This window comes from Daphnia pulex, chromosome 3 (assembly GCF_021134715.1).
Source record: "Daphnia pulex isolate KAP4 chromosome 3, ASM2113471v1".
NCBI classification, from domain to species: domain Eukaryota; kingdom Metazoa; phylum Arthropoda; class Branchiopoda; order Diplostraca; family Daphniidae; genus Daphnia; species Daphnia pulex.
In genome coordinates, this window is record NC_060019.1 from 784,043 (window position 1) to 1,312,754 (window position 528,712).

Sequence of the window (528,712 nt, forward strand, 5' to 3'; positions counted from 1 at the left end):
TTTAAGTTAATGTGATTACCAATTAATTTAGAATTTTTTATTTAACAATTCTTCACCCTTCTTGATCAAGGTGCTAGATTAAGAATCGTTTATAGGCTACACAATATTGATGAATAATCAATTTAATCTTTTTGATAACTGGACATTCTAAGGGAAGATTGTAAACAAGTTAAAAATGGATGACAAAGTGACAATTGTCTAAAAGTTAAGTCAACTTTATTTAAACATCTCTCAGCTCATCTCTCGTTTGGTCGCTGTTTTTATCTGAATGTTGTTGAAGGAGATTTCATTGTGATTTTTTCTATCGTATTTTTTTCTGGATGTAGGCGCGCGTTTGTTTAATTACGTTGTATATCTGCGTTGAATCCACTTCAAATTAAAACATTTTACGTCAATTAAATTTTCGTATTCATAATATCCACACAATTCAGTGAGAGCTTTATCTCCGTTGATGTTTTTGCAATTGACGTCGATTCCGTATTGAATCAATAGTTGATTTACATCCATTGAATTTTCGTTTTTGTAATTTGGATAAGGGAATATTTTTTTTAAGGAATTAGGGCTATCAAAGAGCTAGAGCTAGCAGCCTGTGATAATAATAATCTTTTGATTTCTGCCTTTTCTTCAATATTCACTGTATAGAATCATGCGTTCCATATTCTTATAAGCTATGAACCACCGCGAACAACTAAAAGTAAAAACAACTATTTTTTAGGCTATAAAACGTCTTAGTTGTAATAAATTAACAATAAAAATGAAGCTGAAGAGGTATAAAAAAGTCTAGCGTGTGGAAGGAGTTGAACCACTGACATGTATGAACATCACAGATTTGTCCCTTTTTTAAAATGAGACGAGTTGTACAAAATATATATGTTTGGAAAATATGTTTGTTTTATAATTAATTTTGAATCTGAAATAAATGATAGACGCAAAAAGTCTATCCAGCTTCAGTTCATGTACCAGTATGGTCTTTTGACTATACGTCCGCTGCATGCTTACTACAATACACGACCTGCGGATTGTTGTATAGGCTCACATAACTTCCATTCACTTAACTTTCATGACGCACTTAACAACCACAGTATGCCCTATACTGAATATATTGTTTATTAAATACCATTTAACTTGGATAATTCCACTATGCAAGTTCCATTCCGATTCCTAAACATGCATAGGTCCGCACACAGTTTCACACGATCGATGTAGCCTAACGCATGGCTTTTGTGCATGAGTATAGACTGTGATCTGCTATAGTTTCCTCACTTCATGTTTCAGACTCGCTAACCGAAAGGCTATGCGATCGTCTATGAAGATGTAATGTTTAAGCTTACAATGTATGTAGCCAATGTAGGTAACTACTGGATACATTTCATTTCAGATTCACATTTAATGGTTTATTATTATAGCTGGCACGATGTTTTAGCCCGAAAAAAATTTGGTTTAATTTGACAATAATTAATCATCATCTCATTTAATCGTAATTAAGTTTGACGTCAATTTTTTTAAAGAATTTTGCTGATTTTGCAGCATAAATGGGAAGCCTTTGAGACGTACGCGATTCGACTGTTATGGTTGGCAAAAGACACTCCTGTACAACAATGAGCTTCATTGGTCTGATTCATTTGAGGAATGCCACAAAATCTGCCTCAAAAGTGTAAGATTTGGTTCATTTTCTGTGCACTTGAATCGGTTGCATTTGATCTGTTTTTTTAAGACTCGGCTCGGCTTTGCTCGATTGAAGATTCTAACAGCCAAGGAAATCTAAATGTGGGAATTTTCCTTTATTCATTTCTAATTTCGAGGTAAATAAGTAACAACATTTGAAACTTTTAATTAAGTTGTCTTTTGAATTCTACACGACTCTTTTATTCATTTTTAGGAATTTTCTGCGCAAATTCTTAGATTCATTTTCACTTAATTAGTTAATTCATTCATTTCTTAAATTCAGAATTTTCTGCCGCACTCGTTTGCCTGGCAAGTGAAGGGCGAGCCGAGTAAGAACGTCAACTGGCACCGACTGGCACCAACAGTTAAGCATACGGCAAAGTCACGACCGGATCCTACCCGATCCTACCGCGTTGCCTTGCCCGATGGGCGCAACCAAATTGTCACCTACCAGGGCATAATAAAATGGATACGTCGTTCAAGTCAACTATATGAAGGAGAGGCCCAATATCCCGCACCTTCCTCGAACAACAAAAAACCATTAGCTAGCGATGGGCTTACGTTTACCCTGAAACCGGGATAGGGAAGCCAACACAGCCGTGAAGCGACCAGGAGTCTATAGCTCTGCTTAAAACGGTAAAAATACAAAATTCGTGTAATGAATCTGAGCGCTAGATGGCCATGGATCGCAAAACAAGAAAAACTGAGAGCACAGCGGACATCGAGCAGAGTCAGCAGACACAATTCTTTTTTTATTGGGGTAAAAGTAAAACGGATCGTCATATTGCTAATTGATTAAAAAAAAACATGATTTTATTGATTTTATTATCAGACGGAATATCTCTAATTTATGACGTCATAATAAAGCTATGAAAAAAGAAGAAGACATCTGGTGAGTGATGATCAAAATGAAGTTGTGTGCCAGCAGTGTTGCTGTCACTCTGTATAGCCCCCACACACCAACACACAGTCACACCGCTATGAGTCACACACTCAAGTCAACCCACGTTTGTCTCAATTTCATGTTTTTGCTGGATTTTAGCCAGCAAGTTTTCCAAGTAGAGTTTTGTTGTTTTTCAGTGACCCAGGTCTTATTTTTTTCCATTTCTGGTGTGTAAGTTAAAGAAGGAACACCCAGTTACAGTTTCTTTCTGTTGTCAATAAGGTTTGCCAATAATCTTGCCAGCTGAGCACTTGCACTCGGTCGTGCTTTGTCCAGGATTCTGGTTACGTGGGGTTTGTGCTTGTGCCTGCTAGTTTTTTTTTTTTTTTTTACTTACTTTTGTCTAATATGTTATATTATTCATTGTGGTTTAGACTAAAGATGGATGATTCCTGGGCCTTACCCTTTAATCCCGATGAAATTTTCATTTTGGAACATGACATAGAGATACTTACAGACCCTATTCTGGGTTTGTTACTCCTTGGACAGGAGAATGCTGATGAGGTAATTTTAGTTTAGACAATCTTCCGAGTCTAAGTATATTTAGGCTGGTATTGCACTATGGCAGTACTGGGTTCCTTGTGCAGCTGCTGACAGTGTAACCTATAGTCAAATGCTCCAAACAGCAATGTAGCGTATGTGTTTTAAAGTTGTTCTAGTAGATGCAAAAGTGTTTCAGAATTATGTCCTCAGTATTGTATTGATAACCAATTGTTGCTGTATTGAATATTTCTTAAGGTGGATGTTGAAACTTTCTTGGATTTGGAGAGATTCCTGTTTGGTGATAATCCAGCAGACAATACACACGGAGATGTGTTTCAGGATTTTGTTTTTGAAGTGAATCCCCAAAATGGGCAGACGGTCACTGCAGGGGGACTCGAAGAGGTAACTTTATTTATGTGTTATGAAATGCATTTTTTTTTTTACTTTGCTAAAAGCAGTTTGAGAATTGTGAGTGCAAAAAGCAGTGGTGTAATCATGTACACAATGTGTACCACTTGTATGTTAATGCATGATTCTTTTTACTCTATCTAGGATGGCTTTGACCAAGAGCAACGTGCGAGAAGTGGAATGTATGAGGAAACTGGGAGGTCTGTCTCTCAAACGGAGACCAAACACCACACACCTTCCCCAATTCCTACCTCGTCAGCAGCCGAATGTCTTCCCGCTGCAATCAAATCAGTTGTGCCCGCGGCCGAAACACCACGTGGGCGTCCGAAAAAGGCCGCAAAGTCAGCTTTGGACCTGAAGATCGACAAATTGTTGAATCTACACAAATCCATCCGTCAGGGTCGCCGCCGTAAATTATCGCTCCCAGGCGACGGGCGTCGTAATGGAATGATGTTAAGTGCCATACAACGACTGTTGTCATTGAAAACCGATCAAGGGAAAATCCCCCGCGAGGCCAGTGAATTGGTGGCAGCTGGAGTTGCCGAGAAAGACGTTGGTGCCGTTGAGGTAATGCTCTGTCTTCCGGAGTCCAATCTTAATTCGAAGATCAGTTTTCCGGCCAATTTGGCCTCTCTTACTGGGTTAAGAGGACTTCTGCTAAGTCTAGAGGGCGAGGAGTCTGTCGAAGTGAAAAAAGAAAACGGAATCTCTGAGACGGAAGTGAACTGCTTGGGAGATCCAGTTGAGGATCAAAAGCTGCTGTTTGTACTTAACAAGTGCTTTCGATCATGGGCCAGACCGTATTTTGATATCGAGGCTCCTGTTGATGAGAAGAAGAGAATGGACTAAGGTTGGTTCTGCTTTGTATAACAAGTGTTTCAAATTTTTCTAAATTTTATCTTCTTTTTCTCTATTTCATTTCTAGTCTGGTCAAATCCCGCTAAGGACGCGAGACACGCGACTCGTATTTTGATTAAATTTTCGTATGTATTTACGTCTGTATATATTGTTTTCAAAATTCTTGAAACTGATAACCGTTATCATAATTTTAGAAACCCTTGTCTAGTACATGGTCAAAATTTATTTCTTAAACATCAAAATTTATTTGTTTACATTCAAGTTAAAAATTACCTTATTAGCTACTTTAATACTTCACTTATTAGCTACTTCAACGCCAACGTGATCAACATTGTCCGCTCGTCCTTACGGAACTTCCGCACCAGAACCTACGACAGCGATTCCATTTGGAGTCAGACGCGTTTTATAATAGGAGACTGTTCCAACAAAGCTAAACGATTCAGCAAAGGTGATGACTAAGTTTGTTCCGTTACCAACTTGGCAATTTCCTTTTTTTGTTTTTCTAAGTTTAGCGAATTTCTAAGTTTTAACATTCCCCGTTTTGTCTTCTATCTTTTGCTTTTTTTAGATGTGATTTCCTAATAATTGGGATAAGTCAGTGCGATTTCAAAATCGCGCCGCTTTGATTGAGAATTTCGCCGCTGCAATCGCATTGCCATGACAAAGGAATTGGACGTAAACAACTAAACATTACAATGGCCCTTAAACTTGAATGATTCAGTTCCAGCTCAGCAGTGGTTGAGGTTGTCATTCGGTGTTCTCAGAATGGATAGTTTAAAAAACTGTAAGTCTTGAAGTCACATTTTGTTTTTCTGTTTTCCATTTTGTTTTTCACGTTATTCAAGTGTTTTCTGTTTTAAGCCATTTCTCCATCCAGTTAACTCTGTGTTTGGGCGGTTTGGGGTTACTTTCAGTTAAATTAAGACTAGTTAAGTGATAGCTACTTTTTGGGGGCTGGGACCTACGTGGAGTTCCAATCTTTCTTCCTGTTAAGTATAGAAAAGGTGGGGGGGGAGGAGAGAGACTAGTCTGCCTGATCGATGCAACCAATCAATAGTCAACAAAACAGTTGTTAAAGGTTTCCCTGTGACTGATGAGATTGTTTCATGATCTTTCTGTTGCTACCTCACTAAAATTCTTTCTCACAAAGTGTTACTACTCTGCAGTGATAGAGAACTAGACGAAATAATAACTTGTCATATTTCTAAGGACTCTGCTAATTTTTGTTTGGTGAAATTTTTCAAAACAAAATTTGACCATGAAGTGCCTAGACATTCCAGCACATTCCTTTTTTAGAAGTTGAACGATTGATCGAATGATTGCCAGGCCAGCCTATGTCAATCGTGTTCTTTTCTTGTAATATTGATGTACAGGACGTTATAATACCGTCATTGTTTGAGTTGCTTTAGACTTTGATTCGTTTTCAATTTTCGTTGAAAGCAGACTATTCATTCGTTTCACTTACATGAATGTTTTCAAACATCTTCACAAACCATTTTCTTTGTGCTATAATTGTCTCATATCTCATGTTTTTTTGTTCTTTTTTTGTTTTTTTGTTTAAATAGGTGACCGGAGCAAAGATCTTTCTAATTGGAATCAATCTTCTTCCACTTCTACCTTAGTGTTTCATGCTGTCATCAACATGAGCTGCACCATTTCATGGTAGGATTGAAATCGAATCAGTTTTTTAATCTGCTAAAAGTAAACTTCAGCAAATGATGACTAATGAAGTACTCATTGTCATTTGCTTTAGTTGTAGACGGCTAAGAGTTAAATAGCCTTTTTTGTGTGTGTTTCAATATTCCCGGTTTGCGTCGTTTATTGAAACAACTGACAAGTCAATAGAAGCAAGCCTTCGCGATAAGGTTCATTTCACGTTCACTTGTCGGTTCAAGCTGCAAGGAAAGAGAAAAAACGGTCGGTCTCTTTTTTTTTGCATTCAACAGGCAGTTTGCGATGCGGTATAGGCTCAAAGCTTTTGAATTGTTTTGTTTCTATTTTTCTTCCACATTGGTATCTTGTACTCGAAGACAAGGATACAGATACTGCAGTTGGGTATATTGCCAAGAAAGTTCTGTAGCATTTCCGAATTTTTTTGCGATCTTGTTACGTAATACGTCCGTGACGAGACCTTTGTAACTTCCCTCGATCGAATACGAGGATGAAAACGCACAGGAAATGAAAAAAGTAAATGACTAAAACCTTTCACATTTTTTATTAACTAATTTTATTGCGTTTTTTGAAAAGCTTATTTTTTTATTAGCTCCAGTTGTCTACATAATAAATTCTTAACAAAGGTATATACCGTACTATAGAACCCAGTGTTTATTAAAACTTTATTCTTTTGCTTGTTTGCTCAGCGATTCATATGTTGTTGATCAAGTAATTGCAAGATTTCATCGCGATTTTCTTTGTGGTAATTTTCCTGGAAGAAGGTGCACGTTTCTGAAGTTACGTTGAATCCTCTTTCAATCAAAAGACCTACAATTTTTATTAGATTTTTCTTATCCCACAATAAAGTGAGTGCATTCGATCCGTCGTTTGTCTTGCGATTGACGTCGATGTTCGTTGTGTTCACACATTTTAGTGAGAGCATTTTCTCCATATTTATTTTTGCAATTGACTACGATTCCTTTTTCAATCCAGAGATTAACCATAGCAACAAAACTTTCATCTTGATGATTCTGAAAATTTTCACACAAATAAACAAGAGAATTTTTGCCCTTCCAGTCCGCTCTGTTGACGTTAGCCTCGTTTTTTATCAAAAGAACTATTTCTTGTGCTGCCAATCCTTTTCTGTCTTTGGCATTGATATCCACACCTTGTGTCAGTTTTCCGATATCTTCCACGCTTGGATTCCGTTTAGCAATTAAAGTTAACTTTAATTGCATCTGGGGTTTTAAAAGGATCAACACAGGATGAACGTTAAATAATAGTTAAGACACGTTTTTTTAATACCTTTTGTAACCTTGTTTTCGAAATCTTTTTCTGGGTCGATTAACAACAACACACGAAGTAATTCGGGTTTTTGGCTCTTTTTCTAACATTCTGGTGATTGTATTACAAAAATACGAATCTTTCCCGTTTCTATTATACCGAAATTTTTTTGTAATCGGCTTCCACTCGACTTACTGGAAACATTGGCTGGTTTATTTATTCGTATGTTGATTTGAATTTGATGACTTGTGGTGCCAAAGGGATGAACCCCTCCCCCTCTATAGTATGCTTTATTTATAAGACTGAGAAAATGTGCGATCAACCGGTTTTTTCTATGATAAGCGTTATGATTAGGAAAGTAAACAGGAAAGTGAGATTGCGTTGCAGTAACGTCTGTTATTGTAATCTGCTTGAAATCGACCAAACCGGACCAATCCTGCTGGCTCCCTTTTAAAATATTTTTAATGTCTTTCTTAAAATATGGGTATGTATGATGTTGAGGACGTTATAACGTTCACTTTTGGGTTGCCGTGGAATTCTTTTCCGTTTCCAATTAAAACTTGATTATGTCACACAGATTATCATGGTTGTAACTGCGACATAACACGGGTAGCGTATGCTTAATCGTGACTGCAAGTGATCACTCACAAGTAATAACAAACTATCGGCCCGGCCACGCCTTTGAATATGTTATCAAAATAAATCTAAAAAAGAGACTAAGAGGAGCGTCGACGATGATGGGTTGCCCTGACGACGAAAGATTTGAAAACAAACGGTAATAGCGGTAATACATGCGTTAAGTTCCATCGCCTGACAACGCTTTGCAATCTTCGTTGTCGAGAATATTAAGAGTCTTATTTGGTCCATACCTGATTGTTGCTGGACAAGAAGTTGCTGATCGTTAGATTTTTTCATTCGGCGGTTTTGAATCGATAAAATAAGACAACATTTTGCATCAAATCAAACATGACCATAGATAAGTTTAATGAACTGACTAATTCAGTACAAGGATACAAGAACCCGAATTTTATTCGAACTTCATTCGTTTGGTCACTGGTTCATCTGGATGTAGTTGATCCAGCAATAACAAGATTTCATCTCGATTTTCTTTGTGGTATTTTTCCTTGAAAAGGGTGACCGTTTCTGGAGTCACATTTAATCCACTTAGCATTAGAAGACCCATAATTTCTTTAAGATTTTTTTGATGATTTTGGTGATTGTCGCACAATAAAAGGAGAGCATTTTTACCCTTGCTGTCTAGTGAATTGACGTTGGCTCCGTTTTGGATCAGGAGACTAAATATTTCTAACGCATTACCACTTCCACTTTTGTTTTCTGCCATTTGTAATAGTGGTGTCAATCCTTTTTTGTCTTTTGCATTGATATCCACACCTTATTGTATCAGTATTTTTATTTCTTTCACGCTTGGATCTTTTTTTGCAACTAAAGTGAACATCTGGGACGGAATTTAAAAGGAATAAGTCTGGTCAATATTAAGTAATATAGTAAAACAACTTGTTATTACCTTTTTCGTCCTGATTTCCCGGGTGTTAATGAGTAGATTAACGACATCAGATGATGCTATTCGTTTCTCTGGTTGTTTTTGTAACATTTTTTCCATTATTTTACGAATGTCTTTCGTTTCTATGTATTTAAAAACGAAATTTACGTAAAAAAAATTATTGTAGTATTCTTGTACGCACTAATTTGTTTTTCATATATCTTTTTCATATAACTTACCGGGGAGAATAGTCGGTTCCTTTGTTCGTACGTTCAATGGAATTTGATCTCTTTGAGCACCAAAAGGATGAATCCCTCCCGAAAGGAAGTAGCCAAAGACAAGACCCTCTGCAAATACGTCGCTCTTGACGGTTCCTCTTTTCTGAATGTCGGTTTCAGGGGGACTCTCGTCGTCCAGTAATGCCAATATTTCCGGCGCGAAATAATCGTAAGTTCCCCTCACTCCACTCATGGTGAAAGTTCCCCTTTCGTTGACACGTTTACTGTAACCAAAATCTGCCCACTTCATTAAAACCTGATTAGTTTGTGGATTCACCCAAATGAGGACGTTCTCTGGCTTGATGTCGCGATGGACTAATCCCATTTGATGAATGTATTCGAGTCCTTTAGCCAACTGGAGAAGCACTTCTGTTTCTGGTGGCATTGGGCCATTGTATTTTTTCGGGTCATTTTCTTTGAGAAATATTCTATCTAACGAGGCATCACACAATTCAAGGACAAAACATCTAAAAATAAATTTTCATAAATATTTTTCAAATGATAATTCCAAAACTAGGTAATACTTAAAGTTTTTGTCCTCCTCGACATGAAGCAATTTGACGACGTTTTCATGATCAAATTGTTTAAGGGCATTTTCTTCTCCTTCACAGCTCGCGGCTTTCTCTATAAGAAATCGTTTGACGGCTACTTTAGTTTCACCCCAAGCTCCTTCATAAACAGTGGCAAAACCTCCTATTCCTAAAATCTTTCTACGATCAATAGTCAACATGCCACCAAATGGACTAAATGCTGAATACGCTGAGACTGACATCAGGTCCGAATTCTAGAAGTAACAATGATGGTGATTAGGCCTATTTAATAATAGCTCGCCACACAAAGTTATCTTACCTTTTTTACCGTGGTTTGCGTGAAATTTATTAACAGATTAAAGACATCTGACGATGTAATTCGATTATTTGGTTTCTTGTCTAACATTTTTAGGATAATATCACGAAATTCTTTTTTTTCTGTTAAAAAAAAATATGTATTATCTTATTACTGTTTTTCGTATTGACTTACTGCTACTGGGGAGGTTGGTCGGTCCTTTTGTCCGTACGTTTACTGAAATTTGAAAACTTGTGGAACCAAAAGGCTTTGACCAAAGGCTTTGACTCAACTTACTGGGAAGATTGGCTGGTTCATTTGTTCGTAAGTTGATTTGAATCTGATGACTTGTGGTGCCAAACGGATGAACTCCTCCCGAAAGGAAGTAGCCAAAGACGAGGCCTTCTGCAAATACATCGCTCTTGACGGTTCCTCTTTTCTGAGCTTCGTTTTCAGAAGAACTGGCCTCGTCCAGTAATTTCAATATTTCCGGTGCGAAATAATCGATTGCTCCTCTAACACCGCCCATCGAAAAAGAACCTCTTTCGTTTACTTCGAAACGTTTACTGAAACCAAAATCAGTCCATTTCATTAGAACTTGTTTAGTTTGCGAATTCACCCATATGAGAACGTTCTGTGGCTTGATGTTGCGATGTACTAATCCCTTTTGATGAATGTACTCGAGTCCTTTAGCCAACTGAAGTAGTACTTCTGTTTGTGGTGGCATTGGGCCACGGTATTTTTTCGGGTCATTTTCATTGAGAAATAGGTGGTCCAAAGAGGCATCACACAGTTCAAGGACGAACATTCTATAAACCAAACATATTTTCGGAAAGTTTAAAAATGCCAATTTGAAAACTGAATGATTTTTTAAATACTTGAAGTCTCTGTCCTTCTCCACGTGAAATAATTTGATGACGTTGGTATGATGTAACATTTTTATGACCTTCTCTTCTTTTTCCGTGGTTGCGGCAGCCCATATAAGAATTCGTTTGACTGCCACTTTCACTCCACCCCAAGCACCTTCATAAACAGTACCAAAACCTCCAACTCCTAAAATCTTTGTATGATGAATGATTAACTTGCTATCAAATGAACTAGGTGAGGTGGACATCTGGGATAAATTAAAAATGGAAAGTTCTTGTGAAAATTAAACTGATAGTTTTGAGGCAGCATTTTAACCGGTTTTAACACCTTTTTTTACCGTGATTTGCATGAGTAGATTAACGACATCAGAAGATGTAATTCGTTCCATCGATTCTTTCACCAACATTTTTATAATTATATTATGAAATTTTTTATTTTCTGTTAAAAAAATCGAAATTTTAGGTCGAAAATTTTTTTTGAAATGATATTCGTTTCGTTTAAAATATTAATTTTTTGTTTGTTTTCATATTAACTTACTGGGGAGGTTGGTCGGTTCCTTTGTTCGTACGTTCAATGGAATTTGATAATTTGGGGTACCAAAGGGATGAACCCCTTTCGAAATGATGTAGCCAAAGACGAGACCCTCTGCAAATACATCGCTCTTGACGGTTCCTCTTTTCTTAGCTTCATTCTCAGTAGAGCCAAGTTCGTTCAGAAATATCAATATTTCCGGTGCCAACCAATTGAATGTTCCCTTCACTTTACTCATGGTGAAAGTTCCATTTTCGTCGACAGATTTACTCAAACCAAAATCGGTCCATTTCATCACAACCTTGTTAGTTTGTGGATTCACCCAAATGAGAATGTTCTCTGGCTTGATATCGCGATGGACTAATTCCTTTTGATGAATGTACTCGAGTCCTTTAGCCAACTGTAGAAGAACTTCCGTGTCTGGTGGCATTGGGCCGCTATATTTTTTCGGGTCATTTTCTTTGAGAAATAGTTTTTCCAAAGAAGCATCACACAATTCAAGGACGAAAATTCTAAAAAAAAAAAATTAAATTTCTGTATTTTTTACATTTTAAAAGCCATGCTAGGTTAGTATTTAAAATACTTAAAGTCTATGTTTTCCTCCACGTCAAATAATTTTATGACGTTTTCGTGATCAAGTTTATTTAACGCATTTCCTTCTCGTTCAATCTTCGTGGTTTTGTCTCTCGCAACGTTTTCTACAAGAATTCGTTTGACGGCTACTTTAATTCCACCCCAAATACCTTCGAAAACGCTGCCATAATTTCCCATTCCTAAAACCTTTTGACGATCAATGGTCAACTTGTCGACAGATGAACTATCTGCCATTTTGCAAAACACGCACTGGATAAAGTTGATTTCACTTTTCACTACAGGGCGTGGTCTTCAGAGCTAGAATATAACAGAACCGATGGAAAAGAAGCATTATAACCGACTATCAATTCGTATTATGATAAGAAATTTGATAAGAATAGTCATGACATGAGATAAAAGAGAAATAACGTTGCCGTGTTGCAACTTATATTATCTTCGTCCATTAGAAATAAAAACCAACTTGATCTCTTTGTTGCAATCATAGTGTTGCAATCGACATAGTTAATAACAGGGATAGTTTTTTTTTGTATTACGGTTATTACCTCGTCAGAAACTACATTTTACTGCGATGTTTGCTTTGCCCTTCCCACAGCCAACAGCCATATTATTCATGTCTATACTATCGTGAGGATTTTCTTTTCAATTAGCATTAAAAATTCGTCGACGATGAAATTATATTCTTAATTTTGTGTCGTTGGCTGAATTCAGCTGAATTTACGCCCTAAGCTCTATTAAGAAAACTTTGGCAAAGAATTCTGCTAGCCCCAATATTTGTTTGGTGTTTATTTGTCTATATGATATTGCAGAGAGCTTCCCGTATAACATTTTTCGTATCGACGAATCACTTATTATTGACTTCCTATAAGGTGGACCTAATAGAAGGAAACAAAAATGACTCACCCGAATACATGCAAGTTGATTCCACGTTCTCTGATTCGGGAGAACCTCCGGGACTTGAATTGAGAGCGTATTTTTTCAAAAATCTTTTATTTTGTACATCAAGTAAATTACTATAGATTTAATTATTAGAAGTAATTAATAACATTTATTTTGTATTTCTTTTATGTAGTCTAGTATGACTAGTATGATTTCAGATTTTTTCTTAACACGCGCTTAAACAATTTTCGTTAAAAAATTTCTTTCTCTCACGATCTTTGTTTTTCTCCCTCTCGTATCTTTGTGGCGGCGATCTCAGTCGTCACGAACGTCTCTTCGGTCGTCGTTGACCATTTTCGATTATTTGATTTCTGTAAACAATCAACAGCTGTTTAAACAGGCGAGATGAAAGAGACAAAAATTATACAGCATGTAATTATCAGTGAATTGATTTTCCCTGTCTAGTTAGAGTTATTTACTACAGCATGATCAAAGAATTCAGTGACAAGAATTTAAAAAAATGCAATCAAGTTATTTTTTCTAAACAAAATTGTTCACAAAATTGAAGACTGTAATGTTCTAAAAGGTGGGAATTCAATCAAATTTGAGGTATTTGAATTCGACCCCAATAGTAAAAAGCATTGTACGTATATTTAGTGTTGCTAGCAAGATTTTATCGGTAGTTAGTTACCTTTTGTTTTTTTTTTAAGAGCAAAATTTTTGAATTTTTGAACAACAAACATGCAAAATTTACTGTGGAAAAAAAAAGAAATGCATAGCGAAAATCTTCTCGCAAGAGTTCTAGGTTTGTGTTGCGCGTTCGTATGGTGGGCAAAGTTAAGGGAGGTCATGTTTACACGGGACTAAACAGAAGCTCAACTAAATGTGTTCTTAATTCTCCTATGGCCAAAGCTATCTGCCCCTATGGCCATAACCCATAAGCCATCTTCGATGTACACGTCTGTAAACGCTTCTTCACGTGATGCCTCCGTATTAGTCTGAGTCTTCATGAAAGCATTGTAAGCGTTGTTTACTATTTGCACAATAGTTGTACGGGATTTTTCGGTTTTTCTAATTAAATGGATGTCTTATTTCTGTCCATATAGTCAATTTTGAAATCCGTCACGTGAGATGTGCTAATCAACAATTGGCCAAGACAAATAGAAGAATGGTGGCTAAATAAAACTTGGTGAGATGATCAGCGCCCAGCGGGTTGTCGGACGCTTGTGATCACTGATCAAACTGCTTTTAACGTTTTGGATTTGGAGCGGTTTGAATTTAAGGGGGAATCGATTTTTAAAATGATTTCAATCGATATATATATAAGTATTGCTAATTATAGTGTCGTCTGCTGTCATGATTTACTTTCGAAAAAGAGAGTAGACCACGAAGGTTATTACGGGTTATTATACACCTTATACACGTTACAAAGAATTAGGAACGATCACTATTATTTGAAACTGTGCATGTGGTTGCACGAAAAATTGCACAACAAATAAAATTACAAAATGTGGTCGTCGTGTTAACTCATAACATGTCACTTGTCTATTTTTAGAATCGCTTAATGGCCAAGCTCCATGCTGTTTAGCAGGCAAATAAAACATTGTCTGAGCTTAAAATAAAAGAGATCAAAGAGATTGAAGAGATACAAGAGAAAATAGAACCTGATCCAAGTGTTTGAAATGTTAGTTCAGACTGCTTTTCATTGATCACGTAAGCAACTTGTTGATGCATATGAGCACAGTTTGTTCACACTATCAATATGTAACCATTTTCTTTGTGCAGATTTGAGGCCTCCATCAACCATCATAACCAGAACAAGAAATTCAAGTTGTGCTTGTGCTGGTATTGACCTGTCACTGGCAACAAGCCCTCATTGCTTGGGTAATTATGATTTTCATTACTCTTATTCACTTGTGACCTTCTAGATATTTTAAATGATGCATTACTTGCATGAATGCAATCTCTCACATGGAAACCTTTTATTCTTCTATTTATTAGAAATTGGGGTTTACACGCTGTCTCATTTTCAACTTGTTCTTAATACTTATTGTTTCTGTCAATATTTTTTCTAAATAATTTTGTATTTTTTGTTTAGATAAACAGCACCCGTTTTGGATAAGAGAATCTTCTGATGTCGTTCGAGTTCTTCCCCTTTCCTGAACTCTGCTGTCCTCGTGTACTCCCATGTGAGGTGTGGGTGTATTCACGAGGACACCCTTTTTCCCTCCTGGTGGATTCAACTTTCCAGCGAATGGATCGAGCACTTGTGGATGGATGCCTGGCTGTATTTCCCAGGCTAAAAGGTAGGAGAAAATGTCTCTATTATTCCTTTGTGACTTTTGGGTGGCTTGATTGTAAATCGTAACATAGTACGGAGTACGATTATTCCTGAGCTATGAGACTGGAACTGTTTTTCTCTTGGCGTTTTCTGTTGCCTCAGTCAGGGTTAGGGTTTATTAAACAATTCATTTATAGAACGACTGCAGTTCAGGCTCGGTTTTGTACCCACAACTTTGTCTGTGGGGTCAACAATTAAATTCAAAAATTTAGTTAACTTTCCACACTTTCCACACACGAAGCTAAGTGCAACTAGTGCATTTTCTATCCAAGACTAACTTACCGCCACACCAGCACTTGCTTGTTAATTCGATAGATGGTAGCCGTTGTCGGTTTTCTAAATAACCTGAATTACGAATCAGAGTTATCGTGAGAAATCAATTTACCTATAACTGGGATTCATTTAAATTGACTTCTCTCTTAGGCATAGTTAGAACAAAACCTTGATTTTATTTTCTTTGTTTAGAATCATAAAAATTCAATTTTTAACGCAATGTGAAAAGAAAGAGACTCGGACGTTTGATGCCAACACATTTCCATTTAGGATGCGCTCACATTTTTTCTCCATTTTCCGTATTGTCTTTGGCGACCTTAATCATTTCCTTAATGTCATTAGACGCAGATCTTCACGCAGATTTTTTGTCGCTAACTTGAACGTACACGAACGTACATTTTAGCGTAGGATTCTAACGTCAGTTGAAGTGACTTTTCCAATTTTTTTTTTTTTTCAATTGGAATGGCATTTCTCTCTACATTTTTTACTTTGGCTGAAAGTCGGTCATCCTTGGAGAATTCACCACGTCAAAATAAATTCTTGTTGTATCAAAAATATGCACAACCACGTGATATGTAACTGCACGATGTATTTCAAATCACCTTCAAGGATTTCGAGCGTTTCATTTCTGTCTAAAGTTTTCTTCACATCAACTCGTACATCTTTCCAAGTGATTTGAATCTTTTTATTTGAGATTTTGTCTCTATTACGGGCTGAGGCCTTTTCTTTGGTTCTCTTCAATTCGTCTTACGCTTCGTTCAACATTTGTCGGGCAGGTTCAAGCGATTCTTCTTGGAACTCGTGGACGAGAAATGCCAGCCAAGCACCCAACTTGCATTTCCAAGTGTCTTCCCAGTATCTCTTTTTTTCGCTCACATTTCTTTCCGCTTGTTCAATTTCCTGCTGGAACTCGTCGTCCTTTTTCATTTTGGCTTCTTCTTCGCTTTTGATCGCTTCCTCAATCATCCCCTTAATCTTGTCCGTAATATTCTTCGTAATGACATGCTCGCTTTTCATTAGGGCTTCGATTATCTGTTGAATTAGATTCCCAAATGAATGAAAAGCATCACAAACTTCTTTTAAAAGTGCTGCCATATCGTCAGCCGCTTGTTTGATTTTATCCAGTCGTCTGCGCAATAAATCCGTATCTTCATTGTCTTCTGTTTTAAAGTATTACATGCAATCCGCTACGTAATCAGGCACCTTTTCCATCTCAACTTACCGAAACTTGCGGTTATTCGTTATAGGTTGCTTGTTAATCTGGATGTTGTTTGCAAGACATTATTGCGATTTTTTCCAAAATAATTTCTCTGGATGTAGTCGCGCGTTTCCTCAGTCACTTTGATTCCACTTTGAATTAAAAATGTTATAACGTCGATTAAATTTTAGTTTTCATAAAATGCGCACAATAAAGTGAGATCATTATATCCGAATTCGTTTATGCAATTGATATCGATCCCCTTTTTAGGGTTGGTTGCGGCAGCGCATATACGAATAAACAAAAAATATAAAGACAGAATTATCATTTGATGAAGACAAAATGAATTAGTCAGCGAAGGGGCCAGGAATGAAGAGAGCGTTATGTATCCAAAACCTACGACAAAAGACTTTAAAATAAAAGTTGTTCGACGTTGTTTAAAATCAAAATCGACTATAAACAACGTATTTTCTAGTATTTTTTCTTCTTCCAATTAATTCGTCTCATTTCTGTCAACATTTCTCGTCCCTAATCTACATTTTTTTGAAGCATCAACAAAGGACTAACAAGAAAATAATTATTTTCTTCTCTTCGCCTATCCCGGGACTTTCCCTCCCTCCCCAAAACGCTGGCAAAATCCATTGCACTACACGTCTTTTTCTATTTCCAATTAGTGTGAAACAAAAAATCCCAACAAGGTCCAAGTCAAAGAATGTGGCAGCAAAAAGGAGAAATTTGAAACAAAGGTTACATAAAGGTCAGACAACATGTTAACCGTGTGGCGTAAATGTGTATGTGAAAGGGGGGAAGAAGAATCTTGCAACAAGTTCAACCCCCGTTGGCGAGATGAGCAACCAATTGAACGATTCAATTCCCTGTTCCCCATGAGAAGAAAAGAGCTCTCCCTACACGCGTGAAGATATGGTTGTTGTTGTTGTTGACGGTGGTGGTTGCGGCGTAGAAGGGATAAATCGAGCGATTGAAACGGTTCTTTTTTCCTAAATGATGATTAATCAGTGTGATAATACATCTTGACTCCTAATGCAAAGAATGACGATCAAAATGAAGAAAATAAATTTGTCAAGTCCTAAATGGATCTATCGGATAAATTCGTCCACGAGTGTTCTGATTTTCTACGATGGTGAAAGAAGCACCTCGACACACATTGGGTTCAAGGTTCAACCAAACTCTTTTTGTTTACCTCCTCCTTTCTTTCATCTCTTTTTTTTTGCACCCACAACACACCAGACATATACAGAGAGAGAGAGAGAACGGTAGAGATGGGGGTGCGGTTGGTGGCAAAATACAAGTTGTTGTGTGTAATAGGCAGTCAGGCAGATGCGTTTTCGAAATTGTAACAAAAAGTCCGACCCAGTTATTCCCTTCACACTCTTTACTTCGCCGTCGCCTTGGCCGTCGCATGTTAATTAACCTTTTCAAGGAGACTTGGAGCGGTCACGGGAACCACCAACCTCAATGCCCATATTATTGACGTGGTGAGCCTGCTTATCTTTACACCTATCGTTGCGATATTGATGTTGGTGTTGTTGCTGCTGCTGGACAGTTGCTGGTCCCTGGCTAGAAGAGTTTGTGGACGGGGCTGCAGCGCCGGGTGTTCGACCTGGCAAACCCGGCCGCGAGCCCGTTTTACCCTGATTAGCTGCCAACTTCGTTTGGGCAACCCTCCTCCTTTCACGTTCCTGCTCCAGCTCACGCTCCTTGACTTCGCGAGCCATTTGTTCCAATCGATCCTTGTTTTGTTGGGCCATCTTGGCGTAAGAAATACCAGATGGAGGAACAGGGGCGACAGCTGCTTTAGCTGGTGCCGTTTCAGATGTACCGGAAGGCACTCCAGTTGTTGGATGTTGCAGTTGTTGCTGATGGTGGTGGTGTTTGAGCTGTTGTTGAGTTTGCGCTTTGGTCGGCTTCGAAGTATTGGCTTGTTGGACAGTTGAGCCCGGAAATGGCTTTTCCTTTTTCCCCTGTGACGTAGGCGGCGTGAAGGCAAGAGTGGACTTTGCGAGATCACCGTTAGGCAATGGAGTTGGCTGGCTCTCGACTGAAATTGCCTTGGTAGTGCCCGCCGTTGGTGCCCCCGATTGCGTCACCACGGAAGCTGCAGAATTACTGGCTAGAAAACAAGGAATTAGAGGTCGTTTAACCAATCTAAATTTGATTCTTTCTTATTGCAATTAATAATTGAAACAGTAGCCTAGTTATTGGTTCTATTCAACCAGTAAGAATTCACCAACTAAGTTAACCACTACAATCGTACAATCTATAAACTCGCGCGCCCTTTAAATTTACTATTCTCTTTTAAGTTGTTGAAGTTGTTATACTTACCGCTGGTTAGATCAGCAGACGCCATATCTTCTCCTCAGGTTAAAAAGCAAAAAACCTTTCGATTATAGGTTGTTGAATACTTGACTGCTTGAATACTACTTTACTTGTCTTCACCACTATTCCTGCCAACTATTTTCACCGACGTTTGTTGACAACTTGCGTCCTGCATCTTCCACGAATCGCTTAAAGCAACTCGGGGGCTGTCCATATATTACGTAACGCGATGAGGGGGGGGAGGGGGTTGCAAAAAGTGTTACGAAATGTTACAGGGGGGAGGGGGGGAGTTTTGAAAACGTTACGTAGCAAGGCCGAAAATTTTTTTCAAATAAAAAAAGTTAAAACAGTGGCAAAAATATCGATTTCCCACGCTAAAATGTAACTAAAATGGTTCGTCTGTTTAGTTTTTTGTTTCCCACGAATAAACACAGGAAATACAATTCCCCTGAGTGCTGAGCTCGAGAAGCTAATGATCGAGCAAAGCCCTCAGGGGAATGTCGAAATAGGTTTTCAATGATTGTCGTCATTGCAGTTCAGACTTTGCGTTATGCCAGTCATCATTTTAAATCAAGAAAATTTTGTATTTTGTATTTTTAAATTCACTGGGGGGGTTTTGTTTTTTGTTACGTAATTAGAAGGGGGGGTGTCTGTTTTTTTGTTACGATCCGTGACAAGGGGGGGAGGGGGGGTCCAAAAAGGTGAAAAATTGCGTTACGTAATATATGGACAGCCCCTCGCTGCATTTTGCAGAACAGGCCAAGCCCCCTCCCTCCCCCCGCTAATAAAAAAACGCAAAATCGATGTACAGATCATATATTAATTCATTTGAATTCATGCTGGAGCAAAAATGATTTTATTTTATTTTCAATGAAGTATAGAATTTTTAAAATTGGATTGAACGCAAAAAGAGACATAACCACAACTAAATCTAAGCCATAATCTTCAACAGTTCCAGGTTAGTGTTGAGCGTCTGGGTGGTTATGAATAGGCGACACGGGACTAGGACGTTTTGATGCCAACCATTGTCATTTAATAAGATGCGCTCACATTTTCCCTCCATTTACCGTATCGCCTTCGCTGGCCTTAAACAGTTCCTTAATGTCAGGAGATACTTCATCTTCACGCAGATTTTTCTTGCATATTAACGGAGTGATGCGTCTTGGCGCAGGATTCCAACGTCAGTCGAAGGGATTTTTCTAGTTAATCGATTGGAATTGCTGCATGCCTCTCTACATTTTCGACTTTAATTTGCTTCAACCTTTCGATCGAAATCCAAACACACCCAAGTTGCATTCACTTAGATTTCTTTCCGCTTTTTCAATTTCCCGCTGAAACTGTTTTTCCTCTCTATTTTTGGCTCTACTTTGCTCCTTATATCGTTTCTTCAATTCTTTTCTTAATCCTTCCCGTAATATTTTTCTTCTTTACACGATTCTTACATTCCTTTCAGGCTTCAATCACTTGTCGAATCATCTGATCCATTTTGTCAAAAGCATCGCAAACTTCTTTTGAAATTGTTGCTCCGTCGTCACCCGCTTTTGTTTAAATTCCATCTAGTTGTTTATTACGCAATAAATCCGTATCTTCTTTGTCTTCTGTTTTCAAGTACCAATCTGCTACGTAATCGTTATCTTCTTCTACTCAAATCAACTGGCGGCCATTCGTGCATTCGTTATACAGGGTGCTTGTTAATCTGGATGTTGTTAAACAAGTAATTGCAAGACTTGAGTGCGATTTTTTTTTTAAATAATATGTCTGGAAGTAGTCACGCGTTTCTTTAGTCATTTTGAATCCACTTTTGATTAAAAATGTTATAGGCCTAACGTCGATTAAATTTTATTTTTCATAAAATGCGCACAATAAAGTGAGATCATTATATCCGTATTTGTCTTTGCCGTCTTTGCAATTGACATCGATCCCATTTTCAATGAAAAGTCGAGTGATGGCAAAAAACTTTTGTTTTTATTTTGTTTACGATTTTCGCACCAGAACACGAGAGCATTTTTACCGTTGCTGTCGAGTGAATTGACATTGGCTCCGTGTTGGATAAAGAGACTATAACTATGTCAATCAAATTATCACTTATCTTTTTACTATCTGCTAAGCGTAATAATAATTAAAAAAAAAAAAAACCGTTTTTAAGGTGTCAATCCTTTTTCATCTTTGGCATTGATACCCGCACCTTCTCGGTATCAGTTTTCCGATTTCTTCCACGATTGGGTTCCCTTTCGCTAGTAACGTAAACATTTGCTGTAAGTTCTAAAAGAAAAAAAAAACTTGTTCATGCTTAATAAATTAATAATAATTAAGAAAATATTTTCTCAAAGTTTTTTTTTTTTTTCTTACCTTCAGGATAATTTGGGTGAGTCGATTAACAACGTCAGACGAAGTAAATCGATTTTTTGGGTCTTTTTCTAACATTTAGCTGTGTGATTTCTGGAATACTTCGCAAATTTTGCAAAATTTCGGCCAGCTCATGGTCGGCTTTTCCCTGATCATTGGAATGATTCGAAGCGAAATCGTCCACCGAGATACGTATATATACATCGTCACTGTGCCGGCCACCATCAACGCTGCTGTTGCTACTGCTGCTGCTGCTGCTCCCATTGCCAATCCCAATGCGATTTATTCCGACTGAGCAAGCCTTGTCGCTGTGGTCGCGGTGGCTGGATTGCAGGTTTGAGAAATGAATGTTCGGTTTTCGAAGAAGATTTAATGCGCTCTCCTTCACTCCTACGGCGATGAGATGAAGAGGCACTGGCCGGCGACTGATGTTTTGCCTTGTATTCTTTCAATATAATCTCCTCCTCAATCTTTTTCTGTTCCTCCTCCTTCCGTGACTTCGCGTGAATTATAAAAGAAACAAAACTGGTTAAAATTAGTACTAGTTAAAACTGGAATAAAACATTTTTGTAAAGTTTTTTTTTTTTTTTGCCTTACCTTCGGGATAATTTGGGTGAGTCGATTAACAACGTCAGACGAAGTAATTCGATTTTTTGGGTCTTTTTCTAACATTTCTTTGATTATGTTACAAATTTCCCCCGTTTCTATACGAAAACAGAAATTTACGTTTGACAAAAATTAAATTGATATTCACAATTATTCGTTTTCCATGCAACTTACCGAGAAGATTGACTGGTTCATTTGATCGTAAGTTGATTTGAATTTGATGACTTGTAGTGCCAAATGGATGAACCCCTACCGAAATGAAATAGCCAAAGACGAGTCCTTCTGCGAATACATCGCTCTTGACTGTTCCTCTTTTCTGAACTTCGTTATCATTAGAACTGACCTCGTCCAGGTATTTCAATATTTCCGGTGCGAAATAATCGTATGTTCCTCTAACACCGCTCATCGAGAAAGAACCCCTTTCGTTGACACGTTTACTGAAACCAAAATCTGCCCACTTCATCACCACTTGTTGGGTTGTAGAATTCAAGCTGATGAGCACGTTCTGTGGCTTGATGTCTCGATGGACTAATCTCTTTTGATGGATGTACTCGAGTCCTTCAGCTAACTGGAGAAGAACGTATAGTTCTGGTGGCATTGGGCCGCGATATTTTTTCGGGTCATTTTCTTTGAGAAACAATTTTTCCAAAGAGGCATCACACAATTCAAGGATGATAATTCTATAAAATATTTATTTTCGAAAAGTTTTAAGAATGCTAATTCGACTGTTTAATTTTTAAAATACCTGAAGTCTTGGTCCTCCTCCATGTGAAATAATTTGATGACGTTGGGATGATCCAACATTTGTAGGGCCTTGACTTCTCGTTCATTACTCGCGGCTTTTTCTAGAGGAATTCGTTTGACTGCCACTTTAGTTTCACACCAAGTACCTTCGAAAACAATGGCAAAACCTCCCTCTCCTAAAATCTTTTTACGATCTAAGGTCAGCATGCTAACAAATGAATTTATAACTTGCCATAACACTTAAATATGGGTTTACTTTCGCTCAACTCAAGGGTGTGGTACTTGATGCGAGAAGTATATAACAGTATCTACAACGCTTTTACATTAAATCTAGTGATAAAATTTCTTTTATCTTTTTTTTTATGATAAGTTGATAAGCACGTAGCAATGGGATACATAGGTTGTTTTGTTGCCCCCTTTATTATCTTTGACTATTTTGAAATCCATTAACTGGGACCTTCATTCAGCCATTCCGTCATTCTTGATAATAAGACATAAAATTTGGTTTTATCTCAGCAAGTCCTCAACAGCTGATGCCATTTTTTTGCGGTCTTTGAAGGAATTCGTTTGAAATGAATTCCACCGCAACATTATAACAATAATGAATAGCTTTTCCCTAAAAAGAAACTCAAGTTAATTTGCTTCACATTTAACTGAAGAGTGTTGTCTTTAGAGCGAGAAATGTAACCCCCCAAAAAAGTAGGCTGCAATGAACTTTTTAAAAATTAACTTTGATAAGCATGATTAAAAATAAAAAATGTTTTCCTTTGTGGGTACAATTTTTATCTTAATCCATTTGAAAATAATTAACCCGGTATCTTTTCAGCCGTTACTTGATACTTAATAACACGCGTCATTTTTGTAATTTTTTAAAATTAGCAACTCATCAACAGTTTCTGTATTTTTTTTTCTATGGCGACTATAGTCTATAGTTAATTTGCTCCCTCTTCAATGTTCAAAAGAAATAAAAAATTTTGTTGTTGTGTTTAGGAGCCCAATGATTTTAACCTTGTTAGCCAAATACTTTCAGAATTTCAGCGTTAGATCTCTTATATATTGGCCTATACCATTTGAATTCTGACATTTCAACCATCAGCTAGGATTCACTTTTCAACTGTTATATCTGTTATCGCTGCTGAAACAGTTGACATAAAAATCTAGCGGCAATGAATTAGACAACAAGTGTGGTGATTTTATTCTCCAAAAATGCCTTGAGGTCCTGAACTCCCTCGACAGTCACCTTCGGTTTCTTGAGCATTTTGGGCGTTGACGTCCCGTCTTCTAAGTCACGTTATCTGGCGCAAAAGTCACGCGTGCGGTGTAGATAAAGTTCAGATTGGACCCCGTCATGGAATCGGATGGATGTGACTCAACTTTGCGGAGTCTTTGGACAGTTTCTTCCAGAAGGGACCTTTGCGTGAAATAACTATGTCATGATCAATTTACTTTTAGATGAAACTTTGATCATTTGATGAAACTTTGTCGTCACTAATTTAGGCTAAGGAACTGAAATACTTGAAAGGCTGGTAGGATTTCTTATCCAAGAATTCTTAGAAAACATGAGGACAGATTTGTTTTGCAATATTTTGTTTTTTCTAGTCGTTTTCTGTGACCTCAGTCAGGGTTAGGCTTTATTTAATAATTTATTTATAGAACGACTGCAGATCAGGCTTGGTTTTGTACTGACAACTTTGTCTGTTGGGGAAACAAATCAAATTTAATCAAAAGTAGTTTAACTTCCACACTTGAAACAAAGCGCAACTAGAACATTTTCTTACCAAGACGAACTTGCCGCCACACTAGCACTTGCTTGTCAATTCGATAGATGGCAGCCGTTGTCGGTTTCCTCAATCTCCTGAATTACAAATCAGTGTTATCGTGAGAAATCAATTTACGGTACCTATAATCGAGATTAATTCAAATTGTTGACTTTGTCTCCTAGGCAAAGGGGGTTAGAGCAAAACTTTTATTTTATTTTATTTATTTTCTTTTCTTTGTTTAGAATCATACAAATGGGAAACGTAATGCGAGATCGAAAAAAAAAGGGAAATTAAGCAAAATTATTTATCGTCTGCGTTGGACAAGAGTTCCAGGTTTTTGTTGAGCTGGTCTGAATAGTTGGCTGATTCCGGGGTACAGGTCGACACGGGACTCGACGTCAGCTCATTATCGACATTTGCCAGTTGTAGAATTTTGTACTGGCGAAACCAGCGGGCGCTGGTTCGATCAGCAGAGGCCATAACTTCTCCACAGGATAAACAGCAGAACACCTTTCGATTACAGGTTTTATTAGCTTGACTGCTTGAATGAATACTGCTCTACTTATCTACACCACTATTCCTGCCAGAAAAATCGATGCAGATCGTATTAAAATTCATTTGAAATCATGTTGGAGCAAAAATGATTTTATTTGATTTTCAATGAAATATAGAATTATGAAAATTGGATTGAACGCACGAAGAGACATAACCGTAACTAAATTTAAGCGAAAATATTCAGCAGTTCCAGGTTTGTGTTGAGCGTCTGGATGGTTGGCCAAATAGGCGACGCCGGCATCGAACGTTTGATGCTAAACGTTTCTTCTTTAATTTTCTTCAATCTTTTTTCGGCCTTTTCGAACATTTGCCGGGGCATATGCCTATTCAAGCGATTCTTCTTTAGGCTCATGGCGAAAAAACGAAATCCAAATACACCCAACTTTGATTTGCTGGTGTTGTCCCAATCGTTTCCGCTTAGATTTCTTTCCGCTTTTTCAATTTCCCCGCTGAAACTGTTTTTCCTCTTTGGCTCCACTTTGCTCCTTATCGTTTCTTTAAATCTCTCCTTAATCCTGTCATTGTCCTGAAATTGTTGCTCCGTCACCAGCCGCTTTTTTAAATTCTATCCAGCGCGTCTGCGCAATTTATCCGTATATCTTCTTCAAGTATTCTATCGAATCCGCTACCTTAATCGGTACCTTCTTCTACTCTAATCAACTGGCGGCCATTCGTTATAGTATGTCGGTTAATCTGGATGTTGTTTAAACATGAAGTAATTGCAAGATTTCATCGCGATTTTTTTCTTCATAATTTCTCTGGAAATAGTCACGCGTTTCTTTAGTCACTTTGAATCCACTTTTAATTAACAATTTTATAACGTCAATTAAATTTTTGTTTTTGTAATATTGGCACAGTATAGTGAGAGCATTATTTCTGTATATGTTTTTGCCATTGACATCGATCCCATTTTTAATCAAAAGTCGAATAATGTCGATTAGATTTCCGATTCTATAAGATCTGCACAATAAAATGAGAACATTATTTTCGTATTTGTCTTTGCAATTGATATCGATCCCATTTTTAACAAATAGATTGAGTATTGTCAAAAAGCTTTTGTTTTGATATTGTTCGCGATTTTTGCACCACAAAAGGAGAGCATTTTCGCCGTTGCTGTCCAGTGAATTGACGTTTGCTCCGTGTTGGATCAAGAGAATAAATATTTTTACCAAATTTTCACTTATCTTTTCGCTTTTTACTAAGTGTAAAAGCGGTGTCAATCCTTTTTCATCTTTGGCATTGACATCCAAACCTTCTTGAATCAGTTTTTCGATTTCTTCCACGATTGGGTTCCCCTTTGCAATTAAAGTGAACAACTGCTGTGAATTCTGAAAGGAAAAAAACTGTTTATTGCATGGTAAAAGTCAAGAAAACGTTTGCCTTATACCTTCAGGATAATTTCGGTGAGTCGATTAACGACATCAGACGAAGTAATTCGATTGTTTGGGTCTTTTTCTAACATTCTTGTGATTGTATTCTGAATGTTGGTCGTTTCTATACCGGAAAGTTTTTGTAATAAGCTTTCACTCGACTTACTGGGAAGATTGGCTGGTTCATTTGTTCGTAAATTGTTTTGAATTTGATGACTTGTGGTGCCAAAGGGATGAACTCCTCTCGAAAGGAAATAGCCAAAGACGAGTCCTTCTGCGAATACATCGCTCTGGACTGTTCCTCTCTTCTTATCTTCATTATCAGTAGCGATCTGATCGTCGTCCAGTAATTTCAATATTTCCGGTGCGAAATAATCGTGTGTTCCCCTCACTCCGCTCATTGTGAATGTTCCCCTTTCGTTGACTTTTTTACTCAAACCGAAGTCAGCCCACTTCATCACCACTCGTTGGGTTGTAGAATCCAAACGTATAAGTACATTATGTGGCTTGATGTCACGATGGACTAATCCCATTTGATGAATGTACTCGAGTCCTTTAGCCAACTGAAGAAGAACTTCTATTTGTGGTGGCATCGGGCCACTGTATTTTTTGGGGTCTTTTTCTTTCAGAAATAGTTGGTCCAATGAGGCATCACACAATTCAAGTGCGAACATTCTATGAAAAATTGAATCTGGAAAAGTTTCAAGTATGCTAATTAGAAAACTGTTTGATTTTTTTTTTTAATACTTGAAGTCTAGGTCCTCCTCCACGTGAAATAATTTGATGACGTTGGGATGATTTAACATTTTTAGAGCCTTCTCTTCTTGTTCGTTGGTTGCGGCATCCCCTACAACAATTCGTTTGACGGCTACTTTCACTCCATCCCGTAAAGTACCTTCGAATACAGTGGCAAAACCTCCCACCCCTAAAACCTTTTTACGATCAAAGGTTAGCATGCCAACAAATGAATTAATTTGCCAGAAACACTTAATTAAAGGTCAACTTTCGCTCAACTCAAGGGTGTGGTATTTGATGCGAGAAATATATGACAGTATCTACAGCACTTTCACATTAAATTTAGTGATAAAATTTCTTTTATCTGGCTTTTTTATGATAACTTGATAAGCACGTAGCAATGGCATACATAGGTTGTTTTGTAGCCCCCTTTATTACCTTTGTATATTTCGAAATCGATTAACTGGGTACCTTCATTCAGCCATTCCGTCATTCTTGATAATAAGACATAATTTAAATTTGGTTTTGTCTCAGCAAGTCATCAGCAGCTGATTCCATTTTTTGCGGTTTTTGAAGGAATTCGTTTGAAAAGAATTTCACCTCAACATTCTAACAAACGAAAAGCTTTTTTCCTTAAAATATACTCCAAATTAATTTGCTTCACATTTAACTGAAGAGTGTTGTCTTTAGAGCGAGAAATGTAACCCTCTCAAAAAGTAAAGTGCACTTTTTTAAATAATAACTTTGATAAGAATGATTAAAAATAAAAAAAATTTTCCTTTGTGGGGGCAGTTTTTATCTTTATCCATTTGAAAATGATTAACCAGGTATCTTTGCAGCCGTTACTTGACACTTACTTATAACGCGCATCATTTTTGTAATTTTTTTTTTAAATTAGCAACTCAACAAGTATCTGTAAATTTTTTCTATGGCGACTTTAGCCCTATAGTTTATTTGCTCCCTCTTCAATGTTAAAGTAAGATACAACATTTTTGTGTTTAAGAGCCCAATGATTCTAACCATGTTGGCCAAATTCTTTTTAATTTCAGCGTTAGATATCTTGTTGTACCATTTGATTCCGACATTGGATACCGTTTTCAACTGTCAGATTTGTTATCGCTGCTGAAACAGTTGACATAAAAATATAACGCTAATATATTAGACAACAAGTGTGGTGATTTTATTCTCCAAAAATGACCTGAGGTGCTGAACTCCCTCGACAATCACCTTCGGTTTCTTGAGCATTTTGGTAGTACCACAAAACTTGAAATCATTTTCACAACTGTTTCATTTTCAATTAAAATCTTATGTCAAAATTTAAAAAATGCTGAGAGAAAATTGTTTGTCTAATTTACGTGGTAATATTTATTAAATGTTTCGAAACGTCTGATTTAGGAGAGAATGTCGAGCGATCAAACGGGTTTTTCAAAAATGATCGTCTCTTTTGCGATCGTGACTCTGCTTAGCTTTTGCAGCCCGGCGTCCAGTTTCGCCTACCTTCCTCGCGTCTCCCGTACACATGACGCCATCATCATCGATGGTATTCAAAATGATTTTCCTTTTTTTTTTCTAATTTTTAACATTGGCTGAATGTGATTTAAATTATTTGAATCCAGTTGACGGTAGATACTCTTATCAAGATAAGACGCTGTACGGCCAAATTACCAATCCAGGATTTATTCCGGTGCCATCCTTCAATCCCTACCCTGTAAAGGCATCACCAGCAGGAGCAGTGTCAGTCCAGTGGGTGTGGTTCTATTCATACGAATATCCTAATATTCTGACTGTTGGAGATCTCTTTGTCCGTCAAGCAAACAACAGCGCCTGTGTGTGGTGCTGGACCAGCCACCATGACTGCTACACGGGCATTGGCAAGCAAAAGGATCATTGGCGGAACCTCAGCCAAAAAGAATGCTTGGCCTTTTATGGTATGTTTATTTCACTATATAATTTAAATATGGTTTGTTATTGAGCTTCGCGAATGACAATATCTTTTAATTACTTACGAATTATTATAGGTAGCCTTGAAGAAAAGTGATGGTTCATTATTTTGCAGCGGAACTTTGATTTGTGACACCAGAGTTACTATTGGCGGCTCAGTGTGTGGAGAAGTATTAGGATTGTCATACTTATTATTTTAAAATTCGTTTAAGTAAAGCCTTTCTTCTCTTTTTTCACGTTCACTTGCAGATTGTATTTGTATGAGTTTTCTGGTGTGACCGTATTGGTTGGGATGTTTTTGACGGACAAAACCGACGTCCAAATGACGACGAGGAGGATCAGCATCATGTTTCAAATTCAACTCTGCCTCCTATCAGTTGCTACAACAGGACGGAAATTTTTGAAATTCACCTCCATTCATTGATGTCGACTAGGCCAATGATATCGCCATCATTTTGTAATGGACGCGCCCGTGGTTCTTTTCAGGATTGTTGCACCTGCTTGTTTGCCGCCGGCCAGTACAGACCCCGACCAGTACGTCGTAACGTCGACCAAGATGCCATTCTTTTGGGATGGGGAGAGCCGGAGAGCCTAGTAACAAAAGATCGGAAACTAATTGTCGGTTATTTTTTAATGATTTAACATGAATCTTCTTTTTTCAACTCGTTTCCCCAATAGGCAAAAATAGCATCCCCTTAACCTGGAACAAGCCAAGTTTTCGATTTCGTCCAACATTGAATTAAAAGGGAATCCACTTTTTTGGTAAATGTTTTACGGACACAAATATCTGTATTACGAGTGGTGTCAAATTCCCATGCAAAGTAAGTAATTCTCTCTCAGCAATCAAACAATGTTGTTCGTGCCAAAGCAAAAAATGGGGTTCGATTTTGTAGAAGGACTTTGGCGATCCAGCAGTCATCCTCCCAATCACCAGAGGCCTGGACCATATAGTCGGAATCAACAGCTACACCAAGGGTAAATATCTGATTTTATTTGGTGAAAATGAAATAACCATTTTTTTATATACTGTTTTGTGACAGGTTGCATATCCAATAGCACCAATAGCATATTAAAAACCTGTGTGTCGGCATTCAGCCATTCAGGACATGGAACCAATACCTGACCATGCCTTAAAATTTTTACTCCAAGACGACCAACGTTAAACGACATCAGTATGAAATTCAAACTCGTTTTTTTTTCAGTTTCTCTATTCTTTCAGAAACTTATACCCCTTATACTTTAATTCGATTTTGGCTAATCTTAATTTCTCGTATGGCCAAAGCCCTGTCCTCGATGTACATGTCTGTAAATAATAATAATGAAAGCATTGTAAGCGGAAACTGTTTGGTTTTTTACTTTAATTATGGATGTCTTTTCTGTCGATGTTGTCGATTTTGAAATCCGTCACGTGAGATGTGCAAAATCAACAATTGGCTCAAGACAAATAGAAGAATGGTGGCTAAATAAAACTTGGTGAGATGATCAGCGGGCTGTCGGAGCGCATGTGAAATTGAATTTGGAGCGGTTTGAATTTAAGGGGGAATCGATTTTTAATGATTTCAATCGATATGTTAAGTCAAGTATCACTAATCGTAGTGTCGTCTGCTGTACTGTCGTCTTACGAATTTTGAAAAGACGAGACGAACAACGAAGGTCTACACTTTACAAAGGAAGAAAGGAACAATCATTATTATTTGAAAATGTGCATGTGGCTGCACGAAAAATTGCACAACAAAGAAAATTTAAAAAATGTTGTCGCGTTAACTCATCACGTGTCTATTATTAGAATCGCTTAATGGCCAAAGCGTGCTGTTGTATAGCAGGTAAATAAAACCATATTCTGAGTTTAAAATAGAAGAGATCAAAACAATGAAGAGATAGAAGAGAAAATAGAACCTGATCCAAGTTTTTGAAATGTTAAAGACTGCTTTTCATTAGTCAATAGTCACGTAAGCCACTTGTTGATGCATATGAGCACAGTTTGTTCACCATCACTTCATAACCTTTTCTTTTTTGCAGATTTGAAGCCAGAGCCAGCCATCATATCCACAGGAATTTCAAGTTGTGCTTGTGCTGTTATTGACCTGTCACCAGCAACAAGCCCTCATCGCTTGGGTATGATTTTCGTAACTTTTATTACCTGTGACCTGCTAAACATTTCTATTGATGCACTACTTCACGAATGCAATGTGTCAAATGGAAACCTTTAATTCTTCTCTTTATTAGAAATTATGGTTTACACGCTGTCTCACTTTTCAATTTGTTCGTAATACTTGTTGTTTCTGTAAAATATGTATAACTCATTTATTATTTTTTTTGCAGATAAACATCATCCCGTTTTGGATTGGATAGACTTCTGTTGTTCGAGCTCTTTCTCAAAATCTTCTCTGTCCTCGTGTACTCCCATGTGAGGTGTGGGTGTATTCACGAGGACACCCTTTTTCCCTCCTGGTGGATTCAACTTTCGAGCGAATGGATCGAGCACTTGTGGATGGATGCCTGGCCGTATCTCCCAGGCATAAAGGTAGGAACAAATGTCTCTATTCTTCCTTTGTGACTTTTAGATGGCGTTGATCGTAAATCGTAACATAGTACGGAGTATGATTATTCCTGAGCTTTGATACTGGAACTGTGTTTTCTCTCGCCGTTTTCTGTTGTCTCAGTCAGAGTTAGGGTTAATTCATTAACTCATTTATCGAACAATTTCAGATCAGGTTCGGTTTTTTACTCACAACCTTGTCTGTGGAGTAAACAATTAAATCTAAAAATAGTTAAACTTTCCACACTTGAAGCAAAGTGCAACTTGAACGTTTTTTATTTCTATTCTAACCAAGCAGGATTTGCCGCCACACTTGCACTTGCTCGTCAATGCGATAGATGGCGGTCGTTGTCGGTTTTCTCAATCACCTGAATTACGAATAGTCTTATCGTGAGAAATCAATTTGCCTATAATCGGGATTTATTCAAATTGATTTTTGACTTTGTCCCATAGGCACGGTTAGAGTAAAACTTTATTGTATTTTCTTTGTTTACAATCGTAGTAATGGGAAACGTCATGTGAGTTAGAAAAATGCGAAAAAAAGAATGGAATGTTCTCGTCTGCGTTGGACAAAATGGACAACAGTTCCAGGTTTTTGTTGAGCGTCTCGATGGTTCGTCGATTCTGGAGGACAGGTCGATATTAAACTGGAAAGAAGCTCACTATTTCCTAGTGCTAGAATTTTGTTTTTCTATTCCTCGTGTTGCCCCCGCTTTCTCCTCGTCGTACATGTCCTGAATGCCCTTTAGTAGCTTCTTCACATGATGCCATCAACTTGATTTGAGCTCCCTCACCCTCGCTGAGAGGAATCGAAAGCATCGAGTGCATGAGATTGATGCTCTTCATGATGTGCTTGTCTGAGACTCGGACGTAGAGTTTGGCGGCCGAGTGATGCGTCTCGTAGCAGGATTCCAACGATTTTTCTAGGGACTTTTCCAATTCATCTATTAAAACGGAATTATCATACGGCATCTCCTCAGCTTCTTGGGCATCAGTTGAAAAATCCTTCAGTCTTGAAAATGTTACCTCCATATAGTGATTTCTGATCGTATTGAAAAAGCGATGGATGCTCGACCATTTGTCAAGCAACTGACCGAGGTTATTTAAACTTTCTTTCAGCGTTCGGAGCGTTTCATTTTGCTCTAAAGTTTTATCCATGTCGACTCGCATGGCGTCCAAATGTTGAATGCTATCGTCCGATATTTGGTCGATTTCTTGCTGCATTTGCTCTTCTTTTTTTATGCTCCGGTCATGTTCGAATGAATTTTCATGAAATCCATAACTTGCTGTCCAATAGCGAATGTCTTTCGATGTTTTGAGTTCCTGCTGTAATTCGTCTACTCTTTTTCTTTGGCTTCCATCTTCGTCACTTCTCCTTTGACAATCTCCTTCTCCATTTGACTAATGCTTAGCGATTAGGCTTCAAGTTCTCCATATTGTTGTGAGCTTTGGCGAAGGCTTCGTACGATTCTTTGGCGATTTGCCACAAAGTTGTGCGGAAACTGTCCGGGTCTTTGATTAAATTGAAGCGCTCTTTGTCATCGGTGTGCTGGACGAATGCGAAATCACTCGTCAATCGAGATGCGCACATCAAGAGTTGACTCCCGATGGCCACTCCCACGGGGGCCGGAGCAAGAAGCTCAGTCCAGTCGGGTAATTTAGCTATACTTGTCAACAACTCGGGCGTTGGCTTCAACTGTCAATAAAAAAACAAACAAAAAAACTGGGAATTAGAAGACATTTAATTTAATTAAATTTGAACTTATACCAATTAATTGATTTAATTATTTATAACATTTCTTATTAGTAAATAATTCACTCAATAATTCAAGCTTGCAATTTATTTTAAATATTTGCATTTAGAGTTTAGACTCTCTTCATTTAGCGAGGCTGTGTCTACGTCTGGTTAGAATACGGTACCGTACAATTCTCGGTGGTGGCGAAAGTGCCCAACGTTATTTTAGTAGGAAAATGCTAACGTTGGTGGATCAAGGAAAAGTACCGCACAAACAATTCACAGAACGAATCAAGATTAAGATTAGCACATTTGTCGTTCGAACAATGAAATTTTAAATAGTTCACTTTACTTGTTTTTTTCAATTAAGATCAAATATAGCGTTTTACTGCTGCTACAGTGCTATTCTCCTTACAATGCGGATGGAATTTATTATAAAGTATGTTGTTGTTCCATGGAAGAATCAAAATGATAGTGCCCCTTATTAGTCCACCCCTTTTATTTCACTGTTATTTAAGGACTCCAAATGAGAATTTCTGCATCAAAAGTCCAAACTGTTTCAAGAAAAATAAATAAATCACAGCCTTAACAAAATTCAAAGTGCAAGTTGCTGTATCTTTTGATTTGAGTGATTTGCCTCTAGACAATTGTTTAATACGTTTTTGAAGTAACTTACCGCTGGTTCGATCAGCAGAGTTCATATCTCTCGTCAGGATAAACAGCAGAAAACCTTTGATTACAGGCTGTTGAATACTTGACTGCTTGAATACTACTGTACTTGTCTTCACCACTATTCCTGCCAACAAAATTGATGCAGATCATATTAAAATTTATTTGAAATCATGTTGGAGCAAGAATAATTTTATTTCATTTTCAATGAAGTATAGAATTATAAAAATTGGATTGAACGCACGAAGAGACATAACCGCAACTAAAATACTAAATCTAAGCCAAAATCTTCAATAGTTCCAGGTTTGTGTTGCGTCGGGAAAGGGTTGGCCAAAAAGGCGACGCCGGACTTGAATGTTTGATGCCAAACGTTTCCAAAAACGAAATCCAAATACACCCAATTTGATTTGCTGGTGTTGTCCCAGTCTTTTTTTTTTCGCTTAGATTTCCTTCCGCTTTTTCAATTTCCCGCTGAAACTGTTTTTCCTCTCTATTTTTGGCTCTACTTTACTCCTTATAGTTTCTTCAATTCTCTCCTTAATCCTGTCGCACGATTCTTACTTTCCTTGCAAGCTTCAATTACTTGTCGAATCAACTGACCCAATTGTCAAAAGCATCGCAAACTTCTTTTGAAATTGTTGCTCCGTCGTCACCCAATTGTTTAAATTCTGTCCAGTCGTCTACGCAATAAATCCGTACTATCTTCTTTGTCTTATCTGTTTTCCAACTCCATCCAAGTTCCATCCAATCTGCTACGTACTCGGTACCTTCTTCTACTCTAATCAACTGGCGGCCATTCGTTATAGTTTGCTGGTTAATCTGGATGTTGTTTAAACATGAAGTAATTGCAAGACTTGAGTGCGATGTTTTCCTTTATAATTTCTCTGGAAGCAGGTGCGGGTTTCTTCAGTCACTTTGAATCCACTTTCAATAAAAATGTTTATAACGTCAATTAAATTTTCGTTTTTGTAAGAGTAGCACAATAAAGTGAGAGCATTACGTCCGTATTCTTGTTTGCAATTGATATCGATCCCATTTTCAATCAAGAGTCGAGTAATGTCAATTAAATTTTCGTTTTTATAATTTTCGCACAATATGGTGAGAGCAGTACGTCCGTATTTGGTTTTGCAATTGATGTCGATCCCATTTTGAATGAAAAGTCGAATAATGTCGATTAAATTTGCGTTTTGATACGATGTGCACAATAAGGTGAGAGCATTAATACTGCAATCGGTTTTGCAATTGATGTCGATCCCAATTTCAATCAAAAGTCGAATAATGTCAATTAAATTTTCTTTTCCATAATTTTCGCACACTAAAATGAGAGCATTACGTCCATATTTGTCTTTGCAGTTGACATCGATCCCCTTTTGAATGAATAGTCGAATAATGTCGATTAAATTTTCGTTTTCATAATGTTCGCACAATAAGGTGAGAGCATTATCTCCGTCTTTGTCTTTGCAATTGATATCAATCCCCTTTTCAACAAAGAGATTGATGATTGGCAAAAAACTTTTGTTTTCATGTTGTTTGCGATTTTTGCACCAGAACAGGAGAGCATTTTTACCGTTGCTGTCAAGTGAATTGACGTTGGCTCCGTGTTGGATCAAGAGACTAACTATTTCAACCAAATTTTCACTTATCTTTCCGTTTTTTACTAAGCGCAATAGCGGTGTCAATCCATTTGGGTCTTTGACGTTGAGGTCCACACCTTCTTGAATCAGTTTTCCGATTTCTTCCACGCTTGAGTTCCCCTTTGCAATTAAAGTGAACAACTGCTGTGAATTCTGAAAGGAAAAAAACTTGTTAATGCATAATAATAGTTAAGAATAAAAACGTTTTCGTGAAGTTTTTGGCCTTACCTTCAGGATAATTTCGGTGAGTTGATTAACGACAACGGACGAAGTAATTCGAATGCTTGGTTCTTTTTCTAACATTGCAGTGATTATATTATTACAAATTTTTCCCGTTTCTACTTCGGTTCCCGTTTCCGGAAGATTGGCTGGCTCATTTGTTCTTAAGTTGGTTTGAATTTGATGACTTGTAGTGCCAAAAGGATGAACCTCTCCCGAAATAAAGTAGCCAAATAAAAGACCTTCTTCAAATACATCGCTCTCGGCTGTTCCTTTTTTCTTATCTTCGTTTCCAGTAGAACTGGCCTCGTCCAGTAATTTTAATATTTCCGGTGCGAAATAATCGTATGTTCCCTTCACTCCGCTCATTGTGAAAGAACCTTTTTCGTTGACAAGTTTACTAAAACCAAAATCGGTCCATTTCATTACCACTCGTCGGGTTGTAGAATTCAAGCTGATGAGCACGTTCTGTGGCTTGATGTCGCGATGGACTAATCCCCTTTGATGAATATACTCGAGTCCTTTAGCCAACTGAAGTAGGACTTCTGTTTCTGGTGACATTGGGCCACTGTATTTTTTCGGGTCATTTTCTTTGAGAACTAGTCTATCTAATGAGGCATCACACAATTCCAGGACAAACATTCTATGATAAAATTTGTTTTCGAAAAATTTTAAGATTGCTAATTAGAAAACTGTTTAATTTTTAAAATACTTAAAGTCTTGGTCCTCCTGCTCGTGAAATAATTTGATGACGTTGGTATGATGCAACATTTTCAGGGCCATCTCTTCTTGTTCCGTTGTTGCAGCATCCCCTACAAGAATTCGTTTGACGGCCACTTTAGTTTCACCCCAAACACCTTCATAAACAGTTGCGAAACCTCCCTTTCCTAAAACCTTTTTACGATCAATGGTCAACATGGTAACAAATAATTTGACTGGCCAAAAACACTTAAATGTGTCTACTTTCGCTCAATTCAAGGGTGTGGTATTTGAAGCGAGAAATATATAACAGTACTATACAGCACTTGTAAATTCTATTTACTGATAAAAGTAAATACTTTCATCTTGTTTTTCGTTGATAACTTGATAAGCACATAGTCGAGGGATCCATAAATATTAGGCTGTTTTATAGCCACCTTTATTATCTTTGACTATTTTGAAATCCATTTACTGGGTTCTTTCAGTCAGTAATTCCGTCATTGATAAGACATAACTTAAATTTTGTTTTGTCTCAGCAAGTCATCAGCAGCTGATTCTCTATGAATTTGTTTGACGGCTACTTGAATTCCACCCTAAACGCCTTCATAAACAATACCGTATGCTAACCTAAAATCTGCACGATCAATGGTCAACATTCTAATAACAAATGAATTAACTGTCTTTTTTCTAAAAAGAAAGTTAATTTGCTTACATTTAACTGACAGAGCGAGAAATGTAACCACCACCACCCCCCCCCCCAAAAAAAAAAAGTGAAATGCACTATTTTTAAATAATAACTTTAATAAACATAATCATCATGACATAGACTGGAAATTATAAAAAAATGTTTTGCTTTGTATAGTGATCGTTTTTATCTTTGCAGCCGTTATACTGGACACTAACGTGCATAATTTTGTAATTTTTTTGTTATATAGCAACTCATCAACAGTTTCTGTAATATTTGTCCATATAGCGACTATAGTCTATAGTTACTTTTCTCCCTCGGTCGATGTGAAAAGTACAACATGTTTGTGTTGGACAAATTTTTGTAAATATTTAAAGTCATGTGTAATTCTTATCATTTTTTGACAAATTTTTAGATGCCCTCACTTTTCATAGCATTTTGGAATACCATCAATACCAACAATCCTGATCGGAGAAGACTGAAACAGCACATCAACAGTTGTTACAGTCACGTAGCTTGTTTCTTTGGTCACGTATAGCCACCGGCCCACCATGCAGTTCAGCCACGAGACTGAGCATCCCATCAAGTTAATGAATACTTAACATGTTAAAATTCGAATGTTTAATTCATGTTTCTTTTTCTTTAAAATAGAAGTAAAATAGAAGAAAGGACATTGAGCTGGCCACCTAAGACATGCAACTTTGTACATCAACGAGACACATTCAACGGAACACACCGACGTCAACGCAGATCTTTAAATGTGAGTGCCTGAATTCTCTGTTTGTTTCTGTGAAATGCATTCTTTTCGTTATTTTCGTACTGCACATGATAACAAGTAGCTAATATTTAATTTTGATTGGGCGGTTAGTAGTTTGACATATCAAAAGGAGAACTTTTATTTTTACTGTATTCTTTTAAGGGAAGAATTTTTCGTTTAATTTCTGGTCAATTTCAATTCTGTGTCCGGATGCACTTAGTTGCATTTTTATTTTAAAATCTCTTTAGTCTTTACCCTGATAATATTCAATTCTTTCAACGACGTCCGATGACGACATTCTGTCCTCCGGGTGGTGGGCCAATATTGTCAATTGAAGTTTATACTAGTTATACGCTTTTTATTTGTTCAATTGGACATGACAGCAACAGTTAGGCGAAGAGGTCACACAAAATTTATCAAAGAACCGCTTTCTGTACGTAAGAATGCGAATAATCCCATTATAGTCTCCAATTTCTAGTTTGCGAGAAGATGATGTGGAAATCATCAGCTGTCCAAAGACAGTGATTCATGATGTGGGGGCCGTAGTCAGGCTTTTCCAAATGGTGTCGTCCGTGATGCAAAGTGTATTGAGACGACCGTCGATTGCACCTGTCATTTCACGAATAATAGTTACCTAAAGTTGCCATCTTATTTCCTAATTATGCGTGAACACAGACGGTCGAGAGCTCTCGAGACTTGACTCACCAACTGACGGCGACTTATTGGTGAAACTTTGTTTTCCATTGGAAACTAGCCATGCCCTCTCGTCTAAACAGGGCTCGGCGCCGCTCCCGAATGAACCAAGCGGAAAGTATCGTTGATTTTCCCATCAGCCCTTCCTATAAAGAGTTGACTGAGAGGTGAGGGCGATCGGCTCCGTGTTCTGCAGGCCTATGCCGTATCTCTGTCGAATTATTTTAGAAATGAAGACGGCCAACAGCAAATGGGCTGCTTGTTTTTATTTGATTTTTTAAAACAGCAATAAGTTATGAATTTCTTACATTGTAGGAAATTGTGTGCTTTTGAAAATTGTTATACTTGACTCGTTAGCTGTGAGTTCATTTTATATTCTGAGCTTTCCTTTACACGCCTTTACATCGGCGAGACTTTCGGCCTGCGTTTGTAACCCTTCCCTTCCCTGCAGAGTTGACCGTGCCGTTCCGCTGAACGCTCCCCTAGAAAAACAAAAGAAATCTGTTTTATTCCAACCAAAGGGCGACGACCAACGTTAAACGACATGAGTATGAAATTCAAACTCGTTTTTTCAGTTTCTCTATTCTTTCAGAAATTTATACTTTAATTCGATTTCGGCTAGTCTTAATTTTTCGTATGGCCAAAGATGTACGCTCGATGTACACGTCTGTAAATAATAATAATGAAAGCATTGTAATCGTTGTTTACTATTTGCACAATAATTGTACGGAAACTGTTTGGTTTTTTAATTATGGATGTCTTACTATACTGTCGACGTTGTCGATTTTGAAATCCGTCACGTGAGATGTGCAAATCAACAATTGGCTCAAGACAAATAGAAGATGATGGTGGCTAAATAAAACTTGGTGAGATGATCAGCGGGCTGTCAGAGCGCGTGTGAAAAGTTTTGGTTTTGGAGCAATTTGAAACTTTGAATTTAAGGGGGGGATCGATTTTTTATGTTTCAATCGATAAGTATTGTTAATTGTAGTGTCGTCTGCTGTCGTCTTAATTTACGAATTTTGAAAAAGAGAGAAGACGAAGGTTACACCATACACAAAGAAATAGGAACAATCACTTTTATTTGAAAATGCACATGTGGCTGCATGACATTTGCACAACAAATAAAATTTCAAAATGTGGTCGTCTTGTTAACTCATCACATGTCACGTGTCTATTTTTAGAATCGCTTAATGGCCAAGCTCCATGCTGTTTAGCAGGCAAATAAAACCATAGTCATCTACAAGTAACCATAACCATCTAATTGTCTATTACGCAATAAATCCGTACAATCTTCTTTGTCTTCTGTTTTCAAGTAAGTTCCATCCAATCCGCTACGTAATCGTTATCTTTTTCTACTCTGCGGTCATTCCTTATAGTTTGCTGGTTAATCTGGATGTTGTTTAAACATGAAGTAATTGCAAGACTTCGGTGCGATTTGTTTCTTTATAATTTTTCTGGAAGTAGTCGTGCGTTTTTTCAGTCACTTTGAATCCACTTTTGATTAATAATGCTATAACGTCAATTACATTTTTGTTTTCATAATTTTCGCACAATAAAGTGAGAGCATTATTTCCGTTGTTGGTTGTGCAATTGACATCGATCCTTTTTTCAATGAAAAGTCGAGTGATGTCAATTAAATTTTCTTGTTGATAATTCCTGCACAAGTAAATGAGAGCATTATATCCGGGTTTGTTTTTGCAATTGATATCGATCCCATTTTCGATTAAAAATGTTATAACGTCAATTAAATTTTCGTTTTTGTAAAATTGGCACAATGTAGTGAGAGCATTATCTCCGTTGTTGGTTTTGAAATTGATATCGATCCCATTTTCAATGAAAAGTTGAATTATTTCGATCGCATTATCGTTTTGATAATAGTGGCACAAGTGAGTGATAGCATTTTCTCCGAATTTGTTTTTGCAATTGATGTCGATCCCATTTTCGATTAAAAATGTTATAACGTCAATTAAATTTTCGTTTTTGTAAAATTGGCACAATGTAGTGACAGCATTATCTCCGTATCTGTTTTTGCAATTGATATCGATCCCATTTTCGATGAAAAGTCGAATAATGTCAATTAAATTTTCGTTTTTATAATATTTGCACAATAAGGTGAGAGCATTTTCTCCGTTATTGGTTTTGAAATTGATATCGATGCCATTTGCAATGAAAAGTCGAGCGATGTCAATCAAATTTTCTTTTTTATAAAATGCGCATAATAAGTCGAGAGCATTATATCCGTATATGTCTTTGCAATTGACATCGATCCCATTTTTAACGAAGAGATTGAGGATTGCCAAAAAGCTTTTGTTTTGATATTGTCTACGATTTTTGCACCACAACAGGAGAGCATTTTCGCCGTTGCTGTCAAGTGAATTGACGTTGGCTCCGTGTTGGATCAAAAGACTAAATATTTTTACCAAATTATCACTTATCTTTTCGCTTTTTGCTAAGTGTAAAAGCGGTGTCAATCCTTTTTCATCTTTGGCATTGATATCACCTTGTATCAGTTTTCTGATTTCTTCCATGATTGGGTTCCCTTTCGCTAGTAACGTAAAAATTTACTGTGAATTCTAAAAGGAACAAAAAAAATGGTTAGACAATAGATAGGTGGTAGGGTTAGAAAGTGGCAAAACCTCTCACCCCTAAAACCTTATTACGATCTAACAATAATGATAATCTAACTTATAACGAGCTAACAAATTAACTTACAAAAACACTTAAATGTGTCTACTTTCGCTCAATTCAAGGGTGTGGTATTTGAAGCGAGAAATATATAACAGTACTATACAGCACTTGTAAATTCTATTTACTGATAAAAGTAAATACTTTCATCTCGTTTTTCGATGATAACTTGATAAGCACATAGTCGTGGGATCCATAAATATTAGGCTGTTTTGTAGCCACCTTTATTATCTTTGACTATTTTGAAATCCATTTACTGGGTACCTTCATTTAGCCATTCCGTCATTCTTGATAAGACACAATTTAAATTTGGTTTGGTCTCAGCAAGTTATCAGCAGCTGACGCCATTTTTTGCGGTCTTTGAAGGAATTCGTTTGAAATGAATTCCACCTCAACATTCTAACAAACGAATAGCTTTTCCCTAAAAAGAAACTAGTTAGTTTGCTTCACATTTTAACTGAAGATGGTTGGCTTTAGAGCGAGAAATGTAACCCCCCAAAAAAGTACAATGCACATTTTTAAAAATTAACTTTAATAAGCATGATTAAAAATAAAAAATGTTTTCCTTTGTGGGGACAGTTTTTATCTTTATCCATTTGAAAATGATTAACCCGGTATCTTTGCAGCCGTTACTTGACACTTACGTATAACGCGCATCATTTTTGTAATTTTTTTTTTTAAATTAGCAACTCACTATCAGTATCTGTAAATTTTTTCTATGGCGACTTTAGCCCTATAGTTTATTTGCTCCCTCTTCAATGTTAAAGTAAGATACAACATTTTTGTGTTTAAGAGCCCAATGATTCTAACCATGTTGGCCAAATTCTTTTTAATTTCAGCGTTAGATCTCTTGTTGTACCATTTGATTCCGACATTGGAACAATTAGCTAGGATTCCGTTTTCAACTGTTTTATCTGTTATCGCTGCTGAAACAGTTGACATAAAAATATAGCGGCAATGAATTAGACAACAAGTGTGGTGATTTTATTCTCCAAAAATGACCTGAGGTCCTGAACTCCCTCGACAGTCACCTTCGGTTTTTTTAGCATTGAGCATTGAGTTGACGTCCTGTCTTCTGCAGTCAAGTTATTCGGCGCATAATTGGTCACGCGTGCGGTGTATAGAAAAAGTCACTTTCAGATTGGACCCCTTCAAGGAATCGAATGGAGGTGACTCAATATGGCGGGGTATTCTAACAGTTTCTTTACTCTTCGAATCCAGAATAAGGGACCTTAGCGTGCTGCAAATCTTCTCTACTCATCAAATCGACTGGTCCGACCTCCTCTCAAAGCCGATGTAGGCGATGTAGGCCTACTACCGCCTACTAATGCTCTTGCTCTCTTGCTATTTATACGCGTTCTGAAGCTCTTGGAGGTATCAGGAAATATTTCAGGGAACATGAGACGCAAATAGTGAAAGATAAAGGAGAATGAGAGAAGTACCGAGAATAGTTATCCGATGATCCGCACGCTCCATTTAGACGCAAAAGAACGCGGTGGCGTTGTGCCCGCACTTTTCTCTCTCTTGGAAAGTTGATGCCACCAGTCGGAGAGTAGAGGTGGAAAGTCTTTCCGTGTCTGTTAATCAACTAATGGGTCCATCCGTTGACAGAACACGGCCGCCAGGATTTTCATTCTTTTATTAACTACAAAATGTAAAAATTTCATTGGGAATTGCGGGAATTGTTTTGGCTTTTGAAAATCGGCAGCCTATGTCGGAAATATAGTGGCCAAATGATTTACTTTTACGATGTATTATTTTAGTTTTTCTTCCGTTTGTCTTGTTGCAGCCTCTTAACAAAAATAAGTAATGAAACGCCTGCACTACCGTATTGCGTTTTGCTAATCACCGGCATCTCTCCTCTTAGCCTCGATTATTTACTTTGGCAATAATTATCATAGACAAACCGGACACACTATGCGAATTATTCAGACTTAAATTTGATTGATCGTGCCGTTATCTGAAATTTAGTTATTTAACGTTGATTTCAGAAACCAACACGAATTTTCGTGCAGATGTCGTCCACAGCATGTCCCACAATGATTGTGAGATCCCCTTTGTTCAAAAATAATTTTCTCGCCCCTACAATTTTTAAACCTCCAGTGAGAACATTTCGTTCCAATTTTCCCGGTATTTTCCTTAAGATTTGTACGGTAGCCTACGAGTTGGTATGAGTAACAGTATTCAACATTACCCGATCGCTTTTAATTTTAAAGATTTACTGTTCAATGAGATCAACATTTCCCGAAATGAGAACCTCTTTACCTTTTAATTCTGTATCAGACCAATTTTGGGATCTTGGTTTCTTTAACCCTTTCTTCTTTTCGAAAGCTCAGATACGACTTCCGTTTAGAATTCTTTCAAAAAACATTGGAACTTTGGCCCAGTTTGAATTCGTTTGTTAAACTCTTATCTGTTATCGTTGTTGAAACAGAATAGACATATAAATTACATAACGGCAATGAATAAGACAACAAGCAAATTGATTTTATTTTATGAATTTTATTGATCTGTACAGTCATGCAATATGACGCATCGAAAAAAAAAGAAAAAAAAAATGAAAAAAAGAGAAAAAGAAAAAAAAAATAAAAAAAAAATGCAAATTTTCCAAAACTGAAATTCAGCTAATCCTCTTCAAATCCAACCCCAAATTACTCCCCCTCCAAAGCAAGACTCAACCCCGACGAAGAGATGTTATTCCTCGCCGTGAGTTCAAAAGTGACCTGAGGTCCTGCTGAACTCCCTCGACTTTTTCTTTTCGCTTTAAATCCAGAAGGGACCTGAGATCTCCACCCTCCCCAGCAGTCACGTTCGGTTTGGACCCAATTCCCGTCAATTCCACGATCCGGCCGCGGTCGGACAAGTTCACGACCAATAAGTTCTTCAAACGGTTTCCGCGATCGGGTTGACGGGTCTTGTGTCCTTTTCCGTTGCTGCCAGTTGGTAAGGTCTTGAATCGGTTGGTGTTCCGGACGGACAGGTGCTGATTCGGTTCGGGATTAGTAGCGATGCGACGTTGGCGATTGTTCGATTTGTCTCGTGGCAAGTTACGCCCAATCTCCTCGACGTCTTCATCAACTTCCATTCCGTTACCTTTCAAGAGGGGACTGACACCTTCGTCCATTTTCGGGAGTTTGTTGGATCTTTTGAGACGAATCTTCTCTCCAACATTACGCAGCCCAACAACATTTAACTCGGCGGATGTTTTGACCAAACGAATTCGTTGTGGTCTGCGGTGTCGAATATCTTCATCGTCGTACTCACAGGTGCGCTTTCGCTTCTCAGACAAAGAAAGACGTTGAAAGAGAAAACAGAGATTTGCCATTTTCAAATTTTAGTTTTGCAAACTGAAATTACTTTGTTTGAAACGGGCTTTCCTTTTATATGCCATGGCACTGCAGCCGTTCGTTCGCAAAATGAATTTCCTCTCATTTTTCAAGTTTTATTAATTACATTTAAATTCCGAGCATTTATTATCATGGTATAATCAAAGGAAATATTATTTCAAACATATTTCAATTATTTTCAAGTAATTACATTGTTAAGATAATAATATTAAATGAAATTGTTTATTCAGCTACGTTAAACTTTTTAAAAAAGTGCTAATGCAAGCCTCAACTGTAGTTTTCTTCTTGCCCAGTTGGAGTCTCTGTAGTCTGCAGGCATATTCGGCCAGCAGTGAGCAGACGAATCTAGGGCGTGTCCTTTTGTTTTAAAAATGGCGACTATGTTTTGTTTATTAGCAGGTTTTACCGCCTCTCAGAGACTCAGATTCTTGCCACACGATTTCTGATCTGAAAAAGATTCTTTAGGATGGTAATGAAGTTCTTGTGTTTGTACCAGTCGATATATTTTGATGGTTAGATATACGTAATGGACTAAAAGTAAACATAGTAACAAACGGAAAAGATTCCAATAGCCTGTAGTGTTGCAATTGTTGCGTTACAGTTTTCTCGAGTTTTCTTTCAACGACTGAGGCAAAATGGATTGGACTTTTGGAGACATGATTCGTATTTAATGAATTAGAATTTTCTCAACTATTAAAAACAAATGTTGTACTCCATGTCTTGTCACTCATGTCCATGTCTCCAAGCTCCATTTCTTCTCCTCTCTGGTTTTCGTTGTATTAGTACATGATGTAATGGTCATTTTTTTTAACACGAAGATAACACTTTGGATCTCTAAGCTAAAGAACTGAAATACTAGCTTGATAGGAATGTCTAGCTTTCTGGATTGCTATAGAAAACGACAAAATTTTTGTTTCGTAATACTTTATAGTTAAGTCATTCCATTTTGAAAACAAATAATATGATTATTCAAAATCTTTGATGGGAAGTTTTCTCTTCTTAAACAATTTATTCAGTTTGGATCATAATGTCTGATATTTGAAATTTGAGATGTTTGAAATTTCTAAAGTAATGTGAAATGGAAGTAATTTTTGTCTCGAATCTATAGATCCCTCACTTTCAATGTAGTGACTAGTATTCTGGAAAACCATCAGTACACAACAATGGTGTGGGTAAGAATGACGAAGCACATATTGAAGAAGAAGAAGCACAGAGCTGATACATTCTCGTAGCCGCCAGTCCCGCCACTATATTGTTCATCGTCCCGTCAAAGTAAAAATATTTAACTTGTTGTTTAATCATTGTTTTTTTTGTTTTTTTCATAATAGGAGAGAGAGGAATCTGTCTGTTTGCACAGGACATGCAACTTTTGTACAAACCAGTCTACACACATCGATGTCAACCCATATCATCTAAATGTGAGTGCCTGCATTTACGTTTGCTTTTTGTTTTTGTGGGAAATTTGTTCACCTCGTTCTTTTCCGACTCTGTACATGATTATAAATTGTAAGTGCTAGATACTTTTGGTTAGACTGTTAGTAATTCCAGTAATTTAAATTTAGTCATTTTTTAATAAGAAAATTTTTGGTTGTATTTTGATGGTCGAGAGAGAACAGTTTTATTTTGGTTAGATCGTTAATCTTATTTTTTTAAATCTGATTCTGATTACTTGTAGCAAACGCTGTTACGAAAGTCATAATCTTATAATCCATACAAAAAATATTGGGAATAAGCTCGAATAAGCTGTTGCCGTACCCAAGCTGTTTTAAATGGCATTTCTTTCTCTTCTCTTGATCTCTAAAGTCTGGATTCTGGGAGTGGGGGTAAAAAGCCATTCACATGTCTGTCAATCAAGTAATAGCCAACGCCAAACGTCGGCATGGTCAGACTTCTGATAATTTTACCAAATTCAGTAAGAAATTAATGAACCTAGCTATAAGAAGCAGGGATGATGATGGGTTGCCCCCTAGCGATACATAGTTGCTTTTTATTTAATTTTTATAATAATAATTAATAATACAGGGAGGCATAACAATCCAATGTTTTATTCAAACTTCGTTCGTTTGGCCACAAGTAACTTGCAAAATTTCACCGCGAATTAATTTCATGTTGATATAATGGTCACACAATGGAGTGAGAGCATTATTTGCTGAAAGTTTTGATTTTTGGTCGGTTTTGTTATATGGTCAACAAAATTTCAACACAACAATGTAACAATCTCTTGCTAAGGGAGTAAATAACTAACTAATTGCCTTTTACAGAACCGGTTTTTGTAGGCATATTCGGCCAGCAGACGAAAAAACGAAGCAGACGGATCCCTCAATCACAATAAACGAAAGAGGTTGTAGAGTTGGAAAAAAACCCCGATCAAATGCTGGCATTAGCTCCAAGTTTTCGCGATAGACTTCCGAAAGAAAGAAAGGGAACTGGAACGTTTGAAAAAAAGCTCGCAAATTGAAGCTCATGAAGGATTTGACAGCTGAACTCAAAGAAGTGCAAGAGTAATTCAAGAAGACTAAACGGAGGTGTCCGGTATGGAGGGCAACATCAAAACTATAGCAAAAGAAGAGAATGAAGTGTATGTGGGCCGTATTGAAGGAGATGAGGAAAGTTCTGATTGCCGCCGAACATCACAGCTCGTTAACAGCTCGATGCCGATCAGCTTGCTTCGTTACGGCTAAAAGTGGGCAAAAAGGAGCAAGCTGTTGCGGAAGCTGAAACGCAGATTGCCATTCTAAAGCAAGAGACTCAATCATCGCCTTGGTCCTCCTGAATCGAGTCAGCAAACAGTCTTTGCCTGTTCCTGTTCCTGCTGTCGTCTCCATTACGAGGTGGCTGGGTGTGTCAAAGAAGTCCGAAGATCATTTGCAGCAGCACTGTGAGAATCAAAACTTGAAACATCGCGTTTTCCCATTTGGAGAATCAACTGCGTGCCTTCCAGGTAGACAAACTGGAAAAGCTATGCCTACAACAGCAACTGCAACAATTTCAAAAGGTAACACCCACACAAAATACCTTCTAGCTCTTCATTGCTAAAATTTGATGAAATAATTAGGAATTGGCTGAAGCCAAAGAAGCTCGGGTTGACAGCCGATTAAGTTTGATGGAGGATCCACAAAATTGTATACCGAAATACCGTCCGAAATCTGCATAAGTCAAGTTAAAATAATTTACTTATTCAAAAATCGTGTAGAATTTCGCATCTACTGGTGCAAATCGCCATTCTTTACGTTTTGATTGTTTATTTTTTGGTTTGTATCGATGCAGAGAACTCCGGTTTCATAATGATATGGTTACCTTTTGTTTCAGCCGGTTTCAGCATTTCCCGTGGGAATTTCAAACTAGCCTAACAATTGTTTAAAACTGTTCTTATCGTCGTTGTTTTTTATATGTTTTACATTTATTTCGCCGACATGACTTCTTCTGAAGTTTTTTTATTTGTTTTCTTTTCCAATTAGTTCTGCAATTATTGGAGCAATAATTCAATAACTAATTTTGTTTCATTTTCTTTTTAGGTGTCCTTGTTTGGTCGAAGTATAGTGGCAACAAGGTCCGAATGTCTCGTCTTCCGGACTGATCAAAGAGGAGTCAGGAGTCAGCTGATGGCGAAACAGACGTATGTTATTTCCCACATTCATAAGTTTTTGTTATTAAGTACATATAGGTACAAGCTGTATAAGGACTTGTGACCAATCTCTCTGGTAGTGGATTAGAGGAATTTCCCTTTTACAGTAGTCATGTCTTTTTTGACCAAGGACGCGCGTTAAATTTAGACAAAAAAAGTTTGATGTCATTTTTCGATAACGGCGATTGCAATGGATTTATTTTGTGATGAAAGAAACGCATGCTTGGCTTGATAATAGCTGCCGTTTTTATGGACATGTTGTTTGCGAGCCGATAGTTTTTAAAGTTGACTAGGCACGAATTTGAATTCCGGAGGGAAATTTTTTGTTCCCAGTGACGTTGTTTACCGTCTGTTGAGATAAGAAACCAATTTCCACCAAAACTTAGAACTAGCTATTAAACGAGATTGAATTGTCGTTCATGTTCGATCGAAACTGAAATTTTTCGTAAACATGCAGTCCCATTGTCCGTTGTATAAAACACAAAATTAAGTTTACGGTTCAAAAAGGTTAATAATGAAAAACACGTTGGTTATATTTTTAAATCGACATTTTATTGATATGATAATGATGTGATTTCGGCAAGAAAAAACAATTACTCGGCTCTAGCTGTCACGTCGCATGTCAGTCAACTTCCATCCGTTCTGTAATTGTTCCCTTATTCCTTCTTGCATATCTTCTTCTAAAGTCCTTAACAGTGGCGTCGTAGAATGATTTGACAATCAGTTGACATGCGGGAATATCAGGGAATGTCCAGTCAACTTCCATTGCTTCTGCGTTTGACGAATTGCTTTTGGTTTCAATTACGGGACTTGTGGGCCAATAAATTGTTCTGCAGATTTTTCGCATTCTCGCATTCGGTTTCTTCCATGTAGCGCCAACTGCGACTTGGCGTGATTTGACTCGAGATGATGAGCGAATCTTTTTGCTGGGTCTTTTTGCGGTTGTTTTTGCGGTAATTATCCAAGTTGCATCCCGTTTTCTTTTCAACGAACGTCTACCATTTTGACCATCGTCGTTGTCCACTTCCATTTTCTCATCGTCGTCCGAATCATGGTCGACTTCCATGTCATCTGCACTAGGAGTTGTTCTTTGAGTTGCAACGGCGAGTTGTTTCATAATGTTTTGGTAAAAGAACACCATTGTCTATCGTTTAAGGTGGTCAGAAGTACTTGATAAATCTAGGTGAATCTCCACTGCATACTTTGATGTTGGAGATGCAGATGCTTTATAGAATCGTGCTCTGGGATGCGCGTTCGTACAGAAAAATCCCTGCCATTTTCTCATTTTTTCAGTATTTCTTTTTCTTTTAAACAATTTGAACTAGGAAATAATTGAAGCTTTAATTTTTCCACATGTATTTCAATCACATTTTAGTAGAAATTTGCTAGGCAAATTTTATTACAGGGTTAAAGCGATTCGAGCGTAATTAGTCAGTCAGTATTTTTTTAAAACGTCCACAGGTGACGATTTCGGCCATCAGGAGGCACAGTTTTGGTCTGGTTTTGTGGTTGAGCGCAGCTTGACAAAATTAAATAAATTATGATTTTTTACTTTAATTACTGTAGCTGACTATTTAATTTTTTTTCTTTTTTAAAAGGTCATCGCTTCCAGGTTTTTTCAATGGTGTTTAAGTTAGGTGTTGCCGCAGAAGTAGAAGCAGAACAGTTTCCAGTCTATTTGCTGGTGGAAAATGTTCTTGGATTAAATCAAATTTGTTCTGTCTGTCTTGTCTTATTATGGAAACCGCTGCCGCTATCAACACAGTCATCTTATCAACACAGCTGTCACAAAAAATACAACGCTAAAATACTAGAGTGCTCGCACCACGGATCGCTAAAATGAGTCTGATTTGAATGTGACATCCTGCATCCATCATCCATGATCCATGGCATTCTTTGTCAGCCTTTTGTCTTTCACGTTTCGTTGCAATGTTATGTGATTTTTAAGCTTTTTGTAGTATTTCGATTTCAGAATAAATATCGGAAATCTTCTCTTAATTGTTATCGTAGATATTTTGTTAGCAATATGATGTAAAGGTGTAACTCATGTAATAAAAAGGTACCCAAATCTCCCACCAGATGCTGTCGATTAATTCATCAACATCAACAATGCAATGGCCGCTTCCATTCACGTTGAATGTTATTGGTGTGTCTTGAAAAGGTTATTTATTTATCTTCATTTATCTCCATTTATTTCCATTGTGAAAAACTACGTGTAAAGTGTTTAGTTCATTTAAAACGTAAACATTTATAGTCTTAAATGGTATACATCCATTAATATTATGCTTTTATGTAAAGGAGGATTCAGACAATCAGTTCATCATCGTCTGGTGTACAATTCATATCTTATAGTAAATTGTCCAAACGCCGTTTGATGTTGAACACGTAGGTTTAATTTATACCCTAGGTTTTAAGTAGTATTCTTATCTCCTTTCTGTTTAATCATCATCATTATTTGTTATGATTTAGATTTCCGTGAACAGATCACATTTTTTAGGAATGGATATTGTGCAAGTGAAACTGGGAAGAAACATAAATTGTACTGGCAACTCCTCCCTAGTATGAAATGGATCAACGGGCCACAGTTAACAACAACAACAAAGGAATCATTACTTCCCGGATATCGCGAGTCAGCCACAGGTGTCACTCAATCTCCAACGCAGTTTCTTTATTGAAATTGTGTGGCCCTGGCACAGAGATCCTTGACCCAATGCTAGCCTTTGTCTATGACAGAAGAGTGACTTCCACCAACGTTCTGCCGCATCCTCATCTTCGCGACGTACGCTCATTTAGCTTCGCTGCTACTCGTGATTTTACTCTTACTACTCGTGCTACACAACTTTTTTCTACTTCAATGACGAGTTAAACCACTTCAATGGTCGCTTCCGTCCACCGTGACCCACCTGAAGTCACTCACCACGGGATTATGCCCAGGTACCCAACAATTGACTTATTTTCGTAGGTTAGGTCTAGTTACGTTAAACTCTGTCTGTGTAATTGTTTCCAAAATCAGGCCCTTCTTAGTTCTTACGCGCAACCGAAGTTTTACTTGGACGTTTCTTTTTTCTAACGCTAGATGGCTTTTTGATAATTTGCAGCTGTCAAAACAGTCAGTTTCAGTTACTTTGCACATCTCTTTAAACATTTATTGGCAGTTATTTTGTTGAAATATTTAGTGATAACTGACGATTACTATTCCAGCAACAAAGCTCACTTGTTAAATGTTCGATAATTGCTTTTTTTTTCTACTTCCGGTTTTCTCATTTATGTCAGTAGTTCAGTAAATATTCATCTGACGCACAAAAGAACCACATATTCGTGATCTTCGTCAAATTTGTGGTAAAGTTCATGTTTTCTTTTGTACGTACGCGTACTTCCGGTTTTGAGAATTTTCCTGAACTATAGTTCAGGAAAATTCTCGATTTTGGCCAAATTTTGGATTTCGTTTAAATCCCACCTATTCGACCCCAAATTTCACGTAGATCACGAATATTTAGTTTATTTTGATGACAGCTCAATGGTTAAGGCGCTATCGCTTACTTCCGGTATACTTCCGGAAAATTTGCATAAAACTAGCAAGTGAGCTTTGTTCTTTGTACTAATCTCAAGATTGAATGCTAGGTTGTAGCAAACAAAAATGCGATTTTCAAATTTTGTGAGCAACTTACGTCCAGTCCTTATTAATGAGTTTTTAGGCGTGTCTAATAGATGGCGTGTTAATTGTTTGTGTCAGTTTTGGGCTTATGGCGGTTTGCTGTCAAGAGTTAAGCTATCTTTTCTTCGAAAATTACCAATGTATTTACAGGTAAATTCGAGTGATTTCATCTGCAAATTGTCGGTGATGTGTTCTATTTTGTGTATATGTTGATAAACTTAATGTATCTCATCAACTTACAGGAGAAAACGTATTGAAAGAGTCGTGCAGCTCACTGCTGTCGTTCAAAATCATTGTATTCTACTGAATGTTCCATCAAAATGAAACAGGTAGCAACCATTACTAGCTTTATTAATACTGTATTGCTGAAACATATATTCTTCTCATCTTTTATTAGGATTCATCATAATTGTCTGCTGTTTGTATTGGACTTGCTAGATCGCCAATCCCAGCCATGCCCCGATTTTGAGTGTACACTACTAACTGTTTAATTATTTCTAGATCATAGACGTCAAGCACATTGATAACACATACTATAAACAAGGTGACTTATTGTTATTTTATTTACAGGTTCTTCATTACAGGTTTCTAACACATTGGCATGACAGATTTGATGAGAAGTCATATTTTGAAGAAAAAGAACAAGGACAATACAGTCAACAAGGTTCCTTGTTTGCTAACCCGTTGGATGCTACCCTTCAATCTCCCTGTTTACTTCCTTACACAGGTCCTATTGATTTGAGGTATTATTTTTTGTCACTTCAACCTTATTTGAATTTTATTGTCATCCAAATAAATGTTCATTCTGCTTTTACAGGGTAACTCTTTCGCTACTGATCACATCAACTGTTGTAAACTGATGAGAGAATGCTGCAATTCAAGACTGATACATTGTGTAGTTGTTATAGATAAATGACAAGTGCATATCTGGGCTCCCTCCTTTTCTGTGGCCCCGTTTCCCTAACTAACCACTAACCAACGCCCGCCGGTGGTCATTCACCCGCTGTGAAACCAGGAGGAGGGGAGGGCTCTGGTCGAACGGGGACTTGGAAGGCGCATGATCCGATGACAACTTTTGGAGGGTCATGAGTCTAGCCCGGAAGCCTAGTATGACTACATCTCCCCGGAAAAACTTGCCTCGTACTTCTCTCTTCTTCTCGGTCCAGATACATATCTCTGGGGGCCGTAGACATTTCCTATAACAGCATGTGCGAGTTAAAACAATGCATCCACTACCCAATGAAACAAATAGCCATGGTTTATTTTTTGTGGAAATCTCCGTCAGTCAAGTTACAAAGACGATGCAGATTTCCGCTAAACGAAACCATCGCTTTTTGTCTCATTGCCGCAGCGGTGGTGGCGGGTTGCGTTTAAACTCGTGCAGTAGTAAACCGCCTTGAACCGGACGCTCTGTTTATTGAAATTTTTGTACATTAAAAAAAAAAAATAATAAATAAAAAACAGTTTTTTGTATAAAAAGTTTTATTTATTACAGACAGCACATTGTTAGGGTTTAACATTGGTTTATTTGGATATGGTATAAATCTAGGGTTGGTAGGTGTGTGTTTGTGTGTGAAGAATTGGAAGGTATAAGTTTGTGGGGTTTGGAGATTAATTGGTAGGGATATGTTTGTAGGGTTAAAACTTAAAATTAACTGTTTTTATCCAAACTTGAAATATACCCCTCTCCAACATCTTCCACTTTCCTTTCCCAATCCCGAAAACATGTTTATTACTTTCTAGGCATAACTATCCCCATATTTTTTTCCCCCTTCTTAACATTTAACGGTAACACGACAACAGCACGGCCAATTGAATTTGATGCAGAAAGATCTATCACCAGCATAGGCTGCAACAAAGTACCACAGCGGACAGCAACTACGTGAAGATACACGATAAACCTGTAAACGAAATTAAATGAATTAATCTTCACCATCAATTGAAATGCATTCTGAAAGAATATGACTTGTCATAAAGTTTGCCATGCCAATTTAGAAATCTGTAATTTGGCTATAGGCCTACTTGTAAATAAAATTAAGTCACCTGTTTATCATTGGTGTCATCAATGTGCTTGATGTCTATAATTTAAAAGAACAATTATAAAACAGTTTTCAGTATAAACTTGAAATCGTCTCTTAAATATTAGATGGACGTATGTGCAGATCAATACTTTAAATACATAAAAGACTACAACAAAGAAAGTCCAGTGACATGACAAGTGAACTTACACATGAAACCACCGATCAGCTATCCAAGGTTCTCTAAAGAAGTGAATCATTGATTGGTTCATGCTGTTGTTGCTGATCTAGCAAGTCCAATACAAAGCACAGATAACGATGAATCCTAATAAAAGAGTTATCAATGATAAATCCTGTAAATAAAAAAAGAAAAATAAGTCACCTTGTTTATAATTTGTGTCATCAAAGTGCTTGACATCTATGATCTAAAAGAATAAACAATTATCAGTATACACTAAAAAGCATCTCTTGAACATTAGATAGACATAAGTGGAGATCAATACTTTAAATACATATTAGACTGCAATGGAAAAAGTTCAGTGACATAATAAGTGAACTTACAAATGAAACCACCAATCACTAATCCAATCTTCTCTCAAGAAGATGAAATGAGAGATTGGTCTATGCTGGGATTGGTGATCTAGCAAGTCCAAAACAAACATCAGATAATTATGACTCCTAATAAAAGACGAGAAGAATGTATGTTTCAGCAATACATGAAATGGATAAAGCTAGTGTTGGTTATTACCTGTATCATTTCTATTGCACATTCAGTAAAATACAATGATTTTGAACAAAATAGTTGACGGTAGGCTGCTTGACGGCCATAACCTAACTTGAAGTTGGGGATCTTCATCATCTCTGCATTGGCAAATTTACTGGGTGGTGTTGCCCCCGGAACAACATAGTTCTGATGCAAGGGCAGGGGGAAACTAGCTGGATGGAAAGATCTGGCAACTGGCGAAACTGAGGGCCAATCTTCTTTTGTTGGAATGTGGAGGATGAACTGCTGCTCTCTTGTATACTTTGCGTCCGTATGTCTCATATTCAACGACTTGTTGGGACTCAGATCCAGCGAACGGAATTCGTCATCTAATAAATTTCAACAGAAAGCCGGTTATAGCCTTGCAGCACATGCCATTCACGTGTAAATAATCTAATGATACTAAGCGCCAGTTTGAAAATATGAAAGTTACCATCCACTTTCTGAATTTCTTTTTTTTTGCGAAATGATGTGGGATAATTAGAAATGGGTCTAATTGACACAAACTGCTGAAAATTACGGAAAACACGTAGGTTGACAATTGCAGACATTTTATTTGACTCTTTTATAGCAGACTAAAAGACAAGTTTCATCGCCATCTATGATTCACATTTACAACTACTGATGTGGAACAATAAGTCTTCGTTTTTTTTGTAGCACTGATTGTGATGTTGTTGATTGAAAGGTATCGTTATCGTACGGCGTATTTTCCTTCCTTACAGTTTTCTTCATAAAAATGTTATTTCCTTTTTGGGTTGTTAGATCTGACTGAATCTTAATTATTTGTGTGTGAATTTAGTTATTTGTGTGGTAACCTAGCCTATTAATTTCTACTTGAAAATTTCAGCTGATCATGTGGCCTACATTTTGCCAAGATGTCGTCTCTTTTTCCTGTACGTACCGGCTGTACGCTTTGTAAGAAACACTTCAGAACAAATCAGGTAAATATGTTCAACTTTCTAACTGTGAGACTTTGACCATGTCTTAACTTGCCTGTTGTAGAACTTTAGTTGTCTACCTTGGAAAAGCTTGCTAGCTGTAGGATCCTATGCAACATATATTCCAAACGATTGTGTAGTTAACTTTAACTTCTGTAATTTTTTTGTTTTTTTTTTTTCATTTGAGACGCTGTGTCCTTGATAGTAATTGAGTTTTTTTTTGTGATATACAGTCTGGTGAAGTCTGAGCTTCGTCGTTGCTGCCCAATGTACTTATGGATTTGATGCAGCCAGCTGGTAAAGGGTGTTCCTCTTGCTACCTGTACTCTTGTGAGTTTCGTCAAATGAAGAAACATGAACAACTGAAGTAATTATTTCAATCAACTTTCTAATTGTCTGGGTGATTCAAAATCTTGCTTACTGTCACTGAGAGGTTTCATAGTTCAGCTATACTTGTGTCATTTTTGTTGTTAATGCATGGGAATTTACTGCTAGATAGTAATTGATTTTTTTAAAGCAGGATCAGCAGGATCATCATCCTTCTTTGTTGTAGCTTAAATCACACATTTAGTTTTTTTGTTTCAACAAAAGCTATCAGATATTGTTTTAAGAATATTTGGTTTAACTAAAACCACATAGAGCATCATTAATTGTCTTTTTTCAGAATGCATTTCAACTGATGGTGAAGATTAATTCATTTAATTTCGTTTACAGGTTTATCGTGTATCTTCACGTAGTTGCTGTCCGCTGTGGTACTTTGTTGCAGCCTATGCTGGTGATAGATCTTTCTGCATCAAATTCAATTGGCCGTGCTGTTGTCGTGTTACCGTTAAATGTTAAGAAGGGGGAAAAAAATATGGGGATAGTTATGTCTAGAAAGTAATAAACATGTTTTCGGGATTGGGAAAGGAAAGTGGAAGATGTTGGAGAGGGGTATATTTCAAGTTTGGATAAAAACAGTTAATTTTAAGTTTTAACCCTACAAACATATCCCTACCAATTAATCTCCAAACCCCACAAACTTATACCTTCCAATTCTTCACACACAAACACACACCTACCAACCCTAGATTTATACCATATCCAAATAAACCAATGTTAAACCCTAACAATGTGCTGTCTGTAATAAATAAAACTTTTTATACAAAAAACTGTTTTTTATTTATTATTTTTTTTTTTAATGTACAAAAATTTCAATAAACAGAGCGTCCGGTTCAAGGCGGTTTACTACTGCACGAGTTTAAACGCAACCCGCCACCACCGCTGCGGCAATGAGACAAAAAGCGATGGTTTCGTTTAGCGGAAATCTGCATCGTCTTTGTAACTTGACTGACGGAGATTTCCACAAAAAATAAACCATGGCTATTTGTTTCATTGGGTAGTGGATGCATTGTTTTAACTCGCACATGCTGTTATAGGAAATGTCTACGGCCCCCAGAGATATGTATCTGGACCGAGAAGAAGAGAGAAGTACGAGGCAAGTTTTTCCGGGGAGATGTAGTCATACTAGGCTTCCGGGCTAGACTCATGACCCTCCAAAAGTTGTCATCGGATCATGCGCCTTCCAAGTCCCCGTTCGACCAGAGCCCTCCCCTCCTCCTGGTTTCACAGCGGGTGAATGACCACCGGCGGGCGTTGGTTAGTGGTTAGTTAGGGAAACGGGGCCACAGAAAAGGAGGGAGCCCAGATATGCACTTGTCATTTATCTATAACAACTACACAATGTATCAGTCTTGAATTGCAGCATTCTCTCATCAGTTTACAACAGTTGATGTGATCAGTAGCGAAAGAGTTACCCTGTAAAAGCAGAATGAACATTTATTTGGATGACAATAAAATTCAAATAAGGTTGAAGTGACAAAAAATAATACCTCAAATCAATAGGACCTGTGTAAGGAAGTAAACAGGGAGATTGAAGGGTAGCATCCAACGGGTTAGCAAACAAGGAACCTTGTTGACTGTATTGTCCTTGTTCTTTTTCTTCAAAATATGACTTCTCATCAAATCTGTCATGCCAATGTGTTAGAAACCTGTAATGAAGAACCTGTAAATAAAATAACAATAAGTCACCTTGTTTATAGTATGTGTTATCAATGTGCTTGACGTCTATGATCTAGAAATAATTAAACAGTTAGTAGTGTACACTCAAAATCGGGGCATGGCTGGGATTGGCGATCTAGCAAGTCCAATACAAACAGCAGACAATTATGATGAATCCTAATAAAAGATGAGAAGAATATATGTTTCAGCAATACAGTATTAATAAAGCTAGTAATGGTTGCTACCTGTTTCATTTTGATGGAACATTCAGTAGAATACAATGATTTTGAACGACAGCAGTGAGCTGCACGACTCTTTCAATACGTTTTCTCCTGTAAGTTGATGAGATACATTAAGTTTATCAACATATACACAAAATAGAACACATCACCGACAATTTGCAGATGAAATCACTCGAATTTACCTGTAAATACATTGGTAATTTTCGAAGAAAAGATAGCTTAACTCTTGACAGCAAACCGCCATAAGCCCAAAACTGACACAAACAATTAACACGCCATCTATTAGACACGCCTAAAAACTCATTAATAAGGACTGGACGTAAGTTGCTCACAAAATTTGAAAATCGCATTTTTGTTTGCTACAACCTAGCATTCAATCTTGAGATTAGTACAAAGAACAAAGCTCACTTGCTAGTTTTATGCAAATTTTCCGGAAGTATACCGGAAGTAAGCGATAGCGCCTTAACCATTGAGCTGTCATCAAAATAAACTAAATATTCGTGATCTACGTGAAATTTGGGGTCGAATAGGTGGGATTTAAACGAAATCCAAAATTTGGCCAAAATCGAGAATTTTCCTGATGCATAGAATTTATTTTCATGTGATCATGACAACGATCTATCGATAAAATGTGAACGATATGATAATACATTTAAGAGAATTAAAACATGGAGAGTGAAAAAATGGAGAGATGGAGTAACTACAATACGCAATTACAGCACATGTCACATATCCACTTCGATTACACTTACACGACACGATTTCATTAAGTTCATACAGTTTGAGTACTGGAGCTATCCTTTTGCGGGCCCCAGTAGGCCTTCATCCCCGTCAGCTGCGTGAAGGTGGTTCGATACCACTCTCATTGACCCTTGAATGGCTGCAAGTCGACTCTTCCGCCTGAAACGGCGCCACGCATTAGGCTGTATGTTGAGGGAGTTGGCCACCGCGTTGTTGGACGGCATCCAGGAGCCCAACGCGCCGATCACCACCGGAAGCGTCGGTCCAAGGTGACCATATTTGGCCACTTTCCGGTCGAATCCAGCTTGTAGGGATTCCGGAGCATCAAAAGGTATCGTCACGTCGATGATGAGCTGCGGTGTTGCGGAGGTGATGACGATATCTGGGCGGAGGGTAGTGTCCGGGAACACCTGGTTGACACGAATCGTGTGACCGGCCCTGCAGATGATTTTGGCCAGTTCCAGCAGAATTGCGTCATGTCGCCGTCCGATTTCCGGAAGGTTGACCCGGCAATGGCTGGTCACATGTGACGTGGTCTCGGCGTCCGTCCTGCACCTTCGGCACTTCTTGTCAGGAGCCGAAATTCCAGGTGTGCCGAAAAGAGGTAGGATGGATAGTCGGCTGCGATGGATCAGCTTCCATTCTTCGAAGTTGAGTTTGGTGCGTGATGATGTGAGCCTGGCGATGTCGCTCGACGAGTCCAAAAGGAGACCCCTTGCCACTCTTCCCTGGTTTGAGGCGTTGGAGAGCTCGGTTGTCCATCGGCCCCTGATCACCGTCCTCAATCCGCGGACAGCCTTGCTCGACAGGCAGGAGACGTCATCAGCGATCACTTTTGAAAGGGAACTATCGCTGGATACGTCGATCCTTGCGTGAAGACGCCTGGCTGCTTTTCGCGTTCGAGTCCATGTGTTCGGACCGCACCCGTAGAACCGAGTGTCGTACAGGCCACCCTGTGTTGAGCCAGACAGGAAATCGGAGAGGGGGAGCGGCACATCCGTGGCTTGGTCAATACCCCTGGAGACGGTTTTCTCAAGTTGGGCTCTGGCAACGAGACGGACAACTTGATCTTTGCTGTCCAACAGCTGAACGGCCCTGGCAATCGTCCACACATCAGCGTCTTTTTTAAGCTGAGAGGCGCCAAGCCCCCCAGCCCTCCGGTCAGCAAACAAGAAAGCAGTGTGGGCTGTGTGTGGCACGTATGCCACTTGGCGGAGGAATTCCGCACATCGAGTGTCCAGCTCGTCAAGGAAGCCCCTCTGTACGCGGCCGGTCGCTAGGTGATGCGAGAGAGACGGCAGGAGGTGCGCACGAAATACCTCCAGCTTCTGCCAAGGAGCCAGCAAGGAATCCGCAATCTTGACTAGCTTCTCACGGAGGTCTGTGGCTGGTCTGAAGGTGAGCTTAGTTCCCATAGGGACGCCAAGATAATTTTCATACTCCCCTACATCCAGCGCCCGAATCTGGACACCGTTGATGGAGAGCTTCGTGGACGTGCTGGCTCTACCGTTGGTGATGGTGAGAGAAGAGCACTTCTTGGCATTGAAGCGGAGACCAAGAATTGAGGCTGTCGAATTCATTCCATCGATAGTCGATTGGAGGCTGGTAGTGTCGGAGTCGGCCGCAGAGATGTCGTCAGCATAGGAAGTGGATTTCAGGCGAGTATTGAAGAGCTGAAACCCATGGGAGTTCGCCTTGGCCCGGCGGACTAGAGGCTCCGCTGCAAGATTAAAAATTATGGAGCTAAGCCCATCGCCTTGGCGGACTCCGGATGTCGGTCTCACCATCACCAGCTCCTTGCCGACAACGAAATGGAACTCGTTATGTTGGTAGATGTCGGTCAGGATGCTCCTTAGGGCCGGAGGGACTGGAAGACTGCAGAAGAGTTGGTTGAGGTAGTCATGAGGAAGTGATCCAAAAGCATTGGCCAAGTCCAGCCAGCAGATTGTTAAGTTTCTTTTCTGGGACTTGGCCTCCTCGATGGCACTCTCGAGCAGCATTGTGTGCTCCTGTATTCCGTGCACCCCCGGGAGGAAACCTTTCTGCTCCGGTGAAAGCCACTCGTTGCCGCTGGCCACTGTGGTGATCCGGGAGGCAATGCATCCGGAGAAGAGCTTGTACAGCGTTGAGAGGAGTGAGATGGGTCGGAAGTTGCTGTAGTCTTCAGTCGACCCTTTCTTGTAGATCGGGATGGTTCGGGCCGATTTCCAGCACTTCGGTACACCAAGGCGCCATACTGCGGCATAAAGGACCTCCAGCAGGCGACATTCCGGATCCAGACGGGAGATGTCCTTGTACTCGACTCCGTCCGCTCCTGGGGCCGTGTTTGAGGCTCTTTTGAGTTTCCTGGCAATCTCGGATCTTGCTGGTGGGCTGGCAAGATGTTCGAGCTCTTCCTCAGATGGATTAGACCAGCTGCATCCATCGTACACCCGCCTCGCTTCAAGTACTGCTGCCTCGGACGGGCGGGGCTGTTCATATGCACCCTTCAAGAAGTCAGTGGCAGCCTCAACAGTGCCGGTGTAGGCCTGGGAGGTCTCGCCCAGCACCTTCCGCACAGCTCGTTTCGGGAATCGCTTGAAAAGGGCTTGGATTCGGCCGGCCTCTTCCTTCTTCTTGGTGTTGTCTTTTTTTTTAATCCGCTGTTGTTGTCTTGACTGCTGTCTTCTGTGAGCTACAGGGCTGTTCCGTGATCGCTCCTGAACCACTTGCTTTCTGCTGGCAGTAAGATCGTCCGACTTTTTAGTGAGTCGATGCCAGTCGGCAGCGCAGCTTTCTGTCGCCAGATCCACATCCTCACGGTTGGAGCAGCGTAAGAAAACCGGAGCCCAAAGGTTAAAGAAAGCCTCAGCTGGAGATAAGGTGGAATCGACGGCCTCCTCCGCATCGTCATCGCTCCCGTCCGATTCCGTTTCGCTATCAAGTGGCATAGTGATCACGGTTCCAGCACTCCGAGGTGGTTGATTGCAGCGGAGTGAAGCGTCCACCGATAGGTTGGTGTCAGAAACTTGTGTTGAGGTCGGAGGCTCCACTGGATAGGCAGCCCAACCGGTTGCGTCGAGAGCCCGTTGTGTTGTTAAAAGAGGAGATGGGTCATCAGAGTGTTCACTCTCAACGCTGGTGAGGTTGTGGTTGGCTGGAAGAGCGAGAGTGGCGGCTTGTGAGACCGGGAGCAAAGAAGGAGCAACGGCTGATGATGTTGGAGGCGAGTTGTTGGTGACGCCATGGTTGTTGATGTTTCCCCTCCTATGCTGACGGCCCTCGGCCAGCGTGGTCGGCGAGCGACGTTCCGGTGGTGGGAACCAGGAGTCATCACTGGCTCCTGAAGCAAGATTTCCATCCGGGGTCTCAACAGCCACCAACTGAGCAGGAGCAGGTGAGAGCGGAGTGGTGCTAGGAGCCGAAGCGTCTGTCCAAGTTGGTGAGATGGCCGGCGCAGCTGCCGATTGCCTGGTAGAACTAGATGGCCGGCATGGAAGCGAACAGTACTGGCGGCTACGCGAGGTTCGAGAAAAGTAGTTACAGCAGGCTGTGTTGCGACAGCGGATGAAAGTCACGGCATTCGTCGATGAGCGGCCAGGAGTGGTAGCAGGACGGCCGGACGGAGAAGGAGCCCAAGATGTGTCGAGGCTTCTGGCAGCTGGAGAGCTGGAAGGAGACTCAGTGTAGATAGGTGGGGCAGCTGGTAGGCTAACGGCTGGAGCTGGAACGACTGATTTCTGGCCACGGCCCAGACGCTTGGCAGCTGCAGTAGCGATGACTGACGGGTAGCAGGCGGCCGAGCAGAATTTCTTTCTGTTGTTGGAGCTGAAGAAAGTGTTGGTGCATGCCTCGTTCCCGCAAGCCTTTTCCATCTTTGAAGAGTTGGTGTAGTAGAGTCGGTGTAGTAGAGTCGGTGAGGTAGAGTCGGTGTAGTAGAATCGGTGTAGTTGAGTCGGTGTAGTAGAATCGGTGTGGTCGAAGAGAGCTGTAAACGGAGAGACGGCTGGCGCCCAGATGATCAGTAGATAGTAAAATTCTTAAAATTTAGCTTGCCGGAGGAATAAAATATGATGATAATAATGATGATGATGATGTAGGGAGCGTCGAGAGACTCCGTTAGTTAAAGTGGCTTTATTCCTCGATGCCAAGTGTCATTCTTGCATGCCCCAGTGGCAGCTGCCATCTGGTGGCGTTGTTGGAGTGCTGGATGGAGGCCACCTGGTGGAGAAAGTTGAAAACTCGGGCCGTAGCGTGGAGCAGAGATCAGAATAAAAAAAATGCAGATGAATGAATGAGAGGATGGCTGGGTCAGCTCGGACAAAAATCAGCAGTGGCGTAGATTGATCATGCGGAGATGAAGACGAGCAAGCAATATTTTAGAACCTGCCCATTAGTTGAGTCCAGTGGAGCAGAATCAGCCGGGGCAGCGGTGAGGTGCCGAACAGAGTGGAGATAGAGAAGTTGTCGTAGCCGAAAAGTGGTTGCAGCCAAGATGTGCGGTGTGGTGGTGGGAAGCGATGCGGTGATGGCCAGCTGCGGTGGAAACCAAGCTAGACCAAATGCGGCAGCTAGGCTAAAAATCAAAGTCGGAGCACCAGAGGATTAGCTCGGGCACTGGAGTAGAAGAAAGAGCCTCGGTGTAGTAATGGGAGCGGCCAAGAATAGTCGGAGCACCGTAGATAGTTCGCTGGGCAGCGGAGTAGAGTTTTGCACGGCAAACAGGTGTAAGGCGCAAAACAGTAGGAAGGACCTCTAGCGGCAGAAAGTTGGAGCTTGGGCCAGGGCGTTGGGCTGTCAGATGGATTGACACAGTAAAATAAAACTTGCCCGAGTGCACTAAAATCACGACCGAAATGTGGGGAACACTTAACTGCACGAGTGGGCGCACTTTGGGGCACGAAAAGTCAGGATTTCTCACGAAAACAAGCAAGATCTTGGGAGCTGTTTACACACACGACCGAACGCTGCCGTAGCAGACGACGTCATATCGAGAATTTTCCTGAACTATAGTTCAGGAAAATTCTCAAAACCGGAAGTACGCGTACGTACAAAAGAAAACATGAACTTTACCACAAATTTGACGAAGATCACGAATATGTGGTTCTTTTGTGCGTCAGATGAATATTTACTGAACTACTGACATAAATGAGAAAACCGGAAGTAGAAAAAAAAAGCAATTATCGAACATTTAACAAGTGAGCTTTGTTGCTGGAATAGTAATCGTCAGTTATCACTAAATATTTCAACAAAATAACTGCCAATAAATGTTTAAAGAGATGTGCAAAGTAACTGAAACTGACTGTTTTGACAGCTGCAAATTATCAAAAAGCCATCTAGCGTTAGAAAAAAGAAACGTCCAAGTAAAACTTCGGTTGCGCGTAAGAACTAAGAAGGGCCTGATTTTGGAAACAATTACACAGACAGAGTTTAACGTAACTAGACCTAACCTACGAAAATAAGTCAATTGTTGGGTACCTGGGCATAATCCCGTGGTGAGTGACTTCAGGTGGGTCACGGTGGACGGAAGCGACCATTGAAGTGGTTTAACTCGTCATTGAAGTAGAAAAAAGTTGTGTAGCACGAGTAGTAAGAGTAAAATCACGAGTAGCAGCGAAGCTAAATGAGCGTACGTCGCGAAGATGAGGATGCGGCAGAACGTTGGTGGAAGTCACTCTTCTGTCATAGACAAAGGCTAGCATTGGGTCAAGGATCTCTGTGCCAGGGCCACACAATTTCAATAAAGAAACTGCGTTGGAGATTGAGTGACACCTGTGGCTGACTCGCGATATCCGGGAAGTAATGATTCCTTTGTTGTTGTTGTTAACTGTGGCCCGTTGATCCATTTCATACTAGGGAGGAGTTGCCAGTACAATTTATGTTTCTTCCCAGTTTCACTTGCACAATATCCATTCCTAAAAAATGTGATCTGTTCACGGAAATCTAAATCATAACAAATAATGATGATGATTAAACAGAAAGGAGATAAGAATACTACTTAAAACCTAGGGTATAAATTAAACCTACGTGTTCAACATCAAACGGCGTTTGGACAATTTACTATAAGATATGAATTGTACACCAGACGATGATGAACTGATTGTCTGAATCCTCCTTTACATAAAAGCATAATATTAATGGATGTATACCATTTAAGACTATAAATGTTTACGTTTTAAATGAACTAAACACTTTACACGTAGTTTTTCACAATGGAAATAAATGGAGATAAATGAAGATAAATAAATAACCTTTTCAAGACACACCAATAACATTCAACGTGAATGGAAGCGGCCATTGCATTGTTGATGTTGATGAATTAATCGACAGCATCTGGTGGGAGATTTGGGTACCTTTTTATTACATGAGTTACACCTTTACATCATATTGCTAACAAAATATCTACGATAACAATTAAGAGAAGATTTCCAATATTTATTCTGAAATCAATATATTACAAAAAGCTTAAAAATCACGTAAAAACTGCTAGTAAATAAAGTAAAACTTAGTTGCAACGAAAAAGATCAAGTCCACAAACATGCACAACAGACCGACTGGCTCACGGTGGAAGATGAAAAAGTCCAAAACTGGATGAAAAATGACGAGTCCATGCTCCATGGCCAAGCGGCCAGTGTCCCTAGATGACTGGCGGTTTTCGAGTAGTGTGCACTGGTGAACGAGTCTAGCGGTCTAGCCGCCTGGATCCCCGGCCTTGGACAGGCATTAAGTACACTAGTAATGCCATCCAATTAAGGAAAACAAGCAACTTTTATCTGTATTTCTCCTGTTGCACAATGAATCCCTAAAGGAAATTCCTTTTTAAACTCTGAGGCAGACTTATTAAATGTCAACAATCCTCTTACAGAAAAACTATCTTCTTACAGAGAAAAATATCCCTCATAAGATAGGCAATTTGCAAGCCACAGGCTGACCAGTGACCACTAAGCACTGACTGTGTCACTATTACTATTATATTGGGAAAAGTAAACAAACATAAATGGTTTGAGAAGAAATGGAAACTGAAGTCAGTTGCAACATCTCCGAAATTTTCAATCGATTAAAGACAAATGTCTAATAAAGCTAAAATACTTACTTGAAGTCTTGAACAATGCATTTTAATTGATTTGATTAGTTTTAGTATTTATATTCAATTGAAAAACAAATTATTTGATTTAAAAAAATTATTTGGCTGCCATTTTACAGCGCTGCCTCTACGACTAGCCGGCCTTTTTCTTGTTTACATTTCTGATAAAGAGACCTTGGAAGTCTCATTGACAGACAGCTGAGAGAACTTGCTAGTTAACAAAATACCTTTGGTCGTACTGATATCTTTCTTTCAATTAGAAATGTCCGAAACGATGGGAAAAGTAAGTTTGAGTTATTCAGTAATTGAACTTTTGTACAATTAGCTATAAAAATGTTTAATTTACAGTATTTGTTAAAGTTTAGTAACACAGCACTTGAAAGTAAAAAAATTCACTGTAGAATATGAATCAGAGGTGTTCAGTTACTGAAACTAATCAATGAATAATCCTCAGACTATCACCTGCCGTGCAGCTGTTGCTTGGGCCGCAAAGGAACCACTCAGCCTTGAAACCATTGAAGTTGCACCTCCTCAAGCTGGAGAAGTCCGTATCAAGATTGTTGCCACTGGTGTATGTCACACTGATGCATACACTTTAGATGGACATGATCCTGAAGGCATCTTTCCATGCATCCTTGGTCACGAAGGAGGTGGCATTGTTGAAAGTGTTGGAGAAGGAGTGACTTCTGTGTCCCCTGGTATAAACTGCAATTTTAACATTAGTAACAACTGCCAACTAATAAATCTATTTACCTCTCTTTAATTCAAAACCTTTCAAGGTGACCATGTGATTCCACTTTACACTCCACAGTGCTATGACTGCAAGTTTTGTAAGTCTCCCAAGACAAATTTGTGTGTAAAGATTCGAGCCACCCAAGTAAGGATCTCTTTATCAATAGAAATACAAAATATTACATTGAAATCCTCTTTGTAGGGCAAAGGATTGATGCCAGATGGGACGACTCGATTCAAATGTAAAGGAAAGGACATTTTCCATTTCATGGGATGCTCTACCTTTTCTGAATATACCGTCTGCGCAGAGATTTCGGTTGCCAAGGTATATTTTTCAGTTGTTTATGACACCTTCTCGTGCATATTTAATTTCATTGCGTGTGTAGGTAAACGCTGTTGCTCCCCTTGGAAAAGTGTGCCTTTTGGGATGTGGTATTTCAACTGGATACGGAGCAGCTTTGAACACTGCTGGAGTAGAGCCGGGCTCCACAGTGGCTATCTGGGGATTAGGTAATTTTTCCATTATTAAAGTTTGCCTTTTCTGAAACTAATAATTGAACTACAGGATAACCTAATCTTATTCTACTGTTTACAGGTGCTGTTGGTTTGGCCGTTGCCATGGGATGTCAGCAAGCTGGTGCCAGCCGTATTATTGGTGTTGATATTAACCCTGCAAAGTTTGAATTCGGTAATTGAATGAGAATGAGTTTAAAAAAATGTATTTGATTTTAAACTTAGTTTTGCGACACTTACAGCCAAGAAGTTTGGAGTTACTGAGTTCGTCAATCCCAAGGATCACGAAAAGCCTATTCAAACCGTCTTGGTTGACATGACCGATGGTGGAGTTGACTATTCGTTTGAATGCATCGGAAATGTGGCTTGCATGGTAATATTCAGCATTATAATTTTTTTTTTCTTACTAAAATATCAACTTTGACCAACTGTTATTTAGAGAGCTGCATTGGAGTCTTGCCATCGAGGTTGGGGAGTTTCTGTCATTATCGGCGTAGCCGCTTCCGGCCAGGAAATTTCGACGCGACCTTTCCAATTGGTGACTGGTCGTGTCTGGAAGGGAACAGCTTTCGGAGGTATTTATTCTAACAGATTTTCTTTTAATAAACAATTAATCGTAAAAAAATTAATTTAAAGGCTGGAAATCTCGCGATAGTGTCCCACGTCTTGTTGAGGATTACCTTAATAAGAAAGTTAAAGTTGATGAATTTGTTTCTCACGATGTGCCTTATGAGGAAATCAACAATGCGTTTCACTTGATGCATTCTGGCCAAAGGTGATTCGAATCCTGTACATAAAATGTTGAAAATTAGTGGATAATCGAATTTTTCAAATTATTTTTGTCTAGCATCCGCTCTGTCGTTCATTTCTAACCCAGAAGAGCTGCTGGTTTTTTCCAAACCGAAAAGTCTTATAGTAACAGGTTAAGTTTTTGGTTTTTTGGTAAATACACACATTTTTCTGTTGAAAGATTTTACGTTTTTAATCAAATCGCGATGCCTAGAAATAGCAAATTTCACGGCTTGACATTCATAAAAATTTCATATAGCTGAAATTTCATTCCGATCTTTGTGTAGTCATATGAGAAACGTGACTTTCAAATGTTTAATCGTTGCGTAAATGCCTGGCTTCATACTACATTCCATTCGAAGCTTTTTTATGTTCGTGCTGACGCATCCCAAAATACCCAAAGAAATCGACAGATATCCAGTTCTCTATAGGACGTAAACAGAGCTTGAACGAGGTAATTCAAAAATCAATAATGAACACGGAAATCAGAGAAAATCGCGATAAATCCTTCATCGCATGTCAAGCATTATTGCATCGCAAAAAAAGGCGATTGAAAATTGCCACGTTTCACGCGCCATAGATCCAAGGACAAAATTTCCTTGGCTGGTCAAATTACTGCAGACAGAAAGCCGCATTTTCAACTGCAATAAGCAAATTGGACGTCAATTACAAAACAGCTTCCCACTACAATAAAGAAAAAGTAGCCGATGCTGAGGACCAGCAAAATCGTATTTCGTATCGAGTCTTTTTGTCAACCGATCATCTTCGTTCTCCCGTTAACATGCGACACAATCCTTAACCATATGCGCTTCTGACTCAGCTGTTCAAGAATTTACAAGACGACCTTGGCGCTGACAAATGAGGATTCTTTATTCCCCGGCTGAGAAACAACAACGGTGCTGTGGTTAGCTCCCGATATGGTTTCTGAACGAAATGACATGATAAGGAAGTTCTATGGGAAAGGATACTTGGTAAAAGGCAAAAATTGTTTCCCCTTCCTAGATAGATAAAATTACACAGGTACATGAATGCAGCACCAAAAACGGTGTTACAGCATCCACAAAACTGCAAATGTTTTCATGTGGCAACCGCAACACAATAGAATGTACGTAACTTAATTGGTTAAACTTTGATGGTACAGCTAGATTAACACTTTAAAGACAATGGATGAGAATCGTCAGCATTCTAGGAATTCTTCTAGTGACAACACACATGAGGTCTGACAGCTAATTTGCAATGTAAATTAATCCTAAATTATACAAAGCTCCACTGTGGGATCTTGCTTGCCTTGAAAGCGGTGTAGGTTTCACACATTAGTTACACCTTTTTGGATAAGGTCCACAAATCATAACAAAACATGAGTTGAGATTGTCACACGGTCCTTGAATAAAAAATTACCAGGAGTGCCACAAGACAAGGATACCCAGAATTGAAAATCAGCCATGGAATTGATGAATGAATTACCTCTGAAATTGAATTACCATTATTACGCCCAGCATTTTCGACGTGTCCAGACGACAGAGGTGGAAATATCACTTTTGTTTATAAATAAGTTGAGAGCAGCGTACGTGTCCCCACGCGTCGTCTGCTGGCATCTCCAAGAGAAAACAAAAAGAAATGTCACACACACAAAATGCGACGAAACTCTCGAAAATAATTCCAAGGCCAATGACATTGGTGAGCGTGACACTTGCGAGCGTAAAAATAACGGATCTAAAACTGTTCAGTGGTCCATCAACAGCACGCCAGTCAGTCGCATTATTTCTTTTTTCAAATTCTATGTATTTTCGAGTGTTATGGAAAATCACGAACGAGAGCAATTTAAGAGGCATTCACTATAGCAGTATAATCAAACGAAACATTACAATTTTTATACGAGTGTTGCTGTTTTTGTTTATCATCTACACACACAACCGAGTAAAAAATGGCTTCGAGCGGGGCTCATATAAACGGCGCTCGAACAATTATATAAAACGTGGGAAATTTTGTTTTCCGCATGAACTGAGAAAAACAAAATGGGGGAAATTTGATTGCATAAAACAGAATTATAAGCGACACTGCTGGCATCGCCCGTTACAAAACTTACATAAAAGAGATAAGCGAATCGCGCACATTTTGAAACAAATTCGCGTACAAAATGAAAAAAAAAGTGGGGAGGCGCATATTATATAAATTGTGTGTGTGTGTGTAATTTAGGGAGATGGGAAGAAGAAAAAATATATTTACGAAAAGAAACACAGCCCTCCAAAAATGTCGGTCACGCGTGACTAGTCCAGTGATATTCCATCAGCCGCAAACGTTGTTATTTTTCACGTCAACTTTTTACAACAAGATCAAAGAGTCTGAATTTCCTTCCATGATTTTCTCTGTTTCCATCTTCTCCTTTTGACACAATTCCAGCACGCCATGATAATAAGTTTTACGCAGCAGCAGCAGCACAATGTGAGATTGCTTATCCCATTTCTCTGTGTAATTCAGCCATTTTCCTTGTTTGTTTCATTTCACGGCTGGACACACACTGCAGACGAAGAAAATTGTTTTTTTTGTTGTTGTTGTTGTATCACGTATTCAATTGCAAAATACCGCCGCAAGTAATTGTAAAAGAAAAATAAAGGCACCAACGATAATATTTAAAACGCGAACGAACGGGCGAGAGAGAGAGAGAGAGAAAATAATAAACACAAAGACACGCACAATATTTTATAGTTTTATATGTAGCAAATAAAAAAAAAATAAGGGGAAGTAAAAAATATCTCGGGCCAGGAAGAAGTAAGACAAGGAAAAGTAATGTAGATAGAAAAGCCGGAAGCGCGTCAAATATTTTCCTCGGGATTATTATTTTTTAAATGTTTCGGGAAACGAATGAAAATCTGTGTTTCTCTTTTTCACTGTTTTGTGTGTGTTCAAAACATTAGTCATATTTGTGATACTGAAATCGACAAATCATGCGGAAACAAATTTTTTAAAAAAAAGAAAGGTAGAATTAAAACAAGGAAAACATTTTGGGGGATAAAATCATTTCCTTATATCATTTGCTAAAAATGGGGGATTGCAAAATTAAAATTAGAAAAAAAATGCTTCTTTTTTGGTTTGCATTGGTTTAATAATCCGATTGGGGGGGGGGGGGGTGAAAATTCGATTTTGCCTCATTTTCATACAACTGTGACGAGAGAAATTAAGGAAGTCATCCCCTTTAAGAAGAATAAAAAAAGGGAATTTTAGTCTTTTTTAAATGTATAATATAATCAAAATAATGTTTTGTGTGGATCGTTTGATTCATTCAAAAGAGGCGAAGGGCAATAATAACGAAGTGGAAAAAGAAATTCAAGAGACTCCATCGCACACGGTGGTAGTAGTAGTTTGGGGATTATTACGAACGATATAGTCATATGGGGGGGGGGGGAGGAAATCGAATGGACATTTTTTTGGGAGGTTTTCCGTTTCGTCTTTTGTTTTTATCCTGTCACAAAAAAAAAAATTATCCCGCGTGAAAAAAATCTCTTCTTCTTTCCTCTCTTTCTCTCTTCTCTGTCTCTGTTTTTTTCGTTTTGATATCACAGCAGTGACTTGGTACCGCGCGCAAACACTCGCACACACACACAAAACACAAAAAGGGGGGGAAAAAACACACTCACAAAATATTCAAAAAACGGAAAGGACGAAGAAAAAAAAGGAAAACCCAAATAAGATTTTAAAGTATGTTTTTTAAAAAATAGATTGGAATTTCAAACGGAAAAAGAGAGAAGCGAAATAGAACAGAAGAATCAAATCATCGGTAATCAACACCCAGTGCTGTACGTGAATCGATAAACACAAACGGAGAGAGAAAAATAAGCAAAAAGGGGGGAGACTACTACGGACAAGCCATTTTCAATTTAATGTGAAAAAGAAATGAATAATTAATTATCTTTAAATCCCTTCTTTCAATTTAAAAAAAAAAAAGAAATTATTGTCGGGTAGGCGAAATTTCTGACTCCATCTCTATTTCTCTCTCTCTCTCCATTGTCTACCGTGAAAAATGTATGTATGTCTGTCTGTATTTAGGGTGAAGAAGATCTACTGTCTTTAGAGTTGAGTCTTAGCGGTGGGGAACGCATGGGGCTGCCGGCCGGAGTGTTATTAAAATTGAATCCGGCCATTGTCGTAGAAGAGGACGAGACGGCTGCTGATGCGCTGGCAGCCAGGAGCACTGGCACCGGCGGTGGGGAACCGACGACGAGGGAGTTTGGTTGAATGTTGATCGGGTGGCTGGAAGCTCTGCCCATGTGGTTGAATCCGCTTTGCTGTTGAGCAGCCATGGTGCAACTAGCCGCCGCCGCCGCCGGCGGAGAAACAAACGACGGATGAATGGGAGAGAAGATGGACTGTTGGCCGTAGAGAGTCGACACAGAGCTCGTGGGCGGAACAGGAGACATGACACCACCAAAAGGCCGGCCGAAGCTCAGTCCTATCAAGCACAATCGAAGCTAGACTGCCTTTCCTTAACAACTCTTCGCACACCTCCTCACTTAAACACAAATCAACTTAAATTTAAATCAATAGAACTAGAGACAGAAACCGCATACAATCAAAATAAAGCCAAATGGGACAAGATAAGAGGGTTGTTGGCGGTTTAAGCGTGCGGTATTTTGCATTGGTGTTATACTACTATATGACAACTAACCGAAATTAATGCCCAAGCAGGAAAAAGAAAGTTTTTAAACCAAATGAAAATGACTCAATTCAAAATGTAAAAAAAGTAATCAAATATTAATTTCACCCATCTTTTTTTTGTTTTGGAAAAATGAAATTGTTTTCCCCCGTCAAAGAAGCAAAAAACCGGATCGGGTTCTAAAACGATCCATCAACACGGTTTTTTTTGGTCTCATCTATACCGCGATTAAGGGAATTTTTTTTAAGGATCAGGTTGGTGGTGTAGTAAAGATACCAGCAGTTTGAGTCAGTGAATGGTGTTGTTGCTGCTGCTGCTGCTGTTGTTGTAGATTGGCGACAGCGCCGCCATTGGCGCCGGCTCTCAGCTGATTCAACGTCGGCGCTTTCTCGACACCTTCTCCTCCGGCTTTCTTGCTCTTCTCGGCTCCAGGTTTGCTGCCCAAATCCTGGACTAGACGCAACAGATCGTCCGTAAACGTCTTTGTTTGGCGGGTTGGCGTTCCGGGTGACGATCCGGGCGTCGCGTTGGTGACCGGGCCAGCAACCCCGCCAGCTGTGGCTGGAATGGGAACACCACGCCCTTCCGTGTGATCTGGACTGGAACGGGCGATTGGAGAAGGAGTCCTAGGACTCTCGGTGGCTTCCTGCCGCTGCAACGATGGTTGCGGATGTGGCTGTTGCGGAGCAGTTGGTTGTTGCTGTTTTCTCCGGGCGTGAAAAGAGGCCAACTCTTCCTCGTGCTTCCGGATCAGAGCTTTCTTTTCTTGCTCGTGTCGCAGCAATAATTCCCTCAATTCGGGGTCTTTATTGGCATCGTCCGGCAGCAGCATTCCGGCGCTTGCCGCTGGGGCAGCAGCTGCTCGCTGTTGCTCGTCAACCAAACTGACACAGAAACGAGAGATTCGGCGTCCTCCGGGTGGGGCCGGCGGCGGAAGCGACAACTTGCGTTGCAGCGGTTGCTGGGCAACGATCATCTGAGGCTCCGTTTGACTACTCTTCTGTTCCTTGGTGGTCGTTGCGGTGGCAATCGCTGGAGCAGCGGCCACAGGAGCGGTGGGTGCGGTGACAGGAGCTACTGGAATCTGCGCTACTGGAACCGTGACTGGAATCGCTTTGAAGGAAGGCTGCGGTTGTTGTTCCGTCGGCGTTTGCGGATGGTCATCCACAACGTCAGGGCCATGACTGGCCGTTGTTGTTGTTGACTGAGCAACGGGATTCGTTGCGGCCGGTGCCGCTGCGGATGCTTCCGTAGTGGTAGGATTCACTTTATTTTCGGGTTCCTTGGCTTTCAACAAGGCCGGCGGATGACCAGTGCCCTGCGAATGCAATTTCGACAACTCGGAATGCAAGTCGTGGATGTCGATGGTGGAGGGCAAGACTTTGCGCTGTTGTTGTTGGGCTGGCCGGTTGCTCTCGGCCGCCTGATCCACTTGATCGACAACCACCGTAGGGTAAATCAAATGGTCCAGGGAAGGAGTTCCTTCCTTGGTGGATGACGTGGGCGATGGAAGTTGTTGCGTAGCATCCGGCGAATAGCTCTGCTGTTGTTGCTGCTGTTGCATGTGCGAAGCGGCAGCACTGGCGTTATTATTGGCCATGGAAAGGGAAGCCAATTTGTGTTGGAGGTCCATCAAATAAGTGTCCATCGTCGGGCAAGCTTGCGGAGTAGGCGGCTGCGACGTGGGCAAACTGTTACCACCGGCTGTTCTCGATCCGGTCGTGTTGGTTTCACCCAGACAAAGTTTTAGAGGGACAGCGGTCGTACTGACAGATGGATCACCCTGGACATTGGCGCTGTTTGGAGCCCGAGCTGGACTGCTGCATCGGCTAGTGGCGTAGATCCCGTTCGATGTTATGTTGATACTCAGAGCGACAGTCACGAAAGCCGCGCCCAAATCATTTCCGGCAGCGTTGCTGGTAGTCGGGATTTGTGTGGGACCTGACTGAGCGACAGGAACGTTCGCCACAGGCTCCTGACAGACGACAGGAGGCAATTGGCATCTCTGAATGGGTCCAGCCGGAGGAAAAAATTCGGGAGGTGACATCATAGACGGGATGGATGTCACCGCTGGCGGAGTTGGAAGAGGGGGCTCCAAAACGGTCGAGTGAGTGGATGGTGCCACTTCCAGAACCGGTAAAGGAGCGGAGATTGTCTTGACCAAAAACCTCGACACTTTGCGCACCTGTGAGGACAAATAAAAATAGTAAATTATTAAAAAATCCGCAAAGGAAGGCGACAAACTGGTCAAAAGTTGTTTTAAAGATTAGACAACGACATACTACAAAGTATTAAGAGTAAAGCTTTTTGTGATCTATAAAGGCGAGGCTAATGAATTAAATACCTTGGGCGTTACTGGCTCATTGGACTCAACAAGTCCACCGACAGGGGTGGGAGCAGAAGGAGGAGCTGCGTCAGCGGGGGGTGGATAAGAAGAAGCGACTGGGGGAAATTGAGGAGCGGAAATGGCTACAACTGGCGGAGTAGCACCGTCTACAGTGACAGCTACGCCAGGATTAGAAATACTAAGCGGGGCAAGGTTGTTGGTAGGAGGAACTGTGGAGATTGTTGTTGTTTGGGATTGAATAGTAGTAAGCGCTGCCGAGACAGCTGAGACGGCCGAGTCGCTCGGTCCCGTGTGACATACATCGCTTCCGTCTAGACTGGTAGATCTCGAGTGTAAATGGGATCCAACTGGAAACGGGATAGCAGAAGCCACGACCGGAACGGCAACTGGAACGGCAACTGGAATAGCAGCCAAGACTGCGGCGGGAACCGATTGAGGAATATCGGCTGTCGATCCTTTCGTCGTGGATTCGACACTGTCGACAGATCCTACGCTGGAAGTAGATGCAGCAGCAGTAGCCGTCGTGTCTGATCGGTTGGGTGACAATGAATCAGCAGCCGGCTTAGCTGGAGGTAAAGATACCACCGGAAGGACATCCGGATTCTCTCTCAATTGTCGGAGAATATCCTCCACCTGGAACCATAAAGAAATTCAATTACAAATTTCATTCAAATCAAACATAAAACCAATATTTACCTGCTCGATGAAAATTTCCGCATGTTGTTCACTTAGCAATCGATGTTTAATGAGGTTGTTGGCCACGTCAGCCGGAACCGTGTCAGCTTGATCGAATTTGAACGTCACCGTTTCTTGCTTCATCGTTTCCACTTGGCATTCGACCACGGAGCCCTGGACACTCAGCACGGAAAGTCGGGGGCCGCGTTCGGCCGTCCGGCGCCGTTTGTTAGTCAACCGACGACCCAGACGTTTTTCACCGGCCGTTGTCGTCGTGGCCGCATTGCTGCTGACGGCGTTGGCTGTTGCGTTAACGGGTGGCGCAACCGGGTCGACCGATTCGGCGGCCGATGACTCACCGCACGAGTCGGTCGTGTAAACATCGCTGCAACAGCATTGAGCTCCGGGCTCGGGAGTTCCGGAACGGTTCACCAACGAATTTGAGTCACTGGCTACAGCCTGCAAGACTGGGTTCTGCAACTGCATATCCACTACGGCGGCACCTACTACGTGGGGGTCTAACTGGGTCACTGGCCCAGACTGATGGGAGTCCAAGTAGGCCGACGCAGCCGCTTCCAGTTGTTGCTGACAGAGTCCAGACTGTTTGCGGACTAATTCGGCTGGGGCCGGTTGAACGTAGGCCGCTTGTTGTTGTTGTTCCACATTCTGTGGCAGCTGGTACGCTGCTGGAACGTATTGATCGATGACCTGAGCAGATTGGATGTAAGTTTGCTGTTCAATGTGTTGAAGTTGATGGATCGGTTGCTGCTGCTGCTGCTGAATGTAGGCTGTTTGGTCGACAATTTGCTGGGCAACAGGTTGAACGATGCCCGACTGGACGACAAGAGGTTGAGGCAAAGACTGGACAACCGGCTGCTGGATGACGGGTTGTTGAGGAAGATAGGTCGGTTGCTCAGTGACCGACACCGATTGTTGCATCGGTTGCTGGATGTATAAGCCAGACTGATCCACCATTTGCTGGGGAACTTGTTGATGAACCATCGATTGCTGGATGTACGCCATTTGATCCTGAGTTTGCTGGATCGGCTGCTGGATCGGCTGTTGGATCGGTTGTTGTACAACTTGGGGCAATGCCTGCTGGATGTACGCCATTTGATCTTGCGCCTGCTGCATTGGTTGCTGCGTAACTTGCTGAACAACTTGAGGTACCGCCTGCTGCATGTACGCCATTTGATCCTGTGTTTGCTGGATCGGTTGCTGAGGGTAACTAGTAGTAGGATCCACAACCTGCTGTACAGCCGTCTGCTGGATGTACGACATCTGGTCCTGTGCCGGCTGGATTGAAGGCTGGACAGGAGGAAGATGAATGTAAGCAGCCTGTTCGATGGGCTGCTGAACCATCTGCTGGATCGGTTGTTGAAGATAGACCACTTGCTGGGCGTACTGAGGAGCTGTTACCTGCTGCTGCTGAACAGGATACGACTCGGGTGCAACACATTGGACCTGCGTCTGATCCACCGACTGTTGCTGAACATAATTCAATAACTGACGGACGGGCTGCTGTTGTTGCTGTTGCTGCTGGGGAACGGATTGCGCATAAGGCTGGGCAACAGCTTCTGCTGGTTGGTACTGGCTATAAGTTTGTTGCTGCGGCTGTTGTTGCTGCTGGAAGACAGGCAATTCGGCCGGAACGAAATACTGGGCAGACACTTCAGCCGGTTGCTGCTGATAGAGCTGTTGTTGTTGTTGTTGCGGCTGTGATTGACTAAATCCCTGGTGATCAATTTGCTGAGAAGTTGTCATCGGTTGATTCATCAAGTTCTGTTGGTGTTGCAAGAGTTGTTGTTGGATCTGAACCGACTGTTGCTGCTGGATTTGTTGGTTCACTTGCTGCAACTGTTGTTGTTGTTGCTGGATCTGCTGATTGACTTGGTGCAGCGTTTGTTGCTGTTGGTGGATCTGGTTCTGTATCGCCTGAACCGTCAGCTGTTGCTGGTTGGCAGCCACTTGCTGCGGGATCAAATGCTGTTGCTGCATTACATGTTGTTGTTGTTGCTGTTGTTGCTGCTGCTGCTGGATGCAGTGCTGTTGCGGCGGAGTAACCAATCCCGTCGTTATGGTTAAAGGTAATTGCTGACTGGGCAACATGGGTTGCTGCTGCATCAACGGCTGTGGCGCCGGAGAAGGTTGTTGTTGTTGTTGCTGGATCGCCATCGATTGATCCTACAAAAAAGTAAATCAATATTAATTTTTAGAAATTGGAATTCTCAAAATTTTGAATTAGCCTACCAGGATCGGAGCAGTTTGGGGCTGCTGGATGGGCTGCTGAATAGGCTGCTGGATAGGCTGTTGAATCGGCTGTTGGATAACCTGCTGGATAGGTTGCTGGACAACCTGCTGGATAGGCTGCTGGATAGGCTGCTGGACAACTTGCTGTATGACTGGTTGTACCACTTGAGGAGGAGGCTGTTGTACAACAACAGTTGCAGGCTGCTGCTGCTGCTGTTGGGGAACAGGAGGCGGCTGATTCTGACGTCTGATCTCCTCGCGTTCGTCACGTTCTTTGACCAAAAGCTGGACTTGACTTCTGAGTAACTTTGCCAGCACCTTGACATCCTCCTCCATGAGGATGCCGTCCGAATGCTTTTGGGTGTTGCGGAAACAAGGACAAGATTAACGACTCATTAATTCATTGGCGCAAAACAACAACAAACGATAAAAGGAATGGATAGCCCACCCACCGAAAAACTTGGGTAAAAGAATGTGCGAATTACAGTAAACAGAGCAAACTGAATGAAAAATTGTCAACCAACCATATCCTGGGCAAGTTTGTCGGCATCGTCCGTCACTACGTTGAACTCGAACTGGATGGCCTCGTTCTCCTTGTGCTTGTCGCGCCTTTTCTTTGGATCGAGGACGCGTAACCGGAATTGGACACTTTCGCTGGTGCTGGCCACCGCCTCGTCGCGCGACACTACTTCCACCTTCAGACCCGTTTCTTCGGCAAAGAACTCGGTGTCGTTCAATAAATCCTTGACGCTCGGCCTGTTTGTTTTCCATTTGGAATGCGAAAACACAAAAAAAAGGGAAAATGATTGAATTTCTTCCAGATGGATAATCTAATCCTACACACCTCTCTTCCTTGCGCAGACGCGTGCAACGGTCGATAATGTCGCGAATCTCGCTGCTCTCCACCTTATCGAAACTCTGCGGTCGGACGCCCTGTCGTCGTAAAACAAGAAGAAGCCGCCGGGTTAATTCGACGAACCCCAAAAAGAAAGAAAGAGGAATAGTAGAACGCAATCCCCTTCGGGATTGAGTTTGGCAGCAGCTGGGCCGCCGCCATCACAGCCTATATAGCAACGTATGAAAACAGATGGGGATGGGGGCGAGCCCAAAACTTACGCTGATGACTTTCTTGTAGATCTGAGCCGGGCCCATGCATTCGCTGTACGGGTACTCGCTGGTGGCCATTTCCAGCATGCACATGCCAAAAGCGTAGACGTCGACGCCTTCGTCATAGTGCTCCTCGTACATTTCGGGGGCCATGAATTCGGGAGTGCCAATCACAGATTTGGCAAACGACCGATTCTTCAGCGTGGCCAAGCCCAAGTCGCCAATTTTCACGCAGCCAGTCGTCCCCGTGATGAAGATGTTGTCGCACTGTCACAAAATAAGACGTCATTAGATGACAAGTTTTTAATTCATAAATTCTCGATTATCACCTTCAAATCACGATGGATGATGTTTGGTGTCCTAGAATGGAGGAAGTAGAGACCCTTCAGGATCTGACGGCACCACGACTTGAGCACCTTTAGATTGATCTTTTTGAAACGCCTTAAATACCTGTTTTACAATCGAAAAATGATTGAATGAAATTTTGGTTTTTAATTTGTCTTAATTTGTGATTTACGTTTTAAGAGTTCCGGATGTCATGAGTTCGGTGACGAGGACTATGTATTTACGTTTGGTCAGCGCCACTTCCCAATAGTCGTAGAATCTGACAATGTTGGGATGCTGGAGTCCTTTGAGCATCTCGGCCTCCTCCCGAAATCTTTGCCTTTCAGATTTGTTGAGTTTCTTCTCCTAAAAAAATGAAACAAAACAAGAAAAACGAGTTTAGTCGCTTGTTAAGTGTGTGGATTGGTTGCCAACAAGTAGACTCGTCTTTTGTTGGCAAAAAGCCGATCTGTCAAGTGCACATCTTCCGAGTTCAAGTTGTTTATTCGTGATGACGCAACAGGCAACGAGATACTACCAACAAACCACCGCTCAAATTCAACGGCCGTGTGTTCAGCCATTCGTGCACCATTGTCGCAATAGATGACGAACGCAATTTTCCCAGAAATTAAAAAAAGGACAAACCGAATGAAAATATAAAAAAAAACCTGCGCAAACTTTCTAGTACCCAAACAACTGGAAACCGACTGGCGCCAATCCAATCAAGCAACGCACTTTCTCTAAAGTCTGAGAGCACGCAGCTAACCGGGGCCATATTTCCAGATTATTAAATTTGATACATTGATTGAGGAGGGGGAGGACGTGGTTAGGTTTTAGAATAAAAATAAAATCGATCCTACTACGTTCAAATTTTTTTCCTCGTCGAATAATCGATCCTATGACGCTGGTAAAGTGCGCAAACTTGACACAAGGCCGCAAGATTGTGAATGCCCTTCGTGAAAAAGAAAAAAAAAAAGGACGTCCGTGTGTTGTGTGCTCAAGAAGCACGCGACAGGAAACGACCGATTGGGCTGGAAATTTTTAAAAAAAGGGCCACTGCAGGATAAAAAAGACCAAAAAGGAATTGGACCTGAAATTTGATCTGACGCAGTCAACAGCAGCCTGCATACAGCGGATGCACCAAAGCAAAAAAGCACCTGACTCATTCTCTCTTTCATTCTTGAATCTAAAAAGAGAGAAACACCTTGACACGCATTCCTTAATATAAACAATTAATTTACATACAAGACACTAGAGCTATATACTATGACTGCCAATGCTGGACCACTACTTCGTACTGTTTGCCTATTTAAGGGGGTTGCATGAACCTTGGCGCCGGGAACCCAAGGAAATGAAAATCAGCACCAAATCAAGTGACATCATTCAAACGGAAACGTGAGAGACTCTGTGCGTAATCAATCCCCCTCACAAAAGCAAATAATTCTGGATCCAATTTTTTTATTTTTTGGGTATAGACTCGACCCCGCGCCTGTCGGCCCCGCCGAATGTCTGTGAATGGGAAACTGACCCCCAAAACGGATAAGAATCGGTCTGGCTAGTCAGCAATAAAATAATAATAAAAGAAAAACTGTACATTTGATACCGTTGTGATTACAACTACGCACACACACACGCAGGCAGAGTGAGGAGAAAAACAAACTTATCGCGAATTAAAAACGAAATAAACAAGGCAATTGTCGACGACGGTCAAGGTCGGACCAAGTTCATCATAACAAGCAATTCACACGCCAAATAGTAAAATTGCACAGTTCACTGTTTTATGGAATGCGGATTATCATTAGCTAGGTGGAATTCATTCAACCGACGCAATCGAAACAAAACACGACGTGATAGGACTTAATAAAATTCCTACAATTTGTCACTTGACGTAACCTGCCGTTGACGTCATCTCCGCCGACGATGGACTATACCACGTCGATAAGAATGTTCAAACTATTTCTTTGTGTTTCGTTAGTTAATGACAAAAGAGGAAAACTGGATAAAAGCGGAAAAACACGCAATCCCCCCCAGCCTGTTTAATTCACGTCGCTGCGGGCATTCTATCCGATAACAACAAACAGAAAAAAAAACACGAATAATTCATTGATTGAAGTAAACCCTAACGTTTTATCACTTAGCGGATGTCTCTAACGAGTGCACTGCACACAAAGAAACACAAGCACGATAAAACACACACACGTCAAGGACGACGGTAAGTCAAACATGTCTAGCGCGTGTGTGAGAAATAAATAAAAAAAAAGTCTCTTGTCGTGAAACTCCCGAGAACTACACGAATTTGAATAATAAAAAGGAGAAAGATCAAAACATTTGTTTTAGTTTTCAGCTAGCGTTCAATTTGGCGCAGATACCAATTTCATCACTTCTATCAACCGACTTTTTCTTCTATTTTGGACAAATCTAAGCCAATCCCTGCTGGCCAAATCGACAACCATGTCCATCAAATGGCAAGTTTACCTTGAAGATGAAACAAAACAACGAGAAATCGACATTGACGGGCGAGGAATGCGCGGAACCGCCCCGTGAAAAAACCCCACCACCACCACCACCTTCATCAATGCAGAGACTCGTTCGGATCGTTTGATGGCCGTGAATGCACACGCGATACATAACACACACAAAAAGAAAGCCCCGAACAAAACAGAAAAAGAATAACCAGCAGTAGTGTGTAATGAATTACACGAGCGACCAATCGAGCGAATCAAGCCAATCCGTCCAAACATCCTCTCGTTACCCAACCAATCAAGCGATTTGACGGCGATGGATCTACTTGGATGATAATTTTTTGCCCAAAAAATTCGCAATCTACCACATGGGAAGATTCGGCGTAAAAACCCCGAAAAGAAAAAGGAGCGCAGATATACTTATATTCTTGGGGGGAAAAACGCGGTCAATGTCACGACCGCAGGCGGGTTTTCTCCTTATACTGCGCTGCAGTGGCACGACGTGGTACCACCACCACGAAAGAAAACCGTCCCAGCTTTTAGATCTAATATTTACAATATTGAAATCAATTTCGTCGAGAGAGAAAATGTATACCCGGGCAACAAACGAGACGTTTCCTTCAATTAAAACCTACAATTTGATTCGGCGAAAAGTCATCCGAGAAGGACATAACTCGAGAACAGACCAATCCCACACACACACACACAACGAATTGATCCTTTTCCTGGTTATTGACCAATCGATTTCGGCTCCGCTTTCCAGCATCAAATAGGCTAGCTGCTGCTGTTTATTACCGAGTATATACCTAAGCTCAAAAACAAACCAAGTAGCGTGGGAGGAACGAATGTGGGTGTGTGTGTGACGACGACAAAAAAAAAGGAACGAGGACCCCCAGCACGAGATTAAGTCACTCGTGTCGGTCTCTCGTCTGGTTTTGCCGGATCGATTCACGACGAATGCAGACAGAGGGCGACACATTCGAAAAAATAAAACCTTTTTTCCTCTTTTCACTACTTATTTTGGTCAAAATTTCGCTGTCGGGCTTTTCAAAGGGGAGAGAGAGCCATGCAACCAAAAGAAAAAACTGATGACATGGCGCAAGTAAAAACGAGTTTGTCCCGGTTCTATCCCGGGATACGGCGAGTTTAAAAGAGAATTAAATTCGGAAAACGGTACTCTTTTACACAGTGGGACCGGGCTGGAAGTGAGTGAATATAGTTGGAACGGACTAGAGAGCCAAGGCCGACCTTGGGGATAGAACGAGGAAAAGAGAGAGAGAAACGAAACGAAGGAAGAAGAACTCTAACAGGGCCTTCAGGAGTTGTTTTAACGCCACAGCAATTATATTAGAGAGCCCTAGCAGAAGACGCCAACAACCTACAAAAAAATGTCTGGGTTTTTTCTCCTATCGACGTCTATCGAGTTCAAAAATATTTCCAAGAGACCATCATGTCTTTGCTGACGTCTAGTAAAAAGCTTGAAGCGCTCCCGACAGTCTGCCTAACCCACAAAAATAACTCATTTTCAAATGAAAATAGACAACGAGAGATGGTTTTGTTTCGTTGCGATCGGGGAAAAGAAATCCGAAGGGCATCGCAGTGCACAACCAAGGCCGCTAGACGCTGGTAGTAGACACTTAAAAAAAACGTGAACCAACCCTTTGGTCCACGTCATAACGAGACGACGAACCAAACGTCGGATTTTTGGAGGAGGAGTAGCCGGAAGTGAGACAACGATTCCAACAAAAAAAAAACCGTGATGGATCGTCTATTCTGATCCCGTGACAAAGGTCGACAACTTTTTCAAAACGACGTTGCAATGGCCAAAAAAAAGTTTCACGTTACTCGGTTTCGTGTTTCTACATCTCCCTTTTTTCCTTACTACTGGCCAATAAACCTACAATCGATAAACAAAAGCCGGCCAAGTCTCGTTCGTTCCTTTTTTTTAGTTTTAGTTTAGTTTTAGTTTCTTTTTTACCTGAAGTTCGCACCAGGCGACTGAAACTCCCGTTTGCGTGTCAAGTCCTCGATAGACGGTCTTGAAACTACCGCGGCCAATTTCCTCCTCGAATTTGAGGAAACGCTCGTCCGGCGATGTGGCCACCGCCTGTTCTTCGTTGTCTTCGGTGGCGTGTGTCTCGTCACTCTCCTCCTCTTTCTCGTGACCGTTTTCACGATGACCACCGCCTACTACGACAGGCAGCGAGTCCGTTTTGGCAATCGTTTCCAGGCTGTTTTTCTTGCCTTCTTCTTCTACTTCTTCCTTGACGTCCGGCTGGGGCTGCTGCACAGAGTCCAGCTCAGTTGACTTGGGCTGACTGGGGACTGTTTCAGAGTCCTGATCAATTGACTGTTGTTGGCAGAGCGTCTTGGAAATGGACAGGTTGATCAAGTCTGTGGCCAATTTGCTGCTGCTGGTTGTAGCAACAGCAGCAGTTTCCTCTGCTTTGATTGACGGTGGGGAACCAGACTCTGACACACTGTTTTGCCTCTTGATCTTGTTCGTAATGCCTGGTCTGGGTCTGGCTGCCACGTTGTGTGAGGGGATTTTAGAGACTTTGCTGTTGACAGCTTTGACTTGACGATTGAGGGCTTCCACACTTTTGGAAGGACCAGGTTTTCCAGGAGTCGTAGAAGGTGGGGGCCACGACTGCTCCATCCTACCTAGAGGAGTATTGTTAGGTTGGGTGTTGTTGGTAGACCTGGGTGAAACGGAAGCCAGGTGCTCTCTACTGCTGGTCTTACTGGGCGGCCTGGAAGCAGGATTTCTGTTTGGGATGAAGCTGCCACTGCTGCGTGAAGGACTCTGACTGGGACTCCTGCCACCCAACACCAGTTTAGGGCTGGGCTCGTCAAACTGGCAGTGAGTCTGGAAGACTGTTCTGATGGTGTTGTTCATCTGACGACTTTGGTTGCCCAATATCTCCCCGAGCCCCTTCTCAGACTCCTCTCTTGCCTTGGTGGCTATCCTATTGGGCATGATAGCTTTAGTTCTCGGCATGGTGATGGCACTCTTCACAGGCTGCTACCTCCTCACTGTGCACTAAATCAAGAAAAAGGACACACAATGATTGTTAAAGCTTGGTTGTAAATTCGAGGTCGTTCTGCATAGTTTCTTATTACGTTGCTAGTGACGGGGGAAGGAAGTGGGCAGAATTCCACGGAAACGTCAAAACACAAACAAAATGTTTCACTAACGAACGGAAGCACACTCATACCACCGCCTCCGTGGATTACGGCATCCAAACTGTAACTTGAAATGTCTTCAACTGGTCCATTTATATCAGATTGTGTTTTGTGTGTGACGACGGAAAAAATTTATAACACAACTCCGCCTCTTTTTTGATTCTCTCTCAAACTTTCTGTCTTGTCTCTCTCACACACTGCGATTCACGGTGGTGTGATTCTCACAGAGGCAAACAGTCAAGTGCTGCTGTACTCAGAAATGCATGGTACCTTGTCTGCTTTCGCACCAGACGGTCACAGACGAATGGGGGAAGGGGGCTTTAATTTTTCTCAGACATGACTACGCCATCTAGCGGTCGAGAAAAACAACCTTGGATGTCCTTGGGAAGTCTATCGCCCCTGGAAAAGAACAAAAATTCCCAAGAAGAACAAAAATGGCTGCAACACTAATCAGAGATAGTTAAAAAAAAAAAAAACTGGTACAATCTAGACGATAAATAAATCCCGGATCAAGGATCACAGAATAAGCCATTACGAGGGCAAAAAGTTACAACGTATATTTTGTCTGATATTTTTCCCGTCAGTCTCAGGGGTTGTTCACACACACCCACAGCAAACACTTCCGCGAAAAAAGCTTTTGCTTCCCGATTCAGCGCGATATGCGGATTGTACAGAATATCACCTTGAGCCTTTCCTACTCCCAAGGTCTCCCTGTATTTTATTTTTCCCTATGCGCCAAAAAATGTTGACGCTGTTGACTCAAGTGGGGGGGTGTTATTGGCGTACGACCGTTACGTCACGCGTGCAAATAGATGAAAGGCATTGATTGGCGCTACCACCCCCAAGGTCAAAGCGCAAAAAAAAAACAACACCACAACTTCAATTTTCCTACTCTTGTGTTACGTGAGTGCCACTGATAAAAAAGAAAAAACCGTTTGGCCATAAAACAAGGGAATTCGCCGCCATCACGCAAGGTCTTGCGAAAAATTCCACGTAGTCGTTTCTTCCGGTGAATCACCAACGTGTCTGAAAAGGAATTGCAACGTTGAAACTCTATTTCATTTAAGGGAATAATAAACCAGTCCCGGTCCACTTATTTAGGATACTACTACAACACACACTTTGTTTTAAATAGCAACGCCAGCTGATCCGGCGACACACAGTGCCATTCCCGAACGAACTCTACGCCCGTCAGGCGGGCGCCAGAAGTAGACGACGAGCGAGCTTATACCATGTCGTGTCAATAATAACGACCTCTTTTTTTTTCTTCTTCTCTTTTCCAAATCCCGAGGATCAGATGACGAACTATGGCTGTATAGATATAGAACCTTGAGAAACGGGCCAAACCAACAACAGCTGTGTGTGCTTTTCTTTTTCAACTCGCTTTCTTGTTTGAAATTGTTTTAATTCTTTTTAATTGGCGCTGCCGGGATTTTTGCGAATGTTTGCACGCCATGGTTGTTTTTTTTTGTGTTTAGGCAAAAATAATTCTTGGGTCGGGGGATATACACACTCGATTACATCAGTTCCCACTTTGAAGTAGCTCTTAGCCTTGATGGGACACACACACACAAATACCGGAACTCTTGGGACGCTTGTGGCTGGCAAACTTCCTTTTCCAGCTAAATCATCTTCAAGGTTCAGATTAACACAAAACATGCACACAATGAAGGAAGAAGAGGCTAGACGAAAAACGATAGCCATTTGAAACCAAAACAATCAAGAAAAAGAGAAAGCATCATCAAACCATCAGTCTCTTGGTTAACATTGTTGTATCTCCATCGGTTCAAGGTAGTCGAGGAGCCTCGAACATTCAAATCAAATGTAATTTTGTAGCATAGAACTTGGTTAATTGAATCTGTCTCGCTTGTGCCGACGTTTGCTTCCGCTGGATTCATGGGGCCGGTCGTTGTGCAGCTGGCGCCGTATCTCTTCCGGATCCATATCCCAATAGCGGACAGCAGCTCCGCCGGATAAACGAGACGACTGGTCCGGGCTGGTATCGTTGATATTGTTCTCTTCCGTTTCTCGGCTGAAACGAGCTCTGTGTTGTTTTGGAGTGGGGGTTATAAGGGGACATCATGAATCTTGTTGGCGATTGACGTTGAGCATCCGCAAGGAATACCTGGTATTTAGATTTGGCGTTTCAACGGGCGAAGTCGGAGATCGATCGCGCTTCCTTTTCTTCTTTTTGGCGGACTTTGTTCGTTGTTGCGGCTCCTTGCGTGCATTAACTCTGTTGCCAGGGGAACTTTTTTGTTTGAGAGCTTTGCCGCGAGAGGATGAAGAGCTGGCTTCGTTTCGCTCCGACTCTTCTTCCCGTTCCTCATCCGATTCCGATAGCGTTATCACCAGGGGGGAAGACGGACGGATTACTTCCACAATCTCAACGTCCAGGTCGTCGTCCTCATCCTCCTCTGATGGTCTAGTTCCTGAACTGGAAGGACCCGGCATGGCGGAGTAACTCTGACCATCGTCGATAACCACCGCGGAAGAACTTCGGCCAATCCCACTAGGACCTGGCTGGGGAGAAGGAGGCAACGGAATATCACGGGGTGCCTAATAAGAAACAACAATTCATTAAAAGGATTGAGATAAATCACTTTAGGGCATTTTGAATCTTTTATTACCACGCGAGATTGCGAATTGTTATTGATCGGTCGAGTTCCAGGAACGTCTTCATCGCTGGATTCACTGACGGCCACTTCTTCTTGCTGCAGATTATTCCTGGGCTGGTAGTCGGCGTTCTCATCGAATCCATACATGTCGTAGGGCGAACGGGCATATTGGAAAAACTCGTGTACGAAGTGCTCCGTATAGCCGCCGATGTAAGATTGAATTGCATCACGGAACGCTCGACTGCGGATATGGAATTGAGTAATCAGCCGAAGAATCAGCTCCAACACGTACGACAAACGATTCTCGTGGCTGACGAGTAAAACGTTCAATTCTCGGTTGAGCCAGGGCACGAGACGATGAGTCATCGCGGGATTGAGTTGGAAAAACTCTGGCGTAGTTTCCCGATAGCGTCCCGTAATATCGGAGAGTGGGCGAACCCACAAATCTCTTTGATAAGTACGGCGACGAAAGCTACTTGTCCCAGTCAAGCGACTTCTTGCTGGGCGACGTTCAACTGGTCGGGGAAGGACTCCATCTTCTTGAAACTGCCTGAAAGTGTAAAGTCTCTCCAGTGCCAAAGCCCTTCTCCTCTCTGAGGTGACTGTCGTTCTGTTTTATCAATCACAGGTTGTGAAAAACATTGATAAAAACAAGTCACTTTATCTTTACCTGTATCGGAATCTGTGGTGCAACAATTGACCAAAGAGATCAAGATCATCAGGCTCAGGTTCTGGAACCGGTATTTTGTGCTCATCATACTCCTGATTGGACCTTACATTGTGAATGATGGAGGTAAATGGCTGCTTACATAACGGACACTCTGGTTTCACCTAAAAGTTTAGAGGGTAATTAATATCTCGTCAAAAACATTGAATTTCTTTTTTAAGTAAATGCTAATTTATATACTTTCGACCATTCCAGTAGGCAAGTAAAACAAAATTCATGAAGGCAGTTGTTCGTAAAAGATTTGTTTTCATGTCGTCCCAGACAGATGGAACAGGAAGAGTCTGGCGAAGATCTTCCAGATTCAGGGGAAGGTGGGCAAGAAGCTGCAGGCTTCTTTGGTTTGCTAGCTTTTTCAGTTAACTTGGTTTTCTTTTTTGTAGCACCACGTCTAGAATTATTGTTGGAAGACATGACGAAATAATATCAAATACGTGTAACTTGAGATGTACGCCTCGCGTCAGACAACCAGAAAAAGCCTTGTCAATTACAGTAAACTTCCAAATGAATTGAATATAGACAACAACATTGTTGTTAAATCAAGACTGTTCTCAAATAATTAATACTGCAACACAAATGTCGATTAAATTTCTGGTAATAAAGCGTAAATAAATTGCTGGCAAAAAAAGACAAATGGAGGAATACGTTGCCAGTTGGTCGTAATTAAAACGTAAAGATTTCGTAATTTCAACAAATTTTTAAAAATATCGAGTTCTTTATCTATTATTTAATTTTAAAAATATTTTGACATTTAAATTGATAGCTTAGAAATGAATTTTTAATAAGTTACAGCCAATGACGAATTTGATTGCATATCTGGCGCTGTTTTAGCTTGAAGGCAACATTGTACAAATGGGCTCCGAATTTTCACCATTCAAAAATGCACAAACTGGAAAGTTAGACAGACGTTAACTATTCTTCAGTTACACCTAAAACTTCTAATCAACGTCAGTCAAATTTTTTTGCAACGCTTTCCCTCCTCAATTGAAAAGTTTCCACCCAAAAGTCCAATGTATAAAATAGGAAGAATTCAATGTTTTTGTGAAAAACGTCACATAGTCAAGTTTTTACGTTTCGCATTTTATTTAAACAAATATCAAGAATTTAGCTCACGGGAGAAATATCACGCATCCAATTTGACACGTCCACCATTACCCCCAGTCCTTCAAAACGAAGCAGTTCATGTCACTCAGACAGCAAATCAGATTTTTCCTTATTATTTAAACCAAAACAGAGTTCCCTGGCGTAGAAAGAAACTTGATTGACGGGATTCCTGTCGTCTAAACGACGAAATGATTTAACCTTCACGCTCCTCCATCAGTGCAACGCCCTGCATACGCGTTATCATTGCATTTTAATAAAACCAACAAGACAAATTCACTTTTTTAAAAATCCACAGTTATGGAAAAATATATTAATAGAACACTTGACATCAATGAGAAATAAATTTTTAAAATAAACAAAGGGTAAATACTGTTACAATTTTCGTTGCTGTCATACCGGAAACGTTTAAAATGTGGGGGGACGAGTCTTGAACGGTAAAAGTTTGAAACAATTTTGCTTCATCACGTTTCCACTTTCCGGCAGCGCAAGCAAAATGGTATTTTAGGCAGGAAAAGGCCGTGCCAGAGGCGTTATAGACACATCAAGGACTTGCCAATGTCAAATTTGACTGACTTGATGTAAAATTGCGTTTAACGTCCGTTGTTGAATGTCTAATTTAGCAGGCGCCATTAAATCCCAATTCAAACAGTTGGCCACAGAGTTGTTGTTGGATTTTGGGTTCGGCAAACCGGCAGGAGGTCGGCCGAAAAATTCTGATCCAGCGCCAGACACATTTCCGGCATTGGTGTAACCGAGATATGTCGATCGGATGGGTCGTGGCGATTCTAAACGCTTTTCATTGGCCAAGAGTGGTGATTTATTTGAAATGGATTTCAATCTTTCAGGAAAATAGTAGAGGGCGTCACGGCTGCCAGTGTGAGTGGAAGAGTTCCAACGTGGACGGCCATCCAAAGAGTTGCGTTGAAAGAAATTCCTGTGCGCTGGTAAACTGGTCGACGTGTTATTGAACCTGATGGGCTGATACTCGTAAGAAATGTCAAAATAAGATTTTCGATTTGCTACGAAATTGATACCGACACACGTCCTTCCAAAAGCGATGGATCGATTTGACGACGACATCATTTCTCGGTTCCTGCTGTGATTTCTGTATCCATAATTGATGCCTGATTCAACAGACATCGAGTAACGGTTCACTTGCTTCATTTTCTCACTGGTATTTTGGTTGGTTCCTGGGTTTTGCTCACTAAAAAAAAAGTTTGATTTCAAATAGTTTTCGGCGATTTATAATTCACACATTGTTATGTCGGTTAATTCGGCTGGCAAAATGCCCAGCATGAAAGCCAATGGCAGGCACACAAGTTATTCGTCTAATACAATTATTGGAAAAAGCTAGGTAAATCTAAATATTAATCCGCCAATTTAAATGTACGAGAATGTCCAAACAGTTTTTCAAAAGACAAAGCAGATAATCGGACGAAAATGTGTTAAAGCTAAAGACAACTTTGGTCCAAGACGGTCCTAGACCTACTAAATATGAAATTATCGCGTCCAATCTCGATAAACTTGTAACCTTACAAGCCTTTTGCCAGATGAGTAACAGCTGAGCAACAGCTGAGCAACAGCTGATCAAGCGCATCTGTCACTTTGCCAACGCGTTTCTGTCGTCACTGAGTGTCACTGGGTGTCAGCCTATGGGCCTTTATTTTCATAATCTATTTCAGATTACAATAGCCATTTAAATGAAAATAAAAATAAGTAAAGAAGACATTTTTGTGGACGCCGAGAGCACTCGTTAACTAATTCCGCATTTGACTCGTTGGCAAAAAAAGGCCATTGGCCGATACAATATAGACAGATAACCCTAATACAGTAATACTTGATTGAGTGCGTTCAGATTAAAAAGTGCAAACACCAATCGCTAGTGGTTATGTTGTTTCAGATGAGCAGCAGCAATAAAGTAGAACGTCATAGTGGTAGCCACTGAGCGCAAATGCCATTGGAATTTGAACTCAATTTGAATAGAGGAAAACCTTACTTTTATTTGGCTCTAATTTAGTAATCTTCTTTTTTCTTTTTAAAGTTCTCCCAGATTCTCTAGACAAATGTAGGAGATCGCGCAACTGAGCATTCGCACGCGCTACATCGGCGCAACTAGCTGCCATTGGTCGCGAGCGACAATAGTACGGAGAAACGCAACGGTAGGTCTGGCACGCAAGGCAAGCAGACGATCTTTCGTGAAATCAAAACACTGCATGTGATTGTCTTTTACAAGTTTTTCATGGGGGCTAAAGGCCTACCCTGTGCCCAGCATCCGAAGACAAATCTGGCCACCAGATGTCCTCCTCGGAGCCCCATCAAACATAAAGTTTTTCATTCGTTTGGCAGATTAGTAAATTAGTTTCATCATGAATAATCAAACGGGAATTAATGTTTTGAGTGCTGCACTCTTCGACATTTCGCACAAGTATGTCACTCATCAAGATCCATCGGTGGCCATCGACGTCAAAGATCTCCACAAACTACTGATGAAAGGATGCTACAAGCTGGACACTAATTATGAATACATTATTCCTGAAAGTGGTAATGACATTGTGTGAACGTAAACATAGCTTAAATGAGTAAATAATTCTAAACCTATTGTATTTTTTTAAAGCTGTTTATAGAGGTATAGTAACACTACCTGGCACCATTATAATCTATGTGGAAATTTCACCCAAAAAAATCAAAGAATATCCTATCAACCAATCGGCAACCATCAAGGACTTGAAAGATATTATATGCAATGGAGAAGGCATCTCACCACGTCTACAAAGATTGTTGTTTGTCAACCAGGAATTGAAAGACAAGAAATCTTTGAAATATTACAACATCAAAGAACGCGATACTGTTCAACTTAAATTGAAAATAATCGACGGATTAAACTTACACAAGGAACTGTTTGACGAGCCATACCATTACGATTTCACCAACATTTCTGATGAGAGAAACCAATTCTACAGCAGAGGGAGAATGGAATACCTCCGTCCATGCGGATGGCAACGCTACGCTTTAAATGTCAAAGGCAAGTACCCGGACGATATTTGGCTAGAAGGGAAATATCGCCGGTCTGACAAAAACTCGTCGGCCGAAGGAGAATGGCCAGTGTCCTACCACGGAACATCTTACCACAACGGACTCTCAATCGCAGAAGAAGGATTTAGATTGAGTAGATGCACGCGTTTCAAATATGGCTATGGTATCTACACGACACCTGATATCAAAGTCGCATACCGATTTGCTGATATTATACAGATCGATGGGATAACCTATAGATTTGTCGTTCAAAGTCGTGTCAACCCCAAAAATGTGAAGATAGTCAGTAAAGCTGAAACTGGTGTGGGCGAGTATTGGATCTCATCCAATGAGGACGACGTTCGCCCTTATGGCTTTTGTATTCTAGAAATTTTTAGAAGAAACCTCAAATTATCTCTTCCCCCTGAAACTCCTCTCTCTGAAACTCCTCTTCCTGAAACATCCTTCTTCTTTTGGATGTTGTTATTTGCTGTAATAATGATATACTACTGCACATTGGAATGAAAAATTAAATAAAGGACCAAGATGAAATCAACAAAGATTTGTTTTTACAGCACGAGAGTATCTAATTTGGCGTTATGCACTACGGAATAAGACCGAATAATTAAATGTACGTTAAAAACTCGAAATCCAAAGTTGGGAGTATGAAACCAGGAAGCAAAATATTTTTTTTTTAAACAATACATGCTCAGATCATAGTTTGAAACCGTCTATACATTTAATACATTAATAGTAAAAGGGGGCTTCAAAATAGAAAAGGAATAATTAAGGGAAAATCATAACAGTCAAAATTTTAATGAGTAAAGAAAATATTATTACGTAGACACCAATATAAATGGGGGAATTAAAGAAAAAATTAAAAATGAGTCGGTAAGGTCAGTTAAAAATGATTCTTCATCTTTTCCTTCGTCGTTTTAAAGGATTGCATGCAAACTAAAATTTACGCCTAATTAGAATAATAAACTGGAAATGAAGGTATTTTTTAAAAAGGAAACTTAAATTGCTTGAAACGAAGACCTCATCCGCGGAAATCTGCGACAACAGTTTGTCCTATTCATGTGAAGTTTGCAATGTTTAGCCTGACCATGGCCTGACGTTTGTTCTAAGAATTGGCGCATTTGTCTGAGGTCGTCAGATTGACGTTGCAATGCGATTGTTTTTCTATATTTTTTTACCCAAGCAAAATTCACCATTAATTTCAAATCTGGCAACCGAAAGTGACAAATTTAAAAGCGTTGGCCATTTATTAATTGTCATCAACTGTTTGGTATTAAAAAATATTTACTGTTAAACTTTACATAAAAAATATACTGGTATGAAATTGATTAAACTTAAAAAATGCAATTAGCCTAGCATTCTTTAAGTGATTAATAACGCAGACAAGCTAAGAGTAAGAGTTAACTAAACCTAAAAGTGTTCACTTCAAATTTAATATCAATTTCATTGAAAGCTAATCAAAAGCGATACAGAAGCTACATCGTGTTATAAGAAACTCAAGAAGAATTATATTTTTTAACCTTCATTAAACAAAGTTTTCTTTACAAGAAATTCTTGATAAATAAAATCTATTTACATATTTTCTTTTTAAAACAGGAGAACATCAATCAACGGAGGAAGAAAATACTTTAAAATGGTGATTATAAATCTCGACAAAATTATCAAGAACAATTCATGGTTTGAAAGTCTAATCAAAGCAATCAACAAAGTGATCGATTTGGAAAAGGAAAATAATCCTACACGTGGAACAAAAAACTATTTGGCAGAACAAGTTTTTGAACTTGTGTTTTACATTGGAAAAAAAGGAATTGAATTCACGGAAGAAGAGCGTAAAGTTATTGGGCCTTTGATAAAAGAAATAATTCGGTTTCTTGGCATTTATATGTTGCGTATTGGGTGGATATTCGTTCCTGATTTCGATGGCTACAAATCTACAATCTACTTCAACGTTCAGGAATCCAATTCCTTCTGGATAATTTTAAAGAATTTCCCGTAACTAATGAAGAACTATTCGGGGATTCTCTAAAAGAACTGCAAGACTCTGAAAGATTGGAGATATTCGACGAGAAACTGACCTACTACAAGGACAATCAAGGATTCATGGATTTTGAATCTCTTCCTTTGCCACTGGGTGATCCAGTGAGGCCGGAAGCTGGTGGTCATAATCTCGAAAGACCCTATCATAATAACTTCACAAGATAAATGGCTGGAAATAGCGTAAACTACGAAGAAGAAAAGTCAACTACAAATTTTGCGAATACTTGAGTCATGTAAGCCAAAAATTCCCTTCCAGTTTTACCTAAGAAATAAACATCGATACATCAGTTACTTCACTATATTCTTGAATAATGAGAGTAGTGTTTTATGAAACGCACTAAGAATAAAAGATGCCGAGTCTACTGCTGATTGGCTGATTCTCCGAGCATTTTTTCGTCGTTACATGGGCTTTTAGACTAGACTAGACTTTTACAACTGGATGAGAAGCAAAACGAATGGGAAAGAAATGCTATCACCAGTACATCAATTTTAAAATTGCCTTTAGAAATTATGCATGAGTTCTCTAGTCTAGGAAACATAGCAGAAATGGATGCAAGAATAGCACAACGAAGGAAACGGCACACGCATACGAGTTCGAGTATATGTCCAAACGTTGTACGCGAACTATTCGTTATAGTTCTAAGGCTTGCTCGTTTTTGTGTAATCTTTTCAACGAAGCAATTTTACAGTAATTGGGTGTAACACCTAAATTCCTTAATGGACCTTACTAGTAATGTTTTAAAGGTACTAATAATAACTGAAAATGAATAATAATCTTACTTGGTTTTGTTTAAGTTCCAGATAAATTAGCTGGGCTTCCACAGTCCGGCTTCTTTAACTCCAATGAATTCTGAAGTTCAACAGCTTGTCTCTTTAGATCACTGTCAACAGTCATCTATTTTCAAATAGAATAATGAGAATTAAGATTTCTTTTCACCAGATATAATAATGAAGACTGTACCTCCAAAAGCCTGTCTGAAACAGTCTTGTTTTGTCTCGAATGGCTCTTCTGTGTGTGTCCCTCTAGGTATTTTTTTATAGAAATCCTTTCACAAAAGCAATAAAAGTTTTAATCAATAAGAATCTCACACGCATTTTATAACAAAATTACCATTTTTTGTAGTAAAAAACAACCATTAACAATTGTATTGTTATTATCAAACACGTGACTACTGAAAAGCCAGGTAAATTCGTCTGCAAACTGTCGGTTGCCAAATTTGAAATTTGAATACAAGTGGAACTGTGGAAGGCCTCAGACATACATAATACTCTTAAACAGAGACTGTACGCAGCCGTGTGTCTTCATGTGTCACAACTGGATAAAATAAAAAAATAAAAATAAAAATAAAAATAATAGAAATTTCCATATAAAAACATTACCACTAACCACTGTCAGTAGAGTCGATGACACAACATCGATCTAAATAATTCATAATCGTGTGTATCAGAATCGATAGCTAACTTTATTTAAGGTGTTTATGATAAGCATGAAAACAGTGAGCTCAAAGCTTTTTTTCTAACTACAAAACAGCTATGTAATGTAAGCTTTCTATTAGCAACGTAAAACCAATCAGAAAAATTTTGCATAATTCGAACTGGCTACTAGCTGAATATAAACGCCCCGTTTAGGTGAATTTTTCTAGGTTGAATATGGACAAAAGAACCTACCTTTCAGCCCAGTTATTTTTAGCTAGTAGGTCCAACTTAACTATCTAGCTTCTAGCTATTGACTACCCACCCTTTTCGTAAAAAACAAATTAAATATAGAACTGCATCGGTAGTACCCCAAGACACACAGTAACGATTCCACGTTCGTGAGACTCACTCCATATATAAACTTTCCTCTCTTCAACTCTTTTCTTGTCAAGTACGTTTTATTTCATCTCACTATTCCATCCGTACTTAATTACTATTCAAAATTGATCGTGTAATATATATTTATGTACAGCATAGTAAAACAATCTTGAAATGGATCTTAAATCTGGATTAGCCTTTTTAAATTGTGTGCTCAGCAAGAGCAGTTCGTTGGACAAACCATACCATTATAATTACACCGACATTTCTGATAACGGGATCAAGTTCTCTAGGGGAGGAAAGGAATACATCCGCCCGTGCGGATGGAATCGTTTTGCGTTGAAAGTCAAAGGCAAGTACCCGGACGATATTTGGCTAGAAGGGAAAACACCTCGGGCTGACCAATTCTCTTCCGCCGAAGGAGAATGGCCAGTGTCCTACTCCTACCATAAGGATCTACCCATTACAGAAGAAGGAAAGCGTTTCAACTATGGCAACGGAATTTACTCGACACCTGACATCGAAGTCGCATGCAAATATGCCGTGGCGATCCCGATGAACGGAAAAACATGCAAGGTCATCATGCAAAATCGTGTCAACCCTAAAAATGTGAAGATAATAAGCAAAGCTGAAACTGGTGTGGGCGAGTATTGGATCTCACCCAGTGACGACGATGTTCGCGCTTATGGCATCTGCATTAAAGAATGTTGATTTTACTATATGCACATCTAAAAATACTGAAAGCCAATAATTTAAATATGAGGCGTTCACTGAGTGCCTAAATATTGTGATCCAACAGAAAATAAAATAGTAGCGAGGGAAGGCGGTGTTTATTATTTTAGTATTGCTTCTTCGTGCTTCTTAAACTCTCTGAACGTCTTTGAACTATAACTACCAAATTTAGGCTACTTCATTTGAATGAGTGACGTTGTCGTGCCACCCAAATCGTAATTTGCATTAACGTCTCATCATTCAAAACGGGAGCGAACCCAAACAATTGAAGATATAGAAAACTGGAACTATAGTGGGTGCCATTATTGGACCTCGTCCAGTGAAAAATGTTTTGGCGCCTATATGACATCGGCATTAAAGGATGTTTGCATGTTCAAATATCGAAGCCAATAATAAATAATAATGGAAGGTGTTGGGGGCCTGAGAGTTGCAGCTCCGACACAACAATCAAAACGAGTAGACGTGTCTGGTAAGGAGCGTCGTCCAGACGGGATTAATTTAGACCAAGCTTCAAGTCTGCGTTCCATCGGGTCCTGAGTATAAGGAGACGTCACCCCTTAATACCAGCATAGCGCAGACAACAACCGTGCGATCTGACTCTGAACAAGTTTTGATTTAGTTTTAATTTCCTATCCTTATAGACTTACGTTGTTACGAATTTAACATACAAAATTCATCTTTTTTAAGGGCACTGCAAATAGTTCCAGAATGGATAATCAAACCGGATTGACAATTTTGAGTTCGGTACTCGACAAAATGTCGTACCCGAACCAAATATTGTCACCTGGTCAAGACGATTCGAAAGGCATAGACGTCGGAGTTCTACACAGATTGCTGATGAAAGGATGCTACATAAAAGGCCGGGATAATACAAAAGATGGTAAGCTTAGCCAGTACAAACAACGTGAAATTAATTACAGTCCATAAATTTCTTATTGGAACCTTCGATCTAGAAGATGGAGGGACATCGCAAACGATACATGTCTTTATCAAAAACTTGACAGGGAAAACTATTCAGTTCTCCATTAGTCCCTTAGCCAAAGTTGAGGATTTAAAGGACATGATCCGTTCAAAGGAAGGCATTCCAATAGATCAGCAACGCTTGATTTTTGATGGTAATCAGCTGGAAGATGGAAAAACTTTGGAACATCACAACATTAAACATGAAAGCACGCTACACCTTGTACTGAGATTGAGGGGAGGAGGAGAACTTATTGTTTTACGACCTTCATTGTTGGACACACCGTACCATTACGATTTCACCAACATTTCTGATAACGGAGTCAAGTTCTGTAGAGGAGGATCGATCTACATCCGCCCGTGCGGATGGCAACGATACGCATTAAAAGTCAAAGGCAAGTTCCCGGACGATATTTGGCTGCAAGGTAAAACATCTCGGGCTGACCAATACTCTTCCGCTGAAGACGAATGGCCAGTGTCCTACCACGGAACTTCTTACCACAACGGTCTCTCAATCGCAGAGGAAGGATATAAATTGAGTAAAGGAGAGCGTTTCTTGTACGGCAAAGGTATTTACTCGACCCCCGATATCGGGGTGGCATCCCTATATGCTGTTGAAGCCAACGTAGACGGAAAAATTTATAAATTCGTCGTGCAAAATCGTGTCAACCCTCGAAATTTAAAAAAAGTTGGTAAAGATGTAACGAAAATAGGCGAATATTGGATCTCGCCTAATGACGAAGATATTCGCCAATATGGCTTCTGCATCAAAGAATGTTGACATTTTTTGTTTCTTTGTTTGCATTTTAAAAAATTGCAGCCAATAAAAGTACTTTTGTCAATAATCACGATAAAATGAAATTTTTTCGTGCATAGTTAACAGAACATTTTTAACCCCGTTTCAAAAAACAAATAAATTTTGAAGTTGCCATGTAAGTTCTCATGAACTCTATGAAAGACAGTAGACGACATGTGCCAAACGGAAATGCAATCATCGTTCTACTGACAAGAAAACCAAAGCTGTACTCGGACTACGCGTTAATTTACAAGCGAGCTTGTATGTTTAGATCACCTTTTCAACCAAAAAATATTTGCAACAATTGTGTATAGCGCCTAAATTCCCTAAAAGATCTTACTAGTACTGCAGTGTTTAAAAGACTAAATAAAATACTGAAAACCTAAAACGAAATTATTCTTTTCACCAGCATAGATACAGTATGATTATAAAAACTGTACCTTCAAGGGATTTGCTTCTTACGAGATTGTCGACAATACTATTCACAAAAGCAATGAAAGTAATTAGAAAATTGCAATTTTCACATACATTTTTTTCAATAGAACTACTCATTCCCAAAGTTAAAAAAAAAATTACACAAAAGAAACTATTTGGTTTGATCACGAGTCTGGACAGCTCAAGACGGTGATTGTGCGTCGCAACGTTTTTCCTATACATGCCTATATTTGAAATTTTGGACACTCAATTTAATAATTCCCAACTGAGCCGAAGTGAGCCTAAGTAACCAATAAGCTTTAGTTAGCAAACCCTGGATAAAATAAAGAAATTGAAAAAAAAAAATCATTACAATTACCGAGACCATAGTGCTGAGACCTACTAATTGGAAAGAAAATGTAAAAATTTGCTTGAATAATTTTGATTTCTAATTGATTTTATATGGTTTGCTTATGCCTCTCCCATGTGAACCTCGCAACTCAAGGGAATGACGGATGCCAGCATGTATTATTTTTGGAGGGCACTGTGTATTATGACCGAATGACTTAGCCTGAAGTTATTTTATTATTACTTATATAAATAGGGTAGTGAATCGCGCTACGCAAAGCTAGCTCCAGAGATGGCGTTGTGGAATTATTAGAAGGGACGGACCCGGACAAATCACGATCCTTGAATCTAGAGTATTCTTTGAGGCGTTGAGCGAGTCAGGTTCTCTTGGCGTGACTTCTCCTGGTGTAACTTCACGCTCTAACACCCATTTCTGTTTGTTTTTTTCTCTGTGATTTCGGTGCAGTCACCAGTTTCGTTTGCAGACAGTTAGTCTCTAGCGCGGATTTTATTTGCCAAACTTAAAGGATAAGGTTGCTGTCAATTTAGTTGTGAGGTCTAGTCTAATAATCCAATTGGAATTCAGGGTCCTCACTTCTACTTATTTAAGTAATGCTTATAATTACACAATCTGATTGCTACGTATACGCGCAAGTATTTTTAAATAAATACTTTCATTTAAATATTTCAGGTACACAAATGGATAGTGAAACAGGACTGGCCATTTTAAGTGCCGTATTAAAAGGCATGTCGTGCCCAAACCGAATACTCACAAGTGAAGAGGATAAATCGACTGGAATTGACGTCAAGGATCTGCACAAGATTTTGTTGAAAGGATGCTATTACCATCTGGAACGGGAAAACAAACCGGACACTCCTAGTGCAGGTAACAGAAATAATTTAGTATCCTGTAAAAAGTGAAATAATAAATGAATGAATGAATTAATTATTAGCTACTGACAATCGAAATGAACTCGGCAAGGAAAACTCCAACGTTGATGATACGAAAAAGTCTGTATAAACATTAACGTTTTCGTAGAAACTAAAGACGGGAAATCATTTCCCTCAACTATTAAATCCACAACGGCGATTGCTGAATTAAAAGACATCATATTATCAATAGAAGATATTCCACCAGCAGACACTCGACGCTTGATTTTGGCTATCCATTTAGGCGATGATAAAAATTTAGAAAACCAAAGCGCTTGAATATTCTACAATAATGTAAAAAAAGCGCAGTACATTAAAAGTTAATTAACCTTTTCCTCGCCCAGCAGGAAAAATAATGAACGTTTACGGGAAATTTTCATTTTTCTAGTATCTTGTATCTTTTCAACTAAGCAATTTTGCGGTAATTGGGTGTAATACCTACGTAAATTCCTTAATGGACCTCACTAATAATGTTTTAAAGATACTAAATAAATAACTGAAAATGAAATCTTACTTGGTGTTATTAGAGTTCCAGATAAATTCGCTGGGCTTCCAGTCCAGCATCCTCCAACTCCAAAGACTTCTGAAGTTCAACGGCCTGTCTCTTTAGATCACTGTCACCTACCTTCAAATAGAATAATGAGAATTAAGATTTCTTTTCACCAGATATGATAATGAAGACTGTACCTCCAAAAGCCTTAAACAGTCTTTTGTTTTGTCTCAAATGGCTTTTCTGTGGTCTCTTTAAGGATTTTTTTTATAGAAATCCTTTCACAAAAGCAATAAAAGTATTAATCAATTGGAATCTCACACAAATTTTATAACAACTCAATTACCATTTTTTGAAGTAAAAAACATAACCATTTTCAATTGTGCTGTTAGTATCAAACACGTGACTACTAATAAAAAGCCAGGTAAATTCGTCTGCAACTATCGGTTGCCAAATTTGAATTTGATTACAGGTGGAAGGCCTCAGACATAGCACCATGGCTCTGATGGCACATAGATATATAATACTCTTAAACAGAGACTGTACGCAATGAGTGTCTTCATGTGTCCCAACTGGATAAAATTTAAAAAATAAATAAATAAATAAATTATAGAAATTTCCTTAAAAACATTACCACTGTCAGTATGAGTCGATGACACAACAACATCGATCTAATAAATAATTCATAATCGTGTGTAGTATCAGATTCGATAACTAAAACAAATTTAATATAGAACTGGATCTGAATTGGTCCCCAATTGACACATTGTCGAAATTGATCTAATCTGCCAGCTTGTTTTATTTTATTTGTTTGGTGTGTCGTGTTAAAAAAAAAATCTAAAACTTGTTTTACACGGAGGATGTTCTGTTTATAAAAACTTGGCGGGAATATCAAATGACCTTTTTGTTTGATCTCCAACTTTCGAGGCTGGACTTTATTCGGGCAAACTGAAATACCCTTGGAAAAACCCAATTCGTATATTCTCATACAATCGCTATTCAGTTTTAAACTTATACGTCACCAGTCGTGTCAAATAACTCTAGCAAATATATCGTCACAATCTGCTTCTGTGTCTACACAAGTTTTTATCATCTACAGACAAGGTATCTAGTTATTTCATTTAATTTTATGTGAAACTGATTTCCAAAATTCTGAAGAAAAGAGAAAAATTGGAGAAAAGAATTTCCCAAAGTGTCAAAACTCCCAAATGTTTTTTTTTTACTGAAATGGCCAAGACCCAATAAAAGGCTTCCTCACCATTCTTTTGGTTGTTTGCTGTCAGTGCCGAATTTCAGAAAACCCCGCTGATTCTTCTTCTTGGGCGAAACTAAAAATATCACCGGGCGCGTTCAGTTCAAGGACTCCTTGAACCGAACCCGGTGACTTACTCCTTGACAAGGAGTAAGGTTAGAGTTAGGTTAGAGGAGTATTCTAGGAGTATGAAACTTTCTCATTGAAATTTTTGAACACGCCAATAATCATAAATTATCTGACAGCCAAAAAAAAAATATTTCTACGCTCCTAAATTGTGCTACCGGATCCCACAAGTGCCGTTGTTACTTACAACAGATTTACAAACCAGCCAGAGATGAGATATGGCATTGAAATATGGAAAGACAAAGTCCAAAAAGAAGTTGCGAAATATTTAAACAAAATAGTCGGTCAAGAAACACAACCCGATAATATAAGAGTCCTCCCCTTCGATAAGGTCATTCTCACGAACGCCATACCCATGGAGAATTATTTTCTATTTCGGTATTTCCCGTGTGGATATAATTTATGACTGTAAGAGAAAAATCCTTTGGTTTTCCCTGTCGTGTTATGACCAAAAAATCTGCGACTATTCATCATTAGATAACCACAGTACTAACAGTAAAAAGATAAATAATGTACCATCTTCAATAACGCTTTAACGTCCTTAGATAAAACTGACGCAGAGCAAAATGAATGGCATTCGAGATTTTTAATAAGATCTTTTAGTTTTATTTCATTTGCCCGGGATTTGGTTGAACTGACTGAGGATTCTTTGTGCACCCGAAATTTTACTCACGTATATTATACTCGTATTCGCCAGGAATATTGAATTACATTTCTGTTTAGTCTTCCACTCGATCCTGGACTTTAACCGCGCACACGAATAATAAATAAATAAGTTTTTATCGAAAACCCAACGCAGTCTGTTTTATTCTGTGTGAATACGCAGTATAATTCGTGAGTTCCTATTCAGTTTGAAACATAAGTTAATACTGGTTCCCGGCATCACCTAAAAATTAATCCTTTATCACAAGTTTTGAACGGAAATGGCTACATCAACATCGATAAGGTGCATCCTTGTCCTATTTTTGACTACCGTTTGCTGTCAGCGTCAATCAGACAACCCCGGCGGTTCCGGCGCTTCTTCTTCTTGGGCCAAGCTGCAAATCTCACCCGACACGTTAAGTTCCATGGAGTGCGGCAACTTTCTCGTTGAAATTTACGAACACGCCAACAATCACAAGCTAACCACAACAGCCGGCGAGAAAAAGTATTTCTATTCACCCATTGGGATGTTGGACCACAAAAGTGCCGTGAGTAGATTGAACCGAGTGACGAAACAATCAGAGATGAGATTCCGCATTGAAATGTGGAACGACAAAGTCCAGAATGAAGTGGTCAAACATTTGAATGAAATCGTCGGCCACGAAATCAAATCCAATAAAGTGAGAGTCATTCCCTTGGAGAAGGTCCTTCTGGCCAGCGAAATACCCACGGACACTTATTCGCTATCTCCAGTGTGGAAGAATTACGACAAGGGCAAAACAATTTGGTTTTCTCTTTCGTGTGACGAGCAGAAAGTCTGCGACGAACTGGCCAATGAAATGCGATCGGATCCCACTCAATTCGAGCATTTCAAACTCCTCTACAGTTTGTCATCGCAGACGTCGCAAACCAAACAGGCGGCCATCAATATCGACAGTGTCACTTCCGGTCGAATGGTCTCGACTCTTTTACAGAAATTTGGAGACAAAAAAGAAATTTTTCTGACGGCCAACGACGAGAAGAAAATGTTGGCGGAAACGGCCACCAACATCCGAATGGACACATTTGACGACTCCGAGGTTGAGTCTCCCGAAACGGAACCGCAAATTGTAACTATTTTAAAGGATTTGCTCGTCAGCACATCCAGCATGACTATCAAAGGGCAAAGTGACAAAATGTGGGACTCTGTTTTTTGGAATGAAGACCATTACCGGCCGGACATGACGACGAAAACTTTAAATGAAATCCTCAACCAACTGGACACGGAAACTCAAAAGAAATTGGCGGGAATGTTTCAAAAAGCCGAGATGAGGCAATCAGAAACCACAGAAAAATTAATTTCGAGTAATCAAGACGCGCAGAAAAGACGAGAGGAACAAACTCGTCGCGAAAATCAATCGAAAGATGCGAATGGAAATGAAATGAAAAGATCGCAAGCAACTGATCAAGAACAATCAATAAGTCGCAATCAAACTCGCGATGGCAAATCGACCACCAGCAGAGATGACATCACCGTAGATGATGACGTTCAAATTGCGACCCAAAATAGTCACACGCATAAGATGGACAAAGAAAACGTGAAGTGGGAAATCGCCAAGAAGAGTTCGAATGAACTGAATAGAAATTTAGAGAATAAAGAAAAAATCCAACACAATTACGACTCAAACAGTTGGGCTGACGTGGACAGAATCAGTTCAACAATTTCAGGGAAAATGGCAAACGATTTCGATAGCTCCCGGAGAGTCGAAATTGTAAAGGAAGACGTTGGAAAATTATTACAAGAAAGTAGAAATCACGTTCAATGGGACGGAGAGAAATTCGTGCCCAAACCCATGCAACTGAGCAGAATCAATTTGGGTAAATTTCGTGACTCTCGGTCGTTTCAGGATCGCCACGTCCGTGTCCGTTACACGACCGCTGAACTGTCGGCGCCGATAAAAATTGCGGAACACGCAGAATTGACCGTCACCGACGAATGGAACAATTTAAAGGAGGAACTCAAAGGTTTTTAAAATTCATTTTTAAAATTTATAAAATTTAAATTGAATTATTGCAATTAAATTTCAGCCACTACTGGCCTCTTCAGCACAACTGAGAACAACTTGGTGAAAACGAATGCAGAAATGAGAAATCTGAAGAGCGACTTAACCAACACGCGAATTGATTTAACTAATGAATTAAAAGGTTTTTAAAATTATTGAATGAATTAACGAAAACTGATTTTTTAAAAATGTGATTGCACAGGGACAAAAGAGGAGTTGGAGAAAACGAAAATCAACTTGGAGGAAACCAAGGCCAATGTCCATAATCTATCTATAAAGTTAAATGGTATTTAATTAAATTTAATGGAAATTAAATTTAAATAATAAAAAAAAAATCTTACAAAATTGTGCATGCTTTTTATTAGGCCTACACATAGAGGCCAAGTAGGAGTTGGTGAAAATAAGAACAGATTTCATCAAAACCGTCGATGATTTATCTACCAAATTAAATGGTATTAAGCCTACAAATCTACTATAATAAAAATAAAATACTAGATAAAATCCGAATGCAAAAACCTTTTCAATAAATTTAGCGACTAGTAAAGAATCGGCAGAAACGAAAATCACGACCGAAAATTTGTCAGCTGAACTCAAAAGTAAACCTCACGTCGAATCAAATTTTTTAGAAAATAATTTGTTTTAACTTAATTCTATTTTCTTAAGATTGTGTAGCGAATTCAGATCGATTAGGTCGAGAATTAAAATTTGCTCAAGAAAATTTGAAAAAAGATTTAAAAGGTAAAAATAATTTTGATTTATTATTTGAAATAGATTTGATTTTAATTGAATGGAGGTTGTTGTTTGTTGTTCAGCAACTTCAACTGACTTGGAAACCACGAAAACAAATTTGGTCTCAGCAAGAACAGAATTGAACAGGACAAAGTCCGCCGTTGCGGATTTGGCAATCAAATTAAATGGTAAAATAAATAAAAATACCTTCTCAATTCTCTTAATAACTGAAAAACAAACGAAATAAGATTAATTTGATTTTCTGATTATTGTGCAGTATATTTGCAACGATTCGGTTACGAACTAAAAACTGCCGAAGACAATCTGAGAAAAGAATTTGGAGGTATACAATTAATTTTCTTTTAATTTACTAACTTATTTTTAATACGATCACACGAATTGATTCAGCAACCTCAAACGATTTGGAAACTGCGACAACAAATTTGGCCTCAACGAGAACGGAATTGAGCAACATCGTTGCGGATTTGACGACCAAATTAAATGGTAAAATTACGAATGAATAATGTGGCACGATTAAAAGAATCTAAATTTCTTTTTTTTGAAAGCCCGAACCAGTGAAATAGTTGACATTGGTAAAATGCCAACCTCTTGTTGGGATCTGCAGCAAATGGGACATAAGCTGAGCGGATTCTTTTTGGTCAAAGGATCAAAAAAGATGGAAACGCTTTACTGTGACTTTTATCCTAATCAAAATGGTACGACATGTTTCTCTTTGATTTGTTAGTGATTAGTGACTGTCAAATTCTTTTTTCTTTTTACAGACAAACAGAAATGGATCGGATACGCCGACGTCAAATCAGCCTCCGTCCATTTCTACGTCCAGCGAAATTCTGAATTAAAAACAAATTCTGAATTAAAAACAATTCCGATTCCGTTCGAGTTGGTGCGGGTAAACGAGGGAAATGCCATGAATTTGGCATCGGGGAAATTCACGGCACCGCGACCGGGAATTTATTTCTTCTCATTCACGGGACTGGCGCGTCTCGAATCTTCCCAATTACCTGTTGGGTTTGCTTCTTATCTCTATTTGAACGGGAGTCTAATCGGGTCGAGTTACGTTCGCGAGGCGAGGAGCCCCGTTGATCAATTTAGTCCGTTGACCGTCCAGTCGACGGTGACTTTGAAACAAGGCGATCAAGTCTGGGTGGGGATTGGTTTTAGCAGTAGTTCATCCTCGTATTTGTACGACAACAGTGATTACCACAACACCCATTTCACGGGTTTCATGTTGGAGGAGGAAATTGTGGCGTCCCTTTGAGGTTTTGGGTCCAAAATGAACGTCGACACAAACATTTGGGGAAGGGAAGATAATTTCATTCTTATTCATTAAGCGATGGGTATTTCTTTCCGAAAATTGAACTGAGGATGAAAATAGACCCATTGAATATACTAACCAATTTTCAAGTTTCTAACTGTAAAAATAAAGACGCGGCCAGTAAAAAATCGATTTCGATTACCAGCAAATTTACAAAATGCAGGGTGGACTAGAAACGAGAGAAAATTCATTCGCTTCTAATTCGTTAACGGATTGGAATTTCTCAAAAATCTTTTCACAGGTAATATGTCCATTATGTTGCGCTGCACACAAATTCACGCGTCTATCTGCAAAATTAAGGATAGGAGACTGAAAATCCGGTTTAATTTACCCCCACCCCCCTCTAAAATAAAATTCAAATTTGTTTGTCTTTTTTTAAATTACATAAAATCAAAACTGAGACCCCTCACATCTGATTTATTTTTAGTAAATGTCATTTCGGTTTTTATTCGCAGAAAATGGACAGTTTCGCCATCTTTTCGTTCGGTGTAAAAATGATGACAAAGAATAGCAACTGTTTAACCATGTCGTTTTGGTTAGTTAAAAGATCATTTTTAAAAACCTTAAACTTAATCATTTTGTTGTTTTTTTTTGTAAATTTAACTATTAAACGATTGCTAATGCATTCACGACACGGGCAAGTGCACACGTCGATCGACAATTCGCGACAGATGATACAGAAAAGTTCTTACCTGTTGTCAACGCTGTCTCCACTTGTTGACGTTCGTTTGGTCTTCAATCTGGTGTTGGCTCAGGTGACAGGATCAGGCATTCACGGTCTTTTGAGGGCTTTTAATGGTGATGATGACTTCCTTTCATAATCGTCGATTGAAGCACTTTTGAGTATCTCTATTGTCAACTTGGACTGACAGTCTGGGACACTGACTGACCAACAGATTATTGGGGAAGCGGTGATGCCAATTCATGAAGCTCGACTCTGCACAATCAATGTTTGAAAAATCTTAAAATAGTCTTTGGTAAATATGAATAACTGATGTAAAAAATTCATTCCTATTATCTAATACTGCCCAGAAAAAAAATTAAGAATTAAAATTGAATAGAAAGAATCAATTTCTATAACACTCGATTTTTTGCATTGATCCCCCCAAAAAATTTAGAAGAATTCCAACGTTCCTTTCTTACTTAAACTCGTCGCAAAAAATCGTCTCTACCTGGAAAATGTAACGAGTTGATTCAGTTGGGACGAAGTTAGGTGAATACTTTATCTTACCCGTTTGTTTAATTTTCCATAATTGCATGAGCCATGAATTCGTTTGCAGTTTCTAGTTGCCGAATTTGAATTTGATTACGAGGCCAGCAGCCAGTCTGCAGACAGCGATTGTGCGCCGCAACGTGTGTCCTATATTTGGAATTTTTGACACTCAATTTAATAAGTCACAAATGGGCCTAAGTAAACAATAAGCTATAGTTAATGAATCCTGGTTAAAATAAAGAAAAAAGTACATAAATAAAATAATAAATAAATAAAAGAAAGTGAATTATATTGAGATAAGAGTATACCGAGACCTACTAACTGAAGAAAATGAGGATAAATCGTGCTACACATAGCCAACTCCAGAGATGGCGTTGGGGATGGTTGGTTCAGAAAATCAAAAGGGTCCGATCCTGGCACGATCCTTGCATATCTAGAGTTTGCTTTGAGTGAGTTAGGTTCTCTTGACGTGACTTCTCCTGGTGTAACTTCATACTCTACAACCCGTATTGGGTGCAGTCACCAGTTTCGATTGCCGTAGTGCGGATTTGATTTGCCAAACTAAAAGGATAAGATTGCTGTAAATTTAGTAGTAGGGTTTAATTGAATAAATCAATAGGAATTCATGGTCTTCACTTCTACTTATTAAAGTAATGCTTATAATTACACAATCTTATTGTTACCATGCTACGTAAAGGCACCCATCAGTATTTAATTAAATTTAAATTTGAAATGTTTCAGAGACAAAAATGGATAATAAAACAGGACTGGCCATTTTAAGCGCCGTATTAAATGACATGCCATACCCAAATAAAATACTCACAACTGAAGAGGATAAATCGACTGGAATTGACGTCAAGGATCTGCACAAGATTTTGTTGAAAGGATGTTATTACCATCCGGAACGGGAAAACAAACCGGATACTCCTGCAAATGGTAATAAAACAGATATCGAAAATTGTACAGGTAAATCTATTGTCTTGTAAAAAAAAATTGCAATAAGAAACCAACTCATTTTTTTTTTCATTTGAAAGAAACTGCCAAAGAACTCGGTAACGAAAACGTCGAACTTGAAGATACAAGAAAGTCTATTAACATGAAAACCACTTCCATTAACTCTAAAACCCACGACGACGATCGCTGAATTAAAAGAAATTATATTATCGACCAAAGAAATTCCGCTAAACAGTCAACGCTTGATTTTCGCCATAAATTTACACAAAGATAGAAATGTCAATGACCAGAGCGCTTGAATACTCTACAATTGTAGAACAAATTTAGCACATTAGTTAAAAGTCAAACAACTTAATCTTCGTACAGCAATGGCAAAAGAATTGCAGTTTACGGATAACTTTTCGGAGTTTTTGTTTGCTAGCTAGAGCCTTTTTAAAATCCATTTTAACCCCCTGCGTACAGAGATTTGAACACGTTGATAAATATTAATGCAGTCGTCGTACATAAGGACGCTGAATTTTCTTTTGTATCGTGCAGCATCGAAAAATAGTTAAACAATTAAAAAAAGACTGATGTTTTTGTTTTTCAACTATCAATGATGGAGGACATCGGGTTTATCACGTTTCCTGTTGTTTATCCCGTTTCCTGGCCATTTCATAACCTGACCAACTAGATGATGTTTTTTTGCCTTTCAACTGTAAATGATAAGATATCGGGTTTACCACGTTTCCTACTGTTTATCAGCTGTTTATCACGTTTCCTGACCATTCCCTGCCAGCTGCTTATTTGCATCCTGGTAAAGATTGTCGTCCTTTGAAGATTTATTTAGACCAAGCTCTCAGGCCCGCGTTTCAGTCTGACCGTGGTTGGATATAAGACGACGTCACCCCTTACCATCAGAACGCAAGCGAGCGATCAAGAATCAACAAGCAAGTTTTTACTTTCCAATCCTTATAGACTCACGTAGTTAAAATTTACCAAATTCATTTTTTGAACAACACTGCAAATAGTTTTAGAATGAATAATCAAATCGGATTGACCATTTTGAGTTCGGTACTCGACAATATGTCGTACCAAACCAAAATATTGTCACCCGGTCAAGACGACTCGAATGGCATAGACGTCAGAGAACTCCACAAATTGTTGATGAAAGGATGCTACTTAACAGGCCAGGATGATGACATAACCAACTTTCTGGGTAATGCAATTAAGCTAATACATATCATTTACTTAACGAAAAAAAAAAGTAAAATAATTTGTTATTCGGATAGATAATAATCTTGGTACAGGAGCAATACCAAGTGGAGGAGAAATTTTAATACCACCTTCATTGTTGGACGAACCATATAATTACGATTTCACGAACATTTCTGATAAAGGAGTAGAGTTTTTTAGAGGAGGGTCGATTTATACACGCCCCTGCGGATGGCAACGCTACGCATTAAAAGTCAAAGGCAAGTATCCGGACGACATTTGGCTAGAAGGGAAAACACCTCGGGTTGACCAATACTCGTCTGCTGAAGACGAATGGGCAGTGTCCTACCACGGAACATCTTACCACAACGGTCTCTCAATCGCAGAGGAAGGATATAAATTGAGTAAAGGAGAGCGTTTCTTGTACGGCAAAGGTATTTACTCGACCCCCGATATCGGGGTGGCATCCCTATATGCTGCTGAAGCCAACGTAGATGGAAAAACCTATAAAGTTGTCATGCAAAATCGAGTCAACCCAAAAACTGTCAAAAAAATTGCCATAACTGTAACTGGTGTGGGGGAATATTGGATCTCGCCCGCCGACGAAGATATTCTCCCATATGGCTTCTGCGTTAAAGAAATTTGATTTCTGTTTGCATCTTCAAACATTGGAGCCAATAAAAATTCTTTAAAAAGAACCAATGAACGTGCAATAATTTTATTTGGGCTGCAGCGACAACGAATCGCCGTTTAATAGCACACCTTTCGGCGCCTATGTCATCAAAATTAATAGCGGGTTAAAGGGCAACGTTACAAAAAAATCAAATATACTGCTGTAAGATTAATAACAATAAGCAGCTCTGAGTTGCTACGCATGCGAACAAAGAACTTCCATTGAATAACACAAATCTTATTTTTATAATCAGATTAAATGTATGAATAAGTACATTAGTTCGGGTATAAATAAATATCTATGACGTTTCTTCGAGCAGCAAACAGGCATATAAGTGCACCGATTGATTATTTGTACAAGCCATTCATCTGTCACGACATAAGACGCACTAAAAGCTCAATCTAATCATTTTCACGATGGCCTTATTAACTTTTTAAATAGCTTAAAAAAAAAACTAAAAACGTTTACGTAAACGTATATCCGTACCAACCCCATAACGCGGAGAGGCCGACATGTTCGTGTTCACGTAAATAAATGAAACGCTACACGAAGGTCAGAATTTAGAAATAAATGTGAGACTTACTTTTTTAAAAGACAACCAAATGTCAAAGAACTGGATGATGGATCCATACAGCGATTTTGGTCATGCCTTGGTAATAGTCTAGCGGATAGGATCCACTTTGGCAAACACTTGGAAGCCGGCATTGCTGAAAAGAAGCTGATCCTGCGAAACGCTCCGTTCTTTCTTCCTTTCACAACAGTTTGTGAACCTGGAAAAGAAAACACATTTTGATATCATAAACGCGGTCACTTTTTGAATGAGCACATCTCAGATTGACAAAATAAGAAACGAAGAGACTATAGACCTACGTTTAGCCTCTATCAAAAATGTGCAAAAATGTTTCTTTCATATTTTCGATTTCGTCGGACAAAATCGTGTCAACTAAAAAATGTGACGAAGATACTCAAGATAGGTGAATATTTAATCTCACTCAGTGATTATGACGATATTAGTTCACACGGCATTTGAGGATGTTGATTATTTTAAGATTTTAACACTATGAGAAGTTGAAACCAATTTCAAATCGAGATTGATTTCCACACAACGTCGCTTCTACTTTGGTATCCAGTATCACTGCTAGAGGGCTCAGTATGACCGAAGTTGAAAATCTGTGGCCTGAACATCTCTGCTGTGCCTGGATGAATTTCTTTTGCTGTTTCGTCGCAAGTTCTTGTCGAGATGACCCGTTTCCGTAGTACGTAGTCATTCGCCAAACGAAAAGGTCGGTGCAATTCATTCTTACTAAGTACTGTTAAGTCGGATCGCTCCATTTATAAGGTAAAAGTTTTTAATGAAGATTTTTTCAATAGGGATAAACCTACGGATCAGGTACAAAAATGGATAATGAAACAGGACTGGCCATTTTAAGTGCCGTATTAAATGGCATGTCGTGCCCAAACCGAATACTCACCAGTGAAGAAGATAATTCAACTGGAATTGGCGTCAAGGATCTGCACAAGATTTTGTTGAAAGGATGCCGTTACCCTCCGGAACTGGAAAACAAACCGGATACTCCTATGGCAGGTAACACAAATAATTTAGTATCCTGTAAAAAGTCAAATAATAAATATGATAACTACAACTGCTAGCGACAGAGAGCAAATCAAATACAAAACATAGCCTAATTTATTTATTTTTTTCTGCAGAAAATTCTGTAAGCATTGACGTTTTCGTGGAAACGATGGCCGGAGAACCGTTTCCCTTGACTATTAAACCCACTACGACAATCAATGAATTAAAAAGGATTATATTACCGTCAAAAGAAATTTCGCCACAAACCCAACGCTTGATTTTGGCTATCCATTTAGACGATGATTAAAATTTAAAAGAGGGGAGCACTTGAATAGTCTTGATCTATACAAGTGTATAGCACACACAAAAACCAAAGATACTCTACGTCGCCTTACAGAACTTTTGTTACAATTTTTAAGTTATCGTTTACACCACATGCATTTTACGTTGACGACAGAACGTTTTTCGTTTTTTTCCTGTTTTTCTCTGTTGTTTTTTTTTCTTTGTTTGTTTTTGTTTTGCTCCACAATGAAAACTTTCATGCTGCATCTGTCTGCGCATATAAAACAACCTTTTTAAAATATCTTTTAAAATCGTTTGGCGATTTTTCAGGATAACACTGCAGCGCGATATTTTCAACTCGAGTGTTTGTTTTTACTAAATCATGTTCGTGACGCTTCACCTTTGACCAATGGGAACTTCTTTAAAAAAAACGAAGTATTTTCTTTGTACCCCACTCTTCCTTTGCAAAATAAACTCGTTTGATTATTTCATATAACGATGATTATCTCTTCCGCTCTAAAGAAAGATTTTCATCCGCAGTTGTGAACGACATCATTCGTGTTTACATGAACTATACTGAAGCAACCGAAAGTCGAGAGCTGAAAAGGAAATTAATGCGAGACTTACTGTTAAGAGACCAACCAGATGTTAATGAAGTGGGCGGTATATCCATGCTGTGACTTTAGTCATCCCTTGGTAACGAACAGGAATCACATTGGAAAACACTTGGAAGCCGCTGGAAGCCGACCTTGTTGATAAGAGGCTGCTGCGAAACAAATTCTGTGTCTTTCTTCTTTCACAACATTTAAGGAACCTAATAGGAAAGAAAATAATTTGTGACTATAAATAACTATATTGCGACCAGTGTGTCAGTTAGACGATACGAAAGAAGGGCAAGATTTAGAAATCAATGCGAAACTTACATTTGCGATGATCAGATCCAAGAGGAATTCACCTCGGTCCAACATTCCGACCATCAGCGATGCTCGTCACGGACAGGATCCACTGGATCCACTTTGAAACTTGAAAGCTGGACTTGGCGATGAAAGGTGGATAAGTGAGCTAGTTGATGAATCTAGTAGTAAACACAAGTTTATTTATTATCGCGAAACGCTAAACCAGAAGTCCGGAGCAATCACGCTACGCATGGCAAGCTCCAAAGATGGCGTTGAGGATTGTTGGTTCAGACATAATTAAAAATTTCATAGACAGCAACAGATTAAAAAAGCAAGGACGGTAGGGGAAGATGGACACGTGCCACACACAGGGCCGGGCGCGGCCTCCATGCATCGGGAAAGTCACAATCTTCGCATTCAGAGTTTGCCATCAGCGAGTCAGGTTCTCTTGGAGTGACTTCTCCTCGGTTACTTTACGCCTTTAGCCAGAATTCCGGTGCAACCAGTTACCCTTTACCGTAATGCGAAATTTGATTTGGCAAACTAAGAGGATGTGCAGTTGCTGTAAATTTAGTATTGCACATAATAACAGTATAAAACCAATAGAAAGTAATAGTCTTCATAGAATAAGTACAGACTGTGTAACAGCCTCATTGCTACAAACGGTACACGTTTTTAATAAATATCTAAATTTTAATGTTATATATATTTCAGGTACAAAAATGGATAATGAGACAGGACTGGCTATTTTAAATACCGCGTTAAATGGTATGTCGTACCCAAACCGAATACTTACAACTAAAGGAGATAAATCGACTGGAATTGACGTCAAGGATCTGCACAAGATTTTGTTGACAGGATGCTATTACCCTCCGGAACTGCAAAATAATAGCAAACAGATTCAGATTCGGATACAGACAGAAAACAATACAACTAATTCTACTAGAAATGGTAAAGAAATAGATAATCCTACAGCAGGTAACGACTATAGGCCTAATCTATTGTCCCGTAAAAATTGAAATAAGAAACCAACACTTTGTTTTCGTTTAGCAATTGCCAATGGCAATCAACTCAACCATTAAAACTACAAACTTGAAAATGTAGAAAAGTACGTAAAATTCTTAGAAACTTAGTACAGAAAACCATTTTCCTCATCTGTAAACTACAACGTCGACGATCATCACCTAATTAAAGACGCTAAATTATCCGCATAGAAGAAATTCCGCCGAACAGTCAACGCGCTGGAATTTTGCCAGAATAAATCTACGAAGAACAGAGCGCTTGAATAAATACTATTTTATCGCCCCACCCTAGAAAGCCCGGCATTTTATATTTGTAACGCCTATGCGGGAAGCAGTTCCAAGGTAACTGGTGATTTCAAAAAATAGACGTTCGGCAGTTGCAAAGCAGAGTCACATTTGCTATAGCTAATACCTATAAAATCTCAGGATACTTTTAAATTTAATGATTTCAGGCTTAAAAGCAATTGTATACTCGTGTCGACCATGCATCTGATTTGTTTAATAGAAAGTAAGGAGTCATGGAAAACAAGTTTACGGGACCATTAGCATATACATTTAGTGCATAGGCGTCAGAAACTCATAACACTGCAATGCTAGAACAAAATAGACTAACGAGTTGTAAAAAGCATATCTACAAAGACCATACCGTCAACCATTAAAGACTTAATCCTCTTAAACAGATATCTTCATAAAACTTGTGGATTTTGAAATTGGAATTCCAATAAGATAAAAAGAAAAGGTCACAAACATCATTTAAAAAAGATAAGGTAAACTTGGACTATAAACAACGCCGAGATAAAAAAATGGCGATGTACAAAAGACTTGGCTTTCTGTTCAAAAGTCAAAACGAAAATCGAAATTGGTATACAGGCGATTACTGGATCTCAGCACCCAGGTGAAAAAGATAAATTGGTGCCTGTACAACGCCTTCAAATCAAACTAGATAAAATGAAATACGTGTATATGACGCATGAAGCACAGCTATCAGCTGCTTGTCTGTGTTCAGGTAAAGAGTGTCGCCCTGCTCTGGGAATTTATTTCGACGAAGGTTTTAAACCTGCTTTTCAGAGTGACCGCGGCCGAGTACAAGACGACACTTCTTACCGTCAGGATGCAGAGAAACGAGCGTGCGATTTACAATCAACCAGTACGTTTTAACTTAGCCTTACTTTCCAATTCAACGATACTTGAATACTTCTTTAAATAGTTTCTTCAGTCCAACATGATGGACGACCCAACCGGGTTGGACTTTTTGAGTTCGGTACTCGACCAAATGTCGTACCCAAACCAAATAGTGTCAAGCGGCGGTCGAAACATATCAGACGCCACTGATGTCCGCGATCTCCACAAATATTTAATGGGAGGATGCTACAAAACAGACCAGGATGCTTTGACAACATTTCCAGCGGGCCTACTCAGCAATGGAACGGGATCATCATCTTTTAGCCTCGTTTTACCACCTTCATTGCTGGATGAGGATTTTCACTACGATTTCACGAATACTTCTGATAGCGGCGTAGACTTTTCTAGAGGTGGATCCAACTACATCCGCCCGTGTGGATGGAAACGCTACGCATTAAAAGTCAAAGGCAAGTACCCGGACGACATTTGGCTAAAAGGGAAATATCGCCGGGCTGACGAATACTCGTCAGCCGAAGGAGAATGGGCAGTGTCCTACCACGGAACATCTTACCACAACGGACTTTCAATCGCTAGCGAAGGATTTAAATTGAATAAAGGAGAGCGTTTCTTGCACGGCAAAGGTATTTACTCGACCCCCGATATCGAGGTCGCATCCCTTTATGCTATGACAGTAAACGTAAATGGAAAAACCTATAAATTCGTCTTGCAAAATCGTGTCAACCCAGACCCAGTAAAATTGGAAAAAGTTCCCAAAACTGAAACTGGTGTGGGTGAATATTGGATTTCGTCCACTGATGACGATATTCGCCCTTACGGATTTTGTGTTCGAGAAATTATCAGCAACTCCTCTGCTCCGGCTCCGGCTCCCCCCTCTTCAGATTGTGTTTTACTGTAATAAACGAATGATGCCATTCTTTACTAAAAGATAAAATAAACGACACCCATATCTGCACCATAAATGTGAAGTTGCCGCGCTACGGCTGGTCCCCCATGGTTTGAGTTTTAAGCAGTGAGATAGTATCACCTTAAAAGATAGTTGTAGATACTTGGTAGATTGTTGTTACAGTTACTATCTCTCTGGTTGTTAGACATGTAAGTGAAGGAAATCTGTAAGTTTTACGGGAAAATTGAAAAACAATGACCGACAGCGAGGCCTATTACACACAGGACGTTTTTCAAAAATAAAAAGAGTTAACCGCTTTGTTGGTGTAACTTGGGTCGCTACTGTCGTTGTGCAAAAACTCGGTGAAACTCAGAAGAAGAATACAATTATACAACCATATGTATAATTGTAATAAATCTAGAAATGCCATGTTGGACAGCATGCAAGTATCAATATCGAAAAATCTAAAAATGTTGTCTTGCTGCTGTACGACGGTCAGGATATAATAAATAAATGCGAGGCTTACTTTGAAGACAACCAAATGTCAAAGATGTGGGCGGTCATGTAGCGAAATTACCCGTTAACCCTTGTTAACGGTCTAGTGGACAGGATCCACTTTGGCAAACACTTGGAAGCCGGCATTGCTGAAAAGCAGCTGATCCTGCAAAACGCTCCGTTCTTTCTACCTTTCACAACAGTTGAGGAATCTAGAAGAGAAAAATATTTTGACATACCATAATTTACATCTCTTGACTGTCTCTTTGACTCGCAAATTTTAAGTACAACAATGTTGTAATTGAATTTTTAAATTTTACTTTTTGTCAATGTTGAGTTGCGTCGTTGTGGAGAGATGGTCTTCATTTGATTTGCGAAAATAACCACTTGACCAGAATTAAGATGTAGAGACAGCTCAGCCAAGGGAAGGCAATGTCACCTTCTCACTCCTCATATTTTAGAATCCCAATTTGTCAGTCAACATACATGAATAACTAAGAACAGAATATGCGAATGGAAGCGAACAATAAATATTAAAGGTAAAGTACGAAGCTATACCGAGCGCTGCTTATAACCGTGGTACCCTGTCCAGCTATTGGAAATAATTTAAGAAAGGTTATGTAATTTAGACAGTAGAAAACTAATTAGGAATGGATTTTTTGTTCATCGATATCACCAGGAAGATGTTCGAAAATTGATCCATTAAAAAAGAGATTTTGTTAGTTTGACATATGACGAGAAACTATAGAGTATTATCTATGATGATTACAGTAATAAAAGGCAACGAGTAAATCTGTTACATCAAACTGCAACATGAAGGGGTTACAGATTCGTCCTCACCATTTGAATCACCACGGCTACTTTGATATCCCGTATCACTACCAGAGGGCTCAGCAGTATGACCGAAGGTGAAAACCTGCAGCCTGGAGTCCCTGGACATCTCTGAGTCTGGATAAATTTCTCTGGCTGCTTCGTAGCAAGTTCTTTTCGAGATGATCCGTTTTTCCGTAGTACACGGATTCAATTTATTCGCCAAACGAAAAGGTTGGTGTCCAACTAGTTTGCCAGTAACTAATAGATAATAGGATCACTAGTACTTCTCTAATCCATATGGTATTACAATCCATACTTACTGAGTACTATCAGCTTCAAAGTCTGATCGCTCCATTATTAGCTACTCCATTATCGTCCATTTTTAAGTTTTGAATGAACACCTACGAATAAACCTACGGATCAGGTACAAAAATGGATAATAATAATAAGGGGCTGGCTATTTTAAGTGCCGTATATTAAATGGCATGTCATGCCCAAACCGAATACTCACCACTGAAAAGATAATTTGACTGGGATTGACGTCAAAGATCTGCATAACATTTTGTTGAAAGGATGTTATTACCATCCGGAACGGGAAAACAAATTGGATACTCCTATGGCAGGTAACAAAAATAATTTAGTATCCTGTAAAAAGTAAAAAAAAAAAAAAAAAATAAATATGAATTTGATTAAATTACTAGAAACTGCTAGCGATAGAGAGCAAATCAAAACAAAAACATAACCCAATTTAATTGTTTTTTCTGCAGAAAATTCTGTAAACATTGACGTTTTCGTGGAAACGATGGCCGGAGAACCGTTTCCCTTCAGTATTAAACCAACTACGACAATCAATGAATTAAAAGGAATTATAAATATAATAATTATTAATAATCTTTAAAGTATCTTTCAAAATCGTTATGCGATTTTTTAGGATAAAAGCTACAGCGCGATGACTTATATATTTTCAACTCAAGTGTTTGTTTTTACTAAATCATCTTCGTGACGCTTTGACTTTAATCAATAAAAAATTCTAAAAAAGAATACGAAGAATTTTCTTTGTACGCTACTCTTCCATTGCAGAATAAACTCGTTTGATTATTCATACAAGAATTATTTCTCCCATTGTAATCTTCATCCGAAGTTGTGAACGTCATCAGGTTTGTGTTTACATGAACTATACTGAAGCAAACGAAAGTCGAGAGCTGAAAAGGAAATTAATGCGAGACTTACTGTTAAAGACAACCAGATGTCAAAGAACTGGGCGTAAGATCCATGCTGGGATTTTATCCATTCCTTGATAACGAACAGGATTCCCTTGTGCGCCATTGGAACTCGACCTTGTTGATAAGAAGCTCATGCGAACGTTTCTTTCTGCCTTTCTCAACATTTAATGAACCTGGTAGGAAAGAAAATAATTATATTGCGACCAGTGTGTCAGTTAGACGATACGAAAGAAGGGCAAGATTTAGAAATCAATGCGAAACTTACATTTGCGATGATCAGATCCAAGATGCATTCGCGTTCGATCCAACATTCCGACCAGTGATGCTCGCGACGGACAGGATCCACTTTGAAATGTAATGGGAAGCTGGGCTTGGTGATGACAGACTGGCAATCCTACGAAACGCTCCGTTTCTTTAAGTCTTTCACACCAGTTGGCAGCTAGTTGATGAATCTAGTAATTAAAACAAGTTTATGATCACGAAACCATTTAAAATAATAACCGAAGTGGCTTAATTTAGCTAAAGGGCCGGAGCAATCACGCTACGTATGGCAAGTTCCAGAGATGGCGTTGAGGATTATTGTGGTTCAGACATAAGAATTTAGAAAGCAACGGATTAAAATCAACGGTACAGGGGAAGATGGTCACGTGCCGCTCACAGGGCCGGGCGCGGCCTCCACCGGGAAAGTCACAATCTTTGCATTCCAATTTCTTCATGAGCGGTTCTTTTTGCGTGACTTCTCCTCCTCGTTTACTTCACGCCTTTAGCCAGAATTTGTGTTTCTTCGTGATTCCGGTGCAACCAGTTACCCTTTACCGTAGTGCGAAATTGTATTGGCCAAACTAAGAGGATAAAGTTGCTGTAAATTAAGAAGTGCATAAATTAACAGTTTAATAACCCAACAGGAATAAATAGTCTTCATTGATTTAAAAAAGTACAGTTTAATTACACAGTTTCACAAATATTTAAATGTGATAAATATTTCAGGTATACAAATGGATAATGACACAGGACTAGCCATTTTAAGTGCCGTATTAGATGCCGGCATTTTATATTTGTAACTAAGCGGGAAGCAGTCCCGAGGTAATTGGTTATTTAAAAAAAATTTACGTTCGGCAGCTGCAAAGCTGAGTCACATGACGTTTGCTACATAGCGAGTACCTATAAAATCTCAGGGTACTTTTTAAATTTGATGATTTCAGGCTTAATTAAAAGCAATTGTATACTTGTGCCAATCATGCATCTGATTTGCTTGTTTGCTAAAAAGTTTACGGGACCATTAGCATATGCATTTAGTGCGTAGACGCCATAATACGGCAGTGCTAAAATAAAATAGCCCATAAAAGAGTTGTAAACTTTGCACAGGAAAAAATAAGATAATATAAGACGATAGCATTTTCAGGCAAGGTTGACATTGTACAGTGAAATAACTAAGTGAGTTATAAATAATGCCTGTTTAAGTTAACAAATTCTACAAAACGAATGACTAATGACTAGGAAACGAGAAGAGAAAAAATAAAACACTCCGCACAATTATTTAAGCGAAAAAAGCATCGACGAATTGCGATCAACGTCAAACATTAAAGCCATCTCAAAAAAATTTTCATAAAACCTGTGGCTGTTGGAAATTGGAAATCCCAATAAGAAAAACGGCCCAAAGATCCTTAAAATAAAGATAAGGTAAACTTGGACTATAAAAAACGGTAAGATAAAAATGAGGATAAGAAATGCAATTAAGAAAATCGTCATTCGAAAATGCGCACGTCGTATAATTCAAGAAACAATTCTAGCCTTTCCCCCAGCAAAGCAAAACCTTTCGCAAGAACGACTAATGGAGAAGTAAAATGTTCTATTACAAAATGGCGAGTTGATTAGAAAATCCATACTGCCAATAACAAGTACTCAACCTATTACTTCAACAGTAACCAGCATCAGAAGATTTATAATTAAGAATTGCTCAACACCTCAACAGGTTATAAATAAAGGCCAATAAAGGCACAGTGGTCTTTAAACTCGCATTGTTGGGAAATACAAACATTTTCTGGCTAGAACCTTTAAGATCGCTTCATACTCGAATCGAGGTTAAAATATACGATGGATTTGATTAAGTTTTACATTTAATATTATTAATCCGTAACCGTTTCAACTAAGGCAACCTGGGTATCTACTAGACTCTTTGATATCCAAGCGCAATCAAATATGCTGTGGCATCATGGGTAACTGGGAGGGGAGAAAACGAAAGTCAAAATAAAAATCGAATAAAGTGTAGGTGATTAAAAGATCCTACACCCAGTAAAAAAAAAAATTATTAATGCCTGTAATGCCTTATATAATCAAACCGGATAATAAACTGCGAAGTATAGGACGCGTCAAGCACACTTACCAGCTGCTTGTCTGCGTTCAGGTAAAGAGTGTCACCCTGTTGTTGGAATTTAATTCGACAAAGGTTTTAAACCTGCTTTTCAGAGTGACCGCGGCCGAGTACAAGGCGACACCTCTTACCGTCAGGACGCAGAGAAGCGAACGCGCAATCTACAATCAACAAGTACGTTTTGATTCAGCCTCACTTTCCTATCCTTGTACTGATATAGTTCTTTGAATAGGTTCTTCCACAGTTCCACCTTTAGAAGAAACAATACAAACAGTCCAAAATGGATAATCAAATCGGGTTGTCCATTTTAAGTGCGGTACTCGATAGTATGTCGTACCCAAACCAAATAGTGTCAGGCGGCGGTCAAAATATATCAGACGCCACCGATGTCTGCGATCTCCACAGATATTTAATGGGAGGAGGCTATCAAACAAACCAGGATGCTTTGAGACGCGGTGCAGCTTCGTTACAATACGGAGGATTATTATCAGCAAGATCACCACCATTGAGCATAGCTTTACCATCTTCATTGCTGGATGAGCAATTTCACAAAGATTTCACGGACACTTCTGATAACGGCGTAGAGTTTTACAGAGGTGGATCCAACTACATCCGCCCCTGCGGATGGCAACGCTACGCATTGAAAGTCAAAGGCAAGTACCCGGACGACATTTGGCTAAAAGGGAAATATCGCCGGGCTGACGAATACTCGTCAGCCGAAGGAGAATGGCCAGTGTCCTACCACGGAACATCTTTGAACAACGGTCTCTCAATCGCAGAGGAGGGATTTAAATTGAGTCAAGGAACGCGTTTCTTGTACGGCAAAGGTATTTACTCGACCCCCGATATCGGGGTGGCATCCCTATATGCTATGACAGTAAACGTAGATGGTAAAAGCTATAAATTCGTCTTGCAAAATCGTGTAAACCCAACAAATTTGAAAAAAGTTTGCAAAGCTGTAACTGGTGTGGGGGAATATTGGATTTCACCCAATGATGACGATATTCGCCCTTACGGCTTTTGTGTTCGAGAAGTTGAAAGTCACTCCCCATTTTGTGTTTTACAGTAAACATGTAATTCTTTACTAAAAGATAAAATAAACGACACCATATTCGCACCATATGAAGTAGCCGCGCTACGGCTGGTCCCCACTGGATTAAGTTTAAGTTTTAGCAGTGAGAAAGTAACACTGTTGGTAGCCTAGATGGTTGTAAATAGTTAGTAGTAATATTTAGTGTAACTGTATCTCTCTGGTTATTAAAAAGGGCCATGTACTGTAAGTAAGCGAAATCTGTAATCTGTACGTTTTACGGGAAAATTGTTAGCAAAGCTGAAAACTGGTGTGAGCGAATATTGGATCTCGCCCAGTGACGAAGATTATTCGCCCATATGGTTTTTGTATTCGAAAAATGAACTAGAGAGATCAAATAAACGACTAAGATGACATCGTATTTGATTGTAAATAAATGTCATGTTAGACGGCAAGTATCTTTATGGAAAAAGCCTATCAATTCGTCGTGCAAAATCGAGCCTACCCCCAAAAGACCCACATGGCACCTGCATTCAAGTCCTTTAGAATAGTTTGGACGTTTCTTCAAGAAGCAGAAAGCAAAATTTGGATTCGTCTGCAACGACTGATATAATTTAAACAATAATTTTAATGACGGCCCTTGTAATAACCGTTGATAAACTAAAGACTTTTTCGTGCATTTTTCCACGCTAACTCACTAACGCCATGTTTAAATGTAAATGACGGAAACTCTGCACGAAGGTCAGAATTTAAAAAATAATACGAGACTTACTTTAAAGACTGCTAGATGTCAAAGACGTGGGCGTTAGATCCATGCTGTGATTTTATCCACCCCTTGGTAACGGTCTAACGGACAGGATCCACTTTGGAAAACACTTGGAAGCCGGCCTTGCTGAAAAGAGGCTGTCAGATCCTGCAAAACGCTCCGTTCTTTCTGCCTTTCACAACAGTTGATGAATCTAAAAGAGAAAAAAATGTTGATATCATAAAAGCAGTCGCTGTCTGATCGAGCACATCTCAGATTGACATGACATAATAAGAAATGAAGAGACTGGCTCAACGTTTGGTATCTATCAAAATTGTTTCTTTTCTTAATATCCCAGTCCAAGGACTTCTTACTTCCACGCGGAATTTGGTCGATATTTCTCGGGAATCTAGTCAGCCGCAGGTATCGAGGTGGCGGCCTAATATACTGCAAGACAGCAAAAGTAAATGGGAAAACCACGGTAAACAGCTAAACACAGCGAGTTCAATGATGTTATCCCAGTGAAATACAGTCATCGTTACCCTGAAGAGTAAAACCAAGGTTGCACGCAGGCTACTCGTTAGTTATAAACGCTTGCGCGTTTAGATAACCTTTCCAACCAAGCAAATTTGCAATAATTGGGTGTAAATTAAATTTCTTAATGGACCTTAAAGTCACCTTACTGGCAGTGTTTTAAGAACATACTATAGAAACCAAAAACGAAACAATACACTTACTTGGTGTTAGTGAATTACAGATAAATTCACTAGTCTGGCTGATCTTTCCAGTCCATGCATCCTCCGACTCCAGTGACTTGATGTTCATAGTAGCCTGTCTTTTTTTAGATCACTGTCATCTACCTTATGATAAATTAATAACAATTGAGATTTAGTTTCACCAAGTATGATAATAAAGACTGTACCTTGAAAACCTGTCTTAATAGTACGGGTCCTGTTTTATCTTGAATGACTTTTCTTACGTCCTCTGGGGATTTTCGATATCTCGGCAACTTTTCGATATCTCTGGAGACTCGATAATGCGGCTTGCCTGCAATGCTAATCACAGAAGCAATTAAAGTAATTAAACACACATATTATAACAACAAAATTACTCATTCTTAAGTCGAAATTTAAAACTATTACACAAAAGAAACTGTTTTGTTGTTGTTATCAAACATGTGACTGAAAAAGCTCTAAATTCGTCTGCAACTTCTGATGCCAAATTTGATCGGAAAGGATCGATATCTATGTTCAGCACTTTAGAGCACCAGATTTTTTTGCATCGATCCAAAAAATGTAGAAGGATTCCAACATTCCGTTCATGAGACTAACTCCATACTCATCGCAAAAAAATCGTGTCAATCCCAAAAATATGTAACGAAAGTTGGCAAAGTTGTGGCGAAGTTAGGCGAATATTTCATCTCACCAGTGATGTATGATGACGATATTCCACACGGCATTGAGAGTGTTGATTATTTTATGTTTTTAACACTTTGAGAAGTTGAAACCAATTTCAAATCGAGATTGATTTCCACACAACGTCGCTTCTACTTTGGTATCCAGTATCACTGCTAGAGGGCTCAGTATGACCGAAGTTGAAAACCTGTGGCCTGGACATCTCTGCTGAGCCTGGATGAATTTCTTTTGCTGTTTCGTCGCTGAATAATTCGAGATGACGACTCTTGTCAAGATGACCCGTTTCCGCAGTACGTAGTCATTCGCCAAACGAAAAGGTTGGTGTCCAACTAGTTTGCCAGTAAATAAGAGATAACAGGATTACTAGTATTTTTCTAATCCATATGGTATTACAATCCATACTTACTAAGTACTGTTAAGTCTGATCGCTCCATTATAAGGTACAAGTTTTTAATGAAGATTTTTTTTTTAAATAGAAATAAACCTACGGATCTGATACAAAAATGGATAATGAAACAGGACTGGCCATTTTAAGTGCCGTATTAAAAGGCATGTCGTGCCCAAACCGAATACTCACAAGTGAAGAAGATAATTCGACTGGAATTGGCGTCAAGGATCTGCACAAGATTTTGTTGAAAGGATGCTATTACGATCCGGAACGGGAAAACAAAACGGATACTCCTAGTGCAGGTAACAGAAATAATTTAGTATCCTGTAAAAAGTCAAATAATAAATAAATATGATTACTACAACTGCTAGCGACAGAGAGCAAATCAAATACTAAACATAACCTAATTTATTGTATTTTTCTGCAGTTGTATTCAGTTGAATTGTATTATTCTTCCCTTGACTATTAAACCCACTACGACAATCATTGAATTCAAAAGGATTATATTACCATCAAAAGAAATTCCGCCACAAACCCAACGCTTGATTTTGGCTATTCATTTAGACGATGATTAAAATTTAAAAGAGGGGAGCACTTGAATAGTCTTGATCTATACAAGTGTATAGCACACACAAAAACCAAAGATACTCTACGTCGCCTTACAGAACTTTTGTTAAAATTTTTCAGCTATTGTTTACACCGAATGCATTTTATGTTGACAACCGAACGTTTTCCGTTTTTTCCTGTTTTTCTCTGTTGTTTTTTTTTTCTTTGTTTGTTTTTGTTTTGCTCCACAATGAAAACTTTCATGCTGCATCTGTCTGCGCATATAAAATAACTTTTAGAATATCTTTTAAAATCGTTGGCGATTTTTCAGGATAACAATGCAGCGCGATGACTTATATTTTCAACTCGAGTGTTTAATTTTTACTAAATCATCTTCGTGACGCTTCGCCTTTAACCAATGGAAAAATTTCTTTGTAAACCACTCTTCCATTTCAAAATAAACTCGATTTGTTTATTCATATAAGAGATTATCTCTCTCGCTCTATATAAAGATCTTCATCCGCGGTTGTGAACGACATCAGAGTTCGTGTTTACATGGACTACTAAAGCAACCGAAAGTCGAGAGCGGAAATAAATAAATGCGAGACTTACTGTTAAAGACAACCAGATGTCAATCAAGTGGGCATTATTGCTGTGCTGTGACTTTATCCATGCCTTGGGGTAACGAACAGGATTCACTTTGCAAAACACTTGGAAGCCGTTGGAAGCCGACCTTGTTGATAAGAGGCTGCTGCTGCGAAACGCTACGTTTCTTTCTGCCTTTCACAACATTTAATGAACCTAGTAGGAAAGAAAATAATTTGTTACTATAAATAACTATTGCGACCAGTGTGTCAATTATAGACGATACGAAAGAAGGGCAAGATTTAGAAATGAATGCGAGACTTACATTTGATGATCAGATGCAAGAGGAATTCGCACTCCATCCAACATTTCGACCAGTGATGCTGCTGTGACGGACAGGATCCACTTTGAAATACACTTGAAAGCTGGGCTTGGCGATGACAGGCTGATAAACCTACGCAACGCTCCTTTTCTTTTATTTTATCACATCGCCAACGACTAGTTGATGAATCTAAAAGTAAACACAATTTTATGATCACGAAACAATTTAATTAATATCATGTGGTAAAACTTTAGTCCATGGACCTACTTAATCTTTCATTCTTAAAGACGGGATGCAAATGTCAGGATTTCATTAATCTTCACTAAATTTCTTTTTATACCTTGAACAATAAAAATAAATGATAAAATTAGCAATGAATGATACAAGAACTGTTTTACCTTTCAACACGAAAACGATGTAAAATATCGCGTAGAATTGTGGATGCGTAGTTCACGTTCATTTGTCATGCCCTAATAGACATCTCCTGGACTCCTGGGCACTTAAATGTTCTCTTTACTACGATTTGTGTTGATCGTTAATACAAAATCCTTTTCAAAAAATAAAATTAAACTTGACTGGGATTTTTTTTCTCTAAATTCTTTCTGCAGAACATGTCATGCCAAAACGATGAATTCCGACAGTAAAAGACGATAACTCGGTTCGAGACTACAATTTATGATAGACAGCTGATTGCTGAATTTCATGTTTGCTAGAGTCTTGAGTCTGTAAAAATGCAAGCCTGTTTACTTAAGCAAGGGTATCTACTATATACTCTTAATGTCGATGTCCCAAAAAAAGCAGTGGTAGCACCGAAACTGGAAAAGCATAAAAGTCAAAATCGAGTGAACTTGGAAAGTGTGAAGACAATAAACAAAGCTCAAGCTGGCGTGGCCCATTATAAGATCTCATCCGCGCTATGAAAAATACGTCTATCATAAGGCCTGGTAATGAGACTGAATAAGGAAATACAACGCGTCAAGCACAGTTACCAGCTGTCTTTTTTGCGATCTAGTAGGGAGTGTCGTCCTGAAGGGTTTCATTTCGGGAAGAAAAAAATCGCACTCAAGACCGCGTTCCAGCGGGAGCGGAAAAGTGGCTGGGTATAAGACGACGACACTCCTTACCATCAGGACGCAGACAAGCAATCGTGTGACTTGGAATCAACAAGTATGTTTTAATTTCCTACTTCTACTACTTTCCTATCTTACTACTACTACTTTTCTTTACTACTACTACTACTACTACTACTTTCCTATCCTTCTACTTACGTATTTAACATACAAATTCATCTTTTTTTAAAAAGGGACCATGCAAATAGATATAAAATGGATAATGAAATCGGATTGGCCATTTTGAGTTCCGTACTCCACAAATTGTCGTACTCAAACAAAATTTTACCACTTAGTCAAGACGACTCGAATGGGATTGACGTCGGAGTTCTACACAAACTGTTGATGAAAGGATGCTACACAAAAGACCAGGATGATACAGAAACCAACGTCAACGGTAAGGCAATTCAACTAATACAAAACAACGATTTAAGAAAAAATCCATTATTTCTTATTCAAACAGTCCGTCCTGGTCAAGAGCAAAGCCCGGAAAACCTTGGCCTAGAAGAAGAAGGAATGACGGAAACAATTGAAGTGTATGTGAAAACACTGAATGGGACAAAAATTTCGTGCCACATCAAACCCTCTGCTAAAATTGAGGAATTAAAGTACATGATCCGTTCAAAGGAAGACATCCCAGTAGACCAACAACATTTGATTTTTGCCGGTAGACAGCTGGAAGATATAAAAACTTTAGAAGACTACAACATTCAAAATGAGCGCACTGTGAACCTTGTACTGCGATTGAGAGGAGGAGCAATTATAAATTTATCACCGTCACTGTTGGACGAGCAATTTCATTATAATTACACCGACATTTCTGATAACGGAGTAGAGTTTTTTAGAGGAGGATCGATCTACATACGCCCGTGCGGATGGCAACGATACGCTTTAAAAGTCAAAGGAAAGTACCCGGACGATATTTGGCTAGAAGGGAAAACACCTCGGGCTGACCAATACTCTTCCGCTGAAAACGAATGGCCAGTGTCCTACCACGGAACTTCTTACCACAACGGACTTTCAATCGCTAGCGAAGGATTTAAATTGAGTAAAGGAACGCGTTTCTTGTACGGCAAAGGAATTTACTCGACTCCTGAAATAGAGGTGGCGGCCCAATATGCTGAGGAAGCAACGGTAAATGGAAAAATTTATAAAGTTGTCATGCAAAATCGTGTCAACCCCAAAAATTTAGAAAAAGTTCCCAAAGCTGAAACTGGTGTGGGCGAATATTGGATCTCGCCCAGTGACGAAGACATTCGCCCATATGGTTTTTGTATTCGAGAAATTAACTGAGAGATCAAATAAACGGCTAAGATGACATCGTATTTCATTGTAAATAAATGTAGAAATGTCATGTCAAACAGGATGAAATAATCTTTATCGAAAAATCAATGCGTCGTGTCTATCCCCGAAATTCCCAAAAGATGAAGTTGGCACCTGCATTACAGAACGTTGACTTTTGTTTCCATTTTCAAATATTTAAGCCAATAAAATTAGACCAACTGTAAGCTAAACCAATGAATACGCAGTAATCTTTTCTTCGTGCTGCGCTTGGCTCTATTTTCAATTTATGGCTTAAAAAGAACTCGAGGAAATCGATAGAAATAGCGGGTCACGACTCAAGAGGCAACACTATGTAAACAACAAAATGTTCTTCAAGATTATCAAGCAGCTCCGGGTCCCTATGTAATAATGTATACAAGAACTTTTCACTGAACGAATCTGTTAACAGGTTCAAGTCTTTTAGAATCGTTTTGACGTTTCTTCAAGTTGCGAAAATCAATATTTGGATTATTTATTCAAGTGATTCGTCTGCAACGACTAATAATTTTTAACGACGGCCTTAACCATTGACATAACCTTTGGAAAACTAAAGACTTTTTCGTTCATTTTTCCGCGCTAAAATTCACTACCGCGATGTTTATGAAAATGACTGGAACGCTGGACGACGGTCAGGATATAAAAATGAATACGAGGCTTACTTTTAGGACAACCAGATGTCAAAGTTGTGGGCGTTTTTGATCCATGCAGTGATTTCACCCATCCCTTGGTAATAGTCTAGCGGATAGGATCCACTTTGGCAAAAACTTGGAAGCCGGCATTGCTGAAAAGAAGCTGATCCTGCAAAACGCTCCGTTCTTTCCGACCACTGATCTCGGCGCCTGACAACTGAATTTAAAAAATAAGTGAAGTATTAAATATCAATGTTTCAATTCAAATTTTAAAAAATATTACTTTTTTTCAATGATTCGTCGTTGTAGATTGATGGTTTTCACTTGATATGCGTAAAAAACCACTAGACCAGAAGAAGATGTAGATACGGCACAGCCAAAGGGAAGGTAATATTAGCTATAATATTTTAATGCTCCTACATACAAGTATAGCTTGCAAAATGTCAATTTCTCAGTACTTACTCATGTTTTAGAATCCCAATATTTCAGCCAACACATGAATAAGTAGGAACAGAATATGTGAATGGAAGTGAACAATAAATATTAAGGGAAAAGTACGACGCTATACAAATTATTTAAGAAAGGTTATGTAATTTAGACAATAGAAAACTAAATAGGAATGGAATTTTGTTCATCTCTATTACCAGGAGACCATGTTCGAAAATTGATCCATTAAAAGGAGATTTTGTTAGTTTGACAGATGACGAGAAGTAGGCTATTGGCTAAGACGCTTAAAGTAATGAAGGGCAACGAATAAATCTGTTACAGCATTTAAATCGCAGCTGCTGGTGCTTGAATCGCTGGAGCTTGAATCGCTGGAGCTTGAATCGCTGGAGCTTGAATCGCTGGAGCTTGAATCGCTGGAGCTTGAATCACTGGAGCTTGAATCACTGGAGCTTGAATCGCTGGAGCTTGAATCACTGGAGCTGGAACTGAAGGGATTAACGATGGAATTCAAATATCTGTCTTCATCTATTGACTCAATTATGTGCTCATCATACTCTTGATCAGATTTTACATTGTGGATGATTGCAGTAAAAGGTCCTTTACATAATGGACATTCTGCTCTTTCCTAAGATAAACAATTCGTGAAAATTAGATCTAGATGCAGCTTTAGTAAAAATGAATTATAATTACTTCAGACCACTTGAGCAAACACTCAAAACAGAACGTGTGCAAGCAATTGTTGGCAAAAGATTTGTTCGTAATTATCTGAAGGCAAATCACACATGTTGATGGTTCATTGTCTTGTTCTTCAAAGCTCAGCCGGTGTCTTTTTCTACAACTAGACTCTTCAGGAGACTGTCCTTTCCTTTTGAAATTGTCAACTTTCGAAGTTGAAGCCATATCTTCATAGACTTCTTATAAATGCTTAAGAATGGAATGGCTGTTGTCCTCAGACCTGGAACTGAAAAGTATAAGACTGTCAGAAATAATCGTAATCGTTTGAAAGCTCTCTTGAAGAACTCAAATCAAACATTTACATCCCATTTTCAACTAACGTAACATCGTGTTACCTTGGTTTAAGAGGATGATGACACGTTAAAACATAAACTTAAACGGTAAACTATTACTGGCTGTTTGTTTAGGTATATTTGTTCAATTTTTCAAATGATAACGAAACTTATTAGCACGAGTTCTGGTCCAAATTAAATGCAAGCAGAGTGTAAAACCGAGTACTAGCTGTAGACCGACCTCTTACCTAATTTGGATAAAGTTAGTCTGCTCTTCGCCACGTGATGCATATTGCATTTCGCAAAGGTTGTTGACTTGTTGTTTATCGCGGATAAAAATTCAAAATTTTTTTAGATGACATTAGCATAATTTTTTTGAGCGAAAACACTTTTCTAAAATTTAAATTTCAAACTTTCTTTCAAAAAATAATCGGTACTACCTATCGATTTTTTAAAGTTTTGACTTATGACTAGGCTATGTCTTGCAATTTTCGCAATGTCGTGGTACTTTTAATTTTCTCAATTGTCATGTCTTTCATAACGAGACTTAATTAACTTGCTTATGTAGGATGAAACAGGTGTGGGTGAATATTGGATTTCGCCCATTGATGAAGACATTCGCCCTTACGAATTTTGTGTTCGAGAAATTGACAGACAGACAGCTCCGGCTCACCCCCCCTCTAAAGTGAGATTGAGATAGTAACACCTTGTTAGAAGATAGTTGTAGATACTTGGTAGAATTTTTTTTACAGTTACCATCTCTCTGAGACAAGGCCATGTAAGTGAAGGAAATCTGTACGATTTACGGGAATATTTAAAAACAATGGCCGACAGCGCTGCAACACACAGGACGTTTTTTCGAAATTTCGAAATCGTGTTTTTCGAAATTTAAAATAAAAATAGTTGGCCTCTTTGTTGGTGTAACTTGGGGCGCTACTGTCGTTGTGCAAAAACCCGGTGATGTGGAGTGGCGCTTTTTTTTCTCCAGAAAACGCATTCGTGCACCGTTTTCCCGTAAATTAAAAACCGTCCAAACCGCATCAAGTTCTGTAATTCAGTTAAGAAGTTTTAAGCGTAGAATGCTGCGGTTGAAACTCAGAAGAAGTATACAATTAGTAGACAAAGCTGAAACTTATGGTGCAGAAACCCCAACGGCATCTGCATGAAAGAATAAAGAATGTTAATCGATGTTTGCATTTTCAAACATTGGAACCAATATAAATACTGTACTGTAAACTAAACTAATAAATATGCAATGCATTTTATGTGTGCTGCAGTGAAAACAGAATCGCCTTTTAGTGGCTAACCTTTCAGGTTTTTCCAACATTACATGTATTTCGTAGCAAACAAAACAAGTTTTCGTTGTGCATATACTGTCATTTTTCGACTATTTATATTCTATTTTCAATCAACGGCATAAAAAGAGTTCGTTTATAGGTCCAGGTGTAATACGCGGGTCAAAGGGTAACACTCAGCATAAAACACAACACAAATGCCCTGTTGTTAGATTATTATTAATATAAGTAGCTCTGAGTTGGTATTCACCGGACGCAAATCTTACTTGGTTTCAAATTTTTAAGTAAATGTATGAATTTGAAGCATCCGTCTTAGTATAATAGTATCTCGAATAGTATATATCAATTGACTATGTGAGTCCTTTAGAATCGCGATGGTGTTTCAAGAAGCAAACAGCCAAAAGTGCACCCGAGTGCACCGATTGATTATTTGTTCCCAGCCTGCAACGACTTAAGAAACACTGAAAAGTCAAAACAACCTAATCATTTTCACGACGGCCTTCACCTTTAACAAAACGACGGCGGATTGGGCGACGGCATTCGTGTTTACGTAAGTGACTGAAACGCTGGACGACGGTCAGGATAAATGCGAGGCTTACTTTGAAGACAACCAAATGTCAAAGATGAGGGCGGTAGATCCATGCAGCGATTTTAGTCATCCCTTGGTAACGGTCTAGCGGACAGGATCCACTTTGGAAAACACTTGGAAACCGGCCTTGCTGAAAAGAGGCTGATCCTGCAAAACGCTCCGTTCTTTCTACCTTTCACAATAGTTTGTGAACCTGGAAAAGAAAACTTAACAATTTTGATATCATAAACGCGGTCACTGTTTGAATAAACACATCTCAGATTGAAAAAATAAAAAACGAAGAGACTAGACCAACGTTTATAGCCTCATCTATCAAAAAAAATTTCTTTTCTCAATCCCATGCAGTCCAAGGACTTCTTACTGACACACGGAATTTTGTCGATTTTCTCTCGGGAATCTAATCAGCCGCAGGTTTAAATTGACAACGCATGCGATTGCGACTGAACGTTAAACTGACCAATTAATCTTGTTGACAATTGAATTTAAAAACGCGCATTGTAAGCTCAAAAGATGGCGTTGCGAATGGTTGAAGTCTGAAATGAAAAGAAACGGATCAAAAGCAACGTTACAGGGGAAGATGGGCACGTGCCACACATTGAGGGCGTGGCCTCCCAGGCAAATCACAATCTTTAGCACATGAAGTTTGCTATGAGTGAGTCAGGTTCTCTTGACGTGACTTCTTCTCGTTTACTTCACGCCTATAGCCAGAATTTCTGTTTCTTCGTGAATCCGGTGCAACCAGTTACCCTTTACCGTAGTGCGGATTTTATTTGCTAAACTGAAAAGATAAGGTTGCTATAAATTTAGTTGTAGGGTCTAGTCTAATAGTCCAATAGGAATTAAGGGTCTTCACTTCTACTTATCAAGTAATTACACAATCTCATTGCTATGTAAAGGCACCCAGTATTTAATAAATATCAAAATTTTGAAATGTTTCAGAGACAGCCGCAATGGATAATGAAACAGGACTGGCCATTTTGAGTGCCGTATTAAATGGCATGTCGTACCCACACCGAATACTCACAACTGAAGACGATAACTCGACTGGAATTGATGTCAAAGATCTGCACAAGATTTTGCTGACAGGATGCTATTACCCTCCGAAACTACAAAATATAACAGACATTGCAACAAGTGATAAAGAAGTAGATAAAACGACCAATACAACTGCAGTAGGTAACGAAAATAATCTAGTGCCCAGTAACAAGTGAAATAAGAAAGCAAAGCACTTTGTTTTCATTTATCAAATGCTCATTAATCAATGAACCCAAAGAGTAAAACTTCAAATTTGAAGATGCAGAAAAGTTAATAAATCTCTTCGAAATTAAAGAACGGGCTAACCATTTTCTTTAACTGTGGACGTGGACGGTTGTTTTTTACAGACTTGCACGACCAAAAATATACTGCCCCCCCCCCCATACAGCAAGAGGCCTATATAATCTTCTAAACGGGAAGCGTTCCCAAGATAACTTGCAATTAAATCAAAAGAACGTTCGACAGCAGCAAAGTAGTGCCAAATGAGATTTTCTAGCTAAAACCATCAAAATCGCATTCCAGACTTAATTCCAGACTAAAATGCATGATGGCCAGCAGCAAAGCAGAATTTTATTTCGTTTGTTATTAAATGTAACATTCACGCGTTTCAACATCGGTAAGGGTATCACTGTATAAGCTTTAGATCCTTGATATCGCAATCAAAAAAGCTGTAGCAATATCGATAACTGAAAACGAAAATAGAAAGTCATCATAAAAGATCTGGGGGTAAAGGTAAAGATAAGAAGATTTGTTTTTTAGAGGTTGGAACGGGTGTATAGAGTAGACGATTATTGGATCCAGTGTGGAAATATTGCCGACTACAACAATACCACACGCAATGGAAATGGAAAATGAAATATAACGCGTCAAGTACAGCTAAAAGAGCTGCTGGTCTGCGTCCTGATAAAGGAGTGTCGTCATCCTGATGTGGGGATTTATTTAGACCAAGCCGGACAAAGCTTGGCTGGCTGGTTAAATCGTGATTAAGTAAAATTCGACGACACTTCTCATCATCAGGACGCAGAAAAACGAGCGCGCGATCTACAATCAACAAGTACGTTTTAATTTAGTCTTACATTCCAATCTTTCTACTGAAATAGTTAATGTAAAAGTTCCTATTTTTTAAGAGTAATAAGAACAGTCCAAAATGGATAATCAAACCGGGTTGGCCTCTTTCTGAGTTCGGTACTCGACAAAATGTCGTACCCGAACCAAATATTGTCACCTGGTCAAGACAACTCGAAAGGCATAGAAGTCGGAGTTCTACACAAATTGCTAATGAAAGGGTGTTACATAACAGGCCAGGATGACAACCAAACCAACATTCAGGGTAATTAAGCTAATACACAAAATTTACATAACGACGAAAAAAAGGTTTGTTATTCAATAATTTGTTATTCTGACAGGCAAGGATAATACAAAAGGAACTACTTCCAATGGTAAGTTTAGCCAGCACTAGCCTACAAATAACGTGACACTAATTTCAATCCATTAATTTCTTATTGGAACCTTCGATCTAGATAATGTAGGGAAATCGCAAACGATAAATATCTTTATCAAAACCTTGACAGGGAAAATTATTCAATATTTCATTAGTACCTCAGCCAAAGTTGAGGATTTAAAGGACATGATCCGTTCAAAGGAAGGCATTCCAGTAGACCAACAACGCTTGATTTATGCCAGTAGACTGCTGGAAGATATAAAAACTTTGGAATATTACAGGATTGGTAACGAAAGCACTATACACATTGTACTGAGAATGAGAGGAGGCACAAGTTTTTTCGATTTACCACCTTCATTGTTGGATGAGCCATTTCACTACAATTTCACCAAGATTTCTGATAGAGGAGTCAAGTTCTGTAGAGGAGGATTAATCTACATCCGCCCGTGCGGATGGCAACGCTACGCAATCAAAGTCAAAGGCAAGTTCCCGGACGATATTTGGCTGCAAGGTAAAACATCTCGGGCTGACCAATACTCTTCCGCTGAAGACGAATGGCCAGTGTCCTACCACGGAACATCTTTGAACAACGGTCTCTCAATCGCAGAGGAAGGATTTAAATTGAGTAAAGGAACGCGTTTCTTGCACGGCAAAGGAATTTACTCGACCCCCGATATTGAGGTGGCGGCCCATTACGCTGTAAAAGTAAAGGTGAATGGAAAGACCTATAAAGTTGTCATGCAAAATCGTGTCAACCCCAAAAATTTGAAAAAAGTTGGCAAAGATGTGACGAAAGTAGGCGAATATTGGATCTCGCCCACCAACGAAGACATTCGCCCTTACGGCTTCTGCGTAAAAGAAATTTGATTTTTGTTTGCATCTTCAAACATTGAAGCCAATAAAAATTCTTTAAACAGAACCAATGAACGTGCAATAATTTTATTTGGGCTGCAGTGATAACGAATGGCCGTTTAATGGCTCACCTTTCGGGTTTTTCCAACTTGACATTTGGAATTCTGTCGATAAACAAAAACAAAATGATTTTTTTTTCGTCTATAGCAAACAAGACGAGTTTTCGTTGTGCATATCGCCATTTCTTCGTGGTTCTATTTTCAATCAAAGGCGTAAAAAGAGCTCGTTAAAATATATAAAAGTAGCTGGACCAGAGGTAACGCTATACCTAAAACTTAAATGTCCTCTTGAAAGACATTTACTCCACCCCCGATATCGAGGAGGCATCCAAATATGCTACAACAAAAAGGTGAATGGAATGACCTATATAGTTGCCATGCAAAATCGTGTCAACACCCAAAATTAAGTTAAGAGATGGCAAAGCTAAGACTGAAGAATCGACGAATAGCTATTGTCTTCGGTGGGTCGAACAAGATGACATCACATTTAATAGAAACGTCATGTTGCGCAACAAGAAAGGATTTCTATCACAAGATCTAAAGTCGACTTGCAAGACTTATGTCTATTCGAAAAATTACAAAAATTTAGTTTTAGACAATAAAATCAGCTGCCTGTTTTCAATGGCTTTGTTATATTGCGTCACGATTAAGCAGGAAACATGTTCGTGTCACCACCTCAACCAAACAAATCTCAACCACGTTTTACCGGAAATCGCAATGTGAGTTATCAGCCTTAAAGTCAAACTGGATATGGATAACGAAATACGAAGTATATAATGCGTCAAGCACAGTTACCCGCTGCTTGTCTGCGTTCAGCTAAGGAGTATCGCCCTGCTATGGGAATTTATTTCGACGAAGCTTTTAAACCTGCTTTTCAGAGTGACCGCGGCCGAGTACAAGACGACACTTCTTACCGTCAGGACGCAGAGAAGCGAACGCGCAATCTACAATAAACAAGTACGTTTTGATTCAGACTCACTTTCCTATCCTTGTACTAAAATGGTTCTTTTAAAAATAGGTTCTTCCACCTTTAGAAGAAACAATACAAACAGTCCAAAATGGATAATCAAACCGGTTTGTCAATTTTGAGTGCGGTACTCGACAAAATGTCGTACTCAAACCAAATATCTGGACAAAACAAATCAAACGCAACTGACGTCCGGGATCTCCATAAATATTTAATGGGGGGATGTAACAAAAGAGACAAGAGTGCTTTAGACTTCTTACACAGCCTATCTCTCACACTTGGTCTACCACATTTAAGTGTAACAGCTGGAGTTGCAGCGTCACCTGCTGGAGGATCATCATCGTCTAGCATAGATTTGACACCTTCATTGCTGGATGAGCAATTTCATTACGATTTCACAAACACTTCTGATAACGGGGTAGAGTTTTTTAGAGGAGGGTCGATCTACATACGCCCATGCGGATGGCAACGATACGCTTTAAAAGTCAAAGGAAAGTACCCGGACGATATTTGGCTAGAAGGGAAAACACCTCGGGCTGACCAATACTCTTCCGCTGAAGACGAATGGCCAGTGTCCTACCACGGAACTTCTTACCACAACGGACTTTCAATCGCTAGCGAAGGATTTAAATTGAGTAAAGGAACGCGTTTCAAGCACGGCAAAGGAATTTACTCGACTCCTGAAATAGAGGTGGCGGCCCAATATGCTGAGGAAGCAACGGTAAATGGAAAAATTTATAAAGTTGTCATGCAAAATCGTGTCAACCCCAAAAATGTAGAAAAAGTTCCCAAAGCTGAAACTGGTGTGGGTGAATATTGGATTTCACCCACTGATGACGACATTCGCCCTTACGGATTTTGTGTTCGAGAAGTTGACAGTGACTCCTCTAAATTCGTTTTCCTCCCTAATGTTTGTATTTTACAGTAATGATTTAATTTTATACTAAGAGATAAAATAAACGACAAAAAAAACAACACCACATATATGATCGTAATATATCTAGGAATGTCAACCTACAGCACGCAAGTATCTGAAAAATTTCCTCATGTTAGTTGATATGTCAAAACTGAAACTGGTGCGGAAACCATTATGGCATCTACACTAAAGAATGTTGGTCTTTGAAACGGTCAATCGGAACCAATTGAGTAAAGGAAAGACTTAGATATACGTAATGTACACTGGAAGCTAAACCAATGAATATGCAATAATATTTTCTTCGTGCTGCAGTGACAGAAGAATCACCATTTAATGGCTAAACTTTCAAGTTTAGCCATTAAATCAAACCCGAATTCGGGTTTTTCAAGCTTTACATTTGGAAATTTGTCAATAACCACGATCAAATGAAATTCTTTCCTACATGGCAAACAAAACGAGCTTTCCTTGTGCATACGGTCATTTCTTCGTGGCTCTATCGAACTTTATTTTCAATCAACGCCGTAAAAAGAGTTCGTTAACATAAATAAAAGTAGCTGGGCAAGGGGTAACACTACATTAAACCCAATGCAAATGTCCTGTTGCTAGATTATTAATAATCAGCAGCTCTGAGTTTCTATGCAAACAAGAACTTTCACCGAACGCAAATCTTACTTGACTTTAAATTAATGTAAATCTATGAAATTGGAGCATCCGTCATGGTATATAAATGAAATGAATATCTATGGTGGTTCTACAGAAGCAAATAGAAAAACACTTCACCTGTTCACCTTAAAGAAATTAACTACCGCGGATTGGGCGACGACATGTTCGTGTTTACGTGAATGACTATAACGCTGGACGACGGTCGGGATATAATAAATAAATGTGAGGCTTACTTTGAAAACAACCAGATGTCAAAGATGTGGGCGGTAGATCCATGCAGCGATTTTAGTCATCCCTTGGTAACGGACAGGATTCACTTTGGAAAACACCTGGAAGCCGACCTTGATGGAACGCGATGCGAAACGCATCATTCTTTCTGCCTTTCACAACAGTTGATGAACCTAGTAGGAAAAAAATACTTTGATATCATAAACTGTCTCTTTGAGTCACAAATTTGAAGTATGCAAATTAAATTTTGAAATTTTACTTTTTGTCAATGTTGAGTTGCGTCGTTGTGGGGTGATAGCCTTCACTTGATGTGCGTAAATAACCACTCGACCAGAATTGGATGTAGATTCGGCACAGCCAAAGGAAGGTTATATTAGCTAAAATGTTAATGCTCCTACATACAAGTATTTCTTGAACAATGTCAGTTTCTCAGTCCTCATATTTTAGAATCCAAATTTGTCAGTCAACATACGAAAAAGTAAGAACAGAATATGTGAATGGAAGCGAAAAATAAATATTAAAGGCAAAGTACGAAGCCATACCGAGCACTGCTTATATATAACCGCGGTACCCTGTCCAGCTATTGGAAATTTTTAAAGAAAGGTTATGTAATTTAGACATGAGAAAACTAATAAAGAATGGATTGTTCATCGATATCACAAGGTGACGAGGTTCAAAAATTGATCCATTAAATTAACGGAGATTTTGTGAGTTTTACAAATGACGAGAAACTATATAGAATCTATAATGATTACAGAAATAAAGGGCAACGAGTAAATCTGTTACATCAAACTGCAACATGACTTGCATAAGGGAGTTACAGAGTCGTCCTCACCATTTGAATCGCTGGTGCTTGAGCCGCTGGTGCTTGAATCGCTGGTGCTTGAGTCGCTGGTGCTTGAATCGCTGGTGCTGGAATTGCTGGTGCTGGAATTGCTGGTGCTTATTATGTTGGAATCAAAGAAGTCAACGATAGAATTCAGATAACTGATTTCATCTTCAGATGGTATTGACTCAATTATGTGTTCATCGTACTCTTGATCAGATTTTACTTTGTGTATGATTGCAGTAAAAGGTCCATTGCATAATGGACATTCTGCTTTTTGCTAAGAGAAAAAATTCGTGAAAATTAGATCTAGATACAGCTTTAGTAAATATGAATTATAATTACTTCAGACCACTTGAGCAAACACTCAAAGCAGAACTTGTGCAAGCATTTGTTTGCAAAAGATTTGTTCGTGATTATCTCAAGGCAAATCACACATGTTGATGATTCATTGTCTTGTTTGTCAAAGCACAGCAGGGGAATTTTTCTACAACTAGACTCTTCAGGAGATTTTTCTTTCCTTTTGGAATTGTCAACTGTCGTAGTTGAAGCCATATCATAAAATGGGTACCTTCTTAGATGCTTAAGAATAGACAAATGGCTGTTGGTGGTTGGTTGGTTGGTGAGAATTTAGGTGCGTCTGCCTTGGCATCTAGGATCCAGGGGAGCCAGATTTAAGGCTGACATCTGGTCTTCCGAATAAATTATTGGAGGACCCTCATGCACCGGCGAGGATGAATACTGTGTTTCGGAGCTTTTGGATTTGATTTTAGATGGAGATGAAGAGGGGGGGGGGAGGAGATGAGGTAGGTTTGAGAATTATGCGATAAGTCGGAGGCCCGTTTTGCTTAGGTATGATGACAGGAGATTGTTGAGTTTAAATTGAGTTTTTGGGCTGATTGAGGGGTCGAGGCCCAGGAGCGTTTGAGGGTTCAAGGGGAGACGATTTGAGTTGAGGAAACGGATGAGATTAAGGCGATGAGCGTGATGGGTAGGACAATCAATTAAGACATGTTTTGTAGATTCGATGGCTGGGCAACCAAATCGGCAGCTCGGGTCAGCATCTTGGTCGATGCGGTGAGCGAAAGCGTTTAGGTGGTTGTGGTCGTTTCTCAAGCGGTGAAGGCAAGTTGATGTTGCTCTGTCTTTGGAGTGGTGCCATGGGATGAAGCCAGGCTTGGTTCTCATTTGAACGCAGGGCTTTTTGCATTTGTGAAGGTGAGTTAGAAGCGATTGTTCCCAAGAATGTTTCAATGACGAGATGAGTTCCCCTGTTGATAGGGAATTTTCGATTAGGCTTCTGGAGGAGGGGTCGCTGTCGTCGGAGGCGAGTTTATCCGCTATTTCGTTACCGGTAATACCGGAGTGACTGGGAATCCAGTAAATAATTGTTTTGGTGCCACTAGAGAGGAGACAATTGAGGAGATTTTTGATCTCCGAGATGCAACTATGAATTGGGGATATGGGGGCCGAGAGGGCCTTGATGGCGGAGCTGGAATCTGAGAAAATGTGGATGCAAGGGGGAAGTTGGTCTAGAGCGTAGATTGATTCGAGTGCTTTTAGAATTCCGTAGAGTTCGGCGGTAAATATACCGGAACCTTGGGAGAGGAGCCAGGATTTAGAGCAGTTAAGAGCGGGAATGAAGATGGCGCATGTAGAGCGAGGAGGGCTTGGTTTGACAGAGCCGTCGGTGAAGATGATGATGTCAGGCGGGGGTATATTTTCCACGAGGGAGTTGAATATGATAGAGGTGAGCTGTGGATTAATTGAGGCGGCTGATTTTTTGAGAGGGAACCATTTAGATTCAAAGAGAGGGGGAGACCATGGGGGAGGGGGAATGGAAGACGGGTAGGTGATGTCAGAGGAGAGGCTAAACAGGTTGTGATTCTTTAATTTAAGATTGGAGCAGATTGAGAGCAGACATGGGGGGCATCTCGTTGGCCATTGGTCGGAGGATGAGAACAAAGCTTTTATTGAGTTGAACGTTAAATTTCTGGGGTTTGAGCTGAGGTTAATCACATATTTGGAGGCGAGCCAATCTCTTCTGTAGGCGACGGGCTCAGTATTTGATTCGGCGTAAATGACTTCCGTAGGAGAAGAGGGTTTTGAACCGAGGATGATGCGGAGAATAGATCTAGCGGCGACGTCGATTTTGTTGAGATGGGACTTGCTGGCTGAGCCGTATACAATTAAGCCGTAGTCAATGCGGCTACGCACTAGGCTTTTGAATAACGATGACAAGGAACGGAGAGAGGGGGCATAGGAGGCTTTACAGATGATCGAAAAGGCGTTTTTAATTTTAATGCATTTGTTTACTACTTGGGCTATGTGGTCTTTCCATAGGAGCTTTGAGTCGAGAGTAAGGCCAAGAAATTTCACTTTTGATACATTTGGGATGCGGCGGCCGTTGATGAATAAAAGCGGGTCGTCCCCGGGTTTATATGAACGGGTGAAGGATACGGCGGACGATTTGGCTGCTGAGAATTTAAGTTTCCATTTTTTCCCCCATTTTGCGACTTTATCTAAGTAGGGTTGGAGAGTAACTTCGGCATCAATGGGGCGTTTAACTTTTGAGTAGATGGTGACATCATCGGCGAAGAGTAGGAGCTGGGAGTTAATAGAGGGGAGAGGGAAATCAAAAAGCATGATATTGAACAGTAGAGGACTGATAACGGCGCCTTGGGGAACGCCATTTTTTAAGAGTTTGAATGCTGAAGAGTGACTACCAAGGCGGATACAAATGGAGCGATTTTGGAGAAAATTGGATAGCCAAGCGAGACAAGAGCCGTGAATGCCGATTTTCGACAGTTTATAGAGGAGGCCGGTAATCCATACCGAATCATATGCTTTTTCAATGTCGAGAAAAACAGCCACCGTAGACTGTTTTTCTTTGAAGCTCCTTTTAATGTCGAGGTCTAGCTGGACAAGGTGGTCAGTAGTACAACGCCGTTTTCTAAAGCCGGCCTGGTTTGGACAGATCAAATTTTTGCTTTCAACATACCAGGAGATGCGGTTTGTGATAATACGTTCGAAAAGTTTGCATAAGCAGGAGGTGAGGCTAATTGGGCGATAGGAGCTGACTACATCTGATGGTTTGTTTGGTTTGGGAAGGGGAATTACAATTGCCTTCTTCCAGTCTTCTGGGACGAAAGAGAGCTGATAAAGGGAGTTGAACAAGAGGAGTAAGCTGCGTTTATTGTTGTTTGATAAGTTGGCTAGCATTTCATTATGTATGTTGTCTGGGCCGGTGGATCTACTTTTGATTTTAACTAGAGCGGATTCTAATTCATAGGGTGTGAAGAGAAGATTAAGTTGATTAGGAGAGTTATCAGCTATACGAGAATTGATGATAGGAGAGAGGGTGGCTTCATCGATTGAGTGGTCGGATAGGGAGTCAGGAGGGTTGCTGAAAAAATCGAGGAAGGATTCTGCAATATCTATTGGAGAAGTAAGAGAGACGCCGTTTGGTTTCTTAATTACAGGAGCTATGGGTATACAGTTATTTCCTTGGCCACTCATGGCTCTCATAAAGGGCCATACATGGTTGTTGTTGGATTGGGGGTTGAGGTTATTGATGAAGGTTGACCAGGCTGCTTTTTTGGCTGAGATTATAAGTCGTTTCTTGATTGCTTCAGCTTTCTTCCAAGCTAATCTCTTCTCGGATGAGAGTGGGGATTTACGCCAGGCCTTTTCGGCTCTTTTAGCTGATGCAACGGCGGCTTGACATTCGTTTGACCACCATGGGCGACGGGGTTCCCTAAGAGACTCTGGGGAGGATTTTGTCATAGAGAAATTCAAGTGGCTGGCTGATAGAATGGAGTTTTTGAAAGAGTCGTACATTTGTTTGGGGTCAGATAGAACGTGAAAGGAAGATGAAGTAAGACAGTTCTCGAGATCGGCGTTCCACTTGGGCCATTTATCTTTTAAGAAAATCCATGATGGGGGTTTGGAGGATAGGCGGATGGGGTCCGCGTTCAGTGTAGTAAAGATCGGTAGATGATCGCTCCCGCAGAAGGGGCCAAGGCTGATGTTAGAATTCAAGACGAATTGAGATGACGTGATGAAGAGGTCGATAGTGGAGGGTTTACCAGAGCTAGGGTCGATTCGGGTGCCTAAGTCGAGGGGGGTAATGAGAGAAGCGTTGGGGTGATCGATGATGGCTTTACTGATTGAGTGACCAGCTGTGTTGACAGTGGGAGAGGATTCCCAAAGTTGATGGTGGGCGTTAAGGTCGCCGGCCAGGATAAAGTGGTTTGGTCTTGAAATGAGAAGGTTAATTTCTTCTTGGGAGCAGTTACCTTTGGGGCAATAAACTGAAAAACATTCGATTTCTCCTGATTGAGTGAAAACGCTCGCGCTGATGATTTCAAGGGAGCTTTGAATAGGGGGGTTGGCAACTGAATATTGAAGAGATTTCTTTATAAGGAGGGCTACGCCACCTCCTCGTCGCATATGGCGATCCTTCTTAATGGTATGATAATTTTTAAATTTAACGCAAAAATGGTGGGACCAGTGAGTTTCACTCAAAAAGACGAGGTCGGGATTAAATTGATTAAGGAGGATACGGAACTCCTCGAGCTTGGATTTAGTTAAACCACGGGCGTTCCATTGAAGGCAAGAAAGGTTCTTAATCATTAGACATGTTATTGGAGAGAGCGAGGTGGTTTTCTGAAGAATAGTCATTGACACTGCTTAGGGAGGGATTGGTCATAGGCACAATTGGTCTATGGTTAGAAGAGGGGGTGGGGAGAGCAGGGTTGGGGTTGACGACTTTGCCCGTAATGAAGGAAGGAGAATGGCTAGATGTCAGTGGAGAGATGGCAGCGGTGAGTTGTTGCAATAAGAATTCGATAGAGTCGAATCGAGAGTCTTGTTTTATGGCGAAATTGTCGAAGCGCTGGTCAAAATTATCTACTTTCTTTTTGGTGTTGTCGAGGTCCTTAGTTAAGGCGGCAATGGATGCGTTTAGGCCGGGGAGAGTGATCTCTCTCATCTGTTTGATTTCGTCTTGAAGAGAGGAAATTTGGGAGCTCAAAGGATCGGGGGTGTTGAAGTTCGAATTACTTGGGTCTGAGTGAGGCAAGCTACGTTTGGCTCTGAGGGTGGCTTGGCTGTATAGGCTCCTGTGTTTAGAACGCGCTTCCTGAACAGAGATCCCGTTTAATGTGGCAAATTTTAGGATGGCTTTGAGCTCAAGGAATTCGGGACAGTCTGCACTGTCGGACTCATGGGAAGGACTACTGCAATTGACGCATTTGGTGGTACAGAGAAAATCTGGTGCATGATGGGACCCACATTTTTTGCATTTATCAAGACTCGAGCTGCATCTAGAGGAGGAGTGGCCGAGACGCCAGCATTTGTTACAACGGAATGGGTTAGGGATGGAAAGGCGGACCTTGTACATGAGTGCGGCCATGTTGACTCTATCTGGGAGGGTGGACGAGAAAGAGAGGAGAACAGTAGTGGAGGGGATTTCAGGGTGGCCTTTCATGGGTAGCCTTTTAACAGCGATGACATTTTGGTTGGAGAGCGCAGCGAGGATGTCTTCTTCCTTGTCATCAACAGGGACATCAAAAATGACACCCTTACTCTTGGAGGCGGAAGAAGAGGGGAGGGAGCAAGTAAAGTTTCTGTCTGTCAGCTGGTAGGTGGAGAGGAGGGTTTTTTGTTGATCAATTGAGTTTGGGAAGACGCAAAGGTCGCCTCCAAACATAACATAAGAATGGGCTACTTCGCCAACGAGTTCTTTGAGGGCGAGATGGAAAGCGTCACGCTCCGCGGTTTTCATATTTTTGAAATTGGGGGAGTTATCGGAGATCGAAATAATGACTGGGGGGATAGGCGGAGTACTGGGAGGGGGCGAGCGGGAACCTAGAACTGGGAAATCAGATGCGGGCTTTACAAAAGGTCTTTTGTTTGGCGGGCTGGACCCGAAGGAGAAAACTTGATTCATTTCTGGGGGAGTGAGCTGGGGGGAAAGGGTTACGATGAACTTAGCTTTTGAGATAATAGAGGAGCGGAGATGAATTTGCGCGCCGGACTGCTGGAGATAGCACAAAGAAAACTCGGAGTGAGAATAAGGCACGTCTTGCTTCCACCGTGGTCGCGACAGGACTCCGACAAATGGCTGTTGTTCTCAGACCAGCTGGAACTAAAAGGTTGAGGGTGTCAGAAATAATCATATATGTTTGAAAACTCTCTTGAGTCTTGAAGAACTCAAATCAGACATTTACATCCCACTTTAAACTTACGTAATATCGTGTTACCATGGTTTAAGAGTGATGACACATTTCAACATAATCTTCAAAGGTAAACGATTACTTGTATTCGTTAGATTTTTCAAATAATAACGAAACTTATTAGCACGAGTTTTGGTTCAGACTTCAGATCAAATGCAAGCAGAGTTTAAAACCGAGTACTAGCTGTAGACCGACCTCTTACCTAATTTGGATAAAGTTAGTCTGCTCTTCGCCACGTGATGCATTTCGCAAAGGTTGTTATTTATCGTGGATAAAAATTCAAATTTTTTTTAGATGACTAGATCGCATAAGCACACGTTGGCATAAGCATAATATTTTTGAACGAATACACTTTTCTAAAAATTAAATTTAAACTTTCTTTTTTTGAAAAATAATCGGTAACAATCATTTTGAGTTATGACTATGTCTTGCAATTTTTGCAATGTCGTGGTACTTCTCATTTTCTCAATCTCAATTGTCATGTCTTTTATAACGAGACTTAATTAACTAGCTTGTATATGTCTTACTCAGGTTCGGTTTGCCTTTTTGAATTTGCCGCGCGCCATCGAAAAAATCGCACTCTGCTGTTTTGTATCAAATTCAAATCTGGCAACATCTGTTGCAGACGAATTTGGTTTACCGCATTGGCTTCTAGCTCACGTGACACGTGTTTGACAGCCACCAAAAATTGTTTCTTTTCTGCAATTGTTGATTTTGACTTAAAAAAATGGTAATTCAGTTGCCATAAAAAGTGTGTGAGATTCCAATTGATCAATAATTTTATCAATTTTGTGATTAGCTTCGCAGACAAGCTCGTTTACGCCGAGAGTATTTGTATCGAAAATCCTTAGAGGGACGACAGAAAGCCATTCAAGACAAAAAAGACCGTTTAAGACAGGCTCTTGAAGGTACATCCTTTACAGTTACATTTAATGAATATAAATGCTAATGATTATGTTTATTAGAGGGAAGGCCTATTGACACTGATCTAAAGAGACAGGCTATTGAACTTCAAAAGTCTTTGGAATGGGAAGATGCTGGACCAGAAAGAGCAGCCCTTCTGGGTGGAACAGATACAGGTAAAATTCCTGAAATTTTTGTCTTGCATTTCAAATGCTCTTACAGAATATGAATATATGTTCTTTCCAGGTGGTGGGGGTACATCTCACATGGATGATGAATACAGGTGGGCGGGAGTGGAGGATCCAAAAATCATGATAACAACATCTCATGATCCTTCTTCTCGTTTGAAGATGTTTGTTAAAGTAACTAAAACATTTTAATGATATTAAATGAATTATAATTCACAATTATTCCATCATAGGAGCTGAAACTGGTTTTCCCCAATTCACAGAGGCTTAATCGGGGCAATTATGAAATGAAACAGCTTTTGGATGCATGCAGAGCCAACAGTGTGACTGACTTCATTGTCGTTCACGAACATCGAGGTCAACCAAACGCTATCATCATTAGCCATTTGCCTTATGGTCCGACAGCCTACTTCAACGTATCAGATGTCGTGATGCGTCACGATATCCCTGACATTGGCCCCATGTCTGAACAGTATCCACATCTTGTATTTCACAACATGAAAACTCCGTTGGGTCAGCGAGTCATGAACATTCTCAAGTATGAAACAACTTTGATCTTTTATTGACTGTTTTAGTTAAAAATTATACATGCGAAATTCATAGGTATCTTTTCCCGGTTCCGAAAGAAGACAGCAAACGAGTAATAACTTTTGCCAATCACGACGACTTCATTTCCTATCGCCATCATACCTACAAAAAAGGCGAGGCAGGAAAAGGCATTGAACTGAAGGAAGTTGGTCCACGTTTCCAGTTGCGACGTAAGCTATTTCTAGTTTCCTGCATTCATAATTCAAGACTGAACAGTTTTGTTTTGTTTTTAGTATATGATTTGAAGTTGGGAACCATCGACCAGGCAGATGCAGCAGACACAGAATGGGCATACAGGCCTTACATGAACACGACCAAGAAGCGACGATTTCTTTCAGACGACGATGGTTGGAAAGCTTAATCAATTTTGATTTGTAAACTTACTCATGAAATAAGTACAAGTGGTGAAAATCATCGACGTGTTCATAAATGGTCATTTTAATAACTCCGTGTGACTAGCACAAGAAAATAAACAAGAACTTATGAATAGTATGTGAACTGGATAGATGCGTTAAGAAAGGAGTAATTTTTTGGGACAGACCTGTCCACTGAACAGTAGGAAATAGTGAAAGAAAGAGGAGCTAAATTTGAAGTTCTGTTATCTTTGCAACGAAAAAAAATATGTTGGGCGTTTCCAGAGGAGATTGTTTCCATCACGAGAAAATCACAAGAAAGTGCACTGCAAACAAAATGAAATCAAGTTGGTAATTCAGAGATAAATCATACATAGCAATTTTCTTTATAAAAACTTACGTCTTTCTTCTTCGAGGGCTGAGGCGGTGGCGGTGAGCGCTGACCTGTAGCTGGTGGTGACTGCGAGCTAGCTGCTGCAGTTTCCCTCTCGACAGTTTCAGCCTCAGCGGCTTGTCTCTCTTCTTCTTGCTGCAACTGACGAGCCAACTCCAAACTGGAAAATAAATGTTACAAAATCCTATTATTCAGTTTCATTTATCAAGTACGTTATCTTTGAATGACTTACTCCATCAATTCTTGAGTAGTTTTTTCATCTTCGGCCAACGTTTTAGCGACATCCTCCCCTACATCTCGAACGACTTCTTCTTGAACAGCTGCGGGCTGCTCTTGTTGCTGCTCCTCTTGGAGAGACAAGGCCACTAAGAAACTAAACCAAAAGGATTTCAAGAACACATTAAACCCGGTTCCAATTGACCAGAGACACAATTTGAGACTACTCATGATCAATCTGTTGCTCGGCGGTCAATTGAGCGGATGTATTGGGGGAAGCAGAGTCGCCGCTGGGTGCGAGTTCTGGCTTGGGTGGAACTGTGCGGAAATGACTATCGACAAACTGGCCGTCACCATCGATGCTGCCCAGAGTTTCCCAGACCACGCTAGATTCACCAAGAAATCCTTGGTCAGTCACCAACTGCAACAGCTCCTTTTGACGCTGTAAAAAAAACATTTAAAGATTAACGCACAGAAATAAAATTAAGAAAAAAAAACTGAATTACTTTGTAAATAGTACTGAAATGATTGTTGCGGAATAGCACCCCGATTTCATCGTCTTCCATAGAAGTTGTAAGCTCGCTAAGTCCATGATAGGTTAGTTGTGATGCGCTACGTTCCAAAAAGTTTTCAATCACCAAAGCCTCGAGCACTGCGTTTTCGTCATTGGAACACTTTTGACTGATCACTTTCTCCACCAGCTGATTGTAGCCAGCTTGACCTGATTTCAATAAATGTAAAATTTCAGATGTTACGTAAAAGTCAGAAATATCCCATAAAATTAACTTACCAACGGCTGCTACTACTTCTGGAGTTTGCGGATCGACTAACCAGCCGTGAAAGAGGGGAATTCGTAGCAAATCAAAAATGATGCATTCAGGCGTATACTCAAAATCACGAACGCCGGTAAACTTGACATTGACGTCCAATCCAGTCTGCAACTTTGGAAGAACGGCCATTGCGTCATGCATGTTCTGCTCATAGTTAAGGCGAACCTCCCCACTGAGATTCTTAGGAACACTTTCAAGCATTGCATCGCCAATGTACTCCATCAGCTTTGCAGCCGAAACGATCTCTAAATGAGTTGGCAGCGTGATCTGACGTCGGAGTAGCAGGACGTTAATAATAGCTACCAAGGGGCAGGGACCATTTTCATTTTGCGTCACAATTCCGACATTCTTGTCCTTAAATTGAATGTTCTTGATATGATGAAGCATATCACCAGGTGGAGTAGTTTCCACTTTTGAAGAAGGCGACGACGACGAAATTGGGAGTGCTGTTGGGGGAGTCGGACTCCTTGCTTGAACGTCAGAGTTCATTACTGGACTTGCAGATTCCACCGTGGCGATAGTTGCTAAAGACACAGCCTCTTGTATAGGGTCGCACATGGGAACATCAACGATCTCTTCACTTTTAGATTCTTCGACTTTGATCTCGGACGATTCGTTGATTTCGGCGGACTGACTGACGTGATCAACTTCACTAGCAACTGCCACAGGTTGTGGAATGACATCTTTTGGCTCCATGTCAATTATTTCTTTGCGCGTGTTCATCTCTGGCTCAGGCATGGGAGTTGCTTGAACTATTTCAGTTTGCACCTTAGGAATTTGTTCTTCCATAGCTACGGGAATATTTTCTTCATTTACAACTGGAGTGGTTTCTTGTTCCATTGCTGCCGGAATATTTTCTTGTTCCATTGCTGCCGGAATATTTTCTTGATCCATTGCTACCGGAATATTTTCTTTTTCCACAGCTACAGGAGTACTTTCTTGTTCCATTGCTACGGGAACCTTTTCTTCTGCAACAGCTTCCGGAACCTTTTCTTCCGCAACAGCTTCCGAAACCTTTTCTGCTTCAACTGCTTTCGGAATCATTTCTTCTTCAACAGTTACCTCTGCCTTTTCTTCTTTAACTGCTACTGGAACTTTTTCTTCTTCAACTGCAGTGGAAACTTTCTCTTCCTCCATTATTATTTCATTTCCTTGAATGAGCGGGTCATCTTTTTGCAAATCAATTGGTTGAGCTGTTTGACGTTCTCCATCAGGACCTGTTTCTTGGAATAAGGTGTCGTTCTTCTGCTCAGTAACTTCATCTTTGCCTTCTTTAAGCTCAGCTTCAGCATGGAATGTTTGATCTTTACTCGGCTCAGTTTCTTGGATTGACAGTCCTGACATTATCTGGTCAAGGCTTTCTTCCACTGCTTGGTTACTTAATTTTTCATCAGTCGCTGGTGGATTTTCAACTGAATGAGTTTCTTGTCTGGGTTCTTCTTCCTGCTTAGCCATGTGTACTTCTTGATGTCCAGAGGATTTTTTGCCATCATGTCCATCTTCTGTTACCAACAAGTTTTCATCAACCTTTTCTTCAATGGGTGTATTGGTTACCTGTTTAACTGTTGATGGCTGTTCAACCAAGGGGGTATCTTGTTGATTCTTTTCATCATGTACCAACTTCAGTTCTTCTGACTGGCCAGTTTTGCCATCATTTGCATCTCCTTCATCTTTCGTAAGCAAGTTCTCTTCAATGCTTTCTTCCTTCTTCTCTTCTACTGGTTTCTCTTGTTTTTCAGGTGAAGGTACATTAACAGTCAATGGAATTTTTTGCTCTTGCTTTTCTTGCTCCTCAACCTTGTCAACACCCTCTTGCTTAGTGGTAGTCACACCATCATTGTCACAATTTCCTTCTCCATCATCTGTCATAAATAGGTTCTTTTCAACACTTACGTCAGATTCATTGTGCTTTTCAGGTGATTTTGCTCTTTCTGACAAGTTTGTTTGAGATTGAATGGATTCGTCTTGCTGTGACTTGTCCACTTCTTCCTGTGTACTGGAGTGACTATCAAACAAAATGTGCTGTTCTGGGCGGGGCTGGTCCTCAATCTTCCACTCAGAATTAGGTTTTTCCACTTCTTGTGCATTTGCAGAATTTGGACTGCCAGACTCTACCACCCAGTTAGGGGACGTCGACGTGACATGATCCATTTCGTGAAAATAATGGTTTGACTGCTAACCTAACCTATTGAAAAATTCAAAACAAGGTTAATCATTTGAATTTGTCATCTAATTTCAACTAGGTTTACGGAATCATTACTTGGTTGAGAGATCAAATATTGAATACAACTATCGCTTTAACGATGCTGGAACGAGTTTGAGGGAGTTTAAGACACTGAAATTTATCTCTACCTAATGGGCGATTCTGACTCAGAAACGTCCATGAAATTTTTTCTACTTTATTAATTTTCTTCACCACAAGCAGCTGAGTTTACAGCGTTGTCATCCAACATTGTTGTGTCGCCAATGGATATTAAAAAGACTTGATTATTAAACTATTAATTATTGTTTTATTTCATAAATTTAGAGAAAAAAATTTAAATGTTTGATTTACTGATATAATTTTTCTTATTAATAAATTGCGCCGTGATGCAAATAAGGCAAGGAATTTGCATTAAAGGTGGCGCTACTTGTAAAAAAAACGTTGTTTTCGTTTTCAACTTTTTATCGAGTTTTGACATTGAATTATTTTGCAAATCCACATGTCCTTAATGATTCATTCCTTTCTCTTTCTAGTACAATTGTGGCTGTGATAGAATAGAGCAATGTTGCGTTGATTTGTGGTCAACCCTTTTACAAGTTTTTCTTAAGCAATATAAATGGCTTTTTCGAGACGATCCGTAGCAGTTGAAAGTAATAAACATTCGTATCAGAATTTATCGTTAGAACAATCCCAGCAACTTCTGCTTAGTGACAGCCATAGTAGCACAGAATCTCCAAACAACCAAGATGCAGAGCAGTGTTCACGCAATATAACTGAAGAAGAAGCAAAAGAGCCAGAAGATGGAGATAGAGTGAAGACAAAGCTTATTACTATGTGGAACAATGTACGCTACAGCTGGAACTTCAAGACCAAAACTCACTTTTCTAAGGATTCCCCAATCTGGCTGCTTGGGAGGATCTATCATCAGTCGCACAAAACTGATGACAGCTCAAGTTTACCTACAAACAATTTTGAGGCTTTAAAGGGTGATTTTTTCTCAAGAATATGGTAATATTTCAACATATTGATTTTTTCTTTCTCCCTAAGAAACTCCATGTTCTTTTTTACATTTTATTTCCAGGTTGACTTATCGAAAAGAATTTCCTGTTTTAAATGGTTCCTATTATACTAGTGATTGTGGCTGGGGCTGCATGTTAAGGAGTGGGCAAATGCTGTTGGCCCAAGCACTTGTCTGTCATTTTCTGGGTCGTGACTGGAGATGGAATGAAAGTGGAGCTCAAGAACAACAGACTTTACAGGAATCCCTTCACAGAATGATTGTTCAGTGGTTTGGAGACAAACCATCTCCAGCATGCCCCCTATCTATTCACCAAATGGTCTCACAAGGTCACATATCAGCAGGGAAGAGACCAGGAGACTGGTATGGACCATCATCTGTATCATATATAATCAAGTAAGCTAAACAATCTTTTGTGTGGGAAACATTAAATTCATTTTTTCAATGTTTATTCAGGCAAATTTTACAAAGAGCCACTGACACATATCCTGAACTTGATACATTAAGAGTTTATATAGCACAGGATTGCACAGGTATAATTGTTTTTAAGTTTCTTATAGTATAGTCAGCAGCTTTAAAAGATGGTATTTTCTTTTGCAGTATATTTAGATGACGTCAAGCAATCCTGTTCGAAAATTTGCAATTATGAATGCGAGGAAACCGACTACGAATTGATCGACGATCAATGGAAGTCGCTCATACTTCTCATCCCTTTACGTCTGGGCGGTGAACGGATGAATCCTACTTACGATTCTTGTCTTAAGGTTGTATACCTCGTGTTATCAGACTTATCTTGTAAATTTTTATTAAATATTGCGTTCTTTAGGGTCTATTGTCGTTGGAGCAATGCATTGGCATCATCGGCGGTAAACCCAAACACTCTCAGTACTTTATTGGTTGGCAAGGTACAATCATTCCACGTTATTTGTCGTGGATTAAAAATTACCAACTTTCAATTCCTTTCAACAGATGATTATCTCATTCATCTGGATCCGCACAATTGCCAAGAAATGGTAGACGTGCTGATCCCCAACTTTAATCTCAAATCGTTTCATTGTCACGAACTTCGCAAGACGGCTCTCAAACAAGTGGATCCTTCCTGCTGCGTTGGATTTTATCTGCGCTCGCAAAGAGAGTTTGACGAATTCCGTCGCAATGTCCAGCACTATTTGGTGCCACCGCAGAGCAAAGGTGACTATCCGATCTTTGCCTTCAGCAGCGGAAGCAGTCCGCACGTCGACGACGCCTGGTTCCAGCAGAATGACGACAGTCTATCATCTTCCGCTGCGAGACCGTCGTCAACTTGCGGTCCATCGACCGCAGGCGATAATTATCTTGACGATTTCGAAATCCTCTGAATCCTACACAGACACAAGAAAATATCCCTTTTTTCTGAAAAAAACTAAGTACTACCGTTGACAGTATCACCAGAATTTCTTGTAACTGCCTACTTATTATCTATACTAAGATCGGACCTTTATTCCTTCACCCAATTGTACAGAATATCGAATACAACGTCTATGTTGATAACATTAACCACAAGTGCCAAAAAGGAAACAAAACATGGTTGACATGTCGGTAGCGTCATAACTGAATTTAATTTATTCAATTTAATTTATTTTTAGTCTAGGGCGATAAAGCTTCGGGGACTCGAATGGGGTGTTCTTAAAGGGCTGCCAATACTGAAGACTTCTTCTATGGAAACGGAACCGAAAGGGATGAACAGGTCGGATGAAATTTGCTCCTCGTAGACTTCGGATTGGGACCCAGTGGTGGCGGTGACTTCGTAGGATTGTTGCTCCTGGCACGTTTCCTCGGTGGAAGGCGCGATAACGTCCGAATAAAAATTCTCTTCGTAAGTGTCTTCGTTGGACGTGAATCCTGGACCGAGAACATCACAGGACGGCTGCTCGTCGTCCACCGATTGACTGGAAACGGTCGCCGCCAATTCCGTCGCACTCAGCGCCTTTGCCCGTTTTAGCGAACTGCGTCTCCTCGATGGATAGTGTTGGTTATCCTGGCTCCTTTCTGTGAATTCAATCGAGAGTTTAACAGACAACAATTTCAATTAATTAACAAACAACCAACCTATTCCGCATTCTTGACTGCTGTTTATGAATTGCCTGTGGTGACTTTTGGGCCAGACGGTGAACAATTCCGGGTCGGCAAAAGGAGCCGATTTCTCACACACTTGACACTGTTCTCCTCCTTGAACAGATCTCAAGACAAATGCTCCAATCGGACCACCAACTCGGGTCGGCACGTGGATGTTCCGGGCGTTTTCGCAGCAGCCGCTGAGTCGGGCGTGTCGGACTCCATCGATGAAGAAAGTCAGACTAAAAGTAAATCCCGGTTGACGTCGGGAAACGATGGCAAAGTCTTCGCCGATACGCAATTCGGCCACGAAGACGAGAGCGTTGGCACCGCCTAACGGTTGCTGTTCAATGCGGATGCTGTGCATCCGGGCGGATGAAACCGGCGTCTTGTGGTAACTGCTCGGGCGCGGCTTCGAAGGATTGCCAGTAAACTGGAACCACAAGACGCATCGAGGAGCTTTAGGCTGTTTGGGTTGCGAATGGTTGACACTCAAACTCTTGGTGACGACCGGAAATGTGCTGGAACTGGGTCGATTAAAGGCCACCACAGTCGGATTGGCGCAGACACTGTTGGACGGGACGAATTTACGCCACCAGGCGTAATGAGCACTCCGTTGTTGTAGCCACTCTTCAACGTGATCAATCTAATTATTCCACCAATAAATAAAAATAATTTCAAAATTGAATTCCACCAAATGAAAAGTAAAAAATTGAACTCACTTCGGTGACGGGTTTGTTGTTTCGAATTGTAATTTTGACTGTGGGGGTGTTGCTGAACCGAGATTTCTTCTTGGTCTTCTTGTAGTTCTTACCTCTTTTGCTGGTGCTGGATGAACAAGTCGCTTTGGAAGGTGAGCCGTTGATCTGATCGACGAGTAACGAAGCGAAACTGACCGTCAAACTCTCGACGGGCTGTTGCCGATAGGGACTGCTCTTGGTTGGACGTGAAGACGATTTGACTATGGGCCGGATGCGATGGACGGGCGACGATTCGGACGTCGACGTGTGTTGATTCATCTCCCGCTGAAGATGGACCCAACGTTCGACGATATCGGACGGCGTTGTCGACCTGGGCGAAGACGACGAGATTGGTCGGTTGCAATCGTCTTCCATTCCGGAATCAACTAACACAAAGGCTGCAGGCCAATCTGAAGAAATCTAAAGAAGCAAGAAGAAGTTACCGTTAGGTTTGTCAGTAAAGCCTTTGAATTGCACACAGGCGACTACGTGACTGTTTAATCGATGGCCTCCATTTTCTACAGCTGAGGCTGGTTTTTTGTAATACTTGGCACTTGAGAAAAACGTTAGTGAAGAGAGTGTCAAAATGTGATTACACGGCTGTCAAAAAATTCGCGACAGATTGCGACGTATTAGCCTTCACGATGATGAATGAAACAACACGAAAAAAGGTGTACAATATGATTAGATAAGGCGATACATACAAATCGTGCTGCTCGGCTGCGTTTTCCTTTGAAGCTAGTTATCCATCATTGTAGTTATGGAATGGTTTGATCAATATCACTGTAGCACAGTAGCACACCGCCCTGCTTAATCTATACTAGGATACTATCTATACGCCGATCGACATAATATACACGCGTACGTTCTTTCCACAATTGCATTTAGAGAGTCTAGGCCATTGGTAATAATCACACCATTTACATAAAAGAGCTTTAATGTGGTTTTGAAATACCACGGGTTGTTAAACGGGTCTTGATATTGATAATAAAATCGTGAAAACGTGTAAAACTTTTTATGGTCGATAAAAACAACGCTCTAAGAAACGGGATGAAAAATACATCGGTGGATAGTGAGCCGTGAGCAAACAGATGGGAAATAATAATAAATAAATGGGGTTGTAGTGGGAGTGAGGGTTGCGATATTAATTTGGTTCCGAACGAAATCGGGCGTAACGATCGTTCCTCATTAAATACGTGATGAAAATTCGCTAGGCCAATTGAAGTTGTACCCAATGCTACATAGTGTAGGAGAATAGCTGAAACTAAACTTTTTTGTTCGTTAAGCGGGGAATCTTTAAATAGCATTTTATTACAAGTGTAATAAGAAAAAATAGATCACTGCGCCAATTTTACGAGAATGATGTCAAAATTGCCACAATTGATTGAGAATGATGTGATTTCATATTTAACTGTATAAAACGCGGCTTGGCGTTGTTATAAAGCAAAAAGCACGTACAAACGATTAATGAGTTATAGTACGCGATTAAAATGTTATTGCATTTCCGTGCCTGTCATCAATTGCCCTGCCGTGTGCACAATCTGCAGCTGCTATTCCTTGGAAGCAAGATTTCGATTTCATCGTTATGATCCCGGGAAGTAGAAAGCAGATGGAAACGCAGAAGCGACGTTTGTTAAAGAAACGGAATAAAGACGTTGATATAGGGAGAAAGTGAAAAGAAAATGCCATTGCAGATTTACAAGAGCAGAGAGAAGGGTCGAACGAATCGTCGCGGAAGGTTGTCGCGGAGGCTGGCGGCCAACATCTATACGTCAGTGTTCCTCGACTGGATAGGATTTGATTGTGATAGGTACGTAATATTTTCTCTCATTGACGACCCATAGCAATAATTTTTCCAGACTTAGTTGAATTACCATTCTATATCTATTTAGATTAGAAAACGTCTGGTGAGAGGCGGTAAAGTTTGAAACAACTAAGAGGAAAGTCCAAGGGTTAACAAACGTCGTCGCCTTTTTGAAAAGGCGACATCCTCTTGGTTAGTCTGCTGGCCGAGTGCAAGAAGTAAACATCAAACCATTTGGCAAAAATAAACAACGAAAAATGGAAGTGCTTGAGGCATGCAATAATGTTGGCCAACAAATTGATGCAGCACTTAGTAATTTCGCTACTACCTATGAAGAAGGGAAAAGAAAGATTGAAGAAGCGACTGAGATTTTACTATCAATCAAACGTGATTTTGAGCAAAGTAAAGTACTCGTTTATGTTATCATTCGTGCTAGCCAACCTTTCCTTTATTCGTGCACTTATTTATTGTTTTATTCTATTTTTAGGGAAAGAGGTTAATGCCAAAGAATCTCAACTTGGAATATCAAGAGTCAAAGAGTGCCTTTCCCAGCTGAGTAAACAACATAGAAAGATACAGAAATCTCTTTCAAACATTGAAAAAAAGATTGAAGCAGTACATTATCTTTATAAAAGTACTGTTCATTATTTGTGAACAATTCTTTTTCCTCACAGAACTTTCAGCGAGGGTGTGGAGTATCAATTTTCCCTCCAATATTGCCAGACTCTGAAAAATTACTGAACCAAGCCATTTGCCTCCACTTACTCAGAAATGGATTTGTAGAATCAGGAGTTGAATTCTCAAGGGTACGTACATAATTTTGTTTTAAATGGTGAATGGCCTTAATTAACTTGTATTAAAACTTGCTTAGGAATCTGGACTGGAAATAGATGACCGTATTCAAGAGGCCTGTAAGCTCACAGAAATCCAGGCAAAGCTCAAGGAGAATCATTTAGATGCAGCTATAGCATGGGCTCAGGGCCACCATCAAGAACTCTTGGAAAAGAACAGCGATCTGGAGTTTAAGTTGCACCAAATGAGATTCATTCAAATCCTGTCCCAAGGGCCTCAGTGGCAAAATGAAGCTATTGCTTACGCAAAGAACCATTTCCCATTGTTCTCCGATCGTCATAAAACAGGTCCTACAAAAGTCTAAATTTTATACTGAAAGCGATGACATTTAGATTTTCCCTTTACAGAAATAGCCAAAGTGATGGGCATTCTCCCCTTCATCAAACGTGGAGTTCACAATTCACCCTACGGACATTTTTTCGATCCTGTTCTTTGGACCGAAATTAATGAACTCTTCAACCGGACAGCAGCTGAAGTTCTTGGCTTTAGTGTCGAAAGTCCCTTGTCAACTTCTATTAATGTGGGGGTGATGGCTTTGCCGGTATTCGAGAAATTTCAGAAAACCATGGCTGAAATGAAGATCCAGTGGGATATTACATCTGATACTGAAATGCCAGTAAGTGGTTACAAACCAAATGTAAAATTAGGAATCAAGATTTTTTAAATTCTATTATTCTTAGATTGAAATTGACACTGACGGACGGAATTATCATTCGGTATTTTCTTGTCCTATCCTCAAGCAACAATCTTCTCCTTCCAATCCCCCAATGAGACTCCCTTGTGGCCATGCCATGTCACTTGATGCAATTAAAGAAACACTGGCTAGGGGCAGGTAAGTCTTCTGAAATAATTGTTTAAGCCGTCTAAAACTATATTCCGTTTCATTTTGTTGTTGTCAAGCTTTAGGGGATCGGCGAAATGTCCATATTGCAAAATGGTGTTCGAAAAATCTCAAGTTACTGAATTGCACTTTTAAAACCAGCTCGTTTCCGATTTCATTGGTCTCTTTCTGGTCGTTTTTGTCGGGCTTTTTATCAATCAAACATTTAATTTCAATCAACGGCCGTTTTGAAGTTGATTTAACATGCAATGAAGTAACTGGAAATGTTTTCCCAATCTCATTTGATGTTTCCTAATAATTCAATCAGAGCGTACTATGGATGCCCCCGATCATTACGCTATTTGCCTATTTTGTATGCAGAGTCAGAAGTTTTCAATAAAATAATCATGTTTTTTAAATTGTTTACTCGATCTAATATACTACGAAAATTGCACACCTGACTAGTTATAGCAATAACCAGTGCTCCTGAAATTGAAGATAACTTATTAATACTTAACTTGAATGTGAATGTAAAATTCCTAAAATGTCAGAGATGGTAGAAAATCCGGATAGGGGTTTTCATCCTCGCAAAAGAAAAGAAACAAAAATGGGAAAGAGTTGAATACAGTGCGGTAATTGGCCGTTTCCTCTTCATAACGGCAAGAAAAATTATAAAAGAATGCAAAGCAAACCAATCACGGCAAAAACGGGCAGTTATGAATTGACTAGGCGAAAGCGAACTACTTGGAAAAATAATGACCATCAAAAAGGTTATTTTTTAAAAGACGGATTCTTAAAGTTAGTTCTAAACTCTGTTAGAGATCTTCAATAAACAGCTAGCAGAATTTTCATTTGAGACAAGATTTAATAATTTTGCATTTTGGGTTGAATCAAGTGGAAGAGAAATCAAAATTGGTCGCTAAGGGTCGTCAGTCACAGAAAAGCAAAATAGTGGAATACGCACACGGAACCGGAAGTTCCTCAATATTTTGTGTGGCGACAACTGGAAGGATTAAAACGGTTCTCATTTGGCCTGACAGGAAAATGCTCGAAAACAAATTCCTTCCTCAATAAAGATAAAAGGATCAATATCCAGCAATATGTGTGAAGATAACGTCTTCTATATTGATGTCGAACTATTAACGAGTTAATCAAAATGATTAAGGTTTGTTGTGATGAAGAGAGCCTGATACGAACGAAATGAACACATTTCCCACAAAAGCATATAGTAAATGCAGGTACTCACGTTATAGTCAGAAGATATGTGTTGTCTTTGTTGGTGTATGTGGTGTGTGTGTGTTTCGTTGGTGTGTGTTCCGTTCGACTGGTCTGGTTGATACAAAAAGTTGCATGTCTTGTGCGACCAGATAGATGACCTCTTTACTGGTATGCTATACAAAAACATTGATTAAAATATTTGAATTTCAACAAGTTACATATTTTTACCTTGATGTTGCTTCAGTCTTTTCTATAGCACAGTTGGTATTGGTTTCCCAAAATGCAAGTCACCACCTTGAAATTGAGGACATCTAAAAGTTTGACACAAAATGTAACATTACTTACAATATTTAAAATAGAATCGTCCAATCCAAATGAACCAAAAGAGGCCATGAACAAAAATATATAATCATGTTTTCTAACAAACAAAAAGAATTCCTACCACACTATTTAAAACTAGTATTTCAGTGCTTTAGATTAGTGTCGCCAAAGTTTCACAAGTTCTAAAAATGAAAATGACCACAACATATTAATGTTAGAAAAACCAGCAAGTGGCCTATACAAATGTCTTTAATAGCTAACGAATTTGGAATTTCCGACTTGAATACCGTTGATTTAGTCCAATCCATTTAGCCACATTCTTTCTAACTAAAGAAAACAGACTGCTACAAAGGCATAGGATACAGGATACAAGGCTACAGGATACAGCAGCATGCTATTGAAAACCTTTCATTTGTTACTTGACTTCACTTTGGTTCATCAATCTGATTAAGTGATTATTACTAACAATAGCTAACAAGTATAAAAGTGACGAGTGACGACGTGACATGGAAAAAACCGGATCGAACTATTCCGAACTAAACAAAGAACAATAAAAAAACAAATGTCGCCATTTTGAAAAGGCCACGTCTTTTTGTGTCACAACGGTGTCGTTTTTATTCTAATTTCAATCCTATCTTAAAATTAATTCATTGTTTTTTGCTACATTAAATTCAAAATATTAAAAATTTGATTAAATTGTGATTTAAAAAATTATTAGAATTTAAATTTAAATTAATAAACCTCGGATTGGCGCCGTTGTCGTGGATAAGAGTTGTACTGTATTTTTTTGAACTTTGAAAGAGGATTGGCTGAATGTATTAGAATTTCAGCAGTTGCATTTTCTTTCTTTTTTAAGAATGGTAATTCTATAATTTAACTGAGCTTTTAAATTCATCCGCAAAGTAATGAAATGCCACCGGGCACCGGCCACTTACTTAACACTGTTTCGTCACTCGTCAGAGCGCGTCAGAGCAATTAGCATTTTCCTGATCAAATAAATCAAACTAATACTTTAAAAAAATATATATTTACGTAAAAATTGTTGAAATAGCTTCGTAAAAATCTAAACTTTAATTACATTATCATTACAAATTTTTCAAATTGAAATTATATTAATAAAACTAAAAAAATGAGAGAAATTTGCGTGTTGCAAACAACGAATGCCTTAGCAAAGTCTATAAAGGGGAAGCCCATTTCCCAAATCATTATTCTGTTTACCAAAACTACCCAAATTTGAAAATGGAAGGTCTACTATGTTTTCTCTTTGAATGCTTGTCTTTGTCTGAGAAGCGGAAGCGTACTTTAGAGTACAAGGATGAAGAAATTTTTCATCGCAGACCCAAAAAACTTCGTTTGACCGAAACATCCTCCGAGCTAGATGTTGTTGGGCTGCGTAATGTTGGAGAGAAGATTCGTCTCAAAAGATCCAACAAACTCCCGAAAATGGACGAAGGTGTCAGTCCCCTCTTGAAAGGTAACGGAATGGAAGTTGATGAAGACGTCGAGGAGATTGGGCGTAACTTGCCACGAGACAAATCGAACAACCACCACCATCGCATCGCTACTAATCCCGAACCGAATCAGCATCTGTCCTTCATCCGGTCAATCCGGTCAATCCGGAAAACCAAGAAATTCAAGACCAAAATTTTTCAACTTTTTCATTTTCGAAAACCTCTTCCCCACATAGGAAATGAGTGGGTGTTCCGGGAGGTAACTGCTCTAGTACCTGTACGAGAAAGCTCATTTCCGAACGAGTCGTTGCCAACCGACAGCCACGGAAAAGGACACCAAACCCGTCAACCCGATCGCGGACACTTTTTGAAGAAGAACTTGGTCGTCAACTCGTCCGACCGCGGCCTGTTCGCCGACTTCATTCCGGGGTCCAAACCGAACGTGACTTTAGAGGATATTCAGGACCTCATTACATTTTCGCCCACATTTTTGGAACGTCGGATTTAATTCGTTTACTTGGCGAGGAAATATTTTTGGTTGGATTTGACGTTGGATGAGTTATTGGCGTGGTACAATTGGAGACTTCCGAGGATTTGGCTTTCAGTTTTGAAAAATTTTCGTCATAAGGCATGTTTCTTCATAAAATAAAATCAATAAAACCAAAACACTATATACTTGTTGTCACGAATTCATTTCCGTTATGTTTTTAGTGTGCTCCAGTGATAGCCACTTTAGTTATTTGTCACTGTTGCTTTAGTTTATTTTATAAATACTACTAGTAGGCCTATACAGAATCAAGCTGATAGCAACAGCACCATTTTCGATTCATGTATGGAACATCATATAATTTTAATTAAAAACAAGGTCGCTCTATTAGTCATTTTGTTCGCAGATAAATTTAAAACCTGGTGCAGCACATCGGTCGTCGTACCAATATCCGGCGGAGAAATTTTTTTGGTTGAAATCTGCATAGACGCAGTATTCATCAGTTGCCCCATTGGGTTCTCCCACTCCCCAATGAGTGTAACTAAATGAATCAAAAGGTTCGTTGGAGGCCCACTCCCATCCATCGATGTCTTGAGAATATTTTCCAGCAGTCCAATATAGGGTATTCTGTAGTTCTATGTTTTTTTTTAATATCCAAAATACGAGCTTTTTAATAAGTTTAACTTTATAGTTTAATAGACTGTTATATACCTGAAATAGATTTGACGTGATCATAGATGGATTGGTCTTCCTCTAAAGTTTCGATGGTTAATAAGGTCATGCTTCCATCCCTACAAAACTGATTCGCTGATGTCCAGGTTAGCTGCTCCTAAAAATATTTGTTTAGCAAAATGAATTCGACTAATATGGTTGAATAATAAAATGAAATAAATAGATTATTACACTGCCTTTGTAAAAGCAATAGCATTGGGTGCCAATGGTATAACAAGGGACCGATGTGTCATCTTGAAGGAATTCGGGACACTTTTCTGTTTACAAGAAAATATTTTTAAGGGATTATTTTAACGAATAATTAGACGATATAACAACGTAATGGTCTACAAATACGTAAGTGGACTGATTTTTACGCTTTTAATTGGTAATACCTTCGGCTAAAGTTGTCGTTAAAGTCGAATCTGTTGTTCCCGGTGAGGATTCTTCTGTACTAATCGGATCGGTTACCGGGAAAGTTGAATAGGTGGTCGTGATTATTTCGTCTGGGGTTGTCGTGATTATTTCGCTTTTGGTGGTCTCGACCGTTGTAGGCGAGGCTGTCATTTCTGATGTTTGTGATGACATTTCTGCGTCGGTTGATGTCGACGATATTGCGCTGGTTGGGGTTGTTGTCGAACTGGTCGAATCCGTTCCGGAAGATGGAGACGTTTCTGTAGTCAGAATTGCGTCAGCGAAAAAGTAGAGGTCATCGATGGCGACAGCATCTTCCACGGCATTTCCACAATAAGCGTAAAATACCAACTGCACTTGAGGAAATAATTAATTTTTTGAATTGATTAACTTAACAAGAGGAAAATAAACGTACCGTCAAATCAGAATTCGTATTATCCGTAATATTCACAGTCTCGGATTGACGCCATTCTCGATTGTTGACATCGGAATACTCGTAGAGACTTAAAAGCAAACTATCCTTCCTATTTTTGGCCAAGTATAACTGCAAATCAATTAATCGAAAAATCTTTTATTTTAGAAGTGTCACTAGTTATATCGCGCCATGTAACCTCGAGATTTGTGAATTGTGGCCATTTGGAACGGATCCAGAACGAGAATGAAAAGGTGGCGTTGGTGCCGGTCAAAAGACTAAAGACGGGACTGCGCAGAATAGCCACACCGAACGACAGTGAAGTCCCGCGATCAACTCGGAGATAATTCGAGCCACTTAGCGGAAGATTCTCCGGCTCCCAAGGTGAATTTCTGTTCTCGATTTTCCATTTAACAGCGGTTTTTGATTCGTCAATCCACGGTTTTACCACTCCGTTTTCAAAATTGTTATCCACTGAAACGTCAGCTGCTGCAATGACAGATATTTGGTCGATAATGAAGAATGTCACCACCACAATTCTTACTAAAAATGTAAAGAAATGATTTCCCATCGTTAACCGATTTGTTGAAACGACCAAATTGTCTTAAAACTCCTTAAATCACTGGCGGATTCGAGACAAAATCAAGGAACTAAGCGCAATGGTTTCCACGATCGACGAGCACAGTAGCCTAGCTGCAATGAAAGATTAAAGTCAAGTTCTGTTTCAATAAATTCGGTTGTGGTTTTTCCTCGTCTGTTGTAGGTTAAGTTTTGACAGGCCGTGAGATTATGATTTTATTTTATGGTCAAATGTTGGCAGCATTATCGTCTATGTATATTAAATCCTATTATTTGAACTTTGAAGGCTCCTTTAAAAATAAAAATAAAGCGAGGACAAATAACCAGTGTGTGTTCTGAGTGTCACTTCTTATCTCTGATCAAGCTTGCTTCATGCAATCACCGTTTAAATGTTGATAACAACTTTGTCCTGAGCTGCACTTTTTCGTGCGTGTTGTTTGATACGATCGGGTCTTTATCTTTAATAAACTGGGATAAGAGGTAATTGAGGTAATTAATATTGGCTTCTGGCATCGAATACAACATTTGAAATAGCCGCCAGCAGCTGATCTATCACCAGCACAGACCTATAGGTCGTCGTTTAGTTCCACATGAAATCGGTACGTCAATAATTGAAATGTTATCGTCATAATACTGTAATAGTCGCATGAAATATGAAGTTGTTGCATGGTTCTTCGATTTTTATTTCTCCGGTTGTTGTTTCTTAATAGTAATCCAACTATTTTTAATTTGTGTAAAAGAAAAATAATTTTCAGCATTCAAAAATTGAAGTTGATTTATTCAACTCTTGGCGGTTTGAGTCTTAGATAACCATTGTTTTCCTATAGAGCTAAAATCCCTGTCAAAAAGATGAAGCTACCTTTTGGTTCTTGTTAATCTAAAACCAAAATGAATCACATACTTTGAAATAAATTTTCAGTGCAATAGACAACGTAATTCATTTTTGTTTAGTTTGCATAACCTGGCGGGTAATCAAAAATCCGTTTCCCGAATATTCCCTGGTCCTATACAATTAAAAAATGATTCACGATGGAGAGTCTAAAAAGAACCTAGTTTTATAGCGGGAAATTACCTCGTTCACGTTTTCCCTATACAGTCGGAGAACGAAAAGAAAAACGATAAGTCACGAACTGCGACATCTTGGGTTGGGAGACGTAAATACTTTTGAGCGACACTAATCTTATGAGTCCAGTCCATGTCCTTCGTAAATAATCAGGGCCAAACTTCGAGTGTGACAATAGATAATTGATTGATATAATAACTCCATATAGAGAGATTCATTCGACTGCGGCACATAAGTTCTGAGCTAAGTGGAATATTCTTTATTACCGCTCGTCAAAACCGGAAATTAGCATTTTTCGTGGGAAAACATGTTCAGATCCTTCCTGTTTCCGCTCTGCTTTTCATTGGTGTTGGTGATCAAGTCGGCAGCTAATAACCAAATTTTCGATTTCAAAGAGTGCTGCAAACAAGCCGATTAAAATTACGATTATTTATATTACGAGAACACAAATTCGCCCTGGGAGCCTGGGAATGTCGCTCCTACACCGGTCAACGGATCGAGTTATCTCCGAGTTGATCGCGGGTCAACTTTATCGTTTGGCGTGGCCGTTTTACGCAGTCAGATCTTTACGCTAAGGACGGATGAAGTTGCCACTTTCTCCTTTGACTTTTGTTACGTTTTACGCAGTCAGAAATTTACTCTTAGACCGGATGAAGTTAATTCGACTTTCTAGCTCCTTTGACTTTTGGATTCGTTCCAAATGGCCGCAATTCACGAATCTCGAGGTATAAAGAATGTTGACTGTCATTCATTTTTCGACTAACTTTAATTCTCTTACAATTTCGGCGTTCATATTTTATTAACCTTACTGCACTGTCAAATTGTATTGCAGTTATCTGTTATTTCGTCGAAAACCGCCAACGTTAACAGAAATTTCCAAATTGATGTTCAACACTTTGAGTGTTATTCATATACCCAGCAAATAAAACTCAATAGCAAAATAAAACCTGTATAGTTATTAAGCATAGGGGTCGAACAAGTTTATCCTATACGATCAGCGACGATCAGCTCTTAATGTATAGTGTAACAATATTCCCTAAACGGAATTGTGCAAAATTAACAGCTACCATTGCACCCCTTGGAATCAAGATTTCGATTTGTTATAATCCCGGCAAGTACAGAGAGCAGATGGAAACGACCAAAGCGACGAAAAGAAACATTACTCCCCCAAATAAAATTATCAAAAACCCAGCAAGTGAATTAAACTACTTCCTCTTACGTCCGATCTATTCGCTGTCCAGCCAAAATTACCTAACACTTTGTCAAAATGGACAGAGCCGGACATGAAATTTTATACACTTTCTGTTCCCACAAAAAAATAAACAGCGAATGCAGGCACTCACATTAGGAAGTTCTGCGTTCGGAGTGTTTGCAGGTTCAATGGTTCAGGTTGATGCAAAAAGTTGTTTCTTATGCAACAGGCAGACCTCCTTCCATCATGAAAAAGAAACGTTGATTAAATATTAAGAGAAATAAATGTTTAAAAAAGTTAAATTTTGTCACCTCGATAGGCAGGTCTCGTAGCGGGACTGACAATTACGTAACAACGAATCACGACACCGTGTTTTCCGTGCACTATATGCCGCTTCAATATTCATCGTAGAACTGTTGTATTTTGGATGTACTGATTGATGACATGCGAAATGCTAGTAGAAACACGAGACCATCTAAAAATTCAAACTGAGGTTAATTGAAAATCACTTTTCAGATTGCAGATTGCGCTTCATTATCAAAAAAATTAATCTTTAAGTTTCTCGAAAATTTATATCGGTTTGACCGTGGCAAAATTCTAACAACAAAGAAATCATCGGGGAAAATAAATAATCATCACCGAAAAAATTTCGGTGAAATTGATGTGAGTTTGAGAATGACACAAGCAGTTCACTTACAACGTATAAACATGCACAATAAAATCGTATTAGTTAATAAGATTAACGTTGGCACCTCCGTAGTTGCATTTAAGATTAGCTAGCGTAATTGGTTAGCTCCTCGAGCACTAAGAAATTTGCACACACCCGAGTAGTTTAACGGCATAGCAATAATTGCGCAATAACAATTAAGTGCTTCTTATAACTTGGCAAATAATACTCAACATAAATGTGAAAATCAAAGTCCTCAAATGTCTTAGAAAATCCGGACGGGTAATTAAAGGGATTTTCGTCCTCGCAAAAGTAAAGAAACAAAAATAGGAAAAGAGTTGCCATCACTGCAGTGCGGCATGTGATACAAGTGGTGGGTAAATCAACGACAAAGGAAATGGGCCAGAATTAGGCCGTTTTTCTTTCTCTTGAAAACGGATATAAGAATGACAAAGAATGCAGAGCAAACGGGTAGTTATGAATTGACTAGGCACAAGCGAACAACTCGGACAAAAAAGTTCAAATTTCTAAATAGTTTTTTTTTTTAATAAGGGTTCTTAAAGTTAGTTCTAAACTTTATAGACATTCAGAAAACAGCTATCAGAATTGAAGCAAGATTACATTGCAAATTTTGTTGAATCGAAGTAGGAAAAAGAAAAACCAAAGTGGTCGCTAAAGGTCGTCAGACGAAGAAAAGCAAAACAGATGAATGAACACGGAGTCTAAGTGCCTCGTCTCCTATTGATGTCGAACTCCTAACAGACTAACCAAAATCATAGAGCACTTGTCATGAAGTAAAGAGCCGGAAAAGAACAAATTTCACACAAAAGTAAACAACGAATGCAAATGCGAAACTCACATTAGGAAGGTCTGCATTGACAATGGTGTGCTCAGTTCAAAGTGTCTGATGTGCGACCAGATAGATGTCCTCTTTAGAATTATGCTACAGAAAAATTGATAAAATATTGGAATTTGAATTGAACTAGTTAAATGTTTTTACCTTGATGGGAAATACACAGGATCTCAGCGGGACTGGCTACTACTTGACAAAGAATCAAGCATTGTGAGTGTAACTGTAACAAAACTGTTTTCAAAATAGAATGGCATGAATATCAATTGTGAAATAATATATATTCATGTTTTCTAGCAAACTAGAACAAAATTCCTACCACACTATTTTAAGCTAGTATTTAAGTGCTTTAGCTTAGTGACAGCAAAGTTTCATCAGTTTCTCATTTGACTACCACATCACAGAAATGTTAAGAAAACGAGGAAGTATACTAAGTTTTTGAACAAGACTAAAAGAGTAGTTGGACTTGAATACTGTTCATTTTTCCAAAAGTACAATCCCTTTATAGCCTCATTTGTTTTAACTAAAATAACACTAAACTACAGACTCCAATCCAGCACGTCACATAAAAATGAAAACCCTTTGAATGTTTACTATACTTATCTTTGGTTCATTTCGTCAACTAACACATGCAAAATACCGGTTACTACTAACAAATCTATTTGATAAAATGATTAAGTAAAGTATTACCATTCTTTATCTATTTAGATTAGAAAACCTGTGTTGTGGGTGACTGATTTAGTCGGCAAAACTCGCACAACAACAAAAACATGGGTAGAAGGCTGGTTAAAGAACGAACGCTGCCATTTTGCTTCACAGCGAACTGAGCGAAGTCGTTTTCATAAAAATCTTTAAGAATTTATTAACTGAAAAATTGATAAAATAAATTCGTAAATATAAAACTTTGATTTAATTATGATAACAAATTATATTAGAATTTAGTAAATTTCCCGATAGGGATTCTATCGCCAAAGACCTGTTTCCTGACCCAACCCAACCCACACCAACAGATGGCGTTGTTCCTCTCAGTGAGATAGGAAAGTTGTTTATTTCATTAATGTTTTATACGTTTTTTTTCTTAGAGTTAAACAATTAGGAAATTATGATCATCTTGTGCAAGACAAGGTTTTACATGGAGCCGTCGCATTTAGATTTTTATATTGCGACGAAATCATAATTATATACTCGAATTTGTGTTTTCGTGTTTTTCTAAACTGCCGTTAGATGGTTCTGACGCATTGCTATAAGGCCGTGCTATATAAACACAGCCTATTATCTAGTCAACTCGGTCTACTGTTTTCCATTTGCAGTCTTCATTCGAAAGTGAAGTAATGGTATTCTCTTCCACATCAACCAGCGGCCATCAATGGCTCAGGTAAAATTAATTAACTAATCAATTCCATTCAATACCACAAAATTGTTAAAGAAAAGGGGAACTGTTCTTGAAGACTGCCTAAGTATTCTCTTTGATCGCATTTGTTTTTAACCACTACAAGTCTGTTGTTGAATGCTGTTTGATTATCGATAGTGTTTTGTGTTGCAGAATAAAATTACAGGAATGACCAACAACAGTGAAGAACAACAGACCTCATCTTCCACCAAGGAGACCATCATAGAGGTGATAATTCAGCCACCAACTACAGAGGCCAAGGTTGAATCTGATGCTCCCCCCCGCTGTGATCACCACTCAGCCAGCACAGCCAATGCCTGAACACGATGACAGCATTGCTGTGGTCATGTGGGAAGCCACCGTTTCAATACCACATTGGTTAAAGAAAAGGGGAACTGTTCTTGAAGACTGCCTAAGTATTCTCTTTGCTCGCATTTTGTTTTTAACCACTACACTGTTGTTGAATGCTGTTTGATTATCGATAGTGTTTTGTGTTGCAGAATCAAATTACAGAAATGACCAACAACAGTGAAGAACAACAGACCTCATCTTCCACCGAGGAGATCATCATAGAGGTGTTAATTCAGCCACCAACTACAGAGGCCAAGGTTAAATCTGATGCTCCCCCCCGCTGTGATCACCACTCAGCCAGCACAGCCAATGCCTGAACAAGATGACAGCATTGCTGTGGTCATGTGGGAAGCCACCGTTACTGGTCGACGCCTCATCGACGAGATGGTCAACCTGGGATCATTCCACGTGGCACAGGAAGAGAAAGCAGAAGGGCACGATTTCAACGAGTACGTCATGCCATATGGCAAGCTACCGCTGAATGTAATTCGCAACTACAATCTTCGCATCGTTGACACGGGTCGTTACCGCATGCTCAAGGAGATCCGCAACAAAAGAATGCTCAAGTCCAAGAGCGAGGTGGCCGCCTGCAACGATTTCGCCTCGTGGCTCATCAAGCTCCAAAAATATAATTTCACCGACAAGAAAATTGTCTTAGTCTTCTTTGAACCACGCCACTCCCAAGATCCTTCAGCTCTTCCAGGTATATCGCCATTTAGTTTCTATTTTTAGACTCGTTTCTAACTTTCAGTTTGTTTTAGCTTTGGAACGTTACCGTCTTCTAGATGATGTCAACAAGATTTTGCTTGGATGTGTTAATGGCTGGGATCTGCTCCGTCAACAAGTAACAACTGAAATAGTAACACGTGAATTGGTTAGATTTTCTAACGTTTCAATCGAAAACAGGTGCATGATTTGAAGGATGAACATCGCATGGTCCTTAAAGCTTTGGCTGATCACCACCTTGGAGTCGACACACCTTTGGAGAGCGCTGTTCAACGTGCTCAATCAAGCACTTCACAAGATCCTTCGCAAGGTGCATGGCGGCCGCATCAACACTTAAGGAGAACCTCATCAGTTGCGATCATTTGCTCGAACAAGTCAAGAAGATCAAAGAAGAATTGACTAAGGAGGCTCAATGGAGACCTGTATTCGCTGACATGTTTCGTCAAGGTATCAAGCCTCGCCGGCGAGCTGGATTCCTCCGCGATATGCTCGTCGAGTCGGGCATCACCTATGCAGGCCTTACGGAAACATTCAAGGTGAGTTTGTTTTCTTATTTTCAATTCTTAACCGGATAATTGAAATTTCTTTTGCAGGACAAGAAAGATGACGGTGTGGTCGAGGTCATCAAAGAGAACATCAAAGAGAACATCAACGGCAAGAATGAAGCCGACGTGGAGGAAGTCATCAAGCTGCTGAATCAACACCTTGCGCAGCCAGACAAGCCCGTCCGACGCGGTAGCGGCCGTCGAGCACCCCGCACTCGTTCCCTTTGCACCGCCATGGACTTGGAGAAGCAGCAGCCTGCGTCCAAGATCGAGCCCGAGGAAAACAACAACGACCCTGTCAAAGTGATTATGGATGTTATTCCCAGCACTCCTGCGGTCCTGTCCGAAGTTTAAAAAGTCCCTCTCTCCTCGACTCGCCTGAAATTACTTACTGCCTCCCGCCCCACTTCCCTTTTGTTTTTCACTTAACTTGTCTCGTTTTTGAGAAATTTTGATCTTTTTTTAAGTTTACAAGTCTTTCACGAAACAAACTTGCTTGTCGCTTTTGGTTATGCTTTTCTTCTTACTAGAGATAACACTTGCAAAATTTATAAATATACCAGGGAGCTTTTTGGTAATTGTTCTAGTCTTCTACTAAAATCAATCCAGGGTGTAGATGTGCGATGAAATGGTCTCTGCAGTGCCTTTGCACTTTTGCAGTGCCTTTCATACTTGTGAGTTGATCTCATGAAATGGAATACAAAATACTCTGAGGAAATTTATTGTCTTTTATTTTTTTTCTTCTCAAAAAATTTCTTATTCTTCATTCTTATGCAACTATCGAACATTTCTTTTAAGTTGGGATTCTCTAAGGCGGCGGCGACTCTTTCCTTATCGTTGATTTGTTTATTGACTGGATGGGAATATTTAAAAGTAAAAGAATATTTTATGAAAGCTTTTTTGAACATTTAAATATAGTATTAGGACTTACTCTCTTCTTCTGTGCTGTGTTTACCCTCTGCAATAACTATGTCCAATTTGATCCTTTCCACCACATTTTTCTGAATCTTGCCTCTCAGGCAGAGGCCAATAAGGCTGGCAAGTGAACAATGAGGAACTGTAGGATTGAAATCTATTCTAACCAAGTAACCATATTCCTCAAATGGTTGTACTTGAACAGAATTCATCTGTATTGACCAACAGCCTCTTTTGACACTAGAGTGCTCCGGAGTATGGGGTGCGGATTGAACACTTTTTCCAAAAAAAATGTTCAAAAATCGATTACCATATTTGATCTGAAAACAAATTGATAATCGATTTGAATATTGAAATCAAGTTGAAAATAAATTCAAAAATTGAAAATCTTTTGAAATTGATTTCATAAATTGAAAATGATTTTGAAAAATGAAAATGATTTCGAAAAACTAAAATGAATTTTAAAAACTAAAATGATTTCGAAAAATGAAAACGAATTTGAAAAATGAAAATGAACTTGAAAATTGAAAATGAACTTGAATATCCATACAATTTCGGGAGTGCGATATATGACACCACCCTACTCTATCCCCAGCTCTCTCCGGATGCTATAGCCACCCCGAGACAACCGACTAGCCATTGATGGCTATGTCGCTGATTCCAGCCAGCTAGGCCGTCAGCGATACTGTCAGCCCTTGCCGGGCGGTGCTGGCCACCGCTGCCGCCACAACGGCCGCCGCTAAAGTCTCTCTCGACCGCAGGCCGAGTATTACCCTACACAAAAATAGATTACACGATCCAACGTGGAAAGTTTCATGTTCCTATACGACTACTTTTATTTGAGGCCGGTTATGAAAAAAAAAAGCTTTTCTGTTGAAACGGACATGGGCAACATGACCATTTGGATCCTCTTCTTTGGCCTCCACCGCCATGTCCGCTGCCTCCATGATGGTAGAAAAGATAGACGTTGCGCCAATTTTTGGTGTTCAATCCGTCGCTGCAGCTGAGACAGAGCCATCCTTCCAATGAACTCTTCCTTGGAATGGCCCATTTTTATATAAATGCCGTAGAGTATCGGGTAGGTAACACTTCCGGCGCACGTGGACCACATGGCAAATTGACGTAGAGACAATAGAGAAGTCCAGCTCCCCAATCCGCTTAGATAGCGGATAATTTCCAGCAGGGCCAGCACCAACATGAGGATCCACGTCAGCAAGAAGGCGTGTCCGCCTTCTTCTTCTCGTCGGATTGAACGGCAGAGTATCGCAGCAGTACAGGACGCATAGGCCTATCCAGCGAAACGTACCAGAACACTTCTTTCCGGGCAGTTGGCAGTTAGTGGAATGACGAGAACTTCGCGAGAACGTCATACCGAGGCGTGACTGGAACTTTTCTCAGGTGAAAGCCACCCATTCGGCCGTTCCGTCTTCATCGTTGCTGGGTAGGCTGTGTGTCATTTACTGCAGGAACATGAAACTTTCCACGTTGGATCGTGTAATCTATTTTTGTGTAGGGTAATACTCGGCCTGCGGTCGAGAGAGACTTTAGCGGCGGCCGTTGTGGCGGCAGCGGTGGCCAGCACCGCCCGGCAAGGGCTGACAGTATCGCTGACGGCCTAGCTGGCTGGAATCAGCGACATAGCCATCAATGGCTAGTCGGTTGTCTCGGGGTGGCTATAGCATCCGGAGAGAGCTGGGGATAGAGTAGGGTGGTGTCATATCGCACTCCCGAAATTGTATGGATATTCAAGTTCATTTTCATTTTTCAAGTTCATTTTCATTTTTCAAATTCGTTTTCATTTTTCGAAATCATTTTAGTTTTTCAAATTCATTTTAGTTTTTCGAAATCATTTTCATTTTTCAAAATCATTTTCAATTTATGAAATCGTTTTCAAAAGATTTTCAATTTTTGAATTTATTTTCAACTTGATTTCAATATTCAAATCGATTATCAATTTGTTTTCAGATCAAATATGGTAATCGATTTTTGAACATTTTTTTTGGAAAAAGTGTTCATTCCGCACCCCATAGTATGGGGTGCAACAAATTTTACCATAAAGGATAAAGGGAAAATCGGAAAATCAAAATATAGACTTGAGGAAACTATTTTCTAATTGTTGGACCACTCCTATCGGGAAACTCGCGCGCGCAGCAAGGGATCGGCATTTATTTAACTTTGATTGGCGTCGCGGTCGTGGACAACAAATTCGAGAATTGGATTTGAAGGAGTGATTAGCTGAATGAATTTTATTCGCAAAAGTTTTGAATGTTATACAGCGAAATAAAATTCAGAAAATCAAAACACCGTATAATTGCTGCCTAATTCATTGTCGTTTTTTAATTTCGGGTCCATTGATAACCACTCAGTTATTCGCCGCTGTTGCTATTTAGGTGCTATTTAGTTTATTATAAATATCGGGTACAGAATCAACCTGATGGCAGTTACAAGTTACAGCACAGCACCACTCTCGATTCATGTAATTAAGAAATATAATTTTATTTAGAAACAAGGTCGCACTATTAGTTAGTCATTTTGTTCGCAGATGAATTTAAATCCTGGTGTAGCACACAAGTTGTCGTACCAATAACCAGCGGAGAAATTTTGTGGTGGGCTGAAATTTGCATAGGCGCAGTATTCATCAGTTGTATAGTCCCCATTGGGTTCTCCCACTCCCCAATTATCGTAACTAAATGGCTCAAAAGGTTCGTTGGAGGCCCACTCCCATCCATCGTTGCCTTGAGAATATTTTCCAGCAGTCCAATACAAGCCATTCGGTACTAGTTCTATGTTTTTAATATCCAAAATAAGAGCTGTTTAATAGGTTTAATTTGATAGTGGTATAAACTATTATACCGGAACTGGAAATGACGTGATCAAAGATGGATTGGTCTTCCTCTAAAGTTTCGATGGTTAATAAGGTCATGCTTCCATCCCTACAAAACTGATCCGCTGATGTCCAGGTTAGCTGCGACTAAAAATATTTGTTCAGCAAAATGAATTCGACTATGAATAAATAATAAAATGAAATAAATAGATTATTACAATGCCTTTGTAAAAGCAATAGCATTGGGTGCCAATAGTAGAACAAGGGACCGATGTGTCATCTTGAAGGAATTCGGGACACTTTTCTGTTTACAAGAAAATATTTTTTATGGGATTATTTTAACGAATAATTAGACGATATAACAACGTAATGGTCTGCAAATAGGTGGACTGATTTTGACGCTCTTATTGGTGATACCTTCTGCTAGAGTTGTCGTTAAAGTCGAATCTGTTGTTCCCGGTGAGGATTCTTCTGTACTAATCGGATCGGTTACCGGGAAAGTTGAATAGGTGGTCGTGATTGTTTTGCTTGTGGAGATGTTTTCGGTCGTTGCTGTGCTGCTGGGCGTGATCGTTCGTCTAGTTGTATCGGGCTGTGTGCTGGGCGTGAGCGTTCGTCTTGTCGTTTCAGGCGTTATGTTCGTTTCTGGCGTTTCACTTGTTTCTGACGTCATTTCTCCATCGGTTGTTGTCGACAATATTGCGTTGGTCGTGGTTGTTGTCGAAGAAGTTGCGATGGGGACCGTCGAACTAGTCGAATTTGTGCTAGAAGATGAAGACGTCAACGTATTGGGTTTTGTCGATGAAGTTGTCGACGCTGCCGACGGTGCTGTTGTCAGAATTGCGTCAGTGGAAAAGTAGAGGTCGTCTATGGCAACAGCATCTTCCACGGCATTTCCGCAATAAGCGTAAAATACCAACTGCACTTGAGGAAATTATTAATTTTTGGAATTGATTAAATTATATCAAGAGGAAAATAAACGTACCGTCAAATTAGAATTTGTATTATCCGTAATCTCCACCTCGGATTGACGCCAATCTCGATTGTTGACATCGGAATACTCGTAGAGACTTAGAAGCAAACCTTCGTTACCGTTTTTGTTGAGACAAAAATATCAGAGAAGAGTTTTGTCAGTTTGAATACTCAATTAGAGTGTATATTTATTATCCTGATTAGCATAGGAGAATAGTTGTTTGAGACTTACCAAAAACAAGAATCGTATTTCACACAGTATTTCAACACACTTGTTCTTTGTCAGGGAAACCACACAGAGAAGAAAGAAATATCTTTCAACTTCTTTCTATCAACGTCGAGAGTCACAGCATCATCCCACCGACGTTGTCTTCAATGTTTTTCTCAGTAAAATCGCCACACTGCCATCTAGTGCTGAATGAGTTCAACACAAACCTCAACACTCTCCCTCATTCAGAACTCAGATAAATTCACCACCAATAGAAACGCACAAAAAATGAGTTCAGATTAATTTTAAGATAGAACAATAAATCCAAATGTTTCATAGCCCAAACAAGAACAGAAACTTTGATTAGAAAGACAGAATACAGTTTACACTGAATTCTCAATCGGCACAGCAACAAGACCAATCCCATTTAGAAACTTTTCGTGAGTATCACCATCAACAGCTTTAGTTAGCGCATCTGCTAACTGAAGTTTAGTCCCCACGTACACCACACAAATAGTTTTGTTCTGTACTAATTCTCTAATATAGTGGTAACGTACTTCAATGTGCTTCGCACCTTTGTGAGCGAGAGGATTAGAACAAAGACCAATAGCACATTGGTTATCCACTTTGATCAGAGTTGGTTCCAGTTGATCAGTGCCTAGATTTTCCATCAATCTCCGGATAGACACCACTTCTCTTGAGCAATCACTAGCAGCAATATATTCTGATTGCATGGTAGACGTGGCGACAATGGGTTGACGTCGAGAACACCAGCTGATTGCCCCTCCGTTCAGAATGAAAATGTATCCAGTGGTGGACCGTCTTGAATCCGGATCCCCAGCGTAGTCTGCGTCCGAATACGCAACAACGATGTTGTTGTCATGGCCCTTACCGCCGAACGAGAGACCATGGTAGCGTGTTGAGCCGAGGTATTGAAGAACACGTTTAGCAGCTTTCCAGTGGATCATAGTTGGGTTATGAAAGTGCCGGGCAAGTTGATTTGCCATGAAGGCGACGTCTGGTCGAACTGTGAGAGCCGCGTACATTATACTCCCCACGAGTTGGCGGTAAGGAATATCGTGCATAGCAGCGACGTCAGCAGGAGACGTCTGTGTGGAGGAGGAAGAAAGACGCGGGGTCCCCTTGAGAACAGGCAAGTTCACTGCGCGAGACGATGACATGTTGAAAGTAACCATCAATTTGTCAATAAATTGAGAAATGGATAAATGAATCCGTTTGTTCGGACGGTCACGCGTGATGATCATGCCTACAAATAAGCCAGGGGCAGCAGTCTTGATCTCAAATTGTGTGTTGAGGAAAGAAATAAGTTGATCAACAACAGCCAAGTTATGACCAGCGACAAGCCCATCATCGACCCAGATGGCAATTACGAGATAGGAGTCCGAAGTGATGCGATGATAGACGCAGGGATCTGCAGTGCTCTGTGAAAGGCCAAAACGAATAAGGGCGGTGTGTAGCAACTGGTTCCAAATACGGGATGCTTGACAAATGCCGTAGATGCCTTTGTTGAGTCGACACACGTCAGATTCACGGCCAACGACCACATACCCCTCAGGCTGGGCAATGTAAATTTCATCTTCAACGACGCCATTGAGAAAAGCCGTGGTTGCATCAAGGAGAACGATCTCGAGGTCACGAACAGCAGCAATAGCCAAGATGAGACGGAGAGAGTCATAGCGGACGACAGGTGCAAATGACTCGAGGTAATCAACCCCTTTTTCTTGACGATAGCCTTTGGCAAAAAAACGAGCCTTCCGACGTAGGAGATGACCAAATTGATCCGTTTTTACCTTGAAATCCCAGCCACTGGGAATGCATACGTGATGAGATGGTAAAGGAGTGAGAGTCCAAGTGTTGTTCTTGGCATGAGAGAAGATTTCATCATCCGCAACCTTCTTCCAGTGAATTGAATCAGGGCCGTCCATAGCGTCTTTGAAGGAGCGTGGTTCGTAAAACAGCGACACAGATTTCAGCGCCAGATCCACACAGTAGCTCATGAGTCCATGGACCGGAAAAGGATCATCCATCTCAAACGGGAAAAGTTTCTTGGGAATAAGACCCCGTTTGGAAGTGCGAGTGGGAAGAGTAGTCTGCAGAATTGTCCGTTTGGCCGTCCCTTTTGGAAAAAGTACAATCGGTGTGGTGACGGATGAAGTAGTAGGTGAAACGATAGCCGGAGGAAGAAATGATGGAGACGGAGGAATTTCAGCAACCGGTGGTGTCCAATAAGGTTCACGTTCAAAAACCTGCACGTGTCTCGAAATGTGCGTGCGACCTGTGGATTCAACGTACACACGACTGGCTTTGTATTCTTCACATTCACCGACATAAGCTCCTTTTGTGGCTTTAGCATCTAGTTTTTGACGTGATGCATCTGGGATAAAAAAATAAGTCACAGACCCAAAAACCCTCAGTCTCGACACATCTGGTTTGACGCCGAACCAACGTTGATAAGGGGTGATGACGTCTGGTGTGTAAACTGACCGATTCAAAGCGTAAACAACATTGTTGATGCATTCGGCCCATAATTTGAGAGGAATTCCTTGAGAGTGTAGAAGGCTGCGAGCAGATTCCACCGTAGAGCGATGATCACGCTCAGCAATGCCGTTTTGTTCGGGCGTATAGGGTGCACTGATCTGTAGGTTGATTTGTAGATCGGCTAAGGCCGTTTTGAGGTAGTCGTTGAGATACACCGTGTCTCCATCGCAGCGAAGAGTTTGCACACGACTCCCCGTTTGAGTTTTGATTTTCTTTGCATAGTCTAAAAAACAATCAGCAGTTTCAGACTTGCGTTCCATGAAATAAACCACTTTGTACTTACTGTGTACATCTTTGAATAGCACATAGTAACGTGCTCCACCGACAGAATTAACTTGAAGTGGCCCGACCAGATCAGAAACAACAAGTTGACCAACAGAAGTAGCAGTGTAGTTGCTGTGAGTGAACGGCTGCTTGTGCATTTTCCCAAGTAGGCACCCATGACAACTATCATGCAGCTTTCGCCCACCAGGAGCGACGATCATCCCATTTACTCCAATTCCGGACGCCATTCGATGTACTGCTCTACTGTTGATGTGGGCGAATCGCTCGTGCCAAGTAGAGAGTGTAGCTACGGTAGTGCTTGCTGCAAGGCACACTTCAGTGGGAGGAGCACGAGTAGCGTCCGCACGATAAAGAGTCTCCCCAGACCGGGATGCTGTAAGAATGATCGTCTTGTTTTGTTTGATAATAGCTTGCAGTCCAGAGAAAGAAACTTTAAATCCACTCTTGGTTAAGCATCCAATAGAGATCAGATTCACCCCCAGTCCAGGAACAAACAAAACTTCTTTGACTTCACCATATGTAGACGAATCTCCAACGTTTCGGACAAGTCGCATGGTTCCAATTCCACGGGCATAAAGGACAGTGCCACCAATTCCATTCACAGGCCAGCTATTGTCAGGAATGATGCGTAGATCAGCTAGCATAGATTCATCACCACTCATGTGCCTAGTAGCACCTGAATCAAGATAAATGTCCGTCGAATTCGTAGCAGTCAAGCAACATGAAGAGATGAGGGAAAAATCAACTTTCTTCCCGGATGAATTGGCTGGGTCCCGATCATCTTTAGGCCGTTTGTAGTGAAACGAGTTGGACTTGGTTTTCTCATTTTCATTGGAGATACGAGTTCGACATTCGAATTCAAGATGGCGGTCTTTCCCGCAGTATGAGCAAGAGACAAGATCACGATTGATCCCGCTACTGATGTGCCCTCTTGACTGTCCTCTTCCACCACGAAAGTGTCCTCTTCCACGTGATTCGTTGCCAATCAGAGCAGAATTCCCATTGGCATTGGCAAGGGGTCGAGTGTCTGCATTCGTTCTCAATGAACGAGAACTTGAATGTCCTTGGCTGGTGTTGAACCTTCTTTCTTCTCCAACAATGCGAGCACGCAGTGCTTCCATAGTTCTATCAGTATCTGGTAGATTGTCCCAAATGGACGTCAAATTTGCAAATCGCTCAGGAAGACTACACAAGATGGTAGTGATGAGGTGATGTTCTGTCACCTAGATTTATCACAAATGGGGATGAACAAAGACTGTATCAGACACAACTCAGAAAACAAAGTAATAAAGATATGTCACTGTTACCATCACTCCAAGATCATTTAGCTCAGCGGCTTTGGATTCCAGATCAGTAATGTGAATCATAATATCTTGATTGTCGACTGGTCTCAGATTCATGAAGTCTCTATGTAAGAGATGCTTGTTGTCTGCAGCCCGTTGTAGATATTGGGTCTCCAACCTAGTCCACATATCGTAGCTAGTTCTACAGTTGAGAAGAGCCAGTTTTCTAGTCTCATCACAGCAATTGAATATGAGAAATCTCCCGTAGCAATCTGTGGTCTTCCATTGATTGATCAATGCCAGGTTGGTGACAACACGCTGGTCACCTTCACCAGCAAAGAGTTCTTGAGGTTCGTTGTCTTCTCCTTGTATGAACTGTCTCATTTGTTTGAGAGTGAACAACATTTCCATGTTGTGTTTCCACGTAGTGAATTGAGTTCCATCAAACTTTCTCAAGTGCTTTATAGCATCCAAAGAATAGTTTTGAGCCATTCTGATAAGTTTGTTAACGGTATGGCGAAACTGGGCCCATAACCTGTAGAGACAAAAATATCAGAGAAGAGTTTTGTCAGTTTGAATACTCAATTAGAGTGTATATTTATTATCCTGATTAGCATAGGAGAATAGTTGTTTGAGACTTACCAAAAACAAGAATCGTATTTCACACAGTATTTCAACACACTTGTTCTTTGTCAGGGAAACCACACAGAGAAGAAAGAAATATCTTTCAACTTCTTTCTATCAACGTCGAGAGTCACAGCATCATCCCACCGACGTTGTCTTCAATGTTTTTCTCAGTAAAATCGCCACACTGCCATCTAGTGCTGAATGAGTTCAACACAAACCTCAACAGTTTTTGGCCAAGTATAACTGCAAATCAATTAATCGAAAAATCTTTTATTTTAGAAATGTCACTAGTTATATCGCCATGTAATAACCTCGAGATTTGTGAATTGTGGCCATTTGGAACGGATCCAGAACGAGAATGAAAAGGTGGCCTTGGTGCCGGTCAAAAGACTAAAGACGGGACTGCGCAGAATAGCCACACCGAACGACAGTGAAGTCCCGCGATCAACTCTGATATAATTCGAGCCACTTAACGGAAGAGGGGCTTCATTCTCCGGCTCCCAAGGTGAATTTCTGTTCTCGATTTTCCACTTGACAGCGGGATCCGACTGGTCAATCCACGGTTTTACCACTCCGTTTTCGAAATTATTGTTATCCATCACTGAAACGTCAGCTGCTGCAATAACTGATGTCTCGTTCATAATGATGAAAATCACCACCACAACTAAAAATGGAAGGAAATGATTTTCCATCGTCTGAATCGATTTGTAGAAACGACCAAATTGTCTTCAACTCCTTAAATCACTGACGGATTCGAATAAGGTTTCCACGGTAGCTGAGTATAGTAGCTGCAGTGAAAGATTAAAATCAAGTTTACATAACTTAGCTATTTTCTTCATCGTTGTTGTTCATTGTTGCAGATGAAATGTTGCTGATAACACACATCAATGACAGGCCGTTAGATTATGCTTTGTTTTATGATCAAGGGTCCAGTGGGTTATTTGAGTGTCATTTATTATCACGATCAAGTTTGCTATACAGCACGCGATCACCATTTGGGTAATGATAAACAAAATTTATTATAGTCCTTGGTTGCAATTCAGCTCTATGTTTTGTTTGATACGATCGGGTCGTTATCTTTATAATAAACTGGGATAAGCTCACTAACGTGGGTTTTTTAAAATACAATCGTGAAGAAATTAATTGGGGTAATTAATTTTGGCTTCTGTCATCCAAGACAAAATTTGAATGAGCCGCCAGCACCTGATAAGAGATCGTGTTTTAGTTACGTATATTAAATCGGTACGTCAACGGTTGAAATAATGAATTATATTGTTATTTGTCTCATTTAGGATAATGGACAACAGAAAACCCCCATGACGACAGGGTAAAATAAGTCTCCATATCATTGTTTATCCGCCCTTATAGGATTTACCAAAAACAGGAGAACTATAATAATTCCCAAAATTTGATGAGGAATGAATCTATTTTGAGACACGAAACTTTGAACTTGTTTTTAGCTTAAATCGTTGGACCTTTATATAGAAACTCAGCCCTTATTTTACATGGCCCCATCAACCAGATTATGTGTATATTAGCACTGCGGTAGATAACAGCAGAGAGGTAAGATAATTGTTAACGTATATTATGGTATATCTCTGCTTGACGAATTGACAGCAAATGAAAAAAGGGAGTAGCCTAGACATTATTAATTACCAAATAGGGAATCGTTGGCTCTATATACCGATATTTCTGATTCATCTTAAAAAAGGAACAATAATTGCGCTATCAACATGGGAAGGAACTAGCATGTACATTTCATTGTACAAGGATAAGACTTGTTATTTAATTATCTGCTGTTTTTTTATATCGTGACTTTCTAGGATTTTTAAAGCTCGATAAAAAGTCAATTCAGAGCTATATAAAATTGACTGCTAAAAGGATGAAACACCATTTAGGTTCTTTCTCACCTATGTACAAAATTGTAAATCATTTACTTTTGGAATAATTTTATTCAGTATAATATAGAAAGACAAATTATTTCATGTTATAGTTGCATAACCTGCTTGAGGATAATCAATTCCATTTCCTGAATAGGTCCCCGGTATACAGTTATACGCAGTTATAATATTTACCACGATGGAAAGTATGAAAAAGAATCGCGAGTCTTATATTGCGGTTTGCGGGAAATACCCCGTTGACATTTTCCCTCATCAGAGCACATCAAGTAGCTTTAAAGATAAGTCACGAGCTGCGACATCTCTTGTCAGTCTATAACACGCCCTGCACTTTGTGAGACGTTTCCTTTGTTATTGATTGACACTTATCTTATGACTACGAGTCCAAATAATATCAGGTTTCAACTTCAAGTATGACAGTATTGATATCTACATATATGTATATAGATAGAGATAACTGGGTTAATAATTATACCGTGTAAGGATTCATTCGACTGTGGCGTTTAAGTGAGTTCAGTTGTAAAATTTGTGGTAGCAATTCATCGCTCGTCTGTAACGGAAATTTGCATTATTTCTCGTGGGAAAAGATGTTCAGATCCTTCCTGTTTCCGCTCTGCTTTTCATTGCTGGTGTTGGTGATCAAGTCGTCAGCTAATAAACACATTGGCGATTTAAAAGAGTGCTGCAAACAAGCCTATCCAAAAGACGACATACACTACGATTACGATAACAATTTTGAAAACGGTATAATATTTCCCTGGATTGAGCAGTCGGAGTCTGGTGTCAAGTGGAGAGTCGAGAACACAACTTCGCTCTGGGAGCCTGGGAATGTCGCTCCTACACCGGTCAACGGATCGACTTATCTCCGAGTTGATCGTGGATCGACTTTGTCGTTCGGTGTGGCTGTTCTGCGCAGTCAGACCTTCACGCTAAGGACGGATGAAGTTGCCACTTTCTCCTTTGACTTTTGGATTCGTTCCAAATGGCCGCAATTCACGAATCTCGAGGTGATTAAAACTATTATTTTATACTATCAGAAGGAAGGATTTTTTAAAAATGGTATCTTAATTGATGTGCAGTTGTATCTGGCCAAAAATGGAAATGAAGGTTTGTGTTTAAATTTGTACGAGTATTCCCATATCAACAATCGAGTTTGGGAGAGCAAGGAGATATCCTTAGACGGCAGAGACAGCACGTACAATTCGAATTTGTCGGTAAATAATAAAGACGCTTGATTATCTCATGTTAGTGCACGATAATAAAGAACTTGGTTTTTTCTCGGTTTACCTGTCGCTGTGTCATTATTTGATTGCACGACGTGATCGCACAGCTGGTGTTTTATGCTTACTGCGGCACTGACATCGAAGATGCTGTCGCTGTCGACAATCTCAAGTTTCAATCCTTTGAACCGTCAACCGACCCGCCAACCGAGGCACCGACCGAGGCACCGACCGAGACTACACCAACAACCACAACCGAGGCAACAACCACAACCACTACTACACCAACAACCACCGATCCTGAAACAACCGACGCACCAACCGACGCTCCAACCGAGGCACCAATCAACGAACTGGCAAACGAAATATTATGGAAAGCGAAGTTGGACGAAGTTGGAACATTCGAGGTAAATTCTGACGCCAGCAATAAATTTAATTCTGTTGCATCTAAATTAAATCCTGTCGCATAACAAATAATTAGTGAAGCATTTGTTTTTACTTACAAATATTTTTTAACCTCTGTAATTTCTCTTATGGATTTAGTTAATTTGGGAGGAAACAATTATTATACGTCGCTATACATGATTATGATGAGCTTAAAATTACAACATAAATTTCTTTAAAATTTAATCCCACTTATCATTGCACAAAATAAGAAATAACTTTACTTGATGAATTGAATTCTTGATTCGAAAACCCGTCAAATTGCGTTCGTTGCTCCTCTGACACCAACTTGTCGCGATAGATCCTGGCACCCCTCTTAGCCCAGTATAATGCCTGCGATGTACAATGATTGAATACAGAAAATTTGATTGGATGTGGTGGTCGAAAGGACTTACCATTACAACGGCATTTGAATCTTCCCAGCGGATTTCGTAACGAGCTAAACCTTCGGTCCACCTGGTTAAATGTCTTATTGTCGTTAACAGAATTTGAATTTTTTTTAACGGAACTACATTCCTTCTCATTTAAAGAAATGTTTAAAATAATTTTTTTTCAGGAAGGTTATATTGCTAAATAAGATTTCCTTCTCGCCATCGATAAAGAGTTACAACGAAGATTGATTGACCCAATAACATGGTATTTTCAAATGGCTGACAAAATAGCTGATAAAATAATTTTTGTTTTCAAATTGACCCGGCGTTTCGGAGTGGCCGGAATGAAAGCAGCTCTAGATTTGTTTAGATATTATGGCAGACCCAATCGATCACCCATGCTCAGTGTCAGTGCAGAGGCTCGTCAAGTGATTAAAATAGTATTTAGTGATAATGAATTTGTCCCGCAATTACGGTTAGTTTTGTAAAAACATATCCCCCCAAAATTAATCCAACTTTATAATGTAGAAAATACGAATGCTATTTTCTGATCACAAAGAAAGTTCGTTATTTTTTAGATATAATATAAAAATGTTCTTAAACCAAAAATTAAAAGTTGATTTCTTACTTATATACATGAACTGATGACTATCAGTTAAATATGATTGGTCGTGTGCAAAATTGTTTCAACTTCCCCATTATTCATAATTTACGCAAAATTAGAGCTTTTTAGTATATATTCGAATAAAAGCATGTTATGGTTGAAGCTAGGAGAAATGTAAATACTAAAAGATACTAAAAACTAGGCCCCCACTTTGCAGGGTTTCCTCAGCTAATCGTGATTGGGGATAAAGACTCTTATTTTCATTATGAGAATCTATTCGATTAGTGCTTTTTTGTCTTCTAAATAACTGGAATTCAAAAGTAATTTGACTCTGCTGTATAAGGATGAAACTATTTGGCAACAAATTCTAAAGAAATATAGAATGAATAAAATATCTAATACTGGCTATGTGCTTCAGCAATGTGCGATAATAGAATCCAATCAATATGGATAATAATGAAGCAACTTTTCTGAGTTCTGCGACACAAAAAGTTTAATTTAACGGAATTCAAGTTATACGGAACTTTCAAGCCGACGACGTTCAACTTTCACAACAAAAAGAAGCTTCCAAGTTTTAAGAGAAAAAAAAATCAAGAAATAAAAGTGAACAGTCCGTAAAACCCATTAAAAAAGAAAGAAATATTGACCAGTTTGAGTTATCCAATCAATGATAAGGTGACTGCTTCATCCTCGGGAAACTGGGCTCTTTTCTCCGCATTCGGCAAGTACCTACGGCCGTCGAATCTCTCAAAATGAAACCAAATTTTATCATGCTCGATGGGAACAGCCGCAGGAAGGAGCTCCAAGGTTTCTTTAAGAAAACAAAACAAAAAAAGATATTATTTAAGATGGTTATTTGATATTAATTCTTAGTGGTCCAGAAACGCTAAAGTTTTACCTTCAGGAACGTTTAATTGAAATTGGGGGTTATCTTCATCACTATCAACCATCAAGATATGATAGTGCGGCTGATCTTGGCTGGGAATGACTTTCTTTGTTCGGGAACAATTTTCGTCTTCATCAACTTCCTCATCGTCCAAATCTTCTTCGTCTTCATCAAATTCCTCTTCGTCAGAATCATCATCGCTTGTCACCTTGGATTTCCATTCATTCGATTCTTGGAACTTCACATTCCAAGACACAATAACGCAAGGCTTCCTGAAGTTTCTTCCCCATTTTTTGTAATTGCAAATCACAACGAGACCAACTGAAAATTTTAACGAGGACGGCCGATGATGAACAGTTTTCTGAAGAAGACAAAACAATAATGAAAGGGAAATATTTGCACACTCAAGATATAACCTCACCGCAGCAGCGATTTCAGCTTTTTGTTCGTTTAGCTTACTGATACATTCCTCTAACATTTTCGATGGATTCCGAGAAAATAAATCACCAATAAAAGGTTTATATTCTGGAGACTGAAAGTAATTCTACAAGTACAATAATAAGAATTAATCGTATGAATTTGTTTATACAGTAGGTGGATATCATACTTGAAGTAGTTGGATTGCATCGTCTAATTGGATGCCCAAACCGATACAGTGTTCTGCGTACCACGTGATTACGTTTGGGTTTTGGGGCGACATGGAGCACTTCAATCGTAGATAGAATAACAAGTCGTCTCTCACCTTTTCCAGCCCATATTCATCGTATTGGTTCCACATAAAATGCGTTAAAACTTCTAGCATATTAAACAAAACCGAGTCGACTGACGCTGCTGGTTGTTCTCTGAGGGATGGATACAAACTTGACTGGTTTAAAGACCCTCCACGACAGACGTCAATATAAATACTATCGTCCTCTGACCTAACGAAGGGAAACCAAAGAATCTTACAATGTTAAACTGTATAGTATTAGTTTATGCTGTTACCCGGCTGAATCCTTCCATCTAAGAAGAAGCTTATTTGGACGGTTCATCATGAAATCCGAGAAACTACTTTCGATTTCCTTATCATCCTGGTTACAATAAACCGCCTCACAAACAATGCCCATTTTCCTAGCCACTTCCTGATAGATGGCACACAAAACTGCTGGGCAACCTTCCTTTCTTTCAAACGCCTTCAAATTATGGAGAAAGAAAAATATAAATAAATAACATTAGACCTTCGTCAGCATTGCATTTAAGCCAAATTGATAAAGTTGCAAGGCATACCTGTTGAAAATTACTATAGAGATTGTAATCAGAAGCATGAAAATATGGAAGTTTTTTAAAACCCAATTCATTGAACATAACTTGGTTTATGGAATCCAAAATTTTAAGATTTTTCTTCTTTGGCTCATCAGTGCTAGCACATGATACTTTTCCCACTTCCAATTCCAGCAGTTGTTTCACTCTATCGGTTATTTTTTCGATTGAGCTTTCCAGGTCTTTCAAACAAGTTTGTCCTTTTCCATGTTCCAATGTTGACCACTGTGATATAAGTGCAAATCCCTCAAACAGAGACTTTCGAAATTCTGGTTGGGCCATAAAATCTCTCCACTTTTTGTCCATTATAGACATCCTTACTTTGACTAAAACATCTCTGGCATAGTGAAGTGTGGTTTTATTTTCTCTTCTAAAGAAAATCAAATTTTGGTTATGTTTAAATTTCTAAAAAATTACATGAATTAATTGATAGTCACATTTTCTTGTCATAGACGATTTCTTCAAGTTCATTCTGCACATATTCAGGAATGGGATATGACCCCGCAATCAACTCATTGATCACAATGAGGGGAGATTGACCCAATGGATAAGCTACAGAGGACATGTTTTGAACAGCTTTTTGGACTTCTTTTGCTTTCTTTTATCTCACAGTTGTCCACTCAAACCAAACATTTTCATAGCTATTGGGAGTCCGTGAAAGAAAATTGCCCCACCTGTGCAACAGTTTTTAATTGTGAAAAGAAAGCAAAAACATTAATAGTTTATAACCTTTGAATGAACTTGAGCCTCCATAGTTCATCTGATCCTCGAATAATATTGTATAAAGGCCGACAGGAAACCATAAGACTTTGCAAGTCAGATATGGAAATAGTATCCAGTGAAAAGATGTAACATATTAAAACTTCGTTAGACCACCCTCTTAGTCTGTGGTTAGACAAAGAAAGAAGACCCATTTTTTTATCTGAATCCATTTTTCGACCTGAAATACACAATGCCTGTTCAATTTTTACGTTTAAATTTCAAAGTACGAAAGGGACGAACGCTCGATTTAGAAATTAAGTAAGAGTATTGGAGTAAGAGTAAGAGCCTAAGGGATGAGAGGAACCTTCTGAATCATGCTCGTGGCTCCCGCTGCGGCGCTGCGAACGATCTTGAGAGTTGAGACTTTAAAAATTTACTATTTGTACTACATTTTTACTTTTCCCTGTGTAATTTTGTTCGTGATTTTTTTATTATGTGATGAAAATTTTATATAGATTGGTTTGTTTATTTGTGCTTTAAAAAATTGGTTTTATAGACACCCTTTCTCGCTTATTTTTTGACGATTTATAATGAATCGTGAAACGCTGTATTCTTGTGTTGTTGGGAAAGAAGGAGACAATTTAGGCGCCAAATGAAATAGTCTTATGTAGTGGTATCCAGCGTTTTTGCCCAGTTGGACTCTCTGAGGTCTGAGCCTCTGAGGCATATTCGGCCAGCAGACGAATCTCGGGCGTGTCTTTTTGTTTTAAAAATGGCGACCATGTTTTGTTTATTAGCAAGTTTTACCGCCTCTCAGACTCAGAGACTCAGATTCTTGTCACACGATTTCTGATCTGAAAAAGATTCATTAGGATGGTAATGAAGTTCTTGTGTTTGTACCAGTCGATATATTTTGATGGTTAGATAAACGTAATGGACTAAAAGTAAACATAGTAACAGAAAAGATTCCAGTAGCATACTGTAGTGTTGCTACTGCTTGTGTTTCAGTTTATTTAGAACGAGTGAGGTAAAATGGATTGGACTTTTGGAGACATGATCTGTATTTAATGAGTTAGAATGTTCTCAACAATTAAAAAAAAAAATTGTACTCCATGTCTTGTCACTCATGTCCATGTTTCCAAGCTCCATTTCTTCTCCTCTCTGGTTTTCTTTATATTAGTACATGATGTAATGGTAATTTTTTTTTAACCTTTGGCCCAACTGGTTAAATGTCTTATATGGTTGTTAACAGAATTTGAAATTTTTTTACCGGAACTACATTCCTTCTCATCTAAAGAAATGTTTAAAATAATTTTTTTTTTTCAGGAAGGCTATATTTCTAAATAGGATTTACTTCGCCATCAATAAAGAGCTACAACGAAGATTCAAGATTGATTGACCCAATAACATGGTATTTTCAAATAGCAGACAAAAAAGCTGAAAAAATATTTGTTGTTTAAAAATATTTATCATTTCTAGGTGACCCGGCGTTCGGAGTGGCTGGAATGAAAGCAGCTCTAGATTTGTTTGATATTACGGCAGACTCAATCGATCACCCATGCTCAGTGTCAGTGCAGAGGCTCGTCAAGTGATTAAAATAGTATTTATTTATAATGAATTTGTTCCGCAATTACGGTAGTTTTGTCAATACATATCCCCCCAAAATTAATCCAACTTTATAATGTAGAAAATACGAATGCTATTTTCTGATCACAAAGAAAGTTCTTTATTTTTCAGATATAATATAAAAATGTTCTTAAACCAAAATTCAAAATTGATTTCTGCTAAATTGTTTCATCTTCGATTAGCCATTATTCATAATTTACGCAAAACTAAAGCTTTTTAGTATATATTCGAATAAAAGCAGGTTATGGTTGAAGCTAGGAGAAATGTAAATTTACTAAAAAGATACTAAAAACTAGGCCGCCACTATAAGGGGTTTCCTTAGCTAATCGTGTTTGGGGATAAAGACTCTTATTTTCATTATGGGAATCTACTATTCGATTAGTGTTTATTTTTTGTCTTCTAAATAACTGGAATTCAAAAGTAATTTAACTCTGCTGTATAAGGATGAAACTATTTGGCAACAAATTCTAAAGAAATATAGAATGAATAAAATATCTAATACTGGCTATGTGCTTCAGCAATGTGCGATAATAGAATCCAATCAATATGGATAATAATGAAGCAACTTTTCTGAGTTCTGCGACACAAAAAGTTTAATTTAACGGAATTCAAGTTATACGGAACTTTCAAGCCGACGACGTTCAACTTTCACAACAAAAAGAAGCTTCCAAGTTTTAAGAGAAAAAAAAATCAAGAAATAAAAGTGAACAGTCCGTAAAACCCATTAAAAAAGAAAGAAATATTGACCAGTTTGAGTTATCCAATCAATGATAAGGTGACTGCTTCATCCTCGGGAAACTGGGCTCTTTTCTCCGCATTCGGCAAGTACCTACGGCCGTCGAATCTCTCAAAATGAAACCAAATTTTATCATGCTCGATGGGAACAGCCGCAGGAAGGAGCTCCAAGGTTTCTTTAAGAAAACAAAACAAAAAAAGATATTATTTAAGATGGTTATTTGATATTAATTCTTAGTGGTCCAGAAACGCTAAAGTTTTACCTTCAGGAACGTTTAATTGAAATTGGGGGTTATCTTCATCACTATCAACCAATAAGATATGATAGTGCGGCTGATCTTGGCTGGGAATGACTTTCTTTGTTCGGGAACAAACTTTGACTTCATCAACTTCCTCATTGTCCGAATCTTCATCGCCTTCATCAACTTCCTCATCGTCCGAATCTTCTTCGTTATAATAACGGTTTGTCACCTTGGATTTCCATTCATTCGATTCTTGGAACTTCACATTCCAAGACACAATAACGCAAGGCTTCCTGAAGTTTCTTCTCCATTTTTTGTAATTGCAAATCACAACGAGACCAACTGAAAATTTTAACGAGGACGGCCGATGATGAACAGTTTTCTGAAGAAGACAAAACAATAATGAAAGGGAAAAGTTTGCACACTCAAGATATAACCTCACCGCTGCAGCAATTTCAGCTTTTTGTTCGTTTAGCTTACTGATACATTCCTCTAACATTTTTGATGGACTCCGAGAAAATAAATTACCAACAAAAGGTTTATATTCCGGAGACTGAAAATAATTCTACAAATACAATAATAAGAATTAATCGTATGAATTTGTTTATACAGTAGGTGGATATCATACTTGAAGTAGTTGGATTGCATCGTCTAATTGGATGCCCAAACCAATACAGTGTTCTGCGTACCACGTGATTATGTTTGGGTTTTGGGGCGACATGGAGCACTTCAATCGTAAATAGAATGACAAATCGTCTCTAATTCTTTCCAGCCCATGTTCATCATATTGGTTCCACATAAAATGCGTTAAAACTCCTAGCATATTAAACAACACCGAGTCGACTGACGCTGCTGGTTGTTCTCTGAGGGATGATGGATACAAACTTGACTGGTTTAAATAATACCCTCCATGAAAGACGTCAATATAAATACTATCGTCCTCTGACCTAACGAAGGGAAACCAAAGAATCTTACAATGTTAAACTGTATAGTAATAGTTTATGCTGTTACCCGGCTGAATCCTTCCATCTAAGAAGAAGCTTTGGACGGTTCATCATCCGTATCCAGAAATTACTTTCATGTTGGTCACAATAAACCGCCTCACAAACAATGCCCATTTTCCTAGCCACTTCTTGATAGATGGCACACAAAACTGCTGGGCACCCTTCCTTTCTTTCAAACGCCTTCAAATTATGGAGAAAGAAAAATATAAATAAAACACATTAGACCTTCATCAGCATTGCATTTTAGCCAAATTGATAAAGTTGCAAGGCATACCTGTTGAATATTACTGTAGAAATTGCAATCAGAAACATAAAAATATGAAAGTTGTTTAAAACCCAATTCATTGAACATAACTTGGTTTATGGAATCCAAAATTTTAAGATTTTTCTTCTTTGGCTCATCAGTGCTAGCACATGATACTTTTCCCACTTCCAATTCCAGCAGTTGTTTCACTCTATCAGTTATTTTTTCAATTGAGCTTTCCAGGTCTTTCAAACAAGTTTGTCCTGTTCCATGTTCTAATGTTGACCACTGTGATATAAGTGCAACTCCCTCAAACAGAGACTTCCGAGATTCTGGTTGGGCCATAAAATCTCTCCACTTTTTGTCCAGTATAGAGATTCTCACTTTGACTAATACATCTCTGGCATAGTGAAGTGTGGTTTTATTTTCTCTTCTAAAGAAAATCAAATTTTGGTTATGTTTAAATTTCTAATAAATTACATGAATTAATTGATAAGTCACATTTTCTTGTCATAGACGATTTCTTCAAGTTCATTCTGCACATATTCAGGAATGGGATATGACCCCACAATCAACTCGTTGATCACAATGAGGGGAGATTGACCCAATGGATAAGCTACAGAGGACATGTTTTGAACAGCTTTTTGGACTTCTTTTGCTTTCTTTAATCTCATAGTTGTCCACTCAAACCAATCATTTTCATAGCTATTGGGAGTCTGCAAAAGAAAATTGCCCCACCTGTGCAACAGTTTTTAATTGTAAAAAGAAAGCAAAAACATTAATAGTTTATAACCTTTGAATGAACTTGAGCCTCCATAGCTCATCTGATCCTCGAATAATATTGTATAAAGGCCGACAGGAAACCATAAGACTTTGCAAGTCAGATATGGAAATAGTATCCAGTGAAAAGATGTAACATATTAAAACTTCGTTAGACAAAGAAAGAAGACTCATTTTCTTTGTCTGAATCTATTTTTCGACCTGAAATACACAATGCCTGCTGTTTAATGTTTACGTTAAAATTTCAAAGTACGAAACGGACGAACGGTTTGGAAATTTAACTACCGATTTGGATTTAGAAAAATCATCGCCAGGGTGCCAAATCTTCAAAAAAAAAAATACTAGATAAAAAAATGAATAAACAAATAAAAAACCGCAAAAAAAGGCAAAAACTAAAAAAATGTTCGCGAAATGGGGTGGAATAAAAAAAAAAAAATCAAAATAATAGCTTTTTTCATGATTGGGATCTTAGGATCTATGGCTATTTCATGGTATTGGAATTTGAATTTCGAAGTTTGGACTTTGGAACTTGTTTGGAACTAGGATGGAAATGGAAGTTTGGAACAATTTGGTGGAAAGTTGGAGAAAGGGCTAGAATTAATTCGAATCTATTTAAATTCAATTCAACTTGAATTGAGGTGACGACGTCGTCACCCTATCTGTACAGATATAGGATAGGACTCCATAAATTACACATTTCAACATTGGTTTACTAGGGTTCTTATGAAGTTTTCAATTGAGCATCAAAACAATGCTACACGGCAGAATTTTATCGCGTAGTAATTTGCCTTTCTGATTGAGAAAGGGTGATGGATATATTTTTGTCGTTGCAGTTATTGTTCTATTGAATCGGCATATTGTTAGTAATAAAAAGACAAGACACATTGGTTTTATGGATTTTATGAATTTTATTGATCTGTACAGTCATGCAATATGACGCATCGAAAAAAAAAAATGAAAAAAAGAAAGAAAAAAAAAATTAAAAAAAATGCTAATTTTCCAAAACTGAAATTAAGCCAATCCTCTTCAAATCCAACCCCATATTACTCCCCCAAAGTGAGACTTAAAGTCGACGAAGAGGTGTTATTTTTCGCCGTGAGTTCAAAAGTGACCTGAGGTCCTGCTGAACTCCCTCGACTTTTTCTTTTCGCTTTAAATCCAGAAGGGACCTGAGATCTTTACCCTCCCCAGCAGTCACGTGCGGTTTGGACCCAATTCCCGTCAATTCCACGATCCGGCCGCGGTCGGACGAGTTCACGACCAATAAGTTCTTCAAACGGTTTCCGCGATCGGGTTGACGGGTCTGGTGTCCTTTTCCGTTGCTGCCAGTTGGTAAGGTCTTGAATCGGTTGGTGTTCCGGACGGACAGGTGCTGATTCGGTTCGGGATTAGTAGCGATGCGACGTTGGCGATTGTTCGATTTGTCTCGTGGCAAGTTACGCCCAATCTCCTCGACGTCTTCATCAACTTCCATTCCGTTACCTTTCCAGAGGGGACTGACACCTTCGTCCATTTTCGGGAGTTTGTTGGATCTTTTGAGACGAATCTTCTCTCCAACATTACGCAGCCCAACAACATTTAACTCGGAGGGTTTGACCAAACGAATTCGTTGTGGTCTGCGGTGTCGAATATCTTCATCCTCGTACTCACAGGTGCGCTTTCGCTTCTCAGACTCAGACAAAGAAAGACATTGAAAGAGAAAACAGAGATTTGCCATTTTCAAATTTTAGTTTTGCAAACTGAAATTACTTTGTTTGAAACGGGCTTTCCTTTTATATGCCATGGCACTGCAGCCGTCGTTCGCAAAATGAATTTCCTCTCATTTTTCAAGTTTTATTAATTACATTTAAATTCCGAGCATTTATTATCATGGTATAATCAAAGGAAATATTATTTCAAACATATTTCAATTATTTTCAAGTAATTACATTGTTAAGATAATAATATTAAATGAAATTGTTTATTCAGCTACGTTAAAACTTTTAAAAAAAACGCGCTAATGCAAGCCTTAACTGTAGTTTTCTTCTTGCCCAGTTGGAGTCTCTGTAGTCTGCAAACATATTCGGCCAGCAGACGAATCTAGGGCGTGTCTTTTTGTTTTAAAAATGGCGACCATGTTTTGTTTATTAGCAAGTTTTACCGCCTCTTAGAGACTCAGATTCTTGTCACACGATTTCTGATCTGAAAAAGATTCATTAGGATGGTAATGAAGTTCTTGTGTTTGTACCAGTCGATATATTTTGATGGTTAGATAAACGTAATGGACTAAAAGTAAACATAGTAACAAACGGAAAAGATTCCAGTAGCATGCTGTAGTGTTGCAACTGTTGTGTTACAGTGTTCTTTCAACGAGTGAGGCAAACTGGATTGGACTTTTGGAGACATGATCCGTATTTAATGAATTAGAATTTTCTCAACTATTAATTAAAAAATGTTGTACACTATGTCTTGTCACTCATGTCCATGTCTCCAAGCTCCATTTCTTCTCCTCTCTGGTTTTCGTTGTATTAGTACAAGATGTAATGGTCATTTTTTTTTAACGAGAAGATAACACTTTTAGATCTCTAAGCTAAAGAACTGAAATACTAGCTTTGGTAGGAATGTCTTTCTGGATTGCTAGAAAACGACAAAATTGTTGTTTCATAATTCTTGATAGTTAAGTCATTCCATTTTGAAAACAAATAACATGATCATTCAAAATCTTTGATGGGAGGTTTTCTCTTCTTAAACAATTTATTCAGTTTGGATCAAAATGTCTGATATTTGAAATTTGAGATGTTTGAAATTTCTAAAATAATTGTGAAATGGAATGGAAGTAATTTTTGTTTCGAATGTATAGATGCTGCCCTCACTTTCAATGTAGTGATTAGTATTCTGGAAAACCATTAGTACACAACAATGGTGTGGGGAAGAATGACGAAGCACATATTGAAGAAGAAGAAGCACAGAGCTGATACATTCTCGTAGCCGCCAGTCCCGCCACTATGTTGTTCATCGTCCCGTCAAAGTAAAAATATTTAACTTGTTGAAATTCTTTTAATCATTGTTTTTTTTTCATAATAGGAGAGAGAGGAAATCTATCTGTTTGCACAGGACATGCAACTTTTGTACAAACCAGTCCACACACATCGATGTCAACCCATATCATCAAAATGTGAGTGCCTGCATTTACGTTTGTTGTTTGTTTTTGTGGGAAATATCAAATATGTTCACCTCGTTCTTTTCCGGCTCTGTACATGATTGTAAATTGTAAGTGCTAAATACTTTTGGTTAGACTGTTAGTAATTCCAGTAATTTAAATTTAGTAATTTTTTTAATAAGAAAAATTTTGTTGTATTTTGATTGTTGATGGTCGAAAGAGAACAGTTTTATTTTGGTTAGATCGTTAATCGTAATTTTTTAAATCTGATTCTGATTACTTGTAGCAAACGCTGTTACGAAAGCCATAATCTTATAATCGATACAAAAAATATTGGGAATAATCTGTTGCCGTAACCAAGCTGTTTTAAATGGCATTTCTTTCTCTTCTCTTGATGTCTAAAGTCTGGATTCTGGGAGTGGGGGTAAAAAACCATTCATATGTCTGTCAATCAAGTAATAGCCAACGCCAACCGTCGGTATGGTCAGACTTCTGATAATTTTACCAAATTCAGTAAGAAATTAATAAACCTAGCTATGTGGAGCAGGGATGAGTTGCCCCCTAGCGATACATAGTTGCTTTTTATTTAATTTTGATAATAATACAGGGAGGCATTAGAATCCAATTCAAACTTCGTTCGTTTGGCCACAAGTAACTTGCATGATTTCACCGCGATTAATTTCATGTTGATAATTGTCACACAATGGAGTGAGAGCATTATTTGCTGAAAGTTTTAATTTTTGGTCGGTTTTGTTTATGGTCAACAAGAGTTCAACACAACAATGTAACAATCTCTTGCTTAGGGAGTAAATAACTAATTGCCTTCTACGAACCGGTTTTTGTTTTATTTTTTAAACTCGTTTTTAACTAACTAATTAAGTTTTTTTTTTCTTTTATAAAGATGGCAGATCGAATCATTGATCTTCCTAATTCAATCCATACAATACCGGGGTGTGTTTGATGCTGACATCTACATGAGCCTCACCATATTAAGGTAGGATTGCATCAGTTTAATCTTTCCTTTTTTTAGTTCGTTTGTTTACTCTGATTCACACAAAAGAAGCCTTTGCTTACATTTGTTTGATTGGCGTCCCAAATTTTTCTGAGCAGCTTCAAAAGTAGCACAATTTGTTGCTTTAAGTTTAAATGATTTATTATGCGTTAACAAACTACTGCTTAAATTGCTTCGTCTTCATGTTCTCTGTTGTATTATCTTGTTCATTTCACATTTGATTTGACTGAAATGAAGCCGACGTTTTTAAATCCAAATTTCCCAAACGCAGTCAACTTCTTACCGATTTCACTCTGTTGGATGCATTATTATGAAATCAATTAACAACTACACTTTGTTGACGCCAAATTTTAGCTAGAGCGAGCCACGATTTAGCTAGATCATTAAAAAAAATAGTTATTAAACCGTTTTCTGGCTTCAAACAATACGTGCAATAGTGAAGCCATCCTGCTCTGGTCTCCCCTGTCTTCGCAACACTCCTTTGAATTGAATCCAATTCCATTTTTATTTAAAAGTCCAATTATGTCAATTAAGTTTTCGTTTTTATAGTTTTCACGCAATAAAGCGACGTTATTTTCGTACTGACCTTCCGTACAACTGACTTCGATTCCAGTTTCAATTAGAAGTTGAATTATTTCTATTAAATTTTCTTTTTGGTAAAAGCAGCACAAAAAATTGAGAGCATTCCATCCGACATTGGTCTTGCGATTGACGTCGATTCCATTTTCAACTAACAGTCGAATGATGTCAATTAAATTTTCGTTTTGATAACAGTGACACAATATAGTGAGAGCATTTGCTTCATAATCGGTCTTGCAATTGACGTCGATTCCGTGTTGAATTAAAAGTTGAATTATTTCGATCGCATTACCATTTTGATAATAGTGACACAAGATAGTGAGAGCATTTGATCCATAGTCGGTCTTGCAATTAACGTCGATTCCGTGTTGAATTAAAAGTCGAATGATTTCAATCAAGTTTTCGTTTTTATAATGGCGACACAATAAAGTGAGAGCATTCCAACTCCCGTTCGTCTTGCAATTTACGTCAATTCCGGTTTGAATTAAAAGTTGAATTATTTTAATCAAATTTGTGTTTTGGTAATGGCGACACAATAAAGTAAGAGCATTCCATCTGACGTTGATCTTGTTATTTACGTCGATGCCGTTTTGAATTAAAAGTTGAATTATTTCAATCAAATTTTCGTTTTGATAAAATTCACTTAATTTGGTGAGAGCATTACTTCCGTTTTTGTCTTGGCAATTGATATCAATCCTGTTTTCAATCAAAAGATTAATCATCGCAACAAAACTGTTGCTTTTATGATTTTTGTGATTATCACACATTATCAGGAGAGCATTTTCCCCTTCGCAGTTCAGTGAATTGACGTTGGCTCCGTTTTGGATCAAGAGACCAACTATCTCCACCACCTTGTCACTTCCAATTTTGTTTTCCGCTACGTGTAGTAGTGGTGTCGATCCATTTGGGTCTTTGACGTTGATGTCCACACCTTCTTGAATCAGTTTTCCTATTTCTTCTACACTTGGGTTCCCTTCCGCTAGTAACGTTAACATCTGCTGTGAATTCTTAATTGAAACAAACTGGTTTATGCATAATAATAGTTAAGAAAGCGTTTTCGTGAAGTATTTTGTCTTACCTTCAGGATAATATTTGTGAGTCGATTAACGACATCAGAAGATGAAATTCGATTGTTTTGTTCTTTTTCTAACATTTCTATAATTGTATTACGAATTTTGTCCGTTTCTACAAGAAAAAAAAAAGAGAAATTAACGTTTGACAAAATTTATATTGATATTTCATAAACATTTTTAATTGGTTTTTCATACAACTTACTGGGAAGGTTGACTAGTTCATTTGTCCGTACGTTTACTGAAATTTGATGACTTGTTTTGCCAAAAGGATGAACCCCTCCCGAAATGAAGTAGCCAAAGACGAGTCCTTCTGCAAATACATCGCTCTTGACGGTTCCTCTGTTCTGAGCTTCATTTTCATCAGAACTGGGCTCGTCCAGTAATTTCAATATTTCCGGCGCGAAATAATCGTATGTTCCTCTAACACCACTCATCGAGAAAGAGCCCCTTTCGTTGACACGTTTACTGAAACCAAAATCTGCCCACTTCATCACCACTTGTCGGGTTGCAAAATTCAAGCTGATGAGTACATTCTGTGGCTTGATATCGCGATGGACTAATCCCATTTGATGAATGTACTCGAGTCCTTTAGCCAACTGAAGAAGAACTTCCGTGTCTGGCGGCATTGGGCCGCGGTATTTTTTCAGGTCACTTTCTTTGAGAAACAATTTTTCCAAAGAGGCATCACACAATTCAAGTGCGAAACTTCTATAAACGATTTATTTTCGGAAATTTTAAAATGTCAATTTGATTACTGCCTGATTTTTTTTAAATACTTAAAATCTTGGTCCTCCTCCACGTGAAATAGTTTGATGACGTTGGTATGATCTAACATTTTCAGGGCCTTCTCTTCTTGTTCATTGCTTGCGGCATCCCCTATAAGAAATCTTTTGACGGTTACTTTAGTTTCACCCCAAATACCTTCATAAACAGTGGCGAAACCTCCTTTTCCTAAAACCTTCTGACGATCAAAGGTCAACATGTTAACAAATTAATCAATTTGCCAAAAGCACTTAAACTAGGTCCACTTTCGTTCAACTGAAGGGTGGGGTACTTGATGCGAGAAATATAACTTTTTCTATAGCATTTGTAAATTTATTTTACTGATAAAAGTACTTTTATCTTGTTTGTTTTCTTAATGATAACTTGATGCATCCTTTATCTTTGTCCCGCTTTTGTCCGGCTCGAGTATACCTAAAAACCACATTGTACGTACTTTAAATCTTTTGATTCTACATCACGTAAAGAAGACAGGGTTAAGTTCTAAATTTACTGTCCGCAATTTTGTGAACATTTATCAATCTAGGAAGTTAATTGGCGATGCGATAGGCTATGGCCTATATTTTTGCGTTTTAGCTTTTAGTGATGTTGTCATTCGTCATCCATTCTTGGATAAGAATCTGCGGAAATCACTTTTGATAATGAAACACATGAATGAAAATTATAATAGAATCGGATTTCAATTTTTTTATTTAAAGAGTTTTAAATGTTGAAGGAGTTTTGATTAATCGATTCCGTCCGATTCACATAGTGAACGGCGAATGCAGCGTGTACGAAAAGCATCTTTTTCAATCCAAGAGACGTTTTCATTAAGAAGCAAGCTGGACCACAAAATCTGTTTTATTGACATTTGCTTTTTCTTTTTTTCTACAGTATAGTGACTCGTGAATACGGATGTTTGTTTTGAATTATTTCAATCAATTTAGTTGTGTTTCCTTTTCATTGCCTTAGACGAAGATCCGGCTTGAAATCTTCCTCTTTGTCTGATTTCTTCTTTACTCAAGAGTTCGACGATGTTAGCCCTGTTTTCTTCCCTGTAATGATTGATTATGATGTTGAGGGCGTTACCTTCGTTGTTGGGGTTGCAGTGGACTTCTATTCCATTTTCAATCAAAAGCTTGATGATGTCGTACAGATTTTCGTAGCCATAATTGCGACACAATACGGGTAAGGCGTTGTGTCCGTAATCGTGAATGCAATTGATTTCGACTTTCTGTTCAATTAAAAGTTGAATGATGTCCATTAAATTTTCGTGGGTATAGTACTCGCACACGTAATGCAAGATATTAGTGCCGTATTTATTCTTGCAGTTTATGTTAATTTCGTTGTCGACGAAGAGTTTAATTAAGTCGATTAAATCGTCCTTTTTATAATTGACAATCAATTTCAGAAGGGCGTTTTCTCCGTAATCGTTTTTGGCATTCAAGTCGATTTTCTTTTCAACGAAAAAGTGAATAATTTCGACAAAATCGTTATGGCGGTACGCTTCACCGTTAGCTAGTAATTGCAACAAGGGAGTCATTTCATCTTCATTGAGGCAATTGACGCTGATGCCTTGGTTTACTAAATTTTTGATTTTAATTAAACTTGGGTTTGGCTCTGTACACAGATTGAACAGCGTCTTTTCCATTTCTTTTTGTTGAGAATTCTGTCACACAAAATACCAATCAACAATTATTAAATGCTTTTCGCATTCTTTATATTTACGTAATAGTCTTACCCAGATGTCTCTGAATTCTTTAACAACGTCCGATGATGTCAATCTGCTCTCTGGCTTGTAAGTCAGCATTTTCAAAGTTAACTCACGAATAGAAGAAGGCTGGATTTCTGGAGAAAGAAAATATGTTTAAATTGACAAAATTTGTGGACAAAATCAATCCCATTTTTCGCATACAAACTTACTTGACATGTTGACCGGTTCATCTTGGATGATATTTGTTTGAATATTTCGTGAAATCGAACCGTAAGGGTGTTTACCATCTAAAAGAAGGTAGCCGAAAACGAGTCCTTCGGTAAAGACATCGCTCTTGAAGGTGCAACATTCCCACTGGAATGTTGCAGGATTTTCCGACTGACTCTCTTCGTTTTCGAGCGCCTTTAAAATTTCGGGTGCCAGCCAGTCTAATCCTCCTTTGATTTCGTTGATGGGGCAAGTTCCTTTTGCGTCGATTTCTTTACTTAACCCAAAATTAGTCCATTTCATAACAGTAGACGAATTTCCCGTCCAGAGAAGAACATTTTTGGGCTTCAGATCGCAGTGGATGAGTTTCTTTTCGTGAATATATTCCAATCCCATAGCCAATTGGTAAAGAGCTTCTTCTGTTTGAGGCTTTGGCCCGCGGTATTTTTTGGGATTCTCATCATTCAAAAAGATCTGATCCAGCGATGCTTGGCACAGTTCCAGTGCATAATATCTATTATTTCAATTAATAGTAACTTGATTCCAACTTTACTTTTTTTCTAGTTTTACCTGAATTTCGAGTCGTTTTCTGCGTGAAATAGTTTGACAACGTTGTCGTGACTAAGGTTAAGCCACGATTCTTCTTGTTTCTTACCTAATACGTGAACTAATTGCATCCGCTTGACTGCCACTGGAATACGAGTCGTCCCCCAGACACCTTCAAATATGATACCATTACCTCCCATTTCCAAAATTTTTTCTTGGTAAATTTCTAACATGCTGCCGGGTAGCACATTCCTTTTTGCCTAATCAATCATACGGTTTCAAGGTTAATTTTATTTGAATATATTTTCTGTCTTATTTATTTTTACCGGAGCTCTGTACTCTGTAAGATATTCAACAACCTCCGAAGAAGTGATCCTTTTATCTGGTGCGCTGGACAACATTTTCAAGATAAGATTGTGAACGTGCGTTGGTTGAATTTCTATCAAAGAAAGGAAAAGCAATTTTGAAATTATGACTGGACAGTTTTTGATTTTAATTCTAGTAACTTACTGCTGATATTCACGGGATTGTTCTTCAATATGTTATTAGCTATGTCCAATTGGTTATGACTATTCACAGGAATTTTCCCGAAAATATGTTCACCGTCTAAATAGAAATAACCGAAGACGAGGCCTTCGGCAAAAACGTCGCTCTGGATAGTTCCCCGTCGACGTGAAGATGATGTAATTCCTTCTAAACCATCCGTTAATTCTTCTTCCTTAAGTAATTTCAGTAGTTCTGGTGCTAACCAATTATCGGTCCCTCGTACTCCACTTATAGAAAAAGATCCGTTTTCGTTGACTTTTTTGCTTAGTCCAAAATCAGCCCATTTCATTAGGACTTCTTCTTCTTTTTTGGGATTCACCCAGATGAGGACGTTCTCAGGCTTGATGTCACGATGGACCATTCCCATTTTGTGAATGTATTTTAATCCCGTGGCTAATTGGTATAGAACTTCTTCTCTCGGTGGCATTCGCCTGCAGCATTTTTTGGGGTCACCTTCTTTGAGGAATAACTTGTCCAACGAAGCTTCACACAATTCAAGAGCATAATACCTATAGTAGAATTAAATCTTATCTAATATATATTCTAATATCGAAGAGGGACATTACCTGAAATCAGAGTCGCTCTTGACGTGGTATAATTTGACAACGTTGAGATGTTTCAAGTTTCTCAGAGCCTCTTCTTCCTTTTCGCTGACTTCAATATCCACGAGCTGAAGTCGTTTAACGGCTACTGGGATGTGATTTGGACCCATGGAACCTTTAAAGACGATTCCAAATGCTCCTCTTCCTAATTGGTTTTTGCTGCATTCAAATTCCATCTCGAATCAACAGGCTGACAAAAGACTGCACAAGTAACGCTCGGACTGCAAAGTTATTCCCATGGAGATAAAAAACCAAATTGAAAGCAAACATCATAGAGAGAAAATAATAGTTTGTTAACTAAGAACGTGATGTAAACTATAATGATTTGGTCGTTAATTATTGAAGAAAGCTTTTTTTTTACCTTATTTTTGGGGGAATCAGAAGAAATCAAAGAAATCGCCGAAGCTTCGTACGTGTAAGTGGTTGGTTGGTCGTCGGAGAGCTCATATAAAAGCATTACTGTATCTTGCCTAGTTTCGTTATCGTTATTTCTTATCAGGTTCTCGTTTTGGTAGCACTTTTCGATCGTTGAACAGTTTGACTTTTAATTAACATAACAATTTGACCACTTTTTAAAATTATTAAATATAAGCTGCGCTAGTGTAACGCAGAGGGTGGTAGGGAGATAGTTTAAGGGTGGGTTCTGGTCGGGTGAATAAATGGGGTGTCGTCGTCTGCTGGCTCTCCCATTGAGTTGGTCATCTCCTTATCTCTGCGTTTATACCATTTTACCTATTTTGAAATATAGCCTGTTGTAAACTGTAAAGTCCTACTCGTGAGCTTTAAAAGGACGGTTAAAGTCGTTAAACAGTATAAGCCCAAAAAGTAATTCTATGCATGTAAAAATAAAATACTCTGTGCTTTTTCCGACAAACGGCTTTTTTAAAGGCCGAAAAAATGTTCAATTCAATTTGTATGCATATAAAAAAAAATTTTAATAGGCCTTTTTTATGTTAGATAACCAATTTGAATTTATCAGACTTTAGCTTATTGACCATTATCTGCCAACAATTCATTAAGAAACGAATTTTCGTGCAGATATCGGCCATACACTCCATATAGTAAGTCCCACAGTTTTTGTGAGATCCCCTTCGTTCCAAAATAGTTAATCCGCTCTTACAGTTTTAATTTTGAAACGTCCAATGAGAGAATTTTGCCCAAGTTCCTATATTCATTGAGCATTGTACGGTACGAGTCGACTTCCGTTTAGAATTCTTACAGAAAACGCACGCAGACTAGGGGCCAGTTAGGATTTTTTTGTTAAATTGTTATCTGTTATACTGATCAACAGTTGTCATAAAAACATAACGGAAATGAATTAGACAAACAAGTAGAGTGTTTTGATTTTATAAATTTTATTTTATCCACAGTCATGACTTATGACGCATCGAAAAAAGAAAGAACGAAATGCAAATTTTCCAAAACTGAAATTCAGCCAATCCTCTTCAAATCCAATCCAAAATACTTCCCCGCCAAAGTAAGACTTAATGGCGACGAACAGGTGTTATTTTTCGCCGTGAGTCCATAAGTGACTTGAGGTCCTGAACTTCCTCTAAATAAGTCGGCTTCGGTTTATTAGTCACGTTCGGTTTGGATCCCGTCAAATCCACGATCCGGCCGCGGTCGGACGAGTTCACGACCAAGTTCTTCTTCGAACGGTTTCCGCGATTGCGTTGACGGGTCTTGTGTCCTTTTCCGTTGCTGCCGGTTGGCAAGGTCTTGAATCGGTTGGTGTTCCGGACGGACAGGTGCTGATTCGGTTCGGGATTAGTAGCGATGCGACGGTGGCGATTGTTCGATTTGTCTCGTGGCAAGTTACGCCCAATCTCCTCGACGTCTTCATCAACTTCCATTTCGTTACCTCTCAGGAGGGGACTGACACCTTCGTCCATTTTCGGGCGTTTGTTGGATCTTTTGAGACGAATCTTCTCTCCAACATTCTGCAGCCCAACAACATTTAACTCGTAGGGTTTGGGCAAACGAAGTCGTTTGGGTCTGCGGTGAAGAATTATTTCATCCTTGTACTCTAAAGTACGCTTCTGCTTCTCAGATAAAGATAGACATTCAAATAGAAAACAGAGATCTGCCATTTTCGAATTTTGGTAGTTTTGGTAAACTGAATACCGTAATGATGAAGTCCAAAATGAGTCTCCTTTTATAGACTTCTGCAATGCAACCGTTGTTTGCGGCACACAATTTTCTCTCATTTTCCAAGTTTTATTAATTTGATTTCGATTTGAATAATTTGTAATTGTAATTAAATTGAAGTTTATATTTTTTCCAATCTATTTCAACAACTTTCACGTAAATAAATTTATTTTTAAGTATTTATTTTATTAGGAAAATCAAAATAATGAATTTGTATACGAAACAATGGAGTGGCCGGTGGCGTCACTAATACTCTGCGGGTGAATTTAAAAACTAAGTCAAATTATATTTGATTTTCTTGTTATCATATTCTAATGAACTATAAGGTTAGTGATTCTAAGATAAATCATTCTTATTAGGCTGAAGTGGTGTCCTACAATATGGCGTATTTGATTAGTTTGTATCCTTGAAATTGATAAGAAAACAGAAGCAGGTGTAATTAGTCAGTATGGTATAATTTTACCTCTGCGGTCATCTCTCATTGTTCATAATAAGGTTGCTATAAATAGAAACATAATTTAATGAAAGATACCAAGCAATTCAAAATTGCTCTTAGTCGGCAGTTGTTACAGGTGAAAAGATCGTTGACACCTTCTGGGTGTGTTATCGTAGTAACGTTTTCAGCCATTCTTATCGGAGTTTTCATCGGCGGCTGCATCAGTAATGAGTACCACAGACTCCCACAATACTGTAAGTAATGCGTTTGACGCACAATGTAGATAATATTAATGTCATCTTGTAGAAATATCTGTGCGCAAATAATGCAACTGAAATGTCAAATGGATAACCTAATTCATCTATCCCCGCCAGATCGAAGTTTGTCGAAATATTCAGGTACATATAAAATGTTTCATATGACGCCAACAATCTTACGAAACTTGTGTTATCTATCAGCTGCTCATGACGAAAAACAAACTAACGCAGACTATAATAATCAGCTTCAGTCTAGATTGATTCGTTTTGTATGGCCGTTGATTGTGTAGCGACGTAGTTTCGTTATTTGTGCTTGAATTTCAAATTTGTGCTGAAAATGCAAAGTTGTCTCTCGTTTTTAGTGGGCTTATTTTTATTACTTCTCATTGACAAGCCATCAACTTTAATCGCTAGTTGTCAACATCAAATGTGCGATCTCACGGTCGGACCCACGAAATTGGTTGAACTTGTCAATCTTGATAGTGACTTCGAGAACGGTCAAATTGACCCATGGATTGAGCAGTCGGAGTCTGGTGTCAAGTGGAGAGTCGAGAACAAAATTTTGCCTTGGGAGCCAGGAAATGTGGCTCCTACACCGACCAACGGATCGACTTATCTCCGAGTTGATCGTGGATCGACTTTGTCGTTCGGTGTGGCTGTTCTGCGCAGTCAGACCTTCACCCTTGGGTCTGACACCGAAGTTTCCTTTTCATTCTCCTTTTGGATTCGTTCTAAATGGCCACAATTCACAAACTTGGAGGTGATTAAATTATTATTTTATATTATCAGAAGGACGGACTTTGTTTAAATGTTAATTATCTAATTGATGTGCAGTTGTATCTGGCCAGAAACGGAAATGAAGGTTTGCTTTCAAATTTGTTCGAGCATTCCCATATCAACAATCGAGTTTGGCAGTCTCAGACCGTTTCAATAACGGACGATTCATCCTCTAATTTGACGGTATTAAATTTGTATTCGTTTTCTTGTTTGAGATGTGTCTTTTTTAATCTGGAACTTTGTGCCTTACGAAAGTAGTTGGTGTTTTACGCTTATTGCGGGACGAATGCTGAAGATGCTGTCGCCATCGACGACCTCCGTTTCATTTCTTCTCAAGAGTCTTCGTCAACCACATCGACTACACTGACCAAAACTTCTTCATTGACGACTGCTACTCCAGTGACTTCATCTACCACATCGACTGGAACAACTCTGTCCACCACGTCCACCACGTCCACCACGTCCACCACGTCCACCACGTCCACCACGTCCACCACGTCTACCACGTCTACCACGTCTACCACGCCAACAACCTCGACATCTTCAAATGATTTTGAATTGACGGAGAACTCAACGGGTCCTATTACTTCTACAATAAGCACGGAAATCCCTGAAACATCAACGTCGGGTACGGAAACCGTTGAAACATCACCACCAGCCATTACAACCACATCTGCTACTCCTTTACCAACCACCAGTGATCAAACTACAACCGTTACAACTGAAGAAACGACAACAGAGGAGCAATCGACAGGGATTACGTCAGCAGGATCGACTGAATTTACCGACATAACAGACGCTATAACAACGACCACCGAACTCGCAACAACTATTCCAGAAGGAGGTACGGCATGTGAAAACGTATTTCAATTATTTGAGCTACATCCCTTTGCAATCCTGCTGTTATATCCCTACTACAATCACTTTACATTGGAATTGATGATTTTTCTTTTGAATTTTATTTGCAGAAGATTGTCCATCGTATTTGAAAGGAAATACTAAACTGCCTTGCTGGACCTTGGGTGGGAAATGTTATTGCTTTTTCACCGACGCCGTAAGAAACCAATCACGATTTCAGATTTTTTTTGTTATGAGGTTCAAATTTCAACAAATTTTCAGGTCGGCAAGAATTGGATATCCGCGGATACCTTTTGTAAAGATGAAGGTATGGGTTTGCTCAGTCTTGAAACTGTAGAGGAGGACAAGTTAATTTACGACCATATCAAAATTACACCAGGTAAATTGTCAAGTGAAAATCGTGCAATGAATAAATTATATTTTTTTTCCTGCGTGAATCTAGAGTTGAACAGCGTCAGCTATTGGACTTCAGGGATGTATTCCCTGGATGGAGAAAAAATATGGGAATGGGCATCTACAGAACCCTTTCAGCCGTTCACTTACGTGAATTGGAGTCCAGGCCAACCTGATAACAACGGACCGGGTTATTGCCTTCACCTTGATTTAATCAAAACTTTTAGTGCTGGTTATTGGGCTGATATATTTTGCACTAATTCTTTCAGATTCATTTGCGAATCAATTGATTAACTTGGTAAAATCCAGATGTAATAAATAGATCTGCAATTATTTATTTATATATATTTTTCGTGTAAAATTTTTTTTATATCAGTGTGTTATCAATTCGAAATTTATACGAAAATAAAAATACACCAGCAATCAGCATACCGCTTGAGTTTTGACTTCTTAAGTTAATTGTATCTCATAACCACTAGTTTAGATCCATCATGGATCCATCTGTGAGACACAATTAAAGAGCTTATGCATTTTTCAATGTAAGATAATAAGATATCGTGATTTGTTGAGTTTTGTTTCGTGATTTCCCCTCCCAGCCTCCTTCATCAGTTCCTCTTTTCCTGTTCACGTTGCCCTTGAAATACGTATGTTGAAAGTGTGGCAACGTTGCGTTTGGTAGCAGACGAATTTTTCTTGAAATTCTGATGTAAAATTCAGCAATTCAGCGATCAAGAGCCGGAAATCTCGTGGAAGATAGATAAGCTACTGTTTCTTGGATTGATTCATTTATTTTTAGGTAATTATAAAGTTATCATTGCATGCATTTAGTTTATTTCATAGAAGTATTTGGTTTGATGAGAAAATCAAATTTATCGCTCCTTATGTCAGCAATGTGAACTCAATACCAGTTTTTCTTGTTATTGTGTCAAAAACAGTTTATGTGGCACTTTGTAAGTTTACAGAATCGTTTATTTTGCTTGGTTAAAACTCTTTACAAGTAGGAAATTGATACCATGTTAACAGTCCATCATATGTTTTTTACGAAATGTAAAGACATTTTTCTGCACACTTTTTTTTACAGTTAGAAATGGTGGAACCAGTTCCCGAATCAATTGATTTTGCTCAGGAAGAAGGAAAAATCTTGGAATACTGGAAGAAAATTGATGCATTTAAAACCAGTTTGAAATTGTCCAAAGGGAAACCTAGGTAATGCAAATCAATCCATTTAATTTGCATCTTAAAAATTACAAATTTAACATTTTGATTTTATTTTTACTTATCATAGGTACACATTCTATGATGGACCTCCATTCGCTACTGGCCTTCCTCATTATGGGCACATCTTAGCTGGAACTATCAAGGATATTGTCACCCGATATGCTCATCAAAATGGTTTTCATGTTGAGAGGCGTTTTGGATGGGACACACATGGCCTTCCAGTTGAATATGAAATTGACAAAACTCTTGGGATCAAAGGCCCAGAAGATGTCATGAAAATGGGAATTGCCAATTACAACGCCGAGTGCAGAAAGATTGTCATGCGTTACGCAGAGGACTGGGAGACCATTGTCAACAGAATGGGACGTTGGATTGGTAAGTAAAAATTTCCTTCTATCAACTTCTTTTGTTTCAATTACTATTTTTTAAATCATCTTTTCAATGTTTTGTGTTTCAGATTTCGAGAATGACTACAAAACCCTTTACCCGTGGTTCATGGAATCAATCTGGTGGGTTTTCAAGCAACTCTTCGAGAAGGGGCTAGTCTACCGTGGATTCAAAGTGATGCCTTTCTCGACGGCTTGTAGTACTCCATTGTCCAACTTCGAGTCGGGACAGAACTACAAAGAAGTGGTTGATCCGGCAGGTAAATCATATATTTCTATTTACATTCAAGCCATTCTTAATTACTTGTCTTTTAAATACAGTAATTGTTAGCTTCCCGCTTGACGATGAGCCGTCAGTGTCTATTCTCGCATGGACCACTACTCCATGGACACTGCCGAGTAATCTTGCACTTTGCGTCAACGCCACGCTGGACTATGTTCGAGTTAAAGGTTTGTTTAAGACAACTGTAACTATTAAATAAAGTAAAACCTAAAACAATTTTATTCTCCATATTTCTTGATAGAAAAAGCAACAGAAAAGGTTTACATCATGATGGAAGCTCGTCTCAGTGCACTTTTCAAATCTGGAGAAGAATACGAAATTGTGGAACGATTCAAAGGAGAAGTTCTCAAGGGAAAAACATATCTGCCACTGTTCCCTTACTTTGCCAGCGTAATTATGAAATTAAAAGATAATTAAATTCTGTCGTAATTTAAATCATGATTTTTTTTTACAGTTGAAGACTTCCGGCTCTGGAGCATTTAAAGTTTTAACGGATTCCTACGTCACCGACGAATCCGGCACTGGTATCGTTCACCAAGCCCCATACTTTGGTGAGGACGATTACCGAGTTTGCCTGGCAGCTGGCATTATCTCAAGAGATCAGGAGATGATTTGTCCTGTGGATGATGGAGGAAGATTCATTGATCCAGTTACTGATTTCGCCGGCCAGCACGTCAAAGATGCAGACAAGAACATTATCAAAATGTTGAAAGACTGTGGCCGATTGGTGAATTCCGGCACCGTAAAGCACAGCTATCCTTTCTGCTGGCGCTCTGAAACACCCCTTATCTACCGTGCTGTTCCTTCTTGGTTCATCCGTGTGGAGCAAATGTCCAAACAGCTGTTGGAAAACAACCAGAAAACTTATTGGTAACAAACGTTATACATTTCGTGTTACTGCGTGTTGACCCATATGAATTGTATTTAGGGTGCCCGACTTTGTCAAAGAAAAACGGTTCGGCAACTGGCTGCGTGACGCCAGAGATTGGGCCGTCAGTCGCAACCGTTACTGGGGCACTCCAATTCCCATTTGGATGTCGGAAGATGGCGAAGAGGTGGTGTGTGTCGGATCCATCGCCGAGTTGAAAGAACTCACGGGCATTGAATTGACTGATTTGCATCGCGAGAACGTTGATGGCATCACTATTCCCTCCAAAATTCCCGGTCGGCCACCCTTGAAACGTGTCTCAGAGGTTTTCGACTGTTGGTTCGAATCTGGATCCATGCCTTACGCTCAAGTCCACTACCCGTTTGAAAACAGGAAAGAATTTGAGGACTGTTTCCCTGCCGATTTCATTGCCGAAGGCATTGATCAAACACGCGGATGGTATGTTTGTTAATAGTAAATTGAGGTAGGCATTTAACGAATAATATCTTGGCTGTTTTAGGTTCTATACGCTGTTGGTTTTGTCGACTGCCCTCTTCAATAAACCACCGTTCAAAAATTTGATTGTCAACGGCTTGGTGTTGGCCAGTGACGGCCAGAAAATGTCAAAGAAGAAGAAGAACTACCCCGATCCAATGCTGGCAAGTTTATTTTTTCTTTTTCTATCTAAACAAAATGGTTTAACTTACTTTTTTCGACTTTTATAGGTTGTCAATAAATTTGGAGCTGATGCTCTTCGTCTCTACTTGATCAACTCCCCAGTTGTTCGTGCGGAGAATCTGCGCTTCAAAGAGGAAGGTGTTCGAGATATTATCAAAGACGTTTTCCTACCCTGGTACAACGCTTACCGATTCTTTGTCCAAAATCTTGAACGTCTCGAGCGCGTAAGTGTTTTCTTTAGATATTGTTAGACATTTTGATATTGATGCATTTTTCTTGGCTACAGGAAGATGGAATTAAATTCGTTTATGAAGAAGAGGCCTCTAATTTGTCAACGAATGTGATGGATCGCTGGATCATTTCCTACACTCAGTCCTTGCTGCTATTCGTCCACCAAGAAATGGCTGCCTATCGGCTGTACACTGTTGTTCCTCGTCTTGTCCGGTTTGTAGACTACCTGACCAACTGGTACGTGCGGATGAACCGTAAGCGACTAAAGGTAAAAATCTTTTCGTTTATTTTCACAACACCTTAGATTAATTGTCATTTGGTCGTTTAGGGAGATGGTGGCAAGGACGATTGTCATCACGCCTTGCAGACACTTTTCAGTGTCTTGTTTTCCATGATCCGTGTTATGGCCCCATTCACGCCCTTCCTGACCGAATTGATGTACCGCAACTTGCGTCATTTAGTGGCCAACCAGAAAGCCGGAACGACGGAATCCGTTCATTTCCTTTCTACGCCTGAACCAAAGTATTAAAAATTCTACAAGCAGTAATCAACATTTACTAATGCTTCATTTTTATTAGGAAACATTTGATTGATGTCAAAATTGAAAATGCCGTGAGTCGGATGCAAGTGGTGATTGAACTCGGACGTGTTCTTCGTGATCGCCGCACTCTGCCCATCAAGGTTCGATCGTTTTTTTCATATTCTGTCGCTGCCGGTTATTGATTATCATTTTCAAATAATTTGCAGTACCCTTTGCCGGAAGTGATTGTTATCCTCCGTGAGCAAGAGTCCTTGGATGAATTGAGGACTATGGAACGATACATTCTGGAAGAGTTGAATGTCCGTGCTCTCAAACTGACCACCGACAAGGACAGTTTTGGAGTCAGTCTACGTGCAGAACCGGATCACCGCATTGGAGCGCGACTCAAAGGCCAATTCAAGGCTGTCATGGCTGCAATCAAGGTTATTTACTGCGTAATGTGATTACATGCATGAACTAAAATTTATTCATTGAACTGAATTAGACCCTGACGGATGAGCAGCTACAAGGATTCTTAACCGAAGGTCAGATCGATGTTTTGGGTAACATGATGGGTCCAGAGGATTTGCGGATCTTTTACCAGTTCACTGGTGACCGAGCTGCTGAATTGGCCCAGCAATACGAGACACAAGCGGAAAAAGACGTAAGTTGTCTGTTTAAGAACCATTTTCCTGGCTTTTTTTATTGAATTTTTCTATGTGAGACAGGTGTTGGTGTTGTTGAATGTAGTCCAAGACCAAAGCATGAAGGACGAAGGTTTGGCCCGAGAAGCCATTAACTTGGTCCAAAAACTGCGCAAGGAAGCTCACGTAACTCCTTCTGATGCCGTCAGCGTCTACTTTGAGGTATTACTGTTTTATTAATAAACTCCTTCAAGCTTTCCATTAACGTGTGGTTATTTTAACAGGTTGTTCCTCCTACCGGATACGTAGCCGATGTTGTCAAGAGTTTTTCAAATTACATTGAGACTGCCATTAAAGTTCCATGGAGAGCAGCACCATCCAAGAAGTCGGGTGCAAAAGTCCTCATCAACAAATCACAAAAGGTAACAATGAATTTTTTCACGACTGTTCATAAACTTCATAGAGTTAAATTATTTTATTTTTTAACTACAGTTGCAAGGTGTAGATTTAGTGCTGACCATTCAAGAAGGATTCACTGCCGACTGGGCAGCGAAAGCCGGAGTCCCTCCAGGCAAGAAGTCTCTGGTTGCCACCCAGGCTCCTACAGGCCGAGGGAAACCATCTACGCCGTAATTGATAATTCATTTTTGAAAACATAATTGAAATCTAAATGTTTCTTTTTTTGTATTGCAGCTTTGTTAATCTTTGCTTAGAAGGCCTGAAATCAGGTTATGGCATTGAAGGATCCTACGGAACCATATTACTAAGCAATCCTGTCGGAGCATCCCTCGTCTCTTTCGAAGGACTTGTGAAAGAGGTAATTTTGAAATATCCATACTGCATTTCATGTATGAATAACCATTAATCAATTATTAGGCTGCTACGGTTTTCGGTCTGCATGGTCGACCGTACACGGTCAAGAGTTCCGGTGTGACTCTCGATGCGGCTACGGATATTTCCAAACTTGCTGGCACGACGCTAACGGTTGTTCCAGCTACAGCTGAAGATGCAGCTGCCCAAACACCATCCATCGATGGATCGGCTTGCAGGTAATGTCTCTTCATCTCAAATCTTTCAGTGAAAACCATTTTCTTAATCCGCCTCGTATTTTTTCTTTGTTGCAGATTTGTCAATGTCAAATTAGACGGCAAAATGGGAACGGTACTGTTGGAGAATCCTGTGGGATGTCCACTGTTCAGCTCTGCAGAGGAAATGCAGCGGAAAATCGGAGCCATTTACTCGACATCAAAGAAGTTGTCCTCCGATGAAAAGAAAATGCAGCCAGCGAAATTTGAAAACCTGGACGGGTTACACGGGAAGACCGTCTATTTACTTTGATTCACCTGAAACAATTGTTTTTGGCTTTAACAATAGCGTGACATTATATTGTCACAGTTGTTGTGTACTTGGGCAAATCTGAGGCAATCAGTAAACAATAAAGTGTTTGATGGTCTCTCAATTTGCATGCAATAGTTGCCGAAGTTATTTTTAACTAATTGAATTGATTGTAGGGTTTGCGCCCTTCATTTTTTTTTTTAGTTTGCTTTTCGTTTCGAGACGGGGTTTGCTTGAAATCGCTAACGAGCGATCTGACACGCCCCCGCCTCAGTTCTACTTGATACCCTACACAGAGTGTACCTTAAAACAAATATTACCCTCGAGCCAGTGTGTAGGCCGTCACGGAACTCTCGAAGATTAAATATAATCTATGAAAGTCTTTCAGAATGGAATTCACTTGCTTGACGAAATAAGGTTTGTGTTCAATATTTCTTTTTCGTCTTATAAAAAATTTTCTTTACCCAAATATCTAATCCCAAAAGCTAAAATAGTTGTGTTTAATCGATAATCCGATGTTGTAAAAGTTATGAGTGATTATACATTGAGGAGAATTGAGACTTCACTCTTTCGAAAAATATCTTTCGTAAAATCTGTTCACGATTCTGCCGTGAGGTAAATTCGAGTATTAGTAGTAAAAGTGGAATAATAGTTCTTGACGTTGAGATTCCAGACGTTGATAAATTCAAACGTCATGGGTAAAAAAATAGCTAACAAAATATTGAAAACATGCAGCAATTTTATGTTATGCAATTCAGAATCAACTGAGAATTAACTTCTCATTGATGCATTACCTTTAATTCTCGATAGTTACTACATTTTTATATATTTATAGGTACTTCCTTCGTTCTGTCAATATAAAAAATTAGAAGTGTGTACTATGATTATGAACCACACTAATAATTGAAATAAACTAAGCAGAAGGGACAACTTTTTCTAATTTTGCAAATTTGTCTACTTATTTAAAAAGAAAGTTATTTTCTCTGTAAAGTTTCTAGGTGAATTTGAAATACAGAAAAAAACGCACAGTAAATTAAATTTCAATATCCAGTTCGAATCCAAAATGCCTTCATAAAATCAGCGAACCTCGACTCTTAACCTAGAGCATAACAATATAAATTATAAGTTTATTTAATAAGGAAACATTCAATAATACTTCTCTTACTCATCTCCAGAGAAAGAGCTTTTTCAATAACAGTATTGCATGGATCGCTGGTCAGAGAAACGTTGTAACATTTCGAAGTAGATTTCCTCACTTCAAACTTAAGAAAAAAAAAGACTTTTCCAAAAATACAGCCCACAGTTGGAGAAGCGTAATTGAAGCTGCAGTCTGCATTTTACAAGGAATTACAATGGGTGATTTATAAAAAAGCGTTAGTTCTGGAACAGGCGCAAACAACCGATCTCGAGATACACGCTCACTTTTGCTGAAATCAATTAATTAAACAGCGACATTGTGCCGCATTGTACCTCATGTAAGGTGGGGATTCCTTACAGAGAAGAAAACGATGTTGAGTACTAAAGAGCTACTTGTATTGACGTGTGGGTCAAGAGGGAGTAGGTACAACAGAGAGAGAGTGCCGGGCAAGAGAGCTTACAGCAGAGAGCGAGAGAGAGGGAAAAGCGACGGTTTATACATGACGGGATCGCCGGGTCAGCATCTCTGCAGGTTGGTGTGGGCCGTCATAGTGCCCGGTCAAGGCTGTAGCGGCGGCTGGTCTGGGGTGGCGTGAGAGCCGGTCCGGCTGGGACAAGGTGTGGACTCGGGGGTTGCTGAGTCCGCATGCTGTCCGGTTGTGACGTCCTCAGCGGCGGCCATCATAGAGTGGGCAGGGCTGCCGCGGGGCATTACACTCATCTCGTTCTTTATGTAAACACGATAAAGGTAGCCTACTTATCATAACGGAGAATGCCATAATGTCCGACATGATTTTTCAAGTCCGCATACAATAAAGGTGGCTGGGAATTGGAGCTATAGCTCATCGTCATCTCTGAAAAGAGATCTTACAGGAATTGAACCCGAAATTTTTCAAATTGGCCAAAAAAGCATCCAGATTCTTTAACCCTTTATCGACGTGAGCCAATAAAAGTTTTTAACTTCTAGACGCCACGTAAACAAGGATTAAGATAGAATTCCCTATAGGACTTTGTCCCGAAAGGCAATAGAAATCTCCAGAGGATCTCGCAACGGAAGTCCCTACGGCTGAAAAAGGGTTAAGTTCAACAACAAAGAGAGTCTCCTCGTTGTGCACAAGTGATTCAGCAATCTGTCATGAACACAAAATGAATCTTTTAAAACACAAATATCTATCATTAGGCCTGCATTGCACACTTACACGAGAAACGCATGAAGGAAAATCAGGCAATTCTGTAAGGCGCCGCTTACAGTAAATGAATAGCCAGATTGAAGCGACAGATGTATTCGACGTGTGTCCAGTCAGGGGAGTACAGCGAGAGATAGTTACATGTAGAAGGGTAAATTTTATATATTGGGGTTGATTCAGGGTATAAATGATTCCGCCGGATCGTGTTATCGGTAAAGCTGGACCGGCGGGGGGGGGGGGGGGGGGTTGAGCTGGACCGGTGGGCTGGTTGAGCTGGACCGGAGGGCTGGTTGAGCTGGACCGGCGGGCTGGTTGAACTGGACCAGCGGGCTGGTTGACTCTCTGCATAAAGAATCCAAGTCTGTAAGTGGGAGTCAAGTCGGCAAGAGTGAATTTGCTTGCTGCAGGAGGCAAATCTCTTATTAGCTCTGCTTATGTCCACAAAGGTGCAGAATACGTAGAGATCCCCAAAATATTGTGTGAACTTCTCCGGAATCAATGCAAAAGACTTCAATTGTTAATTCTGGGTTTCTTCTGAAATCTAACAGTCTGGCCCGTTGCTACTTGTGGTTGTGAAAACAGCAGCAAACTTTGTGTAAAACATTGAAATTTGAATTGGAGGGTCAGAGAGTTACATGTAGAAGGGTACAGTTTATATAGTAGGGTTGATTAAGGGTATAAATTATCTCGCCGGATCGTGTTATCGGTTTAGCTGGACCAGGGGGCTGGTTGAGCAGGACCAGGGGGGGGGGCTGGTTGAGCTGGACCAGGGGGGGGGGTTGAGCTGGACCAGGGGGGGGGGGCTGGTTGAGCAACTGGACCAGGGGGGGGGGGGCTGGTTGAGCAGCTGGACCGGTGAAATGGTCGGATCTAGAAACAATCATTAGATAATCAAAGGATTTAGTTGCAACGTATGGACACTGATTACTGCGAATTTGGTGCCTAACTTTCACTTTCGAATAGAGCATATGCTGCAAGACCGTTTAACACCACTTTGAGATTCAACAAAGTTGTTTCATAAGGCACAGTTGCAGTGTAATGAGTCCACCTGGGTTGAAAGGCAGGCTCAAGTTTTGTGGATGGAGTGATAATGTGATTGGTTATTAGACCGAATATTTCTTCTGGGCCATAAAGGTCTTCATTCAGGACTGGGCCAATCTCATTTACAGAAGAATGTGAATGCCGAAACGAGAGATAATTAACAGCAGTGCTTATGGTTTTATGCAGAAGCAATTGAAGAGAATGTGGAGTGGATTTTGAACGCAATCGTTTCACGCTGTCGGCTGGTTGAGCTGTGCCGGGATCTTGATCCCGATGGTGTCGGATACTTTCAAGATTCTCCTCTATCTGAAGCATGAGATTTTGATCCTTTCTACCCCAAAAGTTTAGCTGTGTGCGTTTACGTCCAAAAATACTATCGTCAATGCAGGTCACAAAGACAGTTAGGTTTGGGCTTGCTTCCGCCATCTTAGCTTTACCTAACACAGAGATACGTCGGTTAAAATTGACCGGAATTGAATTCCAAACTAAAAACAGGTTAGGTAAGGTTTTTAATTTATAGAATACCTTACTGGTATTCGACTTACAGCTTTTTCAGGTTCTTTTTCCAGGATTTGGGGTTGGTCCGGCATCTCGGACTCGTAAAAAACATCGGCTGGTTGAGCTGGACCAGGGGGGGGGGGGGGGGTTGAGCTGGACCAGGGGGGGGGGGGGTTGAGCTGGACCATGGGGGAGGGGGGTTGAGCTGGACCAGGGAGGGGGGCTGGTTGAGCAGCTGGACCGGGGCTGGTTGAGCAGCTGGACCGGGGCTGGTTGAGCAGCTGGACCGGGGCTGGTTGAGCTGTGCCGGGATCTTGATCCCGATGGTGTCGGATACTTTCAAGATTCTCCTCTATCTGAAGCATGAGATTTTGCTCCTTTCTACCCCAAAAGTTTAGCTGTGTGAAGATGTAGACCGATGTATTCGACGTGTGCCCAGTCAGGGGAGTACAGCGAGAGATAGTTACATGTAGAAGGGTACAGTTTATATATTGGGGTTGATTCAGGGTATAAATGATTCCCTCGGATCATATTATCGGTTTAGCTGGACCGGCGGGGGGGGGGGGTTGAGCTGGACCGGCGGGGTGGTGTAGCTGGACCGGCGGGCAGGTTGAGCTGGACCGGCGGGCTGGTTGAGCTGGACCAGCGGGCTGGTTGACTCTCTGCATAAAGAATCCAAGTCTGTAAGTGGGAGTCAAGTCGGCAAGAGTGAATTTGCTTGCTGCAGGAGGCAAATCTCTTATTAGCTCTGCTTATGTCCACAAAGGTGCAGAATACGTAGAGATCCCCAAAATATTGTGTGAACTTCTCCGGAATCAATGCAAAAGACTTCAATTGTTAATTCTGGGTTTCTTCTGAAATCTAACAGTCTGGCCCGTTGCTACTTGTGGTTGTGAAAACAGCAGCAAACTTTGTGTAAAACATTGAAATTTGAATTGGAGGGTCAGAGAGTTACATGTAGAAGGGTACAGTTTATATAGTAGGGTTGATTAAGGGTATAAATTATCTCGCCGGATCGTGTTATCGGTTTAGCTGGACCAGGGGGCTGGTTGAGCAGGACCAGGGGGGGGGGCTGGTTGAGCTGGACCAGGGGGGGGGGTTGAGCTGGACCAGGGGGGGGGGGCTGGTTGAGCAACTGGACCAGGGGGGGGGGGGGGCTGGTTGAGCAGCTGGACCGGTGAAATGGTCGGATCTAGAAACAATCATTAGATAATCAAAGGATTTAGTTGCAACGTATGGACACTGATTACTGCGAATTTGGTGCCTAACTTTCACTTTCGAATAGAGCATATGCTGCAAGACCGTTTAACACCACTTTGAGATTCAACAAAGTTGTTTCATAAGGCACAGTTGCAGTGTAATGAGTCCACCTGGGTTGAAAGGCAGGCTCAAGTTTTGTGGATGGAGTGATAATGTGATTGGTTATTAGACCGAATATTTCTTCTGGGCCATAAAGGTCTTCATTCAGGACTGGGCCAATCTCATTTACAGAAGAATGTGAATGCCGAAACGAGAGATAATTAACAGCAGTGCTTATGGTTTTATGCAGAAGCAATTGAAGAGAATGTGGAGTGGATTTTGAACGCAATCGTTTCACGCTGTCGGCTGGTTGAGCTGTGCCGGGATCTTGATCCCGATGGTGTCGGATACTTTCAAGATTCTCCTCTATCTGAAGCATGAGATTTTGATCCTTTCTACCCCAAAAGTTTAGCTGTGTGCGTTTACGTCCAAAAATACTATCGTCAATGCAGGTCACAAAGACAGTTGGGTTTGGGCTTGCTTCCGCCATCTTAGCTTTACCTAACACAGAGATACGTCGGTTAAAATTGACCGGAATTGAATTCCAAACTAAAAACAGGTTAGGTAAGGTTTTTAATTTATAGAATACCTTACTGGTATTCGACTTACAGCTTTTTCAGGTTCTTTTTCCAGGATTTGGGGTTGGTCCGGCATCTCGGACTCGTAAAAAACATCGGCTGGTTGAGCTGGACCAGGGGGGGGGGGGGGGTTGAGCTGGACCAGGGGGGGGGGGGGGGGTTGAGCTGGACCATGGGGGAGGGGGGTTGAGCTGGACCAGGGAGGGGGGCTGGTTGAGCAGCTGGACCGGGGCTGGTTGAGCTGTGCCGGGATCTTGATCCCGATGGTGTCGGATACTTTCAAGATTCTCCTCTATCTGAAGCATGAGATTTTGATCCTTTCTACCCCAAAAGTTTAGCTGTGTGCGTTTACGTCCAAGAATACTATCGTCAATGCAGGTCACAAAGACAGTTGGGTTTGGGCTTGCTTCCGCCATCTTAGCTTTACCTAACACAGAGATACGTCGGTTAAAATTGACCGGAATTGAATTCCAAACTAAAAACAATATGTTATTCCTACCCTGGCAAATAAAATTTAGACGGCAGCAATTGGCAAATTAGTACCACACTTACAAAAAGAACGTGACGTACGAAAATACAGCAATAGAGTTGGCTTTTGGCTAACGTCTGAAGTTGCCAGTTCGCTGAAATTGTGAAAAAAAAATTGGACGTGATTACGTGAACTAGTAACATTTTTTTCATGGCGGCTTATGGAGTTTTGACTAGTCTCTATCACTCTGCCAGAGCTATAGCTCTGGCAGCAATGCCTCTGCTGCAATGTTGAAAATCATTATTTTGTGGCAATATTGTGTTTTGTAGCAGACGAATTTTTCTTAAGTCTGATGTTAATTTTAAGTGGTGAACTGGTGATTGAACTTGGACGTGTTCTTCGTGATCGATGTACTCTGCCCATCAAGGTTCGATCGTTTTTTATTTTCAATCGCTGACACTCTGACAGTCATTGATTATCACTCTCAAACAATTCGCAGTACCCTTTGCCGGAAGTGATTATTATCCTTCGTGAGCAGAGTCGTTGGATGAATTGAGGACTTGCAACGATACATTCTGAAAGAGTTAAATGTCCGTCCTCTCAAGCTGACCACCGAGAAGAACACGTTTGGAGTTAGTGTTTACGTGCATAGCTGGATCATCACACTGGGGCGTGATTTGAAGGCCAATTCAAGGCTGTCATGGCTGCAAATCCTGCAATCAAGGTTATTTACTGAGTAATATGATTGCATGCATTAACTTAAGTATATTATTCGATTGAATTAGTCCCTGACAATGAACAGCTCCAAGGATTCTTAACCGAAGGTCAGATCAATGTTTTGGGAAATGTTATGGTTTCCAGAGGATTTGCAGATGTTTTACCAGTTCAATTGTGACGGAGCTGCTGAATAGGCCCACCAATATGAGACTCAAGCAGAAAAGACGTAAGCTTTTGGTTTTGAAATATTTTCTGGGCTGTTTTATTGATTATTTAAATCTGATGCAATCACAGGTGTTGGTGTTGTTAAATGTAGTCCAAGGTCAAAGCATTAAGGACGAAGGTTTGGCCCGAGATTAATTTGGTCAAAAACAGCGCAGGGAAGCTCATGTAATTTCTTCTGATGCCGTCAGCGTCTTCTTTGAGGTATCACTGTTTTTATTAATCAATGCTTGTAAAGCCTTACATTAACGCGTGGTTTTGTAACAGGTGGTTCCTCCTACCGGAAACGTAGCAGATGTTGTCGACAGATTTTCAAATTACATGGAGACTGCCATTAAAGTTCCATGGAGATCGGCATCAACCAAGAAGTCGGGGACAAAAGTCCTCATCAACAAATCACAAAAGGTATAAATTTATTTTTCACAGCTATTAATAAATTATGCGATATTTAAAATTTCATTTCTAAATTGCAGATGCAAGGTGTAGATTTAGTGCTGACCATTCAAGAAGGATTCACTGCCGACTGGGCAGCAAAAGCCGGAGTCCCTCCAGGCAAGAAGTCTCTTTTTGCCACCCAGGCTCCTACAGGTCGAGAGAAACCAAACCCAACCAAAATCTCGGGTTAAAACCATTTTCTTTAACCGCTCTCTGTTTTATCTTTGTTGCAGATTTGTTTAATGTCAAATTAGACGGCAAATGGGAACGGTCCTGTTGGAGAATCCTGCGGGATTTCCACTGTTCAGCTCTGCAGAGGAAATGCAGCGGAAAACCGGAGCCATATACTCGACATCGAAGAAGTTGTCCTCCGATGAAAAGAAAATGCAGCCAGTGAAATTTGAAAGCCTGGACAAGGGAAACACTAACAAGGGAAAGTCTATTTACTTTGATTCACCTGAAACAATTGTTGGTGGCTTAAAGAATAGCGTGACATTATATTGTCACAATTGCTGTGTACTTGGGCATATCTGAGGCTGAGGCAATCAGTAAACACTAAACAATAAAGTGTTTGATGGTCTCCCAATTTGCATGCAATGTTTGCAGGAGTTATTTTGAACTAATTGAATTGATTGTAGGGCTTAGAAAGTGCGCCCTTCATTTTTTTTTTTTTTTTTTTGTGCTTTTCATTTAGAGACGGCGCTTGCTTTCAAATCCCCTAAAGAGCGATCTGACACGCCGCGGCGTCAGTTCTACTCGATACACTACACAGAGCGCATCTTGAAACAAATATTATCCTCGTGCCAGTGTGTTGGCTGTTACGGAACTTTACCGATTTCCAAGCAAGTTGACTAGGTAACCTATTTTGAGTAAGGTTTATTTTTGGTACTTAAATCTTTAATTTGGTTTTTAAGATTTTCACGAGTAATCAATCCAAATTTAAAAATTTGGATGCTTGTTTACTGAATTAGTGTAAATATTTTGATAGATAGTTATTGATATTGTAGGCATTAAGAGATTCCAGTTATTTGTAAACATTGCTCATAATTCTTTCTTTTTGGGTGTGCAAAAAGATTGAATTCCCGTTATGACGTTATTCATATTTTTATTTTCCTGACAAGTCAAGTGGTTTGCTCCAAATACTTGTTTGTTTTGTTTTTAGTAGACTACCTTATTTTCTCCGTCTGACTGGATTATAGCCGGCAGTAACTAACATTCCAGCGAAGTCTACATTCTTGTTGTTGTTCATATGCTACACGGATGGGTGCGTGATGGTGAATAAATTGTAAGATCTTTTGAAATTGGAGCTCCGCCGCCGTGCTTCCTAACACATTATTCCTAATTAACGATATCTATCACCGGCTACAGCGTGGAGTTTGATCCCATAGCAATCCAGTACACGGTAAGATTGCGCTAGTGTATTTCTACTTTCTAGGTGGTTAACGTGTATTTCTGAGTCGTTCAGATTTTTAAAAACAAAAATAAAGTCGAGTGGTAGATAGGAACCTAGTCTACATAATCTTGCGGCCCCACTTGAAGATAGTTCGTAAGAGCGGCTATACCCGCTGTTTCAATGTAATCTCACATTTGATCTTATCTCTTAAAAAAAAGGTTTTGGAGATTCTCAACGTTTTCTAGAATTGGAATATGAAGAGATGTTATTCGCTGTTTCTTGGACTGACGGTCTCCAGTTTATTCACAATTATTCTTGTGGCGAGAAGAGAGGCTCAGCAGTTCAACGGGAAGTTCATTCGTGACGAGGTGCAGTGAAATTTTATCGCCATTAAAATGAGATATGAATCAGATTAAGTATGTAAATGAAACCAGGACGATGTGAAGTTCTGTGAATGGAAGATGATGCACAACCCTGCCATGCAGTCGTCAAATCACGATCGATGGAATGTCTCATTGCTGCTAAGCCTGGGCTTATTGGCTCCAAAGACCTCATATGGCCTTAATGGCTCTTTGTTCACCGTCTACCGTCAAAGTATAAATTAACCGATTTTGTATATTATTATTGTTATTATCTCGCTGACATTTATCAACTGGATTGCGTGTAGAGAAGCAAAGCTGTCGGGAATACGAGGACCAAACTATTTCCCAAGTGATAGACTCTAAAATATGTAAATTTTTTTTTTGTTTAACGAAATCCAATCAACATTTCTCAATTCTGATAGCTTGTTTTGAGGAGAATTCTGAAAGAGCTTTCGTCCTATGCAAATTCTTTCTGTTTGGCGTTGCGCAACGTGACTGGTCGGATGGAATCCTGCTACGATCTTGATAACCATTTGGACGAATTTCTCACAAATGATTTTAGCTTGAACAAATCGTGGCGATGTTTTCATCCACCGGAAACCACCAGTCGGACAATGACGACACTGCAAATTTACCAAGCACTTCGGATAAAACGGTTGTTGACCTTCTTTTTTACTACCCAATTGATTTATTGTAATTATCATTTTATTGCGTAGGTTTTCGGGGAAACAAACTATGATTGTACCCATGTCAGACGACAATGCAATCCGGTTTAAAAATGCAACTTTCATCATTCGTTTCTTTTTTTTAATTGAATCGATTAATCCCGTGAAAGTTTACGTCTTCCAGAATGGAATGCTCTTGCTTGACGAGGTTTGCGATTAAACATTTTTTTTTTTATTTATTTTTTATTTGAATAAATACCAACAGTTGGAATATTTGTGTTTTGTCGATAATCCGATAAATTCTAAAAGTTATGCGTGATTAAACGTTTAGGAGAACTGGCTTCACTCTTTCGAAGAATTTGGGCGCTCTTTCTTCGATAAGTCAGTTTACGATTCTGCCGTTAGGTGGATTCGACTATTAGTGGCGCACGTGGAAAAATTGTTCCCGGTCGTCGATGAATTCAAACGTGTTATCAGGTGAAAAATGCAACAATTTTTTTGTTTAATGTTTCTGTAAAGTCACCGTGAATTTCATTTTCTAGTCGTGACAAAGTATCACAGATTTTGGCAGCAGACTTCATGCCCAAATCGTCTGGCTTGGAACTGTTTCGAATGCACGACAGCGTGCAACGATTACGTTCAAAATCCACTCCACATTCTCTTCAACTACTTCTGCATAAAACCATAAGCACTGCTGTTAATTATCTCTCGTTTCGGCATTCACATTCTACTGTAAATGAGATTGGCCCAGTCCTGAATGAAGACCTTTATGGCCCAGAAGAAATATTCGGTCTAATAACCAATCTCATCATCACTCCATCCACAAAACTTGAGCCTGCCTTTCAACCCAGATGGACTCATTACACTGCAACTGTGCCTTATGAAACAACTTTGTTGAATCTCAAAGTGGTGCTAAACGGTCTTGCAGCATATGCTTTATTCGAAAGTGAAAGGTATGCATCAAATTCTATGTTGCAACTAAATGCTTTGATTATCTAACTATTGTTACTAGATCCAACCATTTTGAGATCAGCATTGGACTGGACTGGAATGACTTTAAAATCGAAATAGGAAACAAGGATCCACAAATCAGACCCATTATCTACATTCTCAGGATAAGACGCCTAACCAGAGAAGATAATCCACTTCCATTTCATGCCAATCATCAAACTGTTTGCATCCTGGAACAAGTATACTGATACATTTTCTAGGAATTCTGTATCAACTATTTTAGCTATTCACTTCCTCAACCATTTTTCATATCTATTTCTTTCTTTTTTTTTATTTATATTTCCCAAAATGTAGGAATGCAGTCTCAGGTTTAAGGAGAAGCCGGAATGCGGATTACAAGCATCACCCTTCGGCAATTGGAGCTCGGCTTTGACCGATTGGAACCGGCTGCCGACTTGCCCTTTTGGCAACTCTGAAGGTAAATTTTTAGTGCCCAGTCGGCACAACAAGAAGCCAAATTGCGCAGTCATCAATCCTAGTAGGGAAAACAGGACTTAATCGTTTGTTGCTGTGTTTTCTTTCTTTTTCTTCCTTTTAACAAATTATCGGACATAAATCAAGTAAAGTTTTATTTTTCTTGTCTGTTTTTTTTATGGAACTCGGTTGTTCGTCGTATCTTTCATTCTGGAACGGATTTCATCGCCAGTCGTAAAGAGAAATATAAGAAAGAACCAACAACACAGAACAGAAGCGAGGGGGGGGGGCCCGCAAAGTTATTTCAAACCCGTCACTTTTTGGCTTTTTACAGAGTGTTAAATGTCGTCATGGAACGCGTGAATTCCAACAACCAATTAGACTCTTCGTGTGAGAAAAGGCCAAAAAAAGAAGAAGAAGAGACTCTGAACAATTTGACAAATTTATGACGTCATTTCCGTTCATTCTCCGCCCCATCCCTAAATAGGAGAAGAGGTCCCCCCCTGCAATTTGCCATGGAACTGTCATGGAATTCTTTTTTTTTACTTTTTTTGGAACGTTATTTTTTTTCGCCTCTTTTCTGTGGGCGGACCGAGTTGAGGAGATATATCGATAGTTAACTCCTCCTCCTCCTTTCGCCTCTCGTGTGAAAATGCGAAAATTGAGAAGGGGGGGGGGAGAGCGAGAACGACAAAGGCGGCCATTTTTTTGACCGGACAGCCCGCCGCGACGTATATACATATTCAAGTACACACACAACACGTATACACATACACAGAGACCCCCCAATTAGACTCGGCCCCTAAAAATAGGGGGGTAGTCTTGTAGAAAATGGTATAAATTACTCTCAATGACGTCACCGCTCCTCCTTCACGTTTTGAGCTTACAAGTCTTATTAAAGTTAATTCAATTTCTACCCTTTTCTGTTTTTTTACAATCCACTAATTTTTCTATTTTGTGTTTGGCGGGGATATAAAGAAGGCGCCTGGATGATTCCGTGCTCTTCCTGCCTCCTGGAACGATCCTGTTACTGGAGCCGAGCTCGTTGGCAGCCGTTTGTATGCCGCCATCCTCATTACAGCCCGTCCGAGCTCCAGCAGTGTCTACTACACCGCAAGGTCTGCTGCCGCCTAAAATCTTGGAAAATAATCAGATTTGAATGTAATTCCATCGAAATCTATTACCTAGTTGATATTTGTCGGAGATTCAACTAACCGTGGCATGATGGAATCGCTGCTGGAACGGCTAGACGGTTGGCTAACGACGTCTGACAGGTATTGTGTCGTCTCTATACGCTATTTAGTACTGGTGTAGTAGTAGTAGGAGCCATATCTGCTCTCCTATTGTGCTCCCCATTCCCTTCTCCATGGTTAATTGGTCGTTTTTATTATTTTGTTTTTGTTCCGTGCTGTGTTCCAGGACAAAGTGGCACGGTTATCGCCACCGTCTTGCCAACATTGGCGGTCAGACACAATTCGACTTTGACTATTATCCCAAATTCTGGATGTCGTCGAGAACTTCGCTCCAGCAGACGCTCACCCACATGCTCCGCAGGTATATGAATAGCAGTGAACATTACCGAATCTCAAAGCTCGGAATTGTATCCATCACGCCCCGTCGGCCGTGATCAATGATGACAGCACAGCCACACAGTTTCTCTTATAATCCCCTTTATAACTAAAACAGAAAAGAAGATTTTTCTTTCTCTTGTCGATTGTTTTGTGTTGTAAACACACACAGTCAAAAGGGCCCGGCATGGTCATAATGGCCTTTTTTTATTTGGGAAAGAAAAGAAGGGTTTGTGTGCACATTACCAACAATAGAGAGAGAATAGATCCTTTCCCAACTACCACCATAATAGCTCAGTAATAATAAAATTGAATGATGGCCGAATTGGATGGAGGCGGATGTTGACAGGAGAGCGCCATTGAGAATCAGGCGAGCATCATCTTCTTCCTTCTGATGGAACGAGACAAGCGCACTTTTCTTTCTTCAGACTATACAGGAGGATGGCCAACCTTTTTCTTCGATGGCCGTCATGCGGAATCCGTAAGACCCCCCAGCCAGGAGGAATCATGCGCGTCGCTTTTTTTTCAAAATATTTTATTCGACCGAATAAAGGGTCTCCTCCAGCTTCGATTGCTCATCCAGCGTGATGAGGCAGCAAACTGCTGGGCAGAAATATGTCGAATAATTTTGACCAGTTTTTTTTTCAAATCATTTAACTTGACGTCAATTTGATTTATTTTTTTGTGGACAGAGCGGAAGCCAATGAAAGTGACACGACGCTGGTGGTTGGCGGATTGGATTGGATGTCTGTCGAGCACCTGGACACGATCCGCCAGGTTCTAGACACGTAAATAACTAAAGAAAATTCTGGTTTAGTTTTGCGCGCGAAATTTAAACATTTGAATTTTTTTTTGGTTTCTTCCATCTAGGGAAGGATTGTCGGGCATGGCGGTGGTGATCAAAATGGCGGGCGCCGGATTGTTTCATTCAGACGTGACATGGGCGCTGAGCCGTCGCGAAAAAGAGCTCGTCTCGACCGCCCGCCGACTGGCCCGCTTATCGCAGACGGCCCGTCTCCACTACGGCTTCCGCACTGTCGACACGTGGAACATGACGGCCGCCCGTTTCCGCGATTTCCTACCGGGACGTTGTCGCTGCCATTTCCATCAGGTACAAGTCCCCCCAAAAAAACCAAAAGTTTTTATTTCAATTTCTTTTATTGCCTTTTTTAAAAAATAAAAAGGAAATAAAATAAAATGAAATAAACAATTTTGTTCAAAAAGTTTAAGAAATAATGAAGAAAAGATTTAAAATAAAAGGGGAGAATGCTCGGCATGACTTTGGAATGTTTTCCCGCGGTTGAGACAAGAATGCGGATTAGTTAGTTATGCGCCACATCCGTCCATCCATCATGATCTCCTTTCTCTTTCCATTTGTTACTTTTTCTCCCCTACGCTATTTGTATAAGGGATTGATGTCAATTCGTGTAAGAATCTCCCGTATTTTTTGTTTAATTCATTTTTCGCTAACTCGTCCTGTCCGTTTTTTCTATTTCTTTATGCGCATATTTAGATCACGGAAGCGGACGGCGGCCCTTGGGCTGACGATGCGGATGCGGTCGACCTCGCCCAGCAGCCAAGGAGCCATCAGCCGCCTCGATTCAGGATCGAGGGCCCCATCAATCAAGTCTACACGGAGATCCTGGCCGATCAAATCTGTCGCGGTAATATACATTGAATTAATTTAATAGTTCCGGAATGAATCGGAAGTTGACCTTTTTGATCCCCGAACCGAACCGTCTGGAAAAAAGCGGCTCGAATTATCCAGATGGATCTGGTAGAGAGTTAATCTGTTGCCAGCCACCTGGTGGTGGTTGGTCCATTAGTCGGCTCCTTGTGAGGGGTTATCAAGCGCGTGCGGAGGAAAATATTTTTTTAAAGGGGAGGATTTATCACGCTGGATGCGCTTCATCCTTATATAAGAGGGTGGAAGCTGAATCAAAGAAGAAGATGCCGATGATGACCTCATCCGATGAACTCTGGCCGGCTCAAAAGCTTTTTTTTCCCATTTTTTGTGAACGTGATGGATGGCGCTGGTAATTCTCCGGTGTAGTAGTAGGAGGAGGAGGGGGGAGAGAATAGGTCACGACGCGCATCTTCCGAAAAGTCAAGAGCGATTATTCAAAATGGAAGAAAGAAAAAAAAAAACGAGCGTCCGTCTCATTAAGCGACGCATTCAGTCGGCGTGTCGTGATGGATGGGGACCTGCCCCGGCAACGACACACACACACAACTTGGTCGTGTTTGACTAAACATTCCGGTCATTCCCTCAATTTCTCTTGTAGCTAGAGAAATAACTTGAGTCGATCAATCGAGAATTTTCTAATTTTTCACGGGGTGGAATAAAATCCCCCCCAAAAAAAACAGAAAACGAATAAATTCCGGAATTTTTATTTTTTGGCGTTCGAGTGATGAATTCGCCACGTCCGGTGCGAAATATTTTTCGACCAAAAAAATAAAAAAAGGGGGTACACCTGGTATATATAGTATATAACACCATCTATCGGCTTAGTGTTTTTTCTCTCAAGTTTTGGCCCAGCGCGCGGTCCGTCCTTGTAATTAACTTCCCTACAAATTCTTTGTAATTGAAAAAAAAAATCTCTTCTTATTTTTTTTTGAGGTCCAGGGGAAAAAATAGGAGGGGGTGAAAGGCGGTCGTTAAGAGACACAACCGATACCTTTTTTTTCCCCTCTCTGTGTTGGCCATTTTTATTATTTTGACCCTCTTCTTTCTTTTCTTTTTTGGTTAGTGCGTCGTCTAAAATTAGAAGGTGGCTGTGTGTTTTTTCTCTCACACGATCTCTCGACTATTTTACGACTTTTTCGCCCGTCCTTGTTCTTCTCTCTGCTGGGCCCCCCTTTTTTTATTTTGGTTGAATTCTATTCAACGAGAACAAATCTAAATAAGGTTTTACCATTTTATTTATGTGAAGAGAGTAGCGCCAATGTTTTTTACACTCGGCCAGCAGTGTGTACTTGGGGGCCTTTGTGGTGTTGCCTACAGGGCGCTGGGGATATCGCCCAAGGAGCCACAGTGTCACAACATCCAATTATAGCCTGAAAATAAATAGAAAACAAGTGAATAACAGTCGACCCCAAACATTTGTAGGTTTTCCATTTGTCGTCATTTGATGTTATTTTGGGCAAGTTGAGGTTTTTCTGGAACGGAACGAATTGATATCGAAAAAAATGGGAAATTCGTCCGTCGCCGCCGCCGCCACCGCCCCTCATCTGTAGGTGTGTTTTACCTGTTGTCTCTTTCTATCATGTCCGTGTATACTACTACCGACACTATCCTCTACAGGATCCTCTACAGCACCCAGGGGAGGTCAAACAGGGTCAAGGGCTCACTTGTGTGTTTCCCCCCTTTTTGAGCCAATCAATAAGGTCGGTAGACAACACACAAATGCAAAAATGTGTTGAACTATTGACCGACCACTTGAGAAACAACCCCCACCGCCTATATGAAATCCTATTCCTCTTTTGAATGGCTAAAAGAAAATAACTAGTCTATATTGATCCTCGTTAACGTTTTCTTTTTAAATCGGACTTTCTTTTCTTTCTCTTTCAACTGGACAAAAGTCAAACGAAAAGACAAGATCGATCATTTTTCTGACTAAGCCTCTCCATTTGTACAGTTGGTAGAGAGAAAGAGAAAAACCAAATAGACTATAGAGCCGCCGATAATAGGGAAAAAAAAAGATTTGTTCAAAAAATACAAAACGGATTCGGTGTGTTCTTTGACACATTTCGCTGGATAGGAACGTCGGCCCGATCCTTTCATTAAAAAGGAGGAGGAACAATTTTCTATTATTCTTTTTTTTTAGGTGAGCAATGATGATGTTGATGGTCGGCGTGAGATATATCTCACACCCCTACCACGGAAATCATTGTTAACCCTTTGATTATTCATTTTGATTTCAAAAATTTGTAATTGAAATTTTGGCGGGAAATTTGAATTTCATTTGGGAATTTTTCAAACAAGTTTGTTTCTTTGTTTTGTCCACACTCGTCGGTGATTGTCAAAAGAAGTTTGGGGAGGGGGGGGGAGTAAGAAGCACCGCGCGGGTTTGTCGAGTGGAGGTAACAAACACAATTGACATTTATTGTATTTGGTGTGGAGAGGAAAAGAAGAAGAGAATCACTTTCTGGGGTTCCTCTAGGAGGTGGTCATCGCGCCACCAGGGGGCATTGACCACCACCACCACTGGACTCTGCCGTTGTCCCAGCAACACTCTGGACGGGCAGACACACACACAGGTAGCCGCTCTTTTTTCTAACTGAAAAACCAGGAAAGAAGAAAGAAGAAAAAAGGTGTAGACAAGGTAGAATATACAACAAGCACCAGCAGAGTTGTATATATACCTTTCGGGGTTCCTTTTTTATTTGATTTTTTGGCTGGACATGGCGAAAGAGGAGGAGTCTGGAAAAAAGTGTTGGGAGGAGGTAGGGTAATGGGAGGAGCTTGTTGCCTACAAGAGACCCCGGCAGACCTTGCCGCTGCTGCTGCTGCTGCTGCTGCTGTGGAAATCCGATCCGTAAATCGCCCTCCCTCGTGAGTCTCTGTGTCGGCACCGTCGGAGAAAGACGCGCTTCTTACAACTCCCAACAACAACCGAAACAAAACAACAAAAACATTTTTCGTTTTCTTTTAAAATTTTCAAAGAAAAAGAGTGAAGCGACCAAACAAAACAGGAAGAACATTTCTTCTTTTAATCCGATTATTATTAGCGATATACCAGTGTGTCTGTGCGTGTGTGTCTGTGTCTGTGTGTGTATGAGTTTGTTTGTTTTTGAAGGCCCCCGGAATCTCTACAAGGAAATCACCGGTAATTTGCATTAGGATTTATTATTATTATTATTATTTCAAAATAGTTTGGGGGGCTGATGGTCATCCGGTTGTCTTGTGTGTGTTTGCGTGATATCCCTCCGGAATAGAACCAACAAACAAAAACATCGATGGAAATTTTTCGGTTTTTTTTTTTTAAAGATTCGAAAAGAAGAAGAAGAATATAAAAGTGTTTCTTTTTTGTTTTGTTTTTTTGTCTTAACGTGCTAGCTGCTGAGTTGACGTGCTGACACCCGAATATGGGAACGAATGAATAATTCATTTCCCAGCGTGTCCATTTTGTTCAAATGAAAACAAAAGAAAAATTTCATTTTTAAATCAAGAAAGAAAGAAAGAAAAGAGACAAGAGTCGAAAGCGATTTGATCTATTAGATGTGTGCGGCGGCTTCCACGCTACCAGTAGTGAGAGATAATCCGAGATTGAATTACAAATATAACATTGTGCTCGGATGATCCGTGTAATCTGCTGCGGTCATCCATCAAACTGGACTTTGAACAAACAAAAGAGGAAAAGAAAAACATTTCTCTGGTCAATTGATGTTTTTAACACAAGAGGCATAATTATGCTAATGAATTCATTAAAAGGGTGTTGAACTTGACGCTGTAATTTATTTTATTTTCTTTTATCTTCTTTCAGGCCGATGAAACTGTAGGAGGGAGATTATCACAGTCGAAATTGGATATCGTCTAATTGGAATTGAATTGCCAATCGCTTTTGATTGCTGCTGCTATCATGCTACCCGTCGGATATTTACATCGAGTGCCATGATCCTTCCAGACTTCTTTTATTTCCCAGTGTCCAGCAAAACAAAATTGTCTCCCGCCTAAAACCCCAAAAACTTTGATTTTTCCCCCACGTCTAAAACTTTTTAAAAAACATCAAAAGAAGAAGAAGAAAGTGCCTTGTGTGTTGAGTTTCTGTGCACCGAGTTGGATCGCTTCCAAGAAAAAGAAAAAAAGTGTTTCGTTACATCATGTCGTTTGTTTCATCCGATCGGATGGCCGCCAGTCCTAGGAGGACTCCGCTCCTGGCCGCCTCCCTTCTCCTATTTCTCCTACTGCGGCCCGTCACCTCCAACTGGATGTAAGTTTCATTTTTTTTTTCATATTTTATTCATTTAAAATTTGCGGATGAAATTTTTTGGCGGATGGAAAATTTTAACTAAAAAAAAGAGACGGGCAGGAGACAGGGGCTGTGACCGTGAATCAAAGGTGAGGTCACATTAGACGGCAATTTATCATCGGGTCTCTCCGGCGGTCATTCATCACGGATGTGCAAGGCTTTTTATTTTCTTTTCTTTTCTATCCCCACCTCGTCCCGTCCCTAAATGGCACAAGAGTCTCTTTTTTCTTTTGTAATTTACAGATTTTTTTGTTGTCTTTTCTTTTTCCGTCGGGAGAAGCCAATCGAATTGAATTTTATTTGATCGTTTTCTCGTGTCCACTCCGTGTAGACTCTCTGCCAAAACAAAACAAAAAAAAAAACACCGTTGACATTGGAAGACCCTGAACAAGAGCCCCGATGCTCAAAGTGTTTCTTGTTGTTTCTTTTCTGTTTTTCCTTGAGAGTAAAAAAGAGAAACAAAAGTGAAAAAAAATCCAATCAAAAGAAAAAGAAGAAGAAAAAGTAAAAAGAAAAAATAAATTTTTTATTATTTTGTGTGTGCCAGTCGAGAGATTTCACTGAAATTATATGAAATGGCCTCCGCCTCCCGTTAAGATGAAGAAATTTTGTTTTTTTCGGGAGCTATTAAAAATAACACGGTTGAAAAGTAAATGACGGCCACTATTCACCAAAAAAAATATGAGATGAAGTGTATATATACCTCATTTTACTCGTTGCTTAATTTCAACCAAAATTTGGGTCACATACGACGAAAGAAAAGGGATTGGTTTATAAATTTATTTCATTTTTTCACCCAAGGGGGGATTATTATTATTGCCTTGATAAGGATTTCATTTTTCTTTTTTACTCTCATAATGAAACAAACAAAGTGAGTCGCCCAGTAGAAGCCGACATAATAAGATATTGGATATCAACTCAAAACCCTTTTTTTTACTTTTATTTTTCTTTCCGACTTTGATCGTATAAAGAATAAGAGACCCCATGGTGACTTGGCCTTCTCCGGTTACGCAACGATTTTTTATTTCTTCTTATAGCATTTCCTTTGAACTGTGCGGATATCCGCACACGACACACGAAACATAATCAAAAGAAATGGACCCATTATTATTTTATTTTGTACATTGTGTAGATCGTTCAAAAAGGAAATGGGACATTTTATTTCTTTTCAACTTTTTAATACCGACGACATTTTTTGATTTTTCTTTCATTTTCGGGAGAGATACTCTGCAACTTTTTTTGGGGGGCTACTTGGCAAATGTCTGTCAATGACACGACACTTTTCTTAGTGGGGGAAAAACGTTAAGGAGGCGCAGAGTCTTTTCTTAAAAAAAGATGAACCGAAAATAACAAAATTCAAGGAGCCTGGGAAATCCGTAAGCAACTTGTTTTTCTGACGGGAGGGAGGAGGGGGGAGGGGGTCATCCGTCGTGATTGTTATCGCAAGCCGGACAGAGACAAAGAGCGAAACTCGTACGACTTTTGTTTTCAAAAAAAAATTTCAAAAAATTAATTTCTTTTAATTTTAATTTTGATTTTTTGATTTTGATTTTAAAGGCACTTGGGATTGTCGGGGACTTCGCCGTCGTTGACGCTTCCGCCGCAGCCGCCAAAGGCGCCACAGCCGCCGTCTCTGACTCTGTCGGACCAGGCGACGGCCGGACTAGCGGCTGGAGGTCCCGACCTGCATCAAATGGACCAGCACAACCAGCAGTCGAACCAAATGGTGACCCAGGGGTCGGCTCGGGCCATCTGCGCCGCCCTGCCGGGACTCGTCTCTCGCCAGATCCAAGTCTGCCAGGCCCACCCCAACACGATCCAGTCCGTCTCCGACGGAGCCCGAAAGGTATAACAACAACCAGCACTGACAAACAACTTAACTTTTTCCCATAATCAGCTTATAGCTCAAGTCCATTAAAATTATAATCGCATTGGCAGTGAGGTACAACCATGTGCAGCCATTTAAAAATTCAATTTAAAATTCTATTTTTTGGGTTGTTGTTTGATTTTCCGCAGGGTATCGAGCAGTGCCAGCACCAGTTCCGCAACGAGCGCTGGAATTGCACGACCAAGGACGACCAGAATGTCTTTGGAGCCACTCTGGAACGAGGTGAGAGTCGAAATTATTTTATTTTTCATTGCGTCTGTTTATATAAAGACAAACGGGCAGTCGTAATCCACACACTGGTGACAATGTCCGTCCATTTGCCAAAGAAGAAAAGGGAAAATATCTTCTTCTTCTTTTTTGAGTGTCTGATTAGAAATGGGAGAATTGAATTGTCTACTCTGAGACTGTGCAGGCCCCATTATCTTGTATGTATCATCGACTGGGCGAGAGAGAGAGGGGAGGAAATCAGACGGGCCGATATATAAAAACAACAACAACTTGGAGAGAGATAGAAAGAAGAGATTCGTTGGTATAGGAGAGGAGAGACTATACTATTGTTCTCTATGGTGAATTAAGATCATAAAAATAAAGAAGAAAAAAGTCGTAAACAATCGTTTGGGGCGTTATTATATGCAGACGAATCGTAAAAAATAAAAATTTCAAAAAAAAAAACAAACATCCCTATAGAAATTAAAAAAAAATAAATAGAAATTTTATCTATAATTGTGTAAAAGGGAAAAAAATATTTCATTCGCTTTTTTGTCTGTATAGTATTTCAATCACGACAAGAGGGCTCGATTTTGTCGATTCCAGCCGTGCCTATCTCTCTGCTACTACTTGTGCAAGACACACGAAAAAGTCCACCTGTCTTTTTTGGCCCGTCACAGATAAATCAAACGGTTTTTCTTTCTATTTTATTTTATTTTAAAACGAAAAAAAAGAACCGTTGCCAAAAAAGAGAAAAAAAATCTAAACGACAAGACAACAAAACGGTCCTTAAATGTATTTAACACGCCCGGGACTTGACGGACAACACAGACACCCCCCGTTTTCTCTCTCCCGTCATCACACGAACACAAATTCCCGGACCCCAAATGAGAAATGGCTCCCAGACAACAACAGCAGACGCTTTTTTTCGCTGTTGTTTCAGTAGTTTTTTTTAAATTTTATTTTATTACGAAAAAAAGGTTTTTTTTTCTTTTGCCCAGCATCCGCCAGTGTACACACGTTTCAATCTAAACATTTCACAACGGTACGCAGATATACATGGGGGCCGTCTGTTGTCTGCCAGGTGGTCTCCGCCGGAATACATAGCGGGAAACATCTTTTACAAAATTCCGGGTTGTTTCATGGAACGACATCGATTCTTTTTTTGTGTTAGGCCTCTGGGGATTTACATGTCGATTGTTGTAGTCAACAACAACATCAACAACAACCTTGCGCGTAAATCATCTCGGGAAATATCAAACCTCTCCGGGGGGTGGGGTCTCTTCCAGATGGCGTCCGTCCGTCCGTCCGCGGATGGACACAAACATTTTGACTTTATTGGCCGTGATGATTGCGTTGTATATCTGATTTTCTTTGGTTTGGCCGTTTTGGTGTGTCCGTCATCTCGGCCGCAATCTCATCTGTGTCGGGACGGACGTTTCTGATTGAATTGACCTACTAGCGGGTTGTTGTTGTATACAACCATTGAACATTCTCCACCTCATTTTGTAGTTTATCAAATGAAAACAGAAAAACCGGAATATTTTTTTGACGTTTCCTTTTTGTTATTCGTCGAATTTTATTTTTAAAAATGGCGGCGTGTGTGTGTGTGTGGAGTAAATCAAAAAGTTCCCAACACATTTAAAAAAGAGAAAAGCGCCAGAAGGTTGTTGTTGTTGTTGCATCTCTAGTGTGGCCAAATCCAATCATGACACACACACACGGGGTAGTGTGTAGAGCCCGAGAGGCAATTTTGGTAGCCAACACGAAAGAAATAACATCAAATTACATTATTACATTACAAAAACAACATTTCTCTTTTTTTTCTCTTTCGACTTAAACTGGGCGCCAAAGAAGAGAAAAAAAAGTTTTGTCCGGCACTGGATGATACAACAACAACACCACCATCATTACAGCCGCTGGCATTCTCTTCTTTTTTCTTTTATTTTACACCGGCGAGAGAGTTAATTAGTCGGGATTGAGTTGTTGTTGTACACCAACACACAGCATCTCCATGGGAGGTCCCCCCCCCCTCATCTCAATTCTTTTTCTTTTAAAATTTTTTGGAAATTTATTTTATTTTATTTTATTTTATTTTTTTCCAAATGGCTTTCGGGGGAAGAGTTATTATTATGATGTCTGTATTATATATAGATATATTTATATATTTTATTACACATGTCGAGTCTGTGTGTGAGAGAAGGAGGATGGGGGGGGAATTGAAGGAATTTTTTCTTACGGACACCTATAGCGTCCGGAATCGAGTTGGGTGGGCGAACAACAACAACAAAAAATAAGAAACAAAACGTGAAATGAAAGAAAAAAATAATAAATTTATACATTGACCAGATTTATTCGACCCCAGTAGGAGACATAGGGGAGGGAGAATTCACACATAGTTGTCGGATGATGATTCAATTATTATCCCAATGTCTTTCTTATATTCTTTTATTCAACCCCAAAAAAATTATTTTTCTTATTTCTAAAAGAATTTTTTTTTCCTTTCTTCACTGATGGGATTTTCTGGTCTTTGTGTTGGTCGTGACACGAAAGAAGAAAATGTTTTTTGTATTAGGCCCGCCGGAGGCCGGTCTTCATCTAATATATTTTTTAATATAATAAATAGATATAAGAGTTGACAGCTTTGTCTAAGGTCTCCTTCTTCTATCCACACACAATATGCATCAGAAAGGGGGAGCCCATGCTTTATTACGCAGGTATGTCTATGTGTGTGTGTGTCCTCGGCAGGAAGAAAATGAAAGAGCGGCCCCCTCCTGTCTTCTTCCCTTCCATTAGACACGCTCACCTTTTTCTTCTTCTTCTTTCAACAAGAAGAAAAAGAAAGGAATCCTCTTCACGTGTGTACAGGCGAGTAGAAAGCATTCATCGTTGCCGCTTTCTTTTTCAAAAAAACTGGCCCAAAGAGAAGAAGAATCTTTACAAACAATTCGGAGCTCTTCGATTGTCCCTCACCGTGTGCCCAGGGGAAACAACACACACACAGAGAAAAATGGAGTCCAGGAGAGTTGTCGAATTTTTAAACTTTTTTTAATTTTTTCGGTTGGTGTCGTTGTTGTACGGTACCTGTGGTAATGAGATTGCAACGTCCATGATGATGATGATGATGATGGTAGAGGAGGAGTTGCTGCTGGCCAGGCCGCCCACTTTTTTTTTTTTCCATCTCTCTTCCTTCGACATTCATTTTTTAAAAATTTCTAGACGAAAATTTGTTGTGCGTGTTTCCCACCTTTTATTTTTTTTTTTCCAAGGGGGGGCTGCTGCTGCTGCTGCTGCTGCTGCTGTGTGTGGTCTTGACATTTTCAAACGTCATTAACACGGAAAGTTTTTTTAAAAAAAGGTTAAAGGCCCCCCCTACTAGTGTGCCCATCATCATCTTTTTTTATTCGAATGTAATTATCTCATTTGAATTTTTTTCTTACTAATCTCGGATGTTTATTTCAACTGACCGACATATTTTTAAAAAACACAAATTTATTTTGAAAAATTTATGCGTCATTAACTTTGATAAATCATCAGACGACATCTCAACACGGACCCAAAAGGATCGTCTGTCCTTTTTCAATTTCTTGACAGGCCAGTCGGGTCCTTTTTTTCTATTTTCACTTGAATCTTTAAGACTTTTTTTTTTTTATTTTTTGGGGCTGTTCCCATTGTCCACACCTGGACGTCATGTTCTAATCAACACCTCCGTGTGGCACTTCCAGTTTTTCTTTTCTTTTGGCCGGTCAAAGAAGAAGAAGTTGAAGCCCCCCAGTGGTTTCAAAAAGATCCATCAATGTTGAGGTTGTTCTTTCAGGTTGTTGTGTGTCCATTCGCTTGTAATTTATATTTTTTATTTCCATTTAGAAATGAATAATCATTTCTCCCGTCTTTCTAGTCGACCACACCTGATGATGATGATGGAATTGGGAGAATAAGAAAATAGGGAAAGAGTTAATTAGTCCTAGTCAATTTAGCCACGCCCATTTTCTCTCTCTCCCCCTCAAAAATGTAAATATTATAACATTTAAGGGGGTAGTCTAGTAAGTAGAGGGGGAGAAAAATATAAAAATACCTGGTCGTACATATCTTTTAACGCTTTGACCCTTTTTAAAAAAATTCATTTCCACAAAAGATGATGGAAATGAGAGGGAGAAAAGATGGTGGGGGGAGTTATATTCCCATTCATCGGCGGAAAAAAAAAAGGCGGCCGTGACCAATTTTGATGAAACGGCCGCAGCAATCAGCAGGGGTGGTCCGTCCGTCCGTCTCTCTTCCCCCCCGACTCTTGAACAAAATTTTTCCTCTCCGCCCAGTCAAATATCTTTTTTTCCGAAAGGGGAGAAATACTCAAAAGAACTTTTGTGAGACTCTTTTGTGTCTATTCAGTTCAATTCAGTAACACAAAAAAAGAAGAAATGAAAATTCAAATGGAACCGGCGATGGAAGAATTCCGTGAAGGAGAAAATACAATCCGGAATTGTTTGAATTTGTTGATGGCCCAGATTTTGTCTTGTCATTTTCCCAAACGTGTTAATCAATGGACATTTTATTTTTATTTTTTATTTGATTTGATTGTGTAGGGAGTCGAGAGACGGCCTTCATTTACGCCGTGACGTCGGCCGGCGTCGTTCACGCCGTCACGCAGGCCTGCTCGCTGGGCAACCTCACCGAGTGCAGCTGCGACATGGACCGACAGGGTCTGCCCGCCCCCGACGGATGGAAATGGGGTGGATGCTCGTAAGTTTTGTCCAACATTTTCATTTTAAATTTAATTTGATCAATCCCCAAAAAAGTTGTAAATCCATAAAATAAAAATCAAATAAATTGTGGAGGGGTTGAAAAATTTTAAAAAAATTAAAAAAAAAATAATAAAAATAGATTTTATTTTAAAGCCAATAACGGACTAAGGGGAAAATTGACACCTTTCCTTTTATTATATTTCTTTCGGCAGCTTCCCCATTTTTATCTGTTGTCGGGTGGTTGTTGTTGTTCTTTCCACCTTTTTCTTTTTTTCGGTGGCTGTTTGAACGGCCCGCCAAAAGTGTGAAACTGTTTTTGGTGTCGACGGCCTTCCACCTGTTTTTTCTATTTTATGTGTTTATTATTCTTTAAAGTTTGAAACTTACCTTTTGAAAAAGAAAAAATCTAAAATTGTATTTTTTTTTTGTAAATTTTTAAAATGGTTTAGTGACAATATTCGGTACGGGATCCAATTCGCCCGGCAGTTTGTCGACGCTCCCGAGAAGGCCATGCAGAAGAAGCCGAAAAACGTGCGCAATTTAATGAACCTGCACAACAACGAGGCCGGTCGCAAGGTAAAAACAATTATCCCGCAATTTTAGTTTTAAACTGTCGAAACAAAACTAAAAAAAAGTAGGCCAATTCTTTTTTCAATTTAAATTAAATTTTTAAATAGGGGATTTAAATTAAAATAAAAATAAAATTTCCGGGATGGAAGAAAAAAATAAAATCATAATCTTTGTGGGAAGGACTTTTTGAAAGAAAAAATAAAATTCCGGAATCTTTTGTTTTTTTATCGGGTTCGTGTGTTGTTGTTGGTCGGATAAATCTCAAAATGGAGTCGTTACATACCCACCACACACCGGACATTCCCCGAATTCCCGGAGACTTCGGAAACAAATCCTCCCCTCTGTGACTGTTTTTCTTTGTGTAATTCTTCCTCTGCTGTTATCGTGTGACAGCTATTAATTGCCTCTTATCAAAAAGAAAAGAAACAAAAAATTCCAAAGATTGAATGCAAAAATTTCTTTCGTTTAACTTGGGAAATGTTCATCCGGGAAATTATTTTTTAGCGTATCCAATCAAAGAAATGATGAAAATTCCTCCAACAAAATCATAAAATGATTATCAAATTTTTTTTTTAAAAGGGGGGTAACCCAAAAAAGTCATCACGATTTTGTCGGGGGTCCCATCATCAATTATCTTCTATATAGCTGGTGGCTCTTTTTTATTTTATTTTATTTTTTTGTCGTATATTTTTATTTTATCTTATCCCAGTTTTCGAAAGGGAAGAAAAAAGAGGATCTTTGTGTGTTGCTGGACATGTTGGAGGTGGGCGAAATGTTGATTGACTGGAACGTTTCCCTTTTATTTTCCCACAAACAAAAAAAGTTTTTTTTTTTTTGACAACTCGAAATTGAAATTAAATCAAAATAAAAAAATCTACTTGGCCGTTCCCCCCCCCCTCCTCGCGATATAACCCCCCGGACGAAAAAAAAAGTATCAAACCGGATCGAATTTTCAGGTCGGATATTTTCTTTTTTAACCCTCCATCCCTTTTGATATATACCCCACCCCCCTCTTTTCATGTGGATGCGTCCGCCCCCCTCGACCAAAAAAAAAAGAAAAAAATCCTGTCGTGTATATACGTTTTCCTGTATACCTTGTTAGATCCTTGTACACACCTTGTTTTGTGTTGAAAAGTGAGTGTGGCGGACCGAGTGAGACCGTGAATAATTTTTACGATCGAGTTTATTGAATTTGGAAGAAGAAAAAAGTAGAGTAAAAAAATCTTAGATCCCCCCTACCTCTTGCTCCCTATTTTTCTCTCTTTGAAATGATTGGGGCCCTGGCCGTCCAGGATGAAATTGTTGTGTTGGGTCTGTGTGGCTGGAATGTTTTAATTTGATATGAAATGTACATGATGGTTGTTGGCCCGTCTTTTACTTGAAAAGAAGCTAAGGATAACAAACGGAAATGGATGTGGGTCCCTTATGATTACGTCAAGTCATCAAAGAAAAAGAAGAAAAATTGTTGAATGCAATTGGCCAGGGGAAAATGGGAAACGGAAATGTTGGATAATTTTTGTTCAAATAATTGATCGTCCGTTTTCTTTTTTTTTCTCGTTTTGTGTTTGGCAGGCCATAGCGACTTTGATGCGGATGCAGTGCCGCTGCCACGGCGTCTCAGGTGAGAATCGCCCCGTTATACAATTTTAAAAAATAAAATAAAATCTAAAATTGACTCAATTTCGACATTATTTTTTTCCTTTTCCTTTTTTTTCCTAAATTTCATCACCTCGTGGAATGGCGTGGCGAAAACCGTGACCGACAGGCTCTTGCGAGTTGAAGACGTGCTGGAGGACGATGCCCACTTTTGCCCAGGTGGGCGACTACCTAAAGCAGAAATACGAGAACGCCGTCCAGGTAAAAAAATAAATATATAAGAAGAGAAAAAGTATTTGAGTAGTTGGAAACCGCTGAGCTATTTTTCCGGTGACTGGACACACACACACACTTGACAGGATGACACTTGAACACACAACAACAACAACAACAAACCGCAAATAGTTGTTGCTTCCCCCTTTTTTTCTGATTCCAATGAAATTTTTGAAAGATAAAAAGAGCGGCAATTTCAAAAATAACTTTTTATTTTTAAGTGGGCGAGAGGAAATGAGGAGTAAAAAGCCAAACTGGTTATGCAAATCGATGCCATTACCAACGTTCAACTTGATTTTCCCGACTACAAATAGTTTTTTTGGGAAATATTTTATTTTTATTTTCCATGTGGGTTGATTGATCTGTGTCAAATGGCGAGATAATTGAGAGAGACGGGAGAAAGAGAGAAAGATGGAAAAAAGTGGGCGGAGACTTTGAGAGTAGTTCATAGTTATGTATTATCCATTCCCGGTGCGCTGTTGGCGTGTTTGACTGGGCCCTGTCACACATTCTCACCGTTCGTCAAACCAACTGACCACACGAATTCTTTTATTTTATTTTTTAAAATTTGTCTGCTGACTGGGCGATTTCCATCCAAAGATAAGTCGCAATATTTGCCTTTTTTTCTGAAAAAAAAAATGTTTTAAACTCGAAGCGGACCCAGTTCGACTGGCTGGTGGCTGGCCAAGGAGAGCAATGAGAATGCCTTTTTTGACAGTGGAAAATAATATATTTACGTGAGTCTATTTCTCTATTTCTCTCTCCGGTTGAGAGAACACCACACATTTTCTCATTTTTTGATTCCGGCCGTAAATCAACTCAAAAATATAAAGAAAAAAAACAATACCAGCAGTCGAATAGACTCTCTCTCTCTCGAATAAAATATAATATACGTACAGGCATGTTGGGAATATAACGTGGGGCTGTCAACCTGTCGGCCCACCTGGTCCCGAGCTTCTTTTTTCTTTTCCCTGGCCTTTTTTTTTTCTTTTAATGATCAACTGGTTTTTTTTCTTTTTTATCTTTTCCCCCCTTGTGAGGATTTGGCTGCTTTTGTTTTCTCATCCAGCTGTTGGCTCTGCTCCCGCTGCTTTTTGTTTAACTTTTTCTTCCAGCATTCCGAGACAACTGTGTGTGTGTGTACTTGGGTTAGAGACTCTGTCGTTTTTTCTCTCTCTCTCGTCTTCTTTGATATTGTCAAAATATTTGACGTTATTAATGAGACGAGGATTTGAGGAGAGACAAGCCGAATGTGAACGTTGTGAAAGTAGCGGTCGCACGTCAATCTCTGCCCGGCTCCCATTATTCATCATCGATTGTGTTTTAACCTGTTTTTCTTTTACCTTTTTATTTTTATTTTTTTGTTAGATGAAACCGACCAAATTCGTGAGAACGGTGAGACATGAAATTTCTGATTTGTCTAAGTGCCATCTAGTGTAGAATAATTGAACAATCATTTATTGGCGCCAATTACGAAATGTATAAAATTTAATTAAATTGAGAAATTGATTTCTATTTCTTTCTATTGGTAAAGATGATGCAAGAGAAGATGTCGTCCAAGGAATTGAAAATTCAGTCGTCGTCGTCGTCGTCGTCGTCCAAGACGAAGCGTCAAGCTCCGCTGGGCAAGACGGACCTGATTCACATCCACAAGTCGCCCAACTACTGCGTCGAAGACCCCAAGAAGGGCATCCTGGGCACGTCCGGCCGCGTTTGCAACAAGAATTCGACAGGATCCGACAGCTGCGATCTCCTCTGCTGCGGAAGGGGCTACAACACGCAGGTAAATAATTCAATTCAATTAAAAAGAATAAAAAAGAAAATTTTTTTCGCTGGCTGGGCTATTAAGCACCGCATCATTTTTGGGCCGTCCTTAAATTTTTGACGAGCCCGTTTAACTGGACATTTTATATTTTTTAAAACTCTCAAAGGGCTGGCCAATTACCATAAATTAAATTGTGTTATTTTAGAAACACATTTTTAATCATTCATTACATTTTTTTTATAGCGCGCTATTTATTTAACAATAAATTATTTGTCTTAATTGACTCGTCTGTCGATTGAATCGCATAACCGTTTCTCACATTTTTTTTTAAATTCCAATTTTTCGGTTTATTTTCCCGCCGCAGGTGGTCAGACATGTCGAACGCTGTTTCTGCCGCTTCGTCTGGTGCTGCCAAGTCAAGTGCAAGACCTGCGTGACCATGCTGGACGTCCATACGTGCAAGTAAAACTCTTCCAACTGTACTGCTATACCGGACGACTAGAAATTCGAGTTTGTTATTATTATCATCATCCAAGTAAAAAATAATTAAATTTCATTTTTTTTCTGCGAAACAAAATTAAAAGGGAAAATAATTTTGACCTGATTAATTATTATTTACCTTCTATCCACTTAAAAATGAGATTGAATCATCATCAGTATTAAATATTCATTTTTTTCCGAACATTTTTTTTTTCTGATTAAATTAGTATTAAAAAATATATTTTTTTCCTTTTTACTGTACGAGATAATAATAATAATTCGGCCCGAAAATATTGGCCTATAATTTTTGTCTTAAAGAAAAGAAATTGTACCCGTTTCTTTTTTAATTTTATCCATCCGTAAACCCCCCGGCTATATTATTATTATTATAAATAATTTCTTTTTTTTTTTGTTGCGCAACAAAATCGTAAAAGACCCTGATGATGTACATAAATTGAAATATCCACCTCCATCCTCCCTTTTTTCTCCTGTAAATGAAATTCAATCCGTCACTCAAAATGGTAGACGGACCGATCCATCGCCTGCAAAAAAAATTTAAAAAAATCTGTCCAGTCAATTAAGACTCCGAATTCAAACCACAAAAATCGATCCAATATTTTTTAAATCTTTTTCTTTTCGTTGATGTACTTAACTTTTTTCGACAAGCCAGTGAAAATCGACACACACATTTTTTTTTTTAAATTGATAGCCATTACATTTTTATGGTACACAACTTGTGGGAGGAGTCAATAAAAGAGGATTCCTTTGTGTGTTGAGCCCCTCCCCTTTTTTGATATGATGTCATTTCGATTGGGGGTATTTCAAAAATTTTCCCGCCTTTTTTTTTCAAAAACTGATCCATTTCCACATATCATTCATCCATCCATTTGAAAAAAATTCTTCATTTTCTGACCGGAAATGAATTAAGAAAATAGAAATTTGGTGATTCAAATTTAAGAGTCTCTCGAGCTGTCCGTGTTTTGTGTCCGTCTCTTTTTTGAGTGTTTCTATATTTGCGCGTCCCGTTTTGTTTTTCGTGCCTAGCTGTGTGTACTTTATGTGTGTGTATCATTTCGTTCAGTGTGTGTCTTCTTCCAGAATGAAAGAGAGAGAGAAAGTAAACAACAAATCGATACGACGACGGAGTGCAGTTTGTCTATTTCAAATCATCAACCCGCACACTTTCATCATCTTCTTAGATTTTTAAAATAATTTTTTGATAGGAACGACAGTAGTAGCGGGTTAGCCTATATTTTCAAGAGGGTCAAGGATGTGCTCTTGACATGTGTGTAACGCCAAAACAGAAACAGGAAGGGAAGGAAATTTGAATTTACGCGGGTCTGTGTGTGTCTAGTCGAATAATGGTGCCGGGGGGAGTCGTTTTAAATTTAAAAGTTTGGAAACTAGATCAACATTCCTCGACGATTCTTTTTCGGTAATAAACGTGCTTAGATTTCCAATCCGGTTCCAAAAAAAGGGGGGTGTGTACCGTAGAGAGTGGCCGAGGGGTGAGCCAACCCAAATGTGTCGGTGGACATTTGATAAATCGAACGAACGTGTAAATGAAAAATAAAACGCTCAAAAAATGAAAAAAAAAATTGTTTTCTGGGCTGATTGAAATTCAAGTAGATCCGTGTGTACACACCGGTATACTCTAAAAAAAAAAGATCCTGGTGGTTGGTTGGTGGTGGTTTCCCCCCCTCCCACCATGTTACCATGGTAACGGCATGGACTTGTGTATATATACAACAGAGAAGAAAACGGGCGCCCACCAGCCAGAGAAAGGAAAAAAGAAGCCGAGGCGCCTGTCCGACCAGTCAGTGTCCGGCAGTGCTCCAGTGTTCCAGCACATGAAATCCAGTTTCCATCACACCAAATTTATTTTTTGGAAAAGAAATTTCGCCATGAAATTATTTGACGTTTTGATCGTCGTCGCCATCTTCATCGCCGCAGGTTCACATTTTGATTTATTTTGATTTTTTGAAATATTTTTAACGGTTGAAACAAATTGGATATATTTTGGTTTGATTGCATTTTTGCCGGGGAGATTGATCGACTGCTAAATTTAGAGATCACTTTTTTTGGGGGTTGTGAATTCAATTATTCTAATTTGGACGTTGCAATTTCACGCGTCAAATGCCAAACGTCAAAATATTCTTTTTTATAAAAATAACTTTATTTTTGTGTGCGCTGTCTGTTGCGTGTGTGTTTCTGATTAACGCTAGGAGGGCTTTTCTTTTCTTGTTGGGTTTGACCACTTGAAAGTGTTTTAAATTTGTGTGCAAAGCCACAGGACGTCCAGAGCTCTTGAGAATCAAATAGAAATGTTTTTCCAATTCTGAAAAAAAATGACAAGCTTTTTAAAAATGGACTACATGATTTGAATAATTTCAATGATATAATCCAGGTGTGTTTTAATTGAAAGGAATTTTTCCAAGTCAAAGTGTAAAATAACACACATTTGAAAAAAAGGTGTATATTTTATATATTTTTGATGTAGTCCAGTTTTTGGTGGCGATTGTAGAGGGTTGACGTGCTCGACGCCCACTTGAGCCTCTCGTGTTACTTGTACAATCAACCCCGATCCTGTTTTTCTCTTAGGTTTTTTAGATTTGATGCCTGTGTTATTCGAGAGAGATATCCAATTTCCCGTTTTGCTTTGAAACATTTCTTTTATTTTATTTATTCTCTGGTTCGTTTTTCATCGCTGGCCACATTTCAGTTTTTAAATGGCCGCCGGGTATGGAATCTTAAAATATTAATTCGCCATTTTGGCGAATTGCGCTGATATAAACCCCCATTGAGTCAAATCACGTAAAGTTGTTGTAACAATTTTTGGTTATGTGATACTACTGTGCTCAGGTTGTTTGGCTGCTGCTGCTCAGGATGTAACGGGAAGCGAGTCGCCGCCTTCCGAAGCGACTCCGGTGACGGAGGAGAATAACAGCAGTGCTGGAACAGAAACGGCATCAATCCAAACGCCGGGCGAACCGGATGATATCCAGGACGCCTCAACTGTTGCCAATCCACCGGCCGATGGCCAAGGAACCAATTCGACGACACCATCGAGTCCTCCTGGCCCAGTTACCGAAGGATCGACCACTAACCAACAACCTGAGCCAACGGAGGTGGTCAGCCATCCACCCGTAAGTGAAACAACAACGATCCTGCCGGAGACAACAACAACAACAACAACTACCAGCAGCACTGCGATTCCAACCACAAGTTCAAGCACGACCATTAGCTCAACGACGACGCCATTGATGTCGACGTCGAGCGTCGCCGGACCGATCCAAGTTGTTGATCAATCGACGGCGGGAAATTCAAACGATTCGACCAGCTCATCGACCGTTTCCACGACGGAAACGGTCACGACGAAGAGGCCGACGAGGACTACCAGAACGACGACTCAGAGGCGGTCGACCACGACGACGTCGCCTTACCACGAGTGCGTGACGTCGTCCACTTGCCTCGATCCCAACGCCCACTGCGTCAATTTGGGCGGCACCAACACCTGCGAGTGCCGGACGGGATTCCGCAAGAGCTCGCCCAACGGTAGTTGTCTGCTCATTGAATTACCATCGACAACAAAAACAACCACAACAACACCTCCGCTGGAAAATGTCACCGAGGCCAGCTCGACCACTCAACACATCAACGTGACGACCTCGCCCGTTCAGAGCAGTTCAACCGAACCGCCAACAGCACCTGTACACCAAAAGGTACTGATTTTGGCCACTAGATGTCTCTCATGGATGTCAACAACATTTTACCTTTCAAACGTCGAATTTGTTCTCGTGTAACTTGAGAGGGCTTAAAAATCGTTGAAGCAATTGAGTTGTGGGTTTTCTAAGCACACACGGAAAACTCTTTTGTGTTGTTGTTGGCTAAATAACCGGATTGAACTAAGCCGGGTTGACGTGTTTCTGCAAGACTTGATTCTTGTCGCTTTTCATTCTAAACCTTTCGGAATATTTCAGAGAGATGTTGTGCGACAAGCTTCGGATTTGAGCCAAGTAGAGAAAATGGACGTGGTTACTATTGGGCTTCAGCCAGCCACCAGTGTGGTTGAATGGGTATTGGAGCAAGATCTCACATTTCGCACAGCCATTGCCAGGATCTTGACGTCAACCAACTATTCAGTAAATCAACTCTTTAATTCATTCGCAGTTGGACCCACAGATAAATGACATTTCATTTCAGATACTTGAAGAATCGGAGACAACGAAAACTATCAATGTCACAGCAGATCAGGTTCTGTATGTGGCGCCTTCACCACAAATGACAGCAGAAGGCCTGCTTGTATCCTTCCTCGTTCTAGACAAAGAGAAAGTTACACCCAGGCACCATTCGTTCATCAGTAGCATTATTGCAAGGCACAAGAGAGAAATCAATTCTACTGGTGATTCTTCAACTGGTTATCTACCTGCTGTATGGATCACCACGGCCATCCACAGCAGCCAACTATATTTGGAAACATCGGTATGTTAACTCGAATTTCATAAATTCTGTTTAACTCAAATTCCTAATAATGTGAGCTTTTAAACATTTCAATACAGCTCAACCAGACAGTTTCTTCCCTCTACGGCGGAGTCATTCCCTATCAGCTTTTGTCGCTCGAGCAGCTCGCCGCCGCATCGCTGTTTGAGCGTCGCCTGGACATCTTCATTCCGCTTATCTTGGTGGCCGCCCTCGGTTTCATGGCCCTGGCTGTCAGCTTAGTTTGCATCCGAGCCAAGACACGATCCACGGCCACCTGGGATCCTCCAGCCGGAGTGGTTTTCGGAAAGGTTTTTTTTCTTTGACATAAATTCACTTTTCGGCGGATTTAATTTTGAACCAAACATCTTTTTGTTTTTTTAAACCTGCAGACTAGTATCAAGCGAGAAAACAGAGAAGATCCATTGGGTAGCACCAGCAATGCTGATTCAACCGGCCAACATTTGGCCACGGATGAGCAATGCCGCGATGGAGAGGAGGAGCTTGTGAAGAATTCGTCACGTATCAATGCGGATGACGACGTTTGGGTCGTGCCTTACGAGGATGGCCCCCCTCAGGGTCAACCCGGTCACCTGAAAACCCAATACGAAGACACGAAGCTTTGAGCGACGTGACGTGACGATCGTTTTGTACCCAATGCTAACCGGTGTATTCCTTTTTATCAGACCAATCCCGGCAATATTTTTGTCAGTCGAGTCATCAACAAAATGCCATACCAGTTTGTGTTTTTCCCCTTTTGAAAAGTTTTGAGAGTAGAGTCATTTTACAATTAGCTGTATAGAAACTTATTTAGTCTTAAAGATTTGCAAAAAAACATTTTTTTTGTTTCATTTTTCATTGCCCGTAGATCCATTTTTCTCTTTTTTTAATTTAATGTACAAATTACAAAAATTCCAGTTTCTGACCAATTTGAATCATTCAGCTCTACATTCCCACTTTCGTGTATATGGAACATTGGAGAATGCGTATGAATACACTGTGAAAAACGAATTCAAATTGTTAAAAAAGATGGAATACTTTGAACAAAGCGCCATTCGCGCGAATTTGGTCACCAGTGACATCTAGTGTAGCGAAATCGAACAAGCGAAGTTGAAAAAACGCGCCGTTTTCAAAACCTAATACTGGGAATTTCAGATTAAAATGCAGTTGTATGATATAATATAATTAATCATTCTGTTTTTGAATTTTTTTATTTTTGAATAGATTGTTAACTTACTATGAAGAAAAATATGTACATCAGAAAATTTAAAATTTTTTTATTTGCGTGAAAAGTTTTAGTCTTCACGTAAAAATATGAGAAAAAAATACGTGTCAGTGAAGAACAGAGAATTTTAGTTTGATAAGTTAGTTAATAAATTAAGTTACAAATCTGTTGCCGTTGTGATGACAATTAGCAAATGGCAACCTGTCAGACTCAGAGTTAAGCGATGTCGTTAAGTTCCACCACAATTCTACACACTCTGTTTTAAGTCTTGGTGCTGAGCTGATACGTCTTGTCGACGTTTTTTAAAATACGTTAACATTTGCAGATTCATTCCTATCCCATTTTACCTTCGATAATTACGTCAGATTTCCAGATGGCTACTAGAGGTAAGCGACTAATCATTCTATTATTAAAGCTTTTGACTCTGAGAATTTAATTTCATGAACATTTGTACTTTGTAGGCATCTCTGAAAATTCTTTCTCCTTGGACTCTTCTGTGTGCTTACCAGGGCAGGATTCCTGTGCCATATGTCTAGGAGTACCTAAAAATAAGTCATTTGCAAATAATTGCCTTCATGAATTTTGCTTCTTGTGCTTGCAGAAATGGTCCATGGTATGGAAACCAAATATTTAGTACTTCTATTTTTTGTTTAAATTATTTTTATTCTGTTCTAGGTGAGAGCTGAGTGTCCATTATGCATGCAGCCTTTTAGTTCAATAATCCACACTGTGAAATCAGATTGTGAGTACTATGAGCATGTAATTCAAAGACCAGGCCAGTCTGTTTCAAGAGTAGGCCCACAAGAAATGATCGCCATACGTCTTGTTGCTCCTCAACAGCAGACAGCCATTCAAGATCGTCCAACAGCGTCAGTTTCTCGTGATAATGCTCTTACATCTCAGGACATTCATTCAAGGGTTAATGTGGCAGTAGAGAAGCAATCTGTTGCCCAAAATCAAATGACAGCTCCTAGTGTTGCTCTGCCAACTCAGCAAGTTATTGCAACTCTACAACAAGTTACTGCAACTCAACAACATTCTGCAATTCAACAACAAGTTACTGCAGCTCAAATTTATCTAGAAGCTCAGGAGACTCTACTACCACGCAAAGCAGAAACTGTCCATCAGTACTCACTTAGATCAAAGACTCGCAGAGAAAGCATCCCAAATGTGGCTTCTAATGTAAACCAGTTTTTTCATTCTTTTGTATTTAACAGAAAGTTTAATTTGACAAAATTTTTCATTTAGGTTAATGAATTCTGCCCTTTGAATTCCTCGATTCCTCAGCGTCCTTGTAGTCTCCAACTAAGTCAAGTTACTGCCACCCCAGTCGACCAATCGCAGTGGTGGCATCGTTTGGTTTGTGAGGGCATGCGGAATCTAATGGTCCAGGAAATGGTGCAGGCAATAATTCCCGATCCAAGTTTCATGAATCAGAATGAAATGGAAACCGTTTGCGGATACGCACGCAAATTTGAAACTGATTTGTACAAGACGGCAAATTCTAAACAGCAGTACACTTTACTTCATTCTACCAAGATCAACGAGTTCCGCACAGATATGGACCAGAAACAAAAAAGGGCATTTATTCAGCGTATTCTGTCATCATCCAAGTTTTTGGCGTTGGACTTGGAGCGTCCACTAGATCTCAGTAATCCCCGTAGCACTAAAGTAAGCTGAGAATTTGGTTTTTGCTTTTTAACATGCCAAGACTAATTTTTTTTTTCTTCTTCTTTATTCTATTTTTTTTTCAGGCTGTTCTTATAAATCTAAATGCCACAGGTGCCAAAGAACATCTTCAAATAGTCGATGAAAAGGAAGAAGAAGATGAGGAATGCAACAACCCGAGTTTGTTCACTGGAAGCGATGTAAGTTGCTCTTGACTTGATTTAAAGTTGTGATTCAATCGTGAAAATTCTTTACTGACAGGGAAGCGGACGCAACGGAAGTTCAATGGTAGAAAATACAGATGGTATCCAACACACCGGTCAGGTATCATTTGTTGATGATAGTGAAGAAGTCGTTATTTTGGAAATGGATCCTAAACCCCTACCTGAACTTATAATTTTATCCGATTCGGACGATGAGTAGAAAATCATAATTTATTTTAGCGTGTTTAAATGTCAGCTTACTTATTTTAAAATCTAATGTGATTTGTTTGTTTTTCTTTTAATTTCTTCATTCGAAAATTCATGTTTTGCGAAAATTTTTATTTATCTGAACTGAAATGCAAAAACTACAAAAGAATAAATCATATTGAAATAGTGCCGGAGTGCCTTTCTCCTGTTGTAGATGAACTGCAATAAGGGTGTTCGAAATTCATGCAGTAGTAGATCAAGTGTGATGCTGTACATAGCTGTTTAAGAAAACACGGGCAAGGTAATTTAATCAACTAAACTTTTAAGTCCTTAACGAAAAGGATACTTGTCGTTTGTTGAATTAATATATTGTAATTTTTTTTAATTTTCCAAACTTTTGTAGGTCATATGCTATTTTGATTTTATAAATGGAAAAAAGAATCACAGAGCCCTTCGCAGTTCTCTTATAGCCAACATTCTGAAAATGGTCGAAATAGGCAGTTTGCATGACCCTAATGTCACAATGGAATCGGTGATCGGCAGACTTCACGTGACTTCGACGGTGCACGTGAACGGAGCAAACATGTGAGCATCTCCCAATTTAAACTCAATTTTGCCTTCTGCTGCGCAGTGCATTTGACAAAACGTTCTGCGCAATTTGTCGCTGTAAACTTAAGTGGCCTGACATTTAATTGTATTTATACGCGTGATTGTGTTCTGCCAAGCCGCCAACAGGCAAGTCAAAAGTGCAGCATGCGATTCAATTGCTTCTTATGGGTTTTCGAGTTTTCCATTCACAAGTCAACGTCAACACATAGTTGTACAATCATGTGCTATTTTGTATTTTTTTAAAAGTCGTTTTGAAGAAAGTTCAACAGGATTTTTACTTTTTACTTTTTCTTTTCAGTATTTCGCATAACACGTAAAATTTAATTGTATCTTACTATCCATACATTAATTTTGAAGAGGAAATTTTGGAAGAGGTCATTTTGAATCAATCCCGCCAAAAGTGTCTCTCCCGCGGAGAGAAACTTGATTAGGAATAGAAAAAAGATTAGTCAAACTTTTTACAGTCAGGGAACGATATTAAACAAACTGCTTGGATTAATGGGACGTCCTGGTGACTTTGTGTGTTGTTCCTTATCGTCTCGATTTGTTCGGAAAGTGAAAAAGTGGGGCCGGAGCGGTGTCAATCTTCGCTCACCTTTGTCATCGATAGTTAACAATTTGATAACCACACTTTCTTGTGTCAGTCTTTCGATGTTATTTTTGGTTGATTTGATTTTTAAATTAGTGAATGTTACAGAATACTTTGACTTATTTTACTCTTTCAGTCAATTGTAGGATTGGTATAAACATTTCTATCTACTTGAGATATTCATTCCTTTTTATTTGAGTATTTTAAATTTATCCATTCCTGTATATTAGATCTACCATCTACCTATATTAGATTTACACCTGCACAGAGGTCTCTACTGTTTAATTTTAAACCGTTAAATATTTGGCAAAAATGTTAAATCAAGAAGAAATCGAAATTTGAGCAACACCAAGTTATGGGCCGACAGTGCCAGTCAAAGTGCGAACTTGTCAGACTCGATTTCGAGTGAAACATTCAACAGTTTGGCCTTCCTGGAATCACCTGAGAGGTGATGGAGTTATTCCTTGTCGTTGTTCAGTTTCTCGGCCGAGGAAATCCCCAATTTCAAATGGAAATTGGGTCTCTTGGACGATGGCCACACCTTGAAAATCAATTTGTGTACGAACGTCGTAGGCGGCACCAGCCGACCCGGTTCGAGCGGAAGAGGCCATTTTGAATCAATCCCGCCAAAAGTGTCTCTCCCGCGTTCACATTGTGCCCGTCAACTCATCGGCCTACGTAGTTTTCCGAGTTTTCCCGTTAACAAACAACAAATTCTGGATTCCGGCTCCCTCCAAGAAATGGATAAGAGTCTCTATGCTTTATTTACACCGGACGGTTGTCCTTGGCAACGCTGGATCAGATGATAGCGATCGGTCTTTTTGCGCCTTTTTGTGGCGGCCGATAGATTATTTGCTGGGGCAGTTAAAAACCGTGTGAAAATTTTATTGTTTGTTGAATGTCTGCTGCAAATTGTGTCGAATTGTTTGTACTCCCCGATATATAACCATCCGGCGGAGCATTTGAAAACGTTGGCCGTCCATCATTTCCGGCGCTTTTCGACCGAAGTCTTGGCAACTGACGACTGGATGGCAGCGAAAAGAATTAATTATAGTTTGTTTAAAATATTGACGTTGTTATTCGCTCTGACCGCCTATAACAATTTGCCTTTCTGATTAAGAAAGGGTTGTGTGATGGATATAATTTTGTCGTTGCCGTTATTGTTCTGTTGTATCGGCATATTGTTAGTAATAAAAAAACAAGACACATTGGTTTTATGGATTTTATGAATTTTATTGATCTGTACAGTCATGCAATATGACGCTTTGAAAAAAAAAAGAAAAAAAATGAAAAAAAAAATGAAAAAAAAAAAAAAAAAATGCAAATTTTCCAAAACTGAAATTAAGCCAATCCTCTTCAAATCCAACCCCATATTACTCCCCCAAAGCAAGAATTAAAGCCGACGAAGAGGTGTTATTTTTCGCCGTGAGTTCAAAACTGACCTGAGGTCCTGCTGAACTCCCTCGACTTTTTCTTTTCGCTTTAAATCCAGAAGGGACCTGAGATCTCCACCCTCCCCAGCAGTCACGTTCGGTTTGGACCCAATTCCCGTCAATTCCACGATCCGGCCGCGGTCGGACAAGTTCACGACCAATAAATTCTTCAAACGGTTTCCGCGATCGGGTTGACGGGTCTGGTGTCCTTTTCGGTTGCTGCCAGTTGGTAAGGTCTTGAATCGGTTGGTGTTCCGGACGGACAGGTGCTGATTCGGTTCGGGATTAGTAGCGATGCGACGTTGGCGATTGTTCGATTTGTCTCGTGGCAAGTTACGCCCAATCTCCTCGACGTCTTCATCAACTTCCATTCCGTTACCTTTCAAGAGGGGACTGACACCTTCGTCCATTTTCGGGAGTTTGTTGGATCTTTTGAGACGAATCTTCTCTCCAACATTACGCAGCCCAACAACATTTAACTCGGAGGATGTTTTGACCAAACGAATTCGTTGTGGTTTGCGGTGTCGAATATCATCATCCTCGTACTCACAGGTGCGCTTTCGCTTCTCAGACTCAGACAAAGAAAGACATTTAAAGAGAAAACAGAGATCTGCCATTTTCAAATTTTAGTTTTGCAAACTGAAATTACTTTGTTTCAAACGGGCTTTCCTTTTATTTGCCTTGGCACTGCAGCCGTCGTTCGCAAAATGAATTTCCTCTCATTTTTCAAGTTTTATTAATTTAATTTCGATTTGAATAATTTTAAATCATAATATAATTAAAGTTTATATTTTTACCAATCTATTTCAACAATATTCAAGTCAATAAGTTTTTTAAAGATGTTATATTTTAAATAAAAAGTTAAAAACGACTCCGATGTGACGTTAAGGGGCGTGGCCTATTTTAAATGGCGACAGTGTTTGTTGTGTCTTCAGCTTTTTACGTCTTACGTGTCGTCTTTGTGTGTCTTCCTCAACTTTTTTCAATCGTTAATAGATTCAAAATGGTAAGAAAGCTTTTTTTTTTAGTAAGTCAGTGTTTTGTATATGCAAGTAGACGAAATGAACCAAGATGAGTTTAGTAGCAAACAAAAGGTTTTCATTAGCATTTTGTGTAGCCTGTTAAGCCTATGTGAGACTAAAATGGATTTTACTTAATTGGAGAAGCGAACAATATTCAAATCATTGTCATCAAAACATTTTGTAGGCTATTGTTTAATAATTGGTAGTTGTCTAGTTGATTAGATTCACTGATTTCCTAAAATAACTTCTTTGTCGTGGTCTCATTTTTGAAACTGATGAAACCTCGTCATTCATCTTTCACTAGGCTAAAGCATTGAAATACTAGCTTAAAATATTCTACTAGGAATTATTTTCTGGTTTGCCAAACATGAACATACATTTATTTTACAATATTCAAAAGTCTGCTATTCTAATTTGTAAACACATATGACTTATTTAGGAGGAGCGAATGGAAGAAGCTGAAAGAGAACTTGACGAACTTGAACACCTTCATGAGGAACCAGGAAAAAGCAGCAAGAGTGATGAGAAAGATTCGTGGTCGTCGTACGTATCGCACATTTGTTGCGCGAGTTAACCATTTTCCACCAAGTGTTGCAGTTATATGGCGTAGACCCAACGCTTATCGCTCAAGTTTTCCGCCAGGTATTGCCTTCGTGCATATTTGTAGGTTACATACATTTCTTCATTCAATACTTAACTTTTCTCCTTATTTGCCAGGTGTTCTATTACATTTGTGCGTGCGCATTAAACAACCTCCTACTGCGTAAAGAAATGTGTCACTGGTCGAAAGGCATTCAGATTCGGTACACATCTCCCATCTTGAAAAATGGCTGCGTGACCAGGATATTCATGGACAGGACACTATGAGTGCTTGTATTGTAGATACCCTGCAGCCTATTATCCAAGCCGCATGGTTGTTACATTTGTTACAAGCTAGAGAATCCGACGATGACGTCAGGCATATTTGCACCATGTGTTCCCGATTAACCAGCGCTCAGATCATCATGATTCTTATTATGTTCTTATCGAAGCATTCCGTTGGTGTGTGTTAAGTATTGAGGAACGAAATGTGTTTGGCTGCAAACGTCTCGAAGCTAACTGCGGCCATTTGTTCTATGTAAAATAAGAAGAAATGAGTTATCATTGATACTAAGTACAGTTTAATAAGAAAAGAACAATGAATTGATCTGCCAAATATTTCTGTTAGTGACCTGCTTTGGACTCACGATATTTGCGAAAACAGAGAACTATATATTTTTACTTACAAACGTTATGTTTGATGCTTTAAGGATATGCCTGCAGCTATGGAACAAGGTCGATCTTAATGTTTTTTTCATTCCCATGTTCATTCATAATACTCGAGTGCTCGCACAACGGATCGCTATTAAAACTCCTCTGCTTGTGTGATCACTGTGATGAATCTGATTTGAATGTGACACATGGCATTCTTTTTCAGCTTTTTGTCTTTCACGTTTCTTTGCAGTTTTAGGTGATTTTTAAGATTTTTGTAATATTTTGATTTCAGAATAAATATCGTAAATCTTCTCTTCGTTGTTCGTAGCTCTTATAATGCCTCTTAGCAATATTACGTGAAGGTGAAACTCATTTTAAAATTTTAAAAGAAAAGGGTACCCAAATCTCCCACCAGATGCTGTCGATTAATTCATCAACATAAACAATGGCCGCTTCCATTCACGTTGAATGTTATTGGTGTGTCTTGAAAAGGTTATTTATTTATCTCCATTTATCTCCATTGTGAAAAACTACGTGTAAAGCGCTTTAGTTCATCAAAAAGGTAAACATTTATAGTCTTAAATGGTATACATCCATTAATACCATGCTTTTATGTAAAGGTGGATTCAGACCATCAGTTCATCATCGTCTAGTGTACAATTCATATCTTATAGTAATTTGTTCAAACGCCGTTTGATGCTGAACACGTAGGTTTAATTTATACCTTATGGTTTGAAGTAGTATTCTTAACCCTTTCCATTTAATCATCATCATTATTTGTTATGATTTAGATTTCCGTGGACAGGTCATATTCTTTAGGAATGGTTTTTGTGCGAGCGAAACTGGGAAGAAATTTAAATTATACTGCAACTCCTTCCTATGAAATGGATCAACGGACCACAGTTACCAACAACAACAAAGGGATCAGTTTGCAAATGTTGTCTAGCTAAGCAGTTTTTCAAGATCCATTGATGGTAAAAAAATGTATACTTGATGTACTTATTTTTTTTTTAGCTTCCTTTTAATTTCCAACTAATTTTTTTTCAGCACTATTTGTTACTTTCCGGAGATCACGAGTCGGCCGCAGGTGTCAATCTACAACGCAGTTTCTTCATTGAAATTGTGTGGCCCTTGCACGGAGATCCTTGAGCCAATGCTAGCCTTTGTCCATGACAGAAGAGTGACTTTCACCAACGTTCTGCCACATCCTCATCTTCGTGACGTACGCTCATCCAGCTTCGCTGCTACTCGTGCTGCTACTCTTGCCACTACTCGTGCCACTACTCGTGCTACTATTCGTGCTACTACTCGTGCTACACAACCCATCTCGTCTTCAATGACGAGTTAAACCACTTCAATGGTCGCTTCCGTCCACCGTGACCCACCTGAAGTCACTCACCACGGGATTATGCCCAGGTACCCAACAATTGACTTATTTTCGTAGGTTAGGTCTAGTTGCGTTAAACTCTGTCTGTGTAATAGTTTCCAAAATCAGGCCCTTCTTAGTTCTTACGCGCAAACGAAGTTTTACTTGGACGTTTCTTTTTTCTAACGCTAGATGGCTTTTGATAATTTGCAGCTGTCAAAACAGTCAGTTTCAGTTACTTTGCATATCTCTTTAAACATTTTTTGGCAGTTATTTTGTTGAAATATTTAGTGATAACTGACGATTACTATTCCAGCAACAAAGCTCACTTGTTAAATTTTCGATAGTTGCTTCTTTTTTTCTACTTCCGGTTTTCTCATTTCTGTCAGTAGTTCAGTAAATATTCATCTGACGCACAAAAGAACCACATATTCGTGATCTTCGTCAAATTTGTGGTAAAGCTCATGTTTTCTTTTGTACGTACGCGTACTTCCGGTTTCGCGAATTTTCCTGAACTATTGTTCAGGAAAATTCTCAATTTTGACCAAATTTTGGATTTCGTCTAAATCACACCTAATCGACCCCAAATTTAATGTAGATCACGAATATTTAGTTTATTTTGATGACAGCTCAATGGTTAAGGCGCTATCGCTTACTTCCGGTATACTTCCGGGAAATTTGCATAAAACTAGCAAGTGAGCTTTGTTCTCTGTGCTAATCTCAAGATTGAATGCTAGGTTTTAGCAAACAAAAATGCGATTTTCAAGTTTTGTGAGTATCTCACTATCTCAAGTCCCATCCTTTAAATAATGAGTCTTTATGTGTGTCTAATAGATGGCGTTTTAATTGTTTGTGTCAGTTTATTTGGGCTCATGGCGGTTTGCTGTCAAAAGTTAAGCTAATATCTTTTCTTCGAAAATTACCAATGTATTTACTGGTAAATTCGAGTGATTTCATCTGTAAATTGTCGGTGATGTGTTCTATTCCGTTTATATGTTGTATAAACTTAATGTATCTCATCAACTTACAGGAGAAAACGTGTTGAAAGAGTCGTGCAGCTCACTGCTGTCGTTCAACCATTTATTTGTTCAAAATCATTGTATTCTACTGAATGTGCCATCAAAATGAAACAGGTAACAACCATTACTAGCTTTATTAATACAGCTGAAACATATATTCTTCTCATCTTTTGTTAGGATTCATCATAATGGTCTGCTGTTTGTATTGGACTTGCTAGATCGCCAATCCCAGCCATGCCCCGATTTTGAGTGTACACTACTAACTGTTTAATTATTTCTAGATCATAGACGTCAAGCACATTGATAACACAAACTATAAACAAGGTGACTTATTGTTATTTTATTTACAGGTTCTTCATATCAGGTTTCTAACACATTGGTATGACAGATTTGATGAGAAGTCATATTTTTAAGAAAATGGACAAGGGCCATACAGTCAACAAGGTTCCTTGTTTGCTAACCCGTTGGCTGCTACCCTTCAATCTCCCTGTTTACTTCCTTACACAGGTCCTATTGATTTGAGGTATTACTTTCTGTCACTTCAACCTTATTTGAATTTCATTGTCATCCAAATAAATGTTCATTCATTACTGCTTTTACAGGGTAACTCTTTCACTACTGATGACATCAACTGTTGTAAACTGACGAGAGAATGCTGCAATTCAAGACTGATACGTTGTGTAGTTGTTAGATAAATGACAAGTGCATATCTGGGCTTCCTTCTTTTCTGTGGCCCCGTTTCCCTAACTAACCACTAACCAACGCCCGCCGGTGGTCATTCACCCGCTGTGAAACCAGGAGGAGGGGAGGGCTCTGGTCGAACGGGGACTTGGAAGGCGCATGATCCGATGAAAACTTTTGGAGGGTCATGAGTCTAACCCGGAAGCCTAGTAAGACTACATCTCCCCGGAAAAACTTGCCTCGTACTTCTCTCTTCTTCTCGGTCCAGATACATATCTCTGGGGGCCGTAGACATTTCCTATAACAGCATGTGCGGGTTAAAACAATGCATCCACTACCCAATGAAACAAATAGCCATGGTTTATTTTTTGTGGAAATCTCCGTCAGTCAAGTTACAAAGACGATGTAGATTTCCGCAAAACTTAACCACCGCTGTTTGTCTCATTGCCGCAGCGGTGGTGGCGGGTTGCGTTTAAACTCGTGCAGTAGTAAACCGCCTTGAACCGGACGCTCTGTTTATTGAAAATTTTGTACATAAAAAAAAAATAGTAATAAAAATCAGTTTTATGTATACAAAGTTTTATTTATTACAGACATCACATTGTTAGGGTTTAACATTGGTTAATTTGGATATGATATAAATTTAGGGTTGGTAGGTGTGTTTGTGTGTGAAGAGTTGGAAGGTATAAGTTTGTGGGGTTTGGAGATTAGTTGGTAGGGATATGTTTGTAGGGTTAAAACTTAAAATTAACTGTTTTTATCCAAACTTGAAACATCCCCCTCTCCAACATCTTCCACTTTCCTTTCCCAATCCCGAAAACATGTTTATTACTTGCTAGACATAACTATCCCCATATTTTTTTTTCCTTCTTAACATTTAACGGTTACACGACAACAGCACGGCCAATTGAATTTGATGCAGAAAGATCTATCACCAGCATAGGCTGCAACAAAGTACCACAGCGGACAGCAACTACGCGAACATACACGATAAACCTGTAACCGAAATTAAATGAATTAATTTTCACCATCAATTGAAATGCATTCTGAAAGAATATGACTTGTCATATGGTTTGCCATGCCAATTTAGAAATCTGTAATTTGGCTATACTTGTAAAAAAAAAATAAGTCACCTGTTTATCATTGGTGTCATCAATGTGCTTGATGTCTATTATTTAAAAGAACAATTATAAAACAGTTTTCAGTATAAACTTGAAATCGTCTCTTAAATATTAGATGGACGTATGTGCAGATCAATACTTTAAATACATAAAAGACTACAACAAAGAAAGTCCAGTGACATGACAAGTGAACTTACAAATAAAACCACCGAACAGCTATCCAAGGTTCTCTAAAGAAGTGAATGATTGATTGGTTCATGCTGTGGTTGGTGATCTAGCAAGTCCAGCAATACAAAGCACATATAATGATGAATCCTAATAAAAAAGTTATCAATGATAAATCCAGTAAAGAAAAAAGAAAAATAAGTCACCTTGTTTATAATTTGTGTCATCAAAGTGCTTGACATCTATGATCTAAAAGAATAAACAATTATCAGTATACACTAAAAAGCATCTCTTGAACATTAAATAGACATAAGTGGAGATCAATACTTTAAATACATATTAGACTGCAATGGAAAAAGTTCAGTGACATAATAAGTGAACTTACAAATGAAACCACCAATCACTAATCCATTCTTCTCTCAAGAAGATGAAATGAGAGATTGGTCTATGCTGGGATTGGTGATCTAGCAAGTCCAATACAAACAGCAGATAATTATGACTCCTAATAAAAGACGAGAAGAATGTATGTTTCAGCAATACATGAAATGGATAAAGCTAGTGTTGGTTATTACCTGTATCATTTCGATTGCACATTCAGTAGAATACAATGATTTTGAACAAAATAGTTGACGGTAGGCTGCTTGACGGCCATAACCTAACTTGAAGTTGGGGATCTTCATCATCTCTGCATTGGCAAATTTACCTGGTGGTGTTGCCCCCGGAGCAACATAGTCCTGATGCAAGGGCAGGGGAAAACTAGCTGGATGGAAAGATCTGGCAATTGGCGAAACTGAGGGCCAGTCTTCATCAGTTGGCATTTTGTTGGAATGTGGAGGATGAACTGCTACTCTCTTGTACACTTTGCGTCCGTATGATCTCATATTCAACGACTTGTTGGGACTCAGATCCAGCGAACGGAATTCGTCATCTCCTAATAAATTTCAACAGAAAGCCGGTTACAGCCTTGCAGCACATGCCATTCACGTGTAAATAATCTAATGATACTAAGCGCCAGTTTGAAAATATAAAAGTTACCATCCACCTTCTGAATTTCTTTTTTTTTGCGAAATGATGTGGGATAATTAGAAATGGGTCTAATTGACACAAACTGCTGAAAATTACGGAAAACACATAGGTTGACAATTGCAGACATTTTATTTGACTCTTTTTTAGCAGACTAAAAGACAAGTTTCATCGCCATCTATGATTCACATTTACAACTACTGATGTGGAACAATAAGTCTTCGTTACGTTACTTATGACCGCCGCCATTTTTTTGTAGCACTGATTCTGATTGTGATGTTGTTTATTGAAAGGTATCGTTATCGTACGGCGTATTTTCCTTCCTTACAGTTTTCTTCATAAAAATTTTATTTCCTTTTTGGATTGTTAGATGTGACTGAATCTTAATTGTTTGTGTGTGAATTTAGTTATTTGTGTGGTAATAAGTCTAATAACCTAGCCTACTAATTTCTACTTGGGAATTTCAGCTGATCATGTGGCCTACATTTTGCCAAGATGTCGTCTCTTTTTCCTGTACGTACCGGCTGTACGTTTTGTAAGAAACACTTCAGAACAAATCAGGTAAATATGTTCAACTTTCTAACTGTGAGAATTTGACTATGTCTTAACTTGCCTGTTGTAGAACTTCAGTTGTCTACCTTGGGAAAGCTTGCTAGCTGTAGGATCCTTTGCAACATATATTCCAAAGGATTGTGTAGTTAACTTTTACTTCTGTCATTTTTTTGTTTTTTTGTCATTTGAGACGCTGTGTCCTTGATAGTAATTGAGTTTTTTTTTTTTTTGTGATAGACAGTCTGGTAAAGTCTGAGCTTCGTCGTTGCTGCCCAATTATGGATTTGGTGCAGCCAGCTGGTAAAGGGTGTTCCTCTTGCTACCTGTACTCTTGTGTGTTTCGTCAAATGAAGAAACATGAACAACTGAAGTAATTATTTCAATCAACTTTCTAATTGTCTGGCTGATTCAAAATCTTGCTTACTGTCACTGAGAGGTTTCATAGTTTAGCTATACTTGTGTCATTTTTGTTATTAATGCATGGGAATTTACTGCTAGATAGTAATTGATTTTTTTAAAGCAGGATCAAGCAGGATCAGCAGGATCATCATCCTTCTTTGCTGTAGCTTAAATCACATTGAGTTTTTTTGTTTCAACAAAAGCTATCAGATATTGTTTTCAGAATATTTGTTTTAACTAAAACCACATAGAGCATCATTAATTTGTCTGTTCAGAATGCATTTCAATTAATGGTGAAAATTAATTCATTTAATTTCGGTTACAGGTTTATCGTGTATGTTCGCGTAGTTGCTGTCCGCTGTGGTACTTTGTTGCAGCCTATGCTGGTGATAGATCTTTCTGCATCAAATTCAATTGGCCGTGCTGTTGTCGTGTAACCGTTAAATGTTAAGAAGGAAAAAAAAAATATGGGGATAGTTATGTCTAGCAAGTAATAAACATGTTTTCGGGATTGGGAAAGGAAAGTGGAAGATGTTGGAGAGGGGGATGTTTCAAGTTTGGATAAAAACAGTTAATTTTAAGTTTTAACCCTACAAACATATCCCTACCAACTAATCTCCAAACCCCACAAACTTATACCTTCCAACTCTTCACACACAAACACACCTACCAACCCTAAATTTATATCATATCCAAATTAACCAATGTTAAACCCTAACAATGTGATGTCTGTAATAAATAAAACTTTGTATACATAAAACTGATTTTTATTACTATTTTTTTTTTATGTACAAAATTTTCAATAAACAGAGCGTCCGGTTCAAGGCGGTTTATTACTGCACGAGTTTAAACGCAACCCGCCACCACCGCTGCGGCAATGAGACAAACAGCGGTGGTTAAGTTTTGCGGAAATCTACATCGTCTTTGTAACTTGACTGACGGAGATTTCCACAAAAAATAAACCATGGCTATTTGTTTCATTGGGTAGTGGATGCATTGTTTTAACCCGCACATGCTGTTATAGGAAATGTCTACGGCCCCCAGAGATATGTATCTGGACCGAGAAGAAGAGAGAAGTACGAGGCAAGTTTTTCCGGGGAGATGTAGTCTTACTAGGCTTCCGGGTTAGACTCATGACCCTCCAAAAGTTTTCATCGGATCATGCGCCTTCCAAGTCCCCGTTCGACCAGAGCCCTCCCCTCCTCCTGGTTTCACAGCGGGTGAATGACCACCGGCGGGCGTTGGTTAGTGGTTAGTTAGGGAAACGGGGCCACAGAAAAGAAGGAAGCCCAGATATGCACTTGTCATTTATCTAACAACTACACAACGTATCAGTCTTGAATTGCAGCATTCTCTCGTCAGTTTACAACAGTTGATGTCATCAGTAGTGAAAGAGTTACCCTGTAAAAGCAGTAATGAATGAACATTTATTTGGATGACAATGAAATTCAAATAAGGTTGAAGTGACAGAAAGTAATACCTCAAATCAATAGGACCTGTGTAAGGAAGTAAACAGGGAGATTGAAGGGTAGCAGCCAACGGGTTAGCAAACAAGGAACCTTGTTGACTGTATGGCCCTTGTCCATTTTCTTAAAAATATGACTTCTCATCAAATCTGTCATACCAATGTGTTAGAAACCTGATATGAAGAACCTGTAAATAAAATAACAATAAGTCACCTTGTTTATAGTTTGTGTTATCAATGTGCTTGACGTCTATGATCTAGAAATAATTAAACAGTTAGTAGTGTACACTCAAAATCGGGGCATGGCTGGGATTGGCGATCTAGCAAGTCCAATACAAACAGCAGACCATTATGATGAATCCTAACAAAAGATGAGAAGAATATATGTTTCAGCTGTATTAATAAAGCTAGTAATGGTTGTTACCTGTTTCATTTTGATGGCACATTCAGTAGAATACAATGATTTTGAACAAATAAATGGTTGAACGACAGCAGTGAGCTGCACGACTCTTTCAACACGTTTTCTCCTGTAAGTTGATGAGATACATTAAGTTTATACAACATATAAACGGAATAGAACACATCACCGACAATTTACAGATGAAATCACTCGAATTTACCAGTAAATACATTGGTAATTTTCGAAGAAAAGATATTAGCTTAACTTTTGACAGCAAACCGCCATGAGCCCAAATAAACTGACACAAACAATTAAAACGCCATCTATTAGACACACATAAAGACTCATTATTTAAAGGATGGGACTTGAGATAGTGAGATACTCACAAAACTTGAAAATCGCATTTTTGTTTGCTAAAACCTAGCATTCAATCTTGAGATTAGCACAGAGAACAAAGCTCACTTGCTAGTTTTATGCAAATTTCCCGGAAGTATACCGGAAGTAAGCGATAGCGCCTTAACCATTGAGCTGTCATCAAAATAAACTAAATATTCGTGATCTACATTAAATTTGGGGTCGATTAGGTGTGATTTAGACGAAATCCAAAATTTGGTCAAAATTGAGAATTTTCCTGAACAATAGTTCAGGAAAATTCGCGAAACCGGAAGTACGCGTACGTACAAAAGAAAACATGAGCTTTACCACAAATTTGACGAAGATCACGAATATGTGGTTCTTTTGTGCGTCAGATGAATATTTACTGAACTACTGACAGAAATGAGAAAACCGGAAGTAGAAAAAAAGAAGCAACTATCGAACATTTAACAAGTGAGCTTTGTTGCTGGAATAGTAATCGTCAGTTATCACTAAATATTTCAACAAAATAACTGCCAAAAAATGTTTAAAGAGATATGCAAAGTAACTGAAACTGACTGTTTTGACAGCTGCAAATTATCAAAAGCCATCTAGCGTTAGAAAAAAGAAACGTCCAAGTAAAACTTCGTTTGCGCGTAAGAACTAAGAAGGGCCTGATTTTGGAAACTATTACACAGACAGAGTTTAACGCAACTAGACCTAACCTACGAAAATAAGTCAATTGTTGGGTACCTGGGCATAATCCCGTGGTGAGTGACTTCAGGTGGGTCACGGTGGACGGAAGCGACCATTGAAGTGGTTTAACTCGTCATTGAAGACGAGATGGGTTGTGTAGCACGAGTAGTAGCACGAATAGTAGCACGAGTAGTGGCACGAGTAGTGGCAAGAGTAGCAGCACGAGTAGCAGCGAAGCTGGATGAGCGTACGTCACGAAGATGAGGATGTGGCAGAACGTTGGTGAAAGTCACTCTTCTGTCATGGACAAAGGCTAGCATTGGCTCAAGGATCTCCGTGCAAGGGCCACACAATTTCAATGAAGAAACTGCGTTGTAGATTGACACCTGCGGCCGACTCGTGATCTCCGGAAAGTAACAAATAGTGCTGAAAAAAAATTAGTTGGAAATTAAAAGGAAGCTAAAAAAAAAATAAGTACATCAAGTATACATTTTTTTACCATCAATGGATCTTGAAAAACTGCTTAGCTAGACAACATTTGCAAACTGATCCCTTTGTTGTTGTTGGTAACTGTGGTCCGTTGATCCATTTCATAGGAAGGAGTTGCAGTATAATTTAAATTTCTTCCCAGTTTCGCTCGCACAAAAACCATTCCTAAAGAATATGACCTGTCCACGGAAATCTAAATCATAACAAATAATGATGATGATTAAATGGAAAGGGTTAAGAATACTACTTCAAACCATAAGGTATAAATTAAACCTACGTGTTCAGCATCAAACGGCGTTTGAACAAATTACTATAAGATATGAATTGTACACTAGACGATGATGAACTGATGGTCTGAATCCACCTTTACATAAAAGCATGGTATTAATGGATGTATACCATTTAAGACTATAAATGTTTACCTTTTTGATGAACTAAAGCGCTTTACACGTAGTTTTTCACAATGGAGATAAATGGAGATAAATAAATAACCTTTTCAAGACACACCAATAACATTCAACGTGAATGGAAGCGGCCATTGTTTATGTTGATGAATTAATCGACAGCATCTGGTGGGAGATTTGGGTACCCTTTTCTTTTAAAATTTTAAAATGAGTTTCACCTTCACGTAATATTGCTAAGAGGCATTATAAGAGCTACGAACAACGAAGAGAAGATTTACGATATTTATTCTGAAATCAAAATATTACAAAAATCTTAAAAATCACCTAAAACTGCAAAGAAACGTGAAAGACAAAAAGCTGAAAAAGAATGCCATGTGTCACATTCAAATCAGATTCATCACAGTGATCACACAAGCAGAGGAGTTTTAATAGCGATCCGTTGTGCGAGCACTCGAGTATTATGAATGAACATGGGAATGAAAAAAACATTAAGATCGACCTTGTTCCATAGCTGCAGGCATATCCTTAAAGCATCAAACATAACGTTTGTAAGTAAAAATATATAGTTCTCTGTTTTCGCAAATATCGTGAGTCCAAAGCAGGTCACTAACAGAAATATTTGGCAGATCAATTCATTGTTCTTTTCTTATTAAACTGTACTTAGTATCAATGATAACTCATTTCTTCTTATTTTACATAGAACAAATGGCCGCAGTTAGCTTCGAGACGTTTGCAGCCAAACACATTTCGTTCCTCAATACTTAACACACACCAACGGAATGCTTCGATAAGAACATAATAAGAATCATGATGATCTGAGCGCTGGTTAATCGGGAACACATGGTGCAAATATGCCTGACGTCATCGTCGGATTCTCTAGCTTGTAACAAATGTAACAACCATGCGGCTTGGATAATAGGCTGCAGGGTATCTACAATACAAGCACTCATAGTGTCCTGTCCATGAATATCCTGGTCACGCAGCCATTTTTCAAGATGGGAGATGTGTACCGAATCTGAATGCCTTTCGACCAGTGACACATTTCTTTACGCAGTAGGAGGTTGTTTAATGCGCACGCACAAATGTAATAGAACACCTGGCAAATAAGGAGAAAAGTTAAGTATTGAATGAAGAAATGTATGTAACCTACAAATATGCACGAAGGCAATACCTGGCGGAAAACTTGAGCGATAAGCGTTGGGTCTACGCCATATAACTGCAACACTTGGTGGAAAATGGTTAACTCGCGCAACAAATGTGCGATACGTACGACGACCACGAATCTTTCTCATCACTCTTGCTGCTTTTTCCTGGTTCCTCATGAAGGTGTTCAAGTTCGTCAAGTTCTCTTTCAGCTTCTTCCATTCGCTCCTCCTAAATAAGTCATATGTGTTTACAAATTAGAATAGCAGACTTTTGAATATTGTAAAATAAATGTATGTTCATGTTTGGCAAACCAGAAAATAATTCCTAGTAGAATATTTTAAGCTAGTATTTCAATGCTTTAGCCTAGTGAAAGATGAATGACGAGGTTTCATCAGTTTCAAAAATGAGACCACGACAAAGAAGTTATTTTAGGAAATCAGTGAATCTAATCAACTAGACAACTACCAATTATTAAACAATAGCCTACAAAATGTTTTGATGACAATGATTTGAATATTGTTCGCTTCTCCAATTAAGTAAAATCCATTTTAGTCTCACATAGGCTTAACAGGCTACACAAAATGCTAATGAAAACCTTTTGTTTGCTACTAAACTCATCTTGGTTCATTTCGTCTACTTGCATATACAAAACACTGACTTACTAAAAAAAAAAGCTTTCTTACCATTTTGAATCTATTAACGATTGAAAAAAGTTGAGGAAGACACACAAAGACGACACGTAAGACGTAAAAAGCTGAAGACACAACAAACACTGTCGCCATTTAAAATAGGCCACGCCCCTTAACGTCACATCGGAGTCGTTTTTAACTTTTTATTTAAAATATAACATCTTTAAAAAACTTATTGACTTGAATATTGTTGAAATAGATTGGTAAAAATATAAACTTTAATTATATTATGATTTAAAATTATTCAAATCGAAATTAAATTAATAAAACTTGAAAAATGAGAGGAAATTCATTTTGCGAACGACGGCTGCAGTGCCAAGGCAAATAAAAGGAAAGCCCGTTTGAAACAAAGTAATTTCAGTTTGCAAAACTAAAATTTGAAAATGGCAGATCTCTGTTTTCTCTTTAAATGTCTTTCTTTGTCTGAGTCTGAGAAGCGAAAGCGCACCTGTGAGTACGAGGATGATGATATTCGACACCGCAAACCACAACGAATTCGTTTGGTCAAAACATCCTCCGAGTTAAATGTTGTTGGGCTGCGTAATGTTGGAGAGAAGATTCGTCTCAAAAGATCCAACAAACTCCCGAAAATGGACGAAGGTGTCAGTCCCCTCTTGAAAGGTAACGGAATGGAAGTTGATGAAGACGTCGAGGAGATTGGGCGTAACTTGCCACGAGACAAATCGAACAATCGCCAACGTCGCATCGCTACTAATCCCGAACCGAATCAGCACCTGTCCGTCCGGAACACCAACCGATTCAAGACCTTACCAACTGGCAGCAACCGAAAAGGACACCAGACCCGTCAACCCGATCGCGGAAACCGTTTGAAGAATTTATTGGTCGTGAACTTGTCCGACCGCGGCCGGATCGTGGAATTGACGGGAATTGGGTCCAAACCGAACGTGACTGCTGGGGAGGGTGGAGATCTCAGGTCCCTTCTGGATTTAAAGCGAAAAGAAAAAGTCGAGGGAGTTCAGCAGGACCTCAGGTCAGTTTTGAACTCACGGCGAAAAATAACACCTCTTCGTCGGCTTTAATTCTTGCTTTGGGGGAGTAATATGGGGTTGGATTTGAAGAGGATTGGCTTAATTTCAGTTTTGGAAAATTTGCATTTTTTTTTTTTTTTTTCATTTTTTTTTTCATTTTTTTTCTTTTTTTTTTCAAAGCGTCATATTGCATGACTGTACAGATCAATAAAATTCATAAAATCCATAAAACCAATGTGTCTTGTTTTTTTATTACTAACAATATGCCGATACAACAGAACAATAACGGCAACGACAAAATTATATCCATCACACAACCCTTTCTTAATCAGAAAGGCAAATTGTTATAGGCGGTCAGAGCGAATAACAACGTCAATATTTTAAACAAACTATAATTAATTCTTTTCGCTGCCATCCAGTCGTCAGTTGCCAAGACTTCGGTCGAAAAGCGCCGGAAATGATGGACGGCCAACGTTTTCAAATGCTCCGCCGGATGGTTATATATCGGGGAGTACAAACAATTCGACACAATTTGCAGCAGACATTCAACAAACAATAACATTTTCACACGGTTTTTAACTGCCCCAGCAAATAATCTATCGGCCGCCACAAAAAGGCGCAAAAAGACCGATCGCTATCATCTGATCCAGCGTTGCCAAGGACAACCGTCCGGTGTAAATAAAGCATAGAGACTCTTATCCATTTCTTGGAGGGAGCCGGAATCCAGAATTTGTTGTTTGTTAAAGGGAAAACTACGTAGGCCGATGAGTTGACGGGCACAATGTGAACGCGGGAGAGACACTTTTGGCGGGATTGATTCAAAATGACTTCTTCCGCTCGAACCGGGTAACCGGGTTGGCTGGTGCCGCCTACGACGTTCGTACACAAATTGATTTTCAAGGTGTGGCCATCGTCCAAGAGACCCAATTTCCATTTGAAATTGGGGATTTCCTCGGCCGAAAAACTGAACAACGACAAGGAATAACTCCATCACTTCTCAGGTGATTCCAGGAAGGCCAAACTGTTGAATGTTTCACTCGAAATCGAGTCTGACAAGTTCGCACTTTGACTGGCACTGTCGGGCCATAACTTGGTGTTGCTCAGACTTCAATTTCTTCTTGATTTAACATGTTCGCCAAATAGTTAACGGTTTAAAATTAAGCAGTAGCCTAGAGACCTCTGTGCAGGTGTAAATCTAATATAGGTAGATGGTAGATCTAATAAACAGGAATGGATAAATTTAAAATACTCAAATAAAAAGGAATGAATATCTCAAGTAGATAGAAATGTTTTTACCAATCCTACAATTGACTGAAAGAGTAAAATAAGTAAAAGTATTCTGTAACATTCACTAATTTAAACATCAAACCAACAAAGAAAAAATTCGAAAGACTGACACACGCAAGTGTGGTTATCAAATTGTTAACTATCGATGACAAAGGTGAGCGAAGATTGACACCGCTCCGGCCCCACTTTTTCACTTTCCGAACAAATCGAGACGATAAGGAACAACACACAAAGTCACCAGGACGTCCCATTAATCCAAGCAGTTTGTTTAATATCGTTCCCTGACTGTAATAAGTTTGACTAATTTTTTTTCTATTTCTAATCGAGTTTCTCTCCATCTTTGCTCGAGTCGTTGTGTACAAGATTTCAAATGCGGAAGAGAAAATAAACCATAACAAAGCTTTAGGGTTAAATGGCATCGTCAACTTCGGTCAACTTCCTGAATAGATAATTGTCAATACAAATTTTAAAAAAAGGAATGAATCATCGATCCTTCTTTTTGTTTCGATGATATCGTTCACTTGTTGCGTCAACTTTGGAGATACCGGTATTGGCCGTTTAAATAGACGACTAGATAACTGCACAGTGCAAAGTAGTCCAGCACAAGGAAGTGTAAACATATCGCAAGGTATAAAATAATCAACGGGACACCAGCAGAATCGAACCAGTTGAACAAACTCGTACGAACGATCAACGAATTCAAAAAAAGGTAAAAATGAAACAAATCGTTATTCCATTTTTCAAAAACTTGACTACAATCAAATTAATCAGATGGCCAGCATTAAACTGTTGCTGATCGTGGCGACTATTATAGCCAGTTGCGCCGCTTTCCCATCAAGAATTCATCAAACAAACAACAGGAAAAGCGGCAGAGAATTAGAAAATGTGGTCCTAAACAACACGGCGGAATTGGACCCGGAAGGCACATTCCGGCTCGACTGGGATATCGTTTACGACCAAGATCCCGCCAATCCTCTAGTCGTGATGGAAATGCGCGTAGCAACCGCCGGATGGTTCAGCCTCCGCTTTACATCCGCCGATCTCACCCTGGGCGACTATTTCTACGGAGCTTACGACGTCAACAAACCGGCAAACAGTTTCTTCCTCGACAAACATTGCGACCTGGTTGACGGACTGGGTTGCGAGACGGCAGATGGGCCCTCAGACGACCTCCGAAACGATTTCCAACTGATTTCGCTCGTCAACGGACTGGACTATACCGTGATGCGCATTGCTCGCCTAGTCGATACTGGACATTTGCAAGATGTCGTCATTACTGTAAGAATTTGTTTGAACACTTGAAAAGATAAACAATCACTAAACAAATCTGTTTTTGGGCTTTAGCCCGGCCCAATGATGCTCGGCTGGGCGTGGTCGACTGGCATCCAACAGAGTGGACTTGGGAACCAGCTGACTCCTATCGAGAAATTTGGATTCCAAAATGTTGCTCTCATTCCGGCAAAGTAAAACGCCAACGTCAAGACAACAAAATAGAGGAAACGAATGAAAACCCAGCAATTTAAGCCGCTATCTGGTTGATAATATCATGTAAAGAATACCGCACAATAAACCGATTAAGATGTAGACTGCTAGTTTTGAGGCTGCCCAAAATTATAGGAAAATTAAGGACGCCAATTAAACAAAAAGTGTGTAAAAGCTATTCAATCAGCAATTCTATCAACTCAACATCCACTGTCACACTTTTGCCACCTGGCATTTTTCTTTAATCGACAATTTCAAATTAGAAATCCAGAATGTGGCAAAGTCATGGCTAAGGTGGTAAAAGTAATTGACGACATTGACTTACCCTTTTTTTGAAGTGATCCCACACATTTCACAAGTTATTTTTTATTGATGTGTCAATGGAGTAGCACGGAATCCATCCCTCCAGGAAATAAATAGCGATAAATAGGTGATGACATCTAAGAATTGAAAAGAAACATACAGAATCAGCAACTGGTCATAATTATCAACTTATAAATATTGCATGTGGTATTAAGACAATTATTTTTATACTGGACAATCATTAATAAAACCTTCACAAAAAGTAAAAATCAAAAAAAGCTTACAGCATGGTAGTTGGTAGTATGTTGTTTTAAAAACTGCCTTCTCTTAATAGGGCTATTCAGAAATCTCAATTTGCTATATAATTTTCCCTGCAGCAGCACTAACAATAAATCAAATGTACCTGAGGAGGATACTTACGTAACCAAAAAAAGTTTTCGTTCAATTGACGGCTCAAGTACGACAGAGGACAGACTACAGAGTACAGAGTAAACTCATTACTCAGTACAGACGACGATAATTTTGACAGCTGACAGCAAATTGCTAGAAATTAAGAGCAGCCAGCAGCCCTGTCTAGTGGCAAATTGTAACATTAGAAATCGCACATTTTTTTGCGCGCGTTTGAAAAAAAAAGTAGGAAGTCAAAAACTAGACTACGTACCTAAAATAAGTAAAAATAAACTCCTCACGATATAGTGTGGGCATTAATAATATGTTGATTGTTGGGGTGGGGCAAAGCAAACATCGCAATACAAAATTAAAGTTTCCGTTTAATACACATGTACGGAAAAAAACTATGCCTTTTATCAACTAATGGTTGCAAAGAGATTAGGTTAGTCGATTTCAGTTGGACAAAGACAATGAAGGTTGCAGCACAGCAACACAATTTTCTTTTTATCTCATGTCATGTATTATGGCACAATGAAAGGGTCGCAATAAAGTTTCTGCGCTACAGGGATTAAACAGGATGATGACGAAAATTATGACAGTGTTTCATACTTTGGCAACCAAATTTCTATTCGTTGATTTCCCCAAAAGTAAGATAAAATGGTTCAGATACAAACGGTTTTTTAGTCTGAGGCAAGCGACGAATAAACGGTCGAAATTTCCGCGTTTTTGAGCAAGAAAAGGGAATATTTGCATGCAGTTCTAAATCTGACCTCCAGATGGCGTCGTCATACTCATAACCATTCTTATTTCTTATCAAATTATCAAAGAAACAAATTTCTTATCAAAGAAATAAATACTTCTTTTCCATCAGACAAACTTTGTCCAGTGCGTTTGTTGCAAAATGGCAGCTAGTTCATCCGTCGACAAAGTGACCATTGATCGTGCAAAGATTTTAGGAAAGGGAAATTTTGGCATCGTTTTCGAAGGTGCTTGGTGTTATCTTAAAGTGGCCGTCAAACGAATTCCTCTAGAAAACGCCGCGAGCAGTAAACGAGAAGAAAGTGCTTTACAAAAATTCAATCACGAAAACGTCATCAAACTATTTCATGTGGAGGAAAATGATGACTTTAAGTATATTTAAAAAACTGACCTGGCATTTAAAATTTAAACATACAAATTCTAAACTTGTTTTTTTTTTTTTAGAATTTTCGTCCTTGAATTTTGTGATGCCTCTCTGGAAAAATTGTTTCTCAAAGAAAATGACCCGAAAAAATACCGCGGTCCAATGCCGCCAGAAACGGAAGTTCTCCTCCAGTTGGCTAAAGGACTAGAGTACATTCATCAAAAGGAATTAGTCCATCGCGACATCAAGCCACAGAACGTTCTCATTTGGGTGAATCCAAACTCAAACCAGGTTTTGATGAAATGGGCTGATTTCGGTTTCAGTAAACGTGTCAACGAAAGGGGAACTTACACAATGAGTGCAGTGAAGGGAACATACGATTATTTCGCACCGGAAATATTGAAACACCTGGACGAGGCCAGTTCTACTGGAAACGAAGTTCAGAAAAGAGGGACCGTCAAGAGCGATGTATTTGCAGAAGGCCTCGTCTTTGGCTACTTCATTGTGGAAGTGATAATCTGGTGGAAATGGTTAGTCTCCTGATCCAGCACGGAGCCAACGTCAATGCACTGGACAGTATAGGTAAAAATGCTCTTCTTTTGTGGTGCGGATATCGTGAACATCATGAAAACAAAAGTTTTTTGGCAATCATCAATCTCTTCGTTAAAAATGGGATCAATATCAATTGCAAAACTGAATACGGATATAATGCTCTAATTAAATTGTGCAAATATTATAAAAAGGAAAATTTAATTGACATTATTCAATTTTTAATTGAAAATGGGATCGATGTCAATTGCAAAGACAAAGACGGAAGGAATGCTCTCATTTTTTTGTGCGTAAATTATAAAAACCAAATTCTAATTGACATTATTCGACTTTTAATTGAAAATGGGATCGATGTCAATTGCAAAAACGAATACGGAAATAATGCTCTCACTTTATTGTGCGCATATTATCAAAACGAAAATTTAATTGACATTATTCAATTTTTAATTGAAAATGGGATCGATGTCAATTGCAAAGACAAAGACGGAAATAATGCTCTCACTTTATTGTGCGCATATTATCAAAACGAAAATTTAATTGACATTATTCGACTTTTGATTGAAAATGGGATCGATATCAATTGCACAACCAATAACGGACATAATACTCTCACTGAATTGTGCGAATATTACGGAAACAAAAATTTCATTGACGTAATCAAATTTTTAATTAAAAGTGGATTGAATGTGACGGAAGAAACGTGGGCCTTTTTCAAGAAGAATTATTACAAAAAAAATCGCGATGAAGTCTTGCAAATATTTCATGAAATCTTACAACAACATCCAGTTGAACCAGCGACTAAACGAATGAAGTTCGAATAACGTTGACTTAACTTTTAGACACTTTGCAATATAATAAGTCAGTTTGTCATTCATTTTGTCTTAACTTGTGTATGTTCCCCCCTTAGAAGTTGGAACGTAGTTATCAAAAAGATTTAATAAATTACTAATCAATATTGTGTATGAAAGACTCTTAAATCTGGCACCTTGATCAAGAACGGTGGAGAAATATTGAAATAAAAAAATCCCATGTAATTACTAGTCACTGACTACTATAACAAGTAACAATTCGTGGCGAACAGCACATAACTATGCTGCCGTATTTTTCCCTCGTATTCGATCGAGGGAAGTTACAAAGGTTTTATCAAGAATTGATTGCGTAACAATATCGCAACAAATTTAGTAAATACTACAGCACATCCTAAGCAATATGCAGCACACCCAGCAATACAGCACAACCCAACTGAACTGCCGGCTCGACTACCGGTATCCTTGCCTTTGAGTTCAAGATGTCAAATGCGGAAGAAAAATAAAAATATAACGATGAAATTTTCTTTAGCCTATATCGCATCGTCAACTGCCTGAATTAAAAAAAAACGGTTTTTTCTCTTGCATGGCAGCTTGTACCGACAAGTAAATGTAAATTAAAACTTATCGAAGGTTTGCTTCTACCGACTTATCAGTTGGCAGTTGCCTCAACAAACGACGTACAAAACGGAATATTGGAAAACAAAAGAAAAGTTATTTAACTCTTAGTCGTTTACAACTAAAGCAACTGAGTCCTAACAAGTCATCATTTGCTGAAGTTTACTAGCAGATTAAAAAAAGTTCTGATTCAACCTTTCCGTAATATGGTACAGCTCATGTTGATGCCGCCAGTATCAGACAAACACCAGGTAGGAATGATTGATTCCATAAAGAAGATCATTGTGTATAGGTGCTGCATCATATTGCTTCGATGCAGCACCTATAAATTTAAAAAAAACATGAGGTAAAAATAGGACAGAAAGAAAAATGTTGAGAACATGTTGCAAACATGTTTCCGAATTTCTCCACAAACAAACTAGTTATAGACATCACCTAGCATATTTCTTAGATCTACAATTTCAAATTAGATACCCAGAAGGTGTCATCTTTGACATGACTAAGGGAGAAAAAGACTTTGACGTACCATGTTTTTAAGATGCCACAGATTGTGTAGAGTAATTTCTTTCTTGATGTTGAGCAACACACTGAGTTGATCCCACCAGTGATGTGTTGTGCATGAACAAAAGTTCTCTTTATTTGGCACCCTGATCAAGTAAGGTGATGAAATCTAAGAATTCAAAAGAAATTAACAAATTTGTTCCATGTTATTGACTTACATACATGTTATTACCTACAGAAACACGTGATCACAAAAATGTATAAAATCTTGCAGGATGATAGTTAATCTTACTGAATCTTATTATTTAAAAAATGTTTTCATTTGCACATGCAGCTTAAGCTTATAATAGCTCAATAACAACAACATGAAGGAGAAATGATAGTAATAACTTACCGGCCATATCGACGACCAAAGTGTATACCTCAGACTCAGACGCACAGAGTACAGACGATAACTTTGACAGCTGACTGCAAATTGTAAAAATTGCGAGCAGCATTATCTAGTGGCGAATTGTACATTTTTTTAAAATCTGCTAAAAAATCCGAAATCATATAAGACTATCTATAGACGGTCTATAGAAATCAGAAATTTACTTAATTTCTTATGAATTCCAAGTACAAAAAGGCTGTCTTTATCAGAGTGTGTACACAGATTCAACAACTCTATTGGGATTTTCTGTATTAAAAAATCGCAGTAAATTTGTTAACTAGCACTCAAAAGTCAAATTTCTTTTAAAATATTTTCGAGAATTAATCGACGTTTCTCCAGGACGTCTACCCAATGGATCTCGTAGCGCAGTATTTCGGAAGATGTCATCAAATGACTAATTGCGTCCTTGATCAATTCCTAGATACCTAGAACGAAAAAAAATAGTAATTTCAACACCACATATCCCAGAAGGCCTAATCCACAATGTAAATACCTTGAATTCAGCAGAGCCACGTTTAAAAGCACGGTTAGCTTTGTGTTCCGTGACAGACTGTAGTTCAAACAGTAAATGACCTCTCAACTGACTCAAACCAGGTTCAATAACATCCGCAAGTTTCAATAGCTGTCGGCAGTAATCCAGCTTCCTCTCAATCAGTTCTTCACTCAAATCTAAACATGAAAAAAAATTGATTACAACGTCTCGACAACAAAGTCGAGCGACATGAATTACAGCCCAAAAAATGATTTAATGAAGCATTAGAAAAGCTTTGAAAAATTGCGTTAAATCATACTATTTCAAGTAGCAAAGATCAACATGCAAAAGCGAATCTTCATCCAGACATCTTTAGTTGCTCGCAGCCGCTTGCCCAGGTTAAGTATAACTCCTTGAGAATAGAGTCAAACATTCTTATAGAAACCATGGTAAAGAAGTTGCGGAGTATTTCCGTAAAGCTGAACGAGGGCGTATTTGGCCTCTATCACGTGACAGCTATCCGGATGGATAGCTCCGGAATATTTCCGGATAAAATCTTCTAGTAATTCCGGACGATTCCGTGCCAATTGAGCAACTTGTTTCAATTCCATCCGTGCGGAATCATGGACCCTTTTAACTTGTTCGATTTTTTGCACTGATCCGCAATCGCTGCACCCCCAATTTGACATTTGATCGAGCGGATCTTGACTTAGGACAGCACCTCCGCAACCTGCACACTTGACGGTGCTCAATAATGTCCCCAGTTCTCTTGGGTCCGCACAGCGGCTGCATTGGCACCAAAAATGTTTGGTGGATTTCAAATGTAAGCGACGATCCAGGGTGTTCCAGAGGCTTTGCGTATAGGTGGCGCTGATTTTGTCTCCAGCCGGAATATCTTTAGTTGCCAAAATTCTTATCCGAAAATCAGCCGGATCGAAAACATGCCGAGTATTTGCTACGCAATCGTGGTTCATTAGCGACGCCGTAGGATACAATCCTCGGACACTAACGCGTCCCTGAACGCGGATCTCGAAGCAGTTGGTCTCCAAAATTCCGCAAACTCGCTGGATACTTTCGGAATCGTATTGGGTCAGCAACAGCCGATAGCGCAGGAAACTGGAAATGTTTTGTTCAACTAGTCGGTAGATGTCCGTACCCCGACGTTGTTCCAGATGTGAAACGAGCTCGTCTAAACGCTCCCTATCCGAATCCGGCAAAGTCAAGTAGCGTAAAGGAGTTATGCATTGATACACTTGACTGTTGATGGCGCCCTGATTGAGATGGTTGGTCATCAAAGTCGGATCAATCATTCGGCATTCTCCATTTTTGTGCAAGGCAGATTCTTCGCAAGCTGCCGAACACATTGGCCAATTACAACGCGAACATCTATTAGAATAAAATTGGTTATTACTGGTTAAATTGTATCAGGTTTTGATATAAAATTACCGATAAGTGTCAGTGATGGGCTTATAACAGCCAAGACATAGCGGCAATGTTTTCAATTTGGGTCCGACCACTAGTGGTAACTCCTGCAGGATCACTTCGCCAGCTTTAATGAGACGACTGGCCACCAGATAACGGCCTTCAGCTTCTGATTCTTCGATCTAAACCAACCCAAAAAGGATAAATTCGAATGTTAAAACTTGTCAGTGTGTCAGACAAACCTTAAAAGGAGGTGCGCACAATGTCTTGTGATTTGTCCAGTCGGCTTTCTGGTGTTCGCGGGAGCAGTAGTACACTCTGCGGCACTTTGAACAACAGTTGGTGGAAGGCAATTGACACTTGGCGCACGGGAAATGTTGAACCATTTTTGAATTAGTTTGTCTCGCTCGTTTTCTTTTGTTTTTCTTTTGAAAATGTTCGGTGAGGGAAGTAGAAATGAAGACCTTCACATTTGTTGCGAGACGAAAGGGTGATGACGCCGACTCGTGTCCACGCAGTTCCTATATTGTGTGAGGCGTCGACCCCGTTCCGACACTCTTTCTCTCCACCGGCACGAAAATAGATTTTCGTGATGTTGCCGTACACAGCGCTTCTCGGGTCTAGACACTAAAAACTTTCGCTTCCCATTTTCGTATAAGTCACGGTTGTTTTAAAAAAATTGACTGCACCTTTAAATACATTCCCCCCATGAGAAACCCTTTTTTAAAACTCTCTTCTTATGCAGCCGCTTTAGTCTATTCAACAGACCCAAAAAATAAAGAGGAAATTATTTTCACAATCGATCAATACAAGGACTAGCATTAGAATTCATTTCCTGTTTACTATTTACGAAGAAAAGAATACGCTTCTTTAAATAAACAACCGAATAAGCATCGCCAACAGCTTGAGAACGCATTCGAGGCCAAAAATTTAAATGCTCCCCAAAAGTCCGGAAAAGAGTTCAATTTTAAAAGACTAGCTTCAAGATAAAAGGAAGTGATTAGAGGCGAGGGTTGCCAAGTATTTTTAGCTTTCGAGTTATGGTCAAATTTCTTGACGTGGGGAATTTCGGGGTGTTATGAATAGTTGAATAGTTTGGCCTATTAATTCAAAACGATAAGTTGGGACTTTTTCTTTTCTCTCTCGTTCGAGCTGTAAAGATGCACCTGGTTGCTATACGCGACGTTATCTATCCCAAACCTAATATCTCGGATGACGTTCGCTATCAATACCGACTCAACCGACGTCGTTTATCAGTCTAGGCATGGGTCCCCATTTCTACACCAAGGTATATCACAAGAGCATCCTTCCCACCCGTATTTTTTGAGCTGTCTGCCGTTGATTCATGGCATTTCAAATCGATGAATCAACATGAAAGTAGGTGTTTTCATTCAACTGTGCTTCCTCATATCCATTGGCTACGCTCAACAAACGCAAGGTAAATGGAAACAATTAAATAGGATATTACTGTTATTGACCCAGAAATAAAAACAGTTCTTCCGGAAATTGTTACAGAACTTCCGGAACATGTCGATAAGACGACCTGCATTCCGCTTAAAAACTTACGAGACTCGTTGGTGCAACGGGGACTGGGAGAAGCCCGCAAAATACGAAAGGCATGTTTAAAAAACCATTTGAAATAAAAAAATATTTTATAGGAATAATGACGACGAATCTTTTTCCCTAATTAAGGTTCAACTACATTTGATCGGAAGCGGTAAGAGATAACCCGATTAGTCCTCGATTATAGTTGGATGCTATTTTAAACGTTCTGATTTCTATTCTAGGAGATATCGATGTGTCTGTCGCTATTGCAACTCGTTTTCTCGATGAAGCTGCCACCAGACCTATCGTTCACCAGTGTGGAGATTATCAAGGAACCGCCAATGACGTAATAGTAACAGTTAGTTGTTTAGAGGAAAGAGAAGGTGCGGATATTGAGGGCTACACTGGGTATGCAATCTACGCTCAATTTCACGGCGACGTCGCCAATCAAGATGCAGCTATCTGCCAAATGGACATAGTCCTCTACGACAGTACGTACATAATTCTTATCAAAATTACAACTTGAAGCGGTGTTTATACTTACCAAATTCTTTGGCTGCAGAATATGCCAACCAGAAAAGCGAAAATCTGAAAAATTTGGTCATCATCACCGGCATAGTCTTCGGGTTGATTCTTGGAGTCGCTGTTGGAGTAATCATCTGGTACCTCTGCGTCAAAAAGTAGGTATTTGAGTAAAGTTGCAATTTTCTAACACAAATGGTAATTATAACAAATTTACTGTACAGGCAAAGGACGGTGAAAGATGAACTTCCTTCCGGCGTGCAATACTGGGAAGAAGAGGTTGCCAAAGAAGATGTCAAAAGCAAAAAGAAGCCAGTAGAAGATGATTATGATGACGAAGTGTTTTTAAGTTGATGCGATCATGCTGCCCATGCATTCTTTCGTTTAAAATTTTGTATCCAACCATTTTGTAATCACGAATACGTTATAAATTATCTTTACGAGTTTCAAAATTACTTACACTTTCGCCTACAATGATGACAGTTGGTTTCTCACCTGTTACGCCTGTAGATCACCTGTAAAACATCACGAACAATTCTGCTAAGATTAAACAAGGAAACGCCTTTTAAATAGCATTTCGTGAAAGAAAGTGTATTGTTTTTTTAGAGATGTCACTTTTTCACTTCTCAAAAAATCTTGCGTTCATTTGAGAATTGAACCAAAGAGAAAAATGCGCGTTCGAAATTTTTTTGCGATTTTTGTTGCTGTCATTGACGTGTAAAAGTGTAGGGATTACAAAGTAAAATCGAATGGTTGAAACATTTGCCGAAAACGGGCTGTTTCTTTAACCTCTTGGTCCTTTGAAGACGGACAGTTTTTCCAGTCGACTCTATCCATGCAGTTGAGTAAATCTTGATTGGCCAGCACCTCCCGACCAAACTGCAAAGGGAAGCGCCCTTGTATGTGAGATACGAAGCGCTCCTTCTTCGGTAGTTCCAGGAAAAAGTATGGTTTGCCAGAGGGGACAACTTGGCGAAGTTCGGCGTGTGGCGGAAGCTCATCCAAGTTGATGGATTGCATAGCGGCCATTTCAACGAAAACTTCCTTGACGAGATCTTCTTTTTCACTCGGAATGGCGACGCACTGGATCTGCAGGTGAGGCGATTTGAAGCTCCGCTCGAAAAAGACGACGCTCTTACCTTTTGTCTTTAGCGCTTTCGTGATTGCTACTTTAAATGTATAAAAGCGGTTAAGGAAATTCAGTTTTACGAGTAGACATTTTTCTTATCTAGTAATAAGTATAATGTGAAAAAGGATATTTGTCAACTTCTTCCAGGACTTCTTCCGGCAATTCAATTATGCTTTGATAGTGCCCTATTAATTATTTAAAAAATTATAATTTCGAAAGATAACACAATTTTAACAATTAGTTACCAATCGGTAAAATCAAGACGTGTTCAGGTACCAACGGACCCTTGGGCATCGCCACGTAACACTATTGAAGACAATTACACAAAACCAAATTAGAAAAACTGCAAATGAATCAAGAAAGATTTGATTTACTTACATGTTCGCCCACACTAATGACCAAATGTTTTTCAACTTCAGGACTGGAGAGGCAAAACCAACAAGGGCCTATTAATAACATAATTAAATGAGAATAGGAAATACAAATATAACGATGAAAAAAAAAATATTACCCATAGGCTTGGGAGGTGGTCGCGGTGGTCTTCCCTGATTGTTCTGTCTGCGCTTGTTACCCCGCGTGTTTCCAGACATGACATCGGCACTGACATCGTAGAAATATTGATTCCCTAATGCTTCCTGTACTTGGATAGAATTTTATGTGTTTTTCAGTAGAAAAACGTGATGAGTATAAGAAACTTTGACTTGCCTTTCTAGCTTCCGTTTCATCTTCTTCCTGCGTGACAGCGTATGGGCAAGGAGTTGTATTGGCTGGTTGTTCATTAAGTTTTAGCGCTGGCATTTTCGCCATTGGGGCAATGTTGAATGCATAGATCCATTTGAGTTTATTTGCATTGCCAACTTTGCCCAATGCAATAAAACGAGAAACGTGAAGTGTCTTTTCTTGCAATACTTCGTGGTTTCTAATTAAATGAAAAATAAATGATGATCTAAGCATGGGAAATTCAAGACGCTTCCTTATTACCTATACGGCAACCGCTCGTAGTGTATCCCTTCTGATCCAGCAAAATGGTATCTAGGTTTGATCCTTTGAGCTAGTCGAGAAAGCAAAGCAGATCCAAACTTTTCACTATTTGCACCTTCCTATAAGAGAATTTCTTAAATTAAAACTAACTTAAATAATTAACAAAAACTATTGCATACCAATGGGAGAGACAAATTTTCAACACCTTTTGGCCACTGTGATGTCAACAATATGTCTACTCCTGTCGAACTGTTTCCAACTTGAACTTCAATTGACTTGATAGCGTCCATCGTGAAGCCAACATCATTTGGCTTGGTCATCATCTTTTGCTTGCCACTGACATATACCATTTTCAAACCACTACTTCCAGTAAATACTCCGTAATCACCTAATAATAGAAATGTTACAGCCTCCTTGGTATTAACGAAAAGCTCGAGACCTTACCAAGGTAAGTCAAATTGTTGCAAACTTCACATCCCTTCAAATCTGGGAGATAGCGAGAATGTTCTGGCTTGGATGATCCCAAAATAAATGTTGGAATAGGAACTGGAAGAAAAAGATTGTTTTAAATTGGTTACATATTTTAAAGAAGTAAAATTTCAACATACCTTGTTTCTCAGCTATTTTATAGGATTCTAGCTGAGCTTCAGCAGTAGGGTCAGTACTGAAGAAGTCCCCAACACAAAGCTAGAATTTAATAACATTTATTACACAGGATAAAAACATTACAATCCATTTAAATTGCTATTAAATGTGTCGGTATCCCAGCTTACCAACATGTCGAACGGCCCAGATTTTTTGTTGATCGTTCGCACACGATTAAATAGGGCATCATATTGACCTTCAACGTCACCTGCTACAAGACTAATGGAAACAAAACATTAGTTACATTTGATTAAAAGCGCACAAATTGGTTAAAAAGAAAAAACCTTCTTACATTTTCAAATTTTCAGCCATTTTTGCTATCAAGAGCAGACGACTGTTTTAGAAACAACATTGCCGGATCTCAAATTTAACTCATTTTGACTTAAAGAATATTTGCTCATAAAAAAATCAAGCACGAAAATCCCTAGAATCATTAGCATATCAATTCGCCTTGAGACTTTGAATTATGGAGTCTTTCCTCGTCCGCCGTGTAAAGTGAAATGGATACATGCTGAAATAAAAACATTTAATTGCTGGGATGTGTCGGCTCGGATTCGTGCTTCACAACAGGTTGTTTTTGTTTACCATTTACAGCCAAGGTCATGTTACCATCTAGCTCATGAGACGAGACGAGTTTGTTGTTTTCTTCCTGTGTTGGCTGTGTATGGTATCAGTTGGTCAGTTACTATCCAAAGGCCGATGAAGGTTCTGTATCAAAATGTCTAAAGACGCGAGTGGTTTTTGGCGGACTCAGCTGACGACTTTTGCAGTTTTATTTGCTGGATATGCATCGTATACTTATAATCGGAAAAGCGGTAGGATAACAATTATGTGAATATTTTAAATCATTATCTAATGCTTGTTTGTTTTATAGTCTCTTTTGCATTGCCAAATTTGATGAAAAATGGCCTTTTGGACAAAAGTGCTGCTGGTACATTTACTTTCTCGTGAAGTGTTTTTGAGTTTTGACAGGTTTGTTTTCATTTCACACTTTTCTTATAGGAACAATATCAAGCAGCCAAAATACAGCATATGCGATAAGCAAATTTTTAGGAGGAGTCTTGTCTGATAGAATCAGTGCCAAATGGTTATTCTTTTCAGGTAAACATATCTTTAGATTATCTTTTCTCCATAAATTACTTTAATGCTTATACTGTGTATACTTGTTTTTCAGGTTTGGTTCTCAGTGGAGGAGCAACAATTTTATTCTCAACAACTTCATCATTAACTTTGTTTGCTGCTCTGTGGTTTTTAAATGGATTTGCTCAAGGAGCAGGTTGGCCAGCTTGTGCAAAGCTGCTCAAAAAAGTACAAGATAGCCTTCCATGACCCATGCATCTAATGACAAAATTGTTTTCTTCTTTTATGTACATAGTGGTTTAGTCCTGAACAATTTGGAACATTTTGGAGTGCACTTTCTGCTTCTTCCAATGTTTCAGGATCTCTTTGCCCTTTCTTGGCAACTTGGGTAATCGAACATTTTGACTGGCGAGCTAGTCTAGTTGTTTCCGGTATTGTTACATATCTTTTGAATAAGTTGATAGTTTAACATCAGCCACATTCAGCAGCTCTTTTCACTTGTATTCACAGGTGGAGTTACCATAACCAGCGCAGTTTGTGTTGCTATGCTGTTGACTGATAGTCCAATCGATGCGGGTTTCAACAAAAACTTTACGCCAGAAGCATCGAAGAAAAAAACAGATGGAAAAAGCACTGCTGCCCAGTCAACGTGGAGAGATCTCATTAAATCCCCTTTCTTGTGGGTCGTCTCGGTTGTTTATTTGGTCGTTTTTGCTGCCAAAACGAGTGTGACTGAATGGGGGCAAATGTACTTGATTGAAGACTTGGGCCATTCAGCTTTCACTGGTAGGAAACTTTGAAAGATTTTATCTAAAATCCTAGTAAATGTTCTTGTTATTGATTATAGGTAGCGGTTTCATCAGTGCAGTGGAGACGGGAGGATTTTTCGGTGGAATCGCCGCTGGATATGTTACTGATTGGCTCATGAAAAAAGTACGCCTTACACCTGATACTTGTTTAAAAGATTACTAATTACATAAAAATTCTTGATTTTAGTCAGGAAAAAAGACAGCCGGTAATCCACGCATGTTTGCAGCCATATGGTTCATGGCTGGCGTTGCAGGATTTTTATTTCTTCTTACTACTTTTGTAACGACGTCTACTTCTCAAGTAAATTCAATTCACGCGTTTAATTACTTTCTCTAATGTTAAACAATTTGTCTCTGTCCGTTAGTTTTTCCTTACTGTGATTGGATTTGGTCTAGGAGCGTGTCTGTACGCTTGCATCGCCATTTTTGGCATAGTCGCTTCCGAGTCTTATCCTTCTCATTTGAGCGGAACAGCACATGCCGTTGTCGCTCTGGCTGCCAACGGTAAACAAACAAGTTATTTAAAAAATTAAGGAAGTGCGTGTGTTTTGACTTTTGTTTTTCTCTTCAGTGGGAGCAATATTGTCTGGATTACCTTGCAGTTACGTGGCTCAATTGTACAACTGGCGCGCAATATTTATAATTCTAGAAATTTTGGCAGCGGCCGCTGCCCTATTTTTAGCCGTTTTTGGCAAAGTGTCCCCAGGATTGCCTGGAGATAAACCCAAATCCCAGTGAAACTAACCAAAATAAAATACAGTAGTTATTGTTTATATGGGTCTTAGTTCAGGTACATCCGAAATTATTCACCTACAACCATTTCATTGGTTGACATTTTTAACCAAATTAGGAAAAACAAAAATACAAGAATATTGATTCTAAATATGGTCCGAAAATATTTCCATACTTAAGCTTTGTTTGAAGGCTGGGGAAGTCTAAACGATTCCATAACTTTTTCAATGTCGTAAAACGACATGACGTTGTAAGTGAAATATTCAGGATTTTTATACGGTCCTTGTTTTGACGCCCCAGGACCCACCACTATTGAGGAAAAGTAAATTTATCGTTAACTCAAATAGTTCATACAGATATACGAATGTTGACTATCATTACCTGGATCTTCAATTACGGGTTTGTCCAAATTTCCTTCGGCTGTCTCTGTCTTAGACTCTAATATTCAGCAAAGTTATGATTTCAATTAAAAATTAATCTAGACAATACACGATCAAACTGTACCTTTGGATAATTTCGAGTCCACGTCAGAGTCCGAGTCAGAGTCAGAATCCGAATCAGAATCCGAGTCTGTGTCGCTTCCAGCTGAATTCACAACATTTGAATAAATAATAAGACTGGAAATTGCAAGTTAATTAATACCGGTAGACTCCGTGTTAGGTTTGGCGTCGGTAGCTGAAGATGTAACCACAGGATCTTTTGCAGAAAATTACAATTAGCATAATACAATCAACAAAAAGAAATGCTTTTACCTTCGATTTTCTCCGCTAGTTTCACTGATTCGACAACAACAGGCGAAGAAGCAGTAACGTCTGTTTCCAAGCAAAGTTTAAGATCAGTATCATGAATTTTTTAATCGGAATCTAGTAAAGATTACTTACTAGCAGGTTTCACCATTTCAGCCTCGCAAGGGGCAACTACAACTGGTTCTAAATAATGAAATTAAATGTAATAACAATTTCGCTGGCTTCATAGGAAAAATCACTAACCAGTAACTTCCTCGTCTGCGGGTTTCAATGATTCGAGGACGGGAGCAGCAGCTAAAACTGGTTCTAAATAATAAATTTAGATGAAAAAATAACACATTCGAAAAGCGATTCTAATAAACATTTATTTACCCACAACTTCTTCAACAGGTTTCCCTGCTTCAACGGTGGGAGCAGCAGCTACGAGTGGTTCTAAAATAAGAAATAAAATCCAAATATGATATTCATAATCGAACAGGTTAGTAGAACGATCCTTGTAAAATAAATTACCAGCAATTTCTTCAGTAGATGTCACCGCTTCAACGACGGAAGGAGCTGCTAAGATTTGTCATAAGAAGTTAAGACCATAAATTGAATAAGGATTCGAAAAATAATTATTGGGAATAAATTACCGGCAACTTCCTCGGCAGGTTTCGCTAGTTCAACGATAGAAGGAACAGCTAAGACTGGTTCTAAATAATAAATATAAATGAAAAAATAATAAAAACACTGTAAAGCAAACTAATAAAAAATCACTTACCAATAACTTCTGCTGTAGGTTCAAGTGCTACAGCGACGGGAGGAGTAGCTAAAACTGGTTCTAAAAATACACTGAAATGTAAATGAAATTTCGCTAAAAGTCAAATTAAAATTCAACTACCAGCTACTTCTGGAGCATGTATAACTGCTTCAACGATGGGAGGAACAGCCAAGACTGGTTCTAAATCATGAATTTATGCGTAAATAAAATTTTCGCCAATTCAACGATCCTAATAAAAATCAATTACCAGCAATTTCTTTAGCAGATGCAACTGCTTCAACGACGGAAGAAGCGGCTAAAACTGGTTCTAGAGAAGAAAATAAAATGTAAAAAAACATTTGAGTTAAAGGATCCTATTAAAAATCGATTACCAGTTACTTCCGCAGCAACTTTAACGGCTTCGACGGGAGTGGCAACTAGCACTGGTTCTAAACAATGTAGTAGAATGTTTATTACATTTTGCACAGCGATCCACGATCCTAATAAAATCGATTACCAGCAACTTCCTCAGTAGGTTTCAGTGCTTCAACGATGGGAGGACTAGCTAAGACGGGTTCTAAATTAATAATAATAAATGTTAATGATAAAATAAAACAAACAAATAACTTTTAAGTGAACCTAACAAAAATCACTAATCACTTATACCAGTATCTTTTTCTGTAGGTGTCAGTGCTTCAACGGCGGGAGTGGCAACTAACACTGGTTCTACATAATGAAATAAAATGTATAGTAAAATTTTTCAAAGTGATCTTAATTGAATTAATTACCGGTAACTTCTTCAGCAGATTTAGCTGTTTCAACAATGGGAGGGGCAGCCAAGACTGGTTCTAAAAGGTTGAACATTATGCATAAAAATTTTGCAAAACAATCCTAGTAAAATAAATTACCGACAACTTCTTCAGCAGGTTTCAGTGTCTCAACGATAGAAGGAGCAGCTATGAGTGGTTTTTTAAAAATAATTCTGAAAAATAAATATTCTGAAAAGCGATTCTAATACAAATCAATTACCCGCAACACTCTCGGCAGGTTTCACTGCTTCAGTGATGGAAGAAGCAGCCGAAATTGGTTATAAAGAATGAATTCAAATGTAAACCGATGTAAACAAACATTTTCGCCAAACGACATGTTGAATCAATTACCAGGTACTTCGGCAGCAAGTTTAACTGCTTCAATGACGGGAGGAGGAGCCGAGACAGGTTCTATTTAATGAAAAAAAAAATCCAATTACTGTAAAAGTTTTGCAAAGCGATCCTACTAAAATCAATAACCAGCAATTTCTTCAGGAGATTTCATCGCTTCACCGACGGGAGTAGTAACTAGGAGTGGTTCTAAAAAATAAAATCGAAATCATTGTTTTACGGCGATCCTAGTGAATTGATTTTTTTAAATTACTAGCTTCCTCCTCTACAGGTTTGATTGTTTCGATGACGGAAGGAGCAGCCAAGATTGGTTCTAAATAATTGAAAAGTAAAATTCATTCAGTTAAGCGATTCTTTTTAAAAAATCAATTACCAGTGACTTCCTCGGCAGGTTTCATTTCTTCAACGACGGAAGAAGCAACTAAGATGTGTGTTCGGAAAATGAAAAGTAAATAACATTCTGTAAAGCGATCCTAGTAAAATTACCTACCAGTAACTTCTTCGGCAGGTTTAACTGCTTCAACTGCGGGTGGAGCAGTTAATACCGGTTCTAAATAATGTAATTAAATGTACATGTAAAAATCAGCAAAACGATCCTAGCAAAAATTGTTACCAACAACTTCCTCAGCAGGTGTCACTGCATCGACGGCGGTATCGGCGGAAGACGACTTTACCAATGGTCGTACTTCTACGTAGTATTTTGATTAGAAACAATACTTGCAAACTGTCATAGTTATAATCAAATTACCAACAACTTCTTCAGGTTTCACTGCTTCAATAATGGTAGTAGTTGCTGCAATGGGTTCTAATCCATGAAATGAAAATATTTCAAGGTTAAGACTTTTACCCTTATGTAAAGCAATTTAAATGTTACCTTTTGCTATTGACTTATTAGAAGACTCTGCACATCAATGATAAAGTACATGAATAATTTCAGATAAAACCAGATCGTATCTTTTGAAAATTATACCTGCATCTGTTGCTGTGACTGCTGACATATTTACTATCTTTATTTCTGTTGGCTTTGAAACTATTGCAGAATGCACAGCGCTGGTACCCCTGGAAGTAGGCTGGAGAACAGACTCCAAAGGATTGTTCGTTTTAGGAGGTTTAGAGCAGAAAAGACGTGTTCCAATTGGCATCACCTTAAACAGTTCATTTCATTCAAAGTTATAAATTTCGTCCGTCTATCCATTTTTAAATTTTAACCTAGTCCAACGTTTGTTTGTAAAAGTACCTTTCTGACGAGATTTAGGCGAACGAACGACATGATTATTGATTTCTTCGTGATATTTTTGCACTGTTAACAAAATGATAAGCTTGGCTAGGCGAGTTCTTTCTGACTGCTTCAAATCTGCTAGGACCCCCTCCTACCACAGCTTTGGCCTTGGTTAAAAATGTAGCACGCTGGATCGTATAAGCGCGTTCAAACGGGAATCTAGGTAAACATGAAGGTTTGTTGTCAAGCAGAGGCCAACCCAGCTGCTAGTTATTCACCAATCAAAACTGTTCGCGTTGTTGTCAGGCGTAGAACACACTTGAAAGAACAGCGACTAGTTCTACGAGCTACGAGTTTGGCAGCTTTGACTTTGTAAAATCTTTTTACAAAGTGTAAGGACAAACGCCTGTACGAGTACGACAGTGTTTCAGAACTTTGTTTCCCCTGATTTGAGATCGACAAGGCGGCACAAGCGGTAACCTTGACATTGTTCAAAGAAAAATTTTTGCAAGATAATTTTTCCTGTTGCGTAATTTGCAAAACAATAGTTTCTTTTTTTAAAATTCCAATGTAGTAACCCTTCGATAAAGACTAAAAATAAACCCAACCTTGAAACTGACCACAGACGGAATATGCACTAGTATGCGCGGAATTTTCTTTGCGCGCGGAAAATTAAAATGCGCTCAAGGTGGAAATGTTAGGTTAGGTTAGGTTAGATAGATTACAATGTGATAACCGTGCGCGCAAGTCGCGAGGGGAAGAGTTTACATGCTATATAGTGTTAGAGGCTACATGCTTCACCATAATCTATTACTCTGGTCTCTTTGTAGTTTGGATTACCTTGGAAATGCAAAAATTTGTTGACATAGATTCTCAGTATTTAGAAAAAAAAGACGAAAATGGAATGAATCTTTTCTTAAAAATAATTTGATATGGTTAAATCAAACTTATTATGAATTGTAATTATGTGAAAACAAATTTGTATGATGTTTTCATCTTTCACTTGTTAATAAAGTTTTTTTGGTGAGTCATTACTTTCGTCGTGAATGAGCGAACTAAAGACATTTTCTCTTGATTATTTTTTATTATTATTTTAAGATTATTCTGTCTATTTATCTATATATATACATATTTATACTAATATTCTTTCTCAAAACCCAACATTAAACTTATTGACTCAGTTTTATTGCAATATTTGGGGGGTTGTTTTGTGTTTTTCTTCATTTGACCACTTTTGATTGATGGAACAGCAGTTACACAGTTACACTATAAGGACAAAAAGGAAAATCTAATTCAAAGGAAATGCTAATGTTTACCAAAACGATTCCAAATATTCTTGAGCATGACGAAAAATTTATTAGGTTTGACGTCCTCGGTCGCAGAAGATGTTACCACGGGATCTTTTGCAAAAAATTACAATTAACGTGATGCAAACAATAAAAAGAAAAGTTTTTACCTTCAATTTTCTCCGCTGGTTTCACTGATTCGACAACGGGAGAAGCAGAAACATCTATTTTGAAGCAAAAGTTTAAAATCAGTATCATGAATTTCAGAATCAGATTCTAGTCAAAATAACTTACGGTCAGCAGGTTTCGCTATTTCAGCCTCGCAAGGGGCAACTGAAACTGGTTCTGTATAATGAAATTAGATGTAATAAAAATTTCGCAAAGCTTTCTTTAAAAATCACTAACCAGGAACGTCTGCGGGTTTCAATGATTCGAGGTCGGGAGCAGCAGCTAAAACTGGTTCTAAATAATGAATTTAGATGAAAAAATAACATTCGCGAAGCGATCCGAACAAAAATTTACAGTGGGTACCTAAAGTATCCGTACGGCTGAGAGGAGCAGTACGGAAAACGCGTTTTTCAAAACGCTCCCATAAATTGAATTCTCGTTGGAATGCAATAAAATTTTTTTGTAAGGTTAAGATTAGGGTGGGGTTTCATCTGATTTTTTTTGGGAATTTTTCAACAACGCGATATGTGGTTTTTATCGCGTTGCGAAAGTATCCGTACGGCCGAGAGGCCTAGTAGGGAAATGGGCTTACTTTGGAGGCCTCTTATTCGGTAAATAAGTAACATTAAAGGGTGGGAAAGTTCTTAAAAAAAAGAGCTGCATTAGCTCTATGTGTGGTCATAAGATCACATTTTTTAAGTTTCATTTATAGTAATGAAATCAAAAATGAAAACACGACTTATAAGTTTTCCGTTTTCTTCCCCTCGATTCCCCATCACCAGTGTTGCCATATCCCAAAATCTCTTTCTTCCCTTGGACGGAAGAGGGAGAAAGAGAAAGGGTAAATATTTTTTGATATGGCAACACTGGTGATGGGGAATCGAGGGGAAGAAAACGGAAAACTTATAATTCGTGTTTTCATTTTTGATTTCATTACTATAAATGAAACTTAAAAAATGTGATCTTATGACCACACATAGAGCTAATGCAGCTCTTTTTTTTAAGAACTTTCCCACCCTTTAATGTTACTTATTTACCGAATAAGAGGCCTCCAAAGTAAGCCCATTTCCCTACTAGGCCTCTCGGCCGTACGGATACTTTCGCAACGCGATAAAAACCACATATCGCGTTGTTGAAAAATTCCCAAAAAAAATCAGATGAAACCCCACCCTAATCTTAACCTTACAAAAAAATTTTATTGCATTCCAACGAGAATTCAATTTATGGGAGCGTTTTGAAAAACGCGTTTTCCGTACTGCTCCTCTCAGCCGTACGGATACTTTAGGTACCCACTGTATTTACCCAAAACTTCTTCAACGGGTTTCCCTGCTTCGACGATGGGAGGAACATCTACGAGTGGTTCTAAATTAAGAAATAAAATCAAAATATGATATTCATTATCAAGCATGTTAGTAGAACGATCATAGTAAAATAAATTACCAGCAATTTCTTCACTAGATATCACCGCTTCAACGACGGAAGGAGCTGCTAAGATTTGTTATGGAAACACAAATGAAATAAAAATTCGAAAAAAAAAAATCCTAGGAAATTGATTACCGGTAACCTCCTCCGCAGGCTTCACTGGTTCAGTGGTAGAAGGAGCAGCTAAGGCTGGATCTAAGTAATAAATGAAAATGAAAAAAAAAAAATTGTAAAACTGTAAAGAACATTTATCACAAATCACTTACCAATAATAACTTCTCCTGTGGGTTCCATTGCCTCAGCGACGGGAGGGGTAGCTAAAACTGGTTCTAAATAGCACATTTAAAAAATGGAATTTCGCTAATAGTCCGAGTGAAATTAAATTACCAGGTACTTCGGCAGCAAGTTCAACTGCTTCAACGATGGGAGGAGCAGCCAAGACTGGTTCTAAATCATGAAATAAAATGTATACCGTATCACATTTTGCAAAAGCGATCCTAGTAAAATTAATTACCAACAATTTCTTCAGTAGATTTCATCACTTCGCCAATGGGAGGAGCATCTACGATTGGTTCTAACAAATTAAAATCTAAATAATTGTTTCAAAGTGATCCTCGAAAAAATAATTTACCAACAACTTCTTCCACAATTTTTACTGGTTCGATGACGGCAGCTGCTGCTAAGAATGGTTTTTAATAATGAAATAAAATCAAATAAATTGTTGCAAAGCGATCCTAATTTTTAAAAAAATGATTACTAGCTTCTTCTTCTGCAGGTTTCACTGTTTCGGTGACGGAAGGAGCAGCTACGGCTTCAATGATGGAAGGATCAACTACAAGTGATTCGGAAGGAGCAGCTATTATTTATTATACAAATGAAAAGTAAATGAGGTTACGAACATCTTTCCTAGAAAAATCAATTACCAGCAACTTCCTCGGCAGGTTTAACTGCTTCAACGATGAAAGGAGCAGCTAAAACTGGTTCTAGAGAATGAATTAAAATGTAAAAGAAACATTTGAGTTAAAGGATCCTATTAAAAATCGATTACCAGCTACTTCTGCAGCAACTTCAGCTGCTTCAACGACGGGAGGAACAGCTATGAGCGGTTCTAAAATTTAAATTATTAATTGTAAAATGATTCTATTAAAAAAAAAAGAATAATGTTACCAGGAACTTCTTCAGCAGGTTTCATTTGTTCGATGACCACACCGTCCGATAAGACTGGTTCTAAATATAGAATTAAAATAAATAATTAAAAAAAAAACTTAGCAAAAAGATCCTATTTGAAATCGATTACCAGCTTCTTCCGCAACAACTGATTCGACGACGGGAATGGCAACTAACACTGGTTCTAAAGAATATAGCAGGCAGAATGTATATTACATTTTACACAGCAATCCGCGATTCTAATTAAATTAATTACCAGCAACTTCCTCGGCAGGTTTCGCTGCTTCAACGATAGAAGGAACAGCTAAGACGGGTTCTAAATAATAAATTAAAAAATAAAAAATAAATAAAAACTTTTAAATGAACTTAACAAAAATCACTTACCAATTACTTCTTCTGTAGGTTTCAGTTCTTCAACGACGGGAGGAGCAGCTAAAACTGGTTCTAAATAATGTAATAAAATAAAAATAAATGTTGCAAAGCGATCCTAGTAAAATTACCTACCAGTAACTTCCTCGGCAGATTTCACTGCTTCAACGACGGGAGGACTAGCCAAGACTGGTTCTAAATCATGAAATAAAATGTAGAAATATTTTGCAAAACAATCCTAGTAAAATGAATTACGAGTGATTTCTTCTGTAGATTTTATCGTTTCACCAACGGGAGGAGCAGCTATGAGAGGTTCTAAAAAAAATAATTCTTTACAATAGTTGCAAAGTGAAAAATAGTGACAAATAAATTACCAGCAACGATTTCTTCAACAGTTTTCGTTGGTTCGATGACACTATCAGCTAAGACTGGTTCTGCAATGGCAAATAAATATTTAGAAATCGTTTTTTCACTATTTCAAACACAGAAGGAGCAACTATGATTTGTTCTTAGAAGTAAAAATAAATATTTTGAAAAGCGATTCTAATAATAAGAATCATTTACCAGTAATTCCTTCAGCAGGTACAGCAATTTCAGCTGCTTCAACGGCGGGAGCAACAGCTATGAGCGGTTCTAAAAATTAAATTCCTAATTGTAAATTAATTATTCTAATTTAAAGAAAAAGGATAATGTTACCAGAAACTCCTTCAGAAGGTTTCACTTGTTCGATGATCTTACCATCAGATAAGACTGGTTCTAAATAAATAATTAAAATTTAAAAAACATTGTAAAACGATACGATTAGAAATCGATTACCAGCTACTTCCGCGGCAACTTTAGCTGATTCAACGGCGGGAGTGGCAACTAACACTGGTTCTAAATTATGAAATAAAATGTATACCGTATCACATTTTGCGAAAGAGATCCTAATAAAATTTATTACCAGTATTTTCTTCAGTAGATTTTATCGCTTCACCAATGGGAGGAGCATCTACGATTGGTTCTAAGAAATTAAAATCTAAATAATTGTTTCAAAGTGATCATCGAAAAAATAATTTACCAACAACTTCTTCCACAATTTTTACTGGTTCGATGACGTCAGCTTCAGCTAAGACTGGTTCTAAATAATGAAAAAAAAAATTAATTGCCGCAAAGCGATCCTAATAACAGAAACAAAACATTACTAGCTTCTTCTTCGGCAGGTTTCACTGTTTCAATGACGGAAGGAGCAGCTGCAAGTGGTTCTAAGTTAAGAAATAAAATCAGAATAAAATATCACCTATCAAGCGATCCTTGCACACATCACTTACTGGCAACTTCCTCAGCAGGATTCACTGCGTCAACGATGGGAGGAGCATCCAAAACTGGTTCTAAATAATGAATTTATGTGTAAATACCATTTTCGCAAATTCAACGATCCTAGTAAAAATCAATTACCAGCTATTTCTTTAGAAGATGTGACTGCTTCAACGATAGAAGGAGCAACTAAGATTTGGTTTGAAAATGAAAAATAAATAACGTTAAGAAAAACGTACTAGAAAATACAATTACCAGTGACTTCTCCAGCAGATTTAGCTGTTTCAACAACGGGAGGAGCAGCTAAGGCTGGTTCTAAATCTAAAGAATGAAATAAAATATATGGTATATTTTGCAAAGCGATCCTAGTAAAATAAATTACCGACAACTTCCTCAGCAGGTTTCAGTGTCTCAACGATAGAAGGAGCAGCTAAGACTGGTTCTAAATAATGAATTTTGTAGAACTTATAGTTTTTTTGTTCCAAAAAGGAAACGCTTAGGCAAAAATCGCTTACCAATAACTTCTTCTATTGGTTTCAGTGACTCAACGACGGGAGTGGTAGCTAAGACTGGTTCTAAACAATTAATTAAAAAATGTAAAAAACATTTTCGCCAGACGATCCTAGTGAACATTAATTACCAGGTACTTCCGCAGCAACTTGAACTGATTCAACGACGGGAGGAGCAGCTAATATGAGCGGTTCTAAATAACAATTCTTAACAATAGTTGCAAAGTAAAAATGAATTTGTGATCAATAAATTACCAGCAACGATTTCTTCAACAGTTTTCGTTGGTTCCTCGGCAGGTTTCACTGCTTCAATGATGGAAGGAGAAGCTAAGACTGGTTCTAAACAATGAATTCAATGTAGAAAAAAAAAACATTTTTGTCAAACGATCCTATTAAAAATTATTACCAGCTACTTCCGCAGTCACGACCGCTTCAACGAAGGAAGGAGCGGCTAAAATTGGTTCTAAAGATTAAATTGATTGAATTCAAATGCAACCAAACATTTTCGCAAAACGATTCAAAAATCAATTACCAGGTACTTCGGCAAGAAGTTCAGCTGCTTCAGTGACGGGAGGAGGAGCCGAGACCGGTTCTATATAATGAAAAAAAAAAAATCCATTTACTGTAAAAATTTTGCAAAGCGATCCTGGTAAAATCAATAACCAGCAATATCTATAGCAGATTTTGTCGCTTCACTGACGGGAGTAGTAACTAGGAGTGGTTATAAAAAATAAAATAAAAATAATTGTTGTAAAGTGAACCTAGTTGCTTTTTAATTACTAGCTTCCTCCTCTACAGGTTTAATTGTTTCCATGATGGAAGGAGCAGCTTAGGTTTGTTCGGAAAATGAAAAGGAAATAACATTCTGTAAAGCGATCCTAGTAAAATTACCTACCAGTAACTTCTTCAGCAGGTTGAACTGCTTCAACTACGGGAGGAGCAGCTAATACCGGTTCTAAATAATATAACAATTAAATGTACATGTAACATTTTGCAAAGCGATCCTAGAAACAATTATTACCAACAACTTCCTCAGCAGGTGTCAATGTATCGACGGCGGGATCGGCGGAAGAATTTACCAATGGTCGTACTTCTACGTAGTATTTTTGATTAGAACACAGTACTTACAAACTGATCATAGTTAATCAAATTACCAGCAACTTCTTCGGAATGTTTCACTGCTTCAATAATGGTAGTAGTTGCTGCGACGGGTTCTAATCCATGTAATGAAAATAGTTTAAGTTATCAAAGACTTTTACCCTTTGCCGTAGTATACAAAATACACGAATAATTTCAAATAACACCATATCATATCTTTTGGAAATTATACCTGCATCTGTTGCTGTGACTATCATATTTTCTGTCTTAATTTCTGTTAGCTTTGAACCTGTTGCGGAATGCACAGCGCTAGTACCCCTGGAAGTAGGCTGAAGAACAGACTCCAAAGGAGGTTTAGAGCAGAAAAGACGTGCTCCAATCGGCATCACCTTAAACATTTCATTTAAATCAAAGTTTCAAATTTCGTTCGTCTCTTTTTTGAATACAAATACTTTTACTTTTTTTTTTTATTTTAAAATTTTAATCTAGTCCTACGTTAGTTTGTTTGCAATAGTACCTTTCTGACGAGATTTAGGCGAACGAACGACATAATTTCTTTGTGATATTTTTGCACTTTTAACAAAACGATAAGCTGGGCTCGAAAGGCGAGTTCTTTCTGACTGCTTCAAATCTGCTAAGACCCGCTCCTACCACAGCTTTGGCCTTGGTTAAAAATGTAGCACGCCGGGTCTTATAAGCGCGTTCAAACGGGAATCTAGGTAAACATGAAGGTTTGTTGTCAGGCAGAGTTCAACCCAGCTGCTAGTTATTCACCAATCGAAACTATTCGCGTTGTTGTCAGGCGTAGTACACGCTTGAAAGAACAGCGACTAGTTCTACTACCGAGTTTGGTAGCTTGACTTTGTAAAATCTTTTTACAAAGTATACTAGCGTTCGACTGCGTGTGTTAGGCTTCCATTTCTTTAAAATGATTTTAGTTCAAGTTCATAACTTTCATACCTTGGTTTGAGATCGACATGGCGGTGACCTTGAAATCGTTGCTTGAAAAGATAATCTTCCTTGATGCGTTATGTGCAGAACAGTATTTTTTAAAAGTAATGTATCTTTCTCCGCATCTTAACATTCCAATGCAGTAACCCTACAATAATGACTAAAAATAATCCCAACCTTGAAACTGACCACAGACAATAAGAAACTTTTCATGGAGAAAATTTTTAGTTTGAAATGATTTTATCTAATAAAACCAAATGGCTTATTCAATTCTAAACATACAGTCATACTGTCATAGATTAACACTTTTTTTTTACTTCTTGAGGCTAGATGGTTGGGGGATTCTGAAGGGTTCCATGTCCTTTTCTATATCGTAGTGAGACATGACATTGTAAGTGTAGTACTCTGGATTTTTGTAGGGTCCTTGTTTGGATGCTCCAGGGCCTACGACTATATTCAATTTTCATTTTATTGTTAGTTTTCATTTGTTTTGCTTTGCTGTATTTTATAATAATACCTGGATCTTTTGCTGTGGGAATTGGTGCAGAAGCTGGTTTAGGAGGAGTGGGGTTCACTTTCGGTGGCTCAGTAGCAAAAAGACGAACACCGATAGGCACCACCTAGGAAATTAAATCAATTTGTTATGAAAAATTCACAGTATTTTTGAAATTATAAAATTGAATTAAAGTTCTCTTAAAAATGATTTGCTATGGTTAAATTAAACTTGATGTGAATTGTAATAATTATGCAAACCAAATGTTTTTATCCTAGATGCAAAACCTAGATGTTTTTATCTAATAACTGTAACTTAATTTTGGAACTTGAAAACTGAAAATATATTTTTGTTCATTAATATGGTGATTCATTACTTTTCTCGTGAATGGGCGAACCAAAGACATGTCTAGTTGATTTTTTATAGAATAAACTCGAAAGTCGAAAAGTAAGAATATTTCTTAAATTGATCAGCTGCCCAGCTGTGATCGGCAAGTGCAGACGACGTAGATGTGGTTCAGCAAACAGCATAGTCAAGTCTACAGGTTGCACGACCGTAGTTGTTTTTCGTAATCGAATCAAGTTCCAAATCCAAATCCTAGATGTCAGGTCAATCGTCTGTCATTAAACATGGTGGTACGTGTTTTTGTTCTGATTGACAATTAACTCTTTAAATAGTCTTGTTTTTCGGATGTCCTTTGATTTTTCCATTGTTTGTGTGTAGGCCGCAATGATGGATATAGAGGAAACAACGTTTGATCTCTTTCTAAGATATGGACTCTTTTTTGGAGCAATCTTCCAACTGGTGTGCATAGGCGCCGCTATTTTTGGACCAGAGATTTCAGAAGCTCATTCCAAGGTAAGAAAAAATAAAAACCTATGCGAGAAAATGTTTCAAACTTTGAAATTTCGGGCCATCAGGAGGAGATCAGTGAAGATTCTGGTTCTGAACACGGTAGCCCAACCAACACTGGCCACAAGCATTCTGGGCAGCACAATCGTAGAAAAATGGATAAGAAAAAGAGAAGATGAAGACTCATCTGATGAACACTATTCTTGCATTTTTGAACACCAACATAGTTTCTTTCTCAAAAACCCAACATTTAACTTATTGACTCAGTTTTATTGCAATATTTGGGGGTTGTTTTGTGTTTTTCTTCATTTGACCATTTTTAATACATAAATGATTGATGGAACAGTAGTAAATGTCTCTAAAGCATTCTTTTAGTACATGCCTGAGAAATGGGGTGAATAGTGTTGGACGCATAATCTTACACAATACAGTAGTACATTCACTTATAAGGACACAAAGGAAAATCTAATTCAAGGGAAATGCTAATGTTTACCAAAAAGTGTCAAAATAATCTTGAGCATGATGAAAAATTTCTTTAAACTACCATCTCCATACTTTTTATCATCGTAAAATTTAAAGTGCCTCTTGACGATGTTGTGCGCTGGCGATGTTAATAATACAGAGTCCTCTTTAATATCCGATATCCGCTGTCCTGCAACCGCGGCGTCCACTGCACAATCACTCAAGAAAACAATTAGCAAGACGGTCATCGCCAACAACAGAATTCTCTTTCTTGATCGAAAAAACCTCTGCATATCGCCACCTTCAGTTTAAACTATAAACGAGAAAATTTCAAATAAATCCGTGCATTAAATTCATTCCACCAAATTGCCAGTTTAGTACCACAATGTATATAGAATAATCCGTTCAAAAAATTGCAAGTCCTTGGAACTAAGACTAATCAATCTTGCGATCCAGCCCTGGTAGCGCGCACGTAGAGAATGAAGACTTAAAGAAAGAAATGAGTGGGACCTTTGCATTGTGAGGGAAACACGCCTAAGTCGCCTGAAGCATATACTCTAAACGAAACTGAAAAGCCGGTTGAATATAAAGGCCCAGCTTTCACCTAGTGCCATTATTACGTGCATGACAAAGTAAGGAATTCCGAACGACTATCTGCGATTGTTGTTGCTATTATTGAGAACGCTGTGCAAGATAACGGCGGCAGCAGCGGAAACATTCATCGAATCCACGTTCTTATTGAGGTTGCTTCGAGATTCAACGTAGATTTGGTGGGTGCAGAGGTCCACAAGTTCGTCCGGAAGCCCACGCCCTTCGTTTCCTTTCAAGAAATGCAATTTTATTAGTTTTGTAGTTTCACATAGTGTTATAACAGGGGATTTTACCTAATATGATGAGAGTTGGATTACTCAATTGAAATGAACCAACTGGAGTAGGCTTACATGCCGTCCCGTTGGATTCGTCAGTCTTAGATCCTGTTCCCACAACATCCCATTTGGACTCTTTTAAAACTTGGCAAAATTCAGTTGTGTTCATGATGGAATGGATAGGCATCAGCTCCATGACCCCAGAACTGGCTTTGCTTACAACTGGAGTCAATGAACAGCTATATGTACACAACATGAAAGAGTGTAAATATTTATTCGGTAAATAATGTTTGAATATGATTACCTTTTGTGAGAAGTGACGAAAATCTTATCACATCCCATAAAGTAAGCTGACCTTAATATGGAGCCGAAATTCATGGGATCCTGTATTTCATTGAGCAGAAGCCACACAGGTTTGGAAGCCTCTTTCTCAGAGGATAATTGAGCAATAGACTGAGTGCAGGGCGTAGGTATGTAATACAAACGAGTAGTCTTTGCAAGTAGCCCTTGATGTGGCTTTCCTTTAGGTACAATTGTGTCAATTTTGCTCGCCGGTATCGGTAGAGTTTTGATATTTTCCTCCCAACATCGTTCCAGTATTTCCTTGACTCGTCCACTGTGGTTCAGCAAATCTCTTCGGTAGTAGACGGTCTCTATGGTCCGACGTTTTGCTTCGAGGGCGCAACTGATTGGATGAATACCGTACAGAATATCGAAATAAAACTCTTCACGTCCTGGACTTTGCTTTTTTTCTAATGACATCAAATCTATTCCTGCTCTGGAAATGGAACTTTTACAAAACCATCGCCGTGCAACTACTTGAGAAGCTTTGAAAGACCACATGTTTGTATTTTTTAAATGTCTGTCTGCTATCAGCAGACCGTATCGATTTATGAATCGATTTACTGTTAAATTAATTTGCACCAATTTTACAATTTTCAAATCTTATATTTGAATTCATCGCTTGTTAGTTTCACACGAATCAGACCGACGCCAAGTGTGAGAACATTTATTAAATATTTCGCAGAATTATCGACGATTTGCCAACACTTTCGCGAATAACCCAATTTTTGTTACTTTGCAATTGCTAATAGAAACGCCCTTTTTTTCATAAACGTCCCAATTAAAACTCCTGTTATAGTTCGAATAGCGAATCTGCAAACATACAATTGTGAACTCGGTCAATTAGCCAGTAAAAGCCAGAATATTTCTAATATACCGCTCCGTTCGCCAAACTACTAAAATTAATTAGACCAATAAAAGTGCCATTCGCGTATAAAATGTGCGCAGTGTTATTTTTTCCTGTGTCTGCCATTTCTATGTACTACGTGTAAATGGGCCTTGAGGCACAACGACCTGCCTGAAGTTTAACAACTTGGGAAACTAAGTTACGTAACAAGAAATAGCGTTATTCAGCAAACTTTTCTGAGGTTTTGTTTCAAGATAGAACGTGTCAACCAATCGCTGATTAAAAGATAAATTTTTTCCCAAATTTCCTTAAAGAATTCCTTTCTCAGAAGTTGGAAAGGAAGTTCGTGCGAGGTGACACTAGCATATTGGCGTGCAATAAACGAGAAAGGTGTTAATTTATTCCGTAAAGGAATATCAGCAGAAATCTACAAATGACAGCTTGACAACAGTTTCCTGTAAAAGGAGGTCATCAGGTCATTTCTCTTTGGTAATACAAATTGTTTTTCGACAGTGGACACGGTCACGTAAAAAACAACACCCGGCGTAAATTTATTGACCCAAACATTTTTCACCAATGTGACTTTCCTTCCAAGTTATGCATGTCAACGTCAATTAGAGTCGGGTTCAAGAATGGCCATGCGTGTGATTAAAATCTGAGTTGGGATGGCTGAATTTTGTTTTTAAACTTGTGAATAACACAAGGGCGTATTCTTGGCTTTCTAAATCTCTGCGCATTTCATTCTATGACGAAGAATGCAATCTGCAGGGAAAGCTTGTCTCCTTTTGATTTAAACACATTTCCGCCAAGACTCTAAAACTTTTTTCGAGTATCCGTATGAATCGAAAGTTGGTTCTTTTATTTTGCCATACATTTTTGATAAATACTATAGCGACCGAAAATGTTTTGTTCCGGCAAAATTATCTGCGGTTGGCCAGACACTGCCACCTTGTAATTTTCGAGAAATCAAAAGTGCTGTTTCAGTTTTGTTAACATCTTTATAAAAAGATCTGTGTGATGTAACAGTTACGATGTAAGGCGAAATTCTGACATTTAGTTAAGATATACTGCTAATTGGTTTCGGTTTCACTAGCGGAAAAATACGGTGCAAAGAAGAGACGCGCGAGGTTTCCCTTCGTTAGTCGTTACAAACCCGTTTAATTCCATTTGACGCAGGGGGTCAGCAGGAATGCCGCAAAAGGGGACTTTCACTGACTGTCACGGTCGGTGTGAAAATGGACAATACTAAGAATCAAAGCAAAATGATTACAACATGCAAAACAATGAAATTTCAGTGTTATTGTTATCGTAGATGTAGTAACACGCAATTTCTACTTGATTCCTTTTTAACGAGAATACAAGAAGACCTTTTGGGCGTGACGGATGACTTTTCGTTCAACGCAACGATGCATCGTTGTTCTCATGAACAAAGCTGCCGAGAAAGTACAGAAAAAACCCATTGCAGTGAATCAACAGATACGTATAGCCTATTACTCGATCAACCTCAATATTGCCAAGTCTCCATTGACAATAAATACACCGTAAAACGCTCGAGAGGAACACACAACTTTCACTACTACGCGAGAGGAACAACAAAAGGATGGAGTTCAAGAGCACGAGGTTATACATGATATTTCGAAACGGCAATGAAAAGAAAGTGAAAACTTGAAACTACGACCGCGTTAAACCGTAGAAGGGAACTATTCATTACATTACATTCTAGCAAGATCGTTGTAGCCTATCCCAGCATTTACCACGTTAGTACACGCTGACGAAACATCTGAAAGTGAAAGCTACCAAAACATTTAAAAACTAAATGTCTCCTCGTTTTGAATAGCTAGGCTAGCATCTATTATTACAATTTTTAAATAATAGGATGCTGCTTTCAGTTACGCCTTACAATAATTTTACAGAAACGTATATTCATCAAAAGAATTTTCCTAATTCAGGGTAGAACATTTTACAAGTACGCAAGTTAATCGAAAAATAATAGAACAAGTGAGGTATCCGACACTGGATTGGAGAAATAATAATAAGTAAAACTCTTATACTACTTCCATCGTGCTGTGACTGGATTCGCTGTGGATGTACGACTTGAGTGGAGGCTCCATAAGACTGCTTTCAGCGTTATCTTGCATTTCAGCTTGGGTTTCCATCTCCACTTCATTGGCTGCTTCAAGAACTTCTCCACCCCAATCAATCTTAAATCGGGTCACGCGTGGTTCTTCAAGAATGTTTCGTGTCATCTAATGAAAAATGGTCATAAACAGGTGGAAAACACACAGTAATGAAACCAAAAAGAATTACCTTATCAAATTGAGGAACAGGAGGTGGATTATCTTTCAGTTCTGGATCAATATAATCGTTGTTGACAAAATAGCCCACTCTGACAAATTCATGTTCTTTGTATGAGCAAGTCAACAAGACAGCAGTTACTCCAATTGCATCTGCTACGGGGATCTTTTCAGGGTCTGGTTGGTCAGCTTGAAACACAAACTTGTGCTTTCCAACAGGTACTGGACCGACAACTACTGTATCAAGAATCTGGTCATGTGCTGCACTCTCGGCTGAGCCAACATACGTCAACTTCCACTCCAAATCTGCCAGAGTAGTTCAAAAGAAATTGTTAAAATGTGTTCGATCGATGATAAAATGAATGGCTTGCCTTCTGGAATTTCATCGATGCATTCAAAAACAATCTCAAATTGAAATGGACTGAAAAATGGGCATGGGTTGTTCAACACTTTGACATCAACAATGTGAACTTTCGCCATTTCTTTTTAATCTAAAAAAGAAAGACAATTGAACATTTAGGTTAGAAATACATATAACACAAGAGCTGAATTACCTAAAACAAGAGTATATTCTTAAAGTTAAAAAAACGAAATGGCTCTGATGAGTTTCTGTGAATCGCAATCACACAACGAGAGACACTGCCTGCCCGCCAAATTCTACCAGGCTACAACGATGCAAGATGGAGAAATTATGACAAATGATTTATTTTTATTTTAGAAAATTAATGTTTTTCAAATTTGGAAATATCCTATTCCCACTATTCCTAATGCTATTTTGAATTTTCTGTTTTAAGTTTATTTTAGTTTATGTTTTACTTAATTACTCGCATATGTCGATACGCGTTAAGAACAAAACCGCTGACACCTAGTGACCGAGGATAAATTAAATTGAATTCCACTAAAAATTCGAACAGATAATTTGATTCAGCCAACACCATTTATTTTTTAAAGTAACAATGAATTTCATAGCATGTTCATAGTGTAATGCTAACAGCTGGACTTTCTCCTTGACATTAAACAGATTCACAAATGTATTCCAAGTAGAAGCTGTTGCACAAGTAATCAACCCAATAAAATCCACTCTCAAAGTCGAAGTCCATAAAAAAATAAACGCAGTATCCAAAATCACTGTGACCGGGTTTACCCGATTGCCAGTTGGTGTAAGTAAAGCGTTGGAAAGGCTCTATGGTGGCCCATTCATAGGTACGATTATAACCTTTTTGAGGAAATTTCCCGGAAGTCCAATACTTCTCGCTTTTTAGTTCTAAACTTGAACGTTTGAGACTACAAAGAAATGTATGGGTGTTACTATTTATTTCTCACCTGGATGGACTTGCCAGTGATTGTAAATCAGTTTTTCCTCTTCTTCAGTTTCAACACTTAGCAAAGTCATGTTTCCTGTTCTGCAGAATGCATCCGCTTGCTCCCAATTATCGCTCTAATAATTATCAGAAATATATAACATTTGGTATCATTTTTCTACTAATGAGGATGGTCGACTTACGTTACTATTTGTGAAACAATAACATTTGTTTCCTAATGCCCAACAAGGCACTTTCGTGTTTCCTTGGAAATAAGGGGCACAATCTTCTGTGAATAAAATGTTAGCGAGTTATCAAAACTAGAACATTTTCAAATAAAACCAAACAGTCCCTTAAACGCGCATAAAATATACTTGGTTTAACCGTCGTCGTCGATGTAACGGTTGTTAATCCAGTGGTTGTAATTTCGTCACTGGGTTCTAGAACAATGTCATCAATGGCGATTGCATCTTCTGCATTCCCCCCACAACTTGCGTAAAATGCCAACTATTCAGTGGTTTCATAACACTAGGTTACTTTTCTTTTCAAGTATTTATTAATTTTTTTAACCTTATCTAAAGACCCACCGTTAAAACAGTTGGCTCCGGGACTGGGATGAGGGTAGACGCCTGCCGCCATTCCAAATTTACGGAAGTGGAATAGCTCGACAATGTCAGCAAAGTTGTTTCAGTGTCGCCAATGGCCAGAATGAGCTATAAAAGAATGAATTGCGTTTGTGATAAATTTGGACTCTGATCAAAATTGACACCCAATTTAAAAAAATCCTGCTACTAAAGGAATTAATACCTCTAAGGTATTGCCAAAGGTATATTTTGATCGAATCCAGAATTTGAAAGTAATTCGGTCGCCTGGTAAGGCCATGAATTCGACTGTACGCAAAATAACAAAACCAGGAGAAAGTTGAGCGTCACGGGTTGCCCGTAGGTATTTAGTGCCAGATGACGGGATAGGAGGTGGGTAGTTGACTTCTGACGGCATTGTAAAATCTTCGACAACCCAATGAACAGTCGATGGTGAACTGTCGTACCATGGATCAGCTGAACCACTCTCGAAGTCGTTGCTGTTCAACAGGATTCGTGCAGATTGAGGATCGATTTCCAAGGACGGGATGAACATTTTCTCTTGTTCATCTTGTTTTGATAACGAGACAGCAACGGTAACGAGCACGAATAAAAACCTAAAATTCATTTTTTTTTAAATGAACATAAATGCTTCAATCACGAGCGAAAGATCCTTAAACAATAAACCTGTGAGTTGATAAAAGACACGGTAATTATCTTATCAAGTCAATCAATTTCGTCATTCAAATAAACTGCATTTTGATATGCTTATCATTGAATAGGATATGGCCAAGTTAAATTAGCGCAAAAAATACATGGATTCCAGTCGTTTTTTTCCTTGCTTACAATAAATAACCTATAATAATTTCACACAGATTGCAATTAGAATGCTGTACAACTTGCGATACAATGAACTAACGGAAAAGTATGATTTTGCTGCCGTTTCTTTCTTTAGTTGCTGGTGTTTGTTTTTTAAATATATACGTGTAATCGCATTTGCTACTAATTTCAGTATTTATTTTGATCGTCTTTAAGTATTTGGCCAATAATAAAAATTCAATCGCAGAAAATCATGATGGCTCAATTTTTTAAGTTATAACCTGAAGAAGGGATTCGAGGGAACGAACAAACAGATGCTCAGGTGTTTTTTTTGTTTAAAAAATGAATTCCGAGCACCAACATATGAAAAATTTGATCCGAAGTTTTGTGATTTTTAAAGTTAATCGTTGTCCATGATTGAAGGTTACAAAGTAGAATGAAAACTCTGAGCGTCACGAAGTGTTGCAATTCTTCATGAGCAACGATAATTTTAATTTCGCAATAGAAACTTGAAATAGCTGGCTGATTTTCCCCATTTCGCAAGTAAAACGGCACCAGTCGAGTCCTTTTAAAAAAAAATAACCAACAGTCTTATTTCGTTTGACAATTACGATAATAGCATAATTGATAAAATCATTATCTGATTTGATCTAATCCTATTTCCGACAGATTTCCGCTATTGCAAACTGTTTGACCCCAAGCGCCACTAAGCGGCAGCTTCGTGATTTACTTGCTTATCACCAATTGATTTGTCAACAGACTTCAGTCAAGTTCGCTTCCATTGAATAGCAGGCAGGATCAATAAAATGTCTCTACTTAACAAATTTTTCGGAATAAAAAAAGAAGTACCTGTAGTTGCACCTCACACCCCAGTCAGTGTTACCAATGATACACCAGAATCTGGTTTTGTTATGGTGCCTAATGCAGTAGAGTCCTATCAACTTCATTCTGGTAACTATAAAAATGCAATTAAGGATAATTTGTTATGCAATAACAGGATTTTCCTTTTAGTCAAATGAGAAATTAAGACTTACACTAGTTTGGGTTTCTATTTCAGGTCCTTTGCCATATGCTATCAATTCAAATGCCTCCAGCAATCAACAGGACATTTCATCTAACAAGCTATATGATGAAATCCCTTTCCAGTTCTCCCCAGCTTACAATTCGATGTGGTTAAATGGTTCCACTGTCAAGCATAAACCTAAAATGCTTAAAGAAATTGACTGGGACTCTCTGTGTTATGATTTTACACTAGAGAAATCTATTTTACAGTCATGAAATATACTTGAATAAACTAAAGTGTGAAATGATGACTCAACACAGTTGTAAGATTAAATCAACACTTGTAATGTCTACTGATAGTCCATCATCATCATTTTAAAATGTTATCTATTGCCTTGTCGTTTCAGAGCTGTTTCCTGTGAGCTGCATAACAGACAGAAATTAATTTGCGTGTAAATTTGTAAAATAACTTGATTGACTAGAATTACACTGCTTGGGTATCCGCAGAGGGTCTGTGTCTTGGATTGTTACTTCATGTGGAACTCCATGGAAGGAATACTGTACATATAAGGACTTGTCTTCTCCCATGCATGGATCATAGAAACCTGGAAGCTGGCACTGTGATGAGACAAAAACATTGTTTAAAAACTTTCTTTTCTGGAATCTATTTTGAAGTACTCTTACCTTAGATGCCTCTTGAAGTATAAGCTTAGAATCCCTGACTAGGCATTGGAGCGGGATGGTAACGTCGGTGATGGCATCGCCGAGATCACGGTGGCTTAGATCTAACCACCGACCGTAAATCGATTTTGTGATAATTAAACCTTTCTTGTTTTCTTCGTCCTCGACATTCCGTCTAAATGTTTCTTTCATTAAATCGATGGATATCTCGGCTTCTCTCCGACGAGCTAGCATTCTATAAGGCAAGAAATTGGTTACTATTGTAAGAAAAGAAGAAAAATCATAAAAGTTCAACTAACTGGGCGTGATGCATAGCTCGATGTCTCTCTATATCTTTGACTTTCTGTTGTTGCATGTAAGGTTCCACGACCAAGCGGCGGACGATGATCCATGCAATCATTGGTGTAACAGTTCCATAAAATATTGGGCTTGGTAGCACTTCATGACACAAATGAATAGGAAAAGCGTAAATTTGGTTCCCTCGAAGTAATCTAGTGAAAATTGAACACACATCAAGTATACAAGCTATCGCTACACATTCGAAAAGGGTGAAATCAATACTTTATCTTTAGTCTTACGCCAGTCGGAACTCCGACTGTCATTGAAACTGCTAGTGAACTATGCTGTGATACTTTACGCTGAAGACCATATTCTAACATAGCTCCAAAGGTTCCGGCTCTGTACATAAAAAAATAAATTTTAAATCATTGATAGAAAAAATGATGCACAAAAATAAATACTGACTTGACAGTTGCTCGTAATCTCCCTTCATGCTTTTCAAGTTTGTGGCAGTAGGACATTGAAATAAACGAGTGCGGGATTCCAAGAACAAAATTTACTTGTGTCCTATATGTTGTAGTCTCTTTTACTATGCTTGTGCTCATCGAGCTAGACTGTGAGTTTTTGTAAGTTAGATAACCGACCGTATTTTTATCTAGCTGATGTGCCAATGCTTAAATTCCAATAACAATCATTACAAAAAGAGCATAAGAATTTTTTAAAGTTATGACAACTTACTTGACACAAAGCCAAAACTCAAGCCTTCGTCAGTGGTAGTTAGGATTCCAGAAATATTTGTAAACATCCGTTTAGTCAGATTGCGGAATCCCTTGGCAGAAAAAGAAAGACCGTTACCGAATCCTAAGTCAACTTCTGCCCATCCATCAGGAGAAGTGATTCTTCTCAATGACACATTTACTGAACCAGAACCTGAACCCTTGTGTGTTGAAAGCTCACCTATGGCCAATAAACACTAATTAAAACCCCATTATCCATGTCAAAAATTATGATAGATTACCAGACAAGTAAGCTGTGTCAGTTAAGGTGAGAGGTGCTTGAATAGACTGAGAAAAGTTCATGCCTTTGACCACAATAGATGGAAAAAAATCACCAGGAGGTCTGTAAATGTAACATATGGTTCAGTGAAGGAGCACATAATAAATAAGTTCTTCTTAGCTTACCCAAATTCATCATCATATGCATCTTCATAAGAACTGAAGAGTTCAGTGGCATCAATGTTGACGGTAATGGAGCTTTGAGGATTGGTCCTCTGGAGGAGCCGGCGCTCTTCTTTTTGCTGAGCAAGGAGCTCATACTCCTCTCTAATTTCTTGTGGAGTTTTTGTCCTTTGTACAATTTCCCATCCTTCAGTTTCAAGCCCTTTGGTTCCCAAGCTGTCATAAATGGCTCGCTTGTGGGGGTCACTCAGAACCTCGTATGCTCTTTTAGTTTTGTTGAATAACACTTCAGCTTCCTTCTTTCTGAGGGGATCTGTATGTTTATCTGGATGATAGATGCGACTCAGCCTTCTGTAAGCATTTGTTATCTCTTCTTGTGGAGCCTAATGATTTAAAAAAATATGTTAAATCTTGTGATAAACAAAATAAGTCATGTGCAAAACACACTGATAACACATGTTTTGATTTTTCGCCTCACAAGCGTCCTTAAATACATCAACGTACATGCTTAAAAAAATGAAAGGCTTACATCTCTTGGTAAATTGAGGAACTGATAAAAGTCTTCTTCCAATCTTTCATTTTCATCATCCATATTGGACGAAAAAAATCGCGAAACTAGTTGTTCAGTTACGAACGTTTACACGAAAACGTGAAGACTGAAGAGCCGGTCCGATTGCGTCGAACATGTCTACCACCTAGCGGTGTTATTTGACACTTTTTAAGTAAACCATACTTTTTGAGGTTTTGTTCGGCAGGTGGCTATATGTTTGTTATTATGACTCACGAACTCCTAAACAAAACAATACGGCCCAAAAGTCTGCAAGTCTTTTTCAGTGGAAAAACCATTTTCGCATTCAGCCATTCAGCCATATGTTATTATTAGTGCTGATTCAAACCGTCATCTGAGGGGCGTGGGCGACACCATACATTAATAAGAGAAGTGACGTGCTTAGTTTGGAAGTTAGTGACATTTCACAGAAAGAACCGTACAGCTACAGTCTGCAGTTGCTGCTTCTAGTATAAGTAAGTAAGTTCTGAGTTCACGTATTACGTAGATGTTAACCTGATATACTCAGTTTAGTACCAACATAATTTCCGAATGTTTTTTTTTAATATTTGACTACACCAAATGAATTGTAAAGAAATTGTTACTTGTTTTCCAGAGTTCTACCATTTTGAAGCTTCAAAATGATATGTTGTGGTTTGATAATTGAACGTGCCGAACGTGAGTCAATTCCGGTTCCTTTGATCGGGGTTTCGGTTCAGGCTCGTATCGTCGATTTGGTTGCCGAGGTCACCATTGAGCAACGATATGTCAACAAGGAAAATCAACCCATTGAAGCAGTTTATCTCTTTCCTCTTGATGAAGGTATTGCAGTTTAAAGTAATATTAACATTTAGTTATAGAAATTAACTGCTGCTTCATGAATCACAGGGGCTGGAGTTTCTATGTTCACTGCCGAAGTAGATGGGCGTGTAATCGAAGGTGTCGTAAAGGAAACGGAACAAGCTAAAGCCGATTATGACGAGGCAATTAAGAGCGGACACTCGGCATTTTTAGTTGAAGAAAAATTGCCGGATGTATTCAAGGTAAACTTAACAGTTGTCATGCAATGGTATTTGTTTTGTTTTTTTCTGATCTTTCAATGACAATTTTCAAAGGCTAAAGTTGGTAATTTGGCACCTGGATCTGGAGCCAAAATCCGCTTGACTTACGTCACAGAATTAAAAGTAGAGGGTAAAGAAATTCGGTTTTACTTACCCACTACTATCGCTCCTCGTTACATTCCTCCAACCGATAAATCCAGCACTGCAGCCGATCTAGCTTCAATCAAATATTCAACGTTAGTAACTATTTCGTCTCTGTGAACATTATAGATAAAATCAACTCAATTTTGTTTTTCCTTTTCAATTAAGGGAATCGAATTATCAAGTGGATTTTAACGCAACTGTGCAAATGGCTTCAGCCATCACAGAAATTCGCTCTCCGACCCACAAAATCGCTGTTACTCGAGACGCTGTCAATAAGGTAAGATCGAGTTGTTGAATTGGACAAATATTTGAATTACATAGATTGTTAATTGTTTCTTTTGAAATCCATTAGCCTAAATATGGAACATTACGATTCGACAATGTTGTGACCTCCATGGATCGAGACCTCGTCGTTTACATTCAAGTTGCCGAGCCAAACCAGCCACGACTTATTTGCGAGGTAAACTTCGATGGTTCCCAATTGGAAAATATTGTAGGGCTCTTTATTCAAATTCAATTTCTTAGAAATCACCGAAGGGTACTGCTGCATTGATGCTAAGCTTAGTTCCCAGCTTCAAGTTGACCGAACAGAAGACAGAGTTGATATTTCTTGTGGACCGTTCGGGTTCTATGGGTGGATCAGGGATTAATCAGGCTAAACAGGCACTACAGGTATTATTTTATAATTTTTCCCGAATGTTAGGTAAAATTACTAATTACCAATTTAAAATGTTTACAGCTTTTTCTCCATTCACTACCTTTGGACTGCTACGTAAGCATAATTAATTCAAAATCGTGTATATTTCGTATTTTCATTTACTAACACCACAATTTTCGCATCTCAAAGGTTAACATTGCGGGTTTCGGATCTTCGTACAAAGAACTTTTCCCCGCAAGCAAGAAATATGATGAATCCGTACTGAACCTGGCCAAGCAGCATGTTGACAGTATGCTTACACAAGTTAAACGAAAAAATTCACTCCCATCAATATCTTTTTTGTTTTCCGATTCTTTTTAGGCATCGATGCCAATTTAGGCGGTACTGAAATATTTCATCCGTTGGAAACGATTTTCAAAAAACCATCCATCGAAGGCTACTTACGGCAAATATTTGTTCTAACGGATGGAGAGGTAAAATTACTGCTTATTAAATTGCTTTTATTAAATGATCAATTGTGAAACTATTTTTATGAAATGAAAAGGTCTCCAATGCAGATGAAATCTTAGGTCTAATCCGCCGTCAAAATGGGCAAGCGCGAGTTTTCGCCTTAGGTATATCTCTAAAAATAAGTTGGAGGCAAACATTTTAGTTCATTTGTTATTACAAACAGGTTTGGGGAGTAGCGCCAGCCATTATTTGGTTGAAGGCATGGCACGAGCTGGTAATGGAACTGCCCTATTTGCGTCACTGGAAGAACGTCTGGAAAAGAAAGTCATGCAACAGCTCCAGGACTCTTTGCAGCCAGCCCTTTCAGGTACCACCTAGACAGGAACATCAATTAGTTTAGTTCATTTATTCATATTTAATTGACAAACAGATATCAAGATCAAATGGGATGGTCACGAGGAAACTGGGCAAAAGTTCACTACTGCCAAACCTGTACCCGTTCAAACAGAAAAGACTTTGATGGGATACGGTAAACCGTTGGAATCGGCCAAGCCTGTTCCTACCGAGAAACCGCAACTGAAATTTCGTCAAGCCCCGACCGCCGATATGGTACCCATCCACTAAATTTAGATTTGTTTCAGCTGTTTCACAAGAAAATATTTCGCTGACAGGTTCCAGCAGTTTTTGACGGGAAGCATCTGATTGTGTACGCTCTTCTGACAGAAGATGCTCACGTGCCAAAATGGGCTGAAGTTATTGCAAAATCTCCTGTGGGTCCGCTAACGTTGAAAGTCCATTTGGACGAATCCAATTCAGAGGAAGGACAACTTATTCATTGGTAAATTATAAAAGAACTTGCGGGAAAAGAAATTCTTTTGAATTTTATTTCTACAATTATTCGTTTTGTTTAGTTTAGCGGCAAAAAAATTGATCCAGGCCCTACAAGACAGTGAAGGGGATCCCGATTCGATTGAAGATTCCAAGTCGACTGAGACTAAACAAGAAATTATTCAACTAGGCTGTCAATACGGTAATCCGCATTGTCAAACACGTACGTATGCAATGAATTCATTTAATGCCTGGTATTTTATGTAGGTTTGGCGTCTCGATACACTTCTTATGTGGCCGTTGATCCCAAAGAGCAGAAGGAACTGAAGGAATCCTGGATGATGATGAAGTCACGTGACGTCCCTGTTCAGTTAGCTCACGGTTGGGGTGGTGTTCAAGCCCTTGGAGCTTTTGCAGGTGGTTGTGGTCCTATGATGGGGCGCTCTAACTGTCCTCCTATGGCAATGGCTTGTCATTACAGCCTTCCTCCAGGTATAGATTTAGTCCTAGTCGGTGTAACAAAGTATCGCTTAGATATAGAAGATGTTATCTTACTTTCAGGAATATATACGGATGGAGTTGAGCAAGTCGGCGGTGGCGGCGGCGAAGCGTATGAATCCTGCTCAGATAACAGTACGTACTGCGTTCATTTCCAAGAACACTTGAGAACCTTTCTACAGATTACAACTGGCGATGTTTCAATTTTGTTTGAAATAATTTAGTTGAGGAGTTGGACTGTGAAGTCGACGACGACTACTGTGACAATGAAATCCAGTTTACACTCAGTTCGTCTGAGGGGACTGCAAATGAAACCAGCAACACAGACGACGACAAGTTGCTGAAACTCATTACATGCCAAAATTTCGATGGATCGTTTAAATTGGAATCGGCGTTGGCTGAGCTTCTCCACACAACATTGGAGGACATCAAACAAGGTTTTTTCCTTCATCAAATTTAGCGCAGAAATTAGCAATTACAATTTCATTACTCCATAGCCGCAGAAAAGAATTCGTACTCTGAACAAGTTTGGGCAACCGCTGTCGCTCTGGCGTTCATGGGGATCGTCTTAGCTGATCTGCAGACCACATGGATGTTGGTAGCCAAGAAAGCTGAAAATTGGATCCGCTCGTCTGGCAAACTGACCGGAGACGAAACCGCATGCACAGGCGCAGCCCAGGAATACGTCAAAGCCAAATTAAGTTTGTCAATCCTTCGTCTTTGACAGCAACATTGAAATCCAGCCATGCAAGTACAGCACAATTAGCAATATGCTAATATCATTACTAAACAGTATTATTCAGTATTTTGTGTGATTTGTTTATTCTATCTACAGTGTGATAATTTCATTTCTGCTTTTCTATAATCTATTCACGTCAATTGATTTTCACTGTTTTGGGTTACAACGAAATACAAACCAAGTTATAAATATGACCGTAAAGTGTTAAAGTGTATCATTATTCCGAGCTTGGACTTAAATAGCTTTGATCCTGGATCGATGATTAAAGAGAAATTCGATTACAAGTCTTTCATCTGATTTTATTTACAGGAATTCATGACCATCCGGTGGATCAACAATTTCTTTGATGGAGGGCAAATAGTGAAGGACAGAAGAACGAAAGTGCAAAAATAACGTCGAATATGAAAATGTCTCGTTAACATACACGAGTAATAGCCTGTTATTATGTATAGGGGACACATAATTATGAAAAGCCTCTGGAGTGGATTGATATGAAATGTTACAGGAAGTCCAAGGTCTATGTAAAAATAAACACGGCTGGAATGTTCACAATGCAATTCCAAACAATTGATAATTAAAGAAGAAACAAAAGTAACAAAACAAAAATTCAAACAGATTTGACTAGATACCAATGTCAACATCATTTGCCACGATACTCATCAACCAGAGTAACATAGAATGTTGTCGATTTTTGCTATAATTAGTTTTTTTTTCAAGCAAATATTTAGAAAAAATAATTATTTGACAATGATTGGAACCGGAATATAACAATTTAGACAACCAACCGACTCAACATCTCGGCGTCCTGTTCAGAGAGAAGCGGCAACGGTTCATTTTCATTCGTCGTTTTGGGTAGTGAACGACCGAAACGGATGATTGTCATTTTAGAAGATGAAGAATCTTCATCTAAATTAACCGATGAGGGTTCGTTTGGCTCCGACTGCTGGCTGCTGTCAGCGGATGGAGTAGCCGGTGGAGCGACGAATGTCGGAGGCGGCCGGACGCGGACTTCGTACGGCGACGAGTAGACGTCGTTGCCGAGAGCAGCGGACGATTTCGGCGGAGTCTTGACGGGTTTCCCATTGGTCAATTTCGTCGGCAATTTGAATTCGCCGCGCATAATCTTCTCCCACACTGAAATAATAATATCCAAAAATGAAAAAGGTTAGAGAAATGAATTGGCGCCAGCCACAAAGGACAAATAATAATTGTGGAATCGTACCGATGGTTTTGGCGTCGCGTTGGTAAGGATCCATCAAGTCGAGCGAGTGTTCGCTTTCGCTGACCAGATTCGACATGCCGTACAGCGTCAAAACCTTGGGGCAATCTGCGGGAAAATAAAAGAAACGAAAAAGTTAGTACCGGTACAATGACTACAATCAGTTGATTGTGCGATGCTATCGATTCTATTCGTGTGCTGTGTAATCATTATCAGATCCATCCCGAAAAAAAGTGCAACTTAAAAACCATTTCTCTCTCTCTCTCTCTACTACACCAGCATCTAATCGCTCCGCAGCGCTGGGAAACTTTTACGTTGGGATATGCAAATCACTCACGAGAGCCGACCTCATGCCAGAGTTTGTTTGACGTCATCAGTTTTTCGTTGCAGGAATTTCCTGCACACAAGTCAATGCGCACACACGCACCGTGACTTTATAGCCTCACTCCGTGCATAGAGATTCGTGACTCGCTGACCCGCTGATTAACGACTCGACCGCCCTCGGAGGAATGTACACTTGTGTTGCGTGCAAATAACTGGACATCAGTAATGCCCTCCTTTCTTTATTCTCCTCTCCTCATTTGAAAGATTTTCAGTTTCACGACCGTGTCAGCGCCTCGATTCGTGACGTCAGCAGAATTCCACACGCCGGCCAGAAGAGTCTTCCTGAATTCCCAGCTATAGAGAGAGAGGCTTTCTATCTTTTATTTTTCTTTTACATCCTGGTCCAAGTCGAACAGAAAGAAAAATAAAAATGTTTCAAACGACCTTCCCTGCGGCAGATTTAGACGAGTGTGAACTGATTTTATTCCTATGGCCTCCATACCTCCAATCCCGAAAAAAGAAAAAGAAAACCACCGGGATACTGTTGTTTTGAGAAAATAACCGAAACAACAATTTCGGTAGGTTGAAATAGGGGGAGAAATAATATAGGATATCCATCACGAAATAAATAAATACAGCGCCGTGTGTGCCAGGGCCACATCAGTGATTATACGTACAGCACACAATGCACACAGCAGACACTTGTGGAAAAGATTTGTGAAACTCACGAGAATCACGATTCTTTTATTTTCTCTTTCTCTATCTGTTGATGGGTCTCGTGTGTTGCGGTCTTTTGTCGTGATTACGCGTGAAGCGGTACATTCTTTTTCCCCTCCGAGCCGGATTCAGCTCTTCAATTCTTTCGTTTGCGGGTGAAAACGCACAAAAGGAGGAAATCTCTTTTAAGTGAAGGGAGAAGAGGGGGACAGACATAGTTAACCGTTGCACAGCTGCTAGTTGACTTTTTGAAGGATACATTCACTGTACGTATTATAATGACGTGTCTAGCGAAACTATAGGGACTAGGACGAGACTATTTGTTGCGTGTGAAATTGTAGATCCGGAACACGAAGCCCGGACGTGATAATTGATTTCGTGAATTTTTAAAAACTGCCTTTTACATTGGTGTGGGGGTAAAGTTCAAGAGTGAGAAATGAAGTCAAATAATTACCGGGGATGTCAGAAGTCTTGCAGTATTGTTCCACTAGATGAACGAAAACGTAGAATAACCGGCCCATCTGTTAAGATAAAATTTGAATTTAGATTTGAAATAATTTCGCGCTTCCTTGTGTGGATTTTGTGACAAGAGACTTGAATGCACGAAATAGAATTGGCATCGATTTTTACCTTTTCTTCGTGTTTGAGCAGCTCCCAAATTGGAATGGCGGCCGCGTCGGTTGGTTGCGGCTGATTCACTAAAATGAACGAGGCGACAATCAACAAGATGAAAGGGCAGCGGCAACTCCAGCGGGACATTTTTGTCTTGTCGACGTTTGAAAAAGCGAACGAAATAGTCACACGTGAAAAATCGAACGGGAGAAAATCAAGGGACTGACGGTGAAGTGTTGTTTGAGTGAACGCTGGTCGAGCAACTGATTGTGGCCGCACGTTACGCGGTCCCTCTTATGGGGCAGGAGGAGGAGGTTGGGATGTTCTCTGGCGGGCGGGACTGGAGGAGGAGGTCCCGAAGAGGAGAAGAAAGAAAAAGAAGAAGAAGAGGAGGAATGCACCAAACTCCGCCGGCAAGGACGTTCTCCATCCACCGTCGAATTTCTTCTTCTTCTTCTTCTTCCTTGAATTTTCTTTCTCTTTTCTTTCTTCTCTCTCCCTACACCTTTTCCTTCGTTCGTTCCTTCGTTTGTTCGTCTCTTTCTTTCTTTTTTTCGTGATTGGAATGTCTTGGTCGGCCTCTTTCCGACATTCTTTCGGAGGTCACCAAGGTCGTTCGTCCTTCTCTTCCCCGTTTTCCCAATTCCTTCACGACGACCGAACGGCGATGGAAATTCCGCACAGAAACTGATCGAACGTGAATTTCGTTTTGAAAAGATTCGGGCACCAAATTTAATTCACGGCGGAGTATAAAGGCGTCGCTTTGATTCTGCAACCAACGACATTGGCCTGGTTAAAACATCTTCCTGCCAAGGTTCATTCGCGCACATTTATTACGTTGTTGTTAATGTTGTTGTTGTTGTTTGGTATTGGAATTGCGGGAAATGAGCGGTGCGATGCGGTTGTTGCCGGGCGCATTGCAACAGAATTCACGGACGTCCAATGAAATTCGGGTCATCGAGTACGAAAGTTGAACGAGTCGACGACTAATTTATTAGTCGACCAATTCAGTCGATGCTCTGGACAACATTGGAACAATCGGGCGCTTTATTGGTTTTTCTTTTGGTTCTTTTTTCTCCCGATTGGAATGCAAACGTCCAACAATCAAACGAACGAACGAGGCGAATCCACGTCAATAGAAAAACCCACAAGGAAAAGCCGAACATTCAAATAAGAAAAAGAAAAGGAAAAGAAAAAGGGACGTTGGCTTCTGCTGCTGCTGCCACAGTCGAAGAAAACGATTGAGTAACATTCCCATATATGGTCATGTCTCTCTTGATGTTTTCCCATTGCGCTGGCCGTTTCTTCGTGCCAGCCACTCAGCGCAGGCCTCGGCAACATCCTTCACCTTTTCCCTCATCATCACGCAATCACACGTGAATTTATTTTTATTCTCTTTCTGCTGCTGGTAGTCGGAAAATATTTTCCCATTTCTTCATGAAAATTTGAATTTTGTGCCAATTGAATTTCCCGGTCGATTTTTGGAATTTGGAGGGAAATTCAAAATTGTAAAAATAAAATCGGAACGGGTTGCAATGAAATTGTGGGGTTACTCGAGGTTAATCGTCGAATTGAGGTGGCCGTTTCTTCTTTTCCACATTATTCGAATGATAAGAAATAGAGAAGAAGAAAAAGAAGAAAAAGAAATGGGAGGGAAGAAGAAGAAGAAGAGGCCGAGGGGGGAAAAAAGAAACGAATGCGTCGGCCGTCGCCGCTGCTGTCCGCCACCGACTCTCTCCGCTCATTGCACGCGGGACTTGCGAGTCCCGACGGGACGGCGCCGACTGGATGGCGCCAGATCAAAAGAAAAAATAAGAAGAAAAAGGTAAAAACTGGCATCAGGCGGTTGTTGGGAGAGAGAAAAGAAAAAAAGGCCAGGAGGAACTGCTGGGCAGAGAGGCAGCAGCAGCCGACGGACCGACGGTTGTTGGGGCGTTCGATCGTTCGGGTCGACTCCATCAAACATCATTTATGCGCCCATCATCTTCCCACACACACACACACGAGAGGGTCTACACATACGTAGGGGCCGCCACACTATGACGGCGTTGCTCTTTTCTTCTCTTCTCTCGTCCCAGTGCGCGCGTACAGAAATAAATAAACGGCCCAAAAAGACTCGCGGGGTTTAAAAAAAAAACGAAAAAGCATTTGGGTTGCGGGACTGCTCCCGGCGGACCAGGCTCAACGTCGCCACAACTACAAACAACAACAACAACAACAACAACGGAAAAGAAAAGAACAAAACAAAACAATTGCCGACTAAAAAAGAGGAAAACACTTAGCCGTTGCAACACAATAGGAAATTCCCAAATACTGCTACTGACGCAATATACATGTTTCGGAGACAATCGAAGAATTTATAGTCAGTTTGTCATACAGACAGACTATGATTATTATTATTCAAATAATAGCAGTAAAGTGAGTTGGGGGCTTTTTTTTGTTGTTTTTTCGACGGTCACTTGGGTATTCTGTTATTCTCTTCAAAATTCGATCATTCCTCGATGATAAGCGGAAAAAACGGGAACAGGACAGTGGCCTTTATTTTCGTTCGTTTTTTCTTTCCTTATTCCTATCACGATAACGTAAACGAGTTCCAGAAAATGACGACAAAAACAACCGGTGCTGTTACTGCTACTATATACACACACGCTGCTGGGACTGATGTTACAGTTATTTTGTAACTGGTCCGGTCTGGTTCGGTCTCTGATCGGTGGAACCAAAATAGCGCGATTAGAATATGGCCTATACGCCTAACTTGGGAGTTTATCAATGTCCAGCACATCTGTTTAATCATATGTAACAATCAATTGAGCAAATTGGGTGGAATGAGATGCAATAACGACAGCAGAGCGGGATAAAAAAAAAACCAAATGCGCGTTCGATCGACCCGGCACGGCAAAGTCGATGAAAACGGGGCCGTCCACTTTCAATTACTATCGTCAAACGGAATTATTATTATGTTTTTTTAATTCTCCGAGTGAACCAGGGTGGAATATGTAACGGTCTCGTTACGCTCGTTTCGTGATATTACACGGTCAACAGAATAACTTGCGTTGATGTTTGAAAATTCTCCCGCGACCGAGTAAACGATTGGCACAGAATTCACAGTATTATAGCCTACATTAACGCAAACATTGTTAGCAGCATTAACACAATTAACTGGCCATCTTTAAGACAAAAGCATGCGAAAATTTTTGTTATAGTCTCAAGATTAGAGATAACGGTTCTATTTCAATTGCGAATGGGATTTCCATTGACCCAAACAGTGTTGCGTGAATGTCGTCATATCTGGGACAAGAGCAACAAACGGCCGTGGGTTAGACAATCCATAAATCGCTGAATATTCTGATGCGCTTCTTTTATCATTTCTAGTCGGGATATGATTGTGCGCAGCAAACGATCAAACAGATGCGGATAATAGAGGACAGATTTGCATTATTTAGGCATAGGATGGGCGCGGTCAAGGAATTCCAGTCCCGCCAACACCACCACCAGCCACCAACAATTTGAACGGCATTTAAAAACAAACAGACGAAAATTGTACGGAGCAGAAGAAGAAAATCCCACGCATCACATCGTCGTTCCTCTTTTGAGCGATTGGATCGGCTCGAAAACTTTCCCATCGTTTCCATTTTGCCTTACACAAGTTTGTCTCGACCGCCGGTTGTTGATGGCCGCCGTGCTCCATGTTGCTGTTGTTGTTGTTGCTGGTGAGAGATGCGCGTGGCTCGTGCCGTATCTGCCCGTTCTATCTCCCCCGCTGGCCTTGGTATGCGGAATTTCGGCCCTTTTTTCTCTTTTCTTTTTCTTTTTTTCGTTCGTTTCTTGTTTTTCGGGAATTTTGGTTTTTCGAAAGGTACAACCACACAGACACATCAGTACGATCTTCGACGCCATAATAACAATAATGCACTGCACTACGCACTGTAGGTAATATCTCCAAGAGACGTCACTAAGCAAAAATTCCGCACCATCCACACTCGACGTGTTTCTCTTTGCGCCAAAACAAAAAAACAAAAAATTCACGACCCCGCGGCTAAATTCGTCGACTCGAACGCAAGTTGAAAAAAAATACAAAAAAAAAATTTGCATACGGCGACATTTTCGGATCGTTAACCTCCTCCTCCACGATCAATCTGTCCTTTCCTAGCGACGTGAAATTATCCACAAATAAGGGAATATTTTTCTGTTTTCCTTTTTATATTTTCTTCCTTCAAAAAAATTTCCTTCCATTTCCAGGAATCGTAAAAAAAAAGAGCCAAAAAGAAAAATCGCCGTGTTAAAACGTTGCCGCATATGGCCGCCAACATCAATTCGCCTTTTTCGTCTACGCAATTCAGAGGTCAATATGTAGAAACGGGAAGTACTGGTCAAACATTTTCTGGCTGACCGCCGACCCAAGTTATAATAAGAGAAAAACCCGCTACATTTGAAATATAGTAGCTGTGGGAAATATAATCGCCGTATAACCTTTCAATAGGGGACAAACTCGAAAATACAAAAATGAACAAGGGACGAATAGAAAAATCTGTCGAATGAAATGGAATCCAACCGAATAAAATACGCGGGGGGTCCTTTTTTTATTGGAAAATATTTCTCTACCAATGTGATGCAGTTTGTCTCGGACCTTGCAATCAAACCTGGCGGTTATTATTATTATAGCCGCTCGGTGTTCATTAACATATACATATCATTCCACCTGGAAGTTTTAAAAAGATGCTTATAATTGACGCTATTTATTGATAACCCAAAAGAATGGAAGGATGGACACGGAGGATCGTTCATCACGCACCTTGCGCTCGGTACATCTACTGCACAGATATAGCTGCCAGGCATATAAATAAATGACAGATGATAATTCATCCCGAAAAAAAAAGGAAAAATACAGAGACGAACGACGACTAGACAAGAAAGAAATGTCGTCCTTGAATCGATATGTTGTTTCTTACCTGTTAAACATCTCTCAGCGTCTTGTCTAACTACTCGGATCACATGTCGGGCCAGATTTGCATCAAATTGTTGTTCGCCGGCGCGGCCAACAATTTTCATGTCCAACAGCTGATGTTATTTATGGCGATCTCAAAATAGCCCAGCTCGCGTGAATAATGTCTAGCCCCGAATATTTTTACTTGCAAGTGTAGGTACTTTTTAGACGTGCTGGATAATAATCGATTCAATGCTGTGCAAAAATTATCCGCCCAAAAGTGAACTGATGTAACTGATAGACACTTTTCGGGGATGATAGACCCACAGCACATCTTCTTTGGGTGTATCGATCCTTGTATGGCTATCACTTGTCTTCCCAACACTTTACGGCCTTATTGGCTTACACATTATAGCGCGGATAGTGCTATAGTGCCTCCTGATATCAATCCGGAATCTCATTTGATTTGCGCAGTTTGAAAATCACCTCGGCCCCAACTTTTTTCTGTAATGCGTAGGTACGTGACGGCTTACGGTGATCCCATCGCATGGTTTTGTCAGACCCAAATTTGGGTGCCACACCTTTTTCTTTGTGTGTACCGGAGTGAAATATCACGACAACTTTTTTTGTCAAAACCGGGACAGACTCACATAAGACGCTGGGCGAACGAAAAAAAAGATTCGTTCAATTGTTTTCAGTCGCCAGCGTTTTGTCAGTCGGTCCGCCGATTGTTCCGGTAAAAGGGTAAACGACATTATCCCGACGGTATAGAATAGATAAGATGGGACATCAAAATAACATTCGATTCTCTCCTTTGAAGGTTGATGCGAAAATCAACAAGGAAATAGTTGTTGGGAGACCCAAAATGGAATATCTACAATAAGCAGAAAATGAATTTGCACATTTTTAGCGCAATGATGGAGATGTTGAATCGGTAATGAACCTTCTTTATTCAGCACCACTTCATTTAATGCACGAAGCGGAGAAATTAAAAAGAAAAGGTGCATTTCATTATTTCGGCTATACGTTTTTTAATAAGACATTTGCGCGGGCTATTCAAATCTTCATCCACCGAATATTTTTCGCGCCGTTTCATCTCCGATTATTTTCCGTGCGCGTTTTTCTTTCTCTATCTTATTCCGTTACGTCATTGCGGAGACAATTGAAATACGAATCAATAAAAGTTTTTTTTTTTTCGAATACATAAAAGGAATGTGTCCTCACCGCGTGAGATAACAATAACCTGCGCGATCAAAAAGCCAAATAAAACGTCATCATCATCAAACAACACAGCGGCTTATCTCGGGCGGCATTTTTGTTCTCTATTGCGTTTTATTGTTGCGCGAATGCAACAACGGCGGAGAATAATAGGAAAAGCGAACAAAATAGAATAATGGCCAACGTTACAATGGGTCGAAAATAGAAAACCCATACAGACTTCTTTTACCACCTCGTTGCCATTTTGGCCGAGAAGAACAACAAGACGGAAAGAGCAAAAAAAGAAATGCGTCTCGGTTGGAAATGTGTAAACGCATCGCAATCCAAAGAAAAGAAAAAGAAGTTGCCGACCAGTCGTCGATTTTCCCACATTTTCTAGACGAAAAAAGAAAAAATGCTTAAATTGGTGGAATGCTGGAAAAAGATTTCTGAACTGGACGTCTAGAAATCAAAGAGCAACAACAACAACTGACAGCTCTACGGAGAAATTTTATTTACAATCAACGAGCGCTTGGAAGGTTTGAAATTTTTATGAGTTCCAGCTCCCATCGGCAGACGGTCCTTTTAAGAGTCGAATCAAAAACCCACACAAGGGAAATATTTATTCAAATTCAAATCTATAACCAGTTCAACCGCGCTCGACGAGCGGCCAGCAGAAAAACCAGCCCCCGCTTCATCATCCGGAATTCCCAAGGTCGATTCCACTGGGCCTTTTGCATGCGATTCGTTCCAGATGCCAAATGGGAAAAAACAAAACGACGCGGGAAAGGGAAATAATAACATTGCGAATAAGAAGTCTATCGGGGGAGTGACGTCACCGGTTTCCCGGAACGCCCTTGAAATTAATGAAAACAGGAAGGAAAAATATAAATGGATGGATTCAACTGGAGGTGGAGCGGCGGAGCTAATCAGCCGACCGCGCCATATCGGGATCTAATTCGCCATCTATTTTGCATATTAGATTGTGTGACCAGCACCACCACCACCACCAAGTGCCGGCCACGTACGAAATCTTTTCACCACCACCCGGTGAATCGTTAATTATCCCGAGGTACGTGAGTGATGAATCCCCTTCGTACGTACAAGTGTACAACTTGCGTTTTTCCTCTTTTGTTTTTCCACTTTCCTTTCGCTCATTTGCGGTACAGCAACTCATTGCCATAATACACAAAAACAATGTCCGGAACGACAAGAGGAAATAAGTATACTCTTCGGTCACGCACTGCCAAAGAACCAGAAACAAGAGACCTGATAATGTGAAAGGAGACGAGGCAATTGCGGAAAACGACTAGACCCGAGTACTTTATGGACATTTGCCAATTCCACCTTTTTTTATTTTGTCCAAATTTGTGTCTGTCATGCTCACGCAGCACAAATTTAAATTTAGCAAAAAAGGAAGAAAGAGAATATCCTTTCACCCATCTTTACCCAGTAATTAGACCTTGTCCGGTTGTCAGTGATTACGTCAGACATCACTTAACATTTGAGTTTACGTTTGTGAACGAAAAGCTTATAGACATACACAAGTCCGGGTTGAAAAACCTTTGGATATATTATTGGACTATATACTCACCGTAGCTATTATGCAGCTCTGTCGATGGCTCTTTCCAGGAACTCAACGGCCACGAAAAGCAGAAGCAGCAGCAGTCCGGCTCATAAATAAGTATTAGGAGCTGACGAAAGAATTTGCTACAAATTGACCGCGTGCGAGTCACAGCTGAACGTTCCACCAGGATGTTGTTGGCGAGTCATCATTTATTTATATGTGCTTCTTTTCTCTTCTTTTTTTGGAAGAAAATGCCGAAACTGATTGCAAATCAGAGAATCCCGGGAATAAGAGAGTCAACATCCGCCTCCATCATCCACTCGTCCACGCGAGGCTGCAGACAAGTTGGCGGTGGTCTCGTCTTGAATCACGAAAACCTTTTGACGTCAGACACGCAAAATCCAATTCCAAAGAGGCTCGAAACGAATCGCAAAAGGGAAATTCTTATCGGGAAATCGCGGGAAAATATTAAAGAAACGAGTCGAAAAATAGCGGCGAATGAAACGAACGAAAAGGAACGACAATAAAAAAAAGTCAAAACCGCAACGACGTCGACGGACCCACTGGATGACCGAGTGACTTTTTTTAAATGGCGACATTGTTCCTCCTCGACGAGATGACACAATTCTCTGTGAGTATACCCTCCCTCCCCCTTCCTCCCGGCCGTGGATGGACGCCAACGTCGTGATGACCGACTTCACGGCTCATCATCGTCGTCGTTCGTTCGTTTGCTGGGCATCGATCGGCCGCCGATTTGAAAAGGAAAATCCGCAACGGCCGGAGCAAAACGACAACGCCTTTTGAAATGTTTGGAAACGAGACACTTCGTGATTTCGAATCGCTTCGTCGGCCGACGCTGACAGCGTCCGTCACGGTTCGATAATCGACGGCGTTGCGTGCCCGGCAATCGTCTCAGCGTCTCGGCTGCAGTCAGACTCATCCAGTCCCGCGATGGCGTCACTTCCATCGAGGTCGAAATGCATCACAATCGCATCCGCACGCAGAAAAATACGAAAATTCACGAACGAAACAAAAATAAAAGTTGAAAAATGAACAGCCGGGAACTCCAACGGCCGTGCGGGAACTCGTTGATCAACGCCAGTCGGAGCAGCGGGACGATGGGGCCGATTGCGTCGTAAAAGATTATTCATTCCGCCCTCTGTTACAGTCAAATGAAATCAATCCGGCGGTCCTCTCAGCACGAAGTGAACGCATTTTGTGGCTTTTTCATCTTTCACGGCCGCCCAAAAAGTTACGGGCTCTGCTTTTGCCCAACGACTTTGTAACCGACCGACCGACCGACTCACGAACGAACGAACGAAATAAAATGAAAGAAGAACAAGGCCACCACTAGCGAATCCAATTCGAAATCGATCATCGCTGCTGCTGCACAGGCCCTTCCTCTTCGTATTCAAACAAGAATCCATCCAGCATCCATCCGCTTCTTTCATCTCTTCGTTTGCAAGTGAATCAGCCAAAGCAAATGAGAAGCGTGACACTCGCATCCGTTTTGTTCCGGTTTCATTTCAACAGATCACGACTGTTTGCGTTTCAAACTTTGACTCCCCATCAGTACACCTGCACTGGTGATTGCGAAAAAATCAAAAAAACAAATCATAAAAGGGAAATTCACGAACGCAACATTTCGGCGTGAGCGAATCATTCACGTGGAAATGCGCAGGCGTTTTCCATTTCTAAATGTCGTGAATTTGTTTGTTGTTTTCCGATGAGTCATCGATTCCATCAGAGAAAGAAAAAAGTATTTCTCTGAGATTGTGTTTCACGTCATTGTGCATCACAGCTCGAACAAATTGTTAGAAAAGCGGATGCATCCGGCGCAACCGGAAAATTATTTTTCAAAAAACAATCAAATGAAAATAGAGAGCCCGTTCCTTTTCAGTGGCGTGTTCGTCCAGCCAATTCGAATAGCGAACGACCGACCACCCAGCTCTCTTCAAAATTCAACAATGGAACGAGGAAGAGATTTAATTGGGGTTACCCTAGGAGTCCTCATCGGAGAAACCTCCATTTGCCAACGAGCTTCCATCACAATTCATGATCAATTCCGACAGATTGGTTTTATCGCACAATAAAACAGCGCCTGTGTTATAGCTCAAAGCTTGTCTCAACAGCCTGTGCAGTGTCTACAGTCTCTAAATCATATTGAACCCCTAAACAACTATCAGAACATCGGACTGGGCATCTGCTCAAAATCTCGAAAAGGAGGACGATTTTGAATTTAGAGAGATGGAATCGCTGAAAATTTATTTACTCCTTAACTCCATATTTTACTCTGACCCACTTCACCTTCATCATTTAAGAACAATCAATTAAACTCCCTTGTGCCAAAATCATGCTAAATGTATAAGGCAGCGCTAACTTTTGAAAAACTGTTTTCAAGTTAAGAAAACTGAAGAAGAATTGCGATTCCGTTCCTCATCTAAGCAAGCGTCTAGACAATGTTACAAAAGAGACCCCAATTCTACAATTAGGAGAAAGCCTCAAACAATTTAAAGATTCAACATTAGCGAGTAAAGATTTTCTGAATTTCGATCCCTTCCCCTGACAATAAAGGCGCGAAAAGAATAATTGCGTTGAACAGCAAACAGCAAATGCACTTTTGCCAGATTTTTTTTTTAACTCGCGTGAGTCGACATAAAATTAAGAAACGAACTAAATCGACTAGATTTAGCTACAATATTTACTTATTTGCTAAAAAAAAATTGCAAATAATATTCGCACTAGCAAATAATAATTTTCGTGCAGCCATTCATCACGCTGTTGTCAAATGTAACTTTTGTTCCCTTTTGGCCTTCCCGCCAAATCAAATAATTTAAAATAAAAGAAATAATAAAACCGAATAAAACGAAGTTGTACTTGAACATAGCTCTGCGTCAATAATGGAAGTTGAGATAACATTCTAATTTGTTTAGCTTTATTTGTTGCAATGGAAATTTATTCGTTTTTCTATATGCATTTGCACATTTAACCTCGATCACAGTTCATACGATCACTTCTGACAGATTGTGGTTTTATCGCAGAATAAAACAGCTTGTCTTAACAACCTGTGCAACCTTGACGGTCTCTAAATCAAAGTGACTGTAATGTATTTCTACCTAAACATCCAGGATTTCTCGTCACCAAAAACTTTTGACCGCTTTGTTACTCTGTGAAATGAATCCAGCCGAGTTCACGAGGTACTTGGTTATTTAGTTCATCAGTCCCTTTGGTTGATTTTTGTAACAAACTTTATTTTTTGGTTATCTCGACACAACGAACAATAAATGCTTTACAAATATTTGAAAGAACACGGAAAACAAAGAACAGGATGGAATCCACAAATGAATTTATACAAATGAAATTTAGGTTTCTAGGTCGAAAATCTCAGCATCACCAGACATTCAAAGGCCCTTCAGCAATTAAACAAAGGACACTGAACGGTGGATTGTCTATACATTATTATTTCATCAGGTACTGGAAAACATTTCGAAAGACGCCAATGCAACATTAAAAACAGACCCATTTGCCAGGGGGAAACGATTGAACCAGTTGAGAATAAGAAGAGGCCGTTTTTACTATCATTCCAGATCGACGGTATTGTCCAGCAAACTGTCGGTACTATAGCCGTCGAAAAGTTGACCGCATTCAACTTTGAAGCTACAACACTTTCTGCAAAGATAAGAGCAAGCTGATATGAGTAAAACTGATTGGACTGTTAAATGAAATTTAAGGTCTAACATACCCGAGTTAATGATTAAAGTTGAATTTGTAAGTCTGCAGGATTGAAGTTGATGACGTTGGCGTTTTCTTGCTGGTACAGGGAAGGAGAAGGACACTAGAAAGGCACACCAATAATTTCCAAACACTTGCGGCTTTACAACCGATTCCGGCTCGTTGGTTCAAAGTCGCAATTATGGGTGAGATGTCTTGATGGGTTTGTTAGATTCGATTTTCAGTGTTTCGGTTGTGCGATGAAATAATAACAAAAGACGAAGGTTCGTTTGGCTCCGACTGCTGGCTGCTGTCAGCGGATGGAGTAGCCGGCGGAGCGACGAACGTCGGAGGCGGGCGGACGCGGACTTCGTACGGTGACGAGTAGACGTCGTTGCCGAGAGCAGCGGACGATTTCGGCGGAGTCTTGACGGGTTTCCCATTGGTCAATTTCGTTGGCAATTTGAATTCGCCGCGCATAATCTTCTCCCACACTGAAATAATAATATCCAAAAATGAAAAAGGTTAGAGAAATGAATTGGCGCCAGCCACAAAAGGAAAATAATAATTGTTGAACCGGCCGTACCGATGGTTTTGGCGTCGCGTTGGTAAGGATCCATCAAGTCGAGCGAGTGTTCGCTTTCGCTGACCAGATTCGACATGCCGTACAGCGTCAAAACCTTGGGGCAATCTGCGGGAAAATAAAAGAAACGAAAAAGTTAGTACCGGTACAATGACTACAATCAGTTGATTGTGCGATGTTATCGATTCTATTCTAATCGCTATCAGATCCAGTACCGAGAAAAAGTGCGACTTGAAAACTTTTAAAATGATCATGCGCAATCTGCAAGCAAGCGCTTAGTATGTCGTAGTAAGTAGACGAGATATGCAAATTTCGTTACGAGACGCCGGCTTATAACCTTCACTATCGTGTGAGTGTTTGACGTCATCAGTTTTTGGCCAAAAGGAATTTCCTCGGCTGTGCCATAAACACTTCAGCGCGCTATATGACCGTGACTTTATAAACGCGCAACGTCAGTTTCGTGACGTAACCTGCGGATTAACGGCGGGCAATAACAGCAGAGACTCGAGAATATAATGCTTTTCGCGTGCGTGCAAATATTTGAAAATCAATAATGCCTTTTTTGGGGTATAAGCTATTTTAAGATCCTCACATATCCTGGTCGAAATCTTACAAAAATATTTATGGCCGTTTTCTGCCAAATGCAATTTCGGGCGTTCGTGTCAAATACAGATTTTACTCGGAAAAACTTGTTCTTCTTCTTTCGGGAAGGTTAACAAAATAAAGAATAATAAAGTCGAATACACTGTTAATAATACCTCACGTTTTTCGAGACATACAGTCCTCGGAAACCGGGCAACTAGAAACGTATATTATAATCTACGATAACCGAGACGTGTTTTCCGTCTCGGAAATCGAGAGTAATAATCGTCCATTCTCATATAAAAGATTAGACTTCGGTAGGAATTGAACTCGGATCTCCGACATCACAGTCGGATGCTGATCCGCTGTGCCATTTCAATATGTTATAGGGAACAGTACCTTTTTGATACATTTTAGGCTGTTTTTTTAACTAGACAAAAGGAAGGGAAAAAGTAGGAAACAAAAATTGAGAATGTACATTTTTGGTCGAGACGTGCTATTGAAAATCGAAGGTTATAACTACCGAAACGGAGAACCTACCGATTTTCGATACATAGTAACAATTTTCGGTAATATGTATTTACCCATAAACGAGACCTTTTTTAACAGTGTAATTACCGGGGATGTCAGAAGTCTTGCAGTACTGTTCCACTAGGTGAACGAAAACGTAAAATAACCGGCCCATCTGTTAAGGTAAAATTTGAATTTAGATTTTGAATAATTTTGCGCTTCATTGTGTGGATTTCGTGACAAGAGACTTGAATGCACGAAATGGAATTGGCATCAATTGCTACCTTTTCTTCGTGTTTGAGCAGCTCCCAAATTGGAATGGCGGCCGCGTCGGTCGGTTGCGGCTGATTCACTAAAATGAACGAGGCGACAATCAGCAAGAGGAAAGGGCAGCGGCAACTCCAGCGGGACATTTTTGTTTTTTCGACGTTTGAAAAAGCGAACGAAATGGTCAACACGTGAAAAATCGGAACGGGAGAAAATCAAGGGACTGACGGTGAAGTGTTGTTTGAGTGAACGCTGGTCGAGCAACTGATTGTGGCCGCACGTTACGCGTTGCCTCTTATGGGGCAGGGAAAAGGCGAAGAGGAGGAGGAGGTTGGGATGTTCTCTGGCGGGCGGGACTGGAGGAGGAGGTCCCGAAGAGGAGAAAGAAGAAGAAGAAGAAGAGGAGGAATGCACCAAACTCCGCCGGCAAGGACGTTCTCCATCCACCGTCGAATTTCTTCTTCTTCACTTCTTCTTCCTTGAATTTTCTTTCTCTTTTCTTTCTTCTCTCTCCCTACACCTTTTCCTTCGTTCGTTCGTTCGTTCGTTTCTTTTTTTCGTGATTGGAATGTCTTGGTCGGCCTCTTTCCGACATTCTTTCGGAGGTCACCAAGGTCGTTCGTCCTTCTCTTTTTCATTTTTCCCAATTCCTTCACGACGACCGAACGACGATGGAAATTCCGCACAGAAACCGATCGAACGTGAATTTCGTTTTGAAAATATTCCGGCGCCAAATTTAATTCACGGTGGAGTATAAAGGCGTCGCTTTGATTCGGCAACCATTAACGACATTGGCCTGGTTAAAACATCTTCCTGCCAAGGTCCGCTCGTGCACATTTATTACGTTGTTGTTGTTGTTGTTGTTTGGTATTGGAATTGCGGGAAATGAGCGGTGCGATGTGGCTGTTGCCGGGCGCATCGCAACCGAATTCACGGACGTCCAATGAAATTCGGGTCATCGAGTACGAAAGTTGAACGAGTCGACGACTAATTTATTAGTCGACCAATTTATTAGTCGACCAATTCAGTCGATGCTCTGGACAACATTGGAACAATCGGGCGCTTTATTGGTTTTTCTTTTGGTTCTTGTTTCTCCCGATTGGAATGCAAACGTCCAACAATCAAACGAACGAACGAGGCGAATCCACGTCAATAGAAAAACCCACGAGGAAAAGCTGAAAATTCAAATAAGAAAAAGAAAAAGAAAAAGGGACGTTGGCTTCTGCTGTTGCTGCCACAGTCGAAGAAAACGATTGAGTAACATTCCCATATATGGTCATGTCTCTCTTCATGTTCGTGCCAGCCAGTCAGCGCAGGCCTCGGCAACATCCTTCACCTTTTCCCTCATCATCATCACGCAATCACACGTGAATTTATTTTATTCTTTTTAAAAATATTTCCTTGTTTCTTCATAAAATTTGAATTTTGTGCCAATTGAATTTCCCGGTCGATTTTTGGAATTTGGAGGGAAATTCAAAATTGTAAAAATAAAATCGGAACGGGTTGAAATGAAGTTGTGGGGTTACTCGAGGTTAATCGTCGAATTGAGGTGGCCGTTTCTTCTTTTCCACATTATTCGAATGATAAGAAATTGAGAAGAAGAAAAAGAAATGGGAGGAAAGAAGAAGAAGAAGAGGCCGAGGGGGGAAAAAAGAAACGAATGCGTCGGCCGTCGCCGCTGCTGTCCGCCACCGACTCTCTCCGCTCATTGCACGCGGGACTTGCGAGTCCCGACGGGACGGCGCCGACTGGATGGCGCCAGATCAAAAGAAAAAATAAGAAGAAAAAGGTAAAAACTGGCATCAGGCGGTTGTTGGGAGAGAAAAGAAAAAAAGGCCAGGAGGAACTGCTGGGCAGAGAGGCAGCAGCAGCCGACGGACCGGCGGTTGTTGTTGGGGCGTTCGATCGTTCGGGTCGACTCCATCAAACATCATTTATGCGCCCATCATCTTCCCACACGTACACACACGAGAGGGTCTACACATACGGAGGGGCCGCCACACTATCACGGCTTTGCTCTTTTCTTCTCTTCTCTCGTCCCAGTGCGCGCGTACAGAAATAAATAAACGGCCCAAAAAGACTCGCGGGGAAACGAAAAAACATTTGGGTTGCGGGACTGCTCCCGGCGGACCAGGCTCAACGTCGCCACCACTACAAAACAACGGAAAAGAAAAACAATCACCGTATATACAAAGAAGAAAACTTGCCAAACAATTTGATGTTGTAAAACAATGAGAAATGCTTAGGAGAATGGAAATATATAGACTCCACCTAGAATTGTTTGGTATTCAAATGTTTGTCGACCAGCTGTTTTTGTTCCCAAATACTTCCATCACTTTTTATTCAATCGAATAAAAACGGGAACAGAACAGTGGCCTTTTGTTTTCTTTCTTTTCCTATTTGCTTTCTCTTTGATCTACTAGAAAGAAACGCAAATGAGGACAGAAAAATGCAAAGTGAATCAAATGGATCAGAATATTCTATCTATATAGTAATAACTCAGATAAATCAGAATGAATTGCAAAATTAATCTTGTGGAACTTTCTCAATTCACAAATTTCCCAAACTATGTCTTGTCTTTTGTGGAGGGAGGTTTAACGTTCTCAAACACGCAGACTTTTATATTTGACTTTTGTATATCCGTTTTAGGACAAGGAAAATCATAGCGCCATTCACACAAGTATAATTTAGCGAAACTAAATGTCTGAAATATTTATACACTTGCCAACATTTTACTGGTACGATGTCTCCAGTGAAAAGATAACGATTTTATTTCAATTGCGAATGGAATTTCCATTGACCCAAACTGTGTTGCGTGAATGTCGCCATATCTAGGACATGAGCAGCAAACGGCCGGGTTAGACAATCCAAATCGCTGAATATTCTGATGCGCTTCTTTTATCATTTCTAGTCGGGATATGATTGTGCGCACCAAACGATCAAACAGATCAAACAGATGCGGATAATAGAGGATTGATTTGCATTATTTAGGCATAGGATGGGCGCGGTCAAGGAATTCCAGTCGCGCCACCACAACCACCAGCCACCAACAATTTGAACGGCATTTCAAAACAAACAGACGAAAATTGTACGGAGAAAAAGAAAATCCCACGCATCACATCGTCGTTCCTCTTTTTGAGCGATTGGATCGGCTCGAAAACTTTCCCATCGTTTCCATTTTGCCTTACACAAGTTTGTCTCGGCCGCCGGTTGTTGATGGCCGCCGTGTTCCATGTTGTTGTTGTTGTTGCTGGTGAGAGATGCGCGTGGCTCGTGCCGTATCTGCCCGTTCTATCTCCCCCGCTGGCCTTGGTATGCGGAATTTCGGCCCTTTTTTTTCTTTTTCTTTTTTTCGTTCGTTTCTTGTTTTTTCGGGAATAGAAGGTACAAACACATCAATGCTGCGATCTTCGACGCCATTATAATAATAATCATACACATTTGCGCAACACGACAATGTGTCCTGGCGTCTGCTGGGACGACGCCCGACCGTCGCCAGCCACATTTGAATATTCACGAGACGTTATTTTCAAATCGTTTATCTCTCTCCACAAACTCTACGTGATGTCCTTTCCAAAAACTAAAAGAGCATTTTATTACCATACTGCCCCCTTCATTTATTCTATTTCCAGGAATCACATTTAAATCAAGTGCATTGACATTTTTGTTGTGTGCTGGAATGACAAATTCACAACATATCAACCACCAACCGGTGCACATCGCGTATAGTTCAAAAGTTATTTAAATATTCACGTCTCGAGTATCAAAACCGTTATGGTCTTGTGTAATATCCTCAAACTCAGCAAGAGCCAAAAGCATAATAAGAAAAAACCCCAAAATAACCAAAGAGGGACAGCAGCAGCCGTTCGCCAAAAGTTATTTCAAACGTTTCTCTTATTTCCCGCAGTTATTTTTAACAAAAGTGAACAAGAGAATAAACGTATCGATATGTTCTGAAAGTTATCGATCGATTATCAAGTCTCGCCATTGGCAAAAACTGCGCAACAAAAGATCTGTATGTACCATTGTCCGATTGTCTAGAATTTGAATGAGAAATTTCCAAGATGACACGGAATAGCGATAGTCCTCGGAATAGCATATCCCTTTGTTGTTTTATATTCAAACAAGTCGATTGTGTATATACATCTTTCCATTTCTATAAATACGATTGCGCATCACACAAAAGAATGAGTAATAACACATTCCCAGAAGAAGAAAGAACGCGCCAGATCATTAAATGCGCATAATTGACAGACGGACACACGTGGCTATTATTTATTGATGGGCATCAGCAGCAGCAGACGCTACTAAAAAAAGAAAAATGATCAACGCCGAGTCGCCGCGTCCATCACGCAGCACAACAGTTGCGCACACATTTTCGGTAAGCTGCTGCTGCTGGCAGTTCTGTGATGATAATTCATCTCAGCTGTTTGGCACACGTTTTCTTTTATTTTTCTACTGAAGAAGAAGAAAAGGTAGGCGACGATCGACGAGCGAAATGTCGACGTCCTTGGTCCCGCCAGTCGTTCATTTTTTGTTTCCCCCCGTGCTGGCCATTTGCATCAGAATTTACGCGGGAATGAAAAGGTGAAACTGGAAAATGAGTCAACCGAAAGAATTTCTACGCATCATCGTTGTGTTTCGCCATCGCAAATCTGGCGTCAACGCCGAGATGTTCAGCTATTCATTATATGATTATACTATTATTACATACAGTCGCGGCTGAAAGTTTCTATACGTGTAGCTCAAAAATACGCCTTTTTACTGTGTATTGGCGGATGGTGTTAGCCTATGGTAGAGGTTGAGCTACCTTATTTGCTCGTTTCTTTATTTTTTACCGCCCTTCTTTACTTAACTCTTCCTCTTAACATCGATTAGTAATTTACCCACGATATCCCAAACGTTACTTATTCCTATTGCCTAATGCTAAAATGAAACTAATCGATGCAGAAATTGCCACAGTTACAAACTGATCAATCCTCTGCCATTTTAACGTTTCATTTTAGAGCTATTGCTACTTTATTGGGTATCGACTCAATTGTCTGATTATCGGCCATGGTTACCCATAGTTAAAAAAGCCGCGCCAACAAATCATTGTCGGAGGGGAAAGGGGTAGGGGGTAAAACTTGAGAAAATCGAGCAAATAAGGTAGCTCAACCTCTACCATAGGCGAACACCATCCGCCAATACACAGTAAAAAGGCGTATTTTTTAGCTACACGTATAGAAACTTTCAGCCGCGACTGTATACTGCTTATACATTCCGCGTAATTTATTGGTAAAGCCGGAGAGTCTATTATAATATTGCGTCGAGATCGAGAACAGGTAATCACCTGGTCACACAGAAAAGGTAGGACGCAAAATAACACGCCCCAAAAATGTTCTTCTCTCCTTACACGGGGCTTATCTTTTTGCGATGCTGACAGCGCATCACAACACTTTACGGCGTTGGCGTATTGTACAAATTACTTTGCTATTACGCAACACTGGAGGCAGGACATTTGTTTCTTTTTTCTGCGTATAAATTCAACCGATTTGCGCAGCAGTTGGGATCGCCAACTTTTTGTTTGTCAGACCCAAATTTGGGTGCCACACCTTTTTCTTTGTGTGTACCGGAGTGAAATATCACGACAACTTTTTTGTTCTGCGTCAAAACCGGGACAGACTCACACAAGACGCTGGGCGAACGAAAAAAAAAAAGATTCGTTCAATTGTTTTCAGTCGCCAGCGTTTTCTCAGTCGGTCCGCCGATTGTTCCGGTAAAAGGGTAAACGACATTATCCCGACGGTATAGAATAGATAAGATGGACATCAAAATAATATTCGATTCTCTCCTTTGAAGGTTGATGCGAAAATCAACAAGGAAATAGTTGTTGGGAGACACCAAAGATGGAACACAAGAGAGAAGGATTCCCATTAAACCGCAGCAGAAAGTGAATTTGCTCATTCCAAACTTAATGATGGAGATGTTTATTTCACGTCTCTAATGGACAGAGTCTATTACGTCTTTCTGACCACCTTTTCCTCTTTTTATTCACGGCTATTATTCAACCGCAATTTTTACATTCATTCGACTCAAAGGCAATTTACTTTCATTTGATACGCTACACGTAATTTCACATTTTCCCATTTTTTCACGAAGATGGATGTCTTATGTAATCAACACTTTCGACACCCTTCTCACCTTTGATTACACCGACAATTTTCATCTGTTCAAAAATGTCGGGTGGTAAAATTCGACAAATTCGACTTTACCTCAACAACTTGACTGGGTATCACGTCGACGAAACCAAATTGCTGCGGTTACTTCCATCAGCGTGTGACCTTGGTAGATATTGGCATTGTTATTACAACATCGGGCGATATTAAATGTTGAAATCTTTCAAGTGGAAAGTCGATAAAGCTCTCAGGTATATGAGGAAGAAGAAATAACAAATGCGTCCTCCTCGGCACAGCACGGGATAACAATAACCGGCGCGAACAAAAGGAAAATGTATAATAATATAGTTATATGGATGTTTAGCAACATTCCTCGTTTTTATGGGTCTGCGAAACGAACAGCAGACGATAGGCGGCCCCAAAGGACCCAAAGTGTACAGTGTAACATGTCCATATATAATATAATGGACATCAAGAGATTGTGAAGTGAATAAACATCAACACCATTATACCCATAGAAAATAAGGAGTTTGCTGAGACAATGGTGGATGTTGATGTGTGTGTACGGTTTTCCCTGCGATTGTTGTTAAACACGGAAGAATGCTGCAAGGTTTTCGAACTCAAATGACCCGGGGAATCAGAGAACAACAACAACTGACAGCTATACGGAGAAATTTTATTTACAATCAACGAGCGCTTGGAAGGTTTGAAATTTTTATGAGTTCCAGCTCCCATCGGCAGACGGTCCTTTTAAGAGTCGAATCAAAAACCCACACAAGGGAAATATTTATTCAAATTCAAATCTATAACCAGTTCAACCGCGCTCGTCGAGCGGCCAGCAGAACCACCAGCCTCCGCTCATCATCCGGAATTCCCAAGGTCGACTCCACTGGGCCTTTTGCATTCGATTCGATCCAGATGCCAAATGGGAAAAAACAAAACGACGGGGGAAAGGGAAATAATAACATTGCGAATAAGAAGTCTATCGGGGAATGACGTCACCGGTTTCCCGGAACGCCCTTGAAATGAATGAAAACAGGAAGGAAAAATAAATGGATGGATTCAACTTGCGGTGGAGCTAATCAGCCGACCGCGCCATATCGGCATCTAATTCGCCATCTATTTTGCATATTAGATTGTGTGACCACCACCACCAAGTGCCGGCCACGTACGAAATCTTTTCACCACCACCCGGTGAATCGTTAATTATCCCGAGGTACGTGAGTGATGAATCCCCTTCGCATATACAACTTGTGTTTTTCCTCTTTTGTTTTTCCACTTTCCTTTCGCTCATTTGCGGTACAGCAACTCATTGCCATAATAATGCACAAAAACAATGTCCGGAACGACAGGAGGAAAATAGAAAATAAACTCCGAGTTAACACGCACGTCGAAAGAACAAAAAGACGGACCTAATGATGCGAGACGGTTGAGTGAAATGGAGACAAAAAGCACTTATGCGTGGAGTTTTCCCATTAACCCTTTGATTAGCATTCAAGATTATTTAAGAAATGATTGATATCCAAAATGAACGTTATAAGCGTACACAATTCAATTTTACTATGATTGGATTTCTCATCGACAGCTAGGATTAGAAAAGTAGCGCGTCCAATTTTGTTTTATTTTGAACATGACACATGCGACAAGTTCAAGATAAGAAGCAAAATGAAACGGTGACATTCAAAATTCAGGTAAAGGTAAAATTCAATTGGAATGGGTTGAATGATTTAAAATGATATTGCGTCTTAACTCTCCAAAAACAAAGTGCGACAAGGAAATGTTGTGAACTGCCGCCAGACGAACAACTCCTGGTTGGTATCCGAAATGACCATATTATGCGCGTACAATTTCATTTCATTACACCACACGCCCTCCGCGTGCCTGGCATTTTAAAATGGGACTTGCAACTGATTGTGTACGTGATTTGAGTCTTTCAACGGACTTACTGGTCATAAGGATACACGCAAATATCGTTGTACAACTCTTCTACGTTTGGACAAAAAAGGCAGCCCTAAGAGCCCAGCAGCAGCCAAGAAGGTATTTAAAGGATTTATTATTGTGCCTCGCATCTAACGAGTAGTAGTACTCGCAAGAGGGTCGTAAAGAAGTATTAAGAGCTGACGGCAGAAAGAATTCGGGACAAATTGACCGCGCAAGAGAGATGGAGAGAGAGAGAGAGAGTGCACGGCACGTTCCACCAGGATGTTGTTTGGCGCGAGTCATCATTTATGTTTTTCTCTTTTCTTTCTTGGGGAATCGAAAATGCAAAAAGATAGACTGGGCAGATGCCGTGGGCATTCAGGGCTACTGATTGCAAATAACCCGAGAATAAGAGAGTCAACATCCGCCTCCGTCCACTCATCCACGCGAGGCTGCAGACAAGTTGGCGGTGGTCTCGTCTTGAATCACGAAAACCTTTTGACGTCAGACACGCAAAATCCAATTCCAAAGAGGCTCGAAACGAATCGGAAAAGGGAAATTCTTATCGGGAAATCGCGGGAAAATATGAAAGAAACGAGTCGAAAAATAGCGGCGAATGAACGAACGAAAAGGAACGACAATAAAAAAAAGTCAAAACCGCAACGACGTCGACGGACCCACTGGATGACCGAGTGACTTTTTTTAAATGGCGACATTGTTCCTCCTCGACGAGATGACACAATTCTCTGTGAGTATACCCTGCCTCCCCCTTCCTCCCGGTCGTGGATGGACGCCAACGTCGTGATGACCGACTTCACGGCTCATCATCGTCGTTCGTTCGTTTGGGGCATCGATCGGACGCCGATTTGAAAAGGAAAATCCGCAACGGTCGGAGCAAAATGACAACGCCTTTTGAAATGTTTAGAAACGAGACACTTCGTGATTTCGAATCGCTTCGTTCGGCCGACGCCGACAGCGTCCGTCACGGTTCAGTAATCGACGGCGTTGCGTGCCCGGCAATCGTCTCAGCGTCTCAGCTGCATCAGACTCATCCAATGGTCCGATGGCGTCACTTCCATCGAGGTCGAAATGCATCACAATCGCATCCGCACGCAGAAAAATACGAAAATTCACGAACGAAAACAAAAAAGGTGGAAAATAAACAGCCGGGACCTCGACGATGATTCCAACCACCGTGCGGGAACTCGTTGATCAACGCCAGTCGGAGCAGCGGGACGATGGGGTCGATTGCGTCGTAAAAGATGATTCATTCCGCCCTCTGTTACAGTCAAATGAAATCAATCCGGCGGTCCTCTCAGCACGAAGCGAACGCATTTTGTGGCTTTTTCATCTTTCACGGCCGCCCAAAAAGTTACGGGCTCTGCTTTTGCCCAACGACTTTGTAACCGACCGACCGTCCGACTCACGAACGAACGAAATAAAATGAAAGAAGAACAAGGCCACCACCGGCGAATCCAATTCGAAATCGATCATCGCTGCTGCTGCACAGGCCGGCGCCTTCCTCTTCATATTCAAACAAATCCATCCATCCATCCATCCGCTTCTTTCATCTCTTCGTTTGCGAGTGAATCAGCCAAAGCAAATGAGAAGCGTGACACTCGCATCCGTTTTGTTCCGGTTTCATTTCAACAGATCACGACTGTTTGCGTTTCAAACTTTGACTCCCCATCAGTACACCTGCACTGGTGATTGCGAAAAAATAAGAAAAAACAAATCATAAAAGATAAATTCACGAACGCAACATTTCGGCGTGAGCGAATCATTCACGTGGAAATGCGCAGGCGTTTTCCACTTCTAAATGTCGTGAATTTGTTTGTTGTTTTCAGATGAGTCATCGATTCCATCAGAGAAAGAAAAAAAGATTTCTCGATTGTGTCTCACGTCATTGTGCACAGCTCGAACAAATTGTTAGAAAAGCGGATGCATCCGGCGCAACCGGGAAATTATTTTTCAAAAAACAATCAAATGAAAATAGAGAGCCCGTTCCTTTTCAGTGGCGTGTTTGTCCAACGAATTCGAATAGCGAACGACCGCGGCCACCCAGCTCTCTTCAAAATTCAACAATGGAACGAGGAAGAGATTTAATTGGGGTTACCTTAGGAGTCTTCATCGGAGAAACCTCCATTTGCCAACGAGCTTCCATCACAATTCATACGATCAATTCCGACAGATTGGTTTTATCGCACAATAAAACAGTGCCTGTGTTATAGCTCAAAGATTGTCTCAACAACCTGTGAGGTGTCGACAATCTCTAAATCAAAGCCTCTAAACAACTATCAGAACACCGGACTGCTGGACATCTGCTTTTGAAAAGGACGACGGTTTTGAATTTAGAGAGATGGAACCGCTAAAATTTGTTTACCCGTTAACCCCATGTTTCACTCTGACCTACCTCACCTTCATCATTTCACCCACCTCACTCAACTTAGGAAAACTGTTTTCAAGCTTTCAAGAGCTGAGGACCCCACCCCTCCCCAAAAAAGTGGATTTTTTCAAGTGAAGAAAACTAAAGAAAAGTTGTGATTCCGTTCCTCATCTAAGCAAGCGTCTTAGACAATGTTACAAAAGAGACCCAAGGAATTCTTTAATTAGGGGAAAGTGTCAAACACTTAAAAGATTCAACATTAGTTACGAAAGCAAGAAGTCACAACACAAACGGGGCAACCGAATCAATCAATTAGCCAGCACACGCTGACAGGAGCATGTGTTCCGCACTTGCTGAATTCGGTACAAGAAAGATCGCGTGAGTCGACATAAAATTGAAAAAAGAACTAAATTTGCTCACAAAAAAGTAATATTCGAGTTAATTTTAAGCAAATAATATTCGTAACATCAAATAATGATTTTCGTTTAGCCATTCACGCTGTTCCCAAATTAATTTGTGTTCCTTTCTGGCCTTCCCGCCAAATCAAATAATTAAAAGAAAATACACCGAGAAAAAGGAGAAATGGGAAAAGATTTATTGTTACCTTTTCAAAATTATTGATATTGTTGAAGAGTGGGTTTGTTGGATAAGGCGTCACTTAGAAATAAGTGCATGGCTATAAACCAGGGTTCGAACCCTCTGGTGAGCATTGTTAGTTAATTAAAATCCCGCTCTGGCGCCACTATGGTACGATCCATTGGGATCGATGTATCGGCGAATCTAGTGATTCTAGACAGAGGTCCCGTCCGCGGGTATAGGCTCAGACTAGAATCCCAATTGGTTATCAGGTGCTGAAGGTGTTATTGCCCGATGAGATGCTTGATCTAAAGTCATGCTAGAGGGTCAGTCCGTGTATGCGATGATGTTTAATGAATGGGCTCAGTTGCGCGGGATGATTGAGCAACCTGAGGGTTGTGTCAACGGCGTGCAACAGTGACGTGATTATATTGTGTGTCACTAACGAACACTCAACTCATCGCACAAATTGACCTAATACCGATATGCTGTAACAATTTTGGATTTTCTTGATTTAAAATTTGATAATGCAGACATTTCTTAACGGGATTCTTAATTTCTATACTTTTTCCTTTATTTATTACGTGTGACAAGTACAGTTTTTTTTCAGCGTCAAATATATCATAGGCACTATGAATTGGCGCCTTCTTTCTTTTCTTCGACTTCCTTCATCCATGTTTTCAGGCATGCAAATCACAGTCAAAAGATAAAACTTATTCTTTTACCCGACATCACAGTTATTTATTAGTTTACTACACCATGTAAAAAAAAAACACTAAAACCAGTAGGTTCGACCTTGCACGAAAGCAATTAATTGTGATGACAATGATGAACTTTATCGCAATCGTATAATTCTGAAATCTACTTTTTTGGAATCGAAATTTAGACCACGATTTAAGTTCGAATGATCACCACCAGATGTTAGGTAATCCAATTTAATGGAAATTTTTAAAAATCTTTCAATCTTTATCTTTATCTTTAGAGTTTCTTCAGCTAAATTATACCTTTATTTTCTTTGATTAAAACGATAAATTGTATTTACTATATCTATAAAGAATCCAAAAACTTAAGTCGTAATCATATGTAGTTTGAAACACTATCAATAGATGGCACTAAACAACAGCATGACGACCTTGACTGACCTTAGATATCAGCAGACCCAACTTTGAACGAACCTTTCGACAGTTTTCGGTTTCCCCCTTGAAGGCAACACGAGGCTAAAACCTAAAAGGCGTTCTCAAACTTCTCGATTTTTCGCAGAGAAACACGTCAACGGAAACAAAATCTCTAGATCAGACGCTTTTCGTGAAATTCGTGGAATACTTGGTCTTTCAGTTGAGTACAAGCTACAAGTGCATTTCTGAGGGACAAGGAAGTGGTGATTCGTTTTGCCATTCCTCCAAATTAGAACTGCAAGGATGGTGAACATGGTAAACATTTATATTTTCTGTTTATAGTTCTAAAACATACAGGGGTAAAAAGGTAGTGTTTAAAGTTAGTGTTTCTTTTTTAGTGTAGTCTGGTTGCCAAACAGAAAATCAGTTACGTAAACTATGGAGTGCCTGTTTGTATAACCTTTAAGCTTGCCACATCTCTTTGCTTTGTTGTATTACGTTTCTATTTTTTCATTGTTTAGCAATGGCCACTCTTGTTGGAACTGCATTATTCCATTCCGAGCATTGAAGCAGAATTATTAGGGAACGGAACACTTTCAATCGACATCAATTGCTTTATCATTTGTATTCTTTATTGCAGAGGATGAAATCGGGGAAATGCCCTACGGACGAGCTTTCCCTCACGAACTGCGCCGTGGTAAATCCTCAGGACTTCAACGATTCCGTAAAGTCAGTATTCTTTTTTTTTATTTTAGCATTTTAAATTTTGGGGAAAAAAATAGTATTAGATCTTTGAAAGATGAAAATAATGTAATTTTATTGTTTTAGGCATATCGAAGTGAGCACTTCGTCTGGACTGTGTTTTGTTTTCACCGTCAAGAGCCACAAAAATGTTCTTCCGTCAACCATTGGGTTCAGTTTTCTTCAGCGCAAGTGGGCGACCCTTTCTATTGGACAAGACATCGACGTTCGCCCATTTGAATTCGATACTAATGAACACACCTTGGCTAAGATGATCCTCGAGGTGGATTTCCACGACAAGAAAAGGTGAGTCAGTAGCCTAGACCCATAAGTTGCATGTCTTATTGATCAAATCGGCATCTTTCGATTATCCAAGCTCTGTCAGATCGAATTTCGAATGAAAAACGAAATGCCAATCCTTTCCTCCCTCCGGATTACTGACCCAGAAACGTAGTGGAAATAGTATAGAAGCTCGTAGTTTAACCCGTCGATCTTTTTGCATTGAAATATGCCTTCGGCCGTCTTTGTTGAATGGTGAACTGTGATGGCATGACTCGTTACCTACCAACCAGTTAGAAAATATGCCATTTTAAAACGAACCATGCAAACTTTCTGTATCACGCGGTTATTTTCCGAGTTCGCACTCTCTTACTTTGCTGGTGAATGTTGTTGGAACATCCTATAAAACATTCTAATATTATTGTGTTATTTTTAGAACAAATTCCGAGACCTACGACAGCGATGCTATGGCGCGTGAATTTTCGGCTCAGTTTCATCACCAGAGTTTCTCCGTTGGACAGCTCCTGGTTTTTCCATTCCCAGAGAAACCACTTCTTACTTTAATTGTCAAGGAACTTGAGGGTAAGTTGTAGATCCAACTGCTGTACCGTATAACACATGAGCTGATGCATATAATGATTAAGACAGACTGGTCAATCAGTACTCATTCTGCCGTTATATTTTGGTCGTTTTTCTTTTCTTTTTAGGAGCGGATCTTAACGCTATAAAATCTGGTGTCTCGTCAGCCAAGTCTCGTGAGCTCCGCATTGGTCAATGCTTTCCCAATACGATGATTGTCTTTGATAAATCAGAAGGATCCTCAGTCAATTTAGTTGGAAAGTCTAAGGGGTAAGAAAAACGCACGCCGTGCTGAATTGCTATGAACTTTAATGATTTTTCAAACTTTTGCTCATTAGTAAGACGGTCCATCATTCCATCATCAATCCTGATTGGGATTTTCAAAACATGGGAGTTGGTGGTTTGGACACGGAATTCAGCGCCATATTCCGTCGAGCGTTCGCCTCCCGTGTTTTCCCACCCGAGATCCTGGAGCAGCTCGGTAAGATGTCACTATTCATGGAAATTTATCTGGGTACTTTATTTGAATTTCATGTGGATTTACTGCTCCGTAGGTTGCAAACACGTCAAAGGTATTCTTCTTTACGGCCCGCCCGGAACCGGAAAAACTCTGATAGCGCGCCAAATTGGAAAAATGTTGAACTCCCGTGAGCCCAAGATTGTAAACGGTCCACAAATCTTGGATAAATACGTCGGTGAATCTGAGGCTAATGTTCGGCGACTTTTTGCCGAGGCCGAAGAAGAGGAAAAACGGGTAAGTCCTCATAAGACAGGCCTTTTCAAATGCAGTTGGTGAAATAATTATTTTGTTCTCCCTTTATTCTAGTTGGGTCCCAACAGCGGCCTGCATATTATCATTTTTGACGAAATTGACGCCATTTGCAAATCTCGTGGCTCAGTGGCCGGAGCGTCGGGCGTTCATGATTCCGTTGTAAACCAGCTTTTGGCAAAAATCGATGGCGTGGAACAACTGAACAACATTCTCGTAATTGGTATGACAAACAGAAGGGACATGATTGATGAAGCCCTTTTACGACCTGGCCGCATGGAGGTAAGCTTATCAACCGTTTTCCCATCTAACATTTCGTCTAGAACACCTGCACGTTCTCACGATCCAATATTTCGTGTCTTGGATTCTTTAGGTTCAAATGGAAATTGGATTGCCGAGCGAAACGGGTCGATTCCAAATTTTTATTATCCATACTGCGCGCTTGCGAGATAACAAGAGGATGGCTGCTGATGTTGACCTGCAGGTACAAAATAAAAAAGTATGGCTTACTGTTTCCAGACTAATTGTTAAATTATTTATTGGCAGGAATTGGCAGTGTTAACGAAGAACTTTAGCGGAGCAGAGATTGAAGGGTTGGTTCGAGCCGCTCAGTCAACAGCGTTGAGTCGGTTTATCAAAGCGTCAAACAAAGTGGAAATTGACCCTGAAGCCGGTGAAAAGCTTATGGTCGACCGTGGACATTTTCTTCACGCTCTTGAAAATGATATCAAACCTGTAAGTCTTCACGTAAACTATGACGCATTTCTTTCAATTATCGTGACCTCTTTTTTTTTTAAATTCATATATAGGCGTTTGGTACCGGCTCGGAAGCGTTGGAATTGTACATCGATCGTGGAATAATCAACTGGGGAGAGCCAATCAGGAGTTTGTTGGAGAAAGGAGTCATTCTGACACAAAAGGCGCGACGTAGTTTTGGTAATTTCTATTGTTTTTTCTTAAAATTCTTTCTCTTTCTTTTATTTATAACACATTTTTGTTGGCGATTAGGCCTGGTTTCCGTACTGGTGGAGGGTCCACCGAATGCAGGCAAAACAGCACTCGCTGCTCAGTTGGCTAAAAATTCAGACTTCCCTTTTATCAAAATCTGCAGCCCCGACGACATGGTTGGCTTCTCGGAATCAGCCAAGGTTCTCCAAATCCGCAAAGTAAAAAAAAAACGCAACAATATTATAAAAAAATTATAACAGCATTTCTTTAATTTTTTTCTCCTTGGATTAGTTTTTCGACGATGCTTACCGCTCAGAATTGAGTTGTATTCTAATTGATAACATCGAGCGACTGCTCGACTATATTGCGATCGGTCCTCGTTTTTCTAATGCTGTCGCTCAAGCGCTGCTGGTTTTGCTTACAAAGAAACCCCCTATAGGACGAAAGCTACTTGTGTTTTGCACAACCAGTCGCAGGTGAGCGAATTTATCATAAGAATTAGAAAGATTAAATAACTAACGCCATTATTTTTTAAATAATTTCCTTTTAGACAAGTTTTGGAAGAAATGGAAATGCTTTCCACTTTCACTGAGATCCTTCGGGTTCCGAATATTTCAACGGTTGAGCAATTAATTGTGGTGTTGGAAAAGACGGACGTTTTTTCCAAAAATCAGATCGCTACTCTTGCGCGAAAAGTTGCAGATAGAAGGTAATGCAAAAGATCTTAATTGACTATTGTAATTTACTTAAAATGCTTATTGTCTTTACTTTAAAGGCTTTTCATCGGAATAAAAAAACTTCTGGAAATGATTGAAACAGCCGAAGAAATCGATAAGGACCGCCGCGTTTCCTATTTCCTAACAGAGTTGGAGGAGAAAGATTTTTTGGAATTAGTTGCTTAGATTTTTAAAAAATGTTTTTCTCTTTTTCCTCGCGGTTTTTAAATGTACTTCTTGAAAAATTGAATGTTCTCTGTTGGATGGAGTTTCTTTGGTAGTGAAAAAGAAGCGATTTCAATGCTTTACTACCCAATTTTCACTGATCGGTAAAGTTACCTTTTTTCCAGTCTTACAAATACCTGTTCAGTAGCAGCAATAAATTATTAATGTGTCATGTCCAATATGTCAGTTTTATCAGTTTTGTATTTGGTCTGCAACCAACCTCTGAATCTGACGCAAGCTTGGACGACTTTGTAACGATGTTTGTGCTTCAAGTTGAATATTGCTGTACGTGTCATGGAAGAACGTTTTCAATACATTTCATTATTCATTCACTTATATCGGGTTGGATAAAAAAAATTTCAAAAAGGAATCAAATGAAAAGAGAGAGTGCCCTATTTAAACAACTATTGTTGACAAAACGGTCAGAAAAATTGGTTTTATTATTCTTCGATTTTATTACAGAGTGGCAAGGGCCTTTTGAAGGAGCTGGACCATAATGGCGTATTCTTTGGCGAATTCTTTCGCCTGCCGCTGCTTGACGCCCTGGACGTAGGACTCGAGTGCTCCTTGGATGACCGAAAGGCGTTCCTTTTCAGTGGCGTGTTCGTCCAGCCATTTCGAATAGCGAACGACCGACCACCCAGCTCCCTTCAAAATTCAACAATGAGAAAAGGAAGCGACTTTTTAGTTAATAGGGTTATTAAGTGTTTTATGGATGACGTCCAAACCTGGTGAGGTGATTTCAATTCAGCCGGTGCCCGAGCAAATAAAAAGTGCAACACAAGGCTGTAGGGAATGACGTCACCGACGGTCGGCGATTGGGCCAGATGTTCCACAGTCTGGAAGAGCAGTGGGCGGAAGGAGCGCAAGACTCGATAGGAGCGGCCCAACTCTGTCGGACGGTCGTAAAACGATGAAATGGCCAATTCCATCTGAGGCGATGAAAAGTATATAATCAGCGTCAATACTCAAATTCATTTTTGAAAAGCCAAAAATGTTCACAAACCTGGGCGAAATCAGCGGCCAATTTCATTTTACCGCCATCGCCCAGCGGTCGCAACAAACTCGCGTGACGGACAAACAAATCCAAACACCTGGTCGCCACCGCTCGCAGTCTAAAAATAGAAACAAATGCAATTAACAGTGAAACAATTGCAATTTCTTTTTTAATTGGTCTCATACTCTTCGCGGAGGAAATCCGGCGAATGGTACAAGGAAAAGTAGTCGGCCGCTGACCGCGACAGAAAACTTTGCAGCTCCTTCATGTACAGCGAACAGGGTGCGGATGCGGCTCCATCTTCCGGCGGATGAGGACTAGAGAAATCTTCATCGTGCATCGTCAAAACGATGGCTTCGACGGCGTCCGTCAGTGACGTCAGCAACGGCTGGATCGAATTGCGCATCAAAGTGGCGATGTGTTTGAGGGAATCGATCACGGCGGTGACGCAATCTTCAGAAAGGCCCGGCAAGGAAACGATAGCCCGTCTCAGATTTCGGTCAAACTGGTGCAGCAAATTGACAGCTCCGGCGTTCGTCTTCTGGGCGGCCGTGGGCGGACCGATTACCTGCGAAGCTTCTCCGTCGGAGATGAGGAGCTGCTCGGCTTTGACGGCCATCATCTGGATCGTTTTCGTAACATTCTTCGTCACCAGTTGACCCAGTTTGATGTCCACCAACGAAACCGTCAACTCACTGCAGGAAAACAAATTATGAGGTTAAGTTATTTTTAGTTTTAATCATTTAATGGCTGACCTCTGAATAATTTTGATGAGGTTGTCGCACTCATCCGTCGACGGAAGTCCTTCGTTCCCACCGGATGAGAACATGAGGTTGACGGGGTCAAAAAGCCTCGAGAGCGATCGAGACAGGTAGGCGTTTTGGAATGTCGCCAGACTCCGCCGCAACGCAGTTTCCGCACTGGTGAGAGATTTCACGTGAAATTATTCACCCAATTAAAGTTGACAAGAAATAAAATTTTACTTGAATTGATTAGTTCCGGTAGTGTTTTGCTCCTCGTCAAGGTATTCGTCGGTTCCCAAGTTGCCGGAAGCGGAACTGATCTCCTGGTGAAACTGCGTCAACTTGCCCCAGAGATCGGCAGACATTCTCAACAATTTCGGATATTCCGCTTCGAAGGCTTGTTTGATGTGAGAGGATTCTGGACAAGAAAGATAAGAATGAAGAACGGTTGATCTGATAAAAACTAACGCCATTCTTACCGTTGGCAGCCCTGTTGAATTCCTGCGTCAATAAACCAGTTACTTCAGTCCAGAAGCGCTGAACTAAATGCGTGTTGCGGTTCTGGTTGAGTTCCTCCAGGAAGCAGACGTGAGTAACTGGATCGCGTTTTTTGGCCAGGACTTTTTGCAAATGTTGCACCTAAATTTATAAAAGCTGCTGTGAAACAAATTAAACCTAAATTGAAATTATGCCAATTGATGGATACCTGAGCACAACTGTTGAAAATCTGATCCATTAACTTTTCCATGTTGGACCAGAGAGCCGTCCTGAAGGCAGGACTACTTCCCGTCACCGGCATTGCCACTCGTCCAGGGCCTTTGAACTTGCCATCAACTTGGTGAAGACCGCTTGAACTGCTGCTAGTTGAAAAGTGTGACAACTGCTCAACGTCTAGGGCTCGTTTCAGTCCGCTGTAAAGTGTTTCTCTGGCGTTTTCCAACACCGACTCCACGGTTGGTTCCAAAATTCCCAAGTTGTGGAATACTTGCAAGGCAGTGCCAACCTGAAGGCGAAAAAAAAAGTTTAAGAATTGCAATGAGTGGAGGTTATTTCCATGAGACTAAATTACCTGACTCTGATTCTGTGCTTCAAGACCTTTTTGAAGCATTACTTTAGCTTGTTTTTCTACTTCAATCCTGGCTTGAAGGATCAGTTTTTGATCTTTTTCAATGATTTCCACGCCTGACAAGTCGACATCCTTACTCAATTGATCTGTCGATAATTTAAAATTAGTAACAGGATAAATTGGAATTTTAATAAGGTTTACCTAGTTCACTTAAGGTTTGGGCAGTTTTTGTGATTTCCTTGGGGCCTGCCTGCAACTGGACTTGTAGCCTCTTGGATAGAGACAAGATCCGAATGATCCTCCTCAAAAGTTCACATGAAAGTTGCAGCCTGCTGAGCATTAATGTTTGTGTTTGCAAATTGTTGTGTGGTTCACTAATTCTAGTCTTCAGTCTTTCAATGGACGCTGAAAAGCCCTATTAGACAATCTGTTAGTTAACAACATGTAAGTAATAAAATAAAAAATATGAAATCTACTTGAATATGGTTCTGCATCATGGATAGAACATTTTCAAGTGTTTCAATTCCACTAGCATGTTTCAGAAGATCTTCATAATGTTCTGATACTTGGTTTTGTATCGCCTTGTCAAGCAAAGACAGTCCTAAATACATTATTCATTTGATTTAGTAAATATTCTATGTAGAACCTCAACATTTCTACATACCGTCTCCCAGTTTTGCTAGTTGCTCTGACACGATAGATCCTTGAAGGACTTGGCTAGCATGTTCCTTCACATCGAATTTTTCGTACAAGAACTGGTGATAGAACTCTACAGAATAACACAAGGTAGATTTTACAAATTTCAGACTCCATCACAAGTATAAATAACAGCTTACCATTCTCTAAAATATCTTCATTCTTCACTGGGTTTTGATTTGCCATGTCTATTTATTTTCTTCTTTACATTAAAAATAAAAAATTAAACCCGGGCCGGTGTGTTGCGAAGAGTTTGTTTACGTCAACATCTGACACTTCGACGTGGCATCGCAACGCCATCTCTAGCTTTTACTTGGAACGTCGTTTTTGATGATCGAGCACTCGAGCAGACGGAAAAATGTTATCGGTAAATAAAGGTCGGATTTGTGCGACTACTGAGTTTACTAATTCTGATGGAATTGTACGACAACGACATTCTTTCTTGCGATTAATCATCTTGTTCTTTAACCGACCCGTAATGCTAACGGGGTTACGGTTGGGTTTAACTATGTGTGTTTTGTCAAAATACGAGAAATTTGGTTTCTTCTTACTCATGCTGAGCGTTGCATTTTAACTTTAAGTTCGTTCAACATTTGGTTTCATATTTCTTCTCTGTTTTGTAATGTCAGTCAATATGCTTGGGTTGTTTCGTTGTGTTCGATCAGCTACACGTTTCAGTCAAGTGCCACGTTTTCCCTTAATTACCCAAAGAGCCTTCGAAAAAGGAACTAAAATTTCAGAATGTGGATTTCACACCACAAGTCCCAGGGCTGCCATACCACCAGTTGTTTTGATTGTTTTGAGGCCTGCGTTGAGAGTAGTTGCATTTTTTGCTGGAAGAAATTTTCGTAAGTGGTGGCGTTCCTTACCAAAAGACAAGCGTGAACATTACTGGTCTAGGATCAAAGAGAAAAAATGGAAAATTTTGGGTATGTTTTTATCATGTTTGTCATGTCAAGCATCATTATTTTATACATTTTTCTCAGGTGGAGGAGCAGTAACAAGTGCAATGGCTTACTGGTTCTACATGTCCCACCTGGAAGTTGAACCAATAACTGGTAGAGAGAGGTTTTCTATTGTTTCTACCAAACAAATTCAAGACCTCTCCCAATTGGAGTTTCAAGCTGTAAATCATTCTACTTATTTGCACTAATTTCAATTTTTGGTTAACCACTGAGGCACTGACCATTGTTCCTCTCTAGATATGCACCGAGTACGCCAGCCGCATTGAACCCATCAAACACCCGTATTACGCTCGGGTGAAACGCGTAGCCGATCGTTTACTGCACGCCAACAAGCACTTGCCGCAGATTTATACGAAAACATGGACAATAACCGTTTTGGACGATCCGAGAAATATGAACGCGTTCGTGTTACCTGTGAGTCGCAAAATGTCTAATTCAATTCCAGATATTATTTCATCCGTTTCTTATTGAATTTTCTAGAATGGAAACATTTTTGTTTTTACGGGCATGCTTGATTTCTGCACAACAGATGATGAATTGGGAGTGGTCTTAGGTCATGAGATATCCCATTGTCTCCTCGGCCACGCTGTAAGCTGTAATTTACACCGGAAAATCTGCATTGCATGCATTGACAACAAGATTTTATCTAATTATCAAATAGGCTGAAAATGTAAGTCGAGAACATCTTTTGGAGGCCATCAAACTGGTGCTTATCGCTCTAGCATGGGCCTTTCTTCCTTCAGATATCTTAAGTTTGTTGGGCTACGGTGTCGGAGCAGGAGCTGTCAACGCCACACTTCGCTACCCTTATTCAAGACACCTGGAGAATGAAGCTGATCAAGTTGGAATCCACTTGGCAGCAAAGGTCGGCTTACTCATTTTCATATTTTATTGGTGACTACATACTTAATTTTGCGCTTTTCAATAGGCTTGTTTTGACGTTAGAGCTGCACTGGCGTTCTGGGCTAAGATGGACATTTTCCACGAAGTAGATCTACTTGCATCGCAAGAATGGCTATCGACACACCCCAGTCACAAAACTCGAGTGGCGAAAATTGAAGGCCAGCTTCCGGATGCCATAAGCTTCCGAAAATATTGCAAGGTAAGATCAATTCTAAAAGACTATTGATTTCCAGTGCTTTAATGTGAATACTTAACTATTCAGTGCCCTGATCTTCCTCCTCAAGATCCCCGTCATGAAATCGAATCTTTTCGTCAGGCAATTTCTGAATTCAAGACTTATAGACCACCCGTCGGAGTTTTCTTGGACGTTCCTAATATGGCCGTCTCTGCCATTGACATTGAATCATAGTGAAGTTATTTTTTTGCTACATGGAAAACCTGCTACAAAGCTATGCCTAATTTGACTGTTCAACATATGCTACATGCTGGTATGGTGCGGGGGGTGAGGGGTGGGGTCAACAAAGAAAAATTTGACTGATGCAATGGCGTATACAATTTCATACATTTATTGTAATGTAGAATTTTGAATCGTTACTATACATAATATGATAATACTTTCAAAAGTATTGTATTGTTTCAAAATTTCTCATTGTTATAGTTCCATTTGTCTGCTACGTGTGGTCGCTAGGTGTGATGCTCAACTTATCCAACTGGTTTGTATTGGTTTATCTTATATTATGTTGTTGATAATATTGTTTCCTCTATTTTTAATAGAAGGTGACGTAGGCGAAACCGGCAGCTGCGTGAACCGAGTCGTAAGCGTCCGATGTGCTGTATGACCAGCCAACTGGCATCTGTCCGCTCTGTTTTCAATCAAATAAGCAAATGAAACACACATTTTCTTTGAGTTGTAACAAACGAGAAAATTAAACTTACGTGAAAGGGGACATCGTAATAATCTCCGGTGTTGAGCGATCGCTTGACACGGATAGTGGTGGTGGGAGAGCTGAAAGAAGATGTTTGCAGGATCAGATCTTTGCTTGCATCCGGAATGGGAAGCAAGTGAGCACCAGGGGTCCATTCAAGACTCCAGTCCTACCGAAAACCAAATGGATTTGTAAGTAAAGGCCATTAATATTACTAAAGTACAAAATTTGAAATTTCACGATAAAAATGGGATTGAAATGCAGGTATTCACCTCAAGGTAACCGAAGCTGAATTCGTCGTTGTAGCCTCCAAAAATGACATCGGCGTATTTACCGTCGTCGGTGACAATTTCCAGAGAAACCCATCCAGTGGCGTTGGCTACGATCTCCAAGACGATGTCTCCGCTTTCAGGGAGGACTTCCCAATTCAGACGGAAGTTACCAGCCGGATCTAATTCTTGTGTGTTGGTCAAGGTGTTGAGCTGACCGGCACTCAGGGCCAACAGCGAAGCGAGGGCGATCAATACTTTCATCATTCTGAATACGCCAGAGAAATATTTGAACAACATACAAGGCAGTAAGTTAAAACCATCACATATTCATTTAGTTAATTTCGTTTTCTGTCTTACCTTGAAGTTAGTCGAACTGTAGAAGTCGAGTGATTGATTTTTCAGCAGTTAGCGCGATCCTTTTTATAGTCGAAAATGAAACGGTAACGACCGATATGGTCCTAATATTTGAAGATTTTTATATAACTTAGTTGATATTTTCTTATGCCTCTCGTTTTCTTTATCTATTTGTATGGGCGTACCGTAAATTAATCTATTTATTTACATTTGAACATGTATGCGCAAGGGTCTCGGATACGCACGTTAATTTACCTCGTGCGCTAGCTTGATAATTTTTTTTCGTTGTATAATGCTCGAGCACGTGACCGTGTATAGCTTAGGAGCCATCACTACCATATCCTCGCTACATATATGCACCTCCAAATAACCTTTTAAAACATGTCCTGTCTTCAAACATCAGCTTATCTTGTTGATAATCCGAACAAACTAACTTATTGAGATTAAATGTTTGATCGCATCCACGATGAAGTACGTAAATATCCGGGCTACACGTGAGGGTAAATCGACTCCGTTATATAAGTTCAAATATCCCAGCGAGTTTAAAACTGAACTATTTTCAAGGATATTCTTGTTAATATCATTTCATTTTCGTCTTCAATTAAATATCATGAAATACGCAACCAACTGAATTCCCTGAGACTGTTTCATTTAACTTTAATTCGATTAAGATAGTAGCATTGTGGCGCATCCGTAGTTATACATGTATTTTATACATAAATCTTCATTTATTTGTTGCTTTACTTGGGTAAAAATTTTACCCTTATTCGTTTATGCATATCCAATCATTCATTATTTTATTTGGGTTTTATGTAATGTTGTGGTAAAAAGTAGTTAGAACATTTGTTTTTATTTTGACAACTTTCTGAATGAATTTAGACATTGTTTTGTTGTACACAAAATGTATTTTCAGTTAAACTAATAGAAGGTGACGTAGGCGAAACCGGCAGCTGCGTGAACCGAGTCGTAAGCGTCCGAAGCGCCGTAAGACCAGCCAACTGGCATCTGTCCGCTCTGTTTTCAATCAAACCAAAAGAGACACTGGTCAAATGCTGAACCGAAAAGAAAATTGGAATCCAAAACTTACGTGAATGGGAACATCGTAATAATCTCCGGTGTTGAGCGATCGCTTGACACGGAGAGTGGTGGTGGGAGCAGCGAAAGAAGCGGTCTGGAGAACAATGTCCTTGCTGGCGTCAGGGATAGGGAGCAAATGAGCGCCAGGGGTCCATTCGAGGCTCCAGTCCTACAGAAATCGAAGTAAAATTGTATTCAAGTGAAAGCCATTAAAATAAAAATAATTTGCATTCAAAAGTAGGTACTCACCTCAACGTAGCCGAAGCTGAATTCGTCGTTGTAGCCTCCGAAAATGACATCGGCGTATTTACCATCGTCGGTGACAATTTCCAGAGAAACCCATCCGGTGGCGTTGGCTACGATCTCCAAGACGATGTCTCCGGTTCCAGGGAGGACTTCCCAATTTAGACGGAAGTTACCAGCCGGATCCAATTCTTGCGTGTTGGTCAAGGTGTTGAGCTGACCGGCACTCAGGGCCAACAGCGAAGCAAGAGCGATCAATACTTTCATCATTCTGAATTTTTAGGTAATTACAAACATGTATAGTATCATGAAAATTATTCGACCATTAGCATTAACAGGGTTAGTGGTGATATGAAAAATGTGAAATAGATTTTAAATTTTTTTACCTTAAAGTTGAACTGGGTAGCGGTAAGCAGGTTCAGTGCTCATTTGGAAGGAAGTGTGAGCCTTTATATACCCAGAGTCGAAAAATAGTAACGGTAAGGTCCATAAAGATTTGAATTACTTACATAAGCAAACGAATAGTTTTTATCTTTTTATTTTATTTCCTTATCTTAATATCCTTATATGTTATAGAACTAATAATATAACGCCACGCGCCGCCTATTGAATCCCCCTAAACCTGATAATATGTCCATGATCGTATAGCTTTTGAAATAATTCATGATTGGTGGTTTGCGTTTTCATCATTCATCTAGACACTTCCCACATAGCATTTGTAATCACTAATCAGTTATTGATCATACCAGTATCTTACGGTCCAAAACAAATTCAAATGCCTGCTGCAGGTATCAATTGCTTAACTATGACCAAAAAACTACGTCGGTTACGTAAAATAATTTTTTTAGTTAAGTCAGTAATTTTCCAGCATTAGTAATAAAAATAAGATTTCAATTTTCGGATGTCATTGTGGAAATAAGTGGTGCATTATGTTTGTTTCCGTCCCTTTTAGGTACCATATTTTATATTCTATCTTTTAACTTTTATATTGACTGATCGTAAATGTAATAAAACTGTACCGGTACCTTATTTGAGGTGCGGTAGCAAGCACGGACTCATTGAACTTGGTAGATTATACATCTAAAATTTTCTGTTCCTTTATTAAAAGATCTAATCAACGAGTCGATCGTAAACAGCTTCAATTTGTGTGCGCGCATTCTTATCTATTCAATCAGCCCCCCCAAAAAAGTATGGTCAAAGTATCGCCTAGCTGTTTCTATTTTAGGTCATGTCATGAAACCGAAGTGCAACGTTCGGTTCACTGATACCGGTTGAACAAATGAATCGATTATCAACTAATGAACGTTGCCTAGTTACCAACCATTTCAATATCTCCACGGTAAACAACGGTGTGATGTTAAGGTTTATTATCCACATGCGCTTTCTTTTTGTTTGTTTCATGTCACTCAACTTGAAGGCAGTCACGTTGATCCTAAACGTGATAGGTCTACACTTTATGTTTTTAATGCGCTTCCACTTGACAACACGAACTAATGAAGCGGATAGTTTTACTATATGTTCAGTTGGTTTAATTGTATAATATTGTATTCTGATACTTATTAGAGATTCGCTGTTTCAAAACAACCGTTGTAATAATAAGGCGATCAATCTCCGAAATTTGAACTATGGTCTATAGAGTAATTCACGACTTCCTGTACGTTTGCTGTTGAGCAACAAGTGAAAGCAAATACCAAAGATTAATGGGCGAAAGTTCAAAGTCATTAAGTGAAATCTTGAAACTTGGATCGTTAAACCAATGTATTTCAATCTCTATCATTTGATAAGTCAGGTGCGGCCTTAGTTTTGCGCCACAACCAGTTTTCCAGTTGTAATAAGCAATAAGAAAAGTAAAACAAAAAACAAAACAAAACAAAGTAATGAGAATTTTTGTGACCCTTTTTTATTGCGTTTCTTTCAAAGTATCATCTCTTGACACTCCTTTTTTTGTGGTTTACTATGGAAAATTCAATAGTTGAAGCAAATTTGTTGTCATTAATTTAAACTTTCATAAGTAACAGCATACTACAGTAGTGTGGACATATTAACAATCAGCATGTTTCTACTATTTTCTTTTAATAGAAGGTGACGTAGGCGAAACCGGCAGCTTCGTGAACCGAGTCGTAAGCGTCCGATGTGCTGTACGACCAGCCAATTGGCATTTGTCCGCTCTGTTTTCAATCAAATAAGCAAATAAAACTCACAATTTGTTGAGTTGTAACAAACGAGAAAATGAAACTTACGTGAAAGGGGACATCGTAATAATCTCCGGTGTTGAGCGATCGCTTGACACGGAGAGTGGTGGTGGGAGCAGTGAAAGAAGATGTTTGCAGGATCAGATCTTTGCTTGCATCCGGAATGGGAAGCAAGTGAGCGCCAGGGGTCCATTCGAGGCTCCAGTCCTACCGAAAACAAAACGGAATTGTAAGTAAAGGCCATTAATATTACTACAAGTAAAAAAATTTGAAATTTCACAATAAAAATGTGATTGAAATGTAGGTATTCACCTCAAGGTAACCGAAACTGAATTCTTCGTTGTAGCCTCCGAAAATGACATCGGCGTATTTACCGTCGTCGGTGACAATCTCCAGCGAAACCCATCCGGTGGCGTTGGCTACGATCTCCAAGACGATGTCTCCGCTTTCAGGAAGGACTTCCCAATTCAGACGGAAGTTACCAGCCGGATCCAATTCTTGCGTGTTGGTCAAGGTGTTGAGCTGACCGGCACTCAGGGCCAACAGCGAAGCAAGGGCGATCAATACTTTCATCATTCTGAATTTTTAAATTTTTAGAATTATTACAAAATTCTTTAATTGAAATAAGGAAATGAATTTTTACAAAAATTGAAAAGTTCGTGGGTTACCTTAAAGTTAGTCGAACAGGACAAGCCGATCCAATAGTAAGGAAGGAGTGAGGAGGCTGGAAAAGGAGTAGCCCTTTTATATTGAACGAGCCAAAGAGGAATCGTTCAAAGTTCTGAAATCATAAATAACTTGTTTGCAGGCTTTGTTCTGCGTCGTAGGGTAAACTTTTTATTTTGACATGTTCTGTTTATAATTTAGACAAATCATGTCCTATCTTTTAATATCCTAAAATAGATTTTCTAGTTGATAACAACGTTCAAAAATCGGCCTAATGTATTATACCCCATTTCTACTAGCAAAAGATATGAAGTAATATTCGGTTTTTGTCGTTAAATCACTGGCCTACGTGACTAAATTCTTGCTGATGTAATTTGCTCCCGTGTCTAAATATCTGCGTTGTAGTACGCATTTACAATGCTATTGTGCAACCCCTTAGACATTATGAAATTTATTCCAATCTTTAATGAACAAACAAGTCGGAACTCGGAATTTATACCTGCCCCCTTCAGCTAATCTTGTGCGTTTTGGTGATGTCTCTCAGTTGTAAACCAGACACTGAAAATATCAATCAAATGATACAATTTCAATCGAATAAAAATTATGTGTGGCACGCAAGAAAATGTTCAGTCATGTTTTTACCGGCGTTGACGTCGTTTTCCAGGTTGACCGATTTGATGAGATCATCAATCACTTGTCTGGCGTCGATTCTCTCTTCTAACTTTTTGCGCTTGTCGACCGTGCCGGTGGAGGATGTCGAAGTGTTGGTGGCTGAAGAAGACGACGACGAGCCGGTAGCCTGACCTGTTCCAGCAACTCCAATGACACTGCCGGCGGTTTTAGGACGTTCCGTCGACCCCGTGTCGCTGAATCCCGACCCGTTGCTCGGATTCCTGTGCACCATTGAACAAGGCCGATCGTGGATATCACAACAAATAAAAAAGCCTCAAACACAACTGAGAGTTGGATGGAGACGTCAAGAATACCTGGAATGTCTTAAACTACTTTCATGCGGGGATGGAAGGATGACGGCGGTAACCGTGGCTGGCGGAATGAGTAAACGGAGCGGAACGTCAGAAGGTGAAGGAGATTTCAAGGCTGTTAGACCAAGCGGCTGCGGCCGTCCAACGGACAACAGACTGGTGGGCCTCCTATTACTGTGCGAAAGTGAACTCGTTTGATCTCGGCTCGTTTCCGGTCCATCACTGCCAATGCGGACTCCGCCGTTGCCGGAAGAAGTGTTCGAAACAGGTCCGTCGGCCGGTAAGAGTGTGACGGACGGTGCGATAACGGGGAGAGGCTGGGGCAAACGCTGCTTGGATAAGCGCGGAGACCAGACTGGCCAGGACGGAAATCTACAGTCGTAACGAACAAGGATCGACGAATGTGGAACGAAATGGAAAAAAAGGTATGGAAGTAGTACTAAAAGGCAAAACTCACCTGAAATGTCCCAACTCCCCTAAGCTGGACCGCCGGCTGTGCTGTGATTCGGAAGAATCCGTCAAGTGTCCTGGAAGCAAATCGACCAAGACGTTCAACGCCGGCAGCGAAGAACCGAGAAACGTTTCCGAGTCTCTATGCGGCTCCTGGACGTTTTGCAGACCGCCATTGACATCCAGGTCTGAAGTTTCCGGTCCGCCACCAACATCTGTTTAAAACCATAAACACATTCACCATTTAAAAAATAAAAATAAATATCGGATTGATAATCCCTACTTGAAGACATTAATCTATCCAAAATTAACAAGTTGTTGACAGGCGAATTCACCGGAATTGACATATGTCGTGGTGTTGGCCTGTAACAAAATTTAGAAAAAACAAAACAAGCAAACCGACCAAAACAGATGGAATTAAACGAATGTGTCTGTGATAAAGGGGGGCAAATGTTAACCAGATTTCTTAAAATAAGAAATTGGCAAGGAGGTAATGGAATGTAATTTAATCTTCTTTTTATTAACTAACACTTTGAAGCAAGGATCGCCTGACAAGAGCGTCATGAGAATGGTGACTTTCAGGATAGAATTATCCTGGCGGTGTCGCTTGTTGTAACCCTCCAACAAACAACGGCGCAATGTGGAACCGGAACCGGCAAATTCGGCCAAATTCAAGTCGGCAAATCCAAGTTTCTGGTGAGACCGACCTCCTTTAACTTCCTGTCAACAGAACAAACTGAGAATTAAATATACACAGAGAATCAATCATAATGTTTACTTTTCGGACGGATATCCGTAAAAGGCAAGGCTCCAGGACGCCTGTGGATGCATTGGCCGACATTTTGCAAACAAACGGGAATTTCGCCGCCCAACGCACAGTGTGCTGCTGCACTTCCTCTCTGTCCAGTGTCCACCCGATGAAAAATAAAAATCAAACGAGGGATTTAATAGCAGTTAACGCTAGTACAATTTCATCATTAACAAAGTCCTGGAGCGACACAACACCATAACAATTGTAATCAGTAGCACACAGATCCCGTTGGACCTTTGGACGTCAGGCCCAAACGCACAACCCGCAACAACAACAACCCGATGTTTTAAAAAAAGAAAATCCAAGGGAAAGTAAGAATAGATTATAATTAAGAGTCATTTCTTCTCTTACCTGGAAGACATTTCGCAGAAATTGCCGCCGTCCAGCAGCCGCAACTTGGCAAAGAGAACGGCACTCGGGAAGGTAACGGCGGTTAACTCTTGGAGAAACAATTCCACGTGAAATTTGTAGCGTTTCTTCTTCAGCATAAACGTCATGATATGTTCCAAAGTTGTAATAAAAGTGTAGTATTTGCCACCTATTTCACGATACGTAACTTACTAAATTCCGTTAATACACCCAATTGAAGTGGTGGGCATGAAAATTACAGTTATCCCACGAAATAATCCAGTAATATGTGCAGACGATTCGGATAGAATGCCGAACACACTAACAGTAAACAGGTCGGACCTATTGCCATGCCGGTCCGACAGGGCAATAGCCATAGAGGGCTATTGCCCTGTCAGTGTTAAAAACCCCATCTAGCGACAGCTATTGCAATTTTCATTGCTTATATACACTTTTACTTTGGTCTAGGCTTATTGCACCCCGGAGTACTTTTCTTAAATTGTCTCGGTCACGACTCACGAATCATGTTAGTGTTATCATGTAATGTGTAACATTATGTACAACATTCATTCCCCGTCAAAAACTAAGATGGATATGATGATTCTTATAACTATGAAATATGTTATTGAATTCTCAGGTTAGATAACCATAATAATAGTAAGCATTTTCCCATCTCGTTCAGTGCAAATCAGTGCAAACAAATAATCTTGTTAAATAGGCATAACAAAGGTTAAAGGGGCGTGCTAGTTAAAGCGATATACAACACACGGTGCACTTTAGTGTGATAAGACATGATCGCGGAAATGTGAAGACGATGGACATGCTGAGATTGAGATTATTAACGATCATTGCAAGAAGATTCAACGTAGAGACAACATGGCTTAGGTATTAAAAAATCAGGAACGGAAGAGAATGTGATCTTTCACACAAGATAATAACATTTTCGGTGGCTCTTAGTATAAAAATCAAATCAATAGAGAGATAGTAGGCTACACAGCCGCAAGTGACGGTAAACACACTCTTGTGTAAAATTAGAAGCAATATAGGTCGTAGGGCGGCAGGACTCAATAATTAAAATTTTATAACAAAACTCTAAACTAAAAAATATAGTTGGCGCAGGAATACAAAGGAAGAAAGATTTTAATGTCACGGTATCAGGTCTATCCTTATAAATTAAGTGAGCTTTCCGTCTTGTTTAAAAAATATATAACTTAACCTTGTTTGTTTATTACATGCGGTGATTTAAGTGTTTAAAAAATAATCTACTCGGTGAAAGCATGTGCATTCAAAAAGTGAAACGATTCACGGATTCAATGCAATGAAACAATTTTTTAAAGAAGCAGGATGGCCATAGTTCTTGTGTTCATAATTTGTTGTTTAGCAAGACTAATGAATTTCCGTTAATTCTCTCAGACGTAAGAGGGTGAACGGTGAACCATGCGCAGCCAGTTCTGCATAAAACGGGAGTCCCGTTGGTCCCATCTTATTTCTTATTCAATTCATCACGTGTAACGTGGGAATCAATCAGAAGAAAATGGGGAAATGGTGAGTCACGTTGCTGGTCGATGTTTATTCAAGGTCGTAAACAACCCCTCGAACCCTATTCTGACTTCTGAGAACTCCGGCTCAACCTTCAGCCAAACAAGGTCAAGGGGGGAGACTGAGGGTGACTCACTCTGTTGTTGTAAATGAAACCATGTAATTTACATGCTTTAAATTATAACGCATTTGTTTTGTTTACAAAAAACAAAACATAATAAATGCGTTGCGTTTTTCAAGAATATGTATTACTATAAACAAGTTTTTAAAACTATTCACCCATAATGATCCAAAATTTTATAAAATATCCTCCAGAATTAATAATATTCCCTAGCTTACGTTAATTAAACACTAATTTTGTTTTATTGGATCATAGCATGGTAAAATAAAATAAAAACGAGAAATTATTTTCGTGTCTAACTAACACAATAACGTCCCACATTATAACTTACAAGGTCGTTAACTTAATTCTACATAGCAATCATATGGATTAAAAAAGGCTACAATTTTTTTAGACTTTTGTTCTTCATATCATGGTCATAAGCTATTTTTATTTTCTTTTATGAAAAAAAATCGCAAACATCCCTTGCTAACGCAGGTGAGCTGACAATTTTAGTTGGCATCATTTGAATTCAAACAGGTTACCAAAAGCCGTCACCAGATGGGGGTTTTAGCACTGACAGGGCAATAGCCCTCTATGGCTATTGCCCTGTCGGACCGGCATGGCAATAGATTTCACGCAGTAAACACGAGTGGCGGAGGAGTCAAACAACATCAACCTCACTGCTGTGCTGCACTTGTGTGGTGGCGAAAATAACGAGCAGATTACGAGTGCAGAACAACCGCGAGATGACGAGAGGAGTGCGGAAATCTAGCGATCCTTTTACCGCGCATAGCACAGGTAACGTTGCCTAATCAGAATATTTTAACTACTGAGGTATTTTTTTGTCATTGGCTTGCAAATGAATCAAAGTTCTAAGTAAAAAAGCAGCAAACTAGCAGCACCAGCAGATAAAAAGAAAACATTTTTTCAGTGTCACTAGCGGCCAAAATCGTGTCCACCAGGTGGCGGAGTATCCATTCGTGAGTGACGGAATTCCGCCATTTGCTTTTGAGCATGCCTTTGAGACGGTGAATAAATGTGGAACTACTCATTACGGTGTTCTTCGACATTCTACATTATGAAAATTAAAACAAAAAAATAACTTAACTTAATTACTGGGAGGTGAGCAAGGTTGCATGACCGAGTAGACGACTGTCAAACACTCAAAAGGGCAAATAGAACTGATAATTTATTAATTTGTAGCCTCAATCTAAATGCAAGACACAATTCGTTTTATGAGCTTTGTTCATACCCATTGTAGTAATCAAATTTCAAAATCTTTGGGAAATATTTGAGTTAAGCAAGCATTTAAAATATATTACTGAAATTTGATCGCAACATCGAGAATCGAGATGTCGAACGCGAGCCATCAAGTCGATCAAGAATGATATCTAATTATATTAGAACTTAAAATAAATTTTGTTCTTTAAATATTTCATAGATTTTTCTAGGATTGACAAATGACAACGATTTGTTTATTTTCACTTTTTTAAAATAAAAAATAAAAAAATGCTTGTAGCTTCTATCGAATTGTCAACGTTGCAAGTGTTGACAAAAAAAATACTTGTTAACATTGAAAAGAACGAAGCCTATGCCCATCTTTTCTTATTAATTTCAAGTTTCCAACCATGGAACCTATTGTTATAGACGGCAGTTTGCTTGAAGGAGGTGGACAGACGCTGAGAATATCCTCAGCATTGAGTGCTATCCTTGGCGTCCCTATTAGAATCCATAGCATTAGGGCTGGGAGATCAACTCCTGGACTGAGGCCTCAGCATTTGACTGGTAATAATTCCCTTGGTGCTTCTTCCCTACATAAATATAAAATAGCTTGAACTTTTGATGCAGGACTAAATCTTATCAAAGACCTTACAAATGGATCTATGGAAGGTGGCAGCATTGGATCAACGGAAATCACACTCAGACCAGGCCAAATCGGTGGTGGTGAGTTTTCAGTTGATACTAAAACTGCAGGGTACTTTTATCTCAAATTTGCTAAGGCATTCTAAACAATACAGTGTTAATTTATTGGTTATTTTATGAAACAGGAGTATTACTCTGATAATTCAAGCAGTTTTACCATGCTTACTATTTGCTGGTAAACGAAGCGTAATCAAGATGAAAGGGGGAACAAATGTTGATATGGCTCCACCAATTGGTAGGTTATGCCTTGAAAACTGTCGCGATATGATTTATAATTCTTAAATATGTTAGATTACCTGACCGATATTTTCTCTTCATTCGCAAAGAAGTTTGGTGCTCATTTCTCCTGCAAATTAATACGAAGGTATACAAGTTCTTTTGTTTGTTCCTTTTTGGTTTTTCACACAGTTTGTTTTTTAAAATTCACCAGGGGTTTTTATCCTAAAGGAGGAGGTGAAGTTGATTTGACTGTGGAACCTGTCAAACAGTTATCCTGTGTCACTTTAGACCAGCCTCAAACCATCAAGTGTGTCCATGGCATTTCCTTCGTCGCAGGCACCATACCGATTCGTGTAAAGGACGACAAATGGAAGTTCAGTGTTTCCATTCCGTTCTTTCATGTCTTTTCTACAGGTCGCTAATGAAATGGCAAGCTCTGCAACCTCGAAAATTCAAAACTCTCTTGGCAAAATTCCTGTCCGAATCGATCAGTACAAGGATGATAAGGCGTTCGGCAATGGAACAGCCATTATGTAAATCACCTAATTATATTTCAAGCTCTTTTTCCTCCCTTTCGACAGTAAAAAAAAATCTTTAAAATTTTTCCAGATTGTCATGTGAAACTACCGATGGAATGCTGTTGGGTGGGACCGGACTAGGTAAGCCTCGAAGTCCCGCCAATCAAGTCGGGCAGGAGGCAGCCGATGAACTCATCGAGTCATGTTCTCGCAAAGTGTGTTTAGATCAGTACGCTCAAGATCAGGTTAGTTTTATTTTATTTTTTTCTGTTTGGAATTTTGGATGCCGAACGCTTTCACAACCTAATAATTGCTTAATAGGTGATTATTTTCATGGCCTTGGCTGGCGGTACTTCAAGAGTTTTGGTGGGACCACTGAGCTTGCACACGCGTACGGCCATCCATGTGACTTCTCAACTGACAGGAGTAAGTCAAATTACTGTCCACGTTCGGCTGATGCAATGACAACGTTCCTCCGTCACGATCAAGATTGTGTCATGACGGATTTTTAGATTGTCAAAGAACAAAATTTCTCTTATTCACCCGGCTGGGATCGGTTCACTGATATACAGCCGGTTTTGCAGGAGAAAACAATTAAACACAAAGAACTTTCTATTGACAGAAATAGTCGCAATTATAATTCTAATGAGATTTTCTATATTTACAGGTGAAATTCGAGGTGATTGATTTGAAGACGCAGCCAGAGACGTTCATCATCGAATGCAAGGGTATGGGTATTGTCAATACTCGACTGTGATACAATTTTTGTAAATTTTCGAATTGAAAATGGACGGATTGAAAATTATTTTTGTATTCGTTTTTTAACATTTCATATTTTACGTATTTTAAAAAGTTACATTTTAACAAAGTGCAAAACCAGTATACTTAAACAAGAGATCGTTGATCAATCGATCAAAATAGTTTGAAATCCACTTAAGTTTTGAAGAACCGAGTGAACAAACAGCTAGGAAAATGTTTAAAAGAATAACAGGTGTGCGACTTGTTGAGTAGAATTGCAAAGTTGTTAGATACCCTTGGACGAGCGTTGGTCCATTATAATTTTTTTCTTTTTCACAGAGTACAATGCTCCCTCCCCATTCCACCAAAATTGATGGGGTCGATAAAAAAAGCACAAAGTTATCCTTAAAAAAATGTGGGACACTGTTGAGCAAGTGATAGCTGGAGGATTTGAAGTAACGAATTGATGATTTCCGCGTTGCATTTATCAGCTGGAAAAATCCGTTGGCTCGGCAGAGCAGATGTCGATTGAAACAACGTAGAGTTGTCCATCAGCGATTCCATTGCTGATAGGTTCAACCATAATCATTTCTGATTTGGTGGGTTTGGCTGCTGCTGGGATTAAATTGACTGGTTTCAATTCGTCGGTAGACAGTTCGCAGGCAGATAAAATAGTGACGGTAGAAATGGCGACTTCATCTTTGTTGGGTTCACTAAAGTCGGTTTTCATGCCTTTACGACACCACAAAGAGCAGCGAATGGTGGTGGCCAAGTATGCAAATAACAGCAAGCAAACACAGGCGGCAAAGATGACAACAACGGCGATATCTTCCATTTTCGTCGCTCTATGTCAAACGATTGAAACGTCAGAAAAATGTTAAATTTACAAGGGTCTTACTACTCGTTTCGAACGACGGCGAGTGAATGATTGTCAAACAGGCAGCGAGTTTCCTATTTAAGGGATTTGTATACTGGACGGACCTGGTGGCCTGCGGAATGCCTTGAGTTCCAGTTAGGGCGGCAGCAGTGAAAGCTCCCACGACTCTAATACACATGACGGCATGTGTAGCAAAAAAAAACAACAAAATGGTATTCCCCTTCTCCCTCAGTCATATTTTTTCCCTTCCGGCCATCTTTGGGTGAAATCGTTTCGCGGAAAAATCGTTACACGATGAGTTGCCCGTATGACAGCAACCAACACGAGTATAACGAAGGAGTATATAATCACGTCACGCGTAAAACCCGATGGGAAAACCCCCCGAGGCCTTCCAGCGTCTTTCATCAGGTAGATGAATGGAAAGAAGAGAAACATAACCTTTGTTATGCTAATCAGCGTTACTATAGCAGTATTCGGAATGTGCGTGTGCTAGATCTAGTTTAGTGCGTAGGAAATGTAATTAACGACCCGACACTTGATTTTGTTGATTGTGAGTTATGCATACCATTAAAAAATTAATGATCTGAAGAATTCAATGTGGCACTTTACGACAGCTGCGGGACATAAAAAAAGAAGATAATTTAAGATCATTTTCTTACCGCAAAGTACTCGGTTATTTCCCTCACTCGGGCAGTTGTTTGACCGCTTCTGAACGATGTGGCAAACGAAGGAAAAAAAAACATTAAACAACATGGAAATCCCGTCAACGACACAAGAACCACACCCTTGAGAAATGGTCATCCAAAAATACCAAAAAAAGTGAATAATACTGTCCTTCTTACTGTGACTGAGTGACTGCGAAAAATTAATTTTTATTAGATCTGTATAACTTGATATGAAAGCCCTCGGGGCTGTAATGCAACTGTAGAACATCATAAACAAAAATATAAATAAATCTCACTCTAAACCAACTTTTGACATTTGATTTTCTGAATATAATAAACTTGCCAAATTGAACGAAAAAACTGAAAGAATTAATTTTTTTTGAAATCGACGAGTGAGATCTTATCCAACCTTCTTTTTGATTGCAGGTGAACCACGGAATAAGGAAAATCCAGTCAATTCGCACTCTTCGTAAGTCGGAGGTGCTGCAGTATAAGAAAATATTTTTTTAAAAAACGTGAGCTGCTAATAATATAAATTCAATGCCAATAAGGAAATAATTCAAATTTACGACTATCGACGTGCTGGCACTCATTGCAGGACAATACACCGGTTGATGTTCGGTCAGGTGAAACGACAGAGGACGACGGTGGAAAGATTGCGGACGTGACATTTCGTGAGTGACGTCCTTCGTCCACATTTGGATTGCGAACGCTTCCAATTATGATGTCAAGTCGCATAACAACATTGCCGTGAAAAAATCCGGGGTCGATGATCAACTAGTCAATTAAAAACATTTTTAAAACTTGCCCAAAATTTTTTTAATTTGAGTTGAAAATGTGAAATAAACCTTGATGACGTAGGAGATGTCGATGAGGCTGCAAAATGGCATTCCGGAAGGCGGAACAAACGGAACAACGATGGGCAATCTATCCCAAACTTGAATTTCCTTATCACGAATTTTTCGACCTTTTCTCTGCCACAAAATTGTCTTGACTTTGTTCTTGTGTTTGCCATCGGTAAACGTCGTGTACTGTTTTTAAACAGAGAATTAAATTTCACGTGGTTATATCATAAGATTATTGTACCTGGATAAGTTGAACGGTGGTTCCACGCACCGATTTACCGCTGTAATTGTCAATGTTGGCATTGAATTGGATCTTTTCTCCTGGAACGTAGCCCGTCCTATCCAGCCAGACATCCGCCATGATCCGCTTCAATCCAGATCGAGGTTTGGAAACCGATTGTCGCAATGGAAACTGTTGCGAAATGATATCAATTAACAGATAACCAATATACACTGGAAATAATGATTCAAATCATTGCATACCAAAGTGGTCACGTCCTTGCCGAGATCGACAACGGCATTGACCGTGAAAGACACTTGGCTGACGTAATCAAATTTGAGAAACGAACGTCTCTTGATGACGGCTTTAATGCTGTACCGGATGTTGCCCGATTTGCCTTCATAAGAACTGGGAATCTCACGCGGAAGTGTAAATTTGAATGGGAATTTCAGTCCACCAGCCGTTTCTGAGATATTTACATCACATAAACAAATTGTGCAATGAAAAAAAAACAAACAAACAAGATTTTTACCTTGGAGATATAATGAGTCGTGAATCAGAGGAATAGTTAACTGCATGTAGGAATTTTGTGCCCTGTAGGTATTGTCATTTTTATTCCACGCAACTTTGGCACGCCCCTCCACTTCCAGATACAATCCTGGGATTTGTGAACAAATATACACGTTAAACGAAGATTCCTGGAATCAATTGGAATCATTAGTATATATTATACCGTTAATGCTGACGATTCCACTGCCATCAATGGCCACGTAACCGGAAACGATGTCTCCCGGGGAATACACGCGTGATGATGATGTCGGATTTTCCACTGGGTCGAGTCGGATCGCCAAGCGTTTGATACCCATGGCTGCCGGTGAACAAATGTTTTAAAAATGACACAATTCGGAAGAAAAAAAGGTTTTTCGTTTTCTCGTTTTGTAACTCTTCCCTTTTTCGTTGCCGATGGAAAGGGGCGCCCAAAGAAATTTTTTGGTTTCGGGAATGATCGTCTATCCTCCCCCCTGTTGTTTTGTTTGTTTGTTTTTAGTCGTTTCAAGGTCGTATAGCAGTTGGCAACTCTCGGAGATTTTGAAGGTGAGAGATAGGGGTCGTCTCGTGATGAACAACAGGTAAAAAGAAACAAATAATGGCGGGTAAATTTGAAAAATGGTTTCTAGTTTTTCGTGCGTCCTTTGGCAAGAGAGACTAATACCATTTTAGTTTGCAAACTTCGTAATTGTTGTTGATTCAATTCCCTGCATGTTTTAGTTCTCACCCAACGACAAACTCGTTTGATGCGTCACTCTATGGCCACGTCATTTGGCATATGCAAAAAAAATAAGAGATGAAGCGATATCTTGTTAACATTTATTATTCTACACCAACGAGTTTGACACCACCACCAGTAGTTTCCGCATTAAGCAATAGGGAAAAATTAGACGAATTACATTTAAATAAAATTTGAATTCAATCTCAGAATTATCGAAATTGCTTGATAATTGAATAATTGTTCAATTGTAATTTGGTGAAAGCAAATGAAGTGAAAAGCGAAAGTGACTTTTAAATATTATTGCCCCAAGGCTATTACCAGTATTTATATAAATGATTGCGTCTTTCATCGTGAGTTCGACAGTCTGCGGTTGCCGCTTATTATTCCGCGCATCCTATTAGGCCCTGTACTGTCTAGACTCGAACCAAACAACTTATCAACAGGAAATTAGTAGCACACAACATTGGTTACACGTGATAGGATATACTGGTAATCAATTAAGGAAACCAAAATTTGGTTAATAACGTTTAATCGACACTTACAAACGTGTTGAAATTTTGCCATTGGCTGGAATAAAATTCTCGGCCAAACAGCGGCCAAGTGGCAACACACTCGTGACCGACTACACGATGAAAAGGTTTGTTCTCCGAGAACGCAGTTGAGTTGAAGTTGGATTGATTGAGTATTATTGACGTAACTATTATAGTTACAAAATGGCTAATTGTAATACGCTAATTTTTCTTTTCACTTTCTTTTGGCTGGCCATCGTCTTGGCCGAAAGTAAAAATAAAACTGCTGTGAGAATAGTCAAAAGGAAAATGAAAAAGGTTTCAAACAATCAGGAAACTTTCAAACAACAAATTTTATTCGACGAGAAGATCTGGTGCTGCAAAAGTGGAACTACTTACCTGACAGGATTGGATCAGTGCGTGCCAAATTATGTCTCCACTTTGTACAACGAGTCGTTTCCAAATTATTCGTTCGAGGATGCAACCGACGGTTTGACTGATTGCCCGAATGAATACGTCAGTCACAGCACGGGAGATTTCAAACTGAACAACGGCACCATACTGGTTAATGGCAAACGGTTTAAACAAAATGAATTCTGCATCAACAGAATCGAAGAAGAAAATTATTCAACATCCCCTGGCAAATTTGTGGCTCGTTATTGTGTTCCTGATCCTTGCGGTGAGTCGGGATGCATTCGGAAGTGTTGCCCTCCCGGCATGGCCATGGTCACGAAATATTATCACGATCTGTCTCCAATTTCAATATGTGAACCGCATCCTGTACCGTTTAATTTGTCACTTTTGCGTAACCCGAAAAATGAACCAATCGACGCAAATTCTTTTTCCACCCGTGGCGGACTCGGAATGAAATGCGGAAATCTTCCACGAGATTTTATTTTTGATTTTTCAATACGTCCCGATGGCCAGATTCTACTTCATTTAAAAAATCAAACCGACGAGAAAACGGACCAGTATTGCATTGACAATCTGGTTGAAGGTGAAGACATTGTAAGGAAATTTTTTCTATTTATTAATTCATTTAATTTTCCGGAATTCAGTTAAAAATTTGTTTTCAAAAGTTTAGTGCCTAATGATTATTTTTATTTTTCAAGAAATTAATGGCAATGGTGTGTTTTCCTGAGCAAGGAGAAGATGCCAAAGGCGCGTATTTATTCGGATGTTTGAAAATTTTTGCCACGGTATTTCTGGTCGCCACCCTATTGGTTTATGCAATTCTCCCAAAAATGCGCAACCTCCACGGCGTTATCGTCATGTGTTACTTGGCCTCCATGACAATCACGAACGTTTTTCATGCCATTCTGATGCTCGTGAAAGGCATTGATATGCCACCCGGTCTTTGTTCAACGTTAGGTAAATTAATTTGATTTCACTATTTACAATTCTTATAATGAATTACAATTTTCCCTGCAGGAATTTCATTGCATTTTGCCTACATCGCCTCTTTTTCTTGGCTCAACGTCTTGTGCTACGGAGTTTGGCGGATGTTTATGTAAAATATGCGTTTCTCTTATTGACTCGGATTTCTCTGCGTGTTCTTAAACCACAATCAACTTTGCCTCACTTTATTTCAGTTCCATCAGATCACCGACAAACACATCCGTCTTGGGTAAACAGTTTTTCTATTCCTCCGTTTACGGATGGGGTATTCCATTCATTGTCGTGGTTGTCGGACAAATTCTCCAGCACAGCGATGTGTCAGACGACATCATTAAACCGGGACTGCCTTCAAAATTGTACTGTTGGTTCAATCGTAAGTTGTACAGACATATTTCTATCATTCACCTGTATAACCAAATGTTTGAATTTTACTTTTTCATTACAAGATAAACATAGAAGACCATTAATCGCCTATTTGTACGGCCCTATGATTGTCATGATTATTGCCAACGTTTTCATGTTCGTTTGGGCTGCGTTCAGTTTTTACCAGAGAAGTGTCGAATCATCGGAAGTGACCAAAGTTTCCCGTAAAAAACAAAGGTATTATTGGCTGCCGCAATTCAATCAAGAATTACATTTACGATTGCCAACTAATCGTTAATGAATGTGTCACTTTTAATTGTAGATTTAAAGTGATCCTGAGTCTCTTCTTGTTGATGGGCGTTCCGTGGACAACCGAAATTATTACTTTTATGGCGAATGCCAGTTTTGAAAGTGCCTTGTTCACCGACATATTCAACATCATTTTGCCAATTTTCATTTTCATCATCTTCGTTTGTAAGCCGTACGTGTGGAAGATGATGAAAATCAAATTCCCGCGCATGAGTCCGTTCATTTCGGCCTGTGAAAAATTGGTTTCCCGCATTCACCCCAATAGGAAAAGTAAACGTCAACCGATCGCTACCGCTGACGAAAGCCAATCTTTCAACTCGAATAACACGACCGGCAGTAGCAGTAACAAAACTAGCTATCAGACTGAAATGACCACAATGAAATAATCGTCCTAGCTCTTATTACATGTCTGATGATCAACCAACAATTTGGTTTGAGTTGAAAGAAATCTCCTTGACTTAATGTAGTACAGCCTCTGATACATTTAACGCGATTTAACGTTTTTAAGCGTGCTCTTATGAGAATGATTGCACAAATAATTAATTCAAATACCTAATACTTTTTGCTTCAAATCGTTTAGATGCCTTGCTATTACACAAACGGCAGGTCATGCAGAAGTTATCGTTTAATTATTGAATTGACTTAACTTAAATTGAATTGGCTTAATTTTAATTGAATTGGTTTAATTGAATTGGCTAAGTATTCTGTTAATTCGCCCCTGGATTACCAAATTGTTTCACTGGTGATGGCCCAATTGCTGTAAAATTAATGATTTATTGCTTCTCGTACTTTTACACGCGTTGTTATTATAATAACAACGCATATATGCTTTGAATTTCTTACACTGTTTAAAATGGAAACATTTATACCAGTTTTCTTAAACTCTCCCGCAAAGATTACAATACAACATATGGACAATTTGTATGACAGAAATTCGATGGTTTAAATAAAAGTTCTTCCCGGAATGTAAAGATGATTAGGAATGACGAGCTGAATTCCGGACTCATCCGCAGTCAGCATCTTTATAGCTCTCTGCCGGTGGATGGCGACTGTGTCGCACGTTCAATTTCCCACACACTTCCATTATTTCTTAAAAGTAAAAATGCTGTACCTACCGCGTGGAAATGCGTACGTGCGTGAAAATGCGATGTTGAGATGCCGCAGGCCAATTTACCGCAAAACTTTCTTTGGCATCTAAATCAATGGACACACCAGATAGGATTCGGGACAAAAAATTCCCCTTAGTGTTGCACCGTTCTCTAAACATCGAGCTAAACATTCACCAGCAAGTGAACTCGTTCTGCAATGACCCACTTATTATACATTCCCCGTACACTAGTCACTAGTCCCATACACTCTCCGTTGATCTAAAAGGTTAACGCCGTTATTAAAAATAGTTAATTTGAAAAAAAAAGGTTCCTATGAATACATCTCTTATACATCAGTAGCTATAGGCCTGTTTTACTAGTATAAAGAATTGAAATGCTGGACCAACCATAAATCAAACTTAAATTTGACGTAAAAATGAAATTAAAGGACGTCACTATAGAATTAGAACGACAGAATATAACGAAATTATTACTGACATTGTCGTGATCACGAAAGCCTGTGGGTCGATTTACAAATTCACACATCCTATGAAGTTTTGTTGGAATATCCAAATCAGACGTCTTATCAACAGGAAAACAACAAAACACGATGGATACACGGAAAAGGATATACTGGGGGTAGTATATGTTTTCAAGACTTATCCGAAGGAAACCATTGTTTGCTGGCTAATAATAGGCAGACCACAATCGAATGATAATATTCTGAACTCTCACTGTTAAAAATGTATTTTTTTTTCGACATTATGTATATGTCTAAAATAGAGATATGGTAACGAAAAACGATAGCATATATCGTTTTTAAAATTTTCTGATATAAGTATTGCTAAAACTGTAATAATAAATTACGTAATAAGACATTTACGAGAAAGATATATTTTAAGGCCGAAAAATGATATAATATATTACAAAATGTGATACTTTTTTATGTCGAAATTAATCTGCGTATTAAAAACAATTTATTATAGTCAAATTTGTTATTAAAATGTACTATTTTCCGATATTTAAAAATGAAATCATATTCGTTAATATGAAATCTTTACTATTGATTTTTAAAAAAACAGATATTGATACTTTTATTTAATGAAATAAAACATTTATTAAGTACCGTTTCACAACAATCAAACATTACTTTAACTGGGACATAAATTCATAACCATATTATCTTATCGAGAATCGTGAGTAGTTTAATAACCTGCCCTATAGAGCTGCCCCCAAATCACCAGAACAGATACATCAGAATCAAATTTACTATTTCAATTATCAAAGTAGCTCAGTGGTAGAGCAGTTGCCTGGAAAGCTTAAGTTCAATGGTTCAAGTCCCAACATCACCTTCCCTAATTTCTAAAATAAAACAATTGTCGAAGACATTACTTTCCCATAACTGATCGCCGCAAACAATATATTCAATAGCCGGACAATTCTGTGATACATATGTGTAATATAATTTTTTTTTGTATGGGTTACATGCATCTATATTAACGGTAACAGGGATTTTAAAATGTTAATAAGAGAGATAATTAAAATATCATTTTTCAATAATTATGTAATACATTTTTAGGCATAACTATCGTTTTTTGAAAACAGTTATTTAAAAATGTCTTTCTGGCGGAAATCGGTTTTAGAGATTAAAAATATCGAAAAACGATATTCTTTTTTAACAGTGCTACTAATTGGGGGGTAGGCTACCAACTGCTCAGTTGTGGCCTAGGACACCACACGCCATTGCATTCCATGCGCCTTATAATTTTTCAAATTCAATATAGTCAAGAGTAGTATAGCGCGTATAGAGCTGTTAACCATAAAAATTAAGTGGAAATTCTACGATGGAGTTTCTCATTGGATGTTTGACTCTCTTTGCTACGTTATTTTTGATCGCAACTTTGATCGTTTATTCTATTCATGAAAAAATGCGCAACATCCACGCTGTGAACGTTATGTGTTTTTTGGTCTCATTGACCGTCATGAACATCTCTTTGGCTTTACGTTTTCTCGTTAAAGTCCTTGATATTCCGACCGGTCTTTGCTCTACAATAGGTAAATAATTTCGATTTCATTATACTCCATTTTAACCAAAAAAAATATGATTTAAAATGACAATTTTTTCCTCCAGCAATTTCACAGCATTTTGCCTTTATCGCCACTTATTCTTGGCTCAACGTCGTGTGCTTTGGAGTTTGGCGGATGTTTAGGTATACAAATCTATGACTTCTGTTTCACAGCTCTATTGATTCAGTTGCAGTTGTGAGTTTTTACCGGTTTTTACAACTAAATAGTTTTATCTCACTTTTTCCATCAGTTCCATTAGACCACCGAAACACACACCCATCTGGAGCAAACAGTTTTTCTATTCTTCCGCTTACGGATGGGGGATTCCGTTAGTCATCGTGGTCGTCGGACAAATCCTCCAACACTGCAATGTGCCAGATTACATCGTTAAACCGGGATTTGCGTCAGACGAATTGAACTGCTGGTTTGATCGTAAGTTACACAATAAATCTTTTTATTTACTTCTAAACAAATCGTCGATCTGTATAACTTCTTTATAGGTAAAGATAGAGAGCCATTAATTGCGTATTTGTTCGGACCTTTAATTGTTATGATCGGAGCCAACTTTATCATGATTATTTGGGCTGGGATCAAATTTTGCCAGAGAAGCGTGGAATCGTCACAAGTGACCAACGTTTCCCGTAATAAACAAAGGTAGGCTATTACTTGATAGTTTGTCAATTTTATTCTCAGTTAAAATATAATCGTAAACTTGTACATATATTGCAGGTTTAAAGTGATCCTGATTCTCTTTTTGCTGATGTGTATGCCATGGTCAATTGGTATAATTATTTTCGTGGCGGGTATCAGTTTCGACTACCAGCAGGTTCACCAGGTTATGAGAATATTCAACATATTGTGGCCAATTTTCATTTTCATCATCTTCGTCTGTAAGCCGAGTGTGTGGAAGATGTTTAAACTCAAATTCCCGCGGATGAGTCCCTTCATCTCGAACTGTGAAGAACTGGGGTCAAAGATAATCTGTGTGAAAAGCAAACGTCAACCACTCGCTACTGATGAAGAAAACCCATCTAAGTCGAATAACACGGTCGGCATTAGTGGCAAATTTACCCAAATTGGCTATCAACGCCATACCGAATCAACTGTCTGAAGCAATCATGCGTCTAAAACTACCTCTACCTGTGATACACACAAAATTCCGGAATAACGATGAATATAATATGATTATCTATGAAAATGTTGTAGTGAAAAATGTATGTATTGATTTGAAAACAACAAGTTTAATGCAATAAAAAAATGGTAAAAGTTTTATCCTTTATAATTTTAAAATGAGCAGCAAAACATTTTGGCCCATTTATTTAGTGACAATTCTTATGATTTTTAAAAATGCGTGATTTTATATTTTTTGAACTGGAGTAATGAATTATGTAGTTGTAATAAAAGAGATGTAGTCAACCCGTTAATTGTTTCTCGTAAAATAAAATAACGCGGGAAATTTTAAACAAAATGTCTTAATCTCGACAAGAAATTTAAAACAACAAGTTGTAGATAAAAAAGTATTTCAAATTTAAGTACGATCTCTGCTAGAAAATTCAACATTTCGTCAAACAAATAGCTTGAGCGAATTATCTTCTGGCCAACGGAAATAACAAAATAAGTCAATAACATCTCGACGCTTTTTTTAGCCCGAGTACTAGCGCCTCCTCTATTCCTCCTTCATTATTAATGAAAAGCTAGCTGCCGAAAAAGAGCGGTAACAATCAGTTCACTGTGCTGCTGCAGCAGATACAGTTGATGTTAAAGTTTTTGTAAGTAAGCTGAATTTCACGAATTCGTGATAAACTATTTGAATTGTTTATCATATTAAGGAAATGCCTCATTGTGTAGTTATTGGCTGCATAAATGGTCCCAAGAAAAAAATTGGGCTAGCTTCGCTGCAGAATAACGTTGTCGAAAAGAAAAGTAAAGTCTCATGTTTTGGCAAACCAAAGGATCCAAGTGTCTTGAGCATGTGGGAATACAACATTCCTAGAGAAAACGGAGCTGTTTTACCAAAGCGTTACTCTGTTTGTCATGAACACTTTGATGAATCTCAGGTAATCAAAGATGATGTTACAATCATCAACGGGGAGGAATTTAAATTGCCAAGAATAAACTGGAGATTAAAAGCGGGGGCTTTCCCAACAATCTTCAAAGGTAATTAATCTATTAAGAAATTATATCAAACATCAGCCATAAAACATATTTGTTTTTTTTTGTTTCTTAGGAACCCCTGAAGAGTTGCTATTGAAAAAGAATGGAAGAAAACCTCCTACTGTTCGATTACCTCTTGGAAAAAAACCCAACTATAAAACACGCCATTCAGTTGCATTGAAGAAGGCACATACTGTGAAAAAAAAAGTATCAAGAGACAATGAGGTTGATCAATCTATGGACACAAATCCTGCCGATTCATTGTTAATGGAAAAACAGCCAGAAGAACAAATTGTAGAAATTGATGAACTGGAACCACCAAACCAACATTTTTCTGCTGATGATGCATACCACATTCAATTACCTTCAAGTTATTGGTATGTCAGAAAAACTACTGCTGATAGCTGTAACTTCTTCGAAGTTGTGGTTAAAGATGTAACCGCAGTAATTGAAAAGAATGTCAACATTGATTTCAAAAATCACAAAGTTTCTGTAACCTTTCAATCCAGAAAAGTTCCTAATTTTGAGGGATCTTGTATTCCAAGTACTTCAAAGGGTATGGAAGCATTATTGCTTAGCATACACGAATCGAAAATGTGTCCTGGCATTATGCACAACCCTACAAAGCATCCACATCATAGTGAAGTAGTTCGTAATGGAAATCTGATTTCTAACATTTGGAGAAATAACAGGTATGTTAATAAATGCCAACCATATCTCAATCATTATTTGCATCATTTAAAAAAATACTGTTTTAATAAATTTCATTAGCTGTAGGATTATGATGGCCACCAACGAAGAATCAAAGAAAGCCTGTCCCGGTTGTAAACTACTGGACATTTCTTTAAGGAAACAATTCAAACGCCAAAAAACTGTGAATACCTTACTGAATCACCGCTACATGAGTCTGAAACAACTGGCTAAGAAAGTCAGTCTTCAGAAAGGAAAAATGAATTGCAGTTTTAAAAAAGACTCGAAAAAAAAACAACATTCAAATCAAAGTAGTGTGATATAAATGTAATTACTATTTCGTTTGCCGTTTATATATTTTTTTAAAATTAGGAACTAAATTGAAGAATAAGGAACTTTGCGTTGAAATCGCATCCATTCAGAAAGATAACCTTCAATCTATACATTCTTGACGACCTTGATGATAAGGTATGATCCGTGACTTTGTGTACACAGAAGCGGTAAACCACTAACAAGATCAAAAATGAGCTTAAGTGCGGAAACTAATTTAAGAATTTCCCGCAAATTAATAATTGTTATGTTACTAAATAAAGTCGAATAGATCAGCAGTTTCCGCACATCTAAGCTCATTGTTGAGCTTTTTAGTTTTTGTTTGACAATTTGCAGTTTAGGGGAATGTTGTCTGATAAGTGTGTACTAGCTGTAAGTTTTTTTATTAATGTGAATTCCGTTGTTACAGGTGTCCAATTAGTGATGAAGCTTGGGTGAGATTAAGTGGCTGAAATGGTCTATGTCATCGGAAGGAGTCAACTGAGTTCGTTCGTTCATTTACATTAAGTTCCATAACATGTAAGTTCTTGCATTTCCATACTAAATTATCTTGTCAACTTTATGTGAACTTGGTTATACATGGGCCATTTCAAATAATAGTCATTAGTTTAAAAGTCATTTGAAAGTTTTCAATGTTCAGTCAAAGCGTTCCTTGACACTGTAATTTTGAATTGTGACCATTTTTAATCAATGATTATAAGAAAAATCATGTACCCATCCCACATATCAATGATATACTATTTTGTATATATTTCAAATGTAATCTAAACGTAAAAAAGGAAAAACTTAACGATCGTTATTGCGTAAAAAATTTTTTAAAAAGGGAAATCCTTTGTTGTTACTGAGTGACTCCAAAGTAAAGGGACCTCCCTAATTCCCTGAAAAACTATCCTTTCCCTCCTCTCCTTTTTGAGATCAAAGTTTACCCGTACGAAAAAAAACGGGGAAGGTTTTCCCTTGCTGACGTATATCAAACCAGGACCTAATCCCAGTCGACAGGTTTTCATTTAAATTGGCTGACTTCATTTGGAGAGAGAAAGTAGGTTCAGCTGCGCATAAATTTTTGCACTTGAGAAAAAAAACTCATTTCTCTTGTAGTCGCCATCATCAACAGGCACTCAGTGTTAGTGCTTCGGAGTATGAACTTGAACCTCTAGAGCAGATTATATCATGGATTTCAATAACACGTTCGTCATCATCACTAGTTCGTCTGGACAATTCAACGTCGTGCCAGGTCAGTGCTGTTCTTCAACCCAACGTGTTTAAACTTTTCGTTTATAATCGTTGTTTGTTGTTGCCTTTATTATACAGCTCTTCCAACCAGAAGTCTCAACTATTTTCTCATCTGCCTGGCCTTTTTCATCTTCTGCCCACTGTTTTACATCTTGTGTCGCTTCGTCAAACTTCTGTGTTTTCCTGGAAGCGTTCCGGCGGATGCAACGGCACTTTCGGCTGCGGAGTCCGATGAAAACTCGGACATTGGCGTTTACGTGATTGACATAGATTTGATCCAAGGTTACATTAGGAATTCAGAAACGAGCAGCGATCGCCAAAATCACTATTGCTTCGCTTCGGCCACGCCTCGCGAAACTCGTCGACTTTCACCGAGCCAAATTCCTAAAACCTGTCCGTCCTATGGCGAACTGTACGACTTGGATAGCCGTAAGTGTTTCACTTGAAATTGTATGTCCCGTGCCAATAACGTTTTACCCTCATTTCTTTCACGCTTTGTCCTTGGCACACAGCGCCCCCAACTTACGAGGAGTGGGAATCCAAGACTTTTTTAAACACGATTCCGCCAGCGACGGAATCAACTCCAGCCAGCAAAGCACCACCCAGTTTTTCTCGTTTGCAATTCGAACAATTGTACAGAAATTTAATTTATTTTGCCTTTTACATGTTTTATAGGCTCAAACGTTTCGTTTAAAAGTAATACATTTAGGCTATACTCTTATTCATTCGTATATAATGATAATCGTAAGTATTAGACCTTACATTTTCTCCGCCGACCCAATAGCAGGAAACAATCATCTACTGGTGTATCTTCACGTCTTCGTGTGGTGCAACAGCGCGGGGAACTTTTGTTTCCCCCCTCAAGAAATGGATTTATGTCATCAGTTACATCTTCCCGTAGACGACCGAACTTTGCGGGACCATTGGACTCCCATCCTCGGGTATATTTGCACGCAAGAGAACCTCGACCTGTTAGTCGTCTTCGTGAGGTGAGCAAGATTTAATATCCGACATGGAAGTGAAATTCAAAAGGGACTTAAAGTGGACCACATTTTATTTTATTTTAGGTAAGTCCAGCTTCGGATGTCTCTCATTTAATTGCAGACTTTAATATGTTTAATCATATTAAGTTTAATTGAAACTATTGTTGCAGTGATTATTTTTGGTGGTCTTCTTCGTTTTTTCATACCTTTGAATATCCCATGGATCGTCATCTCCTCCAGCGCGGTTTTTTTTTCCTTCGCCGTAACTTGCTTAGCTAAGGCTTGCTTGGTGAAGCATCTTAAAACGGGGCAATTAGAAAACCAGTTCGCTTCTGAGATTAACGAGTCCCTTTCAAATGATGTCATACCGAAACAAAATCAATCAACCTGTCCGTCTTACAACGATTTATTCGAGCTTGATAAGGGTAAGCACCTTTTTTTCTTTATCTTATCTTTTTATCTCATCTAAATTTTGACACATCTCCCGTCACAGAACCACCAAATTACGAAGAGTGCCAGGCCAAAAACGAAAGCAGTAACGCTGTCCCGGAGCAACCGCCACGTAAACAACGTGACCAGAGACAGAACGTCTATTTTGCCAAATTTTGGACAATTCTGGGTAATTCAAATGAAGCTTCGTCACCCGCTTTCGAGATAAAAGCCCCAGAAGAGTGCAACACCAACAACTGTAAGTTATTAACTATTTCCTTGAACTAACGGTCTTAATAAGTATCTTTCGTTTTGAATTTGTATCAGTACCTCCAATCTACGAAGAGTACCGGGCTAATGAAATTTCCATCGCTATTCCTGATGAGATGGCGATGAGAGAGACGGACGCCGACACTGCTGCTGTCCGTTCAGATGACACATACTCGGTCTTAATACTTCGTCTCGATATTTAAACCTCCACGTCCTACACCAAATTATATTGAGCTTGATAACCGTAAGCATTTTCCTTTTTTTTGCTTTTATACGTATTAAATGATTTAACTTTTGTAGTACGCAGAGCTTCCAACTTGTAGAAAGATACAATAACTTTAAGGAGAAATCCAATGTTTTCCGTATAAAAAGAATTTGGAAGCAGATCCCTCCAAAGAACTCCAAGACCAAAGAAAGATGCATTTCAACTTTGAATATCCGGAACGTCGAGGATAAACGGCATGGATGGAAGAGACATTTGAAGTTCGGATTTGCCTTTCATTTTCGGCGCGGAATCGAAAACTTCCCCATAGCCCGTGGAGTGAATGCAAAATAACTGTAAGATGACAAATGGGAGAGAAATAAAAAGATAAGGACACATGCGCCTTCAAAGTTTTTGCGAAAGTGTCACGAAAACTGAAGTGGATCGTTCGTGTAATTTGCTGGAAACTGCAACCTGTACTAACCTGTAATCGACGTTTCATTTTAGAAGTTAGAGATCCTTTACCCGCCTTCAAATTGCCTTCAACACCCAAATGGTAACTATCTCAAGACTATTTCCATCTTTTAACTAAATTATCGTTGCTATGCTAAAGAGTTAACCGATTCTTTAGAAGTGTATGCAGTTCTTTAAAAATGCGAACATTCGTTTTGACGTACGTGACATTCTTCTCCGTTCGTTATCTAGTCTCTTTTATCCTTTGACAGCTGCATGAATTTTAAAAAAGCAACAGCAAATAAGACGCACCGATTGGTACGACCTTGGATTGTAAGTTTCCACGTAAAAAATTTCCCTGGGTTTTTCCGTCAAGTCTGACCGTTTCTAGTTCGAAGCTGTTCATCGCGCTGTTCAACCTACTTTTTTTTACTGATTGAATGCTTATAATGATCTTTTCGACTTTCATATCAATGACTCTATTTTCTTTTAAAAGATGTTTACGAGTGTGCTGTGTATGGGGGGGTAATAAGTGGGTCATCGAATTGCGAATTTATTTGCCTCGAAATTACACCGGATGGTGTAACGAAAAGGGGAATTTTTCCATCCCGAATCCTAGTGCCCACGTACCTGCCAGAGCAAGTTTCACGGTAAGTTTGCCTCCGGCAATACCTGAAACCGTTTTCACTTTTTAAGACACATCAACGTGAGAAACTAAACTTTTTCTTCAGTCGCCGTCAAGCATCTTCATGAGCAGACCTGAAAGTGACGCTGATAGCAACGGCGCTAAGTCGGCTAACAACATGGACTCGAGTTCGCCATTCAAAATCTTTCACATCACCAAGTTCAACGATCATTCGTCAAATCAGTTAAATGAAGGAAAAGGTTGGTGGCTAATTTCATTTCAAACATTTATGCTGTGTATTGTTATTTTCTTATTCTATTCGTATTTTTAAATTACAGATGGAGAATATTCAAAGTTGATGACGGGCACTGCTGTCACTTGCCTTGTTCTTCTATTGGTCATTTGTATTTTCTTGCCCTACTGCTATCATAAATGCGCATGCAGAAATGCTGGACGTGCGGATGCCCCTTCGCCGTTACTTCCCAAAGCAGCACGCTCATCCCTGTACTTCCTTACCGCCCCAGTCCTAGAATTCCATGAAAACGACATGGAAGGATTTTGGAATTCAGAATGTAACATCGAATTCGAACAATCGCCGGTAGTCTTTATCCCTGAGCCCGTTCAAGTTGCAATTTCAGAAACCTGCCCGTCTTACCGCGAAGCATTGGAGCTAAATAATCGTAAGCGCTTCCTTTATTAATTACAATTTTTATACACTGATGTAGAATATTCTAATTTGATGCAGCTCCTCCGACGTACGAAGAATGCAAGAAGATTTTTTCTGCCGTTCCGGAAGTGATTCGAATCTCAACCGAAGTGACGGAAGCAATTTCAATGGACACGCCTACTCCTACGTAACAAAATGGAACGTCTGCCGTGATCGAGGACTATTACGTCATGCGTGTCATACGGCCAACCATAAATCAAACTTGAATTTGACGTAATAATTCCCCACTTTTGTTTTCACTCTTTCATCCAGCTATTGTTATTAACAGTTCTCTTCACTCCTACCTAGCTTTAGCATAACATTCTGCTAAGAATAAGGTAACTAGCAAAATGTGCAGTGTTGCTGGGGAGGCCTTTCTGCTGTATTATATGCATTACATTTTTTTTTTTGTGTTATTTCCTATTTCATTCATTCCGTTTGAAGTTAAACTAGGTCACTAGAATTAAAACGACCGATAATTTAAAGAAATTCTTTTAGGCGTTGTCGTGATTACCGAAGCCTGTGGTTCGGTTTACAAATTCACACATCGTTTTTGTATTTATAATTGATGCTATGTTGGGATATGCAAATCTAACGTCTTATCACACAGGAAAACAACAAAACACGATGGATACACGGAAAAGGATACTGGGTATATGTTTTCAAGACTTATCAGAAGGAAACCAATGTTTGGCTAAATTTATTCAGGCCACAACAGGCCACAATTAAAAGCCGATATTCTGAACTGCTCCTTGGCGGGAACCAAACGCTCAATTGCAGTCTAGGATTACCACACTCCGATTACATAGCTAACGCACGAATTTTCCTTTTTTCAATAGGCTAGTAGCATTTAGATGCTTTCCGAATCAAAAGAAAATTCTAAAATGGATTTCTTCCGTGGATGTTTGACTCTAATTGTCACGCCATTTTTGATCGCCACCTTATTCGTTTATTCAATTCTACCAAAAATGCGCAACATCCACGGTGTGAACGTTATGTGTTTTTTGGCTTCGATGATCTTCATGAACATCTCTTTTGCCTTACGCTTGCTCATTAAAATCATGCCACCCGGTGTTTGTACTATAATAGGTAAATTATTTCGATTTCACATTCCAATTTTGTTTTAAAAAAATTGAATATTTTTTTAATTACAATTTTCTCCTGCAGCTATTTCACATCATTTTGCCTACATCGCCACTTTTTCTTGGCTCAACGTCTTGTGCTTTGGAGTTTGGCGGATGTTTAGGTATTTTCCCCTCCCCGTTTCTTTTACGGTTTCCCTGTTCCTTCATGATCCTATATTGAGTTTTCCAAATAATTTATTAGTTTATTAGTTGTTGTAACTGCTGGTTTTGTCTCGCTTTATTCTAGTTTCATTAGACCACCGAAACACACATCCGGTTTGGGTAAACGGTTTTTCTATTCCTCCCTTTACGGATGGGGTATTCCGTTGGTCATCGTGGTCGTCGGGCTAATCGTCCAGCACAGCGATGTGCCAGACTACATCATTAAACCGAGGCTTCCTTCAGGAATGTATTGCTGGTTTGATCGTAAGTTATGCGCACACATTTATATCATTCCTTTCTAAAGAAATCATTGAATTATAATACTAGATAAGTATAGAGGGTCAGTAATTGCGTATTTGTACGGACCTTTAATTGCTATGATCGGAGCCAACAATATCATGATTGTTTGGGCTGGGATCAAGTTTTGCCAGAGAAGCGTGGAATCGTCGCAAGTGACCAACGTTTCCCGTAAAAAACAAAGGTATTACTTGTTTATAACACATCAATTTTATTCTCACTACCAATCTAATCGTAAATGAGTCGCCCAAATTGCAGGTTTAAAGTCATCCTGATCTTTGTGTTGATGTGTCTACCGTGGTCAATACTCAATAGACATGATTTTTTTCATGGCGGCTATCAGTTTTAATCGCCTGGTTGTGGGCATATTCAACGCATTGCTACCAATTTTCATTTTCATAATCTTAATCTGTAAGCCGAGCGTGTGGAAGATGCTCAAACTCAAATTCCCGCGTATGAGTCCCTTCTTCTCGACCTGTGAAAAACTGGGGTCAAAGATAGTCTGTAAGAAAAGCAAACATCAACCACTCGTTGCTGTTGAAGAAAACTCATCTAATTCGAATAACACGACCGGAATTAATAAAATTGGCTATCAACATCCTGCCAAAGACGAATCGACGGTCTAAAACAATCTTCTGTGAAATGTGAAACACAATTCCGATTGAAATGGAATAAGACATCATTAATTGCGTATAGCTTTTGATTAGATTACTACGCTATATTTTTCGTAAAATTAATATTTTCGTACTCGTAGGTAGTTTCTTGAAAGGCGAGGATAAAAAATGTTTTTTTTTTTCTGAACATTACGTGTTACCTGACCTAACCTAACAAAGGTGCTATGAAGTTGTTTCACTCAACTGTAGATGTCACTATTGTCATATAAACAAATCCAAGCAGACGAAAGTCAGCACTCGGCAGTGCCCTGCAATGTGTTTGCAAAGTTTACACGTGGTTCAGGAAGTCATCAAGTCAAGTACAGAATAGTTTATCAAATTAAAACCATATAAAAATAAGTAATTTGTGGTTCTTTTGTGATTGTGTGTACAACCTTTTTGTGGATACAAAGAATGTTGCATTATGATTGAATTCTTCACACTAAGCCGTGGTTGTTTGTTCAATAGCTTGTGTCTTCTTACTGGTCAATAATTGTATTTGGTAACCACATGCAAAACATATTATTGTATTCCATAGAGAGAAGTGATCTAAACCTTTGTTTTCCACCTATATTACTGTATTGTAAGAAGTTTTATGTTCGGGAATACTTGATGTAAAGAGTTATAAGTTAGTAACAATTGTTTCAGCAGCAAGCAAATATTTCCCTGTTAATATTGATGAGAAAAGAGAACACAAGTTTCATGAACAGACTTGAAAGTGACATTAAAAGTGACTAAGGCCGCTAACATGGACTGCAGTTTCACTATTAACAATAATATCTTTTACATTGTCACCAATGATCATTCGCCAAACCATGCAGCTAAACAAAGGTATGTGACTGATTTGTAATATCATACCTATAATCACTTTACAACGGTTAAAAAAAGTTGTTACCAGTTGCCGATTTTACTTTTTACGTTTACAATATTTATATGTGTACTGTTTTCTTATTCTATTCGTATTTTATTTTATTACAGATGGAGGATATTCAAAGTTAATGGCAGGTACTGCTGTCACTTGCCTTGTTCTTCTATTGGTCATTTGTATTTTCTTGCCCTACTGCTATCATAAATGCGCATGCACAAAAGCTGGATGTGCGGATGCCCCTTCGCCGTTACTTCCCAGAGCACCACATCCATCCCTGTACTTCCTTTCTGCCCCAGTCCTGGTATTCCAACACAACGATATTGCAGGATATTGGAACTCAGAATATAACATCGCATTCGAACGTGCCCCGGTAGACTTCATCCCTGAGCCCGTTCAAGTTGCAATTGCAGAAACCTGCCCATCCTATCACGATGCATTGGAGCTAAATAATCGTAAGCGCTGCCTTTATTAATTACAATTTTCATACACTGATGTAGAATATTGATATTTGGACTTTGATATTTTATGCAGCTCCTCCAACGTACGAAGAATGCCAGCGCAAGGGATTTTTGCTGCTGTTCCGGAAGTGATTCGCCTAGCTCTCAACCGAAGCACCTTGCTTGACCAAAACATTCTGCTAAGAATAAGGTACAAGTAAAGCATGCAGTATTGCTCTGGGGTCGTTCTGCTGTATTATATGCATTACATTTTCGTTGTGTTGTTTCCCATTTCATTCATTCCGTTTGAATGAAGGTAGCTGTCATTAGAATTAGAACAACCAATAATTTAACGAAATTCTTATAGGCATTGTCGTGATTACGGAAGCCTGTGGGTGGGCGTAAAATCTAACACATCCTAAAATGACGCTCTGTTGGGATATCCAAATCAAACGTCTTATCAACCGGAAAACAACGAAATAGGACTACACGTGAAAGAGTATACTGGTATTTTTCAAGACTTCTCAGAAGGAAACCATTGTTTTGCTAATAATATAGAAATGCCACTATTCTGAACTACTCATTGGCGGGCACCAACCGCTCACTTCCGGCCTAAGACACCACATTCCCATAGCTATATACGCCTTAATATATTTTTTGTTATTTCCATAGTCTCAAATAGTAGCGCTTATAGATGTTTACCGGGACAAAGTGGAAAGTCTAAGATGGAGTTTCTCCTTGGATGTTTTACTCTCTTTGCTTCGTTATTTTTGATCGCAACTTTGATCGTTTATTCTCTTCTAGAAAAAATACGAAATATCCACGGTGTGATTGTTATGTGTTTTTTGGCCTCCCTTACCGTCATGAACATCTCCTGCTCCATTCGTCGCTTGCTCATTGGAATCCCGTCGACCGGTCTTTGCCTTACGATTGGTAAATCCTTTCGATTTCATTAATCAATTCTAACAACAGAAAATATGTTTTAAAATTATTTTTCCACTTTTTTCTTCCAGCAATTTCACAGCATTTTTCCTTTATCGCCACTTATTCTTGGCTCAACGTCGTGTGCTTTGGAGTTTGGCGGATGTTTCGGTATAAATCTATAATTCTTTTTTTTACTGAGTTTTTTCAACTAAATAGTTTTGTCTCGCTTTATTCAAGTACCGTCTCACTGCCTACTCATAAACCCATCTGGGGCAAACAGTTTTTCTATTCTTCCGTTTACGGATGGGGTATTCCGTTGGTCATCGTGGTCGTCGGGCAAATCGTCCAAAACTGTGATGTGCCAGACTACATCATCAAACCAGGACTGGCTTCAAAAATGTATTGCTGGTTTGATCGTAAGTTAAACACACACTTCTTCATTTCCCTCTAAACTAGAACTATATAACTTCTTCTTGATCTTTTTATTTCTCTCTAAACAAATCGTTAATCTATATAACTTCTTTATTACACTAGGTGAGGATAGAGAACCAAAAAATGTGTATTTGTACGGACCTATAGTTGCCATGGTCGGAGCAAACTATATCATGATTATTTGGGCTGGGATCAAATTTTGCCAGAGAAGCGTGGAATCGTCACAAGTGACCAACGTTTCCCGTAATAAACAAAGGTATTACTTGATAGCATGTAAATTGTATTCTCAGTTACAATCTAATCGTAAATGTGCGCATATAATTGCAGGTTTAAAGTGATCCTGAATCTCTTTTTGTTAATGTGTATGCCCTGGTCAGTAGGCGTAATTGTTTGCGTGGCGGGTAACAATATCGACTACGAGATTTTGAGAACATCCAACATACTGTGGCCAATTTTCATTTTCATCATCTTCGTCTGTAAGCCGAGCGTGTGGAAGATGCTGAAATTGAAATTCCCGTGGATTAGTCCCTTCCTCTCGACTTGTGAAAAATTGGGGTCAAAGATAATCTGTATGAAAAGCAAACATCAACCACTCGTTACTGTTACAAGGAACCAATTGAACTCGATTAACATGGCTGGCATTAGTGGTAAGTTTACCCAAATTGGCTATCAACGCCATACTGAATCGACGGTCTGAAACAAACATGCGTCTAACTACCTCCACCTGTGATATACACAAAAAATTCCGTAATAACGATGAATATATAATACGATTATCTATGAGAATGTTGTTGTGAAAAGTGGATATTGATTTGAAAACAACAAGTTTAATGCAATAAATAATGGAAAAGTTTTATCCTTATTCCTTAATCATTTTATAATGAGTAGCAACACATTTCGGCCCCCGGTTTAAAAGAACAATTTTTTCTTCCAGCTATTTCACAGCATTTTGTTTATATCGCCACTCTTATTCTTGGCTCAACGTCGTGTGATGCGGAGTTTGGCGGATGCTGACGTATAAATCTTCCCGTACTACTTACCCGTACTAATCAAAGGTATTACTTGTTAACACGTCAATTTCATTCTCAGTTAAAATCTAATCGTAAATGTGCGCATATAATTGCAGGTTTAAAGTGATCCTAGGTCTCTTTGTGTTGATGTGTCTGCCGTGGTCAATAGGCATGATTTGTTTCATGGCGGGTATCATAAAACTGATACCCGCCATGAAACAAATCGCCTGGTTACGGGCATATTCAACACATTGTGTTACCACATTTGATTTTCATAATCTTAATCTGTAATAAGCCGAGCGTGTGGAAGATATGCTCAAATTCAAATTCCCGCGTATGAGTCCGAATCGACGGTCTAAAACAATCTTCTGTGAACTGTGAAACACAATTCCGATTGAAATGGAATAAGTCTTATTCTATATTATTTTATCGCATATAACTTTCGATTAGATTATTATACGCTACTTTCGTAAAATTAGGCGAGGATACAAATGTCTTTGCTGTCACCTGTTTATCTTGGTTAGCAAACATAGGTGCTTTGAAGTTGTTTCACTCAAACATAGATGTCACTCTTGTTATGTAAACAAACCAACCAAACGAAGTTGGCCAGTGCCCTGCAATGTGTTTGCAATGTTTATTCACGTGTTATTATCAAGTACAGATTAGTTTAACGAATTCAAACTATACAAAAGTAAGCAATTTGTGGTTTCTTTGTGATTTTGTTAAAATCTTTTTGTTGACACAAAGAATATGTTGCATTATAAATCCTTCACACAAAATGACAAAAGCCCAATTATTAGAATTATGTGTTTTTTGTTCAATAGCTTTTACGTTTCAATTTCAATCGACACGCCTTCTCCTACGTTACTACGTAGCATGATGTAATACGTAATTGTTATAACATCTCTTCGCTCCTAGCTTGACCAAAACATTCTACAAGGAATAATAAGTTAACAAGCAAAACATGCAGTATTGCTGGAGGGTCATTCTACTGTATTATAGGTATTAATGCATTACATAATTTTCATTTTGTTATTTCCCATTTCACTCATTCTGTTTGAAATTAAACAGGTCACAAGAATTAGAACAGCCGATAATTTAACGAAATTCTTACAGGCAATGTTGTGATTATGGAAGCCTGTGGGTCGGCTTACAAACTAACATATCCTGTGACGCTCTGCTGGGATATCCAAATCAAACGTCTTATCAACAGAAAATCAACAAAATACGTCTAGGCTTATACCGGGTATGCTTTCGAGACTTGTCAGAAGGAAACCAAAGTTTGGCGCCACAATCAAATGATTATATTCTGAATTACTCCTTGGCGCGCACCAACCGCTCAATTGCGGTATAGGACAACACATTCCAATAGCTATGTACGCCTTAATAAATTTTTTGATTTCCAGTCTCATATAGTAGTGCTCATAGCTGTTTACCAGAACAAGGTGGAAAGTCTAAGATGGAGTTTCTCATTGGATATTTTACTATCTTTGCTACGTTATTTTTGATCGCAACTTTGACCGTTTATTTTATTCTTGAAAAAATACGAAATATCCACGGTGTTAACGTTATGTGTTTTTTGGCCTCCCTCACCGTCATGAACATCTCCTGCTCTATTCGCTTGGGAGATAAAGAGTGGGAGGGGTGAATCGTCACACTCGTTAAAGTCCTTGATATGCCGACCGGTCTTTGCCCTACGATTGGTAAATCCTTTCGATTTCATTAATCAATTCTTACAACAGAAAATATGTTTTTAAATGACAAATTTTTTTCCTTTAGCAATTTCACTGCATTTTTCCTTTATCGCCACTTACTCTTGGCTCAACGTCTTGTGCTTTGGAGTTTGGCGGATGTTTAGGTACAAATCTATATAACTTCTGTTTCACAGCGCTGCTGATTTAATTGCAGTTGTGAGTTTTTACAACTAAATAGTTTTGTCTCACTTTTTCCAGTTCCATCAGATCACCGACAAACACATCCGACTTGGGTAAACCGTTTTTCTGTTCTTCCGTTTACGGATGGGGTATTCCGTTGGTCATCGTGGTCGTCGGACAAATCCTCACCACACTGCGATGTGCCAGATTACATCATTCAACCGGGATTTGCATCCTACTGTTGGTTTGATCGTAAGTTACACAAATCTTTTTATTTCCTTCTCAACAAATCGTTGATCTGTATGAATTCTTAATTACACTAGCACAGGAAAGAGAGCCATTAATTGCGTATTTGTACGGACCTCTAATTGCCATGATTGGAGCAAACTATATCGTGATTATCTGGGGTGGTATTAAGTTTTGCCAAAGAAGTGTCGAATCGTCGCAGGTGACCAATGTTTCCCGTAAAAAACAAAGGTATTACTTGTAAGCATGGCAATTTCATTCTCAGTTACAATCTAATCGTAAACTTGCACATAAATTGCAGGTTTAAAGTGATCCTGAGTCTCTTTTTGCTAATGTGTATGCCCTGGTCAGTAGGCGTAATTGTTTTCATGGCGGTTAACAGTTTGAACTACAAGATTATGAGAATATTCAACATACTGTGGGCAATTTTCATTTTCATCATCTTCGTCTGTAAGCCGAGCGTGTGGAAGCTGCTCAAACTCAAGTTCCCGTGGATTAGTCCCTTCCTCTCGACTTGTGAAAAACTCGGGTCAAAGATAATCTGTTTGAAAAGCGAACATCAACCACTCGTTACTGATGAAGAAAAACCATCTAACTCGAAGAACACGGCCGGCATTAGCGGTAAGTTTACCCAAATTGGCTATCAACGCCATACCGAATCGACGGTCTGAAACAAACATGCGTCTGATGATAGATTATCTATGGAAATTTTGTTGTGAAAAATGGATAATTATTTAAAAGAACAAGTTTGATGCAACAGACAATGGTAAAAGCGGTAAAAGAAGTTTTATCCTTAATAATCATTCAACACATTTTGGGCTTTTGGCCCTAAATGCTGTCGTGTCGAGAAGCAAATTTCCTTCGCTGGGTGGCTCTTTCTCTGTAGCTAGACTAGCTATGGGAGGGGAAATTCCCCTAGCAATTGATACCCCCTTATTGTTTTAATTTTGAAACGTCCAGTGAGAATATTTCGCCAAATTCCAATTTTCCCGGTATTTTCCTTAAGATTTGTACGGTACGAGTTGGTATGAGTATTCAACATTACCCGATCGGCGATCGCTTTTAATTTTAAAAGATTTACTGTTCAATGAGATCAACATTTCCCGAAATGAGAACTTCTTAAACTTTTAATTCTGTATCAGACCAATTTTTGGATCTTGGTTTCTTTAACCCTTTCTTCTTTTCGAAAGCTCAGATACGACTTCCGTTTAGAATTCTTTCAAAAAACATAGGAACTTTGGCCCAGTATGAATTCGTTTGTTAAACTCTTATCTGTTATCGTTGTTGAAACAGAATAGACATATAAATTACATAACGGCAATGAAAAAGACAACAAGCAAATTAATTTTATTTTATGAATTTTATTTATCTGTACAGTCATGCAATATGACGCTTTGAAAAAAAAAGAAAAAGAAAAGAAAAAAAAAAATTAAAAAAAAATGCAAATTTTCCAAAACTGAAATTAAGCCAATCCTCTTCAAATCCAACCCCAAATTACTCCCCCAAAGCAAGACTTAAAGCCGACGAACAGGTGTTATTTTTCGCCGTGAGTTCAAAACTGACCTGAGGTCCTGCTGAACTCCCTCGACTTTTTCTTTTCGCTTTAAATCCAGAAGGGACCTGAGATCTCCACCCTCCCCAGCAGTCACGTTCGGTTTGGACCCAATTCCCGTCAATTCCACGATCCGGCCGCGGTCGGACAAGTTCACGACCAATAAGTTCTTCAAACGGTTTCCGCGATCGGGTTGACGGGTCTGGTGTCCTTTACCGATTTTGCCAGTTGGTAAGGTCTTGAATCGGTTGGTGTTCCGGACGGACAGGTGCTGATTCGGTTCGGGATTAGTAGCGATGCGACGTTGGCGATTGTTCGTTTTGTCTCGTGGCAAGTTACGCCCAATCTCCTCGACGTCTTCATCAACTTCCATTCCGTTACCTTTCAAGAGGGGACTGACACCTTCGTCCATTTTCGGGAGTTTGTTGGATCTTTTGAGACGAATCTTCTCTCCAATATTACGCAGCCCAACAACATTTAACTCGGCGGATGTTTTGACCAAACGAATTCGTTGGGGTCTGCGGTGTCGAATATCTTCATCCTCGTACTCACAGGTGCGCTTTCGCTTCTCAGACTCAGACAAAGAAAGACATTGAAAGAGAAAACAGAGATCTGCCATTTTCAAATTTTAGTTTTGCAAACTGAAATTACTTTGTTTCAAACGGGCTTTCCTTTTATTTGCCTTGGCACTGCAGCCGTTGTTCGCAAAATGAATTTCCTCTCATTTTTCAAGTTTTATTAATTTAATTTCGATTTGAATAATTTTAAATCATAATATAATTAAAGTTTATATTTTTACCAATCTATTTCAACAAAATTCAAATCAATAAGTTTTTTAAAGATATTATATTTTAAATAAAAACGACTCCGATGTGACGTAAATGGGCGTGGCTTTTTCAAAATGCTTACGATGTGCTTTGATTTTGATCCTTTGAAGCACGCAATTTTCTCTAATTTTCCAGTTTTATTATGTCATCTAAATTCATTATAAATTTAATTAAAGCTGATAAATATAGGAATAAATTTAAAAAAAAATTCTAATCGATAAGTGTATTTCAAAATTTTTATCTTTAGATGAAAACGACTCCGCTGTGACGTTAAGAGGCGTGGCCTATTTTAAATGGCGACATTGTTTCTTGTTTCTTCAGCCTTTTACGTCCTGTTGGTGTGTCTCCCTCAACTCTTTCAATCGTTAATAGATTTAAAATGGTAAGAAAGCTTTTTTTTTGTTAGTAATTCTGTGTTTTGTATGTGTAAGTAGACGAAATGAACCAAGATGAGTTTACTAGTTTAGTAGCAAGCAAAAGGTTTTCATTAGCATGTTGTGTAGCCTGTGAAGCCTATGTGAGACTAAAATGGATTTTACTTAATTGGAGAAGCGAACGATGCTCAAATCATAATCATCAAAACATTTTGTATTGTTTAATAATTAGTAGTTGATTAGATTCACTGATTTCTAACATAACTTCTTTGTCGTGGTCATTTTTTGAAACTGATGAAACCTCGTCATTCATCATTCACTAAGCTAAAGCATTGAAATACTAGCTTAAAATATTCTACTAGGAATTATTTTCTGGTTTGCCAAACAAAATGAACATACATTTATTTTACAATATTCGAAAGTCTGCTATTCTAATTTGTAAACAAATATGACTTATTTAGGAGGAGCAGGTGGAAGACGCTGAAAGAGAACTTGAACACCTTCATGAGGAACCAGAAAAAAGCAGCAAGAGTCGTGAAACTATTCGTGGTCATTCTCGCAACGCTTCGAACATGAGTACGCCCAATAATACCAGTGAATTGATCGCAGATCCTGAAGATGATGGTGGCTATGGATCTGTTCGTCATGTTCCTAATCGGTTGCACAGCGAAGATGTTGGTCTGGTCCTCAAGCTGCAACAGCGGTTGAAGACTGTTGAAAAAGACAAGGCATCATTGGCGACTAGGGTTGAAGAGTTGGAGCGCGAAAGTCCGACTGCCGATGTCAGGAGAGCTCAGGACATGATACGCTTGCAAGAGCTCGAAATGGAAAACGCCAAGATCAAAGATGACTTGAAGAATCTTCGTCGTCAAGCTGCAACAGAGAATGAGGTTCAATTGCCCCGCAGTCTGGATATGCTGATGAGCCAATTTGATGCCATGTCCGACGAGTTCGATCGACGACGAGAGGAATACGAACCCTGTTGGCTTTCACGACTCTTGGAGGTGACATTGGTGAGCAAACTACACTGAACGCATCGCGTCTAAACGGAGGAGAGCCCTTTGCTGAAGACAACGAGATCCTGAAGGCTTTTGAATCTCAAAAGCGTATCATACGGCACCTAGAAAATGAATTACAGGAAGAGAAAGCCTCGTCTCAGCGGAAGATTCAGATTGAAAGAGAAGAAGTTGAACGTCTGCGATTGGATAATGAACAGCAGGCAAAGCTTCGTGCTGGGGCCTTACATCGGACGCCACAAGGACAAACCGATGCTGTCATACAGCATGAAATTTCTCGACTCACGGCTGACAATTTGGATCTCCAGGAAAAGAATGATTTGCTATCCGAGCAACTCAAAAAGTACAGATCGCAGATGGAATTGGCGAAGAAGGTGAAGCAGGAGGGTGTACCTGCCGAAAATTAGGAAGCCAGCCCTGAAGTGCATGAAACAGTTTATTCGAGTCGCAGGAACGAAAGAAGCGAATCATCGCTGCTGGTTGTTCGTAAAAAGGAAACGAATTACCTTGGGATGTTTGATTTTAACATGGGCGACGAAAAGCAGATCGCCAGGAATCTCGTCTATGGTGAGTCCTTTTGGTGATGTGACGAACAAAGTAAATTTATAACAATTTTTTCGGTTTGAATTTCTAGAACTTAAACCAAGCGTTGCGTCAAGTCTGTTACCCGGTCTTCCGGCATACATCATTTTTATGTGTGTCCGACACGCAGATTACATCAACAGCTACGAGAAAATCAGATCTTTCTTAAGTCTGATTATTAACGCTATTCGTCGACTCATTAAGAAACGCAATGAGGATCTGGACACTTCAGTTGTCTGGTTAGTCAACACGTGCAGACTTTTACACAGTCTAAAGCAGTACAGTGGAGAAAAGGTATGTTTCAATTTGCAAGCGTTGGCCATCTAATTATTTAAATCATCTAACATGTAATTGATTTTTACAGAACTTCCAAGAGGAAAATACTCCGAAACAAAATGAACAATGTTTGAGGAATTTTGATTTGTCAGAAACCCGACAAGTTCTTAGTGATATCGCTGTTTGGATTTATCAGGTGACTTTTTCTTAATCGTGAAACTAATTGAACTGATGAAATAATTGCAATATTTATTAGGCGGTAATCAAATTTATGGAAGAGCGTGTTCAAAAGCTTATTGTCACTGCGGTGTTGGAACATGAAGTCATCTCTGGACTATCTAGCCAAATGCAACCAGTGGAAGAGAGCGGCCGAGCGAGGTAATTGATGATTATTTATAAACCAAAAGTTTCCAATCTTATACTGTCTGGCAATTACAGATCGGGGTCAGCGAGGGATACCACAAGTCCTGTTGTTCCACAAGAAGCGATCGCACATTTGTAGACCCAACGCTTATCGCCCAAGCTTTCCGCCAGGTATTGCCTTCGTGCATATTTGTAGGTTACATACATTTCTTCATTCAATACTTAACTTTTCTCCTTATTTGTCAGGTATTCTATTACATTTGTGCGTGCGCATTAAACGACCTACTGCGTAAAGAAATGTGTCACTGGTAGAAAGGCTTTCATATTCTGTGCAAAATTTCCCGTCTCAAACAATGGCTGCGTGACCAGGATATTCATGGACAGGACACTATGAGTTCTTGTATCGTAGATACCCTGCAGCCTATTATCCAAGCCGCATGGTTGTTACGTTTTTTAAAAGCTAGAGAATCCGACGATGACGTCAGGCATATTTGCACCATGTGTTCCCGATTAACCAGCGCTCAGATCATCAAGATTCTGAATATGTACGCGCCAGCCGATGAATTGGAAGATCGAATTCGCATTTCTTTTATCCGCAAAGTGCAGGAAGAATTGGAAAAACGAACCAACCCGCAGTCACAGAGCAAATTGCTAATGGATACCGAACACGCATTTACGGTGCGTTTCCCGTACAGTCCATCATCGATCAATTTAGAAGACATAGACATTCCGACCGTAGTAAATCTACCAATGTTGAAGAAGGTTTAAGATCATTTGTCCTCCCCTTGCAGATGTGTTATGTTCTTATCGAAGCATTCCGTTGGTGTGTGTTAAGTATTGAGGAACGAAATGTGTTTGGCTGCAAACTTTTCGAAGCTATCTGCGGCCATTTGTTCTATGTAAAATAAGAAAGTTCTATGTAAAATAAGAAGAAATGAGTTATCATTGATACTAAGTACAGTTTAATAAGAAAAGAACAATGAATTGATCTGCAAAATATTTCTGTTAGTGACCTGCTTTGGACTCACGATATTTGCGAAAACAGAGAACTATATATTTTTACTTACAAACGTTATGTTTGATGCTTTTAGGATATGCCTGCAGCTATGGAACAAGGTCGATCTTAATGTTTTTTTCATTCCCATGTTCATTCATAATACTCGAGTGCTCGCACAACGGATCGCTATTAAAACTCCTCTGCTTGTGTGATCACTGTGATGAATCTGATTTGAATGTGACATATGGCATTCTTTTTCAGCTTTTTGTCTTTCACGTTTCTTTGCAGTTTTAGGTGATTTTTAAGATTTTTGTAATATTTTGATTTCAGAATAAATATCGTAAATCTTCTCTTCTTTGTTCGTAGCTCTTAGCAATACGTAAGGTGAAACTCATTTAAAAATTTTAAAAGAAAAGGGTACCCAAATCTCACACCAGATGCTGTCGGAATAATTCATCAACATAAACAATGGCCGCTTTCAGTCACGTTGAATGTTATTGGTGTGTCTTGAAAAGGTTATTTATTTATCTCCATTGTGAAAAACTACGTGTAAAGTGCTATAGTTCATCAAAAAGGTAAACATTTATAGTCTTAAATGGTATACATCCATTAATACCATGCTTTTATGTAAAGGTGGATTCAGACCATCAGTTCATCGTCTAGTGTACAATTCGTATCTTATAGTAATTTGTTCAAACGCCGTTTGATGCTGAACACGTAGGTTTAATTTATACCCTATGGTTTGAAGTAGTATTCTTAACCCTTTCCATTTAATCATCATCATTATTTGCTATGATTTAGGTTTCCGTGGACAGGTCATATTCTTTAGGAATGGATTTTGTGCGAGGGAAACTGGGAAGAAATTTAAATTATACTGCAACTCCTTCCTATGAAATGGATCAACGGACCACAGTTACCAACAACAACAAAGGGATCAGTTTGCAAATGTTGTCTAGCTAAGCAGTTTTTCAAGATCCATTGATGGTAAAAAAATGTATACTTGATGTACTTATTTTTTTTTAGCTTCCTTTTAATTTCCAACTCGTTTTTTTACAGCATTATTTGTTACTTCCCGGAGATCACGAGTCGGCCGCAGGTGTCAATCCACAACGCAGTTTCTTCATTGAAATTGTGTGGCCCTTGCACGGAGATCCTTGAGCCAATGCTAGCCTTTGTCCATGACAGAAGAGTGACTTTCACCAACGTTCTGCCACCTCCTCATCTTCGTGACGTACGCTCATCCAGCTTCGCTGCTAGTTGTGCTGCTACTCGTGCTGCTACTCTTGCCACTACTACACAACTTTTCTCTACTTCAATGACGAGTTAAACCACTTCAATGGTCGCTTCCGTCCACCGTGACCCACCTGAAGTCACTCACCACGGGATTATGCCCAGGTACCCAACAATTGACTTATTTTCGTAGGTTAGGTCTAGTTGCGTTAAACTCTGTCTGTGTAATAGTTTCCAAAATCAGGCCCTTCTTAGTTCTTACGCGCAAACGAAGTTTTACTTGGACGTTTTCTTTTTTCTAACGCTAGATGGCTTTTTGATAATTTGCAGCTGTCAAAACAGTCAGTTTCAGTTACTTTGCACATCTCTTTAAACATTTATTGGCAGTAATTTTGTTGAAATATTTAGTGATAACTGACGATTACTATTCCAGCAACAAAGCTCACTTGTTAAATTTTCGATAATTGCTTCTTTTTTTCTACTTCCGGTTTTCTCATTTCTGTCAGTAGTTCAGTAAATATTCATCTGACGCACAAAAGAACCACATATTCGTGATCTTCGTCAAATTTGTGGTAAAGTTCATGTTTTCTTTTGTACGTACGCGTACTTCCGGTTTCGCGAATTTTCCTGAACTATTGTTCAGGAAAATTCTCGATTTTGACCAAATTTTGGATTTCGTCTAAATCACACCTAATCGACCCCAAATTTAATGTAGATCACGAATATTTAGTTTATTTTGATGACAGCTCAATGGTTAAGGCGCTATCGCTTACTTCCGGTATACTTCCGGGAAATTTGCATAAAACTAGCAAGTGAGCTTTGTTCTCTGTGCTAATCTCAAGATTGAATGCTAGGTTTTAGCAAACAAAAATGCGATTTTCAAGTTTTGTGAGTATCTCACTATTTTTGTGAGTATCTCACTATCTCAAGTCCAATCCTTTAAATAATGAGTCTTTATGTGTGTCTAATAGATGGCGTTTTAATTGTTTGTGTCAGTTTATTTGGGCTCATGGCGGTTTGCTGTCAAAAGTTAAGCTAATATCTTTTCTTCGAAAATTACCAATGTATTTACTGGTAAATTCGAGTGATTTCATCTGTAAATTGTCGGTGATGTGTTCTATTCCGTTTATATGTTGTATAAACTTAATGTATCTCATCAACTTACAGGAGAAAACGTGTTGAAAGAGTCGTGCAGCTCACTGCTGTCGTTCAACCATTTATTTGTTCAAAATCATTGTATTCTACTGAATGTGCCATCAAAATGAAACAGGTAACAACCATTACTAGCTTTATTAATACAGCTGAAACATATATTCTTCTCATCTTTTATTAGGATTCATCATAATGGTCTGCTGTTTGTATTGGACTTGCTAGATCGCCAATCCCAGCCATGCCCCGATTTTGAGTGTACACTACTAACTGTTTAATTATTTCTAGATCATAGACGTCAAGCACATTGATAACACAAACTATAAACAAGGTGACTTATTGCTATTTTATTTACAGGTTCTTCATATCAGGTTTCTAACACATTGGTATGACAGATTTGATGAGAAGTCATATTTTTAAGAAAATGGACAAGGGCCATACAGTCAACAAGGTTCCTTGTTTGCTAACCCGTTGGCTGCTACCCTTCAATCTCCCTGTTTACTTCCTTACACAGGTCCTATTGATTTGAGGTATTACTTTTCTGTCGCTTCAACCTTATTTGAATTTTATTGTCATCCAAATAAATGTTCATTCTGCTTTTACAGGGTAACTCTTTCACTACTAATGACATCAACTGTTGTAAACTGACGAGAGAATGCTGCAATTCAAGACTGATGGATTGTGTAGTTGTTAGATAAATGACAAGTGCATATCTGGGCTCCCTTCTTTTCTGTGGCCCCGTTTCCCTAACTAACCACTAACCAACGCCCGCCGGTGGTCACTCACCCGCTGTGAAACCAGGAGGAGGGGAGGGCTCTGGTCGAACGGGGACTTGGAAGGCGCATGATCCGATGAAAACTTTTGGAGGGTCATGAGTCTAACCCGGAAGCCTAGTATGACTACATCTCCCCGGAAAAACTTGCCTCGTACTTCTCTCTTCTTCTCGGTCCAGATAAATATCTCTGGGGGCCGTAGACATTTCCTATAACAGCATGTGCGGGTTAAAACAATGCATCCACTACCCAATGAAACAAATAGCCATGGTTTATTTTTTGTGAAAATCTCCGTCAGTCAAGTTACAAAGACGATGTAGATTTCCGCAAAACTTAACCACCGCTTTTTGTCTCATTGCCGCAGCGGTGGTGGCGGGTTGCGTTTAAACTCGTGCAGTAGTAAACCGTCTTGAACCGGACGCTCTGTCTATTGAATTTTTTGAACATTTTAAAAGGAAAATAAAATTTAGTTCATCTAGTGTATTTTTTTATATTTATTACAGATATTACATGGTTAAGGTTTAACATTGGTTTATAGAGTTAAGGGTATAGATTTAGGGGTTGGTAGGTGTATATTTACGGGGTTTGAAGGATTGGAAGGTATATATTTTTGGGGTTTGGAGATTAATTGGTAGGGATACATTAGTAGGGTTATAAATTAACGGGATTTTTATCCAAACTTGAAATATCCTCCCTCCCCCCTCCAATATCCACCACTTTACTTTCCCAACCCCAAAAACATGTTTATTATTTGTTTGACATAAACACATCCCCATATTTTTTTTTTGTTTCTTCTTAACATATTAAAGCACTACATTGATACAATGCCAATTTAATAAAGTAATAATGCAACTTCGGTAACACGACACCAGCACGGCCGATGGAACTTGATGCAGAAAGATCTATCACCAGCATAGGCTGCAACAACGTACCACAGCGGACACCAACTACGCGATCATACACGATAACCTGTAACCAAAATTAAATGATTTAATCTTCACCATCAATGGAAATGCTGTCTGAAAAGACAAATCAATGACGCTATGTGGTTTTAGTAAAACAAATATTCTGAAAACAATATCTATGATAGCTTTTGTTGAAACAAAAATAAAATGTGTGATTTGCAACAACAAAGAAGAAAGAGAAGCTAAGATTTTAACTGAAGGTTAATCCTGGTTTTAAAAAATCAATTACTATCAAGCAGTAAATTCTCATGCAATAATAACAAAGATGACACAAGTATAGGTAAAGTATGAAACCTCTCAGTGTCAGTCAGCAAGCTTTTTGAATCAGTCAGACTATTAGAAAGTTGATTGAAATATTTACTTCAGTTGTTCATGTTTCTTCATTTGATGAAACACACAGCAGTACAGGTAGAAGAGGGACACCCTTTACCAGCTGGCTGCATCAAATCCATGTTAACATTGGGCAGCAATGACGAAGCTCAGACTTTACCAGACTGTTTATAAAAAAAAAAAAAAAAAAAAAACTCAATTACTATCAAGGACACAGCGTCTCAAATGACAAAAACAAAAAGTGACAGAAGTTAAAGTTAACTACACAATCCTTCAGAATAAATGTTGCTAAGGATCCTACAACTAGCAAGCTTTTCCGAGGTTATTAAGTTCTACAACAGGAAAGTTAAGACATAGTCACCAACTAAGTCTCACAGTTAGAAAGTTGAACATATATACCTGAAGTGTTTCTTACAAAACGTACAGCCGGTACGTACAGGAAAAAGAGACGACATCTTGGCAAAATGTAGGCCACATAATCAGCTGAAATTTCCAAGTAGAAATTAATAGGCTAGGTTACCACACAAACACAAACAACTAAATTCACACACAAATAATTAAGATCCAGTCACATCTAACAATCCATAAAGGAAATAACATTTTTATGAAGAAAACTGTACAGAAGGAAAATACGGCGTACGGATTAACTAACGATACCTTTCAATCAACAATCACAATCAGTGCTACAAAAAAAAGGCGGCGGTCTTACGTAACGAAGACATATTGTTCCATATCAGTAGCTGTAAATGTGAATCATAGATGGCGATGAAACTTGTCTTTTAGTCTGCTAAAAAAGAGTCGGACGAAACAAAAAAGAAAAAAAAAAGAAAGCGGGACCCACTGGATAGTAATCTGAAAATAATTGAAAATATTTGAATATTGTACCAAACACTAGACGATAGAATAATGAAATTACTATAACTAGCCATTATTGAGAGATAAAGAACTATACTTAAGCACTTTAGTAAAACTACAACTTAATTAAAACTCACAGACACACACAGAAATCTAACCTTTTGGGAAGTAGCGAGATGTCCAGATGACAGAAACGGAGTAGTAGTAGTAGCAGTAGTTGTTGTGTGGGTGTGGGTGTGGATGTTTGGGTTTCACTTTTTTCCGACCGTTTTAGTTTCGTGAAAGTGACTTTCTTTCCATTGGTTGGAGTAGCTGAAGAAATCCTGTCAAACACTTCCTGCCGCCACATCCGCAAATGGATTATCAATCTCTTTCAAAATGTGGCGTCGGAGGATTATGGGATTAGACTGGGCTTAGGTTACGCCATGGTTGGAGGCGGAGGTTGTTTGACGAGATGATCCATTTCATAACCCATCATAATCTTTTGATTATAATCCTGGCGGGAACTTTCAAACGTCCATTTCCCAACTGTCACACAAATTTCGAGCGCCAAGTGATCCAGCGGCGGAAGCGGTGCTGATAGGAGAAACTCCGTCCATTTTAAGCGACAAGACATGTCCAGGAAGTCAAATAAGGACTCTCACCTGAAAACCTGCAAAATTAACAACGTACAGAAAACAATATTGAACTGTAACTCAATAGTTGCAAGGAAGATAAAATGCAAAGTAATTAAAGAATCACCTTTTATTATGAGGTAGGACAGACATGTGTTCTCTCGGGGGAAAGCACTGCCAGTCAGTTGGAAAAATAAAATGGCGAATACAGTCACGCGGCTGGAGTAGGATAGGGACTGCACAAAATCTTCAAAGGATTGTCCCATGAAGTAATAAGGCAAGCGAAGGAGCTCCTCTTCCCGGATCTACTGTCACAGGGTTTTCCCTTCAAAAAAAAAGAAGAGAAATATCATTAGAATAATTATCATCACCTGATTTCTATTGGTTATAAAGGCATCATCGCCAAGCTTTATTCGACCCTAAGTAGCCATCAACGCCTTGACAGGTAAGCGGAGCCACAGATTTACACGATACGTTCTTTTGAAGTTTAATTTTGAAATTTCTTTTTACTTAGGTTGGAAGAATTAAACAAATTCAAAAATGGATTTCAGCAATTATTTCGGCATAGTTGTTTGGTATACATGTTTAAGTCTGGGAATCATCTTACTACTGCTGTTAGTAGGTATGATAGTAATGTTAGTGAAATCAGCAATAGCGTCCTACAAGGATTGGGTCCATCCTAAGCTTCTGATTTTCTACAACCAAATTTACTGCTGGTGTGAAAAGGCCTGCGAGTCAATCTGCGATTCAGCGAAAAAACTGAGAAAAGTCAAAACACAGTTCCACAAAAACATAACAACTCTATCCAGCATCGGCAGCAAAATTTTCATAATTGGTGGGCCATCAGGCTGTGAGCCAATCGACGTATGATTAGACGTATCATGCTCCCAAACTCGGGGATTCACATTGACTGAAATTGGATTCGGATCAGGACCTGATGAGAGGACCATTTGGGTGTTCCACGGTTCCAGGATGGAATGGACGATGTGAAAATGATTTCAAACACACACGCACTGTATAGATACAACGTACGTCTAAACATCGATCACACTATTTAAAAAAGCTACTAAATAACTTTTTGACGCACCGAAATAAAAATTACGCTGTGAAATATTTTTTGCTAGAAGAAAATCTTCATAAAATACAACGGCATTCAATCCATTCTGAAATTTAAAATGAAACAGATGTACATAAACGAGTACTAAGGAGAACCAGAAGTACAATTCATTTGTACTGATGCGAATGCGATAAGTTGTCTAATATCTAATTTTATCTCGTCATCCCATTTGTTCCGATTTCATAGGGCGACAAACATGTAAACAGAAACACTGACGACTTTGTCAGGATCTTGTCGGGTCACTGGATTCACGAGCTGTTCTCATTTGAAATGCTGAAGGCGTCACTGTCATCTAATTATATCTACCACTGTTCCTATTGATCTACATTTATCCTCCCCAATGCTGTTTTGTTTTCCTCCGAATTTCAAGGGCCTCCATGACGACGAATAAGTGGGACATTGCGGTACTTTCATCTATAAGCAATGATGTGATGCCAACGGCTCCATGACAACAATATTTAAAATTCCTATATAAGCGATGCTATTTTCTTCTGGTTCCAATCTGTTTTGCATTGCCAGTGAGTGAACAAACAGATTAAAAACTTCATTCTGTCACTTGAAAAATTTGAAAAAATGGCCAGTAAATGTCGTCAAAACTATCACGGAGAGACCGAAGCTCTCGTCAACAAACAGATCAACATCGAGCAGAGTCTTTACTATCAATACTTGGCCCTGGTGAGTTTAAAACAACTTCCTATTAAAGCGAATTGTAAATGATTACCTTTTACAACGTTTGAATTTAGAGCGCCTTTTACGATCGCGATGACGTAGCCATGATCGGCTACTCTAAATACTTTCAAGAGTCAGCTGAAGAAGAAAGTGGCCATGTTCGGAAGCTCATCAAGTACCAGAATCGTCGAGGAGGACGAGTAGTTTTCACTGGGGTGGCTTCTCCCGCCGAGCAGGAATGGGCCTCCCCTTTGGCTGCCATCGAGTTTGCACTCAATCTGGAAAAGAAAGTCAATCAGGTATAAATGTGTGTAAATTTTAAACATTCATGCGTCTTATTAAACTAAAATTATCGGCGGTTGTGAACTGATTTTCGTATTAAAGTCGCTGCTGGATTTGCACGCCATGGGTAGCAAGCACAGCGATCCTCATCTGTGCGACTTTCTGGATGACCACTTTCTCAAGGATCAGGTGGAGACTATCAACAAGCTGGCCAAGCATCAGACCAATTTGATCCGACTGGGTGGGGGTGGCGTTGGCTTGTTCATCTTCGACAAGGAACTGCGCTCTTAATTCGAATACTAATAGGAACTTATACGGACTAATGACTGGGAAAACCGAAGGGGGAGATCAAAATATTTAGGTTGTTTTGTTTTAACATGAAAATAAACAAGAGCAAAATACCCATCAAAGGCGAGACGTTCTTATCTTCCTCCTTTTGCTGTAAACAAGAATAATCCGCAAAGAGGAGGGGTTAAAAAGATTATCCATTTCTGTCCAACTGTTCGAATAAAGATGATGCTCGGATTATTGGTGAGCGGAGAAATCTTTCATGGGATGATCCAACACTCCATCGATGGTTATCGAGTAATCAAACGTCTAGAAATCGAGAGAGAAAATTTTATGAAACTGAATAAATAATGGCAACATTTTCATTTTTTACTGGCAGGAAACGGGAGGAAATGGGAGCCCTACTTAACAGTCATGGGTATAAGGACAAATGTTGGAGTGCACCAATTCGTTCGGCAAACGGCAGCTTTTTGGAAAAACAATGAACAACATCTATACTTCCACGGATGACGATACTGTACTTTAATACCTGGATATACTACACTTTGCCTATTGAAATAAAAACTGTCTGGATTATTTACCAATACAGCGGCAAGTTGCCCTTCCCCAAATACGGAAATACCTATAAACACACAAGTCAGACTTTCGTGCTATTTCTTTCTTTCCTTGCTCTTACATCAATTGAATTATTTAGTGATGTTACAGCTACTCGGATAGGAATACAGTGCCTTACAGGTCAATACAGCAAAAAATGAGAGCTGTAAAGTTATTTTTTACCTAGAGCATTTAAAGTTTAAAGTCACTTTTTCTAAAATATGAAAACTACAAATGGAAACAACCATTGGCCATAACCATTGAACTGGTATCGCTGTCAGTTTCCAGCAACTTGGAAGGAAAAAAATGATAAATTAATAACTTTTGACAGTTGAGTTTCATGACTAAGCTGGATACTAAGGGAGGACATTAGAACAAATAAGCTCAGCCAAATTGGTGAGATATCTTTGAGCAAATTTGCCAAGTGGAATTCCAAGTAAAAATAAAAATCATAGACGGGTACATAAGTTCTATTCACTAATAAAGTGGAGTGAAAAGAATGTGGATTCTTGGTATTCTTGGTTACTTGACAACCTAATATTTCTAACCTATTGACCAGCCTATTGACAGACACAAAAAGATTACAAGAGCAATCTTGAACCAACTCATGGGTCTCTAGACTACGATATGCACTACCAGATAAATATGTAGATCAATTTTACAATTTCCTATGGTACTAAACAAAAAGAATGAGGACTAAAACAGGAAATATATTTTTAAATACCTTGTTTATCATTTATCTCACTGCAATTAGATTTGATTAAGAAAGTATCAGGCAGCCAAAGGAAAACGTGTTTACCATTATGCCATTATCGCGCCTCACGTCTGCTGGCTCTGTTGTCGAAATTTTGTTCTCTTAGAAATTAGAATGACTCAAATAAAAAGTTATGCAGCCCCTGTTATTTAAATTTATTTATAAATTACTACACTAATTATAAACAATTTCAAATAATCGCATTAATTCTTTTTTTGTATGTAACATGGGTAAGAGACACGGCAACCTCTGATAAGTAAACGCCAAAATTTCAAATGTCTTTTCGCAGTTGTATAATGCAGCAATACGTTAACGGGGTTTTCTTATAATTTATATATCCTTTGGCATCCTGCTTGTTTTTATGCGAGAACCACGAAATCAACGTCACATTTAACATCTTTTTGTGTAATGTGCCGACGATGACAAATTTCAGGAGAGATTTTCACCTCTCCTTATTATTATTATAGCAACCATTAATTGGTTGCTCTTCCTGCCCTGGAAAAACTGAACCTGAATAGAATCTAGAAGTCTGAAAGCCTAGCGGAGAAATTTAGAAATCTAAAAGTTGTAAAAAGAATTATATTTATTATTGAAAAATTCAAATATTGCAAGCTTATAATTTAATTGCTGAAATGGTTGTTCTAACAATTGTACGATGTAAGTAGATTAATCAAATAAAAAGCAAAAAAGTTTAGCTATAATATGCGCCATGTCACGTGATCTTTGTTTTAATTAATGAAATGCCTATCGTTCTCGCTAAACAGGAGGTTTCTATTCTCTTTCATCAGCGGTGTCCATCTTGATTTCAGATTCGTGTGTCGTATCCAGGTTGTTTGATATACGTAGGCCTAAGTGATAGATCATCTCTTTCGAATTTTCGCGCTCTTCTTGGGATATTTGTGAAATGATGAGGAATAATCGGCAGCATATAAAATGAATTTTTTATTATTTATCAGATGACTAGAAATTAGCATTTGCATCATTGTAAAAGTTAACTGACCGTACAACCATTTAATAGTGGGTTCGAAAATGTTATTTTTCTTAGTTATATATTAGTTCGATTATTATTTTCCAGAATACTGTTGTGTTCAAAATCTGTTGATTATGGCAGTATAAGCTATTACAAAGATTACCTGTTATTTAGTTAGTAAAAGTTTAGCTCCGGTTGACAACAGCAGATATTTTTCAGCCAAACTGTGTGGGCTTAGTGATTTTTTAAAGGAAATGTTAGTCCATTAAGCATTAACACAGAATTTTAGGTTGTTAAACCCATTCTAAAAATAAATAAGCAAACAAAAAGTATTAATTCCCCGTTCATTGCGTTGCATGACCATGAAACCAAACCGTGAAAGTTTTTATTACGTGCGACACTTTGAACTGCCCACGGAAAAACCGTTTGTAATCTTTTCCTCCACCCACATCTTTCGGCCCTTTCCTGCGCTGAACACTTTTCTTAAAGGGGGATTGAAAAGTTCTGACATTTTTTTAAGGAGACGGGGGGATACATGGTTCTTGCCATCCTTCAATGTTGGAGATTCTTTCCACGACTTGGGATGATGAAATCCTCTCTGCAGGATCGGTGTTCCACATGTCCATGATGATATCGTGCATGGGATGCCCCTCTATTTCTGCAATGAATGCAAAACATAAAATTCAATTTGTCATTAAAATCTGATTCGTAAAAGGGAACATACCATTCATATTGACTGGCCTGGCGTTGAGAATGTTTTTTGGAATTTCATTTCTTTTACCGTAAGGATGTCTTCCGCCTAATAGATAATAGGCAAAGACTAGCCCTTCGGAAAAGACATCGCTCTTGACGGTTCCTCTTTGACGAATGGGATTTGCCACGTTTTCTCCTTCTACCGATTGTGATGAAGTTGTTTCCGATTGCATCCTACATATTTCAAGGGCATACCAATCTTCTGATCCCTTAAATTCAGAACTAATAGAATGAGTTCCTCTTTCGCTGACTGGTTTACTAAGTCCAAAATCAGCCCATTTCATTAAAACTTTTTCTCTAATGGAATCCACCCAGATGAGGACGTTTTCCGGTTTGACATCTCGATGGATCAATCTCTGTTCATGAATGTGTTCCATTCCTTTGGCCAACTGAAGACAAACATCTTTTTTTGTCGCGGGCATAGGCCCACGATATTTGTTCGGGTCCGTCTCTTGCAAAAATAGGTGATCCAGCGATGCCACGCAAAATTCCAGCACATAATATCTAATGAAAAAAAATTAAAATTTGACCTCCTTATTCATTATTGTTTAAAAAAAAATTTACTTGAAATTTTGGTCGCTTTGAACGTCAAGAAGTGTTATGACATTATGATGGTCACACTGTTGCAGTGCGGTCTCTTCTCTTTCGTTGGTGCGTTCTATTTCAATTCGCTTGACGGCAACCCTCGTCTCCTCCCAGGTTCCTTCGAAAACGTACCCGTATCTCCCTTCTCCTAGAATTCTGTTCCTGTTGATTACTAACGTCGGCGAAACACTTTCACGTGAAACAAAAAAATAATAAAAAATTAAACTTTATAGAAATCGAGTAAATGTATTTGACTTTGATTTGTTTCACCGTTGTTCTCCAGTTGCTTCGGGCTGCTGACCGGCAATCGATGATATGTTCCGGATTAGACGGCAAAACAAATTTAACAATTGGTTCCTACACGTTAAACTTACTTTTACATTTCTGAAATAGTTTTGTGTACGCAAAGAATTATAAGCCTTTTTACTTGAGACGTCGCAGGTTTAAATAAATGAATGTAAACATCTTTCTTGATAAACGCCGACCGATGAAACCGTTGGATTTGTTGAATCCTGAGGGACCCAGAGATAGTGGGCGGTAATTAACCGAAGCTTCGGCTTGCCTTTGTAGTGTTAGTTCCTGTAGGATATGTTAATTGAATTGCATTTAGTGTGTCTATTTTGAAATTGCTCTATTGTTTCAATGAAAGTTAACTGAAGTGAATGCATACGCTGAATGCGACTTGTAAGGCCTAAGCTGTTTTAAATTAAAAATACTACAACTCATTGTTTTACTACCTTAACAATTAAAGTATTCACTGAACTGGTCGTTTGTTTTGACGAGTTGCTTTGCTCACATCAAAAATTGAAAAACAAACACGGAAAAAGTTCCACTTCACTTTTTCGATGTGTAAACCGAATGAGAGCCGCTAACAATCCTTATCTAGGCCATTCTTCAGTCGATTATGGAACTTCACTTAACTTTTAATCGGTCGACATCTATACTCGCCTCCGCGAACGCGGAGAGCAAAGCTTACCTTGGGAGACTGATGAGTTACTAAAAGAATCCTTCCTTCCCATTGGGAAATAGTGGGGGTGAATCTCGAATCCAGGAGCATGCGCGTGAGTCTCTTCATTCACATGAGAGAACATTTTGCGTCGACTTGGATAAAAACGTAGTACGTGGCTCGAATTGTGGTTACTGCACTGTGGGTTAAGAAAGAATAGGGATTAATTTTTAAGTTTATATGGAGAATAGTAGCGAAAATTTGTCGTATACCAAATAGATCCTTATGAATTATCTTTCAGCAGCTCCAGCAAACTTGTAGTAACTGTAGTCAAATGTAGCCGTTTTGGAAGGCCCTATAAAAAGTAGCTTTTTGAAATAGATGAGTATTTTATTCTTCATCCGATACTGTTTGTTGGACATTGCTGCTTGGCTTGGTAATGATTCGAGAATTGCGATTCTTTCTCGAATGCCCCTGTTAGTTCCTGGACTTTTGTCTACAGAAAGGCAATAGTTCGATACTAGATGGGACAACAGAAGCAGAGTGTGTAGTGAAGTTCGGTGAAATTGTAAGCACGCCATAGTGTAAAGACCGACAGAACTTGGACTTGCTATGTCATAGGTATAAAAATAGCTTTCTCGCGTTACCAGGGCATGATTGCGTGTCCAGATCGGTCTACTAACAGATGTTTTCATTACATTTTCTAAGGTAGGTTTCCTTTGATTTTAATTATAGTTGAAAATTTGTTAACTAACTTTCAAAGGTTGGCTGAGTTGCGTTTGGTACTCAATGAAAGTTAGAGAATTAAAGATTAATTTAAGGCACATCATTTCAGCCACCAGAATAGATAACCGTACCGTATTTTCTCTACTTATTAATTATTATCCTTTCCAAATATCGAAATATTCGCCGTCTGCCTGTAGATCCCTATTCAGTTATATGGAATAGTCTTAGCGTGGCGACACAACATTTTAGTCATGATTGAGAGTGGGTTGGAAGGAATGTTCCTCTTTCAATTAGTGCGAAGACTTTTTCCTTCTGTTACGCTATTACTTTGAACCATCTCACGTAACACCTACAAAATATTTCAGGTCTCAGACGCTATGGGTTAACCCAGACGTCAGACGTTTGGCTATTTGCTCAACAGTTGCCGACATTTGTCATGGTTTAAACGACTAGCTTTTTATTGCTTTGACTATACTCCCGAAAATAGACTGAACTTTTGTTTGTGTTGAGTGCGATATGTTTACAGGGCCGTTGCCAGTTCAACTGAGTTCGGTCAAATTCCTTTGCCTGGCGTGGCGCTGAGCCAAAACCACTTTGCCAGACATTGTGTATTTTTGTTTAGTCCTAGTTTTCGAGCCTGAAATTCTTTTTTTCTAACATTCCTGCCGAATGACTCGAAATTGCATTTAATATACTCATCCTCCGAGATAGAAAGCTGATTTTTCTGCGAACAACTAAAAATAACATTAAGTGAAATTGCTTTTCTACTCGCCCTTTGGTATTCAAATCTTTTAGATGACACGATAAAAACCAGCATTTTGTTCTATAATTAACTTTGTAATACATATTTGTCTAAACTTTACTCGGCTGAGCATTAACACATCATGAAACGCTTGATCCGCAATCACATCGCAACTAGCCGGAAAATGTTACCTACATTTCTCTTTCGATTGAGCATTCTTCTTTCCGCTTATAACTAAAATTTTTTTAACCTCTTTTTAATGCGATTTTATTTTCAATTCTGAATTTCTGACAGCTCTGCCTGTCGCACAGTGAAACTGCACAATAAGCTGAAACAAGAACAAGGAACCACGACGGAAAGGGACGATTCTTCTTTCCAATTCTCTTTCCTCAATAAAAAAAATCGCAAAATAACCGTTGCGATCCTGATGCTTGTAGTAATTGAACTAACTGTAAAGAAAAGGGGAGTGCAACTAGTTTTCAGTGTTGAATTTTCCTAACAATTTTTTTTTCCTGATATCGATAATAATTAAAGGTTTCGTTAACGCATCCTTTCGATAAAATTTTAAATGAGCGCTGGGGGTGACGGTGACGACAAAAGTGTTTTGTTCTCATTGCCATTCAACTATATTGCAACTCGGATGTTACATCGAATAACCCTTTATGTAGTTTTTACTTCATTCAAGTTTGCAAACGTTAAACTTACTATTAAAGAGTTAAATAACCTCACTTACTTGACCTGTATTTTTAGTTGAGCGTCCCATAAGGTAACATCTGCAACGGACTGGATAGTGGGACGATTTGAATTACTAGCTTTTGCACTCACATGGCCAGAATAGCAGGGGCCAGAGATTTCCTTAAAACACTTTGAAAGAATGTCATATTTTTTTAATGTACCTGATATTTTATTTTGGGAATTTTCTGTTTGTGATGCTTACGTTTTACCGCATTGGGACCCAATTTCGCCATCCACCTCGTGTTGTATGAATGCTCCCGCACCAAAATAGAGAACCGGTGACGACAGTTTCATTTCATAAGTAAACGAATGAACTGCTGGATAGTACGGTTGTCTGTCTCTGCTACCTAGTAGCAAATTGGGTAACTAAAATGAAAGAAGCTTTTGTTTAAATTACAGGATCATTTAAAATTGTAAGCTACCTGCGTTAGCAAGGGCTGTTTGTGAATTTCTTTTTTATAAAAAAAAATTAATAGAATATTTGCCTACATATCTCCTACTGCAACTAGATGACTCTGTTTCGTTGAGAATAAATTCAAAAAATCATCGTAAGACGTGGGGACACTCTTGTGCGCCGTAGTGGTCGAGCGTTGGCTACTGCTGTAATAGACCGGTATGAGAGATGACGAACCCTGAACGAAAAAACCTTTTAAATAAATTTTTGCGACATTAAAATACCCTTTCAACTAACTCGCCGGAGGAGATGCGCTGAGAGGTTCAATGATGATAACGACGCTAAAGGCTGGCGAGAGAAGAGTTAGCCACCTTGTCCCATCAATTTCTCGAGCTTTCATTCTGGAATTTCTCCTCTGGCTTCATCTAGAAAATAAAAAATAGGCAAGCAAAATTGTTACAAAGGCACTGCGAGAGCCAAGAATAAAACCCCGGCCGTGTATAAGAATAAATAGGGGAACGAAACAAAAGTAACAAATTTAAATCTAAATTATAGCAAACATGTCGATGCGGTTTAGTGGCCCATTACTGTGACGGATTCCGAAGCGGAAGATCAAAATAACTACGGTAGGTTGTTTTGTTCTAGCATGAAAAATTAAAGAGTGCAAAATATACCCATCAAAGGGGAGAACGTTCTTATCTTCCTCCTTTTGCTGTAAGCAAGGATAATCCGCAAAGAGGAAGGGATAAAAAGATTATAAATTTCTGTCCAACTGTTCGAATAAAGATGATGCTCGGATTATTGGTACTCTGGTGAGCGGAGACGTCTTTCATGGGATGATCCAACGCTCCATCGATGGTTATCGAGTAATCAAACGTCTAGAAATTGAAAGAGAAATATTTATGAAACTGAATAAATAATGGCAACATTTCATTTTTTCGTTCCTCCTATATACATATCAATATTCTCTATATCCTATTTTCACTGGTAACAAACGGGAGGAAATGGGAGCCCTAATTATCGTGTTGTTTGACTTATTTCTTTCCTATATTGCTATTGCATTAAACAATTTAAACATCTTAATTTAAAACATTATTTTGTGATGTTACCGCTACTCTGTATTTGGATTCACCACCTGACAGGAGGCTAGTTTCTAAGTATGGACTAAGTTTTCTTCAAATATGCAAACCAGAAACGGAAACAGCCATTGGCCATGAACTGGTATATCACTGTCAATTTCCACTTTCCACCAAATTGGAAAGAAGAAATTAAAAAGTAATAACTAATAAGTTTGCACAGTTGAGTTTTGATGACTGAACTGGATACCCGAGGAGGACATAATATTTAGTACAAATAAGCTGAGTGAAATTGACAATGAGATCCCTGAGTGAATCCACAAAGTGAAATCGAAAGTAATATGAAAGATCATAGACAAATACACAAGTTCTATACACTAAGTAGTGTGGTTGAACAGAATGTGGATTCTTGGTATTCTTGCCTACTTAATTATCTAACCTGTTGAGAGACTTAAAACGATTGTGAGAGGTGAGAGCAATCTTGAAACAAAGCATGGGTCTCTAGACTAGGATATGCACTACAGATCAATTTGTAGATCAATTTTATACAATTTCATATCATATTAAACAAAAAGAATGAGGACTCAAACAGGAAATATATTTTTAAATACCTTGTTACCGTGTTTATCATTTATCTCACTCAAATTTGATTACGAAAATTTCAAGCAGCCAAAGGATGATGTGTTTACCATTATCGCGCCTCACGTCTGCAGTCTGCTGGCTATGTTGTCGAAATTTTGTTCTCTTAGAATGACTCTCAAAAAGAAAGTTATGCAGCCCCTTTTATTTAAATTTATTTAAAAAAAAATTACTACACTAATTATAAACAATTTCAAATTGATTCTTTTTTGGTGTGTAACGTATGTAAGAGACACGGCAACGCCTCGGTTAAGTAAACACAAAACTTTCAAATGTCTTTTCGCCGTTTTAGTAATATGTTAACGGGGTTCCACGTAATTTAGAGCTGCATCCTTTGACAACCTGGTAATCTTGTTTTCATGCCAAGAACCTAAAAATCAACGTCACATTCATCAGTTACCATCATTTCGTCTAATGTTCCGATTACAACAAGTTGATTCCATTCTCCAATAAACAAAACATCCAGTTTAGCATGTAGGCACCTTTGCAGATTAAATTAATCTTTAAGGCGTTAGGAATTTCGTCGAATAATTGAAGTTGGGATGCTGATGGATTTCCTTTTGACAAGGAAAAGTTACCAAATCAGATTGGAGAGGTGATAACGTAGAGGGCTCAGACGTGGAATAGTTAATTAGTATTGCTCTTCCTGCGCTGGAACAACCGGGCCTGGATAGAACCCTGATGTCTGAAGGCCTTGATGAGAGTTGTAGGAATCTAGAAATTGAAGAAAAATAATGGCATTTATTAATTGAAAATGGAAAACTTCAAAAGGGAGACTTAACCACAAGAATTACGAGAATAGAATCCGAGAATGGCAAATTGGATTACAGAGAGAAGTTGATGAATAATAGTGCAATTGATTATGGCGTCACGGAAGAATGCAAGGTCTTTAACGCGCAAGAATGAAGATTGAAGAGAATGAATAAGTAGTGTCCCCTATATCTTATTATATTAGTGCAATTAGACAGATTGAAAACAAAGCAAAAGCTATCTCACTTCTAGCTCACATCTTTGCTACAAATAATTTCAATAATAATCTCAAACATGGAAAAAATTGTTTTACAGCCTTCGTCTTATTAAGACAATGTTACGTGATGTTTCAAAAAAATTTTAACGAGAACATAATAGATGAAATTATCGCAATCAAAAATATGTATTCAATTTAATAAATCAACACAGCAATGAAACGGCTGAATTAACTGATTTCGAAAGGTGGGGATTTCCGCCAACTGACTAATAGAACGGAAATAATACAGTGCATAACTTGAAATGAACTACGGAACAACATCTTTGGAATAATGAACATGGCAATGAAAAAAAAATTCGCAAAGATCGTGAGTCCAAAGCAGGTCACTAACACAAATCTTTGGCAGATCATTGTTCTTTTCTTATTAAGCATCATTGCAGTTTGTTCTTGTACTTAGTATCAATGATAACGCATTTCTTCTTATTTTAACTAGAACAAATGGCCGCAGTTAGCTTCGAAAAGTTTGCAGCCAAACACATTTCGTTCCTTAATACTTAACACTCACCAACGGAATGCTTCGATAAGAAAATAACACGTCTGCATGGGATAAATGATCTTAAACCTTCTTCAGCATTGGTAGATTTAAAACGGCAGGAATGTCTATGTCTTCTAGTTTGATTGAAGATGGGCTATACGGGAAACGCACCTTAAATGCGTGTTTGGTATCCATTAGCAATATGCTCTGTGACCGCAGGTCGATCCGTTTTTCCAATTCTTCTTGCACTTTAAGGATAAAAGAAATTGGAATTCGATCTTCCAATCCATCAGCTGGCGTGTACAGATTCAGAATCTTGATGATCTGAGCGCTGGTTAATCGAGAACACATGGTGCAAATATGCCTGACGTCATCGTCGGATTCTCTAGCTTGTAACAAATGTAACAACCATGCGGCTTGGATAATAGGCTGCAGGCTATCTACGATACAAGCACTCATAGTGTCCTGTCCATGAATATCCTGGTCACGCAGCCATTGTTCGAGACGGGAAATGTTGCACCGAATCTGAATGCCTTTCGACCAGTGACACATTTCTTTACGCAGTAGGAGGTTGTTTAATGCGCACGCACAAATGTAATAAAACACCTGGCAAATAAGGAGAAAAGTTAAGTATTGAATGAAGAATGGTATGTAACCTACAAATATGCACGAAGGCAATACCTGGCGGAAAGCTTGGGCGATAAGCGTTGGGTCTACGCCATATAACTGCAACACTTCGTGGAAAATGGTTAACTCGCGCAATAAATGTGTGATCGCTTCTTGTGGGTCAACGGGACTTGTGGTATCCCTCGCTGACTCCGATCTGTAATTGCCAGACAGTATAAGATTGGAAACTTTTGGTTTATAACAATCATCAATTACCTCGCTCGGCCGCTCTGTTCCACTGGTTGCATTTGGCTAGATAGTCCAGAGATGACTTCATGTTCCAACACCGCAGTGACAATAAGCTTTTGAACACGCTCTTCCATAACTTTGATTACCGCCTAATAAATATTGCAATTATTTCATCAATTCAATAAATTTCACGACTAAGAAAAATCACCTGATAAATCCAAACAGCGATATCACTAAGAACTTGTTGGTAGTTTAGTTTGACAAATCAAAATTCCTCAAACATTGTTCATTCTGTTTTGGAGTGTTCTTCTCTTTGAATGTCTGTAAAAATCAATTACATGTTAGATAATAAGATGGGAAACGCTTGCAAATCGTAATTTACCTTTTCTCCGCTGTACTGCTTTAGACTGACTACAAGTCTGCTCGTGTTGACTAACCAAACAACCAAAGTGTCCAGATCCTCATGGTGTTTCCTTATTAGTCGACGAATCGTGTTAATAATCAGAGTTAGGATAGATTTGATTTTCGCATCGTAATTTATGGAATCAGCGTGTCGGACACACAAAAAAATGATGTATGCCGGAAGACCGGGTAACAGAGTTGACGCAACGCTTGGTTTGAGTTCTAGAAATTCACATCAAAGAAATTGTTATGAAGTTACTTTGTTCGTCACAACACCATAAGAACTCACCATAGACGAGATTCCTGGCGATCTGCTCTTCGTCGTCCATGTTAAAATCAATCATCCCAAGGTAATTCGTTTCCTTTTTACGGACAACTGGCAGCGATTCGCTTCTTTCGTTCCTGCGACTCGAATAAACTGTTTCATGCACTTCAGGGCTGGCTTCCTGATTTTCGGCAGGTACGCCCTCCTGCTTCACCTTTTTCGCCAATTTCATCTGCGATCTGTACTTTTTGAGTTGCTCGGATAGCAAATCATTATTTTCCTGGAGATCCAAATTGTCAGCCGTGAGTCGAGAAATTTCATGCTGTATGACAGCATCGGTTTGTCCTTGTGGCGTCCGATGTAAGGCCCCAGCACGAAGCTTTGCCTGCTGTTCATTATCCAATCGCAGACATTCAACTTCTTCTCTTTCAATCTGAATCTTCCGCTGAGACGAGGCTTTCTCTTCCTGTAATTCATTTTCTAGGTGCCGTATAATACGCTTTTGAGATTCAAAAGCCATCAGGATCTCGTTGTCTTCAGCAAACGGCTCTCCTCCGTTTAGAAGCGATGCGTTTAGTGTAGTTTGCTCACCAATGTCACCTCCAAGAGTCGTGTTAGCCAACAGGGTTCACAGCTGAATACATTCTTCTCGTCGTCGATCGAGCTCGTCGGACATGGCATCAAATTGGCTCATCAGCATATCCAGAATGCGGGGCAATTGAACCTCATTCTCTGTTGCAGCTTGACGACGAAGATTCTTCAAGTCATCTTTGATCTTGGCGTTTTCCATTTCGAGCTCTTGCAAGCATATCATGTCCTGAGCTCTCCTGACATCGGCAGTCGGACTTTCGCGCTCCTACTCTTCAACCCTAGCCGCCAATGATGCCTTGTCTTTTTCAACAGTCTTCAACCGCTGTTGCAGCTTGAGGACCAGACCAACATCTTCGCTGTGCAACCGATTAGGAACATGACGAACAGATCCATAGCCACCATCATCTTCAGGATCTGCGATCAATTCACTGGTATTGCTGAGCGTACTCACGTTCGAAGCGTTGCGAGAATGACCACGAATAGTTTCACTCTTGCTGCTTTTTCCTGGTTCCTCATGAAGGTGTTCAAGTTCGTCAAGTTCTCTTTCAGCTTCTTCCATTCGCTCCTCCTAAATAAGTCATATATGTTTACAAATTAGAAAAGCAGACTTTGGAATATTGTAAAATAAATACATGTTCATGTTGTTTGGCAAACCAGAAAATAATTCTTAGTAGAATATATTAAGCTAGTATTTCAATGCTTTAGCTTAGTGAATGATGAATGACGAGGTTTCATCAGTTTCAAAAAATGACCACGACAAAGAAGTTATGTTAGAAATCAGTGAATCTAATCAACTACTAATTATTAAACAATACAAAATGTTCTGATGATTATGATTTGAACATCGTTCGCTTCTCCAATACTTAATTGGCAATTAAGTACAATCCATTTTAGTCTCACGTATAGGCTTCACAGGCTATACAGCTACACAACATGCTAATGAAAACCTTTTGTTTGCTAGTAAAACTCATCTTGGTTCATTTCGTCTACTTACACATACAAAACACTGACTCACTAACAAAAAAGCTTTCTTACCATTTTAAAAATCTATTAACGATTGAAAACAGTTGAGGGAGACACACGTACAACAGGACGTAAAAGGATGAAGAAACAACAAACACTGTCGCCATTTTTAAAATGCCACGCCCCTTAACGTCACAGCGGAGTCATTTTCATCTAAAGATAAAAATTTTGAAATACACTTATCGATTGGAAAATTTTTTGAAGAATATTCCTACATTTATCAGCTTTAATTTAAATTGAAATGAATTAAGATGACAAAATAAAATTTGGAAAATGAGAGGAAATTGCGTGCTGCAAACATCGACCCAACCACGCATTTTGAAAAGGCCACGCCCATTTACGTCACATCGTAGTCGTTTTCATTTAAAATATAATATCTTTAAAAAACTTATTGACTTGATTATTGTTGAAATAGATTGGTAAAAATATAAACTTTAATTATATTATGATTTAAAATTATTCAAATCGAAATTAAATTAATAAAACTTGAAAAATGAGAGGAAATTCATTTTGCGAACGAACGGCTGCAGTGCCAAGGCAAATAAAAGGAAAGCCCGTTTAAAACAAAGTAATTTCAGTTTGCAAAACTAAAATTTGAAAATGGCAGATCTCTGTTTTCTCTTTCAATGTCTTTCTTTGTCTGAGTCTGAGAAGCGAAAGCGCACCTGTGAGTACGAGGATGAAGATATTCGACACCGCAGACCACAACGAATTCGTTTGGTCAAAACATCCTCCGAGTTAAATGTTGTTGGGCTGCGTAATGTTGGAGAGAAGATTCGTCTCAAAAGATCCAAAAAACTCCCGAAAATGGACGAAGGTGTCAGTCCCCTCTTGAAAGGTAACGGAATGGAAGTTGATGAAGACGTCGAGGAGATTGGGCGTAACTTGCCACGAGACAAATCGAACAATCGCAAAGGTCGCATCGCTACTTATCCCGAACCGAATCAGCACCTGTCCGTCCGGAACACCAACCGATTCAAGACCTTACCAACTGGCAGCAACCGAAAAGGACACAAGACCCGTCAACCCGATCGCGGAAACCGTTTGAAGAACTTATTGGTCGTGAACTTGTCCGACCGCGGCCGGATCGTGGAATTGACGGGAATTGGGTCCAAACCGAACGTGACTGCTGGGGAGGGTGGAGATCTCAGGTCCCTTCTGGATTTAAAGCGAAAAGAAAAAGTCGAGGGAGTTCAGCAGGACCTCAGGTCAGTTTTGAACTCACGGCGAAAAATAACACCTGTTCGTCGGCTTTAAGTCTTGCTTTGGGGGAGTAATTTGGGGTTGGATTTGAAGAGGATTGGCTTAATTTCAGTTTTGGAAAATTTGCATTTTTTTTTCTTTTTTTTTCGATGCGTCATATTGCATGACTGTACAGATAAATAAAATTCCTAAAAACCATAAAACCAATGTGTCTTGTCTTTTTATTATTAACAATATGCCGAAACAACAACAAAAACTTATTTTAAACAATAACGACAACAACAAAAATGTAGTTTGTATCCATCACACGATTTGCACAACAACCCTTTCTCAATCAGAAAGGCAAATTACTAGGCGGTCGGAGCGAATAACAACGTCAATATTTTAAACAAACTAAAAATTGATTTGTTACGCTGCTATATCCAGTACGTCGGTTGTCATAACTTCGGCCGAGAAACGCCGGAAATAATCCTACCGCCAACGTTTTCAAATGCTCCGCCGGATGGTTAACGGAGAGTAAAAACAATTCGACACAATTTGCAGCAGACATTCGACGAACCATAAAATTTTCGCACTCGGTTTTCAACTGCTCCAGCAAATATCTACCAGCCTCTCACAAAAAGGCCGATCGCTAGCGTCTGATCCAGCGTTGCCAAGGGCAACCAGAGACGCCAATCTACTGGGCGATGCGACGACGACTTTCTCGATTAGGAAACGAATCACTGATGAACTCCGCATCCAGTAGCGCCAGCTGGATTTCGTCGTAAAAGTGGCACTGACGACCCGATCCGGAAGATGATTTCAAAGCGGGACCCACTGGATAGTAATCTGAAAATAATTGAAAATATTTGAATATTGTACCAAACACTAGAGGATAGAATAAAGAAATTACCATAACTAGCCATTATTGAGAGATAAAGAACTATACTTAAGCACTTAAGTAAAACTACAACTCAATTAAAACTCACAGACACACACAGAAATCTAACCTTTTGGGAAGTAGCGAGATGTCCAGATGACAGAGAACGGAGTAGTAGTAGTAGCAGTAGTTGTTGTGTGGGTGTGGGTGTGGATGTTTGGTTTTACTTTTTTCCGACCGTTTTAGTTTCGTCAAAGTGACTTTCTTTCCATTGGTCGGAGTAGCTGAAGAAATCCTGTCAAACCCTTCCTGCCGCCACATCCGCAAATGGATTATCCATCTCTTTCAAAATGTGGCGTCGGGGGATTATGGGATTAGACTGGGCTTAGGTTATGCCATGGTTGGAGGCGGAGGTTGTTTGACGAGTTGATCCATTTCATAATCCATCATAATCTTTTGAGGATAATCCTGGTGGGAACTTTCAATCGTCACACCCAAGCTCAACGTCCATTTCCCAACTGTCACACAAATTTCGAGCGCCAAGTGATCCAGCGGCGGAAGCGGTGCTGATAGGAGAAACTCCGTCCATTTTAAGCGACAAGACATGTCCAGGAAGTCAAATAAGGACTCTCACCTGAAAACCTGCAAAATTAACAACGTACAGAAAACAATATTGAACTGTAACTCAATAGTTGCAAGGAGGATAAAATGCAAAGTAATTAAAGAATAACCTTTTATTATGAGGTAGGACAGGCATGTGTTCTCTCGGGGGAAAGCACTGCCAGTCAGTTGGAAAAATAAAATGACGAATAGTCACGCGGCTGGAGTATAGAACTGCACAAAATCTGCAAAGGATTTTCCCATGAAGTAATAAGGCAAGCGAAGGAACTCCTCTTCCCGGATCTACTGCCACAGGGTTTTCCCTTAAAAAAAAAAGAAGAGAAATATCATTAGAATAATTATCATCACCTGATTTCTATTCGCTATAAAGGCATCATCGCCAAGCTTTATTCGACCCTAAGTAGCCATCAATGCCTTGACAGGTAAGCGGAGCCACAGATTTACACGATACGTTCTTTTGAAGTTTAATTTTGAAATTTCTTTTTACTTAGGTTGGAAGAATTAAACAAATTCAAAAATGGATTTCAGCAATTATTTCGGCATAGTTGTTTGGTATTCATGTTTAAGTCTAGGAATCATCTTACTGCTGCTGTTAGGAGGAATGATAGTAATGTTTGTGGAATCAGCAATGGAGTCCTACAAGGATTGGGTCCATCCTAAGCTTCTGATTTTCTAAAACCAAATTTACTGCTGGTGTGAGAAGGCCTGCGAGTCAATCTGCGATTCAGCGAAAAAACTGAGAAAAGTCAAAAAAGTTCCACAAAAACATGACAACTCCATCCAGCATCGGCAGCAAAATTTTCATAAATGGTGAGCCATCAGGCTGTGATCCAATCGACGTATGATTAGACGTTTCATACTCCCAAAACTCGGGGATTCACATTGACTGAAATTGGATTCGGATCAAGACCTGATGAGAGGACCATTTGGGTGTTCCACGGTTCCAGGATGGAAAGGACGATTAAACGGGGAAGTGATTTCAAACACACCCTCATTGTATGTATACAAAATCGATCAAACTATTGTAAAACTATTAGATAACTATTTAACGCACCGAAATATGTAGCTGTGAAATATTAATTGCTATTAAGAAAATCTTCATAAAATACAACGGCATTCAATCCATTCTGAAATTTAAAATGACACAGAGGTACATAAACGAGTACTAAGGAGAACCAGAAACACAATTCATTTTTACTGATGCCAATGCGATAAGTTGACTAATATCTAATTATGACGTCATCTGTTCTGATTTCTTAGCGCGTCAAACATGTGAACAAAATCACTGACGACTTTGTCGGGTCACTGGATTCACGAGCTGTTCTCATTTGAAATGCTGAAGGCGTCACTGTCATCTAATTATATCTACCGCTGTTCCTATTGATCTACATTTATCCTCCTCAATGCTGTTTTGTTTTCCTTTGGATTTCAAGGGCCTCCATGACGACGAATAAGTGGGACTTTCATCTATAAGCAATGATGTGATGCCAACAGCTCCATGACAACGATATTTAAAATTCCTATATAAGCAGCGCTATTTTCCCCTGGTTCTAATCTGTTTTGCATTGCCAGTGAGTAGACAAACAGATTAAAAACTTCATTCTGTCACTTGAAAAATTTGAAAAAATGGCCAGTAAATGTCGTCAAAACTATCACGAAGAAACCGAAGCTCTCGTCAACAAACAGATCAACATCGAGCAGAGTCTTTACTATCAATACTTGGCCCTGGTGAGTCTAAAACAACTTCCTGTTAAAGCGAATTGTAATGTAAATGATTACCTTATACAACGTTTGAATTTAGAGCGCCTTTTACGATCGCGATGACGTAGCCATGATCGGCTTCTCCAAATACTTTCAAGAGTCAGCTGAAGAAGAAAGTGGCCATGTTCGGAAGCTCATCAAGTACCAGAATCGTCGAGGAGGACGAGTTATTTTCACTGGGGTGGCTTCTCCTGCCGAGCAAGAATGGGCCTCCCCTTTGACTGCCATCGAGTTTGCACTCAATCTGGAAAAGAAAGTCAATCAGGTATAAATGTGTGTAAATTTTAAACATTCATGCGTCTTATTAAACTAAAATTATCGTCGGTTGTGAACTGATTTTCGTATTAAAGTCGCTGCTGGACTTGCACGCCATGGGTAGCAAGCACAGCGATCCTCATCTGTGCGACTTTCTGGATGACCACTTTCTCAAGGATCAGGTGGAGACTATCAACAAGCTGGCCAAGCATCAGACCAATTTGATCCGACTGGGTGGGGGTGGCGTTGGCTTGTTCATCTTCGACAAGGAACTGCGCTCTTAATTCGAATTCTAATAGGAACTTATACGGACTAATGACTGGGAATGGCATTTCGACAAACCAAAACTATTTATTATTGCTAAAATTATAATAGATCTGCTTAGTTTACTATGTATACACATTTCTGCAGATACATAATACACGTAATCAACCAAACTAACACAATTTTCTATAATTAAATGACTTGAAATTTTTTGTTTGTGATTACGTCACTAAGGCCTCCATTCAGTGTCCAACAAAAGGACACTGAATCGAATTGTTATCAGAGTATTTAATAAAAAAACTTTGAACAAGTAAAATTCGTCTCACCCAAGCATATTAAGAAGAAATTACAAGTGCGTACGTTAAGAAAATTTTTGAGCACGACCATTACGTCTCAACATTTTCGCACATCACCATGACGGTGCAGATTTTGATTCTAAATAACAACTCGCCGATCGACGTACGCGCATTAACTCTCGGGTTGGATACTTTGACCGAGCTGGCTTTATTGTTGTGTTTCCTGTGGAATTAAGTTTGAGAGCGTTTCATTAGTTTTCTCCTCATTTAAAAAAATCACGCGCAAGAATCGTTCGATTAGACGCAATGTTAAGAATTAATCCAAATTTTTACGCGACGACATTGTGGTTTACTTTTTGAACATCCAAAAAAGTGATTTGAAAATAAAATTAAAAAAAAGATAAGGATAACTTTGCCCGACTAGTCAGACGGTATAACTGCGTATCAAGTGACGTTGCTTCCTTGGCGGAGAAAAACAAAATTTGTTTTCATGTTTTCTAAATTTTTTTTTACAGATATGGTAAGGGCAGCGTGATTTGCTTTTTCCTTTGGGGGCACGGAGCATATTTGTAGTCGACATTCGACAAGATGAGATCATGCGATCAGCACTTGTTGAACTGCATAGCGCCATGCATGGCAATGGGAAAAATCAAAGTCCGATGTTAGACCGCTTGAATTAACTAAAGCACAAACTAAGGCATCCATTTAAAATTATCTAAAAATTCCGTCTATCTTCTTAACTATAACCATTTCGGGGTTCTAATCGTTCTAATACCATACATGCTCTGAGAATAAACAGTTAAAGTTAAATCAAAAATGGCGAAAATGGCGAATTGTTCCTAATAAGGACAAGTAATTGCAGTTGAAAAATGCATACTGGATAAAACCGGCTGTTTTCGTACTACGTGGTCGTGAGGGACGTGACGCATTTCAACACTGAACAAACAATAAAGACGAGCGTGAGTTGGCGTTTTCGAAACGGACTCAAAGACTGAATCTGATTGGTTGCCGTGGCGATGGAGCGAGGGGGGAAACGGCCGTATATAAGGACGGTTCTGACTTGCCAACAGCATTCGTCTGTTTAGCTTCGTAAGAAACGAACGAACAGTTCTCTCACTCACACTAGCAACAAGTGTCAACTTGTCGAGTCGTAACTTCGATTTAATTCCTAAAGAAAAACAATACTAAGAAAATGGCCAGCAAATGCCGTCAAAACTATCATGAGGAATCTGAGGCCTCCATCAACAAGCAGATCAATATTGAACTGAATGCTCATTATCAGTACCTGGCTCTGGTGAGTTGTCAAAATTTGATTGTTACCTTTGTGAAGTTGAATTGTAGCAAGTTGTTTTTTCCTGTAGAGCTCTTACTACGATCGTGATGACGTAGCCCTCAAAGGCTTTTCCAAGTTCTTCAAGCACTCTGCTGAGGAGGAACATGAGCATGCCGAGAAACTCATGAAATATCAGAATCTTCGAGGAGGAAGAGTTGTGTTGACTGCCATCAACCGTCCAGCTCATCAAGAATGGGCCACTCCATTGGCCGCAATTGAATTTGCTCTCAATCTGGAAAAACAAGTCAATCAGGTATTTAAAAAATTATTTAACAGAAATAGTTTCAACGTTCAGGCATACTATAACTGCATATTTCATGTGATAGTCGCTGCTAGATTTGCACAAGGTGGCTAGTGGTCACAACGATGCACACCTTTCAGATCACTTGGAGGAGCATTTCTTGGAAGAACAAGTGGAGTCCATCAACAAGTTGGCCAAAATGCACACCAACTTGGTTCGTGTTGGTGACGGTCTAGGTGTCTTTTTGTATGACAAGGAACTGCAGTCCTAAATGTCCCATTTAACATCATCCACTGGGACCAAGATATTGAAAGCCCTAGTAACTGTCAACACTTCACATGTGTATCCAAAATAGCAGAAGTCTGTTGATCTTGTAGTTTTCAGATGCTCATTTTGTACATTGAAGCATTTGAATAAATATAATTTCATCAACCAGTTTTTTTTCTATTTCTTTCTTTTATAAGGTTTTAGTAATTACAGCTACAGTAGTTTGTATAAGTGACTATTGTCATGCTTTTGGCCTTTTGGGTTTCTTTCTGTGCTTCAGCACTTGAGTAAGTTTTGAGTTTTGAGAATGGTTGTGATTCTTGACATAATATCGAAAATTTTGTACCAGGTTCTAGTGACTGACTGACTGTGAGTGAGCAGACGAATTTCCAGTTTCCACCTGGTGGTATTGTCTGTACTTCATGGGATGGTTCCCAGCAATGGGGACATCTAGCGGGAAGAAGACGGCTACGCTGCGTTAAATTTAAATATGTCAATCTTTAGTCTTTACTCTTTACTAGTTTACTCTCTTTCCTTACTCCTGATTCAATTACTCTAATGGAAGAAAGTGTCGGCCTCGTAATAGTGAGGAAAAGATACAAATGCCGGCGATTCGTAGCGACAAGTCGTCGAGTTGGTGACACCCGAAGGATTGCAGGTGCCGCCCGAACAAAAGCACCAGTTGTCCGGATCTTCTTCGACGCTGGCGAACATTTTCCTCGTTCCGGCAAAACGATAAAATGTCACGCCCTTTTTTTCGACATCTTCCATGTAGTCCATGGTAATCGACCTGATAGCGAGACAATTTGATTAGTGTCTAATTAACTTAACCAGTGAACTGCTCGAAATAAATGCTACCAACCGGCAAAGATCAGATGAGTACATCGAGATGCTGGTGTCGATCTGGGCGGCCATCCTTCGCCAAACGAGCCGTTAACCATTCCGCAATAGGATTCGTAATACCTTAGTAAACATTTTAATTTTAGTCATTCAATTTCAATCAACAATTTTGCTGTGTGTACTTGGTCTGTCGGGTGTAGTTCCACATGTCCATTACGTCGAGTTAATTTCTGATGTCATCGACACCGGTGAATATATTGAAGACGCCATCAAATGACTCCGACCCGTTCCGCTACGATAATAGCCATTATTAAACAATGTCATATTGGGACCGTATATGATTAACTTACTCCATAGAACTAGCCGAACTTGTCGTACGATGGAATGTCAAGCAATCCTGGCGGCAGCTGAGCTTGTGCGTCCAGGAAGGGATCCGACATCCGAGTAGCCCTTGAAAATGAACTCGTCGGCCGTTTTTGTGATGAAGACGGTGCTGTTGGATTCATCGATAAAGGAATTCAAGTTATTGCCCTTGATTAATTTTCGAGAGAATCGATTGCTGTACGCGGCGCTCTGCATGGCCATGGAGATAGTTAGATTATAACCCACCGAATCAATGTAGTAAAAATAAATGTCCAATTGCCAATCGTTCCAAAAGGGGAACGTTCACAGTGGTTATTTGGTCTTTCATAGAACCGTTGCTCCGCTCTTCCACAAACTGCCACCATCTCTTTTGCTGGAATTTAATCGTGTAACTGTGATCGTGCATCTCTATGTTGACGCATTCGTGCACCTCCCTGAAACGAGTTGATTTTAAAAATAATTGTGATTAGGCAATAGATTGGGCAATACAATCTGGCATAGTATGCGTACGTGTAAGTGTAAGGTCCAACTTGTTGAAGGATCGGCTTAGCTTTGAAATTAATGACGTCTTCTGCATTGGTGACATTGTACAAATACATGTAAATGTACATCGGCACGGGAGACACCTCCCAAAATTCGTACATTTGCGTACCAGGATACAATTTAAATTGCTGAGATTCCGCGCCAAAATGAATAATCAAATATTAGACCAGACAAATGATAAAAAAACTTAAATTAATTAGTGCATACCTCATCGACCAAGTAGTTGACGAGAAAAGGTAGACCGATGGCTAGCGTAGCCGCTATGATAGCGCCCGCTAATCCGGTGATGCCCCAAAAGTCTGGCCCGCAACCCATGTTGCTGATTCAAACTGTTACGTTAAAGTTAAAAATTAGCGATAATCAGAGAAATGCAGTGATGTCTCTTGGATGGTGGTCTGCTTGAAAATGAAATGGGAAGCTGTCCGCTGCGGATATCCCTATTTATACTGGCGCCCGATATCCCGCAAACAGGTAAAAATAAAAAATTAACCATTTACTAATCATCTAACGTTCACTCCAACTAAACAAAGGTGGAATGGGAGGGGCCCAGTATCGGCCGACTGTGGCTATTTCGGGATCCTAACCATCAGGATCAGATTCACATAATCTCTTTACACACAGACGATATTTACTATTGTTATTTTACCTTATAGCCTCCTATGAAATTTGTAAATTAAGGTGTTATTACAACCAGTCAACATCGTCGACCATAAATTTTCGACGTTATTAATAATGGGTACAACTTGTCACAAATAAATAGGCCTACAACCAATTTTGATTTAAACGATATATTTTGTCACGTTCATTTTTCATGTGCTTATATGTCAAGAACATGTGCTTATGTCAAGAACATGTTCTTTTGTCAAGAACATGTTCTTATGTTAGTGATTAAGAGCGGTACGTTTAAGAATTGTTTGCTTCTGTCAAGCACATGTGCTTGTATGTCAAGAACATGTGCTTATGTCAAGATCATGTGTTTATGTCAAGAACATGTTCTTATGTCAAGAACATGTTCTTATGTTAGTGATTAAGAGTGGTACGTTTAAGAATTGTTTGCTTCTGTCAAGAACATGTGCTTATGTCAAGAACATGTTCTTATGTTAGTGATTAACAGCGGTACGTTTAAGAATTGTTTGCTTCTGTCAAGAACATGTTCTTATGTCAAGAACATGTTCTTATGTTAGTGATTAAAAGCGGTACGTTTAAGAATTGTTTGCTTCTGTCAAGCACATGTGCTTGTATGTCAAGAACATGTGCTTATGTCGAGAACATGTTCTTATGTTAGTGATTAAAAGCGGTACGTTTAAGAATTGTTATGGAGGCTGAAATGTTAATTGGATCATTTCAGTATTTGGTTTGACTTTTCGTTCTCATAGAAAATATAAAATCTCATTGCAATTCCACATTCCACCATAACATTCCTGATAATCACACAACTAAAAGGGGACAAAAGATTTGCATTTCTGCAATTGCAATTTCTCAGTCTTGAATTACAGTCAAACTTCTCAGCTTCACCAGTGGATCAAGTCTGAAACAGCGGCGTCCAGTTTAACTGAAACCAGAACATAGATTTATAGTAAGTCAATAACTGAATAAAACATTTCATCCAGCATTACCTCAACATGGATACAGGTAGCAGAAGAACGCACCAACAAAATGCCAGAAAGCCATCAGGCAACACCAGCTATTTTACACAACAGCCCAACACTGCATCGACACCAACATGGTATACTGAAGTTTTGTGTTGAACTACAAATCTGCAGAAGGTCCATATGAGTGCATCTCTCAATCAGAAAATGACTCCCACACCACTGCACACCAGACATCACCACCATTAACAGCTTTAACACCAAATTAACCAAGGAATCTAAAATTAGCAAAAGAAAATAAGTTAGCAAAAACATTTTCAAACAAATCAAAAATGAAAATTCAGTTCTGTTTAAAAAAGTTATTGTTTAAAGAAAATTACAACTTTCCACCAAGGCTCTAATTAGACACAATTAGTAATTGTCAAATGTCATCTAATCAAAGTTTTATGCCCTTCTAAGCAAAGAACACTACTACAATATAAGCAAAATGCAAACCCACTGAAGGTCTTTCTAAGTTAATTGTTACCATTTCAGATTTCCTGTTTCTTCCCATTTTCATCTATACATCAAGGCATCTTGTTGACTTGGCGCTGCAACTGCATGTTGAGAAAAGTCTCCACCAACCTGTAAAAAAAAAAATAAGATTAGTAGAATAAATTTTTCAAATTATTCTTAACTAAAATGCATGTTTTTGCAAGCTTGATTCAAGTTCATCTTTCGACTGAAACAATTCACAAACTAAATCAGAGAAAATCATTAATCATACTCAATTTCAATCCGAAACTTAATTACAGAATTTTTATGTGGGAATAAAGTCTTAAATTATTAAGTTACTCAACATTATTACTTGTACTGTTCTAAAGTACTTTGACATGTAACGAAACGTGCAACATGCAGCAGGAGACGACATTTTTAACAGGTGTACAAAGGGCATGGCCACATCACAGACTAAGAAGGGAATCTAATCTTAAGTCTGTGGCAACATGGAATCGGCTAATACAAATTTAAGGCCATGTTACCCGTAAATTAACCGTAGAAAACATTAAGAATTAGAGAGTAGGAATTACATTTTTTTATGAAGAACTAAGTCAGGAAAGAAAGTACCCAGCAAGGCTGACTGGAGTAACTTTAATTCTCTGCCAGCCTCGAACAAAAAGAATGACAAAGGGTTTCTCGACTCTCGTCCGCAGGTTGTCAGATGGAAAGTTATTCGGCGCTTCTGCGCAAATTATTTGGATTTTTTTTTTGTTAGAAACTTATTATTTATTATTTGTCAATCATGTTTATCACCGTGTTATACTTTATAAAATCAAAGTCAATATCAGCACTAATTTTTCCCCCTTGCAAGATAGCTTGAGAACAATGTTATATTATGATTTATGATAGTATACAATTAAATAGCCTACGCAGATGAATACTACTCAAAAAAGCGGAGATGGCAAATAGCGCATTGGAATTGAACGAGCTCGGGTTGCTAAAAATAATTACACGATTCTTTCGCGTTGTGAAACAACTTGTTTCACAATCAGTCGGATTCGTCGGATTATGATGTTTCAATTTTCTAATCAAAGTTTATACATGTAATATTAAACCATTTGCCAATATTTTAATTGATAAATATTCGAAAAAATATTTTACATTCGATTAACATAAATTGCAACCTAAATTGAATTAAATTTTAATTATAACGCCACTCAAACTAGGAAATATAGAGTTGCCAGTCGACTGTTGGCCACCATAGATTACTTATAGGGGTCCAAAGTTTTCTAAAGTAAATCGAATTTCAGAGATCAAACCTTGAATTCAACCATGTCTTTCACCAACATGATTATTTCTCTCGTCTCTGTCTCGACTGTTGTCATCTTTGCGGGTTTCATCGCCAGTTGGTGCGTTCGCAAAATACGCATAATGAGAAAATCTCCATCCAAATCGGAGCTGAAATTGCGAGGACTACCAGTACAACCGACCCGCAAAGATGGCCAACCCGAGTCGAGATTCGAACGTCGAATGCAATCCACAATGGAGGTGTTAATCGAAAACGGAATGGACGATGAAGTGGCCACTCTTATCGTCTCTCGTTTGGAATGTTGGAACCAAATCAACCGCTACCTGGACATGTTGAAGAATACCCCAGAGTCAATCGAGAGTGTGGCGAATGGCATCGAGGCCCTGATGAATTACCACCAACTTCATCGATCGGAAGTGGAAGAGGACCTCGTCGATGCCATTTTCAGCAGAGCTTTGAAAGACGGAAACATTTCTCACCTTTACGCCAAACTGTTGAAGCAACTGACGGGCGGCGACCAGAAAGGCTGGACACAAAACATCGTCCACCTCTTGTTCCAACTCGCCGTCGAGGAATTCAACCGGCCGCTTCTAACTGACGACGGAAATGGCAAGTCGAGAGTCGAAAAATTCAACAACGTTAAACTGATGGCCGCCATTTTGAAGAGAGAAATGCCCGGAGTGCCGGAAGGTTGGATCACAGATTGTGCCGATACTCTGGTCCACCGTCTCGAGACCGAAGCCACTGAAGAATCGTTTGATCAACTTTGCATCTTCCTGACGACGCTGCTCATCGCTGAACCCGGAGAAGATTGTGATTCGATTACCCCGTCACTACAGAGACAATTGCTGACCTACTTCGAGGCTCTGGAACGAGCGGCAACTCCACCCAAAGTCCATCAACAATCGGACGTGAAAATACAGAAATCGAAATCGGATGCAACGACACAGACGTTGAAACCTGAGAGTGACGGGAGCGACACCGAGTCTGATGGAACGGAATCGGAAAGAGACCCGCAGTCAGGGACCCCCACAGAGTCGGACACGGACGAAAATGAGTCGGACACCGGTTCTGACACTACGGTAACTAGCCCGGAACCTGCAGCTGAAATCCGGATGGGACATATCGGGAAAGCGGATTCTGACAGTTTGGTGTATCAGAAGATAAAAGACGATCTTGAGGGCTAGTCGAAGGATAAATACCGGAGCTGAGCAACACATTGGAACGTCGACATTTCTTTTTGTCTTTAATTAAATGAAATACGTTTGATATCGATGAATAAAACAAAATTTTTCAAAACAAAATTTTCGTCTTTTGTATTATTATACTTAAGGAGCACACAAAAGGTATAGTTCAATCCAAGGTTCAATCGATTCGTAATAAAGAAATTGTTTTCATTATATCAAAAATTGGTTTCAATATAGTTGGTACTTATAATATAAAAAACAACGTTATGTTTAAAAAGTGGCACAAACGGCGTTCCATAGAAAAGAAGCTTTTTTTTAATAAAAGTTATTTTACAACCACGTCAAAAAAGCTAGGTAATTCCATAATTTGTTTCGGGTCCGTCGATTCGGACGTTAGATTTTGCTGGGAAGTTTTGTAACTATTATTGATACCATTCGTGTTTGAATTGCAGAGTCTTTCTTTAGCACTAGCAGATTGATGGCGGTTAATTTTCTTGGGGATTATACGTGAAACTATTTTTTCACACGCAGTGATGAAGGGGTTCAAACACGGGAATTTGAGTTTGATCATCTTCCACACGCTCGGCCTACAGACTAAAATGATGAAAATGAAAAGTGGCGAGATGATGTTGAATATGTCGGTGACCAGGGCACTTTCAAAACTGGCATCCGCCATGAAAGTAATAATTTCGGTTGTCCAGGGAACGCCCATCAACAAGAAGAGACTCAGGATCACTTTAAATCTGCAATTAAAAGTGACATATTAATTAACGATTAGTTGACAGTTCTAAAAGTAATTATATTGCTAAAAAATAATACTTTCGGATTTTAGAAGTCGTTTGCGATGATTCGGCACTTCTCTGCTGGCAAACACTGAACGCAGCCCAAACGAACATGAAAACGTTGGCAATAATCATGGCCATCATCGGGGCGTACAAATAGGCGATTAATGGTCCTCTATCTTTATCTGGTAATGAATAAGTAATAATTCAACAATTTGTTTAAACAGATGAAAAATATGATTAAAATTGTGTGTACAACTTACGATTGAACCAACAGTATAATTTTGATGCCAATCCTGGTTTAATGATGTCGTCTGGCACATCGCTGTGCTGGAGGATTTGTCCGATGCCCACGATGACGAATGGAATACCCCATCCGTAAACGGAGGAATAGAAAAACTGTTTACCCAAGACGGATGGGTTTGTCGGAGATTTGAAGGAACTGGAATAAAGCGAAACAAAGTTGATTTAGTTACGAAAATCAGGTAATCAAGAAAACAAAATTGATTTACCTAAACATCCGCCAAACTCTAAAGCACAAGACGTTTAGCCAAGAAAAAGTGGCGATGTAGGCGTAATGTAATGAAATTGCTGCAGGAAAAAAAAAATTTTATTTTGTTTTCCAATATTTCTGTTTGATATAAATTTAATAGTGAACTCGAAATGATTTACCTAATGTTGAACAAAGACCGGGTGGCATATCGCTACCTCTCACGAGCATCAGAATAGCATGAAAAACGTTCGTGACTGTCATGGAGGCCAAGTAACACATGACGATAACACCGTGGAGGTTGCGCAATTTTGGTAGAATTGCAAAAACCAATAAGGTGGCGACTAAAAATACCGTGGCAAAAAGATTCAAACATCCGAATAGAAACGCGCCTTTGGAATCTTCTCCTTGCTCCGGAAAACACACTATTGCCATCACGTTCTTTAAAAAAAGAAAAAGGAATAAAATTAGGGCTTAGTAAAACTTCTGAATAAAATTTTTTACTAAATTCTCACAATGTTTCCACCGTCAACTAGATTGTCAATGCAGTACTGGTCCGTTTTCTCGTCGGTTTGATCTTCTAAATGAAGAACAATCTGGCCATCGGGACGCATCGAAAAATTAAAAAGTTGATCTCGTGGAAGATTTCCACATTTTATTCCAAGTCCGCCATGGATGGAAAAAGAATTGGTGTCGATTGATGCATTTTGCGGGTTACGCAAAAGTGACAAATTAAACGGTACAGGATGCGGCTCGCATATTGAAATTGGAGACAGATCGTGATAATATTTCGTGACCATGGCCATGCCGGGAGGGCAACACTTTCGAATGCATCCCGACTCACCGCAAGGATCAGGAACGCAATAACGAGCCACAAATTTGCCAGGGGATGTTGAATAATTTTCGTCTTCGATTCTGTTGATGCAGAATTCATTGGACTCCAACCGTTTGTTACCAACGAATAAGGTGCCGTTTTCCAGTTGAAAATCCTCTGTGCTGTGACTGACGTATCCAACCGGGCAATCAGTCAAACCGTCGTTCGGATCCTCGAACGAATAATTCGGAAACGATTCGTTGTACAAAGTGGAGACAAAATTTGGTACGCACTGATCCAATCCTGGCAGGTATGTAGTCCCACTTTTGCAGCACCGGATCTTCTCGTCGAATAAAATTTGTTGTCGGGTTGACGAATTTCTTTGGATTTCTAAAACAGTTTGATTTTCACTTGTAACTGTGGCGTTGGAAAACCAAACGAAAAAAGCCAAAATCACTACGAGCAGATGCTGTTTAGCCATGGTAGACTACACACGACTAGCTGGTTGAGCTGAAAAACGTCACAATACAATACACTTGGACGACAAGAGTTTCCACTGAACCAAGTTGTTTCTTCTGCGTCGGACAATGCGATATGGTAGTTACCAGCAGTTGAGAACCTGAAGAAGAAATTTGAAACGTTAGTTTGAAATTGGCACACAGACACCGAACACCTTTCCGCCCATGAAATTTCCCGCAGTCTGAAGCTAAGAATTCTTTAACAAACACTGAAACGGAAATGCTATATTTTTATGGCGTTGAATTTCCATTCCGACTGTATCCGCCCTCAGCAGTCTGTAAAAGGTTCTGCGGATTGCGCGGATCTGCGGATTGAAGACCCGCCGACGCGCTGGGAGTCGTGATGTGCGCAAACTTTTTTTAAAAAATAAAGTTCGTACGCGTGACTGTATTTGGAAAGCTTTGATGGCGCAAAAGTAACTGCTAGACATTACCTGAAGCCATTGCCCAGAAACGCAAAAAACAGCGAAACATTTCCGTGGCTTCGGGTCGCTTCGGGCAATTTTTAGCCTTGCAAATATGTAAGTACGCAACAAAGGAAAGCAATCTCAGAGTTTTAACAATTGTTATTCACGTGGAAAGATAACTTACAATTCGAACATTCAAATTTCAACAAATTTTCTCGATTAGTTATTCTAATTCGCCAATCAAGATATGTCTTACTTCACTTCTTATCTGACCGGAACGAATAAATTTCAACAAAACAAATTATGTAATGATTCAGTCACAATGGTTAAATATCTAATATTCTGGTCTAGTTTATAATACCTTTGCTGGTTGGGTAACAGGATAAATCAAAGTGATTCGTGACAGTAAATTCCAGTGCTGGGAGAAATTGGGGCGCTATACCGGAGATATTAGTAGGACACTCAACAGTTCACTTCTGCCTACGTTCGTTTCTCTCTCGATGTCTTTATCTTGTCTTTTTGCTAGAGTATTTGATAGCGCTAAACAGCAACTTTAGCCTTACACTCGAAACGCCCTGCAGTCTTCAAGGGCTGACCCCCACATGGCGCAAGGAATGACGTTATTTTATAGCTTAAACTTATTGGGAAATCAGTATTCTGCCGTACTGTTGGGTTTTTCTAAAAAGATAAGGCTAACTGCAATCGTGTAAGGCTACAGCTCCCCTTTCCACAACGTCAAGGATTTTATAAAAGGTCAATTTCAATAGGGTAGCCTGCCGGTTATATTTTGCCCTTCACACCTTTAACTCCATTTGAATGAATGCACTGTATTTGAAACGTTCAAGACAAACTGAATTAACCCGTTAATCGGATATAGTCGAGGACTGTCCCCAATACAAAACCCTTGTATGAGAAATTTTGATTTTCAAGTCGGAGCGCATCTACGTTGCAGGCGAATCGTCAAGGCTAAACTGTTACATGTACAAAAATAGACATGTAAATAACAGCACGTTTCCAACATCAGCCGCTTGGAATAGTTGGGGCGCTGTGTAATAATTTAACTACACGGATGTGAACTCAATTTGACTCGGAGCAGTTGGTTGCGTTATACTCACAGAACGTGAGGGTGGTGGATGTATGTATAGCCTTGCAGAAATAGGACGTTGCCTGAGGCGTCAAAAAATGTTTCCGTCATTCACGCGCAGTAAATCGCAAGGCTATATTCAGACGCTATTGAAATTCTCCTTTTGCATAACTAACTTGTTGCGACTAATAAAATTATGGCGATAGATTTTTTGATAGCGTGAATTTTGATTAAGATGAACTGGCAATATTATCTGGATCATGGACTTTCAGCCGTTATAAAATGGTGTCAAATTGAGAAACGGAAATTTAATTTGAAATCAGGGTAAGTTTGATTTCCAAGAGCTAACTTTCACGAGCAGAGAGATTCGAACTATAACTCACCAGTGGTACGTAACATAATGCTGGATCAAGATCGGGCATTCTAGAGAATAAGAAAATTCCCCGAGTTGCTGCTTCGACCCAGTTGCTCTTATAGCTTGTTTCTGAGCTAGCTGCTGACGTGTTTTGCATCTCTCCTATGACCTATTCGGTTCTTTCCCTACCGAAATGGAAGCACAGCGAACAAACGCAACTGCTGTGTTTTATTGGGGGGAAACACACGCCGCACCAGGCACCACAAACAAACCTTGTAAAATAGGGGAATTATCTGAAAAAATGAAAGGGACGAGATATTCAAAGAGAAAGTACAATAAGAGACGAGAAAGTAGTATACCCTAATTTATACCATTTCCTAACCGACACCAAACGGCGTCAGGCTCTTCATCCCAGTCTTAAAGCTATAACCAATCGCAAATTTGAACCAATCGACTAATATCGCTTAAAATTTAGAATAAAACTGTGAAATTAGTTTAATTGTGATTCGATTTTCTGACCTAGCTAGACGGAGACAAAATTGTTGGCCTGCTTTAACAAGACTATGAGCGAACGGACAACTCCACCCAAAGCCCTACAACATCCGGTTGTGACAATCCATACGTAAAACCTGACAGTGATTAATAAAGCACAGACTCGGGTGAAACTGACCTATAGAATCGGAAAGAGAATGGCACAATGTCAGAAAATGAGTCGGACACGGTTTCTGACGCAATATCTAATCGGAACACCCAAATTAATTTTTTCTTCTTTAATTGAAATTCGTCGTTTAAAGGAATAACGATTGATGTCGGAAAATTACAAACAAATCTTTAAAAAAGAAACTTCCTGAATTTTAGAGAGATGTAGGAACACACAAAGTCCATCAATACTACTAAAAATGGAGGTGACAAATATAGCGCCTTATTGATGGAATTGAACGCATGATGTACATAAATACTTCATGGCTCGGATTGCTGAAAATAATTGTACGATTCTTTCACGGTGCGTAACAACTTGTTTTACGAGCCTTACGTTCAGTCGGATTTAGACGATGTTGCAAATTTTAAATCAATATTTAGATATGTACAATATTAAACCATTTACCGTACCAATATTTTGATTGATTAATATAATTTGGGAAAACATTTTACATTCGATTAACCACTGTGCTATTCCTTCACTCAAACTTGTACTTCAACTATATAATGGTGGTGCTGGTTGTACAAAGGTCTCAAATCCTAAAAGGAATTGATAGAGCAATTATGACATAGAATATACTCCCATATTTATATTTAGCGCCAAGAAGTGAACATCAGCAATTCAACATTGCCACAAATCAATTTCCCGATATAGGGTAGAGCACAGATTTTAGTTTGGCAGGTGGTTTATGATGAGGAGTTGAGCAATTTACTACACCTTTTCCGAATACAAAATACGTGAGTCCAAAATGATCTGTTAATTGTAGAAGGGTAGATATACGTATAAGGGGACACATTTGCCGAGAAAGCTCGTTTAATACATTATATTAATCTATCCATAAATTCGATCCTGCGGAGAATTTTGGCAGAGTGTAGCAAGCGGGATAGCGGGTGGATGACGTTCGCTTTTCTTGGGGACTACGCGGGAACAAATTTTCTCACAGGCCGAGATGAAGGGACTCAAACGCGGGAATTTGAGTTTGAACATTTTCCAAACGCTCGGCTTACAGACGAAGATGATGAAAATGAAAATGGGCGAGATGACATTGAATGTGTCGGTGAACAGGGCACTTTCGAAACTGGAATCTGCCAAGAATGTAATAATTTCGGCTGTCCAGGGAACACCCATCAACAAGAAGAGACTCAGGATCACTTTGAACCTGCAATTAGGGTGGCACATCTGTATACGATTAGTTTGCAATCGGTAATGCAATTGCTGTTCCATTAAATAATACCTTTGACTTTTACGGGAAATGTTGATCACTAGCGACGATTCGACACTTCTCTGATAAAAATTGAACGCAGCCCAAACGAACATGAAAACGTTGGCAACAATCATGACAATCATAGGGCCGTACAAATAGGCGATGAATGCTCTTCTACGTTTATCTAGTAATTAAAAAGTAATAATTCAACAATTTGTTGAAACAGGAGAATGATGAAAACGCGTGTTATAATTTACCATTTAACCCGCAATACAATTTTGATGCCAATCCCGGTTTAATGATGTCTGGCATTTCGCTGTGCTGTAAAATTTGCCCGACCGTCACGACGATGAATGGAATACCCCATCCGTAAACGGAGGAATAGAAAAACTGTTTACCCAAGACGGATGTGTTTGTCGGTAGTCTGATGGAACTAAAGCGACATAAATTTATCGATTCAGTTACAAAAAAAATCCCGTGTGTGTATATTCACCTAAACATCCGCCAAATTCCAAAGCACAAAACGTTGAGCCAAGAAAAAGTGGCGATGTAGGCAAAATGCAGTGAAATAGCTGCAGGAGAAAATTGTAATTAATTAGTAGAATAGTGATAGTGAAATTTAATTGATTTACCTATTGCAGTGCAAAGGTTGATCGGCAAATTGCTGCCTCTACCAAGTAAGAGAATGGCAAAAGAAATGTTCGTGATTGTCATGGAAGCCAAGTAACACATGACGATAACACCTTGGAGGTTGCGCATTTTTGGTAGAATTGAATAAACCAATAAGGTGGCGACTAGAAAAATCGCGGCAAAAAGATTTAAACATCCAAAGAGAAACGCTCGTATGGTATATTCTGGAAAACACGCTAATGCTATTTGATTCTTAGAAAAAAGGATACAAAATAAAATTAACGCATACAATAACTTTTTAATCAAATCAAAATAACTAAATTCTCACAATGTTTTCACCGTTAACTAGATTGTCAATGCAGTAATGGTCCGTTTTCTCGTCAGTTTGATTTTCAAAATGAAGTAGAATCTGGCCATCGGGACGTATCGAAAAATCAAAAATTAACTCTTGTGGAAGTTTTCCGCATTTTATTCCGAGTCCGCCACGGGTAGAAAAAGAATTGGCGTCGATTGGTTCATTTTGCGGGTTACGCAAAAGTGACAAATTAAACGGCACAGGATGCGGCTCACATATTGAAATGTTCAGCAGATCGTGATAATATTTCGTGACCATGGCCATTCCGGGAGGGCAACACTTTCGAATGCATCCCGACTCACTGCAAGGATCAGGAACACAATAACGAGCCACAAATTTGCCAGGGGATGTTGAATAATTTTCTTCTTCTATTCTGTTGATGCAGAATTCATTGGAATTCAACCTTTTCTCACCAATCAATAATGTGTCGTTGTCCAGCTGGAAATCTTCCGTGCTGTGACTCACGTATCCTTCTGGGCAATCAGTCAAACCGTCGTTCGGATCCTCGAACGAATAATTTGGAAACGACTCGTTGTACAAAGTGGAGACATACTTTGGCACGCACTGATCCAATCCTGTCAGGTATGTAGTCCCACTTTTGCAGCACCAGATTTTCTCGTCGAATAAAATTTGTTGTTTGAAAGTTTCCTGATTGTTTGAAACCTTTTTCATTTTCCTTTTGACTATTCTCAAAAGTGTTTTATTTTTACTTTCGGCCAAGACGATGGCCAGCAAAAAGAAAGTGAAAAGAAAAATCAGCGTATTACAATTAGCCATTTTGTAACTAATAGTTACGTCAGTAATACTCAATCAATCCAACTTCAACTCAACTGCGTTCTCGGAGAACAAACCTTTTCACCCTATACTGTTGATCCCGAATGTGGTGTCACTTGGTCTGTTTGGCTGTTGTTCCACCGAGAATTTGGTTCCCGCCAAGCAATGAGAACATTTCACAAAGTTTATTATGCTTGTAGCCTTTATGTTATTAACCAAACTTTGGTTTCCTTCTGATTACCGGTATCTCACGTGTAACCACAATGTTGTGTGCTACTAATTTCCTTTTGAAAAGTTGTTTGGTTTGCAGCTTGATAGGGCATATAAAGGATGCGATTAAATAGGGGCGACCACAGACTGTCGAAATCACGAACAAAGACGCAATAATTAATATAAATACTGGTATATATAGCCTTTGTTGCGATGATAGGCTATTCAAAAGTCACGCACTGATCCAATCAATTTGGTACGTACTGATCGGTACTGATCAATGGTCACATGGTCACACTATTGATTGATTGAGCTTAAACTTGACAACAATTCCTTAAGGACAAGAGTTTTCATTCAATCAAGTTGTTTTTTTCTTTTTTTTTTCTGCGTCTGAAACTTTGACGTGAATCATCAGTCTTGAATATGGTGCTGAATCAAAGGAAGAAAATTTCACACCGCGTAAGTTTAATATTTTAACACAGCAGATATCGTCATATACCGACTTGGTCTCCCATTAAGTTGAGCGTTACAGTAAATCCAATGGTGGGAGAAATTGTGATCCTATATATAGGAGCGATGTTGATAGGACACTGTGCCGTTCACGTCTGCCAACCTTCCACTTTTCCTGGACTTATCCTGTCTCTTGGCTAGATTTTTCATAGCGCTAAACAGCAACTACAGTCATAATCGAAATGCCCTGCAGTCTCAGAGCTGACCCTACATGGGACTGTACAGGATGCAGTGTTGGATGACTGGAAAATGTCAAATTGTTCATTAAAATTTTCATAGGTAGTAAACCGTGGGTTTTTCTAAATCAAAAACATTTGGAAAATGGCTAGGCCGAAGTCGTATGGCTTCTCTCTGCATTATACGGATTCTCGTTTAGCCTTGCACATCAGATTACCGGAAATGGATTAATGCCTTTGGCGTCAAAAACATTTCTGTCATTCACGCAGTCCCGCAAGGCCATTTAAACGCTTCAATCAACTTTTCTATTTTTTCATCTATTCAGACTCTCATCATCTTTATTTATTTCTTTACGAATGATTACGATTTAGCGTCAATTCTATAAATACTATTTCAGAATATTGTTAGATTCAAGATTTTTCATTTTTACCGCATTTTACGCTTGTCAATAATAATAATACTAATAAAGGTATTGCATTTTAAAAACCAGTTTCGGAATGGTATATTTCACTTTCGAATCATGCAGAGCCAGTTATAAATTCCAAAGTAAAACTTTCACGAGCGCAGATTAGAACGGATTTGATGTCATGCACTCACCAGATGGACGATTTTAGAGTGTTGGGGGGAAGAAACTTCCCCGAATTGTTGAACCGGTTTTGAGCTTCGAGAAAAGCAAATCCGGAATGTGTTATTCTTTAATTTAGTGACTTAAGTTGATCAACGTAAAGAATTAATCTGCAAATAATTATAGGAAGTGTCATTTTTTCGGAAATTTTTATGAAAACGGAAAAGGATAAATAATCGGATAAATGCCGGAGCTAAGCAACATTTTGTACCGTCAAAATTTTGTCCATAATTCAATGGAATACATTTGATACCTATCGATGAATTTTAATTTCTTAATTAATTGCTCCAGTGAAATTTGTATTAAATTATTTCCCGAATTGTGCTGGGGAGATAAAGGATCATACACAACACAGATGTGAACTGTACTATAGTCAGGATAATACGTTATACCCGAGCGTGAAATCTTGCGTATAGCCTAGCGCATTACATACCAAAAATAATGGTTACAGTCATTAAAGATGGGCTGCCTTTGGCGTCAAAACTGGATTAGTAATACATAGTACGCTCAATCCCGCAAGGCTATTAAAACGGTATTTAGACTTCCACCTTATTTTATTTTTTGCTCGACGAATGATTTTAGCGATAAATTTAATGTGAATTCCATCAATACAATTTCAGAATATTATTGGGATTTCCCACATAGAAAAATTATATCTTTAATTTAATTTAATTTGATTAATTACTTAATTTTACTTCTTCGACATTTGTATATTGTTACTTGGATAAAGGAACATACAAAACAGATTGTTCATTCCCCATCACCGTTAAAAGTTGTTAGCTGAAAAAATCTTTTGATGGGGCTAAATTTTATAAAAGTGAATATAATTATTATTACGAGAGTAGGACCTATTACTTACGCTCGCCTATTTACAGAGTCAAGAAATGAACATCAACAACACCCCAATTCAATTTCCAGATAAGACAGCGATCTACACTGGCAGGTGGACGGCAGGTGATATGAGTGGTTGAGCAATTTGAACATTTTCCGAATAAGCAAAATCCTTCAAGTTGTTGGATCAGCATTCTAGTCTATCCGTCACCTTTTTATACTAACTCAGAAAACAGAAGACAATGACCTGTTGAAAATTAAACAAAAAAAAATGTGAATTAAGATGCAGTTTTCTTTCGAAAAAATTTGTTGCGACAACCGTGTTATTGGTAATTGGAAAACTTCTTTCATGTCTGCTGTAGAATCAGTAGATAGAGTTTGCTGGGAGGTTTTGTTATTATAACTGATGTCATTTGTGTTATCTGAATTGCTTTCTTCGGCACTAGAAGGTTGATGACGATTAATTTTCTTGGGGATTATACGGGAACTAAATTTTTCACAGTTCGAGATGAAGGGACTCAACCGCGGGAATTTTTGTTTCAGCATTTTCCAAACGCTTGGTTTACAGACGAAGATAATGAAAATGAAAATCGGCAAAAAGATGTTGAATATGTCGGTGACCAGGGCACTTTCAAAACTGGCATCCGCCATGAAAGTAATAATTTCGGTTGTCCAAGGAACACCCATCAACAAGAAGAGACTCAGGATCACCCTAAATCTGCAATTTGAATTACACATTTACGATTAGGCCGCAGTTTGCAATGTCTCTATTTAATAATACCTTTGGCCATTATGCAAAACGTTGGTCACTTGCGACGATTCGGCACTTCTCTGGTAAAAATTGAACGCAGCCCAAGCGAACATGAAAACGTTGGCAACAATCATGACCATCATCGGTGCGTACAAATAGGAAATTAATGGTCCTCTATGTTTATCTTGTAATTAAAAAGTAAAATTCAAACATTTCTTATTTATACAGGTGAATGATAAAAATATGTCCTTAGAACTTACGATTGAACCAACAGTACAATTTTGAAGCCAGTCCTGGTTTAATTATGTCGTCTGGCACATCGCTGTGCTGGAGAATTTGTCCGACAACCACGACAATGAATGGAATACCCCATCCGTAAAGGGAGGAATAAAAAAACTGTTTGCTCAAGACGGATGTGCGAGTCGGCAGTCTAATGGAACTGGAAAATGCGAACGAAAATTATTTAGTACAAAAATCCAGAGAAAGCCCACGTAAATCAAATAAGAAACAAAATTTATTTACCTAAACATCCGCCAAACTCCAAAGCACAAAACGTTCAACCAAGAAAAAGTGGCGATGTAGCCAAAATGCAATAAAATTGCTGCAGGAGAAAATTTTAAATAATTATAAGAAATGGAATTGCAAAGTGAAATCAAATTGATTTACCTAATGTTGAACAAAGACCGGGCGGCATATCGCTGACTCTCACCATCATTAGAATAATGGCATGAAAGACGTTCGTGACTGTCATGGAAGCCAAGTAACACATGACGATAACACCGTGGAAGTTGCGCATTTTTGGGAGAATTGCATAAACCAATAAGGTGGCGACCAGAAATACCGTGGCAAAAAGTTGCAAACATCCAAATAGAAACGCGCCTTTGGAATCTTCTCCTTGCTCTGGAAAACACACTAAAGCCACTAGTTTCTTTAAAAAGAAATAAAGTAAGGGCTTGCCAATTTTTGAATAAAATTTGTAACTAAATTCTCACAATGTCTTCACCGTCAACTACATTATTTTCAATGCAATACTGGTCCGTTTTCTCGTCGGTTTGATTTTCTGACTGAAGTACAATCTGACCGTCGTGCCTGATCGAGAAATCTAATTGTTGATCTCGTGGAACTTCACCGCATTTTATTCCGAGTCCGCCACGGGTAGAAAAAGAATTGGCGTCGATTGGTTCATTTTTCGGGTTACGCAAAAGTGACAAATTAAACGGTACAGGATGTGGCTCACATATTGAAATGTTCAGCAGATCGTGATAATATTTCGTGACCATGGCCATGCCGGGTGGGCAACACTTCCGGATGCATCCCGACTCACTGCAAGGATCAGGGACGCAATAACGAGCCACAAATTTGCCAGGGGAAGTTGAATAATTTTCTTCTTCTACTCTGTTGATGCAAAATTCATTGGACTCCAACCGTTTGTTACCAACGAATAAGGTGCCGTTTTCCAGTTGAAAATCTTCCGTGGTGTGACACACGTAGCCAACCGGACAATCAGTCAAACCGTCGTTAGGATCCTCGAACGAATAATTTGGAAACGACGTGGTGTACAAAGTGGACACTAAACTTGGCACGCACTGATCCAATCCTGTCAGGTATGTAGTCCCACTTTTGCAGCACCATATTTTCTCGTCAAATAAAATTTGTTGTCGGATCGAAGAATTTCCTTGCATTTCCGATAAAGTTGTGTCTTCACTTGTGGCTGCTGTGGCGTTGGAAAACCAAACGAAAAAAGCCCAAACCACTCCGAGAGTATATTTATTCGCCATGGTATCTACACAGGAATGATGAAGCTAAAACTCCACAATATCTCCTGGATGACAACGTATTTCATTCCATCAACATCAAGTTTTTTTTCTGCGTCGGGCAATGCGACTTGAATCATCAGTTCTGGCATCGAATGAAAAGAATAATTTCAAATTTCATACGTTAGTTTAATACTTAATACTAACACAGACACCAAACACTAATTTATCTTCCGTTAAATTTTCTATAGTTTGAGGCTAAGAATTCTTTGAACACTAAAACCGAAGTGGATTAGACCCGCTGGTAGCGCTAAGAGTCATAATGTGCGCATATGTTTTTTTCAGTGAGTGTGACGATTTCTTTAAGCTCATCTGGCGCAAAAGTAACGAGGAGGAGGGGATGGAGATTTAAAAATTTAAATTCAGTCATTTAAATTCGCCAAACCAGATTTGTTAATTCACATCAGATCTAACCGCGGAACGAATAGATTTTGAAACAATAAATTATGTAATTCAATATAGGCTAATATCTAATATTCTGGTTAACTTTACCTCTTATTGGGCAAGTGGAAGTCAAAGTGACGTGACAGTAATTCCAATGCTGGGCAAAACTGTGATCCATATAAAGGGGCGACGTTGATCTGACACTGTGCCGTGTTCACGACTGCCTACGTTTGGCTTTTCCCTCGAGTATTTGACTTGTCTCTTGGCTAGATTTTTTCACAGCGCTAAAACAGCGCAACTAACAGTCATATTCGAAATGCCCTGCAGTCTCAGACCTGACCCCTACATGGGACTGCATAGGGAATGCAAACAAGCGTTCGGAGTAAACCACAAAATTGTTTAAAAGATTTGGAAAATGGCCAGGCTGCCGTTGTAGCCTATAGCTTCTCACTGCATTACGTTAGTGAGTAATATTTAATGACAAATACTATATAGCAGAGGGCAAATTAAAGATGTGAAGATCAGTCGGTAGTATTTAAACAGTCGCTCTTATTCAACGCCTGTTCGGATAACTCGCTTGTTTTAAAAAAGACAAAGGAATGAATGAACTTCTAAAAACTCTGAACGAAATTGAAGAAAGTTATCCATCAGATATGGTCAAAAACCTGCATAGGAAAAAAAGAAACTTTCAAATCGTATACCGGTATAGCTTCTAATACGTCGCAGCCGAATTCTGTCAAAGCTAGAAGCTATGGCAACTTCTGGGACTAAAAGTAAAAGTATGAGCCGGTTTCCAACATCAGCATCCACTTTGATAGTAGTTGGGACTTGGGACGCTGTCTAACTACGCAGCTGTGAAGTTTACTCATCTACTCGGAAGGAGAATGCATGAGCATGACCTTGAGCGTGAATTCTTGGATAGCCTTGCGCATCACATACCAGAAATCATGGGTATAAGATGAGTTGCCTTTGGCGTCAAAAACGATTCTGTACCTATTCATGCAGTCCCGCAAGGCTATTAAGATGCATGCTGACTTTTAAATTTGTTTATTTCCCGACGAAATATAGCGACAAATTTAGCGTCAATTCCATCAGCACAATTTCAGAATATTATTGGGGTTAAGACCGTTCATTTCTATCGCACTTTACTCTGTCCATTGGTAATGGTGTCGCATTAAAACCAGTCAGAATGGCATTTTAGCTTTCGAATCAAAGCTATTATAGTTCCAGTTAATTCCAAAGTCAAATTTCCACGAGCACGGACTGGAACGGATTTGTAGTCGCCCACTTCACGTGTGATGGACGATTTCGGACTGTAGGGGGAAAGATAATTCGAGAAAATTCCCTGAGTTAATTGCGTCAATACACTTGTTTAACCGGTTTTGAGCTTACTGCTGCTATATTTCTGACTTATTCTTCTACGTCACTCTAACGAGATATTCCTCTTATTCTGACGTATTCCATCGGTTATTATTCCCTAGCAAATGCAGCAGAAAAGCATGAACCGGAATGATGTAATTCACTAGTTTGGTGACGCAAGTTTGTGAACGTTAAAAATCCTGTATGGAATTAATTTACAGAAAATTGGGAATAAGTATATTTTTTTCCGAATTTAGTTTTATTTTTCCGGTTTTCCTAGAATTTTCACACACTCTAGATTTCCTTATATTTCCAAAATGTGAACCTAGTAATAGGTAATAATTTCTTTAAAAAACCGCTTCGAAATTATCGGATTTAAGAAACTTCTCCGGAGGGCAGCTTTTGATAGGTTGGTGTATCAGAAGAAAGTCGATCCTGCAGACAATCGGAAAGGATAAATCGGATAGATGCAATAGATGCCGGAGCTGAACAAAAATTTTGTACCGTCAAAAATTTTTTTTGCCTTTAATTTAATGTCTCAATTATACGTTTAGGTATTTGTAATCAAATTTGAATTGATTTAAAATAATTTTTTTTTCAAACAAAAGTTTTGACATTCAAAACAAAAGAAATTAACGTCAAGAATGCGCCAATTCAATTTACCGATAGACAGAGATCGATACACTGCCAGGTGGCTGGCAGGAGGCCGGCAGGTAAGATGAGTGGTTGGGCAATCTTATAACATTTTCCGAAAAGGCAAAATCCTTCAAGTTGTTGGATCAGCATTCGTCGAGTCTATTTTTCACCTTTTTTTCTTTACTCAGAAAACAGAAGACTCAGATTGACCTGTTGTAAATTTTAAAAAAATGTGAATTAAGATGCAGTTTTCTTTCGAAAAAATGTGTTGCGACAACCGTGTTATTGGTAATTGGAAAACTTGTTTCATGTCTGCTGTCGAATCGGTATTTAGAGTTTGTTGGGAAGTTTTGTTATTATTATTACTGCTGATGCCATTGCTTTCTTTAGCACTAGCAGATTGATGGAGGTTTCTTTTCTTGGGAATTATACGGGAAACTTTTTCACAGGCCGACATGAAGGGGCTCAATCGTGGGAACTTTTGTTTCAGCATTTTCCAAACGCTCGGCTTACAGACGAAGATGATGAAAATGAAAATGGGCAAAATGATGTTGAATATGTCGGTGACCAGGGCACTTTCGAAACTGGAATCCGCTAAAAAAGTAATAATTTCGGTTGTCCACGGAACACCCATCAACAAGAAGAGACTCAGGATCACTTTAAATCTGTAATTAGAAGTGACACATCAATTAATGATTAGTTTGCAATCATCAATGTAATTATGGCTACGAATAATAAATACCTTTGGCCATTATGCGAAAGGTTAGTCACCTGCGATGATTCGGAACTTCTCTGGTAAAAATTTAACGCAGCCCAAACGAACATGAAAACGTTGGCAGCAATCATGACCATCATCGGAGCGTACAGATATACAATTAATGGTCCTCTATGTTTATCTGGTAATGAAAAAGTATAATTCAATGATTGGTTTATTGTATGATGATTATGTGTGTATAACTTACGATTAAACCAGCAGTACAATTTTGAAGCCAATCCTGGTTTAATGATGTCGTCTGGCACATCGCTGTGCTGGAGGATTTGTCCGACAACCACGACAATGAATGGAATACCCCATCCGTAAAGGGAGGAATAGAAAAACTGCTCACCCAATACGAATGTGCGAGTCGGAAGACTGATGTAACTGGAATATGAGACAAAGCTGATTTAGTTCTAATAAATCCCAGATAAACCCGTGTCAATAAAAGAATTTAAAAATAATTATTTACCTAAGCATCCGCCAAACTCCGTAGCACAAGACGTTTAGCCAAGAAAAACTGGCGATATAGGCAAAATGCAATGAAATTGCTGCAGAAAAAAAAGAATTTTTAAATTAATAATTCTACATTACAAAAATGGAATTGTGAAATCAAATCGATTTACCTAACGTTGAACAAAGACCGGGCGGCATATCGCTGCCTCTCACGAGCATCAGAATGGCATGAAAAACGTTCGTGACTGTCATGGAGGCCAAGTAACACATGACGACAACGCCGTGGAGGTTGCGCATTTTTGGCAGAATTGCATAAACCAATAAGGTAGCCACCAGAAATACCGTGGCAAAAAGATTCAAACATCCAAATAGAAACGCGCCTTTGGAATCTTCTCCTTGCTCAGGAAAACACACTAAAGCCACTAGTTTCTTAAATAAGAAATGCAATTAGGGTTTACTTCATTTGAATCCCATTTATAACTAAATTTCTCACAATGTCTTCACCGTCAACTACATTATTTTCAATGCAATACTGGTCAGTTTTCTCGACGGGTAGATTTTCTAAATGAAGAACAATCTGGCCGTCGTGCCTTATCGAGAAATCTAATTGTTTATCTCGTGGAAGTTTACCGCATTTTATTCCGAGTCCGCCACGGGTAGAAAAAGAATTGGCGTCGATTGGTTCATTTTTTGGGTTACGCAAAAGTGACAAATTAAACGGTACAGGATGCGGCTCACATATTGAAATTGGCCACAGATCATGATAATGTTTCGTGACCATGGCCATTTCGGGAGGGCAACACTTTCGAATGCATACCGACTCACTGCAAGGATGAGGGACGCAATAACGAGCCACAAAATGTCCAGGCGATGTTGAATAATTTTCGTCTTCTACTCTGTTGATGCAAAATTCATTGGACTCCAACCGTTTGTTACCAACGAATAAGGTGCCGTTTTCCAGTTGAAAATCTTCCGTGGTGTGACTCACGTAGCCAACCGGACAATCAGTCAAACCGTCGTTAGGATCCTCGAACGAATAATTTGGAAACGACTTGGTGTACAAAGTTGAGACAAAATTTGGCACGCACTGATCCAATCCTGTCAGGTATGTAGTCCCACTTTTGCAGCACCGGATCTTCTCGTCGAATAAAATTTCTCGTAGGGTTGACGAATTTCCTTGGATTTCTAAAACAGTTCGATTTTCACTTGTGGCTGTGGCAAACCAAGCGATAAAAGTGAAAATCACTACGGGAGTGTAGTTCATGGTCACAACAGGACAGCACGATTGGTTGAGCTAAAACTCGACAATTTGGACGACAAGAATTTTCATTGAACCAAGTTGTTTCCTCTGCGTTGGATACTGCGACGTGAATCATGAGTTCTGCACCTGGGAGTAAAACAAAAGAAGAAAGTTAAAATATCATACGATAGTTGGCATTTAAACACAGATGTCGAACAGCGAACACTTAATCAACCATTAAATTTGCCATCACTGAAACTAAGAATTAACTATGAATACTTGAAACACAAAAACGTAAATATGGCCATTTTATGTCGTTCAATTTCTTTCCCAACTATCGTACCACAGGATTGTAACAAGGATCTGCTGCAGATTTAAGAGCCGCTGACGGCGCTGAATGATGTGCGCAGATTTTTTAAAAAATGAATCTAATATTATGGTCCAGTTTACCTTTTGTTGACTAACTGGATGTCAAAGTGATGCGTGACAGTAAATTCCAATGCTGGGAGAAATTGTGTTCCTACAGGAGATGTTGATAGGCCACTGTGCCGTTCACTTCTGCCAAACTTTCACTTTTCTCTCGACTATTCATCTTGTTTCTTGGCTACTAAGCAGCAACTATAGTCATACTCGACATGCCCTACAGTCGCAGACCTGACCCCAAATGGAACTGCAGGAAAAGAAATTTTTTTATCGTTGAGAATAAACCGCTAAATTGTCTTAACAGATTTGGAAAATGGCCAGGCTGCATGTATCTAGCTTCTCACTGGATAACGTTAGTGAGTAAATTGACAAATGCTATGGCAGATGACAAATTAAGCATTAAAAGTTAGTAGTATTTAAACTGTCACTCTTATTTAACCCCTGTTGAGATAAAACGCTTGTGTGTAACTAAAAAAAACCCAGAGGAATGAATGAACTTCTAAAAACCCTAACAGAAATCGAAATAATTTGTACATCAGATATCGTCGAAGTGTCCTCAATAAAAAATTTGCATAGGAATAAAAGAAACTTTCCATTCTTATACCTTCTACGTTGCAGCCGAATTCCCTCAAGGCTGGAAGTCACAGCAACTGGGTCTAAAAGTATCAACCGGTTTCCAACATCGACGCTGTGTATAACAACACAGATGTGAAATCTAAACTCGGCAGGATGGTGGCGTTACCTTGAGCGTGAAATCTTTTACAGCCTAGCGCATCATATACCCAAAACAATGGTTACATTCATTAAAGACGGGCTGCCTTTGCTGGCGTCAAAACCGGTTTTGTACTTATATTCACGCTATCCCGCAAGACTATAATTAAAACTTTCCACCCTACTTTGTTTATTGCACGACGAATTTGATTTTAGCGATATACTTGGCGGATTTAGCGTGAGTATTAATACAATTTCAGAATATTGTTGGGGATTTTAATCATTTTGACTATACATTTGACTCTCTGTCCCTATGATAACGGTTTCGCATTTAAAAAACCAGTTGGAATGGCCTTTTACTCTCAGCAAATGGGAGCCAGGTTATTCCAAAGTCAAACTTTCACGAGCGCATATATGGGGACGCATTGGATGTGACTCACCAGATGCATGATTTCGGACGGTATAGGTGGGAAGAAAATTCCTCGATAGTTACTTGCGTCAACAGTCTCAACACAGCTGTTTAACCGGTTTAGAACTTGCTGTTATTCCTGACTTCCACGTCATTCCGACGGCATAAACATGAGAGTGACGTTATTTCTTATTTCGTTTTTAAACTTATATGCTTATAGCCGTAATTTAGCGACTATAGTTTAATATTGTCACGGGCGGGGTTGCGTTCACAAATACAGATGTGATGATGACGGAGCCTTGATTTTGCCGTTCAATAAGAAACTGCCGAAAATCCTTTCGCCTTTCCACCACCAAGACAACACATGGACACACACCCAGACTCTAGACAAAGACCAACTACTAAGACTAAGACTAGAATTATAACAATTAAGATAACGACTATCAACGTTAAAAAGCTTAGGAAAGGGAGGGGGAATTTTCTTTTCTAGGAATTAAGGAACGTTGATCGACAATATTCTTTAAATAGTATAACGGAACTATCAAAAATAGAACGGACGAGAAATCTGCTGTATAGTAATTCTATACGGCATTCTGTACTATCCGCCAGCTTCGAAGTGTGATCCACTCTTTTACCAAATTAATCCGGAGCTGAGCAACATTTTGGAGCCTCAAAATTCCTTTTTGTCGTTATTAAAAAATAATGCGTTTATTGGTATCGGTGAATTATAGTTTTAAAAAATAAATCCTCTTTTGCATTAATATAATTATTGAATTGAGCGGAGATATACGTATGAACACACAAAACAGATGGTAAATTAATCTCATATGGCCGCGTCCATTTTGATCGTCAGAAACACTCTTATGAGGCGCTAAACGTTAGAAGTGCAATGGTGCATATAATGATTACGTAGGTAGACTATACAATTATTAGTTATGATGTGGAATACTTGGATATTTACAAGGTCCAGACTTGTCCATCTACATTGCCACGAATCAATTTCCCGATACACAACACGTAATCTACTCTGACAGGTGGTTTGAGTGATTATTTTAATTGTTGTTCGATCAGCATCTGTCTTTACCCATCACTTTTACTCAGAAAGCAGAAGACAATGACCTGTTGTAAACGGAAAAAAAGGTGAGTCTCAATATAAAGCATGATTTTGAAATAAGTTATTTGGCAACCTCGTCAAAGGCAATTCAAAAACTTGTTTCGGGACATCAATCGAATCCGTCGATTCGGACGTTAGAGTTAGCTGGGAAGTTTTGTTATTGCTGCTGCTGCCAGTCATGTTGGAATTGCAGCTTTCTTCGGCACTAGCAGGTTGATGGCGCTTGATTTTCTTGGGGACTACGCGGGTACCCATTTTCTCACAGGTGGAGGTGAAGGGACTCAGGCTCGGGAATTTGAGTTTTAACATCTTCCACACACTCGGCTTACAGACGAAGATGATGAAAATGAAAATTGGCCACAGTATGTTGAATATTCTCATAACCTGGTGAACCTGGTAGTCGAAACTGATACCCGCCACGAAAATAATTATGCCAATTGACCATGGCATACACATCAGCAAAAAAAGAATCAGTATCACTTTAAACCTGCAATATATGTGCAAGTTTACGATTACATTTTAACTGAGAATAAAATTGACATACTATAAGTAATAGCCTACCTTTGTTTATTACGGGAAACGTTGGTCACTTGTGACGATTCCACGCTTCTCTGGCAAAATTTGATCCCAGCCCAAATAATCATGATACAGTTGGCTCCGATCATGGCAATTATAGGTCCGTACAAATACGCAATTAATGGCTCTCTATCGTTACCTATAAAGAAGTTATATCAACAATTTGTTTAGAAGTAGGTGCCTATTAAATAAAAAGATTTGTGTAACTTACGATCAAACCAGCAGTACAATTCGTCTGACGCAAATCCCGGTTTAACGATGTAATCTGGCACATCGCAGTGTTGGAGGATTTGTCCGACGACCACGATGACTAACGGAATTCCCCATCCGTAAACGGAAGAATAGAAAAACCGTTTGCTCCAGATGGGTGTCTGAGTCGGTGGTCTAATGGAACTGGAAAAAGTGAGACAAAACTATTTAGTTGTAAAACTCACAACTGCAATTAAATCAACAGCGCTGTGAAACAGAAGTTATATAGATTTGTACCTAAACATCCGCCAAACTCCAAAACACACGACGTTGAGCCAAGAATAAGTGGCGATAAAGGAAAAATGCTGTGAAATTGCTGGAGGAAAAAATTGTCATTTTAAAACATATTTTTTTGGTGAAAATTGAGTATAATGAAATCGAAATTATTTACCTATTATAGAACAAAGACCGGTCGGAATATCAAGGACTTTAACGAGAAAACGTAAGGCCAAAGAGATGTTCATGACGGTCAATGAGACCAAAAAACACATAACGTTCACAGCGTGGATGTTGCGCATTTTTTCATGAATAGAATAAACGATCAAAGTTGCGATCAAAAATGACGTAGCAAAGAGAGTCAAACATCCAATGAGAAACTCCATCTTAGAATTTTTACTTAATCTTTATGGTTAATAGCTCTATACGCACTCTTGACTATATTGAATTTGAAAATTATAAGGCGCCTGGAATGCAATGGCGTGTGGTGTCCTAGGCCACAACTGAGCAGTTGGTGCCCCCCAATTAGTAGAGTTCAGAATATAATATTTCGATAAACGCGAAAATCACTACGGGAGGATAGTTATCCATGGTCACAACAGGACACGATTGGTTGAGCTAAAACTCGGCAATTTGGACGACAAGAATTGTCATTGAACCAAGTTGTTTTCTCTGCGTTGGATACTGCGACGTGAATCATGAGTTCTGCATCTGGGAGTAAAACAAAAGAAGAAAGTTAACATATCATACGATAGTTGGCATTTAAACACAGATGTCGAACAGCGAACACTTAATCAACCATTAAATTTGCCATCACTGAAACTAAGAATTAACTATGAATACTTGAAACACAAAAACGTAAATATGGCCATTTTATGTCGTTCAATTTCTTTCCCAACTATCGTACCACAGGATTGTAACAAGGATCTGCTGCAGATTTAAGAGCCGCTGACGGCGCTGAATGATGTGCGCAGATTTTAAAAAATGGATCTATAATTATTATGGTCCAGTTTACCTTTTGTTGACTAACTGGATGTCAAAGTGATGCGTGACAGAAAATTCCAATGCTGGGGGAAATTGTGTTCCTACAGGAGATGTTGATGGGCCACTGTGCCGTTCACTTCTGCCAAACTTTCACTTTTCTCTCGACTATTCATCTTGTTTCTTGGCTACTAAGCAGCAACTATAGTCATACTCGAATGCCCTACAGTCGCAGACCTGACCCCAAATGGAACTGCAGGAAAAGAAATTTTTTTATCGTTGAGAATAAACCGCAAAAATGTCTTAACAGATTTGGAAATTGCCAGGCTGCATGTATCTAACTTCTCACTGGATAACGTTAGTGAGTAAAATGACTAATTCTATAGCAGATGACAAATTAAGCAGTAAAAGTTAGTAGTATTTAAACTGTCACTCTTATTTAACGCCTGTTGAGATAAAACGCTTGTGTGTAACTAAAAAAAAAAAAGATCAGGAATGAATGAACTTCTAAAAACCCTAACAGAAATCAAAATAATTGTACATGAGATATGGTCGAAGTGTCCTCATAACCTGTATAGTGAAAAAATAAACTTACAAGTTACAATTCGTCGTATATCTTCTACGTTGCAGCCGCATTCCCTCAAGGCTAGAAATTATAGCAAACTGGGACTGAAAGTATCAACAGGTTTCCAACATCAGCGCAGCACTATTACGGCTGTGTATAACAACACAGATGGGAAATCTAAACTCGGCAGGATGATGGCGTTACCTTGAGCGTGAAATCTTGTACAGCCTAGCGCATCATATACCCAAAACAATGATTACATTCATTAAAGATAGGCTGCCTTTGCTGGCGTCAAAACCGGTTTTGTACTTATATTCACGCTATTCCGCAAGACTATAATTAAAACTTTCCACCCTACTTTGTTTATTGCACGACGAACGATTTTAGCGATATACTTAGCGGATTTAGCGTGAGTATTAATACAATTTCAGAATATTGTTGGGGATTTTAATCATTTTGACTACATTTGACTCTGTCCCTATGATAACGGTGTCGCATTTAAAAAACCAGTTGGCCTTTTACTTTCAGCAAATGGGAGCCAGGTTATTCCAAAGTCAAACTTTCACGAGCACACATAATAGGGACGCATTGATGATGATGTCACTCACCAGATACATGATTTCGGACGGTATAGGTGGGAAGAAAATTCCTCGATAGTTACTTACGTCAACACAGCTGTTTAACCGGTTTAGAACTTGCTGTTATTCCTGACTTCTACGTCATTCCGACGGGATTCCCCATCTGACGTTTTCGGTTGGGATAAACATGAGAGTGACGTTATTTCTTATTTCGTTTTTAAACTTATATGCTTATAGCCGTAATTTAGCGACTATAGTTCAATATTGTCACGAGCGGGGTTGCGTTCACAAATACAGATGTGATGATGACGGAGCCTTGATTTTGCCGTTCAATAAGAAACTGCCGAAAATCCTTTCGCCTTTCCACCACCAAGACAACACATGGACACACACCCAGACTCTAGACAAAGACCAACTACTAAGACTAAGACTAGAATTACAACAATTAAGATAACGACTATCAACGTTAAAAATAAGCTTAGGAAAGGGGGAGAGGGTATTTCTAGGAATTCAGGAACGTCGACGATTTTTCTTATTTAAAGAAAATCCTGAGAAATAGAATAGCGAAACTATCAGAAATAGAACAAACGAGAAATCTGCTGTATAGTACACGCCATTATGTACTATCCGCCAGCTTCGAAGTGTGATCAACTCTTTTACCAAATTATGAAATTAATCCGGAGCTGAGCAACATTTTGGAGCCTGAAAATTCTTTTTTGTCTTTATTAAAAAATAATGCGTTTATTGGTATCGGTGAATTATAGTTTTAAAAAAAATTTATCGTCTTTTGTATTAATATAATTATTGAATTGAGTTGAGATATACGTATGAACACACAAAACAGATGGTTAATTAATCTCATTTGGCCGTCCATTAGTAAATCGTCAGAAATACTCTTATGAGGCGTTAAACGCTAGAGGTGCATATAATGATTAGACTATACAATTATTAATTATTATGTGGAATATTAGGATATTTACAAGGTCAACGACTTGTCCATCTACATTGCCACGAATCAATTTCCCGATACACAGCACGTAATCTACTCTGGCAGGTGGTTTGAGTGACTGAACACTTTTTTATAACATTTTCCAATAATATTATTCTAATTGGTGGATCAGCATTTGTCCCTGTACTCGTCACCTTTCTATCCTTACTCAGAAAGCAGAAGACAATGACCTGTTGTAAAAGAGAATAAAAAGTTGAGTCAATATAAGGCATAATTTTGAAATAAGTTATTTGGCAACCTCGTCAAAGGCAATTCAAAAACTTGTTTTGGGACATCAATCGAGTCCGTCGATTCGGACGTTAGAGTTAGCTGGGAAGTTTTGTTATTGCTGCTGCTGCCAGTCATGTTGGAATTGCAGCTTTCTTCGGCACTAGCAGGTTGATGGCGGTTGATTTTCTTGGGGACTACGCGGGTACCCATTTTCTCACAGGCCGAGATGAACGGACTCATGCGCGGGAATTTGAATTTGAGCATTTTCCAAACGCTCGGCTTACAAACGAAGATGATGAAAATGAAAATTGGCAAAATGATGTTGAATATGTCGGTGGATAAGGCACTTTCGAAGCTGGAATCCGCCAAAAAAGTAATAATTTCGGTTGTCCAGGGAACACCCATCAACAAGAAGAGACTCAGGATCACTTTAAATCTGTAATTTGGGTGACATTTTTACAATTAATTTGCAATTGAGAGTGTAATAATGTCCGATGATGGCTACGAAAAATACCTTTGACTTTTACGAGAAACGTTGATCACTTGCGATGCTTCCGCACTTCTCTGGTAAAAATTGACCGCAGCCCAAGCGAACATGAAAACGTTGGCAACAATCATTACAATCATCGGAGCGTACAGATATACAATTAATGGTCCTCTATGTTTATCTGCCAATGAAGAAGTAAAATTCAAACATTTGTTTATACAAGTGAATGAAAAAAATATGTCTGTACAACTTACGATTGAACCAGCAGTATAATTTTGATGCCAATCCTGGTTTAATGATGTCGTCTGGCACATCGCTGTGCTGGAGGATTTGCCCGACGACCACGATGACGAATGGAATACCCCATCCGTAAAGAGAGGAATAGAAAAACTGTTTACCCAGGACGGATGTGTGTTTCGGTGGTCTAATGGAACTGGAGTAAAGCATTTTTTAGTTATCAAAGAAGACAAAAAAACAAACATAATAGGAATCTCAATAAAAAATTTAGAAACACATATTACATACCTAAACATCCGCCAAACTCCAAAGCACAAAACGTTAAGCCAAGAAAAACTAGCAATGTAGGCAAAATGCAATGAAATTGCTGGCAGGAAAAAAATAAAATAAAGCAATTAATTAATTAATCTGCTCTAAAGATTAATAGTGAAATCAAAATGATTTACCTAAAGTTGAACAAAGACCAGGTGGCATATCGCTTCCTCTCACGAGCATCAGAATAGCATGAAAAACGTTCGTGATTGTCATGGAGGCCAAGTAACACATGACGATAACGCCGTGGAGATTGCGCATTTTCGGCAGAATTGAATAAACCAATAAGGTTCCAACCAAAAATACCGCGGCAAAAAGATTCAAACATCCGAATAAATACGCGCCTTTGGCATCTTCTCCTTGCTCTGGAAAACACACTATTGAAATTAAGTTCTGAAAGAAAAAGAAATAAAATTAGGATTAATACTTTCGTTGAATGAAATTTGTAACTAAATTATTTCTCACAATGTTTTCACCGTCAACAAGATTGTCAATACAATACTGGTCCGTTTTCTCGTCGGGTAGATTTTCTAAATGAAGTAGAATCTGGCCATCGGGACGTATTGAAAAATCAAAAATCATATCTCGTGGAAGTTTACCGCATTTCATTCCGAGTCCGCCATGGGTAGAAAAAGAATTTGCGTTGATTGATTCATTTTTCGGGTTTCGCAAAAGTGACAAATTAAACGGTACAGGATACGGCTCGCATATTGAAATTGGAGACAGATCGTGATAATATTTCGTAACCATGACCATTTCGGGAGGGCAACACTTTCGAATGCATCCTGACTCACTGCAAGGATCAGGGACGCAAAAACGAGCCACAAAATGTCCAGGGGATGTTGAATAATTTTCTTCTTCTACTCTGTTGATGCAAAATTCATTGGACTCCAACTGTTTGTCACCAACTAATAACGTGCCATTGTCCAGCTGGAAATCCTCTGTGCTGTGACTGACGTATCCATCCGGGCAATCAGTCAAACCGTCGGTTACATCCTCGAACGAATAATTTGGAAACGACTCGTTGTACAAAGTGGAGACAAAATTTGGTACGCACTGATCCAATCCTGTCAGGTATGTAGTCCCACTTTTGCAGCACCGGATCTTCTCGTCGAATAAAATTTCTTGTTGGGTTGACGAATTTCCTTGGATTTCTAAAACAGTTCCATTTTCACTTGTGTCTGTGGCGTTGGAAAACCAAACGAAAAATGCCAAAATCACTACGTGAGTATATTTAACCATTGTTACTTCAGCACACAGTTGTCTAAGCTAAAACTTCACAATATCTCTTTGGTGAAAATAGTTTTCATTGAACCAAGTTGTTCCCTCTGCGTCGGTCACTGTGATGTCAGTCACCAGTTCTAAGGCTAAAGAAGAAATTTAAAACGTTATAGTTTCTTATTGGAACACAGTCACCGAACACTTGGCAATCTATCAAATTTGCTAGTCCGAAGCTGAAAAATTCTTTAAGAAACACTAAAACGGAAATGCTATTTTTATGGCGTTGAATTTCTATCGCGACTGGATCCGCTCAGTCTCTAAAAGGATCTGCAAACTTTATTCCGGCTGACGCGCTGATAGTCGTTATGTGCGCAGACATCAAGTTTTGAGAATAAAGTTCGTACACGTGACTATTTTAAAAGCTTAGATGGCGCAAAAGTAGTAGCAGGTAAACATTACCTCACTAGGTCGTCGACAAACAGGAAAAAAAAAACTTTCGCCGACTTCCGGCTATTTTAGCCTTCCAAATATGCATCACACAAGAAAAACAAAACTTTCTTTTGAAAAATGTTTATGCACGTGAAAAGATAACTAAATACAATTCGAACTTTCGTATTGCAAAATCAAAAAACATTTCCTTCATGATGTACATGCAACTTTTGAAGACTCAACAAGGAAAATGTGTTACTTTAAATGAAAATCTGACCGGAACTTATATAAAAGATTTTGAAACAAATAATGAATTCAATCACAATGATGGGCTAGAATCTAATATTCTGGGCCATCAGTTTACCTAGGTGCTGGTTGGGCAACAGGAAGTCAAAATCACGCGTGACAATAATTCCAATGCTGTGATGAGAAATGCTGGTCCTATACAGGAGATGTTGATCGGACACTGTGCAGTTCACGACTGCCCACGTTTGGCTTTTCTCTCTGAGTCTTTATATATTGTCTTTAGGGCTTGACTCTTTTCGTATAGTACCAACCAGCAACTTGATAGCACTCAGAATGCCCTGCAGTCTAAGTCGTCTCCTGACCCCAGCAGACAAGACTGCACGCACGGGAAATTTTTTCTTCGCAATTATAAAATGGGGGAAAACCTTTTGACGATTTTTAAAAACAAAAACATTCAGAAGAGACGAATAAGGCTAAATTGCAGTCCTATATAATTTCTCTCTGCATATTACGACAATGATTTTAAAAATGACAAATGATAATTTAGCCTGTCGGTATATTTTGCCTGTCACATATGCTTTTTAGGATAACGCAGAGTAAACAGGAAGGCAGAGTTGAATGAATGTGCACTATTTAAAACTTTCAGAACAACTGAATTAACCCGTTAATCATAGGTACAATCAAGGAGTGTCCCCAACAAATAAAAAAAACCCGCATATAGGAATAAGAGAAACTTCTAAGTGGGAGCGCATCTATTACGTCTGAGCCAAATTTTCTCAAGGCTATAAACTGTTGTTTACAAAAAGAGACTCAGAACAACAGCAGGTTTTCCAACATAGTCAATTGCCGCATTAGAATAGAGCTGGGACACTGTGTATAAACACAGATGTGAACTCTCACGCGGGAGATGTTGCGTCATCCTAGAGCGTGAATTGCTGATGTGTATAGCCTTCAGAAACGGGATATTGTTGCCTTTGGCGTCATAAAAGACTTTGTCATTTTTACGCGCAGCACCGTAAGGCTATTATTATATTCAGACGCTCTATTCAAATTCTTCTTGTTGTTTGTTATTTCTCGACTAATAATTTTAGCGATAGATTTTTTAGCGTGAATAGATTGAGATGAACTTGTATAATATACTCGGATTAAAAAGGTCTTTGAGCTGTCCACTAGCTAATAATGGTGTCGCGCTGAGAAACCAGCATCTGTCGGATTGTTATTTGACTTTCAAATCACATTTAGTGAGTTTCTCGAGGCTAACTTTCACGAAAGCAGTCTTTTATGCGAAGACTCACTAAATTAATACGTAATACACATAATAGAGAAGATGAGACTGACTGTATTGGAGGGGGAAGAAAATTCCCCGAGCTGCGCATCAACACTGTTGTTAAGCTGATGGTTTTTGCGCTTGCTGCTGATGACGTATTATTTTGATTCTTCTGCGGACGATTCGGTTATTCCCTAAAGAAACGGAAGCTGCGGATAGACGCTACTGTATTAATTCCTTCACTCAAACTTGTACTTCATCTCTGTCACGGTGGTGCTGGTTGTTCAAATTGAGAGAAATGATGACATAAAATATGTTCCCATATTTATAGCGCGCCAAGATTTGAACATCAACAATTCAACATTGCCAAACACATCCATTTCCCGATATAGAGCAGAGTTTTACTTTGACAGCGTTTGACAGGTGGTTTTATGAGAAGTTGAGCAATTTATTACACCTTTTCCGAATACAAAATCCGTGAGTCTACCTGTGTATTCATCAACTTTCTATCCTTAGTCAGAAAAAGACAATGATCTGTTAATTGTATAAGGGGAAAAATTTGCCGAGAATGCTCGATTGCTCGTTTACATATTATATTGTCCAGCATAAATTCGATACTGCGGAGAATTTTGGCATGCAGAGTGTAGCGAGTGGGATAGCGGGTGGATGACGTTCGCTTTTCTTGTGGACTATGCGGGAACACATTTTTTCACAGGCCGAGATGAAGGGACTCAACCGCGGGAATTTGAATTTGAGCATTTTCCACACGCTCGGCTTACAGACGAAGATGATGAAAATGAAAATTGGCAATATGATGTTGAATATGTCGATGAACAAGGCACTTTCGTAACTGGAATCCGCCAAGATAGTAATAATTTTGGTTGTCCATGGAACACCCATCAACAAGAAGAGACTCAGGATCACTTTAAATCTGTAATTTGGGCGACACAAATTAACGATTAGTTTGCATTCGGGAATGCAATTGTTCCATTAAAAAATAGCTTTGACTTTTACGGGAAAAGTTGATCACTAGCGATGATTCGACACTTCTCTGGTAAAAACTGAGTGCAGCCCAAACGAACATGAAAACGTTGGCAACAATCATGGCAACCATAGGCGCGTACAAATAGGCGATTAATGGTCCTCTGCGTTTTTATAGAATTAAGAAGTAATAACTGAATGATACAGGTTAATGATGAAAATTTATGTGTGTATAAAACTTACGATTGAACCAGCAGTACAATTTTGAAGACAACCCTGGTTTAATGATGTCGTCTGGCAGTGGCACATCGCTGTGCTGGAGGATTTGCCCGACACCCACGATGAAGAGGGGAATACCCCATCCGTAAACGGAGGAATAAAAAAATTGTTTGCTCCAGATGGGTGTGTGAGTCGGCAGTGAGATAAAGAAAGAATAAATTCATTAGGTAAATTAATTAATTAAAAAAAAAATTAAATGAGAAAGTCTATGCCAAAAGGAGAAAATAAATTAATAGAATTTTACCTTAACATCCGCCAAATTCCAAAGCACAAAACGTTGAGCCAAGAAAAAGTGGCGATATAGACGAAAGTTGTTCCAACCGTTTCTCACCAACTAATAACGTGTCGTTGTCCGCCAGCTTGAAATCTTCGGTGCTGTAACTAACGTATCCATCCTGGCAATCAGTCAAACCGTCGTTAGGAACCGCAAACGAATAATTTTGAAACGACTCTCGTTGTACAAAGTGGAGACAAAATTTGGTATGCACAGATCCAATATCTTGTTGGGTATGTAGTTTCAGCACTTTTGCAGCACCGAATTTTCTCGTCGAATATAATTTCTTGTCGAGTTGTCGAATTTCCTTGGATTTCTAAAACAGTTTGATTTTCAATTGTGGCGTTAGAAAGCCAAAAGAGATAACAAGCCAAAATAACTACGAGAGTATATTTAGCCATCATGGTAGACTACACACGGCTGCTGGTTGAGTTAGAACTCCACATTATCTCCTTGACGACAAGACGAGTGTACATCCGATCAAGTTTTGATTTCCTCGCCTCAGACACTGCGGCGATAATCATCAGTTCTGTACTTGGCAGCACTGAATTAAATGAAAAAAAGTTGAAATAATTTTATCAGAACTTAGTTTGAAATTTAAACACAGATATCAAACAGTGAACACTTGGCCATTCATTAAATTTGCTAAGCTATATTAATAATAAGGTAAAATTTGACAACGACAATCTCTTAGTGGATGACGACAAAATTTTTTATTGAACCTAGTTGTTTCTGTTGAGTGGGACTCTGCGATGCGAGCCATATAAGTTCTGAAGCTGAAGAAGGAATCGAAGGAATTTAAAACGTTATTAGTCTGTTATTAGAACATAAACACCGAACACTTGGCCGTCCATTAAATTTGCTAAAACACACTAAACACTAACATTCTTTAAACACTAAGAATTAAATGTCAATTTTATGGCGTTAAATTTCTAGACCGCAGTTTGTAAAATGATCCGCGAATTTTAGACCGGCTGCCGGCGCTGGGTCGTGATGTCTTGATGTGCGCAGACGTTTAGGCTATATATAAATATTCTGGTCAGTTTTACCCGTTTTATCCTTTGATGGCAACAAGGCAAGTCAAATTAACCCGTGATAGTAGTAGTAGTTCCAATGCGAGCTGGATGAATAAATTGATGTGGTCCCAGGAAATGTCGATCGAACACGGTACAAATTCCCGTCCATACCTTTTCTCTCAATGATTTATATAGCTACTACAATCAACATCCCACAACAGGGGAAAAGAAAATTCCCTGTGCTGCGTCAAGACTCTATTAGAGTTGCCTAACCAGTTTCAAGCCTGTTGCTTTTTCTGACTTATATTCTTCTGTGACGTCATTCCAACGGGACACTCCCCTTCCGACATCCGCGTCTGTAATACATTTTCAGTTGAAAACGAGCTGATGAGCTGTAGGGCCTACTCAAACTTTATTGTATTATTCAGCCGTATTTAGCGATCGGTTATTGTCAAACCTTAAAAGGAACCATAGTGAAAGTGAAACTGTACGAGAAATAAGTGTTAGCACATTTGTCTTAATTATTCAACCGACACTGAATGTCGTCGGTTCGTTCAACTCAATCTTAAACTAGAAAGCTGTAATTTAACGATATTATTAAACAAATAATGATTACGTGGAATATTATTTCATTATATTTTTAATTACAGCTTTTAGAAATTTCACATTTAATAGCGCAGAAAACTCAACAAATTTCTCGTTCCAATTAAATTCTAAAAACAGAAAGATAATTAAACTCCACAGCTGGGTCTCTTCGAAAAATTCACATTTCCCATCGTCGGCGATGTTCCAGCAACTTTCTCATTTGGCTCTTTAAAATTTTCACGATGATGTTAATAGCAGTATTCTCCGAAATGTGTTTTTTCATTCAAGGGACGTCGGTTTACTCGGGAAGATGAATTTATTCGTCGACAGAGAATCGTCGAAATCACGAGGCGTCGAGTCGTCATCATCAATGTGGAATGCGGATCGATCCGGATCGCCACAACTGCTGGGACTTTGACTTTTCGGCGACGATAAGATGATTGCGGACGCTGGGAAAGAGTACTGGTGAGGTGGTAACACTCCGAGATAACGAGCTCTACGATGTCTGAAGAGGCAAATCAACATCAAAATCAGCGCAATCAGACAAGGTCCTCCGACGACAACCAACAGCCACATCCACTTTTCATTGGCCATGTCGATAATCGATAGTATAGCAACTTTTATGGGTATATAGTCGGACAATAAAACACTCGGCACACAGCAAGTGGAGACGTCAGAGCTCTGAACAATACTGATGTTTAATCTCACGGGTTCTATAGTCGTTTTTTTATGTCAATTGTTGGATGGATGAGTTGAGCGGTCGAATGAATACTAATTCACAAATAAATAAATTCAACTACAGCACGAGACTTTGTTGGGAAAAGTGTGTCATACCGACTTGAGATTTCTTCTTTTAATCAAAAAGTGAATCTCGGTTAACTGGGGCAGGATGTGTGTGAGTATAAATGTACGAGAACACGTGAGCTTATCTCAACTTTTCACGCAACTTTTGATACAGGGGCTTGTTTAATATGGTTGCTTGATCGTAAAAATTTATATCACTTCATTAACAGGCGAGTCCTTTTTTTTAAGTACTCTGGTTGTCTGAGGTCAAACTAATAAAAAAAAATTACAGTCAGCCCTTTATCCAGTTCCAAAATTAATCCTTAGTCAAACATATGCGCAGTTTAGTTCTGAGTTTCTGACTACTTATTCAGCATCACCTGACACGAGATAGAACAGTCGTTCCCAATGCCAAGATGCAAAGTGAACGTAATAATTTATATGTCTTCTGTATAATAGTAAAGAATAATAGAAAAGAATATTTACTTATATGTTTTTATGGAACTATAAAAAAATTAGCAAAGTTTAATTGCACTCCATATCACTTTCTTTTATTTCAAAGTAGCATTATAAAAGCCTTTACAACACAAATTTAATAAATGATATTATTTCGTTTGATTCATTTGCATCTCAAAGTATCAAACCATTCCAGCTGGATCTCTGAAATAAAAGTTGAACCTTATCGCCAGTCAATTCATTTCCTAATCAAATTCACTTCAAGATATATCTGATCGTCCATCGTCACTCCTCACTTAACAGTGTCGATAGTAATGGTGGGTACAGACGGTACAGAAAGATGGATGGAATCGCAGGTCTTCGGATCGCTGACGATTAGATTATCTCGAGATCCGGCTGCACTTGGATCACGGCTGCTAATCGGGCCGAGCGATTTCGGCGGCGGCAGGACGCGCCCCGACGACGAGTAGAACGAGTAATGACGCCGAGGTAGGACTCCGAGTTCTCGAGCTCTTCGTTGCGTAATGAGACAAGTGCAGACGAAAATCAGCACTAGTAGACAAGGTCCTCCTATGACGATTAAAAGCCGCAAATAATTTCGGGTAGTGGTGGTATTATTATCCATTGATCGATTATAGGCTCACTGCTCACGTCAAAACTGTTAACCGGAGCAGCACAGAAATTTGTGATGCTGTCCTGCTTAATTTGAAATAGATATGACGTTTTTAACAGAGGACTATGAGCCGTCGAAATGGAGGCTGAAAATGTTGACTCGAGCACATCAGCCTATCGAAAGCTTTCTTCTGAGAAAAATTTCTGAGAACAAAACTTCAAGGCGTTAACTTACAATCGAATTTAGAGAAGGTTCGGTTAACCACACATATAGTGAAGAGGGATGTGGGCACGCGGGATTTTCATTAATGACGTCACCGAAAGAAGAAGTTCCGGGCTGAACTTGTTCGAAACCGGTGAACAGCTCTTTGTTTAGATTTTTTTTTCATCTCGACATCAAATGTGTGCAGTGAAAATTATGGGTGCTAGATGGCACTGGAGTAAACTTTCGAATATTGCGCGGGATTGTACGGAAACTTCATTAGATTGAATTGAAATGGATTTTTACTTTGCAGAGATTTCTATTTAAAAAAGTTTGCGAATTCTTTTCCGCATTTTATCCATATCTTGAGTTATACAGATAGGATCTTGCTGATTTCTGCGACAAGCCGGGAATTGAACGAAGCAAGTGCTGTCTCATATAACGGTGCGATTATTTAACTCATTCTCTCTGCTTGTATGTTTGTAACGAGATTAAAGTCACAAAGTTTTATTAGGGCACATGACTAGAAGTTGGTGTTTCTCACCCTCGCTTAACTCGAAATCCAATAAAGTTCTTTAAATTCAATCAACAGGATTGCAACTACACTACCCCAATTTATAACAGAATTAAAACGAACTGGGAAACTTTTTTACATTGTAATTCTGTGCGGTTTCCCTCGCATTTTATTTTTTTTAGGCAATCCATCATTCCATCCATTTTCTATACGCTAGCCTTCATTTAACGTAAAAAACAAACACACACAACAGTTGAGCGTTATCGGAAACATATATGTACGTTTCAGATTGAATATATTAATGTTCTGCATTTTATATTACTGTTAGCATAAAATGAATGAATGGGAGGAGGAGTATTGGAATAGGATTGAAATCGCATCATCTCAATTTTTTTATCACTTTGTAACGTATTCGTACGTATAAATGCACTCGCCGTCTAGTAGTCAGTACCTTCAGATTGTCGCTGTGTAGCTTGGGGAAAAAACAGCAAATAGTTTCGCGTTGATATCGTTCGTCAAAAAGAAACGGGTTAACTGCGACCTCTACTCCGGCTGTCGTATATTAGCCTCCGCAGTTACGTCATCTCCATATCAATGGCAACGCTAGACATTTGCGCAAGGGACGGTGGGGGCGTTATCACTGGAGCTGGCGGTTCTTTTGAATACGAAATTTCCACTATGGCACTTTTACTGTCGAAAATCGAGGTTTTGTCAGTTGAACTCGTATCTAAAGCAAAGGATAAATTTTTAAAAATGGAAAAATGCATCCATATTCTTTTAATTTATTTATTTTTAACGAAAAGAAATTATCTATATTTACCACTCTCCGACGTGAAGTCCATTTCACTCTCTTCGTACGTCGGAGGGACTGTGAAAAATAACGCAAGTTTAAGAACGAATTTTTACAAATGAAAGGAGCGTAGTGAAGAAGAATTAAACTTACGTCCATCTGTAGGAAATTCCGAATCGATCTTTTGAATAGAAGAATCAATCTCGATTTTTTTAGGAGCTGTAAATAAACATCGAGCGAATTAATACATTAAATGTGTCGATTTTTAATTGTTTCTGCTAAAAGCAACTCACGAGAATTGAAGCAGTGCATGTAGGGTGCCGCGCAAAATATGAGGCAGACTACCAACAGCGACATGCCCACCAATACTAAACAGGAGGAACCGATTAAGTCGTAGACGGAGGGGAAAAGAGTTTTCATGAGTCCGATTGAAAAGCCTACCGCTATGCAAACGGCAGCGGCCAGACCACCAGCCGACATACTCATCGCTCTGTCAGGAGGGCTCGAATTGAAGTGTTTCACAGAATAAGGCGATACAACTCAAGTGCATTTAGATAATTGTGTGCAACCTTATAGACTAGACTGCATCCCAAAACTGAAACTGGTGTAATATGTTTAAGGGCAGTTAATTCACGATTCAAACCTTACCGCAAATCAAGCGACGAGTCTGCGTGAAAGGCGACTGAAAAGTGGCGTTCAATTTTCTCATCGTCGTCCTTTTTATAACGGCTAACTAAGTAACTAGGATATATTTGGCTTGTATATAATACAGGAATTGACCAAGGTGCATGTTGGCTGGTTCCGACTGGTTAAATCTTGTTCCTCTTTCAAATAAAATAATTTAGCTACTCTTGATGACCTTAAAATCACCATTGGCTCCTCCTTCTCTGGTAACACTTGTATAAGCAAGGTATAAGCCAAACTGCCGTATTTGTGATGTCATGCTAATTTGGGTGGAGCTATGGAGAAGGACTTTGGAAATCCCGGCGATTCGAAAACGGTAGAACAAGGTTCATGACAAGAGAGAAAAGAAATGCAACCTGTTTTATGCTGTAAGCTTGGCATCCACCGTACTCCGGTTCGAGCCAGACCGAGCTGGTCAAGAGATACGATTATTTTCATATAGGCTTGAAGCGGAGTGTTATGAAACTTCTTTGTGATGTGGGAAAATAACCTCAACACCACTGAAAAGAAACATTACCAGTTTTATCCAGTTTTTAGAGCGTCCAGCAAAATTCGATGGTTCGATCTATCAGAATAACGTTCGCTGCCCCAGATTTGAACTAGATAAGAGAAAATCACGAAACTTGCACTATTCGCAACATTAATTCCGGGTTTAACAGGTGCAGATGATTGGCATATGTAAATATTTATTAACAATAATTGCCTAGGAACTGGTAGGGAAGAGAAAATTGAAATACAGATCCGTGTTGCTCGGATGGAAATAATTGAATCCACTCCAGCTTTGAGTATAAAAGGCCGCCTTGATGTCTTTAAAGTATTAATAGTCTATTTAAATAAGCTGGCAAACTAACCACAATGCGACCAGAGCCTTCAGAGTATACTAAACTAGTAAACTTATTCTCCGTTAGAGTGGAGGCATATATAATAAACTGTCCATTGCGTAATGCCGTGATCAAAACTTTTGTTTTCTCCTCTCTCCCTCCATGCACTTTCAACATGCATTGTCGGCGATTCATTGGAAAAAGAAATGTGTAACCTTGTGATGTGTATCGATGTTGCGGCAGTACTATAGTCTATACTTTGTGTGGTGAGTGGATAGGATCAATTGGAAGAAGGAAGACCAAAAGTGGAAACGGGTGTCCTTCGAATAGGAAAAAAGCGGAACGAGAAGGCCAAACCTTTAAACACTTTGAATGCTGATCAAACATGGCTAGACCTATAAAGATACGTACATTCGTGTCCTTACGTACATTCGTGTCCTTACGTACACAACTGAGGATCTCCTTTTTATATTAACTGACGCTTAGCAACGCGTTTTTTAGACTGTCTGAGGCCTCATCCATGGGAAAAACCAGACGGTCAAGTTTCTTTTACATTTTCTTGGCCTCTATATAGGATGGCCAGATGGTGCTTGTCTATACTTCCTCGGCGTTTGCTGTTTTTTTTTCATGAATCTGACGACATGAGTATTTTCTCTCTTTCAAAAATCAAAACTAAGGTTATCCGATTAGCATTTGTGATAACAACGACCAAAGAGCCTCGTCGATCTACAAAATTGACTTTATCGTGATGAAATTTGTCTTGAAATTTGTTAATTTATGTAAGTAATTTGCAACAAGTGTTTTTTTTAAGAATCCTTTTTATAAGAACTCCCCGTTTTTTTTCAAATAATTAATTAGCGATTTGTTTCCAAAATTTCTCGTGACGATTGGAATTGAGATTGGTTGAAGCGGGTTGAAGCCGTTCTGAGGATGTCAATAAAGTATGTAGTTGCTGCGGCCGTTCACGTTAATATTTCACCTTTGTAAACAGAAAAATTAGTTATTTCAAGCACCGACATTTGTTAATCACTATATTGACTAACTCTGGGGTGGACGTTAGTGCAATGTGAGTAGTTTAATGTGAGATAACATCCCTTTTTTATTTTTCTGGGAAATTTTCCAGTAATCTCGTCAAGCGGCTGCCTTCTGGCTTCTTCTGGTACGCAGATGACATAATAAAGCGCAAAACGATTAGATAATCTCTCTGACATTCTGTATCGAAGGGAAATATTTTAAAAAGCTAACGTTTACTTTTGAGGAGCACTTTTATAAGTTGTATACAAAAGAAAATAAATTTACGAAAAATTTTACCCCAACCATGGGTAGGAGACTTATTAGAGTTATTACATGGTCTTAAGTTGGATAGATGTAACGGTGTAAAATAGTGGAAACATGTCATGTTAACTCAATCACATGTGCCATCTAATTAATTCTCATTGCTCTTTCGTGAAGCCTGATTGAGATTTGATAATTGTATAATTGATCACATATCTGGGATTCTGGGTATTTTTATTGGCAAATGGCAACGTCACTTAAATGAATCAGCAGCTCATTCGTCTGCTGGTTTTCAATAACTTTGGGCACGCTTTGGGAAGTGTTGAGTCATTTAATGGTGAGTGTGAGTTAATTTAATTTATTCACCCTGTTGAAATGAAGATTGAATTGAAGTGTAGACTGAGTGTAGAAGACTAGAAGGCAATTATTCATTTTGAAAATATATATTTATTTTGAAGTTCTTAATAGGGAAAACGTTTATTGTGATAGAATCTTTTGCCATCTGAATCTCTCTCTCTGGCTGAAACATGGACTCGTCAAATTAATTCATTCATTCATAATAAACCTCGGTAAATAAACCACGAAAGAATTAAGGTAACCACATATTGTATTACAGAAGTCCTGATTGCTTATTAGTTTTGGTCCTTTGTCATACTACTAGACGTGGGAAAAGATTGAGAACAGCAGTTGCAGATAAAACTAATGCAAGATTGCTGTTGCAAAATTTCTGGATTGAAGATTGGTTGGACAGCAGCACTACCTTGAATTTCAAAAAAAGTTGTCTCATACAGATAAATCGATCAAACACACTTCTCTAGAACCTGAAAGTGACATTCTGTGGTATGGTGGTGACTGGTGAAGAAGAAAGAAGTGACCTTGAAGAAAAGTCATCAATTCCATCTTGCTGTGACCCAGAACAAATGCTGGATTGTGCATCACACTGCTATCCTTTTAACAATTACCTTCCGCTTCCCTTTAACAATGAACTGGATCCACAGAAGGCTAATGAAGGCTGTGCTGCTGCTTATTACTGCCAAGGCATACTACAGACTCTATACATCTTTACCTAAAGAGGAAGGAAAGGAATAAGGAGTGATCTCCCTTGCAGATCCCATTGAACTGTGCTACACTTTAACGGAATTATTTGACGCCATCGACTGTACTGGATTAATGAAAGCAGTCAACCTAGCTTCTCAACGTTGCTTGAAGGAGACTTAGTCAGGAGCCCGAATCCGTTGTGCTCCTTGAGAATCTGTGAAAGCCGCCCATCTTGACTCACGCGCCATGATAAAGATCCAACAAATAGCTACTTGATGACGAATTCCCAAGGGTTTTGATATTTTGGACCAAGATGACCTTCGATCGGTAATAATTTGCTAAAGTTGATTAACAAGTGCCTGTTTTAAATTCAATTCTCCCCTTTATTATTTTAGGGCGAAGAAAACTTTTTACGAGGCTAAATCAAATGTTATGGGTCCACTGATGCTCCGCCTTTTGTTGATACCCTACTACGTCTATGAAGGACATGTCGAAGGATAAACATCTCGATCTTTCTCAATGCGTTGGAAGCGCCCGTTACATTGATAATGTCCTCATTGCGGTTTAAATAGCTTCCGTTCACCAGAAATTCAGCGTGAAAATAATTTTTGTCGAAGACTGCCTCTACAATTTGGTCAACAAAGCCTGGAATCTCCAGTACAAGGATCAAAACAAACTCACATTCAAAGTAAGTTTTTTTGTTATTGTTGTCATTTCAACTCATAGATGGCGTCTAAAGCGTTTTTTTTTAAATAATCTAGATGGTGTAACTGGCGAAGGAGCTCATTTGGTTTGGATTGGACTCAACAGTTTCAACGTTGTTCAAGACTTACTCGTAATTTGCTCAACATCCTAGGCAGCGCGTCCAGTCTGGCTGATGCCGAATATTTTCACAGAAACAATCAAGGGTCAGGACAGCATGCAATAATCGAAGAAATGGAAACCCCTGACGGAGAGGGTGTGCTGTGGTCGTTGAGTGACATATTCACCGTCATGACCACTTGCCCAGTTTAGACCTGGGAACGGCCGGATTTGCCAAGTCTCCCAAGCATCTTTGATAATCACCACACGGAAATCATGAGAGGTGAGGTTATTTTGAAAGAGATTTCATCCCAGGACAATCTGTTTCTCGGAATTCTAAAATTCAATTCGATTTCCATTTGTTGTTACGTTTATTTATTTCTGTAAGGTTCGGACTTCGATAAAGTGATGCCGAGTTTGGAATCGTGGATCATCGAATCATTCATTCGGCTGGAGAAGATCTGGGTTCTCTCAGATGACTCGGCGCAATAACTCACACATCTCATCCAGCGGAGCAACTCGCTACTTCACACCCGCCATTTAGGGATCCAGCAAAGAAACCTTCACTGCTCTGCCGCATATTCCTCGGCGCACTACGCTTTCTAACCCATTCTTAGCGACAAGAGGTTGTTGTTTAATTTTGTCAGTTTGTCACCGAGCAATCTGCTCGAGCGCTTTCTAAATTATTGTTCCTAGTTCACTTCCTTTCGTTTTATTTTGATTGTTTTTTTAATTTCCCGCCAAAGTCGTCGATTTTCAAGGGTCGTTGCGACCATTGTTTAAAGTTGCTCTCTCTTAACACTGCTTTCTTATTGCGTTCTAGAAGCAACTCAAAAGGAAAGAACCAAGGAGTGTTTAACGAGATCTCTTTTTAAATTGCCAAACGTCATCATCCCCACTCTTCGATGGGCAAAGGTATCCATCATGTCATCATTTTGATTTGATTTTTTATGTGTTTAATTTATGTTATACCGTTCCAAGATCGAGCGCGAGGAATATCCCGGCGTTCCAGGTGTTGCAAAACGCTTTTGGTCTCAACGCCTCCGCGCATTTCGTCGCACGTGAATGCAACTCCCATCCGGCTGCTGCATAACGCGGTTGGACACCTTTCAGGGCTGTCCAGGAGTCGTCACTTCTACTTGGGCGTCAGTCTTTTGCCCGCGGCCCATCTTCACAACGATGCAGGCCGTTGGAGGTCTGCAACATCCTGCTGGGTCTGGTAGTCATGGCGACAGACATAGATGGCCTCTACGCGTTGGTCAAGTTCAACGTTAAGCCCAGCAAGAGATGGAACGCATCTGCGGCTACCAGACGCTGACATACCTCCTGGAACACCTCAAGACTTGGCTCAACAACCACATCCATCATCTATATATGATCCTCGTCCTAATCGGGTTCGAACAGCATAACATCAAGGCCACAAACGAGCCCAACAACAGCCTGGCATTCGGGGACTTGCTGGCTTATCTTGATAATCGTTTTTTCTTTATTATTATTCATTTAAGTTTTATTTGCTCTCGTAACGTAACGTACTAAAGAGTTAATCTATTAGGGTCTATAGACTAAAATTTTTTTTTTTATAAAAAAACAAACTTGAATGATTCGTTAATCAGTTGTTACTTTCTGAAAAAAGGGAAAATTCAAAAGTGAGAATTAATTTTACACCAGTGCAGTTTATAAGAGTTTATTTATGATCTGGGCTGTTGCGTTCCATATCGTCTTTCACTAAGTTTCATTAATAATAAAGAAGACAATTTAATCCAGGAAATATTCTTCCGGCGTACGGAACTCCCCTCCAGTCATCTCCAGTCACCTCCGGATTACGCCCATTGCTCCTGCTGTCACACGATGTCTACGCGGAAGAAAACGAAAATCTGACATAAATTCTTAGTCACAACGCAACTTCCTTTGTTCAGGTTAGTTTCTTAGCCTATACAGTAGTATACACACTAAGAAATATTCTTTAAGGCTACTGGCGCGTTCGAAATTTATTTAAGATTATCTATGAACTCATAGACAATTGCTATTGTCTCAACTCGTCTAAAGAAAATTGGTATTCAGAGAGAAAAGCCAATTTCGATGCAAATGTAACGTTTAGCGTAGTTGCCTCGTTAAACTTTGCTTCGGTACTCAAACAATAAGGGATGACGATAAAAAAAAGTTATTTTATTAGTTATTTTAAACTGTTGCTATTGCCACAATTTTGCAAGATTTTGCTTATTAGGAGATGGGAGAAACTAGAATGAAAACAGTGTTTATTTTTCCTTACTATTCCATATCATCATATTCCCTCAGACGAGCGATAATCCTCTCAGCTAGTCCGTGTGTGTTGTCTCGAGCACAAGCGAGAGGAGTTTGGCCTTGTTTGTCGACACAATTCACGTCCACCGCTTCAGTATTAAGGAGTAGCTCGATGAGGTCCATCGATTCTGCATTTCTCGCTGCCATGTGAAGAGGGGTGACTCCATTCTTATCGGCGATACCGGGGTCGGCTCCCATTTTAATCAGACGACGAGCATTAATTGTAACAGGGTCGGGTCTCTTAATTGCGTAATGGAGAGGTGTCCTTCCGTCGCTGTCAACTGGGTTGATGTTGCATTGCTCGGTTTCCAGAATGACGTCGATGAGTTCCGTCGTCTCTTCATTTTTGGCCGCTAAATGCAGTGGAGTGATTCCGTACTGACCGGCAATGTTGGGATCGGCTCCCAGTTGAATCAGGTGAGGAACAATTTTTGTAGAACATGACCCCATTATTGCGTGATGGAGAGGTGTCCATCCATTGCCGTCAACTCCGTTGATGTCGAATTTTCCTGTTTCCAGAATGGCGTCGATGAATTCCGTCGTCTTTTCATTAGCCGCCGCCACGTGAAGTGCGTTCGCTCCGTCTTCTCCCCATGTCAACGCGCTAATATCTTGTCCGTTTTCTATCAAGAAACGAATCGTTTTTATATCGGAATCTTCTTGGATACGATCTGGTACTGGTGCCGCAATGTTCTTCGGTTTGTGTTTTATTCCTTCTGCCTTCGGGGCCCTTTTTTCCCTCAAAAGATCAGCAATCGCTTCGCCGAGCCCGTACTTGTTTAACTGTGTGTAATGTAGCACATTTCTTCCTACGTTGTCCAAATAGTTGACATTTGTGTCTTTGTGGTTGAGGAGTAGTTTGACGATGTCCATGCATATTTGCATATTTGCAAAATAGGCCGCCAAATGAAGTGGAGTGACACCATTTTGATCAGCAGCGTTTGGGTTAGCTCCTTTTGATAAAAGAAATCCTGCTGTAGCTCTGTTGGATTCCATGACTGCCCTGTGCAGGGCAGTCATTCCAAATTGGTTTCGGTGGTCAATATCGAATTTGTCGTTCAACAAGTTCTCGTCGATGGCATCTGATATGCAATTGGGAGCTGTTGTCCCGTACAGAACAGTCAGAAGATTATCCACGATTCCCTTCATCTCCGCATAACGGTAGGCCAAATGCATTTCATCACATTTCCCTTTATCCAGTTCCGCTCCCTTCTTGATTAGGGGACTTGAGAGAGTCTTATCCCCGTCCGAATCCATGACAACTTTATACAGAGCTGATTTTTCAAGACTCTCGGTTTCGTTCTCGTTTTTGTAGTTGTTGTTGTCTAGGGAATGTCCAATGGCCTTTCCCCCTGTGCATTCGTCAAGCAAATCAGCTTGAAATATTTTTTCTTCGACTCTCGCGAAACCTTTTTCTTTCAATCGATTAGCAATTCTCTCACTTAGTCCGTGTATGTTTTTCATTGCGTAATGTAGCGCGTCGTTTCCTTCGTTGTCTAAATAATTGACATTCGTGCCTTTGTGGTTGAGAAGTAGTCCGACGATGTTCATGTCTTTGGCAAGAAGTGCCGCCCAGTGGAGTGGAGTGCGTCCATTTTTATCAGCGACACTGGGGTTGGCTCCATTTGATAACAGGAAGTGAGCGGCAGTCACGTTGGATTTTATAATTGCAAGATGGACAGCAGTCCTTCTATCTTGACATGTCGTTTCATTGATGTCAACTTTTTCGTTTGACACGAGTAAATTGAGAATATCGGAATCTTTATCGATTTCCGCCGCAATGTGAAGTGGAGTGTAGCCTTTGTTGTCGCGGACGGTGGGATCGGCTCCTTTTTTTAGCAAGCATCGAGCAGTAATCACGTTGCTGGCCATTATTGCATAATGGAGAGCGGTACTTCCGTTGACGTCACGACAATTAATATCGACTAGAAAACGTTTCAGGATCCGACTGATTATGTCAGTTGTTGTTGCAAAATAGGCCGCCCAGTGAAGTGGAGTAACTCCATTCTTGTCACTTATGGTGGGATCGGCTCCCTTTTCCAGCAAGTAGCGAGCAGTAGTCATGTTTTTGGCGCGCAATGCGAAATGGAGAGCAGTCGCCCCATTTACGTCACAACCTTTGATGTCGAATTGACCGGTTGCCAGAATGACGTCAAGTATTTCGGTCGTCTTTGCACAAATGGATGCCATGTGAAGTGCATTCCATCCTTCTTCTCCCCATGTCACAGTGCTTATATCTACTCCTGTATGTATTAGGAAACGAGCCATTCCCACCTCCGAATCTAGGAATGCCTTTTGTAGAATTCCTTTCACATTATTTTCGAATGTCACCTCATTTTCGACTTTTTCGTCGTTAAGGGAGTTTGCATTTTGAGAGACGACGCCTTTTTCTTTCAAAAGTTTAGCAATTCTCTTACCGTGCCCGAACATGTTGACCTTTGCGTAATATAGAGCATTGTTTCCTTGGTTGTCTAAATAGTGGACATCGATGTCTTTATGATTCAAGAGTAACTCGACAATGTCCATGTCTTTTACATATTTGGCCGCCTGATGAAGTGCAGTGAGTCCATCTTCATCAGCGACATTGGGATTAGCTCCATTTGATAAGAGGAAGCGAGTGGCAGTCACGTTTGATGTTGCAATCGCTAGATGGAGGGCAGTCCTGCCTTGTTTGTCCCTTTCGTCAATCTCAATCTTTTTTTCGTTTCCCAACATGAGACCGAGAACATGGGTGTCTGTCAGAAATAGTGCTGCCAATTGAAATGAATTGTTGCCCTCAGTGTTGCGTATGGTGGGATCGGCTCCTTTTTCCAGCAAGCATCGAGCCATCTCCGCGTTGCTGGCCTTAATTGCATAATGAAGATCAGTCTCTCCACCTTTGTTAATGTGATTGATATCGACATGTTGATTTTCCAGGATTAGACTGATTGTTTCAATTTCAATTTCTTTCGCATTAAAGGCCGCATAGTGAAGTGGGGTGTAGCCCTTCTTGTCGGCAATATCGGGATCGGCTCCTTTTCCAATCAGGTGACGAGTATTTATTTCTAAATTGGTTCCCATGATTGCATAATGGAGAGGTGTCCATCCATCGTTGTCGACTCCGTTGATGTCGAATTTTCTAGTTTCCAGAATGGCGTCGATGAGATCCGTCGTCTTTGCCAAAAGGGATGCCAAATGAAGAGCATTCGCTCCCTCTTCTCCCCATGTCCTGTCACCTGCTCCACTTTTCAATAGGATACGAATACTTCCTACGTTCGAATCTCGTATAGCTGAAACCACGTATTCCTTCCTTTCCGAAATTTTGTCGATTTTGGCCTCCATTGTTTTTGTATCGTCGCTTAAAAATTTGGCAAATTTGCGGAGCTTATCATTGCTGAAAACACGCATATGTTTTTTCATTATTTCATTAGTTCCTTGGAGCAGTTTGTTTTCTCTTTCCACTGCACCTTTCTCTTTTAAACGGATGGCAATTCTTTCACCGTGCCCGTGTGTGTTGACCTTTGCGTAGTCTAGCGCACTGTGATGCCCTTTATTGTCCAAGCAGTTGACATTCGTGTCTTTATGATTGAGGAGTAGTTCGACCGTATCCATGTCTTTGGCAAACCTTGCCGCACAATGAAGTGGAGTGAATCCATTGTCATCGGCGACATTGGGATTAGCTCCATTTGATAAAAGGGAGCGAGCGGTAGTCACGTTGGATGTTGCAATTGCCATATGGAGGGCTGTCGTTCTACCTTGAGATAAAGTTTCATTGACGTCAACTTTTTCGTTTCCCAGAAGTAAATTGAGAATTTTGGAATCTTTATTGAGTGCCACTGCCACATGAAGTGGAGTGTAGCCTTTGTTGTCGGGGACGGTGGGGTCGGCTCCTTTTCCCAGCAGACGTCTAACACCATTCACGTTGTTGGCCCGTATTGCGACAAAGAGTGGAGTTTCCCCATTGCTGTCGCGGCCGTTAATATCGAAATTTCCTTCTTCCGGAATTTCATCCATTTCCTGTGAACACTCGTCAGTTTCGATAGTCGGAGGTTCTATGCCCTTTTTCAAAAACCGATCACCAATTTCTACTCCTAGCCCGTGCACGTTATGTGTCGCGTAAAAGAAAAGTTGTCTATCGTTTCTAAACTGTCCGATATCTCCTTCGTGAATGTTCCGCAATAATACGTCGATGATGTTCATGTCCGTTGCGAATGTTGCAGCCATGTGAAGTGGAGTATCGCCATAATTGTTTCGACAGTGGAGATCAGCGCCCTTGTTGATCAAATGCTCGGCAGTGATTTCGTTGGATTTGAAGGCGGCGTAATGAAGTGCAGTCCATCCGTTTTCATTTTGATCGTTTACATCGCCCATCCCTTTGACTTTTTGAGCTTCCAGGAGTAGATCTATTATAGGATTACCGTCTCTTTCCTGTGCTGCCACATGAAGAACAGACAGACCTTCTTTGTCGAAAATGCTAAGATTGGCTCCTTTTTCTATTAATTTCTTAACAGCGATGACGTTGGATGCGACAACGGCCAAATGGAGAGCAGTTTGTCCTTTTACGTCTACATCGTCGACTCTGACTTTGCAATGAGCTAGGAAGAAATCAATGATCGCGTCATCGTCTCTTTGCTGGGCTGCCAAATGAAGAGGAGATCGACCTTTTTTGTCGGATACGTTGGGATTTGCTCCTTTTTCTAGTAATTTTTGAACAGCAATGGCGTTGGATAGATAAGCGGCCAAATGGAGAGCCGTTTCTCCATCTCCGTCTACTTCGTCAATCTTGACTTTGCTATGAGCTAGGAGCAAATCGAAGATATCCGCTTTCATTGTGATGGTGACCGCTAATTGAAGGGCGCTCCTCCCGGATGCATCGCGCCTCGTTGGGTCGGCATTCACTGGATCTTTTAGAAGATGTTGAACCATTTTGGTTCTCGAACAAACCATCGCCAAATGAAGCGGAGTAAGTCCATTGTGTAAGGCATTGATGTCGTACTTGCCACTCGCCATCATTTTATCCACAAGGTCGATATTTTCCATTACAATTAATGTGAATAAAGGGGACAGTTCAAAACGACCCCTTAAGATGTTGATTAAATCCAACATTTTTTGGTTCCGGCCACTTTCAGGAGGAGGAGAGTACTTGAAAAAACCATCGTATTGGTATCCTATTTCGGTAATTTCTTGACTGATGAAAGTGACAAAGGACTGGCAGTTTGAATTCAAGATGTTGTACTTTTCTGGAATGATCTGATGGGCCCAAAGAATCGCAAAAAGATCTTTAATCGTACCGTTTCCTACCAAATTTTCGACGATGGGTTTCACTTCATTTCGCGTTTCTCCATAACACTTGTCCTTGACGTTTTCTTTGTTGCGCGATCGTTGCAAGACGATGTAATCCCTGTTTTTTTCCAATGACCACCAATAGTCTCCATCTGTTTGACATGTCGTCTTGAAGACGATGAAAACGTGAAATGCCCTTTTCAAATCTTTCGTTGTGCCCATGCTGCTTTGGTGGGTTTCGAACTCGGTGATTTTCGACTCTTTGTTGATGTCTCTTAGAACGCTCAGCATGTCAGGGATTTCACCTTTAGCTTTTATGATATCTTCGAGAGTTTCTTCATTCAATAAAAAACGAAATAGCGCAGGTTCCGATATTTCGTGTTCCCCCCTCAGGTTGGTTATCAGCATCGGGCACGAAGAGCAATTTTTGCTGTGACTCGGCACCAAAATAGTCTCTCACAAATGGGATGCTTGAAAGTACCCGTTCGATATGACGGCGTAATATAGGTCTTGATAAGTCACTCACCTTTTGCCAGTACGTGCCACCGAATTTCGTTAACATTCCAAAATAATCACACAATAAAAGCAAACCACATAGCATAGAAATGTCGGTCATGATGAAGAATGTGCACTAATAACCCAAAAATAACAAAATGAGTTTTCCTTGTTAGCTATTTGACGCTGCTTGTACTTTATTTAGTTATTTGCGATAGGTTATTTCAACACTTTGTGCCACGTATCCGTTAGCTTCGAGTCAACCAACTCGACTGATTAGATGCGAATGCATTTTCTCACTTTATGATGTCTAGGATAAGGGAGATCCTTTCATATTGCACCACCCGAGATCTTATTTTTCATATCCTGTTCATACTTCAGATTGCGTCATCCTCGGCATCAGCCCCCCTACAATATAATTCTCTTCTAGTTTAAATGGCTTTCGTGTGCAGTTTGATGACGCCCTGTGTTGATGCTGAAAACAGCATTGCACCATATCTCTGTTTAATTCCCTGCTGATCCTGCTGAAATATCGTTTTACGGTGGCGCTTTTGGCAGAATGATATCGTCGGCGTCTAAAACACAGAAATTGCCAGTATGTTATGCGTGGCAATAATACTAAGCCTTACAGCAATTAGAATCTTAGTTTCTACATGTTTTTTGGGAGAGCATGATTAGAGGATAATCAAGCGAGTGAGTTTCCACCGAACAGATCCGTTTTTTTTGTGTGTTTGCTTTGTATTGTCCAACACGTTATTTGCTCTCTTGTCTTTAGTTTTGATTAAAAAAGTTACCGCGTTCTTATTCGCTGTGTATAGTGTTTTGATGGCTGTACACGGTCAATATTGAAACTATTTCGTGACCTTATTGTAGTATCTAATATTGCCTAATATGCCTAAATGGTTATCCACATGTTGGTAAAAATCCTATCATTGTTGTGGTGCAATTGTGTTTTTCCAGGGACTTGCCCGCTTGACGCCCGTTGCTGCAAGCTGTCGAGGAGCTGAAGCGGCCCGTAGGCCACATGATCGGGGCCGAGAGGTCGGCCTTGGTGGTCGTCGAGGAAAACAAGTGCATCCTGCCTCCCAACTACACGCGCAACTGGAAACTAACTGCGCAGCCCGCGGCTACGCCGGCCACTCCATCCGCCTGGTCCAACACGACTCGGACAAGGCCCTGATGATCTGCGATGCGCCGTTCCACCAGAAGATCCTGACCTGCATTTGCCGACTGGCCGGGTCGTGGTGATGGGCAACACGGTCGTCACCGTCTGGGCCCTGGGCAAGAAGCAATTTTCGGTCCTCTAGCAATTCTACGGCCACACGGAGGCCGTCACTTGCCTGCCAGCCTCGGCCGGCTATGAGATCCTGGTTTTGGGATCGAAACAGCCGGACCGGCCATCGTCAAGGATTTGTCACGTTTGACTTTCATCCGCCAGTCGACGAGGCACAACGCGCCGCTGGCGGCCATCGACATCAACCATCTGACGGGCGACTCCAGTACTTACGGACCTTCTTCGGCACTTGGCTCCACCTCTGGTCCATCACCGGCCCTCCGCTGGCCAGCGTCAACACCCTGGTGGGCCAGATCGGCCGTTCTCATCACATCCTCTTCGTCTGTTTCTCGCAGTTGAAGGAGTGGGGTCCTTGAACGTCATCCTGACGGGATCGACGGACGGAGTCATTTGAATGTAGTCCCTTGACTACGTCCAGGTAAAAGTATTCAGCAACTTTCTCTGGAATTGAAAAACAAAATGAATGAATGAATTTTTTTAATTGTTTTTGTTTGTTTTAAAAAAAGACAATTGAACCGTTTTGGTGGGCGACGCCCGCGGTCGCATCCATTCGTTGAGTGTGACGGACGTGATGGGCCGGTCAGTGGCCGACAAATGGCTTCGTGACGACACGGTCGAAATGTGCACCAAATACCGCGTGAATTTCTCATTTAGTGAGTGGCGACATCACTGCCGGAAGTGTGGACACGTGTTCTGCTCCCGGTAAATAAATGAAATGACAATTTGTGGATTCGATTTTTATAGTTTAGAAATGAATTTTTTGAATTTGGTTTTGTTTTCACAGTTGCAGTCGCTCCACATTAAATTGTGCAATTGAGGATCCGCCGTCAGGTGTGGGTGTGTCAGGAATGGTACGCTTCTTTGAAAATGTTCAGTGACGGATCTTCTTAACTTCGACTTAAAAAATGGGATAAACTGTTTGAGAAACCTTATAACCAAACCTTATAATCGGATTATAATTTTTTTTTATGTATGGTAAATGACATCACATGGACTCGTGAAGTCGTTGATTATTGTCGGCGTATTATCTGCCCTAATTAAGTGTGTAACTAGGTAAGCCGTGTAGCTGAGCACTGAGCTGTTGCATGAATGTCATTGAAAATTGTATAATTTATTTTTTTTTCGATTAGAACTGTTGGCGTTTTTGTTGCTTTTGTGGTATTCTGCTGGTATTTGGAACCATCCGTGAATCATTGCCACCAACAGATGTACTTCGACGTGCTTGAAGAAAATCACGGTTACCGATTTCATTTGCCAACTCCTAGTAACTACGGTAGTATTTTTAAAGTTACTCTAGCTGTTAAAAGGATTTCTTTAACTACCCAAATTATATGTTGAAAAAGCAGTTGACGTCCCAGCAGTCGTACTGGACTGCTTATCAGAAATGACAGGTGACTACATTCATTTTAAATTTCCTTTGTCATAACTAGTTAATGTAAATTTTTAGACCCCTTTTCTCCATGTTGCATGCTAGATAATTGATACCAGACTTCAACCCTACCTACAATATTACCGTATGGCCTACATGGTCAAATGGGATGGAAGCAGGGAGAGAAAACAAATTTTAAAATGGCCGTTTTCAAACCCTCTCTCGTCGCTTTTCTTTCTTCGTTTCACGAGGAATTCTGTTAGTCACCAAGCCTCTGCTCGATTGCAATCCTTTAGTGTCGTTTGATATCTGTAAAATTTTTCTTGCGTTTGCTTTTATCTGTTTCGTGGGAATCTTTGTTCAACGCGTGACTGGCAGCCAAGGACTTTAATCACGAGAAAAAAGAAACTTAGGCGTTTGCTGGAACATTACCCTGGTCCAGGTGTAATGGGACGTTTGGCTTTTACTTTTGAGGCTGTGAATTGTGATGTCAACTCTACTTGTTTTTCAACCCGTAAGTCAATCAATCTTTTTCCCCGGTGATTATTGGTTGGGCTTTACAAAAATTTGTTCTGCTCTTTCTTTGCCTTGACGTCCCGAAAGAAGTGGTAATCTGTCACGTCGCCATGTTCGCTTGGCTCATGGACAAGGTGGGACGACCAATTCGGGACAAAATTCTGGACGCTCCTTGGCGAATTACCTCAAGAGGCAAAAAGTCGTCCAGGTAATATTTTAGTTTTTTTCCGAATTTCAATTCAATTCTTTCGTGTAGTCGAGCCCAACGAAGTGCATTTCGAGTGCCTGTTTGCTACCTACTATTCGGTTGTGTTAGATATTTCAAATCTACTTCTTGTTGTAATATTTGCCAGTTTCCAGTAGGGCTAAGTGTTTCAGTGATTTTTTATTATACATTGTTGTGTCACATAACACAGGGAGTACCTAAACTTATTTTCAGTCGCTATTTGTAATTGAAATATTTCACTTTGTATTGGTAACCTGACTAATCTTAAATTATAGTTTTTGGCAATGGTTATGTAACAAGTTTTTTCCTTATTTCGTTGATTCACTAGTTTCATCGACGATGCGACCTCTTGCTGGGATCTGGATGGAGAAAATGTTGGACCAATTCTCGCAACCCTTTGCCGATGCGTGGATCGAAGGATGGCTCGAGATAGGATACAGATACACGAGGTAGGAAACCGAATCAAAATACTTTTAGTAACCGCACCAGTTTTACACCAGCATGTCGAGGTGAATTTACGATCTTGTCAATTCTTTTGAGGGTGCTGTCATGAGTCATGACTAGATGATTAAATTCGTTAAGAGTTAATAGTGGATTTCAGTTGGGGCTTTATTAGAAGATGTGTTTGATGCTCCCATTTTTGAATCGATGTGCATGCAATAATCTTACGAGCCTACTTGCATTTTCATGAAATTTTCTATGGAAACCGATCAATCGATGTTACTACGGTTACTATTACGCAGTTGGCAATGTTAATCGTGCCGAAAAGTGACGAAACACAGGTGCGGATTTCTCTACAGCCAATGGCATACTGAGTTTTCGGGAAGTTGCGTGTTGCAACAGCATCCTCCGTGGCACCAGGATGCTTTCCACTCTCTAAGATAATATAGTCCGCTGCAGGGAATTTCGTTGTTTTCACGTTCGTTGGCCACGAACGACGAGTACGTTTGGGCTGTGCATCATGGCGAGTAATCTTATGAAATACCAAAGTAAGGAAATGACAACAAATTTTTATTCGAAGTTGGGTCGTTCTTTTTCGCTGATTTTGGTTTTGTTTATGATTTATTACCATACACGACGCATTAGTTATAACTCGCTACTAAAATGGTCACGCAGAAATGGGATCATTTTAATTCATTCCTCCATAATGATGCACAAATGTTTTCAAAACAAGATAAATGTAGGTTCCAGTACGTGTGCGATGTATCCGTTAGTGTTGAATCAATGAGAAAGACTTATTAGATGCGAATGAATTTTGTCACTTTTTAAAGAGCTTCCCTCCACTTTACCACATTGCATCACTTGAGATCTCATTTTTCATATCTTGTCCCGGCAGCTAATTGCATCCTCTTTTGCCGTTAGCCACTTTTTGGGATTTGAAAATTTTTTGTCCGCTGTTTATTCAAACTTTGACGATGCGTCTTGTTTTTGTTTGGCGCTAAGGCGTACGCATCTTTGATATGCCATGTTGTCATATCTGAATTCCAGTTGTGGTGGAGGAAGAGAGAGAATTTCATGATGGCCCACTGCATGTCAAACCCTTTCTCTCGTTCTCTTTCTTCGTTACAAGAAGAAAAATTTGTCTTGTCTACTTTCGTTAGTTTGTTTGAAAAACGAGCTTCAGCTCGAGCCTACTTGGGTCCGCATTTGCAGGTTTCGTGATTGTCTTTTTGATTCCGCCGGCGGGTAGTTTTTTATCAGGTGCAGTCGAGAGAAGCAAAGGGAGTTGCAATGTGTCGGACTTGGTCATCCGCAACGGACTAATCAAAGGTGAACGTTTACAGGGAATCATCCAATCAGAGCATAATGTGACAACACTTCCGAACGACACGTTCGAACACGCACATCGCCTTTAGCCCCCCTCTTTTGGTTTAATTTTTGTTCTTATCGCAAATGTTAGCAGCTGTAGGCAAATAGAAATAATAGCTAATAGAAAGAATTCGTCAGATCAGATATGCAATCGTTGCTTGACAGAAAGCCCATTTGTATAACTTGTAATAGAGCCAGACAAAACTCAAATCCCCATTTGCCAAGGTGTAACTAAAGCATAGAAATGTTCAAAAATCACAAATGTGATCGTAGAAGTAAGAAAGCAATTTACTTGAAAAGGCCAAACGGTCCTTGTCGCATTTTGAGAGTACTTTATTAACCCAGGGTAGTATAGTAATTAACTTTCCCGGCTTTTTATCTAAGGCTTAATCATTGTGCTCGTGTCAGGATGATGTATGTCTACGATTAGACTAGTTCTGAGCTTACTAAATTATGAAAAAATCTTCTATTCAGATGGAACGGGAATAGCCTTTTGAATGAAACTTATTCCTGCCATTTAGATGATTGCATAAATCCCGTCTTCTTAAATTCACCCTAATCATTGACATTGCGAATACAGCAGCCTCTCGTTAACGTATTTTCCTTTTTACCATTTTCGTTTAATATTCAACATAAAATCAGCTAAGAATTTGCTTTTTCTTCCACTTTGCCAAGAAAAATGAATGACAAAACAAGTTAAAGATTTGAAGTTAAAAATAAAATTTTATTTGAATCTTAAATAAGAGAAAAAGAAAACTAAAGGAAAAAACAAAAGAAACTGGACCAGCTTCTACCATCGAAATAGTCGCCCACTTGCTCGGCTACCTCCACCCGCAACGCACGTCAGAAATTGACGGACTCGTTTGAGGGTACTGAAACCCCCCGTCAAGGTGTTAGTCAACTGTACACTGGCGTGCGAGTGAAAACGATCTAATTCCTTTCACCGTATATAGGAGCCATGATAACTCAACTTTTATACAAGTGCCAGGAATTTCGAAAGTCTTCACTTACATCACACCAGCGACCAGCGAACCAACTCCGTCGACGGGTTCATCCACCAATCCCTTTGGATTGTCACGAAGAGGTAACGTCATCGCAAGACGACAATTATTCTGATAGGCAAAACTGACGTCCAGCTTTAATTGTTATTAACTTTAATTAAAAAAAAAAAAGAAACTAGCGAGAACCGGACTTGAGTATTTCGAAAACTGTACGGCAATTGGCTAGGGTACCCCAGATGCTGACGTATTTGTTTTCTATGGAGGGGGGATTGATGTGTACATTGTAGTCAAAGGACAATTTTCTCAACAAATATTCGTTGGAATACTTGTTATTTCTCAAATCCAGGTTGGTGCAGTCGAAGGTCACCGTTAATTTTTCGCCGACGTCGTAGCAAGCGGCCATTCGACGTTCAGCATCTCCTCCGGTGATTAAAAGGTTGCCCTTGACAAAACTTAGCCAAACCCCATACTCTTTTTCTATCCTTTTGGCATTGCTGCCGTTTCGTCCAACAACTTTCCCGCAATCACTATTCGATATCCCATAAACGACGATTTTATCGACGTCAACTTCTCTTTTTACGGTGGTTGATTTAATGTAAAATTCAGGTAGTGCAGCCGACGGTTGCTGAGTAGATACCTTGACGGCTTTCTTTTCGACTGAGGTGCGTGCAGGAGAATTTTTCAATACGTCAGTGGTGAGAGGGTAATGTGCCTGTGGTACGGTGACCGGCGATTTCGCTTGAGATTTTGTGTAACCCGAAGTTAAAAAGGCCGTTACGACATCAGTTATTTCATATGGTGGATAGATGGGCTCTTCAGTTTGGTGATGTTGGAATACTGAGGGTAAACTTTTAGACAAGTTCACGGGTTGTGGCTCAGCAGCAGTTGCGGTGATCGATGAGTCGGCTTGAGGTTTTAATCCAGATGCTAAAAATGCAGTTACAATTTCGGTAATTTCAGCTACTGCAGGGATAGGCTCTTCAATTTGGTGGATTACCTCGTTACTACCACATCCGACGTCTGTTGTCATTTTCGATTGGATTTGTTCTTCCATTTCTGCACACTTCTGAACCGCTTCGTATTTTTCCTGGTCAAGACTTTTCACTTGATCCTGTAGGTGCTCGACCCTTTGGGTCTGTTTGTTAAGGGATAGCTGGAGTTCTTCCATTGTCACCTTACTGGATAGAACAAAACGATCGGCATCTTCGATAGTTCGCCTCAACTGTGAATCGTTTTCGGCCAAGCGGAGATTTTCCGTTTGCAGTTCAGAAATGGTTTTATTCTTTAACTCTAGCTCACGTTTTGCCTTGGCTAACTCGTGCACCTTGTCCAATTGTTGTTCGGCAAGGCACACCCGGAGATTTTCCAATTCATCGTTACTGGAGACAAGAAGAAGTTTGGTCTCTTCTGTTATTTGCCTTAGCCGCTGATCGTTTCGTTCCAATCTGTGATTTTCATTTTTCAATTCGGTAACTTCTTCGTTCTTAGATCGGATTTGATCCACCAGCTGCTCGACCATTTCGGTCTGTTTGTTAAGGAACAGCTGGAGTTCTTCCATTGTCACCTTACTTGATAGAACAAAACGATCGGCGTCTTCCATTTTACGCCTCAACTTTGAATCATTTTCGGCCAAACTGAGATTTTTCGCTTCGAGTTCAGTAATGGTGTTAGTTTTTGACTCAAGCTCACGTGTAGCGACGGCCAACTTATCATGCACTTTGTCCAATTGTTGTTTAGCAAGGGAAATCCGGAGCTCCTCCAATTCCGCCTGACTGGATGCGATCAGTCTATCCCTGTCTTCAATTTTTCGCCTTAGACGCGAATCCTCATTTGTCAAGCGGAGATTTTTCTCTGTGATGTCAGTCATTTCACGTTTGTTATTTTCGAGTTCGCTTTTGGTAGTTGCCAACTCGTCGTGTACGTTCTGAAACATTTTTAGCTTTAATGAGGAGTCTGTCAGTTGTGATTGAAGCAGACTCGACTCATTCTCCAAACGTTCTTTATCCAACACAATCAGGTTATTCTCAATCACACTGGATGCGATAATTCTATCTCTGTCTTCGATTTTTCGCCTTAGACGAGAATCATCATTTGTCAAGCGGAGATTTTTCTCTGTGATGTCGGTAATAAGACTTTTCTGTTTTTCGAGTTTTCTTTTGGTAGTTGCTGACTCGATGCGGAATTGTCGTAACTTGGAATGGGAGTCTGTCAGTTGTGATTGAACTAGACTCAACTCATTCGCCAAACGTTCTTTTTCCAATACAATCACGTTTTTTTCTGCCTTCAGACGAAGAAAACTTTGGTTGTTCAAGTCTTCTCCGCTGGCAGTCGAAAATCCATCGTTAATTACAGGTCGGGGAAGTGCATGCTGTTTAGTGCATACGTCAGGTTCAATATTATTCAGGTTAACAGCCGAAAGCCGAGTTTGTATTTCGGACGGTCGACTGAAGAAATCCATGATCCACATGATGATCAAATTCAAAGCAAAAGCCAATATAGTGACTGCTAGAATGTCGATCATTTTCAAACTGTTTGATAGTTTCCTTGCAATTAAAAACTGCGATGTTGACTATTTCCGTTTGGGTTACCTATATAGACTTGCCAGGGGAATCCCGTTTCGCACTGTCCATTTCCACTGTTTTAATCATATTTCTAATTATGTTTATGCTATTTAATTTTTTGTATTGATTTGAAATCCTACTTTAATGTCTAACGGACATTGTTCAATTAGTTTTGAATTAATTGCATTTCATTTAAATCTTTTAATTGCATTTTGAAATTAAAGGTTTTCGGAATTCCGGTTGGGATTCAATGTTACCGGTCTGGACATGTCTGGAAAACAACAGGGCAACCATAGCGGTGAATCCACAAACTAAAGAAGATTAAAGTGTATTAAAAAATAATTTCTTAATTCTTATTACTTTTGTATGCATTGCGTTCGGTTGTACCGTGTATAATTTAATATGTTTTGAAATACGTGGGAAGTATACATTTGTATGTTTTTTTTTAATGGTTTTAGCCTAAAACATTCCACGTTAATTATTTTTGGATTCTTCTGCATCACATCAATCTGTTTCTAAGTGGGTTTGTAAAATCGTTAACGAAGCTGTTACCAAATAGCCGATAAAAATTTGTTAATGACGACAGACTAAAAGACAAGTTTCATCGCCATCTATGATTCACATTTACAACTACTGATGTGGAACAACAATAAGTCTTCGTTACGTTACGTCAGACCGCAGCCATTTTTTTGTAGCACTGATTGTGATTGTTGATTTGAAGGATGAAAGGTATCGTTAGATAATCCGTACGGCGTATTTTCCTTCCTTACAGTTTTCTTCATAAAAATGTTATTTCCTTTTTGGATTGTTAGATGTGACTGAATCTTAATTATTTGTGTGTGAATTTAGTTGTTTGTGTGGTAACCTAGCCTATTAATTTCTACTTGGAAATTTCAGCTGATCATGTGGCCTACAGTTTGCCAAGATGTCGTCTCTTTTTCCTGTACGTATCGGCTGTACGTTTTGTAAGAAACACTTCAGGTATATATGTTCAACTTTCTAACTGTGAGACTTAGTTAGTTGGTGACTATGTCTTAACTTTCCTGTTGTAGAACTTAATTTGTGTACCTTGGAAAAGCTTGCTAGTTGTAGGATCCTTAGCAACATTTATTCCGAAGGATTGTGTAGTTAACTTGAACTTCTGTCATTTTTTTGTTTTTTGTCATTTGAGATGCTGTGTCCTTGATAGTAATTGTGTTTTTTTTTTTGTGATAGACAGTCTGGTAAAGTTTGAGCTTCGTCATTGCTGCCCAATGTTAACATGGATTTGATGCAGCCAGCTGGTAAAGGGTGTTCTTCTTGCTACCTGTACTGCTGTGTGTTTCGTCAAATGAAGAAACATGAACAACTGTATTTCAATCAACTTTCTAATTGTCTGGCTGATTCAAAAGCTTGCTTACCGACACTGAGAGGTTTCATAGTTTACCTATACTTCTGTCATTTTTGTTGTTATTGCGAGAATTTACTGTTGGTAGTAATTGATTTTTTAAAACCAGGATTAACCTTCAGTTAAAATCTTAGCTTCTCTTTCTTCTTTGTTAAAGTTTAAATCACACATTTTGTTTTTGTTTCAACTAAAGCTATCAGATATTGTTTTCAGAATATTTGGTTTAACTAAAACCACACAGCGTCATTGATTCGTCTTTTCAGACAGCATTTCCATTCATGGTGAAAATTAAATCATTTAATTTTGGTTACAGGTTAATCGTGTATGATCGCGTAGTTGGTGTCCGCTGTGGTACGTTGTTGCAGCCTATGCTGGTGATAGATCTTTCTGCATCAAGTTCAATTGGCCGTGCTGGTGTCGTGTTACCGAAGTTGCATTATTACTTTATTAAATTAGCATTGTATCAATGTAGTGCTTTAATATGTTAAGAAGAAACAAAAAAGAAATATGGGGATGTGTTTATGTCAAACAAATAATAAACATGTTTTTGGGGTTGGGAAAGTAAAGTGGTGGATGTTGGAGGGGGGAGGGAGGATATTTCAAGTTTGGATAAACCTACTAATGTATCCCTACCAATGAATCTCCAAACCCCAAAAATATATACCTTCCAATCCTTCAAACCCCTTAAATATACACCTACCAACCCTAAATCTATACCCTTAACCCTATAAACCAATGTTAAACCTTAACCATGTAATATCTGTAATAAATAAAAAAAGATACACTATATAAACTAAGTTTTATTATCCTTTTAAATTGTTCAAAAAATTCAATAGACAGAGCGTCCGGTTCAAGACGGTTTACTACTGCACGAGTTTAAACGCAACCCGCCACCACCGCTGCGGCAATGAGACAAAAAGCGGTGGTTAAGTTTTGCGGAAATCTACATCGTCTTTGTAACTTGACTGACGGAGATTTTCACAAAAAATAAACCATGGCTATTTGTTTCATTGGGTAGTGGGTTGCTTTGTTTTAACTCGCACATGCTGTTATAGGAAATGTCTACGGCCCCCAGAGATATTTATCTGGACCGAGAAGAAGAGAGAAGTACGAGGCAAGTTTTTCCGGGGAGATGTAGTCATACTAGGCTTCCGGGTTAGACTCATGACCCTCCAAAAGTTTTCATCGGATCATGCGCCTTCCAAGTCCCCGTTCGACCAGAGCCCTCCCCTCCTCCTGGTTTCACAGCGGGTGAGTGACCACCGGCGGGAGTTAGTTAGTGGTTAGTTAGGGAAACGGGGCCACAGAAAAGAAGGGAGTCCAGATATATGCACTTGCCATTTATCTAACAACTACACAATGCACTAGTCTTGAATTGCAGCATTCTCTCGTCAGTTTATAACAGTTGATGACTTGATGTCATCAGACGCGAAAGAGTTACCCTGTAAAAGCAGAATGAACATTTATTTTGATGACAATAAAATTCAAATGAGGTTGTAGCTAAAGAAAGTAATACCTCAAATCAATAGGACCTGTGTAAGGAAGTAAACAGGGAGATTGAAGGGTAGCGGCCAACTGGTTAGCAAACAAGGAACCTTGTTGACTGTATGGTTCTTGTCCTTTTTCTTCAAAATATGACTTCTCATCAAATCTGTCATGCCAATGTGTTAGAAACCTGTACTGAAGAACCTGTAAATAAAATAAAACAATAAGTCACTTTGTTTATAGTTTTTGTCATCAATGTGCTTGGCGTCTATGATCTAGAAATAATTAAACAGTTAGTAGTGTACACTCAAAATTGGGGCATGGCTGGGATTGGCGATTTTGCAAGTCCATTACAACCAGCAGACAATTATGATGAATCCTAATAAAAGATGAGAAGAATATATGTTTCAGCAATACTGTATTAATAAAGCTAGTAATGGTTGTTACCTGTTCCATTTTGATGGCACCTTCGGTAGAATACAATAATTTTGAACACATAAATGGTTGACAGCACAGCAGTAAGCTGCACGACCCTTTCAACACGTTTTCTCCTGTAAGTTGATGAGATACATTAAGTTTATCCAAGATCCAACATATACACGGAATAGAACACATCACCGACTATTTACAGATGAAATAACTCGAATTTACCTGTAAATACATTGGTAATTTTCGAAGAAAAGATAGCTTAATTCTTGACAGCAAACCGCCATAAGCCCAAAACTGACACAAACAATTAACACGCCATCTATTAAACACGCCTAAAAACTCATTATTAAGGACTGGACTTAAGATGCTCACAAAACTTGAAAATCGCATTTTTGTTTGCTACAACCTAGCATTCAATCTTGAGATTAGTACAGAGAACAAAGCTCACTTGCTGGTTTTATGCAAATTTCCCGGAAGTATACCGGAAGTAAGTGATAGCCCCTTAACCATTGAGCTGTCATGAAAATAAACTAAATATTCGTGATCTACGTGAAATTTGGGGTCGATTAGATGTGATTTAAACGAAATCCAAAATTTGGCCAAAATCGAGAATTTTCCTGAACTATAGTTCAGGAACATTCTCAAAACCGGAAGTACGCGTACGTAGAAAAGAAAACATGAACTTTACCACAAATTTGACGAAGATCAAGAATATGTGGTTCTTTTGTGCGTCAGATGAATATTTACTGAATTACTGACAGAAATGAGAAAACCGGAAGTAGAAAATAAAAACACATTATTAAAAATCTAACAAGTGAGCTTTGTTGGTGGAATAGTTATCGTCAGTTACCACACATAAACTGCCGGAAAATGTTTACAGGGATGTGCAAACCATGCTGCAAAGTAACTGAAACTGACTATTTTGACAGCTGAAAATGATCAAAGGCTACGATGAAGGAAACTTTTAAGTTATATCTATTTTGACACTTCGTTTGCGACTCGCCAGAAGGGCCTGATTTAGGAATTATTACGCAGACACAGAACAGAGTTTAAAGCAAGTATTATTAGTAGAAAATTTAAGAAAATAAGTCAATTGTCGTCGGGTATAAAATATAATTGCAAAAAGAAAACAATACAAGACCAAGCAATAAAAATAAACTACAGTAAAAGAATCAGAATCAGAGAAACTTACATTTTAAACGGCGTTGAATTTATTCCAAAAAAGGTAAAGAAAATCACGAAGAAAGCAGCATGAAAAGCAGCAAGAACTTTTGACGTGACAAGAAAACAAAGCGATGCCAGCGACATCTAACAAGGGTAATTGGTAGTTGCTATATACGTGTTATATCAAAGACTTTAGACGCAAAACACATTTTGTGACTGATGCAACACGCACACACAGACAATCTCATCATTCCTCGGGGGGCGAGAGAAAAATAAGGAAGGGGTATAAATTCATAAATATATAAATCGCCAACGACGACATTTTGGGTCAATTGTCGTCGGATTGTTTCATAATCCTCCCCAAAAAAAGCTGCACAAGTTTAGAAAACATTTTTTAAAAAAGGAAATGCAGAGACAAAGAACTGCCTTCGGGTCTTTGGCCGACTCGTGGGTCATTTTTGCCAATCATTTTCAGATTTAAATCGAAAATTTGCGTGAGAGAGATTTCTGGAACACGACAAATGAACATCTTAAAAGAGAGACTGAAGGTGGGCTTGGCAGTGAATCCAGTGATCTTCCGAGATGATGTGCTCGGCCGTCCGCTTCACCCGCCCACTGCCACCGGTGGCGACCACTTGGCTGGTGGCTTCGATGCACAGGGCGACGAATCGGTTCTGACAGGAGACCTTGTCCTGGTCCAGCAACTTGCCACTGCCGCCCGTCTGCTGCTGCTGGTGTTGGTGGGACGGAGAGGAGGTGATGAGAGAGGCGGCCACTCCGGACGTCTTGGCGTCGCTGGACGTCCAGGCGTCGCAGTACGAGTCGAGTTGGCGTTCGCCACTGGGTCCGGCTCCGAAAGGAAGTGTACCGTCGACATACGGCCCATTTGTGGTAAAATGGCAGAAAGAAACTCGTTCGATTAGTGAATTATGTGACGTTGATGAATTTCGTCCGACATTAAGCGGAAAACTGCAATCAATCGGTTCTGCCAACTCTCCTGTCCATTGACGTCCTCTCTATGGAAAAAAGGTACAAGATTACGACATCATTCAACTGGATGAAAACAAGAGACTCACTCTGTTCTTGGCAGCAGCTGAATGAACGCTTCCGGACGAAATCAGGAACCGTCAGGAACGCAGCGGTGAGGAACATCAACAAGTTGGCCATCATATTCTCATCACCTGTTCTCTTCCAAGTAGTTTGCTGAGATCGTTGTGCAAGTCTCGACACTCGGCCGGCAACTGAACACGTGCAGACTCGAGTCGTAGGCTTTTTAAACCTATCCTCTATGGTGACTACCTGGATTAGTGCCGGGCAAACAAAGAACACGTAAGAGGCTGCCGAATATGTGAGTAGTATACAAGAGTCTTGTGTTACAGGAGGAGGAGGAGGTCGCTGCCAAAGTCTTTTACAAAAAGAAGAAGAAGATTCCGACGTCTTTCTCTGTCCCCTCTGGAGGTCGCAAACCCCCCCGCGCCCTCACTCTCTTCCTTCCTCTTTTAAAGTCAACGTGGCGCAACCAAATACGCCCATCGTCGTTAAGGTGCAACGACACGTGATGTTTTTAACGATCCCAATTCAATAGATGCAATATCTTGTGTGGCTGAACGGAAACCCAGACTTCTCGATGTCGTCACCAGACCGGAATCGTTACTGCGACAAAAATTGAAATAAAAATTTTAAAAATATGCAAAAAAGTAAGAAATGGCGTGTTGGTTGGGAGTACTTGATTCTCGTTTCTTCACGTGACGCCATGGAATTGTGTGAAGGTGATTAAAGTCACGCTGGATCAAACACGCACTACAACCATGGCTTCCTAATTCCCCAAGTTCACGGCCAGGGAGGGGAAAGCGAATGATATACATGCCAGGCACATAACGTGAGTAATCCATCATTATTATGGGCAACGGAATCAACACGAAAGACGGGAAGAATTGTGGTCTCTGTCACTTAATTCCTGTGTCAGTTTAGAGTTGAACTTTTGACTGAACATTGCAATAAAAAACTAGACACTTACCAATTTACAACTAATCTCTCTCGATCAAATTACCATTTCAGAAAATATTCTTGTAGCTAAGCTTCAAGTCTTGCTTCTACAAAAACACCACCTGTATAGACTGCATGAAGATGCATCACATTATCACCATGTCCTGTTTGGAAAAAGCAAAATCATTAAATAACATATAAACCTGTACCAGATGTTAAAAAAAAATATATGTTATGGAAGACAAGAGAGAAAATAATCGTGGCAAGTTTAAATTAAAATTTAGACCAAATTAGCAGCAGCAAATTCTTATTAAAATCACAAGACAAGTTTGTAAAAGGGAGTTGGTGTTCTAGTTTAATCTAAAAGAAAATTGCAATTCAGCACAAGCTTATCAGACAAGTCTCTTTTGACAAAAACTCTATACCCACTACAACATTCTAATTAGACTTCAAATTACCATTTCAAGATGTATTTTTTGCTGTTACACTTGAGGTAACACTTCCCCACTTCAGGATAACACCAGAGATGTAGACTGCTTACAGAAGCTGCAGCTCAACTTGACTTGAACTCCCTTTCACCAGCTGGCTGCAACAAAGCCACCTGCATCACAGAAATGAAAATCAGAATGTGCCATCTGCTCAAATTCTTTAATAGATAAGGAAAGGGATATCTAACCTTAACATTAACTAAAAAATAAAGGCAAATTTATACATATTCAATCTGCATGGGATAGCATTTACTTAAGTTCAACATAAAAAATGCTAACCTCTTCATTTGGCTTACAATTACTTGATTACCTATTCATATTTCTTCTTTTCATCACATTAGTCAGAGTAGAGACCCTCACAAAAACGCAACTTCATGCAAAGGCAGTGACCACGTGGAGAAAGGCAAGATCTTTGACATGCTTTAACAAATAGATTGAAGAAGATTAGCAAATGGACTTTTCAAAAAGTGTGAACTCTTAAAGATTCACTTACTTGTTTTAAATGGTTCACTTTTGGTTCAGCTTGGTCGAATGGCGTGGAAATACCTCATCTTGTGACGAAACGTGCAAAATATAACAAGAGCAAGAGACGACATTTTGGGAAATTGTACGGCAGGCCACATGATCAAACGGAATTGCCAAGTATAAATTCCAGTACACGTTACCTGTAAATTCACCAAACACAAAATTTCATTTTTAAATAACTTTGTAGAAGAAAAGCAGAAAATGTCAGGAAAGAAAGTAACCAGCATTTTGAAAACAAAAACAAACCCCCTACATCCCTAAACACTTTAATCCCTAAACACACTGGAATATTTAGCCACCTAGTGACAGCCTTTGCAACCACGGACTGTGTTTTTGATTTCATATTTCATACTATAAAGCTTAGGGCTACCAGCTGATTCTGGATTCGAAACTCGAGAGCACGAGAGGTTGTGATTGCGTGACTGTAGCATCGTGATTGTTAGATTGTGTATCGTGAATTCGTGACTGTAGTGACTGCTTATGACGGAATTGACTCGAAGTTCGTACTCGTACCTTCCTGGTTGAGAAAAAGTTTGAAATACCTTGACTTTGCTCGAGTACCACAGTTGGCAGTTGCTCGAGTATTGAAGACTTAAAATTTTTCTTCAGTTTCTCATTACGTAATATTATTCTACTGGTTTTTGTCAAGCTGTCATAATTAACCGTGATTCATTTGTGTTTCTTAGATTCAGTGAGTGAAAAAATGAGTAATACTCCAGAACACAGTTCAAGAAAAGATAACAGAGGAAAACGGAGGAAATTATTTTCTGGGGAAGAAGGAACAGCAGCAGAAAGTCACTCTTCCAATGAAGAAAGGGCAGGGAGATGGGAGCGTGCTTCTACCTCCAAAAGTGTTGATGCTGTGGAAATGAGAAATTCTGTTGTCGAAGAAGAAAATTGTTTCTACCAGGTAAATAAGGAAATTTGTGTCTGATGTCTTACCATTAATCCTTTAAACATGTGTTGTTTGTAGAATGCAGCACAGGCCTCTCCCACACAATGCCCTAAAGCTGGAGACGTGACGCCTAAACATAGTCTGCGTATAAAAACACCGGTAATTACACATTCATATTTAAACTCCGTGCCAGATTTAAACTTGATTTAACCTTTGAATGTTTTTCGATACAGGTTAAGAACTCCGTCCCAGAGATGAAAAAAGGATTCGGAGATTGGAGCATAGAAGAACAAGAAAGACTCCTCTCCATCTTTAAAATCGGTTTTGATGGAGATTTCAAGAAATTGGCGGACCAATTTCCCAACCAAACTGTTGATAGCGTACGCTATCTATTCACTCAATTTGAGGAAGACAGGGATAAGGCTGCTTGGGAAATTGTTTTGAACACAAAAATTGAAGAACTGCGCCAGATGAAAGGTGTTGACTACTCTGAAAATCTGCCACTCCACTTCCAACTGCACTCTGGAACATACCCAGCTCAATCTCCAGTCGGAAGGGTCGACTATGGAGCTATTTACGCCAACATAGCAGCATTGATGCGGGGTGAAATAATCGACAATCTTGACCCAGTGACAAAGATGCACTTTATCGGGCTGTGGAATGTGCACAAACAACGTATCCTGGCTGGACCAGAAGTTCCCTTTCCGGAATTCAAACCAAAAGAGGGATCTGCTCTCGAAAGGAAGATGGAGTTAGCAGAACGAAGATCTGAGATATGGGCTGCTGACGAGTTGGCAGCAAAGGAAACTATTCTTTCGGAAGACGTTCCTACTATCGAAGAGTTTTACTTGTCACATGCGTCACTTAACCCTTCTAATGGATAAATTTGAGCTTTAAATTATTTAAAAAAATTGAAATTCGATGTTACGTGTTTTGCTTGAAATCGTTTCGGCTTAAACTGTGTTTTAATAAATTCAACCTGCCATTGCATACTAATCAATTACTTTTCGAATATTTCATTGAGAATTGTCTTGCAAGAAAACCGGAAAAGAAATGGTTGCTCAGAGTTATTATTAGGTTTACTGTTCAATCAGTAGGACTATTATTATTATTTTAAAATAGCGAAACTTTACTCTTATAAAGATTAAATGCTTTTCGGGTGGGAAATGAAGATGAAATAAAGCCAAGCAAAAAATTTCAAACCATTAAGCTGAATAACAATTATATCTGGCTGGTTAATAAATAAAACAAATTTGATGCTTAGGATTAAGTTGGCTCATCCCCGCTGATTTGGTTTTCATAACAAACGCTCGAGAATGAGCTTGAGCGAATGAAATTAAGCGTGAGAAAAACGGGTAAACCTCGTTTTTGTATACACAGGCCTACAGAATGCTTGTTCTTTGGAATGTTTGTAAATCTAGAGTATAGTCTCAGAAAGATACAGCGGAATCCTTTATCTTTCTAGCGAATTACGATGGCCAAAAAATCGTCGGATTACAAAACAAGCTATTCAGAAATAGATAGGCGAAATGGTAAAGCAATTCAAAATGGACGAAAAGGCAATCAAAGCAACAGTAACAAAACCAAACTCGGACAAACTAACTGCGTGATGATCACGACAATTAATTTCCAAAATGGAGAGCATCAAGCTAAAATTCTAGATTGCAATGATTACAATCTAGATTACGTTGTATGCGCTTATACAGTAATACAAGTTGGGATAAAAATAAAAACCATCTCTTAACTCTCGTCTCAAATACGTATTTGATACTACTGTCTATGTCAAAATCTGAAGCTTAGAAAGTCCTCAGGAAAAAATAAAAATAATCGAATCGAGTTGCTTCGTGGACTGAATCAGCGGACACGAATAATTTACGAAAGTTCGAGGGTGTGCATAAACTCGATCCATCCTACCTTAACGTTATGATAGCTGATCTGTATGCAGTTCTAGCGACCAACAAGGTTAACCCAATTTTTGTGTCGACATTGACGGCTCAGACAACTCTGCTCGGTGACCATTACAGCATCAGTCCTGCTGGAAAATGAAAATAAAAGTAAAAAAATAGTACAAATGAAACATTAATTGCAAATTTAAATTAAATTCACTTGAACTGAACATTATTCTTTGAATTAAATCAAAAGCATGACATTATATGTAACATCGTCAAAATACAACTTTTTTCATAGCTAGAATTCATTCCCCTACCACACATACACAACTTTAATTTCCATTCCACCCAAAATTTGTTTGCAAATTATAGACTTGAACTCTCTTTATACAGTAATGTGCATTTCAATTTATATGGATTTTAGCCCCCTGATCCTGTGATCCATGAAGCTTTTAACATTTGCTATGACTGGAAATATATTCCATTCACTTTACTTTCATATGTGACACAAAGCTACTCTTAATGCGGAAATGAAAGAAGACGAAATTTTGCAAAATGAAATTACTCAAATTAGCACATTACCACAAATGCCAGGACTTGCTTTTCACTTTCCTTCAAGCTTAGGTAACAACACTCTGCCTTCAATTAACCAAATGTTGAAAATACTCATTCTGTAAATTTGAATACTTAAGAAATATAAGTAATTCTGACGACCAAATTTGCTTGGAAACGTGAAATGACAGAGCCGTAAAGTAGTAAACAATTTTACATTTCTTTACAGAAGAGTGAGCGGCCATTTTTGTTGTTGATGAGGGTTATTTTAGTGACACCTGGTGGTAGCTCTAGAACCTTTCATTGCTTTCCTTAAGATTTGCTTGTTTTTTGGCTTATAATTTAATTGAATCAATTTAAAAATCTGAGCTCGCTTTCAACATCTATCAATTGAAAGGTTTTATAAATGTGCAATTTAATTTAACGTAAAAGCTATTTCAAAGATAGCCAGAATTTGGCCAAAATGAATGGCGTGAATGGGAAAGGAATGAGTCAACTTGCATCTCATTTTACTTTTCTAAATATAACGATAAGGAACATTTTTCCGATAGTGCCGCGGTGGCGTTTACGCGACTGCGCAGGTTGCTTCAATGCACTGGCAATAAATTCATAAACTGTTGTTTAAAATTTGCCTCATTCAAAGGAGCGGACAAACTGATTAAACCAATAACGATTATATATTTACCTGATAGAGTGATAGATGTGATAATTTTCTCCCATTTTGTCAACAGTTGAATATAGGGGACCTTGCGAGAAAGGATCGTACGACGATGCGAACATCATGTTGGTTTGGGCCTAGGATGAATATCTCTGCAGGATTATTTTTCCGATTCTCCTGGATTTAAAAAAAATTACTAATGAATTTAAAAAAACTGCACCAAACATGTTATGCTTATGTGTGCTCAAAAATGCAATTACACATGCATAAAATATGCTACTTTTGATGCAATTGATAGCACAAACACACTGGATAGGGCGAGGTAATGTCCATTCCGATATTATGGCAGTTGTTTGTTTTCTCACAGAGATAACACTGGGAGGAGGGAAAATGAATAAAATATAATTCGGACTGAGTCACCTCCGATATTCTCATCTTCAAGGACTTGGTGATTTGAATGAACGCTGTCAATGCGGTCTGTATTAATGTCACGACAATGGTATTCAATAACAAGTTATCTACGTATACGTGTGCCAAGCCAGTTTATTTACCTGTTTGCATCAAAACAACCTTGATGTTTGAACTGAATGTAATGGGCAATCTGATTTGCCGACAATATGACAGAGTACCCCATCAACTCGGAACCTCGTCTTTCGTCAACAGTCACGCGACAGCTATGAAAATTCTGGCATAAGAATTTGCATAAAGATTAGTTACATTATTTCTTAGAAATGGAAAAAGCTAATATCAATCATAGGGAATTTTTTTACCTTATTTAGCTTCGGATCACGATGAAAGGCATGGGAGGTTTGAAGAGAATTTGATTTCAAAAATGCCAGATTAAAGCCTTGACTGCATCTTAGAGGACTAAATAGATAAAAAGAAAGGTAAAGTGGGAAAAGAATAACGTGCATATAATTAAATTAACAGAACAGAAGAAGTGAATTAAATACCGAATAACAGTGTAACCACAGACATTTACATTTACTACATTTGATAAGGAGTCGCTAGTTCGGTAAAAGTTAAAAAACACAAGTTAGCAAAGTTAAGTTAAAATATAGTTTTTTTTTCAGGTGTTTGTAAAAAAAAAAAAAAAAAAAAAAACTCTGATCTATACAATAAGAATAGTCACCATTTTACTACGCACTGTTTGGATACTACAGGATAGAGTACAATACTACAAGGTAAAGTAGTTAGAGATCTATTAGTTGTTTCTCCCGGAAGCTTTCTTACGTTGCATTTTGATCATTGTGTATGAAAATAACAGAAATAAACGTTGGGATTAAAATCACTACAACTCGAACACGAATAATCTAAAAAATTTGAGTGAATTAACACTTAAACAGCATCAAAAGTGAAAGAATACAGTCTTCCTCCTCTTTAACGTAGGGATGAAACAAAGATTATTTCGCTATCTTTATTTAAAAATAAAATAGCGCGTAAAATAGTCTTACCTTAGTAGCTGATATGGAGTACCGGCCACCAGTTGAGCTTCCAGACTCGGAGATATCGGCCAAACTACCACCAATTGCCCCATACTATGGATGTACGTCTAAGCTATTACACCACGCACTGATGATGGAAACCGTTTAGGAGGTGCTCCAGCGATGTTTTCGGTAACCTCTCCCTTCCACCTATCGTCCTCGAAATAAAAACAAAACAATGGTTGAGAAATACACACCAGAAACGAAATTGATTCGAGTTTAACTTTCCCTGACAAACGAACTTCGTCCTTGACAAGAACCTGATCGTTCACTGTTCAATAAAAATGACTCATGCAAGACAGCGGACGAAGACGAAGATTAAGCCAATAACGATGAAAATATTTACCCGATAGATGCGATCATTTTCTTCGCTTTCATCGACGGTTGAATGCAAGGCTGGCGAAAAACAATAGTACAATGATGATGCGACGTCATATTGGTTTTCCAAGGGCGCAGATCTCTCGAGAACTATTTTCAAGTTTTTCCTGAATTGAAAAGAAAGACAAAAAAAAAACATCTATATGCATCAATCAAGTATACAATTTTTTAAATGCTAATATGAACAGTCCGATGTTTGTCTGAAAGACTTTGGGACTCGCATAAGCTGAAGTGCATCTGAATTTAAATAAACATGTTTAGTTCGATTTTGTTATCTTACGAGAACATGTTATTGGCAGTTTAATCACGAGGAGACATCAGCACGAATCAAAAAAGGGTACGTAGAGAAGGGAGTGAGGGCACGGGACGAGGTAAATATCCAATGATAGTCGATGTTTGTTTTCTTACAGAGCTATCTCTGATATTCTCTGCTTCAAGGTCTTATAAATTTGAATGAACGTTGCCACTTCTGTACGAATGTCACGAACTCATGATAAGGGTATTCACCAACACGTTCTCTAACTTGTGCTAAGCAAGTTTCGAGCAAGTTTATCAATCTAGCATCAGAAGTTTCCTACAAATTGGGTACATTTATTAAAAATTGAAAAATCTTTTTACAACTTCACGGCGAATTTGTTTACCTAATTGCTCCTTCCAATGTTAAAAAAAAAAAAATAAACACGAAAAGTTTGGGTAAATTGAGATTTTCGTTCCTAAAAAGTCAAGGACTTGACTGCAGAGATAATGATGAATAAATGAAAACTAAGTGTAATTGGCAAAAGGAAAACTTAGGATAAAAAAAATTAACTAAACATTTGAAATGAATATGCACCTGATAACAGTTTTCATCCCCGCGAGCAATTACTTGGGTGTTCTCAGTTGTCTAAATCAACTGATTTCGATGGAAAAAAATGTTAGGGGAAAAATGGAAAACTAAATGGAGCAAACTTTACATAAGAAAAAATAATGCGCCCTGTAGTCTACGTGTGAGGATGGTGTCGGATTCGCTTTAAAATAACCAGCACATGTACATAGGCCTACCACAAATATATATCTTAGGCTAGTATTAGTCTAGCGGGCAAGAAGAGAAAATGCCGTGAACCAATCGATAGAAACATGGATGGTGTAAGAGTCGCGCCAAAGCAACCAAACCCATATCACAAATATTAGTTTTAGTCGCTGGGAAATAAAAGAAAGTTCCAGGAACCAGTCGATAGAAATTTTATACTTTTGATTGTAAACAATCTGAAGCCCAAACTTGATTCGCAAGAACGATGATGGAGGTTCGTACTTCTTTTTGGTTTCCATTAAATATAGTCGACGTTTTATTTTTATTACTTTAGTTGCAAAATCTTGCATTTAAAAAAATTGTTCTTGCATTAATCTTTCTTTTACGTACCGGTTCTTGATCTCTACTGCCATTCCGCCATTTTGTATTATAGAAAGAAGCGTATCATTTCAACCTTGAATCGTTGAATCTGCATATCCCGTATGCGATCACGTATGGAAATCAGGGTTCATCGTAAGGACATCATGATTATTCGCGCTGTGTTCCAGTATCTGACACACCCTAACATAAACGTCTTCCACCTATTTCGAACAAATGTGATGATTCTAAAAGGGAATTAAGGAAATACTATCGCACACAGCAAACGATTTTCTTCCATCCCCCACCCAAAAAAAGAGAAGAATCGCACCTATAAAAGACGGGACTGACTTCTGAATTTTCACACAATCGACGACAACTACAGTTCAGCAGTAGGTAGCTCGAAAGGACAAATTGATCTTGATCACAAATATGGCAAACTTAATTAAGGTAATAAAATTTAATTCAGTTATTAGTTTCTAAAGCTTACGTTTTTGGGTGCCTGTAAAATGAAACTGTGATGTATGTGTGAATGTTTCAAATTCTAGTGTATGTTGGTACTGTCTTGCCTGGTGGTCTCTATCGCCTCGGCTCAGTTGCCATCCATCACCGATGGCTTCCATCCCTCCTCATCTGCAATGCTGCCGACCCACAACTCTGCAGCCGTTCCTACCACTAAACACGATATCACCTATCACGATTACCCTACTTCTACGCTGTTAGGTTCCCACGTTGTATTCTTAACAACATGTCTGAAGGATCTGAAAGGTAAACTAGAGATATCACAAATTTAATTAGAAATGAAATTTTAAAAACAACGTCGAACGAAATTTCAGATTCCAACCACAAATTGGCACAAACATCGAAACTTTTGGTAGAAACGAATACCGCCGTTGACAATGTAAAAAAAGAATTGGAGGAAATAAAAAAAATGCCAAGTTCTAACATTGACAGTTTCAAAAATGAGTTGAACGGTAGGTTTAAAAAAGATGCCTTTAATCAAACTTAAAATAACCATGTAAAATATGTTGCAGATACAAAGCAACGTTTGACTGAAGCCACTGCTGTAATTGGAACTTTAAAGAATGAATTGAACGGTAGGTTAAAAAAGATGCGTTTAATCAAACATAGAATAACTATATGTAACAAATGTTGCAGATTCAAAGCAACGTTGGACTGAAGCCACTGCTGTAATTGAAATTTTAAACAATGATTTGAACGGTAAAATTACGAGTGACAGAAACATTTTTTGATTCGCCAATTTTATTGACTACTTTTTTGCAGTCGTTAAACAAGACGTACAAAGTACGAAGTCCAAAGTTGGAGATTTGACGTCAGAATTGACAAGTAGGTCCCATTACGTTAAAACGTCTTAGTAATTAACTTGAATTTTTTTTGGCAGAGAGTACAGCCTCCTCATCCATTGGCAAAATCCCCACCTCATGTGCAGACCTTCAGAAAATTGGCCACAAAAAAAGCGGAATGCATTCCATTATGGAAAGCAACAAAGTCGTAACGGTCTATAGCGATTTCACTAAATTATCAAACGATTCAGGTACATTGCCTATTTACTCAAACACCTTATGGTTGCTTTGACCCTTTTTTTTTAAATGAAACACGACAGCTTTACAAAAATGGATCGGCTATGCTGACGTCAAATCCCTTCCCACCTTTTTCTACGCTCAGAAAACGACCCGATTCTCCACAAAAGGTGTACCTATTCCATTCGAGTACGAGAAACTCAACGTCGGTAAAGCCATGAACGGGCAAAAAGGAATCTTCACAGCCCCACGCAACGGCGTCTATTTCTTTGCCTTCAGCGGAGTTGCGACAATAACAGCACCAGATGGTTATATTGATATAGCCTTGATGGTGAACGGTAATCAAGTCGGATTAGCCGAGTGTCATTCCAAGTCAGGCAATGGTGAATGGGAAACTTTTTCGCTGCAGTCGACGATAGATCTTAAAGCGGGAGATCAAGTTTGGTTGCAAATCATTGTCTTGGGCTCGGCTTATATACAAGACGACAGTGGCCATTACAAACACTTCACTGGTTGGTTGTTATCTGAAGATATTTCCCCGTAATTAAAGATCAAGTTCTTGTTTCTCCCAGAAACTTTCTTACGTTACATTTTGATCATTGTGTATGGGCATAAAAGAAATAAACGTTGGGATTTAAATGACTACAACTCGAACACGAATAATCTAAAAAATTGCAAGGGAGTGAATTAACACTTAAACAGCATCAAAAGTGAAAGAATACAGTCTTCCTCCTCTTTAACGTAGGGATGAAACAAAGATTCTTTCGCCATCTTTATTTAAATAAAGTAAAATAGCTCGTAAAATAGTCTTACCTTAGCAGCTGATATGGAGTACCGGCCACCAGTTGAGCTTCCAGACTCGGAGATATCGGCCAAACTACCACCTATTGCCCCATACTATGGACGTACGTCTAAGCTATTACACTACGCACTGATGATGGAAACCGTTTAGGAGGTGCTCCAGCGATGTGTTCATTAACCTCTCCCTTCCACCTTTCGTCCAATCCTCCTCGAAATAAAAGAAAAACAATTAGTTGAGTATACACACCAGAAACGAACATTGTAAAAATTAACACACAAATTAATTAGAAATTTACGATACATTTTCGACTTTAAACAAGGATTTTCTGATTAACTACGTCAATAACAAGAGAATGTCCATGACAGAAAATTACTTTTGAGTAGACCGGAACGCAAAAAGGAGTACATATATATGAATAAACTTTAGGCATTACCAAAATCATCAATAAAAAACCACCACTTTTTTCTACGCTCAGAAAACCAGTCCATTCTCAGCACTACACGTCCCTATTCCATTTGAAAATATAAAACTCAATATAGGTGGAGCCATGGATATAAAAGCAGGCAAGTTCACAGCCTCTCGCAAAGGAGTTTTTTTTTCTTTCAGCGGAGTTGGGAAAATTTTCTCAACAGGTGGTCATGTGGATGTAACCTTGATGGTAAACAGTAAAGTCAGTAATCCAGTTGGATATGGCGAGCGCATGTCCCTAACTGGCAGAGAGGAATGGCAAACTTATTCCATTCAGTCTACGGTAGATCTCAAAGCAGGAGATCAAGTTTGGGTTAACATTTCATCCTTAAATTCGGCTGTTCTACATGACGAAGCTAAACAATTTACCCACTTCACTGGTTGGATGCTACAAGAAGATTTGTCTCCATAGCTAAAAATCAAGTAGTATTTTCTACATGAAACTTTCTTACTTCGCATTTTTGTCATGGTATGCGGTCATAATAGAAATAAATCTTGGGATCAAAATTGCTATTATTTTGACTTAAAAATTAATATCTGATAGGCTTAAAACTACATTTCGGGCGGAGAAAATTGTAAACAAAGAAAAACAGGGAAGTATATAAAAACGAATCGACTTGGTATCGTTCTGACAAAAGGTTATAAACCTTGAGGTCGCGAAAATAGATGCTTTATGAAATTTCGGAAGTTATTGACAGGAACAAAGCTGAAAGCACAAATGAAAATTGATTCTTTGAGGCGTCCTACCTTATTGTGATCGGCAGGCATATGTCAGTAGTCCGGCCAACCATTGTAGTCAGATGCACATGTACAGTAAAATGATACCACGCTGATAGATGAATAGAGTATAACTGATTTTCCGGGAGTCTTCCATGTCCTGCTTAAAAAATAAATAAATCTGTGAATAGCAATTTCGAGATAACTTGTCGAGGTTGCAACTTGTTTTCTTGAGCTCGGCTAATGTATAAGAACATCAATGGTATTTTACACATTTCACTGGTTGGATGCTTTAGGAGCATATTTCTCCGTAGCTAAAAATGAAATAATAGTTTCTCCCTGACGTTTCTTTGCATTGCATTTCGATCAAGGTGTATGGTAATAACAGAATAAAAGTTGGGATGAAAATCACTAAAACTCTTTAGTCTAAAAATTATTTTATTGGAATGAAATTATTGGAAAATGAAACTAGATTCTGTGAGGCATCCTACCTTAACTTGATGATAGCTGATCTGGGATGCAGAACTGGCCACCACCCAGGTAACCCTCATTTTTGTGTCGACACTGACGGCCTGGACTCAGCAGCTTTCCGGTCAAAGCAGTCTGTTACAGACGTGCATAACAGACGGTATCTTCAATAATCCAGCACCAATCCTGCTGAAAACATAAATTAAAAATTAAATTACTTTGAATTGAACATCACATAATTCTTTGAATTGAATCAAAAGACAAAGCAAGACATTATGTACACCATCATCAAAATGCAATCATACCTGGAATTCACTCCCATCCCACACAAACTTTCATTTCCATTGCAACTCAATTTTTGTTTGCCAAATGTGGACTAGAAGTCCCTTCCCTTGTACTGTAATGTGCATTGCAATTTATATGGACTTAAGCACCCTGATCCATGCAGCTTTTAACATTTTCTTTTACTGAAAATGTGAGCGCCTGAGCGGCTATGTTATCTGCTGGTGTGTTATTTTAGTGATGGCACCTGGTGGAAGCTCTAGAACCTTTCATTGCTTTCCTTATGATTTGCTTGTTTTTTGGCTTATAATTTAATTCAATTGTTACCATCTCCCCAATTTTCAAAATCTGAGCTCACTTCCAACATCTATCAATTGAAAGGTTTTATAAAGGTGCAATTTAACTTTAATGTGCTTTTACGTTTTGACCAGAGTAGAAGCTGAAAGACGTGAATTGATGGACCGGGCAAACTCTGCTAAATGCGACAAAATTAAGGATAATTTCTAGGCGGAAGAATCGCAGGAATAGTATCACATTAGAATACCACAATAAAAAATAGTAATCACAACAGTATCACAACAGAAGCTGTGATTCCACGTTGATCGATTGATACAGTATTGGAATTTTCAGGCAGAGATCTTCCAGTCACCAGCTATTTTTTTTGTGAAGGTTTACCCAAGTGACAAATTCAAATAATAACCCAAATAGTGAATTCTATACCACCTATATCTCTGTGAATTGTATCGAGAGAAAACAGAAAAATTCTGATTCGTTTCTATTTCTGGTTTTGTTGGATAGAAAGTTGGTTGGCGCGAATATTTCTTAATCGAAAACTGAATCACTTAGAAAGCTCTTGATGGTGCAGGGGAATCCCTACTTTCTCGATTCGTGGTTATTAAAGGCCTCGCAGCAAACAGAAATATCGCTCGCTTTGATTTACCTACTTGCCTTCCTCAAATGAAATTTCGTAAATTACTGAATTCCAGTCACCTTTCTGCGGTTCATTATCGCCAATATGATGATAGAGTAGCGCAAAATACATTAAAACGACTCCACAATTCATCCACAATACCGAAGCTATACGGCAACTAATGAAAGTGAAACGATAGAGCAATCAGTAGCTCAACACAAACCAGAAAACCACCTACGACCACAAGCGGGAAAGCAAAGGAATACGCGCATGAAATCAAGGGGAAAATATAAAAAATATTCTGTCTGTTTGACAGAGAAGGCGTTGCCTTTGCCACATGATATAAATTCAAGTCGATACGCTCACCTGTCCATCAGTCAAGTCCTCGAGTGTTTACATCGACGTAGCTCCTCCGAGGAACACCCTGTGATAAATAGAAACCAAACTAATTATTTCAACATGAAACGCGAATTTTCAAAGGTAAGTGCAGTGAGAAGTGACCAGGATTATTGCGTACTAAAAGCTTGTTTGCTACTTTACATTTCATGAAGTTGCTGACCCCAATCCTGCTGACTGTATTAGCTGTAGCAGTAATCGGACTTGACGACAATTTAGCGACCGAAAGTAAAGCGAAGGCCCAGAAAGTGGCCCACAGCAGCAGATTGGCTAATCAATTGAAGACACAAGATGTCGGTCACCTTTATAGACACGAAAACGGATATCGTCCATCAAATGTGCAACACGACAAGTACAATCAACTATATTCCAACTATGAAGCGCCCAAACTACAGTACGGACCATTCGGCTCAACGAAAAATTACAACCCAGAACCAACTTACAATCCTTACGTGCCCGTCTACCCCCAAACGCCTTACACTCGTCCTCAGACTTCGAATTACGACTCGTCGTCGTACATCTACCCTCTTTCTTACTACACCGAACCACCGACTTACGCCTATCCGCAGCAATCTTATCCGTCGCCAGCCTACTCGCCATCGGTCTACGTTCCTCAAGCATACACTGAAGCTCCCTATCCTGCGACATCAGATTTTCAATACCCACCTCTTTACTACAAAGACTTGAAGAAAGTACAAAGACCTTTCGACGCTGTCACTGTAAGTAGACCCAGCGAACACGCCGCTAGCAACCACAACGAGTACACTAATAATTATGACGAATACGTTAACATTCCAAACGAATACGCTCATAATCAGAACGAATACCCAAACATTCCCAACGGGCACAGTAATAATCACAACGAATATTCTAACATTCCCAACGGATACGGTAATAATCAGAACGAATACGCCAATAATCCAAACAAATACGTAGGCGTTCCCGACAAACATGCTAGCAGTCACAGCGAATACGCAACCGGCAACACTCAAAACGGATACCATAATAATTCCAACAAATATGCAAGCATTCCTCACAAATACGCTAACACCCCTAACAAATACGCTAACAGCCACAACGAATTCGAATATAGCGCCAACGACTTTCCCAAATTTGACGATTTTTTAAAGCACAGTCTTACTCAATTTCCAAATTACAGAAATTAAGGGAAAATGGCTTGGCTAGAGGTAATGTTGTCGATTATTGAATGGCGGGGCTATTCTAACAAATTGGACAATTGTAAAAGATAGAACTGAAAATAAACCAAATTAGCAAATAAACTTACTATGAACTTTAACTATCTCTTTCATTTGTAGCAATTTTAAGGACGATGGATTGATACTGGCTCGTAAGGTACCAAAATTTACGGTGGCTTTTCCTTTGATCGGATAAGCTGTAACAAAAAGGCAATTGTCTCTATCGTAAATTTTTTTATAAATGTGAGTAACAGCTGCTTTACCTAATATGGTGGTTTGGGAATTACTTTAGGGATGCAAAAACCCCCCGAATCAGTTCACTTGCGTCAAGCTCTCTGGCTGGTCCAGGTTGGGTGGAATAGAAAATCTCCTGAAAATAAAGTGTCATAAATGTCAATGTTGGTTATTTTACGATGCAGAAGAGCATTATTGCACACAATAAGATTTGCTAAGGTTGCGATACTCATGACTGTTCATAAAATGCTTCGAATGTCACTCACTGATAAAGGGGAAAAAAAATCAACCCGGGCTTTTGAATCGAACCGAAATCCGGGACATTATCTTTACCAGCACGGCCAAGACACCAACTTCCTCAAAGCTGTTTTGCACGCAAAATTTCATCACCGTTGCAACTTTTTATTTGCTATAATAACGATATGCTTCTCTCCTTTGCCGTGATATGTGAGTGATTAATACGGACTCGGAATCACCCGTACCTTATCGGTGCAGCTTTTCACGCTTCCTACTTGTTGCAATGACAACAGAGGATGGGAATAATAGAATCCAAAGTTCAAGTATGCAATAACCCTCTGAAAAATAGCTCGTGGTATCAGTTTTACTGTTTTATTCCAGTTACTTCTAGTTTTCACTTCTAATCCTGATGCATAATGCTGCGGTTCGCAAGGGAAAGACCCATGGCCCTCGAGATAGTAGTGCCGAGTAGTGCATCTTATCGAATTACTTAAATAGCAGAAACTGCCAAAGTGACTTTATTCCCATTCCACGCATAGGCGTTGTTTCTTGACGGAATCACGTTTACGCAAAAAAAAAGAAGAATGGACCAGAGAACCATCAAGTTGTTAATAGTGGCTTTTACCGTTGTCGGAGTTATTGTCGTTGTTGTTTCTTTTAATATTCATGCCAAACTTGAAAACTCCCTCACGACTAATCCTGGTAATTGTTTTTTCAATCCTGACACTAATCGTAAACTTAGCTCCTTATATCGCGTAATCAAGCGAAACTCTGAAGATTCTACAGAAAGTGACACTGCCGAAGAGGATAGAATCAAAATGCTTTGTTGGACGTTGAATAAAAATTGTTATTGCTTTTCTACACCAACCAACAAGGTAAAAAATCAATCTTATTAAGCTTTCAGATTTTTTACAATAATTGATTTTTAGTCCTATAATTGGTATGAAGCAAATCAATACTGTAAAGGAGGGAATATGGCTCTCCTGAGTCTTGAAAATGAAGACGAGGATCGGCTAGTCTACAAACACATTAAATCAACACCAGGTGAGTAATTACGTACGAAAATGCAACAATCTCAAAATTAAAATCTATCTCTTCCGCAAAAATTAAGCACTGAACAGCGAATTGTACTGGACATCAGGACAACATAATCTAAAATGGGAGTGGGCCGATGGCGAATCAATCAATTACACAAATTGGAAAACGGGGAAATCGGAACCTAACGAGGAAATTAAAAACGAAGCCTATTTATATCTCGACACCAGTTACGATTTCGAAAGTGGATATTGGTTTGCGTCCAATAACTCACGTTTACTTCAATCTAGCGATAATTCGTCGTTCTCCCGGCCTATGAGTTTCATCTGCGAATCATAAATGGCTTATCTAAACGCAACAATTTTACTTTTTGTTGTTCTCAAAGGACTTTTTTCTTGTACGGTTATCTAAGAAAAGAAAATCTGATTCGCTAAATTTTTTTATAACTTAGTCTGTTGTGTCAATCGTTCTGTGAAGTGCGTGAATAAAATTCGAGTAGGCACGAAAATAAAATAAAATGTTTACCTCTTTTCTTCTTTTGTTTTGTTTTCTTGGGTAATTTGATTATGTCCTACTAGAAAAACCGTCAATTTCCCTACTTAAACCTAATTTAGGAGTAGGCCTAATACTAGTGTAACCTTAAGGAAGGTAAAAAAGAAAAAAGACTTTTTTCCCTTTATTAAAAAAAAAGCCTACCTTAATATGGTGTCAAACTGTCAACTGAATGGCGTATTAGTTACAGGAGATTACTGCAGATTTCACTTCGACATCTGCCCACTGGTTGATCTGCTAGCGTGGTACCAAATCACGTAGAAATCCCAGTTTCGAAGGTATCGGTCCAAGTATACTATTCAGTCTAGCCATTCGCCATGTTGAGAGATGGAAACGGTCCTGGAGATGCTATCGAAATGATTTCGTTAACGTTTCTTCTTCCTTGAAAATACATAATAAAAAAAAAAGAAACGAAAAAGAAAAAAACATTAGTGTAGAAATATACACAAAACAAAGTTTTAAAATAATATTTCTTAATAAGAGGGGTTTCTTTATTTACTAATTCTAATTCAAAATCTCAGCAACCATACTTGAATGTTTCTTAATAGGACGTGTAGTCTAGTATGTGCAAAATTTTCAATTAAATTGGAGAAATACTGTTTTAACATTTTCAACAAGAATTTTTTAAAAAGAACTAGCAGTTATTTTTCAGAAACAATAGAAGAACAAGGAACCTGAAGAAGTCAGGCTTTTTGTTTTAATTATGGATATTCAGTGATTCTCGGTTGAATCCCAGCACACAGCCCTTCAAGAGTATGATTTAACCGATTGAACCATGATACACATTTTTAATAGTATGAATAAAGATTAGATTTTACTGAAAATGAAATTGGATTCTGTGGAAATATGGTAAGGAAAGAAAAGTTAAAACCTTTTCGACAATGATCTTCCTCTTGCAGGCAGATATCAGTCAATTTCCATTGAACATTATGCTTTTAACTTATTAAAGTAGATATAGTGTTAAAGAGGTAAACTGCAAAACGAGATATGAAAAAATATTTGCAAACATGTGGCTTTATGATTGTCATTGGTTCATACCTTTTTTTAGATCCATCCCAAACATTCAGTGACGACAATTTTTACCGTTTGTAAGTACTGCGAAGCTTAAGACTTTAACGAAGGTATATGTCATGGCTACTGGCTAGTCTTGGATAATAAAGAATGAAAAGTAAATTAAAGAAGATTGTATGTGTTAAGAGTGATCGTGGCTGTCGACCTGTGGATCGTGATTCTCAGACGAGCAGACGAAACAGTAATAATAATGGACGATTTCAACTAAATAAAAAACTGTTGCCGGATGATTGTTTTTGAGAAGGCCAGTTTAAATAAATGTGATTTTAACACGATTACGCGAATACGAGAAATAATAGATAATTACTGTTAAGATTATTATACTATTAGATAAAGAGTAAAAACCACTTGTAAAAACTTCAAAAAACGCGGAAAAGAGGGGGACGGATTTTTCCTCATTATTAGAAAACATAACGAGTTTTGCGGCTTTCTAGAATATAAATGGAATAAATAATTTTACTCGATTCTCAATCAAATGCTCGCGAAAGAAATTTGTGACTTGCATAATAAATCGCTTTATTCTCTTACTAAATCAAGAAAAACCATGGAGAAATCACGAAAAGAAAGGTTATCACCAGAATGATAAAATTTTGAAAATAACAAAGAGGAAAAGTGAAAAACTGAACAGGAATCAACCCACCAGTTGGTTGATTAACTAGTATGATTTTAATAAATTCGGAAGCCTGAGAAACTGGTGTAGCCATGACGTCCAACTTTCGAAGTTTCGTAGATTTCTCCTTCCCTAATGTTGAGGTAGACTCGATCGTTCTTCTCCAAATTCAAAATGGCCGAATTGGATGCTGATTGATATCCGACTTGTTCGCCCCAACCAACAACGATTTCATCACTGTTCTTCATCAAAGCAGTTCTGCAATTAATTGATTACAAATGTCAAATTAAGGCGATGAGAAATAGGCCGTGATGAATAAAAGCTTAATGAACTTACTTGAAATGATGGCCAGATGCGGAAATGGCGGTGAAGGTAAAGAAATAAGAGCCCGGGTAGAAGCAGGTAAATTCGCTGCTTTTCGGATTCCAGCCAAATCCGACATCACTCAGCGTAGTGTCGAAGAAGATCTTGGAATTGGCTTTTCGGCTCCTGTCAGAGGCACGTACGGCGCTGAAAGCCACAGGTTCAATAACGCGGTTAGCTCCAGATGAGGTGGGTGACACAGATGACGAATTATCAACCGGGATTGCGAAGATGGCCGGAAGCGCCATAGCGCAAACGAGTAGTAACAAGCGGAACCTGACAGTCGGGGGGAAAAAAACGAAGAAAAGGCAAACAATAATTAACAATCGATAATAATCCGTAAAACATCGACCTAGTAAACAATGAATAGGATGTAGTCGTATTACATACATGCTTAGTTTTTGTTCGAAGCGATGCGAAGGAGATATCGTACTAGACTGTTGACTGCTCGTACCCTACTGATCATTTTGTCAACTTTACCTTTTTATAGTTAATAAGAGATGCACACCAGTCACGAAACTTCGAGAACAACTCGGAGAGCTTCTTTCACAATTGAAAATCGATGAATAATTCATATCGAGGCGCATCCACTGTCGGCAGAGCCTAAAGAATCGTCAATGAACAACTGATGATTCAGAACATTTTTACTCGGCATTTACGTCTCTATTGATCAACATCAAGACAAGGGCAGACGCGACAAGATTTGTCAATTGATCTGAATTAATATTTTTTTAATGAATACAAAGTAAATGATTGAGAAAGAAGATTCTTATTCTCAAGATCCAGTTGTTTGACTAGAATAATCATCTATCCGACTTTGAAAGTCATGCTGGCAGCTGACTTCGAAAAAGAATAGGTCACTAAAGGTACAGCATCTTGTTTCTTTCCGTGAACAAAATAATTTTTCTTATTCTAATTTTAATTCTATATTTCTAACAGTGATTGACTCTGACCAGGGAAAACTGGAAGATTACCCGGCCAGTGGTCAAGAGAGACCAGAAGAAGAGCAAAGAGTGCGAAGAACAGTTACCACGGGATCGGTTAGTCATAGAAGAGTTACTGGATTAGCCTTATGACCATCAAAAGGCTTTCCTCAAATCATGAAGACTTCAAAGTGCCCGATCGACTTAACTTCTCTTTCTCTGGTTATCAAATTGGAATCATACCGGTAGGTAATGATCATTGTAATTTTCATCATTTTTGAGAAGGAAATGCAAATAGTTTTTACCCAAAAATGAATGTCACTCTAGCTTGACTTTAGATCAAGCATCTCTTCAGGTACTGAATTTCTGAAGCGCCTGATTACCAATTGGGAATCTAGGTTCAATGAGAACTCACCAGAGGTCATCACTCGGGAGGCGAGAACACAATGCCTGGATTCACTAGATTTGTGACATTACAGTGGCGCCAGAGCGGGTGTGTGAGCAACCAATGCTGCTCACTAGGAGATTCGAACATCGAACCCCTCGTCACAAGGCGCACCAATTACTGTGTGACGCAACGTCTTAATCAATTCACCCAACTCCTCTTGTCATATTTATAATTTAAAAATGTAATAATGATAGTCGCCAATCCATAATTATTAAATGTAAATCCTTGTCGCCATTTGTTATTAAAATTTCACCAAGTTTCACCAATGGCGAGATTAATCAATCAGCATTCAAAAAAATTTAAAATCAACACAATATGTGTTGACATGGGAATATCGAATTTTTTTTTTCAAAACAAACCTTCTCCTATTGACGATTCAACTTATGCTTAATTTGTCTGCTAGCCGAGTGTAAAGACACTGGAAGTTAAGGATGGTAAGCCGTTTTTTCGTAGTGGAGTCAACGATTTCATCTAAAATAATTATATTCAATTAATGTATTACCTTAAAAATTGTTGAAATACATTCGAAAAAATAAAAACTTCAATTAAATTATGATTTCAAGTTATTCAAATTGAAATTAAATTAATAAAACTTGAAAAATGAGAGAAAATTGCGTGCTGCGAACAACGGTTGCATTGCCGAAGTCTATAAAGGAGAAGCCCATTTAAAACTACATCATTGTTCAGTTTACCAAAACTACCACAATTCGAAAATGGCAGATCTCTGTTTTCTCTTTAAATGTCTTTCTTTGTCGGAGAAACGGAAGCGTACTTTTGAATACGAAGATGAAGGAATTGGACACGGCAGACCCAAGCGGATTTGTTTGACCGAATCATACGAGTTAAATGTTGGGCTGCAGAATATTGGAGAGAAGATTCACCTCGAAAGACCCAACAAACGCCAGAAAATGGACGCAGGTGATAGTCCCCTCCCGAGAGATAACGGAATAGAAGTTGATAAAAACGTCGAGGAGATTGCGCATAACTTGCCACGAGACGAAAAGAACAATCGCCACCGTCTAACGACTCATCCGGAACCGAATCCCGTGTCCGTCCGGGACACCAACCGATTTGATACCTTGCCAACTGGCCGAATCGAAAAAGGACAACTGACCCGTCAACCCGATTGCGGACACAGCAGTTTGAAGAAGAACTTGGTCGTGAACTCGCCCGACCGCGGCCGGATCGTCGACTCCAAGGGTCCGAACGTGACTGTTGAAAATGTTAAGGATCTCAATTCCCTTCTGGATTCGAAGCGGAAAAAATTTGCGAATTTCAAAATACCCCGCAAAGTTGAGTCACATCCATCCGATTCCTTGACGGGGTCTCAACTGAACGTGACTTATGCCCCGGAAGTGGACGAGACTCCAACACCCAAAATGCCCACGAAACCGGAGGTGACCATCAAACAAGCTGAGGACCTCATTTTTGGATACATCAGTCATTTATGGACTAACAGCGACGAACCAAATCTCGAGACTCTCACAAAGCGAGACAAAACGAACAATCGCCAACATCGCACGCCTCCCCCGGAACCGAATCACCAGTCCGTCCGGAACACAAATCAATTTAAGACCTTGCTAACTGGCAGCAACGGAAAAGGACACCAGACCCGTCAACCCAATCGTGGAAACCGTTTGAAGAAGAAATTGGTCGTGAACTCGTCCGACCGCGGCCGGATCATCGACTTGAGTCCGGGGTCCAAACCGAACGTGACTGCTGAAAATTATAAGGATGTCAGGTCCCTTCTGGATTCGAAGCGAAAAGAACTTGCGACTTTCAAAATATCCCGCAAAGTTGAGTCACATCCATCCGGTTCCTTGACGGGGTCTCAACTGAACGTGACTTATGCCCCGGAAGTGGACGAGACTCCAACACCCAAAAAGCCCAAGAAAAAGAAGGTGACGCAATTGAGTTTTCATTCAGGCTAGCTAGGCAAGCTATAAGTCTTACTTTACGGGGAAGTTTCACTGGCTTGGATTTGTACGTTGGATGAGCTTGGATTGCCGTCGTGGATAACTTATCGGAGACTTGGATTCGGAGAAGGATTGGCTGATTTGAGTTTTTGTTCACAAAATTAAATAAAAATAAAATTCATAAAATAAAAACACCACACTTGTTGTCTTATTTCATTGCCGTTATATTTTTATTTCAACTGTTCCGGTAGGATAACAGATGACAGTTTTTTAGGGAATCCTAGCTGGTTCCAATGTCAGAATTCACATGGTATAAGAGATCTAAAGCTGAAATTATAAAGAACTTGGCCAACATGGTTAAAAATCATTGTGTTGTTTAAACCTTACATTTTTTACTCGAATTGAAGGGGGAGTAAACTTAATATAGATTACACTATTATAGCCGCTATAGAAAACAGTTACTAAAGCGATTGATAAATGGCTATAACAAAAAAATTACAAAAGCGATGCGCGTTTTAAAGTGTCAAGTAACGGCTGCAAAGATACCGGATTAATCATTTAAGAGCGAAAAAAATGGTGGCTTAAGGAATAAAAAAAAATAACAGATGATTACAAAGGGAAAAAGCCTAAATGTGTTGGTTTTGCTAAACACGGTGACGAGTAGACAGAAGCAATTTCAATGGGATATGAACAGGAAAGATGTGGCGTCACTTCCTTAGCCCGACAGAGAAAGAATTTCATTCATCAACGTAAACAGAAAAAAAGAACGATTAGCCCTAACCATTTAAACTATTTCCTGTGAGCGGGATGAATTCGAGGCCGAGGCCTTCTTTTTACTCCACTTCGTCAACATCTCAGAAATAGTAAATACCAACGCCATCTCCTTCTTTGATAAATAATCGAAAAAAACTTTGATAGAAAAACCGCCTAATTAAAAACAATATCCCAGGTTTCCTTTTACTTCATTTACCCTTGATAAATTGAAGTAAATGGATATACAGCTTAACTTGCAAAATTCGAGGAAGCAACGACGATAAAGCTGAAAATGTCCTACCTCCGTCATGCTGGCTGCTGAAATGGATGAAGTCCCAGGTGGAAACATGACTTGGAAGGTGGCTGTGCCATTTGAATATCGTTGACGGTGTTATCTGTGGAACAGGAGCATTAGATGACAAAAGTTCTGTAATTGTGAGTTGACCTGTTATACCTTAACGCCAAACTGTGCTCTTGGTGGTGGAGGTTTCTTCCAACAGTATTTGCTCATGATAAGCGCGACAGTTCTGCAGTCACCGTCTAGTCTACATTCCATACAAAGTAAACAAATTTAATTAGATTCAATTCAAGAGATGGGGAAAAGCACAGACATCTAACAAAAGTTAACCGTTGAACTGTGTTGTAGAAGTTGTAAAAGTAGCACTTACATGTTTAATATTATACAGTGAGGTTTCTGAGAATGCTAACTTAGGTGTAATGGCTAATATGTGGGGCCTTACTCCTTCATCTGGCTCACTGTAATATTCAAGTTCTTACTTTGAATCACACGAGCATGGCTTTCATTTTTCCCATGTTATCATATTAGTTATGTGCTTTAGTTTGTTGGGAAGAAAATTGTTTACATCAAGTCAAACAATCACAGCCATTTTGATCACTTTTCTTCTACACAAGCACTTTAATATCAATGTCTTCACAGAACTTACGCGAGTATAAAGGAAGATTTGTGGTTTTGAGCTGTAGTTGGTTTTGAAAGATCATCTTTAACATTTATTTGACACCAAGTCAACAGCTTCTTGGATACGATTCATTCAAAGTTAAAAGATTGTAAAAGAATTTTACAAGGAAATGCAAACAGTTTTAGCCAAAAAGAATGTCACTCTAGCTTGACTTTAGATCAAGCATCTCTTCAGGACTGAATTTCTGAAGCGCCTGATTACCAATTGGGAATCTAGGTTCAATGAGAACTCGCCAGAGGTCATCACTCGGGAGGCGAGAACACAATGCCTGGATTCACTAGATTTGTGACATTACAGTGGCGCCAGAGCGGGTGTGTGAGCAACCAATGCTGCTCACTAGGAGATTCGAACATCGAACCCCTCGTCACAAGGCGCACCAATTCCTGTGTGACGCAACGTCTTAATCGATTCACCCAACTCCTCCTGTAGTGATTATAATTAAAAAATGTAATGATCCTTGTCGCTTAATCCATAATTTTTAAATGGTAATCCTTGTCTGTATTTGTTATTAAAATTTCACCAAGTTTCACCAATGACGAGATTAATCAATCAGCATTCTGAAAAATTGAAAATCAACACGACATTGCTGTGTTGCCATGGGAATAAAGAAATTTTTTTTAAACGAGCTTTCTCCTTTTGGCGATTCAACTTTGAGAATGCTGGCTTACAAACTAGAAAAAGCAAAATTATAAGGAACCTGGCCAACTTGATTAAAAATCGTTGGGTTGTTTCGGGTTGTTTAAACCTAAAATGTTTTACTCACATTGAAGGGGGAGTAAAGTTAATATTCATTATACTATTATAGCTGCTATAGAAAAAAATTACTGAAGCGATTGTTGATGAGTTGCTATAACAAAAAAATTACAAAAGCAATGCGCGTTTATAAGTGTCAAGTAACTGAAGCAAAGATACCGGATTAATCTTTTAAGAGCGAAAAAGCTGGTATTCAAAAAAAAAGTAAAACAGATGATAACAAACGGAACCAGAAAAGTCTAAATGTGTTGAGATTGCGCATAACTTGCCACGAGACGAAAAGAACAATCGCCACCGTCTAACGACTCATCCGGAACCGAATCCCGTGTCCGTCCGGGACACCAACCGATTTGATACCTTGCCAACTGGCCGAATCGAAAAAGGACAACTGACCCGTCAACCCGATTGCGGACACAGCAGTTTGAAGAAGAACTTGGTCGTGAACTCGCCCGACCGCGGCCGGATCGTCGACTCCAAGGGTCCGAACGTGACTGTTGAAAATGTTAAGGATCTCAATTCCCTTCTGGATTCGAAGCGGAAAAAATTTGCGAATTTCAAAATACCCCGCAAAGTTGAGTCACATCCATCCGATTCCTTGACGGGGTCTCAACTGAACGTGACTTATGCCCCGGAAGTGGACGAGACTCCAACACCCAAAATGCCCACGAAACCGGAGGTGACCATCAAACAAGCTGAGGACCTCATTTTTGGATACATCAGTCATTTATGGACTAACAGCGACGAACCAAATCTCGAGACTCTCACAAAGCGAGACAAAACGAACAATCGCCAACATCGCACGCCTCCCCCGGAACCGAATCACCAGTCCGTCCGGAACACAAATCAATTTAAGACCTTGCTAACTGGCAGCAACGGAAAAGGACACCAGACCCGTCAACCCAATCGTGGAAACCGTTTGAAGAAGAAATTGGTCGTGAACTCGTCCGACCGCGGCCGGATCATCGACTTGAGTCCGGGGTCCAAACCGAACGTGACTGCTGAAAATTATAAGGATGTCAGGTCCCTTCTGGATTCGAAGCGAAAAGAACTTGCGACTTTCAAAATATCCCGCAAAGTTGAGTCACATCCATCCGGTTCCTTGACGGGGTCTCAACTGAACGTGACTTATGCCCCGGAAGTGGACGAGACTCCAACACCCAAAAAGCCCAAGAAAAAGAAGGTGACGCAATTGAGTTTTCATTCAGGCTAGCTAGGCAAGCTATAAGTCTTACTTTACGGGGAAGTTTCACTGGCTTGGATTTGTACGTTGGATGAGCTTGGATTGCCGTCGTGGATAACTTATCGGAGACTTGGATTCGGAGAAGGATTGGCTGATTTGAGTTTTTGTTCACAAAATTAAATAAAAATAAAATTCATAAAATAAAAACACCACACTTGTTGTCTTATTTCATTGCCGTTATATTTTTATTTCAACTGTTCCGGTAGGATAACAGATGACAGTTTTTTAGGGAATCCTAGCTGGTTCCAATGTCAGAATTCACATGGTATAAGAGATCTAAAGCTGAAATTATAAAGAACTTGGCCAACATGGTTAAAAATCATTGTGTTGTTTAAACCTTACATTTTTTACTCGAATTGAAGGGGGAGTAAACTTAATATAGATTACACTATTATAGCCGCTATAGAAAACAGTTACTAAAGCGATTGATAAATGGCTATAACAAAAAAATTACAAAAGCGATGCGCGTTTTAAAGTGTCAAGTAACGGCTGCAAAGATACCGGATTAATCATTTAAGAGCGAAAAAAATGGTGGCTTAAGGAATAAAAAAAAATAACAGATGATTACAAAGGGAAAAAGCCTAAATGTGTTGGTTTTGCTAAACACGGTGACGAGTAGACAGAAGCAATTTCAATGGGATATGAACAGGAAAGATGTGGCGTCACTTCCTTAGCCCGACAGAGAAAGAATTTCATTCATCAACGTAAACAGAAAAAAAGAACGATTAGCCCTAACCATTTAAACTATTTCCTGTGAGCGGGATGAATTCGAGGCCGAGGCCTTCTTTTTACTCCACTTCGTCAACATCTCAGAAATAGTAAATACCAACGCCATCTCCTTCTTTGATAAATAATCGAAAAAAACTTTGATAGAAAAACCGCCTAATTAAAAACAATATCCCAGGTTTCCTTTTACTTCATTTACCCTTGATAAATTGAAGTAAATGGATATACAGCTTAACTTGCAAAATTCGAGGAAGCAACGACGATAAAGCTGAAAATGTCCTACCTCCGTCATGCTGGCTGCTGAAATGGATGAAGTCCCAGGTGGAAACATGACTTGGAAGGTGGCTGTGCCATTTGAATATCGTTGACGGTGTTATCTGTGGAACAGGAGCATTAGATGACAAAAGTTCTGTAATTGTGAGTTGACCTGTTATACCTTAACGCCAAACTGTGCTCTTGGTGGTGGAGGTTTCTTCCAACAGTATTTGCTCATGATAAGCGCGACAGTTCTGCAGTCACCGTCTAGTCTACATTCCATACAAAGTAAACAAATTTAATTAGATTCAATTCAAGAGATGGGGAAAAGCACAGACATCTAACAAAAATTAACCGTTGAACTGTGTTGTAGAAGTTGTAAAAGTAGCACTTATATGTTTAATATTATACAGTGAGGTTTCTGAGAATGCTAACTTAGGTGTAATGGCTAATATGTGGGGCCTTACTCCTTCATCTGGCTCACTGTAATATTCAAGTTCTTACTTTGAATCACACGAGCATGGCTTTCATTTTTCCCATGTTATCATATTAGTTATGTGCTTTAGTTTGTTGGGAAGAAAATTGTTTACATCAAGTCAAACAATCACAGCCATTTTGATCACTTTTCTTCTACACAAGCACTTTAATATCAATGTCTTCACAGAACTTACGCGAGTATAAAGGAAGATTTGTGGTTTTGTGCTGTAGTTGGTTTTGAAAGATCATCTTTGACATTTATTTGACACCAAGTCAACAGCTTCTTGGATACGATTCATTCAAAGTTAAAAGATTGTAAAAGAATTTTACAAGGAAATGCAAACAGTTTTAGCCAAAAAGAATGTCACTCTAGCTTGACTTTAGATCAAGCATCTCTTCAGGACTGAATTTCTGAAGCGCCTGATTACCAATTGGGAATCTAGGTTCAATGAGAACTCACCAGAGGTCATCACTCGGGAGGCGAGAACACAATGCCTGGATTCACTAGATTTGTGACACCACAGTGGCGCCAGAGCGGGTGTGTGAGCAACCAATGCTGCTCACTAGGAGATTCGAACATCGAACCCCTCGTCACAAGGCGCACCTAATTCCTGTGTGACGCAACGTCTTAATCAATTCACCCAACTCCTCTTGTCATATTTATAATTTAAAAATGTAATAATGATAGTCGCCAATCCATAATTATAAAATGTAAATCCTTGTCGCTATTTGTTACTAAAACGGTTACTAAAATTTCACCAAGTTTCACCAATGACGAGATTAATCAATCAGCATTCTGAAAAATTGAAAATCAACACGACATTGCTGTGTTGCCATGGGAATAAAGAAATTTTTTTTAAACGAGCTTTCTCCTTTTGGCGATTCAACTTTGAGAATGCTGGCTTACAAACTAGAAAAAGCAAAATTATAAGGAACCTGGCCAACTTGATTAAAAATCGTTGGGTTGTTTCGGGTTGTTTAAACCTAAAATGTTTTACTCACATTGAAGGGGGAGTAAAGTTAATATTCATTATACTATTATAGCTGCTATAGAAAAAAATTACTGAAGCGATTGTTGATGAGTTGCTATAACAAAAAAATTACAAAAGCAATGCGCGTTTATAAGTGTCAAGTAACTGAAGCAAAGATACCGGATTAATCTTTTAAGAGCGAAAAAGCTGATATTCAAAAAAAAAGTAAAACAGATGATAACAAACGGAACCAGAAAAGTCTAAATGTGTTGTGTCTTGTGTGGTGGCAAGTGCATCCGGAAAAAATAGAAATTGACCAGCAAGACACCCACTCGCCTCCACTATATCATTAAAAAATATAAAAACATATTTTTAATTTCAGAAGATAATCGCCAATCATGGAATCTGGTATATCGATTATTAATTCATACTGGTAAAATTTGAGCACACTATGAACTTCAATCGGTTCAATATGTTTCGTAGTCTTATTCGAAGTTAAAATTAACAAATGCAATTTTTGAATGGTAAGATAAAGAAACACAATCTTGCTGCCAACGCCAAAAAAAATCAGAAAGAGAGACTAGTAATAATTAAAGAGTGCAGCAAAGTTTTCGTGATTGTCGTAGTTGCGGCGATAACAGACGATAATATACGCAGCTGATGAATCGCCATATGGTGTGGTAAGTGAATCAAATTCAGTTTAAGTATATCTTTCTTTGTTTGGCAACATGAGTCGCTCGTAATTTTTTGGTTTGTGAACCGATTACGAATTAGATTGATCTATTCCGCTGACTTCTCTTTCAATGACGTTCTCCTTTTATTTATGAGATAGCGTCTCTTGAGTCATTGTTCTTTTTAGAAAGAATGGTTCCGTGTACCAGATAATCCCCACAGCAATCTCCAAGGGTCTAATGACATTTTATAATTGACATTTATATAATGTAAGTTATTCATTTATATTAATTGTTAAATAATGAAATCGAAATCGATAAATATTATAAATTCGAAAATGAAAACATATAGTAGTTGCTATTTCTCTGCAGTTTATCTTATTTCTAGTATGTTCGCAAAAAGATCATTATTTAGAAGATTTGATTTGAATAATGAATTGAACTAATACCGAGAATAATTTTGATTTCTTTATTTCTTGTTGATTGCGGGATTCTTTTCCCCACTTTTTATATTTAGTAAATAAAAAAGACCCGAACAAAAGACTCATCAAAATGGAGGAATCAAAGTTTTTCTCGGTATTAGGTCAAGCGTCATATTACGTCATATTACGTGTGAGAATGTTGCATAGCAATCGTCTATGAGTCACCAGATGATGGCGTTAAACACCGGCATGATTGTAACCTCTATGGACTACACATCACACAACAGACAACCCATCCGTCAAACAAATATCGCATATTATGACTGACCCTCTAGCATGACTTTAGATCAAGCTCCATCCGGCATTACACCTTCAGCACCTGATAACCAATTGGGATTCTTAGTCTGAGCCTATACCCGCGGACGGGACCTCTGATTAGAATCACTAGATTCGCCGAGTGGCACCACAGTGGGCGTGTGAGCAACTAAATTTGCTCACTAGGGGGTTTGAACCCTGATCTTGTTTGGTCCATACCTATTCCTTATCGACGCCCTATTCAATTCACCCACTATCCTCCAATAACATAATTAAAAACAAATCTTGTGAATTTCCGTGAATGATCGCCAGGCATGAAACGTGGTGTATCGATGATTAATAGATACTGTTAAAATTTTAACACACTGAATTTTGATCGGTTTAGTTTCGTAGTCTTATT

The 528,712-nt window shown here is 39.3% G+C and overlaps 91 protein-coding genes, 27 long non-coding RNA genes, 1 other non-coding gene and 1 pseudogene across 226 annotated transcripts; 62 read left to right on the forward strand and 58 right to left on the reverse strand.

Moving 5' to 3' along the window:
• Positions 1-2,587: 2,587 nt before the first annotated feature.
• On the forward strand, positions 2,588-5,132 carry LOC124190821. Of its 4 annotated transcripts, none has more exons than XM_046583691.1 (7): positions 2,588-2,779; positions 2,983-3,112; positions 3,347-3,493; positions 3,644-4,066; positions 4,167-4,349; positions 4,425-4,805; positions 4,926-5,132. In XM_046583691.1, exons 1-5 carry the CDS (start codon positions 2,646-2,648, stop codon positions 4,188-4,190), a joined length of 858 nt encoding a protein of 285 aa, XP_046439647.1. In that variant the 5' UTR covers positions 2,588-2,645; the 3' UTR covers positions 4,191-4,349; positions 4,425-4,805; positions 4,926-5,132. The 4 variants fall into 4 exon arrangements, with proteins under 4 accessions (XP_046439647.1, XP_046439643.1, XP_046439645.1 ...); XM_046583689.1 differs by adding an exon at positions 2,831-2,901 and having other exon boundaries at positions 2,592-2,753; positions 3,644-4,349; XM_046583687.1 differs by having other exon boundaries at positions 2,591-2,779; positions 3,644-4,349.
• Positions 5,133-8,254: 3,122 nt separating this feature from the next.
• On the reverse strand, positions 8,255-12,210 carry LOC124190820. Its single transcript, XM_046583686.1, has 10 exons — positions 11,880-12,210; positions 11,303-11,808; positions 11,103-11,203; positions 10,777-11,012; positions 10,196-10,707; positions 9,923-10,041; positions 9,598-9,857; positions 9,035-9,540; positions 8,820-8,938; positions 8,255-8,750 (listed from the first exon to the last, which is right to left on the reverse strand). The coding sequence occupies exons 1-10, from the start codon at positions 12,122-12,124 to the stop codon at positions 8,688-8,690; spliced, it is 2,667 nt and encodes an 888-aa protein (XP_046439642.1). The 5' UTR covers positions 12,125-12,210; the 3' UTR covers positions 8,255-8,687.
• Positions 12,211-21,806: 9,596 nt separating this feature from the next.
• Positions 21,807-22,927, reverse strand: LOC124189810 (serine/threonine-protein kinase/endoribonuclease IRE2-like). Its single transcript, XM_046582282.1, has 4 exons — positions 22,613-22,927; positions 22,042-22,547; positions 21,859-21,965; positions 21,807-21,812 (listed from the first exon to the last, which is right to left on the reverse strand). Exons 1-4 carry the CDS (start codon positions 22,816-22,818, stop codon positions 21,807-21,809), a joined length of 825 nt encoding a protein of 274 aa, XP_046438238.1. The 5' UTR covers positions 22,819-22,927.
• A 2,703-nt stretch (positions 22,928-25,630) lies between these two features.
• Positions 25,631-27,524, reverse strand: LOC124189811 (serine/threonine-protein kinase/endoribonuclease IRE1-like). The gene is made up of 5 exons (XM_046582284.1): positions 27,470-27,524; positions 27,044-27,221; positions 26,314-26,971; positions 25,782-26,254; positions 25,631-25,724 (listed from the first exon to the last, which is right to left on the reverse strand). Exons 1-5 carry the CDS (start codon positions 27,522-27,524, stop codon positions 25,631-25,633), a joined length of 1,458 nt encoding a protein of 485 aa, XP_046438240.1.
• A 902-nt stretch (positions 27,525-28,426) lies between these two features.
• LOC124190823 lies at positions 28,427-29,776 on the forward strand. Of its 2 annotated transcripts, XR_006873099.1 has the most exons (5): positions 28,427-28,571; positions 28,648-28,959; positions 29,050-29,142; positions 29,222-29,566; positions 29,651-29,776. XR_006873099.1 is itself a non-coding variant. In XM_046583693.1 (4 exons), the coding sequence occupies exons 1-3, from the start codon at positions 28,433-28,435 to the stop codon at positions 29,067-29,069; spliced, it is 471 nt and encodes a 156-aa protein (XP_046439649.1). In that variant the 5' UTR covers positions 28,427-28,432; the 3' UTR covers positions 29,070-29,142; positions 29,222-29,770. The 2 variants fall into 2 exon arrangements, 1 of the variants encoding a protein (XP_046439649.1); XM_046583693.1 differs by having other exon boundaries at positions 29,222-29,770.
• Positions 29,777-30,066: 290 nt separating this feature from the next.
• LOC124190824 lies at positions 30,067-31,962 on the forward strand. The gene is made up of 3 exons (XR_006873100.1): positions 30,067-30,795; positions 30,992-31,087; positions 31,295-31,962. It is a non-coding gene; the product is annotated as an uncharacterized LOC124190824 (long non-coding RNA).
• Positions 31,963-34,091: 2,129 nt separating this feature from the next.
• LOC124190822 (sensor for unfolded proteins in the ER ire1-like) lies at positions 34,092-36,789 on the reverse strand. Its single transcript, XM_046583692.1, has 3 exons — positions 36,481-36,789; positions 35,778-36,411; positions 34,092-35,702 (listed from the first exon to the last, which is right to left on the reverse strand). The coding sequence occupies exons 1-3, from the start codon at positions 36,684-36,686 to the stop codon at positions 34,746-34,748; spliced, it is 1,797 nt and encodes a 598-aa protein (XP_046439648.1). The 5' UTR covers positions 36,687-36,789; the 3' UTR covers positions 34,092-34,745.
• A 476-nt stretch (positions 36,790-37,265) lies between these two features.
• Positions 37,266-39,912, forward strand: LOC124190827. The gene is made up of 3 exons (XR_006873101.1): positions 37,266-37,738; positions 37,804-37,912; positions 39,787-39,912. It is a non-coding gene; the product is annotated as an uncharacterized LOC124190827 (long non-coding RNA).
• A 93-nt stretch (positions 39,913-40,005) lies between these two features.
• On the reverse strand, positions 40,006-41,452 carry LOC124190825 (putative ankyrin repeat protein RF_0381). 2 transcript variants are annotated; one of them, XM_046583694.1, is made up of 2 exons: positions 41,318-41,452; positions 40,006-41,178 (listed from the first exon to the last, which is right to left on the reverse strand). In XM_046583694.1, exon 2 carries the CDS (start codon positions 41,131-41,133, stop codon positions 40,006-40,008), a length of 1,128 nt encoding a protein of 375 aa, XP_046439650.1. In that variant the 5' UTR covers positions 41,134-41,178; positions 41,318-41,452. The 2 variants fall into 2 exon arrangements, with proteins under 2 accessions (XP_046439650.1, XP_046439651.1); XM_046583695.1 differs by having other exon boundaries at positions 41,249-41,452.
• A 4,134-nt stretch (positions 41,453-45,586) lies between these two features.
• Positions 45,587-52,895, forward strand: LOC124190828. Of its 6 annotated transcripts, none has more exons than XR_006873106.1 (13): positions 45,587-46,055; positions 46,899-47,632; positions 47,693-47,796; positions 48,153-48,253; positions 49,861-49,874; positions 50,028-50,502; positions 50,561-50,647; positions 50,732-50,902; positions 50,996-51,196; positions 52,160-52,246; positions 52,315-52,388; positions 52,488-52,660; positions 52,735-52,895. It is a non-coding gene; the product is annotated as an uncharacterized LOC124190828 (long non-coding RNA). The 6 variants fall into 6 exon arrangements; XR_006873103.1 differs by having other exon boundaries at positions 45,587-45,909; positions 45,966-46,055; positions 50,732-51,196; XR_006873102.1 differs by having other exon boundaries at positions 50,732-51,196.
• Positions 52,896-53,687: 792 nt separating this feature from the next.
• Positions 53,688-54,251, reverse strand: LOC124190831. The gene is made up of 3 exons (XR_006873108.1): positions 54,146-54,251; positions 53,961-53,995; positions 53,688-53,818 (listed from the first exon to the last, which is right to left on the reverse strand). It is a non-coding gene; the product is annotated as an uncharacterized LOC124190831 (long non-coding RNA).
• Positions 54,252-54,604: 353 nt separating this feature from the next.
• On the reverse strand, positions 54,605-55,303 carry LOC124189813. Its single transcript, XM_046582286.1, has 3 exons — positions 55,132-55,303; positions 54,684-55,027; positions 54,605-54,613 (listed from the first exon to the last, which is right to left on the reverse strand). The coding sequence occupies exons 1-3, from the start codon at positions 55,247-55,249 to the stop codon at positions 54,605-54,607; spliced, it is 471 nt and encodes a 156-aa protein (XP_046438242.1). The 5' UTR covers positions 55,250-55,303.
• Positions 55,304-55,344: 41 nt separating this feature from the next.
• LOC124190837 lies at positions 55,345-56,481 on the forward strand. Of its 2 annotated transcripts, XR_006873113.1 has the most exons (4): positions 55,345-55,383; positions 55,498-55,639; positions 55,870-56,003; positions 56,351-56,481. It is a non-coding gene; the product is annotated as an uncharacterized LOC124190837 (long non-coding RNA). The 2 variants fall into 2 exon arrangements; XR_006873112.1 differs by having other exon boundaries at positions 55,364-55,639.
• A 791-nt stretch (positions 56,482-57,272) lies between these two features.
• Positions 57,273-65,244, reverse strand: LOC124190835. 3 transcript variants are annotated; one of them, XR_006873111.1, is made up of 8 exons: positions 64,811-65,244; positions 64,666-64,752; positions 64,411-64,581; positions 64,117-64,317; positions 57,922-58,008; positions 57,780-57,853; positions 57,508-57,680; positions 57,273-57,433 (listed from the first exon to the last, which is right to left on the reverse strand). It is a non-coding gene; the product is annotated as an uncharacterized LOC124190835 (long non-coding RNA). The 3 variants fall into 3 exon arrangements; XR_006873110.1 differs by having other exon boundaries at positions 64,117-64,581; positions 64,890-65,244; XR_006873109.1 differs by having other exon boundaries at positions 64,117-64,581.
• A 620-nt stretch (positions 65,245-65,864) lies between these two features.
• On the forward strand, positions 65,865-67,936 carry LOC124190834 (alcohol dehydrogenase class-3-like). The gene is made up of 10 exons (XM_046583703.1): positions 65,865-66,005; positions 66,177-66,420; positions 66,502-66,599; positions 66,657-66,779; positions 66,841-66,964; positions 67,050-67,142; positions 67,210-67,340; positions 67,407-67,542; positions 67,604-67,742; positions 67,815-67,936. Exons 1-10 carry the CDS (start codon positions 65,985-65,987, stop codon positions 67,837-67,839), a joined length of 1,134 nt encoding a protein of 377 aa, XP_046439659.1. The 5' UTR covers positions 65,865-65,984; the 3' UTR covers positions 67,840-67,936.
• A 2,514-nt stretch (positions 67,937-70,450) lies between these two features.
• LOC124190832 (serine/threonine-protein kinase WNK2-like) lies at positions 70,451-85,978 on the reverse strand. Of its 5 annotated transcripts, XM_046583699.1 has the most exons (13): positions 84,696-85,061; positions 84,318-84,615; positions 83,551-84,236; positions 79,304-79,476; positions 79,116-79,236; positions 78,796-79,053; positions 78,524-78,612; positions 78,204-78,435; positions 77,680-78,033; positions 75,451-77,613; positions 74,752-75,387; positions 72,684-74,592; positions 70,451-72,203 (listed from the first exon to the last, which is right to left on the reverse strand). In XM_046583699.1, exons 2-13 carry the CDS (start codon positions 84,571-84,573, stop codon positions 71,797-71,799), a joined length of 7,284 nt encoding a protein of 2,427 aa, XP_046439655.1. In that variant the 5' UTR covers positions 84,574-84,615; positions 84,696-85,061; the 3' UTR covers positions 70,451-71,796. The 5 variants fall into 5 exon arrangements, with proteins under 5 accessions (XP_046439655.1, XP_046439654.1, XP_046439656.1 ...); XM_046583698.1 differs by having other exon boundaries at positions 83,551-84,615; positions 84,696-85,978; XM_046583700.1 differs by having other exon boundaries at positions 74,752-74,782; positions 74,885-75,387; positions 83,551-85,059.
• Positions 85,979-86,514: 536 nt separating this feature from the next.
• Positions 86,515-88,760, reverse strand: LOC124190833 (E3 ubiquitin-protein ligase Topors-like). Its single transcript, XM_046583702.1, has 5 exons — positions 88,284-88,760; positions 88,047-88,207; positions 87,389-87,986; positions 86,884-87,317; positions 86,515-86,802 (listed from the first exon to the last, which is right to left on the reverse strand). The coding sequence occupies exons 1-5, from the start codon at positions 88,512-88,514 to the stop codon at positions 86,607-86,609; spliced, it is 1,620 nt and encodes a 539-aa protein (XP_046439658.1). The 5' UTR covers positions 88,515-88,760; the 3' UTR covers positions 86,515-86,606.
• Positions 88,761-89,470: 710 nt separating this feature from the next.
• LOC124190848 lies at positions 89,471-101,263 on the reverse strand. 4 transcript variants are annotated; one of them, XM_046583719.1, is made up of 4 exons: positions 101,082-101,263; positions 100,933-101,013; positions 100,760-100,870; positions 89,471-90,408 (listed from the first exon to the last, which is right to left on the reverse strand). In XM_046583719.1, exons 3-4 carry the CDS (start codon positions 100,807-100,809, stop codon positions 89,763-89,765), a joined length of 696 nt encoding a protein of 231 aa, XP_046439675.1. In that variant the 5' UTR covers positions 100,810-100,870; positions 100,933-101,013; positions 101,082-101,263; the 3' UTR covers positions 89,471-89,762. The 4 variants fall into 4 exon arrangements, 3 of the variants coding, with proteins under 3 accessions (XP_046439675.1, XP_046439676.1, XP_046439677.1); XM_046583720.1 differs by lacking the exons at positions 100,760-100,870; positions 100,933-101,013; positions 101,082-101,263 and adding an exon at positions 90,460-91,123; XM_046583721.1 differs by lacking the exons at positions 100,760-100,870; positions 100,933-101,013; positions 101,082-101,263 and adding an exon at positions 95,052-95,158 and having other exon boundaries at positions 89,473-90,408.
• LOC124190839 lies at positions 91,341-92,776 on the forward strand. Its single transcript, XM_046583706.1, has 3 exons — positions 91,341-91,437; positions 91,532-91,745; positions 91,819-92,776. Exons 2-3 carry the CDS (start codon positions 91,571-91,573, stop codon positions 92,739-92,741), a joined length of 1,098 nt encoding a protein of 365 aa, XP_046439662.1. The 5' UTR covers positions 91,341-91,437; positions 91,532-91,570; the 3' UTR covers positions 92,742-92,776.
• On the reverse strand, positions 95,230-100,248 carry LOC124190854. The gene is made up of 3 exons (XR_006873124.1): positions 100,089-100,248; positions 95,383-95,586; positions 95,230-95,317 (listed from the first exon to the last, which is right to left on the reverse strand). It is a non-coding gene; the product is annotated as an uncharacterized LOC124190854 (long non-coding RNA).
• On the forward strand, positions 95,764-98,941 carry LOC124190843. 2 transcript variants are annotated; one of them, XM_046583711.1, is made up of 3 exons: positions 95,839-96,138; positions 97,485-97,677; positions 97,751-98,941. In XM_046583711.1, the coding sequence occupies exons 2-3, from the start codon at positions 97,506-97,508 to the stop codon at positions 98,536-98,538; spliced, it is 960 nt and encodes a 319-aa protein (XP_046439667.1). In that variant the 5' UTR covers positions 95,839-96,138; positions 97,485-97,505; the 3' UTR covers positions 98,539-98,941. The 2 variants fall into 2 exon arrangements, 1 of the variants encoding a protein (XP_046439667.1); XR_006873115.1 differs by lacking the exons at positions 97,485-97,677; positions 97,751-98,941 and adding an exon at positions 96,220-96,887 and having other exon boundaries at positions 95,764-96,138.
• A 115-nt stretch (positions 101,264-101,378) lies between the features above and the next one.
• Positions 101,379-105,733, forward strand: LOC124190838. Of its 2 annotated transcripts, XM_046583704.1 has the most exons (8): positions 101,379-101,839; positions 103,025-104,759; positions 104,823-104,939; positions 105,000-105,083; positions 105,163-105,249; positions 105,331-105,393; positions 105,461-105,535; positions 105,610-105,733. In XM_046583704.1, exons 2-5 carry the CDS (start codon positions 103,037-103,039, stop codon positions 105,183-105,185), a joined length of 1,947 nt encoding a protein of 648 aa, XP_046439660.1. In that variant the 5' UTR covers positions 101,379-101,839; positions 103,025-103,036; the 3' UTR covers positions 105,186-105,249; positions 105,331-105,393; positions 105,461-105,535; positions 105,610-105,733. The 2 variants fall into 2 exon arrangements, with proteins under 2 accessions (XP_046439660.1, XP_046439661.1); XM_046583705.1 differs by lacking the exon at positions 101,379-101,839 and having other exon boundaries at positions 102,138-104,759.
• Positions 105,585-106,954, forward strand: LOC124189814. The gene is made up of 5 exons (XM_046582287.1): positions 105,585-105,714; positions 105,804-105,869; positions 105,935-106,030; positions 106,093-106,242; positions 106,309-106,954. Exons 1-5 carry the CDS (start codon positions 105,585-105,587, stop codon positions 106,803-106,805), a joined length of 939 nt encoding a protein of 312 aa, XP_046438243.1. The 3' UTR covers positions 106,806-106,954.
• A 1,544-nt stretch (positions 106,955-108,498) lies between these two features.
• On the forward strand, positions 108,499-110,916 carry LOC124190847. Of its 3 annotated transcripts, XM_046583717.1 has the most exons (5): positions 108,499-108,725; positions 108,817-109,041; positions 109,110-109,958; positions 110,040-110,227; positions 110,301-110,916. In XM_046583717.1, the coding sequence occupies exons 4-5, from the start codon at positions 110,047-110,049 to the stop codon at positions 110,867-110,869; spliced, it is 750 nt and encodes a 249-aa protein (XP_046439673.1). In that variant the 5' UTR covers positions 108,499-108,725; positions 108,817-109,041; positions 109,110-109,958; positions 110,040-110,046; the 3' UTR covers positions 110,870-110,916. The 3 variants fall into 3 exon arrangements, with proteins under 3 accessions (XP_046439673.1, XP_046439672.1, XP_046439674.1); XM_046583716.1 differs by having other exon boundaries at positions 109,110-110,227; XM_046583718.1 differs by having other exon boundaries at positions 108,817-109,011; positions 109,110-110,227.
• Positions 110,917-112,031: 1,115 nt separating this feature from the next.
• On the forward strand, positions 112,032-113,164 carry LOC124190852. The gene is made up of 3 exons (XR_006873120.1): positions 112,032-112,179; positions 112,268-112,481; positions 112,604-113,164. It is a non-coding gene; the product is annotated as an uncharacterized LOC124190852 (long non-coding RNA).
• Positions 113,165-114,025: 861 nt separating this feature from the next.
• LOC124190841 lies at positions 114,026-116,738 on the forward strand. Of its 3 annotated transcripts, none has more exons than XM_046583710.1 (4): positions 114,026-114,288; positions 114,362-114,625; positions 114,698-115,816; positions 115,877-116,738. In XM_046583710.1, exons 3-4 carry the CDS (start codon positions 115,640-115,642, stop codon positions 116,705-116,707), a joined length of 1,008 nt encoding a protein of 335 aa, XP_046439666.1. In that variant the 5' UTR covers positions 114,026-114,288; positions 114,362-114,625; positions 114,698-115,639; the 3' UTR covers positions 116,708-116,738. The 3 variants fall into 3 exon arrangements, with proteins under 3 accessions (XP_046439666.1, XP_046439664.1, XP_046439665.1); XM_046583708.1 differs by having other exon boundaries at positions 114,026-114,256; XM_046583709.1 differs by having other exon boundaries at positions 114,029-114,165.
• A 4,949-nt stretch (positions 116,739-121,687) lies between these two features.
• Positions 121,688-122,741, forward strand: LOC124190846. Of its 2 annotated transcripts, none has more exons than XM_046583715.1 (2): positions 121,688-121,771; positions 121,830-122,741. In XM_046583715.1, the coding sequence occupies exon 2, from the start codon at positions 121,878-121,880 to the stop codon at positions 122,664-122,666; it is 789 nt and encodes a 262-aa protein (XP_046439671.1). In that variant the 5' UTR covers positions 121,688-121,771; positions 121,830-121,877; the 3' UTR covers positions 122,667-122,741. The 2 variants fall into 2 exon arrangements, with proteins under 2 accessions (XP_046439671.1, XP_046439670.1); XM_046583714.1 differs by having other exon boundaries at positions 121,698-121,775; positions 121,842-122,741.
• Positions 122,742-123,106: 365 nt separating this feature from the next.
• On the reverse strand, positions 123,107-125,271 carry LOC124190853. Of its 2 annotated transcripts, XR_006873121.1 has the most exons (6): positions 125,194-125,271; positions 124,798-125,116; positions 124,295-124,427; positions 124,110-124,232; positions 123,747-123,819; positions 123,107-123,586 (listed from the first exon to the last, which is right to left on the reverse strand). It is a non-coding gene; the product is annotated as an uncharacterized LOC124190853 (long non-coding RNA). The 2 variants fall into 2 exon arrangements; XR_006873123.1 differs by lacking the exon at positions 123,747-123,819.
• LOC124190855 lies at positions 125,077-126,200 on the forward strand. 2 transcript variants are annotated; one of them, XR_006873126.1, is made up of 3 exons: positions 125,077-125,196; positions 125,264-125,477; positions 125,603-126,200. It is a non-coding gene; the product is annotated as an uncharacterized LOC124190855 (long non-coding RNA). The 2 variants fall into 2 exon arrangements; XR_006873125.1 differs by having other exon boundaries at positions 125,077-125,173.
• Positions 126,201-127,675: 1,475 nt separating this feature from the next.
• Positions 127,676-129,055, forward strand: LOC124190840. Its single transcript, XM_046583707.1, has 3 exons — positions 127,676-127,795; positions 127,932-128,134; positions 128,201-129,055. The coding sequence occupies exons 2-3, from the start codon at positions 127,954-127,956 to the stop codon at positions 129,028-129,030; spliced, it is 1,011 nt and encodes a 336-aa protein (XP_046439663.1). The 5' UTR covers positions 127,676-127,795; positions 127,932-127,953; the 3' UTR covers positions 129,031-129,055.
• A 1,257-nt stretch (positions 129,056-130,312) lies between these two features.
• On the reverse strand, positions 130,313-146,454 carry LOC124190850 (suppressor protein SRP40-like). Of its 4 annotated transcripts, XM_046583725.1 has the most exons (4): positions 131,207-131,385; positions 130,827-131,097; positions 130,691-130,761; positions 130,313-130,621 (listed from the first exon to the last, which is right to left on the reverse strand). In XM_046583725.1, exons 2-4 carry the CDS (start codon positions 131,034-131,036, stop codon positions 130,405-130,407), a joined length of 498 nt encoding a protein of 165 aa, XP_046439681.1. In that variant the 5' UTR covers positions 131,037-131,097; positions 131,207-131,385; the 3' UTR covers positions 130,313-130,404. The 4 variants fall into 4 exon arrangements, with proteins under 4 accessions (XP_046439681.1, XP_046439679.1, XP_046439680.1 ...); XM_046583723.1 differs by lacking the exon at positions 131,207-131,385 and adding an exon at positions 146,266-146,454 and having other exon boundaries at positions 130,313-130,761; XM_046583724.1 differs by lacking the exon at positions 131,207-131,385 and adding an exon at positions 131,392-131,419 and having other exon boundaries at positions 130,313-130,761.
• On the forward strand, positions 133,608-134,356 carry LOC124190856. Its single transcript, XR_006873127.1, has 2 exons — positions 133,608-133,893; positions 133,967-134,356. It is a non-coding gene; the product is annotated as an uncharacterized LOC124190856 (long non-coding RNA).
• On the forward strand, positions 134,914-136,477 carry LOC124190844. Its single transcript, XM_046583712.1, has 4 exons — positions 134,914-135,116; positions 135,190-135,392; positions 135,469-135,501; positions 135,583-136,477. The coding sequence occupies exons 2-4, from the start codon at positions 135,260-135,262 to the stop codon at positions 136,368-136,370; spliced, it is 954 nt and encodes a 317-aa protein (XP_046439668.1). The 5' UTR covers positions 134,914-135,116; positions 135,190-135,259; the 3' UTR covers positions 136,371-136,477.
• Positions 137,281-138,360, forward strand: LOC124190845. Its single transcript, XM_046583713.1, has 2 exons — positions 137,281-137,371; positions 137,433-138,360. The coding sequence occupies exon 2, from the start codon at positions 137,473-137,475 to the stop codon at positions 138,307-138,309; it is 837 nt and encodes a 278-aa protein (XP_046439669.1). The 5' UTR covers positions 137,281-137,371; positions 137,433-137,472; the 3' UTR covers positions 138,310-138,360.
• LOC124190851 (E3 ubiquitin-protein ligase Topors-like) lies at positions 139,525-140,615 on the reverse strand. The gene is made up of 2 exons (XM_046583726.1): positions 140,360-140,615; positions 139,525-140,294 (listed from the first exon to the last, which is right to left on the reverse strand). The coding sequence occupies exons 1-2, from the start codon at positions 140,567-140,569 to the stop codon at positions 139,971-139,973; spliced, it is 534 nt and encodes a 177-aa protein (XP_046439682.1). The 5' UTR covers positions 140,570-140,615; the 3' UTR covers positions 139,525-139,970.
• Positions 146,455-146,859: 405 nt separating the features above from the next.
• On the forward strand, positions 146,860-148,346 carry LOC124190861 (U3 small nucleolar ribonucleoprotein protein IMP4-like). Its single transcript, XM_046583736.1, has 7 exons — positions 146,860-146,983; positions 147,053-147,161; positions 147,219-147,332; positions 147,403-147,518; positions 147,578-147,882; positions 147,948-148,102; positions 148,166-148,346. The coding sequence occupies exons 1-7, from the start codon at positions 146,981-146,983 to the stop codon at positions 148,291-148,293; spliced, it is 930 nt and encodes a 309-aa protein (XP_046439692.1). The 5' UTR covers positions 146,860-146,980; the 3' UTR covers positions 148,294-148,346.
• Positions 148,347-148,348: 2 nt separating this feature from the next.
• Positions 148,349-152,164, reverse strand: LOC124190857 (titin-like). 6 transcript variants are annotated; one of them, XM_046583731.1, is made up of 7 exons: positions 151,986-152,164; positions 149,686-151,910; positions 149,402-149,616; positions 149,123-149,337; positions 148,912-149,052; positions 148,686-148,839; positions 148,349-148,611 (listed from the first exon to the last, which is right to left on the reverse strand). In XM_046583731.1, the coding sequence occupies exons 2-7, from the start codon at positions 151,874-151,876 to the stop codon at positions 148,597-148,599; spliced, it is 2,931 nt and encodes a 976-aa protein (XP_046439687.1). In that variant the 5' UTR covers positions 151,877-151,910; positions 151,986-152,164; the 3' UTR covers positions 148,349-148,596. The 6 variants fall into 6 exon arrangements, with proteins under 6 accessions (XP_046439687.1, XP_046439688.1, XP_046439686.1 ...); XM_046583732.1 differs by having other exon boundaries at positions 149,686-151,905; positions 151,986-152,161; XM_046583730.1 differs by having other exon boundaries at positions 148,912-149,058; positions 152,013-152,151.
• Positions 152,165-152,343: 179 nt separating this feature from the next.
• On the forward strand, positions 152,344-154,482 carry LOC124190860 (cysteine protease ATG4C-like). Its single transcript, XM_046583735.1, has 6 exons — positions 152,344-152,936; positions 153,010-153,342; positions 153,403-153,479; positions 153,547-153,710; positions 153,773-153,851; positions 153,916-154,482. The coding sequence occupies exons 1-6, from the start codon at positions 152,545-152,547 to the stop codon at positions 154,302-154,304; spliced, it is 1,434 nt and encodes a 477-aa protein (XP_046439691.1). The 5' UTR covers positions 152,344-152,544; the 3' UTR covers positions 154,305-154,482.
• LOC124190859 lies at positions 154,406-156,194 on the reverse strand. Its single transcript, XM_046583734.1, has 3 exons — positions 155,763-156,194; positions 155,035-155,686; positions 154,406-154,974 (listed from the first exon to the last, which is right to left on the reverse strand). The coding sequence occupies exons 1-3, from the start codon at positions 156,153-156,155 to the stop codon at positions 154,568-154,570; spliced, it is 1,452 nt and encodes a 483-aa protein (XP_046439690.1). The 5' UTR covers positions 156,156-156,194; the 3' UTR covers positions 154,406-154,567.
• A 1,278-nt stretch (positions 156,195-157,472) lies between these two features.
• On the forward strand, positions 157,473-159,675 carry LOC124190862 (E3 ubiquitin-protein transferase RMND5B-like). 2 transcript variants are annotated; one of them, XM_046583738.1, is made up of 8 exons: positions 157,473-157,590; positions 157,673-157,986; positions 158,072-158,199; positions 158,259-158,390; positions 158,456-158,723; positions 158,784-159,052; positions 159,117-159,268; positions 159,337-159,675. In XM_046583738.1, exons 2-8 carry the CDS (start codon positions 157,842-157,844, stop codon positions 159,410-159,412), a joined length of 1,170 nt encoding a protein of 389 aa, XP_046439694.1. In that variant the 5' UTR covers positions 157,473-157,590; positions 157,673-157,841; the 3' UTR covers positions 159,413-159,675. The 2 variants fall into 2 exon arrangements, with proteins under 2 accessions (XP_046439694.1, XP_046439695.1); XM_046583739.1 differs by having other exon boundaries at positions 157,498-157,590; positions 159,343-159,639.
• Positions 159,676-160,361: 686 nt separating this feature from the next.
• Positions 160,362-161,343, reverse strand: LOC124190863. Of its 3 annotated transcripts, XR_006873131.1 has the most exons (5): positions 161,262-161,328; positions 161,083-161,189; positions 160,917-160,977; positions 160,703-160,785; positions 160,362-160,647 (listed from the first exon to the last, which is right to left on the reverse strand). It is a non-coding gene; the product is annotated as an uncharacterized LOC124190863 (long non-coding RNA). The 3 variants fall into 3 exon arrangements; XR_006873129.1 differs by having other exon boundaries at positions 161,083-161,343; XR_006873130.1 differs by lacking the exon at positions 160,917-160,977 and having other exon boundaries at positions 161,083-161,340.
• Positions 161,344-162,922: 1,579 nt separating this feature from the next.
• Positions 162,923-165,217, reverse strand: LOC124190864. The gene is made up of 6 exons (XM_046583740.1): positions 164,470-165,217; positions 164,274-164,402; positions 163,840-164,209; positions 163,637-163,722; positions 163,445-163,562; positions 162,923-163,368 (listed from the first exon to the last, which is right to left on the reverse strand). The coding sequence occupies exons 1-6, from the start codon at positions 164,839-164,841 to the stop codon at positions 163,121-163,123; spliced, it is 1,323 nt and encodes a 440-aa protein (XP_046439696.1). The 5' UTR covers positions 164,842-165,217; the 3' UTR covers positions 162,923-163,120.
• A 2,262-nt stretch (positions 165,218-167,479) lies between these two features.
• Positions 167,480-169,397, reverse strand: LOC124190865. Its single transcript, XR_006873132.1, has 4 exons — positions 169,312-169,397; positions 168,772-168,855; positions 168,631-168,714; positions 167,480-167,579 (listed from the first exon to the last, which is right to left on the reverse strand). It is a non-coding gene; the product is annotated as an uncharacterized LOC124190865 (long non-coding RNA).
• A 185-nt stretch (positions 169,398-169,582) lies between these two features.
• Positions 169,583-172,351, forward strand: LOC124190866. 6 transcript variants are annotated; one of them, XR_006873136.1, is made up of 6 exons: positions 169,583-169,996; positions 170,165-170,427; positions 170,497-171,065; positions 171,124-171,206; positions 171,269-171,624; positions 171,682-172,351. XR_006873136.1 is itself a non-coding variant. In XM_046583741.1 (6 exons), the coding sequence occupies exons 5-6, from the start codon at positions 171,403-171,405 to the stop codon at positions 171,985-171,987; spliced, it is 528 nt and encodes a 175-aa protein (XP_046439697.1). In that variant the 5' UTR covers positions 169,851-169,996; positions 170,165-170,427; positions 170,512-171,065; positions 171,124-171,206; positions 171,269-171,402; the 3' UTR covers positions 171,988-172,351. The 6 variants fall into 6 exon arrangements, 2 of the variants coding, with proteins under 2 accessions (XP_046439697.1, XP_046439698.1); XR_006873133.1 differs by having other exon boundaries at positions 170,165-170,354; positions 170,702-171,065; XM_046583741.1 differs by having other exon boundaries at positions 169,851-169,996; positions 170,512-171,065.
• Positions 172,352-174,926: 2,575 nt separating this feature from the next.
• Positions 174,927-176,466, reverse strand: LOC124190868 (lithostathine-1-like). The gene is made up of 5 exons (XM_046583743.1): positions 176,358-176,466; positions 175,790-176,291; positions 175,591-175,676; positions 175,402-175,519; positions 174,927-175,331 (listed from the first exon to the last, which is right to left on the reverse strand). Exons 2-5 carry the CDS (start codon positions 176,043-176,045, stop codon positions 175,072-175,074), a joined length of 720 nt encoding a protein of 239 aa, XP_046439699.1. The 5' UTR covers positions 176,046-176,291; positions 176,358-176,466; the 3' UTR covers positions 174,927-175,071.
• Positions 176,467-181,525: 5,059 nt separating this feature from the next.
• On the reverse strand, positions 181,526-182,111 carry LOC124189817. Its single transcript, XM_046582288.1, has 2 exons — positions 181,618-182,111; positions 181,526-181,549 (listed from the first exon to the last, which is right to left on the reverse strand). Exons 1-2 carry the CDS (start codon positions 181,996-181,998, stop codon positions 181,526-181,528), a joined length of 405 nt encoding a protein of 134 aa, XP_046438244.1. The 5' UTR covers positions 181,999-182,111.
• A 1,436-nt stretch (positions 182,112-183,547) lies between these two features.
• LOC124190881 lies at positions 183,548-185,100 on the forward strand. 2 transcript variants are annotated; one of them, XM_046583765.1, is made up of 4 exons: positions 183,548-183,711; positions 183,792-184,211; positions 184,284-184,418; positions 184,535-185,100. In XM_046583765.1, exons 2-4 carry the CDS (start codon positions 183,792-183,794, stop codon positions 184,892-184,894), a joined length of 915 nt encoding a protein of 304 aa, XP_046439721.1. In that variant the 5' UTR covers positions 183,548-183,711; the 3' UTR covers positions 184,895-185,100. The 2 variants fall into 2 exon arrangements, with proteins under 2 accessions (XP_046439721.1, XP_046439720.1); XM_046583764.1 differs by having other exon boundaries at positions 183,548-184,211.
• A 1,218-nt stretch (positions 185,101-186,318) lies between these two features.
• On the reverse strand, positions 186,319-189,105 carry LOC124190876 (F-box only protein 21-like). Its single transcript, XM_046583758.1, has 8 exons — positions 188,758-189,105; positions 188,466-188,702; positions 187,996-188,398; positions 187,714-187,901; positions 187,337-187,649; positions 187,151-187,273; positions 186,742-187,090; positions 186,319-186,654 (listed from the first exon to the last, which is right to left on the reverse strand). Exons 2-8 carry the CDS (start codon positions 188,591-188,593, stop codon positions 186,500-186,502), a joined length of 1,659 nt encoding a protein of 552 aa, XP_046439714.1. The 5' UTR covers positions 188,594-188,702; positions 188,758-189,105; the 3' UTR covers positions 186,319-186,499.
• A 293-nt stretch (positions 189,106-189,398) lies between these two features.
• LOC124190883 lies at positions 189,399-190,399 on the forward strand. The gene is made up of 3 exons (XR_006873145.1): positions 189,399-189,606; positions 190,057-190,141; positions 190,210-190,399. It is a non-coding gene; the product is annotated as an uncharacterized LOC124190883 (long non-coding RNA).
• A 532-nt stretch (positions 190,400-190,931) lies between these two features.
• Positions 190,932-193,665, reverse strand: LOC124190875 (F-box only protein 21-like). Its single transcript, XM_046583757.1, has 8 exons — positions 193,375-193,665; positions 193,083-193,319; positions 192,612-193,014; positions 192,345-192,517; positions 191,962-192,280; positions 191,776-191,898; positions 191,355-191,715; positions 190,932-191,267 (listed from the first exon to the last, which is right to left on the reverse strand). Exons 1-8 carry the CDS (start codon positions 193,533-193,535, stop codon positions 191,113-191,115), a joined length of 1,932 nt encoding a protein of 643 aa, XP_046439713.1. The 5' UTR covers positions 193,536-193,665; the 3' UTR covers positions 190,932-191,112.
• Positions 193,666-195,466: 1,801 nt separating this feature from the next.
• LOC124190877 (mucin-21-like) lies at positions 195,467-208,836 on the forward strand. Of its 3 annotated transcripts, XM_046583760.1 has the most exons (10): positions 195,467-195,564; positions 196,201-196,368; positions 196,425-196,515; positions 197,402-197,494; positions 206,863-207,139; positions 207,214-207,339; positions 207,415-208,000; positions 208,125-208,210; positions 208,276-208,393; positions 208,457-208,836. In XM_046583760.1, exons 3-10 carry the CDS (start codon positions 196,493-196,495, stop codon positions 208,699-208,701), a joined length of 1,554 nt encoding a protein of 517 aa, XP_046439716.1. In that variant the 5' UTR covers positions 195,467-195,564; positions 196,201-196,368; positions 196,425-196,492; the 3' UTR covers positions 208,702-208,836. The 3 variants fall into 3 exon arrangements, with proteins under 3 accessions (XP_046439716.1, XP_046439717.1, XP_046439715.1); XM_046583761.1 differs by lacking the exons at positions 195,467-195,564; positions 196,201-196,368; positions 196,425-196,515; positions 197,402-197,494 and having other exon boundaries at positions 206,611-207,139; positions 207,415-207,630; positions 207,667-208,000; XM_046583759.1 differs by lacking the exons at positions 195,467-195,564; positions 196,201-196,368; positions 196,425-196,515; positions 197,402-197,494 and having other exon boundaries at positions 206,611-207,139.
• LOC124190873 (probable serine/threonine-protein kinase irlC) lies at positions 197,636-200,236 on the reverse strand. Of its 2 annotated transcripts, XM_046583753.1 has the most exons (5): positions 199,941-200,236; positions 199,367-199,872; positions 199,170-199,276; positions 198,857-199,098; positions 197,636-198,787 (listed from the first exon to the last, which is right to left on the reverse strand). In XM_046583753.1, the coding sequence occupies exons 1-5, from the start codon at positions 200,144-200,146 to the stop codon at positions 197,896-197,898; spliced, it is 1,953 nt and encodes a 650-aa protein (XP_046439709.1). In that variant the 5' UTR covers positions 200,147-200,236; the 3' UTR covers positions 197,636-197,895. The 2 variants fall into 2 exon arrangements, with proteins under 2 accessions (XP_046439709.1, XP_046439708.1); XM_046583752.1 differs by having other exon boundaries at positions 197,636-199,098; positions 199,941-200,235.
• On the reverse strand, positions 200,767-204,044 carry LOC124190870 (dual specificity protein kinase zak2-like). 4 transcript variants are annotated; one of them, XM_046583748.1, is made up of 8 exons: positions 203,900-204,044; positions 203,503-203,781; positions 202,901-203,445; positions 202,717-202,829; positions 202,415-202,650; positions 201,847-202,358; positions 201,665-201,771; positions 200,767-201,592 (listed from the first exon to the last, which is right to left on the reverse strand). In XM_046583748.1, exons 2-8 carry the CDS (start codon positions 203,712-203,714, stop codon positions 200,867-200,869), a joined length of 2,451 nt encoding a protein of 816 aa, XP_046439704.1. In that variant the 5' UTR covers positions 203,715-203,781; positions 203,900-204,044; the 3' UTR covers positions 200,767-200,866. The 4 variants fall into 4 exon arrangements, with proteins under 4 accessions (XP_046439704.1, XP_046439703.1, XP_046439702.1 ...); XM_046583747.1 differs by having other exon boundaries at positions 203,503-203,801; positions 203,900-203,988; XM_046583746.1 differs by having other exon boundaries at positions 203,503-203,759; positions 203,900-203,972.
• A 222-nt stretch (positions 208,837-209,058) lies between the features above and the next one.
• On the forward strand, positions 209,059-223,459 carry LOC124190869 (isoleucine--tRNA ligase, cytoplasmic-like). 4 transcript variants are annotated; one of them, XM_046583745.1, is made up of 21 exons: positions 209,059-209,203; positions 209,489-209,613; positions 209,693-210,000; positions 210,083-210,271; positions 210,333-210,461; positions 210,536-210,684; positions 210,749-211,164; positions 211,223-211,621; positions 211,683-211,821; positions 211,888-212,064; positions 212,127-212,339; positions 212,400-212,593; positions 212,650-212,752; positions 212,819-213,034; positions 213,097-213,255; positions 213,320-213,457; positions 213,520-213,657; positions 213,728-213,864; positions 213,929-214,052; positions 214,112-214,284; positions 214,360-214,694. In XM_046583745.1, exons 2-21 carry the CDS (start codon positions 209,495-209,497, stop codon positions 214,571-214,573), a joined length of 3,834 nt encoding a protein of 1,277 aa, XP_046439701.1. In that variant the 5' UTR covers positions 209,059-209,203; positions 209,489-209,494; the 3' UTR covers positions 214,574-214,694. The 4 variants fall into 4 exon arrangements, 1 of the variants encoding a protein (XP_046439701.1); XR_006873138.1 differs by lacking the exons at positions 213,520-213,657; positions 213,728-213,864; positions 213,929-214,052; positions 214,112-214,284; positions 214,360-214,694 and adding exons at positions 221,986-222,123; positions 222,192-222,306; positions 222,387-223,022; positions 223,319-223,459 and having other exon boundaries at positions 209,068-209,203; XR_006873137.1 differs by lacking the exons at positions 213,520-213,657; positions 213,728-213,864; positions 213,929-214,052; positions 214,112-214,284; positions 214,360-214,694 and adding exons at positions 221,986-222,123; positions 222,192-222,306; positions 222,387-223,008; positions 223,316-223,459 and having other exon boundaries at positions 209,068-209,203.
• Positions 221,060-221,899, forward strand: LOC124190884. Its single transcript, XR_006873146.1, has 4 exons — positions 221,060-221,206; positions 221,279-221,503; positions 221,565-221,722; positions 221,791-221,899. It is a non-coding gene; the product is annotated as an uncharacterized LOC124190884 (long non-coding RNA).
• LOC124190871 (cadherin-like and PC-esterase domain-containing protein 1) lies at positions 223,444-233,183 on the forward strand. 2 transcript variants are annotated; one of them, XM_046583750.1, is made up of 17 exons: positions 223,444-223,555; positions 223,765-223,914; positions 223,981-224,140; positions 224,214-224,257; positions 224,331-224,563; positions 224,625-224,781; positions 224,905-225,050; positions 225,116-225,526; positions 225,586-225,763; positions 225,879-226,002; positions 226,977-227,116; positions 227,187-227,272; positions 227,418-227,552; positions 228,259-228,354; positions 228,437-228,677; positions 229,080-229,230; positions 233,053-233,183. In XM_046583750.1, the coding sequence occupies exons 2-17, from the start codon at positions 223,801-223,803 to the stop codon at positions 233,058-233,060; spliced, it is 2,424 nt and encodes an 807-aa protein (XP_046439706.1). In that variant the 5' UTR covers positions 223,444-223,555; positions 223,765-223,800; the 3' UTR covers positions 233,061-233,183. The 2 variants fall into 2 exon arrangements, with proteins under 2 accessions (XP_046439706.1, XP_046439707.1); XM_046583751.1 differs by lacking the exon at positions 223,444-223,555 and adding an exon at positions 223,624-223,699.
• A 183-nt stretch (positions 233,184-233,366) lies between these two features.
• Positions 233,367-246,200, forward strand: LOC124190879 (protein Wnt-16-like). Its single transcript, XM_046583763.1, has 10 exons — positions 233,367-233,499; positions 235,096-235,384; positions 235,555-235,648; positions 240,217-240,373; positions 240,825-240,951; positions 242,518-242,566; positions 242,711-242,802; positions 244,183-244,209; positions 244,349-244,597; positions 244,944-246,200. Exons 1-10 carry the CDS (start codon positions 233,390-233,392, stop codon positions 245,043-245,045), a joined length of 1,296 nt encoding a protein of 431 aa, XP_046439719.1. The 5' UTR covers positions 233,367-233,389; the 3' UTR covers positions 245,046-246,200.
• Positions 246,201-246,771: 571 nt separating this feature from the next.
• On the forward strand, positions 246,772-250,549 carry LOC124190874 (uncharacterized threonine-rich GPI-anchored glycoprotein PJ4664.02-like). Of its 2 annotated transcripts, none has more exons than XM_046583754.1 (6): positions 246,772-247,012; positions 247,922-248,781; positions 249,040-249,201; positions 249,263-249,541; positions 249,619-249,849; positions 249,931-250,549. In XM_046583754.1, the coding sequence occupies exons 1-6, from the start codon at positions 246,787-246,789 to the stop codon at positions 250,162-250,164; spliced, it is 1,992 nt and encodes a 663-aa protein (XP_046439710.1). In that variant the 5' UTR covers positions 246,772-246,786; the 3' UTR covers positions 250,165-250,549. The 2 variants fall into 2 exon arrangements, with proteins under 2 accessions (XP_046439710.1, XP_046439711.1); XM_046583755.1 differs by having other exon boundaries at positions 249,619-249,844; positions 249,931-250,058.
• Positions 250,550-250,991: 442 nt separating this feature from the next.
• On the forward strand, positions 250,992-253,029 carry LOC124190878. The gene is made up of 6 exons (XM_046583762.1): positions 250,992-251,149; positions 251,225-251,376; positions 251,439-251,945; positions 252,012-252,434; positions 252,518-252,631; positions 252,693-253,029. The coding sequence occupies exons 1-6, from the start codon at positions 251,137-251,139 to the stop codon at positions 252,852-252,854; spliced, it is 1,371 nt and encodes a 456-aa protein (XP_046439718.1). The 5' UTR covers positions 250,992-251,136; the 3' UTR covers positions 252,855-253,029.
• Positions 253,030-256,355: 3,326 nt separating this feature from the next.
• LOC124190882 lies at positions 256,356-260,839 on the forward strand. Of its 4 annotated transcripts, none has more exons than XR_006873142.1 (10): positions 256,356-256,478; positions 256,934-257,136; positions 257,212-258,289; positions 258,348-258,434; positions 258,519-258,711; positions 258,775-259,143; positions 260,124-260,226; positions 260,290-260,436; positions 260,501-260,635; positions 260,715-260,839. It is a non-coding gene; the product is annotated as an uncharacterized LOC124190882 (long non-coding RNA). The 4 variants fall into 4 exon arrangements; XR_006873140.1 differs by having other exon boundaries at positions 260,290-260,363; positions 260,463-260,635; XR_006873141.1 differs by having other exon boundaries at positions 258,519-258,701; positions 260,290-260,363; positions 260,463-260,635.
• Positions 260,840-261,342: 503 nt separating this feature from the next.
• On the reverse strand, positions 261,343-263,400 carry LOC124190886. The gene is made up of 7 exons (XR_006873149.1): positions 263,115-263,400; positions 262,652-263,010; positions 262,465-262,581; positions 262,286-262,328; positions 262,112-262,229; positions 261,927-261,961; positions 261,343-261,789 (listed from the first exon to the last, which is right to left on the reverse strand). It is a non-coding gene; the product is annotated as an uncharacterized LOC124190886 (long non-coding RNA).
• Positions 263,388-264,826, forward strand: LOC124190885. 2 transcript variants are annotated; one of them, XR_006873148.1, is made up of 4 exons: positions 263,388-263,474; positions 263,570-263,663; positions 263,892-264,024; positions 264,379-264,826. It is a non-coding gene; the product is annotated as an uncharacterized LOC124190885 (long non-coding RNA). The 2 variants fall into 2 exon arrangements; XR_006873147.1 differs by lacking the exon at positions 263,388-263,474 and having other exon boundaries at positions 263,500-263,663.
• A 503-nt stretch (positions 264,827-265,329) lies between these two features.
• On the reverse strand, positions 265,330-281,205 carry LOC124190889 (SET domain-containing protein SmydA-8-like). Of its 7 annotated transcripts, none has more exons than XR_006873150.1 (10): positions 269,691-269,813; positions 269,033-269,235; positions 267,880-268,957; positions 267,735-267,821; positions 267,458-267,650; positions 267,026-267,394; positions 265,943-266,045; positions 265,806-265,879; positions 265,534-265,706; positions 265,330-265,454 (listed from the first exon to the last, which is right to left on the reverse strand). XR_006873150.1 is itself a non-coding variant. In XM_046583769.1 (9 exons), the coding sequence occupies exons 1-5, from the start codon at positions 280,452-280,454 to the stop codon at positions 278,466-278,468; spliced, it is 1,545 nt and encodes a 514-aa protein (XP_046439725.1). In that variant the 5' UTR covers positions 280,455-281,205; the 3' UTR covers positions 268,130-268,957; positions 269,033-269,235; positions 273,780-273,894; positions 277,770-277,913; positions 278,139-278,465. The 7 variants fall into 7 exon arrangements, 1 of the variants encoding a protein (XP_046439725.1); XR_006873151.1 differs by lacking the exon at positions 269,691-269,813 and adding an exon at positions 269,495-269,666; XM_046583769.1 differs by lacking the exons at positions 265,330-265,454; positions 265,534-265,706; positions 265,806-265,879; ... (3 more) ...; positions 267,735-267,821; positions 269,691-269,813 and adding exons at positions 273,780-273,894; positions 277,770-277,913; positions 278,139-278,591; ... (2 more) ...; positions 280,093-280,250; positions 280,311-281,205 and having other exon boundaries at positions 268,130-268,957.
• Positions 272,541-273,553, forward strand: LOC124190894. The gene is made up of 3 exons (XM_046583775.1): positions 272,541-272,681; positions 272,744-273,250; positions 273,317-273,553. The coding sequence occupies exons 2-3, from the start codon at positions 272,744-272,746 to the stop codon at positions 273,437-273,439; spliced, it is 630 nt and encodes a 209-aa protein (XP_046439731.1). The 5' UTR covers positions 272,541-272,681; the 3' UTR covers positions 273,440-273,553.
• LOC124190892 (serine/threonine-protein kinase/endoribonuclease IRE2-like) lies at positions 274,941-276,774 on the forward strand. The gene is made up of 2 exons (XM_046583772.1): positions 274,941-275,278; positions 275,351-276,774. Exons 1-2 carry the CDS (start codon positions 275,049-275,051, stop codon positions 275,811-275,813), a joined length of 693 nt encoding a protein of 230 aa, XP_046439728.1. The 5' UTR covers positions 274,941-275,048; the 3' UTR covers positions 275,814-276,774.
• Positions 281,206-281,309: 104 nt separating the features above from the next.
• LOC124190893 lies at positions 281,310-282,590 on the forward strand. 2 transcript variants are annotated; one of them, XM_046583774.1, is made up of 6 exons: positions 281,310-281,506; positions 281,584-281,684; positions 281,761-281,785; positions 281,856-282,104; positions 282,176-282,297; positions 282,360-282,590. In XM_046583774.1, exons 1-5 carry the CDS (start codon positions 281,440-281,442, stop codon positions 282,295-282,297), a joined length of 564 nt encoding a protein of 187 aa, XP_046439730.1. In that variant the 5' UTR covers positions 281,310-281,439; the 3' UTR covers positions 282,360-282,590. The 2 variants fall into 2 exon arrangements, with proteins under 2 accessions (XP_046439730.1, XP_046439729.1); XM_046583773.1 differs by having other exon boundaries at positions 282,176-282,293.
• Positions 282,591-282,705: 115 nt separating this feature from the next.
• Positions 282,706-285,321, reverse strand: LOC124190888 (CWF19-like protein 1). Its single transcript, XM_046583768.1, has 12 exons — positions 285,183-285,321; positions 285,019-285,109; positions 284,854-284,932; positions 284,690-284,791; positions 284,425-284,633; positions 284,246-284,364; positions 283,970-284,183; positions 283,776-283,899; positions 283,643-283,710; positions 283,510-283,570; positions 283,395-283,449; positions 282,706-283,312 (listed from the first exon to the last, which is right to left on the reverse strand). Exons 1-12 carry the CDS (start codon positions 285,200-285,202, stop codon positions 282,868-282,870), a joined length of 1,587 nt encoding a protein of 528 aa, XP_046439724.1. The 5' UTR covers positions 285,203-285,321; the 3' UTR covers positions 282,706-282,867.
• Positions 285,322-285,338: 17 nt separating this feature from the next.
• On the forward strand, positions 285,339-287,552 carry LOC124190890 (glucose-6-phosphate exchanger SLC37A4-like). The gene is made up of 10 exons (XM_046583770.1): positions 285,339-285,705; positions 285,765-285,821; positions 285,893-285,991; positions 286,065-286,198; positions 286,266-286,401; positions 286,481-286,756; positions 286,818-286,903; positions 286,967-287,080; positions 287,145-287,283; positions 287,351-287,552. Exons 1-10 carry the CDS (start codon positions 285,609-285,611, stop codon positions 287,515-287,517), a joined length of 1,305 nt encoding a protein of 434 aa, XP_046439726.1. The 5' UTR covers positions 285,339-285,608; the 3' UTR covers positions 287,518-287,552.
• LOC124190887 (calphotin-like) lies at positions 287,535-299,737 on the reverse strand. Its single transcript, XM_046583767.1, has 58 exons — positions 299,208-299,737; positions 298,923-299,079; positions 298,747-298,806; positions 298,614-298,685; positions 298,488-298,547; positions 298,373-298,420; positions 298,256-298,303; positions 298,125-298,184; positions 297,999-298,055; positions 297,848-297,931; positions 297,724-297,786; positions 297,599-297,658; positions 297,466-297,525; positions 297,339-297,404; positions 297,225-297,272; positions 297,098-297,157; positions 296,972-297,031; positions 296,848-296,907; positions 296,731-296,790; positions 296,604-296,663; positions 296,484-296,543; positions 296,352-296,420; positions 296,162-296,221; positions 296,043-296,102; positions 295,923-295,982; positions 295,803-295,862; positions 295,675-295,734; positions 295,549-295,602; positions 295,419-295,478; positions 295,300-295,359; positions 295,175-295,234; positions 295,009-295,107; positions 294,883-294,930; positions 294,766-294,825; positions 294,639-294,698; positions 294,518-294,580; positions 294,387-294,446; positions 294,270-294,317; positions 290,157-290,216; positions 290,026-290,085; positions 289,905-289,952; positions 289,785-289,844; positions 289,663-289,722; positions 289,514-289,573; positions 289,389-289,445; positions 289,265-289,324; positions 289,138-289,197; positions 289,018-289,077; positions 288,890-288,949; positions 288,768-288,815; positions 288,630-288,689; positions 288,501-288,563; positions 288,393-288,440; positions 288,264-288,323; positions 288,154-288,207; positions 288,016-288,096; positions 287,893-287,949; positions 287,535-287,820 (listed from the first exon to the last, which is right to left on the reverse strand). Exons 1-58 carry the CDS (start codon positions 299,238-299,240, stop codon positions 287,687-287,689), a joined length of 3,627 nt encoding a protein of 1,208 aa, XP_046439723.1. The 5' UTR covers positions 299,241-299,737; the 3' UTR covers positions 287,535-287,686.
• Positions 299,738-299,862: 125 nt separating this feature from the next.
• On the reverse strand, positions 299,863-300,620 carry LOC124190895. Its single transcript, XM_046583776.1, has 3 exons — positions 300,511-300,620; positions 300,159-300,261; positions 299,863-300,091 (listed from the first exon to the last, which is right to left on the reverse strand). Exons 1-3 carry the CDS (start codon positions 300,538-300,540, stop codon positions 299,955-299,957), a joined length of 270 nt encoding a protein of 89 aa, XP_046439732.1. The 5' UTR covers positions 300,541-300,620; the 3' UTR covers positions 299,863-299,954.
• Positions 300,621-300,637: 17 nt separating this feature from the next.
• On the forward strand, positions 300,638-301,332 carry LOC124190896 (protein anon-73B1-like). The gene is made up of 3 exons (XM_046583777.1): positions 300,638-300,769; positions 300,858-300,992; positions 301,055-301,332. The coding sequence occupies exons 1-3, from the start codon at positions 300,764-300,766 to the stop codon at positions 301,163-301,165; spliced, it is 252 nt and encodes an 83-aa protein (XP_046439733.1). The 5' UTR covers positions 300,638-300,763; the 3' UTR covers positions 301,166-301,332.
• On the reverse strand, positions 301,236-303,189 carry LOC124190891 (rRNA methyltransferase 1, mitochondrial-like). Of its 2 annotated transcripts, XR_006873157.1 has the most exons (5): positions 302,619-303,189; positions 302,333-302,553; positions 302,069-302,268; positions 301,830-302,015; positions 301,236-301,761 (listed from the first exon to the last, which is right to left on the reverse strand). XR_006873157.1 is itself a non-coding variant. In XM_046583771.1 (3 exons), the coding sequence occupies exons 1-3, from the start codon at positions 303,155-303,157 to the stop codon at positions 302,099-302,101; spliced, it is 930 nt and encodes a 309-aa protein (XP_046439727.1). In that variant the 5' UTR covers positions 303,158-303,189; the 3' UTR covers positions 301,236-302,098. The 2 variants fall into 2 exon arrangements, 1 of the variants encoding a protein (XP_046439727.1); XM_046583771.1 differs by having other exon boundaries at positions 301,236-302,268.
• Positions 303,190-305,405: 2,216 nt separating this feature from the next.
• LOC124190902 (histone chaperone asf1-like) lies at positions 305,406-306,494 on the reverse strand. Its single transcript, XM_046583785.1, has 4 exons — positions 306,352-306,494; positions 306,169-306,288; positions 305,811-306,103; positions 305,406-305,749 (listed from the first exon to the last, which is right to left on the reverse strand). The coding sequence occupies exons 2-4, from the start codon at positions 306,275-306,277 to the stop codon at positions 305,549-305,551; spliced, it is 603 nt and encodes a 200-aa protein (XP_046439741.1). The 5' UTR covers positions 306,278-306,288; positions 306,352-306,494; the 3' UTR covers positions 305,406-305,548.
• A 221-nt stretch (positions 306,495-306,715) lies between these two features.
• On the reverse strand, positions 306,716-308,369 carry LOC124190900. Of its 2 annotated transcripts, none has more exons than XM_046583782.1 (6): positions 307,906-308,369; positions 307,686-307,811; positions 307,473-307,605; positions 307,302-307,384; positions 307,121-307,235; positions 306,716-307,061 (listed from the first exon to the last, which is right to left on the reverse strand). In XM_046583782.1, exons 1-6 carry the CDS (start codon positions 308,305-308,307, stop codon positions 306,811-306,813), a joined length of 1,110 nt encoding a protein of 369 aa, XP_046439738.1. In that variant the 5' UTR covers positions 308,308-308,369; the 3' UTR covers positions 306,716-306,810. The 2 variants fall into 2 exon arrangements, with proteins under 2 accessions (XP_046439738.1, XP_046439737.1); XM_046583781.1 differs by having other exon boundaries at positions 307,302-307,387; positions 307,906-308,368.
• Positions 308,370-309,228: 859 nt separating this feature from the next.
• Positions 309,229-310,006, forward strand: LOC124190903. Its single transcript, XM_046583786.1, has 2 exons — positions 309,229-309,449; positions 309,556-310,006. The coding sequence occupies exons 1-2, from the start codon at positions 309,305-309,307 to the stop codon at positions 309,774-309,776; spliced, it is 366 nt and encodes a 121-aa protein (XP_046439742.1). The 5' UTR covers positions 309,229-309,304; the 3' UTR covers positions 309,777-310,006.
• LOC124190899 (dnaJ homolog subfamily C member 11-like) lies at positions 309,825-312,319 on the reverse strand. The gene is made up of 10 exons (XM_046583780.1): positions 312,168-312,319; positions 311,642-312,021; positions 311,479-311,579; positions 311,199-311,417; positions 310,926-311,133; positions 310,743-310,859; positions 310,481-310,672; positions 310,185-310,416; positions 309,989-310,118; positions 309,825-309,923 (listed from the first exon to the last, which is right to left on the reverse strand). Exons 1-10 carry the CDS (start codon positions 312,228-312,230, stop codon positions 309,904-309,906), a joined length of 1,662 nt encoding a protein of 553 aa, XP_046439736.1. The 5' UTR covers positions 312,231-312,319; the 3' UTR covers positions 309,825-309,903.
• Positions 312,320-312,374: 55 nt separating this feature from the next.
• Positions 312,375-316,757, forward strand: LOC124190897 (von Willebrand factor A domain-containing protein 5A-like). Of its 2 annotated transcripts, none has more exons than XM_046583778.1 (19): positions 312,375-312,661; positions 312,802-313,007; positions 313,074-313,228; positions 313,301-313,482; positions 313,556-313,667; positions 313,743-313,850; positions 313,916-314,062; positions 314,130-314,162; positions 314,238-314,337; positions 314,409-314,521; positions 314,593-314,662; positions 314,722-314,865; positions 314,929-315,107; positions 315,170-315,336; positions 315,410-315,528; positions 315,594-315,818; positions 315,888-315,959; positions 316,049-316,261; positions 316,322-316,757. In XM_046583778.1, exons 2-19 carry the CDS (start codon positions 312,827-312,829, stop codon positions 316,546-316,548), a joined length of 2,547 nt encoding a protein of 848 aa, XP_046439734.1. In that variant the 5' UTR covers positions 312,375-312,661; positions 312,802-312,826; the 3' UTR covers positions 316,549-316,757. The 2 variants fall into 2 exon arrangements, with proteins under 2 accessions (XP_046439734.1, XP_046439735.1); XM_046583779.1 differs by having other exon boundaries at positions 312,415-312,665.
• An 84-nt stretch (positions 316,758-316,841) lies between these two features.
• LOC124190901 lies at positions 316,842-319,781 on the reverse strand. Its single transcript, XM_046583784.1, has 4 exons — positions 319,454-319,781; positions 319,278-319,344; positions 317,786-317,890; positions 316,842-317,697 (listed from the first exon to the last, which is right to left on the reverse strand). The coding sequence occupies exons 1-4, from the start codon at positions 319,580-319,582 to the stop codon at positions 317,336-317,338; spliced, it is 663 nt and encodes a 220-aa protein (XP_046439740.1). The 5' UTR covers positions 319,583-319,781; the 3' UTR covers positions 316,842-317,335.
• Positions 319,782-330,364: 10,583 nt separating this feature from the next.
• Positions 330,365-333,070, reverse strand: LOC124190904 (rhythmically expressed gene 5 protein-like). The gene is made up of 5 exons (XM_046583787.1): positions 332,794-333,070; positions 332,618-332,684; positions 331,421-331,525; positions 330,866-331,328; positions 330,365-330,792 (listed from the first exon to the last, which is right to left on the reverse strand). Exons 1-4 carry the CDS (start codon positions 332,920-332,922, stop codon positions 331,063-331,065), a joined length of 567 nt encoding a protein of 188 aa, XP_046439743.1. The 5' UTR covers positions 332,923-333,070; the 3' UTR covers positions 330,365-330,792; positions 330,866-331,062.
• An 11,890-nt stretch (positions 333,071-344,960) lies between these two features.
• LOC124190906 (vesicle-fusing ATPase 1-like) lies at positions 344,961-349,524 on the forward strand. Of its 2 annotated transcripts, XM_046583790.1 has the most exons (15): positions 344,961-345,246; positions 345,572-345,660; positions 345,760-345,978; positions 346,388-346,533; positions 346,659-346,800; positions 346,869-347,011; positions 347,085-347,284; positions 347,357-347,581; positions 347,673-347,783; positions 347,846-348,034; positions 348,109-348,235; positions 348,308-348,465; positions 348,539-348,723; positions 348,798-348,956; positions 349,023-349,524. In XM_046583790.1, the coding sequence occupies exons 1-15, from the start codon at positions 345,235-345,237 to the stop codon at positions 349,147-349,149; spliced, it is 2,232 nt and encodes a 743-aa protein (XP_046439746.1). In that variant the 5' UTR covers positions 344,961-345,234; the 3' UTR covers positions 349,150-349,524. The 2 variants fall into 2 exon arrangements, with proteins under 2 accessions (XP_046439746.1, XP_046439745.1); XM_046583789.1 differs by having other exon boundaries at positions 344,969-345,246; positions 348,109-348,465; positions 349,023-349,301.
• Positions 349,525-349,609: 85 nt separating this feature from the next.
• Positions 349,610-352,991, reverse strand: LOC124190905 (conserved oligomeric Golgi complex subunit 5-like). The gene is made up of 13 exons (XM_046583788.1): positions 352,831-352,991; positions 352,659-352,763; positions 352,471-352,595; positions 352,196-352,409; positions 351,998-352,140; positions 351,635-351,931; positions 351,408-351,567; positions 351,169-351,346; positions 350,941-351,105; positions 350,371-350,880; positions 350,195-350,303; positions 349,917-350,120; positions 349,610-349,836 (listed from the first exon to the last, which is right to left on the reverse strand). The coding sequence occupies exons 1-13, from the start codon at positions 352,874-352,876 to the stop codon at positions 349,645-349,647; spliced, it is 2,448 nt and encodes an 815-aa protein (XP_046439744.1). The 5' UTR covers positions 352,877-352,991; the 3' UTR covers positions 349,610-349,644.
• A 50-nt stretch (positions 352,992-353,041) lies between these two features.
• On the forward strand, positions 353,042-355,184 carry LOC124190909 (metalloendopeptidase OMA1, mitochondrial-like). The gene is made up of 7 exons (XM_046583792.1): positions 353,042-353,619; positions 353,677-353,816; positions 353,893-354,069; positions 354,136-354,243; positions 354,317-354,520; positions 354,584-354,757; positions 354,821-355,184. The coding sequence occupies exons 1-7, from the start codon at positions 353,313-353,315 to the stop codon at positions 354,965-354,967; spliced, it is 1,257 nt and encodes a 418-aa protein (XP_046439748.1). The 5' UTR covers positions 353,042-353,312; the 3' UTR covers positions 354,968-355,184.
• LOC124190912 (DBH-like monooxygenase protein 2 homolog) lies at positions 355,109-356,216 on the reverse strand. The gene is made up of 4 exons (XM_046583795.1): positions 356,114-356,216; positions 355,757-356,021; positions 355,495-355,653; positions 355,109-355,421 (listed from the first exon to the last, which is right to left on the reverse strand). The coding sequence occupies exons 2-4, from the start codon at positions 356,018-356,020 to the stop codon at positions 355,326-355,328; spliced, it is 519 nt and encodes a 172-aa protein (XP_046439751.1). The 5' UTR covers position 356,021; positions 356,114-356,216; the 3' UTR covers positions 355,109-355,325.
• A 725-nt stretch (positions 356,217-356,941) lies between these two features.
• Positions 356,942-357,916, reverse strand: LOC124190910 (DBH-like monooxygenase protein 2 homolog). The gene is made up of 4 exons (XM_046583794.1): positions 357,817-357,916; positions 357,437-357,701; positions 357,198-357,356; positions 356,942-357,124 (listed from the first exon to the last, which is right to left on the reverse strand). The coding sequence occupies exons 2-4, from the start codon at positions 357,698-357,700 to the stop codon at positions 357,029-357,031; spliced, it is 519 nt and encodes a 172-aa protein (XP_046439750.1). The 5' UTR covers position 357,701; positions 357,817-357,916; the 3' UTR covers positions 356,942-357,028.
• A 1,586-nt stretch (positions 357,917-359,502) lies between these two features.
• Positions 359,503-360,198, reverse strand: LOC124189822 (DBH-like monooxygenase protein 2 homolog). Its single transcript, XM_046582295.1, has 3 exons — positions 359,935-360,198; positions 359,671-359,829; positions 359,503-359,598 (listed from the first exon to the last, which is right to left on the reverse strand). The coding sequence occupies exons 1-3, from the start codon at positions 360,196-360,198 to the stop codon at positions 359,503-359,505; spliced, it is 519 nt and encodes a 172-aa protein (XP_046438251.1).
• On the reverse strand, positions 360,082-363,029 carry LOC124190908 (protein FAM102A-like). 3 transcript variants are annotated; one of them, XR_006873159.1, is made up of 10 exons: positions 362,884-363,029; positions 362,500-362,620; positions 362,251-362,441; positions 362,005-362,084; positions 361,729-361,936; positions 361,275-361,643; positions 360,931-361,181; positions 360,788-360,846; positions 360,291-360,403; positions 360,082-360,199 (listed from the first exon to the last, which is right to left on the reverse strand). XR_006873159.1 is itself a non-coding variant. In XM_046583791.1 (8 exons), the coding sequence occupies exons 1-8, from the start codon at positions 363,027-363,029 to the stop codon at positions 360,797-360,799; spliced, it is 1,416 nt and encodes a 471-aa protein (XP_046439747.1). In that variant the 3' UTR covers positions 360,724-360,796. The 3 variants fall into 3 exon arrangements, 1 of the variants encoding a protein (XP_046439747.1); XR_006873160.1 differs by lacking the exon at positions 360,788-360,846; XM_046583791.1 differs by lacking the exons at positions 360,082-360,199; positions 360,291-360,403 and having other exon boundaries at positions 360,724-360,846.
• Positions 362,315-363,136, forward strand: LOC124190913. Its single transcript, XR_006873161.1, has 3 exons — positions 362,315-362,417; positions 362,524-362,843; positions 362,902-363,136. It is a non-coding gene; the product is annotated as an uncharacterized LOC124190913 (long non-coding RNA).
• Positions 363,137-366,049: 2,913 nt separating this feature from the next.
• On the forward strand, positions 366,050-367,987 carry LOC124190915 (RNA 3'-terminal phosphate cyclase-like). Its single transcript, XM_046583797.1, has 9 exons — positions 366,050-366,307; positions 366,371-366,497; positions 366,571-366,680; positions 366,737-366,809; positions 366,876-367,017; positions 367,079-367,197; positions 367,274-367,427; positions 367,504-367,608; positions 367,850-367,987. The coding sequence occupies exons 1-9, from the start codon at positions 366,151-366,153 to the stop codon at positions 367,937-367,939; spliced, it is 1,077 nt and encodes a 358-aa protein (XP_046439753.1). The 5' UTR covers positions 366,050-366,150; the 3' UTR covers positions 367,940-367,987.
• On the forward strand, positions 367,645-367,778 carry LOC124191601. The gene has a single exon (XR_006873495.1). It is a non-coding gene; the product is annotated as a small nucleolar RNA SNORA79 (small nucleolar RNA).
• Positions 367,988-369,649: 1,662 nt separating the features above from the next.
• LOC124190914 (arrestin domain-containing protein 17-like) lies at positions 369,650-371,424 on the reverse strand. Its single transcript, XM_046583796.1, has 7 exons — positions 371,261-371,424; positions 371,060-371,185; positions 370,791-370,993; positions 370,549-370,719; positions 370,311-370,493; positions 370,032-370,239; positions 369,650-369,945 (listed from the first exon to the last, which is right to left on the reverse strand). The coding sequence occupies exons 1-7, from the start codon at positions 371,391-371,393 to the stop codon at positions 369,863-369,865; spliced, it is 1,107 nt and encodes a 368-aa protein (XP_046439752.1). The 5' UTR covers positions 371,394-371,424; the 3' UTR covers positions 369,650-369,862.
• Positions 371,425-372,364: 940 nt separating this feature from the next.
• LOC124190916 (probable G-protein coupled receptor Mth-like 3) lies at positions 372,365-375,296 on the forward strand. The gene is made up of 6 exons (XM_046583798.1): positions 372,365-373,314; positions 373,419-373,677; positions 373,738-373,816; positions 373,899-374,077; positions 374,151-374,304; positions 374,390-375,296. The coding sequence occupies exons 1-6, from the start codon at positions 372,511-372,513 to the stop codon at positions 374,760-374,762; spliced, it is 1,848 nt and encodes a 615-aa protein (XP_046439754.1). The 5' UTR covers positions 372,365-372,510; the 3' UTR covers positions 374,763-375,296.
• Positions 375,297-377,156: 1,860 nt separating this feature from the next.
• Positions 377,157-378,691, forward strand: LOC124190919 (probable G-protein coupled receptor Mth-like 3). Its single transcript, XM_046583801.1, has 5 exons — positions 377,157-377,519; positions 377,596-377,674; positions 377,782-377,963; positions 378,032-378,185; positions 378,261-378,691. The coding sequence occupies exons 1-5, from the start codon at positions 377,309-377,311 to the stop codon at positions 378,640-378,642; spliced, it is 1,008 nt and encodes a 335-aa protein (XP_046439757.1). The 5' UTR covers positions 377,157-377,308; the 3' UTR covers positions 378,643-378,691.
• Positions 378,692-379,221: 530 nt separating this feature from the next.
• Positions 379,222-391,365, forward strand: LOC124190917 (G-protein coupled receptor Mth2-like). 7 transcript variants are annotated; one of them, XR_006873163.1, is made up of 26 exons: positions 379,241-379,688; positions 379,759-380,377; positions 380,457-380,686; positions 380,748-380,843; positions 381,115-381,744; positions 381,804-381,939; positions 382,017-382,367; positions 382,451-382,634; positions 382,723-383,005; positions 383,092-383,346; positions 383,415-383,609; positions 383,678-383,864; positions 383,921-384,925; positions 385,007-385,160; positions 385,239-385,580; positions 385,646-386,695; positions 386,774-386,852; positions 386,978-387,156; positions 387,220-388,673; positions 388,821-389,162; positions 389,242-389,358; positions 389,515-390,080; positions 390,161-390,239; positions 390,309-390,487; positions 390,606-390,759; positions 390,831-391,365. XR_006873163.1 is itself a non-coding variant. In XM_046583800.1 (9 exons), exons 5-9 carry the CDS (start codon positions 389,984-389,986, stop codon positions 391,198-391,200), a joined length of 879 nt encoding a protein of 292 aa, XP_046439756.1. In that variant the 5' UTR covers positions 388,680-388,847; positions 388,932-389,162; positions 389,242-389,358; positions 389,515-389,785; positions 389,952-389,983; the 3' UTR covers positions 391,201-391,365. The 7 variants fall into 7 exon arrangements, 2 of the variants coding, with proteins under 2 accessions (XP_046439756.1, XP_046439755.1); XR_006873164.1 differs by having other exon boundaries at positions 382,723-382,927; XR_006873166.1 differs by lacking the exons at positions 382,723-383,005; positions 383,092-383,346; positions 383,415-383,609; ... (13 more) ...; positions 390,606-390,759; positions 390,831-391,365 and having other exon boundaries at positions 379,222-379,300; positions 379,361-379,688; positions 382,451-382,659.
• A 1,757-nt stretch (positions 391,366-393,122) lies between these two features.
• Positions 393,123-394,313, forward strand: LOC124190920. Its single transcript, XM_046583802.1, has 5 exons — positions 393,123-393,216; positions 393,293-393,371; positions 393,466-393,639; positions 393,711-393,864; positions 393,935-394,313. The coding sequence occupies exons 4-5, from the start codon at positions 393,761-393,763 to the stop codon at positions 394,302-394,304; spliced, it is 474 nt and encodes a 157-aa protein (XP_046439758.1). The 5' UTR covers positions 393,123-393,216; positions 393,293-393,371; positions 393,466-393,639; positions 393,711-393,760; the 3' UTR covers positions 394,305-394,313.
• A 1,980-nt stretch (positions 394,314-396,293) lies between these two features.
• LOC124189828 lies at positions 396,294-399,970 on the forward strand (annotated as a pseudogene).
• A 124-nt stretch (positions 399,971-400,094) lies between these two features.
• Positions 400,095-402,767, forward strand: LOC124190921. 8 transcript variants are annotated; one of them, XR_006873170.1, is made up of 8 exons: positions 400,095-400,195; positions 400,254-400,337; positions 400,422-400,614; positions 400,677-401,015; positions 402,018-402,120; positions 402,184-402,330; positions 402,395-402,529; positions 402,605-402,767. It is a non-coding gene; the product is annotated as an uncharacterized LOC124190921 (long non-coding RNA). The 8 variants fall into 8 exon arrangements; XR_006873168.1 differs by having other exon boundaries at positions 402,184-402,257; positions 402,357-402,529; positions 402,605-402,763; XR_006873169.1 differs by having other exon boundaries at positions 400,422-400,604; positions 402,184-402,257; positions 402,357-402,529; positions 402,605-402,763.
• A 481-nt stretch (positions 402,768-403,248) lies between these two features.
• LOC124190926 lies at positions 403,249-408,091 on the reverse strand. 3 transcript variants are annotated; one of them, XR_006873181.1, is made up of 9 exons: positions 408,007-408,049; positions 407,667-407,930; positions 407,375-407,600; positions 405,664-405,861; positions 405,081-405,574; positions 404,725-404,919; positions 404,467-404,550; positions 404,099-404,231; positions 403,249-403,741 (listed from the first exon to the last, which is right to left on the reverse strand). It is a non-coding gene; the product is annotated as an uncharacterized LOC124190926 (long non-coding RNA). The 3 variants fall into 3 exon arrangements; XR_006873180.1 differs by lacking the exon at positions 407,667-407,930 and having other exon boundaries at positions 408,007-408,091; XR_006873179.1 differs by lacking the exons at positions 407,667-407,930; positions 408,007-408,049 and having other exon boundaries at positions 404,032-404,231; positions 407,375-407,478.
• On the forward strand, positions 407,143-408,019 carry LOC124190924 (ferritin, heavy subunit-like). The gene is made up of 3 exons (XM_046583807.1): positions 407,143-407,328; positions 407,397-407,621; positions 407,707-408,019. The coding sequence occupies exons 1-3, from the start codon at positions 407,227-407,229 to the stop codon at positions 407,893-407,895; spliced, it is 516 nt and encodes a 171-aa protein (XP_046439763.1). The 5' UTR covers positions 407,143-407,226; the 3' UTR covers positions 407,896-408,019.
• Positions 408,092-410,169: 2,078 nt separating the features above from the next.
• LOC124190922 (serine/threonine-protein kinase/endoribonuclease ire-1-like) lies at positions 410,170-416,868 on the reverse strand. 3 transcript variants are annotated; one of them, XM_046583803.1, is made up of 13 exons: positions 416,779-416,868; positions 415,766-415,969; positions 415,389-415,516; positions 415,187-415,329; positions 414,900-415,063; positions 414,696-414,826; positions 412,767-412,849; positions 412,525-412,693; positions 411,976-412,127; positions 411,819-411,905; positions 411,528-411,737; positions 410,935-411,467; positions 410,170-410,868 (listed from the first exon to the last, which is right to left on the reverse strand). In XM_046583803.1, the coding sequence occupies exons 8-13, from the start codon at positions 412,621-412,623 to the stop codon at positions 410,726-410,728; spliced, it is 1,224 nt and encodes a 407-aa protein (XP_046439759.1). In that variant the 5' UTR covers positions 412,624-412,693; positions 412,767-412,849; positions 414,696-414,826; positions 414,900-415,063; positions 415,187-415,329; positions 415,389-415,516; positions 415,766-415,969; positions 416,779-416,868; the 3' UTR covers positions 410,170-410,725. The 3 variants fall into 3 exon arrangements, with proteins under 3 accessions (XP_046439759.1, XP_046439761.1, XP_046439760.1); XM_046583805.1 differs by lacking the exons at positions 412,767-412,849; positions 414,696-414,826; positions 414,900-415,063; ... (2 more) ...; positions 415,766-415,969; positions 416,779-416,868 and having other exon boundaries at positions 412,387-412,544; XM_046583804.1 differs by lacking the exons at positions 412,767-412,849; positions 414,696-414,826; positions 414,900-415,063; ... (2 more) ...; positions 415,766-415,969; positions 416,779-416,868 and having other exon boundaries at positions 412,286-412,544.
• Positions 416,869-417,935: 1,067 nt separating this feature from the next.
• Positions 417,936-422,349, reverse strand: LOC124189830 (unconventional myosin-Va-like). The gene is given in 8 exon segments (XM_046582305.1): positions 417,936-418,914; positions 418,990-419,131; positions 419,191-419,312; positions 419,372-419,403; positions 419,445-419,484; positions 419,546-419,787; positions 419,855-420,989; positions 422,110-422,349. Coding segments are annotated over 7 exon segments (1,893 nt in total). The 5' UTR covers positions 420,645-420,989; positions 422,110-422,349; the 3' UTR covers positions 417,936-418,389.
• A 961-nt stretch (positions 422,350-423,310) lies between these two features.
• On the reverse strand, positions 423,311-426,328 carry LOC124190927. Its single transcript, XR_006873182.1, has 5 exons — positions 426,199-426,328; positions 425,907-426,132; positions 424,238-424,429; positions 423,637-424,148; positions 423,311-423,475 (listed from the first exon to the last, which is right to left on the reverse strand). It is a non-coding gene; the product is annotated as an uncharacterized LOC124190927 (long non-coding RNA).
• Positions 425,336-426,584, forward strand: LOC124190923 (ferritin, heavy subunit-like). Its single transcript, XM_046583806.1, has 3 exons — positions 425,336-425,855; positions 425,929-426,153; positions 426,239-426,584. Exons 1-3 carry the CDS (start codon positions 425,754-425,756, stop codon positions 426,425-426,427), a joined length of 516 nt encoding a protein of 171 aa, XP_046439762.1. The 5' UTR covers positions 425,336-425,753; the 3' UTR covers positions 426,428-426,584.
• Positions 426,585-426,875: 291 nt separating this feature from the next.
• Positions 426,876-428,712, forward strand: LOC124190925 (soma ferritin-like). Of its 2 annotated transcripts, XM_046583809.1 has the most exons (4): positions 426,876-427,134; positions 427,219-427,997; positions 428,065-428,289; positions 428,363-428,712. In XM_046583809.1, the coding sequence occupies exons 2-4, from the start codon at positions 427,896-427,898 to the stop codon at positions 428,546-428,548; spliced, it is 513 nt and encodes a 170-aa protein (XP_046439765.1). In that variant the 5' UTR covers positions 426,876-427,134; positions 427,219-427,895; the 3' UTR covers positions 428,549-428,712. The 2 variants fall into 2 exon arrangements, with proteins under 2 accessions (XP_046439765.1, XP_046439764.1); XM_046583808.1 differs by having other exon boundaries at positions 426,880-427,997.
• A 591-nt stretch (positions 428,713-429,303) lies between these two features.
• On the reverse strand, positions 429,304-429,940 carry LOC124190928. The gene is made up of 4 exons (XR_006873183.1): positions 429,735-429,940; positions 429,567-429,676; positions 429,407-429,507; positions 429,304-429,334 (listed from the first exon to the last, which is right to left on the reverse strand). It is a non-coding gene; the product is annotated as an uncharacterized LOC124190928 (long non-coding RNA).
• A 57-nt stretch (positions 429,941-429,997) lies between these two features.
• LOC124189834 (protein croquemort-like) lies at positions 429,998-431,252 on the reverse strand. The gene is made up of 3 exons (XM_046582309.1): positions 430,498-431,252; positions 430,258-430,418; positions 429,998-430,181 (listed from the first exon to the last, which is right to left on the reverse strand). The coding sequence occupies exons 1-3, from the start codon at positions 430,603-430,605 to the stop codon at positions 429,998-430,000; spliced, it is 453 nt and encodes a 150-aa protein (XP_046438265.1). The 5' UTR covers positions 430,606-431,252.
• A 3,710-nt stretch (positions 431,253-434,962) lies between these two features.
• Positions 434,963-438,971, reverse strand: LOC124190931 (probable G-protein coupled receptor Mth-like 3). The gene is made up of 7 exons (XM_046583817.1): positions 438,225-438,971; positions 436,640-437,557; positions 436,307-436,565; positions 436,147-436,225; positions 435,898-436,076; positions 435,672-435,819; positions 434,963-435,595 (listed from the first exon to the last, which is right to left on the reverse strand). The coding sequence occupies exons 2-7, from the start codon at positions 437,417-437,419 to the stop codon at positions 435,178-435,180; spliced, it is 1,863 nt and encodes a 620-aa protein (XP_046439773.1). The 5' UTR covers positions 437,420-437,557; positions 438,225-438,971; the 3' UTR covers positions 434,963-435,177.
• Positions 438,972-440,571: 1,600 nt separating this feature from the next.
• LOC124190929 (probable G-protein coupled receptor Mth-like 3) lies at positions 440,572-453,619 on the reverse strand. 8 transcript variants are annotated; one of them, XR_006873186.1, is made up of 9 exons: positions 453,163-453,619; positions 451,966-452,859; positions 451,643-451,901; positions 451,489-451,567; positions 451,225-451,403; positions 451,005-451,158; positions 450,541-450,927; positions 450,290-450,472; positions 449,867-450,061 (listed from the first exon to the last, which is right to left on the reverse strand). XR_006873186.1 is itself a non-coding variant. In XM_046583814.1 (8 exons), exons 2-8 carry the CDS (start codon positions 447,845-447,847, stop codon positions 440,834-440,836), a joined length of 1,761 nt encoding a protein of 586 aa, XP_046439770.1. In that variant the 5' UTR covers positions 447,848-447,968; positions 448,376-449,108; the 3' UTR covers positions 440,572-440,833. The 8 variants fall into 8 exon arrangements, 6 of the variants coding, with proteins under 6 accessions (XP_046439770.1, XP_046439769.1, XP_046439767.1 ...); XM_046583814.1 differs by lacking the exons at positions 449,867-450,061; positions 450,290-450,472; positions 450,541-450,927; ... (4 more) ...; positions 451,966-452,859; positions 453,163-453,619 and adding exons at positions 440,572-441,161; positions 441,237-441,390; positions 441,464-441,630; ... (3 more) ...; positions 447,699-447,968; positions 448,376-449,108; XM_046583813.1 differs by lacking the exons at positions 449,867-450,061; positions 450,290-450,472; positions 450,541-450,927; ... (4 more) ...; positions 451,966-452,859; positions 453,163-453,619 and adding exons at positions 440,572-441,161; positions 441,237-441,390; positions 441,464-441,639; ... (3 more) ...; positions 447,699-447,968; positions 448,376-449,108.
• Positions 453,620-454,947: 1,328 nt separating this feature from the next.
• On the reverse strand, positions 454,948-457,544 carry LOC124190932 (G-protein coupled receptor Mth2-like). The gene is made up of 7 exons (XM_046583818.1): positions 457,426-457,544; positions 456,586-457,121; positions 456,432-456,510; positions 456,157-456,338; positions 455,931-456,084; positions 455,443-455,856; positions 454,948-455,374 (listed from the first exon to the last, which is right to left on the reverse strand). Exons 2-7 carry the CDS (start codon positions 456,794-456,796, stop codon positions 455,353-455,355), a joined length of 1,062 nt encoding a protein of 353 aa, XP_046439774.1. The 5' UTR covers positions 456,797-457,121; positions 457,426-457,544; the 3' UTR covers positions 454,948-455,352.
• Positions 457,545-459,303: 1,759 nt separating this feature from the next.
• LOC124190930 (probable G-protein coupled receptor Mth-like 3) lies at positions 459,304-462,943 on the reverse strand. The gene is made up of 8 exons (XM_046583816.1): positions 462,804-462,943; positions 461,255-462,156; positions 460,924-461,182; positions 460,766-460,844; positions 460,495-460,673; positions 460,268-460,421; positions 459,782-460,189; positions 459,304-459,713 (listed from the first exon to the last, which is right to left on the reverse strand). Exons 2-8 carry the CDS (start codon positions 462,029-462,031, stop codon positions 459,692-459,694), a joined length of 1,878 nt encoding a protein of 625 aa, XP_046439772.1. The 5' UTR covers positions 462,032-462,156; positions 462,804-462,943; the 3' UTR covers positions 459,304-459,691.
• Positions 462,944-469,907: 6,964 nt separating this feature from the next.
• LOC124190933 lies at positions 469,908-471,969 on the reverse strand. 3 transcript variants are annotated; one of them, XM_046583821.1, is made up of 6 exons: positions 471,093-471,969; positions 470,886-471,039; positions 470,738-470,812; positions 470,598-470,663; positions 470,475-470,522; positions 469,908-470,381 (listed from the first exon to the last, which is right to left on the reverse strand). In XM_046583821.1, exons 3-6 carry the CDS (start codon positions 470,799-470,801, stop codon positions 470,230-470,232), a joined length of 330 nt encoding a protein of 109 aa, XP_046439777.1. In that variant the 5' UTR covers positions 470,802-470,812; positions 470,886-471,039; positions 471,093-471,969; the 3' UTR covers positions 469,908-470,229. The 3 variants fall into 3 exon arrangements, with proteins under 3 accessions (XP_046439777.1, XP_046439775.1, XP_046439776.1); XM_046583819.1 differs by having other exon boundaries at positions 470,738-471,039; positions 471,093-471,187; XM_046583820.1 differs by having other exon boundaries at positions 470,886-471,149.
• A 1,688-nt stretch (positions 471,970-473,657) lies between these two features.
• On the forward strand, positions 473,658-476,535 carry LOC124190943. 4 transcript variants are annotated; one of them, XR_006873197.1, is made up of 8 exons: positions 473,658-473,818; positions 473,886-474,589; positions 474,658-474,950; positions 475,024-475,052; positions 475,119-475,346; positions 475,452-475,689; positions 475,887-475,978; positions 476,045-476,535. It is a non-coding gene; the product is annotated as an uncharacterized LOC124190943 (long non-coding RNA). The 4 variants fall into 4 exon arrangements; XR_006873195.1 differs by having other exon boundaries at positions 475,024-475,346; positions 475,890-475,978; XR_006873194.1 differs by having other exon boundaries at positions 473,659-473,818; positions 475,024-475,346.
• A 292-nt stretch (positions 476,536-476,827) lies between these two features.
• On the reverse strand, positions 476,828-483,383 carry LOC124190934 (serine/threonine-protein phosphatase 6 regulatory ankyrin repeat subunit B-like). The gene is made up of 2 exons (XM_046583822.1): positions 477,333-483,383; positions 476,828-476,915 (listed from the first exon to the last, which is right to left on the reverse strand). Coding segments are annotated over exons 1-2 (5,703 nt in total). The 5' UTR covers positions 483,035-483,383; the 3' UTR covers positions 476,828-476,914.
• On the forward strand, positions 476,844-486,971 carry LOC124190944. Of its 4 annotated transcripts, XR_006873201.1 has the most exons (9): positions 476,844-476,979; positions 484,082-484,833; positions 484,922-485,117; positions 485,200-485,468; positions 485,546-485,688; positions 485,762-485,806; positions 485,863-486,298; positions 486,388-486,508; positions 486,855-486,971. It is a non-coding gene; the product is annotated as an uncharacterized LOC124190944 (long non-coding RNA). The 4 variants fall into 4 exon arrangements; XR_006873200.1 differs by having other exon boundaries at positions 485,759-486,298; XR_006873199.1 differs by having other exon boundaries at positions 485,762-486,298.
• A 7,505-nt stretch (positions 486,972-494,476) lies between these two features.
• Positions 494,477-495,167, reverse strand: LOC124190945. The gene is made up of 3 exons (XR_006873203.1): positions 495,075-495,167; positions 494,801-494,973; positions 494,477-494,726 (listed from the first exon to the last, which is right to left on the reverse strand). It is a non-coding gene; the product is annotated as an uncharacterized LOC124190945 (long non-coding RNA).
• Positions 495,168-495,280: 113 nt separating this feature from the next.
• LOC124190942 lies at positions 495,281-516,656 on the reverse strand. The gene is made up of 26 exons (XR_006873193.1): positions 516,460-516,656; positions 515,566-515,802; positions 513,627-513,733; positions 513,453-513,560; positions 512,138-512,195; positions 510,603-510,768; positions 510,142-510,274; positions 505,186-505,324; positions 504,810-504,997; positions 504,126-504,222; positions 503,907-504,040; positions 503,616-503,832; positions 503,383-503,532; positions 502,171-502,291; positions 500,468-500,985; positions 500,304-500,397; positions 499,732-500,239; positions 499,330-499,501; positions 499,147-499,256; positions 498,807-498,949; positions 498,413-498,512; positions 498,089-498,347; positions 497,740-498,015; positions 497,439-497,661; positions 496,391-497,378; positions 495,281-495,320 (listed from the first exon to the last, which is right to left on the reverse strand). It is a non-coding gene; the product is annotated as an uncharacterized LOC124190942 (long non-coding RNA).
• On the forward strand, positions 500,065-501,256 carry LOC124190939. Its single transcript, XM_046583832.1, has 3 exons — positions 500,065-500,271; positions 500,335-500,415; positions 500,490-501,256. The coding sequence occupies exons 1-3, from the start codon at positions 500,065-500,067 to the stop codon at positions 501,138-501,140; spliced, it is 939 nt and encodes a 312-aa protein (XP_046439788.1). The 3' UTR covers positions 501,141-501,256.
• Positions 506,946-508,772, forward strand: LOC124190937. Its single transcript, XM_046583830.1, has 8 exons — positions 506,946-507,033; positions 507,132-507,351; positions 507,420-507,557; positions 507,618-507,680; positions 507,742-507,804; positions 507,868-507,930; positions 507,986-508,138; positions 508,208-508,772. Exons 1-8 carry the CDS (start codon positions 507,016-507,018, stop codon positions 508,666-508,668), a joined length of 1,179 nt encoding a protein of 392 aa, XP_046439786.1. The 5' UTR covers positions 506,946-507,015; the 3' UTR covers positions 508,669-508,772.
• Positions 512,150-513,460, forward strand: LOC124190938 (adhesive plaque matrix protein-like). The gene is made up of 2 exons (XM_046583831.1): positions 512,150-512,251; positions 512,323-513,460. The coding sequence occupies exons 1-2, from the start codon at positions 512,231-512,233 to the stop codon at positions 513,331-513,333; spliced, it is 1,032 nt and encodes a 343-aa protein (XP_046439787.1). The 5' UTR covers positions 512,150-512,230; the 3' UTR covers positions 513,334-513,460.
• On the forward strand, positions 514,770-515,217 carry LOC124190941. Its single transcript, XM_046583834.1, has 2 exons — positions 514,770-514,878; positions 514,946-515,217. Exons 1-2 carry the CDS (start codon positions 514,809-514,811, stop codon positions 515,206-515,208), a joined length of 333 nt encoding a protein of 110 aa, XP_046439790.1. The 5' UTR covers positions 514,770-514,808; the 3' UTR covers positions 515,209-515,217.
• A 335-nt stretch (positions 516,657-516,991) lies between the features above and the next one.
• On the reverse strand, positions 516,992-518,011 carry LOC124190940 (complement C1q tumor necrosis factor-related protein 4-like). Its single transcript, XM_046583833.1, has 3 exons — positions 517,856-518,011; positions 517,439-517,741; positions 516,992-517,360 (listed from the first exon to the last, which is right to left on the reverse strand). Coding segments are annotated over exons 1-3 (507 nt in total). The 5' UTR covers positions 517,858-518,011; the 3' UTR covers positions 516,992-517,158.
• Between the last annotated feature and the right edge of the window lie 10,701 nt (positions 518,012-528,712).

Excerpts from the sequence above, each read along its gene's own strand:
- LOC124190938 (XM_046583831.1), top strand. The coding sequence starts at position 512,231 with ATGAAACGCGAATTTTCAAAG. Across the intron at positions 512,252-512,322 it reads TGAAACGCGAATTTTCAAAG|TTGCTGACCCCAATCCTGCT; the intron begins GTAAGTGCAGTG and ends CATTTCATGAAG.
- LOC124190845 (XM_046583713.1), top strand. The coding sequence starts at position 137,473 with ATGGATAATCAAACCGGTTTGTCAATTTTGAGTGCGGTACTCGACAAA.
- LOC124190925 (XM_046583809.1), top strand. The coding sequence starts at position 427,896 with ATGGCCAGCAAATGCCGTCAAAACTATCATGAGGAATCTGAGGCCTCC. Across the intron at positions 427,998-428,064 it reads ATTATCAGTACCTGGCTCTG|AGCTCTTACTACGATCGTGA; the intron begins GTGAGTTGTCAA and ends TTTTTCCTGTAG. Across the intron at positions 428,290-428,362 it reads TGGAAAAACAAGTCAATCAG|TCGCTGCTAGATTTGCACAA; the intron begins GTATTTAAAAAA and ends TTCATGTGATAG.
- LOC124189811 (XM_046582284.1), bottom strand. The coding sequence starts at position 27,524 with ATGACGGAATGGCTGAATGAAGGTACCCAGTTAATCGATTTCGAAATA. Across the intron at positions 26,972-27,043 it reads GAGGAGGACCTAGACTTCAA|AATGTTCGCACTTGAATTGT; the intron begins GTATTAAAAAAA and ends AATTTTTCATAG. Across the intron at positions 26,255-26,313 it reads TCACCGAAATTATCCTGAAG|AATTCACAGCAGTTGTTCAC; the intron begins GTATAAGGCAAA and ends TTTTCCTTTCAG.
- LOC124190888 (XM_046583768.1), bottom strand. The coding sequence starts at position 285,202 with ATGGCTGAAAATTTGAAAAT. Across the intron at positions 284,365-284,424 it reads AAAATTTGTCTCTCCCATTG|GAAGGTGCAAATAGTGAAAA; the intron begins GTATGCAATAGT and ends ATTCTCTTATAG. Across the intron at positions 283,571-283,642 it reads TCATTAGTGTGGGCGAACAT|TGTTACGTGGCGATGCCCAA; the intron begins GTAAGTAAATCA and ends TGTCTTCAATAG.
- LOC124190874 (XM_046583754.1), top strand. The coding sequence starts at position 246,787 with ATGGACTTGTGTATATATACAACAGAGAAGAAAACGGGCGCCCACCAG. Across the intron at positions 248,782-249,039 it reads CAGCACCTGTACACCAAAAG|AGAGATGTTGTGCGACAAGC; the intron begins GTACTGATTTTG and ends GGAATATTTCAG. Across the intron at positions 249,850-249,930 it reads CCGGAGTGGTTTTCGGAAAG|ACTAGTATCAAGCGAGAAAA; the intron begins GTTTTTTTTCTT and ends TTAAACCTGCAG.
- LOC124190847 (XM_046583716.1), top strand. The coding sequence starts at position 110,047 with ATGAATAATCAAATCGGATTGACCATTTTGAGTTCGGTACTCGACAAT. Across the intron at positions 110,228-110,300 it reads TGACATAACCAACTTTCTGG|ATAATAATCTTGGTACAGGA; the intron begins GTAATGCAATTA and ends TTATTCGGATAG.
- LOC124190922 (XM_046583803.1), bottom strand. The coding sequence starts at position 412,623 with ATGAAGAGACTCACGCGCATGCTCCTGGATTCGAGATTCACCCCCACT. Across the intron at positions 412,128-412,524 it reads TAACTCATCAGTCTCCCAAG|GAACTAACACTACAAAGGCA; the intron begins GTAAGCTTTGCT and ends CATATCCTACAG. Across the intron at positions 411,906-411,975 it reads TTAAACCTGCGACGTCTCAA|GAACCAATTGTTAAATTTGT; the intron begins GTAAAAAGGCTT and ends TTTAACGTGTAG.
- LOC124190848 (XM_046583719.1), bottom strand. The coding sequence starts at position 100,809 with ATGCTGGACTGGAAGCCCAGCGAATTTATCTGGAACTCTAATAACACC. Across the intron at positions 90,409-100,759 it reads TGGAACTCTAATAACACCAA|TGAGCAAAACCCAGGAACCA; the intron begins GTAAGATTTCAT and ends CTTTTTTTTTAG.
- LOC124190877 (XM_046583759.1), top strand. The coding sequence starts at position 206,717 with ATGCAAAGTTGTCTCTCGTTTTTAGTGGGCTTATTTTTATTACTTCTC. Across the intron at positions 208,211-208,275 it reads ATTGCTTTTTCACCGACGCC|GTCGGCAAGAATTGGATATC; the intron begins GTAAGAAACCAA and ends ACAAATTTTCAG. Across the intron at positions 208,394-208,456 it reads CCATATCAAAATTACACCAG|AGTTGAACAGCGTCAGCTAT; the intron begins GTAAATTGTCAA and ends GCGTGAATCTAG.
- LOC124190846 (XM_046583715.1), top strand. The coding sequence starts at position 121,878 with ATGGATAATCAAATCGGGTTGTCCATTTTAAGTGCGGTACTCGATAGT.
- LOC124190917 (XM_046583799.1), top strand. The coding sequence starts at position 389,984 with ATGTGTTTTTTGGCCTCCCTTACCGTCATGAACATCTCCTGCTCCATT. Across the intron at positions 390,240-390,308 it reads GGAGTTTGGCGGATGTTTCG|TACCGTCTCACTGCCTACTC; the intron begins GTATAAATCTAT and ends GCTTTATTCAAG. Across the intron at positions 390,760-390,830 it reads GTTTCCCGTAATAAACAAAG|GTTTAAAGTGATCCTGAATC; the intron begins GTATTACTTGAT and ends ATATAATTGCAG.
- LOC124190873 (XM_046583752.1), bottom strand. The coding sequence starts at position 200,146 with ATGTTGACCTTTGATCGTCAGAAGGTTTTAGGAAAAGGAGGTTTCGCC. Across the intron at positions 199,873-199,940 it reads GAGGAGGACCAAGATTTTAA|AAGTTTCGCACTTGAATTGT; the intron begins GTATTTAAAAAA and ends AATCGTTTATAG. Across the intron at positions 199,099-199,169 it reads TCACAAATATTATCCTGAAG|AATTCACAGCAGATGTTAAC; the intron begins GTAAGACAAAAT and ends GTTTCAATTAAG.
- LOC124190895 (XM_046583776.1), bottom strand. The coding sequence starts at position 300,540 with ATGTCTTTGGTTCGCCCATTCACGAGAAAA. Across the intron at positions 300,262-300,510 it reads TTCGCCCATTCACGAGAAAA|GTGGTGCCTATCGGTGTTCG; the intron begins GTAATGAATCAC and ends TTAATTTCCTAG. Across the intron at positions 300,092-300,158 it reads TCCCACAGCAAAAGATCCAG|TCGTAGGCCCTGGAGCATCC; the intron begins GTATTATTATAA and ends AATTGAATATAG.
- LOC124190868 (XM_046583743.1), bottom strand. The coding sequence starts at position 176,045 with ATGACGTCAGAAACAAGTGAAACGCCAGAAACGAACATAACGCCTGAA. Across the intron at positions 175,677-175,789 it reads AACGACAACTCTAGCAGAAG|AAAAGTGTCCCGAATTCCTT; the intron begins GTATCACCAATA and ends TCTTGTAAACAG. Across the intron at positions 175,332-175,401 it reads TCACGTCATTTCCAGTTCCG|AACTAGTACCGAATGGCTTG; the intron begins GTATAATAGTTT and ends TTAAAAACATAG.
- LOC124189813 (XM_046582286.1), bottom strand. The coding sequence starts at position 55,249 with ATGTCTGCAATTGTCAACCTACGTGTTTTCCGTAATTTTCAGCAGTTT. Across the intron at positions 55,028-55,131 it reads AGAAATTCAGAAAGTGGATG|ATGACGAATTCCGTTCGCTG; the intron begins GTAACTTTCATA and ends GAAATTTATTAG.
- LOC124190894 (XM_046583775.1), top strand. The coding sequence starts at position 272,744 with ATGGCCAGCATTAAACTGTTGCTGATCGTGGCGACTATTATAGCCAGT. Across the intron at positions 273,251-273,316 it reads TGCAAGATGTCGTCATTACT|CCCGGCCCAATGATGCTCGG; the intron begins GTAAGAATTTGT and ends TTTGGGCTTTAG.
- LOC124190851 (XM_046583726.1), bottom strand. The coding sequence starts at position 140,569 with ATGGCTTCAACTACGACAGTTGACAATTCCAAAAGGAAAGAAAAATCT. Across the intron at positions 140,295-140,359 it reads GTTTGCTCAAGTGGTCTGAA|CAAAAAGCAGAATGTCCATT; the intron begins GTAATTATAATT and ends TTTTTCTCTTAG.
- LOC124190859 (XM_046583734.1), bottom strand. The coding sequence starts at position 156,155 with ATGGAAGACGATTGCAACCGACCAATCTCGTCGTCTTCGCCCAGGTCG. Across the intron at positions 155,687-155,762 it reads ACAACAAACCCGTCACCGAA|ATTGATCACGTTGAAGAGTG; the intron begins GTGAGTTCAATT and ends TGGAATAATTAG. Across the intron at positions 154,975-155,034 it reads CAGTCAAGAATGCGGAATAG|AAAGGAGCCAGGATAACCAA; the intron begins GTTGGTTGTTTG and ends TTGAATTCACAG.
- LOC124190931 (XM_046583817.1), bottom strand. The coding sequence starts at position 437,419 with ATGGCTAAACAGCATCTGCTCGTAGTGATTTTGGCTTTTTTCGTTTGG. Across the intron at positions 436,566-436,639 it reads TAGTTGACGGTGGAAACATT|AACGTGATGGCAATAGTGTG; the intron begins GTGAGAATTTAG and ends CTTTTTTTAAAG. Across the intron at positions 435,596-435,671 it reads ACGACTTCTAAAATCCGAAA|ATTTAAAGTGATCCTGAGTC; the intron begins GTATTATTTTTT and ends TTTTAATTGCAG.
- LOC124190910 (XM_046583794.1), bottom strand. The coding sequence starts at position 357,700 with ATGATGAAAGTATTGATCGCTCTTGCTTCGCTGTTGGCCCTGAGTGCC. Across the intron at positions 357,357-357,436 it reads TCAGCTTCGGCTACGTTGAG|GACTGGAGCCTCGAATGGAC; the intron begins GTGAGTACCTAC and ends CGATTTCTGTAG. Across the intron at positions 357,125-357,197 it reads ATTACGATGTTCCCATTCAC|AGCGGACAGATGCCAGTTGG; the intron begins GTAAGTTTTGGA and ends GATTGAAAACAG.
- LOC124190923 (XM_046583806.1), top strand. The coding sequence starts at position 425,754 with ATGGCCAGTAAATGTCGTCAAAACTATCACGAAGAAACCGAAGCTCTC. Across the intron at positions 425,856-425,928 it reads ACTATCAATACTTGGCCCTG|AGCGCCTTTTACGATCGCGA; the intron begins GTGAGTCTAAAA and ends GTTTGAATTTAG. Across the intron at positions 426,154-426,238 it reads TGGAAAAGAAAGTCAATCAG|TCGCTGCTGGACTTGCACGC; the intron begins GTATAAATGTGT and ends TTCGTATTAAAG.
- LOC124190912 (XM_046583795.1), bottom strand. The coding sequence starts at position 356,020 with ATGATGAAAGTATTGATCGCCCTCGCTTCGCTGTTGGCCCTGAGTGCC. Across the intron at positions 355,654-355,756 it reads TCAGCTTCGGTTACCTTGAG|GACTGGAGTCTTGAATGGAC; the intron begins GTGAATACCTGC and ends GGTTTTCGGTAG. Across the intron at positions 355,422-355,494 it reads ATTACGATGTCCCCTTTCAC|AGCGGACAGATGCCAGTTGG; the intron begins GTAAGTTTAATT and ends GATTGAAAACAG.
- LOC124190834 (XM_046583703.1), top strand. The coding sequence starts at position 65,985 with ATGTCCGAAACGATGGGAAAA. Across the intron at positions 66,600-66,656 it reads TAAAGATTCGAGCCACCCAA|GGCAAAGGATTGATGCCAGA; the intron begins GTAAGGATCTCT and ends TCCTCTTTGTAG. Across the intron at positions 66,780-66,840 it reads CAGAGATTTCGGTTGCCAAG|GTAAACGCTGTTGCTCCCCT; the intron begins GTATATTTTTCA and ends TTGCGTGTGTAG.
- LOC124190904 (XM_046583787.1), bottom strand. The coding sequence starts at position 332,922 with ATGTCCCGCTGGAGTTGCCGCTGCCCTTTCCTCTTGCTGATTGTCGCC. Across the intron at positions 331,526-332,617 it reads CAAGACTTCTGACATCCCCG|ATTGCCCCAAGGTTTTGACG; the intron begins GTAATTACACTG and ends ATTTTCCCGCAG. Across the intron at positions 331,329-331,420 it reads ACGCGACGCCAAAACCATCG|TGTGGGAGAAGATTATGCGC; the intron begins GTACGGCCGGTT and ends TTATTATTTCAG.
- LOC124190915 (XM_046583797.1), top strand. The coding sequence starts at position 366,151 with ATGGAACCTATTGTTATAGACGGCAGTTTGCTTGAAGGAGGTGGACAG. Across the intron at positions 367,198-367,273 it reads GGCAATGGAACAGCCATTAT|ATTGTCATGTGAAACTACCG; the intron begins GTAAATCACCTA and ends AAATTTTTCCAG. Across the intron at positions 367,428-367,503 it reads ATCAGTACGCTCAAGATCAG|GTGATTATTTTCATGGCCTT; the intron begins GTTAGTTTTATT and ends ATTGCTTAATAG.
- LOC124190891 (XM_046583771.1), bottom strand. The coding sequence starts at position 303,157 with ATGTGGTCTTTCAAAGCTTCTCAAGTAGTTGCACGGCGATGGTTTTGT. Across the intron at positions 302,554-302,618 it reads TTCGTCACTTCTCACAAAAG|CTGTTCATTGACTCCAGTTG; the intron begins GTAATCATATTC and ends GTGTACATATAG. Across the intron at positions 302,269-302,332 it reads TCCAACTCTCATCATATTAG|GAAACGAAGGGCGTGGGCTT; the intron begins GTAAAATCCCCT and ends ATTTCTTGAAAG.
- LOC124190864 (XM_046583740.1), bottom strand. The coding sequence starts at position 164,841 with ATGGGAAATCATTTCTTTACATTTTTAGTAAGAATTGTGGTGGTGACA. Across the intron at positions 164,210-164,273 it reads ATACGAATTCTGATTTGACG|TTGGTATTTTACGCTTATTG; the intron begins GTACGTTTATTT and ends CCTCAAGTGCAG. Across the intron at positions 163,563-163,636 it reads ATTGCTTTTACAAAGGCAGT|GAGCAGCTAACCTGGACATC; the intron begins GTAATAATCTAT and ends AAATATTTTTAG.
- LOC124190939 (XM_046583832.1), top strand. The coding sequence starts at position 500,065 with ATGAGTAATACTCCAGAACACAGTTCAAGAAAAGATAACAGAGGAAAA. Across the intron at positions 500,272-500,334 it reads AAGAAAATTGTTTCTACCAG|AATGCAGCACAGGCCTCTCC; the intron begins GTAAATAAGGAA and ends TGTTGTTTGTAG. Across the intron at positions 500,416-500,489 it reads GTCTGCGTATAAAAACACCG|GTTAAGAACTCCGTCCCAGA; the intron begins GTAATTACACAT and ends TTTTCGATACAG.
- LOC124190825 (XM_046583694.1), bottom strand. The coding sequence starts at position 41,133 with ATGGAAGAAATCAGAAAACTGATACAAGGTGATATCAATGCCAAAGAT.
- LOC124190920 (XM_046583802.1), top strand. The coding sequence starts at position 393,761 with ATGATTGGAGCAAACTATATCGTGATTATCTGGGGTGGTATTAAGTTT. Across the intron at positions 393,865-393,934 it reads GTTTCCCGTAAAAAACAAAG|GTTTAAAGTGATCCTGAGTC; the intron begins GTATTACTTGTA and ends CATAAATTGCAG.
- LOC124190875 (XM_046583757.1), bottom strand. The coding sequence starts at position 193,535 with ATGAGTCTTCTTTCTTTGTCTAACGAAGTTTTAATATGTTACATCTTT. Across the intron at positions 193,015-193,082 it reads ATCGTCTATGACAAGAAAAT|AAGAGAAAATAAAACCACAC; the intron begins GTGACTTATCAA and ends GATTTTCTTTAG. Across the intron at positions 192,518-192,611 it reads TCTACAGTAATATTCAACAG|GCGTTTGAAAGAAAGGAAGG; the intron begins GTATGCCTTGCA and ends CATAATTTGAAG.
- LOC124190933 (XM_046583819.1), bottom strand. The coding sequence starts at position 470,930 with ATGAGTATGTCGGCTGGTGGTCTGGCCGCTGCCGTTTGCATAGCGGTA. Across the intron at positions 470,664-470,737 it reads CATGCACTGCTTCAATTCTC|CTCCTAAAAAAATCGAGATT; the intron begins GTGAGTTGCTTT and ends GTTTATTTACAG. Across the intron at positions 470,523-470,597 it reads GGAATTTCCTACAGATGGAC|TCCCTCCGACGTACGAAGAG; the intron begins GTAAGTTTAATT and ends TATTTTTCACAG.
- LOC124189834 (XM_046582309.1), bottom strand. The coding sequence starts at position 430,605 with ATGGGTTGCGGGCCAGACTTTTGGGGCATCACCGGATTAGCGGGCGCT. Across the intron at positions 430,419-430,497 it reads TCAACTACTTGGTCGATGAG|CAATTTAAATTGTATCCTGG; the intron begins GTATGCACTAAT and ends GCGGAATCTCAG. Across the intron at positions 430,182-430,257 it reads GTTGGACCTTACACTTACAC|GGAGGTGCACGAATGCGTCA; the intron begins GTACGCATACTA and ends AACTCGTTTCAG.
- LOC124190906 (XM_046583789.1), top strand. Across the intron at positions 347,285-347,356 it reads CCGAAGAAGAGGAAAAACGG|TTGGGTCCCAACAGCGGCCT; the intron begins GTAAGTCCTCAT and ends CCTTTATTCTAG. Across the intron at positions 348,957-349,022 it reads CGAAAAGTTGCAGATAGAAG|GCTTTTCATCGGAATAAAAA; the intron begins GTAATGCAAAAG and ends TTTACTTTAAAG.
- LOC124190840 (XM_046583707.1), top strand. The coding sequence starts at position 127,954 with ATGGATAATGAAATCGGATTGGCCATTTTGAGTTCCGTACTCCACAAA. Across the intron at positions 128,135-128,200 it reads TACAGAAACCAACGTCAACG|TCCGTCCTGGTCAAGAGCAA; the intron begins GTAAGGCAATTC and ends TTATTCAAACAG.
- LOC124190850 (XM_046583723.1), bottom strand. The coding sequence starts at position 131,036 with ATGGCTTCAACTTCGAAAGTTGACAATTTCAAAAGGAAAGGACAGTCT. Across the intron at positions 130,762-130,826 it reads GTTTGCTCAAGTGGTCTGAA|GAAAGAGCAGAATGTCCATT; the intron begins GTAATTATAATT and ends TGTTTATCTTAG.
- LOC124190860 (XM_046583735.1), top strand. The coding sequence starts at position 152,545 with ATGGCTTTTTCGAGACGATCCGTAGCAGTTGAAAGTAATAAACATTCG. Across the intron at positions 153,480-153,546 it reads TATAGCACAGGATTGCACAG|TATATTTAGATGACGTCAAG; the intron begins GTATAATTGTTT and ends TTTCTTTTGCAG. Across the intron at positions 153,852-153,915 it reads GTACTTTATTGGTTGGCAAG|ATGATTATCTCATTCATCTG; the intron begins GTACAATCATTC and ends TCCTTTCAACAG.
- LOC124190878 (XM_046583762.1), top strand. Across the intron at positions 251,946-252,011 it reads TCCCAAATGTGGCTTCTAAT|GTTAATGAATTCTGCCCTTT; the intron begins GTAAACCAGTTT and ends TTTTTCATTTAG. Across the intron at positions 252,435-252,517 it reads GTAATCCCCGTAGCACTAAA|GCTGTTCTTATAAATCTAAA; the intron begins GTAAGCTGAGAA and ends TTTTTTTTTCAG.
- LOC124190832 (XM_046583698.1), bottom strand. The coding sequence starts at position 84,573 with ATGCCGAGAACTAAAGCTATCATGCCCAATAGGATAGCCACCAAGGCA. Across the intron at positions 78,436-78,523 it reads CGTCTGCGCAAGGAAGAGAG|GCCGAGCGTCAAGGATTTAT; the intron begins GTGTGTAGGATT and ends GAAAACAAACAG. Across the intron at positions 74,593-74,751 it reads ATGAGCCAGTAACGCCCAAG|GTGCGCAAAGTGTCGAGGTT; the intron begins GTATTTAATTCA and ends TTGTCCTCACAG.
- LOC124190889 (XM_046583769.1), bottom strand. The coding sequence starts at position 280,454 with ATGGTTCAACATTTCCCGTGCGCCAAGTGTCAATTGCCTTCCACCAAC. Across the intron at positions 280,251-280,310 it reads TGTGCGCACCTCCTTTTAAG|ATCGAAGAATCAGAAGCTGA; the intron begins GTTTGTCTGACA and ends GGGTTGGTTTAG. Across the intron at positions 280,033-280,092 it reads CCCATCACTGACACTTATCG|ATGTTCGCGTTGTAATTGGC; the intron begins GTAATTTTATAT and ends TTATTCTAATAG.
- LOC124189822 (XM_046582295.1), bottom strand. The coding sequence starts at position 360,198 with ATGATGAAAGTATTGATCGCCCTTGCTTCGCTGTTGGCCCTGAGTGCC. Across the intron at positions 359,830-359,934 it reads TCAGTTTCGGTTACCTTGAG|GACTGGAGCCTCGAATGGAC; the intron begins GTGAATACCTAC and ends TGTTTTCGGTAG. Across the intron at positions 359,599-359,670 it reads ATTACGATGTCCCCTTTCAC|AGCGGACAAATGCCAATTGG; the intron begins GTAAGTTTCATT and ends GATTGAAAACAG.
- LOC124190899 (XM_046583780.1), bottom strand. The coding sequence starts at position 312,230 with ATGGATGATGAAAATGAAAGATTGGAAGAAGACTTTTATCAGTTCCTC. Across the intron at positions 311,580-311,641 it reads GCATATGATGATGAATTTGG|ACCTCCTGGTGATTTTTTTC; the intron begins GTAAGCTAAGAA and ends TTACATTTACAG. Across the intron at positions 310,860-310,925 it reads AGATTACGAGCAACTGTCAA|AGCCGGAACCTTTGGAGCTA; the intron begins GTCAGTATTTAT and ends TTTTATGTACAG.
- LOC124190838 (XM_046583704.1), top strand. The coding sequence starts at position 103,037 with ATGGCTACATCAACATCGATAAGGTGCATCCTTGTCCTATTTTTGACT. Across the intron at positions 104,760-104,822 it reads TTTAAAGGAGGAACTCAAAG|CCACTACTGGCCTCTTCAGC; the intron begins GTTTTTAAAATT and ends ATTAAATTTCAG. Across the intron at positions 104,940-104,999 it reads TTTAACTAATGAATTAAAAG|GGACAAAAGAGGAGTTGGAG; the intron begins GTTTTTAAAATT and ends GTGATTGCACAG.
- LOC124190823 (XM_046583693.1), top strand. The coding sequence starts at position 28,433 with ATGTCGAGCGATCAAACGGGTTTTTCAAAAATGATCGTCTCTTTTGCG. Across the intron at positions 28,572-28,647 it reads TGACGCCATCATCATCGATG|TTGACGGTAGATACTCTTAT; the intron begins GTATTCAAAATG and ends ATTTGAATCCAG. Across the intron at positions 28,960-29,049 it reads AGAATGCTTGGCCTTTTATG|GTAGCCTTGAAGAAAAGTGA; the intron begins GTATGTTTATTT and ends GAATTATTATAG.
- LOC124190919 (XM_046583801.1), top strand. The coding sequence starts at position 377,309 with ATGGAGTTTCTCATTGGATGTTTGACTCTCTTTGCTACGTTATTTTTG. Across the intron at positions 377,520-377,595 it reads CGGTCTTTGCTCTACAATAG|CAATTTCACAGCATTTTGCC; the intron begins GTAAATAATTTC and ends TTTTTCCTCCAG. Across the intron at positions 377,964-378,031 it reads ATTGAACTGCTGGTTTGATC|GTAAAGATAGAGAGCCATTA; the intron begins GTAAGTTACACA and ends ACTTCTTTATAG.
- LOC124189810 (XM_046582282.1), bottom strand. The coding sequence starts at position 22,818 with ATGCTGACCTTAGATCGTAAAAAGATTTTAGGAGAGGGAGGTTTTGCC. Across the intron at positions 22,548-22,612 it reads GAGGAGGACCAAGACTTCAG|AATTATCATCCTTGAATTGT; the intron begins GTATTTTAAAAA and ends AATATTTTATAG. Across the intron at positions 21,966-22,041 it reads TGAACCAGTCAATCTTCTCG|AAACGGGGGAAATTTGTAAC; the intron begins GTAAGTTGCATG and ends GTTTTCGTATAG.
- LOC124190932 (XM_046583818.1), bottom strand. The coding sequence starts at position 456,796 with ATGGAGTTTCTCATTGGATGTTTGACTCTCTTTGCTACGTCATTTTTG. Across the intron at positions 456,339-456,431 it reads GGAGTTTGGCGGATGTTTAG|TTCCATTAGACCACCGACTC; the intron begins GTACAAATCTAT and ends CACTTTTTCCAG. Across the intron at positions 455,375-455,442 it reads TTTGAATTGCCTTTGACGAG|GTCATTGTCTTCTGCTTTCT; the intron begins GTTGCCAAATAA and ends CGTTTACAACAG.
- LOC124190881 (XM_046583764.1), top strand. The coding sequence starts at position 183,792 with ATGTTCAGATCCTTCCTGTTTCCGCTCTGCTTTTCATTGCTGGTGTTG. Across the intron at positions 184,212-184,283 it reads CGCAATTCACGAATCTCGAG|TTGTATCTGGCCAAAAATGG; the intron begins GTGATTAAAACT and ends ATTGATGTGCAG. Across the intron at positions 184,419-184,534 it reads CGTACAATTCGAATTTGTCG|CTGGTGTTTTATGCTTACTG; the intron begins GTAAATAATAAA and ends GTGATCGCACAG.
- LOC124189814 (XM_046582287.1), top strand. The coding sequence starts at position 105,585 with ATGGAGGTTGTTGTTTGTTGTTCAGCAACTTCAACTGACTTGGAAACC. Across the intron at positions 105,715-105,803 it reads TTTGGCAATCAAATTAAATG|TATATTTGCAACGATTCGGT; the intron begins GTAAAATAAATA and ends ATTATTGTGCAG. Across the intron at positions 106,031-106,092 it reads TTTGACGACCAAATTAAATG|CCCGAACCAGTGAAATAGTT; the intron begins GTAAAATTACGA and ends TTTTTTTGAAAG.
- LOC124190820 (XM_046583686.1), bottom strand. The coding sequence starts at position 12,124 with ATGGCAGATAGTTCATCTGTCGACAAGTTGACCATTGATCGTCAAAAG. Across the intron at positions 8,939-9,034 it reads GGAACCGACTATTCTCCCCG|AAACGAAAGACATTCGTAAA; the intron begins GTAAGTTATATG and ends TTAAATACATAG. Across the intron at positions 8,751-8,819 it reads GGGAAATCAGGACGAAAAAG|ATGTTCACTTTAGTTGCAAA; the intron begins GTAATAACAAGT and ends ATTCCGTCCCAG.
- LOC124190879 (XM_046583763.1), top strand. The coding sequence starts at position 233,390 with ATGTCGTTTGTTTCATCCGATCGGATGGCCGCCAGTCCTAGGAGGACT. Across the intron at positions 242,803-244,182 it reads AATACGAGAACGCCGTCCAG|ATGAAACCGACCAAATTCGT; the intron begins GTAAAAAAATAA and ends TTTTTTTGTTAG. Across the intron at positions 244,598-244,943 it reads GAAGGGGCTACAACACGCAG|GTGGTCAGACATGTCGAACG; the intron begins GTAAATAATTCA and ends TTCCCGCCGCAG.
- LOC124190909 (XM_046583792.1), top strand. The coding sequence starts at position 353,313 with ATGTCAGTCAATATGCTTGGGTTGTTTCGTTGTGTTCGATCAGCTACA. Across the intron at positions 353,620-353,676 it reads GAAAAAATGGAAAATTTTGG|GTGGAGGAGCAGTAACAAGT; the intron begins GTATGTTTTTAT and ends CATTTTTCTCAG. Across the intron at positions 354,244-354,316 it reads ATTGTCTCCTCGGCCACGCT|GCTGAAAATGTAAGTCGAGA; the intron begins GTAAGCTGTAAT and ends ATTATCAAATAG.
- LOC124190902 (XM_046583785.1), bottom strand. The coding sequence starts at position 306,277 with ATGGCGAAAGTTCACATTGTTGATGTCAAAGTGTTGAACAACCCATGC. Across the intron at positions 306,104-306,168 it reads CATCGATGAAATTCCAGAAG|ATTTGGAGTGGAAGTTGACG; the intron begins GCAAGCCATTCA and ends CTACTCTGGCAG. Across the intron at positions 305,750-305,810 it reads CTGTTCCTCAATTTGATAAG|ATGACACGAAACATTCTTGA; the intron begins GTAATTCTTTTT and ends ATTTTTCATTAG.
- LOC124190822 (XM_046583692.1), bottom strand. The coding sequence starts at position 36,686 with ATGTTGACCATTGATCGTAAAAAGGTTTTAGGAAAGGGAGGTTTCGCA. Across the intron at positions 36,412-36,480 it reads CAGGAGGACCAAGACTTTAA|AATGTTTGTCCTGGAATTGT; the intron begins GTATTTTAAAAA and ends ATTTTATCATAG. Across the intron at positions 35,703-35,777 it reads TCACCGAAATTATCCTGAAG|AATTCACAGCAGTTGTTCAC; the intron begins GTAAGGCCAAAA and ends TTTTCCTTTCAG.
- LOC124190934 (XM_046583822.1), bottom strand. The coding sequence starts at position 483,034 with ATGCTGATAACCAACCTGAGGGGGGAACACGAAATATCGGAACCTGCG.
- LOC124190841 (XM_046583710.1), top strand. The coding sequence starts at position 115,640 with ATGAAGCACAGCTATCAGCTGCTTGTCTGTGTTCAGGTAAAGAGTGTC. Across the intron at positions 115,817-115,876 it reads GTGCGATTTACAATCAACCA|TTTCTTCAGTCCAACATGAT; the intron begins GTACGTTTTAAC and ends TTCTTTAAATAG.
- LOC124190930 (XM_046583816.1), bottom strand. The coding sequence starts at position 462,031 with ATGGTTAAATATACTCACGTAGTGATTTTGGCATTTTTCGTTTGGTTT. Across the intron at positions 460,422-460,494 it reads ATTATACTGCTGGTTCAATC|ATAAACATAGAGGACCATTA; the intron begins GTAAGTTGTACA and ends CTTCATTGGCAG. Across the intron at positions 460,190-460,267 it reads GTTTCTCGTAAAAGTCAAAG|ATTTAAAGTGATCCTGAGTC; the intron begins GTATTTTTCGTA and ends CCCAAATTACAG.
- LOC124190887 (XM_046583767.1), bottom strand. The coding sequence starts at position 299,240 with ATGTCGTTCGTTCGCCTAAATCTCGTCAGAAAG. Across the intron at positions 296,544-296,603 it reads AGTTGCCGCGGAAGTAGCTG|AACCAGTCTTATCTGATGGT; the intron begins GTAATCGATTTC and ends TTATTTATTTAG. Across the intron at positions 295,603-295,674 it reads ACCTGCCGAGGAAGTTGCTG|AACCAGTGTTAGTTGCCATT; the intron begins GTAATTAATTTA and ends TATATTCTTTAG.
- LOC124190940 (XM_046583833.1), bottom strand. Across the intron at positions 517,361-517,438 it reads GCATCTGGCCATCATTTCAA|AACTGCTTTGATGAAGAACA; the intron begins GTAAGTTCATTA and ends AATTAATTGCAG.
- LOC124190839 (XM_046583706.1), top strand. The coding sequence starts at position 91,571 with ATGAATAATCAAACGGGAATTAATGTTTTGAGTGCTGCACTCTTCGAC. Across the intron at positions 91,746-91,818 it reads ATACATTATTCCTGAAAGTG|CTGTTTATAGAGGTATAGTA; the intron begins GTAATGACATTG and ends ATTTTTTTAAAG.
- LOC124190916 (XM_046583798.1), top strand. The coding sequence starts at position 372,511 with ATGGCTAATTGTAATACGCTAATTTTTCTTTTCACTTTCTTTTGGCTG. Across the intron at positions 373,678-373,737 it reads CGGTCTTTGTTCAACGTTAG|GAATTTCATTGCATTTTGCC; the intron begins GTAAATTAATTT and ends TTTTCCCTGCAG. Across the intron at positions 374,305-374,389 it reads GTTTCCCGTAAAAAACAAAG|ATTTAAAGTGATCCTGAGTC; the intron begins GTATTATTGGCT and ends TTTTAATTGTAG.
- LOC124190890 (XM_046583770.1), top strand. The coding sequence starts at position 285,609 with ATGTCTAAAGACGCGAGTGGTTTTTGGCGGACTCAGCTGACGACTTTT. Across the intron at positions 285,992-286,064 it reads CAAATGGTTATTCTTTTCAG|GTTTGGTTCTCAGTGGAGGA; the intron begins GTAAACATATCT and ends CTTGTTTTTCAG. Across the intron at positions 286,904-286,966 it reads CTGATTGGCTCATGAAAAAA|TCAGGAAAAAAGACAGCCGG; the intron begins GTACGCCTTACA and ends TCTTGATTTTAG.
- LOC124190871 (XM_046583750.1), top strand. The coding sequence starts at position 223,801 with ATGAAGAGATGTTATTCGCTGTTTCTTGGACTGACGGTCTCCAGTTTA. Across the intron at positions 225,527-225,585 it reads GCTTTATTCGAAAGTGAAAG|ATCCAACCATTTTGAGATCA; the intron begins GTATGCATCAAA and ends TATTGTTACTAG. Across the intron at positions 227,553-228,258 it reads CTCACCCACATGCTCCGCAG|AGCGGAAGCCAATGAAAGTG; the intron begins GTATATGAATAG and ends TTTTGTGGACAG.
- LOC124190893 (XM_046583773.1), top strand. The coding sequence starts at position 281,440 with ATGAAAGTAGGTGTTTTCATTCAACTGTGCTTCCTCATATCCATTGGC. Across the intron at positions 281,786-281,855 it reads ACTACATTTGATCGGAAGCG|GAGATATCGATGTGTCTGTC; the intron begins GTAAGAGATAAC and ends TTTCTATTCTAG. Across the intron at positions 282,294-282,359 it reads TGGTACCTCTGCGTCAAAAA|GCAAAGGACGGTGAAAGATG; the intron begins GTAGGTATTTGA and ends TTTACTGTACAG.
- LOC124189817 (XM_046582288.1), bottom strand. The coding sequence starts at position 181,998 with ATGGAAAATCATTTCCTTCCATTTTTAGTTGTGGTGGTGATTTTCATC. Across the intron at positions 181,550-181,617 it reads CACAATTCACAAATCTCGAG|TTATACTTGGCCAAAAACTG; the intron begins GTTATTACATGG and ends ATTGATTTGCAG.
- LOC124190870 (XM_046583748.1), bottom strand. The coding sequence starts at position 203,714 with ATGGAATTTGAATGCAGCAAAAACCAATTAGGAAGAGGAGCATTTGGA. Across the intron at positions 202,651-202,716 it reads TTACAGAGTACAGAGCTCCG|GCAAAAAGGAATGTGCTACC; the intron begins GTAAAAATAAAT and ends ATGATTGATTAG. Across the intron at positions 201,772-201,846 it reads TGAACCGGTCAACATGTCAA|AAATCCAGCCTTCTTCTATT; the intron begins GTAAGTTTGTAT and ends TTCTTTCTCCAG.
- LOC124190821 (XM_046583687.1), top strand. The coding sequence starts at position 2,646 with ATGAGTCACACACTCAAGTCAACCCACGTTTGTCTCAATTTCATGTTT. Across the intron at positions 2,780-2,982 it reads TTTTTTTCCATTTCTGGTGT|ACTAAAGATGGATGATTCCT; the intron begins GTAAGTTAAAGA and ends ATTGTGGTTTAG. Across the intron at positions 3,494-3,643 it reads CTGCAGGGGGACTCGAAGAG|GATGGCTTTGACCAAGAGCA; the intron begins GTAACTTTATTT and ends TACTCTATCTAG.
- LOC124190869 (XM_046583745.1), top strand. The coding sequence starts at position 209,495 with ATGGTGGAACCAGTTCCCGAATCAATTGATTTTGCTCAGGAAGAAGGA. Across the intron at positions 212,065-212,126 it reads ATCTTGAACGTCTCGAGCGC|GAAGATGGAATTAAATTCGT; the intron begins GTAAGTGTTTTC and ends TCTTGGCTACAG. Across the intron at positions 213,658-213,727 it reads TCATCAACAAATCACAAAAG|TTGCAAGGTGTAGATTTAGT; the intron begins GTAACAATGAAT and ends TTTTAACTACAG.
- LOC124190896 (XM_046583777.1), top strand. Across the intron at positions 300,993-301,054 it reads TTTCAGAAGCTCATTCCAAG|GAGGAGATCAGTGAAGATTC; the intron begins GTAAGAAAAAAT and ends TCGGGCCATCAG.
- LOC124190905 (XM_046583788.1), bottom strand. The coding sequence starts at position 352,876 with ATGGCAAATCAAAACCCAGTGAAGAATGAAGATATTTTAGAGAATG. Across the intron at positions 351,347-351,407 it reads ATTCAACAGGGCTGCCAACG|AATCCTCTCACATCAAACAA; the intron begins GTAAGAATGGCG and ends TTTCTTGTCCAG. Across the intron at positions 349,837-349,916 it reads AATTGAAATCACCTCACCAG|GGAGCTGGGTGGTCGGTCGT; the intron begins GTTTGGACGTCA and ends TGAATTTTGAAG.
- LOC124190924 (XM_046583807.1), top strand. The coding sequence starts at position 407,227 with ATGGCCAGTAAATGTCGTCAAAACTATCACGGAGAGACCGAAGCTCTC. Across the intron at positions 407,329-407,396 it reads ACTATCAATACTTGGCCCTG|AGCGCCTTTTACGATCGCGA; the intron begins GTGAGTTTAAAA and ends GTTTGAATTTAG. Across the intron at positions 407,622-407,706 it reads TGGAAAAGAAAGTCAATCAG|TCGCTGCTGGATTTGCACGC; the intron begins GTATAAATGTGT and ends TTCGTATTAAAG.
- LOC124190901 (XM_046583784.1), bottom strand. The coding sequence starts at position 319,582 with ATGTCCCGCTGGAGTTGCCGCTGCCCTTTCATCTTGTTGATTGTCGCC. Across the intron at positions 319,345-319,453 it reads TGCTCAAACACGAAGAAAAG|ATGGGCCGGTTATTCTACGT; the intron begins GTAAAAATCGAT and ends TTATCTTAACAG. Across the intron at positions 317,891-319,277 it reads CAAGACTTCTGACATCCCCG|ATTGCCCCAAGGTTTTGACG; the intron begins GTAATTATTTGA and ends ATTTTCCCGCAG.
- LOC124190862 (XM_046583738.1), top strand. The coding sequence starts at position 157,842 with ATGGAAGTGCTTGAGGCATGCAATAATGTTGGCCAACAAATTGATGCA. Across the intron at positions 157,987-158,071 it reads CAAACGTGATTTTGAGCAAA|GGAAAGAGGTTAATGCCAAA; the intron begins GTAAAGTACTCG and ends TTCTATTTTTAG. Across the intron at positions 158,724-158,783 it reads CTCCGATCGTCATAAAACAG|AAATAGCCAAAGTGATGGGC; the intron begins GTCCTACAAAAG and ends TTCCCTTTACAG.
- LOC124190903 (XM_046583786.1), top strand. The coding sequence starts at position 309,305 with ATGTCTCTACTTAACAAATTTTTCGGAATAAAAAAAGAAGTACCTGTA. Across the intron at positions 309,450-309,555 it reads GTCCTATCAACTTCATTCTG|GTCCTTTGCCATATGCTATC; the intron begins GTAACTATAAAA and ends TTTCTATTTCAG.
- LOC124190833 (XM_046583702.1), bottom strand. The coding sequence starts at position 88,514 with ATGTCTTCCAACAATAATTCTAGACGTGGTGCTACAAAAAAGAAAACC. Across the intron at positions 88,208-88,283 it reads GCCTACTGGAATGGTCGAAA|GTGAAACCAGAGTGTCCGTT; the intron begins GTATATAAATTA and ends CTAAACTTTTAG. Across the intron at positions 87,318-87,388 it reads ACAATTCGCAATCTCGCGTG|GCACCCCGTGATATTCCGTT; the intron begins GTAATAAAAGAT and ends GTTTCTTATTAG.
- LOC124190844 (XM_046583712.1), top strand. The coding sequence starts at position 135,260 with ATGTCGTACCCGAACCAAATATTGTCACCTGGTCAAGACAACTCGAAA. Across the intron at positions 135,393-135,468 it reads CAACCAAACCAACATTCAGG|GCAAGGATAATACAAAAGGA; the intron begins GTAATTAAGCTA and ends TTATTCTGACAG. Across the intron at positions 135,502-135,582 it reads AAAAGGAACTACTTCCAATG|ATAATGTAGGGAAATCGCAA; the intron begins GTAAGTTTAGCC and ends CCTTCGATCTAG.
- LOC124190929 (XM_046583811.1), bottom strand. The coding sequence starts at position 447,847 with ATGGCGAATAAATATACTCTCGGAGTGGTTTGGGCTTTTTTCGTTTGG. Across the intron at positions 446,998-447,061 it reads TAGTTGACGGTGAAGACATT|AAACTAGTGGCTTTAGTGTG; the intron begins GTGAGAATTTAG and ends TTCTTTTTAAAG. Across the intron at positions 446,509-446,591 it reads GGAGTTTGGCGGATGTTTAG|TTCCATTAGACTGCCGACTC; the intron begins GTAAATAAATTT and ends CGCATTTTCCAG.
- LOC124190843 (XM_046583711.1), top strand. The coding sequence starts at position 97,506 with ATGGATAATCAAACCGGATTGACAATTTTGAGTTCGGTACTCGACAAA. Across the intron at positions 97,678-97,750 it reads CCGGGATAATACAAAAGATG|AAGATGGAGGGACATCGCAA; the intron begins GTAAGCTTAGCC and ends CCTTCGATCTAG.
- LOC124190914 (XM_046583796.1), bottom strand. The coding sequence starts at position 371,393 with ATGGGTATCAAACGCTTGGCGATCCGACTCGACCCAGTGGAAAATCCG. Across the intron at positions 371,186-371,260 it reads TGGAATCGTCAGCATTAACG|GATTGTATCTGGAAGTGGAG; the intron begins GTATAATATATA and ends CACAAATCCCAG. Across the intron at positions 370,240-370,310 it reads ACATCTCCTACGTCATCAAG|TTGATCATCGACCCCGGATT; the intron begins GTTTATTTCACA and ends TTAATTGACTAG.
- LOC124190892 (XM_046583772.1), top strand. The coding sequence starts at position 275,049 with ATGGCAGCTAGTTCATCCGTCGACAAAGTGACCATTGATCGTGCAAAG. Across the intron at positions 275,279-275,350 it reads GAGGAAAATGATGACTTTAA|AATTTTCGTCCTTGAATTTT; the intron begins GTATATTTAAAA and ends TTTTTTTTTTAG.
- LOC124190866 (XM_046583741.1), top strand. The coding sequence starts at position 171,403 with ATGGCGGCCGCATCAACACTTAAGGAGAACCTCATCAGTTGCGATCAT. Across the intron at positions 171,625-171,681 it reads GCCTTACGGAAACATTCAAG|GACAAGAAAGATGACGGTGT; the intron begins GTGAGTTTGTTT and ends TTTCTTTTGCAG.
- LOC124190876 (XM_046583758.1), bottom strand. The coding sequence starts at position 188,593 with ATGTCCTCTGTAGCTTATCCATTGGGTCAATCTCCCCTCATTGTGATC. Across the intron at positions 188,399-188,465 it reads ATCGTCTATGACAAGAAAAT|AAGAGAAAATAAAACCACAC; the intron begins GTGACTATCAAT and ends GATTTTCTTTAG. Across the intron at positions 187,091-187,150 it reads AAGCTGAAATCGCTGCTGCG|AAAACTGTTCATCATCGGCC; the intron begins GTGAGGTTATAT and ends TGTCTTCTTCAG.
- LOC124190857 (XM_046583730.1), bottom strand. The coding sequence starts at position 151,876 with ATGGATCATGTCACGTCGACGTCCCCTAACTGGGTGGTAGAGTCTGGC. Across the intron at positions 149,617-149,685 it reads AGAAGTAGTAGCAGCCGTTG|GTCAAGCTGGCTACAATCAG; the intron begins GTAAGTTAATTT and ends TATTGAAATCAG. Across the intron at positions 149,059-149,122 it reads GAGCAACAGATTGATCATGA|GTTTAGTTTCTTAGTGGCCT; the intron begins GTAGTCTCAAAT and ends GAAATCCTTTTG.
- LOC124190908 (XM_046583791.1), bottom strand. The coding sequence starts at position 363,029 with ATGACGTTTATGCTGAAGAAGAAACGCTACAAATTTCACGTGGAATTG. Across the intron at positions 362,621-362,883 it reads TTCTGCGAAATGTCTTCCAG|AGAGGAAGTGCAGCAGCACA; the intron begins GTAAGAGAAGAA and ends GACACTGGACAG. Across the intron at positions 362,085-362,250 it reads GGCGATCCTTGCTTCAAAGT|GCCAACACCACGACATATGT; the intron begins GTTAGTTAATAA and ends ATTTTGTTACAG.
- LOC124190897 (XM_046583778.1), top strand. The coding sequence starts at position 312,827 with ATGATATGTTGTGGTTTGATAATTGAACGTGCCGAACGTGAGTCAATT. Across the intron at positions 313,851-313,915 it reads AGCCACGACTTATTTGCGAG|AAATCACCGAAGGGTACTGC; the intron begins GTAAACTTCGAT and ends TCAATTTCTTAG. Across the intron at positions 314,338-314,408 it reads GGCCAAGCAGCATGTTGACA|GCATCGATGCCAATTTAGGC; the intron begins GTATGCTTACAC and ends GATTCTTTTTAG.
- LOC124190937 (XM_046583830.1), top strand. Across the intron at positions 507,352-507,419 it reads ATGTCTGAAGGATCTGAAAG|ATTCCAACCACAAATTGGCA; the intron begins GTAAACTAGAGA and ends ACGAAATTTCAG. Across the intron at positions 507,931-507,985 it reads TTTGACGTCAGAATTGACAA|AGAGTACAGCCTCCTCATCC; the intron begins GTAGGTCCCATT and ends TTTTTTTGGCAG.
- LOC124190861 (XM_046583736.1), top strand. Across the intron at positions 147,519-147,577 it reads GTTTGAAGATGTTTGTTAAA|GAGCTGAAACTGGTTTTCCC; the intron begins GTAACTAAAACA and ends ATTCCATCATAG. Across the intron at positions 148,103-148,165 it reads TCCACGTTTCCAGTTGCGAC|TATATGATTTGAAGTTGGGA; the intron begins GTAAGCTATTTC and ends TTTTGTTTTTAG.
- LOC124190941 (XM_046583834.1), top strand. The coding sequence starts at position 514,809 with ATGGCTCTCCTGAGTCTTGAAAATGAAGACGAGGATCGGCTAGTCTAC. Across the intron at positions 514,879-514,945 it reads ACACATTAAATCAACACCAG|CACTGAACAGCGAATTGTAC; the intron begins GTGAGTAATTAC and ends GCAAAAATTAAG.
- LOC124190900 (XM_046583781.1), bottom strand. The coding sequence starts at position 308,307 with ATGAATTTTAGGTTTTTATTCGTGCTCGTTACCGTTGCTGTCTCGTTA. Across the intron at positions 307,812-307,905 it reads CCTTTGGCAATACCTTAGAG|CTCATTCTGGCCATTGGCGA; the intron begins GTATTAATTCCT and ends ATTCTTTTATAG. Across the intron at positions 307,062-307,120 it reads TCACTGGCAAGTCCATCCAG|AACTAAAAAGCGAGAAGTAT; the intron begins GTGAGAAATAAA and ends GTTCAAGTTTAG.